General features: G+C 49.8%; 1 long non-coding RNA gene across 1 annotated transcript; it reads left to right on the top strand.

Annotated features, from left to right (window-relative positions):
- The first annotated feature begins 238,605 nt into the window (after positions 1-238,605).
- On the top strand, positions 238,606-240,787 carry LOC309653551. Its single transcript, XR_014259244.1, has 3 exons — positions 238,606-238,848; positions 239,409-239,504; positions 240,510-240,787. It is a non-coding gene; the product is annotated as an uncharacterized lncRNA (long non-coding RNA).
- Positions 240,788-576,716: the final 335,929 nt, after the last annotated feature.

The raw sequence follows: 576,716 nt of genomic DNA, 5'->3' as shown, positions 1-576,716 counted from the left end.
CCGCATCACAGGTGTGTGACAGCCCTCAGCTCTCTCCCCATCACAGGTGAGTAACGGCCCTCGGCTGTCTCCCCATCACATGTATGTGACAGACCGCAGCTGTCTGCACATCAAAGGTGCCTGACAGTCCCCAACTCTCTCCACATCACTGGTATGTTAACGCCCCCAGCTCTCTCCCTATCACAGTTGTGTGACCGTCCCCAGGTGTCTCCATATCACAGGTGAGTGACAATGTCCAGCTCTCTCCCATTCACAGGTGTGTGACAGCCACCAGCTTTCTCCCCATCACAGGTGAGTGACAGCCCCCAGCTCTCTCCCCATCACAGGTATCTGAGAGCCCCCATCCGTCTCCGCATCACAGGAGCCAAACATCCCCCACCTCTCTCCCCATCACATGTATGTCACAACGCCCATTGTCTCCACATCACCGGTATGTGGCAACCACTAGCTGTCTACACATCACAGGTATGTGTGAGCCCCAGCTCTCTCCCCATCACAGGTGAGTGACAACCCCCAGCTCTCTCCCCATCACAGGAGTGTGACAGACCCCTGCTGTCTCCCCATCACAGGTGAGTGGTAGGCGCCAGCTTTCTCCCCATCACAGGTATGTGACAGCCCCCAGCTGATTCCGCATCACAGGAGCCTGACAGCCCCCAACTTTCTCCCCATCACAGTTGTGTGTCAACCCCAAGCTGTCTCCACATCACAGGTATGTGAAACACACCAGCTGTCTCCGCATCACAGGTATCTGACAGCCCCCAGGTCTCTCCCCATCACAGGTGTTTGACAGTCCCCATCTTTTTTCCCATCACAGGTGTGTGACATCCCCCAGCTGTCTCCCCATCCCCGGTGAGTGACAGCCCCCAGCTGTCTACCCATCACAGGTGTGTGAAGCCCCAGCTCTCTCCCCATCACAGGTGAGTGATAGGTCCCAGCTCTCTCCCCATCTCAGGTATGTGACAGCCCCCAGCTGTCTCTACATCACAAGTATGTGACAGCAACTGCCTGACTCGGCATCACAGGTATGTAACTGACCCCAGCACTCTCACCATCAGAGGTGTTTGACAGTCCCCATCTCTTTCCCGTTCACAAGTGAGTGAAAGCCCCAAGCTCCCTTCCCATCACAGGTGTGTGTGACATCCCCCAGCTCTCTCCCCATCCCCGGTGAGTGACAGCCCCCAGCTCTCTCCCAATCACAGCAGTGTGACAGCCCCCAGCTGTCCTAGAATTACAAGTAAATTACAATCCCCATCTCTCTCTCCATCACAGGTGTGTGACAACCCCAAGCTCTCTCCCCATCAGAGGTGTGTGACATCCCCCAGCTCTATCCCCATCACCAGTGAATTACAGCCCCCAGCTCTCTCCCCATCACAGGTGTGTGACAGCCCCCAGATCTCTACCCATCAGAGCTATTTGACATCCCCCAGCTGTCACTGCATCACAGTTGTCTGACAGCCCCCAGCTTTCTCCCCATCACAGGCATGTGACAGCCCCCTGCTTTCTCAGCATCACAGGTATGTGGCAGTCCCCATCTCTCTCCACATCACAGGTGTGTGACAGCCCTCAGCTCTCTCCCCATCTCAGGTGAGTAACGGCCTCCGGCTGTCTCCCCATCACATGTATGTGACAGCCCCCAGCTGTCTCCGCATTAAAGGTGCCTGACAACCCCTCAACTCTCTCCCCATCACAAGTATGTTACAGCCGACAACTGTCTCCACATCACAGGTATGTGACAGCCACCAGGTCTCTCCCCATCGCAGGTATGTGATAGCCCCCAGCTCTCTCCCCGTTATACGTATGTGACAGCCCCCAGCTGTCTCCACATCACAGGTATGTGACAACGCAAAGCTCTCTCCCCATCACATTTGTGTGACCGTCCCCAGCTGTCTCCATATCACAGGGGTGTGAAAGGCCCCCGCTCTCTCCCCTTCACAGGTGGGTGACAGCCCCCAGCTCTAGCCCCATCAAAATTGATTGACAGACCCCATCTCTTTCCACATCACAAGTGAGTGACAGCCCCAAGCTCTCTCCCCATCACAGGTGAGTGATGGCCCCCAGCTGTCTCCCCATCACAGGTATGTGACAGCCCCCAGCTCTCTCTGCATCACAGGTATGTGAAAGAAACCAGCTGTCTCCGCATCACAGGTATCTGACAGTCCCCATCTCTTTCCCCATCACAGGTGTTTGACAGACCCCAGCTCTCTCCCCATTTCAGGTGAGAAAGAAATCCCAGCTCTCTCCCCATTCCAGGTATCTGAGAGCCCCCATCTGTCCCCGTATCACAGGAGCCTAACAGCCCCCAACTCTCTAGCCATCACAGGTATGTCACAACCGCCATTGTCTCCACAGCACAGGGATGTGACAACCACTAGCTGTCTCTGTATCATAGGTATGTGTGAGCCCCCAGCTCTCTCCCCATCACAGGTGTGTGACAACACCCAGCTGTCTCCACATCACAAGAATGTGACAGCAACTACCTGACTCCGCATTAAAGGTATGGAACTGGCCCCAGCACTTTCCCCATCAGAAGTGTTTGACAGTCCCCATCTCTTTCCCCTTCACAAGTGAGTGACAGCCCCAAGCTCCTTTCCCATCACAGGTGTGTGACATCCCCCTGGTCTCTCCCCATCCCCGGTGAGTGACAGCCCCCAGCTCTCTCCCAATCACAGCAGTGTGGCAGTCCACATCTGTCTTAGAATGACAAGCAAGTGACAATCCCCATCTCTCTCACCATCACAGGTGTGTGACAACCCCAAACTCTCTCCCCATCACAGGTGTGTGACATCCCCCAGCTCTCTCCCCATCACCGGTGAGTTACAGCCCCCAGCTCTCTCCCCATCACAGGTATGTGACAGCTCCCAGCTGTCACAGCATCACAGGTATGTGAAACCCCTCAGCTGTCTCAGCATCACAGGTATGTGAGTGTCCCCATCTCTCTCCCCATCACAGGTGTGTCACAGCCCCCAGCTCTCTCCCCATCACAGGTGAGTGACGGCCCCCAGCTGTCTCCCCATCACATGTATGTGACAGACCCCAGCTGTCTCCGCATCAAAGGTGCCTGAGAGTCCCCAACTCTCTCCACATCACTGGTATGTTAACGCCCCCAGCTGTCTGCACATCACAGGTGTGTGAACGTCCCCAGTTGTCTCCATATCACAGGTGCGTGAAAGCCCCCAGCTCTCTCCCTTTCACATGTGGGTGACAGCCCCAAGCTCTCTCCTGATCACAGGTGAGTGACAGCCCCCAGCTCTCTCCCCATCACAGGTATGTGACAGCCGCCACCTGTGTCCACATCACAGGTATGTGACAGTCCCCAGCTCTCTCCCCATCACAGGTGCTTGACAATTTTCATCTCTCTCCCCATCACAGGTATGTGAGAGCCCCCAGTTGTCTCCACATCACAGGTTTGTGACAGACCCCAGCTCTCTCCCCATCACAGGTGTTTGACAGTCCCCATCTCTCCCTCCATCACAGGTGTGTGACAGTCCCCAGCTCTCCCTCCATCACAGGTGTGTGACCGTCCCCATCTATCTCCATATCACAGGTGCGTGACTACGCCCAGCTCTCTCCCCTTCACAGGTGGGTGACAGCCCCAAGCTCTCTCCTGATCACAGGTGAGTGACAGCCCCCAGCTCTCTCCCCATCACAGGTGACTGATATCCCCCATCTCTCTTCCCATCTCAGGTGAGTAACCGCCCTCAACTCTCTCCCAATCATAGGTATGTGAAAGCCCCCAACTGTAACAGCATCACAGGTGTTTTACAGTCCCCATCTCTCTCCCCATCACAGGTGTGTGATAGCCCCAAACTGTCTCCCCATTACAGGTGAGTGACGGCTCCAAGCTCTCTCCGAATTACAGGTATATGATAGCCCCCAGCAGTCTTCACATCACAGGTATGTGACAACGCCAAGCTCTCTCCCCATCACAGGTGTGTTACCTTCCCCAGTTGTCTCCATATCAGAGGTGCGTGAAAGCCCCCAGCTCTCTTCCCTTCACCGGTGGGTGAGAGCCCCAAGCTCTCTCCTTATCACAGGTGAGAACAAGCCCCCAGCTCTCTCCCCATCACAGGTGTTTGATATTCCCCATCTCTCTCCCTATCACAGGTGTGTGACAGCCCCCAGCTCTCTCCCCATCACAGGTATGTGACAGCTCCCAGCTGTCACTGCATCAAAGGTATTTGACAGCCCCCAGCTGTCTCAGCAAAACAGGTATGTTTCAGTCCCCATCACTCTCCCCATCACAGGTGTGTCACAGCCCCCAGCTCTCTCCCCATCACAGGTGAGTGACGGCCCCCAGCTTTCTCCCCATCACATGTATGTGACAGCCCCCAGCTGTCTCCGCATCAAAGGTGCCTGACAGCCCCCAACTCTCTCCGCATCACTGGTATGTTAACGCCCCCAGCTGTCTGCACATCACAGGTGTGTGACCGTCCCCAGTTATCTCCATATCACAGGTGCGTGAAAGCCCCCAGCTCTCTCCCCTTCACATGTGGGTGACAGCCCCAAGCTCTCTCCTGATCACAGGTGAGTGACAGACCCCAGCTCTCTCCCCATCACAGGTATGTGACAGCCCCCACCTGTGTCCACATCACAGGTATGTGACAGCCCCCAGCTCTCTCCCCATCACAGGTGTTTGACATTCATCACCTCTCTCCCCATCACAGGTGTGTGACAGACCCCAGCTCTCTACCCATCAGAGCTATTTGACATTCCCCAGCTGTCACTGCATCACAGTTGCCTGACAGCCCCCAGCTTTCTCCCCATCACAGGGATGTGACAGCCCCCAGCTGTCTCAGGATCACAGGTATGTGGCAGTCCCCATCTCTCTCCGCATCACAGGTGTGTGACAGCCCTCAGCTCTCTCCCCATCACAGGTGAGTAACGGCCCTCTGCTGTCTCCCCATCACATGTATGTGACAGACCGCAGCTGTCTGCGCATCAAAGGTGCCTGACAGTCCCCAACTCTCTCCACATCACTGGTATGTTAACGCCCCCAGCTCTCTCCCTATCACAGTTGTGTGACCGTCCCCAGGTGTCTCCATATCACAGGTGAGTGACAATGTCCAGCTCTCTCCCATTCACAGGTGTGTGACAGCCACCAGCTTTCTCCCCATCACAGGTGAGTGACAGCCCCCAGCTCTCTCCCCATCACAGGTATCTGAGAGCCCCCATCCGTCTCCGCATCACAGGAGCCAAACATCCCCCACCTCTCTCCCCATCACATGTATGTCACAACGCCCATTGTCTCCACATCACCGGTATGTGGCAACCACTAGCTGTCTACACATCACAGGTATGTGTGAGCCCCAGCTCTCTCCCCATCACAGGTGAGTGACAACCCCCAGCTCTCTCCCCATCACAGGAGTGTGACAGACCCCTGCTGTCTCCCCATCACAGGTGAGTGGTAGGCGCCAGCTTTCTCCCCATCACAGGTATGTGACAGCCCCCAGCTGATTCCGCATCACAGGAGCCTGACAGCCCCCAACTTTCTCCCCATCACAGTTGTGTGTCAACCCCAAGCTGTCTCCACATCACAGGTATGTGAAACACACCAGCTGTCTCCGCATCACAGGTATCTGACAGCCCCCAGGTCTCTCCCCATCACAGGTGTTTGACAGTCCCCATCTTTTTTCCCATCACAGGTGTGTGACATCCCCCAGCTGTCTCCCCATCCCCGGTGAGTGACAGCCCCCAGCTGTCTACCCATCACAGGTGTGTGAAGCCCCAGCTCTCTCCCCATCACAGGTGAGTGATAGGTCCCAGCTCTCTCCCCATCTCAGGTATGTGACAGCCCCCAGCTGTCTCTACATCACAAGTATGTGACAGCAACTGCCTGACTCGGCATCACAGGTATGTAACTGACCCCAGCACTCTCACCATCAGAGGTGTTTGACAGTCCCCATCTCTTTCCCGTTCACAAGTGAGTGAAAGCCCCAAGCTCCCTTCCCATCACAGGTGTGTGACATCCCCCAGCTCTCTCCCCATCCCCGGTGAGTGACAGCCCCCAGCTCTCTCCCAATCACAGCAGTGTGACAGCCCCCAGCTGTCCTAGAATTACAAGTAAATTACAATCCCCATCTCTCTCTCCATCACAGGTGTGTGACAACCCCAAGCTCTCTCCCCATCAGAGGTGTGTGACATCCCCCAGCTCTATCCCCATCACCAGTGAATTACAGCCCCCAGCTCTCTCCCCATCACAGGTGTGTGACAGCCCCCAGATCTCTACCCATCAGAGCTATTTGACATCCCCCAGCTGTCACTGCATCACAGTTGTCTGACAGCCCCCAGCTTTCTCCCCATCACAGGCATGTGACAGCCCCCTGCTTTCTCAGCATCACAGGTATGTGGCAGTCCCCATATCTCTCCACATCACAGGTGTGTGACAGCCCTCATCTCTCTCCCCATCTCAGGTGAGTAACGGCCTCCGGCTGTCTCCCCATCACATGTATGTGACAGCCCCAAGCTGTCTCCGCATTAAAGGTGCCTGACAACCCCTCAACTCTCTCCCCATCACAAGTATGTTACAGCCGACAACTGTCTCCACATCACAGGTATGTGACAGCCACCAGGTCTCTCCCCATCGCAGGTATGTGATAGCCCCCAGCTCTCTCCCCCTTATACGTATGTGACAGCCCACAGCTGTCTCCACATCACAGGTATGTGACAACGCAAAGCTCTCTCCCCATCACATTTGTGTGACCGTCCCCAGCTGTCTCCATATCACAGGGGTGTGAAAGGCCCCCGCTCTCTCCCCTTCACAGGTGGGTGACAGCCCCCAGCTCTAGCCCCATCAAAATTGATTGACAGACCACATCTCTTTCCACATCACAAGTGAGTGACAGCCCCAAGCTCTCTCCCCATCACAGGTGAGTGATGGCCCCCAGCTGTCTCCCCATCACAGGTATGTGACAGCCCCCAGCTCTCTCTGCATCACAGGTATGTGAAAGAAACCAGCTGTCTCCGCATCACAGGTATCTGACAGTCCCCATCTCTTTCCCCATCACAGGTGTTTGATAGACCCCAGCTCTCTCCCCATTTCAGGTGAGAAAGAAATCCCAGCTCTCTCCCCATTCCAGGTATCTGAGAGCCCCCATCTGTCCCGGTATCACAGGAGCCTAACAGCCCCCAACTCTCTAGCCATCACAGGTATGTCACAACCGCCATTGTCTCCACAGCACAGGGATGTGACAACCACTAGCTGTCTCTGTATCATAGGTATGTGTGAGCCCCCAGCTCTCTCCCCATCACAGGTGTGTGACAACACCCAGCTGTCTCCACATCACAAGAATGTGACAGCAACTACCTGACTCCACATTAAAGGTATGGAACTGGCCCCAGCACTTTCCCCATCAGAAGTGTTTGACAGTCCCCATCTCTTTCCCCTTCACAAGTGAGTGACAGCCCCAAGCTCCTTTCCCATCACAGGTGTGTGACATCCCCCTGGTCTCTCCCCATCCCCGGTGAGTGACAGCCCCCAGCTCTCGCCCAATCACAGCAGTGTGGCAGTCCACATCTGTCTTAGAATGACAAGCAAGTGACAATCCCCATCTCTCTCACCATCACAGGTGTGTGACAACCCCAAACTCTCTCCCCATCACAGGTGTGTGACATCCCCCAGCTCTCTCCCCATCACCGGTGAGTTACAGCCCCCAGCTCTCTCCCCATCACAGGTATGTGACAGCTCCCAGCTGTCACAGCATCACAGGTATGTGACACACCTCAGCTGTCTCAGCATCACAGGTAAGTGAGTGTCCCCATCTCTCTCCCCATCACAGGTGTGTCACAGCCCCCAGCTCTCTCCCCATCACAGGTGAGTGACGGCCCCCAGCTGTCTCCCCATCACATGTATGTGACAGACCCCAGCTGTCTCCGCATCAAAGGTGCCTGAGAGTCCCCAACTCTCTCCACATCACTGGTATGTTAACGCCCCCAGCTGTCTGCACATCACAGGTGTGTGAACGTCCCCAGTTGTCTCCATATCACAGGTGCGTGAAAGCCCCCAGCTCTCTCCCTTTCACATGTGGGTGACAGCCCCAAGCTCTCTCCTGATCACAGGTGAGTGACAGCCCCCAGCTCTCTCCCCATCACAGGTATGTGACAGCCCCCACCTGTGTCCACATCACAGGTATGTGACAGTCCCCAGCTCTCTCCCCATCACAGGTGTTTGACAATTTTCATCTCTCTCCCCATCACAGGTATGTGAGAGCCCCCAGTTGTCTCCACATCACAGGGTTGTGACAGACCCCAGCTCTCTCCCCATCACAGGTGTTTGACAGTCCCCATCTCTCCCTCCATCACAGGTGTGTGACAGTCCCCAGCTCTCCCTCCATCACAGGTGTGTGACCGTCCCCATCTATCTCCATATCACAGGTGCGTGACTACGCCCAGCTCTCTCCCCTTCACAGGTGGGTGACAGCCCCAAGCTCTCTCCTGATCACAGGTGAGTGACAGCCCCCAGCTCTCTCCCCATCACAGGTGACTGATATCCCCCATCTCTCTTCCCATCTCAGGTGAGTAACCGCCCTCAACTCTCTCCCCATCATAGGTATGTGAAAGCCCCCAACTGTAACAGCATCACAGGTGTTTTACAGTCCCCATCTCTCTCCCCATCACAGGTGTGTGATAGCCCCAAACTGTCTCCCCATTACAGGTGAGTGACGGCTCCAAGCTCTCTCCGAATTACAGGTATATGATAGCCCCCAGCAGTCTTCACATCACAGGTATGTGACAACGCCAAGCTCTCTCCCCATCACAGGTGTGTTACCTTCCCCAGTTGTCTCCATATCAGAGGTGCGTGAAAGCCCCCAGCTCTCTTCCCTTCACCGGTGGGTGAGAGCCCCAAGCTCTCTCCTTATCACAGGTGAGAACAAGCCCCCAGCTCTCTCCCCATCACAGGTGTTTGATATTCCCCATCTCTCTCCCTATCACAGGTGTGTGACAGCCCCCAGCTCTCTCCCCATCACAGGTATGTGACAGCTCCCAGCTGTCACTGCATCAAAGGTATTTGACAGCCCCCAGCTGTCTCAGCAAAACAGGTATGTTTCAGTCCCCATCACTCTCCCCATCACAGGTGTGTCACAGCCCCCAGCTCTCTCCCCATCACAGGTGAGTGACGGCCCCCAGCTTTCTCCCCATCACATGTATGTGACAGCCCCCAGCTGTCTCCGCATCAAAGGTGCCTGACAGCCCCCAACTCTCTCCGCATCACTGGTATGTTAACGCCCCCAGCTGTCTGCACATCACAGGTGTGTGACCGTCCCCAGTTATCTCCATATCACAGGTGCGTGAAAGCCCCCAGCTCTCTCCCCTTCACATGTGGGTGACAGCCCCAAGCTCTCTCCTGATCACAGGTGAGTGACAGACCCCAGCTCTCTCCCCATCACAGGTATGTGACAGCCCCCACCTGTGTCCACATCACAGGTATGTGACAGCCCCCAGCTCTCTCCCCATCACAGGTGTTTGACATTCATCACCTCTCTCCCCATCACAGGTGTGTGACAGACCCCAGCTCTCTACCCATCAGAGCTATTTGACATTCCCCAGCTGTCACTGCATCACAGTTGCCTGACAGCCCCCAGCTTTCTCCCCATCACAGGGATGTGACAGCCCCCAGCTGTCTCAGGATCACAGGTATGTGGCAGTCCCCATCTCTCTCCGCATCACAGGTGTGTGACAGCCCTCAGCTCTCTCCCCATCACAGGTGAGTAACGGCCCTCTGCTGTCTCCCCATCACATGTATGTGACAGACCGCAGCTGTCTGCGCATCAAAGGTGCCTGACAGTCCCCAACTCTCTCCACATCACTGGTATGTTAACGCCCCCAGCTCTCTCCCTATCACAGTTGTGTGACCGTCCCCAGGTGTCTCCACATCACAGGTGAGTGACAATGTCCAGCTCTCTCCCATTCACAGGTGTGTGACAGCCACCAGCTTTCTCCCCATCACAGGTGAGTGACAGCCCCCAGCTCTCTCCCCATCACAGGTATCTGAGAGCCCCCATCCGTCTCCGCATCACAGGAGCCAAACATCCCCCACCTCTCTCCCCATCACATGTATGTCACAACGCCCATTGTCTCCACATCACCGGTATGTGGCAACCACTAGCTGTCTACACATCACAGGTATGTGTGAGCCCCAGCTCTCTCCCCATCACAGGTGAGTGACAACCCCCAGCTCTCTCCCCATCACAGGAGTGTGACAGACCCCTGCTGTCTCCCCATCACAGGTGAGTGGTAGGCGCCAGCTTTCTCCCCATCACAGGTATGTGACAGCCCCCAGCTGATTCCGCATCACAGGAGCCTGACAGCCCCCAACTTTCTCCCCATCACAGTTGTGTGTCAACCCCAAGCTGTCTCCACATCACAGGTATGTGAAACACACCAGCTGTCTCCGCATCACAGGTATCTGACAGCCCCCAGGTCTCTCCCCATCACAAGTGTTTGACAGTCCCCATCTTTTTTCCCATCACAGGTGTGTGACATCCCCCAGCTGTCTCCCCATCCCCGGTGAGTGACAGCCCCCAGCTGTCTACCCATTACAGGTGTGTGAAGCCCCAGCTCTCTCCCCATCACAGGTGAGTGATAGGTCCCAGCTCTCTCCCCATCTCAGGTATGTGACAGCCCCCAGCTGTCTCTACATCACAAGTATGTGACAGCAACTGCCTGACTCGGCATCACAGGTATGTAACTGACCCCAGCACTCTCACCATCAGAGGTGTTTGACAGTCCCCATCTCTTTCCCGTTCACAAGTGAGTGAAAGCCCCAAGCTCCCTTCCCATCACAGGTGTGTGACATCCCCCAGCTCTCTCCCCATCCCCGGTGAGTGACAGCCCCCAGCTCTCTCCCAATCACAGCAGTGTGACAGCCCCCAGCTGTCCTAGAATTACAAGTAAATTACAATCCCCATCTCTCTCTCCATCACAGGTGTGTGACAACCCCAAGCTCTCTCCCCATCAGAGGTGTGTGACATCCCCCAGCTCTATCCCCATCACCAGTGAATTACAGCCCCCAGCTCTCTCCCCATCACAGGTGTGTGACAGCCCCCAGATCTCTACCCATCAGAGCTATTTGACATCCCCCAGCTGTCACTGCATCACAGTTGTCTGACAGCCCCCAGCTTTCTCCCCATCACAGGCATGTGACAGCCCCCTGCTTTCTCAGCATCACAGGTATGTGGCAGTCCCCATCTCTCTCCACATCACAGGTGTGTGACAGCCCTCAGCTCTCTCCCCATCTCAGGTGAGTAACGGCCTCCGGCTGTCTCCCCATCACATGTATGTGACAGCCCCCAGCTGTCTCCGCATTAAAGGTGCCTGACAACCCCTCAACTCTCTCCCCATCACAAGTATGTTACAGCCGACAACTGTCTCCACATCACAGGTATGTGACAGCCACCAGGTCTCTCCCCATCGCAGGTATGTGATAGCCCCCAGCTCTCTCCCCGTTATACGTATGTGACAGCCCCCAGCTGTCTCCACATCACAGGTATGTGACAACGCAAAGCTCTCTCCCCATCACATTTGTGTGACCGTCCCCAGCTGTCTCCATATCACAGGGGTGTGAAAGGCCCCCGCTCTCTCCCCTTCACAGGTGGGTGACAGCCCCCAGCTCTAGCCCCATCAAAATTGATTGACAGACCCCATCTCTTTCCACATCACAAGTGAGTGACAGCCCCAAGCTCTCTCCCCATCACAGGTGAGTGATGGCCCCCAGCTGTCTCCCCATCACAGGTATGTGACAGCCCCCAGCTCTCTCTGCATCACAGGTATGTGAAAGAAACCAGCTGTCTCCGCATCACAGGTATCTGACAGTCCCCATCTCTTTCCCCATCACAGGTGTTTGACAGACCCCAGCTCTCTCCCCATTTCAGGTGAGAAAGAAATCCCAGCTCTCTCCCCATTCCAGGTATCTGAGAGCCCCCATCTGTCCCCGTATCACAGGAGCCTAACAGCCCCCAACTCTCTAGCCATCACAGGTATGTCACAACCGCCATTGTCTCCACAGCACAGGGATGTGACAACCACTAGCTGTCTCTGTATCATAGGTATGTGTGAGCCCCCAGCTCTCTCCCCATCACAGGTGTGTGACAACACCCAGCTGTCTCCACATCACAAGAATGTGACAGCAACTACCTGACTCCGCATTAAAGGTATGGAACTGGCCCCAGCACTTTCCCCATCAGAAGTGTTTGACAGTCCCCATCTCTTTCCCCTTCACAAGTGAGTGACAGCCCCAAGCTCCTTTCCCATCACAGGTGTGTGACATCCCCCTGGTCTCTCCCCATCCCCGGTGAGTGACAGCCCCCAGCTCTCTCCCAATCACAGCAGTGTGGCAGTCCACATCTGTCTTAGAATGACAAGCAAGTGACAATCCCCATCTCTCTCACCATCACAGGTGTGTGACAACCCCAAACTCTCTCCCCATCACAGGTGTGTGACATCCCCCAGCTCTCTCCCCATCACCGGTGAGTTACAGCCCCCAGCTCTCTCCCCATCACAGGTATGTGACAGCTCCCAGCTGTCACAGCATCACAGGTATGTGAAACCCCTCAGCTGTCTCAGCATCACAGGTATGTGAGTGTCCCCATCTCTCTCCCCATCACAGGTGTGTCACAGCCCCCAGCTCTCTCCCCATCACAGGTGAGTGACGGCCCCCAGCTGTCTCCCCATCACATGTATGTGACAGACCCCAGCTGTCTCCGCATCAAAGGTGCCTGAGAGTCCCCAACTCTCTCCACATCACTGGTATGTTAACGCCCCCAGCTGTCTGCACATCACAGGTGTGTGAACGTCCCCAGTTGTCTCCATATCACAGGTGCGTGAAAGCCCCCAGCTCTCTCCCTTTCACATGTGGGTGACAGCCCCAAGCTCTCTCCTGATCACAGGTGAGTGACAGCCCCCAGCTCTCTCCCCATCACAGGTATGTGACAGCCCCCACCTGTGTCCACATCACAGGTATGTGACAGTCCCCAGCTCTCTCCCCATCACAGGTGTTTGACAATTTTCATCTCTCTCCCCATCACAGGTATGTGAGAGCCCCCAGTTGTCTCCACATCACAGGTTTGTGACAGACCCCAGCTCTCTCCCCATCACAGGTGTTTGACAGTCCCCATCTCTCCCTCCATCACAGGTGTGTGACAGTCCCCAGCTCTCCCTCCATCACAGGTGTGTGACCGTCCCCATCTATCTCCATATCACAGGTGCGTGACTACGCCCAGCTCTCTCCCCTTCACAGGTGGGTGACAGCCCCAAGCTCTCTCCTGATCACAGGTGAGTGACAGCCCCCAGCTCTCTCCCCATCACAGGTGACTGATATCCCCCATCTCTCTTCCCATCTCAGGTGAGTAACCGCCCTCAACTCTCTCCCAATCATAGGTATGTGAAAGCCCCCAACTGTAACAGCATCACAGGTGTTTTACAGTCCCCATCTCTCTCCCCATCACAGGTGTGTGATAGCCCCAAACTGTCTCCCCATTACAGGTGAGTGACGGCTCCAAGCTCTCTCCGAATTACAGGTATATGATAGCCCCCAGCAGTCTTCACATCACAGGTATGTGACAACGCCAAGCTCTCTCCCCATCACAGGTGTGTTACCTTCCCCAGTTGTCTCCATATCAGAGGTGCGTGAAAGCCCCCAGCTCTCTTCCCTTCACCGGTGGGTGAGAGCCCCAAGCTCTCTCCTTATCACAGGTGAGAACAAGCCCCCAGCTCTCTCCCCATCACAGGTGTTTGATATTCCCCATCTCTCTCCCTATCACAGGTGTGTGACAGCCCCCAGCTCTCTCCCCATCACAGGTATGTGACAGCTCCCAGCTGTCACTGCATCAAAGGTATTTGACAGCCCCCAGCTGTCTCAGCAAAACAGGTATGTTTCAGTCCCCATCACTCTCCCCATCACAGGTGTGTCACAGCCCCCAGCTCTCTCCCCATCACAGGTGAGTGACGGCCCCCAGCTTTCTCCCCATCACATGTATGTGACAGCCCCCAGCTGTCTCCGCATCAAAGGTGCCTGACAGCCCCCAACTCTCTCCGCATCACTGGTATGTTAACGCCCCCAGCTGTCTGCACATCACAGGTGTGTGACCGTCCCCAGTTATCTCCATATCACAGGTGCGTGAAAGCCCCCAGCTCTCTCCCCTTCACATGTGGGTGACAGCCCCAAGCTCTCTCCTGATCACAGGTGAGTGACAGACCCCAGCTCTCTCCCCATCACAGGTATGTGACAGCCCCCACCTGTGTCCACATCACAGGTATGTGACAGCCCCCAGCTCTCTCCCCATCACAGGTGTTTGACATTCATCACCTCTCTCCCCATCACAGGTGTGTGACAGACCCCAGCTCTCTACCCATCAGAGCTATTTGACATTCCCCAGCTGTCACTGCATCACAGTTGCCTGACAGCCCCCAGCTTTCTCCCCATCACAGGGATGTGACAGCCCCCAGCTGTCTCAGGATCACAGGTATGTGGCAGTCCCCATCTCTCTCCGCATCACAGGTGTGTGACAGCCCTCAGCTCTCTCCCCATCACAGGTGAGTAACGGCCCTCTGCTGTCTCCCCATCACATGTATGTGACAGACCGCAGCTGTCTGCGCATCAAAGGTGCCTGACAGTCCCCAACTCTCTCCACATCACTGGTATGTTAACGCCCCCAGCTCTCTCCCTATCACAGTTGTGTGACCGTCCCCAGGTGTCTCCATATCACAGGTGAGTGACAATGTCCAGCTCTCTCCCATTCACAGGTGTGTGACAGCCACCAGCTTTCTCCCCATCACAGGTGAGTGACAGCCCCCAGCTCTCTCCCCATCACAGGTATCTGAGAGCCCCCATCCGTCTCCGCATCACAGGAGCCAAACATCCCCCACCTCTCTCCCCATCACATGTATGTCACAACGCCCATTGTCTCCACATCACCGGTATGTGGCAACCACTAGCTGTCTACACATCACAGGTATGTGTGAGCCCCAGCTCTCTCCCCATCACAGGTGAGTGACAACCCCCAGCTCTCTCCCCATCACAGGAGTGTGACAGACCCCTGCTGTCTCCCCATCACAGGTGAGTGGTAGGCGCCAGCTTTCTCCCCATCACAGGTATGTGACAGCCCCCAGCTGATTCCGCATCACAGGAGCCTGACAGCCCCCAACTTTCTCCCCATCACAGTTGTGTGTCAACCCCAAGCTGTCTCCACATCACAGGTATGTGAAACACACCAGCTGTCTCCGCATCACAGGTATCTGACAGCCCCCAGGTCTCTCCCCATCACAGGTGTTTGACAGTCCCCATCTTTTTTCCCATCACAGGTGTGTGACATCCCCCAGCTGTCTCCCCATCCCCGGTGAGTGACAGCCCCCAGCTGTCTACCCATCACAGGTGTGTGAAGCCCCAGCTCTCTCCCCATCACAGGTGAGTGATAGGTCCCAGCTCTCTCCCCATCTCAGGTATGTGACAGCCCCCAGCTGTCTCTACATCACAAGTATGTGACAGCAACTGCCTGACTCGGCATCACAGGTATGTAACTGACCCCAGCACTCTCACCATCAGAGGTGTTTGACAGTCCCCATCTCTTTCCCGTTCACAAGTGAGTGAAAGCCCCAAGCTCCCTTCCCATCACAGGTGTGTGACATCCCCCAGCTCTCTCCCCATCCCCGGTGAGTGACAGCCCCCAGCTCTCTCCCAATCACAGCAGTGTGACAGCCCCCAGCTGTCCTAGAATTACAAGTAAATTACAATCCCCATCTCTCTCTCCATCACAGGTGTGTGACAACCCCAAGCTCTCTCCCCATCAGAGGTGTGTGACATCCCCCAGCTCTATCCCCATCACCAGTGAATTACAGCCCCCAGCTCTCTCCCCATCACAGGTGTGTGACAGCCCCCAGATCTCTACCCATCAGAGCTATTTGACATCCCCCAGCTGTCACTGCATCACAGTTGTCTGACAGCCCCCAGCTTTCTCCCCATCACAGGCATGTGACAGCCCCCTGCTTTCTCAGCATCACAGGTATGTGGCAGTCCCCATATCTCTCCACATCACAGGTGTGTGACAGCCCTCATCTCTCTCCCCATCTCAGGTGAGTAACGGCCTCCGGCTGTCTCCCCATCACATGTATGTGACAGCCCCCAGCTGTCTCCGCATTAAAGGTGCCTGACAACCCCTCAACTCTCTCCCCATCACAAGTATGTTACAGCCGACAACTGTCTCCACATCACAGGTATGTGACAGCCACCAGGTCTCTCCCCATCGCAGGTATGTGATAGCCCCCAGCTCTCTCCCCCTTATACGTATGTGACAGCCCACAGCTGTCTCCACATCACAGGTATGTGACAACGCAAAGCTCTCTCCCCATCACATTTGTGTGATCGTCCCCAGCTGTCTCCATATCACAGGGGTGTGAAAGGCCCCCGCTCTCTCCCCTTCACAGGTGGGTGACAGCCCCCAGCTCTAGCCCCATCAAAATTGATTGACAGACCACATCTCTTTCCACATCACAAGTGAGTGACAGCCCCAAGCTCTCTCCCCATCACAGGTGAGTGATGGCCCCCAGCTGTCTCCCCATCACAGGTATGTGACAGCCCCCAGCTCTCTCTGCATCACAGGTATGTGAAAGAAACCAGCTGTCTCCGCATCACAGGTATCTGACAGTCCCCATCTCTTTCCCCATCACAGGTGTTTGATAGACCCCAGCTCTCTCCCCATTTCAGGTGAGAAAGAAATCCCAGCTCTCTCCCCATTCCAGGTATCTGAGAGCCCCCATCTGTCCCGGTATCACAGGAGCCTAACAGCCCCCAACTCTCTAGCCATCACAGGTATGTCACAACCGCCATTGTCTCCACAGCACAGGGATGTGACAACCACTAGCTGTCTCTGTATCATAGGTATGTGTGAGCCCCCAGCTCTCTCCCCATCACAGGTGTGTGACAACACCCAGCTGTCTCCACATCACAAGAATGTGACAGCAACTACCTGACTCCGCATTAAAGGTATGGAACTGGCCCCAGCACTTTCCCCATCAGAAGTGTTTGACAGTCCCCATCTCTTTCCCCTTCACAAGTGAGTGACAGCCCCAAGCTCCTTTCCCATCACAGGTGTGTGACATCCCCCTGGTCTCTCCCCATCCCCGGTGAGTGACAGCCCCCAGCTCTCTCCCAATCACAGCAGTGTGGCAGTCCACATCTGTCTTAGAATGACAAGCAAGTGACAATCCCCATCTCTCTCACCATCACAGGTGTGTGACAACCCTAAACTCTCTCCCCATCACAGGTGTGTGACATCCCCCAGCTCTCTCCCCATCACCGGTGAGTTACAGCCCCCAGCTCTCTCCCCATCACAGGTATGTGACAGCTCCCAGCTGTCACAGCATCACAGGTATGTGACACCCCTCAGCTGTCTCAGCATCACAGGTAAGTGAGTGTCCCCATCTCTCTCCCCATCACAGGTGTGTCACAGCCCCCAGCTCTCTCCCCATCACAGGTGAGTGACGGCCCCCAGCTGTCTCCCCATCACATGTATGTGACAGACCCCAGCTGTCTCCGCATCAAAGGTGCCTGAGAGTCCCCAACTCTCTCCACATCACTGGTATGTTAACGCCCCCAGCTGTCTGCACATCACAGGTGTGTGAACGTCCCCAGTTGTCTCCATATCACAGGTGCGTGAAAGCCCCCAGCTCTCTCCCTTTCACATGTGGGTGACAGCCCCAAGCTCTCTCCTGATCACAGGTGAGTGACAGCCCCCAGCTCTCTCCCCATCACAGGTATGTGACAGCCCCCACCTGTGTCCACATCACAGGTATGTGACAGTCCCCAGCTCTCTCCCCATCACAGGTGTTTGACAATTTTCATCTCTCTCCCCATCACAGGTATGTGAGAGCCCCCAGTTGTCTCCACATCACAGGGTTGTGACAGACCCCAGCTCTCTCCCCATCACAGGTGTTTGACAGTCCCCATCTCTCCCTCCATCACAGGTGTGTGACAGTCCCCAGCTCTCCCTCCATCACAGGTGTGTGACCGTCCCCATCTATCTCCATATCACAGGTGCGTGACTACGCCCAGCTCTCTCCCCTTCACAGGTGGGTGACAGCCCCAAGCTCTCTCCTGATCACAGGTGAGTGACAGCCCCCAGCTCTCTCCCCATCACAGGTGACTGATATCCCCCATCTCTCTTCCCATCTCAGGTGAGTAACCGCCCTCAACTCTCTCCCCATCATAGGTATGTGAAAGCCCCCAACTGTAACAGCATCACAGGTGTTTTACAGTCCCCATCTCTCTCCCCATCACAGGTGTGTGATAGCCCCAAACTGTCTCCCCATTACAGGTGAGTGACGGCTCCAAGCTCTCTCCGAATTACAGGTATATGATAGCCCCCAGCAGTCTTCACATCACAGGTATGTGACAACGCCAAGCTCTCTCCCCATCACAGGTGTGTTACCTTCCCCAGTTGTCTCCATATCAGAGGTGCGTGAAAGCCCCCAGCTCTCTTCCCTTCACCGGTGGGTGAGAGCCCCAAGCTCTCTCCTTATCACAGGTGAGAACAAGCCCCCAGCTCTCTCCCCATCACAGGTGTTTGATATTCCCCATCTCTCTCCCTATCACAGGTGTGTGACAGCCCCCAGCTCTCTCCCCATCACAGGTATGTGACAGCTCCCAGCTGTCACTGCATCAAAGGTATTTGACAGCCCCCAGCTGTCTCAGCAAAACAGGTATGTTTCAGTCCCCATCACTCTCCCCATCACAGGTGTGTCACAGCCCCCAGCTCTCTCCCCATCACAGGTGAGTGACGGCCCCCAGCTTTCTCCCCATCACATGTATGTGACAGCCCCCAGCTGTCTCCGCATCAAAGGTGCCTGACAGCCCCCAACTCTCTCCGCATCACTGGTATGTTAACGCCCCCAGCTGTCTGCACATCACAGGTGTGTGACCGTCCCCAGTTATCTCCATATCACAGGTGCGTGAAAGCCCCCAGCTCTCTCCCCTTCACATGTGGGTGACAGCCCCAAGCTCTCTCCTGATCACAGGTGAGTGACAGACCCCAGCTCTCTCCCCATCACAGGTATGTGACAGCCCCCACCTGTGTCCACATCACAGGTATGTGACAGCCCCCAGCTCTCTACCCATCAGAGCTATTTGACATTCCCCAGCTGTCACTGCATCACAGTTGCCTGACAGCCCCCAGCTTTCTCCCCATCACAGGGATGTGACAGCCCCCAGCTGTCTCAGGATCACAGGTATGTGGCAGTCCCCATCTCTCTCCGCATCACAGGTGTGTGACAGCCCTCAGCTCTCTCCCCATCACAGGTGAGTAACGGCCCTCGGCTGTCTCCCCATCACATGTATGTGACAGACCGCAGCTGTCTGCGCATCAAAGGTGCCTGACAGTCCCCAACTCTCTCCACATCACTGGTATGTTAACGCCCCCAGCTCTCTCCCTATCACAGTTGTGTGACCGTCCCCAGGTGTCTCCACATCACAGGTGAGTGACAATGTCCAGCTCTCTCCCATTCACAGGTGTGTGACAGCCACCAGCTTTCTCCCCATCACAGGTGAGTGACAGCCCCCAGCTCTCTCCCCATCACAGGTATCTGAGAGCCCCCATCCGTCTCCGCATCACAGGAGCCAAACATCCCCCACCTCTCTCCCCATCACATGTATGTCACAACGCCCATTGTCTCCACATCACCGGTATGTGGCAACCACTAGCTGTCTACACATCACAGGTATGTGTGAGCCCCAGCTCTCTCCCCATCACAGGTGAGTGACAACCCCCAGCTCTCTCCCCATCACAGGAGTGTGACAGACCCCTGCTGTCTCCCCATCACAGGTGAGTGGTAGGCGCCAGCTTTCTCCCCATCACAGGTATGTGACAGCCCCCAGCTGATTCCGCATCACAGGAGCCTGACAGCCCCCAACTTTTTCCCCATCACAGTTGTGTGTCAACCCCAAGCTGTCTCCACATCACAGGTATGTGAAACACACCAGCTGTCTCCGCATCACAGGTATCTGACAGCCCCCAGGTCTCTCCCCATCACAGGTGTTTGACAGTCCCCATCTTTTTTCCCATCACAGGTGTGTGACATCCCCCAGCTGTCTCCCCATCCCCGGTGAGTGACAGCCCCCAGCTGTCTACCCATCACAGGTGTGTGAAGCCCCAGCTCTCTCCCCATCACAGGTGAGTGATAGGTCCCAGCTCTCTCCCCATCTCAGGTATGTGACAGCCCCCAGCTGTCTCTACATCACAAGTATGTGACAGCAACTGCCTGACTCGGCATCACAGGTATGTAACTGACCCCAGCACTCTCACCATCAGAGGTGTTTGACAGTCCCCATCTCTTTCCCGTTCACAAGTGAGTGAAAGCCCCAAGCTCCCTTCCCATCACAGGTGTGTGACATCCCCCAGCTCTCTCCCCATCCCCGGTGAGTGACAGCCCCCAGCTCTCTCCCAATCACAGCAGTGTGACAGCCCCCAGCTGTCCTAGAATTACAAGTAAATTACAATCCCCATCTCTCTCTCCATCACAGGTGTGTGACAACCCCAAGCTCTCTCCCCATCAGAGGTGTGTGACATCCCCCAGCTCTATCCCCATCACCAGTGAATTACAGCCCCCAGCTCTCTCCCCATCACAGGTGTGTGACAGCCCCCAGATCTCTACCCATCAGAGCTATTTGACATCCCCCAGCTGTCACTGCATCACAGTTGTCTGACAGCCCCCAGCTTTCTCCCCATCACAGGCATGTGACAGCCCCCTGCTTTCTCAGCATCACAGGTATGTGGCAGTCCCCATATCTCTCCACATCACAGGTGTGTGACAGCCCTCATCTCTCTCCCCATCTCAGGTGAGTAACGGCCTCCGGCTGTCTCCCCATCACATGTATGTGACAGCCCCCAGCTGTCTCCGCATTAAAGGTGCCTGACAACCCCTCAACTCTCTCCCCATCACAAGTATGTTACAGCCGACAACTGTCTCCACATCACAGGTATGTGACAGCCACCAGGTCTCTCCCCATCGCAGGTATGTGATAGCCCCCAGCTCTCTCCCCCTTATACGTATGTGACAGCCCACAGCTGTCTCCACATCACAGGTATGTGACAACGCAAAGCTCTCTCCCCATCACATTTGTGTGACCGTCCCCAGCTGTCTCCATATCACAGGGGTGTGAAAGGCCCCCGCTCTCTCCCCTTCACAGGTGGGTGACAGCCCCCAGCTCTAGCCCCATCAAAATTGATTGACAGACCACATCTCTTTCCACATCACAAGTGAGTGACAGCCCCAAGCTCTCTCCCCATCACAGGTGAGTGATGGCCCCCAGCTGTCTCCCCATCACAGGTATGTGACAGCCCCCAGCTCTCTCTGCATCACAGGTATGTGAAAGAAACCAGCTGTCTCCGCATCACAGGTATCTGACAGTCCCCATCTCTTTCCCCATCACAGGTGTTTGATAGACCCCAGCTCTCTCCCCATTTCAGGTGAGAAAGAAATCCCAGCTCTCTCCCCATTCCAGGTATCTGAGAGCCCCCATCTGTCCCGGTATCACAGGAGCCTAACAGCCCCCAACTCTCTAGCCATCACAGGTATGTCACAACCGCCATTGTCTCCACAGCACACGGATGTGACAACCACTAGCTGTCTCTGTATCATAGGTATGTGTGAGCCCCCAGCTCTCTCCCCATCACAGGTGTGTGACAACACCCAGCTGTCTCCACATCACAAGAATGTGACAGCAACTACCTGACTCCGCATTAAAGGTATGGAACTGGCCCCAGCACTTTCCCCATCAGAAGTGTTTGACAGTCCCCATCTCTTTCCCCTTCACAAGTGAGTGACAGCCCCAAGCTCCTTTCCCATCACAGGTGTGTGACATCCCCCTGGTCTCTCCCCATCCCCGGTGAGTGACAGCCCCCAGCTCTCTCCCAATCACAGCAGTGTGGCAGTCCACATCTGTCTTAGAATGACAAGCAAGTGACAATCCCCATCTCTCTCACCATCACAGGTGTGTGACAACCCTAAACTCTCTCCCCATCACAGGTGTGTGACATCCCCCAGCTCTCTCCCCATCACCGGTGAGTTACAGCCCCCAGCTCTCTCCCCATCACAGGTATGTGACAGCTCCCAGCTGTCACAGCATCACAGGTATGTGACACCCCTCAGCTGTCTCAGCATCACAGGTAAGTGAGTGTCCCCATCTCTCTCCCCATCACAGGTGTGTCACAGCCCCCAGCTCTCTCCCCATCACAGGTGAGTGACGGCCCCCAGCTGTCTCCCCATCACATGTATGTGACAGACCCCAGCTGTCTCCGCATCAAAGGTGCCTGAGAGTCCCCAACTCTCTCCACATCACTGGTATGTTAACGCCCCCAGCTGTCTGCACATCACAGGTGTGTGAACGTCCCCAGTTGTCTCCATATCACAGGGGCGTGAAAGCCCCCAGCTCTCTCCCTTTCACATGTGGGTGACAGCCCCAAGCTCTCTCCTGATCACAGGTGAGTGACAGCCCCCAGCTCTCTCCCCATCACAGGTATGTGACAGCCCCCACCTGTGTCCACATCACAGGTATGTGACAGTCCCCAGCTCTCTCCCCATCACAGGTGTTTGACAATTTTCATCTCTCTCCCCATCACAGGTATGTGAGAGCCCCCAGTTGTCTCCACATCACAGGGTTGTGACAGACCCCAGCTCTCTCCCCATCACAGGTGTTTGACAGTCCCCATCTCTCCCTCTATCACAGGTGTGTGACAGTCCCCAGCTCTCCCTCCATCACAGGTGTGTGACCGTCCCCATCTATCTCCATATCACAGGTGCGTGACTACGCCCAGCTCTCTCCCCTTCACAGGTGGGTGACAGCCCCAAGCTCTCTCCTGATCACAGGTGAGTGACAGCCCCCAGCTCTCTCCCCATCACAGGTGACTGATATCCCCCATCTCTCTTCCCATCTCAGGTGAGTAACCGCCCTCAACTCTCTCCCCATCATAGGTATGTGAAAGCCCCCAACTGTAACAGCATCACAGGTGTTTTACAGTCCCCATCTCTCTCCCCATCACAGGTGTGTGATAGCCCCAAACTGTCTCCCCATTACAGGTGAGTGACGGCTCCAAGCTCTCTCCGAATTACAGGTATATGATAGCCCCCAGCAGTCTTCACATCACAGGTATGTGACAACGCCAAGCTCTCTCCCCATCACAGGTGTGTTACCTTCCCCAGTTGTCTCCATATCAGAGGTGCGTGAAAGCCCCCAGCTCTCTTCCCTTCACCGGTGGGTGAGAGCCCCAAGCTCTCTCCTTATCACAGGTGAGAACAAGCCCCCAGCTCTCTCCCCATCACAGGTGTTTGATATTCCCCATCTCTCTCCCTATCACAGGTGTGTGACAGCCCCCAGCTCTCTCCCCATCACAGGTATGTGACAGCTCCCAGCTGTCACTGCATCAAAGGTATTTGACAGCCCCCAGCTGTCTCAGCAAAACAGGTATGTTTCAGTCCCCATCACTCTCCCCATCACAGGTGTGTCACAGCCCCCAGCTCTCTCCCCATCACAGGTGAGTGACGGCCCCCAGCTTTCTCCCCATCACATGTATGTGAGAGCCCCCAGCTGTCTCCGCATCAAAGGTGCCTGACAGCCCCCAACTCTCTCCGCATCACTGGTATGTTAACGCCCCCAGCTGTCTGCACATCACAGGTGTGTGACCGTCCCCAGTTATCTCCATATCACAGGTGCGTGAAAGCCCCCAGCTCTCTCCCCTTCACATGTGGGTGACAGCCCCAAGCTCTCTCCTGATCACAGGTGAGTGACAGACCCCAGCTCTCTCCCCATCACAGGTATGTGACAGCCCCCACCTGTGTCCACATCACAGGTATGTGACAGCCCCCAGCTCTCTCCCCATCACAGGTGTTTGACATTCATCACCTCTCTCCCCATCACAGGTGTGTGACAGACCCCAGCTCTCTACCCATCAGAGCTATTTGACATTCCCCAGCTGTCACTGCATCACAGTTGCCTGACAGCCCCCAGCTTTCTCCCCATCACAGGGATGTGACAGCCCCCAGCTGTCTCAGGATCACAGGTATGTGGCAGTCCCCATCTCTCTCCGCATCACAGGTGTGTGACAGCCCTCAGCTCTCTCCCCATCACAGGTGAGTAACGGCCCTCTGCTGTCTCCCCATCACATGTATGTGACAGACCGCAGCTGTCTGCGCATCAAAGGTGCCTGACAGTCCCCAACTCTCTCCACATCACTGGTATGTTAACGCCCCCAGCTCTCTCCCTATCACAGTTGTGTGACCGTCCCCAGGTGTCTCCATATCACAGGTGAGTGACAATGTCCAGCTCTCTCCCATTCACAGGTGTGTGACAGCCACCAGCTTTCTCCCCATCACAGGTGAGTGACAGCCCCCAGCTCTCTCCCCATCACAGGTATCTGAGAGCCCCCATCCGTCTCCGCATCACAGGAGCCAAACATCCCCCACCTCTCTCCCCATCACATGTATGTCACAACGCCCATTGTCTCCACATCACCGGTATGTGGCAACCACTAGCTGTCTACACATCACAGGTATGTGTGAGCCCCAGCTCTCTCCCCATCACAGGTGAGTGACAACCCCCAGCTCTCTCCCCATCACAGGAGTGTGACAGACCCCTGCTGTCTCCCCATCACAGGTGAGTGGTAGGCGCCAGCTTTCTCCCCATCACAGGTATGTGACAGCCCCCAGCTGATTCCGCATCACAGGAGCCTGACAGCCCCCAACTTTCTCCCCATCACAGTTGTGTGTCAACCCCAAGCTGTCTCCACATCACAGGTATGTGAAACACACCAGCTGTCTCCACATCACAGGTATCTGACAGCCCCCAGGTCTCTCCCCATCACAGGTGTTTGACAGTCCCCATCTTTTTTCCCATCACAGGTGTGTGACATCCCCCAGCTGTCTCCCCATCCCCGGTGAGTGACAGCCCCCAGCTGTCTACCCATCACAGGTGTGTGAAGCCCCAGCTCTCTCCCCATCACAGGTGAGTGATAGGTCCCAGCTCTCTCCCCATCTCAGGTATGTGACAGCCTCCAGCTGTCTCTACATCACAAGTATGTGACAGCAACTGCCTGACTCGGCATCACAGGTATGTAACTGACCCCAGCACTCTCACCATCAGAGGTGTTTGACAGTCCCCATCTCTTTCCCGTTCACAAGTGAGTGAAAGCCCCAAGCTCCCTTCCCATCACAGGTGTGTGACATCCCCCAGCTCTCTCCCCATCCCCGGTGAGTGACAGCCCCCAGCTCTCTCCCAATCACAGCAGTGTGACAGCCCCCAGCTGTCCTAGAATTACAAGTAAATTACAATCCCCTTCTCTCTCTCCATCACAGGTGTGTGACAACCCCAAGCTCTCTCCCCATCAGAGGTGTGTGACATCCCCCAGCTCTATCCCCATCACCAGTGAATTACAGCCCCCAGCTCTCTCCCCATCACAGGTGTGTGACAGCCCCCAGATCTCTACCCATCAGAGCTATTTGACATCCCCCAGCTGTCACTGCATCACAGTTGTCTGACAGCCCCCAGCTTTCTCCCCATCACAGGCATGTGACAGCCCCCTGCTTTCTCAGCATCACAGGTATGTGGCAGTCCCCATATCTCTCCACATCACAGGTGTGTGACAGCCCTCATCTCTCTCCCCATCTCAGGTGAGTAACGGCCTCCGGCTGTCTCCCCATCACATGTATGTGACAGCCCCCAGCTGTCTCCGCATTAAAGGTGCCTGACAACCCCTCAACTCTCTCCCCATCACAAGTATGTTACAGCCGACAACTGTCTCCACATCACAGGTATGTGACAGCCACCAGGTCTCTCCCCATCGCAGGTAAGTGATAGCCCCCAGCTCTCTCCCCCTTATACGTATGTGACAGCCCACAGCTGTCTCCACATCACAGGTATGTGACAACGCAAAGCTCTCTCCCCATCACATTTGTGTGACCGTCCCCAGCTGTCTCCATATCACAGGGGTGTGAAAGGCCCCCGCTCTCTCCCCTTCACAGGTGGGTGACAGCCCCCAGCTCTAGCCCCATCAAAATTGATTGACAGACCACATCTCTTTCCACATCACAAGTGAGTGACAGCCCCAAGCTCTCTCCCCATCACAGGTGAGTGATGGCCCCCAGCTGTCTCCCCATCACAGGTATGTGACAGCCCCCAGCTCTCTCTGCATCACAGGTATGTGAAAGAAACCAGCTGTCTCCGCATCACAGGTATCTGACAGTCCCCATCTCTTTCCCCATCACAGGTGTTTGATAGACCCCAGCTCTCTCCCCATTTCAGGTGAGAAAGAAATCCCAGCTCTCTCCCCATTCCAGGTATCTGAGAGCCCCCATCTGTCCCGGTATCACAGGAGCCTAACAGCCCCCAACTCTCTAGCCATCACAGGTATGTCACAACCGCCATTGTCTCCACAGCACAGGGATGTGACAACCACTAGCTGTCTCTGTATCATAGGTATGTGTGAGCCCCCAGCTCTCTCCCCATCACAGGTGTGTGACAACACCCAGCTGTCTCCACATCACAAGAATGTGACAGCAACTACCTGACTCCGCATTAAAGGTATGGAACTGGCCCCAGCACTTTCCCCATCAGAAGTGTTTGACAGTCCCCATCTCTTTCCCCTTCACAAGTGAGTGACAGCCCCAAGCTCCTTTCCCATCACAGGTGTGTGACATCCCCCTGGTCTCTCCCCATCCCCGGTGAGTGACAGCCCCCAGCTCTCTCCCAATCACAGCAGTGTGGCAGTCCACATCTGTCTTAGAATGACAAGCAAGTGACAATCCCCATCTCTCTCACCATCACAGGTGTGTGACAACCCCAAACTCTCTCCCCATCACAGGTGTGTGACATCCCCCAGCTCTCTCCCCATCACCGGTGAGTTACAGCCCCCAGCTCTCTCCCCATCACAGGTATGTGACAGCTCCCAGCTGTCACAGCATCACAGGTATGTGACACCCCTCAGCTGTCTCAGCATCACAGGTAAGTGAGTGTCCCCATCTCTCTCCCCATCACAGGTGTGTCACAGCCCCCAGCTCTCTCCCCATCACAGGTGAGTGACGGCCCCCAGCTGTCTCCCCATCACATGTATGTGACAGACCCCAGCTGTCTCCGCATCAAAGGTGCCTGAGAGTCCCCAACTCTCTCCACATCACTGGTATGTTAACGCCCCCAGCTGTCTGCACATCACAGGTGTGTGAACGTCCCCAGTTGTCTCCATATCACAGGTGCGTGAAAGCCCCCAGCTCTCTCCCTTTCACATGTGGGTGACAGCCCCAAGCTCTCTCCTGATCACAGGTGAGTGACAGCCCCCAGCTCTCTCCCCATCACAGGTATGTGACAGCCCCCACCTGTGTCCACATCACAGGTATGTGACAGTCCCCAGCTCTCTCCCCATCACAGGTGTTTGACAATTTTCATCTCTCTCCCAATCACAGGTATGTGAGAGCCCCCAGTTGTCTCCACATCACAGGTTTGTGACAGACCCCAGCTCTCTCCCCATCACAGGTGTTTGACAGTCCCCATCTCTCCCTCCATCACAGGTGTGTGACAGTCCCCAGCTCTCCCTCCATCACAGGTGTGTGACCGTCCCCATCTATCTCCATATCACAGGTGCGTGACTACGCCCAGCTCTCTCCCCTTCACAGGTGGGTGACAGCCCCAAGCTCTCTCCTGATCACAGGTGAGTGACAGCCCCCAGCTCTCTCCCCATCACAGGTGACTGATATCCCCCATCTCTCTTCCCATCTCAGGTGAGTAACCGCCCTCAACTCTCTCCCCATCATAGGTATGTGAAAGCCCCCAACTGTAACAGCATCACAGGTGTTTTACAGTCCCCATCTCTCTCCCCATCACAGGTGTGTGATAGCCCCAAACTGTCTCCCCATTACAGGTGAGTGACGGCTCCAAGCTCTCTCCGAATTACAGGTATATGATAGCCCCCAGCAGTCTTCACATCACAGGTATGTGACAACGCCAAGCTCTCTCCCCATCACAGGTGTGTTACCTTCCCCAGTTGTCTCCATATCAGAGGTGCGTGAAAGCCCCCAGCTCTCTTCCCTTCACCGGTGGGTGAGAGCCCCAAGCTCTCTCCTTATCACAGGTGAGAACAAGCCCCCAGCTCTCTCCCCATCACAGGTGTTTGATATTCCCCATCTCTCTCCCTATCACAGGTGTGTGACAGCCCCCAGCTCTCTCCCCATCACAGGTATGTGACAGCTCCCAGCTGTCACTGCATCAAAGGTATTTGACAGCCCCCAGCTGTCTCAGCAAAACAGGTATGTTTCAGTCCCCATCACTCTCCCCATCACAGGTGTGTCACAGCCCCCAGCTCTCTCCCCATCACAGGTGAGTGACGGCCCCCAGCTTTCTCCCCATCACATGTATGTGACAGCCCCCAGCTGTCTCCGCATCAAAGGTGCCTGACAGCCCCCAACTCTCTCCGCATCACTGGTATGTTAACGCCCCCAGCTGTCTGCACATCACAGGTGTGTGACCGTCCCCAGTTATCTCCATATCACAGGTGCGTGAAAGCCCCCAGCTCTCTCCCCTTCACATGTGGGTGACAGCCCCAAGCTCTCTCCTGATCACAGGTGAGTGACAGACCCCAGCTCTCTCCCCATCACAGGTATGTGACAGCCCCCACCTGTGTCCACATCACAGGTATGTGACAGCCCCCAGCTCTCTCCCCATCACAGGTGTTTGACATTCATCACCTCTCTCCCCATCACAGGTGTGTGACAGACCCCAGCTCTCTACCCATCAGAGCTATTTGACATTCCCCAGCTGTCACTGCATCACAGTTGCCTGACAGCCCCCAGCTTTCTCCCCATCACAGGCATGTGACAGCCCCCAGCTGTCTCAGGATCACAGGTATGTGGCAGTCCCCATCTCTCTCCGCATCACAGGTGTGTGACAGCCCTCAGCTCTCTCTCCATCACAGGTGAGTAACGGCCCTCGGCTGTCTCCCCATCACATGTATGTGACAGACCGCAGCTGTCTGCGCATCAAAGGTGCCTGACAGTCCCCAACTCTCTCCACATCACTGGTATGTTAACGCCCCCAGCTCTCTCCCTATCACAGTTGTGTGACCGTCCCCAGGTGTCTCCATATCACAGGTGAGTGACAATGTCCAGCTCTCTCCCATTCACAGGTGTGTGACAGCCACCAGCTTTCTCCCCATCACAGGTGAGTGACAGCCCCCAGCTCTCTCCCCATCACAGGTATCTGAGAGCCCCCATCCGTCTCCGCATCACAGGAGCCAAACATCCCCCACCTCTCTCCCCATCACATGTATGTCACAACGCCCATTGTCTCCACAACACCGGTATGTGGCAACCACTAGCTGTCTACACATCACAGGTATGTGTGAGCCCCAGCTCTCTCCCCATCACAGGTGAGTGACAACCCCCAGCTCTCTCCCCATCACAGGAGTGTGACAGACCCCTGCTGTCTCCCCATCACAGGTGAGTGGTAGGCGCCAGCTTTCTCCCCATCACAGGTATGTGACAGCCCCCAGCTGATTCCGCATCACAGGAGCCTGACAGCCCCCAACTTTCTCCCCATCACAGTTGTGTGTCAACCCCAAGCTGTCTCCACATCACAGGTATGTGAAACACACCAGCTGTCTCCGCATCACAGGTATCTGACAGCCCCCAGGTCTCTCCCCATCACAGGTGTTTGACAGTCCCCATCTTTTTTCCCATCACAGGTGTGTGACATCCCCCAGCTGTCTCCCCATCCCCGGTGAGTGACAGCCCCCAGCTGTCTACCCATCACAGGTGTGTGAAGCCCCAGCTCTCTCCCCATCACAGGTGAGTGATAGGTCCCAGCTCTCTCCCCCTCTCAGGTATGTGACAGCCCCCAGCTGTCTCTACATCACAAGTATGTGACAGCAACTGCCTGACTCGGCATCACAGGTATGTAACTGACCCCAGCACTCTCACCATCAGAGGTGTTTGACAGTCCCCATCTCTTTCCCGTTCACAAGTGAGTGAAAGCCCCAAGCTCCCTTCCCATCACAGGTGTGTGACATCCCCCAGCTCTCTCCCCATCCCCGGTGAGTGACAGCCCCCAGCTCTCTCCCAATCACAGCAGTGTGACAGCCCCCAGCTGTCCTAGAATTACAAGTAAATTACAATCCCCATCCCTCTCTCCATCACAGGTGTGTGACAACCCCAAGCTCTCTCCCCATCAGAGGTGTGTGACATCCCCCAGCTCTATCCCCATCACCAGTGAATTACAGCCCCCAGCTCTCTCCCCATCACAGGTGTGTGACAGCCCCCAGATCTCTACCCATCAGAGCTATTTGACATCCCCCAGCTGTCACTGCATCACAGTTGTCTGACAGCCCCCAGCTTTCTCCCCATCACAGGCATGTGACAGCCCCCTGCTTTCTCAGCATCACAGGTATGTGGCAGTCCCCATCTCTCTCCACATCACAGGTGTGTGACAGCCCTCAGCTCTCTCCCCATCTCAGGTGAGTAACGGCCTCCGGCTGTCTCCCCATCACATGTATGTGACAGCCCCCAGCTGTCTCCGCATTAAAGGTGCCTGACAACCCCTCAACTCTCTCCCCATCACAAGTATGTTACAGCCGACAACTGTCTCCACATCACAGGTATGTGACAGCCACCAGGTCTCTCCCCATCGCAGGTATGTGATAGCCCCCAGCTCTCTCCCCGTTATACGTATGTGACAGCCCCCAGCTGTCTCCACATCACAGGTATGTGACAACGCAAAGCTCTCTCCCCATCACATTTGTGTGACCGTCCCCAGCTGTCTCCATATCACAGGGGTGTGAAAGGCCCCCGCTCTCTCCCCTTCACAGGTGGGTGACAGCCCCCAGCTCTAGCCCCATCAAAATTGATTGACAGACCCCATCTCTTTCCACATCACAAGTGAGTGACAGCCCCAAGCTCTCTCCCCATCACAGGTGAGTGATGGCCCCCAGCTGTCTCCCCATCACAGGTATGTGACAGGCCCCAGCTCTCTCTGCATCACAGGTATGTGAAAGAAACCAGCTGTCTCCGCATCACAGGTATCTGACAGTCCCCATCTCTTTCCCCATCACAGGTGTTTGACAGACCCCAGCTCTCTCCCCATTTCAGGTGAGAAAGAAATCCCAGCTCTCTCCCCATTCCAGGTATCTGAGAGCCCCCATCTGTCCCCGTATCACAGGAGCCTAACAGCCCCCAACTCTCTAGCCATCACAGGTATGTCACAACCGCCATTGTCTCCACAGCACAGGGATGTGACAACGACTAGCTGTCTCTGTATCATAGGTATGTGTGAGCCCCCAGCTCTCTCCCCATCACAGGTGTGTGACAACACCCAGCTGTCTCCACATCACAAGAATGTGACAGCAACTACCTGACTCCGCATTAAATGTATGGAACTGGCCCCAGCACTTTCCCCATCAGAAGTGTTTGACAGTCCCCATCTCTTTCCCCTTCACAAGTGAGTGACAGCCCCAAGCTCCTTTCCCATCACAGGTGTGTGACATCCCCCTGGTCTCTCCCCATCCCCGGTGAGTGACAGCCCACAGCTCTCGCCCAATCACAGCAGTGTGGCAGTCCACATCTGTCTTAGAATGACAAGCAATTGACAATCCCCATCTCTCTCACCATCACAGGTGTGTGACAACCCCAAACTCTCTCCCCATCACAGGTGTGTGACATCCCCCAGCTCTCTCCCCATCACCGGTGAGTTACAGCCCCCAGCTCTCTCCCCATCACAGGTATGTGACAGCTCCCAGCTGTCACAGCATCACAGGTATGTGACACCCCTCAGCTGTCTCAGCATCACAGGTATGTGAGTGTCCCCAGCTCTCTCCCCATCACAGGTGTGTCACAGCCCCCAGCTCTCTCCCCATCACAGGTGAGTGACGGCCCCCAGCTGTCTCCCCATCACATGTATGTGACAGACCCCAGCTGTCTCCGCATCAAAGGTGCCTGAGAGTCCCCAACTCTCTCCACATCACTGGTATGTTAACGCCCCCAGCTGTCTGCACATCACAGGTGTGTGAACGTCCCCAGTTGTCTCCATATCACAGGTGCGTGAAAGCCCCCAGCTCTCTCCCTTTCACATGTGGGTGACAGCCCCAAGCTCTCTCCTGATCACAGGTGAGTGACAGCCCCCAGCTCTCTCCCCATCACAGGTATGTGACAGCCCCCACCTGTGTCCACATCACAGGTATGTGACAGTCCCCAGCTCTCTCCCCATCACAGTTGTTTGACAATTTTCATCTCTCTCCCCATCACAGGTATGTGAGAGCCCCCAGTTGTCTCCACATCACAGGTTTGTGACAGACCCCAGCTCTCTCCCCATCACAGGTGTTTGACAGTCCCCATCTCTCCCTCCATCACAGGTGTGTGACAGTCCCCAGCTCTCCCTCCATCACAGGTGTGTGACCGTCCCCATCTATCTCCATATCACAGGTGCGTGACTACGCCCAGCTCTCTCCCCTTCACAGGTGGGTGACAGCCCCAAGCTATCTCCTGATCACAGGTGAGTGACAGCCCCCAGCTCTCTCCCCCTCACAGGTGACTGATATCCCCCATCTCTCTTCCCATCTCAGGTGAGTAACCGCCCTCACTTCTCTCCCCATCATAGGTATGTGAAAGCCCCCAACTGTAACAGCATCACAGGTGTTTTACAGTCCCCATCTCTCTCCCCATCACAGGTGTGTGATAGCCCCAAACTGTCTCCCCATTACAGGTGAGTGACGGCTCCAAGCTCTCTCCGAATTACAGGTATATGATAGCCCCCAGCAGTCTTCACATCACAGGTATGTGACAACGCCAAGCTCTCTCCCCATCACAGGTGTGTTACCTTCCCCAGTTGTCTCCATATCAGAGGTGCGTGAAAGCCCCCAGCTCTCTTCCCTTCACCGGTGGGTGAGAGCCCCAAGCTCTCTCCTTATCACAGGTGAGAACAAGCCCCCAGCTCTCTCCCCATCACAGGTGTTTGATATTCCCCATCTCTCTCCCTATCACAGGTGTGTGACAGCCCCCAGCTCTCTCCCCATCACAGGTATGTGACAGCTCCCAGCTGTCACTGCATCAAAGGTATTTGACAGCCCCCAGCTGTCTCAGCAAAACAGGTATGTTTCAGTCCCCATCACTCTCCCCATCACAGGTGTGTCACAGCCCCCAGCTCTCTCCCCATCACAGGTGAGTGACGGCCCCCAGCTTTCTCCCCATCACATGTATGTGACAGCCCCCAGCTGTCTCCGCATCAAAGGTGCCTGACAGCCCCCAACTCTCTCCGCATCACTGGTATGTTAACGCCCCCAGCTGTCTGCACATCACAGGTGTGTGACCGTCCCCAGTTATCTCCATATCACAGGTGCGTGAAAGCCCCCAGCTCTCTCCCCTTCACATGTGGGTGACAGCCCCAAGCTCTCTCCTGATCACAGGTGAGTGACAGACCCCAGCTCTCTCCCCATCACAGGTATGTGACAGCCCCCACCTGTGTCCACATCACAGGTATGTGACAGCCCCCAGCTCTCTCCCCATCACAGGTGTTTGACATTCATCACCTCTCTCCCCATCACAGGTGTGTGACAGACCCCAGCTCTCTACCCATCAGAGCTATTTGACATTCCCCAGCTGTCACTGCATCACAGTTGCCTGACAGCCCCCAGCTTTCTCCCCATCACAGGCATGTGACAGCCCCCAGCTGTCTCAGGATCACAGGTATGTGGCAGTCCCCATCTCTCTCCGCATCACAGGTGTGTGACAGCCCTCAGCTCTCTCCCCATCACAGGTGAGTAACGGCCCTCTGCTGTCTCCCCATCACATGTATGTGACAGACCGCAGCTGTCTGCGCATCAAAGGTGCCTGACAGTCCCCAACTCTCTCCACATCACTGGTATGTTAACGCCCCCAGCTCTCTCCCTATCACAGTTGTGTGACCGTCCCCAGGTGTCTCCATATCACAGGTGAGTGACAATGTCCAGCTCTCTCCCATTCACAGGTGTGTGACAGCCACCAGCTTTCTCCCCATCACAGGTGAGTGACAGCCCCCAGCTCTCTCCCCATCACAGGTATCTGAGAGCCCCCATCCGTCTCCGCATCACAGGAGCCAAACATCCCCCACCTCTCTCCCCATCACATGTATGTCACAACGCCCATTGTCTCCACATCACCGGTATGTGGCAACCACTAGCTGTCTACACATCACAGGTATGTGTGAGCCCCAGCTCTCTCCCCATCACAGGTGAGTGACAACCCCCAGCTCTCTCCCCATCACAGGAGTGTGACAGACCCCTGCTGTCTCCCCATCACAGGTGAGTGGTAGGCGCCAGCTTTCTCCCCATCACAGGTATGTGACAGCCCCCAGCTGATTCCGCATCACAGGAGCCTGACAGCCCCCAACTTTCTCCCCATCACAGTTGTGTGTCAACCCCAAGCTGTCTCCACATCACAGGTATGTGAAACACACCAGCTGTCTCCGCATCACAGGTATCTGACAGCCCCCAGGTCTCTCCCCATCACAGGTGTTTGACAGTCCCCATCTTTTTTCCCATCACAGGTGTGTGACATCCCCCAGCTGTCTCCCCATCCCCGGTGAGTGACAGCCCCCAGCTGTCTACCCATCACAGGTGTGTGAAGCCCCAGCTCTCTCCCCATCACAGGTGAGTGATAGGTCCCAGCTCTCTCCCCATCTCAGGTATGTGACAGCCCCCAGCTGTCTCTATATCACAAGTATGTGACAGCAACTGCCTGACTCGGCATCACAGGTATGTAACTGACCCCAGCACTCTCACCATCAGAGGTGTTTGACAGTCCCCATCTCTTTCCCGTTCACAAGTGAGTGAAAGCCCCAAGCTCCCTTCCCATCACAGGTGTGTGACATCCCCCAGCTCTCTCCCCATCCCCGGTGAGTGACAGCCCCCAGCTCTCTCCCAATCACAGCAGTGTGACAGCCCCCAGCTGTCCTAGAATTACAAGTAAATTACAATCCCCATCTCTCTCTCCATCACAGGTGTGTGACAACCCCAAGCTCTCTCCCCATCAGAGGTGTGTGACATCCCCCAGCTCTATCCCCATCACCAGTGAATTACAGCCCCCAGCTCTCTCCCCATCACAGGTGTGTGACAGCCCCCAGATCTCTACCCATCAGAGCTATTTGACATCCCCCAGCTGTCACTGCATCACAGTTGTCTGACAGCCCCCAGCTTTCTCCCCATCACAGGCATGTGACAGCCCCCTGCTTTCTCAGCATCACAGGTATGTGACAGTCCCCATCTCTCTCCACATCACAGGTGTGTGACAGCCCTCAGCTCTCTCCCCATCTCAGGTGAGTAACGGCCTCCGGCTGTCTCCCCATCACATGTATGTGACAGCCCCCAGCTGTCTCCGCATTAAAGGTGCCTGACAACCCCTCAACTCTCTCCCCATCACAAGTATGTTACAGCCGACAACTGTCTCCACATCACAGGTATGTGACAGCCACCAGGTCTCTCCCCATCGCAGGTATGTGATAGCCCCCAGCTCTCTCCCCCTTATACGTATGTGACAGCCCACAGCTGTCTCCACATCACAGGTATGTGACAACGCAAAGCTCTCTCCCCATCACATTTGTGTGACCGTCCCCAGCTGTCTCCATATCACAGGGGTGTGAAAGGCCCCTGCTCTCTCCCCTTCACAGGTGGGTGACAGCCCCCAGCTCTAGCCCCATCAAAATTGATTGACAGACCACATCTCTTTCCACATCACAAGTGAGTGACAGCCCCAAGCTCTCTCCCCATCACAGGTGAGTGATGGCCCCCAGCTGTCTCCCCATCACAGGTATGTGACAGCCCCCAGCTCTCTCTGCATCACAGGTATGTGAAAGAAACCAGCTGTCTCCGCATCACAGGTATCTGACAGTCCCCATCTCTTTCCCCATCACAGGTGTTTGATAGACCCCAGCTCTCTCCCCATTTCAGGTGAGAAAGAAATCCCAGCTCTCTCCCCATTCCAGGTATCTGAGAGCCCCCATCTGTCCCCGTATCACAGGAGCCTAACAGCCCCCAACTCTCTAGCCATCACAGGTATGTCACAACCGCCATTGTCTCCACAGCACAGGGATGTGACAACCACTAGCTGTCTCTGTATCATAGGTATGTGTGAGCCCCCAGCTCTCTCCCCATCACAGGTGTGTGACAACACCCAGCTGTCTCCACATCACAAGAATGTGACAGCAACTACCTGACTCCGCATTAAAGGTATGGAACTGGCCCCAGCACTTTCCCCATCAGAAGTGTTTGACAGTCCCCATCTCTTTCCCCTTCACAAGTGAGTGACAGCCCCAAGCTCCTTTCCCATCACAGGTGTGTGACATCCCCCTGGTCTCTCCCCATCCCCGGTGAGTGACAGCCCCCAGCTCTCTCCCAATCACAGCAGTGTGGCAGTCCACATCTGTCTTAGAATGACAAGCAAGTGACAATCCCCATCTCTCTCACCATCACAGGTGTGTGACAACCCCAAACTCTCTCCCCATCACAGGTGTGTGACATCCCCCAGCTCTCTCCCCATCACCGGTGAGTTACAGCCCCCAGCTCTCTCCCCATCACAGGTATGTGACAGCTCCCAGCTGTCACAGCATCACAGGTATGTGACACCCCTCAGCTGTCTCAGCATCACAGGTAAGTGAGTGTCCCCATCTCTCTCCCCATCACAGGTGTGTCACAGCCCCCAGCTCTCTCCCCATCACAGGTGAGTGACGGCCCCCAGCTGTCTCCCCATCACATGTATGTGACAGACCCCAGCTGTCTCCGCATCAAAGGTGCCTGAGAGTCCCCAACTCTCTCCACATCACTGGTATGTTAACGCCCCCAGCTGTCTGCACATCACAGGTGTGTGAACGTCCCCAGTTGTCTCCATATCACAGGTGCGTGAAAGCCCCCAGCTCTCTCCCTTTCACATGTGGGTGACAGCCCCAAGCTCTCTCCTGATCACAGGTGAGTGACAGCCCCCAGCTCTCTCCCCATCACAGGTATGTGACAGCCCCCACCTGTGTCCACATCACAGGTATGTGACAGTCCCCAGCTCTCTCCCCATCACAGGTGTTTGACAATTTTCATCTCTCTCCCCATCACAGGTATGTGAGAGCCCCCAGTTGTCTCCACATCACAGGTTTGTGACAGACCCCAGCTCTCTCCCCATCACAGGTGTTTGACAGTCCCCATCTCTCCCTCCATCACAGGTGTGTGACAGTCCCCAGCTCTCCCTCCATCACAGGTGTGTGACCGTCCCCATCTATCTCCATATCACAGGTGCGTGACTACGCCCAGCTCTCTCCCCTTCACAGGTGGGTGACAGCCCCAAGCTCTCTCCTGATCACAGGTGAGTGACAGTCCCCAGCTCTCTCCCCCTCACAGGTGACTGATATCCCCCATCTCTCTTCCCATCTCAGGTGAGTAACCGCCCTCACTTCTCTCCCCATCATAGGTATGTGAAAGCCCCCAACTGTAACAGCATCACAGGTGTTTTACAGTCCCCATCTCTCTCCCCATCACAGGTGTGTGATAGCCCCAAACTGTCTCCCCATTACAGGTGAGTGACGGCTCCAAGCTCTCTCCGAATTACAGGTATATGATAGCCCCCAGCAGTCTTCACATCACAGGTATGTGACAACGCCAAGCTCTCTCCCCATCACAGGTGTGTTACCTTCCCCAGTTGTCTCCATATCAGAGGTGCGTGAAAGCCCCCAGCTCTCTTCCCTTCACCGGTGGGTGAGAGCCCCAAGCTCTCTCCTTATCACAGGTGAGAACAAGCCCCCAGCTCTCTCCCCATCACAGGTGTTTGATATTCCCCATCTCTCTCCCTATCACAGGTGTGTGACAGCCCCCAGCTCTCTCCCCATCACAGGTATGTGACAGCTCCCAGCTGTCACTGCATCAAAGGTATTTGACAGCCCCCAGCTGTCTCAGCAAAACAGGTATGTTTCAGTCCCCATCACTCTCCCCATCACAGGTGTGTCACAGCCCCCAGCTCTCTCCCCATCACAGGTGAGTGACGGCCCCCAGCTTTTTCCCCATCACATGTATGTGACAGACCCCAGCTGTCTCCGCATCAAAGGTGCCTGACAGCCCCCAACTCTCTCCGCATCACTGGTATGTTAACGCCCCCAGCTGTCTGCACATCACAGGTGTGTGACCGTCCCCAGTTATCTCCATATCACAGGTGCGTGAAAGCCCCCAGCTCTCTCCCCTTCACATGTGGATGACAGCCCCAAGCTCTCTCCTGATCACAGGTGAGTGACAGACCCCAGCTCTCTCCCCATCACAGGTATGTGACAGCCCCCACCTGTGTCCACATCACAGGTATGTGACAGCCCCCAGCTCTCTCCCCATCACAGGTGTTTGACATTCATCACCTCTCTCCCCATCACAGGTGTGTGACAGCCCCCAGCTCTCTACCCATCAGAGCTATTTGACATTCCCCAGCTGTCACTGCATCACAGTTACCTGACAGCCCCCAGCTTTCTCCCCATCACAGGTATGTGACAGCCCCCAGCTGTCTCAGGATCACAGGTATGTGGCAGTCCCCATCTCTCTCCGCATCAGAGGTGTGTGACAGCCCTCAGCTCTCTCTCCATCACAGGTGAGTAACGGCCCTCTGCTGTCTCCCATCACATGTATGTGACAGACCGCAGCTGTCTGCGCATCAAAGGTGCCTGACAGTCCCCAACTCTCTCCACATCACTGGTATGTTAACGCCCCCAGCTCTCTCCCTTTCACAGTTGTGTGACCGTCCCCAGGTGTCTCCATATCACAGGTGAGTGACAATGTCCAGCTCTCTCCCATTCACAGGTGTGTGACAGCCACCAGCTTTCTCCCCATCACAGGTGAGTGACAGCCCCCAGCTCTCTCCCCATCACAGGTATCTGAGAGCCCCCATCCGTCTCCGCATCACAGGAGCCAAACATCCCCCACCTCTCTCCCCATCACATGTATGTCACAACGCCCATTGTCTCCACATCACCGGTATGTGGCAACCACTAGCTGTCTACACATCACAGGTATGTGTGAGCCCCAGCTCTCTCCCCATCACAGGTGAGTGACAACCCCCAGCTCTCTCCCCATCACAGGAGTGTGACAGACCCCTGCTGTCTCCCCATCACAGGTGAGTGGTAGGCGCCAGCTTTCTCCCCATCACAGGTATGTGACAGCCCCCAGCTGATTCCGCATCACAGGAGCCTGACAGCCCCCAACTTTCTCCCCATCACAGTTGTGTGTCAACCCCAAGCTGTCTCCACATCACAGGTATGTGAAACACACCAGCTGTCTCCGCATCACAGGTATCTGACAGCCCCCAGGTCTCTCCCCATCACAGGTGTTTGACAGTCCCCATCTTTTTTCCCATCACAGGTGTGTGACATCCCCCAGCTGTCTCCCCATCCCCGGTGAGTGACAGCCCCCAGCTGTCTACCCATCACAGGTGTGTGAAGCCCCAGCTCTCTCCCCATCACAGGTGAGTGATAGGTCCCAGCTCTCTCCCCATCTCAGGTATGTGACAGCCCCCAGCTGTCTCTACATCACAAGTATGTGACAGCAACTGCCTGACTCGGCATCACAGGTATGTAACTGACCCCAGCACTCTCACCATCAGAGGTGTTTGACAGTCCCCATCTCTTTCCCGTTCACAAGTGAGTGAAAGCCCCAAGCTCCCTTCCCATCACAGGTGTGTGACATCCCCCAGCTCTCTCCCCATCCCCGGTGAGTGACAGCCCCCAGCTCTCTCCCAATCACAGCAGTGTGACAGCCCCCAGCTGTCCTAGAATTACAAGTAAATTACAATCCCCATCTCTCTCTCCATCACAGGTGTGTGACAACCCCAAGCTCTCTCCCCATCAGAGGTGTGTGACATCCCCCAGCTCTATCCCCATCACCAGTGAATCACAGCCCCCAGCTCTCTCCCCATCACAGGTGTGTGACAGCCCCCAGATCTCTACCCATCAGAGCTATTTGACATCCCCCAGCTGTCACTGCATCACAGTTGTCTGACAGCCCCCAGCTTTCTCCCCATCACAGGCATGTGACAGCCCCCTGCTTTCTCAGCATCACAGGTATGTGGCAGTCCCCATCTCTCTCCACATCACAGGTGTGTGACAGCCCTCAGCTCTCTCCCCATCTCAGGTGAGTAACGGCCTCCGGCTGTCTCCCCATCACATGTATGTGACAGCCCCCAGCTGTCTCCGCATTAAAGGTGCCTGACAACCCCTCAACTCTCTCCCCATCACAAGTATGTTACAGCCGACAACTGTCTCCACATCACAGGTATGTGACAGCCACCAGGTCTCTCCCCATCGCAGGTATGTGATAGCCCCCAGCTCTCTCCCCGTTATACGTATGTGACAGCCCCCAGCTGTCTCCACATCACAGGTATGTGACAACGCAAAGCTCTCTCCCCATCACATTTGTGTGACCGTCCCCAGCTGTCTCCATATCACAGGGGTGTGAAAGGCCCCCGCTCTCTCCCCTTCACAGGTGGGTGACAGCCCCCAGCTCTAGCCCCATCAAAATTGATTGACAGACCCCATCTCTTTCCACATCACAAGTGAGTGACAGCCCCAAGCTCTCTCCCCATCACAGGTGAGTGATGGCCCCCAGCTGTCTCCCCATCACAGGTATGTGACAGCCCCCAGCTCTCTCTGCATCACAGGTATGTGAAAGAAACCAGCTGTCTCCGCATCACAGGTATCTGACAGTCCCCATCTCTTTCCCCATCACAGGTGTTTGACAGACCCCAGCTCTCTCCCCATTTCAGGTGAGAAAGAAATCCCAGCTCTCTCCCCATTCCAGGTATCTGAGAGCCCCCATCTGTCCCCGTATCACAGGAGCCTAACAGCCCCCAACTCTCTAGCCATCACAGGTATGTCACAACCGCCATTGTCTCCACAGCACAGGGATGTGACAACCACTAGCTGTCTCTGTATCATAGGTATGTGTGAGCCCCCAGCTCTCTCCCCATCACAGGTGTGTGACAACACCCAGCTGTCTCCACATCACAAGAATGTGACAGCAACTACCTGACTCCGCATTAAAGGTATGGAACTGGCCCCAGCACTTTCCCCATCAGAAGTGTTTGACAGTCCCCATCTCTTTCCCCTTCACAAGTGAGTGACAGCCCCAAGCTCCTTTCCCATCACAGGTGTGTGACATCCCCCTGGTCTCTCCCCATCCCCGGTGAGTGACAGCCCCCAGCTCTCTCCCAATCACAGCAGTGTGGCAGTCCACATCTGTCTTAGAATGACAAGCAAGTGACAATCCCCATCTCTCTCACCATCACAGGTGTGTGACAACCCCAAACTCTCTCCCCATCACAGGTGTGTGACATCCCCCAGCTCTCTCCCCATCACCGGTGAGTTACAGCCCCCAGCTCTCTCCCCATCACAGGTATGTGACAGCTCCCAGCTGTCACAGCATCACAGGTATGTGACACCCCTCAGCTGTCTCAGCATCACAGGTATGTGAGTGTCCCCATCTCTCTCCCCATCACAGGTGTGTCACAGCCCCCAGCTCTCTCCCCATCACAGGTGAGTGACGGTCCCCAGCTGTCTCCCCATCACATGTATGTGACAGACCCCAGCTGTCTCCGCATCAAAGGTGCCTGAGAGTCCCCAACTCTCTCCACATCACTGGTATGTTAACGCCCCCAGCTGTCTGCACATCACAGGTGTGTGAACGTCCCCAGTTGTCTCCATATCACAGGTGCGTGAAAGCCCCCAGCTCTCTCCCTTTCACATGTGGGTGACAGCCCCAAGCTCTCTCCTGATCACAGGTGAGTGACAGCCCCCAGCTCTCTCCCCATCACAGGTATGTGACAGCCCCCACCTGTGTCCACATCACAGGTATGTGACAGTCCCCAGCTCTCTCCCCATCACAGGTGTTTGACAATTTTCATCTCTCTCCCCATCACAGGTATGTGAGAGCCCCCAGTTGTCTCCACATCACAGGTTTGTGACAGACCCCAGCTCTCTCCCCATCACAGGTGTTTGACAGTCCCCATCTCTCCCTCCATCACAGGTGTGTGACAGTCCCCAGCTCTCCCTCCATCACAGGTGTGTGACCGTCCCCATCTATCTCCATATCACAGGTGCGTGACTACGCCCAGCTCTCTCCCCTTCACAGGTGGGTGACAGCCCCAAGCTCTCTCCTGATCACAGGTGAGTGACAGCCCCCAGCTCTCTCCCCATCACAGGTGACTGATATCCCCCATCTCTCTTCCCATCTCAGGTGAGTAACCGCCCTCAACTCTCTCCCCATCATAGGTATGTGAAAGCCCCCAACTGTAACAGCATCACAGGTGTTTTACAGTCCCCATCTCTCTCCCCATCACAGGTGTGTGATAGCCCCAAACTGTCTCCCCATTACAGGTGAGTGACGGCTCCAAGCTCTCTCCGAATTACAGGTATATGATAGCCCCCAGCAGTCTTCACATCACAGGTATGTGACAACGCCAAGCTCTCTCCCCATCACAGGTGTGTTACCTTCCCCAGTTGTCTCCATATCAGAGGTGCGTGAAAGCCCCCAGCTCTCTTCCCTTCACCGGTGGGTGAGAGCCCCAAGCTCTCTCCTTATCACAGGTGAGAACAAGCCCCCAGCTCTCTCCCCATCACAGGTGTTTGATATTCCCCATCTCTCTCCCTATCACAGGTGTGTGACAGCCCCCAGCTCTCTCCCCATCACAGGTATGTGACAGCTCCCAGCTGTCACTGCATCAAAGGTATTTGACAGCCCCCAGCTGTCTCAGCAAAACAGGTATGTTTCAGTCCCCATCACTCTCCCCATCACAGGTGTGTCACAGCCCCCAGCTCTCTCCCCATCACAGGTGAGTGACGGCCCCCAGCTTTCTCCCCATCACATGTATGTGACAGCCCCCAGCTGTCTCCGCATCAAAGGTGCCTGACAGCCCCCAACTCTCTCCGCATCACTGGTATGTTAACGCCCCCAGCTGTCTGCACATCACAGGTGTGTGACCGTCCCCAGTTATCTCCATATCACAGGTGCGTGAAAGCCCCCAGCTCTCTCCCCTTCACATGTGGGTGACAGCCCCAAGCTCTCTCCTGATCACAGGTGAGTGACAGACCCCAGCTCTCTCCCCATCACAGGTATGTGACAGCCCCCACCTGTGTCCACATCACAGGTATGTGACAGCCCCCAGCTCTCTCCCCATCACAGGTGTTTGACATTCATCACCTCTCTCCCCATCACAGGTGTGTGACAGACCCCAGCTCTCTACCCATCAGAGCTATTTGACATTCCCCAGCTGTCACTGCATCACAGTTGCCTGACAGCCCCCAGCTTTCTCCCCATCACAGGGATGTGACAGCCCCCAGCTGTCTCAGGATCACAGGTATGTGGCAGTCCCCATCTCTCTCCGCATCACAGGTGTGTGACAGCCCTCAGCTCTCTCCCCATCACAGGTGAGTAACGGCCCTCTGCTGTCTCCCCATCACATGTATGTGACAGACCGCAGCTGTCTGCGCATCAAAGGTGCCTGACAGTCCCCAACTCTCTCCACATCACTGGTATGTTAACGCCCCCAGCTCTCTCCCTATCACAGTTGTGTGACCGTCCCCAGGTGTCTCCATATCACAGGTGAGTGACAATGTCCAGCTCTCTCCCATTCACAGGTGTGTGACAGCCACCAGCTTTCTCCCCATCACAGGTGCGTGACAGCCCCCAGCTCTCTCCCCATCACAGGTATCTGAGAGCCCCCATCCGTCTCCGCATCACAGGAGCCAAACATCCCCCACCTCTCTCCCCATCACATGTATGTCACAATGCCCATTGTCTCCACATCACCGGTATGTGGCAACCACTAGCTGTCTACACATCACAGGTATGTGTGAGCCCCAGCTCTCTCCCCATCACAGGTGAGTGACAACCCCCAGCTCTCTCCCCATCACAGGAGTGTGACAGACCCCTGCTGTCTCCCCATCACAGGTGAGTGGTAGGCGCCAGCTTTCTCCCCATCACAGGTATGTGACAGCCCCCAGCTGATTCCGCATCACAGGAGCCTGACAGCCCCCAACTTTCTCCCCATCACAGTTGTGTGTCAACCCCAAGCTGTCTCCACATCACAGGTATGTGAAACACACCAGCTGTCTCCGCATCACAGGTATCTGACAGCCCCCAGGTCTCTCCCCATCACAGGTGTTTGACAGTCCCCATCTTTTTTCCCATCACAGGTGTGTGACATCCCCCAGCTGTCTCCCCATCCCCGGTGAGTGACAGCCCCCAGCTGTCTACCCATCACAGGTGTGTGAAGCCCCAGCTCTCTCCCCATCACAGGTGAGTGATAGGTCCCAGCTCTCTCCCCATCTCAGGTATGTGACAGCCCCCAGCTGTCTCTATATCACAAGTATGTGACAGCAACTGCCTGACTCGGCATCACAGGTATGTAACTGACCCCAGCACTCTCACCATCAGAGGTGTTTGACAGTCCCCATCTCTTTCCCGTTCACAAGTGAGTGAAAGCCCCAAGCTCCCTTCCCATCACAGGTGTGTGACATCCCCCAGCTCTCTCCCCATCCCCGGTGAGTGACAGCCCCCAGCTCTCTCCCAATCACAGCAGTGTGACAGCCCCCAGCTGTCCTAGAATTACAAGTAAATTACAATCCCCATCTCTCTCTCCATCACAGGTGTGTGACAACCCCAAGCTCTCTCCCCATCAGAGGTGTGTGACATCCCCCAGCTCTATCCCCATCACCAGTGAATTACAGCCCCCAGCTCTCTCCCCATCACAGGTGTGTGACAGCCCCCAGATCTCTACCCATCAGAGCTATTTGACATCCCCCAGCTGTCACTGCATCACAGTTGTCTGACAGCCCCCAGCTTTCTCCCCATCACAGGCATGTGACAGCCCCCTGCTTTCTCAGCATCACAGGTATGTGACAGTCCCCATCTCTCTCCACATCACAGGTGTGTCACAGCCCTCAGCTCTCTCCCCATCTCAGGTGAGTAACGGCCTCCGGCTGTCTCCCCATCACATGTATGTGACAGCCCCCAGCTGTCTCCGCATTAAAGGTGCCTGACAACCCCTCAACTCTCTCCCCATCACAAGTATGTTACAGCCGACAACTGTCTCCACATCACAGGTATGTGACAGCCACCAGGTCTCTCCCCATCGCAGGTATGTGATAGCCCCCAGCTCTCTCCCCCTTATACGTATGTGACAGCCCACAGCTGTCTCCACATCACAGGTATGTGACAACGCAAAGCTCTCTCCCCATCACATTTGTGTGACCGTCCCCAGCTGTCTCCATATCACAGGGGTGTGAAAGGCCCCTGCTCTCTCCCCTTCACAGGTGGGTGACAGCCCCCAGCTCTAGCCCCATCAAAATTGATTGACAGACCCCATCTCTTTCCACATCACAAGTGAGTGACAGCCCCAAGCTCTCTCCCCATCACAGGTGAGTGATGGCCCCCAGCTGTCTCCCCATCACAGGTATGTGACAGCCCCCAGCTCTCTCTGCATCACAGGTATGTGAAAGAAACCAGCTGTCTCCGCATCACAGGTATCTGACAGTCCCCATCTCTTTCCCCATCACAGGTGTTTGACAGACCCCAGCTCTCTCCCCATTTCAGGTGAGAAAGAAATCCCAGCTCTCTCCCCATTCCAGGTATCTGAGAGCCCCCATCTGTCCCCGTATCACAGGAGCCTAACAGCCCCCAACTCTCTAGCCATCACAGGTATGTCACAACCGCCATTGTCTCCACAGCACAGGGATGTGACAACCACTAGCTGTCTCTGTATCATAGGTATGTGTGAGCCCCCAGCTCTCTCCCCATCACAGGTGTGTGACAACACCCAGCTGTCTCCACATCACAAGAATGTGACAGCAACTACCTGACTCCGCATTAAAGGTATGGAACTGGCCCCAGCACTTTCCCCATCAGAAGTGTTTGACAGTCCCCATCTCTTTCCCCTTCACAAGTGAGTGACAGCCCCAAGCTCCTTTCCCATCACAGGTGTGTGACATCCCCCTGGTCTCTCCCCATCCCCGGTGAGTGACAGCCCCCAGCTCTCTCCCAATCACAGCAGTGTGGCAGTCCACATCTGTCTTAGAATGACAAGCAAGTGACAATCCCCATCTCTCTCACCATCACAGGTGTGTGACAACCCCAAACTCTCTCCCCATCACAGGTGTGTGACATCCCCCAGCTCTCTCCCCATCACCGGTGAGTTACAGCCCCCAGCTCTCTCCCCATCACAGGTATGTGACAGCTCCCAGCTGTCACAGCATCACAGGTATGTGACACCCCTCAGCTGTCTCAGCATCACAGGTATGTGAGTGTCCCCATCTCTCTCCCCATCACAGGTGTGTCACAGCCCCCAGCTCTCTCCCCATCACAGGTGAGTGACGGTCCCCAGCTGTCTCCCCATCACATGTATGTGACAGACCCCAGCTGTCTCCGCATCAAAGGTGCCTGAGAGTCCCCAACTCTCTCCACATCACTGGTATGTTAACGCCCCCAGCTGTCTGCACATCACAGGTGTGTGAACGTCCCCAGTTGTCTCCATATCACAGGTGCGTGAAAGCCCCCAGCTCTCTCCCTTTCACATGTGGGTGACAGCCCCAAGCTCTCTCCTGATCACAGGTGAGTGACAGCCCCCAGCTCTCTCCCCATCACAGGTATGTGACAGCCCCCACCTGTGTCCACATCACAGGTATGTGACAGTCCCCAGCTCTCTCCCCATCACAGGTGTTTGACAATTTTCATCTCTCTCCCCATCACAGGTATGTGAGAGCCCCCAGTTGTCTCCACATCACAGGTTTGTGACAGACCCCAGCTCTCTCCCCATCACAGGTGTTTGACAGTCCCCATCTCTCCCTCCATCACAGGTGTGTGACAGTCCCCAGCTCTCCCTCCATCACAGGTGTGTGACCGTCCCCATCTATCTCCATATCACAGGTGCGTGACTACGCCCAGCTCTCTCCCCTTCACAGGTGGGTGACAGCCCCAAGCTCTCTCCTGATCACAGGTGAGTGACAGCCCCCAGCTCTCTCCCCCTCACAGGTGACTGATATCCCCCATCTCTCTTCCCATCTCAGGTGAGTAACCGCCCTCACTTCTCTCCCCATCATAGGTATGTGAAAGCCCCCAACTGTAACAGCATCACAGGTGTTTTACAGTCCCCATCTCTCTCCCCATCACAGGTGTGTGATAGCCCCAAACTGTCTCCCCATTACAGGTGAGTGACGGCTCCAAGCTCTCTCCGAATTACAGGTATATGATAGCCCCCAGCAGTCTTCACATCACAGGTATGTGACAACGCCAAGCTCTCTCCCCATCACAGGTGTGTTACCTTCCCCAGTTGTCTCCATATCAGAGGTGCGTGAAAGCCCCCAGCTCTCTTCCCTTAACCGGTGGGTGAGAGCCCCAAGCTCTCTCCTTATCACAGGTGAGAACAAGCCCCCAGCTCTCTCCCCATCACAGGTGTTTGATATTCCCCATCTCTCTCCCTATCACAGGTGTGTGACAGCCCCCAGCTCTCTCCCCATCACAGGTATGTGACAGCTCCCAGCTGTCACTGCATCAAAGGTATTTGACAGCCCCCAGCTGTCTCAGCAAAACAGGTATGTTTCAGTCCCCATCACTCTCCCCATCACAGGTGTGTCACAGCCCCCAGCTCTCTCCCCATCACAGGTGAGTGACGGCCCCCAGCTTTTTCCCCATCACATGTATGTGACAGACCCCAGCTGTCTCCGCATCAAAGGTGCCTGACAGCCCCCAACTCTCTCCGCATCACTGGTATGTTAACGCCCCCAGCTGTCTGCACATCACAGGTGTGTGACCGTCCCCAGTTATCTCCATATCACAGGTGCGTGAAAGCCCCCAGCTCTCTCCCCTTCACATGTGGATGACAGCCCCAAGCTCTCTCCTGATCACAGGTGAGTGACAGACCCCAGCTCTCTCCCCATCACAGGTATGTGACAGCCCCCACCTGTGTCCACATCACAGGTATGTGACAGCCCCCAGCTCTCTCCCCATCACAGGTGTTTGACATTCATCACCTCTCTCCCCATCACAGGTGTGTGACAGCCCCCAGCTCTCTACCCATCAGAGCTATTTGACATTCCCCAGCTGTCACTGCATCACAGTTACCTGACAGCCCCCAGCTTTCTCCCCATCACAGGTATGTGACAGCCCCCAGCTGTCTCAGGATCACAGGTATGTGGCAGTCCCCATCTCTCTCCGCATCAGAGGTGTGTGACAGCCCTCAGCTCTCTCTCCATCACAGGTGAGTAACGGCCCTCTGCTGTCTCCCCATCACATGTATGTGACAGACCGCAGCTGTCTGCGCATCAAAGGTGCCTGACAGTCCCCAACTCTCTCCACATCACTGGTATGTTAACGCCCCCAGCTCTCTCCCTATCACAGTTGTGTGACCGTCCCCAGGTGTCTCCATATCACAGGTGAGTGACAATGTCCAGCTCTCTCCCATTCACAGGTGTGTGACAGCCACCAGCTTTCTCCCCATCACAGGTGAGTGACAGCCCCCAGCTCTCTCCCCATCACAGGTATCTGAGAGCCCCCATCCGTCTCCGCATCACAGGAGCCAAACATCCCCCACCTCTCTCCCCATCACATGTATGTCACAACGCCCATTGTCTCCACATCACCGGTATGTGGCAACCACTAGCTGTCTACACATCACAGGTATGTGTGAGCCCCAGCTCTCTCCCCATCACAGGTGAGTGACAACCCCCAGCTCTCTCCCCATCACAGGAGTGTGACAGACCCCTGCTGTCTCCCCATCACAGGTGAGTGGTAGGCGCCAGCTTTCTCCCCATCACAGGTATGTGACAGCCCCCAGCTGATTCCGCATCACAGGAGCCTGACAGCCCCCAACTTTCTCCCCATCACAGTTGTGTGTCAACCCCAAGCTGTCTCCACATCACAGGTATGTGAAACACACCAGCTGTCTCCGCATCACAGGTATCTGACAGCCCCCAGGTCTCTCCCCATCACAGGTGTTTGACAGTCCCCATCTTTTTTCCCATCACAGGTGTGTGACATCCCCCAGCTGTCTCCCCATCCCCGGTGAGTGACAGCCCCCAGCTGTCTACCCATCACAGGTGTGTGAAGCCCCAGCTCTCTCCCCATCACAGGTGAGTGATAGGTCCCAGCTCTCTCCCCATCTCAGGTATGTGACAGCCCCCAGCTGTCTCTACATCACAAGTATGTGACAGCAACTGCCTGACTCGGCATCACAGGTATGTAACTGACCCCAGCACTCTCACCATCAGAGGTGTTTGACAGTCCCCATCTCTTTCCCGTTCACAAGTGAGTGAAAGCCCCAAGCTCCCTTCCCATCACAGGTGTGTGACATCCCCCAGCTCTCTCCCCATCCCCGGTGAGTGACAGCCCCCAGCTCTCTCCCAATCACAGCAGTGTGACAGCCCCCAGCTGTCCTAGAATTACAAGTAAATTACAATCCCCATCTCTCTCTCCATCACAGGTGTGTGACAACCCCAAGCTCTCTCCCCATCAGAGGTGTGTGACATCCCCCAGCTCTATCCCCATCACCAGTGAATTACAGCCCCCAGCTCTCTCCCCATCACAGGTGTGTGACAGCCCCCAGATCTCTACCCATCAGAGCTATTTGACATCCCCCAGCTGTCACTGCATCACAGTTGTCTGACAGCCCCCAGCTTTCTCCCCATCACAGGCATGTGACAGCCCCCTGCTTTCTCAGCATCACAGGTATGTGGCAGTCCCCATCTCTCTCCACATCACAGGTGTGTGACAGCCCTCAGCTCTCTCCCCATCTCAGGTGAGTAACGGCCTCCGGCTGTCTCCCCATCACATGTATGTGACAGCCCCCAGCTGTCTCCGCATTAAAGGTGCCTGACAACCCCTCAACTCTCTCCCCATCACAAGTATGTTACAGCCGACAACTGTCTCCACATCACAGGTATGTGACAGCCACCAGGTCTCTCCCCATCGCAGGTATGTGATAGCCCCCAGCTCTCTCCCCGTTATACGTATGTGACAGCCCCCAGCTGTCTCCACATCACAGGTATGTGACAACGCAAAGCTCTCTCCCCATCACATTTGTGTGACCGTCCCCAGCTGTCTCCATATCACAGGGGTGTGAAAGGCCCCCGCTCTCTCCCCTTCACAGGTGGGTGACAGCCCCCAGCTCTAGCCCCATCAAAATTGATGGACAGACCCCATCTCTTTCCACATCACAAGTGAGTGACAGCCCCAAGCTCTCTCCCCATCACAGGTGAGTGATGGCCCCCAGCTGTCTCCCCATCACAGGTATGTGACAGCCCCCAGCTCTCTCTGCATCACAGGTATGTGAAAGAAACCAGCTGTCTCCGCATCACAGGTATCTGACAGTCCCCATCTCTTTCCCCATCACAGGTGTTTGACAGACCCCAGCTCTCTCCCCATTTCAGGTGAGAAAGAAATCCCAGCTCTCTCCCCATTCCAGGTATCTGAGAGCCCCCATCTGTCCCCGTATCACAGGAGCCTAACAGCCCCCAACTCTCTAGCCATCACAGGTATGTCACAACCGCCATTGTCTCCACAGCACAGGGATGTGACAACCACTAGCTGTCTCTGTATCATAGGTATGTGTGAGCCCCCAGCTCTCTCCCCATCACAGGTGTGTGACAACACCCAGCTGTCTCCACATCACAAGAATGTGACAGCAACTACCTGACTCCGCATTAAAGGTATGGAACTGGCCCCAGCACTTTCCCCATCAGAAGTGTTTGACAGTCCCCATCTCTTTCCCCTTCACAAGTGAGTGACAGCCCCAAGCTCCTTTCCCATCACAGGTGTGTGACATCCCCCTGGTCTCTCCCCATCCCCGGTGAGTGACAGCCCCCAGCTCTCTCCCAATCACAGCAGTGTGGCAGTCCACATCTGTCTTAGAATGACAAGCAAGTGACAATCCCCATCTCTCTCACCATCACAGGTGTGTGACAACCCCAAACTCTCTCCCCATCACAGGTGTGTGACATCCCCCAGCTCTCTCCCCATCACCGGTGAGTTACAGCCCCCAGCTCTCTCCCCATCACAGGTATGTGACAGCTCCCAGCTGTCACAGCATCACAGGTATGTGACACCCCTCAGCTGTCTCAGCATCACAGGTATGTGAGTGTCCCCATCTCTCTCCCCATCACAGGTGTGTCACAGCCCCCAGCTCTCTCCCCATCACAGGTGAGTGACGGCCCCCAGCTGTCTCCCCATCACATGTATGTGACAGACCCCAGCTCTCTCCGCATCAAAGGTGCCTGAGAGTCCCCAACTCTCTCCACATCACTGGTATGTTAACGCCCCCAGCTGTCTGCACATCACAGGTGTGTGAACGTCCCCAGTTGTCTCCATATCACAGGTGCGTGAAAGCCCCCAGCTCTCTCCCTTTCACATGTGGGTGACAGCCCCAAGCTCTCTCCTGATCACAGGTGAGTGACAGCCCCCAGCTCTCTCCCCATCACAGGTATGTGACAGCCCCCACCTGTGTCCACATCACAGGTATGTGACAGTCCCCAGCTCTCTCCCCATCACAGGTGTTTGACAATTTTCATCTCTCTCCCCATCACAGGTATGTGAGAGCCCCCAGTTGTCTCCACATCACAGGTTTGTGACAGACCCCAGCTCTCTCCCCATCACAGGTGTTTGACAGTCCCCATCTCTCCCTCCATCACAGGTGTGTGACAGTCCCCAGCTCTCCCTCCATCACAGGTGTGTGACCGTCCCCATCTATCTCCATATCACAGGTGCGTGACTACGCCCAGCTCTCTCCCCTTCACAGGTGGGTGACAGCCCCAAGCTCTCTCCTGATCACAGGTGAGTGACAGCCCCCAGCTCTCTCCCCATCACAGGTGACTGATATCCCCCATCTCTCTTCCCATCTCAGGTGAGTAACCGCCCTCAACTCTCTCCCCATCATAGGTATGTGAAAGCCCCCAACTGTAACAGCATCACAGGTGTTTTACAGTCCCCATCTCTCTCCCCATCACAGGTGTGTGATAGCCCCAAACTGTCTCCCCATTACAGGTGAGTGACGGCTCCAAGCTCTCTCCGAATTACAGGTATATGATAGCCCCCAGCAGTCTTCACATCACAGGTATGTGACAACGCCAAGCTCTCTCTCCATCACAGGTGTGTTACCTTCCCCAGTTGTCTCCATATCAGAGGTGCGTGAAAGCCCCCAGCTCTCTTCCCTTCACCGGTGGGTGAGAGCCCCAAGCTCTCTCCTTATCACAGGTGAGAACAAGCCCCCAGCTCTCTCCCCATCACAGGTGTTTGATATTCCCCATCTCTCTCCCTATCACAGGTGTGTGACAGCCCCCAGCTCTCTCCCCATCACAGGTATGTGACAGCTCCCAGCTGTCACTGCATCAAAGGTATTTGACAGCCCCCAGCTGTCTCAGCAAAACAGGTATGTTTCAGTCCCCATCACTCTCCCCATCACAGGTGTGTCACAGCCCCCAGCTCTCTCCCCATCACAGGTGAGTGACGGCCCCCAGCTTTCTCCCCATCACATGTATGTGAGAGCCCCCAGCTGTCTCCGCATCAAAGGTGCCTGACAGCCCCCAACTCTCTCCGCATCACTGGTATGTTAACGCCCCCAGCTGTCTGCACATCACAGGTGTGTGACCGTCCCCAGTTATCTCCATATCACAGGTGCGTGAAAGCCCCCAGCTCTCTCCCCTTCACATGTGGGTGACAGCCCCAAGCTCTCTCCTGATCACAGGTGAGTGACAGACCCCAGCTCTCTCCCCATCACAGGTATGTGACAGCCCCCACCTGTGTCCACATCACAGGTATGTGACAGCCCCCAGCTCTCTCCCCATCACAGGTGTTTGACATTCATCACCTCTCTCCCCATCACAGGTGTGTGACAGACCCCAGCTCTCTACCCATCAGAGCTATTTGACATTCCCCAGCTGTCACTGCATCACAGTTGCCTGACAGCCCCCAGCTTTCTCCCCATCACAGGCATGTGACAGCCCCCAGCTGTCTCAGGATCACAGGTATGTGGCAGTCCCCATCTCTCTCCGCATCACAGGTGTGTGACAGCCCTCAGCTCTCTCCCCATCACAGGTGATTAACGGCCCTCGGCTGTCTCCCCATCACATGTATGTGACAGACCGCAGCTGTCTGCGCATCAAAGGTGCCTGACAGTCCCCAACTCTCTCCACATCACTGGTATGTTAACGCCCCCAGCTCTCTCCCTATCACAGTTGTGTGACCGTCCCCAGGTGTCTCCATATCACAGGTGAGTGACAATGTCCAGCTCTCTCCCATTCACAGGTGTGTGACAGCCACCAGCTTTCTCCCCATCACAGGTGAGTGACAGCCCCCAGCTCTCTCCCCATCACAGGTATCTGAGAGCCCCCATCCGTCTCCGCATCACAGGAGCCAAACATCCCCCACCTCTCTCCCCATCACATGTATGTCACAACGCCCATTGTCTCCACATCACCGGTATGTGGCAACCACTAGCTGTCTACACATCACAGGTATGTGTGAGCCCCAGCTCTCTCCCCATCACAGGTGAGTGACAACCCCCAGCTCTCTCCCCATCACAGGAGTGTGACAGACCCCTGCTGTCTCCCCATCACAGGTGAGTGGTAGGCGCCAGCTTTCTCCCCATCACAGGTATGTGACAGCCCCCAGCTGATTCCGCATCACAGGAGCCTGACAGCCCCCAACTTTCTCCCCATCACAGTTGTGTGTCAACCCCAAGCTGTCTCCACATCACAGGTATGTGAAACACACCAGCTGTCTCCGCATCACAGGTATCTGACAGCCCCCAGGTCTCTCCCCATCACAGGTGTTTGACAGTCCCCATCTTTTTTCCCATCACAGGTGTGTGACATCCCCCAGCTGTCTCCCCATCCCCGGTGAGTGACAGCCCCCAGCTGTCTACCCATCACAGGTGTGTGAAGCCCCAGCTCTCTCCCCATCACAGGTGAGTGATAGGTCCCAGCTCTCTCCCCATCTCAGGTATGTGACAGCCCCCAGCTGTCTCTACATCACAAGTATGTGACAGCAACTGCCTGACTCGGCATCACAGGTATGTAACTGACCCCAGCACTCTCACCATCAGAGGTGTTTGACAGTCCCCATCTCTTTCCCGTTCACAAGTGAGTGAAAGCCCCAAGCTCCCTTCCCATCACAGGTGTGTGACATCCCCCAGCTCTCTCCCCATCCCCGGTGAGTGACAGCCCCCAGCTCTCTCCCAATCACAGCAGTGTGACAGCCCCCAGCTGTCCTAGAATTACAAGTAAATTACAATCCCCATCTCTCTCTCCATCACAGGTGTGTGACAACCCCAAGCTCTCTCCCCATCAGAGGTGTGTGACATCCCCCAGCTCTATCCCCATCACCAGTGAATTACAGCCCCCAGCTCTCTCCCCATCACAGGTGTGTGACAGCCCCCAGATCTCTACCCATCAGAGCTATTTGACATCCCCCAGCTGTCACTGCATCACAGTTGTCTGACAGCCCCCAGCTTTCTCCCCATCACAGGCATGTGACAGCCCCCTGCTTTCTCAGCATCACAGGTATGTGGCAGTCCCCATCTCTCTCCACATCACAGGTGTGTGACAGCCCTCAGCTCTCTCCCCATCTCAGGTGAGTAACGGCCTCCGGCTGTCTCCCCATCACATGTATGTGACAGCCCCCAGCTGTCTCCGCATTAAAGGTGCCTGACAACCCCTCAACTCTCTCCCCATCACAAGTATGTTACAGCCGACAACTGTCTCCACATCACAGGTATGTGACAGCCACCAGGTCTCTCCCCATCGCAGGTATGTGATAGCCCCCAGCTCTCTCCCCGTTATACGTATGTGACAGCCCCCAGCTGTCTCCACATCACAGGTATGTGACAACGCAAAGCTCTCTCCCCATCACATTTGTGTGACCGTCCCCAGCTGTCTCCATATCACAGGGGTGTGAAAGGCCCCCGCTCTCTCCCCTTCACAGGTGGGTGACAGCCCCCAGCTCTAGCCCCATCAAAATTGATGGACAGACCCCATCTCTTTCCACATCACAAGTGAGTGACAGCCCCAAGCTCTCTCCCCATCACAGGTGAGTGATGGCCCCCAGCTGTCTCCCCATCACAGGTATGTGACAGCCCCCAGCCCTCTCTGCATCACAGGTATGTGAAAGAAACCAGCTGTCTCCGCATCACAGGTATCTGACAGTCCCCATCTCTTTCCCCATCACAGGTGTTTGACAGACCCCAGCTCTCTCCCCATTTCAGGTGAGAAAGAAATCCCAGCTCTCTCCCCATTCCAGGTATCTGAGAGCCCCCATCTGTCCCCGTATCACAGGAGCCTAACAGCCCCCAACTCTCTAGCCATCACAGGTATGTCACAACCGCCATTGTCTCCACAGCACAGGGATGTGACAACCACTAGCTGTCTCTGTATCATAGGTATGTGTGAGCCCCCAGCTCTCTCCCCATCACAGGTGTGTGACAACACCCAGCTGTCTCCACATCACAAGAATGTGACAGCAACTACCTGACTCCGCATTAAAGGTATGGAACTGGCCCCAGCACTTTCCCCATCAGAAGTGTTTGACAGTCCCCATCTCTTTCCCCTTCACAAGTGAGTGACAGCCCCAAGCTCCTTTCCCATCACAGGTGTGTGACATCCCCCTGGTCTCTCCCCATCCCCGGTGAGTGACAGCCCCCAGCTCTCTCCCAATCACAGCAGTGTGGCAGTCCACATCTGTCTTAGAATGACAAGCAAGTGACAATCCCCATCTCTCTCACCATCACAGGTGTGTGACAACCCCAAACTCTCTCCCCATCACAGGTGTGTGACATCCCCCAGCTCTCTCCCCATCACCGGTGAGTTACAGCCCCCAGCTCTCTCCCCATCACAGGTATGTGACAGCTCCCAGCTGTCACAGCATCACAGGTATGTGACACCCCTCAGCTGTCTCAGCATCACAGGTATGTGAGTGTCCCCATCTCTCTCCCCATCACAGGTGTGTCACAGCCCCCAGCTCTCTCCCCATCACAGGTGAGTGACGGCCCCCAGCTGTCTCCCCATCACATGTATGTGACAGACCCCAGCTCTCTCCGCATCAAAGGTGCCTGAGAGTCCCCAACTCTCTCCACATCACTGGTATGTTAACGCCCCCAGCTGTCTGCACATCACAGGTGTGTGAACGTCCCCAGTTGTCTCCATATCACAGGTGCGTGAAAGCCCCCAGCTCTCTCCCCATCACAGGTATGTGACAGCCCCCACCTGTGTCCACATCACAGGTATGTGACAGTCCCCAGCTCTCTCCCCATCACAGGTGTTTGACAATTTTCATCTCTCTCCCCATCACAGGTATGTGAGAGCCCCCAGTTGTCTCCACATCACAGGTTTGTGACAGACCCCAGCTCTCTCCCCATCACAGGTGTTTGACAGTCCCCATCTCTCCCTCCATCACAGGTGTGTGACAGTCCCCAGCTCTCCCTCCATCACAGGTGTGTGACCGTCCCCATCTATCTCCATATCACAGGTGCGTGACTACGCCCAGCTCTCTCCCCTTCACAGGTGGGTGACAGCCCCAAGCTCTCTCCTGATCACAGGTGAGTGACCGCCCCCAGCTCTCTCCCCATCACAGGTGACTGATATCCCCCATCTCTCTTCCCATCTCAGGTGAGTAACCGCCCTCAACTCTCTCCCCATCATAGGTATGTGAAAGCCCCCAACTGTAACAGCATCACAGGTGTTTTACAGTCCCCATCTCTCTCCCCATCACAGGTGTGTGATAGCCCCAAACTGTCTCCCCATTACAGGTGAGTGACGGCTCCAAGCTCTCTCCGAATTACAGGTATATGATAGCCCCCAGCAGTCTTCACATCACAGGTATGTGACAACGCCAAGCTCTCTCCCCATCACAGGTGTGTTACCTTTCCCAGTTGTCTCCATATCAGAGGTGCGTGAAAGCCCCCAGCTCTCTTCCCTTCACCGGTGGGTGAGAGCCCCAAGCTCTCTCCTTATCACAGGTGAGAACAAGCCCCCAGCTCTCTCCCCATCACAGGTGTTTGATATTCCCCATCTCTCTCCCTATCACAGGTGTGTGACAGCCCCCAGCTCTCTCCCCATCACAGGTATGTGACAGCTCCCAGCTGTCACTGCATCAAAGGTATTTGACAGCCCCCAGCTGTCTCAGCAAAACAGGTATGTTTCAGTCCCCATCACTCTCCCCATCACAGGTGTGTCACAGCCCCCAGCTCTCTCCCCATCACAGGTGAGTGACGGCCCCCAGCTTTCTCCCCATCACATGTATGTGAGAGCCCCCAGCTGTCTCCGCATCAAAGGTGCCTGACAGCCCCCAACTCTCTCCGCATCACTGGTATGTTAACGCCCCCAGCTGTCTGCACATCACAGGTGTGTGACCGTCCCCAGTTATCTCCATATCACAGGTGCGTGAAAGCCCCCAGCTCTCTCCCCTTCACATGTGGGTGACAGCCCCAAGCTCTCTCCTGATCACAGGTGAGTGACAGACCCCAGCTCTCTCCCCATCACAGGTATGTGACAGCCCCCACCTGTGTCCACATCACAGGTATGTGACAGCCCCCAGCTCTCTCCCCATCACAGGTGTTTGACATTCATCACCTCTCTCCCCATCACAGGTGTGTGACAGACCCCAGCTCTCTACCCATCAGAGCTATTTGACATTCCCCAGCTGTCACTGCATCACAGTTGCCTGACAGCCCCCAGCTTTCTCCCCATCACAGGCATGTGACAGCCCCCAGCTGTCTCAGGATCACAGGTATGTGGCAGTCCCCATCTCTCTCCGCATCACAGGTGTGTGACAGCCCTCAGCTCTCTCCCCATCACAGGTGAGTAACGGCCCTCGGCTGTCTCCCCATCACATGTATGTGACAGACCGCAGCTGTCTGCGCATCAAAGGTGCCTGACAGTCCCCAACTCTCTCCACATCACTGGTATGTTAACGCCCCCAGCTCTCTCCCTATCACAGTTGTGTGACCGTCCCCAGGTGTCTCCATATCACAGGTGAGTGACAATGTCCAGCTCTCTCCCATTCACAGGTGTGTGACAGCCACCAGCTTTCTCCCCATCACAGGTGAGTGACAGCCCCCAGCTCTCTCCCCATCACAGGTATCTGAGAGCCCCCATCCGTCTCCGCATCACAGGAGCCAAACATCCCCCACCTCTCTCCCCATCACATGTATGTCACAACGCCCATTGTCTCCACATCACCGGTATGTGGCAACCACTAGCTGTCTACACATCACAGGTATGTGTGAGCCCCAGCTCTCTCCCCATCACAGGTGAGTGACAACCCCCAGCTCTCTCCCCATCACAGGAGTGTGACAGACCCCTGCTGTCTCCCCATCACAGGTGAGTGGTAGGCGCCAGCTTTCTCCCCATCACAGGTATGTGACAGCCCCCAGCTGATTCCGCATCACAGGAGCCTGACAGCCCCCAACTTTCTCCCCATCACAGTTGTGTGTCAACCCCAAGCTGTCTCCACATCACAGGTATGTGAAACACACCAGCTGTCTCCGCATCACAGGTATCTGACAGCCCCCAGGTCTCTCCCCATCACAGGTGTTTGACAGTCCCCATCTTTTTTCCCATCACAGGTGTGTGACATCCCCCAGCTGTCTCCCCATCCCCGGTGAGTGACAGCCCCCAGCTGTCTACCCATCACAGGTGTGTGAAGCCCCAGCTCTCTCCCCATCACAGGTGAGTGATAGGTCCCAGCTCTCTCCCCATCTCAGGTATGTGACAGCCCCCAGCTGTCTCTACATCACAAGTATGTGACAGCAACTGCCTGACTCGGCATCACAGGTATGTAACTGACCCCAGCACTCTCACCATCAGAGGTGTTTGACAGTCCCCATCTCTTTCCCGTTCACAAGTGAGTGAAAGCCCCAAGCTCCCTTCCCATCACAGGTGTGTGACATCCCCCAGCTCTCTCCCCATCCCCGGTGAGTGACAGCCCCCAGCTCTCTCCCAATCACAGCAGTGTGACAGCCCCCAGCTGTCCTAGAATTACAAGTAAATTACAATCCCCATCTCTCTCTCCATCACAGGTGTGTGACAACCCCAAGCTCTCTCCCCATCAGAGGTGTGTGACATCCCCCAGCTCTATCCCCATCACCAGTGAATTACAGCCCCCAGCTCTCTCCCCATCACAGGTGTGTGACAGTCCCCAGATCTCTACCCATCAGAGCTATTTGACATCCCCCAGCTGTCACTGCATCACAGTTGTCTGACAGCCCCCAGCTTTCTCCCCATCACAGGCATGTGACAGCCCCCTGCTTTCTCAGCATCACAGGTATGTGGCAGTCCCCATCTCTCTCCACATCACAGGTGTGTGACAGCCCTCAGCTCTCTCCCCATCTCAGGTGAGTAACGGCCTCCGGCTGTCTCCCCATCACATGTATGTGACAGCCCCCAGCTGTCTCCGCATTAAAGGTGCCTGACAACCCCTCAACTCTCTCCCCATCACAAGTATGTTACAGCCGACAACTGTCTCCACATCACAGGTATGTGACAGCCACCAGGTCTCTCCCCATCGCAGGTATGTGATAGCCCCCAGCTCTCTCCCCGTTATACGTATGTGACAGCCCCCAGCTGTCTCCACATCACAGGTATGTGACAACGCAAAGCTCTCTCCCCATCACATTTGTGTGACCGTCCCCAGCTGTCTCCATATCACAGGGGTGTGAAAGGCCCCCGCTCTCTCCCCTTCACAGGTGGGTGACAGCCCCCAGCTCTAGCCCCATCAAAATTGATTGACAGACCCCATCTCTTTCCACATTACAAGTGAGTGACAGCCCCAAGCTCTCTCCCCATCACAGGTGAGTGATGGCCCCCAGCTGTCTCCCCATCACAGGTATGTGACAGCCCCCAGCTCTCTCTGCATCACAGGTATGTGAAAGAAACCAGCTGTCTCCGCATCACAGGTATCTGACAGTCCCCATCTCTTTCCCCATCACAGGTGTTTGACAGACCCCAGCTCTCTCCCCATTTCAGGTGAGAAAGAAATCCCAGCTCTCTCCCCATTCCAGGTATCTGAGAGCCCCCATCTGTCCCCGTATCACAGGAGCCTAACAGCCCCCAACTCTCTAGCCATCACAGGTATGTCACAACCGCCATTGTCTCCACAGCACAGGGATGTGACAACCACTAGCTGTCTCTGTATCATAGGTATGTGTGAGCCCCCAGCTCTCTCCCCATCACAGGTGTGTGACAACACCCAGCTGTCTCCACATCACAAGAATGTGACAGCAACTACCTGACTCCGCATTAAAGGTATGGAACTGGCCCCAGCACTTTCCCCATCAGAAGTGTTTGACAGTCCCCATCTCTTTCCCCTTCACAAGTGAGTGACAGCCCCAAGCTCCTTTCCCATCACAGGTGTGTGACATCCCCCTGGTCTCTCCCCATCCCCGGTGAGTGACAGCCCCCAGCTCTCTCCCAATCACAGCAGTGTGGCAGTCCACATCTGTCTTAGAATGACAAGCAAGTGACAATCCCCATCTCTCTCACCATCGCAGGTGTGTGACAACCCCAAACTCTCTCCCCATCACAGGTGTGTGACATCCCCCAGCTCTCTCCCCATCACCGGTGAGTTACAGCCCCCAGCTCTCTCCCCATCACAGGTATGTGACAGCTCCCAGCTGTCACAGCATCACAGGTATGTGACACCCCTCAGCTGTCTCAGCATCACAGGTATGTGAGTGTCCCCATCTCTCTCCCCATCACAAGTGAGTGACGGCCCCCAGCTGTCTCCCCATCACATGTATGTGACAGACCCCAGCTCTCTCCGCATCAAAGGTGCCTGAGAGTCCCCAACTCTCTCCACATCACTGGTATGTTAACGCCCCCAGCTGTCTGCACATCACAGGTGTGTGAACGTCCCCAGTTGTCTCCATATCACAGGTGCGTGAAAGCCCCCAGCTCTCTCCCTTTCACATGTGGGTGACAGCCCCAAGCTCTCTCCTGATCACAGGTGAGTGACAGCCCCCAGCTCTCTCCCCATCACAGGTATGTGACAGCCCCCACCTGTGTCCACATCACAGGTATGTGACAGTCCCCAGCTCTCTCCCCATCACAGGTGTTTGACAATTTTCATCTCTCTCCCCATCACAGGTATGTGAGAGCCCCCAGTTGTCTCCACATCACAGGTTTGTGACAGACCCCAGCTCTCTCCCCATCACAGGTGTTTGACAGTCCCCATCTCTCCCTCCATCACAGGTGTGTGACAGTCCCCAGCTCTCCCTCCATCACAGGTGTGTGACCGTCCCCATCTATCTCCATATCACAGGTGCGTGACTACGCCCAGCTCTCTCCCCTTCACAGGTGGGTGACAGCCCCAAGCTCTCTCCTGATCACAGGTGAGTGACCGCCCCCAGCTCTCTCCCCATCACAGGTGACTGATATCCCCCATCTCTCTTCCCATCTCAGGTGAGTAACCGCCCTCAACTCTCTCCCCATCATAGGTATGTGAAAGCCCCCAACTGTAACAGCATCACAGGTGTTTTACAGTCCCCATCTCTCTCCCCATCACAGGTGTGTGATAGCCCCAAACTGTCTCCCCATTACAGGTGAGTGACGGCTCCAAGCTCTCTCCGAATTACAGGTATATGATAGCCCCCAGCAGTCTTCACATCACAGGTATGTGACAACGCCAAGCTCTCTCCCCATCACAGGTGTGTTACCTTTCCCAGTTGTCTCCATATCAGAGGTGCGTGAAAGCCCCCAGCTCTCTTCCCTTCACCGGTGGGTGAGAGCCCCAAGCTCTCTCCTTATCACAGGTGAGAACAAGCCCCCAGCTCTCTCCCCATCACAGGTGTTTGATATTCCCCATCTCTCTCCCTATCACAGGTGTGTGACAGCCCCCAGCTCTCTCCCCATCACAGGTATGTGACAGCTCCCAGCTGTCACTGCATCAAAGGTATTTGACAGCCCCCAGCTGTCTCAGCAAAACAGGTATGTTTCAGTCCCCATCACTCTCCCCATCACAGGTGTGTCACAGCCCCCAGCTCTCTCCCCATCACAGGTGAGTGACGGCCCCCAGCTTTCTCCCCATCACATGTATGTGAGAGCCCCCAGCTGTCTCCGCATCAAAGGTGCCTGACAGCCCCCAACTCTCTCCGCATCACTGGTATGTTAACGCCCCCAGCTGTCTGCACATCACAGGTGTGTGACCGTCCCCAGTTATCTCCATATCACAGGTGCGTGAAAGCCCCCAGCTCTCTCCCCTTCACATGTGGGTGACAGCCCCAAGCTCTCTCCTGATCACAGGTGAGTGACAGACCCCAGCTCTCTCCCCATCACAGGTATGTGACAGCCCCCACCTGTGTCCACATCACAGGTATGTGACAGCCCCCAGCTCTCTCCCCATCACAGGTGTTTGACATTCATCACCTCTCTCCCCATCACAGGTGTGTGACAGACCCCAGCTCTCTACCCATCAGAGCTATTTGACATTCCCCAGCTGTCACTGCATCACAGTTGCCTGACAGCCCCCAGCTTTCTCCCCATCACAGGCATGTGACAGCCCCCAGCTGTCTCAGGATCACAGGTATGTGGCAGTCCCCATCTCTCTCCGCATCACAGGTGTGTGACAGCCCTCAGCTCTCTCCCCATCACAGGTGAGTAACGGCCCTCGGCTGTCTCCCCATCACATGTATGTGACAGACCGCAGCTGTCTGCGCATCAAAGGTGCCTGACAGTCCCCAACTCTCTCCACATCACTGGTATGTTAACGCCCCCAGCTCTCTCCCTATCACAGTTGTGTGACCGTCCCCAGGTGTCTCCATATCACAGGTGAGTGACAATGTCCAGCTCTCTCCCATTCACAGGTGTGTGACAGCCACCAGCTTTCTCCCCATCACAGGTGAGTGACAGCCCCCAGCTCTCTCCCCATCACAGGTATCTGAGAGCCCCCATCCGTCTCCGCATCACAGGAGCCAAACATCCCCCACCTCTCTCCCCATCACATGTATGTCACAACGCCCATTGTCTCCACATCACCGGTATGTGGCAACCACTAGCTGTCTACACATCACAGGTATGTGTGAGCCCCAGCTCTCTCCCCATCACAGGTGAGTGACAACCCCCAGCTCTCTCCCCATCACAGGAGTGTGACAGACCCCTGCTGTCTCCCCATCACAGGTGAGTGGTAGGCGCCAGCTTTCTCCCCATCACAGGTATGTGACAGCCCCCAGCTGATTCCGCATCACAGGAGCCTGACAGCCCCCAACTTTCTCCCCATCACAGTTGTGTGTCAACCCCAAGCTGTCTCCACATCACAGGTATGTGAAACACACCAGCTGTCTCCGCATCACAGGTATCTGACAGCCCCCAGGTCTCTCCCCATCACAGGTGTTTGACAGTCCCCATCTTTTTTCCCATCACAGGTGTGTGACATCCCCCAGCTGTCTCCCCATCCCCGGTGAGTGACAGCCCCCAGCTGTCTACCCATCACAGGTGTGTGAAGCCCCAGCTCTCTCCCCATCACAGGTGAGTGATAGGTCCCAGCTCTCTCCCCATCTCAGGTATGTGACAGCCCCCAGCTGTCTCTACATCACAAGTATGTGACAGCAACTGCCTGACTCGGCATCACAGGTATGTAACTGACCCCAGCACTCTCACCATCAGAGGTGTTTGACAGTCCCCATCTCTTTCCCGTTCACAAGTGAGTGAAAGCCCCAAGCTCCCTTCCCATCACAGGTGTGTGACATCCCCCAGCTCTCTCCCCATCCCCGGTGAGTGACAGCCCCCAGCTCTCTCCCAATCACAGCAGTGTGACAGCCCCCAGCTGTCCTAGAATTACAAGTAAATTACAATCCCCATCTCTCTCTCCATCACAGGTGTGTGACAACCCCAAGCTCTCTCCCCATCAGAGGTGTGTGACATCCCCCAGCTCTATCCCCATCACCAGTGAATTACAGCCCCCAGCTCTCTCCCCATCACAGGTGTGTGACAGCCCCCAGATCTCTACCCATCAGAGCTATTTGACATCCCCCAGCTGTCACTGCATCACAGTTGTCTGACAGCCCCCAGCTTTCTCCCCATCACAGGCATGTGACAGCCCCCTGCTTTCTCAGCATCACAGGTATGTGGCAGTCCCCATCTCTCTCCACATCACAGGTGTGTGACAGCCCTCAGCTCTCTCCCCATCTCAGGTGAGTAACGGCCTCCGGCTGTCTCCCCATCACATGTATGTGACAGCCCCCAGCTGTCTCCGCATTAAAGGTGCCTGACAACCCCTCAACTCTCTCCCCATCACAAGTATGTTACAGCCGACAACTGTCTCCACATCACAGGTATGTGACAGCCACCAGGTCTCTCCCCATCGCAGGTATGTGATAGCCCCCAGCTCTCTCCCCGTTATACGTATGTGACAGCCCCCAGCTGTCTCCACATCACAGGTATGTGACAACGCAAAGCTCTCTCCCCATCACATTTGTGTGACCGTCCCCAGCTGTCTCCATATCACAGGGGTGTGAAAGGCCCCCGCTCTCTCCCCTTCACAGGTGGGTGACAGCCCCCAGCTCTAGCCCCATCAAAATTGATGGACAGACCCCATCTCTTTCCACATCACAAGTGAGTGACAGCCCCAAGCTCTCTCCCCATCACAGGTGAGTGATGGCCCCCAGCTGTCTCCCCATCACAGGTATGTGACAGCCCCCAGCCCTCTCTGCATCACAGGTATGTGAAAGAAACCAGCTGTCTCCGCATCACAGGTATCTGACAGTCCCCATCTCTTTCCCCATCACAGGTGTTTGACAGACCCCAGCTCTCTCCCCATTTCAGGTGAGAAAGAAATCCCAGCTCTCTCCCCATTCCAGGTATCTGAGAGCCCCCATCTGTCCCCGTATCACAGGAGCCTAACAGCCCCCAACTCTCTAGCCATCACAGGTATGTCACAACCGCCATTGTCTCCACAGCACAGGGATGTGACAACCACTAGCTGTCTCTGTATCATAGGTATGTGTGAGCCCCCAGCTCTCTCCCCATCACAGGTGTGTGACAACACCCAGCTGTCTCCACATCACAAGAATGTGACAGCAACTACCTGACTCCGCATTAAAGGTATGGAACTGGCCCCAGCACTTTCCCCATCAGAAGTGTTTGACAGTCCCCATCTCTTTCCCCTTCACAAGTGAGTGACAGCCCCAAGCTCCTTTCCCATCACAGGTGTGTGACATCCCCCTGGTCTCTCCCCATCCCCGGTGAGTGACAGCCCCCAGCTCTCTCCCAATCACAGCAGTGTGGCAGTCCACATCTGTCTTAGAATGACAAGCAAATGACAATCCCCATCTCTCTCACCATCACAGGTGTGTGACAACCCCAAACTCTCTCCCCATCACAGGTGTGTGACATCCCCCAGCTCTCTCCCCATCACCGGTGAGTTACAGCCCCCAGCTCTCTCCCCATCACAGGTATGTGACAGCTCCCAGCTGTCACAGCATCACAGGTATGTGACACCCCTCAGCTGTCTCAGCATCACAGGTATGTGAGTGTCCCCATCTCTCTCCCCATCACAGGTGTGTCACAGCCCCCAGCTCTCTCCCCATCACAGGTGAGTGACGGCCCCCAGCTGTCTCCCCATCACATGTATGTGACAGACCCCAGCTGTCTCCGCATCAAAGGTGCCTGAGAGTCCCCAACTCTCTCCACATCACTGGTATGTTAACGCCCCCAGCTGTCTGCACATCACAGGTGTGTGAACGTCCCCAGTTGTCTCCATATCACAGGTGCGTGAAAGCCCCCAGCTCTCTCCCTTTCACATGTGGGTGACAGCCCCAAGCTCTCTCCTGATCACAGGTGAGTGACAGCCCCCAGCTCTCTCCCCATCACAGGTATGTGACAGCCCCCACCTGTGTCCACATCACAGGTATGTGACAGTCCCCAGCTCTCTCCCCATCACAGGTGTTTGACAATTTTCATCTCTCTCCCCATCACAGGTATGTGAGAGCCCCCAGTTGTCTCCACATCACAGGTTTGTGACAGACCCCAGCTCTCTCCCCATCACAGGTGTTTGACAGTCCCCATCTCTCCCTCCATCACAGGTGTGTGACAGTCCCCAGCTCTCCCTCCATCACAGGTGTGTGACCGTCCCCATCTATCTCCATATCACAGGTGCGTGACTACGCCCAGCTCTCTCCCCTTCACAGGTGGGTGACAGCCCCAAGCTCTCTCCTGATCACAGGTGAGTGACAGCCCCCAGCTCTCTCCCCCTCACAGGTGACTGATATCCCCCATCTCTCTTCCCATCTCAGGTGAGTAACCGCCCTCAACTCTCTCCCCATCATAGGTATGTGAAAGCCCCCAACTGTAACAGCATCACAGGTGTTTTACAGTCCCCATCTCTCTCCCCATCACAGGTGTGTGATAGCCCCAAACTGTCTCCCCATTACAGGTGAGTGACGGCTCCAAGCTCTCTCCGAATTACAGGTATATGATAGCCCCCAGCAATCTTCACATCACAGGTATGTGACAACGCCAAGCTCTCTCCCCATCACAGGTGTGTTACCTTCCCCAGTTGTCTCCATATCAGAGGTGCGTGAAAGACCCCAGCTCTCTTCCCTTCACCGGTGGGTGAGAGCCCCAAGCTCTCTCCTTATCACAGGTGAGAACAAGCCCCCAGCTCTCTCCCCATCACAGGTGTGTGATATTCCCCATCTCTCTCCCTATCACAGGTGTGTGACAGCCCCCAGCTCTCTCCCCATCACAGGTATGTGACAGCTCCCAGCTGTCACTGCATCAAAGGTATTTGACAGCCCCCAGCTGTCTCAGCAAAACAGGTATGTTTCAGTCCCCATCACTCTCCCCATCACAGGTGTGTCACAGCCACCAGCTCTCTCCCCATCACAGGTGAGTGACGGCCCCCAGCTTTCTCCCCATCACATGTATGTGACAGCCCCCAGCTGTCTCCGCATCAAAGGTGCCTGACAGCCCCCAACTCTCTCCGCATCACTGGTATGTTAACGCCCCCAGCGGTCTGCACATCACAGGTGTGTGACCGTCCCCAGTTATCTCCATATCACAGGTGCGTGAAAGCCCCCAGCTCTCTCCCCTTCACATGTGGGTGACAGCCCCAAGCTCTCTCCTGATCACAGGTGAGTGACAGACCCCAGCTCTCTCCCCATCACAGGTATGTGACAGCCCCCAGCTCTCTCCCCATCACAGGTGTTTGACATTCATCACCTCTCTCCCCATCACAGGTGTGTGACAGACCCCAGCTCTCTACCCATCAGAGCTATTTGACATTCCCCAGCTGTCACTGCATCACAGTTGCCTGACAGCCCCCAGCTTTCTCCCCATCACAGGTATGTGACAGCCCCAGCTGTCTCAGGATCACAGGTATGTGGCAGTCCCCATCTCTCTCCGCATCACAGGTGTGTGACAGCCCTCAGCTCTCTCCCCATCACAGGTGAGTAACGGCCCTCGGCTGTCTCCCCATCACATGTATGTGACAGACCGCAGCTGTCTGCGCATCAAAGGTGCCTGACAGTCCCCAACTCTCTCCACATCACTGGTATGTTAACGCCCCCAGCTCTCTCCCTATCACAGTTGTGTGACCGTCCCCAGGTGTCTCCATATCACAGGTGAGTGACAATGTCCAGCTCTCTCCCATTCACAGGTGTGTGACAGCCACCAGCTTTCTCCCCATCACAGGTGAGTGACAGCCCCCAGCTCTCTCCCCATCACAGGTATCTGAGAGCCCCCATCCGTCTCCGCATCACAGGAGCCAAACATCCCCCACCTCTCTCCCCATCACATGTATGTCACAACGCCCATTGTCTCCACATCACCGGTATGTGGCAACCACTAGCTGTCTACACATCACAGGTATGTGTGAGCCCCAGCTCTCTCCCCATCACAGGTGAGTGACAACCCCCAGCTCTCTCCCCATCACAGGAGTGTGACAGACCCCTGCTGTCTCCCCATCACAGGTGAGTGGTAGGCGCCAGCTTTCTCCCCATCACAGGTATGTGACAGCCCCCAGCTGATTCCGCATCACAGGAGCCTGACAGCCCCCAACTTTCTCCCCATCACAGTTGTGTGTCAACCCCAAGCTGTCTCCACATCACAGGTATGTGAAACACACCAGCTGTCTCCGCATCACAGGTATCTGACAGCCCCCAGGTCTCTCCCCATCACAGGTGTTTGACAGTCCCCATCTTTTTTCCCATCACAGGTGTGTGACATCCCCCAGCTGTCTCCCCATCCCCGGTGAGTGACAGCCCCCAGCTGTCTACCCATCACAGGTGTGTGAAGCCCCAGCTCTCTCCCCATCACAGGTGAGTGATAGGTCCCAGCTCTCTCCCCATCTCAGGTATGTGACAGCCCCCAGCTGTCTCTACATCACAAGTATGTGACAGCAACTGCCTGACTCGGCATCACAGGTATGTAACTGACCCCAGCACTCTCACCATCAGAGGTGTTTGACAGTCCCCATCTCTTTCCCGTTCACAAGTGAGTGAAAGCCCCAAGCTCCCTTCCCATCACAGGTGTGTGACATCCCCCAGCTCTCTCCCCATCCCCGGTGAGTGACAGCCCCCAGCTCTCTCCCAATCACAGCAGTGTGACAGCCCCCAGCTGTCCTAGAATTACAAGTAAATTACAATCCCCATCTCTCTCTCCATCACAGGTGTGTGACAACCCCAAGCTCTCTCCCCATCAGAGGTGTGTGACATCCCCCAGCTCTATCCCCATCACCAGTGAATTACAGCCCCCAGCTCTCTCCCCATCACAGGTGTGTGACAGCCCCCAGATCTCTACCCATCAGAGCTATTTGACATCCCCCAGCTGTCACTGCATCACAGTTGTCTGACAGCCCCCAGCTTTCTCCCCATCACAGGCATGTGACAGCCCCCTGCTTTCTCAGCATCACAGGTATGTGGCAGTCCCCATCTCTCTCCACATCACAGGTGTGTGACAGCCCTCAGCTCTCTCCCCATCTCAGGTGAGTAACGGCCTCCGGCTGTCTCCCCATCACATGTATGTGACAGCCCCCAGCTGTCTCCGCATTAAAGGTGCCTGACAACCCCTCAACTCTCTCCCCATCACAAGTATGTTACAGCCGACAACTGTCTCCACATCACAGGTATGTGACAGCCACCAGGTCTCTCCCCATCGCAGGTATGTGATAGCCCCCAGCTCTCTCCCCGTTATACGTATGTGACAGCCCCCAGCTGTCTCCACATCACAGGTATGTGACAACGCAAAGCTCTCTCCCCATCACATTTGTGTGACCGTCCCCAGCTGTCTCCATATCACAGGGGTGTGAAAGGCCCCCGCTCTCTCCCCTTCACAGGTGGGTGACAGCCCTCAGCTCTAGCCCCATCAAAATTGATTGACAGACCCCATCTCTTTCCACATCACAAGTGAGTGACAGCCCCAAGCTCTCTCCCCATCACAGGTGAGTGATGGCCCCCAGCTGTCTCCCCATCACAGGTATGTGACAGCCCCCAGCTCTCTCTGCATCACAGGTATGTGAAAGAAACCAGCTGTCTCCGCATCACAGGTATCTGACAGTCCCCATCTCTTTCCCCATCACAGGTGTTTGACAGACCCCAGCTCTCTCCCCATTTCAGGTGAGAAAGAAATCCCAGCTCTCTCCCCATTCCAGGTATCTGAGAGCCCCCATCTGTCCCCGTATCACAGGAGCCTAACAGCCCCCAACTCTCTAGCCATCACAGGTATGTCACAACCGCCATTGTCTCCACAGCACAGGGATGTGACAACCACTAGCTGTCTCTGTATCATAGGTATGTGTGAGCCCCCAGCTCTCTCCCCATCACAGGTGTGTGACAACACCCAGCTGTCTCCACATCACAAGAATGTGACAGCAACTACCTGACTCCGCATTAAAGGTATGGAACTGGCCCCAGCACTTTCCCCATCAGAAGTGTTTGACAGTCCCCATCTCTTTCCCCTTCACAAGTGAGTGACAGCCCCAAGCTCCTTTCCCATCACAGGTGTGTGACATCCCCCTGGTCTCTCCCCATCCCCGGTGAGTGACAGCCCCCAGCTCTCTCCCAATCACAGCAGTGTGGCAGTCCACATCTGTCTTAGAATGACAAGCAAGTGACAATCCCCATCTCTCTCACCATCACAGGTGTGTGACAACCCCAAACTCTCTCCCCATCACAGGTGTGTGACATCCCCCAGCTCTCTCCCCATCACCGGTGAGTTACAGCCCCCAGCTCTCTCCCCATCACAGGTATGTGACAGCTCCCAGCTGTCACAGCATCACAGGTATGTGACACCCCTCAGCTGTCTCAGCATCACAGGTATGTGAGTGTCCCCATCTCTCTCCCCATCACAGGTGTGTCACAGCCCCCAGCTCTCTCCCCATCACAGGTGAGTGACGGCCCCCAGCTGTCTCCCCATCACATGTATGTGACAGACCCCAGCTCTCTCCGCATCAAAGGTGCCTGAGAGTCCCCAACTCTCTCCACATCACTGGTATGTTAACGCCCCCAGCTGTCTGCACATCACAGGTGTGTGAACGTCCCCAGTTGTCTCCATATCACAGGTGCGTGAAAGCCCCCAGCTCTCTCCCTTTCACATGTGGGTGACAGCCCCAAGCTCTCTCCTGATCACAGGTGAGTGACAGCCCCCAGCTCTCTCCCCATCACAGGTATGTGACAGCCCCCACCTGTGTCCACATCACAGGTATGTGACAGTCCCCAGCTCTCTCCCCATCACAGGTGTTTGACAATTTTCATCTCTCTCCCCATCACAGGTATGTGAGAGCCCCCAGTTGTCTCCACATCACAGGTTTGTGACAGACCCCAGCTCTCTCCCCATCACAGGTGTTTGACAGTCCCCATCTCTCCCTCCATCACAGGTGTGTGACAGTCCCCAGCTCTCCCTCCATCACAGGTGTGTGACCGTCCCCATCTATCTCCATATCACAGGTGCGTGACTACGCCCAGCTCTCTCCCCTTCACAGGTGGGTGACAGCCCCAAGCTCTCTCCTGATCACAGGTGAGTGACAGCCCCCAGCTCTCTCCCCCTCACAGGTGACTGATATCCCCCATCTCTCTTCCCATCTCAGGTGAGTAACCGCCCTCAACTCTCTCCCCATCATAGGTATGTGAAAGCCCCCAACTGTAACAGCATCACAGGTGTTTTACAGTCCCCATCTCTCTCCCCATCACAGGTGTGTGATAGCCCCAAACTGTCTCCCCATTACAGGTGAGTGACGGCTCCAAGCTCTCTCCGAATTACAGGTATATGATAGCCCCCAGCAGTCTTCACATCACAGGTATGTGACAACGCCAAGCTCTCTCCCCATCACAGGTGTGTTACCTTCCCCAGTTGTCTCCATATCAGAGGTGCGTGAAAGCCCCCAGCTCTCTTCCCTTCACCGGTGGGTGAGAGCCCCAAGCTCTCTCCTTATCACAGGTGAGAACAAGCCCCCAGCTCTCTCCCCATCACAGGTGTGTGATATTCCCCATCTCTCTCCCTATCACAGGTGTGTGACAGCCCCCAGCTCTCTCCCCATCACAGGTATGTGACAGCTCCCAGCTGTCACTGCATCAAAGGTATTTGACAGCCCCCAGCTGTCTCAGCAAAACAGGTATGTTTCAGTCCCCATCACTCTCCCCATCACAGGTGTGTCACAGCCACCAGCTCTCTCCCCATCACAGGTGAGTGACGGCCCCCAGCTTTCTCCCCATCACATGTATGTGACAGCCCCCAGCTGTCTCCGCATCAAAGGTGCCTGACAGCCCCCAACTCTCTCCGCATCACTGGTATGTTAACGCCCCCAGCGGTCTGCACATCACAGGTGTGTGACCGTCCCCAGTTATCTCCATATCACAGGTGCGTGAAAGCCCCCAGCTCTCTCCCCTTCACATGTGGGTGACAGCCCCAAGCTCTCTCCTGATCACAGGTGAGTGACAGACCCCAGCTCTCTCCCCATCACAGGTATGTGACAGCCCCCAGCTCTCTCCCCATCACAGGTGTTTGACATTCATCACCTCTCTCCCCATCACAGGTGTGTGACAGACCCCAGCTCTCTACCCATCAGAGCTATTTGACATTCCCCAGCTGTCACTGCATCACAGTTGCCTGACAGCCCCCAGCTTTCTCCCCATCACAGGTATGTGACAGCCCCCAGCTGTCTCAGGATCACAGGTATGTGGCAGTCCCCATCTCTCTCCGCATCACAGGTGTGTGACAGCCCTCAGCTCTCTCCCCATCACAGGTGAGTAACGGCCCTCGGCTGTCTCCCCATCACATGTATGTGACAGACCGCAGCTGTCTGCGCATCAAAGGTGCCTGACAGTCCCCAACTCTCTCCACATCACTGGTATGTTAACGCCCCCAGCTCTCTCCCTATCACAGTTGTGTGACCGTCCCCAGGTGTCTCCATATCACAGGTGAGTGACAATGTCCAGCTCTCTCCCATTCACAGGTGTGTGACAGCCACCAGCTTTCTCCCCATCACAGGTGAGTGACAGCCCCCAGCTCTCTCCCCATCACAGGTATCTGAGAGCCCCCATCCGTCTCCGCATCACAGGAGCCAAACATCCCCCACCTCTCTCCCCATCACATGTATGTCACAACGCCCATTGTCTCCACATCACCGGTATGTGGCAACCACTAGCTGTCTACACATCACAGGTATGTGTGAGCCCCAGCTCTCTCCCCATCACAGGTGAGTGACAACCCCCAGCTCTCTCCCCATCACAGGAGTGTGACAGACCCCTGCTGTCTCCCCATCACAGGTGAGTGGTAGGCGCCAGCTTTCTCCCCATCACAGGTATGTGACAGCCCCCAGCTGATTCCGCATCACAGGAGCCTGACAGCCCCCAACTTTCTCCCCATCACAGTTGTGTGTCAACCCCAAGCTGTCTCCACATCACAGGTATGTGAAACACACCAGCTGTCTCCGCATCACAGGTATCTGACAGCCCCCAGGTCTCTCCCCATCACAGGTGTTTGACAGTCCCCATCTTTTTTCCCATCACAGGTGTGTGACATCCCCCAGCTGTCTCCCCATCCCCGGTGAGTGACAGCCCCCAGCTGTCTACCCATCACAGGTGTGTGAAGACCCAGCTCTCTCCCCATCACAGGTGAGTGATAGGTCCCAGCTCTCTCCCCCTCTCAGGTATGTGACAGCCCCCAGCTGTCTCTACATCACAAGTATGTGACAGCAACTGCCTGACTCGGCATCACAGGTATGTAACTGACCCCAGCACTCTCACCATCAGAGGTGTTTGACAGTCCCCATCTCTTTCCCGTTCACAAGTGAGTGAAAGCCCCAAGCTCCCTTCCCATCACAGGTGTGTGACATCCCCCAGCTCTCTCCCCATCCCCGGTGAGTGACAGCCCCCAGCTCTCTCCCAATCACAGCAGTGTGACAGCCCCCAGCTGTCCTAGAATTACAAGTAAATTACAATCCCCATCTCTCTCTCCGTCACAGGTGTGTGACAACCCCAAGCTCTCTCCCCATCAGAGGTGTGTGACATCCCCCAGCTCTATCCCCATCACCAGTGAATTACAGCCCCCAGCTCTCTCCCCATCACAGGTGTGTGACAGCCCCCAGATCTCTACCCATCAGAGCTATTTGACATCCCCCAGCTGTCACTGCATCACAGTTGTCTGACAGCCCCCAGCTTTCTCCCGATCACAGGCATGTGACAGCCCCCTGCTTTCTCAGCATCACAGGTATGTGGCAGTCCCCATCTCTCTCCACATCACAGGTGTGTGACAGCCCTCAGCTCTCTCCCCATCTCAGGTGAGTAACGGCCTCCGGCTGTCTCCCCATCACATGTATGTGACAGCCCCCAGCTGTCTCCGCATTAAAGGTGCCTGACAACCCCTCAACTCTCTCCCCATCACAAGTATGTTACAGCCGACAACTGTCTCCACATCACAGGTATGTGACAGCCACCAGGTCTCTCCCCATCGCAGGTATGTGATAGCCCCCAGCTCTCTCCCCGTTATACGTATGTGACAGCCCCCAGCTGTCTCCACATCACAGGTATGTGACAACGCAAAGCTCTCTCCCCATCACATTTGTGTGACCGTCCCCAGCTGTCTCCATATCACAGGGGTGTGAAAGGCCCCCGCTCTCTCCCCTTCACAGGTGGGTGACAGCCCCCAGCTCTAGCCCCATCAAAATTGATTGACAGACCCCATCTCTTTCCACATCACAAGTGAGTGACAGCCCCAAGCTCTCTCCCCATCACAGGTGAGTGATGGCCCCCAGCTGTCTCCCCATCACAGGTATGTGACAGCCCCCAGCTCTCTCTGCATCACAGGTATGTGAAAGAAACCAGCTGTCTCCGCATCACAGGTATCTGACAGTCCCCATCTCTTTCCCCATCACAGGTGTTTGACAGACCCCAGCTCTCTCCCCATTTCAGGTGAGAAAGAAATCCCAGCTCTCTCCCCATTCCAGGTATCTGAGAGCCCCCATCTGTCCCCGTATCACAGGAGCCTAACAGCCCCCAACTCTCTAGCCATCACAGGTATGTCACAACCGCCATTGTCTCCACAGCACAGGGATGTGACAACCACTAGCTGTCTCTGTATCATAGGTATGTGTGAGCCCCCAGCTCTCTCCCCATCACAGGTGTGTGACAACACCCAGCTGTCTCCACATCACAAGAATGTGACAGCAACTACCTGACTCCGCATTAAAGGTATGGAACTGGCCCCAGCACTTTCCCCATCAGAAGTGTTTGACAGTCCCCATCTCTTTCCCCTTCACAAGTGAGTGACAGCCCCAAGCTCCTTTCCCATCACAGGTGTGTGACATCCCCCTGGTCTCTCCCCATCCCCGGTGAGTGACAGCCCCCAGCTCTCTCCCAATCACAGCAGTGTGGCAGTCCACATCTGTCTTAGAATGACAAGCAAGTGACAATCCCCATCTCTCTCACCATCACAGGTGTGTGACAACCCCAAACTCTCTCCCCATCACAGGTGTGTGACATCCCCCAGCTCTCTCCCCATCACCGGTGAGTTACAGCCCCCAGCTCTCTCCCCATCACAGGTATGTGACAGCTCCCAGCTGTCACAGCATCACAGGTATGTGACACCCCTCAGCTGTCTCAGCATCACAGGTATGTGAGTGTCCCCATCTCTCTCCCCATCACAGGTGTGTCACAGCCCCCAGCTCTCTCCCCATCACAGGTGAGTGACGGCCCCCAGCTGTCTCCCCATCACATGTATGTGACAGACCCCAGCTGTCTCCGCATCAAAGGTGCCTGAGAGTCCCCAACTCTCTCCACATCACTGGTATGTTAACGCCCCCAGCTGTCTGCACATCACAGGTGTGTGAACGTCCCCAGTTGTCTCCATATCACAGGTGCGTGAAAGCCCCCAGCTCTCTCCCTTTCACATGTGGGTGACAGCCCCAAGCTCTCTCCTGATCACAGGTGAGTGACAGCCCCCAGCTCTCTCCCCATCACAGGTATGTGACAGCCCCCACCTGTGTCCACATCACAGGTATGTGACAGTCCCCAGCTCTCTCCCCATCACAGGTGTTTGACAATTTTCATCTCTCTCCCCATCACAGGTATGTGAGAGCCCCCAGTTGTCTCCACATCACAGGTTTGTGACAGACCCCAGCTCTCTCCCCATCACAGGTGTTTGACAGTCCCCATCTCTCCCTCCATCACAGGTGTGTGACAGTCCCCAGCTCTCCCTCCATCACAGGTGTGTGACCGTCCCCATCTATCTCCATATCACAGGTGCGTGACTACGCCCAGCTCTCTCCCCTTCACAGGTGGGTGACAGCCCCAAGCTCTCTCCTGATCACAGGTGAGTGACAGCCCCCAGCTCTCTCCCCCTCACAGGTGACTGATATCCCCCATCTCTCTTCCCATCTCAGGTGAGTAACCGCCCTCAACTCTCTCCCCATCATAGGTATGTGAAAGCCCCCAACTGTAACAGCATCACAGGTGTTTTACAGTCCCCATCTCTCTCCCCATCACAGGTGTGTGATAGCCCCAAACTGTCTCCCCATTACAGGTGAGTGACGGCTCCAAGCTCTCTCCGAATTACAGGTATATGATAGCCCCCAGCAGTCTTCACATCACAGGTATGTGACAACGCCAAGCTCTCTCCCCATCACAGGTGTGTTACCTTCCCCAGTTGTCTCCATATCAGAGGTGCGTGAAAGCCCCCAGCTCTCTTCCCTTCACCGGTGGGTGAGAGCCCCAAGCTCTCTCCTTATCACAGGTGAGAACAAGCCCCCAGCTCTCTCCCCATCACAGGTGTGTGATATTCCCCATCTCTCTCCCTATCACAGGTGTGTGACAGCCCCCAGCTCTCTCCCCATCACAGGTATGTGACAGCTCCCAGCTGTCACTGCATCAAAGGTATTTGACAGCCCCCAGCTGTCTCAGCAAAACAGGTATGTTTCAGTCCCCATCACTCTCCCCATCACAGGTGTGTCACAGCCACCAGCTCTCTCCCCATCACAGGTGAGTGACGGCCCCCAGCTTTCTCCCCATCACATGTATGTGACAGCCCCCAGCTGTCTCCGCATCAAAGGTGCCTGACAGCCCCCAACTCTCTCCGCATCACTGGTATGTTAACGCCCCCAGCGGTCTGCACATCACAGGTGTGTGACCGTCCCCAGTTATCTCCATATCACAGGTGCGTGAAAGCCCCCAGCTCTCTCCCCTTCACATGTGGGTGACAGCCCCAAGCTCTCTCCTGATCACAGGTGAGTGACAGACCCCAGCTCTCTCCCCATCACAGGTATGTGACAGCCCCCAGCTCTCTCCCCATCACAGGTGTTTGACATTCATCACCTCTCTCCCCATCACAGGTGTGTGACAGACCCCAGCTCTCTACCCATCAGAGCTATTTGACATTCCCCAGCTGTCACTGCATCACAGTTGCCTGACAGCCCCCAGCTTTCTCCCCATCACAGGTATGTGACAGCCCCCAGCTGTCTCAGGATCACAGGTATGTGGCAGTCCCCATCTCTCTCCGCATCACAGGTGTGTGACAGCCCTCAGCTCTCTCCCCATCACAGGTGAGTAACGGCCCTCGGCTGTCTCCCCATCACATGTATGTGACAGACCGCAGCTGTCTGCGCATCAAAGGTGCCTGACAGTCCCCAACTCTCTCCACATCACTGGTATGTTAACGCCCCCAGCTCTCTCCCTATCACAGTTGTGTGACCGTCCCCAGGTGTCTCCATATCACAGGTGAGTGACAATGTCCAGCTCTCTCCCATTCACAGGTGTGTGACAGCCACCAGCTTTCTCCCCATCACAGGTGAGTGACAGCCCCCAGCTCTCTCCCCATCACAGGTATCTGAGAGCCCCCATCCGTCTCCGCATCACAGGAGCCAAACATCCCCCACCTCTCTCCCCATCACATGTATGTCACAACGCCCATTGTCTCCACATCACCGGTATGTGGCAACCACTAGCTGTCTACACATCACAGGTATGTGTGAGCCCCAGCTCTCTCCCCATCACAGGTGAGTGACAACCCCCAGCTCTCTCCCCATCACAGGAGTGTGACAGACCCCTGCTGTCTCCCCATCACAGGTGAGTGGTAGGCGCCAGCTTTCTCCCCATCACAGGTATGTGACAGCCCCCAGCTGATTCCGCATCACAGGAGCCTGACAGCCCCCAACTTTCTCCCCATCACAGTTGTGTGTCAACCCCAAGCTGTCTCCACATCACAGGTATGTGAAACACACCAGCTGTCTCCGCATCACAGGTATCTGACAGCCCCCAGGTCTCTCCCCATCACAGGTGTTTGACAGTCCCCATCTTTTTTCCCATCACAGGTGTGTGACATCCCCCAGCTGTCTCCCCATCCCCGGTGAGTGACAGCCCCCAGCTGTCTACCCATCACAGGTGTGTGAAGACCCAGCTCTCTCCCCATCACAGGTGAGTGATAGGTCCCAGCTCTCTCCCCCTCTCAGGTATGTGACAGCCCCCAGCTGTCTCTACATCACAAGTATGTGACAGCAACTGCCTGACTCGGCATCACAGGTATGTAACTGACCCCAGCACTCTCACCATCAGAGGTGTTTGACAGTCCCCATCTCTTTCCCGTTCACAAGTGAGTGAAAGCCCCAAGCTCCCTTCCCATCACAGGTGTGTGACATCCCCCAGCTCTCTCCCCATCCCCGGTGAGTGACAGCCCCCAGCTCTCTCCCAATCACAGCAGTGTGACAGCCCCCAGCTGTCCTAGAATTACAAGTAAATTACAATCCCCATCTCTCTCTCCGTCACAGGTGTGTGACAACCCCAAGCTCTCTCCCCATCAGAGGTGTGTGACATCCCCCAGCTCTATCCCCATCACCAGTGAATTACAGCCCCCAGCTCTCTCCCCATCACAGGTGTGTGACAGCCCCCAGATCTCTACCCATCAGAGCTATTTGACATCCCCCAGCTGTCACTGCATCACAGTTGTCTGACAGCCCCCAGCTTTCTCCCGATCACAGGCATGTGACAGCCCCCTGCTTTCTCAGCATCACAGGTATGTGGCAGTCCCCATCTCTCTCCACATCACAGGTGTGTGACAGCCCTCAGCTCTCTCCCCATCTCAGGTGAGTAACGGCCTCCGGCTGTCTCCCCATCACATGTATGTGACAGCCCCCAGCTGTCTCCGCATTAAAGGTGCCTGACAACCCCTCAACTCTCTCCCCATCACAAGTATGTTACAGCCGACAACTGTCTCCACATCACAGGTATGTGACAGCCACCAGGTCTCTCCCCATCGCAGGTATGTGATAGCCCCCAGCTCTCTCCCCGTTATACGTATGTGACAGCCCCCAGCTGTCTCCACATCACAGGTATGTGACAACGCAAAGCTCTCTCCCCATCACATTTGTGTGACCGTCCCCAGCTGTCTCCATATCACAGGGGTGTGAAAGGCCCCCGCTCTCTCCCCTTCACAGGTGGGTGACAGCCCCCAGCTCTAGCCCCATCAAAATTGATTGACAGACCCCATCTCTTTCCACATCACAAGTGAGTGACAGCCCCAAGCTCTCTCCCCATCACAGGTGAGTGATGGCCCCCAGCTGTCTCCCCATCACAGGTATGTGACAGCCCCCAGCTCTCTCTGCATCACAGGTATGTGAAAGAAACCAGCTGTCTCCGCATCACAGGTATCTGACAGTCCCCATCTCTTTCCCCATCACAGGTGTTTGACAGACCCCAGCTCTCTCCCCATTTCAGGTGAGAAAGAAATCCCAGCTCTCTCCCCATTCCAGGTATCTGAGAGCCCCCATCTGTCCCCGTATCACAGGAGCCTAACAGCCCCCAACTCTCTAGCCATCACAGGTATGTCACAACCGCCATTGTCTCCACAGCACAGGGATGTGACAACCACTAGCTGTCTCTGTATCATAGGTATGTGTGAGCCCCCAGCTCTCTCCCCATCACAGGTGTGTGACAACACCCAGCTGTCTCCACATCACAAGAATGTGACAGCAACTACCTGACTCCGCATTAAAGGTATGGAACTGGCCCCAGCACTTTCCCCATCAGAAGTGTTTGACAGTCCCCATCTCTTTCCCCTTCACAAGTGAGTGACAGCCCCAAGCTCCTTTCCCATCACAGGTGTGTGACATCCCCCTGGTCTCTCCCCATCCCCGGTGAGTGACAGCCCCCAGCTCTCTCCCAATCACAGCAGTGTGGCAGTCCACATCTGTCTTAGAATGACAAGCAAGTGACAATCCCCATCTCTCTCACCATCACAGGTGTGTGACAACCCCAAACTCTCTCCCCATCACAGGTGTGTGACATCCCCCAGCTCTCTCCCCATCACCGGTGAGTTACAGCCCCCAGCTCTCTCCCCATCACAGGTATGTGACAGCTCCCAGCTGTCACAGCATCACAGGTATGTGACACCCCTCAGCTGTCTCAGCATCACAGGTATGTGAGTGTCCCCATCTCTCTCCCCATCACAGGTGTGTCACAGCCCCCAGCTCTCTCCCCATCACAGGTGAGTGACGGCCCCCAGCTGTCTCCCCATCACATGTATGTGACAGACCCCAGCTGTCTCCGCATCAAAGGTGCCTGAGAGTCCCCAACTCTCTCCACATCACTGGTATGTTAACGCCCCCAGCTGTCTGCACATCACAGGTGTGTGAACGTCCCCAGTTGTCTCCATATCACAGGTGCGTGAAAGCCCCCAGCTCTCTCCCTTTCACATGTGGGTGACAGCCCCAAGCTCTCTCCTGATCACAGGTGAGTGACAGCCCCCAGCTCTCTCCCCATCACAGGTATGTGACAGCCCCCACCTGTGTCCACATCACAGGTATGTGACAGTCCCCAGCTCTCTCCCCATCACAGGTGTTTGACAATTTTCATCTCTCTCCCCATCACAGGTATGTGAGAGCCCCCAGTTGTCTCCACATCACAGGTTTGTGACAGACCCCAGCTCTCTCCCCATCACAGGTGTTTGACAGTCCCCATCTCTCCCTCCATCACAGGTGTGTGACAGTCCCCAGCTCTCCCTCCATCACAGGTGTGTGACCGTCCCCATCTATCTCCATATCACAGGTGCGTGACTATGCCCAGCTCTCTCCCCTTCACAGGTGGGTGACAGCCCCAAGCTCTCTCCTGATCACAGGTGAGTGACAGCCCCCAGCTCTCTCCCCCTCACAGGTGACTGATATCCCCCATCTCTCTTCCCATCTCAGGTGAGTAACCGCCCTCAACTCTCTCCCCATCATAGGTATGTGAAAGCCCCCAACTGTAACAGCATCACAGGTGTTTTACAGTCCCCATCTCTCTCCCCATCACAGGTGTGTGATAGCCCCAAACTGTCTCCCCATTACAGGTGAGTGACGGCTCCAAGCTCTCTCCGAATTACAGGTATATGATAGCCCCCAGCAGTCTTCACATCACAGGTATGTGACAACGCCAAGCTCTCTCCCCATCACAGGTGTGTTACCTTCCCCAGTTGTCTCCATATCAGAGGTGCGTGAAAGCCCCCAGCTCTCTTCCCTTCACCGGTGGGTGAGAGCCCCAAGCTCTCTCCTTATCACAGGTGAGAACAAGCCCCCAGCTCTCTCCCCATCACAGGTGTGTGATATTCCCCATCTCTCTCCCTATCACAGGTGTGTGACAGCCCCCAGCTCTCTCCCCATCACAGGTATGTGACAGCTCCCAGCTGTCACTGCATCAAAGGTATTTGACAGCCCCCAGCTGTCTCAGCAAAACAGGTATGTTTCAGTCCCCATCACTCTCCCCATCACAGGTGTGTCACAGCCACCAGCTCTCTCCCCATCACAGGTGAGTGACGGCCCCCAGCTTTCTCCCCATCACATGTATGTGACAGCCCCCAGCTGTCTCCGCATCAAAGGTGCCTGACAGCCCCCAACTCTCTCCGCATCACTGGTATGTTAACGCCCCCAGCGGTCTGCACATCACAGGTGTGTGACCGTCCCCAGTTATCTCCATATCACAGGTGCGTGAAAGCCCCCAGCTCTCTCCCCTTCACATGTGGGTGACAGCCCCAAGCTCTCTCCTGATCACAGGTGAGTGACAGACCCCAGCTCTCTCCCCATCACAGGTATGTGACAGCCCCCAGCTCTCTCCCCATCACAGGTGTTTGACATTCATCACCTCTCTCCCCATCACAGGTGTGTGACAGACCCCAGCTCTCTACCCATCAGAGCTATTTGACATTCCCCAGCTGTCACTGCATCACAGTTGCCTGACAGCCCCCAGCTTTCTCCCCATCACAGGTATGTGACAGCCCCCAGCTGTCTCAGGATCACAGGTATGTGGCAGTCCCCATCTCTCTCCGCATCACAGGTGTGTGACAGCCCTCAGCTCTCTCCCCATCACAGGTGAGTAACGGCCCTCGGCTGTCTCCCCATCACATGTATGTGACAGACCGCAGCTGTCTGCGCATCAAAGGTGCCTGACAGTCCCCAACTCTCTCCACATCACTGGTATGTTAACGCCCCCAGCTCTCTCCCTATCACAGTTGTGTGACCGTCCCCAGGTGTCTCCATATCACAGGTGAGTGACAATGTCCAGCTCTCTCCCATTCACAGGTGTGTGACAGCCACCAGCTTTCTCCCCATCACAGGTGAGTGACAGCCCCCAGCTCTCTCCCCATCACAGGTATCTGAGAGCCCCCATCCGTCTCCGCATCACAGGAGCCAAACATCCCCCACCTCTCTCCCCATCACATGTATGTCACAACGCCCATTGTCTCCACATCACCGGTATGTGGCAACCACTAGCTGTCTACACATCACAGGTATGTGTGAGCCCCAGCTCTCTCCCCATCACAGGTGAGTGACAACCCCCAGCTCTCTCCCCATCACAGGAGTGTGACAGACCCCTGCTGTCTCCCCATCACAGGTGAGTGGTAGGCGCCAGCTTTCTCCCCATCACAGGTATGTGACAGCCCCCAGCTGATTCCGCATCACAGGAGCCTGACAGCCCCCAACTTTCTCCCCATCACAGTTGTGTGTCAACCCCAAGCTGTCTCCACATCACAGGTATGTGAAACACACCAGCTGTCTCCGCATCACAGGTATCTGACAGCCCCCAGGTCTCTCCCCATCACAGGTGTTTGACAGTCCCCATCTTTTTTCCCATCACAGGTGTGTGACATCCCCCAGCTGTCTCCCCATCCCCGGTGAGTGACAGCCCCCAGCTGTCTACCCATCACAGGTGTGTGAAGACCCAGCTCTCTCCCCATCACAGGTGAGTGATAGGTCCCAGCTCTCTCCCCCTCTCAGGTATGTGACAGCCCCCAGCTGTCTCTACATCACAAGTATGTGACAGCAACTGCCTGACTCGGCATCACAGGTATGTAACTGACCCCAGCACTCTCACCATCAGAGGTGTTTGACAGTCCCCATCTCTTTCCCGTTCACAAGTGAGTGAAAGCCCCAAGCTCCCTTCCCATCACAGGTGTGTGACATCCCCCAGCTCTCTCCCCATCCCCGGTGAGTGACAGCCCCCAGCTCTCTCCCAATCACAGCAGTGTGACAGCCCCCAGCTGTCCTAGAATTACAAGTAAATTACAATCCCCATCTCTCTCTCCGTCACAGGTGTGTGACAACCCCAAGCTCTCTCCCCATCAGAGGTGTGTGACATCCCCCAGCTCTATCCCCATCACCAGTGAATTACAGCCCCCAGCTCTCTCCCCATCACAGGTGTGTGACAGCCCCCAGATCTCTACCCATCAGAGCTATTTGACATCCCCCAGCTGTCACTGCATCACAGTTGTCTGACAGCCCCCAGCTTTCTCCCGATCACAGGCATGTGACAGCCCCCTGCTTTCTCAGCATCACAGGTATGTGGCAGTCCCCATCTCTCTCCACATCACAGGTGTGTGACAGCCCTCAGCTCTCTCCCCATCTCAGGTGAGTAACGGCCTCCGGCTGTCTCCCCATCACATGTATGTGACAGCCCCCAGCTGTCTCCGCATTAAAGGTGCCTGACAACCCCTCAACTCTCTCCCCATCACAAGTATGTTACAGCCGACAACTGTCTCCACATCACAGGTATGTGACAGCCACCAGGTCTCTCCCCATCGCAGGTATGTGATAGCCCCCAGCTCTCTCCCCGTTATACGTATGTGACAGCCCCCAGCTGTCTCCACATCACAGGTATGTGACAACGCAAAGCTCTCTCCCCATCACATTTGTGTGACCGTCCCCAGCTGTCTCCATATCACAGGGGTGTGAAAGGCCCCCGCTCTCTCCCCTTCACAGGTGGGTGACAGCCCCCAGCTCTAGCCCCATCAAAATTGATTGACAGACCCCATCTCTTTCCACATCACAAGTGAGTGACAGCCCCAAGCTCTCTCCCCATCACAGGTGAGTGATGGCCCCCAGCTGTCTCCCCATCACAGGTATGTGACAGCCCCCAGCTCTCTCTGCATCACAGGTATGTGAAAGAAACCAGCTGTCTCCGCATCACAGGTATCTGACAGTCCCCATCTCTTTCCCCATCACAGGTGTTTGACAGACCCCAGCTCTCTCCCCATTTCAGGTGAGAAAGAAATCCCAGCTCTCTCCCCATTCCAGGTATCTGAGAGCCCCCATCTGTCCCCGTATCACAGGAGCCTAACAGCCCCCAACTCTCTAGCCATCACAGGTATGTCACAACCGCCATTGTCTCCACAGCACAGGGATGTGACAACCACTAGCTGTCTCTGTATCATAGGTATGTGTGAGCCCCCAGCTCTCTCCCCATCACAGGTGTGTGACAACACCCAGCTGTCTCCACATCACAAGAATGTGACAGCAACTACCTGACTCCGCATTAAAGGTATGGAACTGGCCCCAGCACTTTCCCCATCAGAAGTGTTTGACAGTCCCCATCTCTTTCCCCTTCACAAGTGAGTGACAGCCCCAAGCTCCTTTCCCATCACAGGTGTGTGACATCCCCCTGGTCTCTCCCCATCCCCGGTGAGTGACAGCCCCCAGCTCTCTCCCAATCACAGCAGTGTGGCAGTCCACATCTGTCTTAGAATGACAAGCAAGTGACAATCCCCATCTCTCTCACCATCACAGGTGTGTGACAACCCCAAACTCTCTCCCCATCACAGGTGTGTGACATCCCCCAGCTCTCTCCCCATCACCGGTGAGTTACAGCCCCCAGCTCTCTCCCCATCACAGGTATGTGACAGCTCCCAGCTGTCACAGCATCACAGGTATGTGACACCCCTCAGCTGTCTCAGCATCACAGGTATGTGAGTGTCCCCATCTCTCTCCCCATCACAGGTGTGTCACAGCCCCCAGCTCTCTCCCCATCACAGGTGAGTGACGGCCCCCAGCTGTCTCCCCATCACATGTATGTGACAGACCCCAGCTGTCTCCGCATCAAAGGTGCCTGAGAGTCCCCAACTCTCTCCACATCACTGGTATGTTAACGCCCCCAGCTGTCTGCACATCACAGGTGTGTGAACGTCCCCAGTTGTCTCCATATCACAGGTGCGTGAAAGCCCCCAGCTCTCTCCCTTTCACATGTGGGTGACAGCCCCAAGCTCTCTCCTGATCACAGGTGAGTGACAGCCCCCAGCTCTCTCCCCATCACAGGTGACTGATATCCCCCATCTCTCTTCCCATCTCAGGTGAGTAACCGCCCTCAACTCTCTCCCCATCATAGGTATGTGAAAGCCCCCAACTGTAACAGCATCACAGGTGTTTTACAGTCCCCATCTCTCTCCCCATCACAGGTGTGTGATAGCCCCAAACTGTCTCCCCATTACAGGTGAGTGACGGCTCCAAGCTCTCTCCGAATTACAGGTATATGATAGCCCCCAGCAGTCTTCACATCACAGGTATGTGACAACGCCAAGCTCTCTCCCCATCACAGGTGTGTTACCTTCCCCAGTTGTCTCCATATCAGAGGTGCGTGAAAGCCCCCAGCTCTCTTCCCTTCACCGGTGGGTGAGAGCCCCAAGCTCTCTCCTTATCACAGGTGAGAACAAGCCCCCAGCTCTCTCCCCATCACAGGTGTTTGATATTCCCCATCTCTCTCCCTATCACAGGTGTGTGACAGCCCCCAGCTCTCTCCCCATCACAGGTATGTGACAGCTCCCAGCTGTCACTGCATCAAAGGTATTTGACAGCCCCCAGCTGTCTCAGCAAAACAGGTATGTTTCAGTCCCCATCACTCTCCCCATCACAGGTGTGTCACAGCCCCCAGCTCTCTCCCCATCACAGGTGAGTGACGGCCCCCAGCTTTCTCCCCATCACATGTATGTGACAGCCCCCAGCTGTCTCCGCATCAAAGGTGCCTGACAGCCCCCAACTCTCTCCGCATCACTGGTATGTTAACGCCCCCAGCTGTCTGCACATCACAGGTGTGTGACCGTCCCCAGTTATCTCCATATCACAGGTGCGTGAAAGCCCCCAGCTCTCTCCCCTTCACATGTGGGTGACAGCCCCAAGCTCTCTCCTGATCACAGGTGAGTGACAGACCCCAGCTCTCTCCCCATCACAGGTATGTGACAGCCCCCAGCTCTCTCCCCATCACAGGTGTTTGACATTCATCACCTCTCTCCCCATCACAGGTGTGTGACAGACCCCAGCTCTCTACCCATCAGAGCTATTTGACATTCCCCAGCTGTCACTGCATCACAGTTGCCTGACAGCCCCCAGCTTTCTCCCCATCACAGGTATGTGACAGCCCCCAGCTGTCTCAGGATCACAGGTATGTGGCAGTCCCCATCTCTCTCCGCATCACAGGTGTGTGACAGCCCTCAGCTCTCTCCCCATCACAGGTGAGTAACGGCCCTCGGCTGTCTCCCCATCACATGTATGTGACAGACCGCAGCTGTCTGCGCATCAAAGGTGCCTGACAGTCCCCAACTCTCTCCACATCACTGGTATGTTAACGCCCCAAGCTCTCTCCCTATCACAGTTGTGTGACCGTCCCCAGGTGTCTCCATATCACAGGTGAGTGACAATGTCCAGCTCTCTCCCATTCACAGGTGTGTGACAGCCACCAGCTTTCTCCCCATCACAGGTGAGTGACAGCCCCCAGCTCTCTCCCCATCACAGGTATCTGAGAGCCCCCATCCGTCTCCGCATCACAGGAGCCAAACATCCCCCACCTCTCTCCCCATCACATGTATGTCACAACGCCCATTGTCTCCACATCACCGGTATGTGGCAACCACTAGCTGTCTACACATCACAGGTATGTGTGAGCCCCAGCTCTCTCCCCATCACAGGTGAGTGACAACCCCCAGCTCTCTCCCCATCACAGGAGTGTGACAGACCCCTGCTGTCTCCCCATCACAGGTGAGTGGTAGGCGCCAGCTTTCTCCCCATCACAGGTATGTGACAGCCCCCAGCTGATTCCGCATCACAGGAGCCTGACAGCCCCCAACTTTCTCCCCATCACAGTTGTGTGTCAACCCCAAGCTGTCTCCACATCACAGGTATGTGAAACACACCAGCTGTCTCCGCATCACAGGTATCTGACAGCCCCCAGGTCTCTCCCCATCACAGGTGTTTGACAGTCCCCATCTTTTTTCCCATCACAGGTGTGTGACATCCCCCAGCTGTCTCCCCATCCCCGGTGAGTGACAGCCCCCAGCTGTCTACCCATCACAGGTGTGTGAAGCCCCAGCTCTCTCCCCATCACAGGTGAGTGATAGGTCCCAGCTCTCTCCCCCTCTCAGGTATGTGACAGCCCCCAGCTCTCTCTACATCACAAGTATGTGACAGCAACTGCCTGACTCGGCATCACAGGTATGTAACTGACCCCAGCACTCTCACCATCAGAGGTGTTTGACAGTCCCCATCTCTTTCCCGTTCACAAGTGAGTGAAAGCCCCAAGCTCCCTTCCCATCACAGGTGTGTGACATCCCCCAGCTCTCTCCCCATCCCCGGTGAGTGACAGCCCCCAGCTCTCTCCCAATCACAGCAGTGTGACAGCCCCCAGCTGTCCTAGAATTACAAGTAAATTACAATCCCCATCTCTCTCTCCATCACAGGTGTGTGACAACCCCAAGCTCTCTCCCCATCAGAGGTGTGTGACATCCCCCAGCTCTATCCCCATCACCAGTGAATTACAGCCCCCAGCTCTCTCCCCATCACAGGTGTGTGACAGCCCCCAGATCTCTACCCATCAGAGCTATTTGACATCCCCCAGCTGTCACTGCATCACAGTTGTCTGACAGCCCCCAGCTTTCTCCCCATCACAGGCATGTGACAGCCCCCTGCTTTCTCAGCATCACAGGTATGTGGCAGTCCCCATCTCTCTCCACATCACAGGTGTGTGACAGCCCTCAGCTCTCTCCCCATCTCAGGTGAGTAACGGCCTCCGGCTGTCTCCCCATCACATGTATGTGACAGCCCCCAGCTGTCTCCGCATTAAAGGTGCCTGACAACCCCTCAACTCTCTCCCCATCACAAGTATGTTACAGCCGACAACTGTCTCCACATCACAGGTATGTGACAGCCACCAGGTCTCTCCCCATCGCAGGTATGTGATAGCCCCCAGCTCTCTCCCCGTTATACGTATGTGACAGCCCCCAGCTGTCTCCACATCACAGGTATGTGACAACGCAAAGCTCTCTCCCCATCACATTTGTGTGACCGTCCCCAGCTGTCTCCATATCACAGGGGTGTGAAAGGCCCCCGCTCTCTCCCCTTCACAGGTGGGTGACAGCCCCCAGCTCTAGCCCCATCAAAATTGATTGACAGACCCCATCTCTTTCCACATCACAAGTGCGTGACAGCCCCAAGCTCTCTCCCCATCACAGGTGAGTGATGGCCCCCAGCTGTCTCCCCATCACAGGTATGTGACAGCCCCCAGCTCTCTCTGCATCACAGGTATGTGAAAGAAACCAGCTGTCTCCGCATCACAGGTATCTGACAGTCCCCATCTCTTTCCCCATCACAGGTGTTTGACAGACCCCAGCTCTCTCCCCATTTCAGGTGAGAAAGAAATCCCAGCTCTCTCCCCATTCCAGGTATCTGAGAGCCCCCATCTGTCCCCGTATCACAGGAGCCTAACAGCCCCCAACTCTCTAGCCATCACAGGTATGTCACAACCGCCATTGTCTCCACAGCACAGGGATGTGACAACGACTAGCTGTCTCTGTATCATAGGTATGTGTGAGCCCCCAGCTCTCTCCCCATCACAGGTGTGTGACAACACCCAGCTGTCTCCACATCACAAGAATGTGACAGCAGCTACCTGACTCCGCATTAAAGGTATGGAACTGGCCCCAGCACTTTCCCCATCAGAAGTGTTTGACAGTCCCCATCTCTTTCCCCTTCACAAGTGAGTGACAGCCCCAAGCTCCTTTCCCATCACAGGTGTGTGACATCCCCCTGGTCTCTCCCCATCCCCGGTGAGTGACAGCCCCCAGCTCTCTCCCAATCACAGCAGTGTGGCAGTCCACATCTGTCTTAGAATGACAAGCAAGTGACAATCCCCATCTCTCTCACCATCACAGGTGTGTGACAACCCCAAACTCTCTCCCCATCACAGGTGTGTGACATCCCCCAGCTCTCTCCCCATCACCGGTGAGTTACAGCCCCCAGCTCTCTCCCCATCACAGGTATGTGACAGCTCCCAGCTGTCACAGCATGACAGGTATGTGACACCCCTCAGCTGTCTCAGCATCACAGGTATGTGAGTGTCCCCATCTCTCTCCCCATCACAGGTGTGTCACAGCCCCCAGCTCTCTCCCCATCACAGGTGAGTGACGGCCCCCAGCTGTCTCCCCATCACATGTATGTGACAGACCCCAGCTGTCTCCGCATCAAAGGTGCCTGAGAGTCCCCAACTCTCTCCACATCACTGGTATGTTAACGCCCCCAGCTGTCTGCACATCACAGGTGTGTGAACGTCCCCAGTTGTCTCCATATCACAGGTGCGTGAAAGCCCCCAGCTCTCTCCCTTTCACATGTGGGTGACAGCCCCAAGCTCTCTCCTGATCACAGGTGAGTGACAGCCCCCAGCTCTCTCCCCATCACAGGTATGTGACAGCCCCCACCTGTGTCCACATCACAGGTATGTGACAGTCCCCAGCTCTCTCCCCATCACAGGTGTTTGACAATTTGCATCTCTCTCCCCATCACAGGTATGTGAGAGCCCCCAGTTGTCTCCACATCACAGGTTTGTGACAGACCCCAGCTCTCTCCCCATCACAGGTGTTTGACAGTCCCCATCTCTCCCTCCATCACAGGTGTGTGACAGTCCCCAGCTCTCCCTCCATCACAGGTGTGTGACCGTCCCCATCTATCTCCATATCACAGGTGCGTGACTACGCCCAGCTCTCTCCCCTTCACAGGTGGGTGACAGCCCCAAGCTCTCTCCTGATCACAGGTGAGTGACAGCCCCCAGCTCTCTCCCCATCACAGGTGACTGATATCCCCCATCTCTCTTCCCATCTCAGGTGAGTAACCGCCCTCAACTCTCTCCCCATCATAGGTATGTGAAAGCCCCCAACTGTAACAGCATCACAGGTGTTTTACAGTCCCCATCTCTCTCCCCATCACAGGTGTGTGATAGCCCCAAACTGTCTCCCCATTACAGGTGAGTGACGGCTCCAAGCTCTCTCCGAATTACAGGTATATGATAGCCCCCAGCAGTCTTCACATCACAGGTATGTGACAACGCCAAGCTCTCTCCCCATCACAGGTGTGTTACCTTCCCCAGTTGTCTCCATATCAGAGGTGCGTGAAAGCCCCCAGCTCTGTTCCCTTCACCGGTGGGTGAGAGCCCCAAGCTCTCTCCTTATCACAGGTGAGAACAAGCCCCCAGCTCTCTCCCCATCACAGGTGTTTGATATTCCCCATCTCTCTCCCTATCACAGGTGTGTGACAGCCCCCAGCTCTCTCCCCATCACAGGTATGTGACAGCTCCCAGCTGTCACTGCATCAAAGGTATTTGACAGCCCCCAGCTGTCTCAGCAAAACAGGTATGATTCAGTCCCCATCACTCTCCCCATCACAGGTGTGTCACAGCCCCCAGCTCTCTCCCCATCACAGGTGAGTGACGGCCCCCAGCTTTCTCCCCATCACATGTATGTGACAGCCCCCAGCTGTCTCCGCATCAAAGGTGCCTGACAGCCCCCAACTCTCTCCGCATCACTGGTATGTTAACGCCCCCAGCTGTCTGCACATCACAGGTGTGTGACCGTCCCCAGTTATCTCCATATCACAGGTGCGTGAAAGCCCCCAGCTCTCTCCCCTTCACATGTGGGTGACAGCCCCAAGCTCTCTCCTGATCACAGGTGAGTGACAGACCCCAGCTCTCTCCCCATCACAGGTATGTGACAGCCCCCACCTGTGTTCACATCACAGGTATGTGACAGCCCCCAGCTCTCTCCCCATCACAGGTGTTTGACATTCATCACCTCTCTCCCCATCACAGGTGTGTGACAGACCCCAGCTCTCTACCCATCAGAGCTATTTGACATTCCCCAGCTGTCACTGCATCACAGTTGCCTGACAGCCCCCAGCTTTCTCCCCATCACAGGCATGTGACAGCCCCCAGCTGTCTCAGGATCACAGGTATGTGGCAGTCCCCATCTCTCTCCGCATCACAGGTGTGTGACAGCCCTCAGCTCTCTCCCCATCACAGGTGAGTAACGGCCCTCGGCTGTCTCCCCATCACATGTATGTGACAGACCGCAGCTGTCTGCGCATCAAAGGTGCCTGACAGTCCCCAACTCTCTCCACATCACTGGTATGTTAACGCCCACAGCTCTCTCCCTATCACAGTTGTGTGACCGTCCCCAGGTGTCTCCATATCACAGGTGAGTGACAATGTCCAGCTCTCTCCCATTCACAGGTGTGTGACAGCCACCAGCTTTCTCCCCATCACAGGTGAGTGACAGCCCCCAGCTCTCTCCCCATCACAGGTATCTGAGAGCCCCCATCCGTCTCCACATCACAGGAGCCAAACATCCCCCACCTCTCTCCCCATCACATGTATGTCACAACGCCCATTGTCTCCACATCACCGGTATGTGGCAACCACTAGCTGTCTACACATCACAGGTATGTGTGAGCCCCAGCTCTCTCCCCATCACAGGTGAGTGACAACCCCCAGCTCTCTCCCCATCACAGGAGTGTGACAGACCCCTGCTGTCTCCCCATCACAGGTGAGTGGTAGGCGCCAGCTTTCTCCCCATCACAGGTATGTGACAGCCCCCAGCTGATTCCGCATCACAGGAGCCTGACAGCCCCCAACTTTCTCCCCATCACAGTTGTGTGTCAACCCCAAGCTGTCTCCACATCACAGGTATGTGAAACACACCAGCTGTCTCCGCATCACAGGTATCTGACAGCCCCCAGGTCTCTCCCCATCACAGGTGTTTGACAGTCCCCATCTTTTTTCCCATCACAGGTGTGTGACATCCCCCAGCTGTCTCCCCATCCCCGGTGAGTGACAGCCCCCAGCTGTCTACCCATCACAGGTGTGTGAAGCCCCAGCTCTCTCCCCATCACAGGTGAGTGATAGGTCCCAGCTCTCTCCCCATCTCAGGTATGTGACAGCCCCCAGCTGTCTCTACATCACAAGTATGTGACAGCAACTGCCTGACTCGGCATCACAGGTATGTAACTGACCCCAGCACTCTCACCATCAGAGGTGTTTGACAGTCCCCATCTCTTTCCCGTTCACAAGTGAGTGAAAGCCCCAAGCTCCCTTCCCATCACAGGTGTGTGACATCCCCCAGCTCTCTCCCCATCCCCGGTGAGTGACAGCCCCCAGCTCTCTCCCAATCACAGCAGTGTGACAGCCCCCAGCTGTCCTAGAATTACAAGTAAATTACAATCCCCATCTCTCTGTCCATCACAGGTGTGTGACAACCCCAAGCTCTCTCCCCATCAGAGGTGTGTGACATCCCCCAGCTCTATCCCCATCACCAGTGAATTACAGCCCCCAGCTCTCTCCCCATCACAGGTGTGTGACAGACCCCAGCTCTCTACCCATCAGAGCTATTTGACATTCCCCAGCTGTCACTGCATCACAGTTGCCTGACAGCCCCCAGCTTTCTCCCCATCACAGGCATGTGACAGCCCCCAGCTGTCTCAGGATCACAGGTATGTGGCAGTCCCCATCCCTCTCCACATCACAGGTGTGTGACAGCCCTCAGCTCTCTCCCCATCTCAGGTGAGTAACGGCCTCCGGCTGTCTCCCCATCACATGTATGTGACAGCCCCCAGCTGTCTCCGCATTAAAGGTGCCTGACAACCCCTCAACTCTCTCCCCATCACAAGTATGTTACAGCCGACAACTGTCTCCACATCACAGGTATGTGACAGCCACCAGGTCTCTCCCCATCGCAGGTATGTGATAGCCCCCAGCTCTCTCCCCGTTATACGTATGTGACAGCCCCCAGCTGTCTCCACATCACAGGTATGTGACAACGCAAAGCTCTCTCCCCATCACATTTGTGTGACCGTCCCCAGCTGTCTCCATATCACAGGGGTGTGAAAGGCCCCCGCTCTCTCCCCTTCACAGGTGGGTGACAGCCCCCAGCTCTAGCCCCATCAAAATTGATTGACAGACCCCATCTCTTTCCACATCACAAGTGAGTGACAGCCCCAAGCTCTCTCCCCATCACAGGTGAGTGATGGCCCCCAGCTGTCTCCCCATCACAGGTATGTGACAGCCCCCAGCTCTCTCTGCATCACAGGTATGTGAAAGAAACCAGCTGTCTCCACATCACAGGTATCTGACAGTCCCCATCTCTTTCCCCATCACAGGTGTTTGACAGACCCCAGCTCTCTCCCCATTTCAGGTGAGAAAGAAATCCCAGCTCTCTCCCCATTCCAGGTATCTGAGAGCCCCCATCTGTCCCCGTATCACAGGAGCCTAACAGCCCCCAACTCTCTAGCCATCACAGGTATGTCACAACCGCCATTGTCTCCACAGCACAGGGATGTGACAACCACTAGCTGTCTCTGTATCATAGGTATGTGTGAGCCCCCAGCTCTCTCCCCATCACAGGTGTGTGACAACACCCAGCTGTCTCCACATCACAAGAATGTGACAGCAGCTACCTGACTCCGCATTAAAGGTATGGAACTGGCCCCAGCACTTTCCCCATCAGAAGTGTTTGACAGTCCCCATCTCTTTCCCCTTCAAAAGTGAGTGACAGCCCCAAGCTCCTTTCCCATCACAGGTGTGTGACATCCCCCTGGTCTCTCCCCATCCCCGGTGAGTGACAGCCCCCAGCTCTCTCCCAATCACAGCAGTGTGGCAGTCCACATCTGTCTTAGAATGACAAGCAAGTGACAATCTCCATCTCTCTCACCATCACAGGTGTGTGACAACCCCAAACTCTCTCCCCATCACAGGTGTGTGACATCCCCCAGCTCTCTCCCCATCACCGGTGAGTTACAGCCCCCAGCTCTCTCCCCATCACAGGTATGTGACAGCTCCCAGCTGTCACAGCATCACAGGTATGTGACACACCTCAGCTGTCTCAGCATCACAGGTATGTGACAGCCACCAGGTCTCTCCCCATCGCAGGTATGTGATAGCCCCCAGCACTCTCCCCGTTATACGTATGTGACAGCCCCCAGCTGTCTCCACATCACAGGTATGTGACAACGCAAAGCTCTCTCCCCATCACATTTGTGTGACCGTCCCCAGCTGTCTCCATATCACAGGGGTGTGAAAGGCCCCCGCTCTCTCCCCTTCACAGGTGGGTGACAGCCCCCAGCTCTAGCCCCATCAAAATTGATTGACAGACCCCATCTCTTTCCACATCACAAGTGAGTGACAGCCCCAAGCTCTCTCCCCATCACCGGTGAGTTACAGCCCCCAGCTCTCTCCCCATCACAGGTATGTGACAGCTCCCAGCTGTCACAGCATCACAGGTATGTGACACCCCTCAGCTGTCTCAGCATCACAGGTATGTGAGTGTCCCCATCTCTCTCCCCATCACAGGTGTGTCACAGCCCCCAGCTCTCTCCCCATCACAGGTGAGTGACGGCCCCCAGCTGTCTCCCCATCACATGTATGTGACAGACCCCAGCTGTCTCCGCATCAAAGGTGCCTGAGAGTCCCCAACTCTCTCCACATCACTGGTATGTTAACGCCCCCAGCTGTCTGCACATCACAGGTGTGTGAACGTCCCCAGTTGTCTCCATATCACAGGTGCGTGAAAGCCCCCAGCTCTCTCCCTTTCACATGTGGGTGACAGCCCCAAGCTCTCTCCTGATCACAGGTGAGTGACAGCCCCCAGCTCTCTCCCCATCACAGGTATGTGACAGCCCCCACCTGTGTCCACATCACAGGTATGTGACAGTCCCCAGCTCTCTCCCCATCACAGGTGTTTGACAATTTTCATCTCTCTCCCCATCACAGGTATGTGAGAGCCCCCAGTTGTCTCCACATCACAGGTTTGTGACAGACCCCAGCTCTCTCCCCATCACAGGTGTTTGACAGTCCCCATCTCTCCCTCCATCACAGGTGTGTGACAGTCCCCAGCTCTCCCTCCATCACAGGTGTGTGACCGTCCCCATCTATCTCCATATCACAGGTGCGTGACTACGCCCAGCTCTCTCCCCTTCACAGGTGGGTGACAGCCCCAAGCTCTCTCCTGATCACAGGTGAGTGACAGCCCCCAGCTCTCTCCCCATCACAGGTGACTGATATCCCCCATCTCTCTTCCCATCTCAGGTGAGTAACCGCCCTCAACTCTCTCCCCATCATAGGTATGTGAAAGCCCCCAACTGTAACAGCATCACAGGTGTTTTACAGTCCCCATCTCTCTCCCCATCACAGGTGTGTGATAGCCCCAAACTGTCTCCCCATTACAGGTGAGTGACGGCTCCAAGCTCTCTCCGAATTACAGGTATATGATAGCCCCCAGCAGTCTTCACATCACAGGTATGTGACAACGCCAAGCTCTCTCCCCATCACAGGTGTGTTACCTTCCCCAGTTGTCTCCATATCAGAGGTGCGTGAAAGGCCCCAGCTCTGTTCCCTTCACCGGTGGGTGAGAGCCCCAAGCTCTCTCCTTATCACAGGTGAGAACAAGCCCCCAGCTCTCTCCCCATCACAGGTGTTTGATATTCCCCATCTCTCTCCCTATCACAGGTGTGTGACAGCCCCCAGCTCTCTCCCCATCACAGGTATGTGACAGCTCCCAGCTGTCACTGCATCAAAGGTATTTGACAGCCCCCAGCTGTCTCAGCAAAACAGGTATGTTTCAGTCCCCATCACTCTCCCCATCACAGGTGTGTCACAGCCCCCAGCTCTCTCCCCATCACAGGTGAGTGACGGCCCCCAGCTTTCTCCCCATCACATGTATGTGAGAGCCCCCAGCTGTCTCCGCATCAAAGGTGCCTGACAGCCCCCAACTCTCTCCGCATCACTGGTATGTTAACGCCCCCAGCTCTCTCCCTATCACAGGTGTGTGACCGTCCCCAGGTGTCTCCATATCACAGGTGAGTGACAATGTCCAGCTCTCTCCCATTCACAGGTGTGTGACAGCCACCAGCTTTCTCCCCATCACAGGTGAGTGACAGCCCCCAGCTCTCTCCCCATCACAGGTATCTGAGAGCCCCCATCCGTCTCCGCATCACAGGAGCCAAACATCCCCCACCTCTCTCCCCATCACATGTATGTCACAACGCCCATTGTCTCCACATCACCGGTATGTGGCAACCACTAGCTGTCTACACATCACAGGTATGTGTGAGCCCCAGCTCTCTCCCCATCACAGGTGAGTGACAACCCCCAGCTCTCTCCCCATCACAGGAGTGTGACAGACCCCTGCTGTCTCCCCATCACAGGTGAGTGGTAGGCGCCAGCTTTCTCCCCATCACAGGTATGTGACAGCCCCCAGCTGATTCCGTATCACAGGAGCCTGACAGCCCCCAACTTTCTCCCCATCACAATTGTGTGTCAACCCCAAGCTGTCTCCACATCACAGGTATGTGAAACACACCAGCTGTCTCCGCATCACAGGTATCTGACAGCCCCCAGGTCTCTCCCCATCACAGGTGTTTGACAGTCCCCATCTTTTTTCCCATCACAGGTGTGTGACATCCCCCAGCTGTCTCCCCATCCCCGGTGAGTGACAGCCCCCAGCTGTCTACCCATCACAGGTGTGTGAAGCCCCAGCTCTCTCCCCATCACAGGTGAGTGATAGGTCCCAGCTCTCTCCCCATCTCAGGTATGTGACAGCCCCCAGCTGTCTCTACATCACAAGTATGTGACAGCAACTGCCTGACTCGGCATCACAGGTATGTAACTGACCCCAGCACTCTCACCATCAGAGGTGTTTGACAGTCCCCATCTCTTTCCCGTTCACAAGTGAGTGAAAGCCCCAAGCTCCCTTCCCATCACAGGTGTGTGACATCCCCCAGCTCTCTCCCCATCCCCGGTGAGTGACAGCCCCCAGCTCTCTCCCAATCACAGCAGTGTGACAGCCCCCAGCTGTCCTAGAATTACAAGTAAATTACAATCCCCATCTCTCTCTCCATCACAGGTGTGTGACAACCCCAAGCTCTCTCCCCATCAGAGGTGTGTGACATCCCCCAGCTCTATCCCCATCACCAGTGAATTACAGCCCCCAGCTCTCTCCCCATCACAGGTGTGTGACAGACCCCAGCTCTCTACCCATCAGAGCTATTTGACATTCCCCAGCTGTCACTGCATCACAGTTGCCTGACAGCCCCCAGCTTTCTCCCCATCACAGGCATGTGACAGCCCCCAGCTGTCTCAGCATCACAGGTATGTGGCAATCCCCATCTCTCTCCACATCACAGGTGTGTGACAGCCCTCAGCTCTCTCCCCATCTCAGGTGAGTAACGGCCTCCGGCTGTCTCCCCATCACATGTATGTGACAGCCCCCAGCTGTCTCCGCATTAAAGGTGCCTGACAACCCCTCAACTCTCTCCCCATCACAAGTATGTTACAGCCGACAACTGTCTCCACATCACAGGTATGTGACAGCCACCAGGTCTCTCCCCATCGCAGGTATGTGATAGCCCCCAGCTCTCTCCCCGTTATACGTATGTGACAGCCCCCAGCTGTCTCCACATCACAGGTATGTGACAACGCAAAGCTCTCTCCCCATCACATTTGTGTGACCGTCCCCAGCTGTCTCCATATCAGAGGGGTGTGAAAGGCCCCCGCTCTCTCCCCTTCACAGGTGGGTGACAGCCCCCAGCTCTAGCCCCATCAAAATTGATGGACAGACCCCATCTCTTTCCACATCACAAGTGAGTGACAGCCCCAAGCTCTCTCCCCATCACAGGTGAGTGATGGCCCCCAGCTGTCTCCCCATCACAGGTATGTGACAGCCCCCAGCTCTCTCTGCATCACAGGTATGTGAAAGAAACCAGCTGTCTCCGCATCACAGGTATCTGACAGTCCCCATCTCTTTCCCCATCACAGGTGTTTGACAGACCCCAGCTCTCTCCCCATTTCAGGTGAGAAAGAAATCCCAGCTCTCTCCCCATTCCAGGTATCTGAGAGCCCCCATCTGTCCCCGTATCACAGGAGCCTAACAGCCCCCAACTCTCTAGCCATCACAGGTATGTCACAACCGCCATTGTCTCCACAGCACAGGGATGTGACAACCACTAGCTGTCTCTGTATCATAGGTATGTGTGAGCCCCCAGCTCTCTCCCCATCACAGGTGTGTGACAACACCCAGCTGTCTCCACATCACAAGTATGTGACAGCAGCTACCTGACTCCGCATTAAAGGTATGGAACTGGCCCCAGCACTTTCCCCATCAGAAGTGTTTGACAGTCCCCATCTCTTTCCCCTTCAAAAGTGAGTGACAGCCCCAAGCTCCTTTCCCATCACAGGTGTGTGACATCCCCCTGGTCTCTCCCCATCCCCGGTGAGTGACAGCCCCCAGCTCTCTCCCAATCACAGCAGTGTGGCAGTCCACATCTGTCTTAGAATGACAAGCAAGTGACAATCTCCATCTCTCTCACCATCACAGGTGTGTGACAACCCCAAACTCTCTCCCCATCACAGGTGTGTGACATCCCCCAGCTCTCTCCCCATCACCGGTGAGTTACAGCCCCCAGCTCTCTCCCCATCACAGGTATGTGACAGCTCCCAGCTGTCACAGCATCACAGGTATGTGACACACCTCAGCTGTCTCAGCATCACAGGTATGTGACAGCCACCAGGTCTCTCCCCATCGCAGGTATGTGATAGCCCCCAGCTCTCTCCCCGTTATACGTATGTGACAGCCCCCAGCTGTCTCCACATCACAGGTATGTGACAACGCAAAGCTCTCTCCCCATCACATTTGTGTGACCGTCCCCAGCTGTCTCCATATCACAGGGGTGTGAAAGGCCCCCGCTCTCTCCCCTTCACAGGTGGGTGACAGCCCCCAGCTCTAGCCCCATCAAAATTGATTGACAGACCCCATCTCTTTCCACATCACAAGTGAGTGACAGCCCCAAGCTCTCTCCCCATCACAGGTGAGTGATGGCCCCCAGCTGTCTCCCCATCACAGGTATGTGACAGCCCCCAGCTCTCTCTGCATCACAGGTATGTGAAAGAAACCAGCTGTCTCCGCATCACAGGTATCTGACAGTCCCCATCTCTTTCCCCATCACAGGTGTTTGACAGGCCCCAGCTCTCTCCCCATTTCAGGTGAGAAAGAAATCCCAGCTCTCTCCCCATTCCAGGTATCTGAGAGCCCCCATCTGTCCCCGTATCACAGGAGCCTAACAGCCCCCAACTCTCTAGCCATCACAGGTATGTCACAACCGCCATTGTCTCCACAGCACAGGGATGTGACAACCACTAGCTGTCTCTGTATCATAGGTATGTGTGAGCCCCCAGCTCTCTCCCCATCACAGGTGTGTGACAACACCCAGCTGTCTCCACATCACAAGAATGTGACAGCAACTACCTGACTCCGCATTAAAGGTATGGAACTGGCCCCAGCACTTTCCCCATCAGAAGTGTTTGACAGTCCCCATCTCTTTCCCCTTCACAAGTGAGTGACAGCCCCAAGCTCCTTTCCCATCACAGGTGTGTGACATCCCCCTGGTCTCTCCCCATCCCCGGTGAGTGACAGCCCCCAGCTCTCTCCCAATCACAGCAGTGTGGCAGTCCACATCTGTCTTAGAATGACAAGCAAGTGACAATCCCCATCTCTCTCACCATCACAGGTGTGTGACAACCCCAAACTCTCTCCCCATCACAGGTGTGTGACATCCCCCAGCTCTCTCCCCATCACCGGTGAGTTACAGCCCCCAGCTCTCTCCCCATCACAGGTATGTGACAGCTCCCAGCTGTCACAGCATCACAGGTATGTGACACCCCTCAGCTGTCTCAGCATCACAGGTATGTGAGTATCCCCATCTCTCTCCCCATCACAGGTGTGTCACAGCCCCCAGCTCTCTCCCCATCACAAGTGAGTGACGGCCCCCAGCTGTCTCCCCATCACATGTATGTGACAGACCCCAGCTGTCTCCGCATCAAAGGTGCCTGAGAGTCCCCAACTCTCTCCACATCACTGGTATGTTAACGCCCCCAGCTGTCTGCACATCACAGGTGTGTGAACGTCCCCAGTTGTCTCCATATCACAGGTGCGTGAAAGCCCCCAGCTCTCTCCCTTTCACATGTGGGTGACAGCCCCAAGCTCTCTCCTGATCACAGGTGAGTGACAGCCCCCAGCTCTCTCCCCATCACAGGTATGTGACAGCCCCCACCTGTGTCCACATCACAGGTATGTGACAGTCCCCAGCTCTCTCCCCATCACAGGTGTTTGACAATTTTCATCTCTCTCCCCATCACAGGTATGTGAGAGCCCCCAGTTGTCTCCACATCACAGGTTTGTGACAGACCCCAGCTCTCTCCCCATCACAGGTGTTTGACAGTCCCCATCTATCTCCATATCACAGGTGCGTGACTACGCCCAGCTCTCTCCCCTTCACAGGTGGGTGACAGCCCCAAGCTCTCTCCTGATCACAGGTGAGTGACAGCCCCCAGCTCTCTCCCCATCACAGGTGACTGATATCCCCCATCTCTCTTCCCATCTCAGGTGAGTAACCGCCCTCAACTCTCTCCCCATCATAGGTATGTGAAAGCCCCCAACTGTAACAGCATCACAGGTGTTTTACAGTCCCCATCTCTCTCCCCATCACAGGTGTGTGATAGCCCCAAACTGTCTCCCCATTACAGGTGAGTGACGGCTCCAAGCTCTCTCCGAATTACAGGTATATGATAGCCCCCAGCAGTCTTCACATCACAGGTATGTGACAACGCCAAGCTCTCTCCCCATCACAGGTGTGTTACCTTCCCCAGTTGTCTCCATATCAGAGGTGCGTGAAAGGCCCCAGCTCTGTTCCCTTCACCGGTGGGTGAGAGCCCCAAGCTCTCTCCTTATCACAGGTGAGAACAAGCCCCCAGCTCTCTCCCCATCACAGGTGTTTGATATTCCCCATCTCTCTCCCTATCACAGGTGTGTGACAGCCCCCAGCTCTCTCCCCATCACAGGTATGTGACAGCTCCCAGCTGTCACTGCATCAAAGGTATTTGACAGCCCCCAGCTGTCTCAGCAAAACAGGTATGTTTCAGTCCCCATCACTCTCCCCATCACAGGTGTGTCACAGCCCCCAGCTCTCTCCCCATCACAGGTGAGTGACGGCCCCCAGCTTTCTCCCCATCACATGTATGTGACAGCCCCCAGCTGTCTCCGCATCAAAGGTGCCTGACAGCCCCCAACTCTCTCCGCATCACTGGTATGTTAACGCCCCCAGCTGTCTGCACATCACAGGTGTGTGACCGTCCCCAGTTATCTCCATATCACAGGTGCGTGAAAGCCCCCAGCTCTCTCCCCTTCACATGTGGGTGACAGCCCCAAGCTCTCTCCTGATCACAGGTGAGTGACAGACCCCAGCTCTCTCCCCATCACAGGTATGTGACAGCCCCCACCTGTGTCCACATCACAGGTATGTGACAGCCCCCAGCTCTCTCCCCATCACAGGTGTTTGACATTCATCACCTCTCTCCCCATCACAGGTGTGTGACAGACCCCAGCTCTCTACCCATCAGAGCTATTTGACATTCCCCAGCTGTCACTGCATCACAGTTGCCTGACAGCCCCCAGCTTTCTCCCCATCACAGGCATGTGACAGCCCCCAGCTGTCTCAGGATCACAGGTATGTGGCAGTCCCCATCTCTCTCCGCATCACAGGTGTGTGACAGCCCTCAGCTCTCTCCCCATCACAGGTGAGTAACGGCCCTCGGCTGTCTCCCCATCACATGTATGTGACAGACCGCAGCTGTCTGCGCATCAAAGGTGCCTGACAGTCCCCAACTCTCTCCACATCACTGGTATGTTAACGCCCCCAGCTCTCTCCCTATCACAGTTGTGTGACCGTCCCCAGGTGTCTCCATATCACAGGTGAGTGACAATGTCCAGCTCTCTCCCATTCACAGGTGTGTGACAGCCACCAGCTTTCTCCCCATCACAGGTGAGTGACAGCCCCCAGCTCTCTCCCCATCACAGGTATCTGAGAGCCCCCATCCGTCTCCGCATCACAGGAGCCAAACATCCCCCACCTCTCTCCCCATCACATGTATGTCACAACGCCCATTGTCTCCACATCACCGGTATGTGGCAACCACTAGCTGTCTACACATCACAGGTATGTGTGAGCCCCAGCTCTCTCCCCATCACAGGTGAGTGACAACCCCCAGCTCTCTCCCCATCACAGGAGTGTGACAGACCCCTGCTGTCTCCCCATCACAGGTGAGTGGTAGGCGCCAGCTTTCTCCCCATCACAGGTATGTGACAGCCCCCAGCTGATTCCGCATCACAGGAGCCTGACAGCCCCCAACTTTCTCCCCATCACAGTTGTGTGTCAACCCCAAGCTGTCTCCACATCACAGGTATGTGAAACACACCAGCTGTCTCCGCATCACAGGTATCTGACAGCCCCCAGGTCTCTCCCCATCACAGGTGTTTGACAGTCCCCATCTTTTTTCCCATCACAGGTGTGTGACATCCCCCAGCTGTCTCCCCATCCCCGGTGAGTGACAGCCCCCAGCTGTCTACCCATCACAGGTGTGTGAAGCCCCAGCTCTCTCCCCATCACAGGTGAGTGATAGGTCCCAGCTCTCTCCCCATCTCAGGTATGTGACAGCCCCCAGCTGTCTCTACATCACAAGTATGTGACAGCAACTGCCTGACTCGGCATCACAGGTATGTAACTGACCCCAGCACTCTCACCATCAGAGGTGTTTGACAGTCCCCATCTCTTTCCCGTTCACAAGTGAGTGAAAGCCCCAAGCTCCCTTCCCATCACAGGTGTGTGACATCCCCCAGCTCTCTCCCCATCCCCGGTGAGTGACAGCCCCCAGCTCTCTCCCAATCACAGCAGTGTGACAGCCCCCAGCTGTCCTAGAATTACAAGTAAATTACAATCCCCATCTCTCTCTCCATCACAGGTGTGTGACAACCCCAAGCTCTCTCCCCATCAGAGGTGTGTGACATCCCCCAGCTCTATCCCCATCACCAGTGAATTACAGCCCCCAGCTCTCTCCCCATCACACGTGTGTGACAGACCCCAGCTCTCTACCCATCAGAGCTATTTGACATTCCCCAGCTGTCACTGCATCACAGTTGCCTGACAGCCCCCAGCTTTCTCCCCATCACAGGCATGTGACAGCCCCCAGCTGTCTCAGCATCACAGGTATGTGGCAGTCCCCATCTCTCTCCACATCACAGGTGTGTGACAGCCCTCAGCTCTCTCCCCATCTCAGGTGAGTAACGGCCTCCGGCTGTCTCCCCATCACATGTATGTGACAGCCCCCAGCTGTCTCCGCATTAAAGGTGCCTGACAACCCCTCAACTCTCTCCCCATCACAAGTATGTTACAGCCGACAACTGTCTCCACATCACAGGTATGTGACAGCCACCAGGTCTCTCCCCATCGCAGGTATGTGATAGCCCCCAGCTCTCTCCCCGTTATACGTATGTGACAGCCCCCAGCTGTCTCCACATCACAGGTATGTGACAACGCAAAGCTCTCTCCCCATCACATTTGTGTGACCGTCCCCAGCTGTCTCCATATCAGAGGGGTGTGAAAGGCCCCCGCTCTCTCCCCTTCACAGGTGGGTGACAGACCCCAGCTCTAGCCCCATCAAAATTGATGGACAGACCCCATCTCTTTCCACATCACAAGTGAGTGACAGCCCCAAGCTCTCTCCCCATCACAGGTGAGTGATGGCCCCCAGCTGTCTCCCCATCACAGGTATGTGACAGCCCCCAGCTCTCTCTGCATCACAGGTATGTGAAAGAAACCAGCTGTCTCCGCATCACAGGTATCTGACAGTCCCCATCTCTTTCCCCATCACAGGTGTTTGACAGACCCCAGCTCTCTCCCCATTTCAGGTGAGAAAGAAATCCCAGCTCTCTCCCCATTCCAGGTATCTGAGAGCCCCCATCTGTCCCCGTATCACAGGAGCCTAACAGCCCCCAACTCTCTAGCCATCACAGGTATGTCACAACCGCCATTGTCTCCACAGCACAGGGATGTGACAACCACTAGCTGTCTCTGTATCATAGGTATGTGTGAGCCCCCAGCTCTCTCCCCATCACAGGTGTGTGACAACACCCAGCTGTCTCCACATCACAAGAATGTGACAGCAGCTACCTGACTCCGCATTAAAGGTATGGAACTGGCCCCAGCACTTTCCCCATCAGAAGTGTTTGACAGTCCCCATCTCTTTCCCCTTCAAAAGTGAGTGACAGCCCCAAGCTCCTTTCCCATCACAGGTGTGTGACATCCCCCTGGTCTCTCCCCATCCCCGGTGAGTGACAGCCCCCAGCTCTCTCCCAATCACAGCAGTGTGGCAGTCCACATCTGTCTTAGAATGACAAGCAAGTGATAATCTCCATCTCTCTCACCATCACAGGTGTGTGACAACCCCAAACTCTCTCCCCATCACAGGTGTGTGACATCCCCCAGCTCTCTCCCCATCACCGGTGAGTTACAGCCCCCAGCTCTCTCCCCATCACAGGTATGTGACAGCTCCCAGCTGTCACAGCATCACAGGTATGTGACACACCTCAGCTGTCTCAGCATCACAGGTATGTGACAGCCACCAGGTCTCTCCCCATCGCAGGTATGTGATAGCCCCCAGCTCTCTCCCCGTTATACGTATGTGACAGCCCCCAGCTGTCTCCACATCACAGGTATGTGACAACGCAAAGCTCTCTCCCCATCACATTTGTGTGACCGTCCCCAGCTGTCTCCATATCACAGGGGTGTGAAAGGCCCCCGCTCTCTCCCCTTCACAGGTGGGTGACAGCCCCCAGCTCTAGCCCCATCAAAATTGATTGACAGACCCCATCTCTTTCCACATCACAAGTGAGTGACAGCCCCAAGCTCTCTCCCCATCACAGGTGAGTGATGGCCCCCAGCTGTCTCCCCATCACAGGTATGTGACAGCCCCCAGCTCTCTCTGCATCACAGGTATGTGAAAGAAACCAGCTGTCTCCGCATCACAGGTATCTGACAGTCCCCATCTCTTTCCCCATCACAGGTGTTTGACAGGCCCCAGCTCTCTCCCCATTTCAGGTGAGAAAGAAATCCCAGCTCTCTCCCCATTCCAGGTATCTGAGAGCCCCCATCTGTCCCCGTATCACAGGAGCCTAACAGCCCCCAACTCTCTAGCCATCACAGGTATGTCACAACCGCCATTGTCTCCACAGCACAGGGATGTGACAACCACTAGCTGTCTCTGTATCATAGGTATGTGTGAGCCCCCAGCTCTCTCCCCATCACAGGTGTGTGACAACACCCAGCTGTCTCCACATCACAAGAATGTGACAGCAACTACCTGACTCCGCATTAAAGGTATGGAACTGGCCCCAGCACTTTCCCCATCAGAAGTGTTTGACAGTCCCCATCTCTTTCCCCTTCACAAGTGAGTGACAGCCCCAAGCTCCTTTCCCATCACAGGTGTGTGACATCCCCCTGGTCTCTCCCCATCCCCGGTGAGTGACAGCCCCCAGCTCTCTCCCAATCACAGCAGTGTGGCAGTCCACATCTGTCTTAGAATGACAAGCAAGTGACAATCCCCATCTCTCTCACCATCACAGGTGTGTGACAACCCCAAACTCTCTCCCCATCACAGGTGTGTGACATCCCCCAGCTCTCTCCCCATCACCGGTGAGTTACAGCCCCCAGCTCTCTCCCCATCACAGGTATGTGACAGCTCCCAGCTGTCACAGCATCACAGGTATGTGACACCCCTCAGCTGTCTCAGCATCACAGGTATGTGAGTATCCCCATCTCTCTCCCCATCACAGGTGTGTCACAGCCCCCAGCTCTCTCCCCATCACAGGTGAGTGACGGCCCCCAGCTGTCTCCCCATCACATGTATGTGACAGACCCCAGCTGTCTCCGCATCAAAGGTGCCTGAGAGTCCCCAACTCTCTCCACATCACTGGTATGTTAACGCCCCCAGCTGTCTGCACATCACAGGTGTGTGAACGTCCCCAGTTGTCTCCATATCACAGGTGCGTGAAAGCCCCCAGCTCTCTCCCTTTCACATGTGGGTGACAGCCCCAAGCTCTCTCCTGATCACAGGTGAGTGACAGCCCCCAGCTCTCTCCCCATCACAGGTATGTGACAGCCCCCACCTGTGTCCACATCACAGGTATGTGACAGTCCCCAGCTCTCTCCCCATCACAGGTGTTTGACAATTTTCATCTCTCTCCCCATCACAGGTATGTGAGAGCCCCCAGTTGTCTCCACATCACAGGTTTGTGACAGACCCCAGCTCTCTCCCCATCACAGGTGTTTGACAGTCCCCATCTCTCCCTCCATCACAGGTGTGTGACAGTCCCCAGCTCTCCCTCCATCACAGGTGTGTGACCGTCCCCATCTATCTCCATATCACAGGTGCGTGACTACGCCCAGCTCTCTCCCCTTCACAGGTGGGTGACAGCCCCAAGCTCTCTCCTGATCACAGGTGAGTGACAGCCCCCAGCTCTCTCCCCATCACAGGTGACTGATATCCCCCATCTCTCTTCCCATCTCAGGTGAGTAACCGCCCTCAACTCTCTCCCCATCATAGGTATGTGAAAGCCCCCAACTGTAACAGCATCACAGGTGTTTTACAGTCCCCATCTCTCTCCCCATCACAGGTGTGTGATAGCCCCAAACTGTCTCCCCATTACAGGTGAGTGACGGCTCCAAGCTCTCTCCGAATTACAGGTATATGATAGCCCCCAGCAGTCTTCACATCACAGGTATGTGACAACGCCAAGCTCTCTCCCCATCACAGGTGTGTTACCTTCCCCAGTTGTCTCCATATCAGAGGTGCGTGAAAGGCCCCAGCTCTGTTCCCTTCACCGGTGGGTGAGAGCCCCAAGCTCTCTCCTTATCACAGGTGAGAACAAGCCCCCAGCTCTCTCCCCATCACAGGTGTTTGATATTCCCCATCTCTCTCCCTATCACAGGTGTGTGACAGCCCCCAGCTCTCTCCCCATCACAGGTATGTGACAGCTCCCAGCTGTCACTGCATCAAAGGTATTTGACAGCCCCCAGCTGTCTCAGCAAAACAGGTATGTTTCAGTCCCCATCACTCTCCCCATCACAGGTGTGTCACAGCCCCCAGCTCTCTCCCCATCACAGGTGAGTGACGGCCCCCAGCTTTCTCCCCATCACATGTATGTGACAGCCCCCAGCTGTCTCCGCATCAAAGGTGCCTGACAGCCCCCAACTCTCTCCGCATCACTGGTATGTTAACGCCCCCAGCTGTCTGCACATCACAGGTGTGTGACCGTCCCCAGTTATCTCCATATCACAGGTGCGTGAAAGCCCCCAGCTCTCTCCCCTTCACATGTGGGTGACAGCCCCAAGCTCTCTCCTGATCACAGGTGAGTGACAGACCCCAGCTCTCTCCCCATCACAGGTATGTGACAGCCCCCACCTGTGTCCACATCACAGGTATGTGACAGCCCCCAGCTCTCTCCCCATCACAGGTGTTTGACATTCATCACCTCTCTCCCCATCACAGGTGTGTGACAGACCCCAGCTCTCTACCCATCAGAGCTATTTGACATTCCCCAGCTGTCACTGCATCACAGTTGCCTGACAGCCCCCAGCTTTCTCCCCATCACAGGCATGTGACAGCCCCCAGCTGTCTCAGGATCACAGGTATGTGGCAGTCCCCATCTCTCTCCGCATCACAGGTGTGTGACAGCCCTCAGCTCTCTCCCCATCACAGGTGAGTAACGGCCCTCGGCTGTCTCCCCATCACATGTATGTGACAGACCGCAGCTGTCTGCGCATCAAAGGTGCCTGACAGTCCCCAACTCTCTCCACATCACTGGTATGTTAACGCCCCCAGCTCTCTCCCTATCACAGTTGTGTGACCGTCCCCAGGTGTCTCCATATCACAGGTGAGTGACAATGTCCAGCTCTCTCCCATTCACAGGTGTGTGACAGCCACCAGCTTTCTCCCCATCACAGGTGAGTGACAGCCCCCAGCTCTCTCCCCATCACAGGTATCTGAGAGCCCCCATCCGTCTCCGCATCACAGGAGCCAAACATCCCCCACCTCTCTCCCCATCACATGTATGTCACAACGCCCATTGTCTCCACATCACCGGTATGTGGCAACCACTAGCTGTCTACACATCACAGGTATGTGTGAGCCCCAGCTCTCTCCCCATCACAGGTGAGTGACAACCCCCAGCTCTCTCCCCATCACAGGAGTGTGACAGACCCCTGCTGTCTCCCCATCACAGGTGAGTGGTAGGCGCCAGCTTTCTCCCCATCACAGGTATGTGACAGCCCCCAGCTGATTCCGCATCACAGGAGCCTGACAGCCCCCAACTTTCTCCCCATCACAGTTGTGTGTCAACCCCAAGCTGTCTCCACATCACAGGTATGTGAAACACACCAGCTGTCTCCGCATCACAGGTATCTGACAGCCCCCAGGTCTCTCCCCATCACAGGTGTTTGACAGTCCCCATCTTTTTTCCCATCACAGGTGTGTGACATCCCCCAGCTGTCTCCCCATCCCCGGTGAGTGACAGCCCCCAGCTGTCTACCCATCACAGGTGTGTGAAGCCCCAGCTCTCTCCCCATCACAGGTGAGTGATAGGTCCCAGCTCTCTCCCCATCTCAGGTATGTGACAGCCCCCAGCTGTCTCTACATCACAAGTATGTGACAGCAACTGCCTGACTCGGCATCACAGGTATGTAACTGACCCCAGCACTCTCACCATCAGAGGTGTTTGACAGTCCCCATCTCTTTCCCGTTCACAAGTGAGTGAAAGCCCCAAGCTCCCTTCCCATCACAGGTGTGTGACATCCCCCAGCTCTCTCCCCATCCCCGGTGAGTGACAGCCCCCAGCTCTCTCCCAATCACAGCAGTGTGACAGCCCCCAGCTGTCCTAGAATTACAAGTAAATTACAATCCCCATCTCTCTCTCCATCACAGGTGTGTGACAACCCCAAGCTCTCTCCCCATCAGAGGTGTGTGACATCCCCCAGCTCTATCCCCATCACCAGTGAATTACAGCCCCCAGCTCTCTCCCCATCACACGTGTGTGACAGACCCCAGCTCTCTACCCATCAGAGCTATTTGACATTCCCCAGCTGTCACTGCATCACAGTTGCCTGACAGCCCCCAGCTTTCTCCCCATCACAGGCATGTGACAGCCCCCAGCTGTCTCAGCATCACAGGTATGTGGCAGTCCCCATCTCTCTCCACATCACAGGTGTGTGACAGCCCTCAGCTCTCTCCCCATCTCAGGTGAGTAACGGCCTCCGGCTGTCTCCCCATCACATGTATGTGACAGCCCCCAGCTGTCTCCGCATTAAAGGTGCCTGACAACCCCTCAACTCTCTCCCCATCACAAGTATGTTACAGCCGACAACTGTCTCCACATCACAGGTATGTGACAGCCACCAGGTCTCTCCCCATCGCAGGTATGTGATAGCCCCCAGCTCTCTCCCCGTTATACGTATGTGACAGCCCCCAGCTGTCTCCACATCACAGGTATGTGACAACGCAAAGCTCTCTCCCCATCACATTTGTGTGACCGTCCCCAGCTGTCTCCATATCAGAGGGGTGTGAAAGGCCCCCGCTCTCTCCCCTTCACAGGTGGGTGACAGACCCCAGCTCTAGCCCCATCAAAATTGATGGACAGACCCCATCTCTTTCCACATCACAAGTGAGTGACAGCCCCAAGCTCTCTCCCCATCACAGGTGAGTGATGGCCCCCAGCTGTCTCCCCATCACAGGTATGTGACAGCCCCCAGCTCTCTCTGCATCACAGGTATGTGAAAGAAACCAGCTGTCTCCGCATCACAGGTATCTGACAGTCCCCATCTCTTTCCCCATCACAGGTGTTTGACAGACCCCAGCTCTCTCCCCATTTCAGGTGAGAAAGAAATCCCAGCTCTCTCCCCATTCCAGGTATCTGAGAGCCCCCATCTGTCCCCGTATCACAGGAGCCTAACAGCCCCCAACTCTCTAGCCATCACAGGTATGTCACAACCGCCATTGTCTCCACAGCACAGGGATGTGACAACCACTAGCTGTCTCTGTATCATAGGTATGTGTGAGCCCCCAGCTCTCTCCCCATCACAGGTGTGTGACAACACCCAGCTGTCTCCACATCACAAGAATGTGACAGCAGCTACCTGACTCCGCATTAAAGGTATGGAACTGGCCCCAGCACTTTCCCCATCAGAAGTGTTTGACAGTCCCCATCTCTTTCCCCTTCAAAAGTGAGTGACAGCCCCAAGCTCCTTTCCCATCACAGGTGTGTGACATCCCCCTGGTCTCTCCCCATCCCCGGTGAGTGACAGCCCCCAGCTCTCTCCCAATCACAGCAGTGTGGCAGTCCACATCTGTCTTAGAATGACAAGCAAGTGATAATCTCCATCTCTCTCACCATCACAGGTGTGTGACAACCCCAAACTCTCTCCCCATCACAGGTGTGTGACATCCCCCAGCTCTCTCCCCATCACCGGTGAGTTACAGCCCCCAGCTCTCTCCCCATCACAGGTATGTGACAGCTCCCAGCTGTCACAGCATCACAGGTATGTGACACACCTCAGCTGTCTCAGCATCACAGGTATGTGACAGCCACCAGGTCTCTCCCCATCGCAGGTATGTGATAGCCCCCAGCTCTCTCCCCGTTATACGTATGTGACAGCCCCCAGCTGTCTCCACATCACAGGTATGTGACAACGCAAAGCTCTCTCCCCATCACATTTGTGTGACCGTCCCCAGCTGTCTCCATATCACAGGGGTGTGAAAGGCCCCCGCTCTCTCCCCTTCACAGGTGGGTGACAGCCCCCAGCTCTAGCCCCATCAAAATTGATTGACAGACCCCATCTCTTTCCACATCACAAGTGAGTGACAGCCCCAAGCTCTCTCCCCATCACAGGTGAGTGATGGCCCCCAGCTGTCTCCCCATCACAGGTATGTGACAGCCCCCAGCTCTCTCTGCATCACAGGTATGTGAAAGAAACCAGCTGTCTCCGCATCACAGGTATCTGACAGTCCCCATCTCTTTCCCCATCACAGGTGTTTGACAGGCCCCAGCTCTCTCCCCATTTCAGGTGAGAAAGAAATCCCAGCTCTCTCCCCATTCCAGGTATCTGAGAGCCCCCATCTGTCCCCGTATCACAGGAGCCTAACAGCCCCCAACTCTCTAGCCATCACAGGTATGTCACAACCGCCATTGTCTCCACAGCACAGGGATGTGACAACCACTAGCTGTCTCTGTATCATAGGTATGTGTGAGCCCCCAGCTCTCTCCCCATCACAGGTGTGTGACAACACCCAGCTGTCTCCACATCACAAGAATGTGACAGCAACTACCTGACTCCGCATTAAAGGTATGGAACTGGCCCCAGCACTTTCCCCATCAGAAGTGTTTGACAGTCCCCATCTCTTTCCCCTTCACAAGTGAGTGACAGCCCCAAGCTCCTTTCCCATCACAGGTGTGTGACATCCCCCTGGTCTCTCCCCATCCCCGGTGAGTGACAGCCCCCAGCTCTCTCCCAATCACAGCAGTGTGGCAGTCCACATCTGTCTTAGAATGACAAGCAAGTGACAATCCCCATCTCTCTCACCATCACAGGTGTGTGACAACCCCAAACTCTCTCCCCATCACAGGTGTGTGACATCCCCCAGCTCTCTCCCCATCACCGGTGAGTTACAGCCCCCAGCTCTCTCCCCATCACAGGTATGTGACAGCTCCCAGCTGTCACAGCATCACAGGTATGTGACACCCCTCAGCTGTCTCAGCATCACAGGTATGTGAGTATCCCCATCTCTCTCCCCATCACAGGTGTGTCACAGCCCCCAGCTCTCTCCCCATCACAAGTGAGTGACGGCCCCCAGCTGTCTCCCCATCACATGTATGTGACAGACCCCAGCTGTCTCCGCATCAAAGGTGCCTGAGAGTCCCCAACTCTCTCCACATCACTGGTATGTTAACGCCCCCAGCTGTCTGCACATCACAGGTGTGTGAACGTCCCCAGTTGTCTCCATATCACAGGTGCGTGAAAGCCCCCAGCTCTCTCCCTTTCACATGTGGGTGACAGCCCCAAGCTCTCTCCTGATCACAGGTGAGTGACAGCCCCCAGCTCTCTCCCCATCACAGGTATGTGACAGCCCCCACCTGTGTCCACATCACAGGTATGTGACAGTCCCCAGCTCTCTCCCCATCACAGGTGTTTGACAATTTTCATCTCTCTCCCCATCACAGGTATGTGAGAGCCCCCAGTTGTCTCCACATCACAGGTTTGTGACAGACCCCAGCTCTCTCCCCATCACAGGTGTTTGACAGTCCCCATCTCTCCCTCCATCACAGGTGTGTGACAGTCCCCAGCTCTCCCTCCATCACAGGTGTGTGACCGTCCCCATCTATCTCCATATCACAGGTGCGTGACTACGCCCAGCTCTCTCCCCTTCACAGGTGGGTGACAGCCCCAAGCTCTCTCCTGATCACAGGTGAGTGACAGCCCCCAGCTCTCTCCCCATCACAGGTGACTGATATCCCCCATCTCTCTTCCCATCTCAGGTGAGTAACCGCCCTCAACTCTCTCCCCATCATAGGTATGTGAAAGCCCCCAACTGTAACAGCATCACAGGTGTTTTACAGTCCCCATCTCTCTCCCCATCACAGGTGTGTGATAGCCCCAAACTGTCTCCCCATTACAGGTGAGTGACGGCTCCAAGCTCTCTCCGAATTACAGGTATATGATAGCCCCCAGCAGTCTTCACATCACAGGTATGTGACAACGCCAAGCTCTCTCCCCATCACAGGTGTGTTACCTTCCCCAGTTGTCTCCATATCAGAGGTGCGTGAAAGGCCCCAGCTCTGTTCCCTTCACCGGTGGGTGAGAGCCCCAAGCTCTCTCCTTATCACAGGTGAGAACAAGCCCCCAGCTCTCTCCCCATCACAGGTGTTTGATATTCCCCATCTCTCTCCCTATCACAGGTGTGTGACAGCCCCCAGCTCTCTCCCCATCACAGGTATGTGACAGCTCCCAGCTGTCACTGCATCAAAGGTATTTGACAGCCCCCAGCTGTCTCAGCAAAACAGGTATGTTTCAGTCCCCATCACTCTCCCCATCACAGGTGTGTCACAGCCCCCAGCTCTCTCCCCATCACAGGTGAGTGACGGCCCCCAGCTTTCTCCCCATCACATGTATGTGACAGCCCCCAGCTGTCTCCGCATCAAAGGTGCCTGACAGCCCCCAACTCTCTCCGCATCACTGGTATGTTAACGCCCCCAGCTGTCTGCACATCACAGGTGTGTGACCGTCCCCAGTTATCTCCATATCACAGGTGCGTGAAAGCCCCCAGCTCTCTCCCCTTCACATGTGGGTGACAGCCCCAAGCTCTCTCCTGATCACAGGTGAGTGACAGACCCCAGCTCTCTCCCCATCACAGGTATGTGACAGCCCCCACCTGTGTCCACATCACAGGTATGTGACAGCCCCCAGCTCTCTCCCCATCACAGGTGTTTGACATTCATCACCTCTCTCCCCATCACAGGTGTGTGACAGACCCCAGCTCTCTACCCATCAGAGCTATTTGACATTCCCCAGCTGTCACTGCATCACAGTTGCCTGACAGCCCCCAGCTTTCTCCCCATCACAGGCATGTGACAGCCCCCAGCTGTCTCAGGATCACAGGTATGTGGCAGTCCCCATCTCTCTCCGCATCACAGGTGTGTGACAGCCCTCAGCTCTCTCCCCATCACAGGTGAGTAACGGCCCTCGGCTGTCTCCCCATCACATGTATGTGACAGACCGCAGCTGTCTGCGCATCAAAGGTGCCTGACAGTCCCCAACTCTCTCCACATCACTGGTATGTTAACGCCCCCAGCTCTCTCCCTATCACAGTTGTGTGACCGTCCCCAGGTGTCTCCATATCACAGGTGAGTGACAATGTCCAGCTCTCTCCCATTCACAGGTGTGTGACAGCCACCAGCTTTCTCCCCATCACAGGTGAGTGACAGCCCCCAGCTCTCTCCCCATCACAGGTATCTGAGAGCCCCCATCCGTCTCCGCATCACAGGAGCCAAACATCCCCCACCTCTCTCCCCATCACATGTATGTCACAACGCCCATTGTCTCCACATCACCGGTATGTGGCAACCACTAGCTGTCTACACATCACAGGTATGTGTGAGCCCCAGCTCTCTCCCCATCACAGGTGAGTGACAACCCCCAGCTCTCTCCCCATCACAGGAGTGTGACAGACCCCTGCTGTCTCCCCATCACAGGTGAGTGGTAGGCGCCAGCTTTCTCCCCATCACAGGTATGTGACAGCCCCCAGCTGATTCCGCATCACAGGAGCCTGACAGCCCCCAACTTTCTCCCCATCACAGTTGTGTGTCAACCCCAAGCTGTCTCCACATCACAGGTATGTGAAACACACCAGCTGTCTCCGCATCACAGGTATCTGACAGCCCCCAGGTCTCTCCCCATCACAGGTGTTTGACAGTCCCCATCTTTTTTCCCATCACAGGTGTGTGACATCCCCCAGCTGTCTCCCCATCCCCGGTGAGTGACAGCCCCCAGCTGTCTACCCATCACAGGTGTGTGAAGCCCCAGCTCTCTCCCCATCACAGGTGAGTGATAGGTCCCAGCTCTCTCCCCATCTCAGGTATGTGACAGCCCCCAGCTGTCTCTACATCACAAGTATGTGACAGCAACTGCCTGACTCGGCATCACAGGTATGTAACTGACCCCAGCACTCTCACCATCAGAGGTGTTTGACAGTCCCCATCTCTTTCCCGTTCACAAGTGAGTGAAAGCCCCAAGCTCCCTTCCCATCACAGGTGTGTGACATCCCCCAGCTCTCTCCCCATCCCCGGTGAGTGACAGCCCCCAGCTCTCTCCCAATCACAGCAGTGTGACAGCCCCCAGCTGTCCTAGAATTACAAGTAAATTACAATCCCCATCTCTCTCTCCATCACAGGTGTGTGACAACCCCAAGCTCTCTCCCCATCAGAGGTGTGTGACATCCCCCAGCTCTATCCCCATCACCAGTGAATTACAGCCCCCAGCTCTCTCCCCATCACACGTGTGTGACAGACCCCAGCTCTCTACCCATCAGAGCTATTTGACATTCCCCAGCTGTCACTGCATCACAGTTGCCTGACAGCCCCCAGCTTTCTCCCCATCACAGGCATGTGACAGCCCCCAGCTGTCTCAGCATCACAGGTATGTGGCAGTCCCCATCTCTCTCCACATCACAGGTGTGTGACAGCCCTCAGCTCTCTCCCCATCTCAGGTGAGTAACGGCCTCCGGCTGTCTCCCCATCACATGTATGTGACAGCCCCCAGCTGTCTCCGCATTAAAGGTGCCTGACAACCCCTCAACTCTCTCCCCATCACAAGTATGTTACAGCCGACAACTGTCTCCACATCACAGGTATGTGACAGCCACCAGGTCTCTCCCCATCGCAGGTATGTGATAGCCCCCAGCTCTCTCCCCGTTATACGTATGTGACAGCCCCCAGCTGTCTCCACATCACAGGTATGTGACAACGCAAAGCTCTCTCCCCATCACATTTGTGTGACCGTCCCCAGCTGTCTCCATATCACAGGGGTGTGAAAGGCCCCCGCTCTCTCCCCTTCACAGGTGGGTGACAGCCCCCAGCTCTAGCCCCATCAAAATTGATGGACAGACCCCATCTCTTTCCACATCACAAGTGAGTGACAGCCCCAAGCTCTCTCCCCATCACAGGTGAGTGATGGCCCCCAGCTGTCTCCCCATCACAGGTATGTGACAGCCCCCAGCTCTCTCTGCATCACAGGTATGTGAAAGAAACCAGCTGTCTCCGCATCACAGGTATCTGACAGTCCCCATCTCTTTCCCCATCACAGGTGTTTGACAGACCCCAGCTCTCTCCCCATTTCAGGTGAGAAAGAAATCCCAGCTCTCTCCCCATTCCAGGTATCTGAGAGCCCCCATCTGTCCCCGTATCACAGGAGCCTAACAGCCCCCAACTCTCTAGCCATCACAGGTATGTCACAACCGCCATTGTCTCCACAGCACAGGGATGTGACAACCACTAGCTGTCTCTGTATCATAGGTATGTGTGAGCCCCCAGCTCTCTCCCCATCACAGGTGTGTGACAACACCCAGCTGTCTCCACATCACAAGAATGTGACAGCAGCTACCTGACTCCGCATTAAAGGTATGGAACTGGCCCCAGCACTTTCCCCATCAGAAGTGTTTGACAGTCCCCATCTCTTTCCCCTTCAAAAGTGAGTGACAGCCCCAAGCTCCTTTCCCATCACAGGTGTGTGACATCCCCCTGGTCTCTCCCCATCCCCGGTGAGTGACAGCCCCCAGCTCTCTCCCAATCACAGCAGTGTGGCAGTCCACATCTGTCTTAGAATGACAAGCAAGTGATAATCTCCATCTCTCTCACCATCACAGGTGTGTGACAACCCCAAACTCTCTCCCCATCACAGGTGTGTGACATCCCCCAGCTCTCTCCCCATCACCGGTGAGTTACAGCCCCCAGCTCTCTCCCCATCACAGGTATGTGACAGCTCCCAGCTGTCACAGCATCACAGGTATGTGACACACCTCAGCTGTCTCAGCATCACAGGTATGTGACAGCCACCAGGTCTCTCCCCATCGCAGGTATGTGATAGCCCCCAGCTCTCTCCCCGTTATACGTATGTGACAGCCCCCAGCTGTCTCCACATCACAGGTATGTGACAACGCAAAGCTCTCTCCCCATCACATTTGTGTGACCGTCCCCAGCTGTCTCCATATCACAGGGGTGTGAAAGGCCCCCGCTCTCTCCCCTTCACAGGTGGGTGACAGCCCCCAGCTCTAGCCCCATCAAAATTGATTGACAGACCCCATCTCTTTCCACATCACAAGTGAGTGACAGCCCCAAGCTCTCTCCCCATCACAGGTGAGTGATGGCCCCCAGCTGTCTCCCCATCACAGGTATGTGACAGCCCCCAGCTCTCTCTGCATCACAGGTATGTGAAAGAAACCAGCTGTCTCCGCATCACAGGTATCTGACAGTCCCCATCTCTTTCCCCATCACAGGTGTTTGACAGGCCCCAGCTCTCTCCCCATTTCAGGTGAGAAAGAAATCCCAGCTCTCTCCCCATTCCAGGTATCTGAGAGCCCCCATCTGTCCCCGTATCACAGGAGCCTAACAGCCCCCAACTCTCTAGCCATCACAGGTATGTCACAACCGCCATTGTCTCCACAGCACAGGGATGTGACAACCACTAGCTGTCTCTGTATCATAGGTATGTGTGAGCCCCCAGCTCTCTCCCCATCACAGGTGTGTGACAACACCCAGCTGTCTCCACATCACAAGAATGTGACAGCAACTACCTGACTCCGCATTAAAGGTATGGAACTGGCCCCAGCACTTTCCCCATCAGAAGTGTTTGACAGTCCCCATCTCTTTCCCCTTCACAAGTGAGTGACAGCCCCAAGCTCCTTTCCCATCACAGGTGTGTGACATCCCCCTGGTCTCTCCCCATCCCCGGTGAGTGACAGCCCCCAGCTCTCTCCCAATCACAGCAGTGTGGCAGTCCACATCTGTCTTAGAATGACAAGCAAGTGACAATCCCCATCTCTCTCACCATCACAGGTGTGTGACAACCCCAAACTCTCTCCCCATCACAGGTGTGTGACATCCCCCAGCTCTCTCCCCATCACCGGTGAGTTACAGCCCCCAGCTCTCTCCCCATCACAGGTATGTGACAGCTCCCAGCTGTCACAGCATCACAGGTATGTGACACCCCTCAGCTGTCTCAGCATCACAGGTATGTGAGTGTCCCCATCTCTCTCCCCATCACAGGTGTGTCACAGCCCCCAGCTCTCTCCCCATCACAGGTGAGTGACGGCCCCCAGCTGTCTCCCCATCACATGTATGTGACAGACCCCAGCTGTCTCCGCATCAAAGGTGCCTGAGAGTCCCCAACTCTCTCCACATCACTGGTATGTTAACGCCCCCAGCTGTCTGCACATCACAGGTGTGTGAACGTCCCCAGTTGTCTCCATATCACAGGTGCGTGAAAGCCCCCAGCTCTCTCCCTTTCACATGTGGGTGACAGCCCCAAGCTCTCTCCTGATCACAGGTGAGTGACAGCCCCCAGCTCTCTCCCCATCACAGGTATGTGACAGCCCCCACCTGTGTCCACATCACAGGTATGTGACAGTCCCCAGCTCTCTCCCCATCACAGGTGTTTGACAATTTTCATCTCTCTCCCCATCACAGGTATGTGAGAGCCCCCAGTTGTCTCCACATCACAGGTTTGTGACAGACCCCAGCTCTCTCCCCATCACAGGTGTTTGACAGTCCCCATCTCTCCCTCCATCACAGGTGTGTGACAGTCCCCAGCTCTCCCTCCATCACAGGTGTGTGACCGTCCCCATCTATCTCCATATCACAGGTGCGTGACTACGCCCAGCTCTCTCCCCTTCACAGGTGGGTGACAGCCCCAAGCTCTCTCCTGATCACAGGTGAGTGACAGCCCCCAGCTCTCTCCCCATCACAGGTGACTGATATCCCCCATCTCTCTTCCCATCTCAGGTGAGTAACCGCCCTCAACTCTGTCCCCATCATAGGTATGTGAAAGCCCCCAACTGTAACAGCATCACAGGTGTTTTACAGTCCCCATCTCTCTCCCCATCACAGGTGTGTGATAGCCCCAAACTGTCTCCCCATTACAGGTGAGTGACGGCTCCAAGCTCTCTCCGAATTACAGGTATATGATAGCCCCCAGCAGTCTTCACATCACAGGTATGTGACAACGCCAAGCTCTCTCCCCATCACAGGTGTGTTACCTTCCCCAGTTGTCTCCATATCAGAGGTGCGTGAAAGGCCCCAGCTCTGTTCCCTTCACCGGTGGGTGAGAGCCCCAAGCTCTCTCCTTATCACAGGTGAGAACAAGCCCCCAGCTCTCTCCCCATCACAGGTGTTTGATATTCCCCATCTCTCTCCCTATCACAGGTGTGTGACAGCCCCCAGCTCTCTCCCCATCACAGGTATGTGACAGCTCCCAGCTGTCACTGCATCAAAGGTATTTGACAGCCCCCAGCTGTCTCAGCAAAACAGGTATGTTTCAGTCCCCATCACTCTCCCCATCACAGGTGTGTCACAGCCCCCAGCTCTCTCCCCATCACAGGTGAGTGACGGCCCCCAGCTTTCTCCCCATCACATGTATGTGACAGACCCCAGCTGTCTCCGCATCAAAGGTGCCTGACAGCCCCCAACTCTCTCCGCATCACTGGTATGTTAACGCCCCCAGCTGTCTGCACATCACAGATGTGTGACCGTCCCCAGTTATCTCCATATCACAGGTGCGTGAAAGCCCCCAGCTCTCTCCCCTTCACATGTGGGTGACAGCCCCAAGCTCTCTCCTGATCACAGGTGAGTGACAGACCCCAGCTCTCTCCCCATCACAGGTATGTGACAGCCCCCACCTGTGTCCACATCACAGGTATGTGACAGCCCCCAGCTCTCTCCCTATCACAGGTGTTTGACATTCATCACCTCTCTCCCCATCACAGGTGTGTGACAGACCCCAGCTCTCTACCCATCAGAGCTATTTGACATTCCCCAGCTGTCACTGCATCACAGTTGCCTGACAGCCCCCAGCTTTCTCCCCATCACAGGCATGTGACAGCCCCCAGCTGTCTCAGGATCACAGGTATGTGGCAGTCCCCATCTCTCTCCGCATCACAGGTGTGTGACAGCCCTCAGCTCTCTCCCCATCACAGGTGAGTAACGGCCCTCGGCTGTCTCCCCATCACATGTATGTGACAGACCGCAGCTGTCTGCGCATCAAAGGTGCCTGACAGTCCCCAACTCTCTCCACATCACTGGTATGTTAACGCCCCCAGCTCTCTCCCTATCACAGTTGTGTGACCGTCCCCAGGTGTCTCCATATCACAGGTGAGTGACAATGTCCAGCTCTCTCCCATTCACAGGTGTGTGACAGCCACCAGCTTTCTCCCCATCACAGGTGAGTGACAGCCCCCAGCTCTCTCCCCATCACAGGTATCTGAGAGCCCCCATCCGTCTCCGCATCACAGGAGCCAAACATCCCCCACCTCTCTCCCCATCACATGTATGTCACAACGCCCATTGTCTCCACATCACCGGTATGTGGCAACCACTAGCTGTCTACACATCACAGGTATGTGTGAGCCCCAGCTCTCTCCCCATCACAGGTGAGTGACAACCCCCAGCTCTCTCCCCATCACAGGAGTGTGACAGACCCCTGCTGTCTCCCCATCACAGGTGAGTGGTAGGCGCCAGCTTTCTCCCCATCACAGGTATGTGACAGCCCCCAGCTGATTCCGCATCACAGGAGCCTGACAGCCCCCAACTTTCTCCCCATCACAGTTGTGTGTCAACCCCAAGCTGTCTCCACATCACAGGTATGTGAAACACACCAGCTGTCTCCACATCACAGGTATCTGACAGCCCCCAGGTCTCTCCCCATCACAGGTGTTTGACAGTCCCCATCTTTTTTCCCATCACAGGTGTGTGACATCCCCCAGCTGTCTCCCCATCCCCGGTGAGTGACAGCCCCCAGCTGTCTACCCATCACAGGTGTGTGAAGCCCCAGCTCTCTCCCCATCACAGGTGAGTGATAGGTCCCAGCTCTCTCCCCATCTCAGGTATGTGACAGCCCCCAGCTGTCTCTACATCACAAGTATGTGACAGCAACTGCCTGACTCGGCATCACAGGTATGTAACTGACCCCAGCACTCTCACCATCAGAGGTGTTTGACAGTCCCCATCTCTTTCCCGTTCACAAGTGAGTGAAAGCCCCAAGCTCCCTTCCCATCACAGGTGTGTGACATCCCCCAGCTCTCTCCCCATCCCCGGTGAGTGACAGCCCCCAGCTCTCTCCCAATCACAGCAGTGTGACAGCCCCCAGCTGTCCTAGAATTACAAGTAAATTACAATCCCCATCTCTCTCTCCATCACAGGTGTGTGACAACCCCAAGCTCTCTCCCCATCAGAGGTGTGTGACATCCCCCAGCTCTATCCCCATCACCAGTGAATTACAGCCCCCAGCTCTCTCCCCATCACAGGTGTGTGACAGACCCCAGCTCTCTACCCATCAGAGCTATTTGACATTCCCCAGCTGTCACTGCATCACAGTTGCCTGACAGCCCCCAGCTTTCTCCCCATCACAGGCATGTGACAGCCCCCAGCTGTCTCAGGATCACAGGTATGTGGCAGTCCCCATCTCTCTCCACATCACAGGTGTGTGACAGCCCTCAGCTCTCTCCCCATCTCAGGTGAGTAACGGCCTCCGGCTGTCTCCCCATCACATGTATGTGACAGCCCCCAGCTGTCTCCGCATTAAAGGTGCCTGACAACCCCTCAACTCTCTCCCCATCACAAGTATGTTACAGCCGACAACTGTCTCCACATCACAGGTATGTGACAGCCACCAGGTCTCTCCCCATCGCAGGTATGTGATAGCCCCCAGCTCTCTCCCCGTTATACGTATGTGACAGCCCCCAGCTGTCTCCACATCACAGGTATGTGACAACGCAAAGCTCTCTCCCCATCACATTTGTGTGACCGTCCCCAGCTGTCTCCATATCACAGGGGTGTGAAAGGCCCCCGCTCTCTCCCCTTCACAGGTGGGTGACAGCCCCCAGCTCTAGCCCCATCAAAATTGATGGACAGACCCCATCTCTTTCCACATCACAAGTGAGTGACAGCCCCAAGCTCTCTCCCCATCACAGGTGAGTGATGGCCCCCAGCTGTCTCCCCATCACAGGTATGTGACAGCCCCCAGCTCTCTCTGCATCACAGGTATGTGAAAGAAACCAGCTGTCTCCGCATCACAGGTATCTGACAGTCCCCATCTCTTTCCCCATCACAGGTGTTTGACAGACCCCAGCTCTCTCCCCATTTCAGGTGAGAAAGAAATCCCAGCTCTCTCCCCATTCCAGGTATCTGAGAGCCCCCATCTGTCCCCGTATCACAGGAGCCTAACAGCCCCCAACTCTCTAGCCATCACAGGTATGTCACAACCGCCATTGTCTCCACAGCACAGGGATGTGACAACCACTAGCTGTCTCTGTATCATAGGTATGTGTGAGCCCCCAGCTCTCTCCCCATCACAGGTGTGTGACAACACCCAGCTGTCTCCACATCACAAGAATGTGACAGCAGCTACCTGATTCCGCATTAAAGGTATGGAACTGGCCCCAGCACTTTCCCCATCAGAAGTGTTTGACAGTCCCCATCTCTTTCCCCTTCAAAAGTGAGTGACAGCCCCAAGCTCCTTTCCCATCACAGGTGTGTGACATCCCCCTGGTCTCTCCCCATCCCCGGTGAGTGACAGCCCCCAGCTCTCTCCCAATCACAGCAGTGTGGCAGTCCACATCTGTCTTAGAATGACAAGCAAGTGACAATCTCCATCTCTCTCACCATCACAGGTGTGTGACAACCCCAAACTCTCTCCCCATCACAGGTGTGTGACATCCCCCAGCTCTCTCCCCATCACCGGTGAGTTACAGCCCCCAGCTCTCTCCCCATCACAGGTATGTGACAGCTCCCAGCTGTCACAGCATCACAGGTATGTGACACACCTCAGCTGTCTCAGCATCACAGGTATGTGACAGCCACCAGGTCTCTCCCCATCGCAGGTATGTGATAGCCCCCAGCTCTCTCCCCGTTATACGTATGTGACAGCCCCCAGCTGTCTCCACATCACAGGTATGTGACAACGCAAAGCTCTCTCCCCATCACATTTGTGTGACCGTCCCCAGCTGTCTCCATATCACAGGGGTGTGAAAGGCCCCCGCTCTCTCCCCTTCACAGGTGGGTGACAGCCCCCAGCTCTAGCCCCATCAAAATTGATTGACAGACCCCATCTCTTTCCACATCACAAGTGAGTGACAGCCCCAAGCTCTCTCCCCATCACAGGTGAGTGATGGCCCCCAGCTGTCTCCCCATCGCAGGTATGTGACAGCCCCCAGCTCTCTCTGCATCACAGGTATGTGAAAGAAACCAGCTGTCTCCGCATCACAGGTATCTGACAGTCCCCATCTCTTTCCCCATCACAGGTGTTTGACAGACCCCAGCTCTCTCCCCATTTCAGGTGAGAAAGAAATCCCAGCTCTCTCCCCATTCCAGGTATCTGAGAGCCCCCATCTGTCCCCGTATCACAGGAGCCTAACAGCCCCCAACTCTCTAGCCATCACAGGTATGTCACAACCGCCATTGTCTCCACAGCACAGGGATGTGACAACCACTAGCTGTCTCTGTATCATAGGTATGTGTGAGCCCCCAGCTCTCTCCCCATCACAGGTGTGTGACAACACCCAGCTGTCTCCACATCACAAGAATGTGACAGCAACTACCTGACTCCGCATTAAAGGTTTGGAACTGGCCCCAGCACTTTCCCCATCAGAAGTGTTTGACAGTCCCCATCTCTTTCCCCTTCACAAGTGAGTGACAGCCCCAAGCTCCTTTCCCATCACAGGTGTGTGACATCCCCCTGGTCTCTCCCCATCCCCGGTGAGTGACAGCCCCCAGCTCTCTCCCAATCACAGCAGTGTGGCAGTCCACATCTGTCTTAGAATGACAAGCAAGTGACAATCCCCATCTCTCTCACCATCACAGGTGTGTGACAACCCCAAACTCTCTCCCCATCACAGGTGTGTGACATCCCCCAGCTCTCTCCCCATCACCGGTGAGTTACAGCCCCCAGCTCTCTCCCCATCACAGGTATGTGACAGCTCCCAGCTGTCACAGCATCACAGGTATGTGACACCCCTCAGCAGTCTCAGCACCACAGGTATGTGAGTGTCCCCATCTCTCTCCCCATCACAGGTGTGTCACAGCCCCCAGCTCTCTCCCCATCACAGGTGAGTGACGGCCCCCAGCTGTCTCCCCATCACATGTATGTGACAGACCCCAGCTGTCTCCGCATCAAAGGTGCCTGAGAGTCCCCAACTCTCTCCACATCACTGGTATGTTAACGCCCCCAGCTGTCTGCACATCACAGGTGTGTGAACGTCCCCAGTTGTCTCCATATCACAGGTGCGTGAAAGCCCCCAGCTCTCTCCCTTTCACATGTGGGTGACAGCCCCAAGCTCTCTCCTGATCACAGGTGACTGACAGCCCCCAGCTCTCTCCCCATCACAGGTATGTGACAGCCCCCACCTGTGTCCACATCACAGGTATGTGACAGTCCCCAGCTCTCTCCCCATCACAGGTGTTTGACAATTTTCATCTCTCTCCCCATCACAGGTATGTGAGAGCCCCCAGTTGTCTCCACATCACAGGTTTGTGACAGACCCCAGCTCTCTCCCCATCACAGGTGTTTGACAGTCCCCATCTCTCCCTCCATCACAGGTGTGTGACAGTCCCCAGCTTTCCCTCCATCACAGGTGTGTGACCGTCCCCATCTATCTCCATATCACAGGTGCGTGACTACGCCCAGCTCTCTCCCCTTCATAGGTGGGTGACAGCCCCAAGCTCTCTCCTGATCACAGGTGAGTGACAGCCCCCAGCTCTCTCCCCATCACAGGTGACTGATATCCCCCATCTCTCTTCCCATCTCAGGTGAGTAACCGCCCTCAACTCTCTCCCCATCATAGGTATGTGAAAGCCCCCAACTGTAACAGCATCACAGGTGTTTTACTGTCCCCATCTCTCTCCCCATCACAGGTGTGTGATAGCCCCAAACTGTCTCCCCATTACAGGTGAGTGACGGCTCCAAGCTCTCTCCGAATTACAGGTATATGATAGCCCCCAGCAGTCTTCACATCACAGGTATGTGACAACGCCAAGCTCTCTCCCCATCACAGGTGTGTTACCTTCCCCAGTTGTCTCCATATCAGAGGTGCGTGAAAGGCCCCAGCTCTGTTCCCTTCACCGGTGGGTGAGAGCCCCAAGCTCTCTCCTTATCACAGGTGAGAACAAGCCCCCAGCTCTCTCCCCATCACAGGTGTTTGATATTCCCCATCTCTCTCCCTATCACAGGTGTGTGACAGCCCCCAGCTCTCTCCCCATCACAGGTATGTGACAGCTCCCAGCTGTCACTGCATCAAAGGTATTTGACAGCCCCCAGCTGTCTCAGCAAAACAGGTATGTTTCAGTCCCCATCACTCTCCCCATCACAGGTGTGTCACAGCCCCCAGCTCTCTCCCCATCACAGGTGAGTGACGGCCCCCAGCTTTCTCCCCATCACATGTATGTGACAGACCCCAGCTGTCTCCGCATCAAAGGTGCCTGACAGCCCCCAACTCTCTCCGCATCACTGGTATGTTAACGCCCCCAGCTGTCTGCACATCACAGGTGTGTGACCGTCCCCAGTTATCTCCATATCACAGGTGCGTGAAAGCCCCCAGCTCTCTCCCCTTCACATGTGGGTGACAGCCCCAAGCTCTCTCCTGATCACAGGTGAGTGACAGACCCCAGCTCTCTCCCCATCACAGGTATGTGACAGCCCCCACCTGTGTCCACATCACAGGTATGTGACAGCCCCCAGCTCTCTCCCCATCACAGGTGTTTGACATTCATCACCTCTCTCCCCATCACAGGTGTGTGACAGACCCCAGCTCTCTATCCATCAGAGATATTTGACATTCCCCAGCTGTCACTGCATCACAGTTACCTGACAGCCCCCAGCTTTCTCCCCATCACAGGCATGTGACAGCCCCCAGCTGTCTCAGGATCACAGGTATGTGGCAGTCCCCATCTCTCTCCGCATCACAGGTGTGTGACAGCCCTCAGCTCTCTCCCCATCACAGGTGAGTAACGGCCCTCGGCTGTCTCCCCATCACATGTATGTGACAGACCGCAGCTGTCTGCGCATCAAAGGTGCCTGACAGTCCCCAACTCTCTCCACATCACTGGTATGTTAACGCCCCCAGCTCTCTCCCTATCACAGTTGTGTGACCGTCCCCAGGTGTCTCCATATCACAGGTGAGTGACAATGTCCAGCTCTCTCCCATTCACAGGTGTGTGACAGCCACCAGCTTTCTCCCCATCACAGGTGAGTGACAGCCCCCAGCTCTCTCCCCATCACAGGTATCTGAGAGCCCCCATCCGTCTCCGCATCACAGGAGCCAAACATCCCCCACCTCTCTCCCCATCACATGTATGTCACAACGCCCATTGTCTCCACATCACCGGTATGTGGCAACCACTAGCTGTCTACACATCACAGGTATGTGTGAGCCCCAGCTCTCTCCCCATCACAGGTGAGTGACAACCCCCAGCTCTCTCCCCATCACAGGAGTGTGACAGACCCCTGCTGTCTCCCCATCACAGGTGAGTGGTAGGCGCCAGCTTTCTCCCCATCACAGGTATGTGACAGCCCCCAGCTGATTCCGCATCACAGGAGCCTGACAGCCCCCAACTTTCTCCCCATCACAGTTGTGTGTCAACCCCAAGCTGTCTCCACATCACAGGTATGTGAAACACACCAGCTGTCTCCACATCACAGGTATCTGACAGCCCCCAGGTCTCTCCCCATCACAGGTGTTTGACAGTCCCCATCTTTTTTCCCATCACAGGTGTGTGACATCCCCCAGCTGTCTCCCCATCCCCGGTGAGTGACAGCCCCCAGCTGTCTACCCATCACAGGTGTGTGAAGCCCCAGCTCTCTCCCCATCACAGGTGAGTGATAGGTCCCAGCTCTCTCCCCATCTCAGGTATGTGACAGCCCCCAGCTGTCTCTACATCACAAGTATGTGACAGCAACTGCCTGACTCGGCATCACAGGTATGTAACTGACCCCAGCACTCTCACCATCAGAGGTGTTTGACAGTCCCCATCTCTTTCCCGTTCACAAGTGAGTGAAAGCCCCAAGCTCCCTTCCCATCACAGGTGTGTGACATCCCCCAGCTCTCTCCCCATCCCCGGTGAGTGACAGCCCCCAGCTCTCTCCCAATCACAGCAGTGTGACAGCCCCCAGCTGTCCTAGAATTACAAGTAAATTACAATCCCCATCTCTCTCTCCATCACAGGTGTGTGACAACCCCAAGCTCTCTCCCCATCAGAGGTGTGTGACATCCCCCAGCTCTATCCCCATCACCAGTGAATTACAGCCCCCAGCTCTCTCCCCATCACAGGTGTGTGACAGACCCCAGCTCTCTACCCATCAGAGCTATTTGACATTCCCCAGCTGTCACTGCATCACAGTTGCCTGACAGCCCCCAGCTTTCTCCCCATCACAGGCATGTGACAGCCCCCAACTGTCTCAGGATCACAGGTATGTGGCAGTCCCCATCTCTCTCCACATCACAGGTGTGTGACAGCCCTCAGCTCTCTCCCCATCTCAGGTGAGTAACGGCCTCCGGCTGTCTCCCCATCACATGTATGTGACAGCCCCCAGCTGTCTCCGCATTAAAGGTGCCTGACAACCCCTCAACTCTCTCCCCATCACAAGTATGTTACAGCCGACAACTGTCTCCACATCACAGGTATGTGACAGCCACCAGGTCTCTCCCCATCGCAGGTATGTGATAGCCCCCAGCTCTCTCCCCGTTATACGTATGTGACAGCCCCCAGCTGTCTCCACATCACAGGTATGTGACAACGCAAAGCTCTCTCCCCATCACATTTGTGTGACCGTCCCCAGCTGTCTCCATATCACAGGGGTGTGAAAGGCCCCCGCTCTCTCCCCTTCACAGGTGGGTGACAGCCCCCAGCTCTAGCCCCATCAAAATTGATTGACAGACCCCATCTCTTTCCACATCACAAGTGAGTGACAGCCCCAAGCTCTCTCCCCATCACAGGTGAGTGATGGCCCCCAGCTGTCTCCCCATCGCAGGTATGTGACAGCCCCCAGCTCTCTCTGCATCACAGGTATGTGAAAGAAACCAGCTGTCTCCGCATCACAGGTATCTGACAGTCCCCATCTCTTTCCCCATCACAGGTGTTTGACAGACCCCAGCTCTCTCCCCATTTCAGGTGAGAAAGAAATCCCAGCTCTCTCCCCATTCCAGGTATCTGAGAGCCCCCATCTGTCCCCGTATCACAGGAGCCTAACAGCCCCCAACTCTCTAGCCATCACAGGTATGTCACAACCGCCATTGTCTCCACAGCACAGGGATGTGACAACCACTAGCTGTCTCTGTATCATAGGTATGTGTGAGCCCCCAGCTCTCTCCCCATCACAGGTGTGTGACAACACCCAGCTGTCTCCACATCACAAGAATGTGACAGCAACTACCTGACTCCGCATTAAAGGTTTGGAACTGGCCCCAGCACTTTCCCCATCAGAAGTGTTTGACAGTCCCCATCTCTTTCCCCTTCACAAGTGAGTGACAGCCCCAAGCTCCTTTCCCATCACAGGTGTGTGACATCCCCCTGGTCTCTCCCCATCCCCGGTGAGTGACAGCCCCCAGCTCTCTCCCAATCACAGCAGTGTGGCAGTCCACATCTGTCTTAGAATGACAAGCAAGTGACAATCCCCATCTCTCTCACCATCACAGGTGTGTGACAACCCCAAACTCTCTCCCCATCACAGGTGTGTGACATCCCCCAGCTCTCTCCCCATCACCGGTGAGTTACAGCCCCCAGCTCTCTCCCCATCACAGGTATGTGACAGCTCCCAGCTGTCACAGCATCACAGGTATGTGACACCCCTCAGCAGTCTCAGCACCACAGGTATGTGAGTGTCCCCATCTCTCTCCCCATCACAGGTGTGTCACAGCCCCCAGCTCTCTCCCCATCACAGGTGAGTGACGGCCCCCAGCTGTCTCCCCATCACATGTATGTGACAGACCCCAGCTGTCTCCGCATCAAAGGTGCCTGAGAGTCCCCAACTCTCTCCACATCACTGGTATGTTAACGCCCCCAGCTGTCTGCACATCACAGGTGTGTGAACGTCCCCAGTTGTCTCCATATCACAGGTGCGTGAAAGCCCCCAGCTCTCTCCCTTTCACATGTGGGTGACAGCCCCAAGCTCTCTCCTGATCACAGGTGACTGACAGCCCCCAGCTCTCTCCCCATCACAGGTATGTGACAGCCCCCACCTGTGTCCACATCACAGGTATGTGACAGTCCCCAGCTCTCTCCCCATCACAGGTGTTTGACAATTTTCATCTCTCTCCCCATCACAGGTATGTGAGAGCCCCCAGTTGTCTCCACATCACAGGTTTGTGACAGACCCCAGCTCTCTCCCCATCACAGGTGTTTGACAGTCCCCATCTCTCCCTCCATCACAGGTGTGTGACAGTCCCCAGCTTTCCCTCCATCACAGGTGTGTGACCGTCCCCATCTATCTCCATATCACAGGTGCGTGACTACGCCCAGCTCTCTCCCCTTCATAGGTGGGTGACAGCCCCAAGCTCTCTCCTGATCACAGGTGAGTGACAGCCCCCAGCTCTCTCCCCATCACAGGTGACTGATATCCCCCATCTCTCTTCCCATCTCAGGTGAGTAACCGCCCTCAACTCTCTCCCCATCATAGGTATGTGAAAGCCCCCAACTGTAACAGCATCACAGGTGTTTTACAGTCCCCATCTCTCTCCCCATCACAGGTGTGTGATAGCCCCAAACTGTCTCCCCATTACAGGTGAGTGACGGCTCCAAGCTCTCTCCGAATTACAGGTATATGATAGCCCCCAGCAGTCTTCACATCACAGGTATGTGACAACGCCAAGCTCTCTCCCCATCACAGGTGTGTTACCTTCCCCAGTTGTCTCCATATCAGAGGTGCGTGAAAGGCCCCAGCTCTGTTCCCTTCACCGGTGGGTGAGAGCCCCAAGCTCTCTCCTTATCACAGGTGAGAACAAGCCCCCAGCTCTCTCCCCATCACAGGTGTTTGATATTCCCCATCTCTCTCCCTATCACAGGTGTGTGACAGCCCCCAGCTCTCTCCCCATCACAGGTATGTGACAGCTCCCAGCTGTCACTGCATCAAAGGTATTTGACAGCCCCCAGCTGTCTCAGCAAAACAGGTATGTTTCAGTCCCCATCACTCTCCCCATCACAGGTGTGTCACAGCCCCCAGCTCTCTCCCCATCACAGGTGAGTGACGGCCCCCAGCTTTCTCCCCATCACATGTATGTGACAGACCCCAGCTGTCTCCGCATCAAAGGTGCCTGACAGCCCCCAACTCTCTCCGCATCACTGGTATGTTAACGCCCCCAGCTGTCTGCACATCACAGGTGTGTGACCGTCCCCAGTTATCTCCATATCACAGGTGCGTGAAAGCCCCCAGCTCTCTCCCCTTCACATGTGGGTGACAGCCCCAAGCTCTCTCCTGATCACAGGTGAGTGACAGACCCCAGCTCTCTCCCCATCACAGGTATGTGACAGCCCCCACCTGTGTCCACATCACAGGTATGTGACAGCCCCCAGCTCTCTCCCCATCACAGGTGTTTGACATTCATCACCTCTCTCCCCATCACAGGTGTGTGACAGACCCCAGCTCTCTATCCATCAGAGATATTTGACATTCCCCAGCTGTCACTGCATCACAGTTACCTGACAGCCCCCAGCTTTCTCCCCATCACAGGCATGTGACAGCCCCCAGCTGTCTCAGGATCACAGGTATGTGGCAGTCCCCATCTCTCTCCGCATCACAGGTGTGTGACAGCCCTCAGCTCTCTCCCCATCACAGGTGAGTAACGGCCCTCGGCTGTCTCCCCATCACATGTATGTGACAGACCGCAGCTGTCTGCGCATCAAAGGTGCCTGACAGTCCCCAACTCTCTCCACATCACTGGTATGTTAACGCCCCCAGCTCTCTCCCTATCACAGTTGTGTGACCGTCCCCAGGTGTCTCCATATCACAGGTGAGTGACAATGTCCAGCTCTCTCCCATTCACAGGTGTGTGACAGCCACCAGCTTTCTCCCCATCACAGGTGAGTGACAGCCCCCAGCTCTCTCCCCATCACAGGTATCTGAGAGCCCCCATCCGTCTCCGCATCACAGGAGCCAAACATCCCCCACCTCTCTCCCCATCACATGTATGTCACAACGCCCATTGTCTCCACATCACCGGTATGTGGCAACCACTAGCTGTCTACACATCACAGGTATGTGTGAGCCCCAGCTCTCTCCCCATCACAGGTGAGTGACAACCCCCAGCTCTCTCCCCATCACAGGAGTGTGACAGACCCCTGCTGTCTCCCCATCACAGGTGAGTGGTAGGCGCCAGCTTTCTCCCCATCACAGGTATGTGACAGCCCCCAGCTGATTCCGCATCACAGGAGCCTGACAGCCCCCAACTTTCTCCCCATCACAGTTGTGTGTCAACCCCAAGCTGTCTCCACATCACAGGTATGTGAAACACACCAGCTGTCTCCACATCACAGGTATCTGACAGCCCCCAGGTCTCTCCCCATCACAGGTGTTTGACAGTCCCCATCTTTTTTCCCATCACAGGTGTGTGACATCCCCCAGCTGTCTCCCCATCCCCGGTGAGTGACAGCCCCCAGCTGTCTACCCATCACAGGTGTGTGAAGCCCCAGCTCTCTCCCCATCACAGGTGAGTGATAGGTCCCAGCTCTCTCCCCATCTCAGGTATGTGACAGCCCCCAGCTGTCTCTACATCACAAGTATGTGACAGCAACTGCCTGACTCGGCATCACAGGTATGTAACTGACCCCAGCACTCTCACCATCAGAGGTGTTTGACAGTCCCCATCTCTTTCCCGTTCACAAGTGAGTGAAAGCCCCAAGCTCCCTTCCCATCACAGGTGTGTGACATCCCCCAGCTCTCTCCCCATCCCCGGTGAGTGACAGCCCCCAGCTCTCTCCCAATCACAGCAGTGTGACAGCCCCCAGCTGTCCTAGAATTACAAGTAAATTACAATCCCCATCTCTCTCTCCATCACAGGTGTGTGACAACCCCAAGCTCTCTCCCCATCAGAGGTGTGTGACATCCCCCAGCTCTATCCCCATCACCAGTGAATTACAGCCCCCAGCTCTCTCCCCATCACAGGTGTGTGACAGACCCCAGCTCTCTACCCATCAGAGCTATTTGACATTCCCCAGCTGTCACTGCATCACAGTTGCCTGACAGCCCCCAGCTTTCTCCCCATCACAGGCATGTGACAGCCCCCAGCTGTCTCAGGATCACAGGTATGTGGCAGTCCCCATCTCTCTCCACATCACAGGTGTGTGACAGCCCTCAGCTCTCTCCCCATCTCAGGTGAGTAACGGCCTCCGGCTGTCTCCCCATCACATGTATGTGACAGCCCCCAGCTGTCTCCGCATTAAAGGTGCCTGACAACCCCTCAACTCTCTCCCCATCACAAGTATGTTACAGCCGACAACTGTCTCCACATCACAGGTATGTGACAGCCACCAGGTCTCTCCCCATCGCAGGTATGTGATAGCCCCCAGCTCTCTCCCCGTTATACGTATGTGACAGCCCCCAGCTGTCTCCACATCACAGGTATGTGACAACGCAAAGCTCTCTCCCCATCACATTTGTGTGACCGTCCCCAGCTGTCTCCATATCACAGGGGTGTGAAAGGCCCCCGCTCTCTCCCCTTCACAGGTGGGTGACAGCCCCCAGCTCTAGCCCCATCAAAATTGATGGACAGACCCCATCTCTTTCCACATCACAAGTGAGTGACAGCCCCAAGCTCTCTCCCCATCACAGGTGAGTGATGGCCCCCAGCTGTCTCCCCATCACAGGTATGTGACAGCCCCCAGCTCTCTCTGCATCACAGGTATGTGAAAGAAACCAGCTGTCTCCGCATCACAGGTATCTGACAGTCCCCATCTCTTTCCCCATCACAGGTGTTTGACAGACCCCAGCTCTCTCCCCATTTCAGGTGAGAAAGAAATCCCAGCTCTCTCCCCATTCCAGGTATCTGAGAGCCCCCATCTGTCCCCGTATCACAGGAGCCTAACAGCCCCCAACTCTCTAGCCATCACAGGTATGTCACAACCGCCATTGTCTCCACAGCACAGGGATGTGACAACCACTAGCTGTCTCTGTATCATAGGTATGTGTGAGCCCCCAGCTCTCTCCCCATCACAGGTGTGTGACAACACCCAGCTGTCTCCACATCACAAGAATGTGACAGCAGCTACCTGACTCCGCATTAAAGGTATGGAACTGGCCCCAGCACTTTACCCATCAGAAGTGTTTGACAGTCCCCATCTCTTTCCCCTTCAAAAGTGAGTGACAGCCCCAAGCTCCTTTCCCATCACAGGTGTGTGACATCCCCCTGGTCTCTCCCCATCCCCGGTGAGTGACAGCCCCCAGCTCTCTCCCAATCACAGCAGTGTGGCAGTCCACATCTGTCTTAGAATGACAAGCAAGTGACAATCCCCATCTCTCTCACCATCACAGGTGTGTGACAACCCCAAACTCTCTCCCCATCACAGGTGTGTGACATCCCCCAGCTCTCTCCCCATCACCGGTGAGTTACAGCCCCAAGCTCTCTCCCCATCACAGGTATGTGACAGCTCCCAGCTGTCACAGCATCACAGGTATGTGACACCCCTCAGCTGTCTCAGCATCACAGGTATGTGAGTGTCCCCATCTCTCTCCCCATCACAGGTGTGTCACAGCCCCCAGCTCTCTCCCCATCACAGGTGAGTGACGGCCCCCAGCTGTCTCCCCATCACATGTATGTGACAGACCCCAGCTGTCTCCGCATCAAAGGTGCCTGAGAGTCCCCAACTCTCTCCACATCACTGGTATGTTAACGCCCCCAGCTGTCTGCACATCACAGGTGTGTGAACGTCCCCAGTTGTCTCCATATCACAGGTGCGTGAAAGCCCCCAGCTCTCTCCCTTTCACATGTGGGTGACAGCCCCAAGCTCTCTCCTGATCACAGGTGAGTGACAGCCCCCAGCTCTCTCCCCATCACAGGTGACTGATATCCCCCATCTCTCTTCCCATCTCAGGTGAGTAACCGCCCTCACCTCTCTCCCCATCATAGGTATGTGAAAGCCCCCAACTGTAACAGCATCACAGGTGTTTTACAGTCCCCATCTCTCTCCCCATCACAGGTGTGTGATAGCCCCAAACTGTCTCCCCATTACAGGTGAGTGACGGCTCCAAGCTCTCTCCGAATTACAGGTATATGATAGCCCCCAGCAGTCTTCACATCACAGGTATGTGACAACGCCAAGCTCTCTCCCCATCACAGCTGTGTTACCTTCCCCAGTTGTCTCCATATCAGAGGTGCGTGAAAGCCCCCAGCTCTCTTCCCTTCACCGGTGGGTGAGAGCCCCAAGCTCTCTCCTTATCACAGGTGAGAACAAGCCCCCAGCTCTCTCCCCATCACAGGTGTTTGATATTCCCCATCTCTCTCCCTATCACAGGTGTGTGACAGCCCCCAGCTCTCTCCCCATCACAGGTATGTGACAGCTCCCAGCTGTCACTGCATCAAAGGTATTTGACAGCCCCCAGCTGTCTCAGCAAAACAGGTATGTTTCAGTCCCCATCACTCTCCCCATCACAGGTGTGTCACAGCCCCCAGCTCTCTCCCCATCACAGGTGAGTGACGGCCCCCAGCTTTCTCCCCATCACATGTATGTGACAGACCCCAGCTGTCTCCGCATCAAAGGTGCCTGACAGCCCCCAACTCTCTCCGCATCACTGGTATGTTAACGCCCCCAGCTGTCTGCACATCACAGGTGTGTGACCGTCCCCAGTTATCTCCATATCACAGGTGCGTGAAAGCCCCCAGCTCTCTCCCCTTCACATGTGGGTGACAGCCCCAAGCTCTCTCCTGATCACAGGTGAGTGACAGACCCCAGCTCTCTCCCCATCACAGGTATGTGACAGCCCCCACCTGTGTCCACATCACAGGTATGTGACAGCCCCCAGCTCTCTCCCTATCACAGGTGTTTGACATTCATCACCTCTCTCCCCATCACAGGTGTGTGACAGACCCCAGCTCTCTACCCATCAGAGCTATTTGACATTCCCCAGCTGTCACTGCATCACAGTTGCCTGACAGCCCCCAGCTTTCTCCCCATCACAGGCATGTGACAGCCCCCAGCTGTCTCAGGATCACAGGTATGTGGCAGTCCCCATCTCTCTCCGCATCACAGGTGTGTGACAGCCCTCAGCTCTCTCCCCATCACAGGTGAGTAACGGCCCTCGGCTGTCTCCCCATCACATGTATGTGACAGACCGCAGCTGTCTGCGCATCAAAGGTGCCTGACAGTCCCCAACTCTCTCCACATCACTGGTATGTTAACGCCCCCAGCTCTCTCCCTATCACAGTTGTGTGACCGTCCCCAGGTGTCTCCATATCACAGGTGAGTGACAATGTCCAGCTCTCTCCCATTCACAGGTGTGTGACAGCCACCAGCTTTCTCCCCATCACAGGTGAGTGACAGCCCCCAGCTCTCTCCCCATCACAGGTATCTGAGAGCCCCCATCCGTCTCCGCATCACAGGAGCCAAACATCCCCCACCTCTCTCCCCATCACATGTATGTCACAACGCCCATTGTCTCCACATCACCGGTATGTGGCAACCACTAGCTGTCTACACATCACAGGTATGTGTGAGCCCCAGCTCTCTCCCCATCACAGGTGAGTGACAACCCCCAGCTCTCTCCCCATCACAGGAGTGTGACAGACCCCTGCTGTCTCCCCATCACAGGTGAGTGGTAGGCGCCAGCTTTCTCCCCATCACAGGTATGTGACAGCCCCCAGCTGATTCCGCATCACAGGAGCCTGACAGCCCCCAACTTTCTCCCCATCACAGTTGTGTGTCAACCCCAAGCTGTCTCCACATCACAGGTATGTGAAACACACCAGCTGTCTCCACATCACAGGTATCTGACAGCCCCCAGGTCTCTCCCCATCACAGGTGTTTGACAGTCCCCATCTTTTTTCCCATCACAGGTGTGTGACATCCCCCAGCTGTCTCCCCATCCCCGGTGAGTGACAGCCCCCAGCTGTCTACCCATCACAGGTGTGTGAAGCCCCAGCTCTCTCCCCATCACAGGTGAGTGATAGGTCCCAGCTCTCTCCCCATCTCAGGTATGTGACAGCCCCCAGCTGTCTCTACATCACAAGTATGTGACAGCAACTGCCTGACTCGGCATCACAGGTATGTAACTGACCCCAGCACTCTCACCATCAGAGGTGTTTGACAGTCCCCATCTCTTTCCCGTTCACAAGTGAGTGAAAGCCCCAAGCTCCCTTCCCATCACAGGTGTGTGACATCCCCCAGCTCTCTCCCCATCCCCGGTGAGTGACAGCCCCCAGCTCTCTCCCAATCACAGCAGTGTGACAGCCCCCAGCTGTCCTAGAATTACAAGTAAATTACAATCCCCATCTCTCTCTCCATCACAGGTGTGTGACAACCCCAAGCTCTCTCCCCATCAGAGGTGTGTGACATCCCCCAGCTCTATCCCCATCACCAGTGAATTACAGCCCCCAGCTCTCTCCCCATCACAGGTGTGTGACAGACCCCAGCTCTCTACCCATCAGAGCTATTTGACATTCCCCAGCTGTCACTGCATCACAGTTGCCTGACAGCCCCCAGCTTTCTCCCCATCACAGGCATGTGACAGCCCCCAGCTGTCTCAGGATCACAGGTATGTGGCAGTCCCCATCTCTCTCCACATCACAGGTGTGTGACAGCCCTCAGCTCTCTCCCCATCTCAGGTGAGTAACGGCCTCCGGCTGTCTCCCCATCACATGTATGTGACAGCCCCCAGCTGTCTCCGCATTAAAGGTGCCTGACAACCCCTCAACTCTCTCCCCATCACAAGTATGTTACAGCCGACAACTGTCTCCACATCACAGGTATGTGACAGCCACCAGGTCTCTCCCCATCGCAGGTATGTGATAGCCCCCAGCTCTCTCCCCGTTATACGTATGTGACAGCCCCCAGCTGTCTCCACATCACAGGTATGTGACAACGCAAAGCTCTCTCCCCATCACATTTGTGTGACCGTCCCCAGCTGTCTCCATATCACAGGGGTGTGAAAGGCCCCCGCTCTCTCCCCTTCACAGGTGGGTGACAGCCCCCAGCTCTAGCCCCATCAAAATTGATGGACAGACCCCATCTCTTTCCACATCACAAGTGAGTGACAGCCCCAAGCTCTCTCCCCATCACAGGTGAGTGATGGCCCCCAGCTGTCTCCCCATCACAGGTATGTGACAGCCCCCAGCTCTCTCTGCATCACAGGTATGTGAAAGAAACCAGCTGTCTCCGCATCACAGGTATCTGACAGTCCCCATCTCTTTCCCCATCACAGGTGTTTGACAGACCCCAGCTCTCTCCCCATTTCAGGTGAGAAAGAAATCCCAGCTCTCTCCCCATTCCAGGTATCTGAGAGCCCCCATCTGTCCCCGTATCACAGGAGCCTAACAGCCCCCAACTCTCTAGCCATCACAGGTATGTCACAACCGCCATTGTCTCCACAGCACAGGGATGTGACAACCACTAGCTGTCTCTGTATCATAGGTATGTGTGAGCCCCCAGCTCTCTCCCCATCACAGGTGTGTGACAACACCCAGCTGTCTCCACATCACAAGAATGTGACAGCAGCTACCTGATTCCGCATTAAAGGTATGGAACTGGCCCCAGCACTTTCCCCATCAGAAGTGTTTGACAGTCCCCATCTCTTTCCCCTTCAAAAGTGAGTGACAGCCCCAAGCTCCTTTCCCATCACAGGTGTGTGACATCCCCCTGGTCTCTCCCCATCCCCGGTGAGTGACAGCCCCCAGCTCTCTCCCAATCACAGCAGTGTGGCAGTCCACATCTGTCTTAGAATGACAAGCAAGTGACAATCTCCATCTCTCTCACCATCACAGGTGTGTGACAACCCCAAACTCTCTCCCCATCACAGGTGTGTGACATCCCCCAGCTCTCTCCCCATCACCGGTGAGTTACAGCCCCCAGCTCTCTCCCCATCACAGGTATGTGACAGCTCCCAGCTGTCACAGCATCACAGGTATGTGACACACCTCAGCTGTCTCAGCATCACAGGTATGTGACAGCCACCAGGTCTCTCCCCATCGCAGGTATGTGATAGCCCCCAGCTCTCTCCCCGTTATACGTATGTGACAGCCCCCAGCTGTCTCCACATCACAGGTATGTGACAACGCAAAGCTCTCTCCCCATCACATTTGTGTGACCGTCCCCAGCTGTCTCCATATCACAGGGGTGTGAAAGGCCCCCGCTCTCTCCCCTTCACAGGTGGGTGACAGCCCCCAGCTCTAGCCCCATCAAAATTGATTGACAGACCCCATCTCTTTCCACATCACAAGTGAGTGACAGCCCCAAGCTCTCTCCCCATCACAGGTGAGTGATGGCCCCCAGCTGTCTCCCCATCGCAGGTATGTGACAGCCCCCAGCTCTCTCTGCATCACAGGTATGTGAAAGAAACCAGCTGTCTCCGCATCACAGGTATCTGACAGTCCCCATCTCTTTCCCCATCACAGGTGTTTGACAGACCCCAGCTCTCTCCCCATTTCAGGTGAGAAAGAAATCCCAGCTCTCTCCCCATTCCAGGTATCTGAGAGCCCCCATCTGTCCCCGTATCACAGGAGCCTAACAGCCCCCAACTCTCTAGCCATCACAGGTATGTCACAACCGCCATTGTCTCCACAGCACAGGGATGTGACAACCACTAGCTGTCTCTGTATCATAGGTATGTGTGAGCCCCCAGCTCTCTCCCCATCACAGGTGTGTGACAACACCCAGCTGTCTCCACATCACAAGAATGTGACAGCAACTACCTGACTCCGCATTAAAGGTTTGGAACTGGCCCCAGCACTTTCCCCATCAGAAGTGTTTGACAGTCCCCATCTCTTTCCCCTTCACAAGTGAGTGACAGCCCCAAGCTCCTTTCCCATCACAGGTGTGTGACATCCCCCTGGTCTCTCCCCATCCCCGGTGAGTGACAGCCCCCAGCTCTCTCCCAATCACAGCAGTGTGGCAGTCCACATCTGTCTTAGAATGACAAGCAAGTGACAATCCCCATCTCTCTCACCATCACAGGTGTGTGACAACCCCAAACTCTCTCCCCATCACAGGTGTGTGACATCCCCCAGCTCTCTCCCCATCACCGGTGAGTTACAGCCCCCAGCTCTCTCCCCATCACAGGTATGTGACAGCTCCCAGCTGTCACAGCATCACAGGTATGTGACACCCCTCAGCAGTCTCAGCACCACAGGTATGTGAGTGTCCCCATCTCTCTCCCCATCACAGGTGTGTCACAGCCCCCAGCTCTCTCCCCATCACAGGTGAGTGACGGCCCCCAGCTGTCTCCCCATCACATGTATGTGACAGACCCCAGCTGTCTCCGCATCAAAGGTGCCTGAGAGTCCCCAACTCTCTCCACATCACTGGTATGTTAACGCCCCCAGCTGTCTGCACATCACAGGTGTGTGAACGTCCCCAGTTGTCTCCATATCACAGGTGCGTGAAAGCCCCCAGCTCTCTCCCTTTCACATGTGGGTGACAGCCCCAAGCTCTCTCCTGATCACAGGTGACTGACAGCCCCCAGCTCTCTCCCCATCACAGGTATGTGACAGCCCCCACCTGTGTCCACATCACAGGTATGTGACAGTCCCCAGCTCTCTCCCCATCACAGGTGTTTGACAATTTTCATCTCTCTCCCCATCACAGGTATGTGAGAGCCCCCAGTTGTCTCCACATCACAGGTTTGTGACAGACCCCAGCTCTCTCCCCATCACAGGTGTTTGACAGTCCCCATCTCTCCCTCCATCACAGGTGTGTGACAGTCCCCAGCTTTCCCTCCATCACAGGTGTGTGACCGTCCCCATCTATCTCCATATCACAGGTGCGTGACTACGCCCAGCTCTCTCCCCTTCATAGGTGGGTGACAGCCCCAAGCTCTCTCCTGATCACAGGTGAGTGACAGCCCCCAGCTCTCTCCCCATCACAGGTGACTGATATCCCCCATCTCTCTTCCCATCTCAGGTGAGTAACCGCCCTCAACTCTCTCCCCATCATAGGTATGTGAAAGCCCCCAACTGTAACAGCATCACAGGTGTTTTACAGTCCCCATCTCTCTCCCCATCACAGGTGTGTGATAGCCCCAAACTGTCTCCCCATTACAGGTGAGTGACGGCTCCAAGCTCTCTCCGAATTACAGGTATATGATAGCCCCCAGCAGTCTTCACATCACAGGTATGTGACAACGCCAAGCTCTCTCCCCATCACAGGTGTGTTACCTTCCCCAGTTGTCTCCATATCAGAGGTGCGTGAAAGGCCCCAGCTCTGTTCCCTTCACCGGTGGGTGAGAGCCCCAAGCTCTCTCCTTATCACAGGTGAGAACAAGCCCCCAGCTCTCTCCCCATCACAGGTGTTTGATATTCCCCATCTCTCTCCCTATCACAGGTGTGTGACAGCCCCCAGCTCTCTCCCCATCACAGGTATGTGACAGCTCCCAGCTGTCACTGCATCAAAGGTATTTGACAGCCCCCAGCTGTCTCAGCAAAACAGGTATGTTTCAGTCCCCATCACTCTCCCCATCACAGGTGTGTCACAGCCCCCAGCTCTCTCCCCATCACAGGTGAGTGACGGCCCCCAGCTTTCTCCCCATCACATGTATGTGACAGACCCCAGCTGTCTCCGCATCAAAGGTGCCTGACAGCCCCCAACTCTCTCCGCATCACTGGTATGTTAACGCCCCCAGCTGTCTGCACATCACAGGTGTGTGACCGTCCCCAGTTATCTCCATATCACAGGTGCGTGAAAGCCCCCAGCTCTCTCCCCTTCACATGTGGGTGACAGCCCCAAGCTCTCTCCTGATCACAGGTGAGTGACAGACCCCAGCTCTCTCCCCATCACAGGTATGTGACAGCCCCCACCTGTGTCCACATCACAGGTATGTGACAGCCCCCAGCTCTCTCCCCATCACAGGTGTTTGACATTCATCACCTCTCTCCCCATCACAGGTGTGTGACAGACCCCAGCTCTCTATCCATCAGAGATATTTGACATTCCCCAGCTGTCACTGCATCACAGTTACCTGACAGCCCCCAGCTTTCTCCCCATCACAGGCATGTGACAGCCCCCAGCTGTCTCAGGATCACAGGTATGTGGCAGTCCCCATCTCTCTCCGCATCACAGGTGTGTGACAGCCCTCAGCTCTCTCCCCATCACAGGTGAGTAACGGCCCTCGGCTGTCTCCCCATCACATGTATGTGACAGACCGCAGCTGTCTGCGCATCAAAGGTGCCTGACAGTCCCCAACTCTCTCCACATCACTGGTATGTTAACGCCCCCAGCTCTCTCCCTATCACAGTTGTGTGACCGTCCCCAGGTGTCTCCATATCACAGGTGAGTGACAATGTCCAGCTCTCTCCCATTCACAGGTGTGTGACAGCCACCAGCTTTCTCCCCATCACAGGTGAGTGACAGCCCCCAGCTCTCTCCCCATCACAGGTATCTGAGAGCCCCCATCCGTCTCCGCATCACAGGAGCCAAACATCCCCCACCTCTCTCCCCATCACATGTATGTCACAACGCCCATTGTCTCCACATCACCGGTATGTGGCAACCACTAGCTGTCTACACATCACAGGTATGTGTGAGCCCCAGCTCTCTCCCCATCACAGGTGAGTGACAACCCCCAGCTCTCTCCCCATCACAGGAGTGTGACAGACCCCTGCTGTCTCCCCATCACAGGTGAGTGGTAGGCGCCAGCTTTCTCCCCATCACAGGTATGTGACAGCCCCCAGCTGATTCCGCATCACAGGAGCCTGACAGCCCCCAACTTTCTCCCCATCACAGTTGTGTGTCAACCCCAAGCTGTCTCCACATCACAGGTATGTGAAACACACCAGCTGTCTCCACATCACAGGTATCTGACAGCCCCCAGGTCTCTCCCCATCACAGGTGTTTGACAGTCCCCATCTTTTTTCCCATCACAGGTGTGTGACATCCCCCAGCTGTCTCCCCATCCCCGGTGAGTGACAGCCCCCAGCTGTCTACCCATCACAGGTGTGTGAAGCCCCAGCTCTCTCCCCATCACAGGTGAGTGATAGGTCCCAGCTCTCTCCCCATCTCAGGTATGTGACAGCCCCCAGCTGTCTCTACATCACAAGTATGTGACAGCAACTGCCTGACTCGGCATCACAGGTATGTAACTGACCCCAGCACTCTCACCATCAGAGGTGTTTGACAGTCCCCATCTCTTTCCCGTTCACAAGTGAGTGAAAGCCCCAAGCTCCCTTCCCATCACAGGTGTGTGACATCCCCCAGCTCTCTCCCCATCCCCGGTGAGTGACAGCCCCCAGCTCTCTCCCAATCACAGCAGTGTGACAGCCCCCAGCTGTCCTAGAATTACAAGTAAATTACAATCCCCATCTCTCTCTCCATCACAGGTGTGTGACAACCCCAAGCTCTCTCCCCATCAGAGGTGTGTGACATCCCCCAGCTCTATCCCCATCACCAGTGAATTACAGCCCCCAGCTCTCTCCCCATCACAGGTGTGTGACAGACCCCAGCTCTCTACCCATCAGAGCTATTTGACATTCCCCAGCTGTCACTGCATCACAGTTGCCTGACAGCCCCCAGCTTTCTCCCCATCACAGGCATGTGACAGCCCCCAGCTGTCTCAGGATCACAGGTATGTGGCAGTCCCCATCTCTCTCCACATCACAGGTGTGTGACAGCCCTCAGCTCTCTCCCCATCTCAGGTGAGTAACGGCCTCCGGCTGTCTCCCCATCACATGTATGTGACAGCCCCCAGCTGTCTCCGCATTAAAGGTGCCTGACAACCCCTCAACTCTCTCCCCATCACAAGTATGTTACAGCCGACAACTGTCTCCACATCACAGGTATGTGACAGCCACCAGGTCTCTCCCCATCGCAGGTATGTGATAGCCCCCAGCTCTCTCCCCGTTATACGTATGTGACAGCCCCCAGCTGTCTCCACATCACAGGTATGTGACAACGCAAAGCTCTCTCCCCATCACATTTGTGTGACCGTCCCCAGCTGTCTCCATATCACAGGGGTGTGAAAGGCCCCCGCTCTCTCCCCTTCACAGGTGGGTGACAGCCCCCAGCTCTAGCCCCATCAAAATTGATGGACAGACCCCATCTCTTTCCACATCACAAGTGAGTGACAGCCCCAAGCTCTCTCCCCATCACAGGTGAGTGATGGCCCCCAGCTGTCTCCCCATCACAGGTATGTGACAGCCCCCAGCTCTCTCTGCATCACAGGTATGTGAAAGAAACCAGCTGTCTCCGCATCACAGGTATCTGACAGTCCCCATCTCTTTCCCCATCACAGGTGTTTGACAGACCCCAGCTCTCTCCCCATTTCAGGTGAGAAAGAAATCCCAGCTCTCTCCCCATTCCAGGTATCTGAGAGCCCCCATCTGTCCCCGTATCACAGGAGCCTAACAGCCCCCAACTCTCTAGCCATCACAGGTATGTCACAACCGCCATTGTCTCCACAGCACAGGGATGTGACAACCACTAGCTGTCTCTGTATCATAGGTATGTGTGAGCCCCCAGCTCTCTCCCCATCACAGGTGTGTGACAACACCCAGCTGTCTCCACATCACAAGAATGTGACAGCAGCTACCTGACTCCGCATTAAAGGTATGGAACTGGCCCCAGCACTTTACCCATCAGAAGTGTTTGACAGTCCCCATCTCTTTCCCCTTCAAAAGTGAGTGACAGCCCCAAGCTCCTTTCCCATCACAGGTGTGTGACATCCCCCTGGTCTCTCCCCATCCCCGGTGAGTGACAGCCCCCAGCTCTCTCCCAATCACAGCAGTGTGGCAGTCCACATCTGTCTTAGAATGACAAGCAAGTGACAATCCCCATCTCTCTCACCATCACAGGTGTGTGACAACCCCAAACTCTCTCCCCATCACAGGTGTGTGACATCCCCCAGCTCTCTCCCCATCACCGGTGAGTTACAGCCCCAAGCTCTCTCCCCATCACAGGTATGTGACAGCTCCCAGCTGTCACAGCATCACAGGTATGTGACACCCCTCAGCTGTCTCAGCATCACAGGTATGTGAGTGTCCCCATCTCTCTCCCCATCACAGGTGTGTCACAGCCCCCAGCTCTCTCCCCATCACAGGTGAGTGACGGCCCCCAGCTGTCTCCCCATCACATGTATGTGACAGACCCCAGCTGTCTCCGCATCAAAGGTGCCTGAGAGTCCCCAACTCTCTCCACATCACTGGTATGTTAACGCCCCCAGCTGTCTGCACATCACAGGTGTGTGAACGTCCCCAGTTGTCTCCATATCACAGGTGCGTGAAAGCCCCCAGCTCTCTCCCTTTCACATGTGGGTGACAGCCCCAAGCTCTCTCCTGATCACAGGTGAGTGACAGCCCCCAGCTCTCTCCCCATCACAGGTGACTGATATCCCCCATCTCTCTTCCCATCTCAGGTGAGTAACCGCCCTCACCTCTCTCCCCATCATAGGTATGTGAAAGCCCCCAACTGTAACAGCATCACAGGTGTTTTACAGTCCCCATCTCTCTCCCCATCACAGGTGTGTGATAGCCCCAAACTGTCTCCCCATTACAGGTGAGTGACGGCTCCAAGCTCTCTCCGAATTACAGGTATATGATAGCCCCCAGCAGTCTTCACATCACAGGTATGTGACAACGCCAAGCTCTCTCCCCATCACAGCTGTGTTACCTTCCCCAGTTGTCTCCATATCAGAGGTGCGTGAAAGCCCCCAGCTCTCTTCCCTTCACCGGTGGGTGAGAGCCCCAAGCTCTCTCCTTATCACAGGTGAGAACAAGCCCCCAGCTCTCTCCCCATCACAGGTGTTTGATATTCCCCATCTCTCTCCCTATCACAGGTGTGTGACAGCCCCCAGCTCTCTCCCCATCACAGGTATGTGACAGCTCCCAGCTGTCACTGCATCAAAGGTATTTGACAGCCCCCAGCTGTCTCAGCAAAACAGGTATGTTTCAGTCCCCATCACTCTCCCCATCACAGGTGTGTCACAGCCCCCAGCTCTCTCCCCATCACAGGTGAGTGACGGCCCCCAGCTTTCTCCCCATCACATGTATGTGACAGACCCCAGCTGTCTCCGCATCAAAGGTGCCTGACAGCCCCCAACTCTCTCCGCATCACTGGTATGTTAACGCCCCCAGCTGTCTGCACATCACAGGTGTGTGAACGTCCCCAGTTATCTCCATATCACAGGTGCGTGAAAGCCCCCAGCTCTCTCCCCTTCACATGTGGGTGACAGCCCCAAGCTCTCTCCTGATCACAGGTGAGTGACAGACCCCAGCTCTCTCCCCATCACAGGTATGTGACAGCCCCCACCTGTGTCCACATCACAGGTATGTGACAGCCCCCAGCTCTCTCCCCATCACAGGTGTTTGACATTCATCATCTCTCTCCCCATCACAGGTGTGTGACAGCCCCCAGCTCTCTACCCATCAGAGCTATTTGACATTCCCCAGCTGTCACTGCATCACAGTTGCCTGACAGCCCCCAGCTTTCTCCCCATCACAGGTATGTGACAGCCCCCAGCTGTCTCAGGATCACAGGTATGTGGCAGTCCCCATCTCTCTCCGCATCACAGGTGTGTGACAGCCCTCAGCTCTCTCCCCATCACAGGTGAGTAACGGCCCTCGGCTGTCTCCCCATCACATGTATGTGACAGACCGCAGCTGTCTGCGCATCAAAGGTGCCTGACAGTCCCCAACTCTCTCCACATCACTGGTATGTTAACGCCCACAGCTCTCTCCCTATCACAGTTGTGTGACCGTCCCCAGGTGTCTCCATATCACAGGTGAGTGACAATGTCCAGCTCTCTCCCATTCACAGGTGTGTGACAGCCACCAGCTTTCTCCCCTCACAGGTGAGTGACAGCCCCCAGCTCTCTCCCCATCACAGGTATCTGAGAGCCCCCATCCGTCTCCGCATCACAGGAGCCAAACATCCCCCACCTCTCTCCCCATCACATGTATGTCACAACGCCCATTGTCTCCACATCACCGGTATGTGGCAACCACTAGCTGTCTACACATCACAGGTATGTGTGAGCCCCAGCTCTCTCCCCATCACAGGTGAGTGACAACCCCCAGCTCTCTCCCCATCACAGGAGTGTGACAGACCCCTGCTGTCTCCCCATCACAGGTGAGTGGTAGGCGCCAGCTTTCTCCCCATCACAGGTATGTGACAGCCCCCAGCTGATTCCGCATCACAGGAGCCTGACAGCCCCCAACTTTCTCCCCATCACAGTTGTGTGTCAACCCCAAGCTGTCTCCACATCACAGGTATGTGAAACACACCAGCTGTCTCCGCATCACAGGTATCTGACAGCCCCCAGGTCTCTCCCCATCACAGGTGTTTGACAGTCCCCATCTTTCTTCCCATCACAGGTGTGTGACATCCCCCAGCTGTCTCCCCATCCCCTGTGAGTGACAGCCCCCAGCTGTCTACCCATCACAGGTGTGTGAAGCCCCAGCTCTCTCCCCATCACAGGTGAGTGATAGGTCCCAGCTCTCTCCCCATCTCAGGTATGTGACAGCCCCCAACTGTCTCTACATCACAAGTATGTGACAGCAACTGCCTGACTCGGCATCACAGGTATGTAACTGACCCCAGCACTCTCACCATCAGAGGTGTTTGACAGTCCCCATCTCTTTCCCGTTCACAAGTGAGTGAAAGCCCCAAGCTCCCTTCCCATCACAGGTGTGTGACATCCCCCAGCTCTCTCCCCATCCCCGGTGAGTGACAGCCCCCAGCTCTCTCCCAATCACAGCAGTGTGACAGCCCCCAGCTGTCCTAGAATTACAAGTAAATTACAATCCCCATCTCTCTCTCCATCACAGGTGTGTGACAACCCCAAGCTCTCTCCCCATCAGAGGTGTGTGACATCCCCCAGCTCTATCCCCATCACCAGTGAATTACAGCCCCCAGCTCTCTCCCCATCACAGGTGTGTGACAGCCCCCAGATCTCTACCCATCAGAGCTATTTGACATCCCCCAGCTGTCACTGCATCACAGTTGTCTGACAGCCCCCAGCTTTCTCCCCATCACAGGCATGTGACAGCCCCCTGCTTTCTCAGCATCACAGGTATGTGACAGTCCCCATCTCTCTCCACATCACAGGTGTGTGACAGCCCTCAGCTCTCTCCCCATCTCAGGTGAGTAACGGCCTCCGGCTGTCTCCCCATCACATGTATGTGACAGCCCCCAGCTGTCTCCGCATTAAAGGTGCCTGACAACCCCTCAACTCTCTCCCCATCACAAGTATGTTACACCCGACAACTGTCTCCACATCACAGGTATGTGACAGCCACCAGGTCTCTCCCCATCGCAGGTATGTGATAGCCCCCAGCTCTCTCCCCGTTATACGTATGTGACAGCCCCCAGCTGTCTCCACATCACAGGTATGTGACAACGCAAAGCTCTCTCCCCATCACATTTGTGTGACCGTCCCCAGCTGTCTCCATATCACAGGGGTGTGAAAGGACCCCGCTCTCTCCCCTTCACAGGTGGGTGACAGCCCCCAGCTCTAGCCCCATCAAAATTGATGGACAGACCCCATCTCTTTCCACATCACAAGTGAGTGACAGCCCCAAGCTCTCTCCCCATCACAGGTGAGTGATGGCCCCCAGCTGTCTCCCCATCACAGGTATGTGACAGCCCCCAGCTCTCTCTGCATCACAGGTATGTGAAAGAAACCAGCTGTCTCCGCATCACAGGTATCTGACAGTCCCCATCTCTTTCCCCATCACAGGTGTTTGACAGACCCCAGCTCTCTCCCCATTTCAGGTGAGAAAGAAATCCCAGCTCTCTCCCCATTCCAGGTATCTGAGAGCCCCCATCTGTCCCCGTATCACAGGAGCCTAACAGCCCCCAACTCTCTAGCCATCACAGGTATGTCACAACCGCCATTGTCTCCACAGCACAGGGATGTGACAACCACTAGCTGTCTCTGTATCATAGGTATGTGTGAGCCCCCAGCTCTCTCCCCATCACAGGTGTGTGACAACACCCAGCTGTCTCCACATCACAAGAATGTGACAGCAACTACCTGATTCCGCACTAAAGGTATGGAACTGGCCCCAGCACTTTCCCCATCAGAAGTGTTTGACAGTCCCCATCTCTTTCCCCTTCACAAGTGAGTGACAGCCCCAAGCTCCTTTCCCATCACAGGTGTGTGACATCCCCCTGGTCTCTCCCCATCCCCGGTGAGTGACAGCCCCCAGCTCTCTCCCAATCACAGCAGTGTGGCAGTCCACATCTGTCTTAGAATGACAAGCAAGTGACAATCCCCATCTCTCTCACCATCACAGGTGTGTGACAACCCCAAACTCTCTCCCCATCACAGGTGTGTGACATCCCCCAGCTCTCTCCCCATCACCGGTGAGTTACAGCCCCCAGCTCTCTCCCCATCACAGGTATGTGACAGCTCCCAGCTGTCACAGCATCACAGGTATGTGACACCCCTCAGCTGTCTCAGCATCACAGGTATGTGAGTGTCCCCATCTCTCTCCCCATCACAGGTGTGTCACAGCCCCCAGCTCTCTCCCCATCACAGGTGAGTGACGGCCCCCAGCTGTCTCCCCATCACATGTATGTGACAGACCCCAGCTGTCTCCGCATCAAAGGTGCCTGAGAGTCCCCAACTCTCTCCACATCACTGGTATGTTAACGCCCCCAGCTGTCTGCACATCACAGGTGTGTGAACGTCCCCAGTTGTCTCCATATCACAGGTGCGTGAAAGCCCCCAGCTCTCTCCCTTTCACATGTGGGTGACAGCCCCAAGCTCTCTCCTGATCACAGGTGAGTGACAGCCCCCAGCTCTCTCCCCATCACAGGTATGTGACAGCCCCCACCTGTGTCCACATCACAGGTATGTGACAGTCCCCAGCTCTCTCCCCATCACAGGTGTTTGACAATTTTCATCTCTCTCCCCATCACAGGTATGTGAGAGCCCCCAGTTGTCTCCACATCACAGGTTTGTGACAGACCCCAGCTCTCTCCCCATCACAGGTGTTTGACAGTCCCCATCTCTCCCTCCATCACAGGTGTGTGACAGTCCCCAGCTCTCCCTCCATCACAGGTGTGTGACCGTCCCCATCTATCTCCATATCACAGGTGCGTGACTACGCCCAGCTCTCTCCCCTTCACAGGTGGGTGACAGCCCCAAGCTCTCTCCTGATCACAGGTGAGTGACAGCCCCCAGCTCTCTCCCCCTCACAGGTGACTGATATCCCCCATCTCTCTTCCCATCTCAGGTGAGTAACCGCCCTCACCTCTCTCCCCATCATAGGTATGTGAAAGCCCCCAACTGTAACAGCATCACAGGTGTTTTACAGTCCCCATCTCTCTCCCCATCACAGGTGTGTGATAGCCCCAAACTGTCTCCCCATTACAGGTGAGTGACGGCTCCAAGCTCTCTCCGAATTACAGGGATATGATAGCCCCCAGCAGTCTTCACATCACAGGTATGTGACAACGCCAAGCTCTCTCCCCATCACAGCTGTGTTACCTTCCCCAGTTGTCTCCATATCAGAGGTGCGTGAAAGCCCCCAGCTCTCTTCCCTTCACCGGTGGGTGAGAGCCCCAAGCTCTCTCCTTATCACAGGTGAGAACAAGCCCCCAGCTCTCTCCCCATCACAGGTGTTTGATATTCCCCATCTCTCTCCCTATCACAGGTGTGTGACAGCCCCCAGCTCTCTCCCCATCACAGGTATGTGACAGCTCCCAGCTGTCACTGCATCAAAGGTATTTGACAGCCCCCAGCTGTCTCAGCAAAACAGGTATGTTTCAGTCCCCATCACTCTCCCCATCACAGGTGTGTCACAGCCCCCCAGCTCTCTCCCCATCACAGGTGAGTGACGGCCCCCAGCTTTCTCCCCATCACATGTATGTGACAGACCCCAGCTGTCTCCGCATCAAAGGTGCCTGACAGCCCCCAACTCTCTCCGCATCACTGGTATGTTAACGCCCCCAGCTGTCTGCACATCACAGGTGTGTGAACGTCCCCAGTTATCTCCATATCACAGGTGCGTGAAAGCCCCCAGCTCTCTCCCGTTCACATGTGGGTGACAGCCCCAAGCTCTCTCCTGATCACAGGTGAGTGACAGACCCCAGCTCTCTCCCCATCACAGGTATGTGACAGCCCCCACCTGTGTCCACATCACAGGTATGTGACAGCCCCCAGCTCTCTCCCCATCACAGGTGTTTGACATTCATCATCTCTCTCCCCATCACAGGTGTGTGACAGCCCCCAGCTCTCTCCCCATCACAGGTGTTTGACATTCATCATCTCTCTCCCCATCACAGGTATGTGACAGCCCCCAGCTGTCTCAGGATCACAGGTATGTGGCAGTCCCCATCTCTCTCCGCATCACAGGTGTGTGACAGCCCTCAGCTCTCTCCCCATCACAGGTGAGTAACGGCCCTCGGCTGTCTCCCCATCACATGTATGTGACAGACCGCAGCTGTCTGCGCATCAAAGGTGCCTGACAGTCCCCAACTCTCTCCACATCACTGGTATGTTAACGCCCACAGCTCTCTCCCTATCACAGTTGTGTGACCGTCCCCAGGTGTCTCCATATCACAGGTGAGTGACAATGTCCAGCTCTCTCCCATTCACAGGTGTGTGACAGCCACCAGCTTTCTCCCCTCACAGGTGAGTGACAGCCCCCAGCTCTCTCCCCATCACAGGTATCTGAGAGCCCCCATCCGTCTCCGCATCACAGGAGCCAAACATCCCCCACCTCTCTCCCCATCACATGTATGTCACAACGCCCATTGTCTCCACATCACCGGTATGTGGCAACCACTAGCTGTCTACACATCACAGGTATGTGTGAGCCCCAGCTCTCTCCCCATCACAGGTGAGTGACAACCCCCAGCTCTCTCCCCATCACAGGAGTGTGACAGACCCCTGCTGTCTCCCCATCACAGGTGAGTGGTAGGCGCCAGCTTTCTCCCCATCACAGGTATGTGACAGCCCCCAGCTGATTCCGCATCACAGGAGCCTGACAGCCCCCAACTTTCTCCCCATCACAGTTGTGTGTCAACCCCAAGCTGTCTCCACATCACAGGTATGTGAAACACACCAGCTGTCTCCGCATCACAGGTATCTGACAGCCCCCAGGTCTCTCCCCATCACAGGTGTTTGACAGTCCCCATCTTTCTTCCCATCACAGGTGTGTGACATCCCCCAGCTGTCTCCCCATCCCCTGTGAGTGACAGCCCCCAGCTGTCTACCCATCACAGGTGTGTGAAGCCCCAGCTCTCTCCCCATCACAGGTGAGTGATAGGTCCCAGCTCTCTCCCCATCTCAGGTATGTGACAGCCCCCAGCTGTCTCTACATCACAAGTATGTGACAGCAACTGCCTGACTCGGCATCACAGGTATGTAACTGACCCCAGCACTCTCACCATCAGAGGTGTTTGACAGTCCCCATCTCTTTCCCGTTCACAAGTGAGTGAAAGCCCCAAGCTCCCTTCCCATCACAGCTGTGTGACATCCCCCAGCTCTCTCCCCATCCCCGGTGAGTGACAGCCCCCAGCTCTCTCCCAATCACAGCAGTGTGACAGCCCCCAGCTGTCCTAGAATTACAAGTAAATTACAATCCCCATCTCTCTCTCCATCACAGGTGTGTGACAACCCCAAGCTCTCTCCCCATCAGAGGTGTGTGACATCCCCCAGCTCTATCCCCATCACCAGTGAATTACAGCCCCCAGCTCTCTCCCCATCACAGGTGTGTGACAGCCCCCAGATCTCTACCCATCAGAGCTATTTGACATCCCCCAGCTGTCACTGCATCACAGTTGTCTGACAGCCCCCAGCTTTCTCCCCATCACAGGCATGTGACAGCCCCCAGCTGTCTCAGGATCACAGGTATGTGGCAGTCCCCATCTCTCTCCACATCACAGGTGTGTGACAGCCCTCAGCTCTCTCCCCATCTCAGGTGAGTAACGGCCTCCGGCTGTCTCCCCATCACATGTATGTGACAGCCCCCAGCTGTCTCCGCATTAAAGGTGCCTGACAACCCCTCAACTCTCTCCCCATCACAAGTATGTTACAGCCGACAACTGTCTCCACATCACAGGTATGTGACAGCCACCAGGTCTCTCCCCATCGCAGGTATGTGATAGCCCCCAGCTCTCTCCCCGTTATACGTATGTGACAGCCCCCAGCTGTCTCCACATCACAGGTATGTGACAACGCAAAGCTCTCTCCCCATCACATTTGTGTGACCGTCCCCAGCTGTCTCCATATCACAGGGGTGTGAAAGGCCCCCGCTCTCTCCCCTTCACAGGTGGGTGACAGCCCCCAGCTCTAGCCCCATCAAAATTGATGGACAGACCCCATCTCTTTCCACATCACAAGTGAGTGACAGCCCCAAGCTCTCTCCCCATCACAGGTGAGTGATGGCCCCCAGCTGTCTCCCCATCACAGGTATGTGACAGCCCCCAGCTCTCTCTGCATCACAGGTATGTGAAAGAAACCAGCTGTCTCCGCATCACAGGTATCTGACAGTCCCCATCTCTTTCCCCATCACAGGTGTTTGACAGACCCCAGCTCTCTCCCCATTTCAGGTGAGAAAGAAATCCCAGCTCTCTCCCCATTCCAGGTATCTGAGAGCCCCCATCTGTCCCCGTATCACAGGAGCCTAACAGCCCCCAACTCTCTAGCCATCACAGGTATGTCACAACCGCCATTGTCTCCACAGCACAGGGATGTGACAACCACTAGCTGTCTCTGTATCATAGGTATGTGTGAGCCCCCAGCTCTCTCCCCATCACAGGTGTGTGACAACACCCAGCTGTCTCCACATCACAAGAATGTGACAGCAGCTACCTGACTCCGCATTAAAGGTATGGAACTGGCCCCAGCACTTTACCCATCAGAAGTGTTTGACAGTCCCCATCTCTTTCCCCTTCAAAAGTGAGTGACAGCCCCAAGCTCCTTTCCCATCACAGGTGTGTGACATCCCCCTGGTCTCTCCCCATCCCCGGTGAGTGACAGCCCCCAGCTCTCTCCCAATCACAGCAGTGTGGCAGTCCACATCTGTCTTAGAATGACAAGCAAGTGACAATCCCCATCTCTCTCACCATCACAGGTGTGTGACAACCCCAAACTCTCTCCCCATCACAGGTGTGTGACATCCCCCAGCTCTCTCCCCATCACCGGTGAGTTACAGCCCCAAGCTCTCTCCCCATCACAGGTATGTGACAGCTCCCAGCTGTCACAGCATCACAGGTATGTGACACCCCTCAGCTGTCTCAGCATCACAGGTATGTGAGTGTCCCCATCTCTCTCCCCATCACAGGTGTGTCACAGCCCCCAGCTCTCTCCCCATCACAGGTGAGTGACGGCCCCCAGCTGTCTCCCCATCACATGTATGTGACAGACCCCAGCTGTCTCCGCATCAAAGGTGCCTGAGAGTCCCCAACTCTCTCCACATCACTGGTATGTTAACGCCCCCAGCTGTCTGCACATCACAGGTGTGTGAACGTCCCCAGTTGTCTCCATATCACAGGTGCGTGAAAGCCCCCAGCTCTCTCCCTTTCACATGTGGGTGACAGCCCCAAGCTCTCTCCTGATCACAGGTGAGTGACAGCCCCCAGCTCTCTCCCCATCACAGGTGACTGATATCCCCCATCTCTCTTCCCATCTCAGGTGAGTAACCGCCCTCACCTCTCTCCCCATCATAGGTATGTGAAAGCCCCCAACTGTAACAGCATCACAGGTGTTTTACAGTCCCCATCTCTCTCCCCATCACAGGTGTGTGATAGCCCCAAACTGTCTCCACATTACAGGTGAGTGACGGCTCCAAGCTCTCTCCGAATTACAGGTATATGATAGCCCCCAGCAGTCTTCACATCACAGGTATGTGACAACGCCAAGCTCTCTCCCCATCACAGCTGTGTTACCTTCCCCAGTTGTCTCCATATCAGAGGTGCGTGAAAGCCCCCAGCTCTCTTCCCTTCACCGGTGGGTGAGAGCCCCAAGCTCTCTCCTTATCACAGGTGAGAACAAGCCCCCAGCTCTCTCCCCATCACAGGTGTTTGATATTCCCCATCTCTCTCCCTATCACAGGTGTGTGACAGCCCCCAGCTCTCTCCCCATCACAGGTATGTGACAGCTCCCAGCTGTCACTGCATCAAAGGTATTTGACAGCCCCCAGCTGTCTCAGCAAAACAGGTATGTTTCAGTCCCCATCACTCTCCCCATCACAGGTGTGTCACAGCCCCCAGCTCTCTCCCCATCACAGGTGAGTGACGGCCCCCAGCTTTCTCCCCATCACATGTATGTGACAGACCCCAGCTGTCTCCGCATCAAAGGTGCCTGACAGCCCCCAACTCTCTCCGCATCACTGGTATGTTAACGCCCCCAGCTGTCTGCACATCACAGGTGTGTGACCGTCCCCAGTTATCTCCATATCACAGGTGCGTGAAAGCCCCCAGCTCTCTCCCCTTCACATGTGGGTGACAGCCCCAAGCTCTCTCCTGATCACAGGTGAGTGACAGACCCCAGCTCTCTCCCCATCACAGGTATGTGACAGCCCCCACCTGTGTCCACATCACAGGTATGTGACAGCCCCCAGCTCTCTCCCTATCACAGGTGTTTGACATTCATCACCTCTCTCCCCATCACAGGTGTGTGACAGACCCCAGCTCTCTACCCATCAGAGCTATTTGACATTCCCCAGCTGTCACTGCATCACAGTTGCCTGACAGCCCCCAGCTTTCTCCCCATCACAGGCATGTGACAGCCCCCAGCTGTCTCAGGATCACAGGTATGTGGCAGTCCCCATCTCTCTCCGCATCACAGGTGTGTGACAGCCCTCAGCTCTCTCCCCATCACAGGTGAGTAACGGCCCTCGGCTGTCTCCCCATCACATGTATGTGACAGACCGCAGCTGTCTGCGCATCAAAGGTGCCTGACAGTCCCCAACTCTCTCCACATCACTGGTATGTTAACGCCCCCAGCTCTCTCCCTATCACAGTTGTGTGACCGTCCCCAGGTGTCTCCATATCACAGGTGAGTGACAATGTCCAGCTCTCTCCCATTCACAGGTGTGTGACAGCCACCAGCTTTCTCCCCATCACAGGTGAGTGACAGCCCCCAGCTCTCTCCCCATCACAGGTATCTGAGAGCCCCCATCCGTCTCCGCATCACAGGAGCCAAACATCCCCCACCTCTCTCCCCATCACATGTATGTCACAACGCCCATTGTCTCCACATCACCGGTATGTGGCAACCACTAGCTGTCTACACATCACAGGTATGTGTGAGCCCCAGCTCTCTCCCCATCACAGGTGAGTGACAACCCCCAGCTCTCTCCCCATCACAGGAGTGTGACAGACCCCTGCTGTCTCCCCATCACAGGTGAGTGGTAGGCGCCAGCTTTCTCCCCATCACAGGTATGTGACAGCCCCCAGCTGATTCCGCATCACAGGAGCCTGACAGCCCCCAACTTTCTCCCCATCACAGTTGTGTGTCAACCCCAAGCTGTCTCCACATCACAGGTATGTGAAACACACCAGCTGTCTCCACATCACAGGTATCTGACAGCCCCCAGGTCTCTCCCCATCACAGGTGTTTGACAGTCCCCATCTTTTTTCCCATCACAGGTGTGTGACATCCCCCAGCTGTCTCCCCATCCCCGGTGAGTGACAGCCCCCAGCTGTCTACCCATCACAGGTGTGTGAAGCCCCAGCTCTCTCCCCATCACAGGTGAGTGATAGGTCCCAGCTCTCTCCCCATCTCAGGTATGTGACAGCCCCCAGCTGTCTCTACATCACAAGTATGTGACAGCAACTGCCTGACTCGGCATCACAGGTATGTAACTGACCCCAGCACTCTCACCATCAGAGGTGTTTGACAGTCCCCATCTCTTTCCCGTTCACAAGTGAGTGAAAGCCCCAAGCTCCCTTCCCATCACAGGTGTGTGACATCCCCCAGCTCTCTCCCCATCCCCGGTGAGTGACAGCCCCCAGCTCTCTCCCAATCACAGCAGTGTGACAGCCCCCAGCTGTCCTAGAATTACAAGTAAATTACAATCCCCATCTCTCTCTCCATCACAGGTGTGTGACAACCCCAAGCTCTCTCCCCATCAGAGGTGTGTGACATCCCCCAGCTCTATCCCCATCACCAGTGAATTACAGCCCCCAGCTCTCTCCCCATCACAGGTGTGTGACAGACCCCAGCTCTCTACCCATCAGAGCTATTTGACATTCCCCAGCTGTCACTGCATCACAGTTGCCTGACAGCCCCCAGCTTTCTCCCCATCACAGGCATGTGACAGCCCCCAGCTGTCTCAGGATCACAGGTATGTGGCAGTCCCCATCTCTCTCCACATCACAGGTGTGTGACAGCCCTCAGCTCTCTCCCCATCTCAGGTGAGTAACGGCCTCCGGCTGTCTCCCCATCACATGTATGTGACAGCCCCCAGCTGTCTCCGCATTAAAGGTGCCTGACAACCCCTCAACTCTCTCCCCATCACAAGTATGTTACAGCCGACAACTGTCTCCACATCACAGGTATGTGACAGCCACCAGGTCTCTCCCCATCGCAGGTATGTGATAGCCCCCAGCTCTCTCCCCGTTATACGTATGTGACAGCCCCCAGCTGTCTCCACATCACAGGTATGTGACAACGCAAAGCTCTCTCCCCATCACATTTGTGTGACCGTCCCCAGCTGTCTCCATATCACAGGGGTGTGAAAGGCCCCCGCTCTCTCCCCTTCACAGGTGGGTGACAGCCCCCAGCTCTAGCCCCATCAAAATTGATGGACAGACCCCATCTCTTTCCACATCACAAGTGAGTGACAGCCCCAAGCTCTCTCCCCATCACAGGTGAGTGATGGCCCCCAGCTGTCTCCCCATCACAGGTATGTGACAGCCCCCAGCTCTCTCTGCATCACAGGTATGTGAAAGAAACCAGCTGTCTCCGCATCACAGGTATCTGACAGTCCCCATCTCTTTCCCCATCACAGGTGTTTGACAGACCCCAGCTCTCTCCCCATTTCAGGTGAGAAAGAAATCCCAGCTCTCTCCCCATTCCAGGTATCTGAGAGCCCCCATCTGTCCCCGTATCACAGGAGCCTAACAGCCCCCAACTCTCTAGCCATCACAGGTATGTCACAACCGCCATTGTCTCCACAGCACAGGGATGTGACAACCACTAGCTGTCTCTGTATCATAGGTATGTGTGAGCCCCCAGCTCTCTCCCCATCACAGGTGTGTGACAACACCCAGCTGTCTCCACATCACAAGAATGTGACAGCAGCTACCTGATTCCGCATTAAAGGTATGGAACTGGCCCCAGCACTTTCCCCATCAGAAGTGTTTGACAGTCCCCATCTCTTTCCCCTTCAAAAGTGAGTGACAGCCCCAAGCTCCTTTCCCATCACAGGTGTGTGACATCCCCCTGGTCTCTCCCCATCCCCGGTGAGTGACAGCCCCCAGCTCTCTCCCAATCACAGCAGTGTGGCAGTCCACATCTGTCTTAGAATGACAAGCAAGTGACAATCTCCATCTCTCTCACCATCACAGGTGTGTGACAACCCCAAACTCTCTCCCCATCACAGGTGTGTGACATCCCCCAGCTCTCTCCCCATCACCGGTGAGTTACAGCCCCCAGCTCTCTCCCCATCACAGGTATGTGACAGCTCCCAGCTGTCACAGCATCACAGGTATGTGACACACCTCAGCTGTCTCAGCATCACAGGTATGTGACAGCCACCAGGTCTCTCCCCATCGCAGGTATGTGATAGCCCCCAGCTCTCTCCCCGTTATACGTATGTGACAGCCCCCAGCTGTCTCCACATCACAGGTATGTGACAACGCAAAGCTCTCTCCCCATCACATTTGTGTGACCGTCCCCAGCTGTCTCCATATCACAGGGGTGTGAAAGGCCCCCGCTCTCTCCCCTTCACAGGTGGGTGACAGCCCCCAGCTCTAGCCCCATCAAAATTGATTGACAGACCCCATCTCTTTCCACATCACAAGTGAGTGACAGCCCCAAGCTCTCTCCCCATCACAGGTGAGTGATGGCCCCCAGCTGTCTCCCCATCGCAGGTATGTGACAGCCCCCAGCTCTCTCTGCATCACAGGTATGTGAAAGAAACCAGCTGTCTCCGCATCACAGGTATCTGACAGTCCCCATCTCTTTCCCCATCACAGGTGTTTGACAGACCCCAGCTCTCTCCCCATTTCAGGTGAGAAAGAAATCCCAGCTCTCTCCCCATTCCAGGTATCTGAGAGCCCCCATCTGTCCCCGTATCACAGGAGCCTAACAGCCCCCAACTCTCTAGCCATCACAGGTATGTCACAACCGCCATTGTCTCCACAGCACAGGGATGTGACAACCACTAGCTGTCTCTGTATCATAGGTATGTGTGAGCCCCCAGCTCTCTCCCCATCACAGGTGTGTGACAACACCCAGCTGTCTCCACATCACAAGAATGTGACAGCAACTACCTGACTCCGCATTAAAGGTTTGGAACTGGCCCCAGCACTTTCCCCATCAGAAGTGTTTGACAGTCCCCATCTCTTTCCCCTTCACAAGTGAGTGACAGCCCCAAGCTCCTTTCCCATCACAGGTGTGTGACATCCCCCTGGTCTCTCCCCATCCCCGGTGAGTGACAGCCCCCAGCTCTCTCCCAATCACAGCAGTGTGGCAGTCCACATCTGTCTTAGAATGACAAGCAAGTGACAATCCCCATCTCTCTCACCATCACAGGTGTGTGACAACCCCAAACTCTCTCCCCATCACAGGTGTGTGACATCCCCCAGCTCTCTCCCCATCACCGGTGAGTTACAGCCCCCAGCTCTCTCCCCATCACAGGTATGTGACAGCTCCCAGCTGTCACAGCATCACAGGTATGTGACACCCCTCAGCAGTCTCAGCACCACAGGTATGTGAGTGTCCCCATCTCTCTCCCCATCACAGGTGTGTCACAGCCCCCAGCTCTCTCCCCATCACAGGTGAGTGACGGCCCCCAGCTGTCTCCCCATCACATGTATGTGACAGACCCCAGCTGTCTCCGCATCAAAGGTGCCTGAGAGTCCCCAACTCTCTCCACATCACTGGTATGTTAACGCCCCCAGCTGTCTGCACATCACAGGTGTGTGAACGTCCCCAGTTGTCTCCATATCACAGGTGCGTGAAAGCCCCCAGCTCTCTCCCTTTCACATGTGGGTGACAGCCCCAAGCTCTCTCCTGATCACAGGTGACTGACAGCCCCCAGCTCTCTCCCCATCACAGGTATGTGACAGCCCCCACCTGTGTCCACATCACAGGTATGTGACAGTCCCCAGCTCTCTCCCCATCACAGGTGTTTGACAATTTTCATCTCTCTCCCCATCACAGGTATGTGAGAGCCCCCAGTTGTCTCCACATCACAGGTTTGTGACAGACCCCAGCTCTCTCCCCATCACAGGTGTTTGACAGTCCCCATCTCTCCCTCCATCACAGGTGTGTGACAGTCCCCAGCTTTCCCTCCATCACAGGTGTGTGACCGTCCCCATCTATCTCCATATCACAGGTGCGTGACTACGCCCAGCTCTCTCCCCTTCATAGGTGGGTGACAGCCCCAAGCTCTCTCCTGATCACAGGTGAGTGACAGCCCCCAGCTCTCTCCCCATCACAGGTGACTGATATCCCCCATCTCTCTTCCCATCTCAGGTGAGTAACCGCCCTCAACTCTCTCCCCATCATAGGTATGTGAAAGCCCCCAACTGTAACAGCATCACAGGTGTTTTACAGTCCCCATCTCTCTCCCCATCACAGGTGTGTGATAGCCCCAAACTGTCTCCCCATTACAGGTGAGTGACGGCTCCAAGCTCTCTCCGAATTACAGGTATATGATAGCCCCCAGCAGTCTTCACATCACAGGTATGTGACAACGCCAAGCTCTCTCCCCATCACAGGTGTGTTACCTTCCCCAGTTGTCTCCATATCAGAGGTGCGTGAAAGGCCCCAGCTCTGTTCCCTTCACCGGTGGGTGAGAGCCCCAAGCTCTCTCCTTATCACAGGTGAGAACAAGCCCCCAGCTCTCTCCCCATCACAGGTGTTTGATATTCCCCATCTCTCTCCCTATCACAGGTGTGTGACAGCCCCCAGCTCTCTCCCCATCACAGGTATGTGACAGCTCCCAGCTGTCACTGCATCAAAGGTATTTGACAGCCCCCAGCTGTCTCAGCAAAACAGGTATGTTTCAGTCCCCATCACTCTCCCCATCACAGGTGTGTCACAGCCCCCAGCTCTCTCCCCATCACAGGTGAGTGACGGCCCCCAGCTTTCTCCCCATCACATGTATGTGACAGACCCCAGCTGTCTCCGCATCAAAGGTGCCTGACAGCCCCCAACTCTCTCCGCATCACTGGTATGTTAACGCCCCCAGCTGTCTGCACATCACAGGTGTGTGACCGTCCCCAGTTATCTCCATATCACAGGTGCGTGAAAGCCCCCAGCTCTCTCCCCTTCACATGTGGGTGACAGCCCCAAGCTCTCTCCTGATCACAGGTGAGTGACAGACCCCAGCTCTCTCCCCATCACAGGTATGTGACAGCCCCCACCTGTGTCCACATCACAGGTATGTGACAGCCCCCAGCTCTCTCCCCATCACAGGTGTTTGACATTCATCACCTCTCTCCCCATCACAGGTGTGTGACAGACCCCAGCTCTCTATCCATCAGAGATATTTGACATTCCCCAGCTGTCACTGCATCACAGTTACCTGACAGCCCCCAGCTTTCTCCCCATCACAGGCATGTGACAGCCCCCAGCTGTCTCAGGATCACAGGTATGTGGCAGTCCCCATCTCTCTCCGCATCACAGGTGTGTGACAGCCCTCAGCTCTCTCCCCATCACAGGTGAGTAACGGCCCTCGGCTGTCTCCCCATCACATGTATGTGACAGACCGCAGCTGTCTGCGCATCAAAGGTGCCTGACAGTCCCCAACTCTCTCCACATCACTGGTATGTTAACGCCCCCAGCTCTCTCCCTATCACAGTTGTGTGACCGTCCCCAGGTGTCTCCATATCACAGGTGAGTGACAATGTCCAGCTCTCTCCCATTCACAGGTGTGTGACAGCCACCAGCTTTCTCCCCATCACAGGTGAGTGACAGCCCCCAGCTCTCTCCCCATCACAGGTATCTGAGAGCCCCCATCCGTCTCCGCATCACAGGAGCCAAACATCCCCCACCTCTCTCCCCATCACATGTATGTCACAACGCCCATTGTCTCCACATCACCGGTATGTGGCAACCACTAGCTGTCTACACATCACAGGTATGTGTGAGCCCCAGCTCTCTCCCCATCACAGGTGAGTGACAACCCCCAGCTCTCTCCCCATCACAGGAGTGTGACAGACCCCTGCTGTCTCCCCATCACAGGTGAGTGGTAGGCGCCAGCTTTCTCCCCATCACAGGTATGTGACAGCCCCCAGCTGATTCCGCATCACAGGAGCCTGACAGCCCCCAACTTTCTCCCCATCACAGTTGTGTGTCAACCCCAAGCTGTCTCCACATCACAGGTATGTGAAACACACCAGCTGTCTCCACATCACAGGTATCTGACAGCCCCCAGGTCTCTCCCCATCACAGGTGTTTGACAGTCCCCATCTTTTTTCCCATCACAGGTGTGTGACATCCCCCAGCTGTCTCCCCATCCCCGGTGAGTGACAGCCCCCAGCTGTCTACCCATCACAGGTGTGTGAAGCCCCAGCTCTCTCCCCATCACAGGTGAGTGATAGGTCCCAGCTCTCTCCCCATCTCAGGTATGTGACAGCCCCCAGCTGTCTCTACATCACAAGTATGTGACAGCAACTGCCTGACTCGGCATCACAGGTATGTAACTGACCCCAGCACTCTCACCATCAGAGGTGTTTGACAGTCCCCATCTCTTTCCCGTTCACAAGTGAGTGAAAGCCCCAAGCTCCCTTCCCATCACAGGTGTGTGACATCCCCCAGCTCTCTCCCCATCCCCGGTGAGTGACAGCCCCCAGCTCTCTCCCAATCACAGCAGTGTGACAGCCCCCAGCTGTCCTAGAATTACAAGTAAATTACAATCCCCATCTCTCTCTCCATCACAGGTGTGTGACAACCCCAAGCTCTCTCCCCATCAGAGGTGTGTGACATCCCCCAGCTCTATCCCCATCACCAGTGAATTACAGCCCCCAGCTCTCTCCCCATCACAGGTGTGTGACAGACCCCAGCTCTCTACCCATCAGAGCTATTTGACATTCCCCAGCTGTCACTGCATCACAGTTGCCTGACAGCCCCCAGCTTTCTCCCCATCACAGGCATGTGACAGCCCCCAGCTGTCTCAGGATCACAGGTATGTGGCAGTCCCCATCTCTCTCCACATCACAGGTGTGTGACAGCCCTCAGCTCTCTCCCCATCTCAGGTGAGTAACGGCCTCCGGCTGTCTCCCCATCACATGTATGTGACAGCCCCCAGCTGTCTCCGCATTAAAGGTGCCTGACAACCCCTCAACTCTCTCCCCATCACAAGTATGTTACAGCCGACAACTGTCTCCACATCACAGGTATGTGACAGCCACCAGGTCTCTCCCCATCGCAGGTATGTGATAGCCCCCAGCTCTCTCCCCGTTATACGTATGTGACAGCCCCCAGCTGTCTCCACATCACAGGTATGTGACAACGCAAAGCTCTCTCCCCATCACATTTGTGTGACCGTCCCCAGCTGTCTCCATATCACAGGGGTGTGAAAGGCCCCCGCTCTCTCCCCTTCACAGGTGGGTGACAGCCCCCAGCTCTAGCCCCATCAAAATTGATGGACAGACCCCATCTCTTTCCACATCACAAGTGAGTGACAGCCCCAAGCTCTCTCCCCATCACAGGTGAGTGATGGCCCCCAGCTGTCTCCCCATCACAGGTATGTGACAGCCCCCAGCTCTCTCTGCATCACAGGTATGTGAAAGAAACCAGCTGTCTCCGCATCACAGGTATCTGACAGTCCCCATCTCTTTCCCCATCACAGGTGTTTGACAGACCCCAGCTCTCTCCCATTTCAGGTGAGAAAGAAATCCCAGCTCTCTCCCCATTCCAGGTATCTGAGAGCCCCCATCTGTCCCCGTATCATAGGAGCCTAACAGCCCCCAACTCTCTAGCCATCACAGGTATGTCACAACCGCCATTGTCTCCACAGCACAGGGATGTGACAACCACTAGCTGTCTCTGTATCATAGGTATGTGTGAGCCCCCAGCTCTCTCCCCATCACAGGTGTGTGACAACACCCAGCTGTCTCCACATCACAAGAATGTGACAGCAGCTACCTGACTCCGCATTAAAGGTATGGAACTGGCCCCAGCACTTTACCCATCAGAAGTGTTTGACAGTCCCCATCTCTTTCCCCTTCAAAAGTGAGTGACAGCCCCAAGCTCCTTTCCCATCACAGGTGTGTGACATCCCCCTGGTCTCTCCCCATCCCCGGTGAGTGACAGCCCCCAGCTCTCTCCCAATCACAGCAGTGTGGCAGTCCACATCTGTCTTAGAATGACAAGCAAGTGACAATCCCCATCTCTCTCACCATCACAGGTGTGTGACAACCCCAAACTCTCTCCCCATCACAGGTGTGTGACATCCCCCAGCTCTCTCCCCATCACCGGTGAGTTACAGCCCCAAGCTCTCTCCCCATCACAGGTATGTGACAGCTCCCAGCTGTCACAGCATCACAGGTATGTGACACCCCTCAGCTGTCTCAGCATCACAGGTATGTGAGTGTCCCCATCTCTCTCCCCATCACAGGTGTGTCACAGCCCCCAGCTCTCTCCCCATCACAGGTGAGTGACGGCCCCCAGCTGTCTCCCCATCACATGTATGTGACAGACCCCAGCTGTCTCCGCATCAAAGGTGCCTGAGAGTCCCCAACTCTCTCCACATCACTGGTATGTTAACGCCCCCAGCTGTCTGCACATCACAGGTGTGTGAACGTCCCCAGTTGTCTCCATATCACAGGTGCGTGAAAGCCCCCAGCTCTCTCCCTTTCACATGTGGGTGACAGCCCCAAGCTCTCTCCTGATCACAGGTGAGTGACAGCCCCCAGCTCTCTCCCCATCACAGGTGACTGATATCCCCCATCTCTCTTCCCATCTCAGGTGAGTAACCGCCCTCACCTCTCTCCCCATCATAGGTATGTGAAAGCCCCCAACTGTAACAGCATCACAGGTGTTTTACAGTCCCCATCTCTCTCCCCATCACAGGTGTGTGATAGCCCCAAACTGTCTCCCCATTACAGGTGAGTGACGGCTCCAAGCTCTCTCCGAATTACAGGTATATGATAGCCCCCAGCAGTCTTCACATCACAGGTATGTGACAACGCCAAGCTCTCTCCCCATCACAGCTGTGTTACCTTCCCCAGTTGTCTCCATATCAGAGGTGCGTGAAAGCCCCCAGCTCTCTTCCCTTCACCGGTGGGTGAGAGCCCCAAGCTCTCTCCTTATCACAGGTGAGAACAAGCCCCCAGCTCTCTCCCCATCACAGGTGTTTGATATTCCCCATCTCTCTCCCTATCACAGGTGTGTGACAGCCCCCAGCTCTCTCCCCATCACAGGTATGTGACAGCTCCCAGCTGTCACTGCATCAAAGGTATTTGACAGCCCCCAGCTGTCTCAGCAAAACAGGTATGTTTCAGTCCCCATCACTCTCCCCATCACAGGTGTGTCACAGCCCCCAGCTCTCTCCCCATCACAGGTGAGTGACGGCCCCCAGCTTTCTCCCCATCACATGTATGTGACAGACCCCAGCTGTCTCCGCATCAAAGGTGCCTGACAGCCCCCAACTCTCTCCGCATCACTGGTATGTTAACGCCCCCAGCTGTCTGCACATCACAGGTGTGTGAACGTCCCCAGTTATCTCCATATCACAGGTGCGTGAAAGCCCCCAGCTCTCTCCCCTTCACATGTGGGTGACAGCCCCAAGCTCTCTCCTGATCACAGGTGAGTGACAGACCCCAGCTCTCTCCCCATCACAGGTATGTGACAGCCCCCACCTGTGTCCACATCACAGGTATGTGACAGCCCCCAGCTCTCTCCCCATCACAGGTGTTTGACATTCATCATCTCTCTCCCCATCACAGGTGTGTGACAGCCCCCAGCTCTCTACCCATCAGAGCTATTTGACATTCCCCAGCTGTCACTGCATCACAGTTGCCTGACAGCCCCCAGCTTTCTCCCCATCACAGGTATGTGACAGCCCCCAGCTGTCTCAGGATCACAGGTATGTGGCAGTCCCCATCTCTCTCCGCATCACAGGTGTGTGACAGCCCTCAGCTCTCTCCCCATCACAGGTGAGTAACGGCCCTCGGCTGTCTCCCCATCACATGTATGTGACAGACCGCAGCTGTCTGCGCATCAAAGGTGCCTGACAGTCCCCAACTCTCTCCACATCACTGGTATGTTAACGCCCACAGCTCTCTCCCTATCACAGTTGTGTGACCGTCCCCAGGTGTCTCCATATCACAGGTGAGTGACAATGTCCAGCTCTCTCCCATTCACAGGTGTGTGACAGCCACCAGCTTTCTCCCCTCACAGGTGAGTGACAGCCCCCAGCTCTCTCCCCATCACAGGTATCTGAGAGCCCCCATCCGTCTCCGCATCACAGGAGCCAAACATCCCCCACCTCTCTCCCCATCACATGTATGTCACAACGCCCATTGTCTCCACATCACCGGTATGTGGCAACCACTAGCTGTCTACACATCACAGGTATGTGTGAGCCCCAGCTCTCTCCCCATCACAGGTGAGTGACAACCCCCAGCTCTCTCCCCATCACAGGAGTGTGACAGACCCCTGCTGTCTCCCCATCACAGGTGAGTGGTAGGCGCCAGCTTTCTCCCCATCACAGGTATGTGACAGCCCCCAGCTGATTCCGCATCACAGGAGCCTGACAGCCCCCAACTTTCTCCCCATCACAGTTGTGTGTCAACCCCAAGCTGTCTCCACATCACAGGTATGTGAAACACACCAGCTGTCTCCGCATCACAGGTATCTGACAGCCCCCAGGTCTCTCCCCATCACAGGTGTTTGACAGTCCCCATCTTTCTTCCCATCACAGGTGTGTGACATCCCCCAGCTGTCTCCCCATCCCCTGTGAGTGACAGCCCCCAGCTGTCTACCCATCACAGGTGTGTGAAGCCCCAGCTCTCTCCCCATCACAGGTGAGTGATAGGTCCCAGCTCTCTCCCCATCTCAGGTATGTGACAGCCCCCAACTGTCTCTACATCACAAGTATGTGACAGCAACTGCCTGACTCGGCATCACAGGTATGTAACTGACCCCAGCACTCTCACCATCAGAGGTGTTTGACAGTCCCCATCTCTTTCCCGTTCACAAGTGAGTGAAAGCCCCAAGCTCCCTTCCCATCACAGGTGTGTGACATCCCCCAGCTCTCTCCCCATCCCCGGTGAGTGACAGCCCCCAGCTCTCTCCCAATCACAGCAGTGTGACAGCCCCCAGCTGTCCTAGAATTACAAGTAAATTACAATCCCCATCTCTCTCTCCATCACAGGTGTGTGACAACCCCAAGCTCTCTCCCCATCAGAGGTGTGTGACATCCCCCAGCTCTATCCCCATCACCAGTGAATTACAGCCCCCAGCTCTCTCCCCATCACAGGTGTGTGACAGCCCCCAGATCTCTACCCATCAGAGCTATTTGACATCCCCCAGCTGTCACTGCATCACAGTTGTCTGACAGCCCCCAGCTTTCTCCCCATCACAGGCATGTGACAGCCCCCTGCTTTCTCAGCATCACAGGTATGTGACAGTCCCCATCTCTCTCCACATCACAGGTGTGTGACAGCCCTCAGCTCTCTCCCCATCTCAGGTGAGTAACGGCCTCCGGCTGTCTCCCCATCACATGTATGTGACAGCCCCCAGCTGTCTCCGCATTAAAGGTGCCTGACAACCCCTCAACTCTCTCCCCATCACAAGTATGTTACACCCGACAACTGTCTCCACATCACAGGTATGTGACAGCCACCAGGTCTCTCCCCATCGCAGGTATGTGATAGCCCCCAGCTCTCTCCCCGTTATACGTATGTGACAGCCCCCAGCTGTCTCCACATCACAGGTATGTGACAACGCAAAGCTCTCTCCCCATCACATTTGTGTGACCGTCCCCAGCTGTCTCCATATCACAGGGGTGTGAAAGGACCCCGCTCTCTCCCCTTCACAGGTGGGTGACAGCCCCCAGCTCTAGCCCCATCAAAATTGATGGACAGACCCCATCTCTTTCCACATCACAAGTGAGTGACAGCCCCAAGCTCTCTCCCCATCACAGGTGAGTGATGGCCCCCAGCTGTCTCCCCATCACAGGTATGTGACAGCCCCCAGCTCTCTCTGCATCACAGGTATGTGAAAGAAACCAGCTGTCTCCGCATCACAGGTATCTGACAGTCCCCATCTCTTTCCCCATCACAGGTGTTTGACAGACCCCAGCTCTCTCCCCATTTCAGGTGAGAAAGAAATCCCAGCTCTCTCCCCATTCCAGGTATCTGAGAGCCCCCATCTGTCCCCGTATCACAGGAGCCTAACAGCCCCCAACTCTCTAGCCATCACAGGTATGTCACAACCGCCATTGTCTCCACAGCACAGGGATGTGACAACCACTAGCTGTCTCTGTATCATAGGTATGTGTGAGCCCCCAGCTCTCTCCCCATCACAGGTGTGTGACAACACCCAGCTGTCTCCACATCACAAGAATGTGACAGCAACTACCTGATTCCGCACTAAAGGTATGGAACTGGCCCCAGCACTTTCCCCATCAGAAGTGTTTGACAGTCCCCATCTCTTTCCCCTTCACAAGTGAGTGACAGCCCCAAGCTCCTTTCCCATCACAGGTGTGTGACATCCCCCTGGTCTCTCCCCATCCCCGGTGAGTGACAGCCCCCAGCTCTCTCCCAATCACAGCAGTGTGGCAGTCCACATCTGTCTTAGAATGACAAGCAAGTGACAATCCCCATCTCTCTCACCATCACAGGTGTGTGACAACCCCAAACTCTCTCCCCATCACAGGTGTGTGACATCCCCCAGCTCTCTCCCCATCACCGGTGAGTTACAGCCCCCAGCTCTCTCCCCATCACAGGTATGTGACAGCTCCCAGCTGTCACAGCATCACAGGTATGTGACACCCCTCAGCTGTCTCAGCATCACAGGTATGTGAGTGTCCCCATCTCTCTCCCCATCACAGGTGTGTCACAGCCCCCAGCTCTCTCCCCATCACAGGTGAGTGACGGCCCCCAGCTGTCTCCCCATCACATGTATGTGACAGACCCCAGCTGTCTCCGCATCAAAGGTGCCTGAGAGTCCCCAACTCTCTCCACATCACTGGTATGTTAACGCCCCCAGCTGTCTGCACATCACAGGTGTGTGAACGTCCCCAGTTGTCTCCATATCACAGGTGCGTGAAAGCCCCCAGCTCTCTCCCTTTCACATGTGGGTGACAGCCCCAAGCTCTCTCCTGATCACAGGTGAGTGACAGCCCCCAGCTCTCTCCCCATCACAGGTATGTGACAGCCCCCACCTGTGTCCACATCACAGGTATGTGACAGTCCCCAGCTCTCTCCCCATCACAGGTGTTTGACAATTTTCATCTCTCTCCCCATCACAGGTATGTGAGAGCCCCCAGTTGTCTCCACATCACAGGTTTGTGACAGACCCCAGCTCTCTCCCCATCACAGGTGTTTGACAGTCCCCATCTCTCCCTCCATCACAGGTGTGTGACAGTCCCCAGCTCTCCCTCCATCACAGGTGTGTGACCGTCCCCATCTATCTCCATATCACAGGTGCGTGACTACGCCCAGCTCTCTCCCCTTCACAGGTGGGTGACAGCCCCAAGCTCTCTCCTGATCACAGGTGAGTGACAGCCCCCAGCTCTCTCCCCCTCACAGGTGACTGATATCCCCCATCTCTCTTCCCATCTCAGGTGAGTAACCGCCCTCACCTCTCTCCCCATCATAGGTATGTGAAAGCCCCCAACTGTAACAGCATCACAGGTGTTTTACAGTCCCCATCTCTCTCCCCATCACAGGTGTGTGATAGCCCCAAACTGTCTCCCCATTACAGGTGAGTGACGGCTCCAAGCTCTCTCCGAATTACAGGGATATGATAGCCCCCAGCAGTCTTCACATCACAGGTATGTGACAACGCCAAGCTCTCTCCCCATCACAGGTGTGTTACCTTCCCCAGTTGTCTCCATATCAGAGGTGCGTGAAAGCCCCCAGCTCTCTTCCCTTCACCGGTGGGTGAGAGCCCCAAGCTCTCTCCTTATCACAGGTGAGAACAAGCCCCCAGCTCTCTCCCCATCACAGGTGTTTGATATTCCCCATCTCTCTCCCTATCACAGGTGTGTGACAGCCCCCAGCTCTCTCCCCATCACAGGTATGTGACAGCTCCCAGCTGTCACTGCATCAAAGGTATTTGACAGCCCCCAGCTGTCTCAGCAAAACAGGTATGTTTCAGTCCCCATCACTCTCCCCATCACAGGTGTGTCACAGCCCCCCAGCTCTCTCCCCATCACAGGTGAGTGACGGCCCCCAGCTTTCTCCCCATCACATGTATGTGACAGACCCCAGCTGTCTCCGCATCAAAGGTGCCTGACAGCCCCCAACTCTCTCCGCATCACTGGTATGTTAACGCCCCCAGCTGTCTGCACATCACAGGTGTGTGAACGTCCCCAGTTATCTCCATATCACAGGTGCGTGAAAGCCCCCAGCTCTCTCCCGTTCACATGTGGGTGACAGCCCCAAGCTCTCTCCTGATCACAGGTGAGTGACAGACCCCAGCTCTCTCCCCATCACAGGTATGTGACAGCCCCCACCTGTGTCCACATCACAGGTATGTGACAGCCCCCAGCTCTCTCCCCATCACAGGTGTTTGACATTCATCATCTCTCTCCCCATCACAGGTGTGTGACAGCCCCCAGCTCTCTCCCCATCACAGGTGTTTGACATTCATCATCTCTCTCCCCATCACAGGTATGTGACAGCCCCCAGCTGTCTCAGGATCACAGGTATGTGGCAGTCCCCATCTCTCTCCGCATCACAGGTGTGTGACAGCCCTCAGCTCTCTCCCCATCACAGGTGAGTAACGGCCCTCGGCTGTCTCCCCATCACATGTATGTGACAGACCGCAGCTGTCTGCGCATCAAAGGTGCCTGACAGTCCCCAACTCTCTCCACATCACTGGTATGTTAACGCCCACAGCTCTCTCCCTATCACAGTTGTGTGACCGTCCCCAGGTGTCTCCATATCACAGGTGAGTGACAATGTCCAGCTCTCTCCCATTCACAGGTGTGTGACAGCCACCAGCTTTCTCCCCTCACAGGTGAGTGACAGCCCCCAGCTCTCTCCCCATCACAGGTATCTGAGAGCCCCCATCCGTCTCCGCATCACAGGAGCCAAACATCCCCCACCTCTCTCCCCATCACATGTATGTCACAACGCCCATTGTCTCCACATCACCGGTATGTGGCAACCACTAGCTGTCTACACATCACAGGTATGTGTGAGCCCCAGCTCTCTCCCCATCACAGGTGAGTGACAACCCCCAGCTCTCTCCCCATCACAGGAGTGTGACAGACCCCTGCTGTCTCCCCATCACAGGTGAGTGGTAGGCGCCAGCTTTCTCCCCATCACAGGTATGTGACAGCCCCCAGCTGATTCCGCATCACAGGAGCCTGACAGCCCCCAACTTTCTCCCCATCACAGTTGTGTGTCAACCCCAAGCTGTCTCCACATCACAGGTATGTGAAACACACCAGCTGTCTCCGCATCACAGGTATCTGACAGCCCCCAGGTCTCTCCCCATCACAGGTGTTTGACAGTCCCCATCTTTCTTCCCATCACAGGTGTGTGACATCCCCCAGCTGTCTCCCCATCCCCTGTGAGTGACAGCCCCCAGCTGTCTACCCATCACAGGTGTGTGAAGCCCCAGCTCTCTCCCCATCACAGGTGAGTGATAGGTCCCAGCTCTCTCCCCATCTCAGGTATGTGACAGCCCCCAGCTGTCTCTACATCACAAGTATGTGACAGCAACTGCCTGACTCGGCATCACAGGTATGTAACTGACCCCAGCACTCTCACCATCAGAGGTGTTTGACAGTCCCCATCTCTTTCCCGTTCACAAGTGAGTGAAAGCCCCAAGCTCCCTTCCCATCACAGGTGTGTGACATCCCCCAGCTCTCTCCCCATCCCCGGTGAGTGACAGCCCCCAGCTCTCTCCCAATCACAGCAGTGTGACAGCCCCCAGCTGTCCTAGAATTACAAGTAAATTACAATCCCCATCTCTCTCTCCATCACAGGTGTGTGACAACCCCAAGCTCTCTCCCCATCAGAGGTGTGTGACATCCCCCAGCTCTATCCCCATCACCAGTGAATTACAGCCCCCAGCTCTCTCCCCATCACAGGTGTGTGACAGCCCCCAGATCTCTACCCATCAGAGCTATTTGACATCCCCCAGCTGTCACTGCATCACAGTTGTCTGACAGCCCCCAGCTTTCTCCCCATCACAGGCATGTGACAGCCCCCTGCTTTCTCAGCATCACAGGTATGTGGCAGTCCCCATCTCTCTCCACATCACAGGTGTGTGACAGCCCTCAGCTCTCTCCCCATCTCAGGTGAGTAACGGCCTCCGGCTGTCTCCCCATCACATGTATGTGACAGCCCCCAGCTGTCTCCGCATTAAAGGTGCCTGACAACCCCTCAACTCTCTCCCCATCACAAGTATGTTACAGCCGACAACTGTCTCCACATCACAGGTATGTGACAGCCACCAGGTCTCTCCCCATCGCAGGTATGTGATAGCCCCCAGCTCTCTCCCCGTTATACGTATGTGACAGCCCCCAGCTGTCTCCACATCACAGGTATGTGACAACGCAAAGCTCTCTCCCCATCACATTTGTGTGACCGTCCCCAGCTGTCTCCATATCACAGGGGTGTGAAAGGACCCCGCTCTCTCCCCTTCACAGGTGGGTGACAGCCCCCAGCTCTAGCCCCATCAAAATTGATGGACAGACCCCATCTCTTTCCACATCACAAGTGAGTGACAGCCCCAAGCTCTCTCCCCATCACAGGTGAGTGATGGCCCCCAGCTGTCTCCCCATCACAGGTATGTGACAGCCCCCAGCTCTCTCTGCATCACAGGTATGTGAAAGAAACCAGCTGTCTCCGCATCACAGGTATCTGACAGTCCCCATCTCTTTCCCCATCACAGGTGTTTGACAGACCCCAGCTCTCTCCCCATTTCAGGTGAGAAAGAAATCCCAGCTCTCTCCCCATTCCAGGTATCTGAGAGCCCCCATCTGTCCCCGTATCACAGGAGCCTAACAGCCCCCAACTCTCTAGCCATCACAGGTATGTCACAACCGCCATTGTCTCCACAGCACAGGGATGTGACAACCACTAGCTGTCTCTGTATCATAGGTATGTGTGAGCCCCCAGCTCTCTCCCCATCACAGGTGTGTGACAACACCCAGCTGTCTCCACATCACAAGAATGTGACAGCAACTACCTGATTCCGCACTAAAGGTATGGAACTGGCCCCAGCACTTTCCCCATCAGAAGTGTTTGACAGTCCCCATCTCTTTCCCCTTCACAAGTGAGTGACAGCCCCAAGCTCCTTTCCCATCACAGGTGTGTGACATCCCCCTGGTCTCTCCCCATCCCCGGTGAGTGACAGCCCCCAGCTCTCTCCCAATCACAGCAGTGTGGCAGTCCACATCTGTCTTAGAATGACAAGCAAGTGACAATCCCCATCTCTCTCACCATCACAGGTGTGTGACAACCCCAAACTCTCTCCCCATCACAGGTGTGTGACATCCCCCAGCTCTCTCCCCATCACCGGTGAGTTACAGCCCCCAGCTCTCTCCCCATCACAGGTATGTGACAGCTCCCAGCTGTCACAGCATCACAGGTATGTGACACCCCTCAGCTGTCTCAGCATCACAGGTATGTGAGTGTCCCCATCTCTCTCCCCATCACAGGTGTGTCACAGCCCCCAGCTCTCTCCCCATCACAGGTGAGTGACGGCCCCCAGCTGTCTCCCCATCACATGTATGTGACAGACCCCAGCTGTCTCCGCATCAAAGGTGCCTGAGAGTCCCCAACTCTCTCCACATCACTGGTATGTTAACGCCCCCAGCTGTCTGCACATCACAGGTGTGTGAACGTCCCCAGTTGTCTCCATATCACAGGTGCGTGAAAGCCCCCAGCTCTCTCCCTTTCACATGTGGGTGACAGCCCCAAGCTCTCTCCTGATCACAGGTGAGTGACAGCCCCCAGCTCTCTCCCCATCACAGGTATGTGACAGCCCCCACCTGTGTCCACATCACAGGTATGTGACAGTCCCCAGCTCTCTCCCCATCACAGGTGTTTGACAATTTGCATCTCTCTCCCCATCACAGGTATGTGAGAGCCCCCAGTTGTCTCCACATCACAGGTTTGTGACAGACCCCAGCTCTCTCCCCATCACAGGTGTTTGACAGTCCCCATCTCTCCCTCCATCACAGGTGTGTGACAGTCCCCAGCTCTCCCTCCATCACAGGTGTGTGACCGTCCCCATCTATCTCCATATCACAGGTGCGTGACTACGCCCAGCTCTCTCCCCTTCACAGGTGGGTGACAGCCCCAAGCTCTCTCCTGATCACAGGTGAGTGACAGCCCCCAGCTCTCTCCCCCTCACAGGTGACTGATATCCCCCATCTCTCTTCCCATCTCAGGTGAGTAACCGCCCTCACCTCTCTCCCCATCATAGGTATGTGAAAGCCCCCAACTGTAACAGCATCACAGGTGTTTTACAGTCCCCATCTCTCTCCCCATCACAGGTGTGTGATAGCCCCAAACTGTCTCCCCATTACAGGTGAGTGACGGCTCCAAGCTCTCTCCGAATTACAGGTATATGATAGCCCCCAGCAGTCTTCACATCACAGGTATGTGACAACGCCAAGCTCTCTCCCCATCACAGGTGTGTTACCTTCCCCAGTTGTCTCCATATCAGAGGAGCGTGAAAGCCCCCAGCTCTCTTCCCTTCACCGGTGGGTGAGAGCCCCAAGCTCTCTCCTTATCACAGGTGAGAACAAGCCCCCAGCTCTCTCCCCATCACAGGTGTGTGACAACCCCAAGCTATCTCCCCATCACAGGTGTGTGACAGCCCCCAGATCTCTACCCATCAGAGCTATTTGACATCCCCCAGCTGTCACTGCATCACAGTTGTCTGACAGCCCCCAGCTTTCTCCCCATCACAGGCATGTGACAGCCCCCTGCTTTCTCAGCATCACAGGTATGTGGCAGTCCCCATCTCTCTCCACATCACAGGTGTGTGACAGCCCTCAGCTCCCTCCCCATCTCAGGTGAGTAACGGCCTCCGGCTGTCTCCCCATCACATGTATGTGACAGCCCCCAGCTGTCTCCGCATTAAAGGTGCCTGACAACCCCTCAACTCTCTCCCCATCACAAGTATGTTACAGCCGACAACTGTCTCCACATCACAGGTATGTGACAGCCACCAGGTCTCTCCCCATCGCAGGTATGTGATAGCCCCCAGCTCTCTCCCCGTTATACGTATGTGACAGCCCCCAGCTGTCTCCACATCACAGGTATGTGACAACGCAAAGCTCTCTCCCCATCACATTTGTGTGACCGTCCCCAGCTGTCTCCATATCACAGGGGTGTGAAAGGCCCCCGCTCTCTCCCCTTCACAGGTGGGTGACAGCCCCCAGCTCTAGCCCCATCAAAATTGATGTACAGACCCCATCTCTTTCCACATCACAAGTGAGTGACAGCCCCAAGCTCTCTCCCCATCACAGGTGAGTGATGGCCCCCAGCTGTCTCCCCATCACAGGTATGTGACAGCCCCCAGCTCTCTCTGCATCACAGGTATGTGAAAGAAACCAGCTGTCTCCGCATCACAGGTATCTGACAGTCCCCATCTCTTTCCCCATCACAGGTGTTTGACAGACCCCAGCTCTCTCCCCATTTCAGGTGAGAAAGAAATCCCAGCTCTCTCCCCATTCCAGGTATCTGAGAGCCCCCATCTGTCCCCGTATCACAGGAGCCTAACAGCCCCCAACTCTCTAGCCATCACAGGTATGTCACAACCGCCATTGTCTCCACAGCACAGGGATGTGACAACCACTAGCTGTCTCTGTATCATAGGTATGTGTGAGCCCCCAGCTCTCTCCCCATCACAGGTGTGTGACAACACCCAGCTGTCTCCACATCACAAGTATGTGACAGCAACTACCTGACTCCGCATTAAAGGTATGGAACTGGCCCCAGCACTTTCCCCATCAGAAGTGTTTGACAGTCCCCATCTCTTTCCCCTTCACAAGTGAGTGACAGCCCCAAGCTCCTTTCCCATCACAGGTGTGTGACATCCCCCTGGTCTCTCCCCATCCCCGGTGAGTGACAGCCCCCAGCTCTCTCCCAATCACAGCAGTGTGGCAGTCCACATCTGTCTTAGAATGACAAGCAAGTGACAATCCCCATCTCTCTCACCATCACAGGTGTGTGACAACCCCAAACTCTCTCCCCATCACAGGTGTGTGACATCCCCCAGCTCTCTCCCCATCACCGGTGAGTTACAGCCCCCAGCTCTCTCCCCATCACAGGTATGTGACAGCTCCCAGCTGTCACAGCATCACAGGTATGTGACACCCCTCAGCTGTCTCAGCATCACAGGTATGTGAGTGTCCCCATCTCTCTCCCCATCACAGGTGTGTCACAGCCCCCAGCTCTCTCCCCATCACAGGTGAGTGACGGCCCCCAGCTGTCTCCCCATCACATGTATGTGACAGACCCCAGCTGTCTCCGCATCAAAGGTGCCTGAGAGTCCCCAACTCTCTCCACATCACTGGTATGTTAACGCCCCCAGCTGTCTGCACATCACAGGTGTGTGAACGTCCCCAGTTGTCTCCATATCACAGGTGCGTGAAAGCCCCCAGCTCTCTCCCTTTCACATGTGGGTGACAGCCCCAAGCTCTCTCCTGATCACAGGTGAGTGACAGCCCCCAGCTCTCTCCCCATCACAGGTATGTGACAGCCCCCACCTGTGTCCACATCACAGGTATGTGACAGTCCCCAGCTCTCTCCCCATCACAGGTGTTTGACAATTTTCATCTCTCTCCCCATCACAGGTATGTGAGAGCCCCCAGTTGTCTCCACATCACAGGTTTGTGACAGACCCCAGCTCTCTCCCCATCACAGGTGTTTGACAGTCCCCAGCTCTCCCTCCATCACAGGTGTGTGACCGTCCCCATCTATCTCCATATCACAGGTGCGTGACTACGCCCAGCTCTCTCCCCTTCACAGGTGGGTGACAGCCCCAAGCTCTCTCCTGATCACAGGTGAGTGACAGCCCCCAGCTCTCTCCCCATCACAGGTGACTGATATCCCCCATCTCTCTTCCCATCTCAGGTGAGTAACCGCCCTCAACTCTCTCCCCATCATAGGTATGTGAAAGCCCCCAACTGTAACAGCATCACAGGTGTTTTACAGTCCCCATCTCTCTCCCCATCACAGGTGTGTGATAGCCCCAAACTGTCTCCCCATTACAGGTGAGTGACGGCTCCAAGCTCTCTCCGAATTACAGGTATATGATAGCCCCCAGCAGTCTTCACATCACAGGTATGTGACAAAGCCAAGCTCTCTCCCCATCACAGGTGTGTTACCTTCCCCAGTTGTCTCCATATCAGAGGTGCGTGAAAGCCCCCAGCTCTCTTCCCTTCACCGGTGGGTGAGAGCCCCAAGCTCTCTCCTTATCACAGGTGAGAACAAGCCCCCAGCTCTCTCCCCATCACAGGTGTTTGATATTCCCCATCTCTCTCCCTATCACAGGTGTGTGACAGCCCCCAGCTCTCTCCCCATCACAGGTATGTGACAGCTCCCAGCTGTCACTGCATCAAAGGTATTTGACAGCCCCCAGCTGTCTCAGCAAAACAGGTATGTTTCAGTCCCCATCACTCTCCCCATCACAGGTGTGTCACAGCCCCCAGCTCTCTCCCCATCACAGGTGAGTGACGGCCCCCAGCTTTCTCCCCATCACATGTATGTGACAGCCCCCAGCTGTCTCCGCATCAAAGGTGCCTGACAGCCCCCAACTCTCTCCGCATCACTGGTATGTTAACGCCCCCAGCTGTCTGCACATCACAGGTGTGTGACCGTCCCCAGTTATCTCCATATCACAGGTGCGTGAAAGCCCCCAGCTCTCTCCCCTTCACATGTGGGTGACAGCCCCAAACTCTCTCCTGATCACAGGTGAGTGACAGACCCCAGCTCTCTCCCCATCACAGGTATGTGACAGCCCCCACCTGTGTCCACATCACAGGTATGTGACAGCCCCCAGCTCTCTCCCCATCACAGGTGTTTGACATTCATCATCTCTCTCCCCATCACAGGTGTGTGACAGCCCCCAGCTCTCTACCCATCAGAGCTATTTGACATTCCCCAGCTGTCACTGCATCACAGTTGCCTGACAGCCCCCAGCTTTCTCCCCATCACAGGTATGTGACAGCCCCCAGCTGTCTCAGGATCACAGGTATGTGGCAGTCCCCATCTCTCTCCGCATCACAGGTGTGTGACAGCCCTCAGCTCTCTCCCCATCACAGGTGAGTAACGGCCCTCGGCTGTCTCCCCATCACATGTATGTGACAGACCGCAGCTGTCTGCGCATCAAAGGTGCCTGACAGTCCCCAACTCTCTCCACATCACTGGTATGTTAACGCCCCCAGCTCTCTCCCTATCACAGTTGTGTGACCGTCCCCAGGTGTCTCCATATCACAGGTGAGTGACAATGTCCAGCTCTCTCCCATTCACAGGTGTTTGACAGCCACCAGCTTTCTCCCCATCACAGGTGAGTGACAGCCCCCAGCTCTCTCCCCATCACAGGTATCTGAGAGCCCCCATCCGTCTCCGCATCACAGGAGCCAAACATCCCCCACCTCTCTCCCCATCACATGTATGTCACAACGCCCATTGTCTCCACATCACCGGTATGTGGCAACCACTAGCTGTCTACACATCACAGGTATGTGTGAGCCCCAGCTCTCTCCCCATCACAGGTGAGTGACAACCCCCAGCTCTCTCCCCATCACAGGAGTGTGACAGACCCCTGCTGTCTCCCCATCACAGGTGAGTGGTAGGCGCCAGCTTTCTCCCCATCACAGGTATGTGACAGCCCCCAGCTGATTCCGCATCACAGGAGCCTGACAGCCCCCAACTTTCTCCCCATCACAGTTGTGTGTCAACCCCAAGCTGTCTCCACATCACAGGTATGTGAAACACACCAGCTGTCTCCGCATCACAGGTATCTGACAGCCCCCAGGTCTCTCCCCATCACAGGTGTTTGACAGTCCCCATCTTTTTTCCCATCACAGGTGTGTGACATCCCCCAGCTGTCTCCCCATCCCCGGTGAGTGACAGCCCCCAGCTGTCTACCCATCACAGGTGTGTGAAGCCCCAGCTCTCTCCCCATCACAGGTGAGTGATAGGTCCCAGCTCTCTCCCCATCTCAGGTATGTGACAGCCCCCAGCTGTCTCTACATCACAAGTATGTGACAGCAACTGCCTGACTCGGCATCACAGGTATGTAACTGACCCCAGCACTCTCACCATCAGAGGTGTTTGACAGTCCCCATCTCTTTCCCGTTCACAAGTGAGTGAAAGCCCCAAGCTCCCTTCCCATCACAGGTGTGTGACATCCCCCAGCTCTCTCCCCATCCCCGGTGAGTGACAGCCCCCAGCTCTCTCCCAATCACAGCAGTGTGACAGCCCCCAGCTGTCCTAGAATTACAAGTAAATTACAATCCCCATCTCTCTCTCCATCACAGGTGTGTGACAACCCCAAGCTCTCTCCCCATCAGAGGTGTGTGACATCCCCCAGCTCTATCCCCATCACCAGTGAATTACAGCCCCCAGCTCTCTCCCCATCACAGGTGTGTGACAGCCCCCAGATCTCTACCCATCAGAGCTATTTGACATCCCCCAGCTGTCACTGCATCACAGTTGTCTGACAGCCCCCAGCTTTCTCCCCATCACAGGCATGTGACAGCCCCCTGCTTTCTCAGCATCACAGGTATGTGGCAGTCCCCATCTCTCTCCACATCACAGGTGTGTGACAGCCCTCAGCTCTCTCCCCATCTCAGGTGAGTAACGGCCTCCGGCTGTCTCCCCATCACATGTATGTGACAGCCCCCAGCTGTCTCCGCATTAAAGGTGCCTGACAACCCCTCAACTCTCTCCCCATCACAAGTATGTTACAGCCGACAACTGTCTCCACATCACAGGTATGTGACAGCCACCAGGTCTCTCCCCATCGCAGGTATGTGATAGCCCCCAGCTCTCTCCCCGTTATACGTATGTGACAGCCCCCAGCTGTCTCCACATCACAGGTATGTGACAACGCAAAGCTCTCTCCCCATCACATTTGTGTGACCGTCCCCAGCTGTCTCCATATCACAGGGGTGTGAAAGGACCCCGCTCTCTCCCCTTCACAGGTGGGTGACAGCCCCCAGCTCTAGCCCCATCAAAATTGATGGACAGACCCCATCTCTTTCCACATCACAAGTGAGTGACAGCCCCAAGCTCTCTCCCCATCACAGGTGAGTGATGGCCCCCAGCTGTCTCCCCATCACAGGTATGTGACAGCCCCCAGCTCTCTCTGCATCACAGGTATGTGAAAGAAACCAGCTGTCTCCGCATCACAGGTATCTGACAGTCCCCATCTCTTTCCCCATCACAGGTGTTTGACAGACCCCAGCTCTCTCCCCATTTCAGGTGAGAAAGAAATCCCAGCTCTCTCCCCATTCCAGGTATCTGAGAGCCCCCATCTGTCCCCGTATCACAGGAGCCTAACAACCTCCAACTCTCTAGCCATCACAGGTATGTCACAACCGCCATTGTCTCCACAGCACAGGGATGTGACAACCACTAGCTGTCTCTGTATCATAGGTATGTGTGAGCCCCCAGCTCTCTCCCCATCACAGGTGTGTGACAACACCCAGCTGTCTCCACATCACAAGAATGTGACAGCAACTACCTGACTCCGCATTAAAGGTATGGAACTGGCCCCAGCACTTTCCCCATCAGAAGTGTTTGACAGTCCCCATCTCTTTCCCCTTCACAAGTGAGTGACAGCCCCAAGCTCCTTTCCCATCACAGGTGTGTGACATCCCCCTGGTCTCTCCCCATCCCCGGTGAGTGACAGCCCCCAGCTCTCGCCCAATCACAGCAGTGTGGCAGTCCACATCTGTCTTAGAATGACAAGCAAGTGACAATCCCCATCTCTCTCACCATCACAGGTGTGTGACAACCCCAAACTCTCTCCCCATCACAGGTGTGTGACATCCCCCAGCTCTCTCCCCATCACCGGTGAGTTACAGCCCCCAGCTCTCTCCCCATCACAGGTATGTGACAGCTCCCAGCTGTCACAGCATCACAGGTATGTGACACCCCTCAGCTGTCTCAGCATCACAGGTATGTGAGTGTCCCCATCTCTCTCCCCATCACAGGTGTGTCACAGCCCCCAGCTCTCTCCCCATCACAGGTGAGTGACGGCCCCCAGCTGTCTCCCCATCACATGTATGTGACAGACCCCAGCTGTCTCCGCATCAAAGGTGCCTGAGAGTCCCCAACTCTCTCCACATCACTGGTATGTTAACGCCCCCAGCTGTCTGCACATCACAGGTGTGTGAACGTCCCCAGTTGTCTCCATATCACAGGTGCGTGAAAGCCCCCAGCTCTCTCCCTTTCACATGTGGGTGACAGCCCCAAGCTCTCTCCTGATCACAGGTGAGTGACAGCCCCCAGCTCTCTCCCCATCACAGGTATGTGACAGCCCCCACCTGTGTCCACATCACAGGTATGTGACAGTCCCCAGCTCTCTCCCCATCACAGGTGTTTGACAATTTGCATCTCTCTCCCCATCACAGGTATGTGAGAGCCCCCAGTTGTCTCCACATCACAGGTTTGTGACAGACCCCAGCTCTCTCCCCATCACAGGTGTTTGACAGTCCCCATCTCTCCCTCCATCACAGGTGTGTGACAGTCCCCAGCTCTCCCTCCATCACAGGTGTGTGACCGTCCCCATCTATCTCCATATCACAGGTGCGTGACTACGCCCAGCTCTCTCCCCTTCACAGGTGGGTGACAGCCCCAAGCTCTCTCCTGATCACAGGTGAGTGACAGCCCCCAGCTCTCTCCCCCTCACAGGTGACTGATATCCCCCATCTCTCTTCCCATCTCAGGTGAGTAACCGCCCTCACCTCTCTCCCCATCATAGGTATGTGAAAGCCCCCAACTGTAACAGCATCACAGGTGTTTTACAGTCCCCATCTCTCTCCCCATCACAGGTGTGTGATAGCCCCAAACTGTCTCCCCATTACAGGTGAGTGACGGCTCCAAGCTCTCTCCGAATTACAGGTATATGATAGCCCCCAGCAGTCTTCACATCACAGGTATGTGACAACGCCAAGCTCTCTCCCCATCACAGGTGTGTTACCTTCCCCAGTTGTCTCCATATCAGAGGAGCGTGAAAGCCCCCAGCTCTCTTCCCTTCACCGGTGGGTGAGAGCCCCAAGCTCTCTCCTTATCACAGGTGAGAACAAGCCCCCAGCTCTCTCCCCATCACAGGTGTTTGATATTCCCCATCTCTCTCCCTATCACAGGTGTGTGACAGCCCCCAGCTCTCTCCCCATCACAGGTATGTGACAGCTCCCAGCTGTCACTGCATCAAAGGTATTTGACAGCCCCCAGCTGTCTCAGCAAAACAGGTATGTTTCAGTCCCCATCACTCTCCCCATCACAGGTGTGTCACAGCCCCCAGCTCTCTCCCCATCACAGGTGAGTGACGGCCCCCAGCTTTCTCCCCATCACATGTATGTGACAGACCCCAGCTGTCTCCGCATCAAAGGTGCCTGACAGCCCCCAACTCTCTCCGCATCACTGGTATGTTAACGCCCCCAGCTGTCTGCACATCACAGGTGTGTGAACGTCCCCAGTTATCTCCATATCACAGGTGCGTGAAAGCCCCCAGCTCTCTCCCCTTCACATGTGGGTGACAGCCCCAAGCTCTCTCCTGATCACAGGTGAGTGACAGACCCCAGCTCTCTCCCCATCACAGGTATGTGACAGCCCCCACCTGTGTCCACATCACAGGTATGTGACAGCCCCCAGCTCTCTCCCCATCACAGGTGTTTGACATTCATCATCTCTCTCCCCATCACAGGTGTGTGACAGCCCCCAGCTCTCTACCCATCAGAGCTCTTTGACATTCCCCAGCTGTCACTGCATCACAGTTGCCTGACAGCCCCCAGCTTTCTCCCCATCACAGGTATGTGACAGCCCCCAGCTGTCTCAGGATCACAGGTATGTGGCAGTCCCCATCTCTCTCCGCATCACAGGTGTGTGACAGCCCTCAGCTCTCTCCCCATCACAGGTGAGTAACGGCCCTCGGCTGTCTCCCCATCACATGTATGTGACAGACCGCAGCTGTCTGCGCATCAAAGGTGCCTGACAGTCCCCAACTCTCTCCACATCACTGGTATGTTAACGCCCCCAGCTCTCTCCCTATCACAGTTGTGTGACCGTCCCCAGGTGTCTCCATATCACAGGTGAGTGACAATGTCCAGCTCTCTCCCATTCACAGGTGTGTGACAGCCACCAGCTTTCTCCCCATCACAGGTGAGTGACAGCCCCCAGCTCTCTCCCCATCACAGGTATCTGAGAGCCCCTTCCGTCTCCGCATCACAGGAGCCAAACATCCCCCACCTCTCTCCCCATCACATGTATGTCACAACGCCCATTGTCTCCACATCACCGGTATGTGGCAACCACTAGCTGTCTACACATCACAGGTATGTGTGAGCCCCAGCTCTCTCCCCATCACAGGTGAGTGACAACCCCCAGCTCTCTCCCCATCACAGGAGTGTGACAGACCCCTGCTGTCTCCCCATCACAGGTGAGTGGTAGGCGCCAGCTTTCTCCCCATCACAGGTATGTGACAGCCCCCAGCTGATTCCGCATCACAGGAGCCTGACAGCCCCCAACTTTCTCCCCATCACAGTTGTGTGTCAACCCCAAGCTGTCTCCACATCACAGGTATGTGAAACACACCAGCTGTCTCCGCATCACAGGTATCTGACAGCCCCCAGGTCTCTCCCCATCACAGGTGTTTGACAGTCCCCATCTTTTTTCCCATCACAGGTGTGTGACATCCCCCAGCTGTCTCCCCATCCCCGGTGAGTGACAGCCCCCAGCTGTCTACCCATCACAGGTGTGTGAAGCCCCAGCTCTCTCCCCATCACAGGTGAGTGATAGGTCCCAGCTCTCTCCCCATCTCAGGTATGTGACAGCCCCCAGCTGTCTCTACATCACAAGTATGTGACAGCAACTGCCTGACTCGGCATCACAGGTATGTAACTGACCCCAGCACTCTCACCATCAGAGGTGTTTGACAGTCCCCATCTCTTTCCCGTTCACAAGTGAGTGAAAGCCCCAAGCTCCCTTCCCATCACAGGTGTGTGACATCCCCCAGCTCTCTCCCCATCCCCGGTGAGTGACAGCCCCCAGCTCTCTCCCAATCACAGCAGTGTGACAGCCCCCAGCTGTCCTAGAATTACAAGTAAATTACAATCCCCATCTCTCTCTCCATCACAGGTGTGTGACAACCCCAAGCTATCTCCCCATCACAGGTGTGTGACAGCCCCCAGATCTCTACCCATCAGAGCTATTTGACATCCCCCAGCTGTCACTGCATCACAGTTGTCTGACAGCCCCCAGCTTTCTCCCCATCACAGGCATGTGACAGCCCCCTGCTTTCTCAGCATCACAGGTATGTGGCAGTCCCCATCTCTCTCCACATCACAGGTGTGTGACAGCCCTCAGCTCTCTCCCCATCTCAGGTGAGTAACGGCCTCCGGCTGTCTCCCCATCACATGTATGTGACAGCCCCCAGCTGTCTCCGCATTAAAGGTGCCTGACAACCCCTCAACTGTCTCCCCATCACAAGTATGTTACAGCCGACAACTGTCTCCACATCACAGGTATGTGACAGCCACCAGGTCTCTCCCCATCGCAGGTATGTGATAGCCCCCAGCTCTCTCCCCGTTATACGTATGTGACAGCCCCCAGCTGTCTCCACATCACAGGTATGTGACAACGCAAAGCTCTCTCCCCATCACATTTGTGTGACCGTCCCCAGCTGTCTCCATATCACAGGGGTGTGAAAGGACCCCGCTCTCTCCCCTTCACAGGTGGGTGACAGCCCCCAGCTCTAGCCCCATCAAAATTGATGGACAGACCCCATCTCTTTCCACATCACAAGTGAGTGACAGCCCCAAGCTCTCTCCCCATCACAGGTGAGTGATGGCCCCCAGCTGTCTCCCCATCACAGGTATGTGACAGCCCCCAGCTCTCTCTGCATCACAGGTATGTGAAAGAAACCAGCTGTCTCCGCATCACAGGTATCTGACAGTCCCCATCTCTTTCCCCATCACAGGTGTTTGACAGACCCCAGCTCTCTCCCCATTTCAGGTGAGAAAGAAATCCCAGCTCTCTCCCCATTCCAGGTATCTGAGAGCCCCCATCTGTCCCCGTATCACAGGAGCCTAACAGCCCCCAACTCTCTAGCCATCACAGGTATGTCACAACCGCCATTGTCTCCACAGCACAGGGATGTGACAACCACTAGCTGTCTCTGTATCATAGGTATGTGTGAGCCCCCAGCTCTCTCCCCATCACAGGTGTGTGACAACACCCAGCTGTCTCCACATCACAAGTATGTGACAGCAACTACCTGACTCCGCATTAAAGGTATGGAACTGGCCCCAGCACTTTCCCCATCAGAAGTGTTTGACAGTCCCCATCTCTTTCCCCTTCACAAGTGAGTGACAGCCCCAAGCTCCTTTCCCATCACAGGTGTGTGACATCCCCCTGGTCTCTCCCCATCCCCGGTGAGTGACAGCCCCCAGCTCTCTCCCAATCACAGCAGTGTGGCAGTCCACATCTGTCTTAGAATGACAAGCAAGTGACAATACCCATCTCTCTCACCATCACAGGTGTGTGACAACCCCAAACTCTCTCCCCATCACAGGTGTGTGACATCCCCCAGCTCTCTCCCCATCACCGGTGAGTTACAGCCCCCAGCTCTCTCCCCATCACAGGTATGTGACAGCTCCCAGCTGTCACAGCATCACAGGTATGTGACACCCCTCAGCTGTCTCAGCATCACAGGTATGTGAGTGTCCCCATATCTCTCCCCATCACAGGTGTGTCACAGCCCCCAGCTCTCTCCCCATCACAGGTGAGTGACGGCCCCCAGCTGTCTCCCCATCACATGTATGTGACAGACCCCAGCTGTCTCCGCATCAAAGGTGCCTGAGAGTCCCCAACTCTCTCCACATCACTGGTATGTTAACGCCCCCAGCTGTCTGCACATCACAGGTGTGTGAACGTCCCCAGTTGTCTCCATATCACAGGTGCGTGAAAGCCCCCAGCTCTCTCCCTTTCACATGTGGGTGACAGCCCCAAGCTCTCTCCTGATCACAGGTGAGTGACAGCCCCCAGCTCTCTCCCCATCACAGGTATGTGACAGCCCCCACCTGTGTCCACATCACAGGTATGTGACAGTCCCCAGCTCTCTCCCCATCACAGGTGTTTGACAATTTTCATCTCTCTCCCCATCACAGGTATGTGAGAGCCCCCAGTTGTCTCCACATCACAGGTTTGTGACAGACCCCAGCTCTCTCCCCATCACAGGTGTTTGACAGTCCCCAGCTCTCCCTCCATCACAGGTGTGTGACCGTCCCCATCTATCTCCATATCACAGGTGCGTGACTACGCCCAGCTCTCTCCCCTTCACAGGTGGGTGACAGCCCCAAGCTCTCTCCTGATCACAGGTGAGTGACAGCCCCCAGCTCTCTCCCCATCACAGGTGACTGATATCCCCCATCTCTCTTCCCATCTCAGGTGAGTAACCGCCCTCAACTCTCTCCCCATCATAGGTATGTGAAAGCCCCCAACTGTAACAGCATCACAGGTGTTTTACAGTCCCCATCTCTCTCCCCATCACAGGTGTGTGATAGCCCCAAACTGTCTCCCCATTACAGGTGAGTGACGGCTCCAAGCTCTCTCCGAATTACAGGTATATGATAGCCCCCAGCAGTCTTCACATCACAGGTATGTGACAACGCCAAGCTCTCTCCCCATCACAGGTGTGTTACCTTCCCCAGTTGTCTCCATATCAGAGGTGCGTGAAAGCCCCCAGCTCTCTTCCCTTCACCGGTGGGTGAGAGCCCCAAGCTCTCTCCTTATCACAGGTGAGAACAAGCCCCCAGCTCTCTCCCCATCACAGGTGTTTGATATTCCCCATCTCTCTCCCTATCACAGGTTTGTGACAGCCCCCAGCTCTCTCCCCATCACAGGTATGTGACAGCTCCCAGCTGTCACTGCATCAAAGGTATTTGACAGCCCCCAGCTGTCTCAGCAAAACAGGTATGTTTCAGTCCCCATCACTCTCCCCATCACAGGTGTGTCACAGCCCCCAGCTCTCTCCCCATCACAGGTGAGTGACGGCCCCCAGCTTTCTCCCCATCACATGTATGTGACAGCCCCCAGCTGTCTCCGCATCAAAGGTGCCTGACAGCCCCCAACTCTCTCCGCATCACTGGTATGTTAACGCCCCCAGCGGTCTGCACATCACAGGTGTGTGACCGTCCCCAGTTATCTCCATATCACAGGTGCGTGAAAGCCCCCAGCTCTCTCCCCTTCACATGTGGGTGACAGCCCCAAGCTCTCTCCTGATCACAGGTGAGTGACAGACCCCAGCTCTCTCCCCATCACAGGTATGTGACAGCCCCCACCTGTGTCCACATCACAGGTATGTGACAGCCCCCAGCTCTCTCCCCATCACAGGTGTTTGACATTCATCACCTCTCTCCCCATCACAGGTGTGTGACAGCCCCCAGCTCTCTACCCATCAGAGCTATTTGACATTCCCCAGCTGTCACTGCATCACAGTTGCCTGACAGCCCCCAGCTTTCTCCCCATCACAGGTATGTGACAGCCCCCAGCTGTCTCAGGATCACAGGTATGTGGCAGTCCCCATCTCTCTCCGCATCACAGGTGTGTGACAGCCCTCAGCTCTCTCCCCATCACAGGTGAGTAACGGCCCTCGGCTGTCTCCCCATCACATGTATGTGACAGACCGCAGCTGTCTACGCATCAAAGGTGCCTGACAGTCCCCAACTCTCTCCACATCACTGGTATGTTAACGCCCCCAGCTCTCTCCCTATCACAGTTGTGTGACCGTCCCCAGGTGTCTCCATATCACAGGTGAGTGACAATGTCCAGCTCTCTCCCATTCACAGGTGTGTGACAGCCACCAGATTTCTCCCCATCACAGGTGAGTGACAGCCCCCAGCTCTCTCCCCATCACAGGTATCTGAGAGCCCCCATCCGTCTCCGCATCACAGGAGCCAAACATCCCCCACCTCTCTCCCCATCACATGTATGTCACAACGCCCATTGTCTCCACATCACCGGTATGTGGCAACCACTAGCTGTCTACACATCACAGGTATGTGTGAGCCCCAGCTCTCTCCCCATCACAGGTGAGTGACAACCCCCAGCTCTCTCCCCATCACAGGAGTGTGACAGACCCCTGCTGTCTCCCCATCACAGGTGAGTGGTAGGCGCCAGCTTTCTCCGCATCACAGGTATGTGACAGCCCCCAGCTGATTCCGCATCACAGGAGCCTGACAGCCCCCAACTTTCTCCCCATCACAGTTGTGTGTCAACCCCAAGCTGTCTCCACATCACAGGTATGTGAAACACACCAGCTGTCTCCGCATCACAGGTATCTGACAGCCCCCAGGTCTCTCCCCATCACAGGTGTTTGACAGTCCCCATCTTTTTTCCCATCACAGGTGTGTGACATCCCCCAGCTGTCTCCCCATCCCCGGTGAGTGACAGCCCCCAGCTGTCTACCCATCACAGGTGTGTGAAGCCCCAGCTCTCTCCCCATCACAGGTGAGTGATAGGTCCCAGCTCTCTCCCCATCTCAGGTATGTGACAGCCCCCAGCTGTCTCTACATCACAAGTATGTGACAGCAACTGCCTGACTCGGCATCACAGGTATGTAACTGACCCCAGCACTCTCACCATCAGAGGTGTTTGACAGTCCCCATCTCTTTCCCGTTCACAAGTGAGTGAAAGCCCCAAGCTCCCTTCCCATCACAGGTGTGTGACATCCCCCAGCTCTCTCCCCATCCCCGGTGAGTGACAGCCCCCAGCTCTCTCCCAATCACAGCAGTGTGACAGCCCCCAGCTGTCCTAGAATTACAAGTAAATTACAATCCCCATCTCTCTCTCCATCACAGGTGTGTGACAACCCCAAGCTCTCTCCCCATCACAGGTGTGTGACAGCCCCCAGATCTCTACCCATCAGAGCTATTTGACATCCCCCAGCTGTCACTGCATCACAGTTGTCTGACAGCCCCCAGCTTTCTCCCCATCACAGGCATGTGACAGCCCCCTGCTTTCTCAGCATCACAGGTATGTGGCAGTCCCCATCTCTCTCCACATCACAGGTGTGTGACAGCCCTCAGCTCTCTCCCCATCTCAGGTGAGTAACGGCCTCCGGCTGTCTCCCCATCACATGTATGTGACAGCCCCCAGCTGTCTCCGCATTAAAGGTGCCTGACAACCCCTCAACTCTCTCCCCATCACAAGTATGTTACAGCCGACAACTGTCTCCACATCACAGGTATGTGACAGCCACCAGGTCTCTCCCCATCGCAGGTATGTGATAGCCCCCAGCTCTCTCCCCGTTATACGTATGTGACAGCCCCCAGCTGTCTCCACATCACAGGTATGTGACAACGCAAAGCTCTCTCCCCATCACATTTGTGTGACCGTCCCCAGCTGTCTCCATATCACAGGGGTGTGAAAGGACCCCGCTCTCTCCCCTTCACAGGTGGGTGACAGCCCCCAGCTCTAGCCCCATCAAAATTGATGGACAGACCCCATCTCTTTCCACATCACAAGTGAGTGACAGCCCCAAGCTCTCTCCCCATCACAGGTGAGTGATGGCCCCCAGCTGTCTCCCCATCACAGGTATGTGACAGCCCCCAGCTCTCTCTGCATCACAGGTATGTGAAAGAAACCAGCTGTCTCCGCATCACAGGTATCTGACAGTCCCCATCTCTTTCCCCATCACAGGTGTTTGACAGACCCCAGCTCTCTCCCCATTTCAGGTGAGAAAGAAATCCCAGCTCTCTCCACATTCCAGGTATCTGAGAGCCCCCATCTGTCCCCGTATCACAGGAGCCTAACAGCCCCCAACTCCCTAGCCATCACAGGTATGTCACAACCGCCATTGTCTCCACAGCACAGGGATGTGACAACCACTAGCTGTCTCTGTATCATAGGTATGTGTGAGCCCCCAGCTCTCTCCCCATCACAGGTGTGTGACAACACCCAGCTGTCTCCACATCACAAGAATGTGACAGCAACTACCTGACTCCGCATTAAAGGTATGGAACTGGCCCCAGCACTTTCCCCATCAGAAGTGTTTGACAGTCCCCATCTCTTTCCCCTTCACAAGTGAGTGACAGCCCCAAGCTCCTTTCCCATCACAGGTGTGTGACATCCCCCTGGTCTCTCCCCATCCCCGGTGAGTGACAGCCCCCAGCTCTCTCCCAATCACAGCAGTGTGGCAGTCCACATCTGTCTTAGAATGACAAGCAAGTGACAATCCCCATCTCTCTCACCATCACAGGTGTGTGACAACCCCAAACTCTCTCCCCATCACAGGTGTGTGACATCCCCCAGCTCTCTCCCCATCACCGGTGAGTTACAGCCCCCAGCTCTCTCCCCATCACAGGTATGTGACAGCTCCCAGCTGTCACAGCATCACAGGTATGTGACACCCCTCAGCTGTCTCAGCATCACAGGTATGTGAGTGTCCCCATCTCTCTCCCCATCACAGGTGTGTCACAGCCCCCAGCTCTCTCCCCATCACAGGTGAGTGACGGCCCCCAGCTGTCTCCCCATCACATGTATGTGACAGACCCCAGCTGTCTCCGCATCAAAGGTGCCTGAGAGTCCCCAACTCTCTCCACATCACTGGTATGTTAACGCCCCCAGCTGTCTGCACATCACAGGTGTGTGAACGTCCCCAGTTGTCTCCATATCACAGGTGCGTGAAAGCCCCCAGCTCTCTCCCTTTCACATGTGGGTGACAGCCCCAAGCTCTCTCCTGATCACAGGTGAGTGACAGCCCCCAGCTCTCTCCCCATCACAGGTATGTGACAGCCCCCACCTGTGTCCACATCACAGGTATGTGACAGTCCCCAGCTCTCTCCCCATCACAGGTGTTTGACAATTTGCATCTCTCTCCCCATCACAGGTATGTGAGAGCCCCCAGTTGTCTCCACATCACAGGTTTGTGACAGACCCCAGCTCTCTCCCCATCACAGGTGTTTGACAGTCCCCATCTCTCCCTCCATCACAGGTGTGTGACAGTCCCCAGCTCTCCCTCCATCACAGGTGTGTGACCGTCCCCATCTATCTCCATATCACAGGTGCGTGACTACGCCCAGCTCTCTCCCCTTCACAGGTGGGTGACAGCCCCAAGCTCTCTCCTGATCACAGGTGAGTGACAGCCCCCAGCTCTCTCCCCCTCACAGGTGACTGATATCCCCCATCTCTCTTCCCATCTCAGGTGAGTAACCGCCCTCACCTCTCTCCCCATCATAGGTATGTGAAAGCCCCCAACTGTAACAGCATCACAGGTGTTTTACAGTCCCCATCTCTCTCCCCATCACAGGTGTGTGATAGCCCCAAACTGTCTCCCCATTACAGGTGAGTGACGGCTCCAAGCTCTCTCCGAATTACAGGTATATGATAGCCCCCAGCAGTCTTCACATCACAGGTATGTGACAACGCCAAGCTCTCTCCCCATCACAGGTGTGTTACCTTCCCCAGTTGTCTCCATATCAGAGGAGCGTGAAAGCCCCCAGCTCTCTTCCCTTCACCGGTGGGTGAGAGCCCCAAGCTCTCTCCTTATCACAGGTGAGAACAAGCCCCCAGCTCTCTCCCCATCACAGGTGTTTGATATTCCCCATCTCTCTCCCTATCACAGGTGTGTGACAGCCCCCAGCTCTCTCCCCATCACAGGTATGTGACAGCTCCCAGCTGTCACTGCATCAAAGGTATTTGACAGCCCCCAGCTGTCTCAGCAAAACAGGTATGTTTCAGTCCCCATCACTCTCCCCATCACAGGTGTGTCACAGCCCCCAGCTCTCTCCCCATCACAGGTGAGTGACGGCCCCCAGCTTTCTCCCCATCACATGTATGTGACAGCCCCCAGCTGTCTCCGCATCAAAGGTGCCTGACAGCCCCCAACTCTCTCCGCATCACTGGTATGTTAACGCCCCCAGCTGTCTGCACATCACAGGTGTGTGACCGTCCCCAGTTATCTCCATATCACAGGTGCGTGAAAGCCCCCAGCTCTCTCCCCTTCACATGTGGGTGACAGCCCCAAGCTCTCTCCTGATCACAGGTGAGTGACAGACCCCAGCTCTCTCCCCATCACAGGTATGTGACAGCCCCCACCTGTGTCCACATCACAGGTATGTGACAGCCCCCAGCTCTCTCCCCATCACAGGTGTTTGACATTCATCATCTCTCTCCCCATCACAGGTGTGTGACAGCCCCCAGCTCTCTACCCATCAGAGCTATTTGACATTCCCCAGCTGTCACTGCATCACAGTTGCCTGACAGCCCCCAGCTTTCTCCCCATCACAGGTATGTGACAGCCCCCAGCTGTCTCAGGATCACAGGTATGTGGCAGTCCCCATCTCTCTCCGCATCACAGGTGTGTGACAGCCCTCAGCTCTCTCCCCATCACAGGTGAGTAACGGCCCTCGGCTGTCTCCCCATCACATGTATGTGACAGACCGCAGCTGTCTGCGCATCAAAGGTGCCTGACAGTCCCCAACTCTCTCCACATCACTGGTATGTTAACGCCCCCAGCTCTCTCCCTATCACAGTTGTGTGACCGTCCCCAGGTGTCTCCATATCACAGGTGAGTGACAATGTCCAGCTCTCTCCCATTCACAGGTGTGTGACAGCCACCAGCTTTCTCCCCATCACAGGTGAGTGACAGCCCCCAGCTCTCTCCCCATCACAGGTATCTGAGAGCCCCCATCCGTCTCCGCATCACAGGAGCCAAACATCCCCCACCTCTCTCCCCATCACATGTATGTCACAACGCCCATTGTCTCCACATCACCGGTATGTGGCAACCACTAGCTGTCTACACATCACAGGTATGTGTGAGCCCCAGCTCTCTCCCCATCACAGGTGAGTGACAACCCCCAGCTCTCTCCCCATCACAGGAGTGTGACAGACCCCTGCTGTCTCCCCATCACAGGTGAGTGGTAGGCGCCAGCTTTCTCCCCATCACAGGTATGTGACAGCCCCCAGCTGATTCCGCATCACAGGAGCCTGACAGCCCCCAACTTTCTCCCCATCACAGTTGTGTGTCAACCCCAAGCTGTCTCCACATCACAGGTATGTGAAACACACCAGCTGTCTCCGCATCACAGGTATCTGACAGCCCCCAGGTCTCTCCCCATCACAGGTGTTTGACAGTCCCCATCTTTTTTCCCATCACAGGTGTGTGACATCCCCCAGCTGTCTCCCCATCCCCGGTGAGTGACAGCCCCCAGCTGTCTACCCATCACAGGTGTGTGAAGCCCCAGCTTTCTCCCCATCACAGGTGAGTGATAGGTCCCAGCTCTCTCCCCATCTCAGGTATGTGACAGCCCCCAGCTGTCTCTACATCACAAGTATGTGACAGCAACTGCCTGACTCGGCATCACAGGTATGTAACTGACCCCAGCACTCTCACCATCAGAGGTGTTTGACAGTCCCCATCTCTTTCCCGTTCACAAGTGAGTGAAAGCCCCAAGCTCCCTTCCCATCACAGGTGTGTGACATCCCCCAGCTCTCTCCCCATCCCCGGTGAGTGACAGCCCCCAGCTCTCTCCCAATCACAGCAGTGTGACAGCCCCCAGCTGTCCTAGAATTACAAGTAAATTACAATCCCCATCTCTCTCTCCATCACAGGTGTGTGACAACCCCAAGCTCTCTCCCCATCAGAGGTGTGTTACATCCCCCAGCTCTATCCCCATCACCAGTGAATTACAGCCCCCAGCTCTCTCCCCATCACAGGTGTGTGACAGCCCCCAGATCTCTACCCATCAGAGCTATTTGACATCCCCCAGCTGTCACTGCATCACAGTTGTCTGACAGCCCCCAGCTTTCTCCCCATCACAGGCATGTGACAGCCCCCTGCTTTCTCAGCATCACAGGTATGTGGCACTCCCCATCTCTCTCCACATCACAGGTGTGTGACAGCCCTCAGCTCTCTCCCCATCTCAGGTGAGTAACGGCCTCCGGCTGTCTCCCCATCACATGTATGTGACAGCCCCCAGCTGTCTCCGCATTAAAGGTGCCTGACAACCCCTCAACTCTCTCCCCATCACAAGTATGTTACAGCCGACAACTGTCTCCACATCACAGGTATGTGACAGCCACCAGGTCTCTCCCCATCGCAGGTATGTGATAGCCCCCAGCTCTCTCCCCGTTATACGTATGTGACAGCCCCCAGCTGTCTCCACATCACAGGTATGTGACAACGCAAAGCTCTCTCCCCATCACATTTGTGTGACCGTCCCCAGCTGTCTCCATATCACAGGGGTGTGAAAGGCCCCCGCTCTCTCCCCTTCACAGGTGGGTGACAGCCCCCAGCTCTAGCCCCATCAAAATTGATGGACAGACCCCATCTCTTTCCACATCACAAGTGAGTGACAGCCCCAAGCTCTCTCCCCATCACAGGTGAGTGATGGCCCCCAGCTGTCTCCCCATCACAGGTATGTGACAGCCCCCAGCTCTCTCTGCATCACAGGTATGTGAAAGAAACCAGCTGTCTCCGCATCACAGGTATCTGACAGTCCCCATCTCTTTCCCCATCACAGGTGTTTGACAGACCCCAGCTCTCTCCCCATTTCAGGTGAGAAAGAAATCCCAGCTCTCTCCCCATTCCAGGTATCTGAGAGCCCCCATCTGTCCCCGTATCACAGGAGCCTAACAGCCCCCAACTCTCTAGCCATCACAGGTATGTCACAACCGCCATTGTCTCCACAGCACAGGGATGTGACAACCACTAGCTGTCTCTGTATCATAGGTATGTGTGAGCCCCCAGCTCTCTCCCCATCACAGGTGTGTGACAACACCCAGCTGTCTCCACATCACAAGAATGTGACAGCAACTACCTGACTCCGCATTAAAGGTATGGAACTGGCCCCAGCACTTTCCCCATCAGAAGTGTTTGACAGTCCCCATCTCTTTCCCCTTCACAAGTGAGTGACAGCCCCAAGCTCCTTTCCCATCACAGGTGTGTGACATCCCCCTGGTCTCTCCCCATCCCCGGTGAGTGACAGCCCCCAGCTCTCTCCCAATCACAGCAGTGTGGCAGTCCACATCTGTCTTAGAATGACAAGCAAGTGACAATCCCCATCTCTCTCACCATCACAGGTGTGTGACAACCCCAAACTCTCTCCCCATCACAGGTGTGTGACATCCCCCAGCTCTCTCCCCATCACCGGTGAGTTACAGCCCCCAGCTCTCTCCCCATCACAGGTATGTGACAGCTCCCAGCTGTCACAGCATCACAGGTATGTGACACCCCTCAGCTGTCTCAGCATCACAGGTATGTGAGTGTCCCCATCTCTCTCCCCATCACAGGTGTGTCACAGCCCCCAGCTCTCTCCCCATCACAGGTGAGTGACGGCCCCCAGCTGTCTCCCCATCACATGTATGTGACAGACCCCAGCTGTCTCCGCATCAAAGGTGCCTGAGAGTCCCCAACTCTCTCCACATCACTGGTATGTTAACGCCCCCAGCTGTCTGCACATCACAGGTGTGTGAACGTCCCCAGTTGTCTCCATATCACAGGTGCGTGAAAGCCCCCAGCTCTCTCCCTTTCACATGTGGGTGACAGCCCCAAGCTCTCTCCTGATCACAGGTGAGTGACAGCCCCCAGCTCTCTCCCCATCACAGGTATGTGACAGCCCCCACCTGTGTCCACATCACAGGTATGTGACAGTCCCCAGCTCTCTCCCCATCACAGGTGTTTGACAATTTGCATCTCTCTCCCCATCACAGGTATGTGAGAGCCCCCAGTTGTCTCCACATCACAGGTTTGTGACAGACCCCAGCTCTCTCCCCATCACAGGTGTTTGACAGTCCCCATCTCTCCCTCCATCACAGGTGTGTGACAGTCCCCAGCTCTCCCTCCATCACAGGTGTGTGACCGTCCCCATCTATCTCCATATCACAGGTGCGTGACTACGCCCAGCTCTCTCCCCTTCACAGGTGGGTGACAGCCCCAAGCTCTCTCCTGATCACAGGTGAGTGACAGCCCCCAGCTCTCTCCCCCTCACAGGTGACTGATATCCCCCATCTCTCTTCCCATCTCAGGTGAGTAACCGCCCTCACCTCTCTCCCCATCATAGGTATGTGAAAGCCCCCAACTGTAACAGCATCACAGGTGTTTTACAGTCCCCATCTCTCTCCCCATCACAGGTGTGTGATAGCCCCAAACTGTCTCCCCATTACAGGTGAGTGACGGCTCCAAGCTCTCTCCGAATTACAGGTATATGATAGCCCCCAGCAGTCTTCACATCACAGGTATGTGACAACGCCAAGCTCTCTCCCCATCACAGGTGTGTTACCTTCCCCAGTTGTCTCCATATCAGAGGAGCGTGAAAGCCCCCAGCTCTCTTCCCTTCACCGGTGGGTGAGAGCCCCAAGCTCTCTCCTTATCACAGGTGAGAACAAGCCCCCAGCTCTCTCCCCATCACAGGTGTTTGATATTCCCCATCTCTCTCCCTATCACAGGTGTGTGACAGCCCCCAGCTCTCTCCCCATCACAGGTATGTGACAGCTCCCAGCTGTCACTGCATCAAAGGTATTTGACAGCCCCCAGCTGTCTCAGCAAAACAGGTATGTATCAGTCCCCATCACTCTCCCCATCACAGGTGTGTCACAGCCCCCAGCTCTCTCCCCATCACAGGTGAGTGACGGCCCCCAGCCTTCTCCCCATCACATGTATGTGACAGCCCCCAGCTGTCTCCGCATCAAAGGTGCCTGACAGCCCCCAACTCTCTCCGCATCACTGGTATGTTAACGCCCCCAGCTGTCTGCACATCACAGGTGTGTGACCGTCCCCAGTTATCTCCATATCACAGGTGCGTGAAAGCCCCCAGCTCTCTCCCCTTCACATGTGGGTGACAGCCCCAAGCTCTCTCCTGATCACAGGTGAGTGACAGACCCCAGCTCTCTCCCCATCACAGGTATGTGACAGCCCCCACCTGTGTCCACATCACAGGTATGTGACAGCCCCCAGCTCTCTCCCCATCACAGGTGTTTGACATTCATCACCTCTCTCCCCATCACAGGTGTGTGACAGACCCCAGCTCTCTACCCATCAGAGCTATTTGACATTCCCCAGCTGTCACTGCATCACAGTTGCCTGACAGCCCCCAGCTTTCTCCCCATCACAGGGATGTGACAGCCCCCAGCTATCTCAGGATCACAGGTATGTGGCAGTCCCCATCTCTCTCCGCATCACAGGTGTGTGACAGCCCTCAGCTCTCTCCCCATCACAGGTGAGTAACGGCCCTCGGCTGTCTCCCCATCACATGTATGTGACAGACCGCAGCTGTCTGCGCATCAAAGGTGCCTGACAGTCCCCAACTCTCTCCACATCACTGGTATGTTAACGCCCCCAGCTCTCTCCCTATCACAGTTGTGTGACCGTCCCCAGGTGTCTCCATATCACAGGTGAGTGACAATGTCCAGCTCTCTCCCATTCACAGGTGTGTGACAGCCACCAGCTTTCTCCCCATCACAGGTGAGTGACAGCCCCCAGCTCTCTCCCCATCACAGGTATCTGAGAGCCCCCATCCGTCTCCGCATCACAGGAGCCAAACATCCCCCACCTCTCTCCCCATCACATGTATGTCACAACGCCCATTGTCTCCACATCACCGGTATGTGGCAACCACTAGCTGTCTACACATCACAGGTATGTGTGAGCCCCAGCTCTCTCCCCATCACAGGTGAGTGACAACCCCCAGCTCTCTCCCCATCACAGGAGTGTGACAGACCCCTGCTGTCTCCCCATCACAGGTGAGTGGTAGGCGCCAGCTTTCTCCCCATCACAGGTATGTGACAGCCCCCAGCTGATTCCGCATCACAGGAGCCTGACAGCCCCCAACTTTCTCCCCATCACAGTTGTGTGTCAACCCCAAGCTGTCTCCACATCACAGGTATGTGAAACACACCAGCTGTCTCCGCATCACAGGTATCTGACAGCCCCCAGGTCTCTCCCCATCACAGGTGTTTGACAGTCCCCATCTTTTTTCCCATCACAGGTGTGTGACATCCCCCAGCTGTCTCCCCATCCCCGGTGAGTGACAGCCCCCAGCTGTCTACCCATCACAGGTGTGTGAAGCCCCAGCTCTCTCCCCATCACAGGTGAGTGATAGGTCCCAGCTCTCTCCCCATCTCAGGTATGTGACAGCCCCCAGCTGTCTCTACATCACAAGTATGTGACAGCAACTGCCTGACTCGGCATCACAGGTATGTAACTGACCCCAGCACTCTCACCATCAGAGGTGTTTGACAGTCCCCATCTCTTTCCCGTTCACAAGTGAGTGAAAGCCCCAAGCTCCCTTCCCATCACAGGTGTGTGACATCCCCCAGCTCTCTCCCCATCCCCGGTGAGTGACAGCCCCCAGCTCTCTCCCAATCACAGCAGTGTGACAGCCCCCAGCTGTCCTAGAATTACAAGTAAATTACAATCCCCATCTCTCTCTCCATCACAGGTGTGTGACAACCCCAAGCTCTCTCCCCATCAGAGGTGTGTGACATCCCCCAGCTCTATCCCCATCACCAGTGAATTACAGCCCCCAGCTCTCTCCCCATCACAGGTGTGTGACAGCCCCCAGATCTCTACCCATCAGTGCTATTTGACATCCCCCAGCTGTCACTGCATCACAGTTGTCTGACAGCCCCCAGCTTTCTCCCCATCACAGGCATGTGACAGCCCCCTGCTTTCTCAGCATCACAGGTATGTGGCAGTCCCCATCTCTCTCCACATCACAGGTGTGTGACAGCCCTCAGCTCTCTCCCCATCTCAGGTGAGTAACGGCCTCCGGCTGTCTCCCCATCACATGTATGTGACAGCCCCCAGCTGTCTCCGCATTAAAGGTGCCTGACAACCCCTCAACTCTCTCCCCATCACAAGTATGTTACAGCCGACAACTGTCTCCACATCACAGGTATGTGACAGCCACCAGGTCTCTCCCCATCGCAGGTATGTGATAGCCCCCAGCTCTCTCCCCGTTATACGTATGTGAGAGCCCCCAGCTGTCTCCACATCACAGGTATGTGACAACGCAAAGCTCTCTCCCCATCACATTTGTGTGACCGTCCCCAGCTGTCTCCATATCACAGGGGTGTGAAAGGCCCCCGCTCTCTCCCCTTCACAGGTGGGTGACAGCCCCCAGCTCTAGCCCCATCAAAATTGATTGACAGACCCCATCTCTTTCCACATCACAAGTGAGTGACAGCCCCAAGCTCTCTCCCCATCACAGGTGAGTGATGGCCCCCAGCTGTCTCCCCATCACAGGTATGTGACAGCCCCCAGCTCTCTCTGCATGACAGGTATGTGAAAGTAACCAGCTGTCTCCGCATCACAGGTATCTGACAGTCCCCATCTCTTTCCCCATCACAGGTGTTTGACAGACCCCAGCTCTCTCCCCATTTCAGGTGAGAAAGAAATCCCAGCTCTCTCCCCATTCCAGGTATCTGAGAGCCCTCATCTGTCCCCGTATCACAGGAGCCTAACAGCCCCCAACTCTCTACCCATCACAGGTATGTCACAACCGCCATTGTCTCCACAGCACAGGGATGTGACAACCACTAGCTGTCTCTGTATCATAGGTATGTGTGAGCCCCCAGCTCTCTCCCCATCACAGGTGTGTGACAACACCCAGCTGTCTCCACATCACAAGTATGTGACAGCAACTACCTGACTCCGCATTAAAGGTATGGAACTGGCCCCAGCACTTTCCCCATCAGAAGTGTTTGACAGTCCCCATCTCTTTCCCCTTCACAAGTGAGTGACAGCCCCAAGCTCCTTTCCCATCACAGGTGTGTGACATCCCCCTGGTCTCTCCCCATCCCCGGTGAGTGACAGCCCCCAGCTCTCTCCCAATCACAGCAGTGTGGCAGTCCACATCTGTCTTAGAATGACAAGCAAGTGACAATCCCCATCTCTCTCACCATCACAGGTGTGTGACAACCCCAAACTCTCTCCCCATCACAGGTGTGTGACATCCTCCAGCTCTCTCCCCATCACCGGTGAGTTACAGCCCCCAGCTCTCTCCCCATCACAGGTATGTGACAGCTCCCAGCTGTCACAGCATCACAGGTATGTGACACCCCTCAGCTGTCTCAGCATCACAGGTATGTGAGTGTCCCCATCTCTCTCCCCATCACAGGTGTGTCACAGCCCCCAGCTCTCTCCCCATCACAGGTGAGTGACGGCCCCCAGCTGTCTCCCCATCACATGTATGTGACAGACCCCAGCTGTCTCCGCATCAAAGGTGCCTGAGAGTCCCCAACTCTCTCCACATCACTGGTATGTTAACGCCCCCAGCTGTCTGCACATCACAGGTGTGTGAACGTCCCCAGTTGTCTCCATATCACAGGTGCGTGAAAGCCCCCAGCTCTCTCCCTTTCACATGTGGGTGACAGCCCCAAGCTCTCTCCTGATCACAGGTGAGTGACAGCCCCCAGCTCTCTCCCCATCACAGGTATGTGACAGCCCCCACCTGTGTCCACATCACAGGTATGTGACAGTCCCCAGCTCTCTCCCCATCACAGGTGTTTGACAATTTGCATCTCTCTCCCCATCACAGGTATGTGAGAGCCCCCAGTTGTCTCCACATCACAGGTTTGTGACAGACCCCAGCTCTCTCCCCATCACAGGTGTTTGACAGTCCCCATCTCTCCCTCCATCACAGGTGTGTGACAGTCCCCAGCTCTCCCTCCATCACAGGTGTGTGACCGTCCCCATCTATCTCCATATCACAGGTGCGTGTCTACGCCCAGCTCTCTCCCCTTCACAGGTGGGTGACAGCCCCAAGCTCTCTCCTGATCACAGGTGAGTGACAGCCCCCAGCTCTCTCCCCCTCACAGGTAACTGATATCCCCCATCTCTCTTCCCATCTCAGGTGAGTAACCGCCCTCAACTCTCTCCCCATCATAGGTATGTGAAAGCCCCCAACTGTAACAGCATCACAGGTGTTTTACAGTCCCCATCTCTCTCCCCATCACAGGTGTGTGATAGCCCCAAACTGTCTCCCCATTACAGGTGAGTGACGGCTCCAAGCTCTCTCCGAATTACAGGTATATGATAGCCCCCAGCAGTCTTCACATCACAAGTATGTGACAACGCCAAACACTCTCCCCATCACAGGTGTGTTACCTTCCCCAGGTGTCTCCATATCACAGGTGAGTGACAATGTCCAGCTCTCTCCCATTCACAGGTGTGTGACAGCCACCAGCTTTCTCCCCATCACAGGTGAGTGACAGCCCCCAGCTCTCTCCCCATCACAGGTATCTGAGAGCCCCCATCCGTCTCCGCATCACAGGAGCCAAACATCCCCCACCTCTCTCCCCATCACATGTATGTCACAACGCCCATTGTCTCCACATCACCGGTATGTGGCAACCACTAGCTGTCTACACATCACAGGTATGTGTGAGCCCCAGCTCTCTCCCCATCACAGGTGAGTGACAACCCCCAGCTCTCTCCCCATCACAGGAGTGTGACAGACCCCTGCTGTCTCCCCATCACAGGTGAGTGGTAGGCGCCAGCTTTCTCCCCATCACAGGTATGTGACAGCCCCCAGCTGATTCCGCATCACAGGAGCCTGACAGCCCCCAACTTTCTCCCCATCACAGTTGTGTGTCAACCCCAAGCTGTCTCCACATCACAGGTATGTGAAACACACCAGCTGTCTCCGCATCACAGGTATCTGACAGCCCCCAGGTCTCTCCCCATCACAGGTGTTTGACAGTCCCCATCTTTTTTCCCATCACAGGTGTGTGACATCCCCCAGCTGTCTCCCCATCCCCGGTGAGTGACAGCCCCCAGCTGTCTACCCATCACAGGTGTGTGAAGCCCCAGCTCTCTCCCCATCACAGGTGAGTGATAGGTCCCAGCTCTCTCCCCATCTCAGGTATGTGACAGCCCCCAGCTGTCTCTACATCACAAGTATGTGACAGCAACTGCCTGACTCGGCATCACAGGTATGTAACTGACCCCAGCACTCTCACCATCAGAGGTGTTTGACAGTCCCCATCTCTTTCCCGTTCACAAGTGAGTGAAAGCCCCAAGCTCCCTTCCCATCACAGGTGTGTGACATCCCCCAGCTCTCTCCCCATCCCCGGTGAGTGACAGCCCCCAGCTCTCTCCCAATCACAGCAGTGTGACAGCCCCCAGCTGTCCTAGAATTACAAGTAAATTACAATCCCCATCTCTCTCTCCATCACAGGTGTGTGACAACCCCAAGCTCTCTCCCCATAAGAGGTGTGTGACATCCCCCAGCTCTATCCCCATCACCAGTGAATTACAGCCCCCAGCTCTCTCCCCATCACAGGTGTGTGACAGCCCCCAGATCTCTACCCATCAGTGCTATTTGACATCCCCCAGCTGTCACTGCATCACAGTTGTCTGACAGCCCCCAGCTTTCTCCCCATCACAGGCATGTGACAGCCCCCTGCTTTCTCAGCATCACAGGTATGTGGCAGTCCCCATCTCTCTCCACATCACAGGTGTGTGACAGCCCTCAGCTCTCTCCCCATCTCAGGTGAGTAACGGCCTCCGGCTGTCTCCCCATCACATGTATGTGACAGCCCCCAGCTGTCTCCGCATTAAAGGTGCCTGACAACCCCTCAACTCTCTCCCCATCACAAGTATGTTACAGCCGACAACTGTCTCCACATCACAGGTATGTGACAGCCACCAGGTCTCTCCCCATCGCAGGTATGTGATAGCCCCCAGCTCTCTCCCCGTTATACGTATGTGACAGCCCCCAGCTGTCTCCACATCACAGGTATGTGACAACGCAAAGCTCTCTCCCCATCACATTTGTGTGACCGTCCCCAGCTGTCTCCATATCACAGGGGTGTGAAAGGCCCCCGCTCTCTCCCCTTCACAGGTGGGTGACAGCCCCCAGCTCTAGCCCCATCAAAATTGATTGACAGACCCCATCTCTTTCCACATCACAAGTGAGTGACAGCCCCAAGCTCTCTCCCCATCACAGGTGAGTGATGGCCCCCAGCTGTCTCCCCATCACAGGTATGTGACAGCCCCCAGCTCTCTCTGCATGACAGGTATGTGAAAGAAACCACCTGTCTCCGCATCACAGGTATCTGACAGTCCCCATCTCTTTCCCCATCACAGGTGTTTGACAGACCCCAGCTCTCTCCCCATTTCAGGTGAGAAAGAAATCCCAGCTCTCTCCCCATTCCAGGTATCTGAGAGCCCTCATCTGTCCCCGTATCACAGGAGCCTAACAGCCCCCAACTCTCTACCCATCACAGGTATGTCACAACCGCCATTGTCTCCACAGCACAGGGATGTGACAACCACTAGCTGTCTCTGTATCATAGGTATGTGTGAGCCCCCAGCTCTCTCCCCATCACAGGTGTGTGACAACACCCAGCTGTCTCCACATCACAAGTATGTGACAGCAACTACCTGACTCCGCATTAAAGGTATGGAACTGGCCCCAGCACTTTCCCCATCAGAAGTGTTTGACAGTCCCCATCTCTTTCCCCTTCACAAGTGAGTGACAGCCCCAAGCTCCTTTCCCATCACAGGTGTGTGACATCCCCCTGGTCTCTCCCCATCCCCGGTGAGTGACAGACCCCAGCTCTCTCCCCATCACAGGTATGTGACAGCTCCCAGCTGTCACAGCATCACAGGTATGTGACACCCCTCAGCTGTCTCAGCATCACAGGTATGTGAGTGTCCCCATCTCTCTCCCCATCACAGGTGTGTCACAGCCCCCAGCTCTCTCCCCATCACAGGTGAGTGACGGCCCCCAGCTGTCTCCCCATCACATGTATGTGACAGACCCCAGCTGTCTCCGCATCAAAGGTGCCTGAGAGTCCCCAACTCTCTCCACATCACTGGTATGTTAACGCCCCCAGCTGTCTGCACATCACAGGTGTGTGAACGTCCCCAGTTGTCTCCATATCACAGGTGCGTGAAGGCCCCCAGCTCTCTCCCTTTCACATGTGGGTGACAGCCCCAAGCTCTCTCCTGATCACAGGTGAGTGACAGCCCCCAGCTCTCTCCCCATCACAGGTATGTGACAGCCCCCACCTGTGTCCACATCACAGGTATGTGACAGTCCCCAGCTCTCTCCCCATCACAGGTGTTTGACAATTTGCATCTCTCTCCCCATCACAGGTATGTGAGAGCCCCCAGTTGTCTCCACATCACAGGTTTGTGACAGACCCCAGCTCTCTCCCCATCACAGGTGTTTGACAGTCCCCATCTCTCCCTCCATCACAGGTGTGTGACAGTCCCCAGCTCTCCCTCCATCACAGGTGTGTGACCGTCCCCATCTATCTCCATATCACAGGTGCGTGACTACGCCCAGCTCTCTCCCCTTCACAGGTGGGTGACAGCCCCAAACTCTCTCCTGATCACAGGTGAGTGACAGCCCCCAGCTCTCTCCCCCTCACAGGTAACTGATATCCCCCATCTCTCTTCCCATCTCAGGTGAGTAACCGCCCTCAACTCTCTCCCCATCATAGGTATGTGAAAGCCCCCAACTGTAACAGCATCACAGGTGTTTTACAGTCCCCATCTCTCTCCCCATCACAGGTGTGTGATAGCCCCAAACTGTCTCCCCATTACAGGTGAGTGACGGCTCCAAGCTCTCTCCGAATTACAGGTATATGATAGCCCCCAGCAGTCTTCACATCACAAGTATGTGACAACGCCAAGCACTCTCCCCATCACAGGTGTGTTACCTTCCCCAGGTGTCTCCATATCACAGGTGAGTGACAATGTCCAGCTCTCTCCCATTCACAGGTGTGTGACAGCCACCAGCTTTCTCCCCATCACAGGTGAGTGACAGCCCCCAGCTCTCTCCCCATCACAGGTATCTGAGAGCCCCCATCCGTCTCCGCATCACAGGAGCCAAACATCCCCCACCTCTCTCCCCATCACATGTATGTCACAACGCCCATTGTCTCCACATCACCGGTATGTGGCAACCACTAGCTGTCTACACATCACAGGTATGTGTGAGCCCCAGCTCTCTCCCCATCACAGGTGAGTGACAACCCCCAGCTCTCTCCCCATCACAGGAGTGTGACAGACCCCTGCTGTCTCCCCATCACAGGTGAGTGGTAGGCGCCAGCTTTCTCCCCATCACAGGTATGTGACAGCCCCCAGCTGATTCCGCATCACAGGAGCCTGACAGCCCCCAACTTTCTCCCCATCACAGTTGTGTGTCAACCCCAAGCTGTCTCCACATCACAGGTATGTGAAACACACCAGCTGTCTCCGCATCACAGGTATCTGACAGCCCCCAGGTCTCTCCCCATCACAGGTGTTTGACAGTCCCCATCTTTTTTCCCATCACAGGTGTGTGACATCCCCCAGCTGTCTCCCCATCCCCGGTGAGTGACAGCCCCCAGCTGTCTACCCATCACAGGTGTGTGAAGCCCCAGCTCTCTCCCCATCACAGGTGAGTGATAGGTCCCAGCTCTCTCCCCATCTCAGGTATGTGACAGCCCCCAGCTGTCTCTACATCACAAGTATGTGACAGCAACTGCCTGACTCGGCATCACAGGTATGTAACTGACCCCAGCACTCTCACCATCAGAGGTGTTTGACAGTCCCCATCTCTTTCCCGTTCACAAGTGAGTGAAAGCCCCAAGCTCCCTTCCCATCACAGGTGTGTGACATCCCCCAGCTCTCTCCCCATCCCCGGTGAGTGACAGCCCCCAGCTCTCTCCCAATCACAGCAGTGTGACAGCCCCCAGCTGTCCTAGAATTACAAGTAAATTACAATCCCCATCTCTCTCTCCATCACAGGTGTGTGACAACCCCAAGCTCTCTCCCCATCAGAGGTGTGTGACATCCCCCAGCTCTATCCCCATCACCAGTGAATTACAGCCCCCAGCTCTCTCCCCATCACAGGTGTGTGACAGCCCCCAGATCTCTACCCATCAGTGCTATTTGACATCCCCCAGCTGTCACTGCATCACAGTTGTCTGACAGCCCCCAGCTTTCTCCCCATCACAGGCATGTGACAGCCCCCTGCTTTCTCAGTATCACAGGTATGTGGCAGTCCCCATCTCTCTCCACATCACAGGTGTGTGACAGCCCTCAGCTCTCTCCCCATCTCAGGTGAGTAACGGCCTCCGGCTGTCTCCCCATCACATGTATGTGACAGCCCCCAGCTGTCTCCGCATTAAAGGTGCCTGACAACCCCTCAACTCTCTCCCCATCACAAGTATGTTACAGCCGACAACTGTCTCCACATCACAGGTATGTGACAGCCACCAGGTCTCTCCCCATCGCAGGTATGTGATAGCCCCCAGCCTCTCCCCGTTATACGTATGTGACAGCCCCCAGCTGTCTCCACATCACAGGTATGTGACAACGCAAAGCTCTCTCCCCATCACATTTGTGTGACCGTCCCCAGCTGTCTCCATATCACAGGGGTGTGAAAGGCCCCCGCTCTCTCCCCTTCACAGGTGGGTGACAGCCCCCAGCTCTAGCCCCATCAAAATTGATTGACAGACCCCATCTCTTTCCACATCACAAGTGAGTGACAGCCCCAAGCTCTCTCCCCATCACAGGTGAGTGATGGCCCCCAGCTGTCTCCCCATCACAGGTATGTGACAGCCCCCAGCTCTCTCTGCATCACAGGTATGTGAAAGAAACCAGCTGTCTCCGCATCACAGGTATCTGACAGTCCCCATCTCTTTCCCCATCACAGGTGTTTGACAGACCCCAGCTCTCTCCCCATTTCAGGTGAGAAAGAAATCCCAGCTCTCTCCCCATTCCAGGTATCTGAGAGCCCTCATCTGTCCCCGTATCACAGGAGCCTAACAGCCCCCAACTCTCTACCCATCACAGGTATGTCACAACCGCCATTGTCTCCACAGCACAGGGATGTGACAACCACTAGCTGTCTCTGTATCATAGGTATGTGTGAGCCCCCAGCTCTCTCCCCATCACAGGTGTGTGACAACACCCAGCTGTCTCCACATCACAAGTATGTGACAGCAACTACCTGACTCCGCATTAAAGGTATGGAACTGGCCCCAGCACTTTCCCCATCAGAAGTGTTTGACAGTCCCCATCTCTTTCCCCTTCACAAGTGAGTGACAGCCCCAAGCTCCTTTCCCATCACAGGTGTGTGACATCCCCCTGGTCTCTCCCCATCCCCGGTGAGTGACAGCCCCCAGCTCTCTCCCAATCACAGCAGTGTGGCAGTCCACATCTGTCTTAGAATGACAAGCAAGTGACAATCCCCATCTCTCTCACCATCACAGGTGTGTGACAACCCCAAACTCTCTCCCCATCACAGGTGTGTGACATCCCCCAGCTCTCTCCCCATCACCGGTGAGTTACAGCCCCCAGCTCTCTCCCCATCACAGGTATGTGACAGCTCCCAGCTGTCACAGCATCACAGGTATGTGACACCCCTCAGCTGTCTCAGCATCACAGGTATGTGAGTGTCCCCATCTCTCTCCCCATCACAGGTGTGTCACAGCCCCCAGCTCTCTCCCCATCACAGGTGAGTGACGGCCCCCAGCTGTCTCCCCATCACATGTATGTGACAGACCCCAGCTGTCTCCGCATCAAAGGTGCCTGAGAGTCCCCAACTCTCTCCACATCACTGGTATGTTAACGCCCCCAGCTGTCTGCACATCACAGGTGTGTGAACGTCCCCAGTTGTCTCCATATCACAGGTGCGTGAAAGCCCCCAGCTCTCTCCCTTTCACATGTGGGTGACAGCCCCAAGCTCTCTCCTGATCACAGGTGAGTGACAGCCCCCAGCTCTCTCCCCATCACAGGTATGTGACAGCCCCCACCTGTGTCCACATCACAGGTATGTGACAGTCCCCAGCTCTCTCCCCATCACAGGTGTTTGACAATTTGCATCTCTCTCCCCATCACAGGTATGTGAGAGCCCCCAGTTGTCTCCACATCACAGGTTTGTGACAGACCCCAGCTCTCTCCCCATCACAGGTGTTTGACAGTCCCCATCTCTCCCTCCATCACAGGTGTGTGACAGTCCCCAGCTCTCCCTCCATCACAGGTGTGTGACCGTCCCCATCTATCTCCATATCACAGGTGCGTGTCTACGCCCAGCTCTCTCCCCTTCACAGGTGGGTGACAGCCCCAAGCTCTCTCCTGATCACAGGTGAGTGACAGCCCCCAGCTCTCTCCCCCTCACAGGTAACTGATATCCCCCATCTCTCTTCCCATCTCAGGTGAGTAACCGCCCTCAACTCTCTCCCCATCATAGGTATGTGAAAGCCCCCAACTGTAACAGCATCACAGGTGTTTTACAGTCCCCATCTCTCTCCCCATCACAGGTGTGTGATAGCCCCAAACTGTCTCCCCATTACAGGTGAGTGACGGCTCCAAGCTCTCTCCGAATTACAGGTATATGATAGCCCCCAGCAGTCTTCACATCACAAGTATGTGACAACGCCAAACACTCTCCCCATCACAGGTGTGTTACCTTCCCCAGGTGTCTCCATATCACAGGTGAGTGACAATGTCCAGCTCTCTCCCATTCACAGGTGTGTGACAGCCACCAGCTTTCTCCCCATCACAGGTGAGTGACAGCCCCCAGCTCTCTCCCCATCACAGGTATCTGAGAGCCCCCATCCGTCTCCGCATCACAGGAGCCAAACATCCCCCACCTCTCTCCCCATCACATGTATGTCACAACGCCCATTGTCTCCACATCACCGGTATGTGGCAACCACTAGCTGTCTACACATCACAGGTATGTGTGAGCCCCAGCTCTCTCCCCATCACAGGTGAGTGACAACCCCCAGCTCTCTCCCCATCACAGGAGTGTGACAGACCCCTGCTGTCTCCCCATCACAGGTGAGTGGTAGGCGCCAGCTTTCTCCCCATCACAGGTATGTGACAGCCCCCAGCTGATTCCGCATCACAGGAGCCTGACAGCCCCCAACTTTCTCCCCATCACAGTTGTGTGTCAACCCCAAGCTGTCTCCACATCACAGGTATGTGAAACACACCAGCTGTCTCCGCATCACAGGTATCTGACAGCCCCCAGGTCTCTCCCCATCACAGGTGTTTGACAGTCCCCATCTTTTTTCCCATCACAGGTGTGTGACATCCCCCAGCTGTCTCCCCATCCCCGGTGAGTGACAGCCCCCAGCTGTCTACCCATCACAGGTGTGTGAAGCCCCAGCTCTCTCCCCATCACAGGTGAGTGATAGGTCCCAGCTCTCTCCCCATCTCAGGTATGTGACAGCCCCCAGCTGTCTCTACATCACAAGTATGTGACAGCAACTGCCTGACTCGGCATCACAGGTATGTAACTGACCCCAGCACTCTCACCATCAGAGGTGTTTGACAGTCCCCATCTCTTTCCCGTTCACAAGTGAGTGAAAGCCCCAAGCTCCCTTCCCATCACAGGTGTGTGACATCCCCCAGCTCTCTCCCCATCCCCGGTGAGTGACAGCCCCCAGCTCTCTCCCAATCACAGCAGTGTGACAGCCCCCAGCTGTCCTAGAATTACAAGTAAATTACAATCCCCATCTCTCTCTCCATCACAGGTGTGTGACAACCCCAAGCTCTCTCCCCATAAGAGGTGTGTGACATCCCCCAGCTCTATCCCCATCACCAGTGAATTACAGCCCCCAGCTCTCTCCCCATCACAGGTGTGTGACAGCCCCCAGATCTCTACCCATCAGTGCTATTTGACATCCCCCAGCTGTCACTGCATCACAGTTGTCTGACAGCCCCCAGCTTTCTCCCCATCACAGGCATGTGACAGCCCCCTGCTTTCTCAGCATCACAGGTATGTGGCAGTCCCCATCTCTCTCCACATCACAGGTGTGTGACAGCCCTCAGCTCTCTCCCCATCTCAGGTGAGTAACGGCCTCCGGCTGTCTCCCCATCACATGTATGTGACAGCCCCCAGCTGTCTCCGCATTAAAGGTGCCTGACAACCCCTCAACTCTCTCCCCATCACAAGTATGTTACAGCCGACAACTGTCTCCACATCACAGGTATGTGACAGCCACCAGGTCTCTCCCCATCGCAGGTATGTGATAGCCCCCAGCTCTCTCCCCGTTATACGTATGTGACAGCCCCCAGCTGTCTCCACATCACAGGTATGTGACAACGCAAAGCTCTCTCCCCATCACATTTGTGTGACCGTCCCCAGCTGTCTCCATATCACAGGGGTGTGAAAGGCCCCCGCTCTCTCCCCTTCACAGGTGGGTGACAGCCCCCAGCTCTAGCCCCATCAAAATTGATTGACAGACCCCATCTCTTTCCACATCACAAGTGAGTGACAGCCCCAAGCTCTCTCCCCATCACAGGTGAGTGATGGCCCCCAGCTGTCTCCCCATCACAGGTATGTGACAGCCCCCAGCTCTCTCTGCATGACAGGTATGTGAAAGAAACCACCTGTCTCCGCATCACAGGTATCTGACAGTCCCCATCTCTTTCCCCATCACAGGTGTTTGACAGACCCCAGCTCTCTCCCCATTTCAGGTGAGAAAGAAATCCCAGCTCTCTCCCCATTCCAGGTATCTGAGAGCCCTCATCTGTCCCCGTATCACAGGAGCCTAACAGCCCCCAACTCTCTACCCATCACAGGTATGTCACAACCGCCATTGTCTCCACAGCACAGGGATGTGACAACCACTAGCTGTCTCTGTATCATAGGTATGTGTGAGCCCCCAGCTCTCTCCCCATCACAGGTGTGTGACAACACCCAGCTGTCTCCACATCACAAGTATGTGACAGCAACTACCTGACTCCGCATTAAAGGTATGGAACTGGCCCCAGCACTTTCCCCATCAGAAGTGTTTGACAGTCCCCATCTCTTTCCCCTTCACAAGTGAGTGACAGCCCCAAGCTCCTTTCCCATCACAGGTGTGTGACATCCCCCTGGTCTCTCCCCATCCCCGGTGAGTGACAGCCCCCAGCTCTCTCCCCATCACAGGTATGTGACAGCTCCCAGCTGTCACAGCATCACAGGTATGTGACACCCCTCAGCTGTCTCAGCATCACAGGTATGTGAGTGTCCCCATCTCTCTCCCCATCACAGGTGTGTCACAGCCCCCAGCTCTCTCCCCATCACAGGTGAGTGACGGCCCCCAGCTGTCTCCCCATCACATGTATGTGACAGACCCCAGCTGTCTCCGCATCAAAGGTGCCTGAGAGTCCCCAACTCTCTCCACATCACTGGTATGTTAACGCCCCCAGCTGTCTGCACATCACAGGTGTGTGAACGTCCCCAGTTGTCTCCATATCACAGGTGCGTGAAGGCCCCCAGCTCTCTCCCTTTCACATGTGGGTGACAGCCCCAAGCTCTCTCCTGATCACAGGTGAGTGACAGCCCCCAGCTCTCTCCCCATCACAGGTATGTGACAGCCCCCACCTGTGTCCACATCACAGGTATGTGACAGTCCCCAGCTCTCTCCCCATCACAGGTGTTTGACAATTTGCATCTCTCTCCCCATCACAGGTATGTGAGAGCCCCCAGTTGTCTCCACATCACAGGTTTGTGACAGACCCCAGCTCTCTCCCCATCACAGGTGTTTGACAGTCCCCATCTCTCCCTCCATCACAGGTGTGTGACAGTCCCCAGCTCTCCCTCCATCACAGGTGTGTGACCGTCCCCATCTATCTCCATATCACAGGTGCGTGACTACGCCCAGCTCTCTCCCCTTCACAGGTGGGTGACAGCCCCAAACTCTCTCCTGATCACAGGTGAGTGACAGCCCCCAGCTCTCTCCCCCTCACAGGTAACTGATATCCCCCATCTCTCTTCCCATCTCAGGTGAGTAACCGCCCTCAACTCTCTCCCCATCATAGGTATGTGAAAGCCCCCAACTGTAACAGCATCACAGGTGTTTTACAGTCCCCATCTCTCTCCCCATCACAGGTGTGTGATAGCCCCAAACTGTCTCCCCATTACAGGTGAGTGACGGCTCCAAGCTCTCTCCGAATTACAGGTATATGATAGCCCCCAGCAGTCTTCACATCACAAGTATGTGACAACGCCAAGCACTCTCCCCATCACAGGTGTGTTACCTTCCCCAGGTGTCTCCATATCACAGGTGAGTGACAATGTCCAGCTCTCTCCCATTCACAGGTGTGTGACAGCCACCAGCTTTCTCCCCATCACAGGTGAGTGACAGCCCCCAGCTCTCTCCCCATCACAGGTATCTGAGAGCCCCCATCCGTCTCCGCATCACAGGAGCCAAACATCCCCCACCTCTCTCCCCATCACATGTATGTCACAACGCCCATTGTCTCCACATCACCGGTATGTGGCAACCACTAGCTGTCTACACATCACAGGTATGTGTGAGCCCCAGCTCTCTCCCCATCACAGGTGAGTGACAACCCCCAGCTCTCTCCCCATCACAGGAGTGTGACAGACCCCTGCTGTCTCCCCATCACAGGTGAGTGGTAGGCGCCAGCTTTCTCCCCATCACAGGTATGTGACAGCCCCCAGCTGATTCCGCATCACAGGAGCCTGACAGCCCCCAACTTTCTCCCCATCACAGTTGTGTGTCAACCCCAAGCTGTCTCCACATCACAGGTATGTGAAACACACCAGCTGTCTCCGCATCACAGGTATCTGACAGCCCCCAGGTCTCTCCCCATCACAGGTGTTTGACAGTCCCCATCTTTTTTCCCATCACAGGTGTGTGACATCCCCCAGCTGTCTCCCCATCCCCGGTGAGTGACAGCCCCCAGCTGTCTACCCATCACAGGTGTGTGAAGCCCCAGCTCTCTCCCCATCACAGGTGAGTGATAGGTCCCAGCTCTCTCCCCATCTCAGGTATGTGACAGCCCCCAGCTGTCTCTACATCACAAGTATGTGACAGCAACTGCCTGACTCGGCATCACAGGTATGTAACTGACCCCAGCACTCTCACCATCAGAGGTGTTTGACAGTCCCCATCTCTTTCCCGTTCACAAGTGAGTGAAAGCCCCAAGCTCCCTTCCCATCACAGGTGTGTGACATCCCCCAGCTCTCTCCCCATCCCCGGTGAGTGACAGCCCCCAGCTCTCTCCCAATCACAGCAGTGTGACAGCCCCCAGCTGTCCTAGAATTACAAGTAAATTACAATCCCCATCTCTCTCTCCATCACAGGTGTGTGACAACCCCAAGCTCTCTCCCCATCAGAGGTGTGTGACATCCCCCAGCTCTATCCCCATCACCAGTGAATTACAGCCCCCAGCTCTCTCCCCATCACAGGTGTGTGACAGCCCCCAGATCTCTACCCATCAGTGCTATTTGACATCCCCCAGCTGTCACTGCATCACAGTTGTCTGACAGCCCCCAGCTTTCTCCCCATCACAGGCATGTGACAGCCCCCTGCTTTCTCAGTATCACAGGTATGTGGCAGTCCCCATCTCTCTCCACATCACAGGTGTGTGACAGCCCTCAGCTCTCTCCCCATCTCAGGTGAGTAACGGCCTCCGGCTGTCTCCCCATCACATGTATGTGACAGCCCCCAGCTGTCTCCGCATTAAAGGTGCCTGACAACCCCTCAACTCTCTCCCCATCACAAGTATGTTACAGCCGACAACTGTCTCCACATCACAGGTATGTGACAGCCACCAGGTCTCTCCCCATCGCAGGTATGTGATAGCCCCCAGCCTCTCCCCGTTATACGTATGTGACAGCCCCCAGCTGTCTCCACATCACAGGTATGTGACAACGCAAAGCTCTCTCCCCATCACATTTGTGTGACCGTCCCCAGCTGTCTCCATATCACAGGGGTGTGAAAGGCCCCCGCTCTCTCCCCTTCACAGGTGGGTGACAGCCCCCAGCTCTAGCCCCATCAAAATTGATTGACAGACCCCATCTCTTTCCACATCACAAGTGAGTGACAGCCCCAAGCTCTCTCCCCATCACAGGTGAGTGATGGCCCCCAGCTGTCTCCCCATCACAGGTATGTGACAGCCCCCAGCTCTCTCTGCATCACAGGTATGTGAAAGAAACCAGCTGTCTCCGCATCACAGGTATCTGACAGTCCCCATCTCTTTCCCCATCACAGGTGTTTGACAGACCCCAGCTCTCTCCCCATTTCAGGTGAGAAAGAAATCCCAGCTCTCTCCCCATTCCAGGTATCTGAGAGCCCTCATCTGTCCCCGTATCACAGGAGCCTAACAGCCCCCAACTCTCTACCCATCACAGGTATGTCACAACCGCCATTGTCTCCACAGCACAGGGATGTGACAACCACTAGCTGTCTCTGTATCATAGGTATGTGTGAGCCCCCAGCTCTCTCCCCATCACAGGTGTGTGACAACACCCAGCTGTCTCCACATCACAAGTATGTGACAGCAACTACCTGACTCCGCATTAAAGGTATGGAACTGGCCCCAGCACTTTCCCCATCAGAAGTGTTTGACAGTCCCCATCTCTTTCCCCTTCACAAGTGAGTGACAGCCCCAAGCTCCTTTCCCATCACAGGTGTGTGACATCCCCCTGGTCTCTCCCCATCCCCGGTGAGTGACAGCCCCCAGCTCTCTCCCAATCACAGCAGTGTGGCAGTCCACATCTGTCTTAGAATGACAAGCAAGTGACAATCCCCATCTCTCTCACCATCACAGGTGTGTGACAACCCCAAACTCTCTCCCCATCACAGGTGTGTGACATCCCCCAGCTCTCTCCCCATCACCGGTGAGTTACAGCCCCCAGCTCTCTCCCCATCACAGGTATGTGACAGCTCCCAGCTGTCACAGCATCACAGGTATGTGACACCCCTCAGCTGTCTCAGCATCACAGGTATGTGAGTGTCCCCATCTCTCTCCCCATCACAGGTGTGTCACAGCCCCCAGCTCTCTCCCCATCACAGGTGAGTGACGGCCCCCAGCTGTCTCCCCATCACATGTATGTGACAGACCCCAGCTGTCTCCGCATCAAAGGTGCCTGAGAGTCCCCAACTCTCTCCACATCACTGGTATGTTAACGCCCCCAGCTGTCTGCACATCACAGGTGTGTGAACGTCCCCAGTTGTCTCCATATCACAGGTGCGTGAAAGCCCCCAGCTCTCTCCCTTTCACATGTGGGTGACAGCCCCAAGCTCTCTCCTGATCACAGGTGAGTGACAGCCCCCAGCTCTCTCCCCATCACAGGTATGTGACAGCCCCCACCTGTGTCCACATCACAGGTATGTGACAGTCCCCAGCTCTCTCCCCATCACAGGTGTTTGACAATTTGCATCTCTCTCCCCATCACAGGTATGTGAGAGCCCCCAGTTGTCTCCACATCACAGGTTTGTGACAGACCCCAGCTCTCTCCCCATCACAGGTGTTTGACAGTCCCCATCTCTCCCTCGATCACAGGTGTGTGACAGTCCCCAGCTCTCCCTCCATCACAGGTGTGTGACCGTCCCCATCTATCTCCATATCACAGGTGCGTGACTACGCCCAGCTCTCTCCCCTTCACAGGTGGGTGACAGCCCCAAGCTCTCTCCTGATCACAGGGGAGTGACAGCCCCCAGCTCTCTCCCCATCACAGGTGACTGATATCCCCCATCTCTCTTCCCATCACACGTGAGTAACCGCCCTCAACACTCTCCCCATCATAGGTATGTGAAAGCCCCCAACTGTAACAGCATCAGAGGTGTTTTACAGTCCCCATCTCTCTCCCCATCACAGGTGTGTGATAGCCCCAAACTGTCTCCCCATTACAGGTGAGTGACGGTTCCAAGCTCTCTCCGAATTTCAGGTATATGATAGCCCCCAGATGTCTTCACATCACAGGTATGTGACAACGCCAAGCTCTCTCCCCATCACAGGTGTGTTACCTTCCCCAGTTGTCTCCATATCAGAGGTGCGTGAAAGCCCCCAGCTCTCTTCCCTTCACCGGTGGGTGAGAGCCCCAAGCTCTCTCCTTATCACAGGTGAGAACAAGCCCCCAGCTCTCTCCCCATCACAGGTGTTTGATATTCCCCATCTCTCTCCCTATCACAGGTGTGTGACAGCCCCCAGCTCTCTCACCATCACAGGTATGTGACAGCTCCCAGCTGTCACTGCATCAAAGGTATTTGACAGCCCCCAGCTGTCTCAGCAAAACAGGTATGTTTCAGTCCCCATCACTCTCCCCATCACAGGTGTGTCACAGCCCCCAGCTCTCTCCCCATCACAGGTGAGTGACGGCCCCCAGCTTTCTCCCCATCACATGTATGTGACAGCCCCCAGCAGTCTCCGCATCAAAGGTGCCTGACAGCCCCCAACTCTCTCCGCATCACTGGTATGTTAACGCCCCCAGCTGTCTGCACATCACAGGTGTGTGACCGTCCCCAGTTATCTCCATATCACAGGTGCGTGAAAGCCCCCAGCTCTCTCCCCTTCACATGTGGGTGACAGCCCCAAGCTCTCTCCTGATCACAGGTGAGTGACAGACCCCAGCTCTCTCCCCATCACAGGTATGTGACAGCCCCCACCTGTGTCCACATCACAGGTATGTGACAGCCCCCAGCTCTCTCCCCATCACAGGTGTTTGACATTCATCACCTCTCTCCCCATCACAGGTGTGTGACAGACCCCAGCTCTCTACCCATCAGAGCTATTTGACATTCCCCAGCTGTCACTGCATCACTGTTGCCTGACAGCCCCCAGCTTTCTCCCCATCACAGGTATGTGACAGCCCCCAGCTGTCTCAGGATCACAGGTATGTGGCAGTCCCCATCTCTCTCCGCATCACAGGTGTGTGACAGCCCTCAGCTCTCTCCCCATCACAGGTGAGTAACGGCCCTCGGCTGTCTCCCCATCACATGTATGTGACAGACCGCAGCTGTCTGCGCATCAAAGGTGCCTGACAGTCCCCAACTCTCTCCACATCACTGGTATGTTAACGCCCCCAGCTCTCTCCCTATCACAGTTGTGTGACCGTCCCCAGGTGTCTCCATATCACAGGTGAGTGACAATGTCCAGCTCTCTCCCATTCACAGGTGTGTGACAGCCACCAGCTTTCTCCCCATCACAGGTGAGTGACAGCCCCCAGCTCTCTCCCCATCACAGGTATCTGAGAGCCCCCATCCGTCTCCGCATCACAGGAGCCAAACATCCCCCACCTCTCTCCCCATCACATGTATGTCACAACGCCCATTGTCTCCACATCACCGGTATGTGGCAACCACTAGCTGTCTACACATCACAGGTATGTGTGAGCCCCAGCTCTCTCCCCATCACAGGTGAGTGACAACCCCCAGCTCTCTCCCCATCACAGGAGTGTGACAGACCCCTGCTGTCTCCCCATCACAGGTGAGTGGTAGGCGCCAGCTTTCTCCCCATCACAGGTATGTGACAGCCCCCAGCTGATTCCGCATCACAGGAGCCTGACAGCCCCCAACTTTCTCCCCATCACAGTTGTGTGTCAACCCCAAGCTGTCTCCACATCACAGGTATGTGAAACACACCAGCTGTCTCCGCATCACAGGTATCTGACAGCCCCCAGGTCTCTCCCCATCACAGGTGTTTGACAGTCCCCATCTTTTTTCCCATCACAGGTGTGTGACATCCCCCAGCTGTCTCCCCATCCCCGGTGAGTGACAGCCCCCAGCTGTCTACCCATCACAGGTGTGTGAAGCCCCAGCTCTCTCCCCATCACAGGTGAGTGATAGGTCCCAGCTCTCTCCCCATCTCAGGTATGTGACAGCCCCCAGCTGTCTCTACATCACAAGTATGTGACAGCAACTGCCTGACTCGGCATCACAGGTATGTAACTGACCCCAGCACTCTCACCATCAGAGGTGTTTGACAGTCCCCATCTCTTTCCCGTTCACAAGTGAGTGAAAGCCCCAAGCTCCCTTCCCATCACAGGTGTGTGACATCCCCCAGCTCTCTCCCCATCCCCGGTGAGTGACAGCCCCCAGCTCTCTCCCAATCACAGCAGTGTGACAGCCCCCAGCTGTCCTAGAATTACAAGTAAATTACAATCCCCATCTCTCTCTCCATCACAGGTGTGTGACAACCCCAAGCTCTCTCCCCATCAGAGGTGTGTGACATCCCCCAGCTCTATCCCCATCACCAGTGAATTACAGCCCCCAGCTCTCTCCCCATCACAGGTGTGTGACAGCCCCCAGATCTCTACCCATCAGTGCTATTTGACATCCCCCAGCTGTCACTGCATCACAGTTGTCTGACAGCCCCCAGCTTTCTCCCCATCACAGGCATGTGACAGCCCCCTGCTTTCTCAGCATCACAGGTATGTGGCAGTCCCCATCTCTCTCCACATCACAGGTGTGTGACAGCCCTCAGCTCTCTCCCCATCTCAGGTGAGTAACGGCCTCCGGCTGTCTCCCCATCACATGTATGTGACAGCCCCCAGCTGTCTCCGCATTAAAGGTGCCTGACAACCCCTCAACTCTCTCCCCATCACAAGTATGTTACAGCCGACAACTGTCTCCACATCACAGGTATGTGACAGCCACCAGGTCTCTCCCCATCGCAGGTATGTGATAGCCCCCAGCTCTCTCCCCGTTATACGTATGTGACAGCCCCCAGCTGTCTCCACATCACAGGTATGTGACAACGCAAAGCTCTCTCCCCATCACATTTGTGTGACCGTCCCCAGCTGTCTCCATATCACAGGGGTGTGAAAGGCCCCCGCTCTCTCCCCTTCACAGGTGGGTGACAGCCCCCAGCTCTAGCCCCATCAAAATTGATTGACAGACCCCATCTCTTTCCACATCACAAGTGAGTGACAGCCCCAAGCTCTCTCCCCATCACAGGTGAGTGATGGCCCCCAGCTGTCTCCCCATCACAGGTATGTGACAGCCCCCAGCTCTCTCTGCATCACAGGTATGTGAAAGAAACCAGCTGTCTCCGCATCACAGGTATCTGACAGTCCCCATCTCTTTCCCCATCACAGGTGTTTGACAGACCCCAGCTCTCTCCCCATTTCAGGTGAGAAAGAAATCCCAGCTCTCTCCCCATTCCAGGTATCTGAGAGCCCTCATCTGTCCCCGTATCACAGGAGCCTAACAGCCCCCAACTCTCTACCCATCACAGGTATGTCACAACCGCCATTGTCTCCACAGCACAGGGATGTGACAACCACTAGCTGTCTCTGTATCATAGGTATGTGTGAGCCCCCAGCTCTCTCCCCATCACAGGTGTGTGACAACACCCAGCTGTCTCCACATCACAAGTATGTGACAGCAACTACCTGACTCCGCATTAAAGGTATGGAACTGGCCCCAGCACTTTCCCCATCAGAAGTGTTTGACAGTCCCCATCTCTTTCCTCTTCACAAGTGAGTGACAGCCCCAAGCTCCTTTCCCATCACAGGTGTGTGACATCCCCCTGGTCTCTCCCCATCCCCGGTGAGTGACAGCCCCCAGCTCTCTCCCAATCACAGCAGTGTGGCAGTCCACATCTGTCTTAGAATGACAAGCAAGTGACAATCCCCATCTCTCTCACCATCACAGGTGTGTGACAACCCCAAACTCTCTCCCCATCACAGGTGTGTGACATCCCCCAGCTCTCTCCCCATCACCGGTGAGTTACAGCCCCCAGCTCTCTCCCCATCACAGGTATGTGACAGCTCCCAGCTGTCACAGCATCACAGGTATGTGACACCCCTCAGCTGTCTCAGCATCACAGGTATGTGAGTGTCCCCATCTCTCTCCCCATCACAGGTGTGTCACAGCCCCCAGCTCTCTCCCCATCACAGGTGAGTGACGGCCCCCAGCTGTCTCCCCATCACATGTATGTGACAGACCCCAGCTGTCTCCGCATCAAAGGTGCCTGAGAGTACCCAACTCTCTCCACATCACTGGTATGTTAACGCCCCCAGCTGTCTGCACATCACAGGTGTGTGAACGTCCCCAGTTGTCTCCATATCACAGGTGCGTGAAAGCCCCCAGCTCTCTCCCTTTCACATGTGGGTGACAGCCCCAAGCTCTCTCCTGATCACAGGTGAGTGACAGCCCCCAGCTCTCTCCCCATCACAGGTATGTGACAGCCCCCACCTGTGTCCACATCACAGGTATGTGACAGTCCCCAGCTCTCTCCCCATCACAGGTGTTTGACAATTTGCATCTCTCTCCCCATCACAGGTATGTGAGAGCCCCCAGTTGTCTCCACATCACAGGTTTGTGACAGACCCCAGCTCTCTCCCCATCACAGGTGTTTGACAGTCCCCATCTCTCCCTCCATCACAGGTGTGTGACAGTCCCCAGCTCTCCCTCCATCACAGGTGTGTGACCGTCCCCATCTATCTCCATATCACAGGTGCGTGACTACGCCCAGCTCTCTCCCCTTCACAGGTGGGTGACAGCCCCAAGCTCTCTCCTGATCACAGGTGAGTGACAGCCCCCAGCTCTCTCCCCATCACAGGTGACTGATATCCCCCATCTCTCTTCCCATCTCAGGTGAGTAACCGCCCTCAACTCTCTCCCCATCATAGGTATGTGAAAGCCCCCAACTGTAACAGCATCACAGGTGTTTTACAGTCCCCATCTCTCTCCCCATCACAGGTGTGTGATAGCCCCAAACTGTCTCCCCATTACAGGTGAGTGACGGCTCCAAGCTCTCTCCGAATAACAGGTATATGATAGCCCCCAGCAGTCTTCACATCACAAGTATGTGACAACGCCAAGCACTCTCCCCATCACAGGTGTGTTACCTTCCCCAGGTGTCTCCATATCACAGGTGAGTGACAATGTCCAGCTCTCTCCCATTCACAGGTGTGTGACAGCCACCAGCTTTCTCCCCATCACAGGTGAGTGACAGCCCCCAGCTCTCTCCCCATCACAGGTATCTGAGAGCCCCCATCCGTCTCCGCATCACAGGAGCCAAACATCCCCCACCTCTCTCCCCATCACATGTATGTCACAACGCCCATTGTCTCCACATCACCGGTATGTGGCAACCACTAGCTGTCTACACATCACAGGTATGTGTGAGCCCCAGCTCTCTCCCCATCACAGGTGAGTGACAACCCCCAGCTCTCTCCCCATCACAGGAGTGTGACAGACCCCTGCTGTCTCCCCATCACAGGTGAGTGGTAGGCGCCAGCTTTCTCCCCATCACAGGTATGTGACAGCCCCCAGCTGATTCCGCATCACAGGAGCCTGACAGCCCCCAACTTTCTCCCCATCACAGTTGTGTGTCAACCCCAAGCTGTCTCCACATCACAGGTATGTGAAACACACCAGCTGTCTCCGCATCACAGGTATCTGACAGCCCCCAGGTCTCTCCCCATCACAGGTGTTTGACAGTCCCCATCTTTTTTCCCATCACAGGTGTGTGACATCCCCCAGCTGTCTCCCCATCCCCGGTGAGTGACAGCCCCCAGCTGTCTACCCATCACAGGTGTGTGAAGCCCCAGCTCTCTCCCCATCACAGGTGAGTGATAGGTCCCAGCTCTCTCCCCATCTCAGGTATGTGACAGCCCCCAGCTGTCTCTACATCACAAGTATGTGACAGCAACTGCCTGACTCGGCATCACAGGTATGTAACTGACCCCAGCACTCTCACCATCAGAGGTGTTTGACAGTCCCCATCTCTTTCCCGTTCACAAGTGAGTGAAAGCCCCAAGCTCCCTTCCCATCACAGGTGTGTGACATCCCCCAGCTCTCTCCCCATCCCCGGTGAGTGACAGCCCCCAGCTCTCTCCCAATCACAGCAGTGTGACAGCCCCCAGCTGTCCTAGAATTACAAGTAAATTACAATCCCCATCTCTCTCTCCATCACAGGTGTGTGACAACCCCAAGCTCTCTCCCCATCAGAGGTGTGTGACATCCCCCAGCTCTATCCCCATCACCAGTGAATTACAGCCCCCAGCTCTCTCCCCATCACAGGTGTGTGACAGCCCCCAGATCTCTACCCATCAGTGCTATTTGACATCCCCCAGCTGTCACTGCATCACAGTTGCCTGACAGCCCCCAGCTTTCTCCCCATCACAGGCATGTGACAGCCCCCAGCTGTCTCAGCATCACAGGTATGTGGCAGTCCCCATCTCTCTCCACATCACAGGTGTGTGACAGCCCTCAGCTCTCTCCCCATCTCAGGTGAGTAACGGCCTCCGGCTGTCTCCCCATCACATGTATGTGACAGCCCCCAGCTGTCTCCGCATTAAAGGTGCCTGACAACCCCTCAACTCTCTCCCCATCACAAGTATGTTACAGCCGACAACTGTCTCCACATCACAGGTATGTGACAGCCACCAGGTCTCTCCCCATCGCAGGTATGTGATAGCCCCCAGCTCTCTCCCCGTTATACGTATGTGACAGCCCCCAGCTGTCTCCACATCACAGGTATGTGACAACGCAAAGCTCTCTCCCCATCACATTTGTGTGACCGTCCCCAGCTGTCTCCATATCACAGGGGTGTGAAAGGCCCCCGCTCCCTCCCCTTCACAGGTGGGTGACAGCCCCCAGCTCTAGCCCCATCAAAATTGATTGACAGACCCCATCCTTTTCCACATCACAAGTGAGTGACAGCCCCAAGCTCTCTCCCCATCACAGGTGAGTGATGGCCCCCAGCTGTCTCCCCATCACAGGTATGTGACAGCCCCCAGCTCTCTCTGCATCACAGGTATGTGAAAGAAACCAGCTGTCTCCGCATCACAGGTATCTGACAGTCCCCATCTCTTTCCCCATCACAGGTGTTTGACAGACCCCAGCTCTCTCCCCATTTCAGGTGAGAAAGAAATCCCAGCTCTCTCCCCATTCCAGGTATCTGAGAGCCCTCATCTGTCCCCGTATCACAGGAGCCTAACAGCCCCCAACTCTCTACCCATCACAGGTATGTCACAACCGCCATTGTCTCCACAGCACAGGGATGTGACAACCACTAGCTGTCTCTGTATCATAGGTATGTGTGAGCCCCCAGCTCTCTCCCCATCACAGGTGTGTGACAACACCCAGCTGTCTCCACATCACAAGTATGTGACAGCAACTACCTGACTCCGCATTAAAGGTATGGAAATGGCCCCAGCACTTTCCCCATCAGAAGTGTTTGACAGTCCCCATCTCTTTCCCCTTCACAAGTGAGTGACAGCCCCAAGCTCCTTTCCCATCACAGGTGTGTGACATCCCCCTGGTCTCTCCCCATCCCCGGTGAGTGACAGCCCCCAGCTCTCTCCCAATCACAGCAGTGTGGCAGTCCACATCTGTCTTAGAATGACAAGCAAGTGACAATCCCCATCTCTCTCACCATCACAGGTGTGTGACAACCCCAAACTCTCTCCCCATCACAGGTGTGTGACATCCCCCAGCTCTCTCCCCATCACCGGTGAGTTACAGCCCCCAGCTCTCTCCCCATCACAGGTATGTGACAGCTCCCAGCTGTCACAGCATCACAGGTATGTGACACCCCTCAGCTGTCTCAGCATCACAGGTATGTGAGTGTCCCCATCTCTCTCCCCATCACAGGTGTGTCACAGCCCCCAGCTCTCTCCCCATCACAGGTGAGTGACGGCCCCCAGCTGTCTCCCCATCACATGTATGTGACAGACCCCAGCTGTCTCCGCATCAAAGGTGCCTGAGAGTCCCCAACTCTCTCCACATCACTGGTATGTTAACGCCCCCAGCTGTCTGCACATCACAGGTGTGTGAACGTCCCCAGTTGTCTCCATATCACAGGTGCGTGAAAGCCCCCAGCTCTCTCCCTTTCACATGTGGGTGACAGCCCCAAGCTCTCTCCTGATCACAGGTGAGTGACAGCCCCCAGCTCTCTCCCCATCACAGGTATGTGACAGCCCCCACCTGTGTCCACATCACAGGTATGTGACAGTCCCCAGCTCTCTCCCCATCACAGGTGTTTGACAATTTGCATCTCTCTCCCCATCACAGGTATGTGAGAGCCCCCAGTTGTCTCCACATCACAGGTTTGTGACAGACCCCAGCTCTCTCCCCATCACAGGTGTTTGACAGTCCCCATCTCTCCCTCCATCACAGGTGTGTGACAGTCCCCAGCTCTCCCTCCATCACAGGTGTGTGACCGTCCCCATCTATCTCCATATCACAGGTGCGTGACTACGCCCAGCTCTCTCCCGTTCACAGGTGGGTGACAGCCCCAAGCTCTCTCCTGATCACAGGTGAGTGACAGCCCCCAGCTCTCTCCCCATCACAGGTGACTGATATCCCCCATCTCTCTTCCCATCACAGGTGAGTAACCGCCCTCAACACTCTCCCCATCATAGGTATGTGAAAGCCCCCAACTGTAACAGCATCACAGGTGTTTTACAGTCCCCATCTCTCTCCCCATCACAGGTGTGTGATAGCCCCAAACTGTCTCCCCATTACAGGTGAGTGACGGCTCCAAGCTCTCTCCGAATTTCAGGTATATGATAGCCCCCAGAAGTCTTCACATCACAGGTATGTGACAACGCCAAGCTCTCTCCCCATCACAGGTGTGTTACCTTCCCCAGTTGTCTCCATATCAGAGGTGCGTGAAAGCCCCCAGCTCTCTTCCCTTCACCGGTGGGTGAGAGCCCCAAGCTCTCTCCTTATCACAGGTGAGAACAAGCCCCCAGCTCTCTCCCCATCACAGGTGTTTGATATTCCCCATCTCTCTCCCTATCACAGGTGTGTGACAGCCCCCAGCTCTCTCCCCATCACAGGTATGTGACAGCTCCCAGCTGTCACTGCATCAAAGGTATTTGACAGCCCCCAGCTGTCTCAGCAAAACAGGTATGTTTCAGTCCCCATCACTCTCCCCATCACAGGTGTGTCACAGCCCCCAGCTCTCTCCCCATCACAGGTGAGTGACGGCCCCCAGCTTTCTCCCCATCACATGTATGTGACAGCCCCCAGCTGTCTCCGCATCAAAGGTGCCTGACAGCCCCCAACTCTCTCCGCATCACTGGTATGTTAACGCCCCCAGCTGTCTGCACATCACAGGTGTGTGACCGTCCCCAGTTATCTCCATATCACAGGTGCGTGAAAGCCCCCAGCTCTCTCCCCTTCACATGTGGGTGACAGCCCCAAGCTCTCTCCTGATCACAGGTGAGTGACAGACCCCAGCTCTCTCCCCATCACAGGTATGTGACAGCCCCCACCTGTGTCCACATCACAGGTATGTGACAGCCCCCAGCTCTCTCCCCATCACAGGTGTTTGACATTCATCATCTCTCTCCCCATCACAGGTGTGTGACAGCCCCCAGCTCTCTACCCATCAGAGCTATTTGACATTCCCCAGCTGTCACTGCATCACAGTTGCCTGACAGCCCCCAGCTTTCTCCCCATCACTGGTATGTGACAGCCCCCAGCTGTCTCAGGATCACAGGTATGTGGCAGTCCCCATCTCTCTCCGCATCACAGGTGTGTGACAGCCCTCAACTCTCTCCCCATCACAGGTGAGTAACGGCCCTCGGCTGTCTCCCCATCACATGTATGTGACAGACCGCAGCTGTCTGCGCATCAAAGGTGCCTGACAGTCCCCAACTCTCTCCACATCACTGGTATGTTAACGCCCCCAGCTCTCTCCCTATCACAGTTGTGTGACCGTCCCCAGGTGTCTCCATATCACAGGTGAGTGACAATGTCCAGCTCTCTCCCATTCACAGGTGTGTGACAGCCACCAGCTTTCTCCCCATCACAGGTGAGTGACAGCCCCCAGCTCTCTCCCCATCACATGTATCTGAGAGCCCCCATCCGTCTCCGCATCACAGGAGCCAAACATCCCCCACCTCTCTCCCCATCACATGTATGTCACAACGCCCATTGTCTCCACATCACCGGTATGTGGCAACCACTAGCTGTCTACACATCACAGGTATGTGTGAGCCCCAGCTCTCTCCCCATCACAGGTGAGTGACAACCCCCAGCTCTCTCCCCATCACAGGAGTGTGACAGACCCCTGCTGTCTCCCCATCACAGGTGAGTGGTAGGCGCCAGCTTTCTCCCCATCACAGGTATGTGACAGCCCCCAGCTGATTCCACATCACAGGAGCCTGACAGCCCCCAACTTTCTCCCCATCACAGTTGTGTGTCAACCCCAAGCTGTCTCCACATCACAGGTATGTGAAACACACCAGCTGTCTCCGCATCACAGGTATCTGACAGCCCCCAGGTCTCTCCCCATCACAGGTGTTTGACAGTCCCCATCTTTTTTCCCATCACAGGTGTGTGACATCCCCCAGCTCTCTCCCCATCCCCGGTGAGTGACAGCCCCCAGCTCTCTCCCCATCACAGGTGAGTGATAGGTCCCAGCTCTCTCCCCATCTCAGGTATGTGACAGCCCCCAGCTGTCTCTACATCACAAGTATGTGACAGGAACTGCCTGACTCGGCATCACAGGTATGTAACTGACCCCAGCACTCTCACCATCAGATGTGTTTGACAGTCCCCATCTCTTTCCCGTTCACAAGTGAGTGAAAGCCCCAAGCTCCCTTCCCATCACAGGTGTGTGACATCCCCCCGCTCTCTCCCCATCGCCGGTGAGTGACAGCCCCCAGCTCTCTCCCAATCACAGCAGTGTGACAGCCCGCAGGTGTCCTAGAATTACAAGTAAGTTACAATACCCATCTCTCTCTCCATCACAGGTGTGTGACAACCCCAAGCTCTCTCCCCATCAGAGGTGTGTGACATGCCCCAGCTCTATCCCCATCACCAGTGAATTACAGACCCCAGCTCTCTCCCCATCACTGCTATGTGACAGCCCCCAACAGTCTCCATATCACAGGTGCCTGACAAACCCCAAGTCTCTCCCCATCACAGGTATGTGACAGCCCCCACATCTCTCACCATCAGAAGTGTTTGATAGTCCGCATGTCTTTCCCCATCACAGGTGTGTGATAGCCGCCAGCTCTCTCCCCATTACAGGTGAGTCACAGTCCCTAGCTCGCTCCCCAACACAGGTGTGTCAGTCCCCAACTCTCTCCCAATCACAGGGGAGTGACAGTCCCCATCCCTTCCCCTTCACAGGTGTGTGACAGCCCCCAGCTCTCTCCCGATCACAGGAATGTGACAGCCCCCAGCTCTCTACACATCACAGGTATGTCACAACCGCCATTCTCTCCACAGCACAGGGGTGTGACAACCACTAGCTGTCTCTGTATCATAGGTATGTGTGAGCCCCCAGCTCTCTCCCCATTACAGGTGTGTGACAACACCCAGCTGTCTCCACATCACAAGTATGTGACAGCAACTTCCTGATTCCGCATTAAAGGTATGGAACTGGACCCAGCACTCTCCCCATCAGAAATGTTTTGCAGTCCCCATCTCTTTCCCCTTCACAAGTGAGTGACAGCCCCAAGCTCCTTTCCCATCACAGGTGTGTGACATCCCACTGCTCTCTCCCCATCCCCGGTAAGTGACAGCCCCCAGCTCTCTCCCAATCACAGCAGTGTGACAGTCGACATCTGTCTTAGAATTACAAGTAAGTGACAATCCCCATCTCTCTCCCCATCACAGGTGTGTGACAACCTCAAGCTCGCTCCCCATCACAGGTGTGTGACATCCCCCAGCTCTCTCCCCATCACCGGTGAGTTACAGCCCCCAGCTCTCTCGCCATCACTGGTATATGACAGCCCCCAATTGTCTCCGTATCACAGGTGCCTGACAAACCTCAAGTCTCTCCCCATCACTGTTATGTGACAGGCCCACGTCTCTCACCATCACAGGTGTTTGATAGTCCGCATGTCTTTCCCCATCACAGGTGTGTGATAGCCGCCAGCTCTCTCCCCATTACAGGTGAGTGACAGCCCCCAGCTCTCTCCACATCACAGGGGAGTGACAATCCCCATCCCTTCCCCTTCACAGGTGTGTGACAGCCCCCAGCTCTCTCCCCATCACAGGTGAGCGACGGCCCCCAGCTCTCTCCACATCACAGGTGTGTGACAGCCCCCAGTTGTCTCCACATCACAGGTATGTGACAGACCCCAGCTCTCTCCCCATCACAGGTGTTTGACAGTCCCCATTTCTCGCTCCATCACATTTGTGTGACAGCCCCCAGCTCTCCCTCCATCACAGGTGTGTGACCGTCCCCATCTATCTGCATATCACAGGTGAGTGACTACGCCCACCTCTCTCCCCTTCACAGGTGGGTGACAGCCCCAAGCTCTCTCCTGATCACAGGTGAGTGACAGCCCCCAGCTCTCTCCCCATCACAGGAGTGTGACAGACCCCTGCTGTCTCCCCATCACAGGTGAGTGGTAGGCGCCAGCTTTCTCCCCATCACAGGTATGTGACAGCCCCCAGCTGATTCCGCATCACAGGAGCCTGACAGCCCCCAACTTTCTCCCCATCACAGTTGTGTGTCAACCCCAAGCTGTCTCCACATCACAGGTATGTGAAACACACCAGCTGTCTCCGCATCACAGGTATCTGACAGCCCCCAGGTCTCTCCCCATCACAGGTGTTTGACAGTCCCCATCTTTTTTCCCATCACAGGTGTGTGACATCCCCCAGCTGTCTCCCCATCCCCGGTGAGTGACAGCCCCCAGCTGTCTACCCATCACAGGTGTGTGAAGCCCCAGCTCTCTCCCCATCACAGGTGAGTGATAGGTCCCAGCTCTCTCCCCATCTCAGGTATGTGACAGCCCCCAGCTGTCTCTATATCACAAGTATGTGACAGCAACTGCCTGACTCGGCATCACAGGTATGTAACTGACCCCAGCACTCTCACCATCAGAGGTGTTTGACAGTCCCCATCTCTTTCCCGTTCACAAGTGAGTGAAAGCCCCAAGCTCCCTTCCCATCACAGGTGTGTGACATCCCCCAGCTCTCTCCCCATCCCCGGTGAGTGACAGCCCCCAGCTCTCTCCCAATCACAGCAGTGTGACAGCCCCCAGCTGTCCTAGAATTACAAGTAAATTACAATCCCCATCTCTCTCTCCATCACAGGTGTGTGACAACCCCAAGCTCTCTCCCCATCAGAGGTGTGTGACATCCCCCAGCTCTATCCCCATCACCAGTGAATTACAGCCCCCAGCTCTCTCCCCATCACAGGTGTGTGACAGCCCCCAGATCTCTACCCATCAGAGCTATTTGACATCCCCCAGCTGTCACTGCATCACAGTTGCCTGACAGCCCCCAGCTTTCTCCCCATCACAGGCATGTGACAGACCCCTGCTTTCTCAGCATCACAGGTATGTGGCAGTCCCCATCTCTGTCCACATCACAGGTATGTGACAGCCACCAGGTCTCTCTCCATCGCAGGTATGTGATAGCCCCCAGCTCTCTCCCCGTTATACGTATGTGACAGACCCCAGCTGTCTCCACATCACAGGTATGTGACAACGCAAAGCTCTCTCCCCATCACATTTGTGTGACCGTCCCCAGCTGTCTCCATATCACAGGGGTGTGAAAGGCCCCCGCTCTCTCCCCTTCACAGGTGGGTGAGAGCCCCCAGCTCTAGCCCCATCAAAATTGATTGACAGACCCCATCTCTTTCCACATCACAAGTGAGTGACAGCCCCAAGCTCTCGCCCCATCACAGGGGAGTGACGGCCCCCAGCTGTCTCCCCATCACAGGTATGTGACAGCCCCCAGCTCTCTCTGCATCACAGGTATGTGAAAGAAACCAGCTGTCTCCGCATCACAGGTATCTGACAGTCCCCATCTCTTTCCCCATCACAGGTGTTTGACAGACCCCAGCTCTCTCGCCATTTCAGGTGAGTAAGAAATCCCAGCTCTCTCCCCATCCCAGGTATCTGAGAGCCCCCATCTGTCCCCGTATCACAGGAGCCTAACAGCCCCCAACTCTCTACCCATCACAGGTATGTCACAACCGCCATTGTCTCCACAGCACAGGGATGTGACAACGACTAGCTGTCTCTGTATCATAGGTATGTGTGAGCCCCCAGCTCTCTCCCCATCACAGGTGTGTGACAACACCCAGCTGTCTCCACATCACAAGGATGTGACAGCAACTACCTGATTCCGCATTAAACGTATGGAACTGGCCCCAGCACTCTCCCCATCAGGAGTGTTTGACAGTCCCCATCTCTTTCCCCTTCACAAGTGAGTGACAGCCCCAAGCTCCTTTCCCATCACAGGTGTGTGACATCCCCCAGGTCTCTCCCCATCCCCCGTGAGTGACAGCCCCCAGCTCTCTCCCAAACACAGCAGTGTGGCAGTCCACATCTGTCTTAGAATGACAAGCAAGTGACAATCCCCATCTCTCTCACCATCACAGGTGTGTGACAACCCCAAACTCTCTCCCCATCACAGGTGTGTGACATCCCCCAGCTCTCTCCCCATCACCGGTGAGTTACAGCCCCCAGCTCTCTCCCCATCACAGGTATGTGACAGCTCCCAGCTGTCACAGCATCACAGGTATGTGACACCCCTCAGCTGTCTCAGCATCACAGGTATGTGAGTGTCCCCATCTCTCTCCCCATCACAGGTGTGTCACAGCCCCCAGCTCTCTCCCCATCACAGGTGAGTGACGGCCCCCAGCTGTCTCCCCATCACATGTATGTGACAGACCCCAGCTGTCTCCACATCAAAGGTGCCTGAGAGTCCCCAACTCTCTCAACATCACTGGTATGTTAACGCCCCCAGCTGTCTGCACATCACAGGTGTGTGAACGTCCCCAGTTGTCTCCATATCACAGGTGCGTGAAAGCCCCCAGCTCTCTCCCTTTCACATGTGGGTGACAGCCCCAAGCTCTCTCCTGATCACAGGTGAGTGACAGCCCCCAGCTCTCTCCCCATCACAGGTATGTGACAGCCCCCACCTGTGTCCACATCACAGGTATGTGACAGTCCCCAGCTCTCTCCCCATCACAGGTGTTTGACAATCTTCATCTCTCTCCCCATCACAGGTATGTGACAGCCCCCAGTTGTCTCCACATCACAGGTTTGTGACAGACCCCAGCTCTCTCCCCATCACAGGTGTTTGACAGTCCCCATCTCTCGCTCCATCACAGGTGTGTGACAGTCCCCAGCTCTCCCTGCATCACAGGTGTGTGACCGTCCCCATCTATCTCCATATCTCAGGTGCGTGACTACGCCCAGCTCTCTCCCCTTCACAGGTGGGTGACAGCCCCAAGCTCTCTCCTGATCACAGGTATGTGACAGCCCACAGCTATCTCCACATCACAGGTGTGTGACAGTCCCCAGCTGTGTCCGCATCACAGGTGCCTGAAAGCCCCCAACTCTCTCCCCATCACAGGTATGTGACAGCCTCCAGTTGTCTCCACATCACAGGTATGTGACAGACCCCAGCTCTCTCCCCATCACAGGTGTTTGACAGTCCCCATCTCACGCTCCATCACAGGTGTGTGACAGCCCACAGCTCTCCCTCCATCACAGGTGTGTGACCGTCCCCATCTATCTCCATATCACAGGTGCGTGACTATGCCCAGCTCTCTCCCCTTCACAGGTGGGTGACAGCCCCAAGCTCTCTCCTGATCACAGGTGAGTCACAGCCCCCAGCTCTCTCCCCATCACAGGTGAGTGACGGCTCCCAGCTCTCTCCGAATTACAGGTATATGAGCCCCCAGCAGTCTCCATATCACAGGTATATGACAACGCCAAGCTCTCTCCCCATCACAGGTGTGTTACCGTCCCCAGTTGTCTCCATATCACAGGTGCGTGAAAGCCCCCAGCTCTCTCCCCTTCACCAATGGGTGAGAGCCCCAAGCTCTCTCCTGATCACAGGTGAGTGACAGCCCCCAGCTCTCTCCCCATCACAGGTGTTTGATATTCCATATCTCTCTCCCCATCACAGGTGTGTGACAGTCCCCAGCTCTCTCCCCATCACAGGTATGTGACAGCTCCCAGCTGTCAGAGCATCACAGATATTTGACAGCCCCAGCTGTCTCAGCACAACGGGTATGTGACAGTCCCCATCACTCTCCCCATCACAGGTGAGTGACGGCCCCCAGCTGTCTCCCCATCACATGTATGTGACAGCCCCCAGCTGTCTCCGCATCAAAGGTGCCTGACAGCCCCCAACTCTCTCCGCATCACTGGTATATTAACGCCCCCAGCGGTCTGCACATCACAGGTGTGTGAACGTCCCCAGTTTTCTCCATATCACAGGTGCATGAAAGCCCCCAGCTCTCTCCCCTTCACATGTGGGTGACAGCCCCAAGCTCTCTCCTGATCACAGGTGAGTGACAGCCCCCAGCTCTCTCCCCATCACAGGTATGTGACAGCCCCCACCTGTGTCCACATCACAGGTATGTGACAGCCCCCAGCTCTCTACCCATCAGAGCTATATGACATCCCCCAGCAGTCACTGCATCACAGTTGCCTGACAGCCCCCAGCTTTCTCCCTATCATAGGTACGTGACAGCCCCCAGCTATCTCCACATCACAGGTATGTGACAACGCAAAGCTCTTTCCCCATCACATTTGTGTGACCATCCCCAGCTGTCTCCATATCACAGGGTTGTGAAAGTTCCTCGCTCTCTCCCCTTCACAGGTGGGTGACAGCCCCCAGCTCTAGCCCCATCAAAATTGATTGACAGACCCCATCTCTTTCCACATCACAAGTGAGTGTCAGCCCCAAGCTCTCCTCCCATCACAGGTGAGTGACGGCCCCCAGCTGTCTCCCCATCACAGGTAAGTGACAGCCCCCAGCTCTCTCTTCATCACAGGTATGTGAAAGAAACCAGCTGTCTCCGCATCACAGGTATCTGACAGTCCCCATCTCTTTCCCCATCACAGGTGCGTGACAGCCCCCAGCACTCTCCCCATCACAGGTATGTTACAGCCGCCACCTGTCTCCACATCAAAAGTATGTGACAACCACCAGCTCTCTCCCCATCATAGGTGTTTGACAGTCCCCATATCTCTCCTTGTCACAGGTGTGTGACCGTGCCCAGCTCTCTGCATATAACATGTGATTGAGATCCCCCACCTCTCTTCCCATTTCAGGTGAGTAAGAGACCCCAGCTCACGCCCCATCCCAGGTATGTTACAGCCGCCACCTGTCTCCACATCACAAGTATGTGACAACCACCAGCTCTCTCCCCATCATATGTTTTTGACAGTCCCCATCTCTCTCCCCGTAACAGGTGTGTGACAGCCGCCAGGTCTCTCCCCATCACAGGTATATTATAGCCGCCAGCTGTCTTCACATCACAGGTATGTGACAGCCCCCAGCTTTCTCCACATCACAGGTATGTAACAGCCACCAGGTTTTTCCGCATCACAAGTATGTAACAGCCCCCTGCTGTCTCCGCATCACAGGTGCCTGGCAGCCCCCAACGTTCTCCCCATTATCGTTATGTGACAGACCCAAAGTCTCTCTCCATCACAGGTGTTTGACTGTCCCCATAACTCTGCCCATCACAGGTGTGTGACAGCCGCCAGGTCTCTCCCCATCACTGGTGCGTGACAGCCACCAGCTCTCTACCCATCACAGGTGAGTGACAGCCACCAGCACTCTCCCCATCACAGGTATTTGAGAGCCCCCAGTTGTCTCTGCATCACAGTTGCCCGACAGCCCCCAACTCTCTCCCTATCACAGGTATTTGACAGCCCCCATCTCTCTTCCCATTACAGGTGAGTAAAAGACCCCAGCTCTCTCCCCATCACAGGTATGCGACAGCCTCCAGCTGTCCCCGCCTCACAGGTGTTTGACAGTCCCCATCTCTCTCCTCATCACACGTATGTGACAGCCCCCAACTCTCTCCCCATCACAGGTGAGTGACAGTCCCCAGCTCTCTCCCCTTCTGACGTATTTGACAGTCCCCAGCTGTTACCTCATCAAAGTTGCCTGTCAGCCCCCAATTCCCTCCCCATCACAGGTGTGTGACCGCCTCCAGCACTCTCCCCATCACAGGTATGTGACAGCCCCATCTTTCTTCCCATCACAGCTGAGTAAGAGCCCCCAGCTCTCTCCCTATCACAGGTATGTTACAGCCGCCACCTGTCTCCTGATCACAGGTATGTGACAACAACCAGCTCTCTCCCCATCATAGGTGTTTGACAGTCCCCATCTCTCTCCCCGTCACAGGTGTGTGACCGTCCCCATCTCTCTCCCCTTCACAGGTGTTTGACAGTCCACATCTCTCTCCCCATCACAGGTGTGTGAAACTACCCAGCTCTCTCCCCATCACAGTTATGTAACTGCCTCTATCTCTCTCCCCATCACCGGTGAGTGACAGCCCCCAGCTATCTCCCCATCACAGGTGTGTGACAGCCCCCATCTCTCTCCCCATCACAGGTGAGTCACAGCCCCTAGCTCTCTCCCCATCACTGGTATGTGACAGCCCACAGCTGTCTGCACATCACAGGTGCGTGACAGCCCCCAGCTCTCTCCCCATCTCAGGTATGTGACACCCCCCTGCTCTCTCCCCATCACAGGTATGTGACAGCCCCCAGCTGTCTCCACATCACAGGTATGTGACAGCCCCCAGCTGTGTCCCCATTATAGGTATATAACAACCCCCAGCTGTCTCCACATCACGTGTATGTGACAATCACAAGCTCTCTCCCCATCACAGGTGTGTGACCGTCCCCAGCTGTCTCCATATCACAGTTGCGTGACAGCCCGCTACCCTCTCCCCTTCACAGATGGGTGACAGCCCCCATCTCTCTCCCCATCACGGGTTTGTGACAGTCCGCATCACTCTCCCCATCACTTCTATGTGACAACCCCCAGCTGTCTCCACATCACAAGTGTGTGACAGCCCGAAGCTCTCTCCCCATCACCGGTGTGTGACACTCCCCATCTGTCTCCATATCACATGTGCCTGACAGCCCCCCGCTCTCTCCCCATCACAGGTAGGTGATAGCCCCTATCTCTCTCCCAATCTCAGGTAGGTGACAGCCCCCACCTCTCTCCCCATCACAGGTGAGTCACAGCCCCCAGCTGTCTCCCCATCACAAGTATGTGACAGCTCCCAGGTCTCTCCCCATCACAGGTATGTGAAAATCCCCAGCTGTCTCCGCCCCACAGGTGCCTGACAGCCCCCAACTCTCTCCCCATCACAGGTAGGTGACAGCCCCCAGCTGTCTCCACATCACAGCTATGTGACAGCCCCCAGCTGTCTCCCCATCACCGGTATGTGGCAGCCCCCAGCTGTCTTCCCATCACAGGGGTGTGACAGCCCTCAGCTCTCTCCCTATCACAGGTGTGTGACAGCCCCCCTTCTCTTCTGGTCACCCCTCCCCCATTTGGCCACAGCCTCCTCCTTCCCGACGCCCCACAAAATCCTCACATCTACTCAGTTTTCCCTGAGACCCAAACTTCCCCAATGTAAGGTATAGTCAGAGCCAAACCTTGTTCTCGAGAACAGAGTGTTTGTTTGCTGGGCTGCTATGCTCCGTGCTCTTCTACAGAACATATCTTCCATGGTTTCTGTCTCTACATGGCTGTTTGTCCTTGATCCTGTCACCAGATCCCTTAGGATCTCAGACCGCTGACCTACAAAACTAGACCAGACCCAATGCCCTCTAAAGCCCCTTCTATTTCTGAAACCATGATTCTATGTGTTTTCTCCACAGTAGTCTCCCCCGGTCCTCTCTGTGACCCTTTTGTGTACCGTGTGAAAGTTTAGGGTCATACAGGTATTCTGTTGTTCCTCCCTCTGGATCTTCAGGTGAGGCCACACACCTGTGTCTTGTTGACACCTCCCCCGAAAGGTTTCACTGTATTTGTCCTCTCCTAAATGAAAGTCATGAATGAATCACCAATCCCCAAATTCCCTGGCAAATGCCTGTGCTATCAGACAGAGCCTGTGAAAACAGCCTAAATCAAGCCTGTCCTTTGCAGAAGAGATTTCCGACTTAACCATGCAGATTGCAGAAATGAGCAAGAATCTTCAGGAAGTGGAGAAGACCAGGAAGCAAGTGCAGCGAGAAAAGTCAGACCTCCAGGCTGCCCTGGAAGAGATGGAGGCACGTGTCTGAAATGTGAAGGAGGGCGGGGCGCTGTGGAAGGGGACTAGACCACCCCCAGTGGCCCTTCCTGCAGTAGGCTCTGTGTCTCCAATGGGAAGAATCCAGCCCCAACCCCGCCCTGGGGGGGACCAGCTGCTCTCTGCTGCCTCGCCTCATGGGTGTTCTCTACTCCATCGTATTTCTCCTATTGAATAAATAAACTTGTTCATTATGTCCTCAACGTCTTCCTCTCAGAAAGCAAGAACTCAATCAATCAATCACTAAACATCCAGAGAGCCAGCTCAGAATCCCTTAGTTTTAACAGAGAGTTATACACGGTCATCTTTGGCTGCTGGGACTTCTGTGTGGTCCAAAGAGTGCAGGATCCTGATGCTATCACCAGCTGTGGCCAGAGAGGGGCGGATGCTTAAGAGGGTCTAGGGAAATTTGCCCTATGCAGGATAACAGGAGAGCAATTCCTCTGTCTTTCTCTGTCTTTTTTGAGAAGAGGTTGGCTCCTGACTTATGGTCACTATTTAAAAAGACACAGTAATCAAAATTTTTACTAATTGAAAACGATGCTCTGTCCTCCTCAAGACATAAGATTGTTAACAACAAAGCTTCAGTTCTAGTTTCATTACCAGTAACAATTTGGGAGCAAACTCTTTGACCTTCTTGAGTACTGTTCTATTTATTTGTAAAATGAGCCTAATAATACCCTTTTTATCATAATGGGGATGAAAAACCTCATTCAAGAAGGTGGCTGCCCCCGGCAATCCCAATCACTCCTCTACTTTTATCAGGGTTCCTTGCAGCATGAAGAGGGCAAGATTTTGCGTGTCCAGCTAGAGTTGAACCAGCTGAAATCTGAGCTTGACCGCAAGATCATTGAGAAGGAAGAAGAAATCGAGAAGCTGAAAAGAAACAGCGGGCAGCAAAGGCCATGCAGAGTGTGCTGGATGCTGAGATCCAGAGCCGGAATGTTGCTCTGAGGCTGAAGAAGAAGATGGAGAGAGACCTCAGTGAGATGGAGATTCAGCTGGGCCACTCCAACCGCCAGGTGGCAGAGACCCAGAAACACCTGTGCTCAGTCCAGAGCCAGCTCAAGGTGAGTGCACGGCCCCTGGAGGACCTGGCGGGACCTCAGCCTGCCCTGGGCTCCGGTCTCACCCCTGGTTTCTCGTGAAGGACTCCCAGCTGCATCTGGATGATGCCCTGAGGAGCAACGAGGACCTTAAGGAGCAGCTGGCCCTCGTGGAGCGCAGGAATGGCCTCTTGCTGGAGGAGCCGGAGGAGAGGAAGGTGGCCCTGGCGCGGACGGAGCGCACCCGCAAGCTGGCGGAGCGCGAGCTGCTGGAGGCCAGCGACCGCATGCAGCTCCTTCAACCCCACGTGTGTCCGTCCTCACTCCACTCTGGGTCCACCCTGGAGGCAGGCAGGACCCAGGCTTGATGGAGAGGAGATCCCACCACTCCTTCCAGGCTAGTGGTCAAGACAAACTTTCATTAGGCCTAGTTCTCGGAATAACTTGGTCTCTAGATGGACAGATTGCTGAGCTTTCTTTTATCTGAAGATAAAAGATCATGGGGAAATCAGAGCAAGGCATGACAAATTATTGCATATAAGGGCTGGAAGAGGCTTCACAGAGGTGGTAACATTTAAGCTGCAAGCTTAGAAAATTAGGATTGTCTTTTGAAATAATTACTTTTAGGAAAGTTAAAGAATTTCTTGTTTCATTTCTTATTTTTTTGGACCACACCACATGGCATAAGGGATCTTAGTTCCCCAACCAGGGATCGAACCCGCACCCTGCGTGGTGGAAACACAAAGCCCTAATCACTGGACCGCCAGGGAATTCCCCCAAAATTCCTTGCTTTAAAAACTATTTTTTGAATTAGCCAAAAAACTAGAAAAATACCAACCATATTGTTAGCATTTTGGGGATCTCCTATTCTAGGTTCTTGTTTCTATACATAAATATGCTATTTTTTGTAAACGTGATCAATCCTTTTGCAACTTTTTTTCATTTAACAACGTGTTGTGAACATATTTCTATATTTTAAAATAGTCTCCTATGATACAGTTTTTAATGGCAGAAAAGCAGTCCATTTTAGTTGTGTATTATGGCACATTTATTTAATCAGTCTTCTACGGTTGGATATTTTTAGACTGTTCCCAATAAAAATTTTTAGGATTAGAAGATTGTATGACTAACTTCTTCATAACTAAATTTTCACATATATCCATGATTACTATTTCCTTAATATTCCTAAAAGTAAGTAAATTCCTGTAAGTATATATTCATGGTCAAAACAGCAAAGACATTTATGATATGTTGTAAATTGGTCTTTAACAAAGTTGTCCCAATTTTTACTCCCATGGGGAAAAGAAGTGAGAGTGCTTAGCTATTATTTTTTTTAATCTTCACCGATTTTATGGTTGGAAATGCCTCATTTTAAAAATTCTTATTTGTTTGATTACTAATGAGGTGGAACATTTTTGTCGTATTTGTTGGCTATTTGTATTTCTTCTGGTGTGTCTTAGCTATTTGTACTTTTGCCCTTTTTTCTTAATGATTTGTCTTTTTTACATATTAAGGAAGGAAATATTTTTTCAGTAATGCACATTGCAAATGTTTTCTCGTTTGTCATCAACCTAACAACTCTGTACAATGTTTTGATCATGAGAATTATTTTTCATTTCACATAGTTATGTCAACCATTTCCTTGTTCCAGCACCTTTAACTAAATAATTTATCCTTCCTCAAATATTTGAATGTCCACATTTATCATTTACTCACTTCTTTTATGTACAATTCTCGGGCCTGTTTTGGGATATCTGTCCTATCAAAAATGAAAGTCTTTTTAATTTTTTTTTCACCTGTGTGAAAAATAAGAAATGGAACGTTCTCGAGCTTGACTTCTTTCCCCACCCAACCCTCTCCCTTCCAATCGTTGTAAGTGTCCAAATGTAGCCCGAACCTCTTATCTAATTTTTCTTGTAGAACACGTGCCTGATAAATACCAAGAAAAAACTGGCAGCTGACATAGCCCAATGCCAGGCAGAGGTGGAGAAGTCTATCCAGGAGTCCAAAAATGCAGAGGAGAAGGCCAAGAAGGCCGTCACGGATGTGCACTCCATTCTTTCTTATCAGAGATGCTGTCTGGAGATAAGAAAGGGGCTTCTACGCCACCCCTTTGGGACCTGCAAGTAGGTTTCCTCTCCTCACCCCTGCATTCAGTCAGTGGTGGCTTCCCGGAGAGACGGAAGGAGACGGAGCCTCAGCAGAGGCAAAGTGGGAGGGGAACCATGCAGCATCAGTGGTGGCTGCGGGAAGGAGGAAAGCATCAGCGTGCCTAGTACCAGCCTCACAGCACCCTCCGTGTGCCCGCATAGGCGGGGTGGGTGGCCCACTGATGCCTCTTGTGAACTTAACCAGGCGGCCATGATGGCCGAGGTGCTGACAGAGAAGGAGCAGGACACCAGCGCCCACCTGGCACGGATGAAGAAGCACCTGGAGCAGACGGTGAAGGACCTGCAGCACCGCCTGGACGAGGCTGAGCAGCTGGCCTTGAAGGGCGGCAAGAAGCACATCCAGAAGCTGGAGGCCAGTGTGGGTCTCTCAATCTCTCTGAATCTGGGAAGTGAAAACGGCACTCCCCGATCCTTCTCTCTTCTTGTATATTGACTCCCATCCTTATCCTGTGGCTGGGGACAGCCACCCAATATCGTCAGTAGGTCCTGAGTTAATTAACATCCCCCAAGACTGACTATATAAGTATCTTTCTTGATTGTAGGTACGTGAGCTTGAAGGAGAGGTAGGTTGAAAGTGAGCAGAAACGTAATGCTGAGGCTGTTAAAGGTTTGCGGAAACACGAGAGAAGAGTAAAGGAACTCACCTACCAGGTAAGGGGAAGAGCTTTCTAGAATATCCAGACTTCCTGAACAAAGGGAAATTGAAAACCTGGTGACTATGTCGTACTCACAAATAGCTACATGTTAACTTGATATACATAAGGGGCAAATGACACAATCACCTATCACAGACCCTTTCCTAAGCTAGGAAAATCAGGAAGGCCTTTAGAAAATCGTGTAAGTGAGGAAAGAATACAGGTTTCAAAGACAGATAAACTGGTATTAGTCCTAGTTTGGCCTCTTACTTTTTAAACTCGGATAGGTTACCTAACACTCTCAACCTTAATTCATCACCTGTAAAATAGAATAAAAACATCTACTCACCAGAGTAGGGAGGTAAGGATTAGAGACGTGTATAACTGTCCAATATAGTGCCTGCACACAGTGGACATTAAACAAGAGTGGCTACTGTTAATACTATGAAGGAAGCCTCAGAGTGGGCCACATTTACCCCAGGCCCACCTGCCATCATATCAAAGTGATTTACTTCACCACCTGTAGTGGGTTGATTTTGTTGGATTCAATGCAGACCATTTTTGTCAAACTTCCAGACTGAGGAAGACCGCAAGAATGTTCTCAGGCTGCAAGACCTGGTAGATAAATTACAGGCAAAGGTGAAATCATACAAGAGACAAGCTGAGGAGGCTGTAAGTATCTTTAAGCCCTTGAGGGAAGAAGAAAACTTCGTTGGGGGTAGAAAGTATATTAAGAGAATGTGTTAATGAGAAAGAAAGAGACCAAGTAAGAATATGTCATTCTTATTTTAAGAGAGATGATATAAATATGAATTTACCCCCAAATCCTAATTATAGAATAAGACCTCAAAACGAGATATTTTTATTATTAAGCAATTTGTAGGGGTTGGGGGAAAAAAAGAAAATTCCAAATAACCCACCTTACTTGATAGCTGCAAAGAATATCCAGCAGAAAATCTAACACCATGATAAATATTCCTCTCCCTCTAGAAATGCACAAAATCAATTGTTCCCAAAAGCCAAACAGAAATCTTTTACCCCAGCTGACTCCTTCCCTCACTACCACTGTCATCAGCAGGGACTTATCCCTGCACATTCGCTGTAGCAAATTAGGATGTGTTGGAAGGTTCTCCAGCTTCACTTTTCCTGGTTGTTCCCCACTCTTCCAGACACAGTGGAGTGGGAAAGAGGTAAGAAAAGGGAACACGAAAGGGAGAGGCACGAATGGTAGTAAGTCCAACCAACAAAGGGCATACTTTCTTCCTATCCCCATCCCCCCACCCGCAGCGTCTCTGTATACCAGAGTCAAAATATATGGCAAAAACATTTCAACTGGGATTTTCCCGAAGTTAGAATTTGACCTTACATTTATTGTCTAACCTCTGTGAGCGAGCGCACATGGGTCTCTTCCTCCTTTTCACTCAGTCCATACATCGTAAATAGACTTCACGTATACCTGGGTTTGACATAATGAGCTCGTCTCTTCCATTTCAAAACTATTTCTTCTTTCATTCTTTAGAATAAAAAATGTAATTGAAGTTACAACTTCTGTCTGCATTTGAAATCAGATATGACAAACAAACCGTAAGAAGAAAATATCTGAGTTGAGAAAATAATCCTGTTTGTGAAAAGTGCAATGAGAACCACAAAGTCTAACTCTCACAACTCTATTCTTAGGAGGAACAATCCAATGCTAATCTTGCCAGGTTCCGCAAGCTCCAGCACGAGCTGGAGGAGGCCGAGGAACGGGCTGACATTGCCGAGTCCCAGGTCAACAAGCTGCGGGTGAAGAGCCGGGAGATTCACACACAAGTCAGTGCAGAGTGAACACATCTGCCTGATGCTGCCAAGGGGCTGAAGAAATGCACAAAATGTGCTATTTTGGGTCACTTGCTTTGTGATGTTTTTCTCTTCATGTTGAATAAATAAAAACTACAGTGAACTGATAAACTGAACCAGACTTATTTACTTCCAAAATTATTTATTCTCAAACACAGTTCTCACCTAGCTATTATTTTTTAACATTATATATGGCTTTGTGGAACATTCAATATCTGTACCTCCCTCACCACCCCGCATCCCTGTTCCCATCTCCAGCTCCACCACACACACACACAATTACCTTTTACTGGACTTAATTTTATTAAATCTCTCTAGACTGTTACAAATGACTAAGGAAACCACTCATGGAGGTTACCCCTTCAGACAGGACACACTCATGCACCCACTGAACAGGTGGTTACTGAGCATCTACTATGCGCCGGGCACTGCTCTCAGTACTATGGGAATAGCAGTGAACAAAGCATACTTCCCTCCCTCTGGGAACTTATATTCTGCAAGGAAAGAAAGGCAGACAACAAATAAGAAGCTGTGTCTACTATATTTAAAATAGATAATCAACAAGAACCTACTGTATAGCACAGGGAACTCGGCTCAGTATTCTGTAATAACCTAAACGGGAAAAGAATTCGAAAAAGAATGGACACTTGTATGGGTATAAATGATTCACTCTGCTGTACACCTGTAACTAACACATCATTGTTAATCAACTAGACTCCAACATAAAATTTTTGTAAAAAGATCTACAAAAAAAATAAGAAGCTGTGTAATGTGTCAGGTAAGTGCTCATGAGAAATGAAAAAAGTAAGAGGGAGGCAGTTAGTACTTTGTAGAGAGGAGTCAAGCAAGGCCTCTCTAAGAAAAACACATTTGAGCTGAGACCTGAAGGAGGCAAGAGTATTCCAGGCAGAGGGAACAAAAGAAAATGCAAAGGCCCTGAGGCAGGGGCAGTTTGGCATGTCCCAGGGACAGGAAGGAGGCCAGCAGGGCTAGAGGAGAATGAGCAAGATAGTTACGGCATAAGAGAGGAACCTGGGACCCCAGGGATCATGTAGGGCTTCAGGGCCACCTGAAGACTTTTTTCTTCACTCAGAGTGAGATGGGAAATCTTTGGAGTGTTTTGAGCAGAGGAGTGATATTAACACACATTTTAAAAGAATCACTCTGGGGACTTCCCTGGTGGTGCAGTGGTTGAGAATCTGCCTGCCAATGCAGGGGACACGGGTTCGAGCCCTGGTCCTGGAAGATCCCACATGCCGCGGAGCAACTAAGCCCATGCACCACAACTACTAATCCTGTGCTCTAGAGCCCGCAAGCCACAACTACTGAGCCCACATGCTGCAACTACTGAAGCCCTCACACCTAGAGCCCGTGCTCCGCAACAAGAGAAGCCACTGCAATGAGAAGCCTCTGCACTGCAAGGGAGAGTAGCCCCCTCTCACCGCAACTAGAGAAAGCCCGTGCACAGCAAAGAAGACCCAACACAGCCAAAATGAATAAATAAATCTTTAAAAAAAAAGAATCACTCTGCTGCATTGAGAATACAATGAAGGGGGCAGAGGTAGAAACTGTGAGACCAGTTAGGAGTCTACTGCAAAATAAAAGATAAAAATGACAGTGGCTTAGACCAGAGAGATAGGCAGTGGGAGATGACGAGAAGCAGATGGATTCTAGATGTACTGTGAAGGTAGCGCACATAGGGTTTTCTGACAGATTGGATGGATGAGTGGGTGAGGGTGAGAGAGAGAGAGAGAGAGAGAGAGAGAGAAAGGACTTATGAAAAGAGGAAGAATAAAACAAGAAAGATTTAGTGCAGTATAAACATGAGAAGTTTGGTATCTAGAAAGAGAGGAAGCAGTAGAACAAAAATGCAATCTAGACAAAAATTGTACTTTATGCACTCCTGTCCCTCTTCCACCTTCTACCATCCACACTCCCTTGCCTCCCAACCCCTATCAGCCTCACTCCTTTACAGTATAAACTGCACAGGCCTCAATCGCAAAAATGTCTAAAATTAATAACAGTTTAAAACAAAAAAATTCAAAATACTCTCCTAAATTAAATTTTGGATCAAAGAGGCAACCAAAAGTAGAATCACAAAAACTTCTAGAAGTAAACATAAGAGTAAATCTTTGTGACCTTGGTTTACACAAAGATTTCTTAGATGCCAACACCAAAAGCACAAGCCATGAGAGAAAAAATTGATAAACTAGATTTCATCAAAATTCAGTTTCTGCACTTTGAAAAACACTGTTAAACAGAATGAAAGGACAAGCCACCGACTGAGAAAAAGTATTTGCAAATTATACCCCTGATAAAGGACTTGTGTCCAGAATACATACAGAAATCTACATCTTCACTAAAAAGAAAACAAATCACCCAATTTTTAAAGAGCCAAAAGATTTAAACAAACATTTCACCAAAGAAGATATACACAGAGCACATGAAAAATGCTCATCATGAATCATTAGGGGACTAAAAATTAAAACATAATGAGATATCACAACACACCTATTACAATGACTAAAAGTCCAAGTGTTGGCCAAGAGGTGGAGGTACTGGACCTCTCACACTGGCTAGTGGTCATGTAAAACATTTTGGAAAATAGTTTGGCAGCCTCTTAAAAAGTTAAGAAATTACCCATTTGTTCCAGTCGTTCCACTTCTAGGTATTTACTCAAGAGAAATGAAAACGTATGTCCACACAAATACTCACAGCATATTTATCTGTAATAGCCCCAACTGAAAACCACCCAAATGGCCATTAACAGGTGAATGGACAAACACATTGTGGTAAATCCATATAATGTAATACTACAAAATGATAAAAATAAACTATTGGGTTTCCCTGGTGGCGCAGTGGTTAAGAATCCGCCTGCCAATGTAGGGGACACGGGTTCGAGCCCTGGTCCAGGAAGATCCCACATGCCGTGGAGCAACTAAGTCCATGCACCACAACTACTGAGCCTGCGCTCTAGAGCCCGAGAGCCACAACTACTGAAGCCCACGCACCTAGAGCCCGTGCTTCACAACAAGAGAAGCCACCACAATGAGAAGCCCGCACATCGCAACGAAGAGTAGCCTCCGCTCGCCACAACCAGAGAAAAGCCCACCCGCAGCAACGAAGACCCAACGCAGCCAGAAACAATAAATAAATAAAATAAATAAAATTTTTTAAAAAATGATAAATATAAACTATTAACACACACAAAAACATGGATGGATCTCAAAATAATAATGCTGATGGAAAGTAGCCAGACCAAAAATGTGTAGACTCTATTATTCCATTTATATAAAATTTTAGGGAAAAAAAATGAATCTATAGTGACTGAAAGCTGACTAGTGGTTGCCTAGGGATAGAGAGGCAGGATTTATGGGAGGCACAGAAGGACAGTAGGATGTATTACAAAAGACCAGGAGGAAACTTTGGGGGTGATGGACATGTTCATTATCTTGTTTCAGATGATGGTGTCACAGTGTATACATATGTCGAGACTCTTTAAATATGTACAGTTCATTATACATCAATTATATCCCCATAAAGCTGTTAAAATGTTTCATTGAGGGAAATACTACAATTATAGTGCTTTGGGAAAATAATAATTAGGATATTGTATGTCAAACTTTAAAGCCAGAGTTATAATTTTTGATAGGAATTACATTAAATCTATTTACCAGTTTGGGGAAAATTAGCTTACTTACTATGTTGATTCTTCCAATTCGTGAATAAAGTATGTTTTTCCATTTATTCAGATCCTCTTCAATTTCTGTCTTCCTTGTTTTACAGTTTCCAGCATACAAGTCCTGTACATGTTTTGTTAGATTTACACCTAAATTCTTCTTTTTCTTTCTTTTTGTTTTTAAGTAATTGTAAATTGTATTGTATTTCTTTGTTGTTTTTTTTTTGTGGCTGCATTGGGCCTTCGTTGCTGCACGCAGGCTTTCTCTAGTTGCAGCGAGCGGGGGGCTACTCTTCATTGCGATGCGCGGGCTTCTCACTGCGGTGGCTTCTCTTGTTGTGGAGCACGGGCTCTAGGCACATGGGCTTCAGTAGTTGTGGCTCTCGGGCTCTAGAGCATAGGCTCAGTTGTTGTGGTGCACGGCCTGAGTTGCTCCATGGCATGTGGGATCTTCCCGGACCAGGGATCAAACCTGTGTCCCCTGCATTGGCAGGCAGATTTTTAACCACTGCGCCACCAGGGAAGTCCCTGTATTTCTAATTTCGGTGTCCACATGTTCACTGCTAGCATACAGCCTAAAGAAATACAACTGATTTTTGTATGTTTATGTTATACACTGAAACCCTACTGAACTCACTTCATAGTTTTGAGATTGGGGGGAAATTCTTTGGGATTTTCTACATCAACAATCATGTACCTCAGAAAACAACCACTTAAGGTGAATCTAAATTAATTAAAATGAAGTCCAAAATTACACAGTAAACTGTGGGGAAAAAGTCTGATTGGGATTTTATCATAAAAATCAAGCCAGAACTACTGAAATAAATTTATTTTCTCTTATACTTCATAAGATTTACGTTATAACTGCATCTCTGTTAATTCTCAGAACAAAGAATGAATCAATGTTGGAGTTGGGAGGGAAGGAACATCCTTCTCACAATCTTGTATGATGTGGCACCCTTTATGTTTAACTTTTGCAATGCAATCATAAAGAATGTCCTTTTTTGCAAAAACTGTATCATGTCTTCATTGATATTTTAAGGGTCTTCCTAATCCTTTGATCCTAAACTCACTCTCTTGAAGCACTTATTAGATCATCACTGTCCATGTTCAGAACTTTATAATTATTAACTTGTTCAGTGCTGCTGCATCACCCTGGCCAGTGGCTTTGCAGAATTCAAGCAGGTTTCTAATACCACTTTCATCAACTTCATTAAATTCTGAAAATTTTGCAGTATTTGTCATTTTATTTTGCAGTCATGTTGCACTAACTATTGCATATTTACAACACCTGATAATCAGTATGCTCATGTACTAGGGGATAACAAAACTGACTCCATATCAGATCTGTTTCTTTTACTTTAACCTTTGTACTTCGTTTTTGCTACAACTTAATGTTGCCTATAGCCTGAAATATACAGGATAGCCAATTCTCAAGGCTCTGGCCTTTACAGGTGTAACACTTTTCCATTCATAGAGAGATAAAAAGTTGCAGAACAGAGAATAACATTTGTCTTGTTGGAGGTTTACAGGAACACCATGACCTGACCTAAGTGGACAGTGCAAGAGCAAAGGATTCCGACACCAAGTTTGCAACAGCTAACAACACTCTCTCCCCTTTTAGTATAAAAAAAGCCTGAATTCTACCTCAGGGAAGATCGTTCTAGCCCATCTTACCTGAGGACCCTAGCCCACCATCTTCTCGGTCTGCTGGCTTTCTGAATAAAGTCACTATTCCTTGCCCCAACCACTCGTCTCTCGATTTGTTGACCTGTTGTGCGGCAAGCAATATGAGCTTGGGCTCCGTAACGATCATTAGAGAATACTTATTGTTTTCTTATGCCACATCGCTACTGTGGAGACTCTAATAACAGGCATTGTACTACTGCAAACCTTAAAACAGTCATACCCTTTGCCCAGAAAGTCTATTCTATAAATATCGTCAAGATATGCATAAACATATGCACACATATGTTTACAGGAATATTTAAAAGAAAAAAAAATTAGCGCACCCTAAGTGCCCCAAAATAGAAAACTGAGTACAGTCATAGGATGGAACGATATGTAACTATTAAAAATCATGATGTAGAAGAAGAGTTAATATCATGATAAAATTTCCTATAATCTGTTAAGTTGTAAAGGCAGAATACAAAACCATGCTTACAGGCTGATACCCTAATTGTGTATTTGTTTAAAGCACGTGTTTAAAAAAAAAACTGTGTATGTGTTTACAAACATAAAAAAAAGTGTAAAAGGACTTAATCCAAATTCCGGTAGAGATTACTTCTATGCTAAAATCTTAGGAGTGATTTAACATTTTCCTTCAGTGTTTGATTATGTTTTTCAATCTTTCTACAATGTGTACCTCACTTTGGGAATTTTTTTAAAGGCTCGTATTTTTTAAATACAATAAATAAAAGGAACGTGCTTCTTAAGAGGACTTCATATCCAATTCTCATCAAAGACATGGGTATAACTGACAAGAGAAAGGTGAAGAGGAGAGGGTCATTTGATGGACGAGACCATTAGCACAACTACTAAAAGCTGTTGCCTTTCATCCAAGTTTTCGGTAAGCATTAACATTCCAGGGCTAACACAGCAGCTGTCGGTGAGCAAACTTAAATTTTGCCTCCTGGCTGTGACAGAGGTTTGGACACATGTTACATTGACACCAGTGTCCCCAGGCACCTTCACTGCGGACTTAGTCGGTCCCATTTTCCTAAGTGGGAAGCTGAAGAATCAGCTGTGGGCAGATGCAAAGAACCTTACTTCCTTAAGGATGGAATTTACCAGCCTGATTCCTTCCTCCTGGCTCCAAGCGCCACCAAGATGCTGCTCCCGGAGCCCACGAGAGAAAAGAAAGCCTCTTCGCTGATGAAGGAGAAAAATATTCCCCTTGGGGAACACACCCCAAACAGGGCTTTTCTTATATTATAGTAGCCTGACCTTCCCAAGAGGGCGGGCTATTTTCTCAGCTCCTCACAGAAACAACGGCTTATGGCTCTCTCTTGGGGCAACTGAGGTACAACACAGGGGGAGCCCTCAAATTATGAAAAATGTTGTTAGGAGGATGGATGGGAAGGGTGGTATCTTTGGAGCAACAGAATCATATTTTTTTCCGGTATATTCTGAAAAATAATTCTATTGATACCCACAGTTTTTAGTACCCAAAAATGGATTTAGCCCTATATATTACATAAGTATATGTATATGCAATGTAATAAAATGCCTATAAATGTACTGAAAAACTTCAAATGGAATTTGGCGACTTGAGAATTTTCAGAAATTTCCTTGCAGCCCAGTCACGTCAAGAGCCGGGGGTTCAAATTCCCTCGCCACTTCCGGCTTCACACCCTCCCACCACACGCACAGTTAAGCTCTGGTATCGCGGAGCTGACGAGAAACGCCTGCCTCTCTCACAAACTCCAAATGTACACTCACCGGCCAGGGCCCCTCACCATCTCCAGGCTGGTCCCAACCCTGGCGGAATCACTTCCAGCCTTTCCTTCCCCAGTGGTGCACTCCTCCCATGATGCCTCGGGGCGCACCCCTCCCATGATGCCCCGGGGCGCACCCCTCCCATGATGCCCCGGGGCGCACCCCTCCCATGATGCCCCGGGGCGCACTCCTCCCATGATGCCCCGGGGTGCAGCCCTCCCATGATGCCCCAGGGGGCACTCCTCCCATGATGCCATGGGGCGCACCCCTCCCATGATGCCCCAGGGCGCACTCCTCCCATGATGCCCCAGGGCGCACTCCTCCCATGATGCCCCAGGGCGCACTCCTCCCATGATGCCCCGGGGTGCAGCCCTCCCATGATGCCCCAGGGCACACTCCTCCCATGATGCCCCGGGGCGCACCCCTCCCATGATGCCCCAGGGTGCAACGGAAGCAACTCCTCACCTCTCTGGGAAATTGAAACCGCCTTTCTTCTCGGTAGTTACCGTGTGTTTCCTTGGAAGTCGACGGCTGCTGATTTTTTCACGAGTTTTCAATACTGTGATCCACCCACCCTCCCCGAAGTAGATGGTAAGCTGTTTGAGAGAACCAACTTCTAATCCCCAATGCCTGGAATGGTGTCTTTATAAGCCATTTGCTAAATGAAGAGCAGCTAAACTTTTTGTTTGACAGAGTGAAGCAAAGCTGAGTAGAAAAACAGCAGATAACAGAGCCAACGCTCAGCAGAGAATATGGAAGAATAGCGTTACCTTTATAATAACAGCTGACATTTAAAACCCTAAATCCTTACCTTAGTTTGCAAGGCTCTAAGCATCTGGCCCCTAGTCGCTTCTGCCACTTCATTCCTTGCTACTGTATCCCTGGCTCCTTTCATCCCTGCCCTACTGGCCTTTATTCTGTTCCTCTGCAGGCAAGTTCCCCTCCCAGAGCCTTTGCATTTGTTTCCTCTGCCTGGAATACTGTGCCCCGTTGATATTCTCCTGGCTTGCTCTTCCTCTAAGTGCTCAAATACCATCTCTTTAGACAAACTTATCCTGATTGATCCATTTCAAACCCACACAGCCACTGTTTCCTTATCCTAATTTTCCTTTCCTTCAGAGAATTTATCACTAATTGACATTTGATATCTGTTTGTTTGTTGTCTGTCCCCACATACACACACACTAGAATAGAATTTCCATGAGGGCAGAGACTTTGCCTGTTCTGTTCCCTAGTGCTTAAAATCTTCCCAGCATGTAGTAAGCCCTCAATGAATGTTTGATGAATAAACAATTGAATACGTGCATGCTCCCTGTTACCGGTTCTGTGCATTACAGCTTCAAAATTAGCAATTCCATATGTGAATTTCATCACCATCCTGGTTTTGTGAGAGATCTCAAGCTGGTTCCATCTAGCCCCATCTTGGTCAAGTTTGAGGATTTTGCCATCATACCCCCAACCACCTTTTGGGTAGGGTGATAAATTTATCTGGGTTTGCCCAGGATTGTCCTGATTTTAAAACTGAAGTCTCAGGAATCTCTTCAATTCCAAGCAAATTAGGAAGGTTGGTCACCCTGCTTTGAGGTATCTAGGCTCCATCTTCCTCGTCTTGGTTTATTGTTGTGAGTGTGTGGAATGAGGGGGTGGGGGTGGGGGATGGCGGTGACTTAAGAGTGTTCTGGGCCATCTGGAGAGGAAATTGGCTATATGTAGTGGGTAGAATGGGAGGGCTGGATGGCCAGTAGTGAGGCTGTGGTCAGCTGATGGGCCTTACCAAACAGCAACAAAAAAGAGATGAAAGAACAACATAGAAGATGCTGTCCTGGCTTCCAGAGCCCTCTGGCACAGGCAATTGTTGGTACATTCTCTAGAGAAAGTTCCTGGCTTCTAAGTCTCAGGCTCTGCTGTTGACATGGCCTCACCCACTCCATGTCACTTTCAAAAAGTAGCCTATCATGCATTTATTAACTCAGTTGTCACAAGAACCCCATGAGTTAGGTATTGTTATTATCCCCATTTTACAAATGAAGAAACTGAGGCTCAGAAAAGTAGAATAAGTTGTGCAAATTCAAATAGTTTAAATAGTGAAGTCAGGATTTGAACCTCAGTATTCTGACTCTCAAAGTCCACTCTTAGTCACTACATTATCATGCAGCTCTTAACAATGTAAATATACATTTGGGCTATGCCTAGCCAAGGGCATAAAATCTTTTTTTTTTTTTTTAGGCTATGTTGTTTCATACCCCAACAGTTGAAATTAAAAGTAATTGATCACGCGTTTCTTAGTTCTAATGAGGCTTTAAGCACTGAAGAAACCAACAAAAAAAATACAACTACTAGACAAAAAAGGGCAAATGACATAGACCCGAAGTCTCACAGGCATCAGTCAAGATTATGAGGCCAGATAAGAAAGTCTCCAGTTTACTGGACAGACCTAACTGGTAGAATTTCTTCTCTGAACACAATGTTCCCAGGCCATGCACACACTCTCTCCATGATATTTTCAAAGAAGGATGCCTCATTTGCGTGTAATTCTGAGAAGCATGTATAATTCTGAGAGCGTTAGTGTCTTAACAGGATCTTGCAAAGCCAGAAACAGCTGTCTTGTAGTGAAAACACAAACTGGACTTGGATTCAAACCAAACTTGTTCTAGCTCCCATTCTGCCACTTAATAGCTGTATGACTAGTCACTTAATCTCACCAAGCCTCAGTTTTCCAACCTGTAAAACTGATAAATCTATGTCCTCACTGATTGAAGGAAAATCAGTTTAAACATTTCTCTGGATAATCCCCCATCAACTTTTTGCTTTGCAAAATTGTAGTGTAGAAATGCCAGCAGTATGGAAGTTTATGTATTGCACTTGAAAGAGTTCTGAACTAGCGCTCTTGGATCTGAGAGTAGAATGGGAAGGGGGTCTGTCTAATTAATTAGCATTAATTAGGTAACCTGTCCAGAACCTCAGTTTCTGATTCTGTAACATCAGGGTTAGATTAGGTAATATTCAAGGTTCCCCTCTAGTTCTGGATCTAATATTCTCACTCAATATTTTTAATTAGGCGATTAAATATAAATTTGTATCATTCACTAATATACCTGTCCTGTGACTTTTGCCCAGAAATTTCTGTTTCTGGCTGGGGAACTTCTTGCTGCTTTTGGAAATTTCATCTGTTACATAGCTCTTAGATAGTTGTAACGGGTAAGGGATAATCCTCCTATCAGCACAATTAACTGCCCTTTCTTCTCAAGTAGCCCTCTGCGGAATGAACTTGATTACACTTGTTTCCTGGGCCTCTCTATTTGGCCCTGCTGCTGCTTTCTCCATCCAAATCTGCATTTCCTCTGAATGCACCTTATATAGTGATTGGTGGAGAGATTTGCTCCCAGGGAAATCAGGAAAACTTGTTCCTCCTCCTTAACACCTGCTCACTCCTTAATCCTTGCCTTCAAAGCTTCCACCCCCACCATCCTGCTGACATTAATGTCAGGATCACCTCTCTGACTGACCCAATGCCCTTTTCATGGTCCTCCTTTTCTCCATCTTCTCTGTAGAGCTTTTTACTATATCCTCTCTCTTGAAAATACCACCCTCTCGAAAATACCACCTCCCTTGACTTCTTCTGACACTAATAATGAAGTTCCCATCACTTTAGACTTGACAAAATGATTTTGTAACAAGACTGGAGAAAACCCTCATTGACAGAACTCCTCTCAGGTTTGGGAGAGATGGAATGATGGTGTGGGGTGTGAGCTGGGGACTGCAGGGCATAGTGGTGGGATAAAGATGAAGCTCCCAAAGGGAGTATGTGAGTAAAAATAGGTGATCACCTAACTTTCTAAGGATAAAAGTGGTGCTCTTTACTTGAGGACTTTTATTTTGTTGAGTAACCAGATGAGTAGGCATGCAGGTCAATGGCAGAGCTAAGAGGCCCCATGTAACAGAGGAACAACTGAGTACCCGTAGGGGTCGGGCAGACACCTCAGGGGAAGAAAGGAAATCAACCACCTGCATCAGTGTGAAGGAAAATGGACTTCGTGGAAGTCATTGCTGATGGAAACTGAATACTTTAGGGGATGTAATATAATCCTCTTCTAGTCTGCTCTACAAAATCTTCAGTAAAGCCTGCATTGCTCACTTATGTTTTTTGTGCTAGTGGATTATTTGCCAAGGTCTGTGTCAAGGTTGATACAGATTGAAGCATACTGTTTGGCACTGGCTGGAAAGAGACTGCCTGTGGAGACAGCCACATCTTGACAGTATCTCATTTGATCCCCACACTATCCTCATGACTTGGGCAGAAACAGAATTATGTTTCTGATTTTGCAGCAGAAGGAGAAAACATCACAGCTGCGAAGAGAGGTGATGGGACTTGCCATTTATGGCAGTAAATGACAGAAGTAAAATATGGATCCACGTGGCTCTTTTGACTCCAGCAAGATCTCACTCAGGTATTTGTTTACCTGAAGAATAACCTTTTTTTTTTCCACTCTTTTTCTCTTCATTTCCGCCTCTCACCTCCACAACATGCAGCCTTTCTCTGAGAACTCAGCTTCCTTAATAAGTTCAACTATCAACTGCATACAGGTGACACCCTCATACTCACAGACCTACATCTTCAGTCTTAATGTCTCCTGTATGTAAACTTTGAATCCTTATCTCTACCTACATAGCTGGATATCACCATCACCTCAATCTCAATCTGTCCAAAATCGAAATTCCTATTCCCCCCCTTCACTATTTCTCCTGGGCAGGTATCATGCCCCTAGATTTCTAGGCTGCAATGAGGGCTGGATGAAAGGTAGGATCCTCTGATTCCTTTTTCCTCCTCAAACTCGGCATCATCAAAGTCTTGTGGATCCTGCCTTCAGGGTATCCCTTGGGTTTTCTCTTTCCTTTTACATCTCATTTCTGTACTGCTTAATCAAGGCCCTCTTCATTTTACACCATGATTATTTTTATATTCAATGCAAATAGATATTATTTGCATGTTTAATATTATGTTGAGAGGATTGTAATATATTAATGTGGGATAGGGCCTCGAAAAATAAGTCTAGAGGACTTCCCAGTGGTCCAGTGGGTAAGACTCCGCGCTCCCAATGCAGGGGGCCCGGGGTCGATCCCTGGTCGGGGAACTAGATCCCACGTGCATGCCACAACTAAAGATCCCGCATGCCACAAAGAGGATCTCACATGCCGCAACTAAGACCTGGAGCAGCCTAAATAAATAAATAAATGTTAAAAATAATAACAATAAGTCTAGAGCTCAGAGAGGTCTTAAATGAGCTAAACATATTCCTTTCACCTCCTGGGGTTCTCTTTTTGCCAGGCCTAAATGGGACAGTGAGGCAGACAACTTTAAGCCCACACAATACTCTTCTTGAACCTACGGGATGGATCCGGAGATACCAGGGGACAATCACTGGGAAAGCCAGCCCTCTGGTGCTATGGAGAATTTTAACACACATCTGAATTTATAGGGTCATCCAGGGGTTAATTCTAACTGCCCACCTACTCCCATAAATCATATCAGAGCCTGTATAATCATCTTGGCAAGTTGTACACCAAGATTTTCTAAATAGTTGCTAAGTGGTTCTAGGACCTCAGGTTCTCCCTCTCCATTATATCCTACCATCAGTTCTATACTAATCTTCAGATATATGTGTGTGTCTACACACACACACACACACACACACGTTCACTTTTCTGCTTAAAACCTTGAAAGGTTCCCCAATGATCTCAGAATAATGTCCTGACTCCTTCCATGGGCATTGGGAGCCCATCACAGACAAGCCCAGCCCACTTCTCCAGCCTCACCTCCGTGTTACCCCCAACCCTTCCATCCAGGCTTGCCCATTCCACCTTCCTGAAACACACCCTGGGAAGTCTTGTTTCTAGCCACAATCCCTACGTTCCCTAAGCATGGAACCTCCTCCCTGTACTCTTAAAATATGCCTTCTTTAAGAGAGAGTAGAGGATAGAGGAAAAGGCGAGGCTTTGGAATCAGCAACCTGGGATTCCAATTCTGGCTCCATTACCTACTAGCTGTGGGGCCTTTTGGTCAATCACATAACTCCCTTAGGCCTCAGTTCCCCATATGGACAATGGGAATAATAAGAATATAAACAGTATAACCCCCTAAGGCTTGCAGAGAAAAATAAACATAATAAAATATACAAAAGTGCTATGTAAACTGGAAAGAACTACAAAAAGCATTATTATTATTTTTTATTATTATTATTTTCTCCACAGTCACCGTCCCCATCTCTCTCCCCATCACAGGTGAGTGACAGCCCTCAGCTGTCTCCCCATCACAGGGATGTGACAGCCCACACCTGCCTCGGCATCACACGTGCCTGACAGCCCCCAAATCTCTCCCAATCACCGGTATGAGACAGCCCCCAGCTGTCTCCACATCACAGGTATGTGTGAGCCCCCAGCTCTTTCACCATCACAGGTGTTTGACAGTCCACATATCTCTCACCATCACAGTTGTGTGACAGCTCCCAGCTGTCTACCCACCACAGGTGTGTGAAGCCCCCAACTCTCTCTCCATCACAGGTGTGTGACAGCTCCCTGCTGTCTCAGCATCACAGCTATGAGACAGTCCCCATCTCTCTCCTCTTCACAGGTGTGTGCCAGCCCCATCTCTCTTCCCATCACAGGTGAGTAACAGTCCCCATCACTCTCCCCATCACAGGTGTGTGACAGCCCCCAGCTCTCTCCCCATCACAGGTGTTTGACAGTCCCCATCTCTCTCCCCATCAGAGGTGTGTGACAGTCCCCAGCAATCTCCCCGTCACAGGTGAGTGAGAGACCCCAGCTCTCCCTATCACAGGTATATGAGAGGCCCCAGCTGTCTCCCAATTATATGTATGTAACAGCCCCCAGATGTCTCCACATCACAGGTATGTGACAACCCCACGCTCTCTCCCCATCACAGGTGTGTGACTGTCCCCAGGTGTCTCCATATCACAAGTGTGTGACAACGCACGGCTCTCTCCCCTTCAAAGGTGGGTGACAGCCCCCAGCTCTCTCCCCATCACAGGTGAGTGACAGCCCCCATCTCTCTCCCCATCACAGGTGAGTGACAGTCCCCAGCTCTCTCCCCATCACAGGTGAGTGACAGTCCCTAGCTTTCTCCCCATCACTTGTATGTGACAACCACCAGCTGTCTCTGCATCAAAGGTGCGTGACAGGTCCCAGCTCTCTCTCCTTCACAGGTATGTGACAGCCACCAGCTGTCTCCACATCACAGGTATATGTCAGCCCCCAGCAGTCTCCCCATTTTAGGTATGTGACAGCCCCCAGCTCTCTCCACCTCACAGGTATGTGACAACCCCAAGCTCTCTCCTCATCACAGGTGTGTTACCGTCCCTAGGTGTCTCCATATCAAAGGTGAGTGACAATGCCCAGCTCTCTACCCTTCACAGGTGAGTGACAGCCCCCAGCTCTCTACCCTTCACAGGTGAGTGCCACACCCCAGCTCTCACCCCATCACAGCTGAGTGACAGCCACCATCTCTCTCTCCATTACAGGTGAGTGAGAGCCCCCAGCTCTCTCCCCATCACAGGTATCTGGTAGCCCCCAGCTGTGTCCACATCACAGGTATGTGACAACCATTAGCTGTCTACGCATCACAGGTATGTGTGAGCCCCAGCTCTCTCCCTATCACTGGTGTTTGACAGTCCCCAGCTCTCTCCCCATTGGTAGTGAGTGATAGCCCCCAGATCTCTCCCAATCACAGGTGCGCAACACCCCCCAGGTCTCTCCTCATCACAGGTATGTGACAGCCCACAGCTGTCTCCGCATCACAGATGCCCGACAGCCCCCAACTCTCTCCCCATCAATGGTATGGGACAGTTCATAGCTGTCTCTGTATCACAGGTGCCTGATAGCCCCCAACTCTCTCCTCATCACAGGTGAGTGACAGCCCCCAGCTGTTTCCACATCACAGGTGTGTGAAGCCCCCAACTCTCTCCCCATCACAGGTATGTGCCAGCCCCCAGCTGTCTCCACATCACAGGTATGTGAAAGCCACCAGTAGTCTCCGCATCAAAGATATGTGACAGACCCCAGCTCTCTCCATATCACAGATGTTTCACGGTCCCCATCTCTCTCCCCATCACAGGTCAGTGACAGCCCTCAGCTGTCTCCCCATCACAGGGATGTGACAGCCCACACCTGCCTCGGCATCACACGTGCCTGACAGCCCCCAAATCTCTCCCAATCACAGGTATGAGACAGCCCCCAGCTGTCTCCACATCACAGGTATGTGTGAGCCCCCAGCTCTCTCACCATCACAGGTGTTTGACAGTCCACATATCTCTCACCATCACAGTTGTGTGACAGCTCCCAGCTCTCTACCCACCACAGGTGTGTGAAGCCCCCAACTCTCTCTCCATCACAGGTGTGTGACAGCTCCCAGCTGTCTCAGCATCACAGCTATGAGACAGTCCCCATCTCTCTTCTCTTCACAGGTGTGTGCCAGCCCCATCTCTCTTCCCATCACAGGTGAGTAACAGTCCCCAACACTCTCCCCATCACAGGTGTGTGACAGCCCCCAGCTCTCACCCCATCACAGGTGTTTGACAGTCCCCATCTCTCTCCCCATCAGAGGTGTGTGACAGCCCCCAGCAATCTCCCTATCACAGGTGAGTGAGAGACCCCAGCTCTCCCTATCACAGGTATATGAGAGGCCCCAGCTGTCTCCCAATTATATGTATGTGACAGCCCCCAGATGTCTCCACATCACAGGTATGTGACAACCCCACGCTCTCTCCCCATCACAGGTGTGTGACTGTCCCCAGGTGTCTCCATATCACAGGTGTGTGACAACGCACGGCTCTCTCCCCTTCAAAGGTGGGTGGCAGCCCCCAGCTCTCTCCCCATCACAGGTGAGTGACAGCCCCCATCTCTCTCCCCATCACAGGTGAGTGACAGTCCCCAGCTCTCTCCCCATCACAGGTGAGTGACAGTCCCTAGCTTTCTCCCCATCACTGGTATGTGACAACCACCAGCTGTCTCTGCATCAAAGGTGCGTGACAGACCCCAGCTCTCTCTCCTTCACAGGTATGTGACAGCCCCCAGCTGTCTCCACATCACAGGTATATGTCAGCCCCCAGCAGTCTCCCCATTTTAGGTATGTGACAGCCACCAGCTCTATCCACCTCACAGGTATGTGACAACCCCAAGCTCTCTCCTCATCACAGGTGTGTTACCGTCCACAGGTGTCTCCATATCACAGGTGAGTGACAATGCCCAGCTCTCTCCACATCACAGCTGAGTGACAGCCCCTATCTCTCTCCCCATTACAGGTGAGTGAGAACCCCCACCTCACTCCCCATCACAGGTATGTGACAACCATTAGCTGTCTACGCATCACAGGTATGTGTGAGCCCCAGCTCTATCCCTATCACAGGTGTTTGACAGTCCTCATCTCTCTCCCCTTCACTGGTGAGTGACAGCCCCAGGCTCCCTACCCATCACATGTATCTGACAGCCCCCATCTGTCTCCACATTAGAGGTATGTGGCATCCCCCAGCTCTCTCCCCATCATAGGTGTGTGAAAGACCCCAGCTCTCTCGAAATCACAGCTGAGTGACAGCCCACAGCTCTCTCCCAATCTCAGGTATGTGACAGCCCCCAGCTGTCTTCGCATCACAGGTGCCCGACAGTCCCCAACTCTCTCCCCATCACAGGTGAGTTACAGCCTCCAGCTCTCCCCCCGTTAGAGGTATTTGACAGCCCCCAGCTATCACCGCATCACAGTTGCCTGACATCTCCCAACTCTATCCCCATCACAGGTATGTTAGAGCTGCCAGCTGTGTCCACATCACAGGTATGTGAAAACCACCAGCTCTCTCCGCATCACAGGTATTTGACAGTTCCCAGCACTCTCCCCATCATTTTGGTTTGACAGTCCACAGCTCTCTCCCCATCACAGGTGAGTGACAGCCCCCATCTCTCTCCCCATCAGAGGTGTGTGACAGCCTCCAGCTCTCTCCCAATCACAGGTATGTGACAACCCCCAGCTGTGTCCGCATCACAGGTGCCTGACAGCCCTCAAATCTCTCCCCATCACAGGTATTAGAGAGCCCCCATCTGTCTCCACCTTACAGGTATGTGGCATCCCCCAGCTCTCTCCGCATCTCAGGTGTTTGACAGTCCCCATCTCTCTCCCCATCACAGGTGTGTGACAGCCCCCAGCTATCTCCCTATCACAGGTGTTTGACAGTCCTCATCTCTCTCCCCATCATAGGTGTGTGAAAGCCCCCAGCTCTCTACCCATCACAAGTGAGTGAAAACCCCTAGCTCTCTCCCCATCACATGTGTGCAACAGCAGCCATCTATCTCCCCGTCAGAGGTATTTGACAGCCCCCAGCTGTCACCGCATCACAGTTGCCTGACAGCCCCCAACTCTCTCCCCATCACAGGTAAGTTACAGCTGCCAGCTGTGTCCACATCACAGGTATGTGAAAGCCATCAGCTCTCTCCTCATCACAGGTGAGTGACAGCCCCCAACTGTCTCCACATCACAGGTGTGTGAAACCCCCAACTCTCTCCCCATCACAGGTATGTGGCAGCCCCCAGCTGTCTCCACATCACAGGTATGTGAAAGCCACCAGTAGTCTCCGCATCAAAGATATGTGACAGCCCCCAGCTGTCTCCACATCACAGGGATGTGACAGCCCACCCCTGCCTCCGCATCACAGGTGCCTGACAGCCCCCAACTCTCTCCCCATCAAAGGTATGTGACAGCGCCCAGCTGTCTCCACATCACAGGTATGTTACAGCCACCAGCTCTCTCTGCATCAAAGGTATGTGAGAGCCCCCAGCTTTCTCCACGTCACAGGTATGTGTGAGACCCCAGCTCTCTCCCCATCACAGGTGTTTGAGAGTCCACATATCTCTCACCATCACAGGTGTGTGACAGCCCCCAGCTCTCTCCCCATCACAGGTGTTTGACAGCTCCCAGCTGTCTCAGCATCACAGCTATGAGACAGTCCCCATCTCTCTCCCCTTCACAGGTGTGTGACAGCCCCATTTCTCTCCCCATCACAGGTGAGTGACAGACCCCAGCTCTCTTCCCATCACAGATATTTGACAGCCCCCAGCTGTCACCGCATTACAGGTGCCTGACAGCTCCCAACTCTCTCCCCATCACAGGTTTGTGACTTCCCCCAGCTGTCTCCACATCACATGTATCGGACAGCCACTAGCTGTCTCCGCATCACAGGTATGTGACAATCCCCAGCTCTCACTACATTACAGGTGTTTGACAGTCCCCATCTCTCTCCCCCTCACAGGTGTGAGACAGCGCCCAGCTCTCTCCGCATCTCAGGTGAGTGACAGCCCCCACCTCTCTCCCCATGACAGTTATGTGACAGTTCCCAGCTGTCCCCACATCACAGGTATGTGGGAGCCCCCAGCTCTCTCCCCATTAAAGTTGTGTGACAGTCCCCATCTCTCTCCCCATAAGAGGTGAATGACAGCCCCCATCTGTCTCCCCATCACATGTATGTGACAGCCACCAGCTCTCTCCGCATCACAGGTATGCGACAGCCCACAGCCCTCTCCCCATCATAGCTGTTTGACAGTTCCCATCTCTCTCCCCATCAAGGTGTGTGACTGCCCCCAGCTCTCTCACCATCACAGGTGAGTAACAGCCCCAGCTCTCTCCCCATCACAGTTGTGTGACAGGCCCCAGGTGTCTCCCCAAGACAGAGGAGTGACAGCGCCCAGCTCTCTCCCCATTACAGGTGAATGACAGCCCCCAGCTCTCTCCCCATCACAGGTGTGTTACAGGCCCCCGGTCTCTCCCCAAGACAGGGGAGTGACAGCCCCCAGCTCTCTCCCCATCACAGGTATGTGACAGCCCCCAGCTTTCTCCACATCACAGGTATGTAACAGCCGCCAGCTGTCTCCGCATCACAGGTATGTGATAGCCCCTAGTTCTCTCCCCATCAAAGGTGTGTGACAGACCTCAGGTCTCTCCCCATCACTGGTTCGTGATAGCCGCCAACTCTCCCCCCATCACAAGTATATGACAGCCCCCAGCTGTCTCAACATCACAGGTATGTGAGAGACCCCAGCTCTCTCCCCATTACAAGTATATGATAACCCCCAGCTGTCTCCACATCACAGGTATGTGACAACACCAAGCTCTCTCCCCATCAGAGGTGTGTGACTGTCACCATCCCTCTCCATATCACAGGTGCGTGACAGCCCCCATCTCTCACCCCTTCACAGGTGGTGACAAACCCCAGGTCTCTCCCCATCATAGGTGATTGACAGTCCCCATCTCTTTCCTCATCTAAAGTGAGTGGCAGCCCGCAGCTCTCTCCCCATCACTGGCATGTGACAGCACACAGCTATCTCACATCTCAGGTATGTGACAGTCCCCATCTCTCTGCCCATTACATGCTTGTGACAACCACCAGCTCTCTCCCCATCACAGGTTAGTGACGGCCCCCAGCTGCCTCCGCATCACAGGTATGTGACAGCCCCATCTCTCTCCCCATCACTGGTGAGTGAAAGACCCCAGCTATCTCCCCATTACAGGTGAGTGACAGCCCCCAGCTCTCTCCCCATCACAGGTGAGTGACAGTACCCAGCTCTCTGCCCATCACATCTGAGTGACAGAACCCAGCTCTTTCCCCATCACAGGTGTGTGAGAGCCCCCAGCTGTCTCCGCATCACAGGTGCCTGACAGCCCCCAGCTTTCTGCCCATCACAGGTATGTGACAGCACCCATGTCTCTCCCTATCACAGGTGTTTGACATTCCCCATGTCTTTCCCCATCACAGGTGAGTGACAGCCCGCTGCTCTCCTCCCATCACAGGTGATTGTAAGCACCCAGCTCTCTCCCCATTATAGGTATGTGACAGTCCCCAGGTGTCTCCCCATCACAGGTGACTGACAACCACAACTCTCTCCCCCTCACAGGTATGTGACAGCCCCCAGCTGTCTCCGCATCACAGGTGAGTGAGAGCCCCCAGCACCCTTCCCAGTCACAGGTATGTGATACCCACCAGCTCTCTCCCCATTGCATGTGTTTGACAGTCCCCATCGCCCTCCCCGTCACAGGTGTGTGACAGCTCCCACCTCTCTCCCCATCACAGGTGCGTGAGAGCCCCCAGCACTGTCCACATCACAGGTATGTGAAAGCACCAAACTCTCTCCCCATCACAGGTGTTTGACACTTCCCATTTCTCTCCTCATCACACGTATGTGACAGCCCCCAGCTCTCTCCCCATTACAGGTGAGTGAAAGCCCCCAGCTCTCTCCCCATCAGAGGTGTTTGAAATCCCCCTGATGTCACCGCATCACAGTTGCCTGACAGTCCCCAACTCTTTTCCATATTGAACAAATTTCCTTTAATTCCTGCTTTCTTGAGTGTTTTTCATGAAATAACACTGGATTTTCATTGTAGTTTTTTTGCATTAATTGATATGGTTATGTGTTTTTACTTCACACCATAATTGTTGTTGAATACATTGCTTACTTTTAATATGTTGAGCAACCCGAAATTCCTGGTGTAGAGATACTTGCTTATGGCATTATCCATTTAAAGTTCTGTTGGTTTCATGTTGCTATTATTGTGTGATAGATTTTTACATTCATGTTTATAAGTTTTACTGGGGTAGTTTTCTTGTTTTTTTCCTGTATTTTTAAAATCGTTTTTAAAATAGTGGTTTTATTTCATTTTAATTATTTATTTATTTTGGCCACGTCCCATGGCTTGTGGGATCTTCGTTCCCCAGTCAGGGATCGAACCCGAGCCCTTGGCAGTGAAAGCACAGAGTCCTAACCACTGGGCCACCAGGGAATTCCCCAGTTTTCTTTTTCAAGATGTATTTGTATAATCTGATTAGACTTGGCTTGGTGTAAGTGCTTTGGAGGGTTAGCATTAGGGCTGGGGCTGGTGTGAGGGTTGGGGCTGTGTATGGTTTATGGTTGCTGTGATGGTTTAAGTTTTATGGTTAATGAGTTATTTATGGGTATGGTTAATGAATATATTTTATGGTTTGGTTACGGTTATGGTTTTGCTTATTGGTTAAGGTTTATGGTTTTGTTCTCAGGGTGTTAGGGTTCTGTGTTAGAGTGGGTGTTAGGGTATGGGTGAGAATTGGGGTACAGGTAGGATGCGGGTAGAGCATGGGTTAGGGTAAGGTACAGGTTTAGGGTACGGGTTAGGCTAAGGTTAGGTCAGGGCTTAGGGTCAGGATCAGAGTTTAGGGTTAGGGTCCATGTCAGGATTAGCGTCAAGGTTGAGCGAGGCCGTTGTTTTCTGCTCCTCCAGTGCTGGATTCTCATTGATACATGAATGAAATGTCTGCTCTGGTCAACCATTGTTTCAAATTGAGCTCAGCCTTAGTCAAGGGTTCTTAGGGCCTCAGAGGTCATGCAGGGTTTCCCTCCACCCTCCCTCCGGGGAAGGGTTATGCAGGCCCCACTCTGTCTGGGCAGCTGGAGGTCCAGCATGGCCCTGACATGCAGGATACTAAGTAGACGTGATGTAAGACTTGGTGCATCAGTCTGCCAGCCCCCAGGGGCTGCCTTTTTTTTTTTTCTTAATTAATTAATTAATTAATTTTGCGCTGTGTTGGGTCTGCATTGCTGCACGGAGGCTTTCTCTAGTTGCGGCGAGAGGGGGCTTCTCATTGCGGTGGCTTCTCTTGATGCAGAGCACACGCTCTAAGCCCGTGGGCTTCAGCAGTTGGGGCTCGCGGGTTCTAGAGCGCAGGCTCAGTAGTTGTGGTACACCGGCTTAGTTGCTCCACAGCATGTGGGATCTTCCCGGACCAGGGCTCAAACCCGTGTCCCCTGCATTGGCAGGTGGATTCTTAACCACTGCGCCACCAGGGAAGTCTGGTGTTGCGTTCGTGAGGGCTGGTGGGGCCCTCTTGGGACTGGACGGATCCTTTGTTCCATCTGCACGGGTGTCCAAGCAGCTCTCAGAACAGCCCTTGGCCTCTGAGCATCCAGGCAGGCACCCACGTTCCTCCAGCTCAGGTTAGCCTTGGCCGCTCAAGCCCCCGTGGCCAAATACTGAGCTGATTGTGTCTTTACTCTTTAAAATTAAATCACTCTCTCCAGGTGGGCGAGAAGTTTACTTGTGAACTTGGTTAGGGTTAGAGGTTAAGGTTTAGGGGTTAGAGTCAGGGTTAGGGCTAGGGCTAGGGGTTAGGGTTAGGCTTAGGGTTGGGTTAGGGTTAGGGGTTAGGGTTAGGGTTGAGGTTTAGGGTTAAGGTTAGTGTTGGGTTAGGGTTAGGGTTAAGGTAGGTTTAGGGTTGGGTTAGGGTTAGGGTTAGGGTTAGGGTTTAGGGTTAGGGTGTCCAGCCTTACGTCCCATTCAGCTGTGAGTGTAGATGTGGTCAGTCCAGTTGCATCACAGCCCCTGATTGAATTTTGTAAGAATTCCTCTCTCTCTCACTGTCTTTTTTTTTATAATTAATTTTTATAATGGGGTGTAGCTGATTTGCAATGTTGTGTTTCTTGGTGCTGTACATCCACCTGAGTCACTTACAGAGAGACATCAATAAATTCTTTTCTAGTTTCTAGTAGTCAGATGTATGTTTTTTCTGTGAATAGAGTGTGCTGAGCCCAGTTCCTTGAACAACGAGTATGTCTTGGCGATTACATTATTGGCGTATGGAACGGTATCTGTGCCAATTTCAACCTCCTGGTTTATGCATCACCGCACCACACTTTTCTCCTTAAGCAGCCATAAGTGTGTTTTGTAAATGTGTGATGGTGTTCTGTTTGTAATTCAGTTCATGGTTGGCGATTTTTAGATTCCCTTTATAAGTGATATCTTATGATAAGTTTCTCTTGCTGTCTAACTTCTTTCACTCTCAATGACCATACATAAGTCCCCCTGAGTTGCTGCAACTGGCCTCATTTCATTGATTTCAGGGCTGAGTAATATTCCATTGTGCTTAAGTGCCAAATTTTCTTTCACCGTTTTTTCCTTCCAAGGACTCTTAAGTTGTACCCAAGTCGAGGCTGTTGTAAACATTGCAGCAGTAAACGGGGTGCCTGCGTCCTGTGGATTTTTGGTGTTTCCAACATATAGGCCCATGAGTGGAAGTGCCCTATGCTTTGTAGCTCTGTTTTTTAGATGTTTCAGGAAACACAGCACACTTCTCCAGAGTGGCCGTTGGCAATTTACATTCCCCCCTTCAGCATAACAAGGCTCCCTTTTCTCCTGTCCTTGTCCTGCATATCTGATTTTTACCCTTTGTGAGGATGGTCCTTTTTTCTGATTCGAAGTGATACCTCTTTGTAGTGTTGATTTGCATTGCCCGCTTCTTTGGTTGGCCAAAAAGGGCGTATGCGTTTTTCCTGAATATATTCTGGAAGTTAAATTTGAGAGAGAGCTTTTTTTTTTAAATTGATTAATTAATTAATTTATTTTTGTCTGCGTTGGGTCTTCGTTTCTGTGCGAAGGCTTTCTCTAGTTGTGGCAAGCGGGGGCCACTCTTCATCGCGGTGCACGGGCCTCTCACTATCGCGGCCTCTCTTGTTGCGGAGCACAGGCTCCAGACGCGCAGGCTCAGTAGTTGTGGCTCACGGGCCTAGTTGCTCCGCGGCATGTGGGATCTTCCCAGACCAGGGCTCGAAGCCGTGTCCCCTGCATTAGCAGGCAGATTCTCAACCACTGTGCCACCAGGGAAGCCCCTTGAATAGTTTTGTATTTAAAGTTTGTCTGTGGGGACTTCCCTGGTGACACAGTGGTTAAGAGTCCGCCTGCCAATGCAGGGGACACGGGCTCGAGCCCTGGTCCGGGAAGCTCCCACATGCCGCAGAGCAACCAAGCCTGCGCGGCACAACTACTGAAGCCTGCGTGCCTAGAGCCCGTGCTCGCCCACAAGAGAAGCCACCGCAATGAGAAGCCCGTGCACCGCAACGAAGAGAAGCCCCGCTCGATGCAACTAGAGAAAGCCCACATGCAGCAACAAAGACCCAACGCAGCCAAACATAAATTAGAAACTAAAATAAAATTTGCCTCTGAATAACTTTGAGTGAATTTGGTATAAGTTGTAAAGTTTGCATCTACATTCACTTCATTCCAAATGGTTTCCAATTAATTGTTCCTTAACTACTTTTAGAAAAGTTTTGGGATAGAGACTCCATTTTAGTTTGAATTTCCAGTTTAATGGATTCAGCAGTCCTGTCAGTAGGGCACGCTGCCTCCAGTGACCTGTGAGGGAGGCGCGGCCTGCACTTCCTGCACTGACCACAGGGTGGCGCCGAGTTCGCCTCTCTGACCCACAGCGCATGCTCGTTCCCTGCGAACTCGATTGTGAGGTCAGCTGAGAGGAGTTGAGCCTCCTCAGGCGCGGGGGCGGGGGCGGAGGCCTTCCGGTAGGACGCACGGCTCAGCATCTATGCTGAGAGGAGCTCGGTCTCCTTCTCCTTAGGACTCGCTGGGGTTTTGGCTTCAGGACAAAGTGGGGCTGTGTCCACGCTGACTAGGGAACTAGGTTTCCTGAGGACCCAGGTGATGCCTGAGGAAAAGGTGAAGAGAGGGTGAGGAAAAGTGGGGAGAAGCTTCCTGTGGGCGACTGACCGTTGAAGGGGTCCGTCTTTGTGTGAGCGAGGGAGGGCTTGGTGTGGAAAGCTGGGTTTTTGGTCAGGTTTGTGTGCAGGGTAGCCAGCGTGAGTTATGGGGCGTCCAGTTTTCCCAGCACCATTTATCGTGGTGAGTGTCGTGCTCCTTGGTGTGTCCTTGGTCCCTGTGTCATAAATTCACCGACCCCGTCCGTGTGGGTTGCATTCTGGTCTCTCTGTCCTGTTCCTCTGGTCCCTGTGCCCGTTTTGAGCCAGTTCCACGCTGTTTTGGTGACTGTAGCTTCTCAGCAGAGTGTGACGTCAGGGAGGGAGATGCCTCCAGCCCGTTCTCTTTTTTCAGGGTTTCTTTGGCTATTTGGGGTCCTTTGTGGTTCCCCACAGATATTAGGAGGATTTGCTCTATTTGGGGGGAAAATACCATGGAAGTTTGGGAGGGATTGCATTCACTGTGTCCACTGCTTTGGGTAGCATGGATGTTTTAACAATATTAATTGTTCCATTCCATGAGAACAGGATATCTTTCCATTTATTGGTGTGTTTTGCATTGTCTTCATCAATGTCTTCAAGTTTTCAGTGTGCAGGTCTTTCACCTCCTTGGTTGACTTTATTCCCAGGTATTTTGTTCTTTTTGATGCAGTTGTAAATAGGGTTGCTTTCTTTCTCTTCCTGATGGTTCATTATTAGTGTTTAGAAATGCAACTGGTTTCTGTGTATTGATTTTGCAACTTTACTGAATTTATTTATTAGTTCTAATCGTTTTTTTGTGGAATGAAGTGGAAAATTGGAATTCAAAAGTCCCACTGTTTCTACCATATCCAGGTCGTCCAAAACACGGAAGACAGCGGCTCCTAATATAACCTTCCCACAGTGCCTCTAAATGACATGTGGACTTTGGGTGAACTGGATCTGGGTAAGGCTTGGCTTCTATATGGAAGTTTGATGTTTTCTCTGCTTTTCTGGCATGCTGTTGACATACATGATGTTTTGAAAAGTAATTGACTTTCCAGTAATTTCAAACATACAACTTTACATACATAAAAACAAGTCTTGTACCTTGATTAAATATACTCCTAAATATTGATGTTGACATTATTACAAATGGACTTGTTCTCAGAAATTCTTTTTCGGATTATTTTTTGCCAGCGTATGCATATAAGATAGATTTTCATGAATTGATATTTTGTTCTATAACTTTGCTTATTAATTAGTTGATTAGCTCAAAGAATTTCTTTGCTGATTATAGGTAGTTTCATATATAAGATGATGTGACCTATGTTCTGTGAAGAGACACGGTTTTAATTTTTCCATTCACCCATGAATGCCTTTTATTCCTTTCCTCAAGATTCTGGGTAGAACTTCCAGTACACCATTGAGTAACGGTGATGAAGGCCAGCTTCCTGGCCCTGTTCCTGATGTCAGGAGTAAATCTTTCAGTCTTTATCGTGGAGCATGATGTTTGCTGTGGCTTTTTGTACTACTCTTTTCCCTATTGAACACATTTCCTTTTATTCCTGCTTTCTTGAGTGTTTTTCATGAAATAACACTGGATTTTCATTGTAGATTTTTTGCATTAATTGATATGGTTATGTGTTTTTGCTTCACACCATTATTGTGGTTGAAAACCTTGCTTACTTTTAATATGTTGAGCAACCTGAAATTCCTGGTGTAGAGATACTTGCTTATGGCATTATCCATTTAAAGTTCTGTTGGTTTCATGTTGCTATTATTGTGTGATAGATTTTTACATTCATATTTATAAGTTGTACTGGGGTAGTTTTCTTGTTTTTTTCCTGTATTTTTAAAATCGTTTTTAAAATAGTGGTTTTATTTCATTTTTATTATTTATTTATTTTGGCCACGTCCCATGGCTTGTGGGATCTTAGTTCCCCAGTCAGGGATCGAAACCGAGCCCTTGGCAGTGAAAGCACAGAGTCCTAACCACTGGGCCACCAGGGAATTCCCCAGTTTTCTTTTTCAAGATGTATTTGTATAATCTGATTAGACTTGGCTTGGTGTAAGTGGTTTGGAGGGTTAGCATTAGGGCTGGGGCTGGTGTGAGGGTTGGGGCTGTGTGTGGTTTATGGTTGCTGTGATGGTTTAAGTTTTATGGTTAATGAGTTATTTATGGGTATGGTTAATGAATATATTTTATGCTTTGGTTATGGTTATGGTTTTGCTTATTGGTTAAGGTTTATGGTTTTGGTCTCAGGGTGTTAGGGTTCTGTGTTAGAGTGGGTGTTAGGGTATGGGTGAGAATTGGGGTACAGGTAGGATGCGGGTAGAGCATGGGTTAGGGTAAGGTACAGGTTTAGCGTACGGGTTAGCCTAAGGTTAGGTCAGGGCTTAGGGTCAGGATCAGAGTTTAGGATTAGGGTCCATGTCAGGATTAGCGTCAAGGTTGAGCGAGGCCGTTGTTTTCTGCTCCTCCAGTGCTGGATTCTCATTGATACATGAATGAAATGTCTGCTCTGGTCATCCACTGTTTCAAATTGAGCTCAGCCTTAGTCAAGGGTTCTTAGGGCCTCAGAGGTCATGCAGGGTTTCCCTCCACCCTCCCTCCTGGGAAGGGTGATGCAGGCCCCACTCTGTGTGGGCAGCCCCAGGTCCAGCATGGCCCTGACATGCAGGGTACTAAGTAGGCGTGATGTAAGACTTGGTGCATCAGTCTGCCAGCCCCCAGGGGCTGCCTTTTTTTTTCTTAATTAATTAATTAATTAATTTTGGGCTGTGTTGGGTCTGCATTGCTGCACGGAGGCTTTCTCTAGTTGCGGCGAGAGGGGGCTTCTCATTGCGGTGGCTTCTCTTGATGCAGAGCACACGCTCTAAGCCCGTGGGCTTCAGCAGTTGGGGCTCGCGGGTTCTAGAGCGCAGGCTCAGTAGTTGTGGTACACCGGCTTAGTTGCTCCACAGCATGTGGGATCTTCCCGGACCAGGGCTCAAACCCGTGTCCCCTGCATTGGCAGGTGGATTCTTAACCACTGCGCCACCAGGGAAGTCTGGTGTTGCGTTCGTGAGGGCTGGTGGGGCCCTCTTGGGACTGGACGGATCCTTTGTTCCATCTGCACGGGTGTCCAAGCAGCTCTCAGAACAGCCCTTGGCCTCTGAGCATCCAGGCAGGCACCCACGTTCCTCCAGCTCAGGTTAGCCTTGGCCCCTCCATCCCCGTGGCCAATTACTGAGCTGATTGTGTCTTTACTCTTTAAAATTAAATCACTCTCTCCAGGTGGGCGAGAAGTTTACTTGTGAACTTGGTTAGGGTTAGAGGTTAAGGGTTAGGGGTTAGGGTCAGGGTTAGGGCTAGGGCTAGCGGTTAGGGTTAGGCTTAGGGTTGGGTTAGGGTTAGGGTTTAGGGTTAGGGTTGAGGTTTAGGGTTAGGGTTAGTGTTGGGTTAGGGTTAGGGTTAAGGTAGGGTTAGGGTTGGGTTAGGGTTAGGGTTAGGGTTAGGGTTTAGGGTTAGGGTGTCCAGCCTTACGTCCCATTCAGCTGTGAGTGTAGATGTGGTCAGTCCAGTTGCATCACAGCCCCTGATTGAATTTTGTAAGAATTCCTCTCTCTCTCACTGTCTTTTTTTTTATAATTAATTTTTATAATGGGGTGTAGCTGATTTGCAATGTTGTGTTTCTTGGTGCTGTACATCCACCTGAGTCACTTACAGAGAGACATCAATAAATTCTTTTCTAGTTTCTAGTAGTCAGATGTATGTTTTTTCTGTGAATAGAGTGTGCTGAGCCCAGTTCCTTGAACAACGAGTATGTCTTGGCGATTACATTATTGGCGTATGGAACGGTATCTGTGCCAATTTCAACCTCCTGGTTTATGCATCACCGCACCACACTTTTCTCCTTAAGCAGCCATAAGTGTGTTTTGTAAATGTGTGATGGTGTTCTGTTTGTAATTCAGTTCATGGTTGGCGATTTTTAGATTCCCTTTATAAGTGATATCTTATGATAAGTTTCTCTTGCTGTCTAACTTCTTTCACTCTCAATGACCATACATAAGTCCCCCTGAGTTGCTGCAACTGGCCTCATTTCATTGATTTCAGGGCTGAGTAATATTCCATTGTGCTTAAGTGCCAAATTTTCTTTCACCGTTTTTTCCTTCCAAGGACTCTTAAGTTGTACCCAAGTCGAGGCTGTTGTAAACATTGCAGCAGTAAACGGGGTGCCTGCGTCCTGTGGATTTTTGGTGTTTCCAACATATAGGCCCATGAGTGGAAGTGCCCTATGCTTTGTAGCTCTGTTTTTTAGATGTTTCAGGAAACACAGCACACTTCTCCAGAGTGGCCGTTGGCAATTTACATTCCCCCCTTCAGCATAACAAGGCTCCCTTTTCTCCTGTCCTTGTCCTGCATATCTGATTTTTACCCTTTGTGAGGATGGTCCTTTTTTCTGATTCGAAGTGATACCTCTTTGTAGTGTTGATTTGCATTGCCCGCTTCTTTGGTTGGCCAAAAAGGGCGTATGCGTTTTTCCTGAATATATTCTGGAAGTTAAATTTGAGAGAGAGATTTTTTTTTTAAATTGATTAATTAATTAATTTATTTTTGTCTGCGTTGGGTCTTCGTTTCTGTGCGAAGGCTTTCTCTAGTTGTGGCAAGCGGGGGCCACTCTTCATCGCGGTGCACGGGCCTCTCACTATCGCGGCCTCTCTTGTTGCGGAGCACAGGCTCCAGACGCGCAGGCTCAGTAGTTGTGGCTCACGGGCCTAGTTGCTCCGCGGCATGTGGGATCTTCCCAGACCAGGGCTCGAAGCCGTGTCCCCTGCATTAGCAGGCAGATTCTCAACCACTGTGCCACCAGGGAAGCCCCTTGAATAGTTTTGTATTTAAAGTTTGTCTGTGGGGACTTCCCTGGTGACACAGTGGTTAAGAGTCCGCCTGCCAATGCAGGGGACACGGGCTCGAGCCCTGGTCCGGGAAGCTCCCACATGCCGCAGAGCAACCAAGCCTGCGCGGCACAACTACTGAAGCCTGCGCGCCTAGAGCCCGTGCTCGCCCACAAGAGAAGCCACCGCAATGAGAAGCCCGTGCACCGCAACGAAGAGAAGCCCCGCTCGATGCAACTAGAGAAAGCCCACATGCAGCAACAAAGACCCAACGCAGCCAAACATAAATTAGAAACTAAAATAAAATTTGCCTCTGAATAACTTTGAGTGAATTTGGTATAAGTTGTAAAGTTTGCATCTACATTCACTTCATTCCAAATGGTTTCCAATTAATTGTTCCTTAACTACTTTTAGAAAAGTTTTGGGATAGAGACTCCATTTTAGTTTGAATTTCCAGTTTAATGGATTCAGCAGTCCTGTCAGTAGGGCACGCTGCCTCCAGTGACCTGTGAGGGAGGCGCGGCCTGCACTTCCTGCACTGACCACAGGGTGGCGCCGAGTTCGCCTCTCTGACCCACAGCGCATGCTCATTCCCTGCGAACTCGATTGTGAGGTCAGCTGAGAGGAGTTGAGCCTCCTCAGGCGCGGGGGCGGGGGCGGAGGCCTTCCGGTAGGACGCACGGCTCAGCGTCTCTGCTGAGAGGAGCTCGGTCTCCTTCTCCTTAGGACTCGCTTGGGTTTTGGCTTCAGGACAAAGTGGGGCTGTGTCCACGCTGACTAGGGAACTAGGTTTCCTGAGGACCCAGGTGATGCCTGAGGAAAAGGTGAAGAGAGGGTGAGGAAAAGTGGGGAGAAGCTTCCTGTGGGCGACTGACCGTTGAAGGGGTCCGTCTTTGTGTGAGCGAGGGAGGGCTTGGTGTGGAAAGCTGGGTTTTTGGTCAGGTTTGTGTGCAGGGTAGCCAGCGTGAGTTATGGGGCGTCCAGTTTTCCCAGCACCATTTATCGTGGGGAGTGTCGTGCTCCTTGGTGTGTCCTTGGTCCCTGTGTCATAAATTCACCGACCCCGTCCGTGTGGGTTGCATTCTGGTCTCTCTGTCCTGTTCCTCTGGTCCCTGTGCCCGTTTTGAGCCAGTTCCACGCTGTTTTGGTGACTGTAGCTTCTCAGCAGAGTGTGACGTCAGGGAGGGAGATGCCTCCAGCCCGTTCTCTTTTTTCAGGGTTTCTTTGGCTATTTGGGGTCCTTTGTGGTTCCCCACAGATATTAGGAGGATTTGCTCTATTTGGGGGGAAAATACCATGGAAGTTTGGGAGGGATTGCATTCACTGTGTCCACTGCTTTGGGTAGCATGGATGTTTTAACAATATTAATTGTTCCATTCCATGAGAACAGGATATCTTTCCATTTATTGGTGTGTTTTGCAATGTCTTCATCAATGTCTTCAAGTTTTCAGTGTGCAGGTCTTTCACCTCCTTGGTTGACTTTATTCCCAGGTATTTTGTTCTTTTTGATGCAGTTGTAAATAGGGTTGCTTTCTTTCTCTTCCTGATGGTTCATTATTAGTGTTTAGAAATGCAACTGGTTTCTGTGTATTGATTTTGCAACTTTACTGAATTTATTTATTAGTTCTAATCGTTTTTTTGTGGAATGAAGTGGAAAATTGGAATTCAAAAGTCCCACTGTTTCTACCATATCCAGGTCGTCCAAAACACGGAAGACAGCGGCTCCTAATATAACCTTCCCACAGTGCCTCTAAATGACATGTGGACTTTGGGTGAACTGGATCTGGGTAAGGCTTGGCTTCTATATGGAAGTTTGATGTTTTCTCTGCTTTTCTGGCATGCTGTTGACATACATGATGTTTTGAAAAGTAATTGACTTTCCAGTAATTTCAAACATACAACTTTACATACATAAAAACAAGTCTTGTACCTTGATTAAATATACTCCTAAATATTGATGTTGACATTATTACAAATGGAATTGTTCTCAGAAATTCTTTTTCGGATTATTTTTTGCCAGCGTATGCATATAAGATAGATTTTCATGAATTGATATTTTGTTCTATAACTTTGCTTATTAATTAGTTGATTAGCTCAAAGAATTTCTTTGCTGATTATAGGTAGTTTCATATATAAGATGATGTGACCTATGTTCTGTGAAGAGACACGGTTTTAATTTTTCCATTCACCCATGAATGCCTTTTATTTCTTTCCTCAAGATTCTGGGTAGAACTTCCAGTACACCATTGAGTAACGGTGATGAAGGCCAGCTTCCTGGCCCTGTTCCTGATGTCAGGAGTAAATCTTTCAGTCTTTATCGTGGAGCATGATGTTTGCTGTGGCTTTTTGTACTACTCTTTTCCCTATTGAACACATTTCCTTTTATTCCTGCTTTCTTGAGTGTTTTTCATGAAATAACACTGGATTTTCATTGTAGATTTTTTGCATTAATTGATATGGTTATGTGTTTTTGCTTCACACCATTATTGTGGTTGAAAACCTTGCTTACTTTTAATATGTTGAGCAACCTGAAATTCCTGGTGTAGAGATACTTGCTTATGGCATTATCCATTTAAAGTTCTGTTGGTTTCATGTTGCTATTATTGTGTGATAGATTTTTACATTCATATTTATAAGTTGTACTGGGGTAGTTTTCTTGTTTTTTTCCTGTATTTTTAAAATCGTTTTTAAAATAGTGGTTTTATTTCATTTTTATTATTTATTTATTTTGGCCACGTCCCATGGCTTGTGGGATCTTAGTTCCCCAGTCAGGGATCGAAACCGAGCCCTTGGCAGTGAAAGCACAGAGTCCTAACCACTGGGCCACCAGGGAATTCCCCAGTTTTCTTTTTCAAGATGTATTTGTATAATCTGATTAGACTTGGCTTGGTGTAAGTGGTTTGGAGGGTTAGCATTAGGGCTGGGGCTGGTGTGAGGGTTGGGGCTGTGTGTGGTTTATGGTTGCTGTGATGGTTTAAGTTTTATGGTTAATGAGTTATTTATGGGTATGGTTAATGAATATATTTTATGCTTTGGTTATGGTTATGGTTTTGCTTATTGGTTAAGGTTTATGGTTTTGGTCTCAGGGTGTTAGGGTTCTGTGTTAGAGTGGGTGTTAGGGTATGGGTGAGAATTGGGGTACAGGTAGGATGCGGGTAGAGCATGGGTTAGGGTAAGGTACAGGTTTAGCGTACGGGTAAGCCTAAGGTTAGGTCAGGGCTTAGGGTCAGGATCAGAGTTTAGGATTAGGGTCCATGTCAGGATTAGCGTCAAGGTTGAGCGAGGCCGTTGTTTTCTGCTCCTCCAGTGCTGGATTCTCATTGATACATGAATGAAATGTCTGCTCTGGTCACCCACTGTTTCAAATTGAGCTCAGCCTTAGTCAAGGGTTCTTAGGGCCTCAGAGGTCATGCAGGGTTTCCCTCCACCCTCCCTCCTGGGAAGGGTGATGCAGGCCCCACTCTGTGTGGGCAGCCCCAGGTCCAGCATGGCCCTGACATGCAGGATACTAAGTAGGCGTGATGTAAGACTTGGTGCATCAGTCTGCCAGCCCCCAGGGGCTGCCTTTTTTTTTCTTAATTAATTAATTAATTAATTTTGGGCTGTGTTGGGTCTGCATTGCTGCACGGAGGCTTTCTCTAGTTGCGGCGAGAGGGGGCTTCTCATTGCGGTGGCTTCTCTTGATGCAGAGCACACGCTCTAAGCCCGTGGGCTTCAGCAGTTGGGGCTCGCGGGTTCTAGAGCGCAGGCTCAGTAGTTGTGGTACACCGGCTTAGTTGCTCCACAGCATGTGGGATCTTCCCGGACCAGGGCTCAAACCCGTGTCCCCTGCATTGGCAGGTGGATTCTTAACCACTGCGCCACCAGGGAAGTCTGGTGTTGCGTTCGTGAGGGCTGGTGGGGCCCTCTTGGGACTGGACGGATCCTTTGTTCCATCTGCACGGGTGTCCAAGCAGCTCTCAGAACAGCCCTTGGCCTCTGAGCATCCAGGCAGGCACCCACGTTCCTCCAGCTCAGGTTAGCCTTGGCCCCTCCATCCCCGTGGCCAATTACTGAGCTGATTGTGTCTTTACTCTTTAAAATTAAATCACTCTCTCCAGGTGGGCGAGAAGTTTACTTGTGAACTTGGTTAGGGTTAGAGGTTAAGGGTTAGGGGTTAGGGTCAGGGTTAGGGCTAGGGCTAGGGGTTAGGGTTAGGCTTAGGGTTGGGTTAGGGTTAGGGTTTAGGGTTAGGGTTGAGGTTTAGGGTTAGGGTTAGTGTTGGGTTAGGGTTAGGGTTAGGGTTGGGTTAGGGTTAGGGTTAGGGTTAGGGTTTAGGGTTAGGGTGTCCAGCCTTACGTTCCATTCAGCTGTGAGTGTAGATGTGGTCAGTCCAGTTGCATCACAGCCCCTGATTGAATTTTGTAAGAATTCCTCTCTCTCTCACTGTCTTTTTTTTATAATTAATTTTTATAATGGGGTGTAGCTGATTTGCAATGTTGTGTTTCTTGGTGCTGTACATCCACCTGAGTCACTTACAGAGAGACATCAATAAATTCTTTTCTAGTTTCTAGTAGTCAGATGTATGTTTTTTCTGTGAATAGAGTGTGCTGAGCCCAGTTCCTTGAACAACGAGTATGTCTTGGCGATTACATTATTGGCGTATGGAACGGTATCTGTGCCAATTTCAACCTCCTGGTTTATGCATCACCGCACCACACTTTTCTCCTTAAGCAGCCATAAGTGTGTTTTGTAAATGTGTGATGGTGTTCTGTTTGTAATTCAGTTCATGGTTGGCGATTTTTAGATTCCCTTTATAAGTGATATCTTATGATAAGTTTCTCTTGCTGTCTAACTTCTTTCACTCTCAATGACCATACATAAGTCCCCCTGAGTTGCTGCAACTGGCCTCATTTCATTGATTTCAGGGCTGAGTAATATTCCATTGTGCTTAAGTGCCAAATTTTCTTTCACCGTTTTTTCCTTCCAAGGACTCTTAAGTTGTACCCAAGTCGAGGCTGTTGTAAACATTGCAGCAGTAAACGGGGTGCCTGCGTCCTGTGGATTTTTGGTGTTTCCAACATATAGGCCCATGAGTGGAAGTGCCCTATGCTTTGTAGCTCTGTTTTTTAGATGTTTCAGGAAACACAGCACACTTCTCCAGAGTGGCCGTTGGCAATTTACATTCCCCCCTTCAGCATAACAAGGCTCCCTTTTCTCCTCTCCTTGTCCTGCATATCTGATTTTTACCCTTTGTGAGGATGGTCCTTTTTTCTGATTCGAAGTGATACCTCTTTGTAGTGTTGATTTGCATTGCCCGCTTCTTTGGTTGGCCAAAAAGGGCGTATGCGTTTTGCCTGAATATATTCTGGAAGTTAAATTTGAGAGAGAGCTTTTTTTTTTAAATTGATTAATTAATTAATTTATTTTTGTCTGCGTTGGGTCTTCGTTTCTGTGCGAAGGCTTTCTCTAGTTGTGGCAAGCGGGGGCCACTCTTCATCGCGGTGCACGGGCCTCTCACTATCGCGGCCTCTCTTGTTGCGGAGCACAGGCTCCAGACGCGCAGGCTCAGTAGTTGTGGCTCACGGGCCTAGTTGCTCCGCGGCATGTGGGATCTTCCCAGACCAGGGCTCGAAGCCGTGTCCCCTGCATTAGCAGGCAGATTCTCAACCACTGTGCCACCAGAAAAGCCCCTTGAATAGTTTTGTATTTAAAGTTTGTCTGTGGGGACTTCCCTGGTGACGCAGTGGTTAAGAGTCCGCCTGCCAATGCAGGGGACACGGGCTCGAGCCCTGGTCCGGGAAGCTCCCACATGCCGCAGAGCAACCAAGCCTGCGCGGCACAACTACTGAAGCCTGCGCGCCTAGAGCCCGTGCTCGCCCACAAGAGAAGCCACCGCAATGAGAAGCCCGTGCACCACAACGAAGAGAAGCCCCGCTCGATGCAACTAAAGAAAGCCCACATGCAGCAACAAAGACCCAACGCAGCCAAACATAAATTAGAAACTAAAATAAAATTTGCCTCTGAATAACTTTGAGTGAATTTGGTATAAGTTGTAAAGTTTGCATCTACATTCACTTCATTCCAAATGGTTTCCAATTAATTGTTCCTTAACTACTTTTAGAAAAGTTTTGGGATAGAGACTCCATTTTAGTTTGAATTTCCAGTTTAATGGATTCAGCAGTCCTGTCAGTAGGGCACGCTGCCTCCAGTGACCTGTGAGGGAGGCGCGGCCTGCACTTCCTGCACTGACCACAAGGTGGCGCCGAGTTCGCCTCTCTGACCCACAGCGCATGCTCGTTCCCTGCGAACTCGATTGTGAGGTCAGCTGAGAGGAGTTGAGCCTCCTCAGGCGCGGGGGCGGGGGCGGAGGCCTTCCGTTAGGACGCACAGCTCAGCGTCTCTGCTGAGAGGAGCTCGGTCTCCGTCTCCTTAGGACTCGCTGGGGTTTTGGCTTCAGGACAAAGTGGGGCTGTGTCCACGCTGACTAGGGAACTAGGTTTCCTGAGGACCCAGGTGATGCCTGAGGAAAAGGTGAAGAGAGGGTGAGGAAAAGTGGGGAGAAGCTTCCTGTGGGCGACTGACCGTTGAAGGGGTCCGTCTTTGTGTGAGCGAGGGAGGGCTTGGTGTGGAAAGCTGGGTTTTTGGTCAGGTTTGTGTGCAGGGTAGCCAGCGTGAGTTATGGGGCGTCCAGTTTTCCCAGCACCATTTATCGTGGGGAGTGTCGTGCTCCTTGGTGTGTCCTTGGTCCCTGTGTCATAAATTCACCGACCCCGTCCGTGTGGGTTGCATTCTGGTCTCTCTGTCCTGTTCCTCTGGTCCCTGTGCCCGTTTTGAGCCAGTTCCACGCTGTTTTGGTGACTGTAGCTTCTCAGCAGAGTGTGACGTCAGGGAGGGAGATGCCTCCAGCCCGTTCTCTTTTTTCAGGGTTTCTTTGGCTATTTGGGGTCCTTTGTGGTTCCCCACAGATATTAGGAGGATTTGCTCTATTTGGGGGGAAAATACCATGGAAGTTTGGGAGGGATTGCATTCACTGTGTCCACTGCTTTGGGTAGCATGGATGTTTTAACAATATTAATTGTTCCATTCCATGAGAACAGGATATCTTTCCATTTATTGGTGTGTTTTGCAATGTCTTCATCAATGTCTTCAAGTTTTCAGTGTGCAGGTCTTTCACCTCCTTGGTTGACTTTATTCCCAGGTATTTTGTTCTTTTTGATGCAGTTGTAAATAGGGTTGCTTTCTTTCTCTTCCTGATGGTTCATTATTAGTGTTTAGAAATGCAACTGGTTTCTGTGTATTGATTTTGCAACTTTACTGAATTTATTTATTAGTTCTAATCGTTTTTTTGTGGAATGAAGTGGAAAATTGGAATTCAAAAGTCCCACTGTTTCTACCATATCCAGGTCGTCCAAAACACGGAAGACAGCGGCTCCTAATATAACCTTCCCACAGTGCCTCTAAATGACATGTGGACTTTGGGTGAACTGGATCTGGGTAAGGCTTGGCTTCTATATGGAAGTTTGATGTTTTCTCTGCTTTTCTGGCATGCTGTTGACATACATGATGTTTTGAAAAGTAATTGACTTTCCAGTAATTTCAAACATACAACTTTACATACATAAAAACAAGTCTTGTACCTTGATTAAATATACTCCTAAATATTGATGTTGACATTATTACAAATGGACTTGTTCTCAGAAATTCTTTTTCGGATTATTTTTTGCCAGCGTATGCATATAAGATAGATTTTCATGAATTGATATTTTGTTCTATAACTTTGCTTATTAATTAGTTGATTAGCTCAAAGAATTTCTTTGCTGATTATAGGTAGTTTCATATATAAGATGATGTGACCTATGTTCTGTGAAGAGACACGGTTTTAATTTTTCCATTCACCCATGAATGCCTTTTATTTCTTTCCTCAAGATTCTGGGTAGAACTTCCAGTACACCATTGAGTAACGGTGATGAAGGCCAGCTTCCTGGCCCTGTTCCTGATGTCAGGAGTAAATCTTTCAGTCTTTATCGTGGAGCATGATGTTTGCTGTGGCTTTTTGTACTACTCTTTTCCCTATTGAACACATTTCCTTTTATTCCTGCTTTCTTGAGTGTTTTTCATGAAATAACACTGGATTTTCATTGTAGATTTTTTGCATTAATTGATATGGTTATGTGTTTTTGCTTCACACCATTATTGTGGTTGAAAACCTTGCTTACTTTTAATATGTTGAGCAACCTGAAATTCCTGGTGTAGAGATACTTGCTTATGGCATTATCCATTTAAAGTTCTGTTGGTTTCATGTTGCTATTATTGTGTGATAGATTTTTACATTCATATTTATAAGTTGTACTGGGGTAGTTTTCTTGTTTTTTTCCTGTATTTTTAAAATCGTTTTTAAAATAGTGGTTTTATTTCATTTTTATTATTTATTTATTTTGGCCACGTCCCATGGCTTGTGGGATCTTAGTTCCCCAGTCAGGGATCGAAACCGAGCCCTTGGCAGTGAAAGCACAGAGTCCTAACCACTGGGCCACCAGGGAATTCCCCAGTTTTCTTTTTCAAGATGTATTTGTATAATCTGATTAGACTTGGCTTGGTGTAAGTGGTTTGGAGGGTTAGCATTAGGGCTGGGGCTGGTGTGAGGGTTGGGGCTGTGTGTGGTTTATGGTTGCTGTGATGGTTTAAGTTTTATGGTTAATGAGTTATTTATGGGTATGGTTAATGAATATATTTTATGCTTTGGTTATGGTTATGGTTTTGCTTATTGGTTAAGGTTTATGGTTTTGGTCTCAGGGTGTTAGGGTTCTGTGTTAGAGTGGGTGTTAGGGTATGGGTGAGAATTGGGGTACAGGTAGGATGTGGGTAGAGCATGGGTTAGGGTAAGGTACAGGTTTAGCGTACGGGTTAGCCTAAGGTTAGGTCAGGGCTTAGGGTCAGGATCAGAGTTTAGGATTAGGGTCCATGTCAGGATTAGCGTCAAGGTTGAGCGAGGCCGTTGTTTTCTGCTCCTCCAGTGCTGGATTCTCATTGATACATGAATGAAATGTCTGCTCTGGTCACCCACTGTTTCAAATTGAGCTCAGCCTTAGTCAAGGGTTCTTAGGGCCTCAGAGGTCATGCAGGGTTTCCCTCCACCCTCCCTCCTGGGAAGGGTGATGCAGGCCCCACTCTGTGTGGGCAGCCCCAGGTCCAGCATGGCCCTGACATGCAGGGTACTAAGTAGGCGTGATGTAAGACTTGGTGCATCAGTCTGCCAGCCCCCAGGGGCTGCCTTTTTTTTTCTTAATTAATTAATTAATTAATTTTGGGCTGTGTTGGGTCTGCATTGCTGCACGGAGGCTTTCTCTAGTTGCGGCGAGAGGGGGCTTCTCATTGCGGTGGCTTCTCTTGATGCAGAGCACACGCTCTAAGCCCGTGGGCTTCAGCAGTTGGGGCTCGCGGGTTCTAGAGCGCAGGCTCAGTAGTTGTGGTACACCGGCTTAGTTGCTCCACAGCATGTGGGATCTTCCCGGACCAGGGCTCAAACCCGTGTCCCCTGCATTGGCAGGTGGATTCTTAACCACTGCGCCACCAGGGAAGTCTGGTGTTGCGTTCGTGAGGGCTGGTGGGGCCCTCTTGGGACTGGACGGATCCTTTGTTCCATCTGCACGGGTGTCCAAGCAGCTCTCAGAACAGCCCTTGGCCTCTGAGCATCCAGGCAGGCACCCACGTTCCTCCAGCTCAGGTTAGCCTTGGCCCCTCCATCCCCGTGGCCAATTACTGAGCTGATTGTGTCTTTACTCTTTAAAATTAAATCACTCTCTCCAGGTGGGCGAGAAGTTTACTTGTGAACTTGGTTAGGGTTAGAGGTTAAGGGTTAGGGGTTAGGGTCAGGGTTAGGGCTAGGGCTAGGGGTTAGGGTTAGGCTTAGGGTTGGGTTAGGGTTAGGGTTTAGGGTTAGGGTTGAGGTTTAGGGTTAGGGTTAGTGTTGGGTTAGGGTTAGGGTTAGGGTTGGGTTAGGGTTAGGGTTAGGGTTAGGGTTTAGGGTTAGGGTGTCCAGCCTTACGTCCCATTCAGCTGTGAGTGTAGATGTGGTCAGTCCAGTTGCATCACAGCCCCTGATTGAATTTTGTAAGAATTCCTCTCTCTCTCACTGTCTTTTTTTTATAATTAATTTTTATAATGGGGTGTAGCTGATTTGCAATGTTGTGTTTCTTGGTGCTGTACATCCACCTGAGTCACTTACAGAGAGACATCAATAAATTCTTTTCTAGTTTCTAGTAGTCAGATGTATGTTTTTTCTGTGAATAGAGTGTGCTGAGCCCAGTTCCTTGAACAACGAGTATGTCTTGGCGATTACATTATTGGCGTATGGAACGGTATCTGTGCCAATTTCAACCTCCTGGTTTATGCATCACCGCACCACACTTTTCTCCTTAAGCAGCCATAAGTGTGTTTTGTAAATGTGTGATGGTGTTCTGTTTGTAATTCAGTTCATGGTTGGCGATTTTTAGATTCCCTTTATAAGTGATATCTTATGATAAGTTTCTCTTGCTGTCTAACTTCTTTCACTCTCAATGACCATACATAAGTCCCCCTGAGTTGCTGCAACTGGCCTCATTTCATTGATTTCAGGGCTGAGTAATATTCCATTGTGCTTAAGTGCCAAATTTTCTTTCACCGTTTTTTCCTTCCAAGGACTCTTAAGTTGTACCCAAGTCGAGGCTGTTGTAAACATTGCAGCAGTAAACGGGGTGCCTGCGTCCTGTGGATTTTTGGTGTTTCCAACATATAGGCCCATGAGTGGAAGTGCCCTATGCTTTGTAGCTCTGTTTTTTAGATGTTTCAGGAAACACAGCACACTTCTCCAGAGTGGCCGTTGGCAATTTACATTCCCCCCTTCAGCATAACAAGGCTCCCTTTTCTCCTCTCCTTGTCCTGCATATCTGATTTTTACCCTTTGTGAGGATGGTCCTTTTTTCTGATTCGAAGTGATACCTCTTTGTAGTGTTGATTTGCATTGCCCGCTTCTTTGGTTGGCCAAAAAGGGCGTATGCGTTTTGCCTGAATATATTCTGGAAGTTAAATTTGAGAGAGAGCTTTTTTTTTTAAATTGATTAATTAATTAATTTATTTTTGTCTGCGTTGGGTCTTCGTTTCTGTGCGAAGGCTTTCTCTAGTTGTGGCAAGCGGGGGCCACTCTTCATCGCGGTGCACGGGCCTCTCACTATCGCGGCCTCTCTTGTTGCGGAGCACAGGCTCCAGACGCGCAGGCTCAGTAGTTGTGGCTCACGGGCCTAGTTGCTCCGCGGCATGTGGGATCTTCCCAGACCAGGGCTCGAAGCCGTGTCCCCTGCATTAGCAGGCAGATTCTCAACCACTGTGCCACCAGAAAAGCCCCTTGAATAGTTTTGTATTTAAAGTTTGTCTGTGGGGACTTCCCTGGTGACGCAGTGGTTAAGAGTCCGCCTGCCAATGCAGGGGACACGGGCTCGAGCCCTGGTCCGGGAAGCTCCCACATGCCGCAGAGCAACCAAGCCTGCGCGGCACAACTACTGAAGCCTGCGCGCCTAGAGCCCGTGCTCGCCCACAAGAGAAGCCACCGCAATGAGAAGCCCGTGCACCACAACGAAGAGAAGCCCCGCTCGATGCAACTAGAGAAAGCCCACATGCAGCAACAAAGACCCAACGCAGCCAAACATAAATTAGAAACTAAAATAAAATTTGCCTCTGAATAACTTTGAGTGAATTTGGTATAAGTTGTAAAGTTTGCATCTACATTCACTTCATTCCAAATGGTTTCCAATTAATTGTTCCTTAACTACTTTTAGAAAAGTTTTGGGATAGAGACTCCATTTTAGTTTGAATTTCCAGTTTAATGGATTCAGCAGTCCTGTCAGTAGGGCACGCTGCCTCCAGTGACCTGTGAGGGAGGCGCGGCCTGCACTTCCTGCACTGACCACAAGGTGGCGCCGAGTTCGCCTCTCTGACCCACAGCGCATGCTTGTTCCCTGCGAACTCGATTGTGAGGTCAGCTGAGAGGAGTTGAGCCTCCTCAGGCGCGGGGGCGGGGGCGGAGGCCTTCCGGTAGGACGCACGGCTCAGCGTCTCTGCTGAGAGGAGCTCGGTCTCCGTCTCCTTAGGACTCGCTGGGGTTTTGGCTTCAGGACAAAGTGGGGCTGTGTCCACGCTGACTAGGGAACTAGGTTTCCTGAGGACCCAGGTGATGCCTGAGGAAAAGGTGAAGAGAGGGTGAGGAAAAGTGGGGAGAAGCTTCCTGTGGGCGACTGACCGTTGAAGGGGTCCGTCTTTGTGTGAGCGAGGGAGGGCTTGGTGTGGAAAGCTGGGTTTTTGGTCAGGTTTGTGTGCAGGGTAGCCAGCGTGAGTTATGGGGCGTCCAGTTTTCCCAGCACCATTTATCGTGGGGAGTGTCGTGCTCCTTGGTGTGTCCTTGGTCCCTGTGTCATAAATTCACCGACCCCGTCCGTGTGGGTTGCATTCTGGTCTCTCTGTCCTGTTCCTCTGGTCCCTGTGCCCGTTTTGAGCCAGTTCCACGCTGTTTTGGTGACTGTAGCTTCTCAGCAGAGTGTGACGTCAGGGAGGGAGATGCCTCCAGCCCGTTCTCTTTTTTCAGGGTTTCTTTGGCTATTTGGGGTCCTTTGTGGTTCCCCACAGATATTAGGAGGATTTGCTCTATTTGGGGGGAAAATACCATGGAAGTTTGGGAGGGATTGCATTCACTGTGTCCACTGCTTTGGGTAGCATGGATGTTTTAACAATATTAATTGTTCCATTCCATGAGAACAGGATATCTTTCCATTTATTGGTGTGTTTTGCAATGTCTTCATCAATGTCTTCAAGTTTTCAGTGTGCAGGTCTTTCACCTCCTTGGTTGACTTTATTCCCAGGTATTTTGTTCTTTTTGATGCAGTTGTAAATAGGGTTGCTTTCTTTCTCTTCCTGATGGTTCATTATTAGTGTTTAGAAATGCAACTGGTTTCTGTGTATTGATTTTGCAACTTTACTGAATTTATTTATTAGTTCTAATCGTTTTTTTGTGGAATGAAGTGGAAAATTGGAATTCAAAAGTCCCACTGTTTCTACCATATCCAGGTCGTCCAAAACACGGAAGACAGCGGCTCCTAATATAACCTTCCCACAGTGCCTCTAAATGACATGTGGACTTTGGGTGAACTGGATCTGGGTAAGGCTTGGCTTCTATATGGAAGTTTGATGTTTTCTCTGCTTTTCTGGCATGCTGTTGACATACATGATGTTTTGAAAAGTAATTGACTTTCCAGTAATTTCAAACATACAACTTTACATACATAAAAACAAGTCTTGTACCTTGATTAAATATACTCCTAAATATTGATGTTGACATTATTACAAATGGACTTGTTCTCAGAAATTCTTTTTCGGATTATTTTTTGCCAGCGTATGCATATAAGATAGATTTTCATGAATTGATATTTTGTTCTATAACTTTGCTTATTAATTAGTTGATTAGCTCAAAGAATTTCTTTGCTGATTATAGGTAGTTTCATATATAAGATGATGTGACCTATGTTCTGTGAAGAGACACGGTTTTAATTTTTCCATTCACCCATGAATGCCTTTTATTTCTTTCCTCAAGATTCTGGGTAGAACTTCCAGTACACCATTGAGTAACGGTGATGAAGGCCAGCTTCCTGGCCCTGTTCCTGATGTCAGGAGTAAATCTTTCAGTCTTTATCGTGGAGCATGATGTTTGCTGTGGCTTTTTGTACTACTCTTTTCCCTATTGAACACATTTCCTTTTATTCCTGCTTTCTTGAGTGTTTTTCATGAAATAACACTGGATTTTCATTGTAGATTTTTTGCATTAATTGATATGGTTATGTGTTTTTGCTTCACACCATTATTGTGGTTGAAAACCTTGCTTACTTTTAATATGTTGAGCAACCTGAAATTCCTGGTGTAGAGATACTTGCTTATGGCATTATCCATTTAAAGTTCTGTTGGTTTCATGTTGCTATTATTGTGTGATAGATTTTTACATTCATATTTATAAGTTGTACTGGGGTAGTTTTCTTGTTTTTTTCCTGTATTTTTAAAATCGTTTTTAAAATAGTGGTTTTATTTCATTTTTATTATTTATTTATTTTGGCCACGTCCCATGGCTTGTGGGATCTTAGTTCCCCAGTCAGGGATCGAAACCGAGCCCTTGGCAGTGAAAGCACAGAGTCCTAACCACTGGGCCACCAGGGAATTCCCCAGTTTTCTTTTTCAAGATGTATTTGTATAATCTGATTAGACTTGGCTTGGTGTAAGTGGTTTGGAGGGTTAGCATTAGGGCTGGGGCTGGTGTGAGGGTTGGGGCTGTGTGTGGTTTATGGTTGCTGTGATGGTTTAAGTTTTATGGTTAATGAGTTATTTATGGGTATGGTTAATGAATATATTTTATGCTTTGGTTATGGTTATGGTTTTGCTTATTGGTTAAGGTTTATGGTTTTGGTCTCAGGGTGTTAGGGTTCTGTGTTAGAGTGGGTGTTAGGGTATGGGTGAGAATTGGGGTACAGGTAGGATGCGGGTAGAGCATGGGTTAGGGTAAGGTACAGGTTTAGCGTACGGGTTAGCCTAAGGTTAGGTCAGGGCTTAGGGTCAGGATCAGAGTTTAGGATTAGGGTCCATGTCAGGATTAGCGTCAAGGTTGAGCGAGGCCGTTGTTTTCTGCTCCTCCAGTGCTGGATTCTCATTGATACATGAATGAAATGTCTGCTCTGGTCATCCACTGTTTCAAATTGAGCTCAGCCTTAGTCAAGGGTTCTTAGGGCCTCAGAGGTCATGCAGGGTTTCCCTCCACCCTCCCTCCTGGGAAGGGTGATGCAGGCCCCACTCTGTGTGGGCAGCCCCAGGTCCAGCATGGCCCTGACATGCAGGGTACTAAGTAGGCGTGATGTAAGACTTGGTGCATCAGTCTGCCAGCCCCCAGGGGCTGCCTTTTTTTTTCTTAATTAATTAATTAATTAATTTTGGGCTGTGTTGGGTCTGCATTGCTGCACGGAGGCTTTCTCTAGTTGCGGCGAGAGGGGGCTTCTCATTGCGGTGGCTTCTCTTGATGCAGAGCACACGCTCTAAGCCCGTGGGCTTCAGCAGTTGGGGCTCGCGGGTTCTAGAGCGCAGGCTCAGTAGTTGTGGTACACCGGCTTAGTTGCTCCACAGCATGTGGGATCTTCCCGGACCAGGGCTCAAACCCATGTCCCCTGCATTGGCAGGTGGATTCTTAACCACTGCGCCACCAGGGAAGTCTGGTGTTGCGTTCGTGAGGGCTGGTGGGGCCCTCTTGGGACTGGACGGATCCTTTGTTCCATCTGCACGGGTGTCCAAGCAGCTCTCAGAACAGCCCTTGGCCTCTGAGCATCCAGGCAGGCACCCACGTTCCTCCAGCTCAGGTTAGCCTTGGCCGCTCAAGCCCCCGTGGCCAAATACTGAGCTGATTGTGTCTTTACTCTTTAAAATTAAATCACTCTCTCCAGGTGGGCGAGAAGTTTACTTGTGAACTTGGTTAGGGTTAGAGGTTAAGGTTTAGGGGTTAGAGTCAGGGTTAGGGCTAGGGCTAGGGGTTAGGGTTAGGCTTAGGGTTGGGTTAGGGTTAGGGGTTAGGGTTAGGGTTGAGGTTTAGGGTTAAGGTTAGTGTTGGGTTAGGGTTAGGGTTAAGGTAGGTTTAGGGTTGGGTTAGGGTTAGGGTTAGGGTTAGGGTTTAGGGTTAGGGTGTCCAGCCTTACGTCCCATTCAGCTGTGAGTGTAGATGTGGTCAGTCCAGTTGCATCACAGCCCCTGATTGAATTTTGTAAGAATTCCTCTCTCTCTCACTGTCTTTTTTTTTATAATTAATTTTTATAATGGGGTGTAGCTGATTTGCAATGTTGTGTTTCTTGGTGCTGTACATCCACCTGAGTCACTTACAGAGAGACATCAATAAATTCTTTTCTAGTTTCTAGTAGTCAGATGTATGTTTTTTCTGTGAATAGAGTGTGCTGAGCCCAGTTCCTTGAACAACGAGTATGTCTTGGCGATTACATTATTGGCGTATGGAACGGTATCTGTGCCAATTTCAACCTCCTGGTTTATGCATCACCGCACCACACTTTTCTCCTTAAGCAGCCATAAGTGTGTTTTGTAAATGTGTGATGGTGTTCTGTTTGTAATTCAGTTCATGGTTGGCGATTTTTAGATTCCCTTTATAAGTGATATCTTATGATAAGTTTCTCTTGCTGTCTAACTTCTTTCACTCTCAATGACCATACATAAGTCCCCCTGAGTTGCTGCAACTGGCCTCATTTCATTGATTTCAGGGCTGAGTAATATTCCATTGTGCTTAAGTGCCAAATTTTCTTTCACCGTTTTTTCCTTCCAAGGACTCTTAAGTTGTACCCAAGTCGAGGCTGTTGTAAACATTGCAGCAGTAAACGGGGTGCCTGCGTCCTGTGGATTTTTGGTGTTTCCAACATATAGGCCCATGAGTGGAAGTGCCCTATGCTTTGTAGCTCTGTTTTTTAGATGTTTCAGGAAACACAGCACACTTCTCCAGAGTGGCCGTTGGCAATTTACATTCCCCCCTTCAGCATAACAAGGCTCCCTTTTCTCCTCTCCTTGTCCTGCATATCTGATTTTTACCCTTTGTGAGGATGGTCCTTTTTTCTGATTCGAAGTGATACCTCTTTGTAGTGTTGATTTGCATTGCCCGCTTCTTTGGTTGGCCAAAAAGGGCGTATGCGTTTTGCCTGAATATATTCTGGAAGTTAAATTTGAGAGAGAGCTTTTTTTTTTAAATTGATTAATTAATTAATTTATTTTTGTCTGCGTTGGGTCTTCGTTTCTGTGCGAAGGCTTTCTCTAGTTGTGGCAAGCGGGGGCCACTCTTCATCGCGGTGCACGGGCCTCTCACTATCGCGGCCTCTCTTGTTGCGGAGCACAGGCTCCAGACGCGCAGGCTCAGTAGTTGTGGCTCACGGGCCTAGTTGCTCCGCGGCATGTGGGATCTTCCCAGACCAGGGCTCGAAGCCGTGTCCCCTGCATTAGCAGGCAGATTCTCAACCACTGTGCCACCAGGGAAGCCCCTTGAATAGTTTTGTATTTAAAGTTTGTCTGTGGGGACTTCCCTGGTGACGCAGTGGTTAAGAGTCCGCCTGCCAATGCAGGGGACACGGGCTCGAGCCCTGGTCCGGGAAGCTCCCACATGCCGCAGAGCAACCAAGCCTGCGCGGCACAACTACTGAAGCCTGCGCGCCTAGAGCCCGTGCTCGCCCACAAGAGAAGCCACCGCAATGAGAAGCCCGTGCACCGCAACGAAGAGAAGCCCCGCTCGATGCAACTAGAGAAAGCCCACATGCAGCAACAAAGACCCAACGCAGCCAAACATAAATTAGAAACTAAAATAAAATTTGCCTCTGAATAACTTTGAGTGAATTTGGTATAAGTTGTAAAGTTTGCATCTACATTCACTTCATTCCAAATGGTTTCCAATTAATTGTTCCTTAACTACTTTTAGAAAAGTTTTGGGATAGAGACTCCATTTTAGTTTGAATTTCCAGTTTAATGATTCCGCAGTCCTGTCAGTAGGGCACGCTGCCTCCAGTGACCTGTGAGGGAGGCGCGGCCTGCACTTCCTGCACTGACCACAGGGTGGCGCCGAGTTCGCCTCTCTGACCCACAGCGCATGCTCGTTCCCTGCGAACTCGATTGTGAGGTCAGCTGAGAGGAGTTGAGCCTCCTCAGGCGCGGGGGCGGGGGCGGAGGCCTTCCGGTAGGACGCACGGCTCAGCATCTCTGCTGAGAGGAGCTCGGTCTCCTTCTCCTTAGGACTCGCTGGGGTTTTGGCTTCAGGACAAAGTGGGGCTGTGTCCACGCTGACTAGGGAACTAGGTTTCCTGAGGACCCAGGTGATGCCTGAGGAAAAGGTGAAGAGAGGGTGAGGAAAAGTGGGGAGAAGCTTCCTGTGGGCGACTGACCGTTGAAGGGGTCCGTCTTTGTGTGAGCGAGGGAGGGCTTGGTGTGGAAAGCTGGGTTTTTGGTCAGGTTTGTGTGCAGGGTAGCCAGCGTGAGTTATGGGGCGTCCAGTTTTCCCAGCACCATTTATCGTGGGGAGTGTCGTGCTCCTTGGTGTGTCCTTGGTCCCTGTGTCATAAATTCACCGACCCCGTCCGTGTGGGTTGCATTCTGGTCTCTCTGTCCTGTTCCTCTGGTCCCTGTGCCCGTTTTGAGCCAGTTCCTCGCTGTTTTGGTGACTGTAGCTTCTCAGCAGAGTGTGACGTCAGGGAGGGAGATGCCTCCAGCCCGTTCTCTTTTTTCAGGGTTTCTTTGGCTATTTGGGGTCCTTTGTGGTTCCCCACAGATATTAGGAGGATTTGCTCTATTTGGGGGGAAAATACCATGGAAGTTTGGGAGGGATTGCATTCACTGTGTCCACTGCTTTGGGTAGCATGGATGTTTTAACAATATTAATTGTTCCATTCCATGAGAACAGGATATCTTTCCATTTATTGGTGTGTTTTGCAATGTCTTCATCAATGTCTTCAAGTTTTCAGTGTGCAGGTCTTTCACCTCCTTGGTTGACTTTATTCCCAGGTATTTTGTTCTTTTTGATGCAGTTGTAAATAGGGTTGCTTTCTTTCTCTTCCTGATGGTTCATTATTAGTGTTTAGAAATGCAACTGGTTTCTGTGTATTGATTTTGCAACTTTACTGAATTTATTTATTAGTTCTAATCGTTTTTTTGTGGAATGAAGTGGAAAATTGGAATTCAAAAGTCCCACTGTTTCTACCATATCCAGGTCGTCCAAAACACGGAAGACAGCAGCTCCTAATATAACCTTCCCACAGTGCCTCTAAATGACATGTGGACTTTGGGTGAACTGGATCTGGGTAAGGCTTGGCTTCTATATGGAAGTTTGATGTTTTCTCTGCTTTTCTGACATGCTGTTGACATACATGATGTTTTGAAAAGTAATTGACTTTCCAGTAATTTCAAACATACAACTTTACATACATAAAAACAAGTCTTGTACCTTGATTAAATATACTCCTAAATATTGATGTTGACATTATTACAAATGGAATTGTTCTCAGAAATTCTTTTTCGGATTATTTTTTGCCAGCGTATGCATATAAGATAGATTTTCATGAATTGATATTTTGTTCTATAACTTTGCTTATTAATTAGTTGATTAGCTCAAAGAATTTCTTTGCTGATTATAGGTAGTTTCATATATAAGATGATGTGACCTATGTTCTGTGAAGAGACACGGTTTTAATTTTTCCATTCACCCATGAATGCCTTTTATTTCTTTCCTCAAGATTCTGGGTAGAACTTCCAGTACACCATTGAGTAACGGTGATGAAGGCCAGCTTCCTGGCCCTGTTCCTGATGTCAGGAGTAAATCTTTCAGTCTTTATCGTGGAGCATGATGTTTGCTGTGGCTTTTTGTACTACTCTTTTCCCTATTGAACACATTTCCTTTTATTCCTGCTTTCTTGAGTGTTTTTCATGAAATAACACTGGATTTTCATTGTAGATTTTTTGCATTAATTGATATGGTTATGTGTTTTTGCTTCACACCATTATTGTGGTTGAAAACCTTGCTTACTTTTAATATGTTGAGCAACCTGAAATTCCTGGTGTAGAGATACTTGCTTATGGCATTATCCATTTAAAGTTCTGTTGGTTTCATGTTGCTATTATTGTGTGATAGATTTTTACATTCATATTTATAAGTTGTACTGGGGTAGTTTTCTTGTTTTTTTCCTGTATTTTTAAAATCGTTTTTAAAATAGTGGTTTTATTTCATTTTTATTATTTATTTATTTTGGCCACGTCCCATGGCTTGTGGGATCTTAGTTCCCCAGTCAGGGATCGAAACCGAGCCCTTGGCAGTGAAAGCACAGAGTCCTAACCACTGGGCCACCAGGGAATTCCCCAGTTTTCTTTTTCAAGATGTATTTGTATAATCTGATTAGACTTGGCTTGGTGTAAGTGGTTTGGAGGGTTAGCATTAGGGCTGGGGCTGGTGTGAGGGTTGGGGCTGTGTGTGGTGTATGGTTGCTGTGATGGTTTAAGTTTTATGGTTAATGAGTTATTTATGGGTATGGTTAATGAATATATTTTATGCTTTGGTTATGGTTATGGTTTTGCTTATTGGTTAAGGTTTATGGTTTTGGTCTCAGGGTGTTAGGGTTCTGTGTTAGAGTGGGTGTTAGGGTATGGGTGAGAATTGGGGTACAGGTAGGATGCGGGTAGAGCATGGGTTAGGGTAAGGTACAGGTTTAGCGTACGGGTTAGCCTAAGGTTAGGTCAGGGCTTAGGGTCAGGATCAGAGTTTAGGATTAGGGTCCATGTCAGGATTAGCGTCAAGGTTGAGCGAGGCCGTTGTTTTCTGCTCCTCCAGTGCTGGATTCTCATTGATACATGAATGAAATGTCTGCTCTGGTCATCCACTGTTTCAAATTGAGCTCAGCCTTAGTCAAGGGTTCTTAGGGCCTCAGAGGTCATGCAGGGTTTCCCTCCACCCTCCCTCCTGGGAAGGGTGATGCAGGCCCCACTCTGTGTGGGCAGCCCCAGGTCCAGCATGGCCCTGACATGCAGGGTACTAAGTAGGCGTGATGTAAGACTTGGTGCATCAGTCTGCCAGCCCCCAGGGGCTGCCTTTTTTTTTCTTAATTAATTAATTAATTAATTTTGGGCTGTGTTGGGTCTGCATTGCTGCACGGAGGCTTTCTCTAGTTGCGGCGAGAGGGGGCTTCTCATTGCGGTGGCTTCTCTTGATGCAGAGCACACGCTCTAAGCCCGTGGGCTTCAGCAGTTGGGGCTCGCGGGTTCTAGAGCGCAGGCTCAGTAGTTGTGGTACACCGGCTTAGTTGCTCCACAGCATGTGGGATCTTCCCGGACCAGGGCTCAAACCCGTGTCCCCTGCATTGGCAGGTGGATTCTTAACCACTGCGCCACCAGGGAAGTCTGGTGTTGCGTTCGTGAGGGCTGGTGGGGCCCTCTTGGGACTAGACGGATCCTTTGTTCCATCTGCACGGGTGTCCAAGCAGCTCTCAGAACAGCCCTTGGCCTCTGAGCATCCAGGCAGGCACCCACGTTCCTCCAGCTCAGGTTAGCCTTGGCCCCTCCATCCCCGTGGCCAATTACTGAGCTGATTGTGTCTTTACTCTTTAAAATTAAATCACTCTCTCCAGGTGGGCGAGAAGTTTACTTGTGAACTTGGTTAGGGTTAGAGGTTAAGGGTTAGGGGTTAGGGTCAGGGTTAGGGCTAGGGCTAGGGGTTAGGGTTAGGCTTAGGGTTGGGTTAGGGCTAGGGTTTAGGGTTAGGGTTGAGGTTTAGGGTTAGGGTTAGTGTTGGGTTAGGGTTAGGGTTAAGGTAGGGTTAGGGTTGGGTTAGGGTTAGGGTTAGGGTTAGGGTTTAGGGTTAGGGTGTCCAGCCTTACGTCCCATTCAGCTGTGAGTGTAGATGTGGTCAGTCCAGTTGCATCACAGCCCCTGATTGAATTTTGTAAGAATTCCTCTCTCTCTCACTGTCTTTTTTTTTATAATTAATTTTTATAATGGGGTGTAACTGATTTGCAATGTTGTGTTTCTTGGTGCTGTACATCCACCTGAGTCACTTACAGAGAGACATCAATAAATTCTTTTCTAGTTTCTAGTAGTCAGATGTATGTTTTTTCTGTGAATAGAGTGTGCTGAGCCCAGTTCCTTGAACAACGAGTATGTCTTGGCGATTACATTATTGGCGTATGGAACGGTATCTGTGCCAATTTCAACCTCCTGGTTTATGCATCACCGCACCACACTTTTCTCCTTAAGCAGCCATAAGTGTGTTTTGTAAATGTGTGATGGTGTTCTGTTTGTAATTCAGTTCATGGTTGGCGATTTTTAGATTCCCTTTATAAGTGATATCTTATGATAAGTTTCTCTTGCTGTCTAACTTCTTTCACTCTCAATGACCATACATAAGTCCCCCTGAGTTGCTGCAACTGGCCTCATTTCATTGATTTCAGGGCTGAGTAATATTCCATTGTGCTTAAGTGCCAAATTTTCTTTCACCGTTTTTTCCTTCCAAGGACTCTTAAGTTGTACCCAAGTCGAGGCTGTTGTAAACATTGCAGCAGTAAACGGGGTGCCTGCGTCCTGTGGATTTTTGGTGTTTCCAACATATAGGCCCATGAGTGGAAGTGCCCTATGCTTTGTAGCTCTGTTTTTTAGATGTTTCAGGAAACACAGCACACTTCTCCAGAGTGGCCGTTGGCAATTTACATTCCCCCCTTCAGCATAACAAGGCTCCCTTTTCTCCTCTCCTTGTCCTGCATATCTGATTTTTACCCTTTGTGAGGATGGTCCTTTTTTCTGATTCGAAGTGATACCTCTTTGTAGTGTTGATTTGCATTGCCCGCTTCTTTGGTTGGCCAAAAAGGGCGTATGCGTTTTGCCTGAATATATTCTGGAAGTTAAATTTGAGAGAGAGCTTTTTTTTTTAAATTGATTAATTAATTAATTTATTTTTGTCTGCGTTGGGTCTTCGTTTCTGTGCGAAGGCTTTCTCTAGTTGTGGCAAGCGGGGGCCACTCTTCATCGCGGTGCACGGGCCTCTCACTATCGCGGCCTCTCTTGTTGCGGAGCACAGGCTCCAGACGCGCAGGCTCAGTAGTTGTGGCTCACGGGCCTAGTTGCTCCGCGGCATGTGGGATCTTCCCAGACCAGGGCTCGAAGCCGTGTCCCCTGCATTAGCAGGCAGATTCTCAACCACTGTGCCACCAGGGAAGCCCCTTGAATAGTTTTGTATTTAAAGTTTGTCTGTGGGGACTTCCCTGGTGACGCAGTGGTTAAGAGTCCGCCTGCCAATGCAGGGGACACGGGCTCGAGCCCTGGTCCGGGAAGCTCCCACATGCCGCAGAGCAACCAAGCCTGCGCGGCACAACTACTGAAGCCTGCGCGCCTAGAGCCCGTGCTCGCCCACAAGAGAAGCCACCGCAATGAGAAGCCCGTGCACCGCAACGAAGAGAAGCCCCGCTCGATGCAACTAGAGAAAGCCCACATGCAGCAACAAAGACCCAACGCAGCCAAACATAAATTAGAAACTAAAATAAAATTTGCCTCTGAATAACTTTGAGTGAATTTGGTATAAGTTGTAAAGTTTGCATCTACATTCACTTCATTCCAAATGGTTTCCAATTAATTGTTCCTTAACTACTTTTAGAAAAGTTTTGGGATAGAGACTCCATTTTAGTTTGAATTTCCAGTTTAATGGATTCCGCAGTCCTGTCAGTAGGGCACGCTGCCTCCAGTGACCTGTGAGGGAGGCGCGGCCTGCACTTCCTGCACTGACCACAGGGTGGCGCCGAGTTCGCCTCTCTGACCCACAGCGCATGCTCGTTCCCTGCGAACTCGATTGTGAGGTCAGCTGAGAGGAGTTGAGCCTCCTCAGGCGCGGGGGCGGGGGCGGAGGCCTTCCGGTAGGACGCACGGCTCAGCATCTCTGCTGAGAGGAGCTCGGTCTCCTTCTCCTTAGGACTCGCTGGGGTTTTGGCTTCAGGACAAAGTGGGGCTGTGTCCACGCTGACTAGGGAACTAGGTTTCCTGAGGACCCAGGTGATGCCTGAGGAAAAGGTGAAGAGAGGGTGAGGAAAAGTGGGGAGAAGCTTCCTGTGGGCGACTGACCGTTGAAGGGGTCCGTCTTTGTGTGAGCGAGGGAGGGCTTGGTGTGGAAAGCTGGGTTTTTGGTCAGGTTTGTGTGCAGGGTAGCCAGCGTGAGTTATGGGGCGTCCAGTTTTCCCAGCACCATTTATCGTGGGGAGTGTCGTGCTCCTTGGTGTGTCCTTGGTCCCTGTGTCATAAATTCACCGACCCCGTCCGTGTGGGTTGCATTCTGGTCTCTCTGTCCTGTTCCTCTGGTCCCTGTGCCCGTTTTGAGCCAGTTCCACGCTGTTTTGGTGACTGTAGCTTCTCAGCAGAGTGTGACGTCAGGGAGGGAGATGCCTCCAGCCCGTTCTCTTTTTTCAGGGTTTCTTTGGCTATTTGGGGTCCTTTGTGGTTCCCCACAGATATTAGGAGGATTTGCTCTATTTGGGGGGAAAATACCATGGAAGTTTGGGAGGGATTGCATTCACTGTGTCCACTGCTTTGGGTAGCATGGATGTTTTAACAATATTAATTGTTCCATTCCATGAGAACAGGATATCTTTCCATTTATTGGTGTGTTTTGCAATGTCTTCATCAATGTCTTCAAGTTTTCAGTGTGCAGGTCTTTCACCTCCTTGGTTGACTTTATTCCCAGGTATTTTGTTCTTTTTGATGCAGTTGTAAATAGGGTTGCTTTCTTTCTCTTCCTGATGGTTCATTATTAGTGTTTAGAAATGCAACTGGTTTCTGTGTATTGATTTTGCAACTTTACTGAATTTATTTATTAGTTCTAATCGTTTTTTTGTGGAATGAAGTGGAAAATTGGAATTCAAAAGTCCCACTGTTTCTACCATATCCAGGTCGTCCAAAACACGGAAGACAGCGGCTCCTAATATAACCTTCCCACAGTGCCTCTAAATGACATGTGGACTTTGGGTGAACTGGATCTGGGTAAGGCTTGGCTTCTATATGGAAGTTTGATGTTTTCTCTGCTTTTCTGACATGCTGTTGACATACATGATGTTTTGAAAAGTAATTGACTTTCCAGTAATTTCAAACATACAACTTTACATACATAAAAACAAGTCTTGTACCTTGATTAAATATACTCCTAAATATTGATGTTGACATTATTACAAATGGAATTGTTCTCAGAAATTCTTTTTCGGATTATTTTTTGCCAGCGTATGCATATAAGATAGATTTTCATGAATTGATATTTTGTTCTATAACTTTGCTTATTAATTAGTTGATTAGCTCAAAGAATTTCTTTGCTGATTATAGGTAGTTTCATATATAAGATGATGTGACCTATGTGTGAAGAGACACGGTTTTAATTTTTCCATTCACCCATGAATGCCTTTTATTTCTTTCCTCAAGATTCTGGGTAGAACTTCCAGTACACCATTGAGTAACGGTGATGAAGGCCAGCTTCCTGGCCCTGTTCCTGATGTCAGGAGTAAATCTTTCAGTCTTTATCGTGGAGCATGATGTTTGCTGTGGCTTTTTGTACTACTCTTTTCCCTATTGAACACATTTCCTTTTATTCCTGCTTTCTTGAGTGTTTTTCATGAAATAACACTGGATTTTCATTGTAGATTTTTTGCATTAATTGATATGGTTATGTGTTTTTGCTTCACACCATTATTGTGGTTGAAAACCTTGCTTACTTTTAATATGTTGAGCAACCTGAAATTCCTGGTGTAGAGATACTTGCTTATGGCATTATCCATTTAAAGTTCTGTTGGTTTCATGTTGCTATTATTGTGTGATAGATTTTTACATTCATATTTATAAGTTGTACTGGGGTAGTTTTCTTGTTTTTTTCCTGTATTTTTTAAAATCGTTTTTAAAATAGTGGTTTTATTTCATTTTTATTATTTATTTTATTTTGGCCACGTCCCATGGCTTGTGGGATCTTAGTTCCCCAGTCAGGGATCGAAACCGAGCCCTTGGCAGTGAAAGCACAGAGTCCTAACCACTGGGCCACCAGGGAATTCCCCCAGTTTTCTTTTTCAAGATGTATTTGTATAATCTGATTAGACTTGGCTTGGTGTAAGTGGTTTGGAGGGTTAGCATTAGGGCTGGGGCTGGTGTGAGGGTTGGGGCTGTGTGTGGTGTATGGTTGCTGTGATGGTTTAAGTTTTATGGTTAATGAGTTATTTATGGGTATGGTTAATGAATATATTTTATGCTTTGGTTATGGTTATGGTTTTGCTTATTGGTTAAGGTTTATGGTTTTGGTCTCAGGGTGTTAGGGTTCTGTGTTAGAGTGGGTGTTAGGGTATGGGTGAGAATTGGGGTACAGGTAGGATGCGGGTAGAGCATGGGTTAGGGTAAGGTACAGGTTTAGCGTACGGGTTAGCCTAAGGTTAGGTCAGGGCTTAGGGTCAGGATCAGAGTTTAGGATTAGGGTCCATGTCAGGATTAGCGTCAAGGTTGAGCGAGGCCGTTGTTTTCTGCTCCTCCAGTGCTGGATTCTCATTGATACATGAATGAAATGTCTGCTCTGGTCACCCACTGTTTCAAATTGAGCTCAGCCTTAGTCAAGGGTTCTTAGGGCCTCAGAGGTCATGCAGGGTTTCCCTCCACCCTCCCTCCTGGGAAGGGTGATGCAGGCCCCACTCTGTGTGGGCAGCCCCAGGTCCAGCATGGCCCTGACATGCAGGATACTAAGTAGGCGTGATGTAAGACTTGGTGCATCAGTCTGCCAGCCCCCAGGGGCTGCCTTTTTTTTTCTTAATTAATTAATTAATTAATTTTGGGCTGTGTTGGGTCTGCATTGCTGCACGGAGGCTTTCTCTAGTTGCGGCGAGAGGGGGCTTCTCATTGCGGTGGCTTCTCTTGATGCAGAGCACACGCTCTAAGCCCGTGGGCTTCAGCAGTTGGGGCTCGCGGGTTCTAGAGCGCAGGCTCAGTAGTTGTGGTACACCGGCTTAGTTGCTCCACAGCATGTGGGATCTTCCCGGACCAGGGCTCAAACCCGTGTCCCCTGCATTGGCAGGTGGATTCTTAACCACTGCGCCACCAGGGAAGTCTGGTGTTGCGTTCGTGAGGGCTGGTGGGGCCCTCTTGGGACTGGACGGATCCTTTGTTCCATCTGCACGGGTGTCCAAGCAGCTCTCAGAACAGCCCTTGGCCTCTGAGCATCCAGGCAGGCACCCACGTTCCTCCAGCTCAGGTTAGCCTTGGCCCCTCCATCCCCGTGGCCAATTACTGAGCTGATTGTGTCTTTACTCTTTAAAATTAAATCACTCTCTCCAGGTGGGCGAGAAGTTTACTTGTGAACTTGGTTAGGGTTAGAGGTTAAGGGTTAGGGGTTAGGGTCAGGGTTAGGGCTAGGGCTAGGGGTTAGGGTTAGGCTTAGGGTTGGGTTAGGGTTAGGGTTTAGGGTTAGGGTTGAGGTTTAGGGTTAGGGTTAGTGTTGGGTTAGGGTTAGGGTTAGGGTTGGGTTAGGGTTAGGGTTAGGGTTAGGGTTTAGGGTTAGGGTGTCCAGCCTTACGTCCCATTCAGCTGTGAGTGTAGATGTGGTCAGTCCAGTTGCATCACAGCCCCTGATTGAATTTTGTAAGAATTCCTCTCTCTCTCACTGTCTTTTTTTTATAATTAATTTTTATAATGGGGTGTAGCTGATTTGCAATGTTGTGTTTCTTGGTGCTGTACATCCACCTGAGTCACTTACAGAGAGACATCAATAAATTCTTTTCTAGTTTCTAGTAGTCAGATGTATGTTTTTTCTGTGAATAGAGTGTGCTGAGCCCAGTTCCTTGAACAACGAGTATGTCTTGGCGATTACATTATTGGCGTATGGAACGGTATCTGTGCCAATTTCAACCTCCTGGTTTATGCATCACCGCACCACACTTTTCTCCTTAAGCAGCCATAAGTGTGTTTTGTAAATGTGTGATGGTGTTCTGTTTGTAATTCAGTTCATGGTTGGCGATTTTTAGATTCCCTTTATAAGTGATATCTTATGATAAGTTTCTCTTGCTGTCTAACTTCTTTCACTCTCAATGACCATACATAAGTCCCCCTGAGTTGCTGCAACTGGCCTCATTTCATTGATTTCAGGGCTGAGTAATATTCCATTGTGCTTAAGTGCCAAATTTTCTTTCACCGTTTTTTCCTTCCAAGGACTCTTAAGTTGTACCCAAGTCGAGGCTGTTGTAAACATTGCAGCAGTAAACGGGGTGCCTGCGTCCTGTGGATTTTTGGTGTTTCCAACATATAGGCCCATGAGTGGAAGTGCCCTATGCTTTGTAGCTCTGTTTTTTAGATGTTTCAGGAAACACAGCACACTTCTCCAGAGTGGCCGTTGGCAATTTACATTCCCCCCTTCAGCATAACAAGGCTCCCTTTTCTCCTCTCCTTGTCCTGCATATCTGATTTTTACCCTTTGTGAGGATGGTCCTTTTTTCTGATTCGAAGTGATACCTCTTTGTAGTGTTGATTTGCATTGCCCGCTTCTTTGGTTGGCCAAAAAGGGCGTATGCGTTTTGCCTGAATATATTCTGGAAGTTAAATTTGAGAGAGAGCTTTTTTTTTTAAATTGATTAATTAATTAATTTATTTTTGTCTGCGTTGGGTCTTCGTTTCTGTGCGAAGGCTTTCTCTAGTTGTGGCAAGCGGGGGCCACTCTTCATCGCGGTGCACGGGCCTCTCACTATCGCGGCCTCTCTTGTTGCGGAGCACAGGCTCCAGACGCGCAGGCTCAGTAGTTGTGGCTCACGGGCCTAGTTGCTCCGCGGCATGTGGGATCTTCCCAGACCAGGGCTCGAAGCCGTGTCCCCTGCATTAGCAGGCAGATTCTCAACCACTGTGCCACCAGAAAAGCCCCTTGAATAGTTTTGTATTTAAAGTTTGTCTGTGGGGACTTCCCTGGTGACGCAGTGGTTAAGAGTCCGCCTGCCAATGCAGGGGACACGGGCTCGAGCCCTGGTCCGGGAAGCTCCCACATGCCGCAGAGCAACCAAGCCTGCGCGGCACAACTACTGAAGCCTGCGCGCCTAGAGCCCGTGCTCGCCCACAAGAGAAGCCACCGCAATGAGAAGCCCGTGCACCACAACGAAGAGAAGCCCCGCTCGATGCAACTAAAGAAAGCCCACATGCAGCAACAAAGACCCAACGCAGCCAAACATAAATTAGAAACTAAAATAAAATTTGCCTCTGAATAACTTTGAGTGAATTTGGTATAAGTTGTAAAGTTTGCATCTACATTCACTTCATTCCAAATGGTTTCCAATTAATTGTTCCTTAACTACTTTTAGAAAAGTTTTGGGATAGAGACTCCATTTTAGTTTGAATTTCCAGTTTAATGGATTCAGCAGTCCTGTCAGTAGGGCACGCTGCCTCCAGTGACCTGTGAGGGAGGCGCGGCCTGCACTTCCTGCACTGACCACAAGGTGGCGCCGAGTTCGCCTCTCTGACCCACAGCGCATGCTCGTTCCCTGCGAACTCGATTGTGAGGTCAGCTGAGAGGAGTTGAGCCTCCTCAGGCGCGGGGGCGGGGGCGGAGGCCTTCCGTTAGGACGCACAGCTCAGCGTCTCTGCTGAGAGGAGCTCGGTCTCCGTCTCCTTAGGACTCGCTGGGGTTTTGGCTTCAGGACAAAGTGGGGCTGTGTCCACGCTGACTAGGGAACTAGGTTTCCTGAGGACCCAGGTGATGCCTGAGGAAAAGGTGAAGAGAGGGTGAGGAAAAGTGGGGAGAAGCTTCCTGTGGGCGACTGACCGTTGAAGGGGTCCGTCTTTGTGTGAGCGAGGGAGGGCTTGGTGTGGAAAGCTGGGTTTTTGGTCAGGTTTGTGTGCAGGGTAGCCAGCGTGAGTTATGGGGCGTCCAGTTTTCCCAGCACCATTTATCGTGGGGAGTGTCGTGCTCCTTGGTGTGTCCTTGGTCCCTGTGTCATAAATTCACCGACCCCGTCCGTGTGGGTTGCATTCTGGTCTCTCTGTCCTGTTCCTCTGGTCCCTGTGCCCGTTTTGAGCCAGTTCCACGCTGTTTTGGTGACTGTAGCTTCTCAGCAGAGTGTGACGTCAGGGAGGGAGATGCCTCCAGCCCGTTCTCTTTTTTCAGGGTTTCTTTGGCTATTTGGGGTCCTTTGTGGTTCCCCACAGATATTAGGAGGATTTGCTCTATTTGGGGGGAAAATACCATGGAAGTTTGGGAGGGATTGCATTCACTGTGTCCACTGCTTTGGGTAGCATGGATGTTTTAACAATATTAATTGTTCCATTCCATGAGAACAGGATATCTTTCCATTTATTGGTGTGTTTTGCAATGTCTTCATCAATGTCTTCAAGTTTTCAGTGTGCAGGTCTTTCACCTCCTTGGTTGACTTTATTCCCAGGTATTTTGTTCTTTTTGATGCAGTTGTAAATAGGGTTGCTTTCTTTCTCTTCCTGATGGTTCATTATTAGTGTTTAGAAATGCAACTGGTTTCTGTGTATTGATTTTGCAACTTTACTGAATTTATTTATTAGTTCTAATCGTTTTTTTGTGGAATGAAGTGGAAAATTGGAATTCAAAAGTCCCACTGTTTCTACCATATCCAGGTCGTCCAAAACACGGAAGACAGCGGCTCCTAATATAACCTTCCCACAGTGCCTCTAAATGACATGTGGACTTTGGGTGAACTGGATCTGGGTAAGGCTTGGCTTCTATATGGAAGTTTGATGTTTTCTCTGCTTTTCTGGCATGCTGTTGACATACATGATGTTTTGAAAAGTAATTGACTTTCCAGTAATTTCAAACATACAACTTTACATACATAAAAACAAGTCTTGTACCTTGATTAAATATACTCCTAAATATTGATGTTGACATTATTACAAATGGACTTGTTCTCAGAAATTCTTTTTCGGATTATTTTTTGCCAGCGTATGCATATAAGATAGATTTTCATGAATTGATATTTTGTTCTATAACTTTGCTTATTAATTAGTTGATTAGCTCAAAGAATTTCTTTGCTGATTATAGGTAGTTTCATATATAAGATGATGTGACCTATGTTCTGTGAAGAGACACGGTTTTAATTTTTCCATTCACCCATGAATGCCTTTTATTTCTTTCCTCAAGATTCTGGGTAGAACTTCCAGTACACCATTGAGTAACGGTGATGAAGGCCAGCTTCCTGGCCCTGTTCCTGATGTCAGGAGTAAATCTTTCAGTCTTTATCGTGGAGCATGATGTTTGCTGTGGCTTTTTGTACTACTCTTTTCCCTATTGAACACATTTCCTTTTATTCCTGCTTTCTTGAGTGTTTTTCATGAAATAACACTGGATTTTCATTGTAGATTTTTTGCATTAATTGATATGGTTATGTGTTTTTGCTTCACACCATTATTGTGGTTGAAAACCTTGCTTACTTTTAATATGTTGAGCAACCTGAAATTCCTGGTGTAGAGATACTTGCTTATGGCATTATCCATTTAAAGTTCTGTTGGTTTCATGTTGCTATTATTGTGTGATAGATTTTTACATTCATATTTATAAGTTGTACTGGGGTAGTTTTCTTGTTTTTTTCCTGTATTTTTAAAATCGTTTTTAAAATAGTGGTTTTATTTCATTTTTATTATTTATTTATTTTGGCCACGTCCCATGGCTTGTGGGATCTTAGTTCCCCAGTCAGGGATCGAAACCGAGCCCTTGGCAGTGAAAGCACAGAGTCCTAACCACTGGGCCACCAGGGAATTCCCCAGTTTTCTTTTTCAAGATGTATTTGTATAATCTGATTAGACTTGGCTTGGTGTAAGTGGTTTGGAGGGTTAGCATTAGGGCTGGGGCTGGTGTGAGGGTTGGGGCTGTGTGTGGTTTATGGTTGCTGTGATGGTTTAAGTTTTATGGTTAATGAGTTATTTATGGGTATGGTTAATGAATATATTTTATGCTTTGGTTATGGTTATGGTTTTGCTTATTGGTTAAGGTTTATGGTTTTGGTCTCAGGGTGTTAGGGTTCTGTGTTAGAGTGGGTGTTAGGGTATGGGTGAGAATTGGGGTACAGGTAGGATGTGGGTAGAGCATGGGTTAGGGTAAGGTACAGGTTTAGCGTACGGGTTAGCCTAAGGTTAGGTCAGGGCTTAGGGTCAGGATCAGAGTTTAGGATTAGGGTCCATGTCAGGATTAGCGTCAAGGTTGAGCGAGGCCGTTGTTTTCTGCTCCTCCAGTGCTGGATTCTCATTGATACATGAATGAAATGTCTGCTCTGGTCACCCACTGTTTCAAATTGAGCTCAGCCTTAGTCAAGGGTTCTTAGGGCCTCAGAGGTCATGCAGGGTTTCCCTCCACCCTCCCTCCTGGGAAGGGTGATGCAGGCCCCACTCTGTGTGGGCAGCCCCAGGTCCAGCATGGCCCTGACATGCAGGGTACTAAGTAGGCGTGATGTAAGACTTGGTGCATCAGTCTGCCAGCCCCCAGGGGCTGCCTTTTTTTTTCTTAATTAATTAATTAATTAATTTTGGGCTGTGTTGGGTCTGCATTGCTGCACGGAGGCTTTCTCTAGTTGCGGCGAGAGGGGGCTTCTCATTGCGGTGGCTTCTCTTGATGCAGAGCACACGCTCTAAGCCCGTGGGCTTCAGCAGTTGGGGCTCGCGGGTTCTAGAGCGCAGGCTCAGTAGTTGTGGTACACCGGCTTAGTTGCTCCACAGCATGTGGGATCTTCCCGGACCAGGGCTCAAACCCGTGTCCCCTGCATTGGCAGGTGGATTCTTAACCACTGCGCCACCAGGGAAGTCTGGTGTTGCGTTCGTGAGGGCTGGTGGGGCCCTCTTGGGACTGGACGGATCCTTTGTTCCATCTGCACGGGTGTCCAAGCAGCTCTCAGAACAGCCCTTGGCCTCTGAGCATCCAGGCAGGCACCCACGTTCCTCCAGCTCAGGTTAGCCTTGGCCCCTCCATCCCCGTGGCCAATTACTGAGCTGATTGTGTCTTTACTCTTTAAAATTAAATCACTCTCTCCAGGTGGGCGAGAAGTTTACTTGTGAACTTGGTTAGGGTTAGAGGTTAAGGGTTAGGGGTTAGGGTCAGGGTTAGGGCTAGGGCTAGGGGTTAGGGTTAGGCTTAGGGTTGGGTTAGGGTTAGGGTTTAGGGTTAGGGTTGAGGTTTAGGGTTAGGGTTAGTGTTGGGTTAGGGTTAGGGTTAGGGTTGGGTTAGGGTTAGGGTTAGGGTTAGGGTTTAGGGTTAGGGTGTCCAGCCTTACGTCCCATTCAGCTGTGAGTGTAGATGTGGTCAGTCCAGTTGCATCACAGCCCCTGATTGAATTTTGTAAGAATTCCTCTCTCTCTCACTGTCTTTTTTTTATAATTAATTTTTATAATGGGGTGTAGCTGATTTGCAATGTTGTGTTTCTTGGTGCTGTACATCCACCTGAGTCACTTACAGAGAGACATCAATAAATTCTTTTCTAGTTTCTAGTAGTCAGATGTATGTTTTTTCTGTGAATAGAGTGTGCTGAGCCCAGTTCCTTGAACAACGAGTATGTCTTGGCGATTACATTATTGGCGTATGGAACGGTATCTGTGCCAATTTCAACCTCCTGGTTTATGCATCACCGCACCACACTTTTCTCCTTAAGCAGCCATAAGTGTGTTTTGTAAATGTGTGATGGTGTTCTGTTTGTAATTCAGTTCATGGTTGGCGATTTTTAGATTCCCTTTATAAGTGATATCTTATGATAAGTTTCTCTTGCTGTCTAACTTCTTTCACTCTCAATGACCATACATAAGTCCCCCTGAGTTGCTGCAACTGGCCTCATTTCATTGATTTCAGGGCTGAGTAATATTCCATTGTGCTTAAGTGCCAAATTTTCTTTCACCGTTTTTTCCTTCCAAGGACTCTTAAGTTGTACCCAAGTCGAGGCTGTTGTAAACATTGCAGCAGTAAACGGGGTGCCTGCGTCCTGTGGATTTTTGGTGTTTCCAACATATAGGCCCATGAGTGGAAGTGCCCTATGCTTTGTAGCTCTGTTTTTTAGATGTTTCAGGAAACACAGCACACTTCTCCAGAGTGGCCGTTGGCAATTTACATTCCCCCCTTCAGCATAACAAGGCTCCCTTTTCTCCTCTCCTTGTCCTGCATATCTGATTTTTACCCTTTGTGAGGATGGTCCTTTTTTCTGATTCGAAGTGATACCTCTTTGTAGTGTTGATTTGCATTGCCCGCTTCTTTGGTTGGCCAAAAAGGGCGTATGCGTTTTGCCTGAATATATTCTGGAAGTTAAATTTGAGAGAGAGCTTTTTTTTTTAAATTGATTAATTAATTAATTTATTTTTGTCTGCGTTGGGTCTTCGTTTCTGTGCGAAGGCTTTCTCTAGTTGTGGCAAGCGGGGGCCACTCTTCATCGCGGTGCACGGGCCTCTCACTATCGCGGCCTCTCTTGTTGCGGAGCACAGGCTCCAGACGCGCAGGCTCAGTAGTTGTGGCTCACGGGCCTAGTTGCTCCGCGGCATGTGGGATCTTCCCAGACCAGGGCTCGAAGCCGTGTCCCCTGCATTAGCAGGCAGATTCTCAACCACTGTGCCACCAGAAAAGCCCCTTGAATAGTTTTGTATTTAAAGTTTGTCTGTGGGGACTTCCCTGGTGACGCAGTGGTTAAGAGTCCGCCTGCCAATGCAGGGGACACGGGCTCGAGCCCTGGTCCGGGAAGCTCCCACATGCCGCAGAGCAACCAAGCCTGCGCGGCACAACTACTGAAGCCTGCGCGCCTAGAGCCCGTGCTCGCCCACAAGAGAAGCCACCGCAATGAGAAGCCCGTGCACCGCAACGAAGAGAAGCCCCGCTCGATGCAACTAGAGAAAGCCCACATGCAGCAACAAAGACCCAACGCAGCCAAACATAAATTAGAAACTAAAATAAAATTTGCCTCTGAATAACTTTGAGTGAATTTGGTATAAGTTGTAAAGTTTGCATCTACATTCACTTCATTCCAAATGGTTTCCAATTAATTGTTCCTTAACTACTTTTAGAAAAGTTTTGGGATAGAGACTCCATTTTAGTTTGAATTTCCAGTTTAATGGATTCCGCAGTCCTGTCAGTAGGGCACGCTGCCTCCAGTGACCTGTGAGGGAGGCGCGGCCTGCACTTCCTGCACTGACCACAGGGTGGCGCCGAGTTCGCCTCTCTGACCCACAGCGCATGCTCGTTCCCTGCGAACTCGATTGTGAGGTCAGCTGAGAGGAGTTGAGCCTCCTCAGGCGCGGGGGCGGGGGCGGAGGCCTTCCGGTAGGACGCACGGCTCAGCATCTCTGCTGAGAGGAGCTCGGTCTCCTTCTCCTTAGGACTCGCTGGGGTTTTGGCTTCAGGACAAAGTGGGGCTGTGTCCACGCTGACTAGGGAACTAGGTTTCCTGAGGACCCAGGTGATGCCTGAGGAAAAGGTGAAGAGAGGGTGAGGAAAAGTGGGGAGAAGCTTCCTGTGGGCGACTGACCGTTGAAGGGGTCCGTCTTTGTGTGAGCGAGGGAGGGCTTGGTGTGGAAAGCTGGGTTTTTGGTCAGGTTTGTGTGCAGGGTAGCCAGCGTGAGTTATGGGGCGTCCAGTTTTCCCAGCACCATTTATCGTGGGGAGTGTCGTGCTCCTTGGTGTGTCCTTGGTCCCTGTGTCATAAATTCACCGACCCCGTCCGTGTGGGTTGCATTCTGGTCTCTCTGTCCTGTTCCTCTGGTCCCTGTGCCCGTTTTGAGCCAGTTCCACGCTGTTTTGGTGACTGTAGCTTCTCAGCAGAGTGTGACGTCAGGGAGGGAGATGCCTCCAGCCCGTTCTCTTTTTTCAGGGTTTCTTTGGCTATTTGGGGTCCTTTGTGGTTCCCCACAGATATTAGGAGGATTTGCTCTATTTGGGGGGAAAATACCATGGAAGTTTGGGAGGGATTGCATTCACTGTGTCCACTGCTTTGGGTAGCATGGATGTTTTAACAATATTAATTGTTCCATTCCATGAGAACAGGATATCTTTCCATTTATTGGTGTGTTTTGCAATGTCTTCATCAATGTCTTCAAGTTTTCAGTGTGCAGGTCTTTCACCTCCTTGGTTGACTTTATTCCCAGGTATTTTGTTCTTTTTGATGCAGTTGTAAATAGGGTTGCTTTCTTTCTCTTCCTGATGGTTCATTATTAGTGTTTAGAAATGCAACTGGTTTCTGTGTATTGATTTTGCAACTTTACTGAATTTATTTATTAGTTCTAATCGTTTTTTTGTGGAATGAAGTGGAAAATTGGAATTCAAAAGTCCCACTGTTTCTACCATATCCAGGTCGTCCAAAACACGGAAGACAGCAGCTCCTAATATAACCTTCCCACAGTGCCTCTAAATGACATGTGGACTTTGGGTGAACTGGATCTGGGTAAGGCTTGGCTTCTATATGGAAGTTTGATGTTTTCTCTGCTTTTCTGACATGCTGTTGACATACATGATGTTTTGAAAAGTAATTGACTTTCCAGTAATTTCAAACATACAACTTTACATACATAAAAACAAGTCTTGTACCTTGATTAAATATACTCCTAAATATTGATGTTGACATTATTACAAATGGAATTGTTCTCAGAAATTCTTTTTCGGATTATTTTTTGCCAGCGTATGCATATAAGATAGATTTTCATGAATTGATATTTTGTTCTATAACTTTGCTTATTAATTAGTTGATTAGCTCAAAGAATTTCTTTGCTGATTATAGGTAGTTTCATATATAAGATGATGTGACCTATGTTCTGTGAAGAGACACGGTTTTAATTTTTCCATTCACCCATGAATGCCTTTTATTTCTTTCCTCAAGATTCTGGGTAGAACTTCCAGTACACCATTGAGTAACGGTGATGAAGGCCAGCTTCCTGGCCCTGTTCCTGATGTCAGGAGTAAATCTTTCAGTCTTTATCGTGGAGCATGATGTTTGCTGTGGCTTTTTGTACTACTCTTTTCCCTATTGAACACATTTCCTTTTATTCCTGCTTTCTTGAGTGTTTTTCATGAAATAACACTGGATTTTCATTGTAGATTTTTTGCATTAATTGATATGGTTATGTGTTTTTGCTTCACACCATTATTGTGGTTGAAAACCTTGCTTACTTTTAATATGTTGAGCAACCTGAAATTCCTGGTGTAGAGATACTTGCTTATGGCATTATCCATTTAAAGTTCTGTTGGTTTCATGTTGCTATTATTGTGTGATAGATTTTTACATTCATATTTATAAGTTGTACTGGGGTAGTTTTCTTGTTTTTTTCCTGTATTTTTAAAATCGTTTTTAAAATAGTGGTTTTATTTCATTTTTATTATTTATTTATTTTGGCCACGTCCCATGGCTTGTGGGATCTTAGTTCCCCAGTCAGGGATCGAAACCGAGCCCTTGGCAGTGAAAGCACAGAGTCCTAACCACTGGGCCACCAGGGAATTCCCCAGTTTTCTTTTTCAAGATGTATTTGTATAATCTGATTAGACTTGGCTTGGTGTAAGTGGTTTGGAGGGTTAGCATTAGGGCTGGGGCTGGTGTGAGGGTTGGGGCTGTGTGTGGTGTATGGTTGCTGTGATGGTTTAAGTTTTATGGTTAATGAGTTATTTATGGGTATGGTTAATGAATATATTTTATGCTTTGGTTATGGTTATGGTTTTGCTTATTGGTTAAGGTTTATGGTTTTGGTCTCAGGGTGTTAGGGTTCTGTGTTAGAGTGGGTGTTAGGGTATGGGTGAGAATTGGGGTACAGGTAGGATGCGGGTAGAGCATGGGTTAGGGTAAGGTACAGGTTTAGCGTACGGGTTAGCCTAAGGTTAGGTCAGGGCTTAGGGTCAGGATCAGAGTTTAGGATTAGGGTCCATGTCAGGATTAGCGTCAAGGTTGAGCGAGGCCGTTGTTTTCTGCTCCTCCAGTGCTGGATTCTCATTGATACATGAATGAAATGTCTGCTCTGGTCATCCACTGTTTCAAATTGAGCTCAGCCTTAGTCAAGGGTTCTTAGGGCCTCAGAGGTCATGCAGGGTTTCCCTCCACCCTCCCTCCTGGGAAGGGTGATGCAGGCCCCACTCTGTGTGGGCAGCCCCAGGTCCAGCATGGCCCTGACATGCAGGGTACTAAGTAGGCGTGATGTAAGACTTGGTGCATCAGTCTGCCAGCCCCCAGGGGCTGCCTTTTTTTTTCTTAATTAATTAATTAATTAATTTTGGGCTGTGTTGGGTTTGCATTGCTGCACGGAGGCTTTCTCTAGTTGCGGCGAGAGGGGGCTTCTCATTGCGGTGGCTTCTCTTGATGCAGAGCACACGCTCTAAGCGCGTGGGCTTCAGCAGTTGGGGCTCGCGGGTTCTAGAGCGCAGGCTCAGTAGTTGTGGTACACCGGCTTAGTTGCTCCACAGCATGTGGGATCTTCCCGGACCAGGGCTCAAACCCGTGTCCCCTGCATTGGCAGGTGGATTCTTAACCACTGCGCCACCAGGGAAGTCTGGTGTTGCGTTCGTGAGGGCTGGTGGGGCCCTCTTGGGACTGGACGGATCCTTTGTTCCATCTGCACGGGTGTCCAAGCAGCTCTCAGAACAGCCCTTGGCCTCTGAGCATCCAGGCAGGCACCCACGTTCCTCCAGCTCAGGTTAGCCTTGGCCCCTCCATCCCCGTGGCCAATTACTGAGCTGATTGTGTCTTTACTCTTTAAAATTAAATCACTCTCTCCAGGTGGGCGAGAAGTTTACTTGTGAACTTGGTTAGGGTTAGAGGTTAAGGGTTAGGGGTTAGGGTCAGGGTTAGGGCTAGGGCTAGGGGTTAGGGTTAGGCTTAGGGTTGGGTTAGGGTTAGGGTTTAGGGTTAGGGTTGAGGTTTAGGGTTAGGGTTAGTGTTGGGTTAGGGTTAGGGTTAGGGTTGGGTTAGGGTTAGGGTTAGGGTTAGGGTTTAGGGTTAGGGTGTCCAGCCTTACGTCCCATTCAGCTGTGAGTGTAGATGTGGTCAGTCCAGTTGCATCACAGCCCCTGATTGAATTTTGTAAGAATTCCTCTCTCTCTCACTGTCTTTTTTTTTATAATTAATTTTTATAATGGGGTGTAGCTGATTTGCAATGTTGTGTTTCTTGGTGCTGTACATCCACCTGAGTCACTTACAGAGAGACATCAATAAATTCTTTTCTAGTTTCTAGTAGTCAGATGTATGTTTTTTCTGTGAATAGAGTGTGCTGAGCCCAGTTCCTTGAACAACGAGTATGTCTTGGCGATTACATTATTGGCGTATGGAACGGTATCTGTGCCAATTTCAACCTCCTGGTTTATGCATCACCGCACCACACTTTTCTCCTTAAGCAGCCATAAGTGTGTTTTGTAAATGTGTGATGGTGTTCTGTTTGTAATTCAGTTCATGGTTGGCGATTTTTAGATTCCCTTTATAAGTGATATCTTATGATAAGTTTCTCTTGCTGTCTAACTTCTTTCACTCTCAATGACCATACATAAGTCCCCCTGAGTTGCTGCAACTGGCCTCATTTCATTGATTTCAGGGCTGAGTAATATTCCATTGTGCTTAAGTGCCAAATTTTCTTTCACCGTTTTTTCCTTCCAAGGACTCTTAAGTTGTACCCAAGTCGAGGCTGTTGTAAACATTGCAGCAGTAAACGGGGTGCCTGCGTCCTGTGGATTTTTGGTGTTTCCAACATATAGGCCCATGAGTGGAAGTGCCCTATGCTTTGTAGCTCTGTTTTTTAGATGTTTCAGGAAACACAGCACACTTCTCCAGAGTGGCCGTTGGCAATTTACATTCCCCCCTTCAGCATAACAAGGCTCCCTTTTCTCCTCTCCTTGTCCTGCATATCTGATTTTTACCCTTTGTGAGGATGGTCCTTTTTTCTGATTCGAAGTGATACCTCTTTGTAGTGTTGATTTACATTGCCCGCTTCTTTGGTTGGCCAAAAAGGGCGTATGCGTTTTGCCTGAATATATTCTGGAAGTTAAATTTGAGAGAGAGCTTTTTTTTTTAAATTGATTAATTAATTAATTTATTTTTGTCTGCGTTGGGTCTTCGTTTCTGTGCGAAGGCTTTCTCTAGTTGTGGCAAGCGGGGGCCACTCTTCATCGCGGTGCACGGGCCTCTCACTATCGCGGCCTCTCTTGTTGCGGAGCACAGGCTCCAGACGCGCAGGCTCAGTAGTTGTGGCTCACGGGCCTAGTTGCTCCGCGGCATGTGGGATCTTCCCAGACCAGGGCTCGAAGCCGTGTCCCCTGCATTAGCAGGCAGATTCTCAACCACTGTGCCACCAGAAAAGCCCCTTGAATAGTTTTGTATTTAAAGTTTGTCTGTGGGGACTTCCCTGGTGACGCAGTGGTTAAGAGTCCGCCTGCCAATGCAGGGGACACGGGCTCGAGCCCTGGTCCGGGAAGCTCCCACATGCCGCAGAGCAACCAAGCCTGCGCGGCACAACTACTGAAGCCTGCGCGCCTAGAGCCCGTGCTCGCCCACAAGAGAAGCCACCGCAATGAGAAGCCCGTGCACCGCAACGAAGAGAAGCCCCGCTCGATGCAACTAGAGAAAGCCCACATGCAGCAACAAAGACCCAACGCAGCCAAACATAAATTAGAAACTAAAATAAAATTTGCCTCTGAATAACTTTGAGTGAATTTGGTATAAGTTGTAAAGTTTGCATCTACATTCACTTCATTCCAAATGGTTTCCAATTAATTGTTCCTTAACTACTTTTAGAAAAGTTTTGGGATAGAGACTCCATTTTAGTTTGAATTTCCAGTTTAATGGATTCCGCAGTCCTGTCAGTAGGGCACGCTGCCTCCAGTGACCTGTGAGGGAGGCGCGGCCTGCACTTCCTGCACTGACCACAGGGTGGCGCCGAGTTCGCCTCTCTGACCCACAGCGCATGCTCGTTCCCTGCGAACTCGATTGTGAGGTCAGCTGAGAGGAGTTGAGCCTCCTCAGGCGCGGGGGCGGGGGCGGAGGCCTTCCGGTAGGACGCACGGCTCAGCATCTCTGCTGAGAGGAGCTCGGTCTCCTTCTCCTTAGGACTCGCTTGGGTTTTGGCTTCAGGACAAAGTGGGGCTGTGTCCACGCTGACTAGGGAACTAGGTTTCCTGAGGACCCAGGTGATGCCTGAGGAAAAGGTGAAGAGAGGGTGAGGAAAAGTGGGGAGAAGCTTCCTGTGGGCGACTGACCGTTGAAGGGGTCCGTCTTTGTGTGAGCGAGGGAGGGCTTGGTGTGGAAAGCTGGGTTTTTGGTCAGGTTTGTGTGCAGGGTAGCCAGCGTGAGTTATGGGGCGTCCAGTTTTCCCAGCACCATTTATCGTGGGGAGTGTCGTGCTCCTTGGTGTGTCCTTGGTCCCTGTGTCATAAATTCACCGACCCCGTCCGTGTGGGTTGCATTCTGGTCTCTCTGTCCTGTTCCTCTGGTCCCTGTGCCCGTTTTGAGCCAGTTCCACGCTGTTTTGGTGACTGTAGCTTCTCAGCAGAGTGTGACGTCAGGGAGGGAGATGCCTCCAGCCCGTTCTCTTTTTTCAGGGTTTCTTTGGCTATTTGGGGTCCTTTGTGGTTCCCCACAGATATTAGGAGGATTTGCTCTATTTGGGGGGAAAATACCATGGAAGTTTGGGAGGGATTGCATTCACTGTGTCCACTGCTTTGGGTAGCATGGATGTTTTAACAATATTAATTGTTCCATTCCATGAGAACAGGATATCTTTCCATTTATTGGTGTGTTTTGCAATGTCTTCATCAATGTCTTCAAGTTTTCAGTGTGCAGGTCTTTCACCTCCTTGGTTGACTTTATTCCCAGGTATTTTGTTCTTTTTGATGCAGTTGTAAATAGGGTTGCTTTCTTTCTCTTCCTGATGGTTCATTATTAGTGTTTAGAAATGCAACTGGTTTCTGTGTATTGATTTTGCAACTTTACTGAATTTATTTATTAGTTCTAATCGTTTTTTTGTGGAATGAAGTGGAAAATTGGAATTCAAAAGTCCCACTGTTTCTACCATATCCAGGTCGTCCAAAACACGGAAGACAGCGGCTCCTAATATAACCTTCCCACAGTGCCTCTAAATGACATGTGGACTTTGGGTGAACTGGATCTGGGTAAGGCTTGGCTTCTATATGGAAGTTTGATGTTTTCTCTGCTTTTCTGGCATGCTGTTGACATACATGATGTTTTGAAAAGTAATTGACTTTCCAGTAATTTCAAACATACAACTTTACATACATAAAAACAAGTCTTGTACCTTGATTAAATATACTCCTAAATATTGATGTTGACATTATTACAAATGGACTTGTTCTCAGAAATTCTTTTTCGGATTATTTTTTGCCAGCGTATGCATATAAGATAGATTTTCATGAATTGATATTTTGTTCTATAACTTTGCTTATTAATTAGTTGATTAGCTCAAAGAATTTCTTTGCTGATTATAGGTAGTTTCATATATAAGATGATGTGACCTATGTTCTGTGAAGAGACACGGTTTTAATTTTTCCATTCACCCATGAATGCCTTTTATTTCTTTCCTCAAGATTCTGGGTAGAACTTCCAGTACACCATTGAGTAACGGTGATGAAGGCCAGCTTCCTGGCCCTGTTCCTGATGTCAGGAGTTAATCTTTCAGTCTTTATCGTGGAGCATGATGTTTGCTGTGGCTTTTTGTACTACTCTTTTCCCTATTGAACACATTTCCTTTTATTCCTGCTTTCTTGAGTGTTTTTCATGAAATAACACTGGATTTTCATTGTAGATTTTTTGCATTAATTGATATGGTTATGTGTTTTTGCTTCACACCATTATTGTGGTTGAAAACCTTGCTTACTTTTAATATGTTGAGCAACCTGAAATTCCTGGTGTAGAGATACTTGCTTATGGCATTATCCATTTAAAGTTCTGTTGGTTTCATGTTGCTATTATTGTGTGATAGATTTTTACATTCATATTTATAAGTTGTACTGGGGTAGTTTTCTTGTTTTTTTCCTGTATTTTTAAAATCGTTTTTAAAATAGTGGTTTTATTTCATTTTTATTATTTATTTATTTTGGCCACGTCCCATGGCTTGTGGGATCTTAGTTCCCCAGTCAGGGATCGAACCCGAGCCCTTGGCAGTGAAAGCACAGAGTCCTAACCACTGGGCCACCAGGGAATTCCCCAGTTTTCTTTTTCAAGATGTATTTGTATAATCTGATTAGACTTGGCTTGGTGTAAGTGGTTTGGAGGGTTAGCATTAGGGCTGGGGCTGGTGTGAGGGTTGGGGCTGTGTACGGTTTATGGTTGCTGTGATGGTTTAAGTTTTATGGTTAATGAGTTATTTATGGGTATGGTTAATGAATATATTTTATGCCTTGGTTATGGTTATGGTTTTGCTTATTGGTTAAGGTTTATGGTTTTGGTCTCAGGGTGTTAGGGTTCTGTGTTAGAGTGGGTGTTAGGGTATGGGTGAGAATTGGGGTACAGGTAGGATGCGGGTAGAGCATGGGTTAGCGTAAGGTACAGGTTTAGCGTACGGGTTAGGCTAAGGTTAGGTCAGGGCTTAGGGTCAGGATCAGAGTTTAGGATTAGGGTCCATGTCAGGATTAGCGTCAAGGTTGAGCGAGGCCGTTGTTTTCTGCTCCTCCAGTGCTGGATTCTCATTGATACATGAATGAAATGTCTGCTCTGGTCATCCACTGTTTCAAATTGAGCTCAGCCTTAGTCAAGGGTTCTTAGGGCCTCAGAGGTCATGCAGGGTTTCCCTCCACCCTCCCTCCTGGGAAGGGTGATGCAGGCCCCACTCTGTGTGGGCAGCCCCAGGTCCAGCATGGCCCTGACATGCAGGGTACTAAGTAGGCGTGATGTAAGACTTGGTGCATCAGTCTGCCAGCCCCCAGGGGCTGCCTTTTTTTTTCTTAATTAATTAATTAATTAATTTTGGGCTGTGTTGGGTCTGCATTGCTGCACGGAGGCTTTCTCTAGTTGCGGCGAGAGGGGGCTTCTCATTGCGGTGGCTTCTCTTGATGCAGAGCACACGCTCTAAGCCCGTGGGCTTCAGCAGTTGGGGCTCGCGGGTTCTAGAGCGCAGGCTCAGTAGTTGTGGTACACCGGCTTAGTTGCTCCACAGCATGTGGGATCTTCCCGGACCAGGGCTCAAACCCGTGTCCCCTGCATTGGCAGGTGGATTCTTAACCACTGCGCCACCAGGGAAGTCTGGTGTTGCGTTCGTGAGGGCTGGTGGGGCCCTCTTGGGACTGGACGGATCCTTTGTTCCATCTGCACGGGTGTCCAAGCAGCTCTCAGAACAGCCCTTGGCCTCTGAGCATCCAGGCAGGCACCCACGTTCCTCCAGCTCAGGTTAGCCTTGGCCCCTCCATTCCCGTGGCCAATTACTGAGCTGATTGTGTCTTTACTCTTTAAAATTAAATCACTCTCTCCAGGTGGGCGAGAAGTTTACTTGTGAACTTGGTTAGGGTTAGAGGTTAAGGGTTAGGGGTTAGGGTCAGGGTTAGGGCTAGGGCTAGGGGTTAGGGTTAGGCTTAGGGTTGGGTTAGGGTTAGGGTTTAGGGTTAGGGTTGAGGTTTAGGGTTAGGGTTAGTGTTGGGTTAGGGTTAGGGTTAGGGTTGGGTTAGGGTTAGGGTTAGGGTTAGGGTTTAGGGTTAGGGTGTCCAGCCTTACGTCCCATTCAGCTGTGAGTGTAGATGTGGTCAGTCCAGTTGCATCACAGCCCCTGATTGAATTTTGTAAGAATTCCTCTCTCTCTCACTGTCTTTTTTTTTATAATTAATTTTTATAATGGGGTGTAGCTGATTTGCAATGTTGTGTTTCTTGGTGCTGTACATCCACCTGAGTCACTTACAGAGAGACATCAATAAATTCTTTTCTAGTTTCTAGTAGTCAGATGTATGTTTTTTCTGTGAATAGAGTGTGCTGAGCCCAGTTCCTTGAACAACGAGTATGTCTTGGCGATTACATTATTGGCGTATGGAACGGTATCTGTGCCAATTTCAACCTCCTGGTTTATGCATCACCGCACCACACTTTTCTCCTTAAGCAGCCATAAGTGTGTTTTGTAAATGTGTGATGGTGTTCTGTTTGTAATTCAGTTCATGGTTGGCGATTTTTAGATTCCCTTTATAAGTGATATCTTATGATAAGTTTCTCTTGCTGTCTAACTTCTTTCACTCTCAATGACCATACATAAGTCCCCCTGAGTTGCTGCAACTGGCCTCATTTCATTGATTTCAGGGCTGAGTAATATTCCATTGTGCTTAAGTGCCAAATTTTCTTTCACCGTTTTTTCCTTCCAAGGACTCTTAAGTTGTACCCAAGTCGAGGCTGTTGTAAACATTGCAGCAGTAAACGGGGTGCCTGCGTCCTGTGGATTTTTGGTGTTTCCAACATATAGGCCCATGAGTGGAAGTGCCCTATGCTTTGTAGCTCTGTTTTTTAGATGTTTCAGGAAACACAGCACACTTCTCCAGAGTGGCCGTTGGCAATTTACATTCCCCCCTTCAGCATAACAAGGCTCCCTTTTCTCCTGTCCTTGTCCTGAATATCTGATTTTTACCCTTTGTGAGGATGGTCCTTTTTTCTGATTCGAAGTGATACCTCTTTGTAGTGTTGATTTGCATTGCCCGCTTCTTTGGTTGGCCAAAAAGGGCGTATGCGTTTTGCCTGAATATATTCTGGAAGTTAAATTTGAGAGAGAGCTTTTTTTTTTAAATTGATTAATTAATTAATTTATTTTTGTCTGCGTTGGGTCTTCGTTTCTGTGCGAAGGCTTTCTCTAGTTGTGGCAAGCGGGGGCCACTCTTCATCGCGGTGCACGGGCCTCTCACTATCGCGGCCTCTCTTGTTGCGGAGCACAGGCTCCAGACGCGCAGGCTCAGTAGTTGTGGCTCACGGGCCTAGTTGCTCCGCGGCATGTGGGATCTTCCCAGACCAGGGCTCGAAGCCGTGTCCCCTGCATTAGCAGGCAGATTCTCAACCACTGTGCCACCAGAAAAGCCCCTTGAATAGTTTTGTATTTAAAGTTTGTCTGTGGGGACTTCCCTGGTGACGCAGTGGTTAAGAGTCCGCCTGCCAATGCAGGGGACACGGGCTCGAGCCCTGGTCCGGGAAGCTCCCACATGCCGCAGAGCAACCAAGCCTGCGCGGCACAACTACTGAAGCCTGCGCGCCTAGAGCCCGTGCTCGCCCACAAGAGAAGCCACCGCAATGAGAAGCCCGTGCACCGCAACGAAGAGAAGCCCCGCTCGATGCAACTAGAGAAAGCCCACATGCAGCAACAAAGACCCAACGCAGCCAAACATAAATTAGAAACTAAAATAAAATTTGCCTCTGAATAACTTTGAGTGAATTTGGTATAAGTTGTAAAGTTTGCATCTACATTCACTTCATTCCAAATGGTTTCCAATTAATTGTTCCTTAACTACTTTTAGAAAAGTTTAGGGATAGAGACTCCATTTTAGTTTGAATTTCCAGTTTAATGGATTCCGCAGTCCTGTCAGTAGGGCACGCTGCCTCCAGTGACCTGTGAGGGAGGCGCGGCCTGCACTTCCTGCACTGACCACAGGGTGGCGCCGAGTTCGCCTCTCTGACCCACAGCGCATGCTCGTTCCCTGCGAACTCGATTGTGAGGTCAGCTGAGAGGAGTTGAGCCTCCTCAGGCGCGGGGGCGGGGGCGGAGGCCTTCCAGTAGGACGCACGGCTCAGCGTCTCTGCTGAGAGGAGCTCGGTCTCCGTCTCCTTAGGACTCGCTGGGGTTTTGGCTTCAGGACAAAGTGGGGCTGTGTCCACGCTGACTAGGGAACTAGGTTTCCTGAGGACCCAGGTGATGCCTGAGGAAAAGGTGAAGAGAGGGTGAGGAAAAGTGGGGAGAAGCTTCCTGTGGGCGACTGACCGTTGAAGGGGTCCGTCTTTGTGTGAGCGAGGGAGGGCTTGGTGTGGAAAGCTGGGTTTTTGGTCAGGTTTGTGTGCAGGGTAGCCAGCGTGAGTTATGGGGCGTCCAGTTTTCCCAGCACCATTTATCGTGGGGAGTGTCGTGCTCCTTGGTGTGTCCTTGGTCCCTGTGTCATAAATTCACCGACCCCGTCCGTGTGGGTTGCATTCTGGTCTCTCTGTCCTGTTCCTCTGGTCCCTGTGCCCGTTTTGAGCCAGTTCCACGCTGTTTTGGTGACTGTAGCTTCTCAGCAGAGTGTGACGTCAGGGAGGGAGATGCCTCCAGCCCGTTCTCTTTTTTCAGGGTTTCTTTGGCTATTTGGGGTCCTTTGTGGTTCCCCACAGATATTAGGAGGATTTGCTCTATTTGGGGGGAAAATACCATGGAAGTTTGGGAGGGATTGCATTCACTGTGTCCACTGCTTTGGGTAGCATGGATGTTTTAACAATATTAATTGTTCCATTCCATGAGAACAGGATATCTTTCCATTTATTGGTGTGTTTTGCAATGTCTTCATCAATGTCTTCAAGTTTTCAGTGTGCAGGTCTTTCACCTCCTTGGTTGACTTTACTCCCAGGTATTTTGTTCTTTTTGATGCAGTTGTAAATAGGGTTGCTTTCTTTCTCTTCCTGATGGTTCATTATTAGTGTTTAGAAATGCAACTGGTTTCTGTGTATTGATTTTGCAACTTTACTGAATTTATTTATTAGTTCTAATCGTTTTTTTGTGGAATGAAGTGGAAAATTGGAATTCAAAAGTCCCACTGTTTCTACCATATCCAGGTCGTCCAAAACACGGAAGACAGCGGCTCCTAATATAACCTTCCCACAGTGCCTCTAAATGACATGTGGACTTTGGGTGAACTGGATCTGGGTAAGGCTTGGCTTCTATATGGAAGTTTGATGTTTTCTCTGCTTTTCTGGCATGCTGTTGACATACATGATGTTTTGAAAAGTAATTGACTTTCCAGTAATTTCAAACATACAACTTTACATACATAAAAACAAGTCTTGTACCTTGATTAAATATACTCCTAAATATTGATGTTGACATTATTACAAATGGACTTGTTCTCAGAAATTCTTTTTCGGATTATTTTTTGCCAGCGTATGCATATAAGATAGATTTTCATGAATTGATATTTTGTTCTATAACTTTGCTTATTAATTAGTTGATTAGCTCAAAGAATTTCTTTGCTGATTATAGGTAGTTTCATATATAAGATGATGTGACCTATGTTCTGTGAAGAGACACGGTTTTAATTTTTCCATTCACCCATGAATGCCTTTTATTTCTTTCCTCAAGATTCTGGGTAGAACTTCCAGTACACCATTGAGTAACGGTGATGAAGGCCAGCTTCCTGGCCCTGTTCCTGATGTCAGGAGTAAATCTTTCAGTCTTTATCGTGGAGCATGATGTTTGCTGTGGCTTTTTGTACTACTCTTTTCCCTATTGAACACATTTCCTTTTATTCCTGCTTTCTTGAGTGTTTTTCATGAAATAACACTGGATTTTCATTGTAGATTTTTTGCATTAATTGATATGGTTATGTGTTTTTGCTTCACACCATTATTGTGGTTGAAAACCTTGCTTACTTTTAATATGTTGAGCAACCTGAAATTCCTGGTGTAGAGATACTTGCTTATGGCATTATCCATTTAAAGTTCTGTTGGTTTCATGTTGCTATTATTGTGTGATAGATTTTTACATTCATATTTATAAGTTGTACTGGGGTAGTTTTCTTGTTTTTTTCCTGTATTTTTAAAATCGTTTTTAAAATAGTGGTTTTATTTCATTTTTATTATTTATTTATTTTGGCCACGTCCCATGGCTTGTGGGATCTTAGTTCCCCAGTCAGGGATCGAACCCGAGCCCTTGGCAGTGAAAGCACAGAGTCCTAACCACTGGGCCACCAGGGAATTCCCCAGTTTTCTTTTTCAAGATGTATTTGTATAATCTGATTAGACTTGGCTTGGTGTAAGTGGTTTGGAGGGTTAGCATTAGGGCTGGGGCTGGTGTGAGGGTTGGGGCTGTGTACGGTTTATGGTTGCTGTGATGGTTTAAGTTTTATGGTTAATGAGTTATTTATGGGTATGGTTAATGAATATATTTTATGCCTTGGTTATGGTTATGGTTTTGCTTATTGGTTAAGGTTTATGGTTTTGGTCTCAGGGTGTTAGGGTTCTGTGTTAGAGTGGGTGTTAGGGTATGGGTGAGAATTGGGGTACAGGTAGGATGCGGGTAGAGCATGGGTTAGCGTAAGGTACAGGTTTAGCGTACGGGTTAGGCTAAGGTTAGGTCAGGGCTTAGGGTCAGGATCAGAGTTTAGGATTAGGGTCCATGTCAGGATTAGCGTCAAGGTTGAGCGAGGCCGTTGTTTTCTGCTCCTCCAGTGCTGGATTCTCATTGATACATGAATGAAATGTCTGCTCTGGTCATCCACTGTTTCAAATTGAGCTCAGCCTTAGTCAAGGGTTCTTAGGGCCTCAGAGGTCATGCAGGGTTTCCCTCCACCCTCCCTCCTGGGAAGGGTGATGCAGGCCCCACTCTGTGTGGGCAGCCCCAGGTCCAGCATGGCCCTGACATGCAGGGTACTAAGTAGGCGTGATGTAAGACTTGGTGCATCAGTCTGCCAGCCCCCAGGGGCTGCCTTTTTTTTTCTTAATTAATTAATTAATTAATTTTGGGCTGTGTTGGGTCTGCATTGCTGCACGGAGGCTTTCTCTAGTTGCGGCGAGAGGGGGCTTCTCATTGCGGTGGCTTCTCTTGATGCAGAGCACACGCTCTAAGCCCGTGGGCTTCAGCAGTTGGGGCTCGCGGGTTCTAGAGCGCAGGCTCAGTAGTTGTGGTACACCGGCTTAGTTGCTCCACAGCATGTGGGATCTTCCCGGACCAGGGCTCAAACCCGTGTCCCCTGCATTGGCAGGTGGATTCTTAACCACTGCGCCACCAGGGAAGTCTGGTGTTGCGTTCGTGAGGGCTGGTGGGGCCCTCTTGGGACTGGACGGATCCTTTGTTCCATCTGCACGGGTGTCCAAGCAGCTCTCAGAACAGCCCTTGGCCTCTGAGCATCCAGGCAGGCACCCACGTTCCTCCAGCTCAGGTTAGCCTTGGCCCCTCCATTCCCGTGGCCAATTACTGAGCTGATTGTGTCTTTACTCTTTAAAATTAAATCACTCTCTCCAGGTGGGCGAGAAGTTTACTTGTGAACTTGGTTAGGGTTAGAGGTTAAGGGTTAGGGGTTAGGGTCAGGGTTAGGGCTAGGGCTAGGGGTTAGGGTTAGGCTTAGGGTTGGGTTAGGGTTAGGGTTTAGGGTTAGGGTTGAGGTTTAGGGTTAGGGTTAGTGTTGGGTTAGGGTTAGGGTTAGGGTTGGGTTAGGGTTAGGGTTAGGGTTAGGGTTTAGGGTTAGGGTGTCCAGCCTTACGTCCCATTCAGCTGTGAGTGTAGATGTGGTCAGTCCAGTTGCATCACAGCCCCTGATTGAATTTTGTAAGAATTCCTCTCTCTCTCACTGTCTTTTTTTTTATAATTAATTTTTATAATGGGGTGTAGCTGATTTGCAATGTTGTGTTTCTTGGTGCTGTACATCCACCTGAGTCACTTACAGAGAGACATCAATAAATTCTTTTCTAGTTTCTAGTAGTCAGATGTATGTTTTTTCTGTGAATAGAGTGTGCTGAGCCCAGTTCCTTGAACAACGAGTATGTCTTGGCGATTACATTATTGGCGTATGGAACGGTATCTGTGCCAATTTCAACCTCCTGGTTTATGCATCACCGCACCACACTTTTCTCCTTAAGCAGCCATAAGTGTGTTTTGTAAATGTGTGATGGTGTTCTGTTTGTAATTCAGTTCATGGTTGGCGATTTTTAGATTCCCTTTATAAGTGATATCTTATGATAAGTTTCTCTTGCTGTCTAACTTCTTTCACTCTCAATGACCATACATAAGTCCCCCTGAGTTGCTGCAACTGGCCTCATTTCATTGATTTCAGGGCTGAGTAATATTCCATTGTGCTTAAGTGCCAAATTTTCTTTCACCGTTTTTTCCTTCCAAGGACTCTTAAGTTGTACCCAAGTCGAGGCTGTTGTAAACATTGCAGCAGTAAACGGGGTGCCTGCGTCCTGTGGATTTTTGGTGTTTCCAACATATAGGCCCATGAGTGGAAGTGCCCTATGCTTTGTAGCTCTGTTTTTTAGATGTTTCAGGAAACACAGCACACTTCTCCAGAGTGGCCGTTGGCAATTTACATTCCCCCCTTCAGCATAACAAGGCTCCCTTTTCTCCTGTCCTTGTCCTGCATATCTGATTTTTACCCTTTGTGAGGATGGTCCTTTTTTCTGATTCGAAGTGATACCTCTTTGTAGTGTTGATTTGCATTGCCCGCTTCTTTGGTTGGCCAAAAAGGGCGTATGCGTTTTGCCTGAATATATTCTGGAAGTTAAATTTGAGAGAGAGCTTTTTTTTTTAAATTGATTAATTAATTAATTTATTTTTGTCTGCGTTGGGTCTTCATTTCTGTGCGAAGGCTTTCTCTAGTTGTGGCAAGCGGGGGCCACTCTTCATCGCGGTGCACGGGCCTCTCACTATCGCGGCCTCTCTTGTTGCGGAGCACAGGCTCCAGACGCGCAGGCTCAGTAGTTGTGGCTCACGGGCCTAGTTGCTCCGCGGCATGTGGGATCTTCCCAGACCAGGGCTCGAAGCCGTGTCCCCTGCATTAGCAGGCAGATTCTCAACCACTGTGCCACCAGAAAAGCCCCTTGAATAGTTTTGTATTTAAAGTTTGTCTGTGGGGACTTCCCTGGTGACGCAGTGGTTAAGAGTCCGCCTGCCAATGCAGGGGACACGGGCTCGAGCCCTGGTCCGGGAAGCTCCCACATGCCGCAGAGCAACCAAGCCTGCGCGGCACAACTACTGAAGCCTGCGCGCCTAGAGCCCGTGCTCGCCCACAAGAGAAGCCACCGCAATGAGAAGCCCGTGCACCGCAACGAAGAGAAGCCCCGCTCGATGCAACTAGAGAAAGCCCACATGCAGCAACAAAGACCCAACGCAGCCAAACATAAATTAGAAACTACAATCAAATTTGCCTCTGAATAACTTTGAGTGAATTTGGTATAAGTTGTAAAGTTTGCATCTACATTCACTTCATTCCAAATGGTTTCCAATTAATTGTTCCTTAACTACTTTTAGAAAAGTTTTGGGATAGAGACTCCATTTTAGTTTGAATTTCCAGTTTAATGGATTCAGCAGTCCTGTCAGTAGGGCACGCTGCCTCCAGTGACCTGTGAGGGAGGCGCGGCCTGCACTTCCTGCACTGACCACAGGGTGGCGCCGAGTTCGCCTCTCTGACCCACAGCGCATGCTCGTTCCCTGCGAACTCGATTGTGAGGTCAGCTGAGAGGAGTTGAGCCTCCTCAGGCGCGGGGGCGGGGGCGGAGGCCTTCCGGTAGGACGCACGGCTCAGCGTCTCTGCTGAGAGGAGCTCGGTCTCCGTCTCCTTAGGACTCGCTGGGGTTTTGGCTTCAGGACAAAGTGGGGCTGTGTCCACGCTGACTAGGGAACTAGGTTTCCTGAGGACCCAGGTGATGCCTGAGGAAAAGGTGAAGAGAGGGTGAGGAAAAGTGGGGAGAAGCTTCCTGTGGGCGACTGACCGTTGAAGGGGTCCGTCTTTGTGTGAGCGAGGGAGGGCTTGGTGTGGAAAGCTGGGTTTTTGGTCAGGTTTGTGTGCAGGGTAGCCAGCGTGAGTTATGGGGCGTCCAGTTTTCCCAGCACCATTTATCGTGGGGAGTGTCGTGCTCCTTGGTGTGTCCTTGGTCCCTGTGTCATAAATTCACCGACCCCGTCCGTGTGGGTTGCATTCTGGTCTCTCTGTCCTGTTCCTCTGGTCCCTGTGCCCGTTTTGAGCCAGTTCCACGCTGTTTTGGTGACTGTAGCTTCTCAGCAGAGTGTGACGTCAGGGAGGGAGATGCCTCCAGCCCGTTCTCTTTTTTCAGGGTTTCTTTGGCTATTTGGGGTCCTTTGTGGTTCCCCACAGATATTAGGAGGATTTGCTCTATTTGGGGGGAAAATACCATGGAAGTTTGGGAGGGATTGCATTCACTGTGTCCACTGCTTTGGGTAGCATGGATGTTTTAACAATATTAATTGTTCCATTCCATGAGAACAGGATATCTTTCCATTTATTGGTGTGTTTTGCAATGTCTTCATCAATGTCTTCAAGTTTTCAGTGTGCAGGTCTTTCACCTCCTTGGTTGACTTTACTCCCAGGTATTTTGTTCTTTTTGATGCAGTTGTAAATAGGGTTGCTTTCTTTCTCTTCCTGATGGTTCATTATTAGTGTTTAGAAATGCAACTGGTTTCTGTGTATTGATTTTGCAACTTTACTGAATTTATTTATTAGTTCTAATCGTTTTTTTGTGGAATGAAGTGGAAAATTGGAATTCAAAAGTCCCACTGTTTCTACCATATCCAGGTCGTCCAAAACACGGAAGACAGCGGCTCCTAATATAACCTTCCCACAGTGCCTCTAAATGACATGTGGACTTTGGGTGAACTGGATCTGGGTAAGGCTTGGCTTCTATATGGAAGTTTGATGTTTTCTCTGCTTTTCTGGCATGCTGTTGACATACATGATGTTTTGAAAAGTAATTGACTTTCCAGTAATTTCAAACATACAACTTTACATACATAAAAACAAGTCTTGTACCTTGATTAAATATACTCCTAAATATTGATGTTGACATTATTACAAATGGACTTGTTCTCAGAAATTCTTTTTCGGATTATTTTTTGCCAGCGTATGCATATAAGATAGATTTTCATGAATTGATATTTTGTTCTATAACTTTGCTTATTAATTAGTTGATTAGCTCAAAGAATTTCTTTGCTGATTATAGGTAGTTTCATATATAAGATGATGTGACCTATGTTCTGTGAAGAGACACGGTTTTAATTTTTCCATTCACCCATGAATGCCTTTTATTTCTTTCCTCAAGATTCTGGGTAGAACTTCCAGTACACCATTGAGTAACGGTGATGAAGGCCAGCTTCCTGGCCCTGTTCCTGATGTCAGGAGTAAATCTTTCAGTCTTTATCGTGGAGCATGATGTTTGCTGTGGCTTTTTGTACTACTCTTTTCCCTATTGAACACATTTCCTTTTATTCCTGCTTTCTTGAGTGTTTTTCATGAAATAACACTGGATTTTCATTGTAGATTTTTTGCATTAATTGATATGGTTATGTGTTTTTGCTTCACACCATTATTGTGGTTGAAAACCTTGCTTACTTTTAATATGTTGAGCAACCTGAAATTCCTGGTGTAGAGATACTTGCTTATGGCATTATCCATTTAAAGTTCTGTTGGTTTCATGTTGCTATTATTGTGTGATAGATTTTTACATTCATATTTATAAGTTGTACTGGGGTAGTTTTCTTGTTTTTTTCCTGTATTTTTAAAATCGTTTTTAAAATAGTGGTTTTATTTCATTTTTATTATTTATTTATTTTGGCCACGTCCCATGGCTTGTGGGATCTTAGTTCCCCAGTCAGGGATCGAACCCGAGCCCTTGGCAGTGAAAGCACAGAGTCCTAACCACTGGGCCACCAGGGAATTCCCCAGTTTTCTTTTTCAAGATGTATTTGTATAATCTGATTAGACTTGGCTTGGTGTAAGTGGTTTGGAGGGTTAGCATTAGGGCTGGGGCTGGTGTGAGGGTTGGGGCTGTGTACGGTTTATGGTTGCTGTGATGGTTTAAGTTTTATGGTTAATGAGTTATTTATGGGTATGGTTAATGAATATATTTTATGCCTTGGTTATGGTTATGGTTTTGCTTATTGGTTAAGGTTTATGGTTTTGGTCTCAGGGTGTTAGGGTTCTGTGTTAGAGTGGGTGTTAGGGTATGGGTGAGAATTGGGGTACAGGTAGGATGCGGGTAGAGCATGGGTTAGCGTAAGGTACAGGTTTAGCGTACGGGTTAGGCTAAGGTTAGGTCAGGGCTTAGGGTCAGGATCAGAGTTTAGGATTAGGGTCCATGTCAGGATTAGCGTCAAGGTTGAGCGAGGCCGTTGTTTTCTGCTCCTCCAGTGCTGGATTCTCATTGATACATGAATGAAATGTCTGCTCTGGTCATCCACTGTTTCAAATTGAGCTCAGCCTTAGTCAAGGGTTCTTAGGGCCTCAGAGGTCATGCAGGGTTTCCCTCCACCCTCCCTCCTGGGAAGGGTGATGCAGGCCCCACTCTGTGTGGGCAGCCCCAGGTCCAGCATGGCCCTGACATGCAGGGTACTAAGTAGGCGTGATGTAAGACTTGGTGCATCAGTCTGCCAGCCCCCAGGGGCTGCCTTTTTTTTTCTTAATTAATTAATTAATTAATTTTGGGCTGTGTTGGGTCTGCATTGCTGCACGGAGGCTTTCTCTAGTTGCGGCGAGAGGGGGCTTCTCATTGCGGTGGCTTCTCTTGATGCAGAGCACACGCTCTAAGCCCGTGGGCTTCAGCAGTTGGGGCTCGCGGGTTCTAGAGCGCAGGCTCAGTAGTTGTGGTACACCGGCTTAGTTGCTCCACAGCATGTGGGATCTTCCCGGACCAGGGCTCAAACCCGTGTCCCCTGCATTGGCAGGTGGATTCTTAACCACTGCGCCACCAGGGAAGTCTGGTGTTGCGTTCGTGAGGGCTGGTGGGGCCCTCTTGGGACTGGACGGATCCTTTGTTCCATCTGCACGGGTGTCCAAGCAGCTCTCAGAACAGCCCTTGGCCTCTGAGCATCCAGGCAGGCACCCACGTTCCTCCAGCTCAGGTTAGCCTTGGCCCCTCCATTCCCGTGGCCAATTACTGAGCTGATTGTGTCTTTACTCTTTAAAATTAAATCACTCTCTCCAGGTGGGCGAGAAGTTTACTTGTGAACTTGGTTAGGGTTAGAGGTTAAGGGTTAGGGGTTAGGGTCAGGGTTAGGGCTAGGGCTAGGGGTTAGGGTTAGGCTTAGGGTTGGGTTAGGGTTAGGGTTTAGGGTTAGGGTTGAGGTTTAGGGTTAGGGTTAGTGTTGGGTTAGGGTTAGGGTTAGGGTTGGGTTAGGGTTAGGGTTAGGGTTAGGGTTTAGGGTTAGGGTGTCCAGCCTTACGTCCCATTCAGCTGTGAGTGTAGATGTGGTCAGTCCAGTTGCATCACAGCCCCTGATTGAATTTTGTAAGAATTCCTCTCTCTCTCACTGTCTTTTTTTTTATAATTAATTTTTATAATGGGGTGTAGCTGATTTGCAATGTTGTGTTTCTTGGTGCTGTACATCCACCTGAGTCACTTACAGAGAGACATCAATAAATTCTTTTCTAGTTTCTAGTAGTCAGATGTATGTTTTTTCTGTGAATAGAGTGTGCTGAGCCCAGTTCCTTGAACAACGAGTATGTCTTGGCGATTACATTATTGGCGTATGGAACGGTATCTGTGCCAATTTCAACCTCCTGGTTTATGCATCACCGCACCACACTTTTCTCCTTAAGCAGCCATAAGTGTGTTTTGTAAATGTGTGATGGTGTTCTGTTTGTAATTCAGTTCATGGTTGGCGATTTTTAGATTCCCTTTATAAGTGATATCTTATGATAAGTTTCTCTTGCTGTCTAACTTCTTTCACTCTCAATGACCATACATAAGTCCCCCTGAGTTGCTGCAACTGGCCTCATTTCATTGATTTCAGGGCTGAGTAATATTCCATTGTGCTTAAGTGCCAAATTTTCTTTCACCGTTTTTTCCTTCCAAGGACTCTTAAGTTGTACCCAAGTCGAGGCTGTTGTAAACATTGCAGCAGTAAACGGGGTGCCTGCGTCCTGTGGATTTTTGGTGTTTCCAACATATAGGCCCATGAGTGGAAGTGCCCTATGCTTTGTAGCTCTGTTTTTTAGATGTTTCAGGAAACACAGCACACTTCTCCAGAGTGGCCGTTGGCAATTTACATTCCCCCCTTCAGCATAACAAGGCTCCCTTTTCTCCTGTCCTTGTCCTGCATATCTGATTTTTACCCTTTGTGAGGATGGTCCTTTTTTCTGATTCGAAGTGATACCTCTTTGTAGTGTTGATTTGCATTGCCCGCTTCTTTGGTTGGCCAAAAAGGGCGTATGCGTTTTGCCTGAATATATTCTGGAAGTTAAATTTGAGAGAGAGCTTTTTTTTTTAAATTGATTAATTAATTAATTTATTTTTGTCTGCGTTGGGTCTTCGTTTCTGTGCGAAGGCTTTCTCTAGTTGTGGCAAGCGGGGGCCACTCTTCATCGCGGTGCACGGGCCTCTCACTATCGCGGCCTCTCTTGTTGCGGAGCACAGGCTCCAGACGCGCAGGCTCAGTAGTTGTGGCTCACGGGCCTAGTTGCTCCGCGGCATGTGGGATCTTCCCAGACCAGGGCTCGAAGCCGTGTCCCCTGCATTAGCAGGCAGATTCTCAACCACTGTGCCACCAGAAAAGCCCCTTGAATAGTTTTGTATTTAAAGTTTGTCTGTGGGGACTTCCCTGGTGACGCAGTGGTTAAGAGTCCGCCTGCCAATGCAGGGGACACGGGCTCGAGCCCTGGTCCGGGAAGCTCCCACATGCCGCAGAGCAACCAAGCCTGCGCGGCACAACTACTGAAGCCTGCGCGCCTAGAGCCCGTGCTCGCCCACAAGAGAAGCCACCGCAATGAGAAGCCCGTGCACCGCAACGAAGAGAAGCCCCGCTCGATGCAACTAGAGAAAGCCCACATGCAGCAACAAAGACCCAACGCAGCCAAACATAAATTAGAAACTACAATCAAATTTGCCTCTGAATAACTTTGAGTGAATTTGGTATAAGTTGTAAAGTTTGCATCTACATTCACTTCATTCCAAATGGTTTCCAATTAATTGTTCCTTAACTACTTTTAGAAAAGTTTTGGGATAGAGACTCCATTTTAGTTTGAATTTCCAGTTTAATGGATTCAGCAGTCCTGTCAGTAGGGCACGCTGCCTCCAGTGACCTGTGAGGGAGGCGCGGCCTGCACTTCCTGCACTGACCACAGGGTGGCGCCGAGTTCGCCTCTCTGACCCACAGCGCATGCTCGTTCCCTGCGAACTCGATTGTGAGGTCAGCTGAGAGGAGTTGAGCCTCCTCAGGCGCGGGGGCGGGGGCGGAGGCCTTCCGGTAGGACGCACGGCTCAGCGTCTCTGCTGAGAGGAGCTCGGTCTCCGTCTCCTTAGGACTCGCTGGGGTTTTGGCTTCAGGACAAAGTGGGGCTGTGTCCACGCTGACTAGGGAACTAGGTTTCCTGAGGACCCAGGTGATGCCTGAGGAAAAGGTGAAGAGAGGGTGAGGAAAAGTGGGGAGAAGCTTCCTGTGGGCGACTGACCGTTGAAGGGGTCCGTCTTTGTGTGAGCGAGGGAGGGCTTGGTGTGGAAAGCTGGGTTTTTGGTCAGGTTTGTGTGCAGGGTAGCCAGCGTGAGTTATGGGGCGTCCAGTTTTCCCAGCACCATTTATCGTGGGGAGTGTCGTGCTCCTTGGTGTGTCCTTGGTCCCTGTGTCATAAATTCACCGACCCCGTCCGTGTGGGTTGCATTCTGGTCTCTCTGTCCTGTTCCTCTGGTCCCTGTGCCCGTTTTGAGCCAGTTCCACGCTGTTTTGGTGACTGTAGCTTCTCAGCAGAGTGTGACGTCAGGGAGGGAGATGCCTCCAGCCCGTTCTCTTTTTTCAGGGTTTCTTTGGCTATTTGGGGTCCTTTGTGGTTCCCCACAGATATTAGGAGGATTTGCTCTATTTGGGGGGAAAATACCATGGAAGTTTGGGAGGGATTGCATTCACTGTGTCCACTGCTTTGGGTAGCATGGATGTTTTAACAATATTAATTGTTCCATTCCATGAGAACAGGATATCTTTCCATTTATTGGTGTGTTTTGCAATGTCTTCATCAATGTCTTCAAGTTTTCAGTGTGCAGGTCTTTCACCTCCTTGGTTGACTTTATTCCCAGGTATTTTGTTCTTTTTGATGCAGTTGTAAATAGGGTTGCTTTCTTTCTCTTCCTGATGGTTCATTATTAGTGTTTAGAAATGCAACTGGTTTCTGTGTATTGATTTTGCAACTTTACTGAATTTATTTATTAGTTCTAATCGTTTGTTTGTGGAATGAAGTGGAAAATTGGAATTCAAAAGTCCCACTGTTTCTACCATATCCAGGTCGTCCAAAACACGGAAGACAGCGGCTCCTAATATAACCTTCCCACAGTGCCTCTAAATGACATGTGGACTTTGGGTGAACTGGATCTGGGTAAGGCTTGGCTTCTATATGGAAGTTTGATGTTTTCTCTGCTTTTCTGGCATGCTGTTGACATACATGATGTTTTGAAAAGTAATTGACTTTCCAGTAATTTCAAACATACAACTTTACATACATAAAAACAAGTCTTGTACCTTGATTAAATATACTCCTAAATATTGATGTTGACATTATTACAAATGGACTTGTTCACAGAAATTCTTTTTCGGATTATTTTTTGCCAGCGTATGCATATAAGATAGATTTTCATGAATTGATATTTTGTTCTATAACTTTGCTTATTAATTAGTTGATTAGCTCAAAGAATTTCTTTGCTGATTATAGGTAGTTTCATATATAAGATGATGTGACCTATGTTCTGTGAAGAGACACGGTTTTAATTTTTCCATTCACCCATGAATGCCTTTTATTTCTTTCCTCAAGATTCTGGGTAGAACTTCCAGTACACCATTGAGTAACGGTGATGAAGGCCAGCTTCCTGGCCCTGTTCCTGATGTCAGGAGTAAATCTTTCAGTCTTTATCGTGGAGCATGATGTTTGCTGTGGCTTTTTGTACTACTCTTTTCCCTATTGAACACATTTCCTTTTATTCCTGCTTTCTTGAGTGTTTTTCATGAAATAACACTGGATTTTCATTGTAGATTTTTTGCATTAATTGATATGGTTATGTGTTTTTGCTTCACACCATTATTGTGGTTGAAAACCTTGCTTACTTTTAATATGTTGAGCAACCTGAAATTCCTGGTGTAGAGATACTTGCTTATGGCATTATCCATTTAAAGTTCTGTTGGTTTCATGTTGCTATTATTGTGTGATAGATTTTTACATTCATATTTATAAGTTGTACTGGGGTAGTTTTCTTGTTTTTTTCCTGTATTTTTAAAATCGTTTTTAAAATAGTGGTTTTATTTCATTTTTATTATTTATTTATTTTGGCCACGTCCCATGGCTTGTGGGATCTTAGTTCCCCAGTCAGGGATCGAAACCGAGCCCTTGGCAGTGAAAGCACAGAGTCCTAACCACTGGGCCACCAGGGAATTCCCCAGTTTTCTTTTTCAAGATGTATTTGTATAATCTGATTAGACTTGGCTTGGTGTAAGTGGTTTGGAGGGTTAGCATTAGGGCTGGGGCTGGTGTGAGGGTTGGGGCTGTGTGTGGTTTATGGTTGCTGTGATGGTTTAAGTTTTATGGTTAATGAGTTATTTATGGGTATGGTTAATGAATATATTTTATGCTTTGGTTATGGTTATGGTTTTGCTTATTGGTTAAGGTTTATGGTTTTGGTCTCAGGGTGTTAGGGTTCTGTGTTAGAGTGGGTGTTAGGGTATGGGTGAGAATTGGGGTACAGGTAGGATGCGGGTAGAGCATGGGTTAGGGTAAGGTACAGGTTTAGCGTACGGGTTAGGCTAAGGTTAGGTCAGGGCTTAGGGTCAGGATCAGAGTTTAGGATTAGGGTCCATGTCAGGATTAGCGTCAAGGTTGAGCGAGGCCGTTGTTTTCTGCTCCTCCAGTGCTGGATTCTCATTGATACATGAATGAAATGTCTGCTCTGGTCATCCACTGTTTCAAATTGAGCTCAGCCTTAGTCAAGGGTTCTTAGGGCCTCAGAGGTCATGCAGGGTTTCCCTCCACCCTCCCTCCTGGGAAGGGTGATGCAGGCCCCACTCTGTGTGGGCAGCCCCAGGTCCAGCATGGCCCTGACATGCAGGGTACTAAGTAGGCGTGATGTAAGACTTGGTGCATCAGTCTGCCAGCCCCCAGGGGCTGCCTTTTTTTTTCTTAATTAATTAATTAATTAATTTTGGGCTGTGTTGGGTCTGCATTGCTGCACGGAGGCTTTCTCTAGTTGCGGCGAGAGGGGGCTTCTCATTGCGGTGGCTTCTCTTGATGCAGAGCACACGCTCTAAGCCCGTGGGCTTCAGCAGTTGGGGCTCGCGGGTTCTAGAGCGCAGGCTCAGTAGTTGTGGTACACCGGCTTAGTTGCTCCTCAGCATGTGGGATCTTCCCGGACCAGGGCTCAAACCCGTGTCCCCTGCATTGGCAGGTGGATTCTTAACCACTGCGCCACCAGGGAAGTCTGGTGTTGCGTTCGTGAGGGCTGGTGGGGCCCTCTTGGGACTGGACGGATCCTTTGTTCCATCTGCACGGGTGTCCAAGCAGCTCTCAGAACAGCCCTTGGCCTCTGAGCATCCAGGCAGGCACCCACGTTCCTCCAGCTCAGGTTAGCCTTGGCCCCTCCATCCCCGTGGCCAATTACTGAGCTGATTGTGTCTTTACTCTTTAAAATTAAATCACTCTCTCCAGGTGGGCGAGAAGTTTACTTGTGAACTTGGTTAGGGTTAGAGGTTAAGGGTTAGGGGTTAGGGTCAGGGTTAGGGCTAGGGCTAGGGGTTAGGGTTAGGCTTAGGGTTGGGTTAGGGTTAGGGTTTAGGGTTAGGGTTGAGGTTTAGGGTTAGGGTTAGTGTTGGGTTAGGGTTAGGGTTAAGGTAGGGTTAGGGTTGGGTTAGGGTTAGGGTTAGGGTTAGGGTTTAGGGTTAGGGTGTCCAGCCTTACGTCCCATTCAGCTGTGAGTGTAGATGTGGTCAGTCCAGTTGCATCACAGCCCCTGATTGAATTTTGTAAGAATTCCTCTCTCTCTCACTGTCTTTTTTTTTATAATTAATTTTTATAATGGGTGTAGCTGATTTGCAATGTTGTGTTTCTTGGTGCTGTACATCCACCTGAGTCACTTACAGAGAGACATCAATAAATTCTTTTCTAGTTTCTAGTAGTCAGATGTATGTTTTTTCTGTGAATAGAGTGTGCTGAGCCCAGTTCCTTGAACAACGAGTATGTCTTGGCGATTACATTATTGGCGTATGGAACGGTATCTGTGCCAATTTCAACCTCCTGGTTTATGCATCACCGCCACACACTTTTCTCCTTAAGCAGCCATAAGTGTGTTTTGTAAATGTGTGATGGTGTTCTGTTTGTAATTCAGTTCATGGTTGGCGATTTTTAGATTCCCTTTATAAGTGATATCTTATGATAAGTTTCTCTTGCTGTCTAACTTCTTTCACTCTCAATGACCATACATAAGTCCCCCTGAGTTGCTGCAACTGGCCTCATTTCATTGATTTCAGGGCTGAGTAATATTCCGTTTTACTTAAGTGCCAAATTTTCTTTCACCGTTTTTTCCTTCCAAGGACTCTTAAGTTGTACCCAAGTCGAGGCTGTTGTAAACATAGCAGCAGTAAACGGGGTGCCTGCGTCCTGTGGATTTTTGGTGTTTCCAACATATAGGCCCATGAGTGGAAGTGCCCTATGCTTTGTAGCTCTGTTTTTTAGATGTTTCAGGAAACACAGCACACTTCTCCAGAGTGGCCGTTGGCAATTTACATTCCCCCCTTCAGCATAACAAGGCTCCCTTTTCTCCTGTCCTTGTCCTGCATATCTGATTTTTACCCTTTGTGAGGATGGTCCTTTTTTCTGATTCGAAGTGATACCTCTTTGTAGTGTTGATTTGCATTGCCCGCTTCTTTGGTTGGCCAAAAAGGGCGTATGCGTTTTGCCTGAATATATTCTGGAAGTTAAATTTGAGAGAGAGCTTTTTTTTTTAAATTGATTAATTAATTAATTTATTTTTGTCTGCGTTGGGTCTTCGTTTCTGTGCGAAGGCTTTCTCTAGTTGTGGCAAGCGGGGGCCACTCTTCATCGCGGTGCACGGGCCTCTCACTATCGCGGCCTCTCTTGTTGCGGAGCACAGGCTCCAGACGCGCAGGCTCAGTAGTTGTGGCTCACGGGCCTAGTTGCTCCGCGGCATGTGGGATCTTCCCAGACCAGGGCTCGAAGCCGTGTCCCCTGCATTAGCAGGCAGATTCTCAACCACTGTGCCACCAGAAAAGCCCCTTGAATAGTTTTGTATTTAAAGTTTGTCTGTGGGGACTTCCCTGGTGACGCAGTGGTTAAGAGTCCGCCTGCCAATGCAGGGGACACGGGCTCGAGCCCTGGTCCAGGAAGCTCCCACATGCCGCAGAGCAACCAAGCCTGCGCGGCACAACTACTGAAGCCTGCGCGCCTAGAGCCCGTGCTCGCCCACAAGAGAAGCCACCGCAATGAGAAGCCCGTGCACCGCAACGAAGAGAAGCCCCGCTCGATGCAACTAGAGAAAGCCCACATGCAGCAAAAAAGACCCAACGCAGCCAAACATAAATTAGAAACTAAAATAAAATTTGCCTCTGAATAACTTTGAGTGAATTTGGTATAAGTTGTAAAGTTTGCATCTACATTCACTTCATTCCAAATGGTTTCCAATTAATTGTTCCTTAACTACTTTTAGAAAAGTTTTGGGATAGAGACTCCATTTTAGTTTGAATTTCCAGTTTAATGGATTCAGCAGTCCTGTCAGTAGGGCACGCTGCCTCCAGTGACCTGTGAGGGAGGCGCGGCCTGCACTTCCTGCACTGACCACAGGGTGGCGCCGAGTTCGCCTCTCTGACCCACAGCGCATGCTCGTTCCCTGCGAACTCAATTGTGAGGTCAGCTGAGAGCAGTTGAGCCTCCTCAGGCTCGGGGGCAGGGGCGGGGGCGGGGGCCTTTGGGTAGGACGCCAGGCTCACCGTCTCTGCTGAGAGGAGCTCGGTCTCCATCTCCTTAGGACTCGCTGGGGTTTCGGCTTCAGGACAAAGTGGGGCTGCGTCCACGCTGACTAGGGAACTAGGTTTCCTGAGGACCCAGGTGATGCCTGAGGAAAAGGTGAAGAGACGGTGAGGAAAAGTGGGGAGAAGCTTCCTGTGGGCGACTGACCGTTGAGGGGGTCCGTCTTCGTGTGAGCGAGGGAGGGCTTGGCGTGGAAAGCTGGGTGTTTGGTCAGGTTTGTGTGCAGGGTAGCCAGCGTGAGTTATGGGGCGTCCAGTTTTCCCAGCACCATTTATCGTGGGGAGTGTCATGCTCCTTGGTGTGTCCTTGGTCCCTGTGTCATAAATTCACCAACCCCGTCCGTGTGGGTTGAATTCTGGTCTCTCTGTCCTGTTCCTCTGGTCCCTGTGCCCGTTTTGAGCCAGTTCCATGCTGTTTTGGTGACTGTAGCTTCTCAGCAGAGTGTGACGTCAGGGAGGGAGATGCCTCCAGCCCGTTCTCTTTTTTCAGGGTTTCTTTGGCTATTTGGGGTCCTTTGTGGTTCCCCACAGATATTAGGAGGATTTGCTCTATTTGGGGGGAAAATACCATGGAAGTTTGGGAGGGATTGCATTCACTGTGTCCACTGCTTTGGGTAGCATGGATGTTTTAACAATATTAATTGTTCCATTCCATGAGAACAGGATATCTTTCCATTTATTGGTGTGTTTTGCAATGTCTTCATCAATGTCTTCAAGTTTTCAGTGTGCAGGTCTTTCACCTCCTTGGTTGACTTTATTCCCAGGTATTTTGTTCTTTTTGATGCAGTTGTAAATAGGGTTGCTTTCTTTCTCTTCCTGATGGTTCATTATTAGTGTTTAGAAATGCAACTGGTTTCTGTGTATTGATTTTGCAACTTTACTGAATTTATTTATTAGTTCTAATCGTTTGTTTGTGGAATGAAGTGGAAAATTGGAATTCAAAAGTCCCACTGTTTCTACCATATCCAGGTCGTCCAAAACACGGAAGACAGCGGCTCCTAATATAACCTTCCCACAGTGCCTCTAAATGACATGTGGACTTTGGGTGAACTGGATCTGGGTAAGGCTTGGCTTCTATATGGAAGTTTGATGTTTTCTCTGCTTTTCTGGCATGCTGTTGACATACATGATGTTTTGAAAAGTAATTGACTTTCCAGTAATTTCAAACATACAACTTTACATACATAAAAACAAGTCTTGTACCTTGATTAAATATACTCCTAAATATTGATGTTGACATTATTACAAATGGACTTGTTCACAGAAATTCTTTTTCGGATTATTTTTTGCCAGCGTATGCATATAAGATAGATTTTCATGAATTGATATTTTGGTTCTATAACTTTGCTTATTAATTAGTTGATTAGCTCAAAGAATTTCTTTGCTGATTATAGGTAGTTTCATATATAAGATGATGTGACCTATGTTCTGTGAAGAGACACGGTTTTAATTTTTCCATTCACCCATGAATGCCTTTTATTTCTTTCCTCAAGATTCTGGGTAGAACTTCCAGTACACCATTGAGTAACGGTGATGAAGGCCAGCTTCCTGGCCCTGTTCCTGATGTCAGGAGTAAATCTTTCAGTCTTTATCGTGGAGCATGATGTTTGCTGTGGCTTTTTGTACTACTCTTTTCCCTATTGAACACATTTCCTTTTATTCCTGCTTTCTTGAGTGTTTTTCATGAAATAACACTGGATTTTCATTGTAGATTTTTGCATTAATTGATATGGTTATGTGTTTTTGCTTCACACCATTATTGTGGTTGAAAACCTTGCTTACTTTTAATATGTTGAGCAACCTGAAATTCCTGGTGTAGAGATACTTGCTTATGGCATTATCCATTTAAAGTTCTGTTGGTTTCATGTTGCTATTATTGTGTGATAGATTTTTACATTCATATTTATAAGTTGTACTGGGGTAGTTTTCTTGTTTTTTTCCTGTATTTTTAAAATCGTTTTTAAAATAGTGGTTTTATTTCATTTTTATTATTTATTTATTTTGGCCACGTCCCATGGCTTGTGGGATCTTAGTTCCCCAGTCAGGGATCGAAACCGAGCCCTTGGCAGTGAAAGCACAGAGTCCTAACCACTGGGCCACCAGGGAATTCCCCAGTTTTCTTTTTCAAGATGTATTTGTATAATCTGATTAGACTTGGCTTGGTGTAAGTGGTTTGGAGGGTTAGCATTAGGGCTGGGGCTGGTGTGAGGGTTGGGGCTGTGTGTGGTTTATGGTTGCTGTGATGGTTTAAGTTTTATGGTTAATGAGTTATTTATGGGTATGGTTAATGAATATATTTTATGCTTTGGTTATGGTTATGGTTTTGCTTATTGGTTAAGGTTTATGGTTTTGGTCTCAGGGTGTTAGGGTTCTGTGTTAGAGTGGGTGTTAGGGTATGGGTGAGAATTGGGGTACAGGTAGGATGCGGGTAGAGCATGGGTTAGGGTAAGGTACAGGTTTAGCGTACGGGTTAGGCTAAGGTTAGGTCAGGGCTTAGGGTCAGGATCAGAGTTTAGGATTAGGGTCCATGTCAGGATTAGCGTCAAGGTTGAGCGAGGCCGTTGTTTTCTGCTCCTCCAGTGCTGGATTCTCATTGATACATGAATGAAATGTCTGCTCTGGTCATCCACTGTTTCAAATTGAGCTCAGCCTTAGTCAAGGGTTCTTAGGGCCTCAGAGGTCATGCAGGGTTTCCCTCCACCCTCCCTCCTGGGAAGGGTGATGCAGGCCCCACTCTGTGTGGGCAGCCCCAGGTCCAGCATGGCCCTGACATGCAGGGTACTAAGTAGGCGTGATGTAAGACTTGGTGCATCAGTCTGCCAGCCCCTAGGGGCTGCCTTTTTTTTTCTTAATTAATTAATTAATTAATTTTGGGCTGTGTTGGGTCTGCATTGCTGCACGGAGGCTTTCTCTAGTTGCGGCGAGAGGGGGCTTCTCATTGCGGTGGCTTCTCTTGATGCAGAGCACACGCTCTAAGCCCGTGGGCTTCAGCAGTTGGGGCTCGCGGGTTCTAGAGCGCAGGCTCAGTAGTTGTGGTACACCGGCTTAGTTGCTCCTCAGCATGTGGGATCTTCCCGGACCAGGGCTCAAACCCGTGTCCCCTGCATTGGCAGGTGGATTCTTAACCACTGCGCCACCAGGGAAGTCTGGTGTTGCGTTCGTGAGGGCTGGTGGGGCCCTCTTGGGACTGGACGGATCCTTTGTTCCATCTGCACGGGTGTCCAAGCAGCTCTCAGAACAGCCCTTGGCCTCTGAGCATCCAGGCAGGCACCCACGTTCCTCCAGCTCAGGTTAGCCTTGGCCCCTCCATCCCCGTGGCCAATTACTGAGCTGATTGTGTCTTTACTCTTTAAAATTAAATCACTCTCTCCAGGTGGGCGAGAAGTTTACTTGTGAACTTGGTTAGGGTTAGAGGTTAAGGGTTAGGGGTTAGGGTCAGGGTTAGGGCTAGGGCTAGGGGTTAGGGTTAGGCTTAGGGTTGGGTTAGGGTTAGGGTTTAGGGTTAGGGTTGAGGTTTAGGGTTAGGGTTAGTGTTGGGTTAGGGTTAGGGTTAAGGTAGGGTTAGGGTTGGGTTAGGGTTAGGGTTAGGGTTAGGGTTTAGGGTTAGGGTGTCCAGCCTTACGTCCCATTCAGCTGTGAGTGTAGATGTGGTCAGTCCAGTTGCATCACAGCCCCTGATTGAATTTTGTAAGAATTCCTCTCTCTCTCACTGTCTTTTTTTTTATAATTAATTTTTATAATGGGTGTAGCTGATTTGCAATGTTGTGTTTCTTGGTGCTGTACATCCACCTGAGTCACTTACAGAGAGACATCAATAAATTCTTTTCTAGTTTCTAGTAGTCAGATGTATGTTTTTTCTGTGAATAGAGTGTGCTGAGCCCAGTTCCTTGAACAACGAGTATGTCTTGGCGATTACATTATTGGCGTATGGAACGGTATCTGTGCCAATTTCAACCTCCTGGTTTATGCATCACCGCCACACACTTTTCTCCTTAAGCAGCCATAAGTGTGTTTTGTAAATGTGTGATGGTGTTCTGTTTGTAATTCAGTTCATGGTTGGCGATTTTTAGATTCCCTTTATAAGTGATATCTTATGATAAGTTTCTCTTGCTGTCTAACTTCTTTCACTCTCAATGACCATACATAAGTCCCCCTGAGTTGCTGCAACTGGCCTCATTTCATTGATTTCAGGGCTGAGTAATATTCCGTTTTACTTAAGTGCCAAATTTTCTTTCACCGTTTTTTCCTTCCAAGGACTCTTAAGTTGTACCCAAGTCGAGGCTGTTGTAAACATAGCAGCAGTAAACGGGGTGCCTGCGTCCTGTGGATTTTTGGTGTTTCCAACATATAGGCCCATGAGTGGAAGTGCCCTATGCTTTGTAGCTCTGTTTTTTAGATGTTTCAGGAAACACAGCACACTTCTCCAGAGTGGCCGTTGGCAATTTACATTCCCCCCTTCAGCATAACAAGGCTCCCTTTTCTCCTGTCCTTGTCCTGCATATCTGATTTTTACCCTTTGTGAGGATGGTCCTTTTTTCTGATTCGAAGTGATACCTCTTTGTAGTGTTGATTTGCATTGCCCGCTTCTTTGGTTGGCCAAAAAGGGCGTATGCGTTTTGCCTGAATATATTCTGGAAGTTAAATTTGAGAGAGAGCTTTTTTTTTTAAATTGATTAATTAATTAATTTATTTTTGTCTGCGTTGGGTCTTCGTTTCTGTGCGAAGGCTTTCTCTAGTTGTGGCAAGCGGGGGCCACTCTTCATCGCGGTGCACGGGCCTCTCACTATCGCGGCCTCTCTTGTTGCGGAGCACAGGCTCCAGACGCGCAGGCTCAGTAGTTGTGGCTCACGGGCCTAGTTGCTCCGCGGCATGTGGGATCTTCCCAGACCAGGGCTCGAAGCCGTGTCCCCTGCATTAGCAGGCAGATTCTCAACCACTGTGCCACCAGAAAAGCCCCTTGAATAGTTTTGTATTTAAAGTTTGTCTGTGGGGACTTCCCTGGTGACGCAGTGGTTAAGAGTCCGCCTGCCAATGCAGGGGACACGGGCTCGAGCCCTGGTCCAGGAAGCTCCCACATGCCGCAGAGCAACCAAGCCTGCGCGGCACAACTACTGAAGCCTGCGCGCCTAGAGCCCGTGCTCGCCCACAAGAGAAGCCACCGCAATGAGAAGCCCGTGCACCGCAACGAAGAGAAGCCCCGCTCGATGCAACTAGAGAAAGCCCACATGCAGCAAAAAAGACCCAACGCAGCCAAACATAAATTAGAAACTAAAATAAAATTTGCCTCTGAATAACTTTGAGTGAATTTGGTATAAGTTGTAAAGTTTGCATCTACATTCACTTCATTCCAAATGGTTTCCAATTAATTGTTCCTTAACTACTTTTAGAAAAGTTTTGGGATAGAGACTCCATTTTAGTTTGAATTTCCAGTTTAATGGATTCAGCAGTCCTGTCAGTAGGGCACGCTGCCTCCAGTGACCTGTGAGGGAGGCGCGGCCTGCACTTCCTGCACTGACCACAGGGTGGCGCCGAGTTCGCCTCTCTGACCCACAGCGCATGCTCGTTCCCTGCGAACTCAATTGTGAGGTCAGCTGAGAGCAGTTGAGCCTCCTCAGGCTCGGGGGCAGGGGCGGGGGCGGGGGCCTTTGGGTAGGACGCCAGGCTCACCGTCTCTGCTGAGAGGAGCTCGGTCTCCATCTCCTTAGGACTCGCTGGGGTTTCGGCTTCAGGACAAAGTGGGGCTGCGTCCACGCTGACTAGGGAACTAGGTTTCCTGAGGACCCAGGTGATGCCTGAGGAAAAGGTGAAGAGACGGTGAGGAAAAGTGGGGAGAAGCTTCCTGTGGGCGACTGACCGTTGAGGGGGTCCGTCTTCGTGTGAGCGAGGGAGGGCTTGGCGTGGAAAGCTGGGTGTTTGGTCAGGTTTGTGTGCAGGGTAGCCAGCGTGAGTTATGGGGCGTCCAGTTTTCCCAGCACCATTTATCGTGGGGAGTGTCATGCTCCTTGGTGTGTCCTTGGTCCCTGTGTCATAAATTCACCAACCCCGTCCGTGTGGGTTGAATTCTGGTCTCTCTGTCCTGTTCCTCTGGTCCCTGTGCCCGTTTTGAGCCAGTTCCATGCTGTTTTGGTGACTGTAGCTTCTCAGCAGAGTGTGACGTCAGGGAGGGAGATGCCTCCAGCCCGTTCTCTTTTTTCAGGGTTTCTTTGGCTATTTGGGGTCCTTTGTGGTTCCCCACAGATATTAGGAGGATTTGCTCTATTTGGGGGGAAAATACCATGGAAGTTTGGGAGGGATTGCATTCACTGTGTCCACTGCTTTGGGTAGCATGGATGTTTTAACAATATTAATTGTTCCATTCCATGAGAACAGGATATCTTTCCATTTATTGGTGTGTTTTGCAATGTCTTCATCAATGTCTTCAAGTTTTCAGTGTGCAGGTCTTTCACCTCCTTGGTTGACTTTATTCCCAGGTATTTTGTTCTTTTTGATGCAGTTGTAAATAGGGTTGCTTTCTTTCTCTTCCTGATGGTTCATTATTAGTGTTTAGAAATGCAACTGGTTTCTGTGTATTGATTTTGCAACTTTACTGAATTTATTTATTAGTTCTAATCGTTTGTTTGTGGAATGAAGTGGAAAATTGGAATTCAAAAGTCCCACTGTTTCTACCATATCCAGGTCGTCCAAAACACGGAAGACAGCGGCTCCTAATATAACCTTCCCACAGTGCCTCTAAATGACATGTGGACTTTGGGTGAACTGGATCTGGGTAAGGCTTGGCTTCTATATGGAAGTTTGATGTTTTCTCTGCTTTTCTGGCATGCTGTTGACATACATGATGTTTTGAAAAGTAATTGACTTTCCAGTAATTTCAAACATACAACTTTACATACATAAAAACAAGTCTTGTACCTTGATTAAATATACTCCTAAATATTGATGTTGACATTATTACAAATGGACTTGTTCACAGAAATTCTTTTTCGGATTATTTTTTGCCAGCGTATGCATATAAGATAGATTTTCATGAATTGATATTTTGTTCTATAACTTTGCTTATTAATTAGTTGATTAGCTCAAAGAATTTCTTTGCTGATTATAGGTAGTTTCATATATAAGATGATGTGACCTATGTTCTGTGAAGAGACACGGTTTTAATTTTTCCATTCACCCATGAATGCCTTTTATTTCTTTCCTCAAGATTCTGGGTAGAACTTCCAGTACACCATTGAGTAACGGTGATGAAGGCCAGCTTCCTGGCCCTGTTCCTGATGTCAGGAGTAAATCTTTCAGTCTTTATCGTGGAGCATGATGTTTGCTGTGGCTTTTTGTACTACTCTTTTCCCTATTGAACACATTTCCTTTTATTCCTGCTTTCTTGAGTGTTTTTCATGAAATAACACTGGATTTTCATTGTAGATTTTTTGCATTAATTGATATGGTTATGTGTTTTTGCTTCACACCATTATTGTGGTTGAAAACCTTGCTTACTTTTAATATGTTGAGCAACCTGAAATTCCTGGTGTAGAGATACTTGCTTATGGCATTATCCATTTAAAGTTCTGTTGGTTTCATGTTGCTATTATTGTGTGATAGATTTTTACATTCATATTTATAAGTTGTACTGGGGTAGTTTTCTTGTTTTTTTCCTGTATTTTTAAAATCGTTTTTAAAATAGTGGTTTTATTTCATTTTTATTATTTATTTATTTTGGCCACGTCCCATGGCTTGTGGGATCTTAGTTCCCCAGTCAGGGATCGAAACCGAGCCCTTGGCAGTGAAAGCACAGAGTCCTAACCACTGGGCCACCAGGGAATTCCCCAGTTTTCTTTTTCAAGATGTATTTGTATAATCTGATTAGACTTGGCTTGGTGTAAGTGGTTTGGAGGGTTAGCATTAGGGCTGGGGCTGGTGTGAGGGTTGGGGCTGTGTGTGGTTTATGGTTGCTGTGATGGTTTAAGTTTTATGGTTAATGAGTTATTTATGGGTATGGTTAATGAATATATTTTATGCTTTGGTTATGGTTATGGTTTTGCTTATTGGTTAAGGTTTATGGTTTTGGTCTCAGGGTGTTAGGGTTCTGTGTTAGAGTGGGTGTTAGGGTATGGGTGAGAATTGGGGTACAGGTAGGATGCGGGTAGAGCATGGGTTAGGGTAAGGTACAGGTTTAGCGTACGGGTTAGGCTAAGGTTAGGTCAGGGCTTAGGGTCAGGATCAGAGTTTAGGATTAGGGTCCATGTCAGGATTAGCGTCAAGGTTGAGCGAGGCCGTTGTTTTCTGCTCCTCCAGTGCTGGATTCTCATTGATACATGAATGAAATGTCTGCTCTGGTCATCCACTGTTTCAAATTGAGCTCAGCCTTAGTCAAGGGTTCTTAGGGCCTCAGAGGTCATGCAGGGTTTCCCTCCACCCTCCCTCCTGGGAAGGGTGATGCAGGCCCCACTCTGTGTGGGCAGCCCCAGGTCCAGCATGGCCCTGACATGCAGGGTACTAAGTAGGCGTGATGTAAGACTTGGTGCATCAGTCTGCCAGCCCCTAGGGGCTGCCTTTTTTTTTCTTAATTAATTAATTAATTAATTTTGGGCTGTGTTGGGTCTGCATTGCTGCACGGAGGCTTTCTCTAGTTGCGGCGAGAGGGGGCTTCTCATTGCGGTGGCTTCTCTTGATGCAGAGCACACGCTCTAAGCCCGTGGGCTTCAGCAGTTGGGGCTCGCGGGTTCTAGAGCGCAGGCTCAGTAGTTGTGGTACACCGGCTTAGTTGCTCCTCAGCATGTGGGATCTTCCCGGACCAGGGCTCAAACCCGTGTCCCCTGCATTGGCAGGTGGATTCTTAACCACTGCGCCACCAGGGAAGTCTGGTGTTGCGTTCGTGAGGGCTGGTGGGGCCCTCTTGGGACTGGACGGATCCTTTGTTCCATCTGCACGGGTGTCCAAGCAGCTCTCAGAACAGCCCTTGGCCTCTGAGCATCCAGGCAGGCACCCACGTTCCTCCAGCTCAGGTTAGCCTTGGCCCCTCCATCCCCGTGGCCAATTACTGAGCTGATTGTGTCTTTACTCTTTAAAATTAAATCACTCTCTCCAGGTGGGCGAGAAGTTTACTTGTGAACTTGGTTAGGGTTAGAGGTTAAGGGTTAGGGGTTAGGGTCAGGGTTAGGGCTAGGGCTAGGGGTTAGGGTTAGGCTTAGGGTTGGGTTAGGGTTAGGGTTTAGGGTTAGGGTTGAGGTTTAGGGTTAGGGTTAGTGTTGGGTTAGGGTTAGGGTTAAGGTAGGGTTAGGGTTGGGTTAGGGTTAGGGTTAGGGTTAGGGTTTAGGGTTAGGGTGTCCAGCCTTACGTCCCATTCAGCTGTGAGTGTAGATGTGGTCAGTCCAGTTGCATCACAGCCCCTGATTGAATTTTGTAAGAATTCCTCTCTCTCTCACTGTCTTTTTTTTTATAATTAATTTTTATAATGGGTGTAGCTGATTTGCAATGTTGTGTTTCTTGGTGCTGTACATCCACCTGAGTCACTTACAGAGAGACATCAATAAATTCTTTTCTAGTTTCTAGTAGTCAGATGTATGTTTTTTCTGTGAATAGAGTGTGCTGAGCCCAGTTCCTTGAACAACGAGTATGTCTTGGCGATTACATTATTGGCGTATGGAACGGTATCTGTGCCAATTTCAACCTCCTGGTTTATGCATCACCGCCACACACTTTTCTCCTTAAGCAGCCATAAGTGTGTTTTGTAAATGTGTGATGGTGTTCTGTTTGTAATTCAGTTCATGGTTGGCGATTTTTAGATTCCCTTTATAAGTGATATCTTATGATAAGTTTCTCTTGCTGTCTAACTTCTTTCACTCTCAATGACCATACATAAGTCCCCCTGAGTTGCTGCAACTGGCCTCATTTCATTGATTTCAGGGCTGAGTAATATTCCGTTTTACTTAAGTGCCAAATTTTCTTTCACCGTTTTTTCCTTCCAAGGACTCTTAAGTTGTACCCAAGTCGAGGCTGTTGTAAACATAGCAGCAGTAAACGGGGTGCCTGCGTCCTGTGGATTTTTGGTGTTTCCAACATATAGGCCCATGAGTGGAAGTGCCCTATGCTTTGTAGCTCTGTTTTTTAGATGTTTCAGGAAACACAGCACACTTCTCCAGAGTGGCCGTTGGCAATTTACATTCCCCCCTTCAGCATAACAAGGCTCCCTTTTCTCCTGTCCTTGTCCTGCATATCTGATTTTTACCCTTTGTGAGGATGGTCCTTTTTTCTGATTCGAAGTGATACCTCTTTGTAGTGTTGATTTGCATTGCCCGCTTCTTTGGTTGGCCAAAAAGGGCGTATGCGTTTTGCCTGAATATATTCTGGAAGTTAAATTTGAGAGAGAGCTTTTTTTTTTAAATTGATTAATTAATTAATTTATTTTTGTCTGCGTTGGGTCTTCGTTTCTGTGCGAAGGCTTTCTCTAGTTGTGGCAAGCGGGGCCCACTCTTCATCGCGGTGCACGGGCCTCTCACTATCGCGGCCTCTCTTGTTGCGGAGCACAGGCTCCAGACGCGCAGGCTCAGTAGTTGTGGCTCACGGGCCTAGTTGCTCCGCGGCATGTGGGATCTTCCCAGACCAGGGCTCGAAGCCGTGTCCCCTGCATTAGCAGGCAGATTCTCAACCACTGTGCCACCAGAAAAGCCCCTTGAATAGTTTTGTATTTAAAGTTTGTCTGTGGGGACTTCCCTGGTGACGCAGTGGTTAAGAGTCCGCCTGCCAATGCAGGGGACACGGGCTCGAGCCCTGGTCCAGGAAGCTCCCACATGCCGCAGAGCAACCAAGCCTGCGCGGCACAACTACTGAAGCCTGCGCGCCTAGAGCCCGTGCTCGCCCACAAGAGAAGCCACCGCAATGAGAAGCCCGTGCACCGCAACGAAGAGAAGCCCCGCTCGATGCAACTAGAGAAAGCCCACATGCAGCAAAAAAGACCCAACGCAGCCAAACATAAATTAGAAACTAAAATAAAATTTGCCTCTGAATAACTTTGAGTGAATTTGGTATAAGTTGTAAAGTTTGCATCTACATTCACTTCATTCCAAATGGTTTCCAATTAATTGTTCCTTAACTACTTTTAGAAAAGTTTTGGGATAGAGACTCCATTTTAGTTTGAATTTCCAGTTTAATGGATTCAGCAGTCCTGTCAGTAGGGCACGCTGCCTCCAGTGACCTGTGAGGGAGGCGCGGCCTGCACTTCCTGCACTGACCACAGGGTGGCGCCGAGTTCGCCTCTCTGACCCACAGCGCATGCTCGTTCCCTGCGAACTCAATTGTGAGGTCAGCTGAGAGCAGTTGAGCCTCCTCAGGCTCGGGGGCAGGGGCGGGGGCGGGGGCCTTTGGGTAGGACGCCAGGCTCACCGTCTCTGCTGAGAGGAGCTCGGTCTCCATCTCCTTAGGACTCGCTGGGGTTTCGGCTTCAGGACAAAGTGGGGCTGCGTCCACGCTGACTAGGGAACTAGGTTTCCTGAGGACCCAGGTGATGCCTGAGGAAAAGGTGAAGAGACGGTGAGGAAAAGTGGGGAGAAGCTTCCTGTGGGCGACTGACCGTTGAGGGGGTCCGTCTTCGTGTGAGCGAGGGAGGGCTTGGCGTGGAAAGCTGGGTGTTTGGTCAGGTTTGTGTGCAGGGTAGCCAGCGTGAGTTATGGGGCGTCCAGTTTTCCCAGCACCATTTATCGTGGGGAGTGTCATGCTCCTTGGTGTGTCCTTGGTCCCTGTGTCATAAATTCACCAACCCCGTCCGTGTGGGTTGAATTCTGGTCTCTCTGTCCTGTTCCTCTGGTCCCTGTGCCCGTTTTGAGCCAGTTCCATGCTGTTTTGGTGACTGTAGCTTCTCAGCAGAGTGTGACGTCAGGGAGGGAGATGCCTCCAGCCCGTTCTCTTTTTTCAGGGTTTCTTTGGCTATTTGGGGTCCTTTGTGGTTCCCCACAGATATTAGGAGGATTTGCTCTATTTGGGGGGAAAATACCATGGAAGTTTGGGAGGGATTGCATTCACTGTGTCCACTGCTTTGGGTAGCATGGATGTTTTAACAATATTAATTGTTCCATTCCATGAGAACAGGATATCTTTCCATTTATTGGTGTGTTTTGCAATGTCTTCATCAATGTCTTCAAGTTTTCAGTGTGCAGGTCTTTCACCTCCTTGGTTGACTTTATTCCCAGGTATTTTGTTCTTTTTGATGCAGTTGTAAATAGGGTTGCTTTCTTTCTCTTCCTGATGGTTCATTATTAGTGTTTAGAAATGCAACTGGTTTCTGTGTATTGATTTTGCAACTTTACTGAATTTATTTATTAGTTCTAATCGTTTGTTTGTGGAATGAAGTGGAAAATTGGAATTCAAAAGTCCCACTGTTTCTACCATATCCAGGTCGTCCAAAACACGGAAGACAGCGGCTCCTAATATAACCTTCCCACAGTGCCTCTAAATGACATGTGGACTTTGGGTGAACTGGATCTGGGTAAGGCTTGGCTTCTATATGGAAGTTTGATGTTTTCTCTGCTTTTCTGGCATGCTGTTGACATACATGATGTTTTGAAAAGTAATTGACTTTCCAGTAATTTCAAACATACAACTTTACATACATAAAAACAAGTCTTGTACCTTGATTAAATATACTCCTAAATATTGATGTTGACATTATTACAAATGGACTTGTTCACAGAAATTCTTTTTCGGATTATTTTTTGCCAGCGTATGCATATAAGATAGATTTTCATGAATTGATATTTTGTTCTATAACTTTGCTTATTAATTAGTTGATTAGCTCAAAGAATTTCTTTGCTGATTATAGGTAGTTTCATATATAAGATGATGTGACCTATGTTCTGTGAAGAGACACGGTTTTAATTTTTCCATTCACCCATGAATGCCTTTTATTTCTTTCCTCAAGATTCTGGGTAGAACTTCCAGTACACCATTGAGTAACGGTGATGAAGGCCAGCTTCCTGGCCCTGTTCCTGATGTCAGGAGTAAATCTTTCAGTCTTTATCGTGGAGCATGATGTTTGCTGTGGCTTTTTGTACTACTCTTTTCCCTATTGAACACATTTCCTTTTATTCCTGCTTTCTTGAGTGTTTTTCATGAAATAACACTGGATTTTCATTGTAGATTTTTTGCATTAATTGATATGGTTATGTGTTTTTGCTTCACACCATTATTGTGGTTGAAAACCTTGCTTACTTTTAATATGTTGAGCAACCTGAAATTCCTGGTGTAGAGATACTTGCTTATGGCATTATCCATTTAAAGTTCTGTTGGTTTCATGTTGCTATTATTGTGTGATAGATTTTTACATTCATATTTATAAGTTGTACTGGGGTAGTTTTCTTGTTTTTTTCCTGTATTTTTAAAATCGTTTTTAAAATAGTGGTTTTATTTCATTTTTATTATTTATTTATTTTGGCCACGTCCCATGGCTTGTGGGATCTTAGTTCCCCAGTCAGGGATCGAAACCGAGCCCTTGGCAGTGAAAGCACAGAGTCCTAACCACTGGGCCACCAGGGAATTCCCCAGTTTTCTTTTTCAAGATGTATTTGTATAATCTGATTAGACTTGGCTTGGTGTAAGTGGTTTGGAGGGTTAGCATTAGGGCTGGGGCTGGTGTGAGGGTTGGGGCTGTGTGTGGTTTATGGTTGCTGTGATGGTTTAAGTTTTATGGTTAATGAGTTATTTATGGGTATGGTTAATGAATATATTTTATGCTTTGGTTATGGTTATGGTTTTGCTTATTGGTTAAGGTTTATGGTTTTGGTCTCAGGGTGTTAGGGTTCTGTGTTAGAGTGGGTGTTAGGGTATGGGTGAGAATTGGGGTACAGGTAGGATGCGGGTAGAGCATGGGTTAGGGTAAGGTACAGGTTTAGCGTACGGGTTAGGCTAAGGTTAGGTCAGGGCTTAGGGTCAGGATCAGAGTTTAGGATTAGGGTCCATGTCAGGATTAGCGTCAAGGTTGAGCGAGGCCGTTGTTTTCTGCTCCTCCAGTGCTGGATTCTCATTGATACATGAATGAAATGTCTGCTCTGGTCATCCACTGTTTCAAATTGAGCTCAGCCTTAGTCAAGGGTTCTTAGGGCCTCAGAGGTCATGCAGGGTTTCCCTCCACCCTCCCTCCTGGGAAGGGTGATGCAGGCCCCACTCTGTGTGGGCAGCCCCAGGTCCAGCATGGCCCTGACATGCAGGGTACTAAGTAGGCGTGATGTAAGACTTGGTGCATCAGTCTGCCAGCCCCTAGGGGCTGCCTTTTTTTTTCTTAATTAATTAATTAATTAATTTTGGGCTGTGTTGGGTCTGCATTGCTGCACGGAGGCTTTCTCTAGTTGCGGCGAGAGGGGGCTTCTCATTGCGGTGGCTTCTCTTGATGCAGAGCACACGCTCTAAGCCCGTGGGCTTCAGCAGTTGGGGCTCGCGGGTTCTAGAGCGCAGGCTCAGTAGTTGTGGTACACCGGCTTAGTTGCTCCTCAGCATGTGGGATCTTCCCGGACCAGGGCTCAAACCCGTGTCCCCTGCATTGGCAGGTGGATTCTTAACCACTGCGCCACCAGGGAAGTCTGGTGTTGCGTTCGTGAGGGCTGGTGGGGCCCTCTTGGGACTGGACGGATCCTTTGTTCCATCTGCACGGGTGTCCAAGCAGCTCTCAGAACAGCCCTTGGCCTCTGAGCATCCAGGCAGGCACCCACGTTCCTCCAGCTCAGGTTAGCCTTGGCCCCTCCATCCCCGTGGCCAATTACTGAGCTGATTGTGTCTTTACTCTTTAAAATTAAATCACTCTCTCCAGGTGGGCGAGAAGTTTACTTGTGAACTTGGTTAGGGTTAGAGGTTAAGGGTTAGGGGTTAGGGTCAGGGTTAGGGCTAGGGCTAGGGGTTAGGGTTAGGCTTAGGGTTGGGTTAGGGTTAGGGTTTAGGGTTAGGGTTGAGGTTTAGGGTTAGGGTTAGTGTTGGGTTAGGGTTAGGGTTAAGGTAGGGTTAGGGTTGGGTTAGGGTTAGGGTTAGGGTTAGGGTTTAGGGTTAGGGTGTCCAGCCTTACGTCCCATTCAGCTGTGAGTGTAGATGTGGTCAGTCCAGTTGCATCACAGCCCCTGATTGAATTTTGTAAGAATTCCTCTCTCTCTCACTGTCTTTTTTTTTATAATTAATTTTTATAATGGGTGTAGCTGATTTGCAATGTTGTGTTTCTTGGTGCTGTACATCCACCTGAGTCACTTACAGAGAGACATCAATAAATTCTTTTCTAGTTTCTAGTAGTCAGATGTATGTTTTTTCTGTGAATAGAGTGTGCTGAGCCCAGTTCCTTGAACAACGAGTATGTCTTGGCGATTACATTATTGGCGTATGGAACGGTATCTGTGCCAATTTCAACCTCCTGGTTTATGCATCACCGCCACACACTTTTCTCCTTAAGCAGCCATAAGTGTGTTTTGTAAATGTGTGATGGTGTTCTGTTTGTAATTCAGTTCATGGTTGGCGATTTTTAGATTCCCTTTATAAGTGATATCTTATGATAAGTTTCTCTTGCTGTCTAACTTCTTTCACTCTCAATGACCATACATAAGTCCCCCTGAGTTGCTGCAACTGGCCTCATTTCATTGATTTCAGGGCTGAGTAATATTCCGTTTTACTTAAGTGCCAAATTTTCTTTCACCGTTTTTTCCTTCCAAGGACTCTTAAGTTGTACCCAAGTCGAGGCTGTTGTAAACATAGCAGCAGTAAACGGGGTGCCTGCGTCCTGTGGATTTTTGGTGTTTCCAACATATAGGCCCATGAGTGGAAGTGCCCTATGCTTTGTAGCTCTGTTTTTTAGATGTTTCAGGAAACACAGCACACTTCTCCAGAGTGGCCGTTGGCAATTTACATTCCCCCCTTCAGCATAACAAGGCTCCCTTTTCTCCTGTCCTTGTCCTGCATATCTGATTTTTACCCTTTGTGAGGATGGTCCTTTTTTCTGATTCGAAGTGATACCTCTTTGTAGTGTTGATTTGCATTGCCCGCTTCTTTGGTTGGCCAAAAAGGGCGTATGCGTTTTGCCTGAATATATTCTGGAAGTTAAATTTGAGAGAGAGCTTTTTTTTTTAAATTGATTAATTAATTAATTTATTTTTGTCTGCGTTGGGTCTTCGTTTCTGTGCGAAGGCTTTCTCTAGTTGTGGCAAGCGGGGCCCACTCTTCATCGCGGTGCACGGGCCTCTCACTATCGCGGCCTCTCTTGTTGCGGAGCACAGGCTCCAGACGCGCAGGCTCAGTAGTTGTGGCTCACGGGCCTAGTTGCTCCGCGGCATGTGGGATCTTCCCAGACCAGGGCTCGAAGCCGTGTCCCCTGCATTAGCAGGCAGATTCTCAACCACTGTGCCACCAGAAAAGCCCCTTGAATAGTTTTGTATTTAAAGTTTGTCTGTGGGGACTTCCCTGGTGACGCAGTGGTTAAGAGTCCGCCTGCCAATGCAGGGGACACGGGCTCGAGCCCTGGTCCAGGAAGCTCCCACATGCCGCAGAGCAACCAAGCCTGCGCGGCACAACTACTGAAGCCTGCGCGCCTAGAGCCCGTGCTCGCCCACAAGAGAAGCCACCGCAATGAGAAGCCCGTGCACCGCAACGAAGAGAAGCCCCGCTCGATGCAACTAGAGAAAGCCCACATGCAGCAAAAAAGACCCAACGCAGCCAAACATAAATTAGAAACTAAAATAAAATTTGCCTCTGAATAACTTTGAGTGAATTTGGTATAAGTTGTAAAGTTTGCATCTACATTCACTTCATTCCAAATGGTTTCCAATTAATTGTTCCTTAACTACTTTTAGAAAAGTTTTGGGATAGAGACTCCATTTTAGTTTGAATTTCCAGTTTAATGGATTCAGCAGTCCTGTCAGTAGGGCACGCTGCCTCCAGTGACCTGTGAGGGAGGCGCGGCCTGCACTTCCTGCACTGACCACAGGGTGGCGCCGAGTTCGCCTCTCTGACCCACAGCGCATGCTCGTTCCCTGCGAACTCAATTGTGAGGTCAGCTGAGAGCAGTTGAGCCTCCTCAGGCTCGGGGGCAGGGGCGGGGGCGGGGGCCTTTGGGTAGGACGCCAGGCTCACCGTCTCTGCTGAGAGGAGCTCGGTCTCCATCTCCTTAGGACTCGCTGGGGTTTCGGCTTCAGGACAAAGTGGGGCTGCGTCCACGCTGACTAGGGAACTAGGTTTCCTGAGGACCCAGGTGATGCCTGAGGAAAAGGTGAAGAGACGGTGAGGAAAAGTGGGGAGAAGCTTCCTGTGGGCGACTGACCGTTGAGGGGGTCCGTCTTCGTGTGAGCGAGGGAGGGCTTGGCGTGGAAAGCTGGGTGTTTGGTCAGGTTTGTGTGCAGGGTAGCCAGCGTGAGTTATGGGGCGTCCAGTTTTCCCAGCACCATTTATCGTGGGGAGTGTCATGCTCCTTGGTGTGTCCTTGGTCCCTGTGTCATAAATTCACCAACCCCGTCCGTGTGGGTTGAATTCTGGTCTCTCTGTCCTGTTCCTCTGGTCCCTGTGCCCGTTTTGAGCCAGTTCCATGCTGTTTTGGTGACTGTAGCTTCTCAGCAGAGTGTGACGTCAGGGAGGGAGATGCCTCCAGCCCGTTCTCTTTTTTCAGGGTTTCTTTGGCTATTTGGGGTCCTTTGTGGTTCCCCACAGATATTAGGAGGATTTGCTCTATTTGGGGGGAAAATACCATGGAAGTTTGGGAGGGATTGCATTCACTGTGTCCACTGCTTTGGGTAGCATGGATGTTTTAACAATATTAATTGTTCCATTCCATGAGAACAGGATATCTTTCCATTTATTGGTGTGTTTTGCAATGTCTTCATCAATGTCTTCAAGTTTTCAGTGTGCAGGTCTTTCACCTCCTTGGTTGACTTTATTCCCAGGTATTTTGTTCTTTTTGATGCAGTTGTAAATAGGGTTGCTTTCTTTCTCTTCCTGATGGTTCATTATTAGTGTTTAGAAATGCAACTGGTTTCTGTGTATTGATTTTGCAACTTTACTGAATTTATTTATTAGTTCTAATCGTTTTTTTGTGGAATGAAGTGGAAAATTGGAATTCAAAAGTCCCACTGTTTCTACCATATCCAGGTCGTCCACAACACGGAGGACAGCGGCTCCTAATATAACCTTCCCACAGTGCCTCTAAATGACATGTGGACTTTGGGTGAACTGGATCTGGGTAAGGCTTGGCTTCTATATGGAAGTTTGAAGTTTTCTCTGCTTTTCTGGCATGCTGTTGACATACATGATGTTTTGAAAAGTAATTGACTTTCCAGTAATTTCAAACATACAACTTTACATACATAAAAACAAGTCTTGTACCTTGATTAAATATACTCCTAAATATTGATGTTGACATTATTACAAATGGAATTGTTCTCAGAAATTCTTTTTCGGATTATTTTTTGCCAGCGTATGCATATAAGATAGATTTTCATGAATTGATATTTTGTTCTATAACTTTGCTTATTAATTAGTTGATTAGCTCAAAGAATTTCTTTGCTGATTATAGGTAGTTTCATATATAAGATGATGTGACCTATGTTCTGTGAAGAGACACGGTTTTAATTTTTCCATTCACCCATGGATGCCTTTTATTTCTTTCCTCAAGATTCTGGGTAGAACTTCCAGTACACCATTGAGTAACGGTGATGAAGGCCAGCTTCCTGGCCCTGTTCCTGATGTCAGGAGTAAATCTTTCAGTCTTTATCGTGGAGCATGATGTTTGCTGTGGCTTTTTGTACTACTCTTTTCCCTATTGAACACATTTCCTTTTATTCCTGCTTTCTTGAGTGTTTTTCATGAAATAACACTGGATTTTCATTGTAGATTTTTTGCATTAATTGATATGGTTATGTGTTTTTGCTTCACACCATTAATGTGGTTGAAAACCTTGCTTACTTTTAATATGTTGAGCAACCTGAAATTCCTGGTGTAGAGATACTTGCTTATGGCATTATCCATTTAAAGTTCTGTTGGTTTCATGTTGCTATTATTGTGTGATAGATTTTTACATTCATATTTATAAGTTGTACTGGGGTAGTTTTCTTGTTTTTTTCCTGTATTTTTAAAATCGTTTTTAAAATAGTGGTTTTATTTCATTTTTATTATTTATTTATTTTGGCCACGTCCCATGGCTTGTGGGATCTTAGTTCCCCAGTCAGGGATCGAACCCGAGCCCTTGGCAGTGAAAGCACAGAGTCCTAACCACTGGGCCACCAGGGAATTCCCCAGTTTTCTTTTTCAAGATGTATTTGTATAATCTGATTAGACTTGGCTTGGTGTAAGTGGTTTGGAGGGTTAGCATTAGGGCTGGGGCTGGTGTGAGGGTTGGGGCTGTGTACGGTTTATGGTTGCTGTGATGGTTTAAGTTTTATGGTTAATGAGTTATTTATGGGTATGGTTAATGAATATATTTTATGCCTTGGTTATGGTTATGGTTTTGCTTATTGGTTAAGGTTTATGGTTTTGGTCTCAGGGTGTTAGGGTTCTGTGTTAGAGTGGGTGTTAGGGTATGGGTGAGAATTTGGGTACAGGTAGGATGCGGGTAGAGCATGGGTTAGCGTAAGGTACAGGTTTAGCGTACGGGTTAGGCTAAGGTTAGGTCAGGGCTTAGGGTCAGGATCAGAGTTTAGGATTAGGGTCCATGTCAGGATTAGCGTCAAGGTTGAGCGAGGCCGTTGTTTTCTGCTCCTCCAGTGCTGGATTCTCATTGATACATGAATGAAATGTCTGCTCTGGTCATCCACTGTTTCAAATTGAGCTCAGCCTTAGTCAAGGGTTCTTAGGGCCTCAGAGGTCATGCAGGGTTTCCCTCCACCCTCCCTCCTGGGAAGGGTGATGCAGGCCCCACTCTGTGTGGGCAGCCCCAGGTCCAGCATGGCCCTGACATGCAGGGTACTAAGTAGGCGTGATGTAAGACTTGGTGCATCAGTCTGCCAGCCCCCAGGGGCTGCCTTTTTTTTTCTTAATTAATTAATTAATTAATTTTGGGCTGTGTTGGGTCTGCATTGCTGCACGGAGGCTTTCTCTAGTTGCGGCGAGAGGGGGCTTCTCATTGCGGTGGCTTCTCTTGATGCAGAGCACACGCTCTAAGCCCGTGGGCTTCAGCAGTTGGGGCTCGCGGGTTCTAGAGCGCAGGCTCAGTAGTTGTGGTACACCGGCTTAGTTGCTCCACAGCATGTGGGATCTTCCCGGACCAGGGCTCAAACCCGTGTCCCCTGCATTGGCAGGTGGATTCTTAACCACTGCGCCACCAGGGAAGTCTGGTGTTGCGTTCGTGAGGGCTGGTGGGGCCCTCTTGGGACTGGACGGATCCTTTGTTCCATCTGCACGGGTGTCCAAGCAGCTCTCAGAACAGCCCTTGGCCTCTGAGCATCCAGGCAGGCACCCACGTTCCTCCAGCTCAGGTTAGCCTTGGCCCCTCCATCCCCGTGGCCAATTACTGAGCTGATTGTGTCTTTACTCTTTAAAATTAAATCACTCTCTCCAGGTGGGCGAGAAGTTTACTTGTGAACTTGGTTAGGGTTAGAGGTTAAGGGTTAGGGGTTAGGGTCAGGGTTAGGGCTAGGGCTAGGGGTTAGGGTTAGGCTTAGGGTTGGGTTAGGGTTAGGGTTTAGGGTTAGGGTTGAGGTTTAGGGTTAGGGTTAGTGTTGGGTTAGGGTTAGGGTTAGGGTTGGGTTAGGGTTAGGGTTAGGGTTAGGGTTTAGGGTTAGGGTGTCCAGCCTTACGTCCCATTCAGCTGTGAGTGTAGATGTGGTCAGTCCAGTTGCATCACAGCCCCTGATTGAATTTTGTAAGAATTCCTCTCTCTCTCACTGTCTTTTTTTTTATAGTTAATTTTTATAATGGGGTGTAGCTGATTTGCAATGTTGTGTTTCTTGGTGCTGTACATCCACCTGAGTCACTTACAGAGAGACATCAATAAATTCTTTTCTAGTTTCTAGTAGTCAGATGTATGTTTTTTCTGTGAATAGAGTGTGCTGAGCCCAGTTCCTTGAACAACGAGTATGTCTTGGCGATTACATTATTGGCGTATGGAACGGTATCTGTGCCAATTTCAACCTCCTGGTTTATGCATCACCGCACCACACTTTTCTCCTTAAGCAGCCATAAGTGTGTTTTGTAAATGTGTGATGGTGTTCTGTTTGTAATTCAGTTCATGGTTGGCGATTTTTAGATTCCCTTTATAAGTGATATCTTATGATAAGTTTCTCTTGCTGTCTAACTTCTTTCACTCTCAATGACCATACATAAGTCCCCCTGAGTTGCTGCAACTGGCCTCATTTCATTGATTTCAGGGCTGAGTAATATTCCATTGTGCTTAAGTGCCAAATTTTCTTTCACCGTTTTTTCCTTCCAAGGACTCTTAAGTTGTACCCAAGTCGAGGCTGTTGTAAACATTGCAGCAGTAAACGGGGTGCCTGCGTCCTGTGGATTTTTGGTGTTTCCAACATATAGGCCCATGAGTGGAAGTGCCCTATGCTTTGTAGCTCTGTTTTTTAGATGTTTCAGGAAACACAGCACACTTCTCCAGAGTGGCCGTTGGCAATTTACATTCCCCCCTTCAGCATAACAAGGCTCCCTTTTCTCCTCTCCTTGTCCTGCATATCTGATTTTTACCCTTTGTGAGGATGGTCCTTTTTTCTGATTCGAAGTGATACCTCTTTGTAGTGTTGATTTGCATTGCCCGCTTCTTTGGTTGGCCAAAAAGGGCGTATGCGTTTTGCCTGAATATATTCTGGAAGTTAAATTTGAGAGAGAGCTTTTTTTTTTAAATTGATTAATTAATTAATTTATTTTTGTCTGCGTTGGGTCTTCGTTTCTGTGCGAAGGCTTTCTCTAGTTGTGGCAAGCGGGGGCCACTCTTCATCGCGGTGCACGGGCCTCTCACTATCGCGGCCTCTCTTGTTGCGGAGCACAGGCTCCAGACGCGCAGGCTCAGTAGTTGTGGCTCACGGGCCTAGTTGCTCCGCGGCATGTGGGATCTTCCCAGACCAGGGCTCGAAGCCGTGTCCCCTGCATTAGCAGGCAGATTCTCAACCACTGTGCCACCAGAAAAGCCCCTTGAATAGTTTTGTATTTAAAGTTTGTCTGTGGGGACTTCCCTGGTGACGCAGTGGTTAAGAGTCCGCCTGCCAATGCAGGGGACACGGGCTCGAGCCCTGGTCCGGGAAGCTCCCACATGCCGCAGAGCAACCAAGCCTGCGCGGCACAACTACTGAAGCCTGCGCGCCTAGAGCCCGTGCTCGCCCACAAGAGAAGCCACCGCAATGAGAAGCCCGTGCACCGCAACGAAGAGAAGCCCCGCTCGATGCAACTAGAGAAAGCCCACATGCAGCAACAAAGACCCAACGCAGCCAAACATAAATTAGAAACTACAATCAAATTTGCCTCTGAATAACTTTGAGTGAATTTGGTATAAGTTGTAAAGTTTGCATCTACATTCACTTCATTCCAAATGGTTTCCAATTAATTGTTCCTTAACTACTTTTAGAAAAGTTTTGGGATAGAGACTCCATTTTAGTTTGAATTTCCAGTTTAATGGATTCAGCAGTCCTGTCAGTAGGGCACGCTGCCTCCAGTGACCTGTGAGGGAGGCGCGGCCTGCACTTCCTGCACTGACCACAGGGTGGCGCCGAGTTCGCCTCTCTGACCCACAGCGCATGCTCGTTCCCTGCGAACTCGATTGTGAGGTCAGCTGAGAGGAGTTGAGCCTCCTCAGGCGCGGGGGCGGGGGCGGAGGCCTTCCGGTAGGACGCACGGCTCAGCGTCTCTGCTGAGAGGAGCTCGGTCTCCGTCTCCTTAGGACTCGCTGGGGTTTTGGCTTCAGGACAAAGTGGGGCTGTGTCCACGCTGACTAGGGAACTAGGTTTCCTGAGGACCCAGGTGATGCCTGAGGAAAAGGTGAAGAGAGGGTGAGGAAAAGTGGGGAGAAGCTTCCTGTGGGCGACTGACCGTTGAAGGGGTCCGTCTTTGTGTGAGCGAGGGAGGGCTTGGTGTGGAAAGCTGGGTTTTTGGTCAGGTTTGTGTGCAGGGTAGCCAGCGTGAGTTATGGGGCCTCCAGTTTTCCCAGCACCATTTATCGTGGGGAGTGTCGTGCTCCTTGGTGTGTCCTTGGTCCCTGTGTCATAAATTCACCGACCCCGTCCGTGTGGGTTGCATTCTGGTCTCTCTGTCCTGTTCCTCTGGTCCCTGTGCCCGTTTTGAGCCAGTTCCACGCTGTTTTGGTGACTGTAGCTTCTCAGCAGAGTGTGACGTCAGGGAGGGAGATGCCTCCAGCCCGTTCTCTTTTTTCAGGGTTTCTTTGGCTATTTGGGGTCCTTTGTGGTTCCCCACAGATATTAGGAGGATTTGCTCTATTTGGGGGGAAAATACCATGGAAGTTTGGGAGGGATTGCATTCACTGTGTCCACTGCTTTGGGTAGCATGGATGTTTTAACAATATTAATTGTTCCATTCCATGAGAACAGGATATCTTTCCATTTATTGGTGTGTTTTGCAATGTCTTCATCAATGTCTTCAAGTTTTCAGTGTGCAGGTCTTTCACCTCCTTGGTTGACTTTATTCCCAGGTATTTTGTTCTTTTTGATGCAGTTGTAAATAGGGTTGCTTTCTTTCTCTTCCTGATGGTTCATTATTAGTGTTTAGAAATGCAACTGGTTTCTGTGTATTGATTTTGCAACTTTACTGAATTTATTTATTAGTTCTAATCGTTTTTTTGTGGAATGAAGTGGAAAATTGGAATTCAAAAGTCCCACTGTTTCTACCATATCCAGGTCGTCCAAAACACGGAAGACAGCGGCTCCTAATATAACCTTCCCACAGTGCCTCTAAATGACATGTGGACTTTGGGTGAACTGGATCTGGGTAAGGCTTGGCTTCTATATGGAAGTTTGATGTTTTCTCTGCTTTTCTGGCATGCTGTTGACATACATGATGTTTTGAAAAGTAATTGACTTTCCAGTAATTTCAAACATACAACTTTACATACATAAAAACAAGTCTTGTACCTTGATTAAATATACTCCTAAATATTGATGTTGACATTATTACAAATGGACTTGTTCTCAGAAATTCTTTTTCGGATTATTTTTTGCCAGCGTATGCATATAAGATAGATTTTCATGAATTGATATTTTGTTCTATAACTTTGCTTATTAATTAGTTGATTAGCTCAAAGAATTTCTTTGCTGATTATAGGTAGTTTCATATATAAGATGATGTGACCTATGTTCTGTGAAGAGACACGGTTTTAATTTTTCCATTCACCCATGAATGCCTTTTATTTCTTTCCTCAAGATTCTGGGTAGAACTTCCAGTACACCATTGAGTAACGGTGATGAAGGCCAGCTTCCTGGCCCTGTTCCTGATGTCAGGAGTAAATCTTTCAGTCTTTATCGTGGAGCATGATGTTTGCTGTGGCTTTTTGTACTACTCTTTTCCCTATTGAACACATTTCCTTTTATTCCTGCTTTCTTGAGTGTTTTTCATGAAATAACACTGGATTTTCATTGTAGATTTTTTGCATTAATTGATATGGTTATGTGTTTTTGCTTCACACCATTATTGTGGTTGAAAACCTTGCTTACTTTTAATATGTTGAGCAACCTGAAATTCCTGGTGTAGAGATACTTGCTTATGGCATTATCCATTTAAAGTTCTGTTGGTTTCATGTTGCTATTATTGTGTGATAGATTTTTACATTCATATTTATAAGTTGTACTGGGGTAGTTTTCTTGTTTTTTTCCTGTATTTTTAAAATCGTTTTTAAAATAGTGGTTTTATTTCATTTTTATTATTTATTTATTTTGGCCACGTCCCATGGCTTGTGGGATCTTAGTTCCCCAGTCAGGGATCGAAACCGAGCCCTTGGCAGTGAAAGCACAGAGTCCTAACCACTGGGCCACCAGGGAATTCCCCAGTTTTCTTTTTCAAGATGTATTTGTATAATCTGATTAGACTTGGCTTGGTGTAAGTGGTTTGGAGGGTTAGCATTAGGGCTGGGGCTGGTGTGAGGGTTGGGGCTGTGTGTGGTTTATGGTTGCTGTGATGGTTTAAGTTTTATGGTTAATGAGTTATTTATGGGTATGGTTAATGAATATATTTTATGCTTTGGTTATGGTTATGGTTTTGCTTATTGGTTAAGGTTTATGGTTTTGGTCTCAGGGTGTTAGGGTTCTGTGTTAGAGTGGGTGTTAGGGTATGGGTGAGAATTGGGGTACAGGTAGGATGCGGGTAGAGCATGGGTTAGGGTAAGGTACAGGTTTAGCGTATGGGTTAGCCTAAGGTTAGGTCAGGGCTTAGGGTCAGGATCAGAGTTTAGGATTAGGGTCCATGTCAGGATTAGCGTCAAGGTTGAGCGAGGCCGTTGTTTTCTGCTCCTCCAGTGCTGGATTCTCATTGATACATGAATGAAATGTCTGCTCTGGTCATCCACTGTTTCAAATTGAGCTCAGCCTTAGTCAAGGGTTCTTAGGGCCTCAGAGGTCATGCAGGGTTTCCCTCCACCCTCCCTCCTGGGAAGGGTGATGCAGGCCCCACTCTGTGTGGGCAGCCCCAGGTCCAGCATGGCCCTGACATGCAGGGTACTAAGTAGGCGTGATGTAAGACTTGGTGCATCAGTCTGCCAGCCCCCAGGGGCTGCCTTTTTTTTTCTTAATTAATTAATTAATTAATTTTGGGCTGTGTTGGGTCTGCATTGCTGCACGGAGGCTTTCTCTAGTTGCGGCGAGAGGGGGCTTCTCATTGCGGTGGCTTCTCTTGATGCAGAGCACACGCTCTAAGCCCGTGGGCTTCAGCAGTTGGGGCTCGCGGGTTCTAGAGCGCAGGCTCAGTAGTTGTGGTACACCGGCTTAGTTGCTCCACAGCATGTGGGATCTTCCCGGACCAGGGCTCAAACCCGTGTCCCCTGCATTGGCAGGTGGATTCTTAACCACTGCGCCACCAGGGAAGTCTGGTGTTGCGTTCGTGAGGGCTGGTGGGGCCCTCTTGGGACTGGACGGATCCTTTGTTCCATCTGCACGGGTGTCCAAGCAGCTCTCAGAACAGCCCTTGGCCTCTGAGCATCCAGGCAGGCACCCACGTTCCTCCAGCTCAGGTTAGCCTTGGCCCCTCCATCCCCGTGGCCAATTACTGAGCTGATTGTGTCTTTACTCTTTAAAATTAAATCACTCTCTCCAGGTGGGCGAGAAGTTTACTTGTGAACTTGGTTAGGGTTAGAGGTTAAGGGTTAGGGGTTAGGGTCAGGGTTAGGGCTAGGGCTAGGGGTTAGGGTTAGGCTTAGGGTTGGGTTAGGGTTAGGGTTTAGGGTTAGGGTTGAGGTTTAGGGTTAGGGTTAGTGTTGGGTTAGGGTTAGGGTTAAGGTAGGGTTAGGGTTGGGTTAGGGTTAGGGTTAGGGTTAGGGTTTAGGGTTAGGGTGTCCAGCCTTACGTCCCATTCAGCTGTGAGTGTAGATGTGGTCAGTCCAGTTGCATCACAGCCCCTGATTGAATTTTGTAAGAATTCCTCTCTCTCTCACTGTCTTTTTTTTTATAATTAATTTTTATAATGAGTGTAGCTGATTTGCAATGTTGTGTTTCTTGGTGCTGTACATCCACCTGAGTCACTTACAGAGAGACATCAATAAATTCTTTTCTAGTTTCTAGTAGTCAGATGTATGTTTTTTCTGTGAATAGAGTGTGCTGAGCCCAGTTCCTTGAACAACGAGTATGTCTTGGCGATTACATTATTGGCGTATGGAACGGTATCTGTGCCAATTTCAACCTCCTGGTTTATGCATCACCGCCACACACTTTTCTCCTTAAGCAGCCATAAGTGTGTTTTGTAAATGTGTGATGGTGTTCTGTTTGTAATTCAGTTCATGGTTGGCGATTTTTAGATTCCCTTTATAAGTGATATCTTATGATAAGTTTCTCTTGCTGTCTAACTTCTTTCACTCTCAATGACCATACATAAGTCCCCCTGAGTTGCTGCAACTGGCCTCATTTCATTGATTTCAGGGCTGAGTAATATTCCGTTGTACTTAAGTGCCAAATTTTCTTTCACCGTTTTTTCCTTCCAAGGACTCTTAAGTTGTACCCAAGTCGAGGCTGTTGTAAACATAGCAGCAGTAAACGGGGTGCCTGCGTCCTGTGGAATTTTGGTGTTTCCAACATATAGGCCCATGAGTGGAAGTGCCCTATGCTTTGTAGCTCTGTTTTTTAGATGTTTCAGGAAACACAGCACACTTCTCCAGAGTGGCCGTTGGCAATTTACATTCCCCCCTTCAGCATAACAAGGCTCCCTTTTCTCCTGTCCTTGTCCTGCATATCTGATTTTTACCCTTTGTGAGGATGGTCCTTTTTTCTGATTCGAAGTGATACCTCTTTGTAGTGTTGATTTGCATTGCCCGCTTCTTTGGTTGGCCAAAAAGGGCGTATGCGTTTTTCCTGAATATATTCTGGAAGTTAAATTTCAGAGAGAGAGCTTTTTTTTTTAAATTGATTAATTAATTAATTTATTTTTGTCTGCGTTGGGTCTTCGTTTCTGTGCGAAGGCTTTCTCTAGTTGTGGCAAGCGGGGGCCACTCTTCATCGCGTTGCACGGGCCTCTCACTATCGCGGCCTCTCTTGTTGCGGAGCACAGGCTCCAGACGCGCAGGCTCAGTAGTTGTGGCTCACGGGCCTAGTTGCTCCGCGGCATGTGGGATCTTCCCAGACCAGGGCTCGAAGCCGTGTCCCCTGCATTAGCAGGCAGATTCTCAACCACTGTGCCACCAGAAAAGCCCCTTGAATAGTTTTGTATTTAAAGTTTGTCTGTGGGGACTTCCCTGGTGACGCAGTGGTTAAGAGTCCGCCTGCCAATGCAGGGGACACGGGCTCGAGCCCTGGTCCGGGAAGCTCCCACATGCCGCAGAGCAACCAAGCCTGCGCGGCACAACTACTGAAGCCTGCGCGCCTAGAGCCCGTGCTCGCCCACAAGAGAAGCCACCGCAATGAGAAGCCCGTGCACCGCAACGAAGAGAAGCCCCGCTCGATGCAACTAGAGAAAGCCCACATGCAGCAACAAAGACCCAACGCAGCCAAACATAAATTAGAAACTACAATCAAATTTGCCTCTGAATAACTTTGAGTGAATTTGGTATAAGTTGTAAAGTTTGCATCTACATTCACTTCATTCCAAATGGTTTCCAATTAATTGTTCCTTAACTACTTTTAGAAAAGTTTTGGGATAGAGACTCCATTTTAGTTTGAATTTCCAGTTTAATGGATTCAGCAGTCCTGTCAGTAGGGCACGCTGCCTCCAGTGACCTGTGAGGGAGGCGCGGCCTGCACTTCCTGCACTGACCACAGGGTGGCGCCGAGTTCGCCTCTCTGACCCACAGCGCATGCTCGTTCCCTGCGAACTCGATTGTGAGGTCAGCTGAGAGGAGTTGAGCCTCCTCAGGCGCGGGGGCGGGGGCGGAGGCCTTCCGGTAGGACGCACGGCTCAGCGTCTCTGCTGAGAGGAGCTCGGTCTCCGTCTCCTTAGGACTCGCTGGGGTTTTGGCTTCAGGACAAAGTGGGGCTGTGTCCACGCTGACTAGGGAACTAGGTTTCCTGAGGACCCAGGTGATGCCTGAGGAAAAGGTGAAGAGAGGGTGAGGAAAAGTGGGGAGAAGCTTCCTGTGGGCGACTGACCGTTGAAGGGGTCCGTCTTTGTGTGAGCGAGGGAGGGCTTGGTGTGGAAAGCTGGGTTTTTGGTCAGGTTTGTGTGCAGGGTAGCCAGCGTGAGTTATGGGGCCTCCAGTTTTCCCAGCACCATTTATCGTGGGGAGTGTCGTGCTCCTTGGTGTGTCCTTGGTCCCTGTGTCATAAATTCACCGACCCCGTCCGTGTGGGTTGCATTCTGGTCTCTCTGTCCTGTTCCTCTGGTCCCTGTGCCCGTTTTGAGCCAGTTCCACGCTGTTTTGGTGACTGTAGCTTCTCAGCAGAGTGTGACGTCAGGGAGGGAGATGCCTCCAGCCCGTTCTCTTTTTTCAGGGTTTCTTTGGCTATTTGGGGTCCTTTGTGGTTCCCCACAGATATTAGGAGGATTTGCTCTATTTGGGGGGAAAATACCATGGAAGTTTGGGAGGGATTGCATTCACTGTGTCCACTGCTTTGGGTAGCATGGATGTTTTAACAATATTAATTGTTCCATTCCATGAGAACAGGATATCTTTCCATTTATTGGTGTGTTTTGCAATGTCTTCATCAATGTCTTCAAGTTTTCAGTGTGCAGGTCTTTCACCTCCTTGGTTGACTTTATTCCCAGGTATTTTGTTCTTTTTGATGCAGTTGTAAATAGGGTTGCTTTCTTTCTCTTCCTGATGGTTCATTATTAGTGTTTAGAAATGCAACTGGTTTCTGTGTATTGATTTTGCAACTTTACTGAATTTATTTATTAGTTCTAATCGTTTTTTTGTGGAATGAAGTGGAAAATTGGAATTCAAAAGTCCCACTGTTTCTACCATATCCAGGTCGTCCAAAACACGGAAGACAGCGGCTCCTAATATAACCTTCCCACAGTGCCTCTAAATGACATGTGGACTTTGGGTGAACTGGATCTGGGTAAGGCTTGGCTTCTATATGGAAGTTTGATGTTTTCTCTGCTTTTCTGGCATGCTGTTGACATACATGATGTTTTGAAAAGTAATTGACTTTCCAGTAATTTCAAACATACAACTTTACATACATAAAAACAAGTCTTGTACCTTGATTAAATATACTCCTAAATATTGATGTTGACATTATTACAAATGGACTTGTTCTCAGAAATTCTTTTTCGGATTATTTTTTGCCAGCGTATGCATATAAGATAGATTTTCATGAATTGATATTTTGTTCTATAACTTTGCTTATTAATTAGTTGATTAGCTCAAAGAATTTCTTTGCTGATTATAGGTAGTTTCATATATAAGATGATGTGACCTATGTTCTGTGAAGAGACACGGTTTTAATTTTTCCATTCACCCATGAATGCCTTTTATTTCTTTCCTCAAGATTCTGGGTAGAACTTCCAGTACACCATTGAGTAACGGTGATGAAGGCCAGCTTCCTGGCCCTGTTCCTGATGTCAGGAGTAAATCTTTCAGTCTTTATCGTGGAGCATGATGTTTGCTGTGGCTTTTTGTACTACTCTTTTCCCTATTGAACACATTTCCTTTTATTCCTGCTTTCTTGAGTGTTTTTCATGAAATAACACTGGATTTTCATTGTAGATTTTTTGCATTAATTGATATGGTTATGTGTTTTTGCTTCACACCATTATTGTGGTTGAAAACCTTGCTTACTTTTAATATGTTGAGCAACCTGAAATTCCTGGTGTAGAGATACTTGCTTATGGCATTATCCATTTAAAGTTCTGTTGGTTTCATGTTGCTATTATTGTGTGATAGATTTTTACATTCATATTTATAAGTTGTACTGGGGTAGTTTTCTTGTTTTTTTCCTGTATTTTTAAAATCGTTTTTAAAATAGTGGTTTTATTTCATTTTTATTATTTATTTATTTTGGCCACGTCCCATGGCTTGTGGGATCTTAGTTCCCCAGTCAGGGATCGAAACCGAGCCCTTGGCAGTGAAAGCACAGAGTCCTAACCACTGGGCCACCAGGGAATTCCCCAGTTTTCTTTTTCAAGATGTATTTGTATAATCTGATTAGACTTGGCTTGGTGTAAGTGGTTTGGAGGGTTAGCATTAGGGCTGGGGCTGGTGTGAGGGTTGGGGCTGTGTGTGGTTTATGGTTGCTGTGATGGTTTAAGTTTTATGGTTAATGAGTTATTTATGGGTATGGTTAATGAATATATTTTATGCTTTGGTTATGGTTATGGTTTTGCTTATTGGTTAAGGTTTATGGTTTTGGTCTCAGGGTGTTAGGGTTCTGTGTTAGAGTGGGTGTTAGGGTATGGGTGAGAATTGGGGTACAGGTAGGATGCGGGTAGAGCATGGGTTAGGGTAAGGTACAGGTTTAGCGTATGGGTTAGCCTAAGGTTAGGTCAGGGCTTAGGGTCAGGATCAGAGTTTAGGATTAGGGTCCATGTCAGGATTAGCGTCAAGGTTGAGCGAGGCCGTTGTTTTCTGCTCCTCCAGTGCTGGATTCTCATTGATACATGAATGAAATGTCTGCTCTGGTCATCCACTGTTTCAAATTGAGCTCAGCCTTAGTCAAGGGTTCTTAGGGCCTCAGAGGTCATGCAGGGTTTCCCTCCACCCTCCCTCCTGGGAAGGGTGATGCAGGCCCCACTCTGTGTGGGCAGCCCCAGGTCCAGCATGGCCCTGACATGCAGGGTACTAAGTAGGCGTGATGTAAGACTTGGTGCATCAGTCTGCCAGCCCCCAGGGGCTGCCTTTTTTTTTCTTAATTAATTAATTAATTAATTTTGGGCTGTGTTGGGTCTGCATTGCTGCACGGAGGCTTTCTCTAGTTGCGGCGAGAGGGGGCTTCTCATTGCGGTGGCTTCTCTTGATGCAGAGCACACGCTCTAAGCCCGTGGGCTTCAGCAGTTGGGGCTCGCGGGTTCTAGAGCGCAGGCTCAGTAGTTGTGGTACACCGGCTTAGTTGCTCCACAGCATGTGGGATCTTCCCGGACCAGGGCTCAAACCCGTGTCCCCTGCATTGGCAGGTGGATTCTTAACCACTGCGCCACCAGGGAAGTCTGGTGTTGCGTTCGTGAGGGCTGGTGGGGCCCTCTTGGGACTGGACGGATCCTTTGTTCCATCTGCACGGGTGTCCAAGCAGCTCTCAGAACAGCCCTTGGCCTCTGAGCATCCAGGCAGGCACCCACGTTCCTCCAGCTCAGGTTAGCCTTGGCCCCTCCATCCCCGTGGCCAATTACTGAGCTGATTGTGTCTTTACTCTTTAAAATTAAATCACTCTCTCCAGGTGGGCGAGAAGTTTACTTGTGAACTTGGTTAGGGTTAGAGGTTAAGGGTTAGGGGTTAGGGTCAGGGTTAGGGCTAGGGCTAGGGGTTAGGGTTAGGCTTAGGGTTGGGTTAGGGTTAGGGTTTAGGGTTAGGGTTGAGGTTTAGGGTTAGGGTTAGTGTTGGGTTAGGGTTAGGGTTAAGGTAGGGTTAGGGTTGGGTTAGGGTTAGGGTTAGGGTTAGGGTTTAGGGTTAGGGTGTCCAGCCTTACGTCCCATTCAGCTGTGAGTGTAGATGTGGTCAGTCCAGTTGCATCACAGCCCCTGATTGAATTTTGTAAGAATTCCTCTCTCTCTCACTGTCTTTTTTTTTATAATTAATTTTTATAATGAGTGTAGCTGATTTGCAATGTTGTGTTTCTTGGTGCTGTACATCCACCTGAGTCACTTACAGAGAGACATCAATAAATTCTTTTCTAGTTTCTAGTAGTCAGATGTATGTTTTTTCTGTGAATAGAGTGTGCTGAGCCCAGTTCCTTGAACAACGAGTATGTCTTGGCGATTACATTATTGGCGTATGGAACGGTATCTGTGCCAATTTCAACCTCCTGGTTTATGCATCACCGCCACACACTTTTCTCCTTAAGCAGCCATAAGTGTGTTTTGTAAATGTGTGATGGTGTTCTGTTTGTAATTCAGTTCATGGTTGGCGATTTTTAGATTCCCTTTATAAGTGATATCTTATGATAAGTTTCTCTTGCTGTCTAACTTCTTTCACTCTCAATGACCATACATAAGTCCCCCTGAGTTGCTGCAACTGGCCTCATTTCATTGATTTCAGGGCTGAGTAATATTCCGTTGTACTTAAGTGCCAAATTTTCTTTCACCGTTTTTTCCTTCCAAGGACTCTTAAGTTGTACCCAAGTCGAGGCTGTTGTAAACATAGCAGCAGTAAACGGGGTGCCTGCGTCCTGTGGAATTTTGGTGTTTCCAACATATAGGCCCATGAGTGGAAGTGCCCTATGCTTTGTAGCTCTGTTTTTTAGATGTTTCAGGAAACACAGCACACTTCTCCAGAGTGGCCGTTGGCAATTTACATTCCCCCCTTCAGCATAACAAGGCTCCCTTTTCTCCTGTCCTTGTCCTGCATATCTGATTTTTACCCTTTGTGAGGATGGTCCTTTTTTCTGATTCGAAGTGATACCTCTTTGTAGTGTTGATTTGCATTGCCCGCTTCTTTGGTTGGCCAAAAAGGGCGTATGCGTTTTTCCTGAATATATTCTGGAAGTTAAATTTCAGAGAGAGAGCTTTTTTTTTTAAATTGATTAATTAATTAATTTATTTTTGTCTGCGTTGGGTCTTCGTTTCTGTGCGAAGGCTTTCTCTAGTTGTGGCAAGCGGGGGCCACTCTTCATCGCGTTGCACGGGCCTCTCACTATCGCGGCCTCTCTTGTTGCGGAGCACAGGCTCCAGACGCGCAGGCTCAGTAGTTGTGGCTCACGGGCCTAGTTGCTCCGCGGCATGTGGGATCTTCCCAGACCAGGGCTCGAAGCCGTGTCCCCTGCATTAGCAGGCAGATTCTCAACCACTGTGCCACCAGAAAAGCCCCTGGAATAGTTTTGTATTTAAAGTTTGTCTGTGGGGACTTCCCTGGTGACGCAGTGGTTAAGAGTCCGCCTGCCAATGCAGGGGACACGGGCTCGAGCCCTGGTCCGGGAAGCTCCCACATGCCGCAGAGCAACCAAGCCTGCGCGGCACAACTACTGAAGCCTGCGCGCCTAGAGCCCGTGCTCGCCCACAAGAGAAGCCACCGCAATGAGAAGCCCGTGCACCGCAACGAAGAGAAGCCCCGCTCGATGCAACTAGAGAAAGCCCACATGCAGCAACAAAGACCCAACGCAGCCAAACATAAATTAGAAACTAAAATAAAATTTGCCTCTGAATAACTTTGAGTGAATTTGGTATAAGTTGTAAAGTTTGCATCTACATTCACTTCATTCCAAATGGTTTCCAATTAATTGTTCCTTAACTACTTTTAGAAAAGTTTTGGGATAGAGACTCCATTTTAGTTTGAATTTCCAGTTTAATGGATTCAGCAGTCCTGTCAGTAGGGCACGCTGCCTCCAGTGACCTGTGAGGGAGGCGCGGCCTGCACTTCCTGCACTGACCACAGGGTGGCGCCGAGTTCGCCTCTCTGACCCACAGCGCATGCTCGTTCCCTGCGAACTCGATTGTGAGGTCAGCTGAGAGGAGTTGAGCCTCCTCAGGCGCGGGGGCGGGGGCGGAGGCCTTCCAGTAGGACGCACGGCTCAGCGTCTCTGCTGAGAGGAGCTCGGTCTCCGTCTCCTTAGGACTCGCTGGGGTTTTGGCTTCAGGACAAAGTGGGGCTGTGTCCACGCTGACTAGGGAACTAGGTTTCCTGAGGACCCAGGTGATGCCTGAGGAAAAGGTGAAGAGAGGGTGAGGAAAAGTGGGGAGAAGCTTCCTGTGGGCGACTGACCGTTGAAGGGGTCCGTCTTTGTGTGAGCGAGGGAGGGCTTGGTGTGGAAAGCTGGGTTTTTGGTCAGGTTTGTGTGCAGGGTAGCCAGCGTGAGTTATGGGGCGTCCAGTTTTCCCAGCACCATTTATCGTGGGGAGTGTCGTGCTCCTTGGTGTGTCCTTGGTCCCTGTGTCATAAATTCACCGACCCCGTCCGTGTGGGTTGCATTCTGGTCTCTCTGTCCTGTTCCTCTGGTCCCTGTGCCCGTTTTGAGCCAGTTCCACGCTGTTTTGGTGACTGTAGCTTCTCAGCAGAGTGTGACGTCAGGGAGGGAGATGCCTCCAGCCCGTTCTCTTTTTTCAGGGTTTCTTTGGCTATTTGGGGTCCTTTGTGGTTCCCCACAGATATTAGGAGGATTTGCTCTATTTGGGGGGAAAATACCATGGAAGTTTGGGAGGGATTGCATTCACTGTGTCCACTGCTTTGGGTAGCATGGATGTTTTAACAATATTAATTGTTCCATTCCATGAGAACAGGATATCTTTCCATTTATTGGTGTGTTTTGCAATGTCTTCATCAATGTCTTCAAGTTTTCAGTGTGCAGGTCTTTCACCTCCTTGGTTGACTTTATTCCCAGGTATTTTGTTCTTTTTGATGCAGTTGTAAATAGGGTTGCTTTCTTTCTCTTCCTGATGGTTCATTATTAGTGTTTAGAAATGCAACTGGTTTCTGTGTATTGATTTTGCAACTTTACTGAATTTATTTATTAGTTCTAATCGTTTTTTTGTGGAATGAAGTGGAAAATTGGAATTCAAAAGTCCCACTGTTTCTACCATATCCAGGTCGTCCACAACACGGAGGACAGCGGCTCCTAATATAACCTTCCCACAGTGCCTCTAAATGACATGTGGACTTTGGGTGAACTGGATCTGGGTAAGGCTTGGCTTCTATATGGAAGTTTGAAGTTTTCTCTGCTTTTCTGGCATGCTGTTGACATACATGATGTTTTGAAAAGTAATTGACTTTCCAGTAATTTCAAACATACAACTTTACATACATAAAAACAAGTCTTGTACCTTGATTAAATATACTCCTAAATATTGATGTTGACATTATTACAAATGGACTTGTTCTCAGAAATTCTTTTTCGGATTATTTTTTGCCAGCGTATGCATATAAGATAGATTTTCATGAATTGATATTTTGTTCTATAACTTTGCTTATTAATTAGTTGATTAGCTCAAAGAATTTCTTTGCTGATTATAGGTAGTTTCATATATAAGATGATGTGACCTATGTTCTGTGAAGAGACACGGTTTTAATTTTTCCATTCACCCATGGATGCCTTTTATTTCTTTCCTCAAGATTCTGGGTAGAACTTCCAGTACACCATTGAGTAACGGTGATGAAGGCCAGCTTCCTGGCCCTGTTCCTGATGTCAGGAGTAAATCTTTCAGTCTTTATCGTGGAGCATGATGTTTGCTGTGGCTTTTTGTACTACTCTTTTCCCTATTGAGCACATTTCCTTTTATTCCTGCTTTCTTGAGTGTTTTTCATGAAATAACACTGGATTTTCATTGTAGATTTTTTGCATTAATTGATATGGTTATGTGTTTTTGCTTCACACCATTATTGTGGTTGAAAACCTTGCTTACTTTTAATATGTTGAGCAACCTGAAATTCCTGGTGTAGAGATACTTGCTTATGGCATTATCCATTTAAAGTTCTGTTGGTTTCATGTTGCTATTATTGTGTGATAGATTTTTACATTCATATTTATAAGTTGTACTGGGGTAGTTTTCTTGTTTTTTTCCTGTATTTTTAAAATCGTTTTTAAAATAGTGGTTTTATTTCATTTTTATTATTTATTTATTTTGGCCACGTCCCATGGCTTGTGGGATCTTAGTTCCCCAGTCAGGGATCGAAACCGAGCCCTTGGCAGTGAAAGCACAGAGTCCTAACCACTGGGCCACCAGGGAATTCCCCAGTTTTCTTTTTCAAGATGTATTTGTATAATCTGATTAGACTTGGCTTGGTGTAAGTGGTTTGGAGGGTTAGCATTAGGGCTGGGGCTGGTGTGAGGGTTGGGGCTGTGTGTGGTTTATGGTTGCTGTGATGGTTTAAGTTTTATGGTTAATGAGTTATTTATGGGTATGGTTAATGAATATATTTTATGCTTTGGTTATGGTTATGGTTTTGCTTATTGGTTAAGGTTTATGGTTTTGGTCTCAGGGTGTTAGGGTTCTGTGTTAGAGTGGGTGTTAGGGTATGGGTGAGAATTGGGGTACAGGTAGGATGCGGGTAGAGCATGGGTTAGGGTAAGGTACAGGTTTAGCGTATGGGTTAGCCTAAGGTTAGGTCAGGGCTTAGGGTCAGGATCAGAGTTTAGGATTAGGGTCCATGTCAGGATTAGCGTCAAGGTTGAGCGAGGCCGTTGTTTTCTGCTCCTCCAGTGCTGGATTCTCATTGATACATGAATGAAATGTCTGCTCTGGTCATCCACTGTTTCAAATTGAGCTCAGCCTTAGTCAAGGGTTCTTAGGGCCTCAGAGGTCATGCAGGGTTTCCCTCCACCCTCCCTCCTGGGAAGGGTGATGCAGGCCCCACTCTGTGTGGGCAGCCCCAGGTCCAGCATGGCCCTGACATGCAGGGTACTAAGTAGGCGTGATGTAAGACTTGGTGCATCAGTCTGCCAGCCCCCAGGGGCTGCCTTTTTTTTTCTTAATTAATTAATTAATTAATTTTGGGCTGTGTTGGGTCTGCATTGCTGCACGGAGGCTTTCTCTAGTTGCGGCGAGAGGGGGCTTCTCATTGCGGTGGCTTCTCTTGATGCAGAGCACACGCTCTAAGCCCGTGGGCTTCAGCAGTTGGGGCTCGCGGGTTCTAGAGCGCAGGCTCAGTAGTTGTGGTACACCGGCTTAGTTGCTCCACAGCATGTGGGATCTTCCCGGACCAGGGCTCAAACCCGTGTCCCCTGCATTGGCAGGTGGATTCTTAACCACTGCGCCACCAGGGAAGTCTGGTGTTGCGTTCGTGAGGGCTGGTGGGGCCCTCTTGGGACTGGACGGATCCTTTGTTCCATCTGCACGGGTGTCCAAGCAGCTCTCAGAACAGCCCTTGGCCTCTGAGCATCCAGGCAGGCACCCACGTTCCTCCAGCTCAGGTTAGCCTTGGCCCCTCCATCCCCGTGGCCAATTACTGAGCTGATTGTGTCTTTACTCTTTAAAATTAAATCACTCTCTCCAGGTGGGCGAGAAGTTTACTTGTGAACTTGGTTAGGGTTAGAGGTTAAGGGTTAGGGGTTAGGGTCAGGGTTAGGGCTAGGGCTAGGGGTTAGGGTTAGGCTTAGGGTTGGGTTAGGGTTAGGGTTTAGGGTTAGGGTTGAGGTTTAGGGTTAGGGTTAGTGTTGGGTTAGGGTTAGGGTTAGGGTTGGGTTAGGGTTAGGGTTTGGGTTAGGGTTTAGGGTTAGGGTGTCCAGCCTTACGTCCCATTCAGCTGTGAGTGTAGATGTGGTCAGTCCAGTTGCATCACAGCCCCTGATTGAATTTTGTAAGAATTCCTCTCTCTCTCACTGTCTTTTTTTTTATAATTAATTTTTATAATGGGGTGTAGCTGATTTGCAATGTTGTGTTTCTTGGTGCTGTACATCCACCTGAGTCACTTACAGAGAGACATCAATAAATTCTTTTCTAGTTTCTAGTAGTCAGATGTATGTTTTTTCTGTGAATAGAGTGTGCTGAGCCCAGTTCCTTGAACAACGAGTATGTCTTGGCGATTACATTATTGGCGTATGGAACGGTATCTGTGCCAATTTCAACCTCCTGGTTTATGCATCACCGCACCACACTTTTCTCCTTAAGCAGCCATAAGTGTGTTTTGTAAATGTGTGATGGTGTTCTGTTTGTAATTCAGTTCATGGTTGGCGATTTTTAGATTCCCTTTATAAGTGATATCTTATGATAAGTTTCTCTTGCTGTCTAACTTCTTTCACTCTCAATGACCATACATAAGTCCCCCTGAGTTGCTGCAACTGGCCTCATTTCATTGATTTCAGGGCTGAGTAATATTCCATTGTGCTTAAGTGCCAAATTTTCTTTCACCGTTTTTTCCTTCCAAGGACTCTTAAGTTGTACCCAAGTCGAGGCTGTTGTAAACATTGCAGCAGTAAACGGGGTGCCTGCGTCCTGTGGATTTTTGGTGTTTCCAACATATAGGCCCATGAGTGGAAGTGCCCTATGCTTTGTAGCTCTGTTTTTTAGATGTTTCAGGAAACACAGCACACTTCTCCAGAGTGGCCGTTGGCAATTTACATTCCCCCCTTCAGCATAACAAGGCTCCCTTTTCTCCTGTCCTTGTCCTGCATATCTGATTTTTACCCTTTGTGAGGATGGTCCTTTTTTCTGATTCGAAGTGATACCTCTTTGTAGTGTTGATTTGCATTGCCCGCTTCTTTGGTTGGCCAAAAAGGGCGTATGCGTTTTGCCTGAATATATTCTGGAAGTTAAATTTGAGAGAGAGCTTTTTTTTTTAAATTGATTAATTAATTAATTTATTTTTGTCTGCGTTGGGTCTTCGTTTCTGTGCGAAGGCTTTCTCTAGTTGTGGCAAGCGGGGGCCACTCTTCATCGCGGTGCACGGGCCTCTCACTATCGCGGCCTCTCTTGTTGCGGAGCACAGGCTCCAGACGCGCAGGCTCAGTAGTTGTGGCTCACGGGCCTAGTTGCTCCGCGGCATGTGGGATCTTCCCAGACCAGGGCTCGAAGCCGTGTCCCCTGCATTAGCAGGCAGATTCTCAACCACTGTGCCACCAGAAAAGCCCCTGGAATAGTTTTGTATTTAAAGTTTGTCTGTGGGGACTTCCCTGGTGACGCAGTGGTTAAGAGTCCGCCTGCCAATGCAGGGGACACGGGCTCGAGCCCTGGTCCGGGAAGCTCCCACATGCCGCAGAGCAACCAAGCCTGCGCGGCACAACTACTGAAGCCTGCGCGCCTAGAGCCCGTGCTCGCCCACAAGAGAAGCCACCGCAATGAGAAGCCCGTGCACCGCAACGAAGAGAAGCCCCGCTCGATGCAACTAGAGAAAGCCCACATGCAGCAACAAAGACCCAACGCAGCCAAACATAAATTAGAAACTACAATCAAATTTGCCTCTGAATAACTTTGAGTGAATTTGGTATAAGTTGTAAAGTTTGCATCTACATTCACTTCATTCCAAATGGTTTCCAATTAATTGTTCCTTAACTACTTTTAGAAAAGTTTTGGGATAGAGACTCCATTTTAGTTTGAATTTCCAGTTTAATGGATTCAGCAGTCCTGTCAGTAGGGCACGCTGCCTCCAGTGACCTGTGAGGGAGGCGCGGCCTGCACTTCCTGCACTGACCACAGGGTGGCGCCGAGTTCGCCTCTCTGACCCACAGCGCATGCTCGTTCCCTGCGAACTCGATTGTGAGGTCAGCTGAGAGGAGTTGAGCCTCCTCAGGCGCGGGGGCGGGGGCGGAGGCCTTCCGGTAGGACGCACGGCTCAGCGTCTCTGCTGAGAGGAGCTCGGTCTCCGTCTCCTTAGGACTCGCTGGGGTTTTGGCTTCAGGACAAAGTGGGGCTGTGTCCACGCTGACTAGGGAACTAGGTTTCCTGAGGACCCAGGTGATGCCTGAGGAAAAGGTGAAGAGAGGGTGAGGAAAAGTGGGGAGAAGCTTCCTGTGGGCGACTGACCGTTGAAGGGGTCCGTCTTTGTGTGAGCGAGGGAGGGCTTGGTGTGGAAAGCTGGGTTTTTGGTCAGGTTTGTGTGCAGGGTAGCCAGCGTGAGTTATGGGGCGTCCAGTTTTCCCAGCACCATTTATCGTGGGGAGTGTCGTGCTCCTTGGTGTGTCCTTGGTCCCTGTGTCATAAATTCACCGACCCCGTCCGTGTGGGTTGCATTCTGGTCTCTCTGTCCTGTTCCTCTGGTCCCTGTGCCCGTTTTGAGCCAGTTCCACGCTGTTTTGGTGACTGTAGCTTCTCAGCAGAGTGTGACGTCAGGGAGGGAGATGCCTCCAGCCCGTTCTCTTTTTTCAGGGTTTCTTTGGCTATTTGGGGTCCTTTGTGGTTCCCCACAGATATTAGGAGGATTTGCTCTATTTGGGGGGAAAATACCATGGAAGTTTGGGAGGGATTGCATTCACTGTGTCCACTGCTTTGGGTAGCATGGATGTTTTAACAATATTAATTGTTCCATTCCATGAGAACAGGATATCTTTCCATTTATTGGTGTGTTTTGCAATGTCTTCATCAATGTCTTCAAGTTTTCAGTGTGCAGGTCTTTCACCTCCTTGGTTGACTTTATTCCCAGGTATTTTGTTCTTTTTGATGCAGTTGTAAATAGGGTTGCTTTCTTTCTCTTCCTGATGGTTCATTATTAGTGTTTAGAAATGCAACTGGTTTCTGTGTATTGATTTTGCAACTTTACTGAATTTATTTATTAGTTCTAATCGTTTTTTTGTGGAATGAAGTGGAAAATTGGAATTCAAAAGTCCCACTGTTTCTACCATATCCAGGTCGTCCACAACACGGAGGACAGCGGCTCCTAATATAACCTTCCCACAGTGCCTCTAAATGACATGTGGACTTTGGGTGAACTGGATCTGGGTAAGGCTTGGCTTCTATATGGAAGTTTGATGTTTTCTCTGCTTTTCTGGCATGCTGTTGACATACATGATGTTTTGAAAAGTAATTGACTTTCCAGTAATTTCAAACATACAACTTTACATACATAAAAACAAGTCTTGTACCTTGATTAAATATACTCCTAAATATTGATGTTGACATTATTACAAATGGAATTGTTCTCAGAAATTCTTTTTCGGATTATTTTTTGCCAGCGTATGCATATAAGATAGATTTTCATGAATTGATATTTTGTTCTATAACTTTGCTTATTAATTAGTTGATTAGCTCAAAGAATTTCTTTGCTGATTATAGGTAGTTTCATATATAAGATGATGTGACCTATGTTCTGTGAAGAGACACGGTTTTAATTTTTCCATTCACCCATGGATGCCTTTTATTTCTTTCCTCAAGATTCTGGGTAGAACTTCCAGTACACCATTGAGTAACGGTGATGAAGGCCAGCTTCCTGGCCCTGTTCCTGATGTCAGGAGTAAATCTTTCAGTCTTTATCGTGGAGCATGATGTTTGCTGTGGCTTTTTGTACTACTCTTTTCCCTATTGAACACATTTCCTTTTATTCCTGCTTTCTTGAGTGTTTTTCATGAAATAACACTGGATTTTCATTGTAGATTTTTTGCATTAATTGATATGGTTATGTGTTTTTGCTTCACACCATTATTGTGGTTGAAAACCTTGCTTACTTTTAATATGTTGAGCAACCTGAAATTCCTGGTGTAGAGATACTTGCTTATGGCATTATCCATTTAAAGTTCTGTTGGTTTCATGTTGCTATTATTGTGTGATAGATTTTTACATTCATATTTATAAGTTGTACTGGGGTAGTTTTCTTGTTTTTTTCCTGTATTTTTAAAATCGTTTTTAAAATAGTGGTTTTATTTCATTTTTATTATTTATTTATTTTGGCCACGTCCCATGGCTTGTGGGATCTTAGTTCCCCAGTCAGGGATCGAAACCGAGCCCTTGGCAGTGAAAGCACAGAGTCCTAACCACTGGGCCACCAGGGAATTCCCCAGTTTTCTTTTTCAAGATGTATTTGTATAATCTGATTAGACTTGGCTTGGTGTAAGTGGTTTGGAGGGTTAGCATTAGGGCTGGGGCTGGTGTGAGGGTTGGGGCTGTGTGTGGTTTATGGTTGCTGTGATGGTTTAAGTTTTATGGTTAATGAGTTATTTATGGGTATGGTTAATGAATATATTTTATGCTTTGGTTATGGTTATGGTTTTGCTTATTGGTTAAGGTTTATGGTTTTGGTCTCAGGGTGTTAGGGTTCTGTGTTAGAGTGGGTGTTAGGGTATGGGTGAGAATTGGGGTACAGGTAGGATGCGGGTAGAGCATGGGTTAGGGTAAGGTACAGGTTTAGCGTACGGGTTAGGCTAAGGTTAGGTCAGGGCTTAGGGTCAGGATCAGAGTTTAGGATTAGGGTCCATGTCAGGATTAGCGTCAAGGTTGAGCGAGGCCGTTGTTTTCTGCTCCTCCAGTGCTGGATTCTCATTGATACATGAATGAAATGTCTGCTCTGGTCATCCACTGTTTCAAATTGAGCTCAGCCTTAGTCAAGGGTTCTTAGGGCCTCAGAGGTCATGCAGGGTTTCCCTCCACCCTCCCTCCTGGGAAGGGTGATGCAGGCCCCACTCTGTGTGGGCAGCCCCAGGTCCAGCATGGCCCTGACATGCAGGGTACTAAGTAGGCGTGATGTAAGACTTGGTGCATCAGTCTGCCAGCCCCCAGGGGCTGCCTTTTTTTTTCTTAATTAATTAATTAATTAATTTTGGGCTGTGTTGGGTCTGCATTGCTGCACGGAGGCTTTCTCTAGTTGCGGCGAGAGGGGGCTTCTCATTGCGGTGGCTTCTCTTGATGCAGAGCACACGCTCTAAGCGCGTGGGCTTCAGCAGTTGGGGCTCGCGGGTTCTAGAGCGCAGGCTCAGTAGTTGTGGTACACCGGCTTAGTTGCTCCACAGCATGTGGGATCTTCCCGGACCAGGGCTCAAACCCGTGTCCCCTGCATTGACAGGTGGATTCTTAACCACTGCGCCACCAGGGAAGTCTGGTGTTGCGTTCGTGAGGGCTGGTGGGGCCCTCTTGGGACTGGACGGATCCTTTGTTCCATCTGCACGGGTGTCCAAGCAGCTCTCAGAACAGCCCTTGGCCTCTGAGCATCCAGGCAGGCACCCACGTTCCTCCAGCTCAGGTTAGCCTTGGCCCCTCCATCCCCGTGGCCAATTACTGAGCTGATTGTGTCTTTACTCTTTAAAATTAAATCACTCTCTCCAGGTGGGCGAGAAGTTTACTTGTGAACTTGGTTAGGGTTAGAGGTTAAGGGTTAGGGGTTAGGGTCAGGGTTAGGGCTAGGGCTAGGGGTTAGGGTTAGGCTTAGGGTTGGGTTAGGGCTAGGGTTTAGGGTTAGGGTTGAGGTTTAGGGTTAGGGTTAGTGTTGGGTTAGGGTTAGGGTTAAGGTAGGGTTAGGGTTGGGTTAGGGTTAGGGTTAGGGTTAGGGTTTAGGGTTAGGGTGTCCAGCCTTACGTCCCATTCAGCTGTGAGTGTAGATGTGGTCAGTCCAGTTGCATCACAGCCCCTGATTGAATTTTGTAAGAATTCCTCTCTCTCTCACTGTCTTTTTTTTTATAATTAATTTTTATAATGGGTGTAGCTGATTTGCAATGTTGTGTTTCTTGGTGCTGTACATCCACCTGAGTCACTTACAGAGAGACATCAATAAATTCTTTTCTAGTTTCTAGTAGTCAGATGTATGTTTTTTCTGTGAATAGAGTGTGCTGAGCCCAGTTCCTTGAACAACGAGTATGTCTTGGCGATTACATTATTGGCGTATGGAACGGTACCTGTGCCAATTTCAACCTCCTGGTTTATGCATCACCGCCACACACTTTTCTCCTTAAGCAGCCATAAGTGTGTTTTGTAAATGTGTGATGGTGTTCTGTTTGTAATTCAGTTCATGGTTGGCGATTTTTAGATTCCCTTTATAAGTGATATCTTATGATAAGTTTCTCTTGCTGTCTAACTTCTTTCACTCTCAATGACCATACATAAGTCCCCCTGAGTTGCTGCAACTGGCCTCATTTCATTGATTTCAGGGCTGAGTAATATTCCGTTTTACTTAAGTGCCAAATTTTCTTTCACCGTTTTTTCCTTCCAAGGACTCTTAAGTTGTACCCAAGTCGAGGCTGTTGTAAACATAGCAGCAGTAAACGGGGTGCCTGCGTCCTGTGGATTTTTGGTGTTTCCAACATATAGGCCCATGAGTGGAAGTGCCCTATGCTTTGTAGCTCTGTTTTTTAGATGTTTCAGGAAACACAGCACACTTCTCCAGAGTGGCCGTTGGCAATTTACATTCCCCCCTTCAGCATAACAAGGCTCCCTTTTCTCCTGTCCTTGTCCTGCATATCTGATTTTTACCCTTTGTGAGGATGGTCCTTTTTTCTGATTCGAAGTGATACCTCTTTGTAGTGTTGATTTGCATTGCCCGCTTCTTTGGTTGGCCAAAAAGGGCGTATGCGTTTTGCCTGAATATATTCTGGAAGTTAAATTTGAGAGAGAGCTTTTTTTTTTAAATTGATTAATTAATTAATTTATTTTTGTCTGCGTTGGGTCTTCGTTTCTGTGCGAAGGCTTTCTCTAGTTGTGGCAAGCGGGGGCCACTCTTCATCGCGGTGCACGGGCCTCTCACTATCGCGGCCTCTCTTGTTGCGGAGCACAGGCTCCAGACGCGCAGGCTCAGTAGTTGTGGCTCACGGGCCTAGTTGCTCCGCGGCATGTGGGATCTTCCCAGACCAGGGCTCGAAGCCGTGTCCCCTGCATTAGCAGGCAGATTCTCAACCACTGTGCCACCAGGGAAGCCCCTTGAATAGTTTTGTATTTAAAGTTTGTCTGTGGGGACTTCCCTGGTGACGCAGTGGTTAAGAGTCCGCCTGCCAATGCAGGGGACACGGGCTCGAGCCCTGGTCCGGGAAGCTCCCACATGCCGCAGAGCAACCAAGCCTGCGCGGCACAACTACTGAAGCCTGCGCGCCTAGAGCCCGTGCTCGCCCACAAGAGAAGCCACCGCAATGAGAAGCCCGTGCACCGCAACGAAGAGAAGCCCCGCTCGATGCAACTAGAGAAAGCCCACATGCAGCAACAAAGACCCAACGCAGCCAAACATAAATTAGAAACTAAAATAAAATTTGCCTCTGAATAACTTTGAGTGAATTTGGTATAAGTTGTAAAGTTTGCATCTACATTCACTTCATTCCAAATGGTTTCCAATTAATTGTTCCTTAACTACTTTTAGAAAAGTTTTGGGATAGAGACTCCATTTTAGTTTGAATTTCCAGTTTAATGGATTCAGCAGTCCTGTCAGTAGGGCACGCTGCCTCCAGTGACCTGTGAGGGAGGCGCGGCCTGCACTTCCTGCACTGACCACAGGGTGGCGCCGAGTTCGCCTCTCTGACCCACAGCGCATGCTCGTTCCCTGCGAACTCGATTGTGAGGTCAGCTGAGAGCAGTTGAGCCTCCTCAGGCTCGGGGGCGGGGGCGGGGGCGGGGGCCTTTGGGTAGGACACCAGGCTCACCGTCTCTGCTGAGAGGAGCTCGGTCTCCATCTCCTTAGGACTCGCTGGGGTTTCGGCTTCAGGACAAAGTGGGGCTGCGTCCACGCTGACTAGGGAACTAGGTTTCCTGAGGACCCAGGTGATGCCTGAGGAAAAGGTGAAGAGACGGTGAGGAAAAGTGGGGAGAAGCTTCCTGTGGGCGACTGACCATTGAGGGGGTCCGTCTTCGTGTGAGCAAGGGAGGGCTTGGCGTGGAAAGCTGGGTGTTTGGTCAGGTTTGTGTGCAGGGTAGCCAGCGTGAGTTATGGGGCGTCCAGTTTTCCCAGCACCATTTATCGTGGGGAGTGTCGTGCTCCTTGGTGTGTCCTTGGTCCCTGTGTCATAAATTCACCGACCCCGTCCGTGTGGGTTGCATTCTGGTCTCTCTGTCCTGTTCCTCTGGTCCCTGTGCCCGTTTTGAGCCAGTTCCACGCTGTTTTGGTGACTGTAGCTTCTCAGCAGAGTGTGACGTCAGGGAGGGAGATGCCTCCAGCCCGTTCTCTTTTTTCAGGGTTTCTTTGGCTATTTGGGGTCCTTTGTGGTTCCCCACAGATATTAGGAGGATTTGCTCTATTTGGGGGGAAAATACCATGGAAGTTTGGGAGGGATTGCATTCACTGTGTCCACTGCTTTGGGTAGCATGGATGTTTTAACAATATTAATTGTTCCATTCCATGAGAACAGGATATCTTTCCATTTATTGGTGTGTTTTGCAATGTCTTCATCAATGTCTTCAAGTTTTCAGTGTGCAGGTCTTTCACCTCCTTGGTTGACTTTATTCCCAGGTATTTTGTTCTTTTTGATGCAGTTGTAAATAGGGTTGCTTTCTTTCTCTTCCTGATGGTTCATTATTAGTGTTTAGAAATGCAACTGGTTTCTGTGTATTGATTTTGCAACTTTACTGAATTTATTTATTAGTTCTAATCGTTTTTTTGTGGAATGAAGTGGAAAATTGGAATTCAAAAGTCCCACTGTTTCTACCATATCCAGGTCGTCCACAACACGGAGGACAGCGGCTCCTAATATAACCTTCCCACAGTGCCTCTAAATGACATGTGGACTTTGGGTGAACTGGATCTGGGTAAGGCTTGGCTTCTATATGGAAGTTTGAAGTTTTCTCTGCTTTTCTGGCATGCTGTTGACATACATGATGTTTTGAAAAGTAATTGACTTTCCAGTAATTTCAAACATACAACTTTACATACATAAAAACAAGTCTTGTCCCTTGATTAAATATACTCCTAAATATTGATGTTGACATTATTACAAATGGAATTGTTCTCAGAAATTCTTTTTCAGATTATTTTTTGCCAGCGTATGCATATAAGATAGATTTTCATGAATTGATATTTTGTTCTATAACTTTGCTTATTAATTAGTTGATTAGCTCAAAGAATTTCTTTGCTGATTATAGGTAGTTTCATATATAAGATGATGTGACCTATGTTCTGTGAAGAGACACGGTTTTAATTTTTCCATTCACCCATGGATGCCTTTTATTTCTTTCCTCAAGATTCTGGGTAGAACTTCCAGTACACCATTGAGTAACGGTGATGAAGGCCAGCTTCCTGGCCCTGTTCCTGATTTCAGGAGTAAATCTTTCAGTCTTTATCGTGGAGCATGATGTTTGCTGTGGCTTTTTGTACTACTCTTTTCCCTATTGAACACATTTCCTTTTATTCCTGCTTTCTTGAGTGTTTTTCATGAAATAACACTGGATTTTCATTGTAGATTTTTTGCATTAATTGATATGGTTATGTGTTTTTGCTTCACACCATTAATGTGGTTGAAAACCTTGCTTACTTTTAATATGTTGAGCAACCTGAAATTCCTGGTGTAGAGATACTTGCTTATGGCATTATCCATTTAAAGTTCTGTTGGTTTCATGTTGCTATTATTGTGTGATAGATTTTTACATTCATATTTATAAGTTGTACTGGGGTAGTTTTCTTGTTTTTTTCCTGTATTTTTAAAATCGTTTTTAAAATAGTGGTTTTATTTCATTTTTATTATTTATTTATTTTGGCCACGTCCCATGGCTTGTGGGATCTTAGTTCCCCAGTCAGGGATCGAACCCGAGCCCTTGGCAGTGAAAGCACAGAGTCCTAACCACTGGGCCACCAGGGAATTCCCCAGTTTTCTTTTTCAAGATGTATTTGTATAATCTGATTAGACTTGGCTTGGTGTAAGTGGTTTGGAGGGTTAGCATTAGGGCTGGGGCTGGTGTGAGGGTTGGGGCTGTGTATGGTTTATGGTTGCTGTGATGGTTTAAGTTTTATGGTTAATGAGTTATTTATGGGTATGGTTAATGAATATATTTTATGCCTTGGTTATGGTTATGGTTTTGCTTATTGGTTAAGGTTTATGGTTTTGTTCTCAGGGTGTTAGGGTTCTGTGTTAGAGTGGGTGTTAGGGTATGGGTGAGAATTGGGGTACAGGTAGGATGCGGGTAGAGCATGGGTTAGGGTAAGGTACAGGTTTAGCGTACGGGTTAGGCTAAGGTTAGGTCAGGGCTTAGGGTCAGGATCAGAGTTTAGGGTTAGGGTCCATGTCAGGATTAGCGTCAAGGTTGAGCGAGGCCATTGTTTTCTGCTCCTCCAGTGCTGGATTCTCATTGATACATGAATGAAATGTCTGCTCTGGTCACCCACTGTTTCAAATTGAGCTCAGCCTTAGTCAAGGGTTCTTAGGGCCTCAGAGGTCATGCAGGGTTTCCCTCCACCCTCCCTCCTGGGAAGGGTGATGCAGGCCCCACTCTGTGTGGGCAGCCCCAGGTCCAGCATGGCCCTGACATGCAGGATACTAAGTAGGCGTGATGTAAGACTTGGTGCATCAGTCTGCCAGCCCCCAGGGGCTGCCTTTTTTTTTCTTAATTAATTAATTAATTAATTTTGGGCTGTGTTGGGTCTGCATTGCTGCACGGAGGCTTTCTCTAGTTGCGGCGAGAGGGGGCTTCTCATTGCGGTGGCTTCTCTTGATGCAGAGCACACGCTCTAAGCGCGTGGGCTTCAGCAGTTGGGGCTCGCGGGTTCTAGAGCGCAGGCTCAGTAGTTGTGGTACACCGGCTTAGTTGCTCCACAGCATGTGGGATCTTCCCGGACCAGGGCTCAAACCCGTGTCCCCTGCATTGGCAGGTGGATTCTTAACCACTGCGCCACCAGGGAAGTCTGGTGTTGCGTTCGTGAGGGCTGGTGGGGCCCTCTTGGGACTGGACGGATCCTTTGTTCCATCTGCACGGGTGTCCAAGCAGCTCTCAGAACAGCCCTTGGCCTCTGAGCATCCAGGCAGGCACCCACGTTCCTCCAGCTCAGGTTAGCCTTGGCCCCTCCATCCCCGTGGCCAATTACTGAGCTGATTGTGTCTTTACTCTTTAAAATTAAATCACTCTCTCCAGGTGGGCGAGAAGTTTACTTGTGAACTTGGTTAGGGTTAGAGGTTAAGGGTTAGGGGTTAGGGTCAGGGTTAGGGCTAGGGCTAGGGGTTAGGGTTAGGCTTAGGGTTGGGTTAGGGTTAGGGTTTAGGGTTAGGGTTGAGGTTTAGGGTTAGGGTTAGTGTTGGGTTAGGGTTAGGGTTAAGGTAGGGTTAGGGTTGGGTTAGGGTTAGGGTTAGGGTTAGGGTTTAGGGTTAGGGTGTCCAGCCTTACGTCCCATTCAGCTGTGAGTGTAGATGTGGTCAGTCCAGTTGCATCACAGCCCCTGATTGAATTTTGTAAGAATTCCTCTCTCTCTCACTGTCTTTTTTTTTATAATTAATTTTTATAATGGGTGTAGCTGATTTGCAATGTTGTGTTTCTTGGTGCTGTACATCCACCTGAGTCACTTACAGAGAGACATCAATAAATTCTTTTCTAGTTTCTAGTAGTCAGATGTATGTTTTTTCTGTGAATAGAGTGTGCTGAGCCCAGTTCCTTGAACAACGAGTATGTCTTGGCGATTACATTATTGGCGTATGGAACGGTATCTGTGCCAATTTCAACCTCCTGGTTTATGCATCACCGCCACACACTTTTCTCCTTAAGCAGCCATAAGTGTGTTTTGTAAATGTGTGATGGTGTTCTGTTTGTAATTCAGTTCATGGTTGGCGATTTTTAGATTCCCTTTATAAGTGATATCTTATGATAAGTTTCTCTTGCTGTCTAACTTCTTTCACTCTCAATGACCATACATAAGTCCCCCTGAGTTGCTGCAACTGGCCTCATTTCATTGATTTCAGGGCTGAGTAATATTCCGTTGTACTTAAGTGCCAAATTTTCTTTCACCGTTTTTTCCTTCCAAGGACTCTTAAGTTGTACCCAAGTCGAGGCTGTTGTAAACATAGCAGCAGTAAACGGGGTGCCTGCGTCCTGTGGATTTTTGGTGTTTCCAACATATAGGCCCATGAGTGGAAGTGCCCTATGCTTTGTAGCTCTGTTTTTTAGATGTTTCAGGAAACACAGCACACTTCTCCAGAGTGGCCGTTGGCAATTTACATTCCCCCCTTCAGCATAACAAGGCTCCCTTTTCTCCTGTCCTTGTCCTGCATATCTGATTTTTACCCTTTGTGAGGATGGTCCTTTTTTCTGATTCGAAGTGATACCTCTTTGTAGTGTTGATTTGCATTGCCCGCTTCTTTGGTTGGCCAAAAAGGGCGTATGCGTTTTGCCTGAATATATTCTGGAAGTTAAATTTGAGAGAGAGCTTTTTTTTTTAAATTGATTAATTAATTAATTTATTTTTGTCTGCGTTGGGTCTTCGTTTCTGTGCGAAGGCTTTCTCTAGTTGTGGCAAGCGGGGGCCACTCTTCATCGCGGTGCACGGGCCTCTCACTATCGCGGCCTCTCTTGTTGCGGAGCACAGGCTCCAGACGCGCAGGCTCAGTAGTTGTGGCTCACGGGCCTAGTTGCTCCGCGGCATGTGGGATCTTCCCAGACCAGGGCTCGAAGCCGTGTCCCCTGCATTAGCAGGCAGATTCTCAACCACTGTGCCACCAGAAAAGCCCCTTGAATAGTTTTGTATTTAAAGTTTGTCTGTGGGGACTTCCCTGGTGACGCAGTGGTTAAGAGTCCGCCTGCCAATGCAGGGGACACGGGCTCGAGCCCTGGTCCAGGAAGCTCCCACATGCCGCAGAGCAACCAAGCCTGCGCGGCACAACTACTGAAGCCTGCGCGCCTAGAGCCCGTGCTCGCCCACAAGAGAAGCCACCGCAATGAGAAGCCCGTGCACCGCAACGAAGAGAAGCCCCGCTCGATGCAACTAGAGAAAGCCCACATGCAGCAACAAAGACCCAACGCAGCCAAACATAAATTAGAAACTAAAATAAAATTTGCCTCTGAATAACTTTGAGTGAATTTGGTATAAGTTGTAAAGTTTGCATCTACATTCACTTCATTCCAAATGGTTTCCAATTAATTGTTCCTTAACTACTTTTAGAAAAGTTTTGGGATAGAGACTCCATTTTAGTTTGAATTTCCAGTTTAATGGATTCAGCAGTCCTGTCAGTAGGGCACGCTGCCTCCAGTGACCTGTGAGGGAGGCGCGGCCTGCACTTCCTGCACTGACCACAGGGTGGCGCCGAGTTCGCCTCTCTGACCCACAGCGCATGCTCGTTCCCTGCGAACTCAATTGTGAGGTCAGCTGAGAGCAGTTGAGCCTCCTCAGGCTCGGGGGCGGGGGCGGGGGCGGGGGCCTTTGGGTAGGACGCCAGGCTCACCGTCTCTGCTGAGAGGAGCTCGGTCTCCATCTCCTTAGGACTCGCTGGGGTTTCGGCTTCAGGACAAAGTGGGGCTGCGTCCACGCTGACTAGGGAACTAGGTTTCCTGAGGACCCAGGTGATGCCTGAGGAAAAGGTGAAGAGACGGTGAGGAAAAGTGGGGAGAAGCTTCCTGTGGGCGACTGACCGTTGAGGGGGTCCGTCTTCGTGTGAGCGAGGGAGGGCTTGGCGTGGAAAGCTGGGTGTTTGGTCAGGTTTGTGTGCAGGGTAGCCAGCGTGAGTTATGGGGCGTCCAGTTTTCCCAGCACCATTTATCGTGGGGAGTGTCATGCTCCTTGGTGTGTCCTTGGTCCCTGTGTCATAAATTCACCAACCCCGTCCGTGTGGGTTGAATTCTGGTCTCTCTGTCCTGTTCCTCTGGTCCCTGTGCCCGTTTTGAGCCAGTTCCATGCTGTTTTGGTGACTGTAGCTTCTCAGCAGAGTGTGACGTCAGGGAGGGAGATGCCTCCAGCCCGTTCTCTTTTTTCAGGGTTTCTTTGGCTATTTGGGGTCCTTTGTGGTTCCCCACAGATATTAGGAGGATTTGCTCTATTTGGGGGGAAAATACCATGGAAGTTTGGGAGGGATTGCATTCACTGTGTCCACTGCTTTGGGTAGCATGGATGTTTTAACAATATTAATTGTTCCATTCCATGAGAACAGGATATCTTTCCATTTATTGGTGTGTTTTGCAATGTCTTCATCAATGTCTTCAAGTTTTCAGTGTGCAGGTCTTTCACCTCCTTGGTTGACTTTATTCCCAGGTATTTTGTTCTTTTTGATGCAGTTGTAAATAGGGTTGCTTTCTTTCTCTTCCTGATGGTTCATTATTAGTGTTTAGAAATGCAACTGGTTTCTGTGTATTGATTTTGCAACTTTACTGAATTTATTTATTAGTTCTAATCGTTTTTTTGTGGAATGAAGTGGAAAATTGGAATTCAAAAGTCCCACTGTTTCTACCATATCCAGGTCGTCCACAACACGGAGGACAGCGGCTCCTAATATAACCTTCCCACAGTGCCTCTAAATGACATGTGGACTTTGGGTGAACTGGATCTGGGTAAGGCTTGGCTTCTATATGGAAGTTTGAAGTTTTCTCTGCTTTTCTGGCATGCTGTTGACATACATGATGTTTTGAAAAGTAATTGACTTTCCAGTAATTTCAAACATACAACTTTACATACATAAAAACAAGTCTTGTACCTTGATTAAATATACTCCTAAATATTGATGTTGACATTATTACAAATGGAATTGTTCTCAGAAATTCTTTTTCGGATTATTTTTTGCCAGCGTATGCATATAAGATAGATTTTCATGAATTGATATTTTGTTCTATAACTTTGCTTATTAATTAGTTGATTAGCTCAAAGAATTTCTTTGCTGATTATAGGTAGTTTCATATATAAGATGATGTGACCTATGTTCTGTGAAGAGACACGGTTTTAATTTTTCCATTCACCCATGGATGCCTTTTATTTCTTTCCTCAAGATTCTGGGTAGAACTTCCAGTACACCATTGAGTAACGGTGATGAAGGCCAGCTTCCTAGCCCTGTTCCTGATGTCAGGAGTAAATCTTTCAGTCTTTATCGTGGAGCATGATGTTTGCTGTGGCTTTTTGTACTACTCTTTTCCCTATTGAACACATTTCCTTTTATTCCTGCTTTCTTGAGTGTTTTTCATGAAATAACACTGGATTTTCATTGTAGATTTTTTGCATTAATTGATATGGTTATGTGTTTTTGCTTCACACCATTAATGTGGTTGAAAACCTTGCTTACTTTTAATATGTTGAGCAACCTGAAATTCCTGGTGTAGAGATACTTGCTTATGGCATTATCCATTTAAAGTTCTGTTGGTTTCATGTTGCTATTATTGTGTGATAGATTTTTACATTCATATTTATAAGTTGTACTGGGGTAGTTTTCTTGTTTTTTTCCTGTATTTTTAAAATCGTTTTTAAAATAGTGGTTTTATTTCATTTTTATTATTTATTTATTTTGGCCACGTCCCATGGCTTGTGGGATCTTAGTTCCCCAGTCAGGGATCGAACCCGAGCCCTTGGCAGTGAAAGCACAGAGTCCTAACCACTGGGCCACCAGGGAATTCCCCAGTTTTCTTTTTCAAGATGTATTTGTATAATCTGATTAGACTTGGCTTGGTGTAAGTGGTTTGGAGGGTTAGCATTAGGGCTGGGGCTGGTGTGAGGGTTGGGGCTGTGTACGGTTTATGGTTGCTGTGATGGTTTAAGTTTTATGGTTAATGAGTTATTTATGGGTATGGTTAATGAATATATTTTATGCCTTGGTTATGGTTATGGTTTTGCTTATTGGTTAAGGTTTATGGTTTTGGTCTCAGGGTGTTAGGGTTCTGTGTTAGAGTGGGTGTTAGGGTATGGGTGAGAATTTGGGTACAGGTAGGATGCGGGTAGAGCATCGGTTAGCGTAAGGTACAGGTTTAGCGTACGGGTTAGGCTAAGGTTAGGTCAGGGCTTAGGGTCAGGATCAGAGTTTAGGATTAGGGTCCATGTCAGGATTAGCGTCAAGGTTGAGCGAGGCCGTTGTTTTCTGCTCCTCCAGTGCTGGATTCTCATTGATACATGAATGAAATGTCTGCTCTGGTCATCCACTGTTTCAAATTGAGCTCAGCCTTAGTCAAGGGTTCTTAGGGCCTCAGAGGTCATGCAGGGTTTCCCTCCACCCTCCCTCCTGGGAAGGGTGATGCAGGCCCCACTCTGTGTGGGCAGCCCCAGGTCCAGCATGGCCCTGACATGCAGGGTACTAAGTAGGCGTGATGTAAGACTTGGTGCATCAGTCTGCCAGCCCCCAGGGGCTGCCTTTTTTTTTCTTAATTAATTAATTAATTAATTTTGGGCTCTGTTGGGTCTGCATTGCTGCACGGAGGCTTTCTCTAGTTGCGGCGAGAGGGGGCTTCTCATTGCGGTGGCTTCTCTTGATGCAGAGCACACGCTCTAAGCGCGTGGGCTTCAGCAGTTGGGGCTCGCGGGTTCTAGAGCGCAGGCTCAGTAGTTGTGGTACACCGGCTTAGTTGCTCCACAGCATGTGGGATCTTCCCGGACCAGGGCTCAAACCCGTGTCCCCTGCATTGGCAGGTGGATTCTTAACCACTGCGCCACCAGGGAAGTCTGGTGTTGCGTTCGTGAGGGCTGGTGGGGCCCTCTTGGGACTGGACGGATCCTTTGTTCCATCTGCACGGGTGTCCAAGCAGCTCTCAGAACAGCCCTTGGCCTCTGAGCATCCAGGCAGGCACCCACGTTCCTCCAGCTCAGGTTAGCCTTGGCCCCTCCATCCCCGTGGCCAATTACTGAGCTGATTGTGTCTTTACTCTTTAAAATTAAATCACTCTCTCCAGGTGGGCGAGAAGTTTACTTGTGAACTTGGTTAGGGTTAGAGGTTAAGGGTTAGGGGTTAGGGTCAGGGTTAGGGCTAGGGCTAGGGGTTAGGGTTAGGCTTAGGGTTGGGTTAGGGCTAGGGTTTAGGGTTAGGGTTGAGGTTTAGGGTTAGGGTTAGTGTTGGGTTAGGGTTAGGGTTAAGGTAGGGTTAGGGTTGGGTTAGGGTTAGGGTTAGGGTTAGGGTTTAGGGTTAGGGTGTCCAGCCTTACGTCCCATTCAGCTGTGAGTGTAGATGTGGTCAGTCCAGTTGCATCACAGCCCCTGATTGAATTTTGTAAGAATTCCTCTCTCTCTCACTGTCTTTTTTTTTATAATTAATTTTTATAATGGGTGTAGCTGATTTGCAATGTTGTGTTTCTTGGTGCTGTACATCCACCTGAGTCACTTACAGAGAGACATCAATAAATTCTTTTCTAGTTTCTAGTAGTCAGATGTATGTTTTTTCTGTGAATAGAGTGTGCTGAGCCCAGTTCCTTGAACAACGAGTATGTCTTGGCGATTACATTATTGGCGTATGGAACGGTACCTGTGCCAATTTCAACCTCCTGGTTTATGCATCACCGCCACACACTTTTCTCCTTAAGCAGCCATAAGTGTGTTTTGTAAATGTGTGATGGTGTTCTGTTTGTAATTCAGTTCATGGTTGGCGATTTTTAGATTCCCTTTATAAGTGATATCTTATGATAAGTTTCTCTTGCTGTCTAACTTCTTTCACTCTCAATGACCATACATAAGTCCCCCTGAGTTGCTGCAACTGGCCTCATTTCATTGATTTCAGGGCTGAGTAATATTCCGTTTTACTTAAGTGCCAAATTTTCTTTCACCGTTTTTTCCTTCCAAGGACTCTTAAGTTGTACCCAAGTCGAGGCTGTTGTAAACATAGCAGCAGTAAACGGGGTGCCTGCGTCCTGTGGATTTTTGGTGTTTCCAACATATAGGCCCATGAGTGGAAGTGCCCTATGCTTTGTAGCTCTGTTTTTTAGATGTTTCAGGAAACACAGCACACTTCTCCAGAGTGGCCGTTGGCAATTTACATTCCCCCCTTCAGCATAACAAGGCTCCCTTTTCTCCTGTCCTTGTCCTGCATATCTGATTTTTACCCTTTGTGAGGATGGTCCTTTTTTCTGATTCGAAGTGATACCTCTTTGTAGTGTTGATTTGCATTGCCCGCTTCTTTGGTTGGCCAAAAAGGGCGTATGCGTTTTGCCTGAATATATTCTGGAAGTTAAATTTGAGAGAGAGCTTTTTTTTTTAAATTGATTAATTAATTAATTTATTTTTGTCTGCGTTGGGTCTTCGTTTCTGTGCGAAGGCTTTCTCTAGTTGTGGCAAGCGGGGGCCACTCTTCATCGCGGTGCACGGGCCTCTCACTATCGCGGCCTCTCTTGTTGCGGAGCACAGGCTCCAGACGCGCAGGCTCAGTAGTTGTGGCTCACGGGCCTAGTTGCTCCGCGGCATGTGGGATCTTCCCAGACCAGGGCTCGAAGCCGTGTCCCCTGCATTAGCAGGCAGATTCTCAACCACTGTGCCACCAGGGAAGCCCCTTGAATAGTTTTGTATTTAAAGTTTGTCTGTGGGGACTTCCCTGGTGACGCAGTGGTTAAGAGTCCGCCTGCCAATGCAGGGGACACGGGCTCGAGCCCTGGTCCGGGAAGCTCCCACATGCCGCAGAGCAACCAAGCCTGCGCGGCACAACTACTGAAGCCTGCGCGCCTAGAGCCCGTGCTCGCCCACAAGAGAAGCCACCGCAATGAGAAGCCCGTGCACCGCAACGAAGAGAAGCCCCGCTCGATGCAACTAGAGAAAGCCCACATGCAGCAACAAAGACCCAACGCAGCCAAACATAAATTAGAAACTAAAATAAAATTTGCCTCTGAATAACTTTGAGTGAATTTGGTATAAGTTGTAAAGTTTGCATCTACATTCACTTCATTCCAAATGGTTTCCAATTAATTGTTCCTTAACTACTTTTAGAAAAGTTTTGGGATAGAGACTCCATTTTAGTTTGAATTTCCAGTTTAATGGATTCAGCAGTCCTGTCAGTAGGGCACGCTGCCTCCAGTGACCTGTGAGGGAGGCGCGGCCTGCACTTCCTGCACTGACCACAGGGTGGCGCCGAGTTCGCCTCTCTGACCCACAGCGCATGCTCGTTCCCTGCGAACTCGATTGTGAGGTCAGCTGAGAGCAGTTGAGCCTCCTCAGGCTCGGGGGCGGGGGCGGGGGCGGGGGCCTTTGGGTAGGACACCAGGCTCACCGTCTCTGCTGAGAGGAGCTCGGTCTCCATCTCCTTAGGACTCGCTGGGGTTTCGGCTTCAGGACAAAGTGGGGCTGCGTCCACGCTGACTAGGGAACTAGGTTTCCTGAGGACCCAGGTGATGCCTGAGGAAAAGGTGAAGAGACGGTGAGGAAAAGTGGGGAGAAGCTTCCTGTGGGCGACTGACCATTGAGGGGGTCCGTCTTCGTGTGAGCAAGGGAGGGCTTGGCGTGGAAAGCTGGGTGTTTGGTCAGGTTTGTGTGCAGGGTAGCCAGCGTGAGTTATGGGGCGTCCAGTTTTCCCAGCACCATTTATCGTGGGGAGTGTCGTGCTCCTTGGTGTGTCCTTGGTCCCTGTGTCATAAATTCACCGACCCCGTCCGTGTGGGTTGCATTCTGGTCTCTCTGTCCTGTTCCTCTGGTCCCTGTGCCCGTTTTGAGCCAGTTCCACGCTGTTTTGGTGACTGTAGCTTCTCAGCAGAGTGTGACGTCAGGGAGGGAGATGCCTCCAGCCCGTTCTCTTTTTTCAGGGTTTCTTTGGCTATTTGGGGTCCTTTGTGGTTCCCCACAGATATTAGGAGGATTTGCTCTATTTGGGGGGAAAATACCATGGAAGTTTGGGAGGGATTGCATTCACTGTGTCCACTGCTTTGGGTAGCATGGATGTTTTAACAATATTAATTGTTCCATTCCATGAGAACAGGATATCTTTCCATTTATTGGTGTGTTTTGCAATGTCTTCATCAATGTCTTCAAGTTTTCAGTGTGCAGGTCTTTCACCTCCTTGGTTGACTTTATTCCCAGGTATTTTGTTCTTTTTGATGCAGTTGTAAATAGGGTTGCTTTCTTTCTCTTCCTGATGGTTCATTATTAGTGTTTAGAAATGCAACTGGTTTCTGTGTATTGATTTTGCAACTTTACTGAATTTATTTATTAGTTCTAATCGTTTTTTTGTGGAATGAAGTGGAAAATTGGAATTCAAAAGTCCCACTGTTTCTACCATATCCAGGTCGTCCACAACACGGAGGACAGCGGCTCCTAATATAACCTTCCCACAGTGCCTCTAAATGACATGTGGACTTTGGGTGAACTGGATCTGGGTAAGGCTTGGCTTCTATATGGAAGTTTGAAGTTTTCTCTGCTTTTCTGGCATGCTGTTGACATACATGATGTTTTGAAAAGTAATTGACTTTCCAGTAATTTCAAACATACAACTTTACATACATAAAAACAAGTCTTGTCCCTTGATTAAATATACTCCTAAATATTGATGTTGACATTATTACAAATGGAATTGTTCTCAGAAATTCTTTTTCAGATTATTTTTTGCCAGCGTATGCATATAAGATAGATTTTCATGAATTGATATTTTGTTCTATAACTTTGCTTATTAATTAGTTGATTAGCTCAAAGAATTTCTTTGCTGATTATAGGTAGTTTCATATATAAGATGATGTGACCTATGTTCTGTGAAGAGACACGGTTTTAATTTTTCCATTCACCCATGGATGCCTTTTATTTCTTTCCTCAAGATTCTGGGTAGAACTTCCAGTACACCATTGAGTAACGGTGATGAAGGCCAGCTTCCTGGCCCTGTTCCTGATTTCAGGAGTAAATCTTTCAGTCTTTATCGTGGAGCATGATGTTTGCTGTGGCTTTTTGTACTACTCTTTTCCCTATTGAACACATTTCCTTTTATTCCTGCTTTCTTGAGTGTTTTTCATGAAATAACACTGGATTTTCATTGTAGATTTTTTGCATTAATTGATATGGTTATGTGTTTTTGCTTCACACCATTAATGTGGTTGAAAACCTTGCTTACTTTTAATATGTTGAGCAACCTGAAATTCCTGGTGTAGAGATACTTGCTTATGGCATTATCCATTTAAAGTTCTGTTGGTTTCATGTTGCTATTATTGTGTGATAGATTTTTACATTCATATTTATAAGTTGTACTGGGGTAGTTTTCTTGTTTTTTTCCTGTATTTTTAAAATCGTTTTTAAAATAGTGGTTTTATTTCATTTTTATTATTTATTTATTTTGGCCACGTCCCATGGCTTGTGGGATCTTAGTTCCCCAGTCAGGGATCGAACCCGAGCCCTTGGCAGTGAAAGCACAGAGTCCTAACCACTGGGCCACCAGGGAATTCCCCAGTTTTCTTTTTCAAGATGTATTTGTATAATCTGATTAGACTTGGCTTGGTGTAAGTGGTTTGGAGGGTTAGCATTAGGGCTGGGGCTGGTGTGAGGGTTGGGGCTGTGTACGGTTTATGGTTGCTGTGATGGTTTAAGTTTTATGGTTAATGAGTTATTTATGGGTATGGTTAATGAATATATTTTATGCCTTGGTTATGGTTATGGTTTTGCTTATTGGTTAAGGTTTATGGTTTTGGTCTCAGGGTGTTAGGGTTCTGTGTTAGAGTGGGTGTTAGGGTATGGGTGAGAATTTGGGTACAGGTAGGATGCGGGTAGAGCATGGGTTAGCGTAAGGTACAGGTTTAGCGTACGGGTTAGGCTAAGGTTAGGTCAGGGCTTAGGGTCAGGATCAGAGTTTAGGATTAGGGTCCATGTCAGGATTAGCGTCAAGGTTGAGCGAGGCCGTTGTTTTCTGCTCCTCCAGTGCTGGATTCTCATTGATACATGAATGAAATGTCTGCTCTGGTCATCCACTGTTTCAAATTGAGCTCAGCCTTAGTCAAGGGTTCTTAGGGCCTCAGAGGTCATGCAGGGTTTCCCTCCACCCTCCCTCCTGGGAAGGGTGATGCAGGCCCCACTCTGTGTGGGCAGCCCCAGGTCCAGCATGGCCCTGACATGCAGGGTACTAAGTAGGCGTGATGTAAGACTTGGTGCATCAGTCTGCCAGCCCCCAGGGGCTGCCTTTTTTTTTCTTAATTAATTAATTAATTAATTTTGGGCTGTGTTGGGTCTGCATTGCTGCACGGAGGCTTTCTCTAGTTGCGGCGAGAGGGGGCTTCTCATTGCGGTGGCTTCTCTTGATGCAGAGCACACGCTCTAAGCCCGTGGGCTTCAGCAGTTGGGGCTCGCGGGTTCTAGAGCGCAGGCTCAGTAGTTGTGGTACACCGGCTTAGTTGCTCCACAGCATGTGGGATCTTCCCGGACCAGGGCTCAAACCCGTGTCCCCTGCATTGGCAGGTGGATTCTTAACCACTGCGCCACCAGGGAAGTCTGGTGTTGCGTTCGTGAGGGCTGGTGGGGCCCTCTTGGGACTGGACGGATCCTTTGTTCCATCTGCACGGGTGTCCAAGCAGCTCTCAGAACAGCCCTTGGCCTCTGAGCATCCAGGCAGGCACCCACGTTCCTCCAGCTCAGGTTAGCCTTGGCCCCTCCATCCCCGTGGCCAATTACTGAGCTGATTGTGTCTTTACTCTTTAAAATTAAATCACTCTCTCCAGGTGGGCGAGAAGTTTACTTGTGAACTTGGTTAGGGTTAGAGGTTAAGGGTTAGGGGTTAGGGTCAGGGTTAGGGCTAGGGCTAGGGGTTAGGGTTAGGCTTAGGGTTGGGTTAGGGTTAGGGTTTAGGGTTAGGGTTGAGGTTTAGGGTTAGGGTTAGTGTTGGGTTAGGGTTAGGGTTAGGGTTGGGTTAGGGTTAGGGTTAGGGTTAGGGTTTAGGGTTAGGGTGTCCAGCCTTACGTCCCATTCAGCTGTGAGTGTAGATGTGGTCAGTCCAGTTGCATCACAGCCCCTGATTGAATTTTGTAAGAATTCCTCTCTCTCTCACTGTCTTTTTTTTTATAGTTAATTTTTATAATGGGGTGTAGCTGATTTGCAATGTTGTGTTTCTTGGTGCTGTACATCCACCTGAGTCACTTACAGAGAGACATCAATAAATTCTTTTCTAGTTTCTAGTAGTCAGATGTATGTTTTTTCTGTGAATAGAGTGTGCTGAGCCCAGTTCCTTGAACAACGAGTATGTCTTGGCGATTACATTATTGGCGTATGGAACGGTATCTGTGCCAATTTCAACCTCCTGGTTTATGCATCACCGCACCACACTTTTCTCCTTAAGCAGCCATAAGTGTGTTTTGTAAATGTGTGATGGTGTTCTGTTTGTAATTCAGTTCATGGTTGGCGATTTTTAGATTCCCTTTATAAGTGATATCTTATGATAAGTTTCTCTTGCTGTCTAACTTCTTTCACTCTCAATGACCATACATAAGTCCCCCTGAGTTGCTGCAACTGGCCTCATTTCATTGATTTCAGGGCTGAGTAATATTCCATTGTGCTTAAGTGCCAAATTTTCTTTCACCGTTTTTTCCTTCCAAGGACTCTTAAGTTGTACCCAAGTCGAGGCTGTTGTAAACATTGCAGCAGTAAACGGGGTGCCTGCGTCCTGTGGATTTTTGGTGTTTCCAACATATAGGCCCATGAGTGGAAGTGCCCTATGCTTTGTAGCTCTGTTTTTTAGATGTTTCAGGAAACACAGCACACTTCTCCAGAGTGGCCGTTGGCAATTTACATTCCCCCCTTCAGCATAACAAGGCTCCCTTTTCTCCTCTCCTTGTCCTGCATATCTGATTTTTACCCTTTGTGAGGATGGTCCTTTTTTCTGATTCGAAGTGATACCTCTTTGTAGTGTTGATTTGCATTGCCCGCTTCTTTGGTTGGCCAAAAAGGGCGTATGCGTTTTGCCTGAATATATTCTGGAAGTTAAATTTGAGAGAGAGCTTTTTTTTTTAAATTGATTAATTAATTAATTTATTTTTGTCTGCGTTGGGTCTTCGTTTCTGTGCGAAGGCTTTCTCTAGTTGTGGCAAGCGGGGGCCACTCTTCATCGCGGTGCACGGGCCTCTCACTATCGCGGCCTCTCTTGTTGCGGAGCACAGGCTCCAGACGCGCAGGCTCAGTAGTTGTGGCTCACGGGCCTAGTTGCTCCGCGGCATGTGGGATCTTCCCAGACCAGGGCTCGAAGCCGTGTCCCCTGCATTAGCAGGCAGATTCTCAACCACTGTGCCACCAGAAAAGCCCCTTGAATAGTTTTGTATTTAAAGTTTGTCTGTGGGGACTTCCCTGGTGACGCAGTGGTTAAGAGTCCGCCTGCCAATGCAGGGGACACGGGCTCGAGCCCTGGTCCGGGAAGCTCCCACATGCCGCAGAGCAACCAAGCCTGCGCGGCACAACTACTGAAGCCTGCGCGCCTAGAGCCCGTGCTCGCCCACAAGAGAAGCCACCGCAATGAGAAGCCCGTGCACCGCAACGAAGAGAAGCCCCGCTCGATGCAACTAGAGAAAGCCCACATGCAGCAACAAAGACCCAACGCAGCCAAACATAAATTAGAAACTACAATCAAATTTGCCTCTGAATAACTTTGAGTGAATTTGGTATAAGTTGTAAAGTTTGCATCTACATTCACTTCATTCCAAATGGTTTCCAATTAATTGTTCCTTAACTACTTTTAGAAAAGTTTTGGGATAGAGACTCCATTTTAGTTTGAATTTCCAGTTTAATGGATTCAGCAGTCCTGTCAGTAGGGCACGCTGCCTCCAGTGACCTGTGAGGGAGGCGCGGCCTGCACTTCCTGCACTGACCACAGGGTGGCGCCGAGTTCGCCTCTCTGACCCACAGCGCATGCTCGTTCCCTGCGAACTCGATTGTGAGGTCAGCTGAGAGGAGTTGAGCCTCCTCAGGCGCGGGGGCGGGGGCGGAGGCCTTCCGGTAGGACGCACGGCTCAGCGTCTCTGCTGAGAGGAGCTCGGTCTCCGTCTCCTTAGGACTCGCTGGGGTTTTGGCTTCAGGACAAAGTGGGGCTGTGTCCACGCTGACTAGGGAACTAGGTTTCCTGAGGACCCAGGTGATGCCTGAGGAAAAGGTGAAGAGAGGGTGAGGAAAAGTGGGGAGAAGCTTCCTGTGGGCGACTGACCGTTGAAGGGGTCCGTCTTTGTGTGAGCGAGGGAGGGCTTGGTGTGGAAAGCTGGGTTTTTGGTCAGGTTTGTGTGCAGGGTAGCCAGCGTGAGTTATGGGGCCTCCAGTTTTCCCAGCACCATTTATCGTGGGGAGTGTCGTGCTCCTTGGTGTGTCCTTGGTCCCTGTGTCATAAATTCACCGACCCCGTCCGTGTGGGTTGCATTCTGGTCTCTCTGTCCTGTTCCTCTGGTCCCTGTGCCCGTTTTGAGCCAGTTCCACGCTGTTTTGGTGACTGTAGCTTCTCAGCAGAGTGTGACGTCAGGGAGGGAGATGCCTCCAGCCCGTTCTCTTTTTTCAGGGTTTCTTTGGCTATTTGGGGTCCTTTGTGGTTCCCCACAGATATTAGGAGGATTTGCTCTATTTGGGGGGAAAATACCATGGAAGTTTGGGAGGGATTGCATTCACTGTGTCCACTGCTTTGGGTAGCATGGATGTTTTAACAATATTAATTGTTCCATTCCATGAGAACAGGATATCTTTCCATTTATTGGTGTGTTTTGCAATGTCTTCATCAATGTCTTCAAGTTTTCAGTGTGCAGGTCTTTCACCTCCTTGGTTGACTTTATTCCCAGGTATTTTGTTCTTTTTGATGCAGTTGTAAATAGGGTTGCTTTCTTTCTCTTCCTGATGGTTCATTATTAGTGTTTAGAAATGCAACTGGTTTCTGTGTATTGATTTTGCAACTTTACTGAATTTATTTATTAGTTCTAATCGTTTTTTTGTGGAATGAAGTGGAAAATTGGAATTCAAAAGTCCCACTGTTTCTACCATATCCAGGTCGTCCAAAACACGGAAGACAGCGGCTCCTAATATAACCTTCCCACAGTGCCTCTAAATGACATGTGGACTTTGGGTGAACTGGATCTGGGTAAGGCTTGGCTTCTATATGGAAGTTTGATGTTTTCTCTGCTTTTCTGGCATGCTGTTGACATACATGATGTTTTGAAAAGTAATTGACTTTCCAGTAATTTCAAACATACAACTTTACATACATAAAAACAAGTCTTGTACCTTGATTAAATATACTCCTAAATATTGATGTTGACATTATTACAAATGGACTTGTTCTCAGAAATTCTTTTTCGGATTATTTTTTGCCAGCGTATGCATATAAGATAGATTTTCATGAATTGATATTTTGTTCTATAACTTTGCTTATTAATTAGTTGATTAGCTCAAAGAATTTCTTTGCTGATTATAGGTAGTTTCATATATAAGATGATGTGACCTATGTTCTGTGAAGAGACACGGTTTTAATTTTTCCATTCACCCATGAATGCCTTTTATTTCTTTCCTCAAGATTCTGGGTAGAACTTCCAGTACACCATTGAGTAACGGTGATGAAGGCCAGCTTCCTGGCCCTGTTCCTGATGTCAGGAGTAAATCTTTCAGTCTTTATCGTGGAGCATGATGTTTGCTGTGGCTTTTTGTACTACTCTTTTCCCTATTGAACACATTTCCTTTTATTCCTGCTTTCTTGAGTGTTTTTCATGAAATAACACTGGATTTTCATTGTAGATTTTTTGCATTAATTGATATGGTTATGTGTTTTTGCTTCACACCATTATTGTGGTTGAAAACCTTGCTTACTTTTAATATGTTGAGCAACCTGAAATTCCTGGTGTAGAGATACTTGCTTATGGCATTATCCATTTAAAGTTCTGTTGGTTTCATGTTGCTATTATTGTGTGATAGATTTTTACATTCATATTTATAAGTTGTACTGGGGTAGTTTTCTTGTTTTTTTCCTGTATTTTTAAAATCGTTTTTAAAATAGTGGTTTTATTTCATTTTTATTATTTATTTATTTTGGCCACGTCCCATGGCTTGTGGGATCTTAGTTCCCCAGTCAGGGATCGAAACCGAGCCCTTGGCAGTGAAAGCACAGAGTCCTAACCACTGGGCCACCAGGGAATTCCCCAGTTTTCTTTTTCAAGATGTATTTGTATAATCTGATTAGACTTGGCTTGGTGTAAGTGGTTTGGAGGGTTAGCATTAGGGCTGGGGCTGGTGTGAGGGTTGGGGCTGTGTGTGGTTTATGGTTGCTGTGATGGTTTAAGTTTTATGGTTAATGAGTTATTTATGGGTATGGTTAATGAATATATTTTATGCTTTGGTTATGGTTATGGTTTTGCTTATTGGTTAAGGTTTATGGTTTTGGTCTCAGGGTGTTAGGGTTCTGTGTTAGAGTGGGTGTTAGGGTATGGGTGAGAATTGGGGTACAGGTAGGATGCGGGTAGAGCATGGGTTAGGGTAAGGTACAGGTTTAGCGTATGGGTTAGCCTAAGGTTAGGTCAGGGCTTAGGGTCAGGATCAGAGTTTAGGATTAGGGTCCATGTCAGGATTAGCGTCAAGGTTGAGCGAGGCCGTTGTTTTCTGCTCCTCCAGTGCTGGATTCTCATTGATACATGAATGAAATGTCTGCTCTGGTCATCCACTGTTTCAAATTGAGCTCAGCCTTAGTCAAGGGTTCTTAGGGCCTCAGAGGTCATGCAGGGTTTCCCTCCACCCTCCCTCCTGGGAAGGGTGATGCAGGCCCCACTCTGTGTGGGCAGCCCCAGGTCCAGCATGGCCCTGACATGCAGGGTACTAAGTAGGCGTGATGTAAGACTTGGTGCATCAGTCTGCCAGCCCCCAGGGGCTGCCTTTTTTTTTCTTAATTAATTAATTAATTAATTTTGGGCTGTGTTGGGTCTGCATTGCTGCACGGAGGCTTTCTCTAGTTGCGGCGAGAGGGGGCTTCTCATTGCGGTGGCTTCTCTTGATGCAGAGCACACGCTCTAAGCCCGTGGGCTTCAGCAGTTGGGGCTCGCGGGTTCTAGAGCGCAGGCTCAGTAGTTGTGGTACACCGGCTTAGTTGCTCCACAGCATGTGGGATCTTCCCGGACCAGGGCTCAAACCCGTGTCCCCTGCATTGGCAGGTGGATTCTTAACCACTGCGCCACCAGGGAAGTCTGGTGTTGCGTTCGTGAGGGCTGGTGGGGCCCTCTTGGGACTGGACGGATCCTTTGTTCCATCTGCACGGGTGTCCAAGCAGCTCTCAGAACAGCCCTTGGCCTCTGAGCATCCAGGCAGGCACCCACGTTCCTCCAGCTCAGGTTAGCCTTGGCCCCTCCATCCCCGTGGCCAATTACTGAGCTGATTGTGTCTTTACTCTTTAAAATTAAATCACTCTCTCCAGGTGGGCGAGAAGTTTACTTGTGAACTTGGTTAGGGTTAGAGGTTAAGGGTTAGGGGTTAGGGTCAGGGTTAGGGCTAGGGCTAGGGGTTAGGGTTAGGCTTAGGGTTGGGTTAGGGTTAGGGTTTAGGGTTAGGGTTGAGGTTTAGGGTTAGGGTTAGTGTTGGGTTAGGGTTAGGGTTAGGGTTGGGTTAGGGTTAGGGTTTGGGTTAGGGTTTAGGGTTAGGGTGTCCAGCCTTACGTCCCATTCAGCTGTGAGTGTAGATGTGGTCAGTCCAGTTGCATCACAGCCCCTGATTGAATTTTGTAAGAATTCCTCTCTCTCTCACTGTCTTTTTTTTTATAATTAATTTTTATAATGGGGTGTAGCTGATTTGCAATGTTGTGTTTCTTGGTGCTGTACATCCACCTGAGTCACTTACAGAGAGACATCAATAAATTCTTTTCTAGTTTCTAGTAGTCAGATGTATGTTTTTTCTGTGAATAGAGTGTGCTGAGCCCAGTTCCTTGAACAACGAGTATGTCTTGGCGATTACATTATTGGCGTATGGAACGGTATCTGTGCCAATTTCAACCTCCTGGTTTATGCATCACCGCACCACACTTTTCTCCTTAAGCAGCCATAAGTGTGTTTTGTAAATGTGTGATGGTGTTCTGTTTGTAATTCAGTTCATGGTTGGCGATTTTTAGATTCCCTTTATAAGTGATATCTTATGATAAGTTTCTCTTGCTGTCTAACTTCTTTCACTCTCAATGACCATACATAAGTCCCCCTGAGTTGCTGCAACTGGCCTCATTTCATTGATTTCAGGGCTGAGTAATATTCCATTGTGCTTAAGTGCCAAATTTTCTTTCACCGTTTTTTCCTTCCAAGGACTCTTAAGTTGTACCCAAGTCGAGGCTGTTGTAAACATTGCAGCAGTAAACGGGGTGCCTGCGTCCTGTGGATTTTTGGTGTTTCCAACATATAGGCCCATGAGTGGAAGTGCCCTATGCTTTGTAGCTCTGTTTTTTAGATGTTTCAGGAAACACAGCACACTTCTCCAGAGTGGCCGTTGGCAATTTACATTCCCCCCTTCAGCATAACAAGGCTCCCTTTTCTCCTGTCCTTGTCCTGCATATCTGATTTTTACCCTTTGTGAGGATGGTCCTTTTTTCTGATTCGAAGTGATACCTCTTTGTAGTGTTGATTTGCATTGCCCGCTTCTTTGGTTGGCCAAAAAGGGCGTATGCGTTTTGCCTGAATATATTCTGGAAGTTAAATTTGAGAGAGAGCTTTTTTTTTTAAATTGATTAATTAATTAATTTATTTTTGTCTGCGTTGGGTCTTCGTTTCTGTGCGAAGGCTTTCTCTAGTTGTGGCAAGCGGGGGCCACTCTTCATCGCGGTGCACGGGCCTCTCACTATCGCGGCCTCTCTTGTTGCGGAGCACAGGCTCCAGACGCGCAGGCTCAGTAGTTGTGGCTCACGGGCCTAGTTGCTCCGCGGCATGTGGGATCTTCCCAGACCAGGGCTCGAAGCCGTGTCCCCTGCATTAGCAGGCAGATTCTCAACCACTGTGCCACCAGAAAAGCCCCTGGAATAGTTTTGTATTTAAAGTTTGTCTGTGGGGACTTCCCTGGTGACACAGTGGTTAAGAGTCCGCCTGCCAATGCAGGGGACACGGGCTCGAGCCCTGGTCCGGGAAGCTCCCACATGCCGCAGAGCAACCAAGCCTGCGCGGCACAACTACTGAAGCCTGCGCGCCTAGAGCCCGTGCTCGCCCACAAGAGAAGCCACCGCAATGAGAAGCCCGTGCACCGCAACGAAGAGAAGCCCCGCTCGATGCAACTAGAGAAAGCCCACATGCAGCAACAAAGACCCAACGCAGCCAAACATAAATTAGAAACTACAATCAAATTTGCCTCTGAATAACTTTGAGTGAATTTGGTATAAGTTGTAAAGTTTGCATCTACATTCACTTCATTCCAAATGGTTTCCAATTAATTGTTCCTTAACTACTTTTAGAAAAGTTTTGGGATAGAGACTCCATTTTAGTTTGAATTTCCAGTTTAATGGATTCAGCAGTCCTGTCAGTAGGGCACGCTGCCTCCAGTGACCTGTGAGGGAGGCGCGGCCTGCACTTCCTGCACTGACCACAGGGTGGCGCCGAGTTCGCCTCTCTGACCCACAGCGCATGCTCGTTCCCTGCGAACTCGATTGTGAGGTCAGCTGAGAGGAGTTGAGCCTCCTCAGGCGCGGGGGCGGGGGCGGAGGCCTTCCGGTAGGACGCACGGCTCAGCGTCTCTGCTGAGAGGAGCTCGGTCTCCGTCTCCTTAGGACTCGCTGGGGTTTTGGCTTCAGGACAAAGTGGGGCTGTGTCCACGCTGACTAGGGAACTAGGTTTCCTGAGGACCCAGGTGATGCCTGAGGAAAAGGTGAAGAGAGGGTGAGGAAAAGTGGGGAGAAGCTTCCTGTGGGCGACTGACCGTTGAAGGGGTCCGTCTTTGTGTGAGCGAGGGAGGGCTTGGTGTGGAAAGCTGGGTTTTTGGTCAGGTTTGTGTGCAGGGTAGCCAGCGTGAGTTATGGGGCGTCCAGTTTTCCCAGCACCATTTATCGTGGGGAGTGTCGTGCTCCTTGGTGTGTCCTTGGTCCCTGTGTCATAAATTCACCGACCCCGTCCGTGTGGGTTGCATTCTGGTCTCTCTGTCCTGTTCCTCTGGTCCCTGTGCCCGTTTTGAGCCAGTTCCACGCTGTTTTGGTGACTGTAGCTTCTCAGCAGAGTGTGACGTCAGGGAGGGAGATGCCTCCAGCCCGTTCTCTTTTTTCAGGGTTTCTTTGGCTATTTGGGGTCCTTTGTGGTTCCCCACAGATATTAGGAGGATTTGCTCTATTTGGGGGGAAAATACCATGGAAGTTTGGGAGGGATTGCATTCACTGTGTCCACTGCTTTGGGTAGCATGGATGTTTTAACAATATTAATTGTTCCATTCCATGAGAACAGGATATCTTTCCATTTATTGGTGTGTTTTGCAATGTCTTCATCAATGTCTTCAAGTTTTCAGTGTGCAGGTCTTTCACCTCCTTGGTTGACTTTATTCCCAGGTATTTTGTTCTTTTTGATGCAGTTGTAAATAGGGTTGCTTTCTTTCTCTTCCTGATGGTTCATTATTAGTGTTTAGAAATGCAACTGGTTTCTGTGTATTGATTTTGCAACTTTACTGAATTTATTTATTAGTTCTAATCGTTTTTTTGTGGAATGAAGTGGAAAATTGGAATTCAAAAGTCCCACTGTTTCTACCATATCCAGGTCGTCCACAACACGGAGGACAGCGGCTCCTAATATAACCTTCCCACAGTGCCTCTAAATGACATGTGGACTTTGGGTGAACTGGATCTGGGTAAGGCTTGGCTTCTATATGGAAGTTTGATGTTTTCTCTGCTTTTCTGGCATGCTGTTGACATACATGATGTTTTGAAAAGTAATTGACTTTCCAGTAATTTCAAACATACAACTTTACATACATAAAAACAAGTCTTGTACCTTGATTAAATATACTCCTAAATATTGATGTTGACATTATTACAAATGGAATTGTTCTCAGAAATTCTTTTTCGGATTATTTTTTGCCAGCGTATGCATATAAGATAGATTTTCATGAATTGATATTTTGTTCTATAACTTTGCTTATTAATTAGTTGATTAGCTCAAAGAATTTCTTTGCTGATTATAGGTAGTTTCATATATAAGATGATGTGACCTATGTTCTGTGAAGAGACACGGTTTTAATTTTTCCATTCACCCATGGATGCCTTTTATTTCTTTCCTCAAGATTCTGGGTAGAACTTCCAGTACACCATTGAGTAACGGTGATGAAGGCCAGCTTCCTGGCCCTGTTCCTGATGTCAGGAGTAAATCTTTCAGTCTTTATCGTGGAGCATGATGTTTGCTGTGGCTTTTTGTACTACTCTTTTCCCTATTGAACACATTTCCTTTTATTCCTGCTTTCTTGAGTGTTTTTCATGAAATAACACTGGATTTTCATTGTAGATTTTTTGCATTAATTGATATGGTTATGTGTTTTTGCTTCACACCATTATTGTGGTTGAAAACCTTGCTTACTTTTAATATGTTGAGCAACCTGAAATTCCTGGTGTAGAGATACTTGCTTATGGCATTATCCATTTAAAGTTCTGTTGGTTTCATGTTGCTATTATTGTGTGATAGATTTTTACATTCATATTTATAAGTTGTACTGGGGTAGTTTTCTTGTTTTTTTCCTGTATTTTTAAAATCGTTTTTAAAATAGTGGTTTTATTTCATTTTTATTATTTATTTATTTTGGCCACGTCCCATGGCTTGTGGGATCTTAGTTCCCCAGTCAGGGATCGAAACCGAGCCCTTGGCAGTGAAAGCACAGAGTCCTAACCACTGGGCCACCAGGGAATTCCCCAGTTTTCTTTTTCAAGATGTATTTGTATAATCTGATTAGACTTGGCTTGGTGTAAGTGGTTTGGAGGGTTAGCATTAGGGCTGGGGCTGGTGTGAGGGTTGGGGCTGTGTACGGTGTATGGTTGCTGTGATGGTTTAAGTTTTATGGTTAATGAGTTATTTATGGGTATGGTTAATGAATATATTTTATGCCTTGGTTATGGTTATGGTTTTGCTTATTGGTTAAGGTTTATGGTTTTGGTCTCAGGGTGTTAGGGTTCTGTGTTAGAGTGGGTGTTAGGGTATGGGTGAGAATTTGGGTACAGGTAGGATGCGGGTAGAGCATCGGTTAGCGTAAGGTACAGGTTTAGCGTACGGGTTAGGCTAAGGTTAGGTCAGGGCTTAGGGTCAGGATCAGAGTTTAGGATTAGGGTCCATGTCAGGATTAGCGTCAAGGTTGAGCGAGGCCGTTGTTTTCTGCTCCTCCAGTGCTGGATTCTCATTGATACATGAATGAAATGTCTGCTCTGGTCATCCACTGTTTCAAATTGAGCTCAGCCTTAGTCAAGGGTTCTTAGGGCCTCAGAGGTCATGCAGGGTTTCCCTCCACCCTCCCTCCTGGGAAGGGTGATGCAGGCCCCACTCTGTGTGGGCAGCCCCAGGTCCAGCATGGCCCTGACATGCAGGCTACTAAGTAGGCGTGATGTAAGACTTGGTGCATCAGTCTGCCAGCCCCCAGGGGCTGCCTTTTTTTTTCTTAATTAATTAATTAATTAATTTTGGGCTGTGTTGGGTCTGCATTGCTGCACGGAGGCTTTCTCTAGTTGCGGCGAGAGGGGGCTTCTCATTGCGGTGGCTTCTCTTGATGCAGAGCACACGCTCTAAGCGCGTGGGCTTCAGCAGTTGGGGCTCGCGGGTTCTAGAACGCAGGCTCAGTAGTTGTGGTACACCGGCTTAGTTGCTCCACAGCATGTGGGATCTTCCCGGACCAGGGCTCAAACCCGTGTCCCCTGCATTGACAGGTGGATTCTTAACCACTGCGCCACCAGGGAAGTCTGGTGTTGCGTTCGTGAGGGCTGGTGGGGCCCTCTTGGGACTGGACGGATCCTTTGTTCCATCTGCACGGGTGTCCAAGCAGCTCTCAGAACAGCCCTTGGCCTCTGAGCATCCAGGCAGGCACCCACGTTCCTCCAGCTCAGGTTAGCCTTGGCCCCTCCATCCCCGTGGCCAATTACTGAGCTGATTGTGTCTTTACTCTTTAAAATTAAATCACTCTCTCCAGGTGGGCGAGAAGTTTACTTGTGAACTTGGTTAGGGTTAGAGGTTAAGGGTTAGGGGTTAGGGTCAGGGTTAGGGCTAGGGCTAGGGGTTAGGGTTAGGCTTAGGGTTGGGTTAGGGCTAGGGTTTAGGGTTAGGGTTGAGGTTTAGGGTTAGGGTTAGTGTTGGGTTAGGGTTAGGGTTAAGGTAGGGTTAGGGTTGGGTTAGGGTTAGGGTTAGGGTTAGGGTTTAGGGTTAGGGTGTCCAGCCTTACGTCCCATTCAGCTGTGAGTGTAGATGTGGTCAGTCCAGTTGCATCACAGCCCCTGATTGAATTTTGTAAGAATTCCTCTCTCTCTCACTGTCTTTTTTTTTATAATTAATTTTTATAATGGGTGTAGCTGATTTGCAATGTTGTGTTTCTTGGTGCTGTACATCCACCTGAGTCACTTACAGAGAGACATCAATAAATTCTTTTCTAGTTTCTAGTAGTCAGATGTATGTTTTTTCTGTGAATAGAGTGTGCTGAGCCCAGTTCCTTGAACAACGAGTATGTCTTGGCGATTACATTATTGGCGTATGGAACGGTACCTGTGCCAATTTCAACCTCCTGGTTTATGCATCACCGCCACACACTTTTCTCCTTAAGCAGCCATCAGTGTGTTTTGTAAATGTGTGATGGTGTTCTGTTTGTAATTCAGTTCATGGTTGGCGATTTTTAGATTCCCTTTATAAGTGATATCTTATGATAAGTTTCTCTTGCTGTCTAACTTCTTTCACTCTCAATGACCATACATAAGTCCCCCTGAGTTGCTGCAACTGGCCTCATTTCATTGATTTCAGGGCTGAGTAATATTCCGTTTTACTTAAGTGCCAAATTTTCTTTCACCGTTTTTTCCTTCCAAGGACTCTTAAGTTGTACCCAAGTCGAGGCTGTTGTAAACATAGCAGCAGTAAACGGGGTGCCTGCGTCCTGTGGATTTTTGGTGTTTCCAACATATAGGCCCATGAGTGGAAGTGCCCTATGCTTTGTAGCTCTGTTTTTTAGATGTTTCAGGAAACACAGCACACTTCTCCAGAGTGGCCGTTGGCAATTTACATTCCCCCCTTCAGCATAACAAGGCTCCCTTTTCTCCTGTCCTTGTCCTGCATATCTGATTTTTACCCTTTGTGAGGATGGTCCTTTTTTCTGATTCGAAGTGATACCTCTTTGTAGTGTTGATTTGCATTGCCCGCTTCTTTGGTTGGCCAAAAAGGGCGTATGCGTTTTGCCTGAATATATTCTGGAAGTTAAATTTGAGAGAGAGCTTTTTTTTTTAAATTGATTAATTAATTAATTTATTTTTGTCTGCGTTGGGTCTTCGTTTCTGTGCGAAGGCTTTCTCTAGTTGTGGCAAGCGGGGGCCACTCTTCATCGCGGTGCACGGGCCTCTCACTATCGCGGCCTCTCTTGTTGCGGAGCACAGGCTCCAGACGCGCAGGCTCAGTAGTTGTGGCTCACGGGCCTAGTTGCTCCGCGGCATGTGGGATCTTCCCAGACCAGGGCTCGAAGCCGTGTCCCCTGCATTAGCAGGCAGATTCTCAACCACTGTGCCACCAGGGAAGCCCCTTGAATAGTTTTGTATTTAAAGTTTGTCTGTGGGGACTTCCCTGGTGACGCAGTGGTTAAGAGTCCGCCTGCCAATGCAGGGGACACGGGCTCGAGCCCTGGTCCGGGAAGCTCCCACATGCCGCAGAGCAACCAAGCCTGCGCGGCACAACTACTGAAGCCTGCGCGCCTAGAGCCCGTGCTCGCCCACAAGAGAAGCCACCGCAATGAGAAGCCCGTGCACCGCAACGAAGAGAAGCCCCGCTCGATGCAACTAGAGAAAGCCCACATGCAGCAACAAAGACCCAACGCAGCCAAACATAAATTAGAAACTAAAATAAAATTTGCCTCTGAATAACTTTGAGTGAATTTGGTATAAGTTGTAAAGTTTGCATCTACATTCACTTCATTCCAAATGGTTTCCAATTAATTGTTCCTTAACTACTTTTAGAAAAGTTTTGGGATAGAGACTCCATTTTAGTTTGAATTTCCAGTTTAATGGATTCAGCAGTCCTGTCAGTAGGGCACGCTGCCTCCAGTGACCTGTGAGGGAGGCGCGGCCTGCACTTCCTGCACTGACCACAGGGTGGCGCCGAGTTCGCCTCTCTGACCCACAGCGCATGCTCGTTCCCTGCGAACTCGATTGTGAGGTCAGCTGAGAGCAGTTGAGCCTCCTCAGGCTCGGGGGCGGGGGCGGGGGCGGGGGCCTTTGGGTAGGACACCAGGCTCACCGTCTCTGCTGAGAGGAGCTCGGTCTCCATCTCCTTAGGACTCGCTGGGGTTTCGGCTTCAGGACAAAGTGGGGCTGCGTCCACGCTGACTAGGGAACTAGGTTTCCTGAGGACCCAGGTGATGCCTGAGGAAAAGGTGAAGAGACGGTGAGGAAAAGTGGGGAGAAGCTTCCTGTGGGCGACTGACCATTGAGGGGGTCCGTCTTCGTGTGAGCAAGGGAGGGCTTGGCGTGGAAAGCTGGGTGTTTGGTCAGGTTTGTGTGCAGGGTAGCCAGCGTGAGTTATGGGGCGTCCAGTTTTCCCAGCACCATTTATCGTGGGGAGTGTCGTGCTCCTTGGTGTGTCCTTGGTCCCTGTGTCATAAATTCACCGACCCCGTCCGTGTGGGTTGCATTCTGGTCTCTCTGTCCTGTTCCTCTGGTCCCTGTGCCCGTTTTGAGCCAGTTCCACGCTGTTTTGGTGACTGTAGCTTCTCAGCAGAGTGTGACGTCAGGGAGGGAGATGCCTCCAGCCCGTTCTCTTTTTTCAGGGTTTCTTTGGCTATTTGGGGTCCTTTGTGGTTCCCCACAGATATTAGGAGGATTTGCTCTATTTGGGGGGAAAATACCATGGAAGTTTGGGAGGGATTGCATTCACTGTGTCCACTGCTTTGGGTAGCATGGATGTTTTAACAATATTAATTGTTCCATTCCATGAGAACAGGATATCTTTCCATTTATTGGTGTGTTTTGCAATGTCTTCATCAATGTCTTCAAGTTTTCAGTGTGCAGGTCTTTCACCTCCTTGGTTGACTTTATTCCCAGGTATTTTGTTCTTTTTGATGCAGTTGTAAATAGGGTTGCTTTCTTTCTCTTCCTGATGGTTCATTATTAGTGTTTAGAAATGCAACTGGTTTCTGTGTATTGATTTTGCAACTTTACTGAATTTATTTATTAGTTCTAATCGTTTTTTTGTGGAATGAAGTGGAAAATTGGAATTCAAAAGTCCCACTGTTTCTACCATATCCAGGTCGTCCACAACACGGAGGACAGCGGCTCCTAATATAACCTTCCCACAGTGCCTCTAAATGACATGTGGACTTTGGGTGAACTGGATCTGGGTAAGGCTTGGCTTCTATATGGAAGTTTGAAGTTTTCTCTGCTTTTCTGGCATGCTGTTGACATACATGATGTTTTGAAAAGTAATTGACTTTCCAGTAATTTCAAACATACAACTTTACATACATAAAAACAAGTCTTGTCCCTTGATTAAATATACTCCTAAATATTGATGTTGACATTATTACAAATGGAATTGTTCTCAGAAATTCTTTTTCAGATTATTTTTTGCCAGCGTATGCATATAAGATAGATTTTCATGAATTGATATTTTGTTCTATAACTTTGCTTATTAATTAGTTGATTAGCTCAAAGAATTTCTTTGCTGATTATAGGTAGTTTCATATATAAGATGATGTGACCTATGTTCTGTGAAGAGACACGGTTTTAATTTTTCCATTCACCCATGGATGCCTTTTATTTCTTTCCTCAAGATTCTGGGTAGAACTTCCAGTACACCATTGAGTAACGGTGATGAAGGCCAGCTTCCTGGCCCTGTTCCTGATTTCAGGAGTAAATCTTTCAGTCTTTATCGTGGAGCATGATGTTTGCTGTGGCTTTTTGTACTACTCTTTTCCCTATTGAACACATTTCCTTTTATTCCTGCTTTCTTGAGTGTTTTTCATGAAATAACACTGGATTTTCATTGTAGATTTTTTGCATTAATTGATATGGTTATGTGTTTTTGCTTCACACCATTAATGTGGTTGAAAACCTTGCTTACTTTTAATATGTTGAGCAACCTGAAATTCCTGGTGTAGAGATACTTGCTTATGGCATTATCCATTTAAAGTTCTGTTGGTTTCATGTTGCTATTATTGTGTGATAGATTTTTACATTCATATTTATAAGTTGTACTGGGGTAGTTTTCTTGTTTTTTTCCTGTATTTTTAAAATCGTTTTTAAAATAGTGGTTTTATTTCATTTTTATTATTTATTTATTTTGGCCACGTCCCATGGCTTGTGGGATCTTAGTTCCCCAGTCAGGGATCGAACCCGAGCCCTTGGCAGTGAAAGCACAGAGTCCTAACCACTGGGCCACCAGGGAATTCCCCAGTTTTCTTTTTCAAGATGTATTTGTATAATCTGATTAGACTTGGCTTGGTGTAAGTGGTTTGGAGGGTTAGCATTAGGGCTGGGGCTGGTGTGAGGGTTGGGGCTGTGTATGGTTTATGGTTGCTGTGATGGTTTAAGTTTTATGGTTAATGAGTTATTTATGGGTATGGTTAATGAATATATTTTATGCCTTGGTTATGGTTATGGTTTTGCTTATTGGTTAAGGTTTATGGTTTTGTTCTCAGGGTGTTAGGGTTCTGTGTTAGAGTGGGTGTTAGGGTATGGGTGAGAATTGGGGTACAGGTAGGATGCGGGTAGAGCATGGGTTAGGGTAAGGTACAGGTTTAGCGTACGGGTTAGGCTAAGGTTAGGTCAGGGCTTAGGGTCAGGATCAGAGTTTAGGGTTAGGGTCCATGTCAGGATTAGCGTCAAGGTTGAGCGAGGCCATTGTTTTCTGCTCCTCCAGTGCTGGATTCTCATTGATACATGAATGAAATGTCTGCTCTGGTCACCCACTGTTTCAAATTGAGCTCAGCCTTAGTCAAGGGTTCTTAGGGCCTCAGAGGTCATGCAGGGTTTCCCTCCACCCTCCCTCCTGGGAAGGGTGATGCAGGCCCCACTCTGTGTGGGCAGCCCCAGGTCCAGCATGGCCCTGACATGCAGGATACTAAGTAGGCGTGATGTAAGACTTGGTGCATCAGTCTGCCAGCCCCCAGGGGCTGCCTTTTTTTTTCTTAATTAATTAATTAATTAATTTTGGGCTGTGTTGGGTCTGCATTGCTGCACGGAGGCTTTCTCTAGTTGCGGCGAGAGGGGGCTTCTCATTGCGGTGGCTTCTCTTGATGCAGAGCACACGCTCTAAGCGCGTGGGCTTCAGCAGTTGGGGCTCGCGGGTTCTAGAGCGCAGGCTCAGTAGTTGTGGTACACCGGCTTAGTTGCTCCACAGCATGTGGGATCTTCCCGGACCAGGGCTCAAACCCGTGTCCCCTGCATTGGCAGGTGGATTCTTAACCACTGCGCCACCAGGGAAGTCTGGTGTTGCGTTCGTGAGGGCTGGTGGGGCCCTCTTGGGACTGGACGGATCCTTTGTTCCATCTGCACGGGTGTCCAAGCAGCTCTCAGAACAGCCCTTGGCCTCTGAGCATCCAGGCAGGCACCCACGTTCCTCCAGCTCAGGTTAGCCTTGGCCCCTCCATCCCCGTGGCCAATTACTGAGCTGATTGTGTCTTTACTCTTTAAAATTAAATCACTCTCTCCAGGTGGGCGAGAAGTTTACTTGTGAACTTGGTTAGGGTTAGAGGTTAAGGGTTAGGGGTTAGGGTCAGGGTTAGGGCTAGGGCTAGGGGTTAGGGTTAGGCTTAGGGTTGGGTTAGGGTTAGGGTTTAGGGTTAGGGTTGAGGTTTAGGGTTAGGGTTAGTGTTGGGTTAGGGTTAGGGTTAAGGTAGGGTTAGGGTTGGGTTAGGGTTAGGGTTAGGGTTAGGGTTTAGGGTTAGGGTGTCCAGCCTTACGTCCCATTCAGCTGTGAGTGTAGATGTGGTCAGTCCAGTTGCATCACAGCCCCTGATTGAATTTTGTAAGAATTCCTCTCTCTCTCACTGTCTTTTTTTTTATAATTAATTTTTATAATGGGTGTAGCTGATTTGCAATGTTGTGTTTCTTGGTGCTGTACATCCACCTGAGTCACTTACAGAGAGACATCAATAAATTCTTTTCTAGTTTCTAGTAGTCAGATGTATGTTTTTTCTGTGAATAGAGTGTGCTGAGCCCAGTTCCTTGAACAACGAGTATGTCTTGGCGATTACATTATTGGCGTATGGAACGGTATCTGTGCCAATTTCAACCTCCTGGTTTATGCATCACCGCCACACACTTTTCTCCTTAAGCAGCCATAAGTGTGTTTTGTAAATGTGTGATGGTGTTCTGTTTGTAATTCAGTTCATGGTTGGCGATTTTTAGATTCCCTTTATAAGTGATATCTTATGATAAGTTTCTCTTGCTGTCTAACTTCTTTCACTCTCAATGACCATACATAAGTCCCCCTGAGTTGCTGCAACTGGCCTCATTTCATTGATTTCAGGGCTGAGTAATATTCCGTTTTACTTAAGTGCCAAATTTTCTTTCACCGTTTTTTCCTTCCAAGGACTCTTAAGTTGTACCCAAGTCGAGGCTGTTGTAAACATAGCAGCAGTAAACGGGGTGCCTGCGTCCTGTGGATTTTTGGTGTTTCCAACATATAGGCCCATGAGTGGAAGTGCCCTATGCTTTGTAGCTCTGTTTTTTAGATGTTTCAGGAAACACAGCACACTTCTCCAGAGTGGCCGTTGGCAATTTACATTCCCCCCTTCAGCATAACAAGGCTCCCTTTTCTCCTGTCCTTGTCCTGCATATCTGATTTTTACCCTTTGTGAGGATGGTCCTTTTTTCTGATTCGAAGTGATACCTCTTTGTAGTGTTGATTTGCATTGCCCGCTTCTTTGGTTGGCCAAAAAGGGCGTATGCGTTTTGCCTGAATATATTCTGGAAGTTAAATTTGAGAGAGAGCTTTTTTTTTTAAATTGATTAATTAATTAATTTATTTTTGTCTGCGTTGGGTCTTCGTTTCTGTGCGAAGGCTTTCTCTAGTTGTGGCAAGCGGGGGCCACTCTTCATCGCGGTGCACGGGCCTCTCACTATCGCGGCCTCTCTTGTTGCGGAGCACAGGCTCCAGACGCGCAGGCTCAGTAGTTGTGGCTCACGGGCCTAGTTGCTCCGCGGCATGTGGGATCTTCCCAGACCAGGGCTCGAAGCCGTGTCCCCTGCATTAGCAGGCAGATTCTCAACCACTGTGCCACCAGAAAAGCCCCTTGAATAGTTTTGTATTTAAAGTTTGTCTGTGGGGACTTCCCTGGTGACGCAGTGGTTAAGAGTCCGCCTGCCAATGCAGGGGACACGGGCTCGAGCCCTGGTCCAGGAAGCTCCCACATGCCGCAGAGCAACCAAGCCTGCGCGGCACAACTACTGAAGCCTGCGCGCCTAGAGCCCGTGCTCGCCCACAAGAGAAGCCACCGCAATGAGAAGCCCGTGCACCGCAACGAAGAGAAGCCCCGCTCGATGCAACTAGAGAAAGCCCACATGCAGCAACAAAGACCCAACGCAGCCAAACATAAATTAGAAACTAAAATAAAATTTGCCTCTGAATAACTTTGAGTGAATTTGGTATAAGTTGTAAAGTTTGCATCTACATTCACTTCATTCCAAATGGTTTCCAATTAATTGTTCCTTAACTACTTTTAGAAAAGTTTTGGGATAGAGACTCCATTTTAGTTTGAATTTCCAGTTTAATGGATTCAGCAGTCCTGTCAGTAGGGCACGCTGCCTCCAGTGACCTGTGAGGGAGGCGCGGCCTGCACTTCCTGCACTGACCACAGGGTGGCGCCGAGTTCGCCTCTCTGACCCACAGCGCATGCTCGTTCCCTGCGAACTCAATTGTGAGGTCAGCTGAGAGCAGTTGAGCCTCCTCAGGCTCGGGGGCGGGGGCGGGGGCGGGGGCCTTTGGGTAGGACGCCAGGCTCACCGTCTCTGCTGAGAGGAGCTCGGTCTCCATCTCCTTAGGACTCGCTGGGGTTTCGGCTTCAGGACAAAGTGGGGCTGCGTCCACGCTGACTAGGGAACTAGGTTTCCTGAGGACCCAGGTGATGCCTGAGGAAAAGGTGAAGAGACGGTGAGGAAAAGTGGGGAGAAGCTTCCTGTGGGCGACTGACCGTTGAGGGGGTCCGTCTTCGTGTGAGCGAGGGAGGGCTTGGCGTGGAAAGCTGGGTGTTTGGTCAGGTTTGTGTGCAGGGTAGCCAGCGTGAGTTATGGGGCGTCCAGTTTTCCCAGCACCATTTATCGTGGGGAGTGTCATGCTCCTTGGTGTGTCCTTGGTCCCTGTGTCATAAATTCACCAACCCCGTCCGTGTGGGTTGAATTCTGGTCTCTCTGTCCTGTTCCTCTGGTCCCTGTGCCCGTTTTGAGCCAGTTCCATGCTGTTTTGGTGACTGTAGCTTCTCAGCAGAGTGTGACGTCAGGGAGGGAGATGCCTCCAGCCCGTTCTCTTTTTTCAGGGTTTCTTTGGCTATTTGGGGTCCTTTGTGGTTCCCCACAGATATTAGGAGGATTTGCTCTATTTGGGGGGAAAATACCATGGAAGTTTGGGAGGGATTGCATTCACTGTGTCCACTGCTTTGGGTAGCATGGATGTTTTAACAATATTAATTGTTCCATTCCATGAGAACAGGATATCTTTCCATTTATTGGTGTGTTTTGCAATGTCTTCATCAATGTCTTCAAGTTTTCAGTGTGCAGGTCTTTCACCTCCTTGGTTGACTTTATTCCCAGGTATTTTGTTCTTTTTGATGCAGTTGTAAATAGGGTTGCTTTCTTTCTCTTCCTGATGGTTCATTATTAGTGTTTAGAAATGCAACTGGTTTCTGTGTATTGATTTTGCAACTTTACTGAATTTATTTATTAGTTCTAATCGTTTTTTTGTGGAATGAAGTGGAAAATTGGAATTCAAAAGTCCCACTGTTTCTACCATATCCAGGTCGTCCACAACACGGAGGACAGCGGCTCCTAATATAACCTTCCCACAGTGCCTCTAAATGACATGTGGACTTTGGGTGAACTGGATCTGGGTAAGGCTTGGCTTCTATATGGAAGTTTGAAGTTTTCTCTGCTTTTCTGGCATGCTGTTGACATACATGATGTTTTGAAAAGTAATTGACTTTCCAGTAATTTCAAACATACAACTTTACATACATAAAAACAAGTCTTGTACCTTGATTAAATATACTCCTAAATATTGATGTTGACATTATTACAAATGGAATTGTTCTCAGAAATTCTTTTTCGGATTATTTTTTGCCAGCGTATGCATATAAGATAGATTTTCATGAATTGATATTTTGTTCTATAACTTTGCTTATTAATTAGTTGATTAGCTCAAAGAATTTCTTTGCTGATTATAGGTAGTTTCATATATAAGATGATGTGACCTATGTTCTGTGAAGAGACACGGTTTTAATTTTTCCATTCACCCATGGATGCCTTTTATTTCTTTCCTCAAGATTCTGGGTAGAACTTCCAGTACACCATTGAGTAACGGTGATGAAGGCCAGCTTCCTAGCCCTGTTCCTGATGTCAGGAGTAAATCTTTCAGTCTTTATCGTGGAGCATGATGTTTGCTGTGGCTTTTTGTACTACTCTTTTCCCTATTGAACACATTTCCTTTTATTCCTGCTTTCTTGAGTGTTTTTCATGAAATAACACTGGATTTTCATTGTAGATTTTTTGCATTAATTGATATGGTTATGTGTTTTTGCTTCACACCATTAATGTGGTTGAAAACCTTGCTTACTTTTAATATGTTGAGCAACCTGAAATTCCTGGTGTAGAGATACTTGCTTATGGCATTATCCATTTAAAGTTCTGTTGGTTTCATGTTGCTATTATTGTGTGATAGATTTTTACATTCATATTTATAAGTTGTACTGGGGTAGTTTTCTTGTTTTTTTCCTGTATTTTTAAAATCGTTTTTAAAATAGTGGTTTTATTTCATTTTTATTATTTATTTATTTTGGCCACGTCCCATGGCTTGTGGGATCTTAGTTCCCCAGTCAGGGATCGAAACCGAGCCCTTGGCAGTGAAAGCACAGAGTCCTAACCACTGGGCCACCAGGGAATTCCCCAGTTTTCTTTTTCAAGATGTATTTGTATAATCTGATTAGACTTGGCTTGGTGTAAGTGGTTTGGAGGGTTAGCATTAGGGCTGGGGCTGGTGTGAGGGTTGGGGCTGTGTACGGTTTATGGTTGCTGTGATGGTTTAAGTTTTATGGTTAATGAGTTATTTATGGGTATGGTTAATGAATATATTTTATGCCTTGGTTATGGTTATGGTTTTGCTTATTGGTTAAGGTTTATGGTTTTGGTCTCAGGGTGTTAGGGTTCTGTGTTAGAGTGGGTGTTAGGGTATGGGTGAGAATTTGGGTACAGGTAGGATGCGGGTAGAGCATCGGTTAGCGTAAGGTACAGGTTTAGCGTACGGGTTAGGCTAAGGTTAGGTCAGGGCTTAGGGTCAGGATCAGAGTTTAGGATTAGGGTCCATGTCAGGATTAGCGTCAAGGTTGAGCGAGGCCGTTGTTTTCTGCTCCTCCAGTGCTGGATTCTCATTGATACATGAATGAAATGTCTGCTCTGGTCATCCACTGTTTCAAATTGAGCTCAGCCTTAGTCAAGGGTTCTTAGGGCCTCAGAGGTCATGCAGGGTTTCCCTCCACCCTCCCTCCTGGGAAGGGTGATGCAGGCCCCACTCTGTGTGGGCAGCCCCAGGTCCAGCATGGCCCTGACATGCAGGGTACTAAGTAGGCGTGATGTAAGACTTGGTGCATCAGTCTGCCAGCCCCCAGGGGCTGCCTTTTTTTTTCTTAATTAATTAATTAATTAATTTTGGGCTCTGTTGGGTCTGCATTGCTGCACGGAGGCTTTCTCTAGTTGCGGCGAGAGGGGGCTTCTCATTGCGGTGGCTTCTCTTGATGCAGAGCACACGCTCTAAGCGCGTGGGCTTCAGCAGTTGGGGCTCGCGGGTTCTAGAGCGCAGGCTCAGTAGTTGTGGTACACCGGCTTAGTTGCTCCACAGCATGTGGGATCTTCCCGGACCAGGGCTCAAACCCGTGTCCCCTGCATTGGCAGGTGGATTCTTAACCACTGCGCCACCAGGGAAGTCTGGTGTTGCGTTCGTGAGGGCTGGTGGGGCCCTCTTGGGACTGGACGGATCCTTTGTTCCATCTGCACGGGTGTCCAAGCAGCTCTCAGAACAGCCCTTGGCCTCTGAGCATCCAGGCAGGCACCCACGTTCCTCCAGCTCAGGTTAGCCTTGGCCCCTCCATCCCCGTGGCCAATTACTGAGCTGATTGTGTCTTTACTCTTTAAAATTAAATCACTCTCTCCAGGTGGGCGAGAAGTTTACTTGTGAACTTGGTTAGGGTTAGAGGTTAAGGGTTAGGGGTTAGGGTCAGGGTTAGGGCTAGGGCTAGGGGTTAGGGTTAGGCTTAGGGTTGGGTTAGGGCTAGGGTTTAGGGTTAGGGTTGAGGTTTAGGGTTAGGGTTAGTGTTGGGTTAGGGTTAGGGTTAAGGTAGGGTTAGGGTTGGGTTAGGGTTAGGGTTAGGGTTAGGGTTTAGGGTTAGGGTGTCCAGCCTTACGTCCCATTCAGCTGTGAGTGTAGATGTGGTCAGTCCAGTTGCATCACAGCCCCTGATTGAATTTTGTAAGAATTCCTCTCTCTCTCACTGTCTTTTTTTTTATAATTAATTTTTATAATGGGTGTAGCTGATTTGCAATGTTGTGTTTCTTGGTGCTGTACATCCACCTGAGTCACTTACAGAGAGACATCAATAAATTCTTTTCTAGTTTCTAGTAGTCAGATGTATGTTTTTTCTGTGAATAGAGTGTGCTGAGCCCAGTTCCTTGAACAACGAGTATGTCTTGGCGATTACATTATTGGCGTATGGAACGGTACCTGTGCCAATTTCAACCTCCTGGTTTATGCATCACCGCCACACACTTTTCTCCTTAAGCAGCCATCAGTGTGTTTTGTAAATGTGTGATGGTGTTCGGTTTGTAATTCAGTTCATGGTTGGCGATTTTTAGATTCCCTTTATAAGTGATATCTTATGATAAGTTTCTCTTGCTGTCTAACTTCTTTCACTCTCAATGACCATACATAAGTCCCCCTGAGTTGCTGCAACTGGCCTCATTTCATTGATTTCAGGGCTGAGTAATATTCCGTTTTACTTAAGTGCCAAATTTTCTTTCACCGTTTTTTCCTTCCAAGGACTCTTAAGTTGTACCCAAGTCGAGGCTGTTGTAAACATAGCAGCAGTAAACGGGGTGCCTGCGTCCTGTGGATTTTTGGTGTTTCCAACATATAGGCCCATGAGTGGAAGTGCCCTATGCTTTGTAGCTCTGTTTTTTAGATGTTTCAGGAAACACAGCACACTTCTCCAGAGTGGCCGTTGGCAATTTACATTCCCCCCTTCAGCATAACAAGGCTCCCTTTTCTCCTGTCCTTGTCCTGCATATCTGATTTTTACCCTTTGTGAGGATGGTCCTTTTTTCTGATTCGAAGTGATACCTCTTTGTAGTGTTGATTTGCATTGCCCGCTTCTTTGGTTGGCCAAAAAGGGCGTATGCGTTTTGCCTGAATATATTCTGGAAGTTAAATTTGAGAGAGAGCTTTTTTTTTTAAATTGATTAATTAATTAATTTATTTTTGTCTGCGTTGGGTCTTCGTTTCTGTGCGAAGGCTTTCTCTAGTTGTGGCAAGCGGGGGCCACTCTTCATCGCGGTGCACGGGCCTCTCACTATCGCGGCCTCTCTTGTTGCGGAGCACAGGCTCCAGACGCGCAGGCTCAGTAGTTGTGGCTCACGGGCCTAGTTGCTCCGCGGCATGTGGGATCTTCCCAGACCAGGGCTCGAAGCCGTGTCCCCTGCATTAGCAGGCAGATTCTCAACCACTGTGCCACCAGGGAAGCCCCTTGAATAGTTTTGTATTTAAAGTTTGTCTGTGGGGACTTCCCTGGTGACGCAGTGGTTAAGAGTCCGCCTGCCAATGCAGGGGACACGGGCTCGAGCCCTGGTCCGGGAAGCTCCCACATGCCGCAGAGCAACCAAGCCTGCGCGGCACAACTACTGAAGCCTGCGCGCCTAGAGCCCGTGCTCGCCCACAAGAGAAGCCACCGCAATGAGAAGCCCGTGCACCGCAACGAAGAGAAGCCCCGCTCGATGCAACTAGAGAAAGCCCACATGCAGCAACAAAGACCCAACGCAGCCAAACATAAATTAGAAACTAAAATAAAATTTGCCTCTGAATAACTTTGAGTGAATTTGGTATAAGTTGTAAAGTTTGCATCTACATTCACTTCATTCCAAATGGTTTCCAATTAATTGTTCCTTAACTACTTTTAGAAAAGTTTTGGGATAGAGACTCCATTTTAGTTTGAATTTCCAGTTTAATGGATTCAGCAGTCCTGTCAGTAGGGCACGCTGCCTCCAGTGACCTGTGAGGGAGGCGCGGCCTGCACTTCCTGCACTGACCACAGGGTGGCGCCGAGTTCGCCTCTCTGACCCACAGCGCATGCTCGTTCCCTGCGAACTCGATTGTGAGGTCAGCTGAGAGCAGTTGAGCCTCCTCAGGCTCGGGGGCGGGGGCGGGGGCGGGGGCCTTTGGGTAGGACACCAGGCTCACCGTCTCTGCTGAGAGGAGCTCGGTCTCCATCTCCTTAGGACTCGCTGGGGTTTCGGCTTCAGGACAAAGTGGGGCTGCGTCCACGCTGACTAGGGAACTAGGTTTCCTGAGGACCCAGGTGATGCCTGAGGAAAAGGTGAAGAGACGGTGAGGAAAAGTGGGGAGAAGCTTCCTGTGGGCGACTGACCATTGAGGGGGTCCGTCTTCGTGTGAGCAAGGGAGGGCTTGGCGTGGAAAGCTGGGTGTTTGGTCAGGTTTGTGTGCAGGGTAGCCAGCGTGAGTTATGGGGCGTCCAGTTTTCCCAGCACCATTTATCGTGGGGAGTGTCGTGCTCCTTGGTGTGTCCTTGGTCCCTGTGTCATAAATTCACCGACCCCGTCCGTGTGGGTTGCATTCTGGTCTCTCTGTCCTGTTCCTCTGGTCCCTGTGCCCGTTTTGAGCCAGTTCCACGCTGTTTTGGTGACTGTAGCTTCTCAGCAGAGTGTGACGTCAGGGAGGGAGATGCCTCCAGCCCGTTCTCTTTTTTCAGGGTTTCTTTGGCTATTTGGGGTCCTTTGTGGTTCCCCACAGATATTAGGAGGATTTGCTCTATTTGGGGGGAAAATACCATGGAAGTTTGGGAGGGATTGCATTCACTGTGTCCACTGCTTTGGGTAGCATGGATGTTTTAACAATATTAATTGTTCCATTCCATGAGAACAGGATATCTTTCCATTTATTGGTGTGTTTTGCAATGTCTTCATCAATGTCTTCAAGTTTTCAGTGTGCAGGTCTTTCACCTCCTTGGTTGACTTTATTCCCAGGTATTTTGTTCTTTTTGATGCAGTTGTAAATAGGGTTGCTTTCTTTCTCTTCCTGATGGTTCATTATTAGTGTTTAGAAATGCAACTGGTTTCTGTGTATTGATTTTGCAACTTTACTGAATTTATTTATTAGTTCTAATCGTTTTTTTGTGGAATGAAGTGGAAAATTGGAATTCAAAAGTCCCACTGTTTCTACCATATCCAGGTCGTCCACAACACGGAGGACAGCGGCTCCTAATATAACCTTCCCACAGTGCCTCTAAATGACATGTGGACTTTGGGTGAACTGGATCTGGGTAAGGCTTGGCTTCTATATGGAAGTTTGAAGTTTTCTCTGCTTTTCTGGCATGCTGTTGACATACATGATGTTTTGAAAAGTAATTGACTTTCCAGTAATTTCAAACATACAACTTTACATACATAAAAACAAGTCTTGTCCCTTGATTAAATATACTCCTAAATATTGATGTTGACATTATTACAAATGGAATTGTTCTCAGAAATTCTTTTTCAGATTATTTTTTGCCAGCGTATGCATATAAGATAGATTTTCATGAATTGATATTTTGTTCTATAACTTTGCTTATTAATTAGTTGATTAGCTCAAAGAATTTCTTTGCTGATTATAGGTAGTTTCATATATAAGATGATGTGACCTATGTTCTGTGAAGAGACACGGTTTTAATTTTTCCATTCACCCATGGATGCCTTTTATTTCTTTCCTCAAGATTCTGGGTAGAACTTCCAGTACACCATTGAGTAACGGTGATGAAGGCCAGCTTCCTGGCCCTGTTCCTGATTTCAGGAGTAAATCTTTCAGTCTTTATCGTGGAGCATGATGTTTGCTGTGGCTTTTTGTACTACTCTTTTCCCTATTGAACACATTTCCTTTTATTCCTGCTTTCTTGAGTGTTTTTCATGAAATAACACTGGATTTTCATTGTAGATTTTTTGCATTAATTGATATGGTTATGTGTTTTTGCTTCACACCATTAATGTGGTTGAAAACCTTGCTTACTTTTAATATGTTGAGCAACCTGAAATTCCTGGTGTAGAGATACTTGCTTATGGCATTATCCATTTAAAGTTCTGTTGGTTTCATGTTGCTATTATTGTGTGATAGATTTTTACATTCATATTTATAAGTTGTACTGGGGTAGTTTTCTTGTTTTTTTCCTGTATTTTTAAAATCGTTTTTAAAATAGTGGTTTTATTTCATTTTTATTATTTATTTATTTTGGCCACGTCCCATGGCTTGTGGGATCTTAGTTCCCCAGTCAGGGATCGAACCCGAGCCCTTGGCAGTGAAAGCACAGAGTCCTAACCACTGGGCCACCAGGGAATTCCCCAGTTTTCTTTTTCAAGATGTATTTGTATAATCTGATTAGACTTGGCTTGGTGTAAGTGGTTTGGAGGGTTAGCATTAGGGCTGGGGCTGGTGTGAGGGTTGGGGCTGTGTATGGTTTATGGTTGCTGTGATGGTTTAAGTTTTATGGTTAATGAGTTATTTATGGGTATGGTTAATGAATATATTTTATGCCTTGGTTATGGTTATGGTTTTGCTTATTGGTTAAGGTTTATGGTTTTGTTCTCAGGGTGTTAGGGTTCTGTGTTAGAGTGGGTGTTAGGGTATGGGTGAGAATTGGGGTACAGGTAGGATGCGGGTAGAGCATGGGTTAGGGTAAGGTACAGGTTTAGCGTACGGGTTAGGCTAAGGTTAGGTCAGGGCTTAGGGTCAGGATCAGAGTTTAGGGTTAGGGTCCATGTCAGGATTAGCGTCAAGGTTGAGCGAGGCCATTGTTTTCTGCTCCTCCAGTGCTGGATTCTCATTGATACATGAATGAAATGTCTGCTCTGGTCACCCACTGTTTCAAATTGAGCTCAGCCTTAGTCAAGGGTTCTTAGGGCCTCAGAGGTCATGCAGGGTTTCCCTCCACCCTCCCTCCTGGGAAGGGTGATGCAGGCCCCACTCTGTGTGGGCAGCCCCAGGTCCAGCATGGCCCTGACATGCAGGATACTAAGTAGGCGTGATGTAAGACTTGGTGCATCAGTCTGCCAGCCCCCAGGGGCTGCCTTTTTTTTTCTTAATTAATTAATTAATTAATTTTGGGCTGTGTTGGGTCTGCATTGCTACACGGAGGCTTTCTCTAGTTGCGGCGAGAGGGGGCTTCTCATTGCGGTGGCTTCTCTTGATGCAGAGCACACGCTCTAAGCGCGTGGGCTTCAGCAGTTGGGGCTCGCGGGTTCTAGAGCGCAGGCTCAGTAGTTGTGGTACACCGGCTTAGTTGCTCCACAGCATGTGGGATCTTCCCGGACCAGGGCTCAAACCCGTGTCCCCTGCATTGGCAGGTGGATTCTTAACCACTGCGCCACCAGGGAAGTCTGGTGTTGCGTTCGTGAGGGCTGGTGGGGCCCTCTTGGGACTGGACGGATCCTTTGTTCCATCTGCACGGGTGTCCAAGCAGCTCTCAGAACAGCCCTTGGCCTCTGAGCATCCAGGCAGGCACCCACGTTCCTCCAGCTCAGGTTAGCCTTGGCCCCTCCATCCCCGTGGCCAATTACTGAGCTGATTGTGTCTTTACTCTTTAAAATTAAATCACTCTCTCCAGGTGGGCGAGAAGTTTACTTGTGAACTTGGTTAGGGTTAGAGGTTAAGGGTTAGGGGTTAGGGTCAGGGTTAGGGCTAGGGCTAGGGGTTAGGGTTAGGCTTAGGGTTGGGTTAGGGCTAGGGTTTAGGGTTAGGGTTGAGGTTTAGGGTTAGGGTTAGTGTTGGGTTAGGGTTAGGGTTAAGGTAGGGTTAGGGTTGGGTTAGGGTTAGGGTTAGGGTTAGGGTTTAGGGTTAGGGTGTCCAGCCTTACGTCCCATTCAGCTGTGAGTGTAGATGTGGTCAGTCCAGTTGCATCACAGCCCCTGATTGAATTTTGTAAGAATTCCTCTCTCTCTCACTGTCTTTTTTTTTATAATTAATTTTTATAATGGGTGTAGCTGATTTGCAATGTTGTGTTTCTTGGTGCTGTACATCCACCTGAGTCACTTACAGAGAGACATCAATAAATTCTTTTCTAGTTTCTAGTAGTCAGATGTATGTTTTTTCTGTGAATAGAGTGTGCTGAGCCCAGTTCCTTGAACAACGAGTATGTCTTGGCGATTACATTATTGGCGTATGGAACGGTACCTGTGCCAATTTCAACCTCCTGGTTTATGCATCACCGCCACACACTTTTCTCCTTAAGCAGCCATAAGTGTGTTTTGTAAATGTGTGATGGTGTTCTGTTTGTAATTCAGTTCATGGTTGGCGATTTTTAGATTCCCTTTATAAGTGATATCTTATGATAAGTTTCTCTTGCTGTCTAACTTCTTTCACTCTCAATGACCATACATAAGTCCCCCTGAGTTGCTGCAACTGGCCTCATTTCATTGATTTCAGGGCTGAGTAATATTCCGTTTTACTTAAGTGCCAAATTTTCTTTCACCGTTTTTTCCTTCCAAGGACTCTTAAGTTGTACCCAAGTCGAGGCTGTTGTAAACATAGCAGCAGTAAACGGGGTGCCTGCGTCCTGTGGATTTTTGGTGTTTCCAACATATAGGCCCATGAGTGGAAGTGCCCTATGCTTTGTAGCTCTGTTTTTTAGATGTTTCAGGAAACACAGCACACTTCTCCAGAGTGGCCGTTGGCAATTTACATTCCCCCCTTCAGCATAACAAGGCTCCCTTTTCTCCTGTCCTTGTCCTGCATATCTGATTTTTACCCTTTGTGAGGATGGTCCTTTTTTCTGATTCGAAGTGATACCTCTTTGTAGTGTTGATTTGCATTGCCCGCTTCTTTGGTTGGCCAAAAAGGGCGTATGCGTTTTGCCTGAATATATTCTGGAAGTTAAATTTGAGAGAGAGCTTTTTTTTTTAAATTGATTAATTAATTAATTTATTTTTGTCTGCGTTGGGTCTTCGTTTCTGTGCGAAGGCTTTCTCTAGTTGTGGCAAGCGGGGGCCACTCTTCATCGCGGTGCACGGGCCTCTCACTATCGCGGCCTCTCTTGTTGCGGAGCACAGGCTCCAGACGCGCAGGCTCAGTAGTTGTGGCTCACGGGCCTAGTTGCTCCGCGGCATGTGGGATCTTCCCAGACCAGGGCTCGAAGCCGTGTCCCCTGCATTAGCAGGCAGATTCTCAACCACTGTGCCACCAGGGAAGACCCTTGAATAGTTTTGTATTTAAAGTTTGTCTGTGGGGACTTCCCTGGTGACGCAGTGGTTAAGAGTCCGCCTGCCAATGCAGGGGACACGGGCTCGAGCCCTGGTCCGGGAAGCTCCCACATGCCGCAGAGCAACCAAGCCTGCGCGGCACAACTACTGAAGCCTGCGCGCCTAGAGCCCGTGCTCGCCCACAAGAGAAGCCACCGCAATGAGAAGCCCGTGCACCGCAACGAAGAGAAGCCCCGCTCGATGCAACTAGAGAAAGCCCACATGCAGCAACAAAGACCCAACGCAGCCAAACATAAATTAGAAACTAAAATAAAATTTGCCTCTGAATAACTTTGAGTGAATTTGGTATAAGTTGTAAAGTTTGCATCTACATTCACTTCATTCCAAATGGTTTCCAATTAATTGTTCCTTAACTACTTTTAGAAAAGTTTTGGGATAGAGACTCCATTTTAGTTTGAATTTCCAGTTTAATGGATTCAGCAGTCCTGTCAGTAGGGCACGCTGCCTCCAGTGACCTGTGAGGGAGGCGCGGCCTGCACTTCCTGCACTGACCACAGGGTGGCGCCGAGTTCGCCTCTCTGACCCACAGCGCATGCTCGTTCCCTGCGAACTCGATTGTGAGGTCAGCTGAGAGCAGTTGAGCCTCCTCAGGCTCGGGGGCGGGGGCGGGGGCGGGGGCCTTTGGGTAGGACACCAGGCTCACCGTCTCTGCTGAGAGGAGCTCGGTCTCCATCTCCTTAGGACTCGCTGGGGTTTCGGCTTCAGGACAAAGTGGGGCTGCGTCCACGCTGACTAGGGAACTAGGTTTCCTGAGGACCCAGGTGATGCCTGAGGAAAAGGTGAAGAGACGGTGAGGAAAAGTGGGGAGAAGCTTCCTGTGGGCGACTGACCATTGAGGGGGTCCGTCTTCGTGTGAGCAAGGGAGGGCTTGGCGTGGAAAGCTGGGTGTTTGGTAAGGTTTGTGTGCAGGGTAGCCAGCGTGAGTTATGGGGCGTCCAGTTTTCCCAGCACCATTTATCGTGGGGAGTGTCGTGCTCCTTGGTGTGTCCTTGGTCCCTGTGTCATAAATTCACCGACCCCGTCCGTGTGGGTTGCATTCTGGTCTCTCTGTCCTGTTCCTCTGGTCCCTGTGCCCGTTTTGAGCCAGTTCCACGCTGTTTTGGTGACTGTAGCTTCTCAGCAGAGTGTGACGTCAGGGAGGGAGATGCCTCCAGCCCGTTCTCTTTTTTCAGGGTTTCTTTGGCTATTTGGGGTCCTTTGTGGTTCCCCACAGATATTAGGAGGATTTGCTCTATTTGGGGGGAAAATACCATGGAAGTTTGGGAGGGATTGCATTCACTGTGTCCACTGCTTTGGGTAGCATGGATGTTTTAACAATATTAATTGTTCCATTCCATGAGAACAGGATATCTTTCCATTTATTGGTGTGTTTTGCAATGTCTTCATCAATGTCTTCAAGTTTTCAGTGTGCAGGTCTTTCACCTCCTTGGTTGACTTTATTCCCAGGTATTTTGTTCTTTTTGATGCAGTTGTAAATAGGGTTGCTTTCTTTCTCTTCCTGATGGTTCATTATTAGTGTTTAGAAATGCAACTGGTTTCTGTGTATTGATTTTGCAACTTTACTGAATTTATTTATTAGTTCTAATCGTTTTTTTGTGGAATGAAGTGGAAAATTGGAATTCAAAAGTCCCACTGTTTCTACCATATCCAGGTCGTCCACAACACGGAGGACAGCGGCTCCTAATATAACCTTCCCACAGTGCCTCTAAATGACATGTGGACTTTGGGTGAACTGGATCTGGGTAAGGCTTGGCTTCTATATGGAAGTTTGAAGTTTTCTCTGCTTTTCTGGCATGCTGTTGACATACATGATGTTTTGAAAAGTAATTGACTTTCCAGTAATTTCAAACATACAACTTTACATACATAAAAACAAGTCTTGTCCCTTGATTAAATATACTCCTAAATATTGATGTTGACATTATTACAAATGGAATTGTTCTCAGAAATTCTTTTTCAGATTATTTTTTGCCAGCGTATGCATATAAGATAGATTTTCATGAATTGATATTTTGTTCTATAACTTTGCTTATTAATTAGTTGATTAGCTCAAAGAATTTCTTTGCTGATTATAGGTAGTTTCATATATAAGATGATGTGACCTATGTTCTGTGAAGAGACACGGTTTTAATTTTTCCATTCACCCATGGATGCCTTTTATTTCTTTCCTCAAGATTCTGGGTAGAACTTCCAGTACACCATTGAGTAACGGTGATGAAGGCCAGCTTCCTGGCCCTGTTCCTGATTTCAGGAGTAAATCTTTCAGTCTTTATCGTGGAGCATGATGTTTGCTGTGGCTTTTTGTACTACTCTTTTCCCTATTGAACACATTTCCTTTTATTCCTGCTTTCTTGAGTGTTTTTCATGAAATAACACTGGATTTTCATTGTAGATTTTTTGCATTAATTGATATGGTTATGTGTTTTTGCTTCACACCATTAATGTGGTTGAAAACCTTGCTTACTTTTAATATGTTGAGCAACCTGAAATTCCTGGTGTAGAGATACTTGCTTATGGCATTATCCATTTAAAGTTCTGTTGGTTTCATGTTGCTATTATTGTGTGATAGATTTTTACATTCATATTTATAAGTTGTACTGGGGTAGTTTTCTTGTTTTTTTCCTGTATTTTTAAAATCGTTTTTAAAATAGTGGTTTTATTTCATTTTTATTATTTATTTATTTTGGCCACGTCCCATGGCTTGTGGGATCTTAGTTCCCCAGTCAGGGATCGAACCCGAGCCCTTGGCAGTGAAAGCACAGAGTCCTAACCACTGGGCCACCAGGGAATTCCCCAGTTTTCTTTTTCAAGATGTATTTGTATAATCTGATTAGACTTGGCTTGGTGTAAGTGGTTTGGAGGGTTAGCATTAGGGCTGGGGCTGGTGTGAGGGTTGGGGCTGTGTATGGTTTATGGTTGCTGTGATGGTTTAAGTTTTATGGTTAATGAGTTATTTATGGGTATGGTTAATGAATATATTTTATGCCTTGGTTATGGTTATGGTTTTGCTTATTGGTTAAGGTTTATGGTTTTGTTCTCAGGGTGTTAGGGTTCTGTGTTAGAGTGGGTGTTAGGGTATGGGTGAGAATTGGGGTACAGGTAGGATGCGGGTAGAGCATGGGTTAGGGTAAGGTACAGGTTTAGCGTACGGGTTAGGCTAAGGTTAGGTCAGGGCTTAGGGTCAGGATCAGAGTTTAGGGTTAGGGTCCATGTCAGGATTAGCGTCAAGGTTGAGCGAGGCCATTGTTTTCTGCTCCTCCAGTGCTGGATTCTCATTGATACATGAATGAAATGTCTGCTCTGGTCACCCACTGTTTCAAATTGAGCTCAGCCTTAGTCAAGGGTTCTTAGGGCCTCAGAGGTCATGCAGGGTTTCCCTCCACCCTCCCTCCTGGGAAGGGTGATGCAGGCCCCACTCTGTGTGGGCAGCCCCAGGTCCAGCATGGCCCTGACATGCAGGATACTAAGTAGGCGTGATGTAAGACTTGGTGCATCAGTCTGCCAGCCCCCAGGGGCTGCCTTTTTTTTTCTTAATTAATTAATTAATTAATTTTGGGCTGTGTTGGGTCTGCATTGCTGCACGGAGGCTTTCTCTAGTTGCGGCGAGAGGGGGCTTCTCATTGCGGTGGCTTCTCTTGATGCAGAGCACACGCTCTAAGCGCGTGGGCTTCAGCAGTTGGGGCTCGCGGGTTCTAGAGCGCAGGCTCAGTAGTTGTGGTACACCGGCTTAGTTGCTCCACAGCATGTGGGATCTTCCCGGACCAGGGCTCAAACCCGTGTCCCCTGCATTGGCAGGTGGATTCTTAACCACTGCGCCACCAGGGAAGTCTGGTGTTGCGTTCGTGAGGGCTGGTGGGGCCCTCTTGGGACTGGACGGATCCTTTGTTCCATCTGCACGGGTGTCCAAGCAGCTCTCAGAACAGCCCTTGGCCTCTGAGCATCCAGGCAGGCACCCACGTTCCTCCAGCTCAGGTTAGCCTTGGCCCCTCCATCCCCGTGGCCAATTACTGAGCTGATTGTGTCTTTACTCTTTAAAATTAAATCACTCTCTCCAGGTGGGCGAGAAGTTTACTTGTGAACTTGGTTAGGGTTAGAGGTTAAGGGTTAGGGGTTAGGGTCAGGGTTAGGGCTAGGGCTAGGGGTTAGGGTTAGGCTTAGGGTTGGGTTAGGGTTAGGGTTTAGGGTTAGGGTTGAGGTTTAGGGTTAGGGTTAGTGTTGGGTTAGGGTTAGGGTTAAGGTAGGGTTAGGGTTGGGTTAGGGTTAGGGTTAGGGTTAGGGTTTAGGGTTAGGGTGTCCAGCCTTACGTCCCATTCAGCTGTGAGTGTAGATGTGGTCAGTCCAGTTGCATCACAGCCCCTGATTGAATTTTGTAAGAATTCCTCTCTCTCTCACTGTCTTTTTTTTTATAATTAATTTTTATAATGGGTGTAGCTGATTTGCAATGTTGTGTTTCTTGGTGCTGTACATCCACCTGAGTCACTTACAGAGAGACATCAATAAATTCTTTTCTAGTTTCTAGTAGTCAGATGTATGTTTTTTCTGTGAATAGAGTGTGCTGAGCCCAGTTCCTTGAACAACGAGTATGTCTTGGCGATTACATTATTGGCGTATGGAACGGTACCTGTGCCAATTTCAACCTCCTGGTTTATGCATCACCGCCACACACTTTTCTCCTTAAGCAGCCATAAGTGTGTTTTGTAAATGTGTGATGGTGTTCTGTTTGTAATTCAGTTCATGGTTGGCGATTTTTAGATTCCCTTTATAAGTGATATCTTATGATAAGTTTCTCTTGCTGTCTAACTTCTTTCACTCTCAATGACCATACATAAGTCCCCCTGAGTTGCTGCAACTGGCCTCATTTCATTGATTTCAGGGCTGAGTAATATTCCGTTTTACTTAAGTGCCAAATTTTCTTTCACCGTTTTTTCCTTCCAAGGACTCTTAAGTTGTACCCAAGTCGAGGCTGTTGTAAACATAGCAGCAGTAAACGGGGTGCCTGCGTCCTGTGGATTTTTGGTGTTTCCAACATATAGGCCCATGAGTGGAAGTGCCCTATGCTTTGTAGCTCTGTTTTTTAGATGTTTCAGGAAACACAGCACACTTCTCCAGAGTGGCCGTTGGCAATTTACATTCCCCCCTTCAGCATAACAAGGCTCCCTTTTCTCCTGTCCTTGTCCTGCATATCTGATTTTTACCCTTTGTGAGGATGGTCCTTTTTTCTGATTCGAAGTGATACCTCTTTGTAGTGTTGATTTGCATTGCCCGCTTCTTTGGTTGGCCAAAAAGGGCGTATGCGTTTTGCCTGAATATATTCTGGAAGTTAAATTTGAGAGAGAGCTTTTTTTTTTAAATTGATTAATTAATTAATTTATTTTTGTCTGCGTTGGGTCTTCGTTTCTGTGCGAAGGCTTTCTCTAGTTGTGGCAAGCGGGGGCCACTCTTCATCGCGGTGCACGGGCCTCTCACTATCGCGGCCTCTCTTGTTGCGGAGCACAGGCTCCAGACGCGCAGGCTCAGTAGTTGTGGCTCACGGGCCTAGTTGCTCCGCGGCATGTGGGATCTTCCCAGACCAGGGCTCGAAGCCGTGTCCCCTGCATTAGCAGGCAGATTCTCAACCACTGTGCCACCAGAAAAGCCCCTTGAATAGTTTTGTATTTAAAGTTTGTCTGTGGGGACTTCCCTGGTGACGCAGTGGTTAAGAGTCCGCCTGCCAATGCAGGGGACACGGGCTCGAGCCCTGGTCCAGGAAGCTCCCACATGCCGCAGAGCAACCAAGCCTGCGCGGCACAACTACTGAAGCCTGCGCGCCTAGAGCCCGTGCTCGCCCACAAGAGAAGCCACCGCAATGAGAAGCCCGTGCACCGCAACGAAGAGAAGCCCCGCTCGATGCAACTAGAGAAAGCCCACATGCAGCAACAAAGACCCAACGCAGCCAAACATAAATTAGAAACTAAAATAAAATTTGCCTCTGAATAACTTTGAGTGAATTTGGTATAAGTTGTAAAGTTTGCATCTACATTCACTTCATTCCAAATGGTTTCCAATTAATTGTTCCTTAACTACTTTTAGAAAAGTTTTGGGATAGAGACTCCATTTTAGTTTGAATTTCCAGTTTAATGGATTCAGCAGTCCTGTCAGTAGGGCACGCTGCCTCCAGTGACCTGTGAGGGAGGCGCGGCCTGCACTTCCTGCACTGACCACAGGGTGGCGCCGAGTTCGCCTCTCTGACCCACAGCGCATGCTCGTTCCCTGCGAACTCAATTGTGAGGTCAGCTGAGAGCAGTTGAGCCTCCTCAGGCTCGGGGGCGGGGGCGGGGGCGGGGGCCTTTGGGTAGGACGCCAGGCTCACCGTCTCTGCTGAGAGGAGCTCGGTCTCCATCTCCTTAGGACTCGCTGGGGTTTCGGCTTCAGGACAAAGTGGGGCTGCGTCCACGCTGACTAGGGAACTAGGTTTCCTGAGGACCCAGGTGATGCCTGAGGAAAAGGTGAAGAGACGGTGAGGAAAAGTGGGGAGAAGCTTCCTGTGGGCGACTGACCGTTGAGGGGGTCCGTCTTCGTGTGAGCGAGGGAGGGCTTGGCGTGGAAAGCTGGGTGTTTGGTCAGGTTTGTGTGCAGGGTAGCCAGCGTGAGTTATGGGGCGTCCAGTTTTCCCAGCACCATTTATCGTGGGGAGTGTCATGCTCCTTGGTGTGTCCTTGGTCCCTGTGTCATAAATTCACCAACCCCGTCCGTGTGGGTTGAATTCTGGTCTCTCTGTCCTGTTCCTCTGGTCCCTGTGCCCGTTTTGAGCCAGTTCCATGCTGTTTTGGTGACTGTAGCTTCTCAGCAGAGTGTGACGTCAGGGAGGGAGATGCCTCCAGCCCGTTCTCTTTTTTCAGGGTTTCTTTGGCTATTTGGGGTCCTTTGTGGTTCCCCACAGATATTAGGAGGATTTGCTCTATTTGGGGGGAAAATACCATGGAAGTTTGGGAGGGATTGCATTCACTGTGTCCACTGCTTTGGGTAGCATGGATGTTTTAACAATATTAATTGTTCCATTCCATGAGAACAGGATATCTTTCCATTTATTGGTGTGTTTTGCAATGTCTTCATCAATGTCTTCAAGTTTTCAGTGTGCAGGTCTTTCACCTCCTTGGTTGACTTTATTCCCAGGTATTTTGTTCTTTTTGATGCAGTTGTAAATAGGGTTGCTTTCTTTCTCTTCCTGATGGTTCATTATTAGTGTTTAGAAATGCAACTGGTTTCTGTGTATTGATTTTGCAACTTTACTGAATTTATTTATTAGTTCTAATCGTTTTTTTGTGGAATGAAGTGGAAAATTGGAATTCAAAAGTCCCACTGTTTCTACCATATCCAGGTCGTCCACAACACGGAGGACAGCGGCTCCTAATATAACCTTCCCACAGTGCCTCTAAATGACATGTGGACTTTGGGTGAACTGGATCTGGGTAAGGCTTGGCTTCTATATGGAAGTTTGAAGTTTTCTCTGCTTTTCTGGCATGCTGTTGACATACATGATGTTTTGAAAAGTAATTGACTTTCCAGTAATTTCAAACATACAACTTTACATACATAAAAACAAGTCTTGTACCTTGATTAAATATACTCCTAAATATTGATGTTGACATTATTACAAATGGAATTGTTCTCAGAAATTCTTTTTCGGATTATTTTTTGCCAGCGTATGCATATAAGATAGATTTTCATGAATTGATATTTTGTTCTATAACTTTGCTTATTAATTAGTTGATTAGCTCAAAGAATTTCTTTGCTGATTATAGGTAGTTTCATATATAAGATGATGTGACCTATGTTCTGTGAAGAGACACGGTTTTAATTTTTCCATTCACCCATGGATGCCTTTTATTTCTTTCCTCAAGATTCTGGGTAGAACTTCCAGTACACCATTGAGTAACGGTGATGAAGGCCAGCTTCCTAGCCCTGTTCCTGATGTCAGGAGTAAATCTTTCAGTCTTTATCGTGGAGCATGATGTTTGCTGTGGCTTTTTGTACTACTCTTTTCCCTATTGAACACATTTCCTTTTATTCCTGCTTTCTTGAGTGTTTTTCATGAAATAACACTGGATTTTCATTGTAGATTTTTTGCATTAATTGATATGGTTATGTGTTTTTGCTTCACACCATTAATGTGGTTGAAAACCTTGCTTACTTTTAATATGTTGAGCAACCTGAAATTCCTGGTGTAGAGATACTTGCTTATGGCATTATCCATTTAAAGTTCTGTTGGTTTCATGTTGCTATTATTGTGTGATAGATTTTTACATTCATATTTATAAGTTGTACTGGGGTAGTTTTCTTGTTTTTTTCCTGTATTTTTAAAATCGTTTTTAAAATAGTGGTTTTATTTCATTTTTATTATTTATTTATTTTGGCCACGTCCCATGGCTTGTGGGATCTTAGTTCCCCAGTCAGGGATCGAACCCGAGCCCTTGGCAGTGAAAGCACAGAGTCCTAACCACTGGGCCACCAGGGAATTCCCCAGTTTTCTTTTTCAAGATGTATTTGTATAATCTGATTAGACTTGGCTTGGTGTAAGTGGTTTGGAGGGTTAGCATTAGGGCTGGGGCTGGTGTGAGGGTTGGGGCTGTGTACGGTTTATGGTTGCTGTGATGGTTTAAGTTTTATGGTTAATGAGTTATTTATGGGTATGGTTAATGAATATATTTTATGCCTTGGTTATGGTTATGGTTTTGCTTATTGGTTAAGGTTTATGGTTTTGGTCTCAGGGTGTTAGGGTTCTGTGTTAGAGTGGGTGTTAGGGTATGGGTGAGAATTTGGGTACAGGTAGGATGCGGGTAGAGCATCGGTTAGCGTAAGGTACAGGTTTAGCGTACGGGTTAGGCTAAGGTTAGGTCAGGGCTTAGGGTCAGGATCAGAGTTTAGGATTAGGGTCCATGTCAGGATTAGCGTCAAGGTTGAGCGAGGCCGTTGTTTTCTGCTCCTCCAGTGCTGGATTCTCATTGATACATGAATGAAATGTCTGCTCTGGTCATCCACTGTTTCAAATTGAGCTCAGCCTTAGTCAAGGGTTCTTAGGGCCTCAGAGGTCATGCAGGGTTTCCCTCCACCCTCCCTCCTGGGAAGGGTGATGCAGGCCCCACTCTGTGTGGGCAGCCCCAGGTCCAGCATGGCCCTGACATGCAGGGTACTAAGTAGGCGTGATGTAAGACTTGGTGCATCAGTCTGCCAGCCCCCAGGGGCTGCCTTTTTTTTTCTTAATTAATTAATTAATTAATTTTGGGCTCTGTTGGGTCTGCATTGCTGCACGGAGGCTTTCTCTAGTTGCGGCGAGAGGGGGCTTCTCATTGCGGTGGCTTCTCTTGATGCAGAGCACACGCTCTAAGCGCGTGGGCTTCAGCAGTTGGGGCTCGCGGGTTCTAGAGCGCAGGCTCAGTAGTTGTGGTACACCGGCTTAGTTGCTCCACAGCATGTGGGATCTTCCCGGACCAGGGCTCAAACCCGTGTCCCCTGCATTGGCAGGTGGATTCTTAACCACTGCGCCACCAGGGAAGTCTGGTGTTGCGTTCGTGAGGGCTGGTGGGGCCCTCTTGGGACTGGACGGATCCTTTGTTCCATCTGCACGGGTGTCCAAGCAGCTCTCAGAACAGCCCTTGGCCTCTGAGCATCCAGGCAGGCACCCACGTTCCTCCAGCTCAGGTTAGCCTTGGCCCCTCCATCCCCGTGGCCAATTACTGAGCTGATTGTGTCTTTACTCTTTAAAATTAAATCACTCTCTCCAGGTGGGCGAGAAGTTTACTTGTGAACTTGGTTAGGGTTAGAGGTTAAGGGTTAGGGGTTAGGGTCAGGGTTAGGGCTAGGGCTAGGGGTTAGGGTTAGGCTTAGGGTTGGGTTAGGGCTAGGGTTTAGGGTTAGGGTTGAGGTTTAGGGTTAGGGTTAGTGTTGGGTTAGGGTTAGGGTTAAGGTAGGGTTAGGGTTGGGTTAGGGTTAGGGTTAGGGTTAGGGTTTAGGGTTAGGGTGTCCAGCCTTACGTCCCATTCAGCTGTGAGTGTAGATGTGGTCAGTCCAGTTGCATCACAGCCCCTGATTGAATTTTGTAAGAATTCCTCTCTCTCTCACTGTCTTTTTTTTTATAATTAATTTTTATAATGGGTGTAGCTGATTTGCAATGTTGTGTTTCTTGGTGCTGTACATCCACCTGAGTCACTTACAGAGAGACATCAATAAATTCTTTTCTAGTTTCTAGTAGTCAGATGTATGTTTTTTCTGTGAATAGAGTGTGCTGAGCCCAGTTCCTTGAACAACGAGTATGTCTTGGCGATTACATTATTGGCGTATGGAACGGTACCTGTGCCAATTTCAACCTCCTGGTTTATGCATCACCGCCACACACTTTTCTCCTTAAGCAGCCATAAGTGTGTTTTGTAAATGTGTGATGGTGTTCTGTTTGTAATTCAGTTCATGGTTGGCGATTTTTAGATTCCCTTTATAAGTGATATCTTATGATAAGTTTCTCTTGCTGTCTAACTTCTTTCACTCTCAATGACCATACATAAGTCCCCCTGAGTTGCTGCAACTGGCCTCATTTCATTGATTTCAGGGCTGAGTAATATTCCGTTTTACTTAAGTGCCAAATTTTCTTTCACCGTTTTTTCCTTCCAAGGACTCTTAAGTTGTACCCAAGTCGAGGCTGTTGTAAACATAGCAGCAGTAAACGGGGTGCCTGCGTCCTGTGGATTTTTGGTGTTTCCAACATATAGGCCCATGAGTGGAAGTGCCCTATGCTTTGTAGCTCTGTTTTTTAGATGTTTCAGGAAACACAGCACACTTCTCCAGAGTGGCCGTTGGCAATTTACATTCCCCCCTTCAGCATAACAAGGCTCCCTTTTCTCCTGTCCTTGTCCTGCATATCTGATTTTTACCCTTTGTGAGGATGGTCCTTTTTTCTGATTCGAAGTGATACCTCTTTGTAGTGTTGATTTGCATTGCCCGCTTCTTTGGTTGGCCAAAAAGGGCGTATGCGTTTTGCCTGAATATATTCTGGAAGTTAAATTTGAGAGAGAGCTTTTTTTTTTAAATTGATTAATTAATTAATTTATTTTTGTCTGCGTTGGGTCTTCGTTTCTGTGCGAAGGCTTTCTCTAGTTGTGGCAAGCGGGGGCCACTCTTCATCGCGGTGCACGGGCCTCTCACTATCGCGGCCTCTCTTGTTGCGGAGCACAGGCTCCAGACGCGCAGGCTCAGTAGTTGTGGCTCACGGGCCTAGTTGCTCCGCGGCATGTGGGATCTTCCCAGACCAGGGCTCGAAGCCGTGTCCCCTGCATTAGCAGGCAGATTCTCAACCACTGTGCCACCAGGGAAGCCCCTTGAATAGTTTTGTATTTAAAGTTTGTCTGTGGGGACTTCCCTGGTGACGCAGTGGTTAAGAGTCCGCCTGCCAATGCAGGGGACACGGGCTCGAGCCCTGGTCCGGGAAGCTCCCACATGCCGCAGAGCAACCAAGCCTGCGCGGCACAACTACTGAAGCCTGCGCGCCTAGAGCCCGTGCTCGCCCACAAGAGAAGCCACCGCAATGAGAAGCCCGTGCACCGCAACGAAGAGAAGCCCCGCTCGATGCAACTAGAGAAAGCCCACATGCAGCAACAAAGACCCAACGCAGCCAAACATAAATTAGAAACTAAAATAAAATTTGCCTCTGAATAACTTTGAGTGAATTTGGTATAAGTTGTAAAGTTTGCATCTACATTCACTTCATTCCAAATGGTTTCCAATTAATTGTTCCTTAACTACTTTTAGAAAAGTTTTGGGATAGAGACTCCATTTTAGTTTGAATTTCCAGTTTAATGGATTCAGCAGTCCTGTCAGTAGGGCACGCTGCCTCCAGTGACCTGTGAGGGAGGCGCGGCCTGCACTTCCTGCACTGACCACAGGGTGGCGCCGAGTTCGCCTCTCTGACCCACAGCGCATGCTCGTTCCCTGCGAACTCGATTGTGAGGTCAGCTGAGAGCAGTTGAGCCTCCTCAGGCTCGGGGGCGGGGGCGGGGGCGGGGGCCTTTGGGTAGGACACCAGGCTCACCGTCTCTGCTGAGAGGAGCTCGGTCTCCATCTCCTTAGGACTCGCTGGGGTTTCGGCTTCAGGACAAAGTGGGGCTGCGTCCACGCTGACTAGGGAACTAGGTTTCCTGAGGACCCAGGTGATGCCTGAGGAAAAGGTGAAGAGACGGTGAGGAAAAGTGGGGAGAAGCTTCCTGTGGGCGACTGACCATTGAGGGGGTCCGTCTTCGTGTGAGCAAGGGAGGGCTTGGCGTGGAAAGCTGGGTGTTTGGTCAGGTTTGTGTGCAGGGTAGCCAGCGTGAGTTATGGGGCGTCCAGTTTTCCCAGCACCATTTATCGTGGGGAGTGTCGTGCTCCTTGGTGTGTCCTTGGTCCCTGTGTCATAAATTCACCGACCCCGTCCTTGTGGGTTGCATTCTGGTCTCTCTGTCCTGTTCCTCTGGTCCCTGTGCCCGTTTTGAGCCAGTTCCACGCTGTTTTGGTGACTGTAGCTTCTCAGCAGAGTGTGACGTCAGGGAGGGAGATGCCTCCAGCCCGTTCTCTTTTTTCAGGGTTTCTTTGGCTATTTGGGGTCCTTTGTGGTTCCCCACAGATATTAGGAGGATTTGCTCTATTTGGGGGGAAAATACCATGGAAGTTTGGGAGGGATTGCATTCACTGTGTCCACTGCTTTGGGTAGCATGGATGTTTTAACAATATTAATTGTTCCATTCCATGAGAACAGGATATCTTTCCATTTATTGGTGTGTTTTGCAATGTCTTCATCAATGTCTTCAAGTTTTCAGTGTGCAGGTCTTTCACCTCCTTGGTTGACTTTATTCCCAGGTATTTTGTTCTTTTTGATGCAGTTGTAAATAGGGTTGCTTTCTTTCTCTTCCTGATGGTTCATTATTAGTGTTTAGAAATGCAACTGGTTTCTGTGTATTGATTTTGCAACTTTACTGAATTTATTTATTAGTTCTAATCGTTTTTTTGTGGAATGAAGTGGAAAATTGGAATTCAAAAGTCCCACTGTTTCTACCATATCCAGGTCGTCCACAACACGGAGGACAGCGGCTCCTAATATAACCTTCCCACAGTGCCTCTAAATGACATGTGGACTTTGGGTGAACTGGATCTGGGTAAGGCTTGGCTTCTATATGGAAGTTTGAAGTTTTCTCTGCTTTTCTGGCATGCTGTTGACATACATGATGTTTTGAAAAGTAATTGACTTTCCAGTAATTTCAAACATACAACTTTACATACATAAAAACAAGTCTTGTCCCTTGATTAAATATACTCCTAAATATTGATGTTGACATTATTACAAATGGAATTGTTCTCAGAAATTCTTTTTCAGATTATTTTTTGCCAGCGTATGCATATAAGATAGATTTTCATGAATTGATATTTTGTTCTATAACTTTGCTTATTAATTAGTTGATTAGCTCAAAGAATTTCTTTGCTGATTATAGGTAGTTTCATATATAAGATGATGTGACCTATGTTCTGTGAAGAGACACGGTTTTAATTTTTCCATTCACCCATGGATGCCTTTTATTTCTTTCCTCAAGATTCTGGGTAGAACTTCCAGTACACCATTGAGTAACGGTGATGAAGGCCAGCTTCCTGGCCCTGTTCCTGATTTCAGGAGTAAATCTTTCAGTCTTTATCGTGGAGCATGATGTTTGCTGTGGCTTTTTGTACTACTCTTTTCCCTATTGAACACATTTCCTTTTATTCCTGCTTTCTTGAGTGTTTTTCATGAAATAACACTGGATTTTCATTGTAGATTTTTTGCATTAATTGATATGGTTATGTGTTTTTGCTTCACACCATTAATGTGGTTGAAAACCTTGCTTACTTTTAATATGTTGAGCAACCTGAAATTCCTGGTGTAGAGATACTTGCTTATGGCATTATCCATTTAAAGTTCTGTTGGTTTCATGTTGCTATTATTGTGTGATAGATTTTTACATTCATATTTATAAGTTGTACTGGGGTAGTTTTCTTGTTTTTTTCCTGTATTTTTAAAATCGTTTTTAAAATAGTGGTTTTATTTCATTTTTATTATTTATTTATTTTGGCCACGTCCCATGGCTTGTGGGATCTTAGTTCCCCAGTCAGGGATCGAACCCGAGCCCTTGGCAGTGAAAGCACAGAGTCCTAACCACTGGGCCACCAGGGAATTCCCCAGTTTTCTTTTTCAAGATGTATTTGTATAATCTGATTAGACTTGGCTTGGTGTAAGTGGTTTGGAGGGTTAGCATTAGGGCTGGGGCTGGTGTGAGGGTTGGGGCTGTGTATGGTTTATGGTTGCTGTGATGGTTTAAGTTTTATGGTTAATGAGTTATTTATGGGTATGGTTAATGAATATATTTTATGCCTTGGTTATGGTTATGGTTTTGCTTATTGGTTAAGGTTTATGGTTTTGTTCTCAGGGTGTTAGGGTTCTGTGTTAGAGTGGGTGTTAGGGTATGGGTGAGAATTGGGGTACAGGTAGGATGCGGGTAGAGCATGGGTTAGGGTAAGGTACAGGTTTAGCGTACGGGTTAGGCTAAGGTTAGGTCAGGGCTTAGGGTCAGGATCAGAGTTTAGGGTTAGGGTCCATGTCAGGATTAGCGTCAAGGTTGAGCGAGGCCGTTGTTTTCTGCTCCTCCAGTGCTGGATTCTCATTGATACATGAATGAAATGTCTGCTCTGGTCACCCACTGTTTCAAATTGAGCTCAGCCTTAGTCAAGGGTTCTTAGGGCCTCAGAGGTCATGCAGGGTTTCCCTCCACCCTCCCTCCTGGGAAGGGTGATGCAGGCCCCACTCTGTGTGGGCAGCCCCAGGTCCAGCATGGCCCTGACATGCAGGATACTAAGTAGGCGTGATGTAAGACTTGGTGCATCAGTCTGCCAGCCCCCAGGGGCTGCCTTTTTTTTTCTTAATTAATTAATTAATTAATTTTGGGCTGTGTTGGGTCTGCATTGCTGCACGGAGGCTTTCTCTAGTTGCGGCGAGAGGGGGCTTCTCATTGCGGTGGCTTCTCTTGATGCAGAGCACACGCTCTAAGCGCGTGGGCTTCAGCAGTTGGGGCTCGCGGGTTCTAGAGCGCAGGCTCAGTAGTTGTGGTACACCGGCTTAGTTGCTCCACAGCATGTGGGATCTTCCCGGACCAGGGCTCAAACCCGTGTCCCCTGCATTGGCAGGTGGATTCTTAACCACTGCGCCACCAGGGAAGTCTGGTGTTGCGTTCGTGAGGGCTGGTGGGGCCCTCTTGGGACTGGACGGATCCTTTGTTCCATCTGCACGGGTGTCCAAGCAGCTCTCAGAACAGCCCTTGGCCTCTGAGCATCCAGGCAGGCACCCACGTTCCTCCAGCTCAGGTTAGCCTTGGCCCCTCCATCCCCGTGGCCAATTACTGAGCTGATTGTGTCTTTACTCTTTAAAATTAAATCACTCTCTCCAGGTGGGCGAGAAGTTTACTTGTGAACTTGGTTAGGGTTAGAGGTTAAGGGTTAGGGGTTAGGGTCAGGGTTAGGGCTAGGGCTAGGGGTTAGGGTTAGGCTTAGGGTTGGGTTAGGGTTAGGGTTTAGGGTTAGGGTTGAGGTTTAGGGTTAGGGTTAGTGTTGGGTTAGGGTTAGGGTTAAGGTAGGGTTAGGGTTGGGTTAGGGTTAGGGTTAGGGTTAGGGTTTAGGGTTAGGGTGTCCAGCCTTACGTCCCATTCAGCTGTGAGTGTAGATGTGGTCAGTCCAGTTGCATCACAGCCCCTGATTGAATTTTGTAAGAATTCCTCTCTCTCTCACTGTCTTTTTTTTTATAATTAATTTTTATAATGGGTGTAGCTGATTTGCAATGTTGTGTTTCTTGGTGCTGTACATCCACCTGAGTCACTTACAGAGAGACATCAATAAATTCTTTTCTAGTTTCTAGTAGTCAGATGTATGTTTTTTCTGTGAATAGAGTGTGCTGAGCCCAGTTCCTTGAACAACGAGTATGTCTTGGCGATTACATTATTGGCGTATGGAACGGTATCTGTGCCAATTTCAACCTCCTGGTTTATGCATCACCGCCACACACTTTTCTCCTTAAGCAGCCATAAGTGTGTTTTGTAAATGTGTGATGGTGTTCTGTTTGTAATTCAGTTCATGGTTGGCGATTTTTAGATTCCCTTTATAAGTGATATCTTATGATAAGTTTCTCTTGCTGTCTAACTTCTTTCACTCTCAATGACCATACATAAGTCCCCCTGAGTTGCTGCAACTGGCCTCATTTCATTGATTTCAGGGCTGAGTAATATTCCGTTTTACTTAAGTGCCAAATTTTCTTTCACCGTTTTTTCCTTCCAAGGACTCTTAAGTTGTACCCAAGTCGAGGCTGTTGTAAACATAGCAGCAGTAAACGGGGTGCCTGCGTCCTGTGGATTTTTGGTGTTTCCAACATATAGGCCCATGAGTGGAAGTGCCCTATGCTTTGTAGCTCTGTTTTTTAGATGTTTCAGGAAACACAGCACACTTCTCCAGAGTGGCCGTTGGCAATTTACATTCCCCCCTTCAGCATAACAAGGCTCCCTTTTCTCCTGTCCTTGTCCTGCATATCTGATTTTTACCCTTTGTGAGGATGGTCCTTTTTTCTGATTCGAAGTGATACCTCTTTGTAGTGTTGATTTGCATTGCCCGCTTCTTTGGTTGGCCAAAAAGGGCGTATGCGTTTTGCCTGAATATATTCTGGAAGTTAAATTTGAGAGAGAGCTTTTTTTTTTAAATTGATTAATTAATTAATTTATTTTTGTCTGCGTTGGGTCTTCGTTTCTGTGCGAAGGCTTTCTCTAGTTGTGGCAAGCGGGGGCCACTCTTCATCGCGGTGCACGGGCCTCTCACTATCGCGGCCTCTCTTGTTGCGGAGCACAGGCTCCAGACGCGCAGGCTCAGTAGTTGTGGCTCACGGGCCTAGTTGCTCCGCGGCATGTGGGATCTTCCCAGACCAGGGCTCGAAGCCGTGTCCCCTGCATTAGCAGGCAGATTCTCAACCACTGTGCCACCAGAAAAGCCCCTTGAATAGTTTTGTATTTAAAGTTTGTCTGTGGGGACTTCCCTGGTGACGCAGTGGTTAAGAGTCCGCCTGCCAATGCAGGGGACACGGGCTCGAGCCCTGGTCCAGGAAGCTCCCACATGCCGCAGAGCAACCAAGCCTGCGCGGCACAACTACTGAAGCCTGCGCGCCTAGAGCCCGTGCTCGCCCACAAGAGAAGCCACCGCAATGAGAAGCCCGTGCACCGCAACGAAGAGAAGCCCCGCTCGATGCAACTAGAGAAAGCCCACATGCAGCAACAAAGACCCAACGCAGCCAAACATAAATTAGAAACTAAAATAAAATTTGCCTCTGAATAACTTTGAGTGAATTTGGTATAAGTTGTAAAGTTTGCATCTACATTCACTTCATTCCAAATGGTTTCCAATTAATTGTTCCTTAACTACTTTTAGAAAAGTTTTGGGATAGAGACTCCATTTTAGTTTGAATTTCCAGTTTAATGGATTCAGCAGTCCTGTCAGTAGGGCACGCTGCCTCCAGTGACCTGTGAGGGAGGCGCGGCCTGCACTTCCTGCACTGACCACAGGGTGGCGCCGAGTTCGCCTCTCTGACCCACAGCGCATGCTCGTTCCCTGCGAACTCAATTGTGAGGTCAGCTGAGAGCAGTTGAGCCTCCTCAGGCTCGGGGGCGGGGGCGGGGGCGGGGGCCTTTGGGTAGGACGCCAGGCTCACCGTCTCTGCTGAGAGGAGCTCGGTCTCCATCTCCTTAGGACTCGCTGGGGTTTCGGCTTCAGGACAAAGTGGGGCTGCGTCCACGCTGACTAGGGAACTAGGTTTCCTGAGGACCCAGGTGATGCCTGAGGAAAAGGTGAAGAGACGGTGAGGAAAAGTGGGGAGAAGCTTCCTGTGGGCGACTGACCGTTGAGGGGGTCCGTCTTCGTGTGAGCGAGGGAGGGCTTGGCGTGGAAAGCTGGGTGTTTGGTCAGGTTTGTGTGCAGGGTAGCCAGCGTGAGTTATGGGGCGTCCAGTTTTCCCAGCACCATTTATCGTGGGGAGTGTCATGCTCCTTGGTGTGTCCTTGGTCCCTGTGTCATAAATTCACCAACCCCGTCCGTGTGGGTTGAATTCTGGTCTCTCTGTCCTGTTCCTCTGGTCCCTGTGCCCGTTTTGAGCCAGTTCCATGCTGTTTTGGTGACTGTAGCTTCTCAGCAGAGTGTGACGTCAGGGAGGGAGATGCCTCCAGCCCGTTCTCTTTTTTCAGGGTTTCTTTGGCTATTTGGGGTCCTTTGTGGTTCCCCACAGATATTAGGAGGATTTGCTCTATTTGGGGGGAAAATACCATGGAAGTTTGGGAGGGATTGCATTCACTGTGTCCACTGCTTTGGGTAGCATGGATGTTTTAACAATATTAATTGTTCCATTCCATGAGAACAGGATATCTTTCCATTTATTGGTGTGTTTTGCAATGTCTTCATCAATGTCTTCAAGTTTTCAGTGTGCAGGTCTTTCACCTCCTTGGTTGACTTTATTCCCAGGTATTTTGTTCTTTTTGATGCAGTTGTAAATAGGGTTGCTTTCTTTCTCTTCCTGATGGTTCATTATTAGTGTTTAGAAATGCAACTGGTTTCTGTGTATTGATTTTGCAACTTTACTGAATTTATTTATTAGTTCTAATCGTTTTTTTGTGGAATGAAGTGGAAAATTGGAATTCAAAAGTCCCACTGTTTCTACCATATCCAGGTCGTCCACAACACGGAGGACAGCGGCTCCTAATATAACCTTCCCACAGTGCCTCTAAATGACATGTGGACTTTGGGTGAACTGGATCTGGGTAAGGCTTGGCTTCTATATGGAAGTTTGAAGTTTTCTCTGCTTTTCTGGCATGCTGTTGACATACATGATGTTTTGAAAAGTAATTGACTTTCCAGTAATTTCAAACATACAACTTTACATACATAAAAACAAGTCTTGTACCTTGATTAAATATACTCCTAAATATTGATGTTGACATTATTACAAATGGAATTGTTCTCAGAAATTCTTTTTCGGATTATTTTTTGCCAGCGTATGCATATAAGATAGATTTTCATGAATTGATATTTTGTTCTATAACTTTGCTTATTAATTAGTTGATTAGCTCAAAGAATTTCTTTGCTGATTATAGGTAGTTTCATATATAAGATGATGTGACCTATGTTCTGTGAAGAGACACGGTTTTAATTTTTCCATTCACCCATGGATGCCTTTTATTTCTTTCCTCAAGATTCTGGGTAGAACTTCCAGTACACCATTGAGTAACGGTGATGAAGGCCAGCTTCCTAGCCCTGTTCCTGATGTCAGGAGTAAATCTTTCAGTCTTTATCGTGGAGCATGATGTTTGCTGTGGCTTTTTGTACTACTCTTTTCCCTATTGAACACATTTCCTTTTATTCCTGCTTTCTTGAGTGTTTTTCATGAAATAACACTGGATTTTCATTGTAGATTTTTTGCATTAATTGATATGGTTATGTGTTTTTGCTTCACACCATTAATGTGGTTGAAAACCTTGCTTACTTTTAATATGTTGAGCAACCTGAAATTCCTGGTGTAGAGATACTTGCTTATGGCATTATCCATTTAAAGTTCTGTTGGTTTCATGTTGCTATTATTGTGTGATAGATTTTTACATTCATATTTATAAGTTGTACTGGGGTAGTTTTCTTGTTTTTTTCCTGTATTTTTAAAATCGTTTTTAAAATAGTGGTTTTATTTCATTTTTATTATTTATTTATTTTGGCCACGTCCCATGGCTTGTGGGATCTTAGTTCCCCAGTCAGGGATCGAAACCGAGCCCTTGGCAGTGAAAGCACAGAGTCCTAACCACTGGGCCACCAGGGAATTCCCCAGTTTTCTTTTTCAAGATGTATTTGTATAATCTGATTAGACTTGGCTTGGTGTAAGTGGTTTGGAGGGTTAGCATTAGGGCTGGGGCTGGTGTGAGGGTTGGGGCTGTGTACGGTGTATGGTTGCTGTGATGGTTTAAGTTTTATGGTTAATGAGTTATTTATGGGTATGGTTAATGAATATATTTTATGCCTTGGTTATGGTTATGGTTTTGCTTATTGGTTAAGGTTTATGGTTTTGGTCTCAGGGTGTTAGGGTTCTGTGTTAGAGTGGGTGTTAGGGTATGGGTGAGAATTTGGGTACAGGTAGGATGCGGGTAGAGCATCGGTTAGCGTAAGGTACAGGTTTAGCGTACGGGTTAGGCTAAGGTTAGGTCAGGGCTTAGGGTCAGGATCAGAGTTTAGGATTAGGGTCCATGTCAGGATTAGCGTCAAGGTTGAGCGAGGCCGTTGTTTTCTGCTCCTCCAGTGCTGGATTCTCATTGATACATGAATGAAATGTCTGCTCTGGTCATCCACTGTTTCAAATTGAGCTCAGCCTTAGTCAAGGGTTCTTAGGGCCTCAGAGGTCATGCAGGGTTTCCCTCCACCCTCCCTCCTGGGAAGGGTGATGCAGGCCCCACTCTGTGTGGGCAGCCCCAGGTCCAGCATGGCCCTGACATGCAGGCTACTAAGTAGGCGTGATGTAAGACTTGGTGCATCAGTCTGCCAGCCCCCAGGGGCTGCCTTTTTTTTTCTTAATTAATTAATTAATTAATTTTGGGCTGTGTTGGGTCTGCATTGCTGCACGGAGGCTTTCTCTAGTTGCGGTGAGAGGGGGCTTCTCATTGCGGTGGCTTCTCTTGATGCAGAGCACACGCTCTAAGCCCGTGGGCTTCAGCAGTTGGGGCTCGCGGGTTCTAGAGCGCAGGCTCAGTAGTTGTGGTACACCGGCTTAGTTGCTCCACAGCATGTGGGATCTTCCCGGACCAGGGCTCAAACCCGTGTCCCCTGCATTGGCAGGTGGATTCTTAACCACTGCGCCACCAGGGAAGTCTGGTGTTGCGTTCGTGAGGGCTGGTGGGGCCCTCTTGGGACTGGACGGATCCTTTGTTCCATCTGCACGGGTGTCCAAGCAGCTCTCAGAACAGCCCTTGGCCTCTGAGCATCCAGGCAGGCACCCACGTTCCTCCAGCTCAGGTTAGCCTTGGCCCCTCCATCCCCGTGGCCAATTACTGAGCTGATTGTATCTTTACTCTTTAAAATTAAATCACTCTCTCCAGGTGGGCGAGAAGTTTACTTGTGAACTTGGTTAGGGTTAGAGGTTAAGGGTTAGGGGTTAGGGTCAGGGTTAGGGCTAGGGCTAGGGGTTAGGGTTAGGCTTAGGGTTGGGTTAGGGCTAGGGTTTAGGGTTAGGGTTTAGGGTTAGGGTTGAGGTTTAGGGTTAGGGTTAGTGTTGGGTTAGGGTTAGGGTTAGGGTTGGGTTAGGGTTAGGGTTAGGGTTAGGGTTTAGGGTTAGGGTGTCCAGCCTTACGTCCCATTCAGCTGTGAGTGTAGATGTGGTCAGTCCAGTTGCATCACAGCCCCTGATTGAATTTTGTAAGAATTCCTCTCTCTCTCACTGTCTTTTTTTTTATAGTTAATTTTTATAATGGGGTGTAGCTGATTTGCAATGTTGTGTTTCTTGGTGCTGTACATCCACCTGAGTCACTTACAGAGAGACATCAATAAATTCTTTTCTAGTTTCTAGTAGTCAGATGTATGTTTTTTCTGTGAATAGAGTGTGCTGAGCCCAGTTCCTTGAACAACGAGTATGTCTTGGCGATTACATTATTGGCGTATGGAACGGTATCTGTGCCAATTTCAACCTCCTGGTTTATGCATCACCGCACCACACTTTTCTCCTTAAGCAGCCATAAGTGTGTTTTGTAAATGTGTGATGGTGTTCTGTTTGTAATTCAGTTCATGGTTGGCGATTTTTAGATTCCCTTTATAAGTGATATCTTATGATAAGTTTCTCTTGCTGTCTAACTTCTTTCACTCTCAATGACCATACATAAGTCCCCCTGAGTTGCTGCAACTGGCCTCATTTCATTGATTTCAGGGCTGAGTAATATTCCATTGTGCTTAAGTGCCAAATTTTCTTTCACCGTTTTTTCCTTCCAAGGACTCTTAAGTTGTACCCAAGTCGAGGCTGTTGTAAACATTGCAGCAGTAAACGGGGTGCCTGCGTCCTGTGGATTTTTGGTGTTTCCAACATATAGGCCCATGAGTGGAAGTGCCCTATGCTTTGTAGCTCTGTTTTTTAGATGTTTCAGGAAACACAGCACACTTCTCCAGAGTGGCCGTTGGCAATTTACATTCCCCCCTTCAGCATAACAAGGCTCCCTTTTCTCCTCTCCTTGTCCTGCATATCTGATTTTTACCCTTTGTGAGGATGGTCCTTTTTTCTGATTCGAAGTGATACCTCTTTGTAGTGTTGATTTGCATTGCCCGCTTCTTTGGTTGGCCAAAAAGGGCGTATGCGTTTTGCCTGAATATATTCTGGAAGTTAAATTTGAGAGAGAGCTTTTTTTTTTAAATTGATTAATTAATTAATTTATTTTTGTCTGCGTTGGGTCTTCGTTTCTGTGCGAAGGCTTTCTCTAGTTGTGGCAAGCGGGGGCCACTCTTCATCGCGGTGCACGGGCCTCTCACTATCGCGGCCTCTCTTGTTGCGGAGCACAGGCTCCAGACGCGCAGGCTCAGTAGTTGTGGCTCACGGGCCTAGTTGCTCCGCGGCATGTGGGATCTTCCCAGACCAGGGCTCGAAGCCGTGTCCCCTGCATTAGCAGGCAGATTCTCAACCACTGTGCCACCAGAAAAGCCCCTTGAATAGTTTTGTATTTAAAGTTTGTCTGTGGGGACTTCCCTGGTGACGCAGTGGTTAAGAGTCCGCCTGCCAATGCAGGGGACACGGGCTCGAGCCCTGGTCCGGGAAGCTCCCACATGCCGCAGAGCAACCAAGCCTGCGCGGCACAACTACTGAAGCCTGCGCGCCTAGAGCCCGTGCTCGCCCACAAGAGAAGCCACCGCAATGAGAAGCCCGTGCACCGCAACGAAGAGAAGCCCCGCTCGATGCAACTAGAGAAAGCCCACATGCAGCAACAAAGACCCAACGCAGCCAAACATAAATTAGAAACTAAAATAAAATTTGCCTCTGAATAACTTTGAGTGAATTTGGTATAAGTTGTAAAGTTTGCATCTACATTCACTTCATTCCAAATGGTTTCCAATTAATTGTTCCTTAACTACTTTTAGAAAAGTTTTGGGATAGAGACTCCATTTTAGTTTGAATTTCCAGTTTAATGGATTCAGCAGTCCTGTCAGTAGGGCACGCTGCCTCCAGTGACCTGTGAGGGAGGCGCGGCCTGCACTTCCTGCACTGACCACAGGGTGGCGCCGAGTTCGCCTCTCTGACCCACAGCGCATGCTCGTTCCCTGCGAACTCGATTGTGAGGTCAGCTGAGAGGAGTTGAGCCTCCTCAGGCGCGGGGGCGGGGGCGGAGGCCTTCCGGTAGGACGCACGGCTCAGCGTCTCTGCTGAGAGGAGCTCGGTCTCCGTCTCCTTAGGACTCGCTGGGGTTTTGGCTTCAGGACAAAGTGGGGCTGTGTCCACGCTGACTAGGGAACTAGGTTTCCTGAGGACCCAGGTGATGCCTGAGGAAAAGGTGAAGAGAGGGTGAGGAAAAGTGGGGAGAAGCTTCCTGTGGGCGACTGACCGTTGAAGGGGTCCGTCTTTGTGTGAGCGAGGGAGGGCTTGGTGTGGAAAGCTGGGTTTTTGGTCAGGTTTGTGTGCAGGGTAGCCAGCGTGAGTTATGGGGCCTCCAGTTTTCCCAGCACCATTTATCGTGGGGAGTGTCGTGCTCCTTGGTGTGTCCTTGGTCCCTGTGTCATAAATTCACCGACCCCGTCCGTGTGGGTTGCATTCTGGTCTCTCTGTCCTGTTCCTCTGGTCCCTGTGCCCGTTTTGAGCCAGTTCCACGCTGTTTTGGTGACTGTAGCTTCTCAGCAGAGTGTGACGTCAGGGAGGGAGATGCCTCCAGCCCGTTCTCTTTTTTCAGGGTTTCTTTGGCTATTTGGGGTCCTTTGTGGTTCCCCACAGATATTAGGAGGATTTGCTCTATTTGGGGGGAAAATACCATGGAAGTTTGGGAGGGATTGCATTCACTGTGTCCACTGCTTTGGGTAGCATGGATGTTTTAACAATATTAATTGTTCCATTCCATGAGAACAGGATATCTTTCCATTTATTGGTGTGTTTTGCAATGTCTTCATCAATGTCTTCAAGTTTTCAGTGTGCAGGTCTTTCACCTCCTTGGTTGACTTTATTCCCAGGTATTTTGTTCTTTTTGATGCAGTTGTAAATAGGGTTGCTTTCTTTCTCTTCCTGATGGTTCATTATTAGTGTTTAGAAATGCAACTGGTTTCTGTGTATTGATTTTGCAACTTTACTGAATTTATTTATTAGTTCTAATCGTTTTTTTGTGGAATGAAGTGGAAAATTGGAATTCAAAAGTCCCACTGTTTCTACCATATCCAGGTCGTCCAAAACACGGAAGACAGCGGCTCCTAAAATAACCTTCCCACAGTGCCTCTAAATGACATGTGGACTTTGGGTGAACTGGATCTGGGTAAGGCTTGGCTTCTATATGGAAGTTTGATGTTTTCTCTGCTTTTCTGGCATGCTGTTGACATACATGATGTTTTGAAAAGTAATTGACTTTCCAGTAATTTCAAACATACAACTTTACATACATAAAAACAAGTCTTGTACCTTGATTAAATATACTCCTAAATATTGATGTTGACATTATTACAAATGGACTTGTTCTCAGAAATTCTTTTTCGGATTATTTTTTGCCAGCGTATGCATATAAGATAGATTTTCATGAATTGATATTTTGTTCTATAACTTTGCTTATTAATTAGTTGATTAGCTCAAAGAATTTCTTTGCTGATTATAGGTAGTTTCATATATAAGATGATGTGACCTATGTTCTGTGAAGAGACACGGTTTTAATTTTTCCATTCACCCATGAATGCCTTTTATTTCTTTCCTCAAGATTCTGGGTAGAACTTCCAGTACACCATTGAGTAACGGTGATGAAGGCCAGCTTCCTGGCCCTGTTCCTGATGTCAGGAGTAAATCTTTCAGTCTTTATCGTGGAGCATGATGTTTGCTGTGGCTTTTTGTACTACTCTTTTCCCTATTGAACACATTTCCTTTTATTCCTGCTTTCTTGAGTGTTTTTCATGAAATAACACTGGATTTTCATTGTAGATTTTTTGCATTAATTGATATGGTTATGTGTTTTTGCTTCACACCATTATTGTGGTTGAAAACCTTGCTTACTTTTAATATGTTGAGCAACCTGAAATTCCTGGTGTAGAGATACTTGCTTATGGCATTATCCATTTAAAGTTCTGTTGGTTTCATGTTGCTATTATTGTGTGATAGATTTTTACATTCATATTTATAAGTTGTACTGGGGTAGTTTTCTTGTTTTTTTCCTGTATTTTTAAAATCGTTTTTAAAATAGTGGTTTTATTTCATTTTTATTATTTATTTATTTTGGCCACGTCCCATGGCTTGTGGGATCTTAGTTCCCCAGTCAGGGATCGAAACCGAGCCCTTGGCAGTGAAAGCACAGAGTCCTAACCACTGGGCCACCAGGGAATTCCCCAGTTTTCTTTTTCAAGATGTATTTGTATAATCTGATTAGACTTGGCTTGGTGTAAGTGGTTTGGAGGGTTAGCATTAGGGCTGGGGCTGGTGTGAGGGTTGGGGCTGTGTGTGGTTTATGGTTGCTGTGATGGTTTAAGTTTTATGGTTAATGAGTTATTTATGGGTATGGTTAATGAATATATTTTATGCTTTGGTTATGGTTATGGTTTTGCTTATTGGTTAAGGTTTATGGTTTTGGTCTCAGGGTGTTAGGGTTCTGTGTTAGAGTGGGTGTTAGGGTATGGGTGAGAATTGGGGTACAGGTAGGATGCGGGTAGAGCATGGGTTAGGGTAAGGTACAGGTTTAGCGTACGGGTTAGCCTAAGGTTAGGTCAGGGCTTAGGGTCAGGATCAGAGTTTAGGATTAGGGTCCATGTCAGGATTAGCGTCAAGGTTGAGCGAGGCCGTTGTTTTCTGCTCCTCCAGTGCTGGATTCTCATTGATACATGAATGAAATGTCTGCTCTGGTCATCCACTGTTTCAAATTGAGCTCAGCCTTAGTCAAGGGTTCTTAGGGCCTCAGAGGTCATGCAGGGTTTCCCTCCACCCTCCCTCCTGGGAAGGGTGATGCAGGCCCCACTCTGTGTGGGCAGCCCCAGGTCCAGCATGGCCCTGACATGCAGGGTACTAAGTAGGCGTGATGTAAGACTTGGTGCATCAGTCTGCCAGCCCCCAGGGGCTGCCTTTTTTTTTCTTAATTAATTAATTAATTAATTTTGGGCTGTGTTGGGTCTGCATTGCTGCACGGAGGCTTTCTCTAGTTGCGGCGAGAGGGGGCTTCTCATTGCGGTGGCTTCTCTTGATGCAGAGCACACGCTCTAAGCCCGTGGGCTTCAGCAGTTGGGGCTCGCGGGTTCTAGAGCGCAGGCTCAGTAGTTGTGGTACACCGGCTTAGTTGCTCCACAGCATGTGGGATCTTCCCGGACCAGGGCTCAAACCCGTGTCCCCTGCATTGGCAGGTGGATTCTTAACCACTGCGCCACCAGGGAAGTCTGGTGTTGCGTTCGTGAGGGCTGGTGGGGCCCTCTTGGGACTGGACGGATCCTTTGTTCCATCTGCACGGGTGTCCAAGCAGCTCTCAGAACAGCCCTTGGCCTCTGAGCATCCAGGCAGGCACCCACGTTCCTCCAGCTCAGGTTAGCCTTGGCCCCTCCATCCCCGTGGCCAATTACTGAGCTGATTGTGTCTTTACTCTTTAAAATTAAATCACTCTCTCCAGGTGGGCGAGAAGTTTACTTGTGAACTTGGTTAGGGTTAGAGGTTAAGGGTTAGGGGTTAGGGTCAGGGTTAGGGCTAGGGCTAGGGGTTAGGGTTAGGCTTAGGGTTGGGTTAGGGTTAGGGTTTAGGGTTAGGGTTGAGGTTTAGGGTTAGGGTTAGTGTTGGGTTAGGGTTAGGGTTAAGGTAGGGTTAGGGTTGGGTTAGGGTTAGGGTTAGGGTTAGGGTTTAGGGTTAGGGTGTCCAGCCTTACGTCCCATTCAGCTGTGAGTGTAGATGTGGTCAGTCCAGTTGCATCACAGCCCCTGATTGAATTTTGTAAGAATTCCTCTCTCTCTCACTGTCTTTTTTTTTATAATTAATTTTTATAATGAGTGTAGCTGATTTGCAATGTTGTGTTTCTTGGTGCTGTACATCCACCTGAGTCACTTACAGAGAGACATCAATAAATTCTTTTCTAGTTTCTAGTAGTCAGATGTATGTTTTTTCTGTGAATAGAGTGTGCTGAGCCCAGTTCCTTGAACAACGAGTATGTCTTGGCGATTACATTATTGGCGTATGGAACGGTATCTGTGCCAATTTCAACCTCCTGGTTTATGCATCACCGCCACACACTTTTCTCCTTAAGCAGCCATAAGTGTGTTTTGTAAATGTGTGATGGTGTTCTGTTTGTAATTCAGTTCATGGTTGGCGATTTTTAGATTCCCTTTATAAGTGATATCTTATGATAAGTTTCTCTTGCTGTCTAACTTCTTTCACTCTCAATGACCATACATAAGTCCCCCTGAGTTGCTGCAACTGGCCTCATTTCATTGATTTCAGGGCTGAGTAATATTCCGTTGTACTTAAGTGCCAAATTTTCTTTCACCGTTTTTTCCTTCCAAGGACTCTTAAGTTGTACCCAAGTCGAGGCTGTTGTAAACATAGCAGCAGTAAACGGGGTGCCTGCGTCCTGTGGAATTTTGGTGTTTCCAACATATAGGCCCATGAGTGGAAGTGCCCTATGCTTTGTAGCTCTGTTTTTTAGATGTTTCAGGAAACACAGCACACTTCTCCAGAGTGGCCTTTGGCAATTTACATTCCCCCCTTCAGCATAACAAGGCTCCCTTTTCTCCTGTCCTTGTCCTGCATATCTGATTTTTACCCTTTGTGAGGATGGTCCTTTTTTCTGATTCGAAGTGATACCTCTTTGTAGTGTTGATTTGCATTGCCCGCTTCTTTGGTTGGCCAAAAAGGGCGTATGCGTTTTGCCTGAATATATTCTGGAAGTTAAATTTGAGAGAGAGCTTTTTTTTTTAAATTGATTAATTAATTAATTTATTTTTGTCTGCGTTGGGTCTTCGTTTCTGTGCGAAGGCTTTCTCTAGTTGTGGCAAGCGGGGGCCACTCTTCATCGCGGTGCACGGGCCTCTCACTATCGCGGCCTCTCTTGTTGCGGAGCACAGGCTCCAGACGCGCAGGCTCAGTAGTTGTGGCTCACGGGCCTAGTTGCTCCGCGGCATGTGGGATCTTCCCAGACCAGGGCTCGAAGCCGTGTCCCCTGCATTAGCAGGCAGATTCTCAACCACTGTGCCACCAGAAAAGCCCCTTGAATAGTTTTGTATTTAAAGTTTGTCTGTGGGGACTTCCCTGGTGACGCAGTGGTTAAGAGTCCGCCTGCCAATGCAGGGGACACGGGCTCGAGCCCTGGTCCGGGAAGCTCCCACATGCCGCAGAGCAACCAAGCCTGCGCGGCACAACTACTGAAGCCTGCGCGCCTAGAGCCCGTGCTCGCCCACAAGAGAAGCCACCGCAATGAGAAGCCCGTGCACCGCAACGAAGAGAAGCCCCGCTCGATGCAACTAGAGAAAGCCCACATGCAGCAACAAAGACCCAACGCAGCCAAACATAAATTAGAAACTAAAATAAAATTTGCCTCTGAATAACTTTGAGTGAATTTGGTATAAGTTGTAAAGTTTGCATCTACATTCACTTCATTCCAAATGGTTTCCAATTAATTGTTCCTTAACTACTTTTAGAAAAGTTTTGGGATAGAGACTCCATTTTAGTTTGAATTTCCAGTTTAATGGATTCAGCAGTCCTGTCAGTAGGGCACGCTGCCTCCAGTGACCTGTGAGGGAGGCGCGGCCTGCACTTCCTGCACTGACCACAGGGTGGCGCCGAGTTCGCCTCTCTGACCCACAGCGCATGCTCGTTCCCTGCGAACTCGATTGTGAGGTCAGCTGAGAGGAGTTGAGCCTCCTCAGGCGCGGGGGCGGGGGCGGAGGCCTTCCGGTAGGACGCACGGCTCAGCGTCTCTGCTGAGAGGAGCTCGGTCTCCGTCTCCTTAGGACTCGCTGGGGTTTTGGCTTCAGGACAAAGTGGGGCTGTGTCCACGCTGACTAGGGAACTAGGTTTCCTGAGGACCCAGGTGATGCCTGAGGAAAAGGTGAAGAGAGGGTGAGGAAAAGTGGGGAGAAGCTTCCTGTGGGCGACTGACCGTTGAAGGGGTCCGTCTTTGTGTGAGCGAGGGAGGGCTTGGTGTGGAAAGCTGGGTTTTTGGTCAGGTTTGTGTGCAGGGTAGCCAGCGTGAGTTATGGGGCGTCCAGTTTTCCCAGCACCATTTATCGTGGGGAGTGTCGTGCTCCTTGGTGTGTCCTTGGTCCCTGTGTCATAAATTCACCGACCCCGTCCGTGTGGGTTGCATTCTGGTCTCTCTGTCCTGTTCCTCTGGTCCCTGTGCCCGTTTTGAGCCAGTTCCACGCTGTTTTGGTGACTGTAGCTTCTCAGCAGAGTGTGACGTCAGGGAGGGAGATGCCTCCAGCCCGTTCTCTTTTTTCAGGGTTTCTTTGGCTATTTGGGGTCCTTTGTGGTTCCCCACAGATATTAGGAGGATTTGCTCTATTTGGGGGGAAAATACCATGGAAGTTTGGGAGGGATTGCATTCACTGTGTCCACTGCTTTGGGTAGCATGGATGTTTTAACAATATTAATTGTTCCATTCCATGAGAACAGGATATCTTTCCATTTATTGGTGTGTTTTGCAATGTCTTCATCAATGTCTTCAAGTTTTCAGTGTGCAGGTCTTTCACCTCCTTGGTTGACTTTATTCCCAGGTATTTTGTTCTTTTTGATGCAGTTGTAAATAGGGTTGCTTTCTTTCTCTTCCTGATGGTTCATTATTAGTGTTTAGAAATGCAACTGGTTTCTGTGTATTGATTTTGCAACTTTACTGAATTTATTTATTAGTTCTAATCGTTTTTTTGTGGAATGAAGTGGAAAATTGGAATTCAAAAGTCCCACTGTTTCTACCATATCCAGGTCGTCCACAACACGGAGGACAGCGGCTCCTAAAATAACCTTCCCACAGTGCCTCTAAATGACATGTGGACTTTGGGTGAACTGGATCTGGGTAAGGCTTGGCTTCTATATGGAAGTTTGAAGTTTTCTCTGCTTTTCTGGCATGCTGTTGACATACATGATGTTTTGAAAAGTAATTGACTTTCCAGTAATTTCAAACATACAACTTTACATACATAAAAACAAGTCTTGTACCTTGATTAAATATACTCCTAAATATTGATGTTGACATTATTACAAATGGACTTGTTCTCAGAAATTCTTTTTCGGATTATTTTTTGCCAGCGTATGCATATAAGATAGATTTTCATGAATTGATATTTTGTTCTATAACTTTGCTTATTAATTAGTTGATTAGCTCAAAGAATTTCTTTGCTGATTATAGGTAGTTTCATATATAAGATGATGTGACCTATGTTCTGTGAAGAGACACGGTTTTAATTTTTCCATTCACCCATGGATGCCTTTTATTTCTTTCCTCAAGATTCTGGGTAGAACTTCCAGTACACCATTGAGTAACGGTGATGAAGGCCAGCTTCCTGGCCCTGTTCCTGATGTCAGGAGTAAATCTTTCAGTCTTTATCGTGGAGCATGATGTTTGCTGTGGCTTTTTGTACTACTCTTTTCCCTATTGAACACATTTCCTTTTATTCCTGCTTTCTTGAGTGTTTTTCATGAAATAACACTGGATTTTCATTGTAGATTTTTTGCATTAATTGATATGGTTATGTGTTTTTGCTTCACACCATTATTGTGGTTGAAAACCTTGCTTACTTTTAATATGTTGAGCAACCTGAAATTCCTGGTGTAGAGATACTTGCTTATGGCATTATCCATTTAAAGTTCTGTTGGTTTCATGTTGCTATTATTGTGTGATAGATTTTTACATTCATATTTATAAGTTGTACTGGGGTAGTTTTCTTGTTTTTTTCCTGTATTTTTAAAATCGTTTTTAAAATAGTGGTTTTATTTCATTTTTATTATTTATTTATTTTGGCCACGTCCCATGGCTTGTGGGATCTTAGTTCCCCAGTCAGGGATCGAAACCGAGCCCTTGGCAGTGAAAGCACAGAGTCCTAACCACTGGGCCACCAGGGAATTCCCCAGTTTTCTTTTTCAAGATGTATTTGTATAATCTGATTAGACTTGGCTTGGTGTAAGTGCTTTGGAGGGTTAGCATTAGGGCTGGGGCTGGTGTGAGGGTTGGGGCTGTGTGTGGTTTATGGTTGCTGTGATGGTTTAAGTTTTATGGTTAATGAGTTATTTATGGGTATGGTTAATGAATATATTTTATGCTTTGGTTATGGTTATGGTTTTGCTTATTGGTTAAGGTTTATGGTTTTGGTCTCAGGGTGTTAGGGTTCTGTGTTAGAGTGGGTGTTAGGGTATGGGTGAGAATTGGGGTACAGGTAGGATGCGGGTAGAGCATGGGTTAGGGTAAGGTACAGGTTTAGCGTACGGGTTAGGCTAAGGTTAGGTCAGGGCTTAGGGTCAGGATCAGAGTTTAGGATTAGGGTCCATGTCAGGATTAGCGTCAAGGTTGAGCGAGGCCGTTGTTTTCTGCTCCTCCAGTGCTGGATTCTCATTGATACATGAATGAAATGTCTGCTCTGGTCATCCACTGTTTCAAATTGAGCTCAGCCTTAGTCAAGGGTTCTTAGGGCCTCAGAGGTCATGCAGGGTTTCCCTCCACCCTCCCTCCTGGGAAGGGTGATGCAGGCCCCACTCTGTGTGGGCAGCCCCAGGTCCAGCATGGCCCTGACATGCAGGGTACTAAGTAGGCGTGATGTAAGACTTGGTGCATCAGTCTGCCAGCCCCCAGGGGCTGCCTTTTTTTTTCTTAATTAATTAATTAATTAATTTTGGGCTGTGTTGGGTCTGCATTGCTGCACGGAGGCTTTCTCTAGTTGCGGCGAGAGGGGGCTTCTCATTGCGGTGGCTTCTCTTGATGCAGAGCACACGCTCTAAGCCCGTGGGCTTCAGCAGTTGGGGCTCGCGGGTTCTAGAGCGCAGGCTCAGTAGTTGTGGTACACCGGCTTAGTTGCTCCACAGCATGTGGGATCTTCCCGGACCAGGGCTCAAACCCGTGTCCCCTGCATTGGCAGGTGGATTCTTAACCACTGCGCCACCAGGGAAGTCTGGTGTTGCGTTCGTGAGGGCTGGTGGGGCCCTCTTGGGACTGGACGGATCCTTTGTTCCATCTGCACGGGTGTCCAAGCAGCTCTCAGAACAGCCCTTGGCCTCTGAGCATCCAGGCAGGCACCCACGTTCCTCCAGCTCAGGTTAGCCTTGGCCCCTCCATCCCCGTGGCCAATTACTGAGCTGATTGTGTCTTTACTCTTTAAAATTAAATCACTCTCTCCAGGTGGGCGAGAAGTTTACTTGTGAACTTGGTTAGGGTTAGAGGTTAAGGGTTAGGGGTTAGGGTCAGGGTTAGGGCTAGGGCTAGGGGTTAGGGTTAGGCTTAGGGTTGGGTTAGGGTTAGGGTTTAGGGTTAGGGTTGAGGTTTAGGGTTAGGGTTAGTGTTGGGTTAGGGTTAGGGTTAAGGTAGGGTTAGGGTTGGGTTAGGGTTAGGGTTAGGGTTAGGGTTTAGGGTTAGGGTGTCCAGCCTTACGTCCCATTCAGCTGTGAGTGTAGATGTGGTCAGTCCAGTTGCATCACAGCCCCTGATTGAATTTTGTAAGAATTCCTCTCTCTCTCACTGTCTTTTTTTTTATAATTAATTTTTATAATGGGTGTAGCTGATTTGCAATGTTGTGTTTCTTGGTGCTGTACATCCACCTGAGTCACTTACAGAGAGACATCAATAAATTCTTTTCTAGTTTCTAGTAGTCAGATGTATGTTTTTTCTGTGAATAGAGTGTGCTGAGCCCAGTTCCTTGAACAACGAGTATATCTTGGCGATTACATTATTGGCGTATGGAACGGTATCTGTGCCAATTTCAACCTCCTGGTTTATGCATCACCGCCACACACTTTTCTCCTTAAGCAGCCATCAGTGTGTTTTGTAAATGTGTGATGGTGTTCTGTTTGTAATTCAGTTCATGGTTGGCGATTTTTAGATTCCCTTTATAAGTGATATCTTATGATAAGTTTCTCTTGCTGTCTAACTTCTTTCACTCTCAATGACCATACATAAGTCCCCCTGAGTTGCTGCAACTGGCCTCATTTCATTGATTTCAGGGCTGAGTAATATTCCGTTGTACTTAAGTGCCAAATTTTCTTTCACCGTTTTTTCCTTCCAAGGACTCTTAAGTTGTACCCAAGTCGAGGCTGTTGTAAACATAGCAGCAGTAAACGGGGTGCCTGCGTCCTGTGGAATTTTGGTGTTTCCAACATATAGGCCCATGAGTGGAAGTGCCCTATGCTTTGTAGCTCTGTTTTTTAGATGTTTCAGGAAACACAGCACACTTCTCCAGAGTGGCCTTTGGCAATTTACATTCCCCCCTTCAGCATAACAAGGCTCCCTTTTCTCCTGTCCTTGTCCTGCATATCTGATTTTTACCCTTTGTGAGGATGGTCCTTTTTTCTGATTCGAAGTGATACCTCTTTGTAGTGTTGATTTGCATTGCCCGCTTCTTTGGTTGGCCAAAAAGGGCGTATGCGTTTTGCCTGAATATATTCTGGAAGTTAAATTTGAGAGAGAGCTTTTTTTTTTAAATTGATTAATTAATTAATTTATTTTTGTCTGCGTTGGGTCTTCGTTTCTGTGCGAAGGCTTTCTCTAGTTGTGGCAAGCGGGGGCCACTCTTCATCGCGGTGCACGGGCCTCTCACTATCGCGGCCTCTCTTGTTGCGGAGCACAGGCTCCAGACGCGCAGGCTCAGTAGTTGTGGCTCACGGGCCTAGTTGCTCCGCGGCATGTGGGATCTTCCCAGACCAGGGCTCGAAGCCGTGTCCCCTGCATTAGCAGGCAGATTCTCAACCACTGTGCCACCAGAAAAGCCCCTTGAATAGTTTTGTATTTAAAGTTTGTCTGTGGGGACTTCCCTGGTGACGCAGTGGTTAAGAGTCCGCCTGCCAATGCAGGGGACACGGGCTCGAGCCCTGGTCCGGGAAGCTCCCACATGCCGCAGAGCAACCAAGCCTGCGCGGCACAACTACTGAAGCCTGCGCGCCTAGAGCCCGTGCTCGCCCACAAGAGAAGCCACCGCAATGAGAAGCCCGTGCACCGCAACGAAGAGAAGCCCCGCTCGATGCAACTAGAGAAAGCCCACATGCAGCAACAAAGACCCAACGCAGCCAAACATAAATTAGAAACTACAATCAAATTTGCCTCTGAATAACTTTGAGTGAATTTGGTATAAGTTGTAAAGTTTGCATCTACATTCACTTCATTCCAAATGGTTTCCAATTAATTGTTCCTTAACTACTTTTAGAAAAGTTTTGGGATAGAGACTCCATTTTAGTTTGAATTTCCAGTTTAATGGATTCAGCAGTCCTGTCAGTAGGGCACGCTGCCTCCAGTGACCTGTGAGGGAGGCGCGGCCTGCACTTCCTGCACTGACCACAGGGTGGCGCCGAGTTCGCCTCTCTGACCCACAGCGCATGCTCGTTCCCTGCGAACTCGATTGTGAGGTCAGCTGAGAGGAGTTGAGCCTCCTCAGGCGCGGGGGCGGGGGCGGAGGCCTTCCGGTAGGACGCACGGCTCAGCGTCTCTGCTGAGAGGAGCTCGGTCTCCGTCTCCTTAGGACTCGCTGGGGTTTTGGCTTCAGGACAAAGTGGGGCTGTGTCCACGCTGACTAGGGAACTAGGTTTCCTGAGGACCCAGGTGATGCCTGAGGAAAAGGTGAAGAGAGGGTGAGGAAAAGTGGGGAGAAGCTTCCTGTGGGCGACTGACCGTTGAAGGGGTCCGTCTTTGTGTGAGCGAGGGAGGGCTTGGTGTGGAAAGCTGGGTTTTTGGTCAGGTTTGTGTGCAGGGTAGCCAGCGTGAGTTATGGGGCGTCCAGTTTTCCCAGCACCATTTATCGTGGGGAGTGTCGTGCTCCTTGGTGTGTCCTTGGTCCCTGTGTCATAAATTCACCGACCCCGTCCGTGTGGGTTGCATTCTGGTCTCTCTGTCCTGTTCCTCTGGTCCCTGTGCCCGTTTTGAGCCAGTTCCACGCTGTTTTGGTGACTGTAGCTTCTCAGCAGAGTGTGACGTCAGGGAGGGAGATGCCTCCAGCCCGTTCTCTTTTTTCAGGGTTTCTTTGGCTATTTGGGGTCCTTTGTGGTTCCCCACAGATATTAGGAGGATTTGCTCTATTTGGGGGGAAAATACCATGGAAGTTTGGGAGGGATTGCATTCACTGTGTCCACTGCTTTGGGTAGCATGGATGTTTTAACAATATTAATTGTTCCATTCCATGAGAACAGGACATCTTTCCATTTATTGGTGTGTTTTGCAATGTCTTCATCAATGTCTTCAAGTTTTCAGTGTGCAGGTCTTTCACCTCCTTGGTTGACTTTATTCCCAGGTATTTTGTTCTTTTTGATGCAGTTGTAAATAGGGTTGCTTTCTTTCTCTTCCTGATGGTTCATTATTAGTGTTTAGAAATGCAACTGGTTTCTGTGTATTGATTTTGCAACTTTACTGAATTTATTTATTAGTTCTAATCGTTTTTTTGTGGAATGAAGTGGAAAATTGGAATTCAAAAGTCCCACTGTTTCTACCATATCCAGGTCGTCCACAACACGGAGGACAGCGGCTCCTAATATAACCTTCCCACAGTGCCTCTAAATGACATGTGGACTTTGGGTGAACTGGATCTGGGTAAGGCTTGGCTTCTATATGGAAGTTTGAAGTTTTCTCTGCTTTTCTGGCATGCTGTTGACATACATGATGTTTTGAAAAGTAATTGACTTTCCAGTAATTTCAAACATACAACTTTACATACATAAAAACAAGTCTTGTACCTTGATTAAATATACTCCTAAATATTGATGTTGACATTATTACAAATGGAATTGTTCTCAGAAATTCTTTTTCGGATTGTTTTTTGCCAGCGTATGCATATAAGATAGATTTTCATGAATTGATATTTTGTTCTATAACTTTGCTTATTAATTAGTTGATTAGCTCAAAGAATTTCTTTGCTGATTATAGGTAGTTTCATATATAAGATGATGTGACCTATGTTCTGTGAAGAGACACGGTTTTAATTTTTCCATTCACCCATGGATGCCTTTTATTTCTTTCCTCAAGATTCTGGGTAGAACTTCCAGTACACCATTGAGTAACGGTGATGAAGGCCAGCTTCCTGGCCCTGTTCCTGATGTCAGGAGTAAATCTTTCAGTCTTTATCGTGGAGCATGATGTTTGCTGTGGCTTTTTGTACTACTCTTTTCCCTATTGAACACATTTCCTTTTATTCCTGCTTTCTTGAGTGTTTTTCATAAAATAACACTGGATTTTCATTGTAGATTTTTTGCATTAATTGATATGGTTATGTGTTTTTGCTTCACACCATTAATGTGGTTGAAAACCTTGCTTACTTTTAATATGTTGAGCAACCTGAAATTCCTGGTGTAGAGATACTTGCTTATGGCATTATCCATTTAAAGTTCTGTTGGTTTCATGTTGCTATTATTGTGTGATAGATTTTTACATTCATATTTATAAGTTGTACTGGGGTAGTTTTCTTGTTTTTTTCCTGTATTTTTAAAATCGTTTTTAAAATAGTGGTTTTATTTCATTTTTATTATTTATTTATTTTGGCCACGTCCCATGGCTTGTGGGATCTTAGTTCCCCAGTCAGGGATCGAATCCGAGCCCTTGGCAGTGAAAGCACAGAGTCCTAACCACTGGGCCACCAGGGAATTCCCCAGTTTTCTTTTTCAAGATGTATTTGTATAATCTGATTAGACTTGGCTTGGTGTAAGTGCTTTGGAGGGTTAGCATTAGGGCTGGGGCTGGTGTGAGGGTTGGGGCTGTGTATGGTTTATGGTTGCTGTGATGGTTTAAGTTTTATGGTTAATGAGTTATTTATGGGTATGGTTAATGAATATATTTTATGCCTTGGTTATGGTTATGGTTTTGCTTATTGGTTAAGGTTTATGGTTTTGTTCTCAGGGTGTTAGGGTTCTGTGTTAGAGTGGGTGTTAGGGTATGGGTGAGAATTGGGGTACAGGTAGGATGCGGGTAGAGCATGGGTTAGGGTAAGGTACAGGTTTAGCGTACGGGTTAGGCTAAGGTTAGGTCAGGGCTTAGGGTCAGGATCAGAGTTTAGGGTTAGGGTCCATGTCAGGATTAGCGTCAAGGTTGAGCGAGGCCGTTGTTTTCTGCTCCTCCAGTGCTGGATTCTCATTGATACATGAATGAAATGTCTGCTCTGGTCACCCACTGTTTCAAATTGAGCTCAGCCTTAGTCAAGGGTTCTTAGGGCCTCAGAGGTCATGCAGGGTTTCCCTCCACCCTCCCTCCTGGGAAGGGTGATGCAGGCCCCACTCTGTGTGGGCAGCCCCAGGTCCAGCATGGCCCTGACATGCAGGATACTAAGTAGGCGTGATGTAAGACTTGGTGCATCAGTCTGCCAGCCCCCAGGGGCTGCCTTTTTTTTTCTTAATTAATTAATTAATTAATTTTGGGCTGTGTTGGGTCTGCATTGCTGCACGGAGGCTTTCTCTAGTTGCGGCGAGAGGGGGCTTCTCATTGCGGTGGCTTCTCTTGATGCAGAGCACACGCTCTAAGCGCGTGGGCTTCAGCAGTTGGGGCTCGCGGGTTCTAGAGCGCAGGCTCAGTAGTTGTGGTACACCGGCTTAGTTGCTCCACAGCATGTGGGATCTTCCCGGACCAGGGCTCAAACCCGTGTCCCCTGCATTGGCAGGTGGATTCTTAACCACTGCGCCACCAGGGAAGTCTGGTGTTGCGTTCGTGAGGGCTGGTGGGGCCCTGTTGGGACTGGACGGATCCTTTGTTCCATCTGCACGGGTGTCCAAGCAGCTCTCAGAACAGCCCTTGGCCTCTGAGCATCCAGGCAGGCACCCACGTTCCTCCAGCTCAGGTTAGCCTTGGCCGCTCAAGCCCCCATGGCCAATTACTGAGCTGATTGTGTCTTTACTCTTTAAAATTAAATCACTCTCTCCAGGTGGGCGAGAAGTTTACTTGTGAACTTGGTTAGGGTTAGAGGTTAAGGTTTAGGGGTTAGAGTCAGGGTTAGGGCTAGGGCTAGGGGTTAGGGTTAGGCTTAGGGTTGCGTTAGGGTTAGGGGTTAGGGTTAGGGTTGAGGTTTAGGGTTAGGGTTAGTGTTGGGTTAGGGTTAGGGTTAGGGTTGGGTTAGGGTTAGGGTTAGGGTTAGGGTTTAGGGTTAGGGTGTCCAGCCTTACGTCCCATTCAGCTGTGAGTGTAGATGTGGTCAGTCCAGTTGCATCACAGCCCCTGATTGAATTTTGTAAGAATTCCTCTCTCTCTCACTGTCTTTTTTTTTATAATTAATTTTTATAATGGGGTGTAGCTGATTTGCAATGTTGTGTTTCTTGGTGCTGTACATCCACCTGAGTCACTTACAGAGAGACATCAATAAATTCTTTTCTAGTTTCTAGTAGTCAGATGTATTTTTTTTCTGTGAATAGAGTGTGCTGAGCCCAGTTCCTTGAACAACGAGTATGTCTTGGCGATTACATTATTGGCGTATGGAACGGTATCTGTGCCAATTTCAACCTCCTGGTTTATGCATCACCGCACCACACTTTTCTCCTTAAGCAGCCATAAGTGTGTTTTGTAAATGTGTGATGGTGTTCTGTTTGTAATTCAGTTCATGGTTGGCGATTTTTAGATTCCCTTTATAAGTGATATCTTATGATAAGGTTCTCTTGCTGTCTAACTTCTTTCACTCTCAATGACCATACATAAGTCCCCCTGAGTTGCTGCAACTGGCCTCATTTCATTGATTTCAGGGCTGAGTAATATTCCATTGTGCTTAAGTGCCAAATTTTCTTTCACCGTTTTTTCCTTCCAAGGACTCTTAAGTTGTACCCAAGTCGAGGCTGTTGTAAACATTGCAGCAGTAAACGGGGTGCCTGCGTCCTGTGGATTTTTGGTGTTTCCAACATATAGGCCCATGAGTGGAAGTGCCCTATGCTTTGTAGCTCTGTTTTTTAGATGTTTCAGGAAACACAGCACACTTCTCCAGAGTGGCCGTTGGCAATTTACATTCCCCCCTTCAGCATAACAAGGCTCCCTTTTCTCCTGTCCTTGTCCTGCATATCTGATTTTTACCCTTTGTGAGGATGGTCCTTTTTTCTGATTCGAAGTGATACCTCTTTGTAGTGTTGATTTGCATTGCCCGCTTCTTTGGTTGGCCAAAAAGGGCGTATGCGTTTTGCCTGAATATATTCTGGAAGTTAAATTTGAGAGAGAGCTTTTTTTTTTAAATTGATTAATTAATTAATTTATTTTTGTCTGCGTTGGGTCTTCGTTTCTGTGCGAAGGCTTTCTCTAGTTGTGGCAAGCGGGGGCCACTCTTCATCGCGGTGCACGGGCCTCTCAGTATCGCGGCCTCTCTTGTTGCGGAGCACAGGCTCCAGACGCGCAGGCTCAGTAGTTGTGGCTCACGGGCCTAGTTGCTCCGCGGCATGTGGGATCTTCCCAGACCAGGGCTCGAAGCCGTGTCCCCTGCATTAGCAGGCAGATTCTCAACCACTGTGCCACCAGAAAAGCCCCTTGAATAGTTTTGTATTTAAAGTTTGTCTGTGGGGACTTCCCTGGTGACGCAGTGGTTAAGAGTCCGCCTGCCAATGCAGGGGACACGGGCTCGAGCCCTGGTCCGGGAAGCTCCCACATGCCGCAGAGCAACCAAGCCTGCGCGGCACAACTACTGAAGCCTGCGCGCCTAGAGCCCGTGCTCGCCCACAAGAGAAGCCACCGCAATGAGAAGCCCGTGCACCGCAACGAAGAGAAGCCCCGCTCGATGCAACTAGAGAAAGCCCACATGCAGCAACAAAGACCCAACGCAGCCAAACATAAATTAGAAACTAAAATAAAATTTGCCTCTGAATAACTTTGAGTGAATTTGGTATAAGTTGTAAAGTTTGCATCTACATTCACTTCATTCCAAATGGTTTCCAATTAATTGTTCCTTAACTACTTTTAGAAAAGTTTTGGGATAGAGACTCCATTTTAGTTTGAATTTCCAGTTTAATGGATTCAGCAGTCCTGTCAGTAGGGCACGCTGCCTCCAGTGACCTGTGAGGGAGGCGCGGCCTGCACTTCCTGCACTGACCACAGGGTGGCGCCGAGTTCGCCTCTCTGACCCACAGCGCATGCTCGTTCCCTGCGAACTCGATTGTGAGGTCAGCTGAGAGGAGTTGAGCCTCCTCAGGCGCGGGGGCGGGGGCGGAGGCCTTCCGGTAGGACGCACGGCTCAGCGTCTCTGCTGAGAGGAGCTCGGTCTCCGTCTCCTTAGGACTCGCTGGGGTTTTGGCTTCAGGACAAAGTGGGGCTGTGTCCACGCTGACTAGGGAACTAGGTTTCCTGAGGACCCAGGTGATGCCTGAGGAAAAGGTGAAGAGAGGGTGAGGAAAAGTGGGGAGAAGCTTCCTGTGGGCGACTGACCGTTGAAGGGGTCCGTCTTTGTGTGAGCGAGGGAGGGCTTGGTGTGGAAAGCTGGGTTTTTGGTCAGGTTTGTGTGCAGGGTAGCCAGCGTGAGTTATGGGGCGTCCAGTTTTCCCAGCACCATTTATCGTGGGGAGTGTCGTGCTCCTTGGTGTGTCCTTGGTCCCTGTGTCATAAATTCACCGACCCCGTCCGTGTGGGTTGCATTCTGGTCTCTCTGTCCTGTTCCTCTGGTCCCTGTGCCCGTTTTGAGCCAGTTCCACGCTGTTTTGGTGACTGTAGCTTCTCAGCAGAGTGTGACGTCAGGGAGGGAGATGCCTCCAGCCCGTTCTCTTTTTTCAGGGTTTCTTTGGCTATTTGGGGTCCTTTGTGGTTCCCCACAGATATTAGGAGGATTTGCTCTATTTGGGGGGAAAATACCATGGAAGTTTGGGAGGGATTGCATTCACTGTGTCCACTGCTTTGGGTAGCATGGATGTTTTAACAATATTAATTGTTCCATTCCATGAGAACAGGATATCTTTCCATTTATTGGTGTGTTTTGCAATGTCTTCATCAATGTCTTCAAGTTTTCAGTGTGCAGGTCTTTCACCTCCTTGGTTGACTTTATTCCCAGGTATTTTGTTCTTTTTGATGCAGTTGTAAATAGGGTTGCTTTCTTTCTCTTCCTGATGGTTCATTATTAGTGTTTAGAAATGCAACTGGTTTCTGTGTATTGATTTTGCAACTTTACTGAATTTATTTATTAGTTCTAATCGTTTTTTTGTGGAATGAAGTGGAAAATTGGAATTCAAAAGTCCCACTGTTTCTACCATATCCAGGTCGTCCAAAACACGGAAGACAGCGGCTCCTAATATAACCTTCCCACAGTGCCTCTAAATGACATGTGGACTTTGGGTGAACTGGATCTGGGTAAGGCTTGGCTTCTATATGGAAGTTTGATGTTTTCTCTGCTTTTCTGGCATGCTGTTGACATACATGATGTTTTGAAAAGTAATTGACTTTCCAGTAATTTCAAACATATAACTTTACATACATAAAAACAAGTCTTGTACCTTGATTAAATATACTCCTAAATATTGATGTTGACATTATTACAAATGGACTTGTTCTCAGAAATTCTTTTTCGGATTATTTTTTGCCAGCGTATGCATATAAGATAGATTTTCATGAATTGATATTTTGTTCTATAACTTTGCTTATTAATTAGTTGATTAGCTCAAAGAATTTCTTTGCTGATTATAGGTAGTTTCATATATAAGATGATGTGACCTATGTTCTGTGAAGAGACACGGTTTTAATTTTTCCATTCACCCATGAATGCCTTTTATTTCTTTCCTCAAGATTCTGGGTAGAACTTCCAGTACACCATTGAGTAACGGTGATGAAGGCCAGCTTCCTGGCCCTGTTCCTGATGTCAGGAGTTAATCTTTCAGTCTTTATCGTGGAGCATGATGTTTGCTGTGGCTTTTTGTACTACTCTTTTCCCTATTGAACACATTTCCTTTTATTCCTGCTTTCTTGAGTGTTTTTCATGAAATAACACTGGATTTTCATTGTAGATTTTTTGCATTAATTGATATGGTTATGTGTTTTTGCTTCACACCATTATTGTGGTTGAAAACCTTGCTTACTTTTAATATGTTGAGCAACCTGAAATTCCTGGTGTAGAGATACTTGCTTATGGCATTATCCATTTAAAGTTCTGTTGGTTTCATGTTGCTATTATTGTGTGATAGATTTTTACATTCATATTTATAAGTTGTACTGGGGTAGTTTTCTTGTTTTTTTCCTGTATTTTTAAAATCGTTTTTAAAATAGTGGTTTTATTTCATTTTTATTATTTATTTATTTTGGCCACGTCCCATGGCTTGTGGGATCTTAGTTCCCCAGTCAGGGATCGAAACCGAGCCCTTGGCAGTGAAAGCACAGAGTCCTAACCACTGGGCCACCAGGGAATTCCCCAGTTTTCTTTTTCAAGATGTATTTGTATAATCTGATTAGACTTGGCTTGGTGTAAGTGGTTTGGAGGGTTAGCATTAGGGCTGGGGCTGGTGTGAGGGTTGGGGCTGTGTGTGGTTTATGGTTGCTGTGATGGTTTAAGTTTTATGGTTAATGAGTTATTTATGGGTATGGTTAATGAATATATTTTATGCTTTGGTTATGGTTATGGTTTTGCTTATTGGTTAAGGTTTATGGTTTTGGTCTCAGGGTGTTAGGGTTCTGTGTTAGAGTGGGTGTTAGGGTATGGGTGAGAATTGGGGTACAGGTAGGATGCGGGTAGAGCATGGGTTAGGGTAAGGTACAGGTTTAGCGTACGGGTTAGGCTAAGGTTAGGTCAGGGCTTAGGGTCAGGATCAGAGTTTAGGATTAGGGTCCATGTCAGGATTAGCGTCAAGGTTGAGCGAGGCCGTTGTTTTCTGCTCCTCCAGTGCTGGATTCTCATTGATACATGAATGAAATGTCTGCTCTGGTCATCCACTGTTTCAAATTGAGCTCAGCCTTAGTCAAGGGTTCTTAGGGCCTCAGAGGTCATGCAGGGTTTCCCTCCACCCTCCCTCCTGGGAAGGGTGATGCAGGCCCCACTCTGTGTGGGCAGCCCCAGGTCCAGCATGGCCCTGACATGCAGGGTACTAAGTAGGCGTGATGTAAGACTTGGTGCATCAGTCTGCCAGCCCCCAGGGGCTGCCTTTTTTTTTCTTAATTAATTAATTAATTAATTTTGGGCTGTGTTGGGTCGGCATTGCTGCACGGAGGCTTTCTCTAGTTGCGGCGAGAGGGGGCTTCTCATTGCGGTGGCTTCTCTTGATGCAGAGCACACGCTCTAAGCCCGTGGGCTTCAGCAGTTGGGGCTCGCGGGTTCTAGAGCGCAGGCTCAGTAGTTGTGGTACACCGGCTTAGTTGCTCCACAGCATGTGGGATCTTCCCGGACCAGGGCTCAAACCCGTGTCCCCTGCATTGGCAGGTGGATTCTTAACCACTGCGCCACCAGGGAAGTCTGGTGTTGCGTTCGTGAGGGCTGGTGGGGCCCTCTTGGGACTGGACGGATCCTTTGTTCCATCTGCACGGGTGTCCAAGCAGCTCTCAGAACAGCCCTTGGCCTCTGAGCATCCAGGCAGGCACCCACGTTCCTCCAGCTCAGGTTAGCCTTGGCCCCTCCATCCCCGTGGCCAATTACTGAGCTGATTGTGTCTTTACTCTTTAAAATTAAATCACTCTCTCCAGGTGGGCGAGAAGTTTACTTGTGAACTTGGTTAGGGTTAGAGGTTAAGGGTTAGGGGTTAGGGTCAGGGTTAGGGCTAGGGCTAGGGGTTAGGGTTAGGCTTAGGGTTGGGTTAGGGTTAGGGTTTAGGGTTAGGGTTGAGGTTTAGGGTTAGGGTTAGTGTTGGGTTAGGGTTAGGGTTAAGGTAGGGTTAGGGTTGGGTTAGGGTTAGGGTTAGGGTTAGGGTTTAGGGTTAGGGTGTCCAGCCTTACGTCCCATTCAGCTGTGAGTGTAGATGTGGTCAGTCCAGTTGCATCACAGCCCCTGATTGAATTTTGTAAGAATTCCTCTCTCTCTCACTGTCTTTTTTTTTATAATTAATTTTTATAATGGGGTGTAGCTGATTTGCAATGTTGTGTTTCTTGGTGCTGTACATCCACCTGAGTCACTTACAGAGAGACATCAATAAATTCTTTTCTAGTTTCTAGTAGTCAGATGTATGTTTTTTCTGTGAATAGAGTGTGCTGAGCCCAGTTCCTTGAACAACGAGTATGTCTTGGCGATTACATTATTGGCGTATGGAACGGTATCTGTGCCAATTTCAACCTCCTGGTTTATGCATCACCGCACCACACTTTTCTCCTTAAGCAGCCATAAGTGTGTTTTGTAAATGTGTGATGGTGTTCTGTTTGTAATTCAGTTCATGTTTGGCGATTTTTAGATTCCCTTTATAAGTGATATCTTATGATAAGTTTCTCTTGCTGTCTAACTTCTTTCACTCTCAATGACCATACATAAGTCCCCCTGAGTTGCTGCAACTGGCCTCATTTCATTGATTTCAGGGCTGAGTAATATTCCGTTGTGCTTAAGTGCCAAATTTTCTTTCACCGTTTTTTCCTTCCAAGGACTCTTAAGTTGTACCCAAGTCGAGGCTGTTGTAAACATAGCAGCAGTAAACGGGGTGCCTGCGTCCTGTGGATTTTTGGTGTTTCCAACATATAGGCCCATGAGTGGAAGTGCCCTATGCTTTGTAGCTCTGTTTTTTAGATGTTTCAGGAAACACAGCACACTTCTCCAGAGTGGCCGTTGGCAATTTACATTCCCCCTTCAGCATAACAAGGCTCCCTTTTCTCCTCTCCTTGTCCTGCATATCTGATTTTTACCCTTTGTGAGGATGGTCCTTTTTTCTGATTCGAAGTGATACCTCTTTGTAGTGTTGATTTGCATTGCCCGCTTCTTTGGTTGGCCAAAAAGGGCGTATGCGTTTTGCCTGAATATATTCTGGAAGTTAAATTTGAGAGAGAGCTTTTTTTTTTAAATTGATTAATTAATTAATTTATTTTTGTCTGCGTTGGGTCTTCGTTTCTGTGCGAAGGCTTTCTCTAGTTGTGGCAAGCGGGGGCCACTCTTCATCGCGGTGCACGGGCCTCTCACTATCGCGGCCTCTCTTGTTGCGGAGCACAGGCTCCAGACGCGCAGGCTCAGTAGTTGTGGCTCACGGGCCTAGTTGCTCCGCGGCATGTGGGATCTTCCCAGACCAGGGCTCGAAGCCGTGTCCCCTGCATTAGCAGGCAGATTCTCAACCACTGTGCCACCAGGGAAGCCCCTTGAATAGTTTTGTATTTAAAGTTTGTCTGTGGGGACTTCCCTGGTGACGCAGTGGTTAAGAGTCCGCCTGCCAATGCAGGGGACACGGGCTCGAGCCCTGGTCCGGGAAGCTCCCACATGCCGCAGAGCAACCAAGCCTGCGCGGCACAACTACTGAAGCCTGCGCGCCTAGAGCCCGTGCTCGCCCACAAGAGAAGCCACCGCAATGAGAAGCCCGTGCACCGCAACGAAGAGAAGCCCCGCTCGATGCAACTAGAGAAAGCCCACATGCAGCAACAAAGACCCAACGCAGCCAAACATAAATTAGAAACTAAAATAAAATTTGCCTCTGAATAACTTTGAGTGAATTTGGTATAAGTTGTAAAGTTTGCATCTACATTCACTTCATTCCAAGTGGTTTCCAATTAATTGTTCCTTAACTACTTTTAGAAAAGTTTTGGGATAGAGACTCCATTTTAGTTTGAATTTCCAGTTTAATGGATTCAGCAGTCCTGTCAGTAGGGCACGCTGCCTCCAGTGACCTGTGAGGGAGGCGCAGCCTGCACTTCCTGCACTGACCACAGGGTGGCGCCGAGTTCGCCTCTCTGACCCACAGCGCATGCTCGTTCCCTGCGAACTCGATTGTGAGGTCAGCTGAGAGGAGTTGAGCCTCCTCAGGCGCGGGGGCGGGGGCGGAGGCCTTCCGGTAGGACGCACGGCTCAGCGTCTCTGCTGAGAGGAGCTCGGTCTCCTTCTCCTTAGGACTCGCTGGGGTTTTGGCTTCAGGACAAAGTGGGGCTGTGTCCACGCTGACTAGGGAACTAGGTTTCCTGAGGACCCAGGTGATGCCTGAGGAAAAGGTGAAGAGAGGGTGAGGAAAAGTGGGGAGAACCTTCCTGTGGGCGACTGACCGTTGAAGGGGTCCGTCTTTGTGTGAGCGAGGGAGGGCTTGGTTTGGAAAGCTGGGTTTTTGGTCAGGTTTGTGTGCAGGGTAGCCTGCGTGAGTTATGGGGCCTCCAGTTTTCCCAGCACCATTTATCGTGGGGAGTGTCGTGCTCCTTGGTGTGTCCTTGGTCCCTGTGTCATAAATTCACCGACCCCGTCCGTGTGGGTTGCATTCTGGTCTCTCTGTCCTGTTCCTCTGGTCCCTGTGCCCGTTTTGAGCCAGTTCCACGCTGTTTTGGTGACTGTAGCTTCTCAGCAGAGTGTGACGTCAGGGAGGGAGATGCCTCCAGCCCGTTCTCTTTTTTCAGGGTTTCTTTGGCTATTTGGGGTCCTTTGTGGTTCCCCACAGATATTAGGAGGATTTGCTCTATTTGGGGGGAAAATACCATGGAAGTTTGGGAGGGATTGCATTCACTGTGTCCACTGCTTTGGGTAGCATGGATGTTTTAACAATATTAATTGTTCCATTCCATGAGAACAGGATATCTTTCCATTTATTGGTGTGTTTTGCAATGTCTTCATCAATGTCTTCAAGTTTTCAGTGTGCAGGTCTTTCACCTCCTTGGTTGACTTTATTCCCAGGTATTTTGTTCTTTTTGATGCAGTTGTAAATAGGGTTGCTTTCTTTCTCTTCCTGATGGTTCATTATTAGTGTTTAGAAATGCAACTGGTTTCTGTGTATTGATTTTGCAACTTTACTGAATTTATTTATTAGTTCTAATCGTTTTTTTGTGGAATGAAGTGGAAAATTGGAATTCAAAAGTCCCACTGTTTCTACCATATCCAGGTCGTCCACAAAACGGAGGACAGCGGCTCCTAATATAACCTTCCCACAGTGCCTCTAAATGACATGTGGACTTTGGGTGAACTGGATCTGGGTAAGGCTTGGCTTCTATATGGAAGTTTGAAGTTTTCTCTGCTTTTCTGGCATGCTGTTGACATACATGATGTTTTGAAAAGTAATTGACTTTCCAGTAATTTCAAACATACAACTTTACATACATAAAAACAAGTCTTGTACCTTGATTAAATATACTCCTAAATATTGATGTTGACATTATTACAAATGGAATTGTTCTCAGAAATTCTTTTTCAGATTATTTTTTGCCAGCGTATGCATATAAGATAGATTTTCATGAATTGATATTTTGTTCTATAACTTTGCTTATTAATTAGTTGATTAGCTCAAAGAATTTCTTTGCTGATTATAGGTAGTTTCATATATAAGATGATGTGACCTATGTTCTGTGAAGAGACACGGTTTTAATTTTTCCATTCACCCATGGATGCCTTTTATTTCTTTCCTCAAGATTCTGGGTAGAACTTCCAGTACACCATTGAGTAACGGTGATGAAGGCCAGCTTCCTGGCCCTGTTCCTGATTTCAGGAGTAAATCTTTCAGTCTTTATCGTGGAGCATGATGTTTGCTGGGCTTTTTGTACTACTCTTTTCCCTATTGAACACATTTCCTTTTATTCCTGCTTTCTTGAGTGTTTTTCATGAAATAACACTGGATTTTCATTGTAGATTTTTTGCATTAATTGATATGGTTATGTGTTTTTGCTTCACACCATTAATGTGGTTGAAAACCTTGCTTACTTTTAATATGTTGAGCAACCTGAAATTCCTGGTGTAGAGATACTTGCTTATGGCATTATCCATTTAAAGTTCTGTTGGTTTCATGTTGCTATTATTGTGTGATAGATTTTTACATTCATATTTATAAGTTGTACTGGGGTAGTTTTCTTGTTTTTTTCCTGTATTTTTAAAATCGTTTTTAAAATAGTGGTTTTATTTCATTTTTATTATTTATTTATTTTGGCCACGTCCCATGGCTTGTGGGATCTTAGTTCCCCAGTCAGGGATCGAACCCGAGCCCTTGGCAGTGAAAGCACAGAGTCCTAACCACTGGGCCACCAGGGAATTCCCCAGTTTTCTTTTTCAAGATGTATTTGTATAATCTGATTAGACTTGGCTTGGTGTAAGTGCTTTGGAGGGTTAGCATTAGGGCTGGGGCTGGTGTGAGGGTTGGGGCTGTGTATGGTTTATGGTTGCTGTGATGGTTTAAGTTTTATGGTTAATGAGTTATTTATGGGTATGGTTAATGAATATATTTTATGCCTTGGTTATGGTTATGGTTTTGCTTATTGGTTAAGGTTTATGGTTTTGTTCTCAGGGTGTTAGGGTTCTGTGTTACAGTGGGTGTTAGGGTATGGGTGAGAATTGGGGTACAGGTAGGATGCGGGTAGAGCATGGGTTAGGGTAAGGTACAGGTTTAGCGTACGGGTTAGGCTAAGGTTAGGTCAGGGCTTAGGGTCAGGATCAGAGTTTAGGGTTAGGGTCCATGTCAGGATTAGCGTCAAGGTTGAGCGAGGCCATTGTTTTCTGCTCCTCCAGTGCTGGATTCTCATTGATACATGAATGAAATGTCTGCTCTGGTCACCCACTGTTTCAAATTGAGCTCAGCCTTAGTCAAGGGTTCTTAGGGCCTCAGAGGTCATGCAGGGTTTCCCTCCACCCTCCCTCCTGGGAAGGGTGATGCAGGCCCCACTCTGTGTGGGCAGCCCCAGGTCCAGCATGGCCCTGACATGCAGGATACTAAGTAGGCGTGATGTAAGACTTGGTGCATCAGTCTGCCAGCCCCCAGGGGCTGCCTTTTTTTTTCTTAATTAATTAATTAATTAATTTTGGGCTGTGTTGGGTCTGCATTGCTGCACGGAGGCTTTCTCTAGTTGCGGCGAGAGGGGGCTCCTCATTGCGGTGGCTTCTCTTGATGCAGAGCACACGCTCTAAGCGTGTGGGCTTCAGCAGTTGGGGCTCGCGGGTTCTAGAGCGCAGGCTCAGTAGTTGTGGTACACCGGCTTAGTTGCTCCACAGCATGTGGGATCTTCCCGGACCAGGGCTCAAACCCGTGTCCCCTGCATTGGCAGGTGGATTCTTAACCACTGCGCCACCAGGGAAGTCTGGTGTTGCGTTCGTGAGGGCTGGTGGGGCCCTCTTGGGACTGGACGGATCCTTTGTTCCATCTGCACGGGTGTCCAAGCAGCTCTCAGAACAGCCCTTGGCCTCTGAGCATCCAGGCAGGCACCCACCTTCCTCCAGCTCAGGTTAGCCTTGGCCGCTCAAGCCCCCGTGGCCAATTACTGAGCTGATTGTGTCTTTACTCTTTAAAATTAAATCACTCTCTCCAGGTGGGCGAGAAGTTTACTTGTGAACTTGGTTAGGGTTAGAGGTTAAGGTTTAGGGGTTAGAGTCAGGGTTAGGGCTAGGGCTAGGGGTTAGGGTTAGGCTTAGGGTTGGGTTAGGGTTAGGGGTTAGGGTTAGGGTTGAGGTTTAGGGTTAGGGTTAGTGTTGGGTTAGGGTTAGGGTAAAGGTAGGGTTAGGGTTGGGTTAGGGTTAGGGTTAGGGTTAGGGTTTAGGGTTAGGGTGTCCAGCCTTACGTCCCATTCAGCTGTGAGTGTAGATGTGGTCAGTCCAGTTGCATCACAGCCCCTGATTGAATTTTGTAAGAATTCCTCTCTCTCTCACTGTCTTTTTTTTTATAATTAATTTTTATAATGGGGTGTAGCTGATTTGCAATGTTGTGTTTCTTGGTGCTGTACATCCACCTGAGTCACTTACAGAGAGACATCAATAAATTCTTTTCTAGTTTTTAGTAGTCAGATGTATGTTTTTTCTGTGAATAGAGTATGCTGAGCCCAGTTCCTTGAACAACGAGTATGTCTTGGCGATTACATTATTGGCGTATGGAACGGTATCTGTGCCAATTTCAACCTCCTGGTTTATGCATCACCGCACCACACTTTTCTCCTTAAGCAGCCATAAGTGTGTTTTGTAAATGTGTGATGGTGTTCTGTTTGTAATTCAGTTCATGGTTGGCGATTTTTAGATTCCCTTTATAAGTGATATCTTATGATAAGTTTCTCTTGCTGTCTAACTTCTTTCACTCTCAATGACCATACATAAGTCCCCCTGAGTTGCTGCAACTGGCCTCATTTCATTGATTTCAGGGCTGAGTAATATTCCGTTGTGCTTAAGTGCCAAATTTTCTTTCACCGTTTTTTCCTTCCAAGGACTCTTAAGTTGTACCCAAGTCGAGGCTGTTGTAAACATAGCAGCAGTAAACGGGGTGCCTGCGTCCTGTGGATTTTTGGTGTTTCCAACATATAGGCCCATGAGTGGAAGTGCCCTATGCTTTGTAGCTCTGTTTTTTAGATGTTTCAGGAAACACAGCACACTTCTCCAGAGTGGCCTTTGGCAATTTACATTCCCCCCTTCAGCATAACAAGGCTCCCTTTTCTCCTCTCCTTGTCCTGCATATCTGATTTTTACCCTTTGTGAGGATGGTCCTTTTTTCTGATTCGAAGTGATACCTCTTTGTAGTGTTGATTTGCATTGCCCGCTTCTTTGGTTGGCCAAAAAGGGCGTATGCGTTTTGCCTGAATATATTCTGGAAGTTAAATTTGAGAGAGAGCTTTTTTTTTTAAATTGATTAATTAATTAATTTATTTTTGTCTGCGTTGGGTCTTCGTTTCTGTGCGAAGGCTTTCTCTAGTTGTGGCAAGCGGGGGCCACTCTTCATCGCGGTGCACGGGCCTCTCACTATCGCGGCCTCTCTTGTTGCGGAGCACAGGCTCCAGACGCGCAGGCTCAGTAGTTGTGGCTCACGGGCCTAGTTGCTCCGCGGCATGTGGGATCTTCCCAGACCAGGGCTCGAAGCCGTGTCCCCTGCATTAGCAGGCAGATTCTCAACCACTGTGCCACCAGGGAAGCCCCTTGAATAGTTTTGTATTTAAAGTTTGTCTGTGGGGACTTCCCTGGTGGCGCAGTGGTTAAGAGTCCGCCTGCCAATGCAGGGGACACGGGCTCGAGCCCTGGTCCGGGAAGCTCCCACATGCCGCAGAGCAACCAAGCCTGCGCGGCACAACTACTGAAGCCTGCGCGCCTAGAGCCCGTGCTCGCCTACAAGAGAAGCCACCGCAATGAGAAGCCCGTGCACCGCAACGAAGAGAAGCCCCGCTCGATGCAACTAGAGAAAGCCCACATGCAGCAACAAAGACCCAACGCAGCCAAACATAAATTAGAAACTAAAATAAAATTTGCCTCTGAATAACTTTGAGTGAATTTGGTATAAGTTGTAAAGTTTGCATCTACATTCACTTCATTCCAAATGGTTTCCAATTAATTGTTCCTTAACTACTTTTAGAAAAGTTTTGGGATAGAGACTCCATTTTAGTTTGAATTTCCAGTTTAATGGATTCAGCAGTCCTGTCAGTAGGGCACGCTGCCTCCAGTGACCTGTGAGGGAGGCGCGGCCTGCACTTCCTGCACTGACCACAGGGTGGCGCCGAGTTCGCCTCTCTGACCCACAGCGCATGCTCGTTCCCTGCGAACTCGATTGCGAGGTCAGCTGAGAGGAGTTGAGCCTCCTCAGGCACGGGGGCGGGGGCGGAGGCCTTCCGGTAGGACGCATGGCTCAGCGTCTCTGCTGAGAGGAGCTCGGTCTCCGTCTCCTTAGGACTCGCTGGGGTTTTGGCTTCAGGACAAAGTGGGGCTGTGTCCACGCTGACTAGGGAACTAGGTTTCCTGAGGACCCAGGTGATGCCTGAGGAAAAGGTGAAGAGAGGGTGAGGAAAAGTGGGGAGAAGCTTCCTGTGGGCGACTGACCGTTGAAGGGGTCCGTCTTTGTGTGAGCGAGGGAGGGCTTGGTGTGGAAAGCTGGGTTTTTGGTTAGGTTTGTGTGCAGGGTAGCCAGCGTGAGTTATGGGGCGTCCAGTTTTCCCAGCACCATTTATCGTGGGGAGTGTCGTGCTCCTTGGTGTGTCCTTGGTCCCTGTGTCATAAATTCACCGACCCCGTCCGTGTGGGTTGCATTCTGGTCTCTCTGTCCTGTTCCTCTGGTCCCTGTGCCCGTTTTGAGCCAGTTCCACGCTGTTTTGGTGACTGTAGCTTCTCAGCAGAGTGTGACGTCAGGGAGGGAGATGCCTCCAGCCCGTTCTCTTTTTTCAGGGTTTCTTTGGCTATTTGGGGTCCTTTGTGGTTCCCCACAGATATTAGGAGGATTTGCTCTATTTGGGGGGAAAATACCATGGAAGTTTGGGAGGGATTGCATTCACTGTGTCCACTGCTTTGGGTAGCATGGATGTTTTAACAATATTAATTGTTCCATTTCATGAGAACAGGATGTCTTTCCATTTATTGGTGTGTTTTGCAATGTCTTCATCAATGTCTTCAAGTTTTCAGTGTGCAGGTCTTTCACCTCCTTGGTTGACTTTATTCCCAGGTATTTTGTTCTTTTTGATGCAGTTGTAAATAGGGTTGCTTTCTTTCTCTTCCTGATGGTTCATTATTAGTGTTTAGAAATGCAACTGGTTTCTGTGTATTGATTTTGCAACTTTACTGAATTTATTTATTAGTTCTAATCGTTTTTTTGTGGAATGAAGTGGAAAATTGGAATTCAAAAGTCCCACTGTTTCTACCATATCCAGGTCGTCCACAACATGGAGGACAGCGGCTCCTAATATAACCTTCCCACAGTGCCTCTAAATGACATGTGGACTTTGGGTGAACTGGATCTGGGTAAGGCTTGGCTTCTATATGGAAGTTTGAAGTTTTCTCTGCTTTTCTGGCATGCTGTTGACATACATGATGTTTTGAAAAGTAATTGACTTTCCAGTAGTTTCAAACATACAACTTTACATACATAAAAACAAGTCTTGTACCTTGATTAAATATACTCCTAAATATTGATGTTGACATTATTACAAATGGAATTGTTCTCAGAAATTCTTTTTCAGATTATTTTTTGCCAGCGTATGCATATAAGATAGATTTTCATGAATTGATATTTTGTTCCATAACTTTGCTTATTAATTAGTTGATTAGCTCAAAGAATTTCTTTGCTGATTATAGGTAGTTTCATATATAAGATGATGTGACCTATGTTCTGTGAAGAGACACAGTTTTAATTTTTCCATTCACCCATGGATGCCTTTTATTTCTTTCCTCAAGATTCTGGGTAGAACTTCCAGTACACCATTGAGTAACGGTGATGAAGGCCAGCTTCCTGGCCCTGTTCCTGATTTCAGGAGTAAATCTTTCAGTCTTTATCGTGGAGCATGATGTTTGCTATGGCTTTTTGTACTACTCTTTTCCCTATTGAACACATTTCCTTTTATTCCTGCTTTCTTGAGTGTTTTTCATGAAATAACACTGGATTTTCATTGTAGATTTTTTGCATTAATTGATATGGTTATGTGTTTTTGCTTCACACCATTAATGTGGTTGAAAACCTTGCTTACTTTTAATATGTTGAGCAACCTGAAATTCCTGGTGTAGAGATACTTGCTTATGGCATTATCCATTTAAAGTTCTGTTGGTTTCATGTTGCTATTATTGTGTGATAGATTTTTACATTCATATTTATAAGTTGTACTGGGGTAGTTTTCTTGTTTTTTTCCTGTATTTTTAAAATCGTTTTTAAAATAGTGGTTTTATTTCATTTTTATTATTTATTTATTTTGGCCACGTCCCATGGCTTGTGGGATCTTAGTTCCCCAGTCAGGGATCGAACCCGAGCCCTTGGCAGTGAAAGCACAGAGTCCTAACCACTGGGCCACCAGGGAATTCCCCAGTTTTCTTTTTCAAGATGTATTTGTATAATCTGATTAGACTTGGCTTGGTGTAAGTGGTTTGGAGGGTTAGCATTAGGGCTGGGGCTGGTGTGAGGGTTGGGGCTGTGTATGGTTTATGGTTGCTGTGATGGTTTAAGTTTTATGGTTAATGAGTTATTTATGGGTATGGTTAATGAATATATTTTATGCCTTGGTTATGGTTATGGTTTTGCTTATTGGTTAAGGTTTATGGTTTTGGTCTCAGGGTGTTAGGGTTCTGTGTTAGAGTGGGTGTTAGGGTATGGGTGAGAATTGGGGTACAGGTAGGATGCGGGTAGAGCATGGGTTAGGGTAAGGTACAGGTTTAGGGTACGGGTTAGGCTAAGGTTAGGTCAGGGCTTAGGGTCAGGATCAGAGTTTAGGGTTAGGGTCCATGTCAGGATTAGCGTCAAGGTTGAGCGAGGCCGTTGTTTTCTGCTCCTCCAGTGCTGGATTCTCATTGATACATGAATGAAATGTCTGCTCTGGTCACCCACTGTTTCAAATTGAGCTCAGCCTTAGTCAAGGGTTCTTAGGGCCTCAGAGGTCATGCAGGGTTTCCCTCCACCCTCCCTCCTGGGAAGGGTGATGCAGGCCCCACTCTGTGTGGGCAGCCCCAGGTCCAGCATGGCCCTGACATGCAGGATACTAAGTAGGCGTGATGTAAGACTTGGTGCATCAGTCTGCCAGCCCCCAGGGGCTGCCTTTTTTTTTCTTAATTAATTAATTAATAAATTTTGGGCTGTGTTGGGTCTGCATTGCTGCACGGAGGCTTTCTCTAGTTGCGGCGAGAGGGGGCTCCTCATTGCGGTGGCTTCTCTTGATGCAGAGCACACGCTCTAAGCGCGTGGGCTTCAGCAGTTGGGGCTCGCGGGTTCTAGAGCGCAGGCTCAGTAGTTGTGGTACACCGGCTTAGTTGCTCCACAGCATGTGGGATCTTCCCGGACCAGGGCTCAAACCCGTGTCCCCTGCATTGGCAGGTGGATTCTTAACCACTGCGCCACCAGGGAAGTCTGGTGTTGCGTTCGTGAGGGCTGGTGGGGCCCTGTTGGGACTGGACGGATCCTTTGTTCCATCTGCACGGGTGTCCAAGCAGCTCTCAGAACAGCCCTTGGCCTCTGAGCATCCAGGCAGGCACCCACCTTCCTCCAGCTCAGGTTAGCCTTGGCCGCTCAAGCCCCCGTGGCCAATTACTGAGCTGATTGTGTCTTTACTCTTTAAAATTAAATCACTCTCTCCAGGTGGGCGAGAAGTTTACTTGTGAACTTGGTTAGGGTTAGAGGTTAAGGTTTAGGGGTTAGAGTCAGGGTTAGGGCTAGGGCTAGGGGTTAGGGTTAGGCTTAGGGTTGGGTTAGGGTTAGGGGTTAGGGTTAGGGTTGAGGTTTAGGGTTAGGGTTAGTGTTGGGTTAGGGTTAGGGTAAAGGTAGGGTTAGGGTTGGGTTAGGGTTAGGGTTAGGGTTAGGGTTTAGGGTTAGGGTGTCCAGCCTTACGTCCCATTCAGCTGTGAGTGTAGATGTGGTCAGTCCAGTTGCATCACAGCCCCTGATTGAATTTTGTAAGAATTCCTCTCTCTCTCACTGTCTTTTTTTTTATAATTAATTTTTATAATGGGGTGTAGCTGATTTGCAATGTTGTGTTTCTTGGTGCTGTACATCCACCTGAGTCACTTACAGAGAGACATCAATAAATTCTTTTCTAGTTTCTAGTAGTCAGATGTATGTTTTTTCTGTGAATAGAGTGTGCTGAGCCCAGTTCCTTGAACAACGAGTATGTCTTGGCGATTACATTATTGGCGTATGGAACGGTATCTGTGCCAATTTCAACCTCCTGGTTTATGCATCACCGCACCACACTTTTCTCCTTAAGCAGCCATAAGTGTGTTTTGTAAATGTGTGATGGTGTTCTGTTTGTAATTCAGTTCATGGTTGGCGATTTTTAGATTCCCTTTATAAGTGATATCTTATGATAAGTTTCTCTTGCTGTCTAACTTCTTTCACTCTCAATGACCATACATAAGTCCCCCTGAGTTGCTGCAACTGGCCTCATTTCATTGATTTCAGGGCTGAGTAATATTCCGTTGTGCTTAAGTGCCAAATTTTCTTTCACCGTTTTTTCCTTCCAAGGACTCTTAAGTTGTACCCAAGTCGAGGCTGTTGTAAACATAGCAGCAGTAAACGGGGTGCCTGCGTCCTGTGGATTTTTGGTGTTTCCAACATATAGGCCCATGAGTGGAAGTGCCCTATGCTTTGTAGCTCTGTTTTTTAGATGTTTCAGGAAACACAGCACACTTCTCCAGAGTGGCCGTTGGCAATTTACATTCCCCCCTTCAGCATAACAAGGCTCCCTTTTCTCCTCTCCTTGTCCTGCATATCTGATTTTTACCCTTTGTGAGGATGGTCCTTTTTTCTGATTCGAAGTGATACCTCTTTGTAGTGTTGATTTGCATTGCCCGCTTCTTTGGTTGGCCAAAAAGGGCGTATGCGTTTTGCCTGAATATATTCTGGAAGTTAAATTTGAGAGAGAGCTTTTTTTTTTAAATTGATTAATTAATTAATTTATTTTTGTCTGCGTTGGGTCTTCGTTTCTGTGCGAAGGCTTTCTCTAGTTGTGGCAAGCGGGGGCCACTCTTCATCGCGGTGCACGGGCCTCTCACTATCGCGGCCTCTCTTGTTGCGGAGCACAGGCTCCAGACGCGCAGGCTCAGTAGTTGTGGCTCACGGGCCTAGTTGCTCCGCGGCATGTGGGATCTTCCCAGACCAGGGCTCGAAGCCGTGTCCCCTGCATTAGCAGGCAGATTCTCAACCACTGTGCCACCAGGGAAGCCCCTTGAATAGTTTTGTATTTAAAGTTTGTCTGTGGGGACTTCCCTGGTGACGCAGTGGTTAAGAGTCCGCCTGCCAATGCAGGGGACACGGGCTCGAGCCCTGGTCCGGGAAGCTCCCACATGCCGCAGAGCAACCAAGCCTGCGCGGCACAACTACTGAAGCCTGCGCGCCTAGAGCCCGTGCTCGCCCACAAGAGAAGCCACCGCAATGAGAAGCCCGTGCACCGCAACGAAGAGAAGCCCCGCTCGATGCAACTAGAGAAAGCCCACATGCAGCAACAAACACCCAACGCAGCCAAACATAAATTAGAAACTACAATCAAATTTGCCTCTGAATAACTTTGAGTGAATTTGGTATAAGTTGTAAAGTTTGCATCTACATTCACTTCATTCCAAATGGTTTCCAATTAATTGTTCCTTAACTACTTTTAGAAAGCTTTTGGGATAGAGACTCCATTTTAGTTTGAATTTCCAGTTTAATGGATTCAGCAGTCCTGTCAGTAGGGCACGCTGCCTCCAGTGACCTGTGAGGGAGGCGCGGCCTGCACTTCCTGCACTGACCACAGGGTGGCGCCGAGTTCGCCTCTCTGATCCACAGCCCATGCTCCTTCCCTGCAAACTCGATTGTGAGGTCAGCTGAGAGGAGTTGAGCCTCCTCAGGCGCGGGGGCGGGGGCGGAGGCCTTCCGGTAGGAAGCATGGCTCAGCGTCTCTGCTGAGAGGAGCTCGGTCTCCGTCTCCTTAGGACTCGCTGGGGTTTTGGCTTCAGGACAAAGTGGGGCTGTGTCCACGCTGACTAGGGAACTAGGTTTCCTGAGGACCCAGGTGATGCCTGAGGAAAAGGTGAAGAGAGGGTGAGGAAAAGTGGGGAGAAGCTTCCTGTGGGCGACTGACCGTTGAAGGGGTCCGTCTTTGTGTGAGCGAGGGAGGGCTTGGTGTGGAAAGCTGGGTTTTTGGTCAGGTTTGTGTGCAGGGTAGCCAGCGTGAGTTATGGGGCGTCCAGTTTTCCCAGCACCATTTATCGTGGGGAGTGTCGTGCTCCTTGGTGTGTCCTTGGTCCCTGTGTCATAAATTCACCGACCCCGTCCGTGGGGGTTGCATTCTGGTCTCTCTGTCCTGTTCCTCTGGTCCTTGTGCCCGTTTTGAGCCAGTTCCACGCTGTTTTGGTGACTGTAGCTTCTCAGCAGAGTGTGACGTCAGGGAGGGAGATGCCTCCAGCCCGTTCTCTTTTTTCAGGGTTTCTTTGGCTATTTGGGGTCCTTTGTGGTTCCCCACAGATATTAGGAGGATTTGCTCTATTTGGGGGGAAAATACCATGGAAGTTTGGGAGGGATTGCATTCACTGTGTCCACTGCTTTGGGTAGCATGGATGTTTTAACAATATTAATTGTTCCATTCCATGAGAACAGGATATCTTTCCATTTATTGGTGTGTTTTGCAATGTCTTCATCAATGTCTTCAAGTTTTCAGTGTGCAGGTCTTTCACCTCCTTGGTTGACTTTATTCCCAGGTATTTTGTTCTTTTTGATGCAGTTGTAAATAGGGTTGCTTTCTTTCTCTTCCTGATGGTTCATTATTAGTGTTTAGAAATGCAACTGGTTTCTGTGTATTGATTTTGCAACTTTACTGAATTTATTTATTAGTTCTAATCGTTTTTTTGTGGAATGAAGTGGAAAATTGGAATTCAAAAGTCCCACTGTTTCTACCATATCCAGGTCGTCCACAACACGGAGGACAGCGGCTCCTAATATAACCTTCCCACAGTGCCTCTAAATGACATGTGGACTTTGGGTGAACTGGATCTGGGTAAGGCTTGGCTTCTATATGAAAGTTTGAAGTTTTCTCTGCTTTTCTGGCATGCTGTTGACATACATGATGTTTTGAAAAGTAATTGACTTTCCAGTAATTTCAAACATACAACTTTACATACATAAAAACAAGTCTTGTACCTTGATTAAATATACTCCTAAATATTGATGTTGACATTATTACAAATGGAATTGTTCTCAGAAATTCTTTTTCAGATTATTTTTTGCCAGCGTATGCATATAAGATAGATTTTCATGAATTGATATTTTGTTCTATAACTTTGCTTATTAATTAGTTGATTAGCTCAAAGAATTTCTTTGCTGATTATAGGTAGTTTCATATATAAGATGATGTGACCTATGTTCTGTGAAGAGACACGGTTTTAATTTTTCCATTCACCCATGGATGCCTTTTATTTCTTTCCTCAAGATTCTGGGTAGAACTTCCAGTACACCATTGAGTAACGGTGATGAAGGCCAGCTTCCTGGCCCTGTTCCTGATTTCAGGAGTAAATCTTTCAGTCTTTATCGTGGAGCATGATGTTTGCTGGGCTTTTTGTACTACTCTTTTCCCTATTGAACACATTTCCTTTTATTCCTGCTTTCTTGAGTGTTTTTCATGAAATAACACTGGATTTTCATTGTAGATTTTTTGCATTAATTGATATGGTTATGTGTTTTTGCTTCACACCATTAATGTGGTTGAAAACCTTGCTTACTTTTAATATGTTGAGCAACCTGAAATTCCTGGTGTAGAGATACTTGCTTATGGCATTATCCATTTAAAGTTCTGTTGGTTTCATGTTGCTATTATTGTGTGATAGATTTTTACATTCATATTTATAAGTTGTACTGGGGTAGTTTTCTTGTTTTTTTCCTGTATTTTTAAAATCGTTTTTAAAATAGTGGTTTTATTTCATTTTTATTATTTATTTATTTTGGCCACGTCCCATGGCTTGTGGGATCTTAGTTCCCCAGTCAGGGATCGAACCCGAGCCCTTGGCAGTGAAAGCACAGAGTCCTAACCACTGGGCCACCAGGGAATTCCCCAGTTTTCTTTTTCAAGATGTATTTGTATAATCTGATTAGACTTGGCTTGGTGTAAGTGGTTTGGAGGGTTAGCATTAGGGCTGGTGCTGGTGTGAGGGTTGGGGCTGTGTATGGTTTATGGTTGCTGTGATGGTTTAAGTTTTATGGTTAATGAGTTATTTATGGGTATGGTTAATGAATATATTTTATGCCTTGGTTATGGTTATGGTTTTGCTTATTGGTTAAGGTTTATGGTTTTGTTCTCAGGGTGTTAGGGTTCTGTGTTAGAGTGGGTGTTAGGGTATGGGTGAGAATTGGGGTACAGGTAGGATGCGGGTAGAGCATGGGTTAGGGTAAGGTACAGGTTTAGGGTACGGGTTAGGCTAAGGTTAGGTCAGGGCTTAGGGTCAGGATCAGAGTTTAGGGTTAGGGTCCATGTCAGGATTAGCGTCAAGGTTGAGCGAGGCCGTTGTTTTCTGCTCCTCCAGTGCTGGATTCTCATTGATACATGAATGAAATGTCTGCTCTGGTCACCCACTGTTTCAAATTGAGCTCAGCCTTAGTCAAGGGTTCTTAGGGCCTCAGAGGTCATGCAGGGTTTCCCTCCACCCTCCCTCCTGGGAAGGGTGATGCAGGCCCCACTCTGTGTGGGCAGCCCCAGGTCCAGCATGGCCCTGACATGCAGGATACTAAGTAGGCGTGATGTAAGACTTGGTGCATCAGTCTGCCAGCCCCCAGGGGCTGCCTTTTTTTTTCTTAATTAATTAATTAATAAATTTTGGGCTGTGTTGGGTCTGCATTGCTGCACGGAGGCTTTCTCTAGTTGCGGCGAGAGGGGGCTCCTCATTGCGGTGGCTTCTCTTGATGCAGAGCACACGCTCTAAGCGCGTGGGCTTCAGCAGTTGGGGCTCGCGGGTTCTAGAGCGCAGGCTCAGTAGTTGTGGTACACCGGCTTAGTTGCTCCACAGCATGTGGGATCTTCCCGGACCAGGGCTCAAACCCGTGTCCCCTGCATTGGCAGGTGGATTCTTAACCACTGCGCCACCAGGGAAGTCTGGTGTTGCGTTCGTGAGGGCTGGTGGGGCCCTGTTGGGACTGGACGGATCCTTTGTTCCATCTGCACGGGTGTCCAAGCAGCTCTCAGAACAGCCCTTGGCCTCTGAGCATCCAGGCAGGCACCCACGTTCCTCCAGCTCAGGTTAGCCTTGGCCGCTCAAGCCCCCGTGGCCAATTACTGAGCTGATTGTGTCTTTACTCTTTAAAATTAAATCACTCTCTCCAGGTGGGCGAGAAGTTTACTTGTGAACTTGGTTAGGGTTAGAGGTTAAGGTTTAGGGGTTAGAGTCAGGGTTAGGGCTAGGGCTAGGGGTTAGGGTTAGGCTTAGGGTTGGGTTAGGGTTAGGGGTTAGGGTTAGGGTTGAGGTTTAGGGTTAGGGTTAGTGTTGGGTTAGGGTTAGGGTAAAGGTAGGGTTAGGGTTGGGTTAGGGTTAGGGTTAGGGTTAGGGTTTAGGGTTAGGGTGTCCAGCCTTACGTCCCATTCAGCTGTGAGTGTAGATGTGGTCAGTCCAGTTGCATCACAGCCCCTGATTGAATTTTGTAAGAATTCCTCTCTCTCTCACTGTCTTTTTTTTTATAATTAATTTTTATAATGGGGTGTAGCTGATTTGCAATGTTGTGTTTCTTGGTGCTGTACATCCACCTGAGTCACTTACAGAGAGACATCAATAAATTCTTTTCTAGTTTCTAGTAGTCAGATGTATGTTTTTTCTGTGAATAGAGTGTGCTGAGCCCAGTTCCTTGAACAACGAGTATGTCTTGGCGATTACATTATTGGCGTATGGAACGGTATCTGTGCCAATTTCAACCTCCTGGTTTATGCATCACCGCACCACACTTTTCTCCTTAAGCAGCCATAAGTGTGTTTTGTAAATGTGTGATGGTGTTCGGTTTGTAATTCAGTTCATGGTTGGCGATTTTTAGATTCCCTTTATAAGTGATATCTTATGATAAGTTTCTCTTGCTGTCTAACTTCTTTCACTCTCAATGACCATACATAAGTCCCCCTGAGTTGCTGCAACTGGCCTCATTTCATTGATTTCAGGGCTGAGTAATATTCCGTTGTGCTTAAGTGCCAAATTTTCTTTCACCGTTTTTTCCTTCCAAGGACTCTTAAGTTGTACCCAAGTCGAGGCTGTTGTAAACATAGCAGCAGTAAACGGGGTGCCTGCGTCCTGTGGATTTTTGGTGTTTCCAACATATAGGCCCATGAGTGGAAGTGCCCTATGCTTTGTAGCTCTGTTTTTTAGATGTTTCAGGAAACACAGCACACTTCTCCAGAGTGGCCTTTGGCAATTTACATTCCCCCCTTCAGCATAACAAGGCTCCCTTTTCTCCTCTCCTTGTCCTGCATATCTGATTTTTACCCTTTGTGAGGATGGTCCTTTTTTCTGATTCGAAGTGATACCTCTTTGTAGTGTTGATTTGCATTGCCCGCTTCTTTGGTTGGCCAAAAAGGGCGTATGCGTTTTGCCTGAATATATTCTGGAAGTTAAATTTGAGAGAGAGCTTTTTTTTTTAAATTGATTAATTAATTAATTTATTTTTGTCTGCGTTGGGTCTTCGTTTCTGTGCGAAGGCTTTCTCTAGTTGTGGCAAGCGGGGGCCACTCTTCATCGCGGTGCACGGGCCTCTCCCTATCGCGGCCTCTCTTGTTGCGGAGCACAGGCTCCAGACGCGCAGGCTCAGTAGTTGTGGCTCACGGGCCTAGTTGCTCCGCGGCATGTGGGATCTTCCCAGACCAGGGCTCGAAGCCGTGTCCCCTGCATTAGCAGGCAGATTCTCAACCACTGTGCCACCAGGGAAGCCCCTTGAATAGTTTTGTATTTAAAGTTTGTCTGTGGGGACTTCCCTGGTGACGCAGTGGTTAAGAGTCCGCCTGCCAATGCAGGGGACACGGGCTCGAGCCCTGGTCCGGGAAGCTCCCACATGCCGCAGAGCAACCAAGCCTGCGCGGCACAACTACTGAAGCCTGCACGCCTAGAGCCCGTGCTCGCCCACAAGAGAAGCCACCGCAATGAGAAGCCCGTGCACCGCAACGAAGAGAAGCCCCGCTCGATGCAACTAGAGAAAGCCCACATGCAGCAACAAACACCCAACGCAGCCAAACATAAATTAGAAACTACAATCAAATTTGCCTCTGAATAACTTTGAGTGAATTTGGTATAAGTTGTAAAGTTTGCATCTACATTCACTTCATTCCAAATGGTTTCCAATTAATTGTTCCTTAACTACTTTTAGAAAGCTTTTGGGATAGAGACTCCATTTTAGTTTGAATGTCCAGTTTAATGGATTCAGCAGTCCTGTCAGTAGGGCACGCTGCCTCCAGTGACCTGTGAGGGAGGCGCGGCCTGCACTTCCTGCACTGACCACAGGGTGGCGCCGAGTTCGCCTCTCTGATCCACAGCGCATGCTCCTTCCCTGCGAACTCGATTGTGAGGTCAGCTGAGAGCAGTTGAGCCTCCTCAGGCGCGGGGGCGGGGGCGGAGGCCTTCCGGTAGGACGCCTGGCTCAGTGTCTCTGCTGAGAGGAGCTCGGTCTCCGTCTCCTTAGGACTCGCTGGGGTTTCGGCTTCAGGACAAAGTGGGGCTGCGTCCACGCTGACTAGGGAACTAGGTTTCCTGAGGACCCAGGTGATGCCTGAGGAAAAGGTGAAGAGACGGTGAGGAAAAGTGGGGAGAAGCTTCCTGTGGGCGACTGACCGTTGAGGGGGTCCGTCTTCGTGTGAGCGAGGGAGGGCTTGGCGTGGAAAGCTGGGTGTTTGTTCAGGTTTGTGTGCAGGGTAGCCAGCGTGAGTTATGGGGCGTCCAGTTTTCCCAGCACCATTTATGGTAGGGAGTGTCGTGCTCCTTGGTGTGTCCTTGGTCCCTGTGTCATAAATTCACCGACCCCGTCCGTGGGGGTTGAATTCTGGTCTCTCTGTCCTGTTCCTCTGGTCCCTGTGCCCGTTTTGAGCCAGTTCCACGCTGTTTTGGTGACTGTAGCTTCTCAGCAGAGTGTGACGTCAGGGAGGGAGATGCCTCCAGCCCGTTCTCTTTTTTCAGGGTTTCTTTGGCTATTTGGGGTCCTTTGTGGTTCCCCACAGATATTAGGAGGATTTGCTCTATTTGGGGGGAAAATACCATGGAAGTTTGGGAGGGATTGCATTCACTGTGTCCACTGCTTTGGGTAGCATGGATGTTTTAACAATATTAATTGTTCCATTCCATGAGAACAGGATATCTTTCCATTTATTGGTGTGTTTTGCAATGTCTTCATCAATGTCTTCAAGTTTTCAGTGTGCAGGTCTTTCACCTCCTTGGTTGACTTTATTCCCAGGTATTTTGTTCTTTTTGATGCAGTTGTAAATAGGGTTGCTTTCTTTCTCTTCCTGATGGTTCATTATTAGTGTTTAGAAATGCAACTGGTTTCTGTGTATTGATTTTGCAACTTTACTGAATTTATTTATTAGTTCTAATCGTTTTTTTGTGGAATGAAGTGGAAAATTGGAATTCAAAAGTCCCACTGTTTCTACCATATCCAGGTCGTCCACAACACGGAGGACAGCGGCTCCTAAAATAACCTTCCCACAGTGCCTCTAAATGACATGTGGACTTTGGGTGAACTGGATCTGGGTAAGGCTTGGCTTCTATATGGAAGTTTGAAGTTTTCTCTGCTTTTCTGGCATGCTGTTGACATACATGATGTTTTGAAAAGTAATTGACTTTCCAGTAATTTCAAACATCCAACTTTACATACATAAAAACAAGTCTTGTACCTTGATTAAATATACTCCTAAATATTGATGTTGACATTATTACAAATGGACTTGTTCTCAGAAATTCTTTTTCGGATTATTTTTTGCCAGCGTATGCATATAAGATAGATTTTCATGAATTGATATTTTGTTCTATAACTTTGCTTATTAATTAGTTGATTAGCTCAAAGAATTTCTTTGCTGATTATAGGTAGTTTCATATATAAGATGATGTGACCTATGTTCTGTGAAGAGACACGGTTTTAATTTTTCCATTCACCCATGGATGCCTTTTATTTCTTTCCTCAAGATTCTGGGTAGAACTTCCAGTACACCATTGAGTAACGGTGATGAAGGCCAGCTTCCTGGCCCTGTTCCTGATGTCAGGAGTAAATCTTTCAGTCTTTATCGTGGAGCATGATGTTTGCTGTGGCTTTTTGTACTACTCTTTTCCCTATTGAACACATTTCCTTTTATTCCTGCTTTCTTGAGTGTTTTTCATGAAATAACACTGGATTTTCATTGTAGATTTTTTGCATTAATTGATATGGTTATGTGTTTTTGCTTCACACCATTATTGTGGTTGAAAACCTTGCTTACTTTTAATATGTTGAGCAACCTGAAATTCCTGGTGTAGAGATACTTGCTTATGGCATTATCCATTTAAAGTTCTGTTGGTTTCATGTTGCTATTATTGTGTGATAGATTTTTACATTCATATTTATAAGTTGTACTGGGGTAGTTTTCTTGTTTTTTTCCTGTATTTTTAAAATCGTTTTTAAAATAGTGGTTTTATTTCATTTTTATTATTTATTTATTTTGGCCACGTCCCATGGCTTGTGGGATCTTAGTTCCCCAGTCAGGGATCGAAACCGAGCCCTTGGCAGTGAAAGCACAGAGTCCTAACCACTGGGCCACCAGGGAATTCCCCAGTTTTCTTTTTCAAGATGTATTTGTATAATCTGATTAGACTTGGCTTGGTGTAAGTGGTTTGGAGGGTTAGCATTAGGGCTGGGGCTGGTGTGAGGGTTGGGGCTGTGTGTGGTTTATGGTTGCTGTGATGGTTTAAGTTTTATGGTTAATGAGTTATTTATGGGTATGGTTAATGAATATATTTTATGCTTTGGTTATGGTTATGGTTTTGCTTATTGGTTAAGGTTTATGGTTTTGGTCTCAGGGTGTTAGGGTTCTGTGTTAGAGTGGGTGTTAGGGTATGGGTGAGAATTGGGGTACAGGTAGGATGCGGGTAGAGCATGGGTTAGGGTAAGGTACAGGTTTAGCGTACGGGTTAGGCTAAGGTTAGGTCAGGGCTTAGGGTCAGGATCAGAGTTTAGGATTAGGGTCCATGTCAGGATTAGCGTCAAGGTTGAGCGAGGCCGTTGTTTTCTGCTCCTCCAGTGCTGGATTCTCATTGATACATGAATGAAATGTCTGCTCTGGTCATCCACTGTTTCAAATTGAGCTCAGCCTTAGTCAAGGGTTCTTAGGGCCTCAGAGGTCATGCAGGGTTTCCCTCCACCCTCCCTCCTGGGAAGGGTGATGCAGGCCCCACTCTGTGTGGGCAGCCCCAGGTCCAACATGGCCCTGACATGCAGGGTACTAAGTAGGCGTGATGTAAGACTTGGTGCATCAGTCTGCCAGCCCCCAGGTGCTGCCTTTTTTTTTTTCTTAATTAATTAATTAATTAATTAATTAATTTTGGGCTGTGTTGGGTCTGCATTGCTGCACGGAGGCTTTCTCTAGTTGCGGCGAGTGGGGGCTTCTCATTGCGGTGGCTTCTCTTGTTGCAGAGCACAGGCTCTAAGCGCGTGGGCTTCAGCAGTTGTGGCTCGCGGGTTCTAGAGCGCAGGCTCAGTAGTTGTGGTGCACGGGCTTAGTTGCTCCACAGCATGTGGGATCTTCCCGGACCAGGGCTCAAACCCGTGTCCCCTGCATTGGCAGGTGGATTCTTAACCACTGCGCCACCAGGGAAGTCTGGTGTTGCGTTCGTGAGGGCTGGTGGGGCCCTCTTGGGACTGGACGGATCCTTTGTTCCATCTGCACGGGTGTCCAAGCAGTTCTCAGAACAGCCCTTGGCCTCTGAGCATCCAGGCAGGCACCCACGTTCCTCCAGCTCAGGTTAGCCTTGGCCCCTCCATCCCCGTGGCCAATTACTGAGCTGATTGTGTCTTTACTCTTTAAAATTAAATCACTCTCTCCAGGTGGGCGAGAAGTTTACTTGTGAACTTGGTTAGGGTTAGGGGCTAGGGGTTAAGGGTTAGGGGTTAGGGTCAGGGTTAGGGCTAGGGCTAGGGCTAGGGGTTAGGGTTAGGCTTAGGGTTGGGTTAGGGTTAGGGGTTAGGTTTAGGGTTAGGGTTAGTGTTGGGTTAGGGTTAGGGTTAAGGTAGGGTTAGGGTTGGGTTAGGGTTAGGGTTTAGGGTTAGGGTGTCCAGCCTTACGTCCCATTCAGCTGTGAGTGTAGATGTGGTCAGTCCAGTTGCATCACAGCCCCTGATTGAATTTTGTAAGAATTCCTCTCTCTCTCACTGTCTTTCTTTTTTTATAATTAATTTTTATAGTGGGGTGTAGCTGATTTGCAATGTTGTGTTTCTTGGTGCTCTACATCCACCTGAGTCACTTACAGAGAGACATCAATAAATTCTTTTCTAGTTTCTAGTAGTCAGATAGATGTTTTTTCTGTGAATAGAGTGTGCTGAGTCCACTTCCTTGAACAATGAGTATGTCTTGGCGATTACATTATTGGCGTATGGAACGGTATCTGTGCCAATTTCAACCTCCTGGTTTATGCATCACCGCACCACACTTTTCCCCTTAAGCAGCCATCAGTGTGTTTTGTAAATGTGTGATGGTGTTCGGTTTGTAATTCAGTTCATGGTTTGCGATTTTTAGATTCCCTTTATAAGTGATATCTTATGATAAGTTTCTCTTGCTGTCTAACTTATTTCACTCTCAATGACCAAACATAAGTCCCCCTGAGTTGCTGCAACTGGCCTCATTGCATTGATTTCAGGGCTGAGTAATATTCCGTTGTGCTTAAGTACCAAATTTTCTTTCACCATTTTTTCCTTCCAAGGACTATTAAGTTGTACCCAAGTCGAGGCTGTTGTAAACATAGCAGCAGTAAACGGGGTGCCTGCGTCCTGTGGATTTTTGGTTTTTCCAACATATAGGCCCATGAGTGGAAGCGCCCTATGCTTTGTAGCTCTGTTTTTTAGATGTTTTAGGAAACACAGCACACTTCTCCAGAGTGGCCGTTGGCAATTTACATTCCCCCCTTCAGCGTAACAAGGCTCCCTTTTCTCCTCTCCTTGTCCTGCATATCTGGTTTTTACCCTTTGTGAGGATGGTCCTTTTTTCTGATTCGAAGTGATACCTCTTTGTAGTGTTGATTTGCATTGCCCGCTTCTTTGGTTGGCCAAAAAGGGCGTATGCGTTTTTCCTGAATATATTCTGGAAGTTCAATTTGAGAGACAGCTTTTTTTGTTTAATTGATTAATTAATTAATTTATTTTTGGCTGTGTTGGGTCTTCGTTTCTGTGTGAAGGCTTTCTCTAGTTGTGGCAAGCGGGGGCCATGCTTCATCGCGGTGCGCGGGCCTCTCACTATCGAGGCCTCTCTTGTTGCGGAGCACAGGCTCCAGACGTGCAGGCTCAATAGTTGTGGCTCACGGGCCTAGTTGCTCCGCGGCATGTGGGATCTTCCCAGGTCAGGGCTCGAACCCGTGTCCCCTGCATTAGCAGGCAGATTCTCAACCACTGCGCCACCAGGGAAGCCCCTTGAATAGTTTTGTATTTAAAATTTGTCTGTGGGGACTTCCCTGGTGACGCAGTGGTTAAGAGTCCGCCTGCCAATGCAGGGGACACGGGCTCGAGCCCTGGTCCGGGAAGATCCCACATGCCGCAGAGCACCCGAGCCTGCGCGGCACAACTACTGAAGCCTGCGCGCCTAGAGCCCATGCTCGCCCACAAGAGAAGCCACGGCAATGAGAAGCCCGTGCACCGCAACGAAGAGTAGCCCCGCTCGACGCAACTAGAGAAAGCCCACATGCAGCAACGAAGACCCAACGCGGCCAAACATAAATTAGAAACTACAATCAAATTTTCCTCTGAATAACTTTGAGTGAATTTGGTATAAGTTGTAAAGTTTGCATCTACATTCACTTCATTCCAAATGGTTTCCAATTAATTGTTCCTTAACTACTTTTAGAAAGCTTTTGGGATAGAGACTCCATTTTAGTTTGAATGTCCAGTTTAATGGATTCAGCAGTCCTGTCAGTAGGGCACGCTGCCTCCAGTGACCTGTGAGGGAGGCGCGGCCTGCACTTCCTGCACTGACCACAGGGTGGCGCCGAGTTCGCCTCTCTGACCCACAGCGCATGCTCCTTCCCTGCGAACTCGATTGTGAGGTCAGCTGAGAGCAGTTGAGCCTCCTCAGGCGCGGGGGCGGGGGCGGAGGCCTTCCGGTAGGACGCCCGGCTCAGTGTCTCTGCTGAGAGGAGCTCGGTCTCCGTCTCCTTAGGACTCGCTGGGGTTTCGGCTTCAGGACAAAGTGGGGCTGCGTCCACGCTGACTAGGGAACTAGGTTTCCTGAGGACCCAGGTGATGCCTGAGGAAAAGGTGAAGAGACGGTGAGGAAAAGTGGGGAGAAGCTTCCTGTGGGCGACTGACCGTTGAGGGGGTCCGTCTTCGTGTGAGCGAGGGAGGGCTTGGCGTGGAAAGCTGGGTGTTTGTTCAGGTTTGTGTGCAGGGTAGCCAGCGTGAGTTATGGGGCGTCCAGTTTTCCCAGCACCATTTATGGTGGGGAGTGTCGTGCTCCTTGGTGTGTCCTTGGTCCCTGTGTCATAAATTCACCGACCCCGTCCGTGGGGGTTGAATTCTGGTCTCTCTGTCCTGTTCCTCTGGTCCCTGTGCCCGTTTTGAGCCAGTTCCACACTGTTTTGGTGACTGTAGCTTCTCAGCAGAGTGTGACGTCAGGGAGGGAGATGCCTCCAGCCCGTTCTCTTTTTTCAGGGTTTCTTTGGCTATTTGGGGTCCTTTGTGGTTCCCCACAGATATTAGGAGGATTTGCTCTATTTGGGGGGAAAATACCATGGAATTTTGGGAGGGATTGCATTCACTGTGTCCACTGCTTTGGGTAGCATGGATATTTTAACAACATTAATTGTTCCATTCCATGAGAACAGGATATCTTTCCATTTATTGGTGTGTTTTTCAATGTCTTCATCAATGTCTTAAAGTTTTCAGTGTGCAGGTCTTTCACCTCCTTGGTTGACTTTATTCCCAGGTATTTTGTTCTTTTTGATGCAGTTGTAAATAGGGTTGCTTTCTTTCTCTTTCTGATGGTTCATTATTAGTGTTTAGAAATGCAACTGATTTCTGTGTATTGATTTTGCAACTTTACTGAATTTATTTATTAGTTCTTATAGTGTTTTTGTGGCATGAAGTGGAAAATTGGAATTCAAAAATCCCACTGTTTCTACCATATCCAGGTCGTCCACAACACGGAGGACAGCGGCTCCTAATATAACCTTTCCACGGTGCCTCTAAATGACATGTGGACTTTGGGTGAACTGGATCTGGGTAAGGCTTGGCTTCTATCTGGAAGTTTGATGTTTTCTCTGCTTTTCTGGCATGCTATTGACATACATGATGTTTTGAAAAGTAATTGACTTTCCAGTAATTTCAAACATACAACTTTACATACATAAAAACAAGTCTTGTACCTTGATTAAATATACTCCTAAATATTGATGTTGACATTATTACAAATGGAATTGTTCTCATAAATTCTTTTTCAGATTATTTTTTGCCAGCATATGCATATAACACAGATTTTCATGAATTGATATTTTGTTCTATAACTTTGCTTATTAATTAGTTGATTAGCTCAAATAATTTCTTTGCTGATTATAGGTAGTTTTATATATGAGATGATGTGACCTATGTTCTGTGAAGAGACACGGTTTTAATTTTTCCATTCACCCATGGAGGCCTTTTATTTCTTTCCTCAAGATTCTGGGTAGAACTTCCAGTACACTATTGAGTAACGGTGATGAAGGCCAGCTTCCTGGCCTTGTTCCTGATTTCAGGAGTAAATCTTTCAGTCTTTAACATTGAGCACGATGTTTGCTGTGGCTTTTTGTACTACTCTTTTCCATATTGAACAAATTTCCTTTTATTCCTGCTTTCTTGAGTGTTTTTCATGAAATAATACTGGATTTTCATTGTAGATTTTTTGCATGAATTGATATGGTTATGTGTTTTTACTTCACACCATTATTGTGGTTGAATACATTGCTTACTTTTAATATGTTGAGCAACCTGAAATTCCTGGTGTAGAGATACTTGCTTATGGCATTATCCGTTTAAAGTTCTGTTGGTTTCATGTTGCTATTATTGTGTGATAGATTTTTACATTCATATTTGTAAGTTGTACTGGGGTAGTTTTCTTGTTTTTTTCCTCTATTTTTAAAATCTTTTTTAAAATAGTGGTTTTATTTCATTCTAATTATTTATTTATTTTGGCCACGTCCCATGGCTTGTGGGATCTTAGTTCCCCAGTCAGGGATCGAACCCGAGCCCTTGGCAGTGAAAGCACAGAGTCCTAACCACTGGGCCACCAGGGAATTCCCCAGTTTTCTTTTTCAAGATGTATTTGTATAATCTGATTAGACTTGGCTTGGTGTAAGTGGTTTGGAGGGTTAGCATTAGGGCTGGGGCTGGTGTGAGGGTTGGGGCTGTGTATGGTTTATGGTTGCTGTGATGGTTTAAGTTTTAGGGTTAATGAGTTATTTATGGGTATGGTTAATGAATATATTTTATGGTTTGCTTATGGTTATGGTTTGGCTTATTGGTTAAGGTTTATGGTTCTGGTCTCAGGGTGTTAGGGTTCTGTGTTAGAGTAGGTGTTAGGGTATGGGTGAGAATTGGGGTACAGGTAGGATGCGGGTAGAGCATGGGTTAGGGTAAGGTACAGGTTTAGGGTACGGGTTAGGCTAAGGTTAGGTCAGGGCGTAGGGTCAGGATCAGAGTTTAGGGTTAGGGTCCATGTCAGGATTAGCGTCAAGGTTGAGCGAGGCCATTGTTTTCTTCTCCTCCAGTTCTGGATTCTCATTGATAGATGAATGAAATGTCTGCTCTGGTCACCCACTGTTTCAAATTGAGCTCAGCCTTAGTCAAGGGTTCTTAGGGCCTCAGAGGTCATGCAGGGTTTCCCTCCACCCTCCCTCCTGGGAAGGGTGATGCAGGCCCCACTCTGTGTGGGCAGCCCCAGGTCCAGCATGGCCCTGACATGCAGGATACTAAGTAGACGTGATGTAAGACTTGGTGCATCAGTCTGCCAGCCCCCAGGTGCTGCCTTTTTTTTTTTCTTAATTAATTAATTAATTAATTAATTAATTTTGGGCTGTGTTGGGTCTGCATTGCTGCACGGAGGCTTTCTCTAGTTGCGGCGAGTGGGGGCTTCTCATTGCGGTGGCTTCTCTTGTTGCAGAGCACAGGCTCTAAGCGCGTGGGCTTCAGCAGTTGTGGCTCGCGGGTTCTAGAGCGCAGGCTCAGTAGTTGTGGTGCACGGGCTTAGTTGCTCCACAGCATGTGGGATCTTCCCGGACCAGGGCTCAAACCCGTGTCCCCTGCATTGGCAGGTGGATTCTTAACCACTGCGCCACCAGGGAAGTCTGGTGTTGCGTTCGTGAGGGCTGGTGGGGCCCTCTTGGGACTGGACGGATCCTTTGTTCCATCTGCACGGGTGTCCAAGCAGCTCTCAGAACAGCCCTTGGCCTCTGAGCATCCAGGCAGGCACCCACGTTCCTCCAGCTCAGGTTAGCCTTGGCCCCTCCATCCCCGTGGCCAATTACTGAGCTGATTGTGTCTTTACTCTTTAAAATTAAATCACTCTCTCCAGGTGGGCGAGAAGTTTACTTGTGAACTTGGTTAGGGTTAGGGGCTAGGGGTTAAGGGTTAGGGGTTAGGGTCAGGGTTAGGGCTAGGGCTAGGGCTAGGGGTTAGGGTTAGGCTTAGGGTTGGGTTAGGGTTAGGGGTTAGGTTTAGGGTTAGGGTTAGTGTTGGGTTAGGGTTAGGGTTAAGGTAGGGTTAGGGTTGGGTTAGGGTTAGGGTTTAGGGTTAGGGTGTCCAGCCTTACGTCCCATTCAGCTGTGAGTGTAGATGTGGTCAGTCCAGTTGCATCACAGCCCCTGATTGAATTTTGTAAGAATTCCTCTCTCTCTCACTGTCTTTCTTTTTTTATAATTAATTTTTATAGTGGGGTGTAGCTGATTTGCAATGTTGTGTTTCTTGGTGCTCTACATCCACCTGAGTCACTTACAGAGAGACATCAATAAATTCTTTTCTAGTTTCTAGTAGTCAGATAGATGTTTTTTCTGTGAATAGAGTGTGCTGAGTCCACTTCCTTGAACAATGAGTATGTCTTGGCGATTACATTATTGGCGTATGGAACGGTATCTGTGCCAATTTCAACCTCCTGGTTTATGCATCACCGCACCACACTTTTCCCCTTAAGCAGCCATCAGTGTGTTTTGTAAATGTGTGATGGTGTTCGGTTTGTAATTCAGTTCATGGTTGGCGATTTTTAGATTCCCTTTATAAGTGATATCTTATGATAAGTTTCTCTTGCTGTCTAACTTATTTCACTCTCAATGACCAAACATAAGTCCCCCTGAGTTGCTGCAACTGGCCTCATTGCATTGATTTCAGGGCTGAGTAATATTCCGTTGTGCTTAAGTACCAAATTTTCTTTCACCATTTTTTCCTTCCAAGGACTATTAAGTTGTACCCAAGTCGAGGCTGTTGTAAACATAGCAGCAGTAAACGGGGTGCCTGCGTCCTGTGGATTTTTGGTTTTTCCAACATATAGGCCCATGAGTGGAAGCGCCCTATGCTTTGTAGCTCTGTTTTTTAGATGTTTTAGGAAACACAGCACACTTCTCCAGAGTGGCCGTTGGCAATTTACATTCCCCCCTTCAGCGTAACAAGGCTCCCTTTTCTCCTCTCCTTGTCCTGCATATCTGGTTTTTACCCTTTGTGAGGATGGTCCTTTTTTCTGATTCGAAGTGATACCTCTTTGTAGTGTTGATTTGCATTGCCCGCTTCTTTGGTTGGCCAAAAAGGGCGTATGCGTTTTTCCTGAATATATTCTGGAAGTTCAATTTGAGAGACAGCTTTTTTTGTTTAATTGATTAATTAATTAATTTATTTTTGGCTGTGTTGGGTCTTCGTTTCTGTGTGAAGGCTTTCTCTAGTTGTGGCAAGCGGGGGCCACGCTTCATCGCGGTGCGCGGGCCTCTCACTATCGCGGCCTCTCTTGTTGCGGAGCACAGGCTCCAGACGTGCAGGCTCACTAGTTGTGGCTCACGGGCCTAGTTGCTCCGCGGCATGTGGGATCTTCCCAGGTCAGGGCTCGAACCCGTGTCCCCTGCATTAGCCGGCAGATTCTCAACCACTGCGCCACCAGGGAAGCCCCTTGAATAGTTTTGTATTTAAAGTTTGTCTGTGGGGACTTCCCTGGTGACGCAGTGGTTAAGAGTCCGCCTGCCAATGCAGGGGACACGGGCTCGAGCCCTGGTCCGGGAAGATCCCACATGCCGCAGAGCAACCAAGCCTGCGCGGCACAACTACTGAAGCCTGCGCGCCTAGAGCCCATGCTCGCCCACAAGAGAAGCCACCGCAATGAGAAGCCCGTGCACCGCAACGAAGAGTAGCCCCGCTCGACGCAACTAGAGAAAGCCCACATGCAGCAACGAAGACCCAACGCAGCCAAACATAAATTAGAAACTACAATCAAATTTGCCTCTGAATAACTTTGAGTGAATTTGGTATAAGTTGTAAAGTTTGCATCTACATTCACTTCATTCCAAATGGTTTCCAATTAATTGTTCCTTAACTACTTTTAGAAAGCTTTTGGGATAGAGACTCCATTTTAGTTTGAATGTCCAGTTTAATGGATTCAGCAGTCCTGTCAGTAGGGCACGCTGCCTCCAGTGACCTGTGAGGGAGGCGCGGCCTGCACTTCCTGCACTGACCACAGGGTGGCGCCGAGTTCGCCTCTCTGACCCACAGCGCATGCTCCTTCCCTGCGAACTCGATTGTGAGGTCAGCTGAGAGCAGTTGAGCCTCCTCAGGCGCGGGGGCGGGGGCGGAGGCCTTCCGGTAGGACACCCGGCTCAGTGTCTCTGCTGAGAGGAGCTCGGTCTCCGTCTCCTTAGGACTCGCTGGGGTTTCGGCTTCAGGACAAAGTGGGGCTGCGTCCACGCTGACTAGGGAACTAGGTTTCCTGAGGACCCAGGTGATGCCTGAGGAAAAGGTGAAGAGACGGTGAGGAAAAGTGGGGAGAAGCTTCCTGTGGGCGACTGACCGTTGAGGGGGTCCGTCTTCGTGTGAGCGAGGGAGGGCTTGGCGTGGAAAGCTGGGTGTTTGTTCAGGTTTGTGTGCAGGGTAGCCAGCGTGAGTTATGGGGCGTCCAGTTTTCCCAGCACCATTTATGGTGGGGAGTGTCGTGCTCCTTGGTGTGTCCTTGGTCCCTGTGTCATAAATTCACCGACCCCGTCCGTGGGGGTTGAATTCTGGTCTCTCTGTCCTGTTCCTCTGGTCCCTGTGCCCGTTTTGAGCCAGTTCCACACTGTTTTGGTGACTGTAGCTTCTCAGCAGAGTGTGACGTCAGGGAGGGAGATGCCTCCAGCCCGTTCTCTTTTTTCAGGGTTTCTTTGGCTATTTGGGGTCCTTTGTGGTTCCCCACAGATATTAGGAGGATTTGCTCTATTTGGGGGGAAAATACCATGGAATTTTGGGAGGGATTGCATTCACTGTGTCCACTGCTTTGGGTAGCATGGATATTTTAACAACATTAATTGTTCCATTCCATGAGAACAGGATATCTTTCCATTTATTGGTGTGTTTTTCAATGTCTTCATCAATGTCTTAAAGTTTTCAGTGTGCAGGTCTTTCACCTCCTTGGTTGACTTTATTCCCAGGTATTTTGTTCTTTTTGATGCAGTTGTAAATAGGGTTGCTTTCTTTCTCTTTCTGATGGTTCATTATTAGTGTTTAGAAATGCAACTGATTTCTGTGTATTGATTTTGCAACTTTACTGAATTTATTTATTAGTTCTTATAGTGTTTTTGTGGCATGAAGTGGAAAATTGGAATTCAAAAATCCCACTGTTTCTACCATATCCAGGTCGTCCACAACACGGAGGACAGCGGCTCCTAATATAACCTTCCCACGGTGCCTCTAAATGACATGTGGACTTTGGGTGAACTGGATCTGGGTAAGGCTTGGCTTCTATCTGGAAGTTTGATGTTTTCTCTGCTTTTCTGGCATGCTATTGACATACATGATGTTTTGAAAAGTAATTGACTTTCCAGTAATTTCAAACATACAACTTTACATACATAAAAACAAGTCTTGTACCTTGATTAAATATACTCCTAAATATTGATGTTGACATTATTACAAATGGAATTGTTCTCATAAATTCTTTTTCAGATTATTTTTTGCCAGCGTATGCATATAAGACAGATTTTCATGAATTGATATTTTGTTCTATAACTTTGCTTATTAATTAGTTGATTAGCTCAAATAATTTCTTTGCTGATTATAGGTAGTTTTATATATGAGATGATGTGACCTATGTTCTGTGAAGAGACACGGTTTTAATTTTTCCATTCACCCATGGAGGCCTTTTATTTCTTTCCTCAAGATTCTGGGTAGAACTTCCAGTACACTATTGAGTAACGGTGATGAAGGCCAGCTTCCTGGCCTTGTTCCTGATTTCAGGAGTAAATCTTTCAGTCTTTAACATTGAGCACGATGTTTGCTGTGGCTTTTTGTACTACTCTTTTCCATATTGAACAAATTTCCTTTTATTCCTGCTTTCTTGAGTGTTTTTCATGAAATAACACTGGATTGTCATTGTAGATTTTTTGCATGAATTGATATGGTTATGTGTTTTTACTTCACACCATTATTGTGGTTGAATACATTGCTTACTTTTAATATGTTGAGCAACCTGAAATTCCTGGTGTAGAGATACTTGCTTATGGCATTATCCGTTTAAAGTTCTGTTGGTTTCATGTTGCTATTATTGTGTGATAGATTTTTACATTCATATTTGTAAGTTGTACTGGGGTAGTTTTCTTGTTTTTTTCCTCTATTTTTAAAATCTTTTTTAAAATAGTGGTTTTATTTCATTCTAATTATTTATTTATTTTGGCCACGTCCCATGGCTTGTGGGATCTTAGTTCCCCAGTCAGGGATCGAACCCGAGCCCTTGGCAGTGAAAGCACAGAGTCCTAACCACTGGGCCACCAGGGAATTCCCCAGTTTTCTTGGTCAAGATGTATTTGTATAATCTGATTAGACTTGGCTTGGTGTAAGTGGTTTGGAGGGTTAGCATTAGGGCTGGGGCTGGTGTGAGGGTTGGGGCTGTGTATGGTTTATGGTTGCTGTGATGGTTTAAGTTTTAGGGTTAATGAGTTATTTATGGGTATGGTTAATGAATATATTTTATGGTTTGCTTATGGTTATGGTTTGGCTTATTGGTTAAGGTTTATGGTTTTGGTCTCAGGGTGTTAGGGTTCTGTGTTAGAGTGGGTGTTAGGGTATGGGTGAGAATTGGGGTACAGGTAGGATGCGGGTAGAGCATGGGTTAGGGTAAGGTACAGGTTTAGGGTACGGGTTAGGCTAAGGTTAGGTCAGGGCGTAGGGTCAGGATCAGAGTTTAGGGTTAGGGTCCATGTCAGGATTAGCGTCAAGGTTGAGCGAGGCCATTGTTTTCTGCTCCTCCAGTTCTGGATTCTCATTGATAGATGAATGAAATGTCTGCTCTGGTCACCCACTGTTTCAAATTGAGCTCAGCCTTAGTCAAGGGTTCTTAGGGCCTCAGAGGTCATGCAGGGTTTCCCTCCACCCTCCCTCCTGGGAAGGGTGATGCAGGCCCCACTCTGTGTGGGCAGCCCCAGGTCCAGCATGGCCCTGACATGCAGGATACTAAGTAGACGTGATGTAAGACTTGGTGCATCAGTCTGCCAGCCCCCAGGTGCTGCCTTTTTTTTTTTTTTCTTAATTAATTAATTAATTAATTAATTAATTTGGGGCTGTGTTGGGTCTGCATTGCTGCACGGAGGCTTTCTCTAGTTGCGGCGAGTGGGGGCTTCTCATTGCGGTGGCTTCTCTTGTTGCAGAGCACAGGCTCTAAGCGCGTGGGCTTCAGCAGTTGTGGCTCGCGGGTTCTAGAGCGCAGGCTCAGTAGTTGTGGTGCACGGGCTTAGTTGCTCCACAGCATGTGGGATCTTCCCGGACCAGGGCTCAAACCCGTGTCCCCTGCATTGGCAGGTGGATTCTTAACCACTGCGCCACCAGGGAAGTCTGGTGTTGCGTTCGTGAGGGCTGGTGGGGCCCTCTTGGGACTGGACGGATCCTTTGTTCCATCTGCACGGGTGTCCAAGCAGCTCTCAGAACAGCCCTTGGCCTCTGAGCATCCAGGCAGGCACCCACGTTCCTCCAGCTCAGGTTAGCCTTGGCCCCTCCATCCCCGTGGCCAATTACTGAGCTGATTGTGTCTTTACTCTTTAAAATTAAATCACTCTCTCCAGGTGGGCGAGAAGTTTACTTGTGAACTTGGTTAGGGTTAGGGGCTAGGGGTTAAGGGTTAGGGGTTAGGGTCAGGGTTAGGGCTAGGGCTAGGGCTAGGGGTTAGGGTTAGGCTTAGGGTTGGGTTAGGGTTAGGGGTTAGGTTTAGGGTTAGGGTTAGTGTTGGGTTAGGGTTAGGGTTAAGGTAGGGTTAGGGTTGGGTTAGGGTTAGGGTTTAGGGTTAGGGTGTCCAGCCTTACGTCCCATTCAGCTGTGAGTGTAGATGTGGTCAGTCCAGTTGCATCACAGCCCCTGATTGAATTTTGTAAGAATTCCTCTCTCTCTCACTGTCTTTCTTTTTTTATAATTAATTTTTATAGTGGGGTGTAGCTGATTTGCAATGTTGTGTTTCTTGGTGCTCTACATCCACCTGAGTCACTTACAGAGAGACATCAATAAATTCTTTTCTAGTTTCTAGTAGTCAGATAGATGTTTTTTCTGTGAATAGAGTGTGCTGAGTCCACTTCCTTGAACAATGAGTATGTCTTGGCGATTACATTATTGGCGTATGGAACGGTATCTGTGCCAATTTCAACCTCCTGGTTTATGCATCACCGCACCACACTTTTCCCCTTAAGCAGCCATCAGTGTGTTTTGTAAATGTGTGATGGTGTTCGGTTTGTAATTCAGTTCATGGTTGGCGATTTTTAGATTCCCTTTATAAGTGATATCTTATGATAAGTTTCTCTTGCTGTCTAACTTATTTCACTCTCAATGACCAAACATAAGTCCCCCTGAGTTGCTGCAACTGGCCTCATTGCATTGATTTCAGGGCTGAGTAATATTCCGTTGTGCTTAAGTACCAAATTTTCTTTCACCATTTTTTCCTTCCAAGGACTATTAAGTTGTACCCAAGTCGAGGCTGTTGTAAACATAGCAGCAGTAAACGGGGTGCCTGCGTCCTGTGGATTTTTGGTTTTTCCAACATATAGGCCCATGAGTGGAAGCGCCCTATGCTTTGTAGCTCTGTTTTTTAGATGTTTTAGGAAACACAGCACACTTCTCCAGAGTGGCCGTTGGCAATTTACATTCCCCCCTTCAGCGTAACAAGGCTCCCTTTTCTCCTCTCCTTGTCCTGCATATCTGGTTTTTACCCTTTGTGAGGATGGTCCTTTTTTCTGATTCGAAGTGATACCTCTTTGTAGTGTTGATTTGCATTGCCCGCTTCTTTGGTTGGCCAAAAAGGGCGTATGCGTTTTTCCTGAATATATTCTGGAAGTTCAATTTGAGAGACAGCTTTTTTTGTTTAATTGATTAATTAATTAATTTATTTTTGGCTGTGTTGGGTCTTCGTTTCTGTGTGAAGGCTTTCTCTAGTTGTGGCAAGCGGGGGCCACGCTTCATCGCGGTGCGCGGGCCTCTCACTATCGCGGCCTCTCTTGTTGCGGAGCACAGGCTCCAGACGTGCAGGCTCAATAGTTGTGGCTCACGGGCCTAGTTGCTCCGCAGCATGTGGGATCTTCCCAGGTCAGGGCTCGAACCCGTGTCCCCTGCATTAGCAGGCAGATTCTCAACCACTGCGCCACCAGGGAAGCCCCTTGAATAGTTTTGTATTTAAAATTTGTCTGTGGGGACTTCCCTGGTGACGCAGTGGTTAAGAGTCCGCCTGCCAATGCAGGGGACACGGGCTCGAGCCCTGGTCCGGGAAGATCCCACATGCCGCAGAGCACCCGAGCCTGCGCGGCACAACTACTGAAGCCTGCGCGCCTAGAGCCCATGCTCGCCCACAAGAGAAGCCACCGCAATGAGAAGCCCGTGCACCGCAACGAAGAGTAGCCCCGCTCGACGCAACTAGAGAAAGCCCACATGCAGCAACGAAGACCCAACGCAGCCAAACATAAATTAGAAACTACAATCAAATTTGCCTCTGAATAACTTTGAGTGAATTTGGTATAAGTTGTAAAGTTTGCATCTACATTCACTTCATTCCAAATGGTTTCCAATTAATTGTTCCTTAACTACTTTTAGAAAGCTTTTGGGATAGAGACTCCATTTTAGTTTGAATGTCCAGTTTAATGGATTCAGCAGTCCTGTCAGTAGGGCACGCTGCCTCCAGTGACCTGTGAGGGAGGCGCGGCCTGCACTTCCTGCACTGACCACAGGGTGGCGCCGAGTTCGCCTCTCTGGCCCACAGCGCATGCTCCTTCCCTGCGAACTCGATTGTGAGGTCAGCTGAGAGCAGTTGAGCCTCCTCAGGCGCGGGGGCGGGGGCGGAGGCCTTCCGGTAGGACGCCCGGCTCAGTGTCTCTGCTGAGAGGAGCTCGGTCTCCGTCTCCTTAGGACTCGCTGGGGTTTCAGCTTCAGGACAAAGTGGGGCTGCGTCCACGCTGACTAGGGAACTAGGTTTCCTGAGGACCCAGGTGATGCCTGAGGAAAAGGTGAAGAGACGGTGAGGAAAAGTGGGGAGAAGCTTCCTGTGGGCGACTGACCGTTGAGGGGGTCCGTCTTCGTGTGAGCGAGGGAGGGCTTGGCGTGGAAAGCTGGGTGTTTGTTCAGGTTTGTGTGCAGGGTAGCCAGCGTGAGTTATGGGGCGTCCAGTTTTCCCAGCACCATTTATGGTGGGGAGTGTCGTGCTCCTTGGTGTGTCCTTGGTCCCTGTGTCATAAATTCACCGACCCCGTCCGTGGGGGTTGAATTCTGGTCTCTCTGTCCTGTTCCTCTGGTCCCTGTGCCCGTTTTGAGCCAGTTCCACACTGTTTTGGTGACTGTAGCTTCTCAGCAGAGTGTGACGTCAGGGAGGGAGATGCCTCCAGCCCGTTCTCTTTTTTCAGGGTTTCTTTGGCTATTTGGGGTCCTTTGTGGTTCCCCACAGATATTAGGAGGATTTGCTCTATTTGGGGGGAAAATACCATGGAATTTTGGGAGGGATTGCATTCACTGTGTCCACTGCTTTGGGTAGCATGGATATTTTAACAACATTAATTGTTCCATTCCATGAGAACAGGATATCTTTCCATTTATTGGTGTGTTTTTCAATGTCTTCATCAATGTCTTAAAGTTTTCAGTGTGCAGGTCTTTCACCTCCTTGGTTGACTTTATTCCCAGGTATTTTGTTCTTTTTGATGCAGTTGTAAATAGGGTTGCTTTCTTTCTCTTTCTGATGGTTCATTATTAGTGTTTAGAAATGCAACTGATTTCTGTGTATTGATTTTGCAACTTTACTGAATTTATTTATTAGTTCTTATAGTGTTTTTGTGGCATGAAGTGGAAAATTGGAATTCAAAAATCCCACTGTTTCTACCATATCCAGGTCGTCCACAACACGGAGGACAGCGGCTCCTAATATAACCTTCCCACGGTGCCTCTAAATGACATGTGGACTTTGGGTGAACTGGATCTGGGTAAGGCTTGGCTTCTATCTGGAAGTTTGATGTTTTCTCTGCTTTTCTGGCATGCTATTGACATACATGATGTTTTGAAAAGTAATTGACTTTCCAGTAATTTCAAACAAACAACTTTACATACATAAAAACAAGTCTTGTACCTTGATTAAATATACTCCTAAATATTGATGTTGACATTATTACAAATGGAATTGTTCTCATAAATTCTTTTTCAGATTATTTTTTGCCAGCGTATGCATATAAGACAGATTTTCATGAATTGATATTTTGTTCTATAACTTTGCTTATTAATTAGTTGATTAGCTCAAATAATTTCTTTGCTGATTATAGGTAGTTTTATATATGAGATGATGTGACCTATGTTCTGTGAAGAGACACGGTTTTAATTTTTCCATTCACCCATGGAGGCCTTTTATTTCTTTCCTCAAGATTCTGGGTAGAACTTCCAGTACACTATTGAGTAACGGTGATGAAGGCCAGCTTCCTGGCCTTGTTCCTGATTTCAGGAGTAAATCTTTCAGTCTTTAACATTGAGCACGATGTTTGCTGTGGCTTTTTGTACTACTCTTTTCCATATTGAACAAATTTCCTTTTATTCCTGCTTTCTTGAGTGTTTTTCATGAAATAACACTGGATTGTCATTGTAGATTTTTTGCATGAATTGATATGGTTATGTGTTTTTACTTCACACCATTATTGTGGTTGAATACATTGCTTACTTTTAATATGTTGAGCAACCTGAAATTCCTGGTGTAGAGATACTTGCTTATGGCATTATCCGTTTAAAGTTCTGTTGGTTTCATGTTGCTATTATTGTGTGATAGATTTTTACATTCATATTTGTAAGTTGTACTGGGGTAGTTTTCTTGTTTTTTTCCTCTATTTTTAAAATCTTTTTTAAAATAGTGGTTTTATTTCATTCTAATTATTTATTTATTTTGGCCACGTCCCATGGCTTGTGGGATCTTAGTTCCCCAGTCAGGGATCGAACCCGAGCCCTTGGCAGTGAAAGCACAGAGTCCTAACCACTGGGCCACCAGGGAATTCCCCAGTTTTCTTGGTCAAGATGTATTTGTATAATCTGATTAGACTTGGCTTGGTGTAAGTGGTTTGGAGGGTTAGCATTAGGGCTGGGGCTGGTGTGAGGGTTGGGGCTGTGTATGGTTTATGGTTGCTGTGATGGTTTAAGTTTTAGGGTTAATGAGTTATTTATGGGTATGGTTAATGAATATATTTTATGGTTTGCTTATGGTTATGGTTTGGCTTATTGGTTAAGGTTTATGGTTTTGGTCTCAGGGTGTTAGGGTTCTGTGTTAGAGTGGGTGTTAGGGTATGGGTGAGAATTGGGGTACAGGTAGGATGCAGGTAGAGCATGCGTTAGGGTAAGGTACAGGTTTAGGGTACGGGTTAGGCTAAGGTTAGGTCAGGGCGTAGGGTCAGGATCAGAGTTTAGGGTTAGGGTCCATGTCAGGATTAGCGTCAAGGTTGAGCGAGGCCATTGTTTTCTGCTCCTCCAGTTCTGGATTCTCATTGATAGATGAATGAAATGTCTGCTCTGGTCACCCACTGTTTCAAATTGAGCTCAGCCTTAGTCAAGGGTTCTTAGGGCCTCAGAGGTCATGCAGGGTTTCCCTCCACCCTCCCTCCTGGGAAGGGTGATGCAGGCCCCACTCTGTGTGGGCAGCCCCAGGTCCAGCATGGCCCTGACATGCAGGATACTAAGTAGACGTGATGTAAGACTTGGTGCATCAGTCTGCCAGCCCCCAGGTGCTGCCTTTTTTTTTTTTTTCTTAATTAATTAATTAATTAATTAATTAATTTGGGGCTGTGTTGGGTCTGCATTGCTGCACGGAGGCTTTCTCTAGTTGCGGCGAGTGGGGGCTTCTCATTGCGGTGGCTTCTCTTGTTGCAGAGCACAGGCTCTAAGCGCGTGGGCTTCAGCAGTTGTGGCTCGCGGGTTCTAGAGCGCAGGCTCAGTAGTTGTGGTGCACGGGCTTAGTTGCTCCACAGCATGTGGGATCTTCCCGGACCAGGGCTCAAACCCGTGTCCCCTGCATTGGCAGGTGGATTCTTAACCACTGCGCCACCAGGGAAGTCTGGTGTTGCGTTCGTGAGGGCTGGTGGGGCCCTCTTGGGACTGGACGGATCCTTTGTTCCATCTGCACGGGTGTCCAAGCAGCTCTCAGAACAGCCCTTGGCCTCTGAGCATCCAGGCAGGCACCCACGTTCCTCCAGCTCAGGTTAGCCTTGGCCCCTCCATCCCCGTGGCCAATTACTGAGCTGATTGTGTCTTTACTCTTTAAAATTAAATCACTCTCTCCAGGTGGGCGAGAAGTTTACTTGTGAACTTGGTTAGGGTTAGGGGCTAGGGGTTAAGGGTTAGGGGTTAGGGTCAGGGTTAGGGCTAGGGCTAGGGCTAGGGGTTAGGGTTAGGCTTAGGGTTGGGTTAGGGTTAGGGGTTAGGTTTAGGGTTAGGGTTAGTGTTGGGTTAGGGTTAGGGTTAAGGTAGGGTTAGGGTTGGGTTAGGGTTAGGGTTTAGGGTTAGGGTGTCCAGCCTTACGTCCCATTCAGCTGTGAGTGTAGATGTGGTCAGTCCAGTTGCATCACAGCCCCTGATTGAATTTTGTAAGAATTCCTCTCTCTCTCACTGTCTTTCTTTTTTTATAATTAATTTTTATAGTGGGGTGTAGCTGATTTGCAATGTTGTGTTTCTTGGTGCTCTACATCCACCTGAGTCACTTACAGAGAGACATCAATAAATTCTTTTCTAGTTTCTAGTAGTCAGATAGATGTTTTTTCTGTGAATAGAGTGTGCTGAGTCCACTTCCTTGAACAATGAGTATGTCTTGGCGATTACATTATTGGCGTATGGAACGGTATCTGTGCCAATTTCAACCTCCTGGTTTATGCATCACCGCACCACACTTTTCCCCTTAAGCAGCCATCAGTGTGTTTTGTAAATGTGTGATGGTGTTCGGTTTGTAATTCAGTTCATGGTTGGCGATTTTTAGATTCCCTTTATAAGTGATATCTTATGATAAGTTTCTCTTGCTGTCTAACTTATTTCACTCTCAATGACCAAACATAAGTCCCCCTGAGTTGCTGCAACTGGCCTCATTGCATTGATTTCAGGGCTGAGTAATATTCCGTTGTGCTTAAGTACCAAATTTTCTTTCACCATTTTTTCCTTCCAAGGACTATTAAGTTGTACCCAAGTCGAGGCTGTTGTAAACATAGCAGCAGTAAACGGGGTGCCTGCGTCCTGTGGATTTTTGGTTTTTCCAACATATAGGCCCATGAGTGGAAGCGCCCTATGCTTTGTAGCTCTGTTTTTTAGATGTTTTAGGAAACACAGCACACTTCTCCAGAGTGGCCGTTGGCAATTTACATTCCCCCCTTCAGCGTAACAAGGCTCCCTTTTCTCCTCTCCTTGTCCTGCATATCTGGTTTTTACCCTTTGTGAGGATGGTCCTTTTTTCTGATTCGAAGTGATACCTCTTTGTAGTGTTGATTTGCATTGCCCGCTTCTTTGGTTGGCCAAAAAGGGCGTATGCGTTTTTCCTGAATATATTCTGGAAGTTCAATTTGAGAGACAGCTTTTTTTGTTTAATTGATTAATTAATTAATTTATTTTTGGCTGTGTTGGGTCTTCGTTTCTGTGTGAAGGCTTTCTCTAGTTGTGGCAAGCGGGGGCCACGCTTCATCGCGGTGCGCGGGCCTCTCACTATCGCGGCCTCTCTTGTTGCGGAGCACAGGCTCCAGACGTGCAGGCTCACTAGTTGTGGCTCACGGGCCTAGTTGCTCCGCGGCATGTGGGATCTTCCCAGGTCAGGGCTCGAACCCGTGTCCCCTGCATTAGCCGGCAGATTCTCAACCACTGCGCCACCAGGGAAGCCCCTTGAATAGTTTTGTATTTAAAGTTTGTCTGTGGGGACTTCCCTGGTGACGCAGTGGTTAAGAGTCCGCCTGCCAATGCAGGGGACACGGGCTCGAGCCCTGGTCCGGGAAGATCCCACATGCCGCAGAACAACCAAGCCTGCGCGGCACAACTACTGAAGCCTGCGCGCCTAGAGCCCATGCTCGCCCACAAGAGAAGCCACCGCAATGAGAAGCCCGTGCACCGCAACGAAGAGTAGCCCCGCTCGACGCAACTAGAGAAAGCCCACATGCAGCAACGAAGACCCAACGCAGCCAAACATAAATTAGAAACTACAATCAAATTTGCCTCTGAATAACTTTGAGTGAATTTGGTATAAGTTGTAAAGTTTGCATCTACATTCACTTCATTCCAAATGGTTTCCAATTAATTGTTCCTTAACTACTTTTAGAAAGCTTTTGGGATAGAGACTCCATTTTAGTTTGAATGTCCAGTTTAATGGATTCAGCAGTCCTGTCAGTAGGGCACGCTGCCTCCAGTGACCTGTGAGGGAGGCGCGGCCTGCACTTCCTGCACTGACCACAGGGTGGCGCCGAGTTCGCCTCTCTGGCCCACAGCGCATGCTCCTTCCCTGCGAACTCGATTGTGAGGTCAGCTGAGAGCAGTTGAGCCTCCTCAGGCGCGGGGGCGGGGGCGGAGGCCTTCCGGTAGGACGCCCGGCTCAGTGTCTCTGCTGAGAGGAGCTCGGTCTCCGTCTCCTTAGGACTCGCTGGGGTTTCGGCTTCAGGACAAAGTGGGGCTGCGTCCACGCTGACTAGGGAACTAGGTTTCCTGAGGACCCAGGTGATGCCTGAGGAAAAGGTGAAGAGACGGTGAGGAAAAGTGGGGAGAAGCTTCCTGTGGGCGACTGACCGTTGAGGGGGTCCGTCTTCGTGTGAGCGAGGGAGGGCTTGGCGTGGAAAGCTGGGTGTTTGTTCAGGTTTGTGTGCAGGGTAGCCAGCGTGAGTTATGGGGCGTCCAGTTTTCCCAGCACCATTTATGGTGGGGAGTGTCGTGCTCCTTGGTGTGTCCTTGGTCCCTGTGTCATAAATTCACCGACCCCGTCCGTGGGGGTTGAATTCTGGTCTCTCTGTCCTGTTCCTCTGGTCCCTGTGCCCGTTTTGAGCCAGTTCCACACTGTTTTGGTGACTGTAGCTTCTCAGCAGAGTGTGACGTCAGGGAGGGAGATGCCTCCAGCCCGTTCTCTTTTTTCAGGGTTTCTTTGGCTATTTGGGGTCCTTTGTGGTTCCCCACAGATATTAGGAGGATTTGCTCTATTTGGGGGGAAAATACCATGGAATTTTGGGAGGGATTGCATTCACTGTGTCCACTGCTTTGGGTAGCATGGATATTTTAACAACATTAATTGTTCCATTCCATGAGAACAGGATATCTTTCCATTTATTGGTGTGTTTTTCAATGTCTTCATCAATGTCTTAAAGTTTTCAGTGTGCAGGTCTTTCACCTCCTTGGTTGACTTTATTCCCAGGTATTTTGTTCTTTTTGATGCAGTTGTAAATAGGGTTGCTTTCTTTCTCTTTCTGATGGTTCATTATTAGTGTTTAGAAATGCAACTGATTTCTGTGTATTGATTTTGCAACTTTACTGAATTTATTTATTAGTTCTTATAGTGTTTTTGTGGCATGAAGTGGAAAATTGGAATTCAAAAATCCCACTGTTTCTACCATATCCAGGTCGTCCACAACACGGAGGACAGCGGCTCCTAATATAACCTTCCCACGGTGCCTCTAAATGACATGTGGACTTTGGGTGAACTGGATCTGGGTAAGGCTTGGCTTCTATCTGGAAGTTTGATGTTTTCTCTGCTTTTCTGGCATGCTATTGACATACATGATGTTTTGAAAAGTAATTGACTTTCCAGTAATTTCAAACAAACAACTTTACATACATAAAAACAAGTCTTGTACCTTGATTAAATATACTCCTAAATATTGATGTTGACATTATTACAAATGGAATTGTTCTCATAAATTCTTTTTCAGATTATTTTTTGCCAGCGTATGCATATAAGACAGATTTTCATGAATTGATATTTTGTTCTATAACTTTGCTTATTAATTAGTTGATTAGCTCAAATAATTTCTTTGCTGATTATAGGTAGTTTTATATATGAGATGATGTGACCTATGTTCTGTGAAGAGACACGGTTTTAATTTTTCCATTCACCCATGGAGGCCTTTTATTTCTTTCCTCAAGATTCTGGGTAGAACTTCCAGTACACTATTGAGTAACGGTGATGAAGGCCAGCTTCCTGGCCTTGTTCCTGATTTCAGGAGTAAATCTTTCAGTCTTTAACATTGAGCACGATGTTTGCTGTGGCTTTTTGTACTACTCTTTTCCATATTGAACAAATTTCCTTTTATTCCTGCTTTCTTGAGTGTTTTTCATGAAATAACACTGGATTGTCATTGTAGATTTTTTGCATGAATTGATATGGTTATGTGTTTTTACTTCACACCATTATTGTGGTTGAATACATTGCTTACTTTTAATATGTTGAGCAACCTGAAATTCCTGGTGTAGAGATACTTGCTTATGGCATTATCCGTTTAAAGTTCTGTTGGTTTCATGTTGCTATTATTGTGTGATAGATTTTTACATTCATATTTGTAAGTTGTACTGGGGTAGTTTTCTTGTTTTTTTCCTCTATTTTTAAAATCTTTTTTAAAATAGTGGTTTTATTTCATTCTAATTATTTATTTATTTTGGCCACGTCCCATGGCTTGTGGGATCTTAGTTCCCCAGTCAGGGATCGAACCCGAGCCCTTGGCAGTGAAAGCACAGAGTCCTAACCACTGGGCCACCAGGGAATTCCCCAGTTTTCTTGGTCAAGATGTATTTGTATAATCTGATTAGACTTGGCTTGGTGTAAGTGGTTTGGAGGGTTAGCATTAGGGCTGGGGCTGGTGTGAGGGTTGGGGCTGTGTATGGTTTATGGTTGCTGTGATGGTTTAAGTTTTAGGGTTAATGAGTTATTTATGGGTATGGTTAATGAATATATTTTATGGTTTGCTTATGGTTATGGTTTGGCTTATTGGTTAAGGTTTATGGTTTTGGTCTCAGGGTGTTAGGGTTCTGTGTTAGAGTGGGTGTTAGGGTATGGGTGAGAATTGGGGTACAGGTAGGATGCGGGTAGAGCATGCGTTAGGGTAAGGTACAGGTTTAGGGTACGGGTTAGGCTAAGGTTAGGTCAGGGCGTAGGGTCAGGATCAGAGTTTAGGGTTAGGGTCCATGTCAGGATTAGCGTCAAGGTTGAGCGAGGCCATTGTTTTCTGCTCCTCCAGTTCTGGATTCTCATTGATAGATGAATGAAATGTCTGCTCTGGTCACCCACTGTTTCAAATTGAGCTCAGCCTTAGTCAAGGGTTCTTAGGGCCTCAGAGGTCATGCAGGGTTTCCCTCCACCCTCCCTCCTGGGAAGGGTGATGCAGGCCCCACTCTGTGTGGGCAGCCCCAGGTCCAGCATGGCCCTGACATGCAGGATACTAAGTAGACGTGATGTAAGACTTGGTGCATCAGTCTGCCAGCCCCCAGGTGCTGCCTTTTTTTTTTTTTTCTTAATTAATTAATTAATTAATTAATTAATTTGGGGCTGTGTTGGGTCTGCATTGCTGCACGGAGGCTTTCTCTAGTTGCGGCGAGTGGGGGCTTCTCATTGCGGTGGCTTCTCTTGTTGCAGAGCACAGGCTCTAAGCGCGTGGGCTTCAGCAGTTGTGGCTCGCGGGTTCTAGAGCGCAGGCTCAGTAGTTGTGGTGCACGGGCTTAGTTGCTCCACAGCATGTGGGATCTTCCCGGACCAGGGCTCAAACCCGTGTCCCCTGCATTGGCAGGTGGATTCTTAACCACTGCGCCACCAGGGAAGTCTGGTGTTGCGTTCGTGAGGGCTGGTGGGGCCCTCTTGGGACTGGACGGATCCTTTGTTCCATCTGCACGGGTGTCCAAGCAGCTCTCAGAACAGCCCTTGGCCTCTGAGCATCCAGGCAGGCACCCACGTTCCTCCAGCTCAGGTTAGCCTTGGCCCCTCCATCCCCGTGGCCAATTACTGAGCTGATTGTGTCTTTACTCTTTAAAATTAAATCACTCTCTCCAGGTGGGCGAGAAGTTTACTTGTGAACTTGGTTAGGGTTAGGGGCTAGGGGTTAAGGGTTAGGGGTTAGGGTCAGGGTTAGGGCTAGGGCTAGGGCTAGGGGTTAGGGTTAGGCTTAGGGTTGGGTTAGGGTTAGGGGTTAGGTTTAGGGTTAGGGTTAGTGTTGGGTTAGGGTTAGGGTTAAGGTAGGGTTAGGGTTGGGTTAGGGTTAGGGTTTAGGGTTAGGGTGTCCAGCCTTACGTCCCATTCAGCTGTGAGTGTAGATGTGGTCAGTCCAGTTGCATCACAGCCCCTGATTGAATTTTGTAAGAATTCCTCTCTCTCTCACTGTCTTTCTTTTTTTATAATTAATTTTTATAGTGGGGTGTAGCTGATTTGCAATGTTGTGTTTCTTGGTGCTCTACATCCACCTGAGTCACTTACAGAGAGACATCAATAAATTCTTTTCTAGTTTCTAGTAGTCAGATAGATGTTTTTTCTGTGAATAGAGTGTGCTGAGTCCACTTCCTTGAACAATGAGTATGTCTTGGCGATTACATTATTGGCGTATGGAACGGTATCTGTGCCAATTTCAACCTCCTGGTTTATGCATCACCGCACCACACTTTTCCCCTTAAGCAGCCATCAGTGTGTTTTGTAAATGTGTGATGGTGTTCGGTTTGTAATTCAGTTCATGGTTGGCGATTTTTAGATTCCCTTTATAAGTGATATCTTATGATAAGTTTCTCTTGCTGTCTAACTTATTTCACTCTCAATGACCAAACATAAGTCCCCCTGAGTTGCTGCAACTGGCCTCATTGCATTGATTTCAGGGCTGAGTAATATTCCGTTGTGCTTAAGTACCAAATTTTCTTTCACCATTTTTTCCTTCCAAGGACTATTAAGTTGTACCCAAGTCGAGGCTGTTGTAAACATAGCAGCAGTAAACGGGGTGCCTGCGTCCTGTGGATTTTTGGTTTTTCCAACATATAGGCCCATGAGTGGAAGCGCCCTATGCTTTGTAGCTCTGTTTTTTAGATGTTTTAGGAAACACAGCACACTTCTCCAGAGTGGCCGTTGGCAATTTACATTCCCCCCTTCAGCGTAACAAGGCTCCCTTTTCTCCTCTCCTTGTCCTGCATATCTGGTTTTTACCCTTTGTGAGGATGGTCCTTTTTTCTGATTCGAAGTGATACCTCTTTGTAGTGTTGATTTGCATTGCCCGCTTCTTTGGTTGGCCAAAAAGGGCGTATGCGTTTTTCCTGAATATATTCTGGAAGTTCAATTTGAGAGACAGCTTTTTTTGTTTAATTGATTAATTAATTAATTTATTTTTGGCTGTGTTGGGTCTTCGTTTCTGTGTGAAGGCTTTCTCTAGTTGTGGCAAGCGGGGGCCACGCTTCATCGCGGTGCGCGGGCCTCTCACTATCGCGGCCTCTCTTGTTGCGGAGCACAGGCTCCAGACGTGCAGGCTCACTAGTTGTGGCTCACGGGCCTAGTTGCTCCGCGGCATGTGGGATCTTCCCAGGTCAGGGCTCGAACCCGTGTCCCCTGCATTAGCCGGCAGATTCTCAACCACTGCGCCACCAGGGAAGCCCCTTGAATAGTTTTGTATTTAAAGTTTGTCTGTGGGGACTTCCCTGGTGACGCAGTGGTTAAGAGTCCGCCTGCCAATGCAGGGGACACGGGCTCGAGCCCTGGTCCGGGAAGATCCCACATGCCGCAGAGCAACCAAGCCTGCGCGGCACAACTACTGAAGCCTGCGCGCCTAGAGCCCATGCTCGCCCACAAGAGAAGCCACCGCAATGAGAAGCCCGTGCACCGCAACGAAGAGTAGCCCCGCTCGACGCAACTAGAGAAAGCCCACATGCAGCAACGAAGACCCAACGCAGCCAAACATAAATTAGAAACTACAATCAAATTTGCCTCTGAATAACTTTGAGTGAATTTGGTATAAGTTGTAAAGTTTGCATCTACATTCACTTCATTCCAAATGGTTTCCAATTAATTGTTCCTTAACTACTTTTAGAAAGCTTTTGGGATAGAGACTCCATTTTAGTTTGAATGTCCAGTTTAATGGATTCAGCAGTCCTGTCAGTAGGGCACGCTGCCTCCAGTGACCTGTGAGGGAGGCGCGGCCTGCACTTCCTGCACTGACCACAGGGTGGCGCCGAGTTCGCCTCTCTGACCCACAGCGCATGCTCCTTCCCTGCGAACTCGATTGTGAGGTCAGCTGAGAGCAGTTGAGCCTCCTCAGGCGCGGGGGCGGGGGCAGAGGCCTTCCGGTAGGACGCCCGGCTCAGTGTCTCTGCTGAGAGGAGCTCGGTCTCCGTCTCCTTAGGACTCGCTGGGGTTTCGGCTTCAGGACAAAGTGGGGCTGCGTCCACGCTGACTAGGGAACTAGGTTTCCTGAGGACCCAGGTGATGCCTGAGGAAAAGGTGAAGAGACGGTGAGGAAAAGTGGGGAGAAGCTTCCTGTGGGCGACTGACCGTTGAGGGGGTCCGTCTTCGTGTGAGCGAGGGAGGGCTTGGCGTGGAAAGCTGGGTGTTTGTTCAGGTTTGTGTGCAGGGTAGCCAGCGTGAGTTATGGGGCGTCCAGTTTTCCCAGCACCATTTATGGTGGGGAGTGTCGTGCTCCTTGGTGTGTCCTTGGTCCCTGTGTCATAAATTCACCGACCCCGTCCGTGGGGGTTGAATTCTGGTCTCTCTGTCCTGTTCCTCTGGTCCCTGTGCCCGTTTTGAGCCAGTTCCACACTGTTTTGGTGACTGTAGCTTCTCAGCAGAGTGTGACGTCAGGGAGGGAGATGCCTCCAGCCCGTTCTCTTTTTTCAGGGTTTCTTTGGCTATTTGGGGTCCTTTGTGGTTCCCCACAGATATTAGGAGGATTTGCTCTATTTGGGGGGAAAATACCATGGAATTTTGGGAGGGATTGCATTCACTGTGTCCACTGCTTTGGGTAGCATGGATATTTTAACAACATTAATTGTTCCATTCCATGAGAACAGGATATCTTTCCATTTATTGGTGTGTTTTTCAATGTCTTCATCAATGTCTTAAAGTTTTCAGTGTGCAGGTCTTTCACCTCCTTGGTTGACTTTATTCCCAGGTATTTTGTTCTTTTTGATGCAGTTGTAAATAGGGTTGCTTTCTTTCTCTTTCTGATGGTTCATTATTAGTGTTTAGAAATGCAACTGATTTCTGTGTATTGATTTTGCAACTTTACTGAATTTATTTATTAGTTCTTATAGTGTTTTTGTGGCATGAAGTGGAAAATTGGAATTCAAAAATCCCACTGTTTCTACCATATCCAGGTCGTCCACAACACGGAGGACAGCGGCTCCTAATATAACCTTCCCACGGTGCCTCTAAATGACATGTGGACTTTGGGTGAACTGGATCTGGGTAAGGCTTGGCTTCTATCTGGAAGTTTGATGTTTTCTCTGCTTTTCTGGCATGCTATTGACATACATGATGTTTTGAAAAGTAATTGACTTTCCAGTAATTTCAAACATACAACTTTACATACATAAAAACAAGTCTTGTACCTTGATTAAATATACTCCTAAATATTGATGTTGACATTATTACAAATGGAATTGTTCTCATAAATTCTTTTTCAGATTATTTTTTGCCAGCGTATGCATATAAGACAGATTTTCATGAATTGATATTTTGTTCTATAACTTTGCTTATTAATTAGTTGATTAGCTCAAATAATTTCTTTGCTGATTATAGGTAGTTTTATATATGAGATGATGTGACCTATGTTCTGTGAAGAGACACGGTTTTAATTTTTCCATTCACCCATGGAGGCCTTTTATTTCTTTCCTCAAGATTCTGGGTAGAACTTCCAGTACACTATTGAGTAACGGTGATGAAGGCCAGCTTCCTGGCCTTGTTCCTGATTTCAGGAGTAAATCTTTCAGTCTTTAACATTGAGCACGATGTTTGCTGTGGCTTTTTGTACTACTCTTTTCCATATTGAACAAATTTCCTTTTATTCCTGCTTTCTTGAGTGTTTTTCATGAAATAACACTGGATTTTCATTGTAGATTTTTTGCATGAATTGATATGGTTATGTGTTTTTACTTCACACCATTATTGTGGTTGAATACATTGCTTACTTTTAATATGTTGAGCAACCTGAAATTCCTGGTGTAGAGATACTTGCTTATGGCATTATCCGTTTAAAGTTCTGTTGGTTTCATGTTGCTATTATTGTGTGATAGATTTTTACATTCATATTTGTAAGTTGTACTGGGGTAGTTTTCTTGTTTTTTTCCTCTATTTTTAAAATCTTTTTTAAAATAGTGGTTTTATTTCATTCTAATTATTTATTTATTTTGTCCACGTCCCATGGCTTGTGGGATCTTAGTTCCCCAGTCAGGGATCGAACCCGAGCCCTTGGCAGTGAAAGCACAGAGTCCTAACCACTGGGCCACCAGGGAATTCCCCAGTTTTCTTGGTCAAGATGTATTTGTATAATCTGATTAGACTTGGCTTGGTGTAAGTGGTTTGGAGGGTTAGCATTAGGGCTGGGGCTGGTGTGAGGGTTGGGGCTGTGTATGGTTTATGGTTGCTGTGATGGTTTAAGTTTTAGGGTTAATGAGTTATTTATGGGTATGGTTAATGAATATATTTTATGGTTTGCTTATGGTTATGGTTTGGCTTATTGGTTAAGGTTTATGGTTTTGGTCTCAGGGTGTTAGGGTTCTGTGTTAGAGTGGGTGTTAGGGTATGGGTGAGAATTGGGGTACTGGTAGGATGCGGGTAGAGCATGGGTTAGGGTAAGGTACAGGTTTAGGGTACGGGTTAGGCTAAGGTTAGGTCAGGGCGTAGGGTCAGGATCAGAGTTTAGGGTTAGGGTCCATGTCAGGATTAGCGTCAAGGTTGAGCGAGGCCATTGTTTTCTGCTCCTCCAGTTCTGGATTCTCATTGATAGATGAATGAAATGTCTGCTCTGGTCACCCACTGTTTCAAATTGAGCTCAGCCTTAGTCAAGGGTTCTTAGGGCCTCAGAGGTCATGCAGGGTTTCCCTCCACCCTCCCTCCTGGGAAGGGTGATGCAGGCCCCACTCTGTGTGGGCAGCCCCAGGTCCAGCATGGCCCTGACATGCAGGATACTAAGTAGACGTGATGTAAGACTTGGTGCATCAGTCTGCCAGCCCCCAGGTGCTGCCTTTTTTTTTTTTTTCTTAATTAATTAATTAATTAATTAATTAATTTGGGGCTGTGTTGGGTCTGCATTGCTGCACGGAGGCTTTCTCTAGTTGCGGCGAGTGGGGGCTTCTCATTGCGGTGGCTTCTCTTGTTGCAGAGCACAGGCTCTAAGCGCGTGGGCTTCAGCAGTTGTGGCTCGCGGGTTCTAGAGCGCAGGCTCAGTAGTTGTGGTGCACGGGCTTAGTTGCTCCACCGCATGTGGGATCTTCCCGGACCAGGGCTCAAACCCGTGTCCCCTGCATTGGCAGGTGGATTCTTAACCACTGCGCCACCAGGGAAGTCTGGTGTTGCGTTCGTGAGGGCTGGTGGGGCCCTCTTGGGACTGGACGGATCCTTTGTTCCATCTGCACGGGTGTCCAAGCAGCTCTCAGAACAGCCCTTGGCCTCTGAGCATCCAGGCAGGCACCCACGTTCCTCCAGCTCAGGTTAGCCTTGGCCCCTCCATCCCCGTGGCCAATTACTGAGCTGATTGTGTCTTTACTCTTTAAAATTAAATCACTCTCTCCAGGTGGGCGAGAAGTTTACTTGTGAACTTGGTTAGGGTTAGGGGCTAGGGGTTAAGGGTTAGGGGTTAGGGTCAGGGTTAGGGCTAGGGCTAGGGCTAGGGGTTAGGGTTAGGCTTAGGGTTGGGTTAGGGTTAGGGGTTAGGTTTAGGGTTAGGGTTAGTGTTGGGTTAGGGTTAGGGTTAAGGTAGGGTTAGGGTTGGGTTAGGGTTAGGGTTTAGGGTTAGGGTGTCCAGCCTTACGTCCCATTCAGCTGTGAGTGTAGATGTGGTCAGTCCAGTTGCATCACAGCCCCTGATTGAATTTTGTAAGAATTCCTCTCTCTCTCACTGTCTTTCTTTTTTTATAATTAATTTTTATAGTGGGGTGTAGCTGATTTGCAATGTTGTGTTTCTTGGTGCTCTACATCCACCTGAGTCACTTACAGAGAGACATCAATAAATTCTTTTCTAGTTTCTAGTAGTCAGATAGATGTTTTTTCTGTGAATAGAGTGTGCTGAGTCCACTTCCTTGAACAATGAGTATGTCTTGGCGATTACATTATTGGCGTATGGAACGGTATCTGTGCCAATTTCAACCTCCTGGTTTATGCATCACCGCACCACACTTTTCCCCTTAAGCAGCCATCAGTGTGTTTTGTAAATGTGTGATGGTGTTCGGTTTGTAATTCAGTTCATGGTTGGCGATTTTTAGATTCCCTTTATAAGTGATATCTTATGATAAGTTTCTCTTGCTGTCTAACTTATTTCACTCTCAATGACCAAACATAAGTCCCCCTGAGTTGCTGCAACTGGCCTCATTGCATTGATTTCAGGGCTGAGTAATATTCCGTTGTGCTTAAGTACCAAATTTTCTTTCACCATTTTTTCCTTCCAAGGACTATTAAGTTGTACCCAAGTCGAGGCTGTTGTAAACATAGCAGCAGTAAACGGGGTGCCTGCGTCCTGTGGATTTTTGGTTTTTCCAACATATAGGCCCATGAGTGGAAGCGCCCTATGCTTTGTAGCTCTGTTTTTTAGATGTTTTAGGAAACACAGCACACTTCTCCAGAGTGGCCGTTGGCAATTTACATTCCCCCCTTCAGCGTAACAAGGCTCCCTTTTCTCCTCTCCTTGTCCTGCATATCTGGTTTTTACCCTTTGTGAGGATGGTCCTTTTTTCTGATTCGAAGTGATACCTCTTTGTAGTGTTGATTTGCATTGCCCGCTTCTTTGGTTGGCCAAAAAGGGCGTATGCGTTTTTCCTGAATATATTCTGGAAGTTCAATTTGAGAGACAGCTTTTTTTGTTTAATTGATTAATTAATTAATTTATTTTTGGCTGTGTTGGGTCTTCGTTTCTGTGTGAAGGCTTTCTCTAGTTGTGGCAAGCGGGGGCCACGCTTCATCGCGGTGCGCGGGCCTCTCACTATCGCGGCCTCTCTTGTTGCGGAGCACAGGCTCCAGACGTGCAGGCTCAATAGTTGTGGCTCACGGGCCTAGTTGCTCCGCGGCATGTGGGATCTTCCCAGGTCAGGGCTCGAACCCGTGTCCCCTGCATTAGCAGGCAGATTCTCAACCACTGCGCCACCAGGGAAGCCCCTTGAATAGTTTTGTATTTAAAATTTGTCTGTGGGGACTTCCCTGGTGACGCAGTGGTTAAGAGTCCGCCTGCCAATGCAGGGGACACGGGCTCGAGCCCTGGTCCGGGAAGATCCCACATGCCGCAGAGCACCCGAGCCTGCGCGGCACAACTACTGAAGCCTGCGCGCCTAGAGCCCATGCTCGCCCACAAGAGAAGCCACCGCAATGAGAAGCCCGTGCACCGCAACGAAGAGTAGCCCCGCTCGACGCAACTAGAGAAAGCCCACATGCAGCAACGAAGACCCAACGCAGCCAAACATAAATTAGAAACTACAATCAAATTTGCCTCTGAATAACTTTGAGTGAATTTGGTATAAGTTGTAAAGTTTGCATCTACATTCACTTCATTCCAAATGGTTTCCAATTAATTGTTCCTTAACTACTTTTAGAAAGCTTTTGGGATAGAGACTCCATTTTAGTTTGAATGTCCAGTTTAATGGATTCAGCAGTCCTGTCAGTAGGGCACGCTGCCTCCAGTGACCTGTGAGGGAGGCGCGGCCTGCACTTCCTGCACTGACCACAGGGTGGCGCCGAGTTCGCCTCTCTGACCCACAGCGCATGCTCCTTCCCTGCGAACTCGATTGTGAGGTCAGCTGAGAGCAGTTGAGCCTCCTCAGGCGCGGGGGCGGGGGCGGAGGCCTTCCGGTAGGACGCCCGGCTCAGTGTCTCTGCTGAGAGGAGCTCGGTCTCCGTCTCCTTAGGACTCGCTGGGGTTTCGGCTTCAGGACAAAGTGGGGCTGCGTCCACGCTGACTAGGGAACTAGGTTTCCTGAGGACCCAGGTGATGCCTGAGGAAAAGGTGAAGAGACGGTGAGGAAAAGTGGGGAGAAGCTTCCTGTGGGCGACTGACCGTTGAGGGGGTCCGTCTTCGTGTGAGCGAGGGAGGGCTTGGCGTGGAAAGCTGGGTGTTTGTTCAGGTTTGTGTGCAGGGTAGCCAGCGTGAGTTATGGGGCGTCCAGTTTTCCCAGCACCATTTATGGTGGGGAGTGTCGTGCTCCTTGGTGTGTCCTTGGTCCCTGTGTCATAAATTCACCGACCCCGTCCGTGGGGGTTGAAGTCTGGTCTCTCTGTCCTGTTCCTCTGGTCCCTGTGCCCGTTTTGAGCCAGTTCCACACTGTTTTGGTGACTGTAGCTTCTCAGCAGAGTGTGACGTCAGGGAGGGAGATGCCTCCAGCCCGTTCTCTTTTTTCAGGGTTTCTTTGGCTATTTGGGGTCCTTTGTGGTTCCCCACAGATATTAGGAGGATTTGCTCTATTTGGGGGGAAAATACCATGGAATTTTGGGAGGGATTGCATTCACTGTGTCCACTGCTTTGGGTAGCATGGATATTTTAACAACATTAATTGTTCCATTCCATGAGAACAGGATATCTTTCCATTTATTGGTGTGTTTTTCAATGTCTTCATCAATGTCTTAAAGTTTTCAGTGTGCAGGTCTTTCACCTCCTTGGTTGACTTTATTCCCAGGTATTTTGTTCTTTTTGATGCAGTTGTAAATAGGGTTGCTTTCTTTCTCTTTCTGATGGTTCATTATTAGTGTTTAGAAATGCAACTGATTTCTGTGTATTGATTTTGCAACTTTACTGAATTTATTTATTAGTTCTTATAGTGTTTTTGTGGCATGAAGTGGAAAATTGGAATTCAAAAATCCCACTGTTTCTACCATATCCAGGTCGTCCACAACACGGAGGACAGCGGCTCCTAATATAACCTTCCCACGGTGCCTCTAAATGACATGTGGACTTTGGGTGAACTGGATCTGGGTAAGGCTTGGCTTCTATCTGGAAGTTTGATGTTTTCTCTGCTTTTCTGGCATGCTATTGACATACATGATGTTTTGAAAAGTAATTGACTTTCCAGTAATTTCAAACATACAACTTTACATACATAAAAACAAGTCTTGTACCTTGATTAAATATACTCCTAAATATTGATGTTGACATTATTACAAATGGAATTGTTCTCATAAATTCTTTTTCAGATTATTTTTTGCCAGCGTATGCATATAAGACAGATTTTCATGAATTGATATTTTGTTCTATAACTTTGCTTATTAATTAGTTGATTAGCTCAAATAATTTCTTTGCTGATTATAGGTAGTTTTATATATGAGATGATGTGACCTATGTTCTGTGAAGAGACACGGTTTTAATTTTTCCATTCACCCATGGAGGCCTTTTATTTCTTTCCTCAAGATTCTGGGTAGAACTTCCAGTACACTATTGAGTAACGGTGATGAAGGCCAGCTTCCTGGCCTTGTTCCTGATTTCAGGAGTAAATCTTTCAGTCTTTAACATTGAGCACGATGTTTGCTGTGGCTTTTTGTACTACTCTTTTCCATATTGAACAAATTTCCTTTTATTCCTGCTTTCTTGAGTGTTTTTCATGAAATAACACTGGATTGTCATTGTAGATTTTTTGCATGAATTGATATGGTTATGTGTTTTTACTTCACACCATTATTGTGGTTGAATACATTGCTTACTTTTAATATGTTGAGCAACCTGAAATTCCTGGTGTAGAGATACTTGCTTATGGCATTATCCGTTTAAAGTTCTGTTGGTTTCATGTTGCTATTATTGTGTGATAGATTTTTACATTCATATTTGTAAGTTGTACTGGGGTAGTTTTCTTGTTTTTTTCCTCTATTTTTAAAATCTTTTTTAAAATAGTGGTTTTATTTCATTCTAATTATTTATTTATTTTGGCCACGTCCCATGGCTTGTGGGATCTTAGTTCCCCAGTCAGGGATCGAACCCGAGCCCTTGGCAGTGAAAGCACAGAGTCCTAACCACTGGGCCACCAGGGAATTCCCCAGTTTTCTTGGTCAAGATGTATTTGTATAATCTGATTAGACTTGGCTTGGTGTAAGTGGTTTGGAGGGTTAGCATTAGGGCTGGGGCTGGTGTGAGGGTTGGGGCTGTGTATGGTTTATGGTTGCTGTGATGGTTTAAGTTTTAGGGTTAATGAGTTATTTATGGGTATGGTTAATGAATATATTTTATGGTTTGCTTATGGTTATGGTTTGGCTTATTGGTTAAGGTTTATGGTTTTGGTCTCAGGGTGTTAGGGTTCTGTGTTAGAGTGGGTGTTAGGGTATGGGTGAGAATTGGGGTACAGGTAGGATGCGGGTAGAGCATGCGTTAGGGTAAGGTACAGGTTTAGGGTACGGGTTAGGCTAAGGTTAGGTCAGGGCGTAGGGTCAGGATCAGAGTTTAGGGTTAGGGTCCATGTCAGGATTAGCGTCAAGGTTGAGCGAGGCCATTGTTTTCTGCTCCTCCAGTTCTGGATTCTCATTGATAGATGAATGAAATGTCTGCTCTGGTCACCCACTGTTTCAAATTGAGCTCAGCCTTAGTCAAGGGTTCTTAGGGCCTCAGAGGTCATGCAGGGTTTCCCTCCACCCTCCCTCCTGGGAAGGGTGATGCAGGCCCCACTCTGTGTGGGCAGCCCCAGGTCCAGCATGGCCCTGACATGCAGGATACTAAGTAGACGTGATGTAAGACTTGGTGCATCAGTCTGCCAGCCCCCAGGTGCTGCCTTTTTTTTTTTTTTCTTAATTAATTAATTAATTAATTAATTAATTTGGGGCTGTGTTGGGTCTGCATTGCTGCACGGAGGCTTTCTCTAGTTGCGGCGAGTGGGGGCTTCTCATTGCGGTGGCTTCTCTTGTTGCAGAGCACAGGCTCTAAGCGCGTGGGCTTCAGCAGTTGTGGCTCGCGGGTTCTAGAGCGCAGGCTCAGTAGTTGTGGTGCACGGGCTTAGTTGCTCCACAGCATGTGGGATCTTCCCGGACCAGGGCTCAAACCCGTGTCCCCTGCATTGGCAGGTGGATTCTTAACCACTGCGCCACCAGGGAAGTCTGGTGTTGCGTTCGTGAGGGCTGGTGGGGCCCTCTTGGGACTGGACGGATCCTTTGTTCCATCTGCACGGGTGTCCAAGCAGCTCTCAGAACAGCCCTTGGCCTCTGAGCATCCAGGCAGGCACCCACGTTCCTCCAGCTCAGGTTAGCCTTGGCCCCTCCATCCCCGTGGCCAATTACTGAGCTGATTGTGTCTTTACTCTTTAAAATTAAATCACTCTCTCCAGGTGGGCGAGAAGTTTACTTGTGAACTTGGTTAGGGTTAGGGGCTAGGGGTTAAGGGTTAGGGGTTAGGGTCAGGGTTAGGGCTAGGGCTAGGGCTAGGGGTTAGGGTTAGGCTTAGGGTTGGGTTAGGGTTAGGGGTTAGGTTTAGGGTTAGGGTTAGTGTTGGGTTAGGGTTAGGGTTAAGGTAGGGTTAGGGTTGGGTTAGGGTTAGGGTTTAGGGTTAGGGTGTCCAGCCTTACGTCCCATTCAGCTGTGAGTGTAGATGTGGTCAGTCCAGTTGCATCACAGCCCCTGATTGAATTTTGTAAGAATTCCTCTCTCTCTCTCACTGTCTTTCTTTTTTTATAATTAATTTTTATAGTGGGGTGTAGCTGATTTGCAATGTTGTGTTTCTTGGTGCTCTACATCCACCTGAGTCACTTACAGAGAGACATCAATAAATTCTTTTCTAGTTTCTAGTAGTCAGATAGATGTTTTTTCTGTGAATAGAGTGTGCTGAGTCCACTTCCTTGAACAATGAGTATGTCTTGGCGATTACATTATTGGCGTATGGAACGGTATCTGTGCCAATTTCAACCTCCTGGTTTATGCATCACCGCACCACACTTTTCCCCTTAAGCAGCCATCAGTGTGTTTTGTAAATGTGTGATGGTGTTCGGTTTGTAATTCAGTTCATGGTTGGCGATTTTTAGATTCCCTTTATAAGTGATATCTTATGATAAGTTTCTCTTGCTGTCTAACTTATTTCACTCTCAATGACCAAACATAAGTCCCCCTGAGTTGCTGCAACTGGCCTCATTGCATTGATTTCAGGGCTGAGTAATATTCCGTTGTGCTTAAGTACCAAATTTTCTTTCACCATTTTTTCCTTCCAAGGACTATTAAGTTGTACCCAAGTCGAGGCTGTTGTAAACATAGCAGCAGTAAACGGGGTGCCTGCGTCCTGTGGATTTTTGGTTTTTCCAACATATAGGCCCATGAGTGGAAGCGCCCTATGCTTTGTAGCTCTGTTTTTTAGATGTTTTAGGAAACACAGCACACTTCTCCAGAGTGGCCGTTGGCAATTTACATTCCCCCCTTCAGCGTAACAAGGCTCCCTTTTCTCCTCTCCTTGTCCTGCATATCTGGTTTTTACCCTTTGTGAGGATGGTCCTTTTTTCTGATTCGAAGTGATACCTCTTTGTAGTGTTGATTTGCATTGCCCGCTTCTTTGGTTGGCCAAAAAGGGCGTATGCGTTTTTCCTGAATATATTCTGGAAGTTCAATTTGAGAGACAGCTTTTTTTGTTTAATTGATTAATTAATTAATTTATTTTTGGCTGTGTTGGGTCTTCGTTTCTGTGTGAAGGCTTTCTCTAGTTGTGGCAAGCGGGGGCCACGCTTCATCGCGGTGCGCGGGCCTCTCACTATCGCGGCCTCTCTTGTTGCGGAGCACAGGCTCCAGACGTGCAGGCTCACTAGTTGTGGCTCACGGGCCTAGTTGCTCCGCGGCATGTGGGATCTTCCCAGGTCAGGGCTCGAACCCGTGTCCCCTGCATTAGCCGGCAGATTCTCAACCACTGCGCCACCAGGGAAGCCCCTTGAATAGTTTTGTATTTAAAGTTTGTCTGTGGGGACTTCCCTGGTGACGCAGTGGTTAAGAGTCCGCCTGCCAATGCAGGGGACACGGGCTCGAGCCCTGGTCCGGGAAGATCCCACATGCCGCAGAGCAACCAAGCCTGCGCGGCACAACTACTGAAGCCTGCGCGCCTAGAGCCCATGCTCGCCCACAAGAGAAGCCACCGCAATGAGAAGCCCGTGCACCGCAACGAAGAGTAGCCCCGCTCGACGCAACTAGAGAAAGCCCACATGCAGCAACGAAGACCCAACGCAGCCAAACATAAATTAGAAACTACAATCAAATTTGCCTCTGAATAACTTTGAGTGAATTTGGTATAAGTTGTAAAGTTTGCATCTACATTCACTTCATTCCAAATGGTTTCCAATTAATTGTTCCTTAACTACTTTTAGAAAGCTTTTGGGATAGAGACTCCATTTTAGTTTGAATGTCCAGTTTAATGGATTCAGCAGTCCTGTCAGTAGGGCACGCTGCCTCCAGTGACCTGTGAGGGAGGCGCGGCCTGCACTTCCTGCACTGACCACAGGGTGGCGCCGAGTTCGCCTCTCTGACCCACAGCGCATGCTCCTTCCCTGCGAACTCGATTGTGAGGTCAGCTGAGAGCAGTTGAGCCTCCTCAGGCGCGGGGGCGGGGGCAGAGGCCTTCCGGTAGGACGCCCGGCTCAGTGTCTCTGCTGAGAGGAGCTCGGTCTCCGTCTCCTTAGGACTCGCTGGGGTTTCGGCTTCAGGACAAAGTGGGGCTGCGTCCACGCTGACTAGGGAACTAGGTTTCCTGAGGACCCAGGTGATGCCTGAGGAAAAGGTGAAGAGACGGTGAGGAAAAGTGGGGAGAAGCTTCCTGTGGGCGACTGACCGTTGAGGGGGTCCGTCTTCGTGTGAGCGAGGGAGGGCTTGGCGTGGAAAGCTGGGTGTTTGTTCAGGTTTGTGTGCAGGGTAGCCAGCGTGAGTTATGGGGCGTCCAGTTTTCCCAGCACCATTTATGGTGGGGAGTGTCGTGCTCCTTGGTGTGTCCTTGGTCCCTGTGTCATAAATTCACCGACCCCGTCCGTGGGGGTTGAATTCTGGTCTCTCTGTCCTGTTCCTCTGGTCCCTGTGCCCGTTTTGAGCCAGTTCCACACTGTTTTGGTGACTGTAGCTTCTCAGCAGAGTGTGACGTCAGGGAGGGAGATGCCTCCAGCCCGTTCTCTTTTTTCAGGGTTTCTTTGGCTATTTGGGGTCCTTTGTGGTTCCCCACAGATATTAGGAGGATTTGCTCTATTTGGGGGGAAAATACCATGGAATTTTGGGAGGGATTGCATTCACTGTGTCCACTGCTTTGGGTAGCATGGATATTTTAACAACATTAATTGTTCCATTCCATGAGAACAGGATATCTTTCCATTTATTGGTGTGTTTTTCAATGTCTTCATCAATGTCTTAAAGTTTTCAGTGTGCAGGTCTTTCACCTCCTTGGTTGACTTTATTCCCAGGTATTTTGTTCTTTTTGATGCAGTTGTAAATAGGGTTGCTTTCTTTCTCTTTCTGATGGTTCATTATTAGTGTTTAGAAATGCAACTGATTTCTGTGTATTGATTTTGCAACTTTACTGAATTTATTTATTAGTTCTTATAGTGTTTTTGTGGCATGAAGTGGAAAATTGGAATTCAAAAATCCCACTGTTTCTACCATATCCAGGTCGTCCACAACACGGAGGACAGCGGCTCCTAATATAACCTTCCCACGGTGCCTCTAAATGACATGTGGACTTTGGGTGAACTGGATCTGGGTAAGGCTTGGCTTCTATCTGGAAGTTTGATGTTTTCTCTGCTTTTCTGGCATGCTATTGACATACATGATGTTTTGAAAAGTAATTGACTTTCCAGTAATTTCAAACATACAACTTTACATACATAAAAACAAGTCTTGTACCTTGATTAAATATACTCCTAAATATTGATGTTGACATTATTACAAATGGAATTGTTCTCATAAATTCTTTTTCAGATTATTTTTTGCCAGCGTATGCATATAAGACAGATTTTCATGAATTGATATTTTGTTCTATAACTTTGCTTATTAATTAGTTGATTAGCTCAAATAATTTCTTTGCTGATTATAGGTAGTTTTATATATGAGATGATGTGACCTATGTTCTGTGAAGAGACACGGTTTTAATTTTTCCATTCACCCATGGAGGCCTTTTATTTCTTTCCTCAAGATTCTGGGTAGAACTTCCAGTACACTATTGAGTAACGGTGATGAAGGCCAGCTTCCTGGCCTTGTTCCTGATTTCAGGAGTAAATCTTTCAGTCTTTAACATTGAGCACGATGTTTGCTGTGGCTTTTTGTACTACTCTTTTCCATATTGAACAAATTTCCTTTTATTCCTGCTTTCTTGAGTGTTTTTCATGAAATAACACTGGATTTTCATTGTAGATTTTTTGCATGAATTGATATGGTTATGTGTTTTTACTTCACACCATTATTGTGGTTGAATACATTGCTTACTTTTAATATGTTGAGCAACCTGAAATTCCTGGTGTAGAGATACTTGCTTATGGCATTATCCGTTTAAAGTTCTGTTGGTTTCATGTTGCTATTATTGTGTGATAGATTTTTACATTCATATTTGTAAGTTGTACTGGGGTAGTTTTCTTGTTTTTTTCCTCTATTTTTAAAATCTTTTTTAAAATAGTGGTTTTATTTCATTCTAATTATTTATTTATTTTGTCCACGTCCCATGGCTTGTGGGATCTTAGTTCCCCAGTCAGGGATCGAACCCGAGCCCTTGGCAGTGAAAGCACAGAGTCCTAACCACTGGGCCACCAGGGAATTCCCCAGTTTTCTTGGTCAAGATGTATTTGTATAATCTGATTAGACTTGGCTTGGTGTAAGTGGTTTGGAGGGTTAGCATTAGGGCTGGGGCTGGTGTGAGGGTTGGGGCTGTGTATGGTTTATGGTTGCTGTGATGGTTTAAGTTTTAGGGTTAATGAGTTATTTATGGGTATGGTTAATGAATATATTTTATGGTTTGCTTATGGTTATGGTTTGGCTTATTGGTTAAGGTTTATGGTTTTGGTCTCAGGGTGTTAGGGTTCTGTGTTAGAGTGGGTGTTAGGGTATGGGTGAGAATTGGGGTACTGGTAGGATGCGGGTAGAGCATGGGTTAGGGTAAGGTACAGGTTTAGGGTACGGGTTAGGCTAAGGTTAGGTCAGGGCGTAGGGTCAGGATCAGAGTTTAGGGTTAGGGTCCATGTCAGGATTAGCGTCAAGGTTGAGCGAGGCCATTGTTTTCTGCTCCTCCAGTTCTGGATTCTCATTGATAGATGAATGAAATGTCTGCTCTGGTCACCCACTGTTTCAAATTGAGCTCAGCCTTAGTCAAGGGTTCTTAGGGCCTCAGAGGTCATGCAGGGTTTCCCTCCACCCTCCCTCCTGGGAAGGGTGATGCAGGCCCCACTCTGTGTGGGCAGCCCCAGGTCCAGCATGGCCCTGACATGCAGGATACTAAGTAGACGTGATGTAAGACTTGGTGCATCAGTCTGCCAGCCCCCAGGTGCTGCCTTTTTTTTTTTTTTCTTAATTAATTAATTAATTAATTAATTAATTTGGGGCTGTGTTGGGTCTGCATTGCTGCACGGAGGCTTTCTCTAGTTGCGGCGAGTGGGGGCTTCTCATTGCGGTGGCTTCTCTTGTTGCAGAGCACAGGCTCTAAGCGCGTGGGCTTCAGCAGTTGTGGCTCGCGGGTTCTAGAGCGCAGGCTCAGTAGTTGTGGTGCACGGGCTTAGTTGCTCCACAGCATGTGGGATCTTCCCGGACCAGGGCTCAAACCCGTGTCCCCTGCATTGGCAGGTGGATTCTTAACCACTGCGCCACCAGGGAAGTCTGGTGTTGCGTTCGTGAGGGCTGGTGGGGCCCTCTTGGGACTGGACGGATCCTTTGTTCCATCTGCACGGGTGTCCAAGCAGCTCTCAGAACAGCCCTTGGCCTCTGAGCATCCAGGCAGGCACCCACGTTCCTCCAGCTCAGGTTAGCCTTGGCCCCTCCATCCCCGTGGCCAATTACTGAGCTGATTGTGTCTTTACTCTTTAAAATTAAATCACTCTCTCCAGGTGGGCGAGAAGTTTACTTGTGAACTTGGTTAGGGTTAGGGGCTAGGGGTTAAGGGTTAGGGGTTAGGGTCAGGGTTAGGGCTAGGGCTAGGGCTAGGGGTTAGGGTTAGGCTTAGGGTTGGGTTAGGGTTAGGGGTTAGGTTTAGGGTTAGGGTTAGTGTTGGGTTAGGGTTAGGGTTAAGGTAGGGTTAGGGTTGGGTTAGGGTTAGGGTTTAGGGTTAGGGTGTCCAGCCTTACGTCCCATTCAGCTGTGAGTGTAGATGTGGTCAGTCCAGTTGCATCACAGCCCCTGATTGAATTTTGTAAGAATTCCTCTCTCTCTCACTGTCTTTCTTTTTTTATAATTAATTTTTATAGTGGGGTGTAGCTGATTTGCAATGTTGTGTTTCTTGGTGCTCTACATCCACCTGAGTCACTTACAGAGAGACATCAATAAATTCTTTTCTAGTTTCTAGTAGTCAGATAGATGTTTTTTCTGTGAATAGAGTGTGCTGAGTCCACTTCCTTGAACAATGAGTATGTCTTGGCGATTACATTATTGGCGTATGGAACGGTATCTGTGCCAATTTCAACCTCCTGGTTTATGCATCACCGCACCACACTTTTCCCCTTAAGCAGCCATCAGTGTGTTTTGTAAATGTGTGATGGTGTTCGGTTTGTAATTCAGTTCATGGTTGGCGATTTTTAGATTCCCTTTATAAGTGATATCTTATGATAAGTTTCTCTTGCTGTCTAACTTATTTCACTCTCAATGACCAAACATAAGTCCCCCTGAGTTGCTGCAACTGGCCTCATTGCATTGATTTCAGGGCTGAGTAATATTCCGTTGTGCTTAAGTACCAAATTTTCTTTCACCATTTTTTCCTTCCAAGGACTATTAAGTTGTACCCAAGTCGAGGCTGTTGTAAACATAGCAGCAGTAAACGGGGTGCCTGCGTCCTGTGGATTTTTGGTTTTTCCAACATATAGGCCCATGAGTGGAAGCGCCCTATGCTTTGTAGCTCTGTTTTTTAGATGTTTTAGGAAACACAGCACACTTCTCCAGAGTGGCCGTTGGCAATTTACATTCCCCCCTTCAGCGTAACAAGGCTCCCTTTTCTCCTCTCCTTGTCCTGCATATCTGGTTTTTACCCTTTGTGAGGATGGTCCTTTTTTCTGATTCGAAGTGATACCTCTTTGTAGTGTTGATTTGCATTGCCCGCTTCTTTGGTTGGCCAAAAAGGGCGTATGCGTTTTTCCTGAATATATTCTGGAAGTTCAATTTGAGAGACAGCTTTTTTTGTTTAATTGATTAATTAATTAATTTATTTTTGGCTGTGTTGGGTCTTCGTTTCTGTGTGAAGGCTTTCTCTAGTTGTGGCAAGCGGGGGCCACGCTTCATCGCGGTGCGCGGGCCTCTCACTATCGCGGCCTCTCTTGTTGCGGAGCACAGGCTCCAGACGTGCAGGCTCAATAGTTGTGGCTCACGGGCCTAGTTGCTCCGCGGCATGTGGGATCTTCCCAGGTCAGGGCTCGAACCCGTGTCCCCTGCATTAGCAGGCAGATTCTCAACCACTGCGCCACCAGGGAAGCCCCTTGAATAGTTTTGTATTTAAAATTTGTCTGTGGGGACTTCCCTGGTGACGCAGTGGTTAAGAGTCCGCCTGCCAATGCAGGGGACACGGGCTCGAGCCCTGGTCCGGGAAGATCCCACATGCCGCAGAGCACCCGAGCCTGCGCGGCACAACTACTGAAGCCTGCGCGCCTAGAGCCCATGCTCGCCCACAAGAGAAGCCACCGCAATGAGAAGCCCGTGCACCGCAACGAAGAGTAGCCCCGCTCGACGCAACTAGAGAAAGCCCACATGCAGCAACGAAGACCCAACGCAGCCAAACATAAATTAGAAACTACAATCAAATTTGCCTCTGAATAACTTTGAGTGAATTTGGTATAAGTTGTAAAGTTTGCATCTACATTCACTTCATTCCAAATGGTTTCCAATTAATTGTTCCTTAACTACTTTTAGAAAGCTTTTGGGATAGAGACTCCATTTTAGTTTGAATGTCCAGTTTAATGGATTCAGCAGTCCTGTCAGTAGGGCACGCTGCCTCCAGTGACCTGTGAGGGAGGCGCGGCCTGCACTTCCTGCACTGACCACAGGGTGGCGCCGAGTTCGCCTCTCTGACCCACAGCGCATGCTCCTTCCCTGCGAACTCGATTGTGAGGTCAGCTGAGAGCAGTTGAGCCTCCTCAGGCGCGGGGGCGGGGGCGGAGGCCTTCCGGTAGGACGCCCGGCTCAGTGTCTCTGCTGAGAGGAGCTCGGTCTCCGTCTCCTTAGGACTCGCTGGGGTTTCGGCTTCAGGACAAAGTGGGGCTGCGTCCACGCTGACTAGGGAACTAGGTTTCCTGAGGACCCAGGTGATGCCTGAGGAAAAGGTGAAGAGACGGTGAGGAAAAGTGGGGAGAAGCTTCCTGTGGGCGACTGACCGTTGAGGGGGTCCGTCTTCGTGTGAGCGAGGGAGGGCTTGGCGTGGAAAGCTGGGTGTTTGTTCAGGTTTGTGTGCAGGGTAGCCAGCGTGAGTTATGGGGCGTCCAGTTTTCCCAGCACCATTTATGGTGGGGAGTGTCGTGCTCCTTGGTGTGTCCTTGGTCCCTGTGTCATAAATTCACCGACCCCGTCCGTGGGGGTTGAAGTCTGGTCTCTCTGTCCTGTTCCTCTGGTCCCTGTGCCCGTTTTGAGCCAGTTCCACACTGTTTTGGTGACTGTAGCTTCTCAGCAGAGTGTGACGTCAGGGAGGGAGATGCCTCCAGCCCGTTCTCTTTTTTCAGGGTTTCTTTGGCTATTTGGGGTCCTTTGTGGTTCCCCACAGATATTAGGAGGATTTGCTCTATTTGGGGGGAAAATACCATGGAATTTTGGGAGGGATTGCATTCACTGTGTCCACTGCTTTGGGTAGCATGGATATTTTAACAACATTAATTGTTCCATTCCATGAGAACAGGATATCTTTCCATTTATTGGTGTGTTTTTCAATGTCTTCATCAATGTCTTAAAGTTTTCAGTGTGCAGGTCTTTCACCTCCTTGGTTGACTTTATTCCCAGGTATTTTGTTCTTTTTGATGCAGTTGTAAATAGGGTTGCTTTCTTTCTCTTTCTGATGGTTCATTATTAGTGTTTAGAAATGCAACTGATTTCTGTGTATTGATTTTGCAACTTTACTGAATTTATTTATTAGTTCTTATAGTGTTTTTGTGGCATGAAGTGGAAAATTGGAATTCAAAAATCCCACTGTTTCTACCATATCCAGGTCGTCCACAACACGGAGGACAGCGGCTCCTAATATAACCTTCCCACGGTGCCTCTAAATGACATGTGGACTTTGGGTGAACTGGATCTGGGTAAGGCTTGGCTTCTATCTGGAAGTTTGATGTTTTCTCTGCTTTTCTGGCATGCTATTGACATACATGATGTTTTGAAAAGTAATTGACTTTCCAGTAATTTCAAACATACAACTTTACATACATAAAAACAAGTCTTGTACCTTGATTAAATATACTCCTAAATATTGATGTTGACATTATTACAAATGGAATTGTTCTCATAAATTCTTTTTCAGATTATTTTTTGCCAGCGTATGCATATAAGACAGATTTTCATGAATTGATATTTTGTTCTATAACTTTGCTTATTAATTAGTTGATTAGCTCAAATAATTTCTTTGCTGATTATAGGTAGTTTTATATATGAGATGATGTGACCTATGTTCTGTGAAGAGACACGGTTTTAATTTTTCCATTCACCCATGGAGGCCTTTTATTTCTTTCCTCAAGATTCTGGGTAGAACTTCCAGTACACTATTGAGTAACGGTGATGAAGGCCAGCTTCCTGGCCTTGTTCCTGATTTCAGGAGTAAATCTTTCAGTCTTTAACATTGAGCACGATGTTTGCTGTGGCTTTTTGTACTACTCTTTTCCATATTGAACAAATTTCCTTTTATTCCTGCTTTCTTGAGTGTTTTTCATGAAATAACACTGGATTTTCATTGTAGATTTTTTGCATGAATTGATATGGTTATGTGTTTTTACTTCACACCATTATTGTGGTTGAATACATTGCTTACTTTTAATATGTTGAGCAACCTGAAATTCCTGGTGTAGAGATACTTGCTTATGGCATTATCCGTTTAAAGTTCTGTTGGTTTCATGTTGCTATTATTGTGTGATAGATTTTTACATTCATATTTGTAAGTTGTACTGGGGTAGTTTTCTTGTTTTTTTCCTCTATTTTTAAAATCTTTTTTAAAATAGTGGTTTTATTTCATTCTAATTATTTATTTATTTTGGCCACGTCCCATGGCTTGTGGGATCTTAGTTCCCCAGTCAGGGATCGAACCCGAGCCCTTGGCAGTGAAAGCACAGAGTCCTAACCACTGGGCCACCAGGGAATTCCCCAGTTTTCTTGGTCAAGATGTATTTGTATAATCTGATTAGACTTGGCTTGGTGTAAGTGGTTTGGAGGGTTAGCATTAGGGCTGGGGCTGGTGTGAGGGTTGGGGCTGTGTATGGTTTATGGTTGCTGTGATGGTTTAAGTTTTAGGGTTAATGAGTTATTTATGGGTATGGTTAATGAATATATTTTATGGTTTGCTTATGGTTATGGTTTGGCTTATTGGTTAAGGTTTATGGTTTTGGTCTCAGGGTGTTAGGGTTCTGTGTTAGAGTGGGTGTTAGGGTATGGGTGAGAATTGGGGTACAGGTAGGATGCGGGTAGAGCATGCGTTAGGGTAAGGTACAGGTTTAGGGTACGGGTTAGGCTAAGGTTAGGTCAGGGCGTAGGGTCAGGATCAGAGTTTAGGGTTAGGGTCCATGTCAGGATTAGCGTCAAGGTTGAGCGAGGCCATTGTTTTCTGCTCCTCCAGTTCTGGATTCTCATTGATAGATGAATGAAATGTCTGCTCTGGTCACCCACTGTTTCAAATTGAGCTCAGCCTTAGTCAAGGGTTCTTAGGGCCTCAGAGGTCATGCAGGGTTTCCCTCCACCCTCCCTCCTGGGAAGGGTGATGCAGGCCCCACTCTGTGTGGGCAGCCCCAGGTCCAGCATGGCCCTGACATGCAGGATACTAAGTAGACGTGATGTAAGACTTGGTGCATCAGTCTGCCAGCCCCCAGGTGCTGCCTTTTTTTTTTTCTTAATTAATTAATTAATTAATTAATTAATTAATTTGGGGCTGTGTTGGGTCTGCATTGCTGCACGGAGGCTTTCTCTAGTTGCGGCGAGTGGGGGCTTCTCATTGCGGTGGCTTCTCTTGTTGCAGAGCACAGGCTCTAAGCGCGTGGGCTTCAGCAGTTGTGGCTCGCGGGTTCTAGAGCGCAGGCTCAGTAGTTGTGGTGCACGGGCTTAGTTGCTCCACAGCATGTGGGATCTTCCCGGACCAGGGCTCAAACCCGTGTCCCCTGCATTGGCAGGTGGATTCTTAACCACTGCGCCACCAGGGAAGTCTGGTGTTGCGTTCGTGAGGGCTGGTGGGGCCCTCTTGGGACTGGACGGATCCTTTGTTCCATCTGCACGGGTGTCCAAGCAGCTCTCAGAACAGCCCTTGGCCTCTGAGCATCCAGGCAGGCACCCACGTTCCTCCAGCTCAGGTTAGCCTTGGCCCCTCCATCCCCGTGGCCAATTACTGAGCTGATTGTGTCTTTACTCTTTAAAATTAAATCACTCTCTCCAGGTGGGCGAGAAGTTTACTTGTGAACTTGGTTAGGGTTAGGGGCTAGGGGTTAAGGGTTAGGGGTTAGGGTCAGGGTTAGGGCTAGGGCTAGGGCTAGGGGTTAGGGTTAGGCTTAGGGTTGGGTTAGGGTTAGGGGTTAGGTTTAGGGTTAGGGTTAGTGTTGGGTTAGGGTTAGGGTTAAGGTAGGGTTAGGGTTGGGTTAGGGTTAGGGATTAGGGTTAGGGTGTCCAGCCTTACGTCCCATTCAGCTGTGAGTGTAGATGTGGTCAGTCCAGTTGCATCACAGCCCCTGATTGAATTTTGTAAGAATTCCTCTCTCTCTCACTGTCTTTCTTTTTTTATAATTAATTTTTATAGTGGGGTGTAGCTGATTTGCAATGTTGTGTTTCTTGGTGCTCTACATCCACCTGAGTCACTTACAGAGAGACATCAATAAATTCTTTTCTAGTTTCTAGTAGTCAGATAGATGTTTTTTCTGTGAATAGAGTGTGCTGAGTCCACTTCCTTGAACAATGAGTATGTCTTGGCGATTACATTATTGGCGTGTGGAACGGTATCTGTGCCAATTTCAACCTCCTGGTTTATGCATCACCGCACCACACTTTTCCCCTTAAGCAGCCATCAGTGTGTTTTGTAAATGTGTGATGGTGTTCGGTTTGTAATTCAGTTCATGGTTGGCGATTTTTAGATTCCCTTTATAAGTGATATCTTATGATAAGTTTCTCTTGCTGTCTAACTTATTTCACTCTCAATGACCAAACATAAGTCCCCCTGAGTTGCTGCAACTGGCCTCATTGCATTGATTTCAGGGCTGAGTAATATTCCGTTGTGCTTAAGTACCAAATTTTCTTTCACCATTTTTTCCTTCCAAGGACTATTAAGTTGTACCCAAGTCGAGGCTGTTGTAAACATAGCAGCAGTAAACGGGGTGCCTGCGTCCTGTGGATTTTTGGTTTTTCCAACATATAGGCCCATGAGTGGAAGCGCCCTATGCTTTGTAGCTCTGTTTTTTAGATGTTTTAGGAAACACAGCACACTTCTCCAGAGTGGCCGTTGGCAATTTACATTCCCCCCTTCAGCGTAACAAGGCTCCCTTTTCTCCTCTCCTTGTCCTGCATATCTGGTTTTTACCCTTTGTGAGGATGGTCCTTTTTTCTGATTCGAAGTGATACCTCTTTGTAGTGTTGATTTGCATTGCCCGCTTCTTTGGTTGGCCAAAAAGGGCGTATGCGTTTTTCCTGAATATATTCTGGAAGTTCAATTTGAGAGACAGCTTTTTTTGTTTAATTGATTAATTAATTAATTTATTTTTGGCTGTGTTGGGTCTTCGTTTCTGTGTGAAGGCTTTCTCTAGTTGTGGCAAGCGGGGGCCACGCTTCATCGCGGTGCGCGGGCCTCTCACTATCGCGGCCTCTCTTGTTGCGGAGCACAGGCTCCAGACGTGCAGGCTCACGGGCCTAGTTGCTCCGCGGCATGTGGGATCTTCCCAGGTCAGGGCTCGAACCCGTGTCCCCTGCATTAGCCGGCAGATTCTCAACCACTGCGCCACCAGGGAAGCCCCTTGAATAGTTTTGTATTTAAAGTTTGTCTGTGGGGACTTCCCTGGTGACGCAGTGGTTAAGAGTCCGCCTGCCAATGCAGGGGACACGGGCTCGAGCCCTGGTCCGGGAAGATCCCACATGCCGCAGAGCACCCGAGCCTGCGCGGCACAACTACTGAAGCCTGCGCGCCTAGAGCCCATGCTCGCCCACAAGAGAAGCCACGGCAATGAGAAGCCCATGCACCGCAACGAAGAGTAGCCCCGCTCGACGCAACTAGAGAAAGCCCACATGCAGCAACGAAGACCCAACGCAGCCAAACATAAATTAGAAACTACAATCAAATTTGCCTCTGAATAACTTTGAGTGAATTTGGTATAAGTTGTAAAGTTTGCATCTACATTCACTTCATTCCAAATGGTTTCCAATTAATTGTTCCTTAACTACTTTTAGAAAGCTTTTGGGATAGAGACTCCATTTTAGTTTGAATGTCCAGTTTAATGGATTCAGCAGTCCTGTCAGTAGGGCACGCTGCCTCCAGTGACCTGTGAGGGAGGCGCGGCCTGCACTTCCTGCACTGACCACAGGGTGGCGCCGAGTTCGCCTCTCTGACCCACAGCGCATGCTCCTTCCCTGCGAACTCGATTGTGAGGTCAGCTGAGAGCAGTTGAGCCTCCTCAGGCGCGGGGGCGGGGGCGGAGGCCTTCCGGTAGGACGCCCGGCTCAGTGTCTCTGCTGAGAGGAGCTCGGTCTCCGTCTCCTTAGGACTCGCTGGGGTTTCGGCTTCAGGACAAAGTGGGGCTGCGTCCACGCTGACTAGGGAACTAGGTTTCCTGAGGACCCAGGTGATGCCTGAGGAAAAGGTGAAGAGACGGTGAGGAAAAGTGGGGAGAAGCTTCCTGTGGGCGACTGACCATTGAGGGGGTCCGTCTTCGTGTGAGCGAGGGAGGGCTTGGCGTGGAAAGCTGGGTGTTTGTTCAGGTTTGTGTGCAGGGTAGCCAGCGTGAGTTATGGGGCGTCCAGTTTTCCCAGCACCATTTATGGTGGGGAGTGTCGTGCTCCTTGGTGTTTCCTTGGTCCCTGTGTCATAAATTCACCGACCCCGTCCGTGGGGGTTGAATTCTGGTCTCTCTGTCCTGTTCCTCTGGTCCCTGTGCCCGTTTTGAGCCAGTTCCACACTGTTTTGGTGACTGTAGCTTCTCAGCAGAGTGTGACGTCAGGGAGGGAGATGCCTCCAGCCCGTTCTCTTTTTTCAGGGTTTCTTTGGCTATTTGGGGTCCTTTGTGGTTCCCCACAGATATTAGGAGGATTTGCTCTATTTGGGGGGAAAATACCATGGAATTTTGGGAGGGATTGCATTCACTGTGTCCACTGCTTTGGGTAGCATGGATATTTTAACAACATTAATTGTTCCATTCCATGAGAACAGGATATCTTTCCATTTATTGGTGTGTTTTTCAATGTCTTCATCAATGTCTTAAAGTTTTCAGTGTGCAGGTCTTTCACCTCCTTGGTTGACTTTATTCCCAGGTATTTTGTTCTTTTTGATGCAGTTGTAAATAGGGTTGCTTTCTTTCTCTTTCTGATGGTTCATTATTAGTGTTTAGAAATGCAACTGATTTCTGTGTATTGATTTTGCAACTTTACTGAATTTATTTATTAGTTCTTATAGTGTTTTTGTGGCATGAAGTGGAAAATTGGAATTCAAAAATCCCACTGTTTCTACCATATCCAGGTCGTCCACAACACGGAGGACAGCGGCTCCTAATATAACCTTCCCACGGTGCCTCTAAATGACATGTGGACTTTGGGTGAACTGGATCTGGGTAAGGCTTGGCTTCTATCTGGAAGTTTGATGTTTTCTCTGCTTTTCTGGCATGCTATTGACATACATGATGTTTTGAAAAGTAATTGACTTTCCAGTAATTTCAAACATACAACTTTACATACATAAAAACAAGTCTTGTACCTTGATTAAATATACTCCTAAATATTGATGTTGACATTATTACAAATGGAATTGTTCTCATAAATTCTTTTTCAGATTATTTTTTGCCAGCGTATGCATATAAGACAGATTTTCATGAATTGATATTTTGTTCTATAACTTTGCTTATTAATTAGTTGATTAGCTCAAATAATTTCTTTGCTGATTATAGGTAGTTTTATATATGAGATGATGTGACCTATGTTCTGTGAAGAGACACGGTTTTAATTTTTCCATTCACCCATGGAGGCCTTTTATTTCTTTCCTCAAGATTCTGGGTAGAACTTCCAGTACACTATTGAGTAACGGTGATGAAGGCCAGCTTCCTGGCCTTGTTCCTGATTTCAGGAGTAAATCTTTCAGTCTTTAACATTGAGCACGATGTTTGCTGTGGCTTTTTGTACTACTCTTTTCCATATTGAACAAATTTCCTTTTATTCCTGCTTTCTTGAGTGTTTTTCATGAAATAACACTGGATTGTCATTGTAGATTTTTTGCATGAATTGATATGGTTATGTGTTTTTACTTCACACCATTATTGTGGTTGAATACATTGCTTACTTTTAATATGTTGAGCAACCTGAAATTCCTGGTGTAGAGATACTTGCTTATGGCATTATCCGTTTAAAGTTCTGTTGGTTTCATGTTGCTATTATTGTGTGATAGATTTTTACATTCATATTTGTAAGTTGTACTGGGGTAGTTTTCTTGTTTTTTTCCTCTATTTTTAAAATCTTTTTTAAAATAGTGGTTTTATTTCATTCTAATTATTTATTTATTTTGGCCACGTCCCATGGCTTGTGGGATCTTAGTTCCCCAGTCAGGGATCGAACCCGAGCCCTTGGCAGTGAAAGCACAGAGTCCTAACCACTGGGCCACCAGGGAATTCCCCAGTTTTCTTGGTCAAGATGTATTTGTATAATCTGATTAGACTTGGCTTGGTGTAAGTGGTTTGGAGGGTTAGCATTAGGGCTGGGGCTGGTGTGAGGGTTGGGGCTGTGTATGGTTTATGGTTGCTGTGATGGTTTAAGTTTTAGGGTTAATGAGTTATTTATGGGTATGGTTAATGAATATATTTTATGGTTTGCTTATGGTTATGGTTTGGCTTATTGGTTAAGGTTTATGGTTTTGGTCTCAGGGTGTTAGGGTTCTGTGTTAGAGTGGGTGTTAGGGTATGGGTGAGAATTGGGGTACAGGTAGGATGCGGGTAGAGCATGGGTTAGGGTAAGGTACAGGTTTAGGGTACGGGTTAGGCTAAGGTTAGGTCAGGGCGTAGGGTCAGGATCAGAGTTTAGGGTTAGGGTCCATGTCAGGATTAGCGTCAAGGTTGAGCGAGGCCATTGTTTTCTGCTCCTCCAGTTCTGGATTCTCATTGATAGATGAATGAAATGTCTGCTCTGGTCACCCACTGTTTCAAATTGAGCTCAGCCTTAGTCAAGGGTTCTTAGGGCCTCAGAGGTCATGCAGGGTTTCCCTCCACCCTCCCTCCTGGGAAGGGTGATGCAGGCCCCACTCTGTGTGGGCAGCCCCAGGTCCAGCATGGCCCTGACATGCAGGATACTAAGTAGACGTGATGTAAGACTTGGTGCATCAGTCTGCCAGCCCCCAGGTGCTGCCTTTTTTTTTTTTTTCTTAATTAATTAATTAATTAATTAATTAATTTGGGGCTGTGTTGGGTCTGCATTGCTGCACGGAGGCTTTCTCTAGTTGCGGCGAGTGGGGGCTTCTCATTGCGGTGGCTTCTCTTGTTGCAGAGCACAGGCTCTAAGCGCGTGGGCTTCAGCAGTTGTGGCTCGCGGGTTCTAGAGCGCAGGCTCAGTAGTTGTGGTGCACGGGCTTAGTTGCTCCACAGCATGTGGGATCTTCCCGGACCAGGGCTCAAACCCGTGTCCCCTGCATTGGCAGGTGGATTCTTAACCACTGCGCCACCAGGGAAGTCTGGTGTTGCGTTCGTGAGGGCTGGTGGGGCCCTCTTGGGACTGGACGGATCCTTTGTTCCATCTGCACGGGTGTCCAAGCAGCTCTCAGAACAGCCCTTGGCCTCTGAGCATCCAGGCAGGCACCCACGTTCCTCCAGCTCAGGTTAGCCTTGGCCCCTCCATCCCCGTGGCCAATTACTGAGCTGATTGTGTCTTTACTCTTTAAAATTAAATCACTCTCTCCAGGTGGGCGAGAAGTTTACTTGTGAACTTGGTTAGGGTTAGGGGCTAGGGGTTAAGGGTTAGGGGTTAGGGTCAGGGTTAGGGCTAGGGCTAGGGCTAGGGGTTAGGGTTAGGCTTAGGGTTGGGTTAGGGTTAGGGGTTAGGTTTAGGGTTAGGGTTAGTGTTGGGTTAGGGTTAGGGTTAAGGTAGGGTTAGGGTTGGGTTAGGGTTAGGGTTTAGGGTTAGGGTGTCCAGCCTTACGTCCCATTCAGCTGTGAGTGTAGATGTGGTCAGTCCAGTTGCATCACAGCCCCTGATTGAATTTTGTAAGAATTCCTCTCTCTCTCACTGTCTTTCTTTTTTTATAATTAATTTTTATAGTGGGGTGTAGCTGATTTGCAATGTTGTGTTTCTTGGTGCTCTACATCCACCTGAGTCACTTACAGAGAGACATCAATAAATTCTTTTCTAGTTTCTAGTAGTCAGATAGATGTTTTTTCTGTGAATAGAGTGTGCTGAGTCCACTTCCTTGAACAATGAGTATGTCTTGGCGATTACATTATTGGCGTATGGAACGGTATCTGTGCCAATTTCAACCTCCTGGTTTATGCATCACCGCACCACACTTTTCCCCTTAAGCAGCCATCAGTGTGTTTTGTAAATGTGTGATGGTGTTCGGTTTGTAATTCAGTTCATGGTTGGCGATTTTTAGATTCCCTTTATAAGTGATATCTTATGATAAGTTTCTCTTGCTGTCTAACTTATTTCACTCTCAATGACCAAACATAAGTCCCCCTGAGTTGCTGCAACTGGCCTCATTGCATTGATTTCAGGGCTGAGTAATATTCCGTTGTGCTTAAGTACCAAATTTTCTTTCACCATTTTTTCCTTCCAAGGACTATTAAGTTGTACCCAAGTCGAGGCTGTTGTAAACATAGCAGCAGTAAACGGGGTGCCTGCGTCCTGTGGATTTTTGGTTTTTCCAACATATAGGCCCATGAGTGGAAGCGCCCTATGCTTTGTAGCTCTGTTTTTTAGATGTTTTAGGAAACACAGCACACTTCTCCAGAGTGGCCGTTGGCAATTTACATTCCCCCCTTCAGCGTAACAAGGCTCCCTTTTCTCCTCTCCTTGTCCTGCATATCTGGTTTTTACCCTTTGTGAGGATGGTCCTTTTTTCTGATTCGAAGTGATACCTCTTTGTAGTGTTGATTTGCATTGCCCGCTTCTTTGGTTGGCCAAAAAGGGCGTATGCGTTTTTCCTGAATATATTCTGGAAGTTCAATTTGAGAGACAGCTTTTTTTGTTTAATTGATTAATTAATTAATTTATTTTTGGCTGTGTTGGGTCTTCGTTTCTGTGTGAAGGCTTTCTCTAGTTGTGGCAAGCGGGGGCCACGCTTCATCGCGGTGCGCGGGCCTCTCACTATCGCGGCCTCTCTTGTTGCGGAGCACAGGCTCCAGACGTGCAAGCTCAATAGTTGTGGCTCACGGGCCTAGTTGCTCCGCGGCATGTGGGATCTTCCCAGGTCAGGGCTCGAACCCGTGTCCCCTGCATTAGCAGGCAGATTCTCAACCACTGCGCCACCAGGGAAGCCCCTTGAATAGTTTTGTATTTAAAATTTGTCTGTGGGGACTTCCCTGGTGACGCAGTGGTTAAGAGTCCGCCTGCCAATGCAGGGGACACGGGCTCGAGCCCTGGTCCGGGAAGATCCCACATGCCGCAGAGCACCCGAGCCTGCGCGGCACAACTACTGAAGCCTGCGCGCCTAGAGCCCATGCTCGCCCACAAGAGAAGCCACCGCAATGAGAAGCCCGTGCACCGCAACGAAGAGTAGCCCCGCTCGACGCAACTAGAGAAAGCCCACATGCAGCAACGAAGACCCAACGCAGCCAAACATAAATTAGAAACTACAATCAAATTTGCCTCTGAATAACTTTGAGTGAATTTGGTATAAGTTGTAAAGTTTGCATCTACATTCACTTCATTCCAAATGGTTTCCAATTAATTGTTCCTTAACTACTTTTAGAAAGCTTTTGGGATAGAGACTCCATTTTAGTTTGAATGTCCAGTTTAATGGATTCAGCAGTCCTGTCAGTAGGGCACGCTGCCTCCAGTGACCTGTGAGGGAGGCGCGGCCTGCACTTCCTGCACTGACCACAGGGTGGCGCCGAGTTCGCCTCTCTGGCCCACAGCGCATGCTCCTTCCCTGCGAACTCGATTGTGAGGTCAGCTGAGAGCAGTTGAGCCTCCTCAGGCGCGGGGGCGGGGGCGGAGGCCTTCCGGTAGGACGCCCGGCTCAGTGTCTCTGCTGAGAGGAGCTCGGTCTCCGTCTCCTTAGGACTCGCTGGGGTTTCGGCTTCAGGACAAAGTGGGGCTGCGTCCACACTGACTAGGGAACTAGGTTTCCTGAGGACCCAGGTGATGCCTGAGGAAAAGGTGAAGAGACGGTGAGGAAAAGTGGGGAGAAGCTTCCTGTGGGCGACTGACCGTTGAGGGGGTCCGTCTTCGTGTGAGCGAGGGAGGGCTTGGCGTGGAAAGCTGGGTGTTTGTTCAGGTTTGTGTGCAGGGTAGCCAGCGTGAGTTATGGGGCGTCCAGTTTTCCCAGCACCATTTATGGTGGGGAGTGTCGTGCTCCTTGGTGTGTCCTTGGTCCCTGTGTCATAAATTCACCGACCCCGTCCGTGGGGGTTGAATTCTGGTCTCTCTGTCCTGTTCCTCTGGTCCCTGTGCCCGTTTTGAGCCAGTTCCACACTGTTTTGGTGACTGTAGCTTCTCAGCAGAGTGTGACGTCAGGGAGGGAGATGCCTCCAGCCCGTTCTCTTTTTTCAGGGTTTCTTTGGCTATTTGGGGTCCTTTGTGGTTCCCCACAGATATTAGGAGGATTTGCTCTATTTGGGGGGAAAATACCATGGAATTTTGGGAGGGATTGCATTCACTGTGTCCACTGCTTTGGGTAGCATGGATATTTTAACAACATTAATTGTTCCATTCCATGAGAACAGGATATCTTTCCATTTATTGGTGTGTTTTTCAATGTCTTCATCAATGTCTTAAAGTTTTCAGTGTGCAGGTCTTTCACCTCCTTGGTTGACTTTATTCCCAGGTATTTTGTTCTTTTTGATGCAGTTGTAAATAGGGTTGCTTTCTTTCTCTTTCTGATGGTTCATTATTAGTGTTTAGAAATGCAACTGATTTCTGTGTATTGATTTTGCAACTTTACTGAATTTATTTATTAGTTCTTATAGTGTTTTTGTGGCATGAAGTGGAAAATTGGAATTCAAAAATCCCACTGTTTCTACCATATCCAGGTCGTCCACAACACGGAGGACAGCGGCTCCTAATATAACCTTCCCACGGTGCCTCTAAATGACATGTGGACTTTGGGTGAACTGGATCTGGGTAAGGCTTGGCTTCTATCTGGAAGTTTGATGTTTTCTCTGCTTTTCTGGCATGCTATTGACATACATGATGTTTTGAAAAGTAATTGACTTTCCAGTAATTTCAAACAAACAACTTTACATACATAAAAACAAGTCTTGTACCTTGATTAAATATACTCCTAAATATTGATGTTGACATTATTACAAATGGAATTGTTCTCATAAATTCTTTTTCAGATTATTTTTTGCCAGCGTATGCATATAAGACAGATTTTCATGAATTGATATTTTGTTCTATAACTTTGCTTATTAATTAGTTGATTAGCTCAAATAATTTCTTTGCTGATTATAGGTAGTTTTATATATGAGATGATGTGACCTATGTTCTGTGAAGAGACACGGTTTTAATTTTTCCATTCACCCATGGAGGCCTTTTATTTCTTTCCTCAAGATTCTGGGTAGAACTTCCAGTACACTATTGAGTAACGGTGATGAAGGCCAGCTTCCTGGCCTTGTTCCTGATTTCAGGAGTAAATCTTTCAGTCTTTAACATTGAGCACGATGTTTGCTGTGGCTTTTTGTACTACTCTTTTCCATATTGAACAAATTTCCTTTTATTCCTGCTTTCTTGAGTGTTTTTCATGAAATAACACTGGATTGTCATTGTAGATTTTTTGCATGAATTGATATGGTTATGTGTTTTTACTTCACACCATTATTGTGGTTGAATACATTGCTTACTTTTAATATGTTGAGCAACCTGAAATTCCTGGTGTAGAGATACTTGCTTATGGCATTATCCGTTTAAAGTTCTGTTGGTTTCATGTTGCTATTATTGTGTGATAGATTTTTACATTCATATTTGTAAGTTGTACTGGGGTAGTTTTCTTGTTTTTTTCCTCTATTTTTAAAATCTTTTTTAAAATAGTGGTTTTATTTCATTCTAATTATTTATTTATTTTGGCCACGTCCCATGGCTTGTGGGATCTTAGTTCCCCAGTCAGGGATCGAACCCGAGCCCTTGGCAGTGAAAGCACAGAGTCCTAACCACTGGGCCACCAGGGAATTCCCCAGTTTTCTTGGTCAAGATGTATTTGTATAATCTGATTAGACTTGGCTTGGTGTAAGTGGTTTGGAGGGTTAGCATTAGGGCTGGGGCTGGTGTGAGGGTTGGGGCTGTGTATGGTTTATGGTTGCTGTGATGGTTTAAGTTTTAGGGTTAATGAGTTATTTATGGGTATGGTTAATGAATATATTTTATGGTTTGCTTATGGTTATGGTTTGGCTTATTGGTTAAGGTTTATGGTTTTGGTCTCAGGGTGTTAGGGTTCTGTGTTAGAGTGGGTGTTAGGGTATGGGTGAGAATTGGGGTACAGGTAGGATGCGGGTAGAGCATGCGTTAGGGTAAGGTACAGGTTTAGGGTACGGGTTAGGCTAAGGTTAGGTCAGGGCGTAGGGTCAGGATCAGAGTTTAGGGTTAGGGTCCATGTCAGGATTAGCGTCAAGGTTGAGCGAGGCCATTGTTTTCTGCTCCTCCAGTTCTGGATTCTCATTGATAGATGAATGAAATGTCTGCTCTGGTCACCCACTGTTTCAAATTGAGCTCAGCCTTAGTCAAGGGTTCTTAGGGCCTCAGAGGTCATGCAGGGTTTCCCTCCACCCTCCCTCCTGGGAAGGGTGATGCAGGCCCCACTCTGTGTGGGCAGCCCCAGGTCCAGCATGGCCCTGACATGCAGGATACTAAGTAGACGTGATGTAAGACTTGGTGCATCAGTCTGCCAGCCCCCAGGTGCTGCCTTTTTTTTTTTTTTCTTAATTAATTAATTAATTAATTAATTAATTTGGGGCTGTGTTGGGTCTGCATTGCTGCACGGAGGCTTTCTCTAGTTGCGGCGAGTGGGGGCTTCTCATTGCGGTGGCTTCTCTTGTTGCAGAGCACAGGCTCTAAGCGCGTGGGCTTCAGCAGTTGTGGCTCGCGGGTTCTAGAGCGCAGGCTCAGTAGTTGTGGTGCACGGGCTTAGTTGCTCCACAGCATGTGGGATCTTCCCGGACCAGGGCTCAAACCCGTGTCCCCTGCATTGGCAGGTGGATTCTTAACCACTGCGCCACCAGGGAAGTCTGGTGTTGCGTTCGTGAGGGCTGGTGGGGCCCTCTTGGGACTGGACGGATCCTTTGTTCCATCTGCACGGGTGTCCAAGCAGCTCTCAGAACAGCCCTTGGCCTCTGAGCATCCAGGCAGGCACCCACGTTCCTCCAGCTCAGGTTAGCCTTGGCCCCTCCATCCCCGTGGCCAATTACTGAGCTGATTGTGTCTTTACTCTTTAAAATTAAATCACTCTCTCCAGGTGGGCGAGAAGTTTACTTGTGAACTTGGTTAGGGTTAGGGGCTAGGGGTTAAGGGTTAGGGGTTAGGGTCAGGGTTAGGGCTAGGGCTAGGGCTAGGGGTTAGGGTTAGGCTTAGGGTTGGGTTAGGGTTAGGGGTTAGGTTTAGGGTTAGGGTTAGTGTTGGGTTAGGGTTAGGGTTAAGGTAGGGTTAGGGTTGGGTTAGGGTTAGGGTTTAGGGTTAGGGTGTCCAGCCTTACGTCCCATTCAGCTGTGAGTGTAGATGTGGTCAGTCCAGTTGCATCACAGCCCCTGATTGAATTTTGTAAGAATTCCTCTCTCTCTCACTGTCTTTCTTTTTTTATAATTAATTTTTATAGTGGGGTGTAGCTGATTTGCAATGTTGTGTTTCTTGGTGCTCTACATCCACCTGAGTCACTTACAGAGAGACATCAATAAATTCTTTTCTAGTTTCTAGTAGTCAGATAGATGTTTTTTCTGTGAATAGAGTGTGCTGAGTCCACTTCCTTGAACAATGAGTATGTCTTGGCGATTACATTATTGGCGTATGGAACGGTATCTGTGCCAATTTCAACCTCCTGGTTTATGCATCACCGCACCACACTTTTCCCCTTAAGCAGCCATCAGTGTGTTTTGTAAATGTGTGATGGTGTTCGGTTTGTAATTCAGTTCATGGTTGGCGATTTTTAGATTCCCTTTATAAGTGATATCTTATGATAAGTTTCTCTTGCTGTCTAACTTATTTCACTCTCAATGACCAAACATAAGTCCCCCTGAGTTGCTGCAACTGGCCTCATTGCATTGATTTCAGGGCTGAGTAATATTCCGTTGTGCTTAAGTACCAAATTTTCTTTCACCATTTTTTCCTTCCAAGGACTATTAAGTTGTACCCAAGTCGAGGCTGTTGTAAACATAGCAGCAGTAAACGGGGTGCCTGCGTCCTGTGGATTTTTGGTTTTTCCAACATATAGGCCCATGAGTGGAAGCGCCCTATGCTTTGTAGCTCTGTTTTTTAGATGTTTTAGGAAACACAGCACACTTCTCCAGAGTGGCCGTTGGCAATTTACATTCCCCCCTTCAGCGTAACAAGGCTCCCTTTTCTCCTCTCCTTGTCCTGCATATCTGGTTTTTACCCTTTGTGAGGATGGTCCTTTTTTCTGATTCGAAGTGATACCTCTTTGTAGTGTTGATTTGCATTGCCCGCTTCTTTGGTTGGCCAAAAAGGGCGTATGCGTTTTTCCTGAATATATTCTGGAAGTTCAATTTGAGAGACAGCTTTTTTTGTTTAATTGATTAATTAATTAATTTATTTTTGGCTGTGTTGGGTCTTCGTTTCTGTGTGAAGGCTTTCTCTAGTTGTGGCAAGCGGGGGCCACGCTTCATCGCGGTGCGCGGGCCTCTCACTATCGCGGCCTCTCTTGTTGCGGAGCACAGGCTCCAGACGTGCAGGCTCACTAGTTGTGGCTCACGGGCCTAGTTGCTCCGCGGCATGTGGGATCTTCCCAGGTCAGGGCTCGAACCCGTGTCCCCTGCATTAGCCGGCAGATTCTCAACCACTGCGCCACCAGGGAAGCCCCTTGAATAGTTTTGTATTTAAAGTTTGTCTGTGGGGACTTCCCTGGTGACGCAGTGGTTAAGAGTCCGCCTGCCAATGCAGGGGACACGGGCTCGAGCCCTGGTCCGGGAAGATCCCACATGCCGCAGAGCAACCAAGCCTGCGCGGCACAACTACTGAAGCCTGCGCGCCTAGAGCCCATGCTCGCCCACAAGAGAAGCCACCGCAATGAGAAGCCCGTGCACCGCAACGAAGAGTAGCCCCGCTCGACGCAACTAGAGAAAGCCCACATGCAGCAACGAAGACCCAACGCAGCCAAACATAAATTAGAAACTACAATCAAATTTGCCTCTGAATAACTTTGAGTGAATTTGGTATAAGTTGTAAAGTTTGCATCTACATTCACTTCATTCCAAATGGTTTCCAATTAATTGTTCCTTAACTACTTTTAGAAAGCTTTTGGGATAGAGACTCCATTTTAGTTTGAATGTCCAGTTTAATGGATTCAGCAGTCCTGTCAGTAGGGCACGCTGCCTCCAGTGACCTGTGAGGGAGGCGCGGCCTGCACTTCCTGCACTGACCACAGGGTGGCGCCGAGTTCGCCTCTCTGACCCACAGCGCATGCTCCTTCCCTGCGAACTCGATTGTGAGGTCAGCTGAGAGCAGTTGAGCCTCCTCAGGCGCGGGGGCGGGGGCGGAGGCCTTCCGGTAGGACGCCCGGCTCAGTGTCTCTGCTGAGAGGAGCTCGGTCTCCGTCTCCTTAGGACTCGCTGGGGTTTCGGCTTCAGGACAAAGTGGGGCTGCGTCCACGCTGACTAGGGAACTAGGTTTCCTGAGGACCCAGGTGATGCCTGAGGAAAAGGTGAAGAGACGGTGAGGAAAAGTGGGGAGAAGCTTCCTGTGGGCGACTGACCGTTGAGGGGGTCCGTCTTCGTGTGAGCGAGGGAGGGCTTGGCGTGGAAAGCTGGGTGTTTGTTCAGGTTTGTGTGCAGGGTAGCCAGCGTGAGTTATGGGGCGTCCAGTTTTCCCAGCACCATTTATGGTGGGGAGTGTCGTGCTCCTTGGTGTGTCCTTGGTCCCTGTGTCATAAATTCACCGACCCCGTCCGTGGGGGTTGAATTCTGGTCTCTCTGTCCTGTTCCTCTGGTCCCTGTGCCCGTTTTGAGCCAGTTCCACACTGTTTTGGTGACTGTAGCTTCTCAGCAGAGTGTGACGTCAGGGAGGGAGATGCCTCCAGCCCGTTCTCTTTTTTCAGGGTTTCTTTGGCTATTTGGGGTCCTTTGTGGTTCCCCACAGATATTAGGAGGATTTGCTCTATTTGGGGGGAAAATACCATGGAATTTTGGGAGGGATTGCATTCACTGTGTCCACTGCTTTGGGTAGCATGGATATTTTAACAACATTAATTGTTCCATTCCATGAGAACAGGATATCTTTCCATTTATTGGTGTGTTTTTCAATGTCTTCATCAATGTCTTAAAGTTTTCAGTGTGCAGGTCTTTCACCTCCTTGGTTGACTTTATTCCCAGGTATTTTGTTCTTTTTGATGCAGTTGTAAATAGGGTTGCTTTCTTTCTCTTTCTGATGGTTCATTATTAGTGTTTAGAAATGCAACTGATTTCTGTGTATTGATTTTGCAACTTTACTGAATTTATTTATTAGTTCTTATAGTGTTTTTGTGGCATGAAGTGGAAAATTGGAATTCAAAAATCCCACTGTTTCTACCATATCCAGGTCGTCCACAACACGGAGGACAGCGGCTCCTAATATAACCTTCCCACGGTGCCTCTAAATGACATGTGGACTTTGGGTGAACTGGATCTGGGTAAGGCTTGGCTTCTATCTGGAAGTTTGATGTTTTCTCTGCTTTTCTGGCATGCTATTGACATACATGATGTTTTGAAAAGTAATTGACTTTCCAGTAATTTCAAACATACAACTTTACATACATAAAAACAAGTCTTGTACCTTGATTAAATATACTCCTAAATATTGATGTTGACATTATTACAAATGGAATTGTTCTCATAAATTCTTTTTCAGATTATTTTTTGCCAGCGTATGCATATAAGACAGATTTTCATGAATTGATATTTTGTTCTATAACTTTGCTTATTAATTAGTTGATTAGCTCAAATAATTTCTTTGCTGATTATAGGTAGTTTTATATATGAGATGATGTGACCTATGTTCTGTGAAGAGACACGGTTTTAATTTTTCCATTCACCCATGGAGGCCTTTTATTTCTTTCCTCAAGATTCTGGGTAGAACTTCCAGTACACTATTGAGTAACGGTGATGAAGGCCAGCTTCCTGGCCTTGTTCCTGATTTCAGGAGTAAATCTTTCAGTCTTTAACATTGAGCACGATGTTTGCTGTGGCTTTTTGTACTACTCTTTTCCATATTGAACAAATTTCCTTTTATTCCTGCTTTCTTGAGTGTTTTTCATGAAATAACACTGGATTTTCATTGTAGATTTTTTGCATGAATTGATATGGTTATGTGTTTTTACTTCACACCATTATTGTGGTTGAATACATTGCTTACTTTTAATATGTTGAGCAACCTGAAATTCCTGGTGTAGAGATACTTGCTTATGGCATTATCCGTTTAAAGTTCTGTTGGTTTCATGTTGCTATTATTGTGTGATAGATTTTTACATTCATATTTGTAAGTTGTACTGGGGTAGTTTTCTTGTTTTTTTCCTCTATTTTTAAAATCTTTTTTAAAATAGTGGTTTTATTTCATTCTAATTATTTATTTATTTTGGCCACGTCCCATGGCTTGTGGGATCTTAGTTCCCCAGTCAGGGATCGAACCCGAGCCCTTGGCAGTGAAAGCACAGAGTCCTAACCACTGGGCCACCAGGGAATTCCCCAGTTTTCTTGGTCAAGATGTATTTGTATAATCTGATTAGACTTGGCTTGGTGTAAGTGGTTTGGAGGGTTAGCATTAGGGCTGGGGCTGGTGTGAGGGTTGGGGCTGTGTATGGTTTATGGTTGCTGTGATGGTTTAAGTTTTAGGGTTAATGAGTTATTTATGGGTATGGTTAATGAATATATTTTATGGTTTGCTTATGGTTATGGTTTGGCTTATTGGTTAAGGTTTATGGTTTTGGTCTCAGGGTGTTAGGGTTCTGTGTTAGAGTGGGTGTTAGGGTATGGGTGAGAATTGGGGTACTGGTAGGATGCGGGTAGAGCATGGGTTAGGGTAAGGTACAGGTTTAGGGTACGGGTTAGGCTAAGGTTAGGTCAGGGCGTAGGGTCAGGATCAGAGTTTAGGGTTAGGGTCCATGTCAGGATTAGCGTCAAGGTTGAGCGAGGCCATTGTTTTCTGCTCCTCCAGTTCTGGATTCTCATTGATAGATGAATGAAATGTCTGCTCTGGTCACCCACTGTTTCAAATTGAGCTCAGCCTTAGTCAAGGGTTCTTAGGGCCTCAGAGGTCATGCAGGGTTTCCCTCCACCCTCCCTCCTGGGAAGGGTGATGCAGGCCCCACTCTGTGTGGGCAGCCCCAGGTCCAGCATGGCCCTGACATGCAGGATACTAAGTAGACGTGATGTAAGACTTGGTGCATCAGTCTGCCAGCCCCCAGGTGCTGCCTTTTTTTTTTTTTTCTTAATTAATTAATTAATTAATTAATTAATTTGGGGCTGTGTTGGGTCTGCATTGCTGCACGGAGGCTTTCTCTAGTTGCGGCGAGTGGGGGCTTCTCATTGCGGTGGCTTCTCTTGTTGCAGAGCACAGGCTCTAAGCGCGTGGGCTTCAGCAGTTGTGGCTCGCGGGTTCTAGAGCGCAGGCTCAGTAGTTGTGGTGCACGGGCTTAGTTGCTCCACAGCATGTGGGATCTTCCCGGACCAGGGCTCAAACCCGTGTCCCCTGCATTGGCAGGTGGATTCTTAACCACTGCGCCACCAGGGAAGTCTGGTGTTGCGTTCGTGAGGGCTGGTGGGGCCCTCTTGGGACTGGACGGATCCTTTGTTCCATCTGCACGGGTGTCCAAGCAGCTCTCAGAACAGCCCTTGGCCTCTGAGCATCCAGGCAGGCACCCACGTTCCTCCAGCTCAGGTTAGCCTTGGCCCCTCCATCCCCGTGGCCAATTACTGAGCTGATTGTGTCTTTACTCTTTAAAATTAAATCACTCTCTCCAGGTGGGCGAGAAGTTTACTTGTGAACTTGGTTAGGGTTAGGGGCTAGGGGTTAAGGGTTAGGGGTTAGGGTCAGGGTTAGGGCTAGGGCTAGGGCTAGGGGTTAGGGTTAGGCTTAGGGTTGGGTTAGGGTTAGGGGTTAGGTTTAGGGTTAGGGTTAGTGTTGGGTTAGGGTTAGGGTTAAGGTAGGGTTAGGGTTGGGTTAGGGTTAGGGTTTAGGGTTAGGGTGTCCAGCCTTACGTCCCATTCAGCTGTGAGTGTAGATGTGGTCAGTCCAGTTGCATCACAGCCCCTGATTGAATTTTGTAAGAATTCCTCTCTCTCTCACTGTCTTTCTTTTTTTATAATTAATTTTTATAGTGGGGTGTAGCTGATTTGCAATGTTGTGTTTCTTGGTGCTCTACATCCACCTGAGTCACTTACAGAGAGACATCAATAAATTCTTTTCTAGTTTCTAGTAGTCAGATAGATGTTTTTTCTGTGAATAGAGTGTGCTGAGTCCACTTCCTTGAACAATGAGTATGTCTTGGCGATTACATTATTGGCGTATGGAACGGTATCTGTGCCAATTTCAACCTCCTGGTTTATGCATCACCGCACCACACTTTTCCCCTTAAGCAGCCATCAGTGTGTTTTGTAAATGTGTGATGGTGTTCGGTTTGTAATTCAGTTCATGGTTGGCGATTTTTAGATTCCCTTTATAAGTGATATCTTATGATAAGTTTCTCTTGCTGTCTAACTTATTTCACTCTCAATGACCAAACATAAGTCCCCCTGAGTTGCTGCAACTGGCCTCATTGCATTGATTTCAGGGCTGAGTAATATTCCGTTGTGCTTAAGTACCAAATTTTCTTTCACCATTTTTTCCTTCCAAGGACTATTAAGTTGTACCCAAGTCGAGGCTGTTGTAAACATAGCAGCAGTAAACGGGGTGCCTGCGTCCTGTGGATTTTTGGTTTTTCCAACATATAGGCCCATGAGTGGAAGCGCCCTATGCTTTGTAGCTCTGTTTTTTAGATGTTTTAGGAAACACAGCACACTTCTCCAGAGTGGCCGTTGGCAATTTACATTCCCCCCTTCAGCGTAACAAGGCTCCCTTTTCTCCTCTCCTTGTCCTGCATATCTGGTTTTTACCCTTTGTGAGGATGGTCCTTTTTTCTGATTCGAAGTGATACCTCTTTGTAGTGTTGATTTGCATTGCCCGCTTCTTTGGTTGGCCAAAAAGGGCGTATGCGTTTTTCCTGAATATATTCTGGAAGTTCAATTTGAGAGACAGCTTTTTTTGTTTAATTGATTAATTAATTAATTTATTTTTGGCTGTGTTGGGTCTTCGTTTCTGTGTGAAGGCTTTCTCTAGTTGTGGCAAGCGGGGGCCACGCTTCATCGCGGTGCGCGGGCCTCTCACTATCGCGGCCTCTCTTGTTGCGGAGCACAGGCTCCAGACGTTCAGGCTCAATAGTTGTGGCTCACGGGCCTAGTTGCTCCGCGGCATGTGGGATCTTCCCAGGTCAGGGCTCGAACCCGTGTCCCCTGCATTAGCAGGCAGATTCTCAACCACTGCGCCACCAGGGAAGCCCCTTGAATAGTTTTGTATTTAAAGTTTGTCTGTGGGGACTTCCCTGGTGACGCAGTGGTTAAGAGTCCGCCTGCCAATGCAGGGGACACGGGCTCGAGCCCTGGTCCGGGAAGATCCCACATGCCGCAGAGCACCCGAGCCTGCGCGGCACAACTACTGAAGCCTGCGCGCCTAGAGCCCATGCTCGCCCACAAGAGAAGCCACCGCAATGAGAAGCCCGTGCACCGCAACGAAGAGTAGCCCCGCTCGACGCAACTAGAGAAAGCCCACATGCAGCAACGAAGACCCAACGCAGCCAAACATAAATTAGAAACTACAATCAAATTTGCCTCTGAATAACTTTGAGTGAATTTGGTATAAGTTGTAAAGTTTGCATCTACATTCACTTCATTCCAAATGGTTTCCAATTAATTGTTCCTTAACTACTTTTAGAAAGCTTTTGGGATAGAGACTCCATTTTAGTTTGAATGTCCAGTTTAATGGATTCAGCAGTCCTGTCAGTAGGGCACGCTGCCTCCAGTGACCTGTGAGGGAGGCGCGGCCTGCACTTCCTGCACTGACCACAGGGTGGCGCCGAGTTCGCCTCTCTGACCCACAGCGCATGCTCCTTCCCTGCGAACTCGATTGTGAGGTCAGCTGAGAGCAGTTGAGCCTCCTCAGGCGCGGGGGCGGGGGCGGAGGCCTTCCGGTAGGACGCCCGGCTCAGTGTCTCTGCTGAGAGGAGCTCGGTCTCCGTCTCCTTAGGACTCGCTGGGGTTTCGGCTTCAGGACAAAGTGGGGCTGCGTCCACGCTGACTAGGGAACTAGGTTTCCTGAGGACCCAGGTGATGCCTGAGGAAAAGGTGAAGAGACGGTGAGGAAAAGTGGGGAGAAGCTTCCTGTGGGCGACTGACCGTTGAGGGGGTCCGTCTTCGTGTGAGCGAGGGAGGGCTTGGCGTGGAAAGCTGGGTGTTTGTTCAGGTTTGTGTGCAGGGTAGCCAGCGTGAGTTATGGGGCGTCCAGTTTTCCCAGCACCATTTATGGTGGGGAGTGTCGTGCTCCTTGGTGTGTCCTTGGTCCCTGTGTCATAAATTCACCGACCCCGTCCGTGGGGGTTGAAGTCTGGTCTCTCTGTCCTGTTCCTCTGGTCCCTGTGCCCGTTTTGAGCCAGTTCCACACTGTTTTGGTGACTGTAGCTTCTCAGCAGAGTGTGACGTCAGGGAGGGAGATGCCTCCAGCCCGTTCTCTTTTTTCAGGGTTTCTTTGGCTATTTGGGGTCCTTTGTGGTTCCCCACAGATATTAGGAGGATTTGCTCTATTTGGGGGGAAAATACCATGGAATTTTGGGAGGGATTGCATTCACTGTGTCCACTGCTTTGGGTAGCATGGATATTTTAACAACATTAATTGTTCCATTCCATGAGAACAGGATATCTTTCCATTTATTGGTGTGTTTTTCAATGTCTTCATCAATGTCTTAAAGTTTTCAGTGTGCAGGTCTTTCACCTCCTTGGTTGACTTTATTCCCAGGTATTTTGTTCTTTTTGATGCAGTTGTAAATAGGGTTGCTTTCTTTCTCTTTCTGATGGTTCATTATTAGTGTTTAGAAATGCAACTGATTTCTGTGTATTGATTTTGCAACTTTACTGAATTTATTTATTAGTTCTTATAGTGTTTTTGTGGCATGAAGTGGAAAATTGGAATTCAAAAATCCCACTGTTTCTACCATATCCAGGTCGTCCACAACACGGAGGACAGCGGCTCCTAATATAACCTTCCCACGGTGCCTCTAAATGACATGTGGACTTTGGGTGAACTGGATCTGGGTAAGGCTTGGCTTCTATCTGGAAGTTTGATGTTTTCTCTGCTTTTCTGGCATGCTATTGACATACATGATGTTTTGAAAAGTAATTGACTTTCCAGTAATTTCAAACATACAACTTTACATACATAAAAACAAGTCTTGTACCTTGATTAAATATACTCCTAAATATTGATGTTGACATTATTACAAATGGAATTGTTCTCATAAATTCTTTTTCAGATTATTTTTTGCCAGCGTATGCATATAAGACAGATTTTCATGAATTGATATTTTGTTCTATAACTTTGCTTATTAATTAGTTGATTAGCTCAAATAATTTCTTTGCTGATTATAGGTAGTTTTATATATGAGATGATGTGACCTATGTTCTGTGAAGAGACACGGTTTTAATTTTTCCATTCACCCATGGAGGCCTTTTATTTCTTTCCTCAAGATTCTGGGTAGAACTTCCAGTACACTATTGAGTAACGGTGATGAAGGCCAGCTTCCTGGCCTTGTTCCTGATTTCAGGAGTAAATCTTTCAGTCTTTAACATTGAGCACGATGTTTGCTGTGGCTTTTTGTACTACTCTTTTCCATATTGAACAAATTTCCTTTTATTCCTGCTTTCTTGAGTGTTTTTCATGAAATAACACTGGATTTTCATTGTAGATTTTTTGCATGAATTGATATGGTTATGTGTTTTTACTTCACACCATTATTGTGGTTGAATACATTGCTTACTTTTAATATGTTGAGCAACCTGAAATTCCTGGTGTAGAGATACTTGCTTATGGCATTATCCGTTTAAAGTTCTGTTGGTTTCATGTTGCTATTATTGTGTGATAGATTTTTACATTCATATTTGTAAGTTGTACTGGGGTAGTTTTCTTGTTTTTTTCCTCTATTTTTAAAATCTTTTTTAAAATAGTGGTTTTATTTCATTCTAATTATTTATTTATTTTGGCCACGTCCCATGGCTTGTGGGATCTTAGTTCCCCAGTCAGGGATCGAACCCGAGCCCTTGGCAGTGAAAGCACAGAGTCCTAACCACTGGGCCACCAGGGAATTCCCCAGTTTTCTTGGTCAAGATGTATTTGTATAATCTGATTAGACTTGGCTTGGTGTAAGTGGTTTGGAGGGTTAGCATTAGGGCTGGGGCTGGTGTGAGGGTTGGGGCTGTGTATGGTTTATGGTTGCTGTGATGGTTTAAGTTTTAGGGTTAATGAGTTATTTATGGGTATGGTTAATGAATATATTTTATGGTTTGCTTATGGTTATGGTTTGGCTTATTGGTTAAGGTTTATGGTTTTGGTCTCAGGGTGTTAGGGTTCTGTGTTAGAGTGGGTGTTAGGGTATGGGTGAGAATTGGGGTACAGGTAGGATGCGGGTAGAGCATGCGTTAGGGTAAGGTACAGGTTTAGGGTACGGGTTAGGCTAAGGTTAGGTCAGGGCGTAGGGTCAGGATCAGAGTTTAGGGTTAGGGTCCATGTCAGGATTAGCGTCAAGGTTGAGCGAGGCCATTGTTTTCTGCTCCTCCAGTTCTGGATTCTCATTGATAGATGAATGAAATGTCTGCTCTGGTCACCCACTGTTTCAAATTGAGCTCAGCCTTAGTCAAGGGTTCTTAGGGCCTCAGAGGTCATGCAGGGTTTCCCTCCACCCTCCCTCCTGGGAAGGGTGATGCAGGCCCCACTCTGTGTGGGCAGCCCCAGGTCCAGCATGGCCCTGACATGCAGGATACTAAGTAGACGTGATGTAAGACTTGGTGCATCAGTCTGCCAGCCCCCAGGTGCTGCCTTTTTTTTTTTCTTAATTAATTAATTAATTAATTAATTAATTAATTTGGGGCTGTGTTGGGTCTGCATTGCTGCACGGAGGCTTTCTCTAGTTGCGGCGAGTGGGGGCTTCTCATTGCGGTGGCTTCTCTTGTTGCAGAGCACAGGCTCTAAGCGCGTGGGCTTCAGCAGTTGTGGCTCGCGGGTTCTAGAGCGCAGGCTCAGTAGTTGTGGTGCACGGGCTTAGTTGCTCCACAGCATGTGGGATCTTCCCGGACCAGGGCTCAAACCCGTGTCCCCTGCATTGGCAGGTGGATTCTTAACCACTGCGCCACCAGGGAAGTCTGGTGTTGCGTTCGTGAGGGCTGGTGGGGCCCTCTTGGGACTGGACGGATCCTTTGTTCCATCTGCACGGGTGTCCAAGCAGCTCTCAGAACAGCCCTTGGCCTCTGAGCATCCAGGCAGGCACCCACGTTCCTCCAGCTCAGGTTAGCCTTGGCCCCTCCATCCCCGTGGCCAATTACTGAGCTGATTGTGTCTTTACTCTTTAAAATTAAATCACTCTCTCCAGGTGGGCGAGAAGTTTACTTGTGAACTTGGTTAGGGTTAGGGGCTAGGGGTTAAGGGTTAGGGGTTAGGGTCAGGGTTAGGGCTAGGGCTAGGGCTAGGGGTTAGGGTTAGGCTTAGGGTTGGGTTAGGGTTAGGGGTTAGGTTTAGGGTTAGGGTTAGTGTTGGGTTAGGGTTAGGGTTAAGGTAGGGTTAGGGTTGGGTTAGGGTTAGGGATTAGGGTTAGGGTGTCCAGCCTTACGTCCCATTCAGCTGTGAGTGTAGATGTGGTCAGTCCAGTTGCATCACAGCCCCTGATTGAATTTTGTAAGAATTCCTCTCTCTCTCACTGTCTTTCTTTTTTTATAATTAATTTTTATAGTGGGGTGTAGCTGATTTGCAATGTTGTGTTTCTTGGTGCTCTACATCCACCTGAGTCACTTACAGAGAGACATCAATAAATTCTTTTCTAGTTTCTAGTAGTCAGATAGATGTTTTTTCTGTGAATAGAGTGTGCTGAGTCCACTTCCTTGAACAATGAGTATGTCTTGGCGATTACATTATTGGCGTGTGGAACGGTATCTGTGCCAATTTCAACCTCCTGGTTTATGCATCACCGCACCACACTTTTCCCCTTAAGCAGCCATCAGTGTGTTTTGTAAATGTGTGATGGTGTTCGGTTTGTAATTCAGTTCATGGTTGGCGATTTTTAGATTCCCTTTATAAGTGATATCTTATGATAAGTTTCTCTTGCTGTCTAACTTATTTCACTCTCAATGACCAAACATAAGTCCCCCTGAGTTGCTGCAACTGGCCTCATTGCATTGATTTCAGGGCTGAGTAATATTCCGTTGTGCTTAAGTACCAAATTTTCTTTCACCATTTTTTCCTTCCAAGGACTATTAAGTTGTACCCAAGTCGAGGCTGTTGTAAACATAGCAGCAGTAAACGGGGTGCCTGCGTCCTGTGGATTTTTGGTTTTTCCAACATATAGGCCCATGAGTGGAAGCGCCCTATGCTTTGTAGCTCTGTTTTTTAGATGTTTTAGGAAACACAGCACACTTCTCCAGAGTGGCCGTTGGCAATTTACATTCCCCCCTTCAGCGTAACAAGGCTCCCTTTTCTCCTCTCCTTGTCCTGCATATCTGGTTTTTACCCTTTGTGAGGATGGTCCTTTTTTCTGATTCGAAGTGATACCTCTTTGTAGTGTTGATTTGCATTGCCCGCTTCTTTGGTTGGCCAAAAAGGGCGTATGCGTTTTTCCTGAATATATTCTGGAAGTTCAATTTGAGAGACAGCTTTTTTTGTTTAATTGATTAATTAATTAATTTATTTTTGGCTGTGTTGGGTCTTCGTTTCTGTGTGAAGGCTTTCTCTAGTTGTGGCAAGCGGGGGCCACGCTTCATCGCGGTGCGCGGGCCTCTCACTATCGCGGCCTCTCTTGTTGCGGAGCACAGGCTCCAGACGTGCAGGCTCACGGGCCTAGTTGCTCCGCGGCATGTGGGATCTTCCCAGGTCAGGGCTCGAACCCGTGTCCCCTGCATTAGCCGGCAGATTCTCAACCACTGCGCCACCAGGGAAGCCCCTTGAATAGTTTTGTATTTAAAGTTTGTCTGTGGGGACTTCCCTGGTGACGCAGTGGTTAAGAGTCCGCCTGCCAATGCAGGGGACACGGGCTCGAGCCCTGGTCCGGGAAGATCCCACATGCCGCAGAGCACCCGAGCCTGCGCGGCACAACTACTGAAGCCTGCGCGCCTAGAGCCCATGCTCGCCCACAAGAGAAGCCACGGCAATGAGAAGCCCATGCACCGCAACGAAGAGTAGCCCCGCTCGACGCAACTAGAGAAAGCCCACATGCAGCAACGAAGACCCAACGCAGCCAAACATAAATTAGAAACTACAATCAAATTTGCCTCTGAATAACTTTGAGTGAATTTGGTATAAGTTGTAAAGTTTGCATCTACATTCACTTCATTCCAAATGGTTTCCAATTAATTGTTCCTTAACTACTTTTAGAAAGCTTTTGGGATAGAGACTCCATTTTAGTTTGAATGTCCAGTTTAATGGATTCAGCAGTCCTGTCAGTAGGGCACGCTGCCTCCAGTGACCTGTGAGGGAGGCGCGGCCTGCACTTCCTGCACTGACCACAGGGTGGCGCCGAGTTCGCCTCTCTGACCCACAGCGCATGCTCCTTCCCTGCGAACTCGATTGTGAGGTCAGCTGAGAGCAGTTGAGCCTCCTCAGGCGCGGGGGCGGGGGCGGAGGCCTTCCGGTAGGACGCCCGGCTCAGTGTCTCTGCTGAGAGGAGCTCGGTCTCCGTCTCCTTAGGACTCGCTGGGGTTTCGGCTTCAGGACAAAGTGGGGCTGCGTCCACGCTGACTAGGGAACTAGGTTTCCTGAGGACCCAGGTGATGCCTGAGGAAAAGGTGAAGAGACGGTGAGGAAAAGTGGGGAGAAGCTTCCTGTGGGCGACTGACCATTGAGGGGGTCCGTCTTCGTGTGAGCGAGGGAGGGCTTGGCGTGGAAAGCTGGGTGTTTGTTCAGGTTTGTGTGCAGGGTAGCCAGCGTGAGTTATGGGGCGTCCAGTTTTCCCAGCACCATTTATGGTGGGGAGTGTCGTGCTCCTTGGTGTGTCCTTGGTCCCTGTGTCATAAATTCACCGACCCCGTCCGTGGGGGTTGAATTCTGGTCTCTCTGTCCTGTTCCTCTGGTCCCTGTGCCCGTTTTGAGCCAGTTCCACACTGTTTTGGTGACTGTAGCTTCTCAGCAGAGTGTGACGTCAGGGAGGGAGATGCCTCCAGCCCGTTCTCTTTTTTCAGGGTTTCTTTGGCTATTTGGGGTCCTTTGTGGTTCCCCACAGATATTAGGAGGATTTGCTCTATTTGGGGGGAAAATACCATGGAATTTTGGGAGGGATTGCATTCACTGTGTCCACTGCTTTGGGTAGCATGGATATTTTAACAACATTAATTGTTCCATTCCATGAGAACAGGATATCTTTCCATTTATTGGTGTGTTTTTCAATGTCTTCATCAATGTCTTAAAGTTTTCAGTGTGCAGGTCTTTCACCTCCTTGGTTGACTTTATTCCCAGGTATTTTGTTCTTTTTGATGCAGTTGTAAATAGGGTTGCTTTCTTTCTCTTTCTGATGGTTCATTATTAGTGTTTAGAAATGCAACTGATTTCTGTGTATTGATTTTGCAACTTTACTGAATTTATTTATTAGTTCTTATAGTGTTTTTGTGGCATGAAGTGGAAAATTGGAATTCAAAAATCCCACTGTTTCTACCATATCCAGGTCGTCCACAACACGGAGGACAGCGGCTCCTAATATAACCTTCCCACGGTGCCTCTAAATGACATGTGGACTTTGGGTGAACTGGATCTGGGTAAGGCTTGGCTTCTATCTGGAAGTTTGATGTTTTCTCTGCTTTTCTGGCATGCTATTGACATACATGATGTTTTGAAAAGTAATTGACTTTCCAGTAATTTCAAACATACAACTTTACATACATAAAAACAAGTCTTGTACCTTGATTAAATATACTCCTAAATATTGATGTTGACATTATTACAAATGGAATTGTTCTCATAAATTCTTTTTCAGATTATTTTTTGCCAGCGTATGCATATAAGACAGATTTTCATGAATTGATATTTTGTTCTATAACTTTGCTTATTAATTAGTTGATTAGCTCAAATAATTTCTTTGCTGATTATAGGTAGTTTTATATATGAGATGATGTGACCTATGTTCTGTGAAGAGACACGGTTTTAATTTTTCCATTCACCCATGGAGGCCTTTTATTTCTTTCCTCAAGATTCTGGGTAGAACTTCCAGTACACTATTGAGTAACGGTGATGAAGGCCAGCTTCCTGGCCTTGTTCCTGATTTCAGGAGTAAATCTTTCAGTCTTTAACATTGAGCACGATGTTTGCTGTGGCTTTTTGTACTACTCTTTTCCATATTGAACAAATTTCCTTTTATTCCTGCTTTCTTGAGTGTTTTTCATGAAATAACACTGGATTGTCATTGTAGATTTTTTGCATGAATTGATATGGTTATGTGTTTTTACTTCACACCATTATTGTGGTTGAATACATTGCTTACTTTTAATATGTTGAGCAACCTGAAATTCCTGGTGTAGAGATACTTGCTTATGGCATTATCCGTTTAAAGTTCTGTTGGTTTCATGTTGCTATTATTGTGTGATAGATTTTTACATTCATATTTGTAAGTTGTACTGGGGTAGTTTTCTTGTTTTTTTCCTCTATTTTTAAAATCTTTTTTAAAATAGTGGTTTTATTTCATTCTAATTATTTATTTATTTTGGCCACGTCCCATGGCTTGTGGGATCTTAGTTCCCCAGTCAGGGATCGAACCCGAGCCCTTGGCAGTGAAAGCACAGAGTCCTAACCACTGGGCCACCAGGGAATTCCCCAGTTTTCTTGGTCAAGATGTATTTGTATAATCTGATTAGACTTGGCTTGGTGTAAGTGGTTTGGAGGGTTAGCATTAGGGCTGGGGCTGGTGTGAGGGTTGGGGCTGTGTATGGTTTATGGTTGCTGTGATGGTTTAAGTTTTAGGGTTAATGAGTTATTTATGGGTATGGTTAATGAATATATTTTATGGTTTGCTTATGGTTATGGTTTGGCTTATTGGTTAAGGTTTATGGTTTTGGTCTCAGGGTGTTAGGGTTCTGTGTTAGAGTGGGTGTTAGGGTATGGGTGAGAATTGGGGTACAGGTAGGATGCGGGTAGAGCATGCGTTAGGGTAAGGTACAGGTTTAGGGTACGGGTTAGGCTAAGGTTAGGTCAGGGCGTAGGGTCAGGATCAGAGTTTAGGGTTAGGGTCCATGTCAGGATTAGCGTCAAGGTTGAGCGAGGCCATTGTTTTCTGCTCCTCCAGTTCTGGATTCTCATTGATAGATGAATGAAATGTCTGCTCTGGTCACCCACTGTTTCAAATTGAGCTCAGCCTTAGTCAAGGGTTCTTAGGGCCTCAGAGGTCATGCAGGGTTTCCCTCCACCCTCCCTCCTGGGAAGGGTGATGCAGGCCCCACTCTGTGTGGGCAGCCCCAGGTCCAGCATGGCCCTGACATGCAGGATACTAAGTAGACGTGATGTAAGACTTGGTGCATCAGTCTGCCAGCCCCCAGGTGCTGCCTTTTTTTTTTTTTTCTTAATTAATTAATTAATTAATTAATTAATTTGGGGCTGTGTTGGGTCTGCATTGCTGCACGGAGGCTTTCTCTAGTTGCGGCGAGTGGGGGCTTCTCATTGCGGTGGCTTCTCTTGTTGCAGAGCACAGGCTCTAAGCGCGTGGGCTTCAGCAGTTGTGGCTCGCGGGTTCTAGAGCGCAGGCTCAGTAGTTGTGGTGCACGGGCTTAGTTGCTCCACAGCATGTGGGATCTTCCCGGACCAGGGCTCAAACCCGTGTCCCCTGCATTGGCAGGTGGATTCTTAACCACTGCGCCACCAGGGAAGTCTGGTGTTGCGTTCGTGAGGGCTGGTGGGGCCCTCTTGGGACTGGACGGATCCTTTGTTCCATCTGCACGGGTGTCCAAGCAGCTCTCAGAACAGCCCTTGGCCTCTGAGCATCCAGGCAGGCACCCACGTTCCTCCAGCTCAGGTTAGCCTTGGCCCCTCCATCCCCGTGGCCAATTACTGAGCTGATTGTGTCTTTACTCTTTAAAATTAAATCACTCTCTCCAGGTGGGCGAGAAGTTTACTTGTGAACTTGGTTAGGGTTAGGGGCTAGGGGTTAAGGGTTAGGGGTTAGGGTCAGGGTTAGGGCTAGGGCTAGGGCTAGGGGTTAGGGTTAGGCTTAGGGTTGGGTTAGGGTTAGGGGTTAGGTTTAGGGTTAGGGTTAGTGTTGGGTTAGGGTTAGGGTTAAGGTAGGGTTAGGGTTGGGTTAGGGTTAGGGTTTAGGGTTAGGGTGTCCAGCCTTACGTCCCATTCAGCTGTGAGTGTAGATGTGGTCAGTCCAGTTGCATCACAGCCCCTGATTGAATTTTGTAAGAATTCCTCTCTCTCTCACTGTCTTTCTTTTTTTATAATTAATTTTTATAGTGGGGTGTAGCTGATTTGCAATGTTGTGTTTCTTGGTGCTCTACATCCACCTGAGTCACTTACAGAGAGACATCAATAAATTCTTTTCTAGTTTCTAGTAGTCAGATAGATGTTTTTTCTGTGAATAGAGTGTGCTGAGTCCACTTCCTTGAACAATGAGTATGTCTTGGCGATTACATTATTGGCGTATGGAACGGTATCTGTGCCAATTTCAACCTCCTGGTTTATGCATCACCGCACCACACTTTTCCCCTTAAGCAGCCATCAGTGTGTTTTGTAAATGTGTGATGGTGTTCGGTTTGTAATTCAGTTCATGGTTGGCGATTTTTAGATTCCCTTTATAAGTGATATCTTATGATAAGTTTCTCTTGCTGTCTAACTTATTTCACTCTCAATGACCAAACATAAGTCCCCCTGAGTTGCTGCAACTGGCCTCATTGCATTGATTTCAGGGCTGAGTAATATTCCGTTGTGCTTAAGTACCAAATTTTCTTTCACCATTTTTTCCTTCCAAGGACTATTAAGTTGTACCCAAGTCGAGGCTGTTGTAAACATAGCAGCAGTAAACGGGGTGCCTGCGTCCTGTGGATTTTTGGTTTTTCCAACATATAGGCCCATGAGTGGAAGCGCCCTATGCTTTGTAGCTCTGTTTTTTAGATGTTTTAGGAAACACAGCACACTTCTCCAGAGTGGCCGTTGGCAATTTACATTCCCCCCTTCAGCGTAACAAGGCTCCCTTTTCTCCTCTCCTTGTCCTGCATATCTGGTTTTTACCCTTTGTGAGGATGGTCCTTTTTTCTGATTCGAAGTGATACCTCTTTGTAGTGTTGATTTGCATTGCCCGCTTCTTTGGTTGGCCAAAAAGGGCGTATGCGTTTTTCCTGAATATATTCTGGAAGTTCAATTTGAGAGACAGCTTTTTTTGTTTAATTGATTAATTAATTAATTTATTTTTGGCTGTGTTGGGTCTTCGTTTCTGTGTGAAGGCTTTCTCTAGTTGTGGCAAGCGGGGGCCACGCTTCATCGCGGTGCGCGGGCCTCTCACTATCGCGGCCTCTCTTGTTGCGGAGCACAGGCTCCAGACGTGCAGGCTCAATAGTTGTGGCTCACGGGCCTAGTTGCTCCGCGGCATGTGGGATCTTCCCAGGTCAGGGCTCGAACCCGTGTCCCCTGCATTAGCAGGCAGATTCTCAACCACTGCGCCACCAGGGAAGCCCCTTGAATAGTTTTGTATTTAAAATTTGTCTGTGGGGACTTCCCTGGTGACGCAGTGGTTAAGAGTCCGCCTGCCAATGCAGGGGACACGGGCTCGAGCCCTGGTCCGGGAAGATCCCACATGCCGCAGAGCACCCGAGCCTGCGCGGCACAACTACTGAAGCCTGCGCGCCTAGAGCCCATGCTCGCCCACAAGAGAAGCCACCGCAATGAGAAGCCCGTGCACCGCAACGAAGAGTAGCCCCGCTCGACGCAACTAGAGAAAGCCCACATGCAGCAACGAAGACCCAACGCAGCCAAACATAAATTAGAAACTACAATCAAATTTGCCTCTGAATAACTTTGAGTGAATTTGGTATAAGTTGTAAAGTTTGCATCTACATTCACTTCATTCCAAATGGTTTCCAATTAATTGTTCCTTAACTACTTTTAGAAAGCTTTTGGGATAGAGACTCCATTTTAGTTTGAATGTCCAGTTTAATGGATTCAGCAGTCCTGTCAGTAGGGCACGCTGCCTCCAGTGACCTGTGAGGGAGGCGCGGCCTGCACTTCCTGCACTGACCACAGGGTGGCGCCGAGTTCGCCTCTCTGACCCACAGCGCATGCTCCTTCCCTGCGAACTCGATTGTGAGGTCAGCTGAGAGCAGTTGAGCCTCCTCAGGCGCGGGGGCGGGGGCGGAGGCCTTCCGGTAGGACGCCCGGCTCAGTGTCTCTGCTGAGAGGAGCTCGGTCTCCGTCTCCTTAGGACTCGCTGGGGTTTCGGCTTCAGGACAAAGTGGGGCTGCGTCCACGCTGACTAGGGAACTAGGTTTCCTGAGGACCCAGGTGATGCCTGAGGAAAAGGTGAAGAGACGGTGAGGAAAAGTGGGGAGAAGCTTCCTGTGGGCGACTGACCGTTGAGGGGGTCCGTCTTCGTGTGAGCGAGGGAGGGCTTGGCGTGGAAAGCTGGGTGTTTGTTCAGGTTTGTGTGCAGGGTAGCCAGCGTGAGTTATGGGGCGTCCAGTTTTCCCAGCACCATTTATGGTGGGGAGTGTCGTGCTCCTTGGTGTGTCCTTGGTCCCTGTGTCATAAATTCACCGACCCCGTCCGTGGGGGTTGAATTCTGGTCTCTCTGTCCTGTTCCTCTGGTCCCTGTGCCCGTTTTGAGCCAGTTCCACACTGTTTTGGTGACTGTAGCTTCTCAGCAGAGTGTGACGTCAGGGAGGGAGATGCCTCCAGCCCGTTCTCTTTTTTCAGGGTTTCTTTGGCTATTTGGGGTCCTTTGTGGTTCCCCACAGATATTAGGAGGATTTGCTCTATTTGGGGGGAAAATACCATGGAATTTTGGGAGGGATTGCATTCACTGTGTCCACTGCTTTGGGTAGCATGGATATTTTAACAACATTAATTGTTCCATTCCATGAGAACAGGATATCTTTCCATTTATTGGTGTGTTTTTCAATGTCTTCATCAATGTCTTAAAGTTTTCAGTGTGCAGGTCTTTCACCTCCTTGGTTGACTTTATTCCCAGGTATTTTGTTCTTTTTGATGCAGTTGTAAATAGGGTTGCTTTCTTTCTCTTTCTGATGGTTCATTATTAGTGTTTAGAAATGCAACTGATTTCTGTGTATTGATTTTGCAACTTTACTGAATTTATTTATTAGTTCTTATAGTGTTTTTGTGGCATGAAGTGGAAAATTGGAATTCAAAAATCCCACTGTTTCTACCATATCCAGGTCGTCCACAACACGGAGGACAGCGGCTCCTAATATAACCTTCCCACGGTGCCTCTAAATGACATGTGGACTTTGGGTGAACTGGATCTGGGTAAGGCTTGGCTTCTATCTGGAAGTTTGATGTTTTCTCTGCTTTTCTGGCATGCTATTGACATACATGATGTTTTGAAAAGTAATTGACTTTCCAGTAATTTCAAACATACAACTTTACATACATAAAAACAAGTCTTGTACCTTGATTAAATATACTCCTAAATATTGATGTTGACATTATTACAAATGGAATTGTTCTCATAAATTCTTTTTCAGATTATTTTTTGCCAGCGTATGCATATAAGACAGATTTTCATGAATTGATATTTTGTTCTATAACTTTGCTTATTAATTAGTTGATTAGCTCAAATAATTTCTTTGCTGATTATAGGTAGTTTTATATATGAGATGATGTGACCTATGTTCTGTGAAGAGACACGGTTTTAATTTTTCCATTCACCCATGGAGGCCTTTTATTTCTTTCCTCAAGATTCTGGGTAGAACTTCCAGTACACTATTGAGTAACGGTGATGAAGGCCAGCTTCCTGGCCTTGTTCCTGATTTCAGGAGTAAATCTTTCAGTCTTTAACATTGAGCACGATGTTTGCTGTGGCTTTTTGTACTACTCTTTTCCATATTGAACAAATTTCCTTTTATTCCTGCTTTCTTGAGTGTTTTTCATGAAATAACACTGGATTTTCATTGTAGATTTTTTGCATGAATTGATATGGTTATGTGTTTTTACTTCACACCATTATTGTGGTTGAATACATTGCTTACTTTTAATATGTTGAGCAACCTGAAATTCCTGGTGTAGAGATACTTGCTTATGGCATTATCCGTTTAAAGTTCTGTTGGTTTCATGTTGCTATTATTGTGTGATAGATTTTTACATTCATATTTGTAAGTTGTACTGGGGTAGTTTTCTTGTTTTTTTCCTCTATTTTTAAAATCTTTTTTAAAATAGTGGTTTTATTTCATTCTAATTATTTATTTATTTTGGCCACGTCCCATGGCTTGTGGGATCTTAGTTCCCCAGTCAGGGATCGAACCCGAGCCCTTGGCAGTGAAAGCACAGAGTCCTAACCACTGGGCCACCAGGGAATTCCCCAGTTTTCTTGGTCAAGATGTATTTGTATAATCTGATTAGACTTGGCTTGGTGTAAGTGGTTTGGAGGGTTAGCATTAGGGCTGGGGCTGGTGTGAGGGTTGGGGCTGTGTATGGTTTATGGTTGCTGTGATGGTTTAAGTTTTAGGGTTAATGAGTTATTTATGGGTATGGTTAATGAATATATTTTATGGTTTGCTTATGGTTATGGTTTGGCTTATTGGTTAAGGTTTATGGTTTTGGTCTCAGGGTGTTAGGGTTCTGTGTTAGAGTGGGTGTTAGGGTATGGGTGAGAATTGGGGTACAGGTAGGATGCGGGTAGAGCATGCGTTAGGGTAAGGTACAGGTTTAGGGTACGGGTTAGGCTAAGGTTAGGTCAGGGCGTAGGGTCAGGATCAGAGTTTAGGGTTAGGGTCCATGTCAGGATTAGCGTCAAGGTTGAGCGAGGCCATTGTTTTCTGCTCCTCCAGTTCTGGATTCTCATTGATAGATGAATGAAATGTCTGCTCTGGTCACCCACTGTTTCAAATTGAGCTCAGCCTTAGTCAAGGGTTCTTAGGGCCTCAGAGGTCATGCAGGGTTTCCCTCCACCCTCCCTCCTGGGAAGGGTGATGCAGGCCCCACTCTGTGTGGGCAGCCCCAGGTCCAGCATGGCCCTGACATGCAGGATACTAAGTAGACGTGATGTAAGACTTGGTGCATCAGTCTGCCAGCCCCCAGGTGCTGCCTTTTTTTTTTTTTCTTAATTAATTAATTAATTAATTAATTAATTTGGGGCTGTGTTGGGTCTGCATTGCTGCACGGAGGCTTTCTCTAGTTGCGGCGAGTGGGGGCTTCTCATTGCGGTGGCTTCTCTTGTTGCAGAGCACAGGCTCTAAGCGCGTGGGCTTCAGCAGTTGTGGCTCGCGGGTTCTAGAGCGCAGGCTCAGTAGTTGTGGTGCACGGGCTTAGTTGCTCCACAGCATGTGGGATCTTCCCGGACCAGGGCTCAAACCCGTGTCCCCTGCATTGGCAGGTGGATTCTTAACCACTGCGCCACCAGGGAAGTCTGGTGTTGCGTTCGTGAGGGCTGGTGGGGCCCTCTTGGGACTGGACGGATCCTTTGTTCCATCTGCACGGGTGTCCAAGCAGCTCTCAGAACAGCCCTTGGCCTCTGAGCATCCAGGCAGGCACCCACGTTCCTCCAGCTCAGGTTAGCCTTGGCCCCTCCATCCCCGTGGCCAATTACTGAGCTGATTGTGTCTTTACTCTTTAAAATTAAATCACTCTCTCCAGGTGGGCGAGAAATTTACTTGTGAACTTGGTTAGGGTTAGGGGCTAGGGGTTAAGGGTTAGGGGTTAAGGTCAGGGTTAGGGCTAGGGCTAGGGCTAGGGGTTAGGGTTAGGCTTAGGGTTGGGTTAGGGTTAGGGGTTAGGTTTAGGGTTAGGGTTAGTGTTGGGTTAGGGTTAGGGTTAAGGTAGGGTTAGGGTTGGGTTAGGGTTAGGGTTTAGGGTTAGGGTGTCCAGCCTTACGTCCCATTCAGCTGTGAGTGTAGATGTGGTCAGTCCAGTTGCATCACAGCCCCTGATTGAATTTTGTAAGAATTCCTCTCTCTCTCACTGTCTTTCATTTTTTATAATTAATTTTTATAGTGGGGTGTAGCTGATTTGCAATGTTGTGTTTCTTGGTGCTCTACATCCACCTGAGTCACTTACAGAGAGACATCAATAAATTCTTTTCTAGTTTCTAGTAGTCAGATAGATGTTTTTTCTGTGAATAGAGTGTGCTGAGTCCACTTCCTTGAACAATGAGTATGTCTTGGCGATTACATTATTGGCGTGTGGAACGGTATCTGTGCCAATTTCAACCTCCTGGTTTATGCATCACCGCACCACACTTTTCCCCTTAAGCAGCCATCAGTGTGTTTTGTAAATGTGTGATGGTGTTCGGTTTGTAATTCAGTTCATGGTTGGCGATTTTTAGATTCCCTTTATAAGTGATATCTTATGATAAGTTTCTCTTGCTGTCTAACTTATTTCACTCTCAATGACCAAACATAAGTCCCCCTGAGTTGCTGCAACTGGCCTCATTGCATTGATTTCAGGGCTGAGTAATATTCCGTTGTGCTTAAGTACCAAATTTTCTTTCACCATTTTTTCCTTCCAAGGACTATTAAGTTGTACCCAAGTCGAGGCTGTTGTAAACATAGCAGCAGTAAACGGGGTGCCTGCGTCCTGTGGATTTTTGGTTTTTCCAACATATAGGCCCATGAGTGGAAGCGCCCTATGCTTTGTAGCTCTGTTTTTTAGATGTTTTAGGAAACACAGCACACTTCTCCAGAGTGGCCGTTGGCAATTTACATTCCCCCCTTCAGCGTAACAAGGCTCCCTTTTCTCCTCTCCTTGTCCTGCATATCTGGTTTTTACCCTTTGTGAGGATGGTCCTTTTTTCTGATTCGAAGTGATACCTCTTTGTAGTGTTGATTTGCATTGCCCGCTTCTTTGGTTGGCCAAAAAGGGCGTATGCGTTTTTCCTGAATATATTCTGGAAGTTCAATTTGAGAGACAGCTTTTTTTGTTTAATTGATTAATTAATTAATTTATTTTTGGCTGTGTTGGGTCTTCGTTTCTGTGTGAAGGCTTTCTCTAGTTGTGGCAAGCAGGGGCCACGCTTCATCGCGGTGCGCGGGCCTCTCACTATCGCGGCCTCTCTTGTTGCGGAGCACAGGCTCCAGACGTGCAGGCTCACTAGTTGTGGCTCACGGGCCTAGTTGCTCCGCGGCATGTGGGATCTTCCCAGGTCAGGGCTCGAACCCGTGTCCCCTGCATTAGCCGGCAGATTCTCAACCACTGCGCCACCAGGGAAGCCCCTTGAATAGTTTTGTATTTAAAGTTTGTCTGTGGGGACTTCCCTGGTGACGCAGTGGTTAAGAGTCCGCCTGCCAATGCAGGGGACACGGGCTCGAGCCCTGGTCCGGGAAGATCCCACATGCCGCAGAGCACCCGAGCCTGCGCGGCACAACTACTGAAGCCTGCGCGCCTAGAGCCCATGCTCGCCCACAAGAGAAGCCACGGCAAAGAGAAGCCCGTGCACCGCAACGAAGAGTAGCCCCGCTCGACGCAACTAGAGAAAGCCCACATGCAGCAACGAAGACCCAACGCAGCCAAACATAAATTAGAAACTACAATCAAATTTGCCTCTGAATAACTTTGAGTGAATTTGGTATAAGTTGTAAAGTTTGCATCTACATTCACTTCATTCCAAATGGTTTCCAATTAATTGTTCCTTAACTACTTTTAGAAAGCTTTTGGGATAGAGACTCCATTTTAGTTTGAATGTCCAGTTTAATGGATTCAGCAGTCCTGTCAGTAGGGCACGCTGCCTCCAGTGACCTGTGAGGGAGGCGCGGCCTGCACTTCCTGCACTGACCACAGGGTGGCGCCGAGTTCGCCTCTCTGACCCACAGCGCATGCTCCTTCCCTGCGAACTCGATTGTGAGGTCAGCTGAGAGCAGTTGAGCCTCCTCAGGCGCGGGGGCGGGGGCGGAGGCCTTCCGGTAGGACGCCCGGCTCAGTGTCTCTGCTGAGAGGAGCTCGGTCTCCGTCTCCTTAGGACTCGCTGGGGTTTCGGCTTCAGGACAAAGTGGGGCTGCGTCCACGCTGACTAGGGAACTAGGTTTCCTGAGGACCCAGGTGATGCCTGAGGAAAAGGTGAAGAGACGGTGAGGAAAAGTGGGGAGAAGCTTCCTGTGGGCGACTGACCGTTGAGGGGGTCCGTCTTCGTGTGAGCGAGGGAGGGCTTGGCGTGGAAAGCTGGGTGTTTGTTCAGGTTTGTGTGCAGGGTAGCCAGCGTGAGTTATGGGGCGTCCAGTTTTCCCAGCACCATTTATGGTGGGGAGTGTCGTGCTCCTTGGTGTGTCCTTGGTCCCTGTGTCATAAATTCACCGACCCCGTCCGTGGGGGTTGAAGTCTGGTCTCTCTGTCCTGTTCCTCTGGTCCCTGTGCCCGTTTTGAGCCAGTTCCACACTGTTTTGGTGACTGTAGCTTCTCAGCAGAGTGTGACGTCAGGGAGGGAGATGCCTCCAGCCCGTTCTCTTTTTTCAGGGTTTCTTTGGCTATTTGGGGTCCTTTGTGGTTCCCCACAGATATTAGGAGGATTTGCTCTATTTGGGGGGAAAATACCATGGAATTTTGGGAGGGATTGCATTCACTGTGTCCACTGCTTTGGGTAGCATGGATATTTTAACAACATTAATTGTTCCATTCCATGAGAACAGGATATCTTTCCATTTATTGGTGTGTTTTTCAATGTCTTCATCAATGTCTTAAAGTTTTCAGTGTGCAGGTCTTTCACCTCCTTGGTTGACTTTATTCCCAGGTATTTTGTTCTTTTTGATGCAGTTGTAAATAGGGTTGCTTTCTTTCTCTTTCTGATGGTTCATTATTAGTGTTTAGAAATGCAACTGATTTCTGTGTATTGATTTTGCAACTTTACTGAATTTATTTATTAGTTCTTATAGTGTTTTTGTGGCATGAAGTGGAAAATTGGAATTCAAAAATCCCACTGTTTCTACCATATCCAGGTCGTCCACAACACGGAGGACAGCGGCTCCTAATATAACCTTCCCACGGTGCCTCTAAATGACATGTGGACTTTGGGTGAACTGGATCTGGGTAAGGCTTGGCTTCTATCTGGAAGTTTGATGTTTTCTCTGCTTTTCTGGCATGCTATTGACATACATGATGTTTTGAAAAGTAATTGACTTTCCAGTAATTTCAAACATACAACTTTACATACATAAAAACAAGTCTTGTACCTTGATTAAATATACTCCTAAATATTGATGTTGACATTATTACAAATGGAATTGTTCTCATAAATTCTTTTTCAGATTATTTTTTGCCAGCGTATGCATATAAGACAGATTTTCATGAATTGATATTTTGTTCTATAACTTTGCTTATTAATTAGTTGATTAGCTCAAATAATTTCTTTGCTGATTATAGGTAGTTTTATATATGAGATGATGTGACCTATGTTCTGTGAAGAGACACGGTTTTAATTTTTCCATTCACCCATGGAGGCCTTTTATTTCTTTCCTCAAGATTCTGGGTAGAACTTCCAGTACACTATTGAGTAACGGTGATGAAGGCCAGCTTCCTGGCCTTGTTCCTGATTTCAGGAGTAAATCTTTCAGTCTTTAACATTGAGCACGATGTTTGCTGTGGCTTTTTGTACTACTCTTTTCCATATTGAACAAATTTCCTTTTATTCCTGCTTTCTTGAGTGTTTTTCATGAAATAACACTGGATTTTCATTGTAGATTTTTTGCATGAATTGATATGGTTATGTGTTTTTACTTCACACCATTATTGTGGTTGAATACATTGCTTACTTTTAATATGTTGAGCAACCTGAAATTCCTGGTGTAGAGATACTTGCTTATGGCATTATCCGTTTAAAGTTCTGTTGGTTTCATGTTGCTATTATTGTGTGATAGATTTTTACATTCATATTTGTAAGTTGTACTGGGGTAGTTTTCTTGTTTTTTTCCTCTATTTTTAAAATCTTTTTTAAAATAGTGGTTTTATTTCATTCTAATTATTTATTTATTTTGGCCACGTCCCATGGCTTGTGGGATCTTAGTTCCCCAGTCAGGGATCGAACCCGAGCCCTTGGCAGTGAAAGCACAGAGTCCTAACCACTGGGCCACCAGGGAATTCCCCAGTTTTCTTGGTCAAGATGTATTTGTATAATCTGATTAGACTTGGCTTGGTGTAAGTGGTTTGGAGGGTTAGCATTAGGGCTGGGGCTGGTGTGAGGGTTGGGGCTGTGTATGGTTTATGGTTGCTGTGATGGTTTACGTTTTAGGGTTAATGAGTTATTTATGGGTATGGTTAATGAATATATTTTATGGTTTGCTTATGGTTATGGTTTGGCTTATTGGTTAAGGTTTATGGTTTTGGTCTCAGGGTGTTAGGGTTCTGTGTTAGAGTGGGTGTTAGGGTATGGGTGAGAATTGGGGTACAGGTAGGATGCGGGTAGAGCATGCGTTAGGGTAAGGTACAGGTTTAGGGTACGGGTTAGGCTAAGGTTAGGTCAGGGCGTAGGGTCAGGATCAGAGTTTAGGGTTAGGGTCCATGTCAGGATTAGCGTCAAGGTTGAGCGAGGCCATTGTTTTCTGCTCCTCCAGTTCTGGATTCTCATTGATAGATGAATGAAATGTCTGCTCTGGTCACCCACTGTTTCAAATTGAGCTCAGCCTTAGTCAAGGGTTCTTAGGGCCTCAGAGGTCATGCAGGGTTTCCCTCCACCCTCCCTCCTGGGAAGGGTGATGCAGGCCCCACTCTGTGTGGGCAGCCCCAGGTCCAGCATGGCCCTGACATGCAGGATACTAAGTAGACGTGATGTAAGACTTGGTGCATCAGTCTGCCAGCCCCCAGGTGCTGCCTTTTTTTTTTTTTTTTCTTAATTAATTAATTAATTAATTAATTAATTTGGGGCTGTGTTGGGTCTGCATTGCTGCACGGAGGCTTTCTCTAGTTGCGGCGAGTGGGGGCTTCTCATTGCGGTGGCTTCTCTTGTTGCAGAGCACAGGCTCTAAGCGCGTGGGCTTCAGCAGTTGTGGCTCGCGGGTTCTAGAGCGCAGGCTCAGTAGTTGTGGTGCACGGGCTTAGTTGCTCCACAGCATGTGGGATCTTCCCGGACCAGGGCTCAAACCCGTGTCCCCTGCATTGGCAGGTGGATTCTTAACCACTGCGCCACCAGGGAAGTCTGGTGTTGCGTTCGTGAGGGCTGGTGGGGCCCTCTTGGGACTGGACGGATCCTTTGTTCCATCTGCACGGGTGTCCAAGCAGCTCTCAGAACAGCCCTTGGCCTCTGAGCATCCAGGCAGGCACCCACGTTCCTCCAGCTCAGGTTAGCCTTGGCCCCTCCATCCCCGTGGCCAATTACTGAGCTGATTGTGTCTTTACTCTTTAAAATTAAATCACTCTCTCCAGGTGGGCGAGAAGTTTACTTGTGAACTTGGTTAGGGTTAGGGGCTAGGGGTTAAGGGTTAGGGGTTAAGGTCAGGGTTAGGGCTAGGGCTAGGGCTAGGGGTTAGGGTTAGGCTTAGGGTTGGGTTAGGGTTAGGGGTTAGGTTTAGGGTTAGGGTTAGTGTTGGGTTAGGGTTAGGGTTAAGGTAGGGTTAGGGTTGGGTTAGGGTTAGGGTTTAGGGTTAGGGTGTCCAGCCTTACGTCCCATTCAGCTGTGAGTGTAGATGTGGTCAGTCCAGTTGCATCACAGCCCCTGATTGAATTTTGTAAGAATTCCTCTCTC

This window comes from Balaenoptera physalus, assembly GCF_965194825.1.
Source record: "Balaenoptera physalus genome assembly, contig: HAP1_SCAFFOLD_576, whole genome shotgun sequence".
Classification (NCBI taxonomy): Eukaryota; Metazoa; Chordata; class Mammalia; order Artiodactyla; family Balaenopteridae; genus Balaenoptera; species Balaenoptera physalus.
Note: the sequence above shows the minus strand (reverse complement) of the source record. Positions and strands in the feature narration are given on the sequence as shown.